General features: G+C 40.4%; 5 protein-coding genes and 4 long non-coding RNA genes across 17 annotated transcripts; 4 read left to right on the forward strand and 5 right to left on the reverse strand.

Annotated features, from left to right (window-relative positions):
* Positions 1 to 86,932: 86,932 nt before the first annotated feature.
* LOC115353513 lies at positions 86,933 to 92,101 on the reverse strand. The gene is made up of 2 exons (XR_003927595.1): positions 91,998 to 92,101; positions 86,933 to 87,102 (listed from the first exon to the last, which is right to left on the reverse strand). It is a non-coding gene; the product is annotated as an uncharacterized LOC115353513 (long non-coding RNA).
* On the forward strand, positions 90,724 to 110,990 carry B3GAT2 (beta-1,3-glucuronyltransferase 2). The gene is given in 6 exon segments (XM_030043007.2): positions 90,724 to 91,311; positions 91,313 to 91,676; positions 91,678 to 91,752; positions 103,031 to 103,175; positions 109,895 to 110,043; positions 110,123 to 110,990. Coding segments are annotated over 6 exon segments (930 nt in total). The 5' UTR covers positions 90,724 to 91,201; the 3' UTR covers positions 110,210 to 110,990.
* Positions 110,714 to 205,046, reverse strand: SMAP1 (small ArfGAP 1). Of its 2 annotated transcripts, XM_030042983.1 has the most exons (11): positions 204,811 to 205,046; positions 179,696 to 179,829; positions 178,908 to 178,993; positions 174,862 to 174,937; positions 160,072 to 160,149; positions 156,304 to 156,384; positions 136,565 to 136,649; positions 127,009 to 127,136; positions 115,068 to 115,236; positions 114,095 to 114,423; positions 110,714 to 111,699 (listed from the first exon to the last, which is right to left on the reverse strand). In XM_030042983.1, the coding sequence occupies exons 1-11, from the start codon at positions 204,926 to 204,928 to the stop codon at positions 111,565 to 111,567; spliced, it is 1,419 nt and encodes a 472-aa protein (XP_029898843.1). In that variant the 5' UTR covers positions 204,929 to 205,046; the 3' UTR covers positions 110,714 to 111,564. The 2 variants fall into 2 exon arrangements, with proteins under 2 accessions (XP_029898843.1, XP_029898853.1); XM_030042993.1 differs by lacking the exon at positions 160,072 to 160,149.
* A 131-nt stretch (positions 205,047 to 205,177) lies between these two features.
* LOC115353506 lies at positions 205,178 to 222,120 on the forward strand. Its single transcript, XR_003927594.1, has 3 exons — positions 205,178 to 205,360; positions 215,473 to 215,650; positions 221,358 to 222,120. It is a non-coding gene; the product is annotated as an uncharacterized LOC115353506 (long non-coding RNA).
* FAM135A (family with sequence similarity 135 member A) lies at positions 212,463 to 328,258 on the reverse strand. 6 transcript variants are annotated; one of them, XM_041119687.1, is made up of 26 exons: positions 328,092 to 328,252; positions 309,502 to 309,622; positions 290,130 to 290,209; positions 286,785 to 286,924; positions 286,598 to 286,668; positions 286,112 to 286,285; positions 283,390 to 283,516; positions 282,866 to 283,019; positions 280,305 to 280,382; positions 278,046 to 278,095; positions 276,188 to 276,343; positions 269,964 to 270,037; positions 269,504 to 269,658; positions 266,523 to 268,839; positions 264,368 to 264,528; positions 261,967 to 262,058; positions 259,795 to 259,892; positions 253,961 to 254,112; positions 251,870 to 251,980; positions 240,207 to 240,320; positions 238,438 to 239,448; positions 237,561 to 237,609; positions 237,270 to 237,354; positions 231,405 to 231,557; positions 220,521 to 220,647; positions 212,463 to 213,273 (listed from the first exon to the last, which is right to left on the reverse strand). In XM_041119687.1, the coding sequence occupies exons 2-21, from the start codon at positions 309,576 to 309,578 to the stop codon at positions 239,243 to 239,245; spliced, it is 4,587 nt and encodes a 1,528-aa protein (XP_040975621.1). In that variant the 5' UTR covers positions 309,579 to 309,622; positions 328,092 to 328,252; the 3' UTR covers positions 212,463 to 213,273; positions 220,521 to 220,647; positions 231,405 to 231,557; positions 237,270 to 237,354; positions 237,561 to 237,609; positions 238,438 to 239,242. The 6 variants fall into 6 exon arrangements, with proteins under 6 accessions (XP_040975621.1, XP_040975615.1, XP_029898801.1 ...); XM_041119681.1 differs by lacking the exon at positions 220,521 to 220,647 and adding an exon at positions 313,962 to 314,047; XM_030042941.2 differs by lacking the exons at positions 212,463 to 213,273; positions 220,521 to 220,647; positions 231,405 to 231,557; positions 237,270 to 237,354; positions 237,561 to 237,609 and adding an exon at positions 313,962 to 314,047 and having other exon boundaries at positions 237,979 to 239,448.
* On the reverse strand, positions 224,873 to 234,270 carry SDHAF4 (succinate dehydrogenase complex assembly factor 4). Its single transcript, XM_030043018.2, has 3 exons — positions 234,190 to 234,270; positions 231,405 to 231,557; positions 224,873 to 228,709 (listed from the first exon to the last, which is right to left on the reverse strand). The coding sequence occupies exons 1-3, from the start codon at positions 234,227 to 234,229 to the stop codon at positions 228,600 to 228,602; spliced, it is 303 nt and encodes a 100-aa protein (XP_029898878.1). The 5' UTR covers positions 234,230 to 234,270; the 3' UTR covers positions 224,873 to 228,599.
* Positions 328,259 to 335,476: 7,218 nt separating the features above from the next.
* LOC115338692 lies at positions 335,477 to 340,838 on the forward strand. The gene is made up of 3 exons (XR_003922502.1): positions 335,477 to 336,702; positions 337,326 to 337,463; positions 340,545 to 340,838. It is a non-coding gene; the product is annotated as an uncharacterized LOC115338692 (long non-coding RNA).
* Positions 340,839 to 390,094: 49,256 nt separating this feature from the next.
* Positions 390,095 to 460,685, forward strand: COL9A1 (collagen type IX alpha 1 chain). 2 transcript variants are annotated; one of them, XM_030007473.2, is made up of 38 exons: positions 390,130 to 390,378; positions 390,701 to 390,774; positions 392,175 to 392,252; positions 392,393 to 392,525; positions 400,179 to 400,575; positions 409,040 to 409,117; positions 409,786 to 409,806; positions 410,964 to 411,038; positions 411,586 to 411,621; positions 411,731 to 411,793; positions 414,194 to 414,247; positions 414,858 to 414,893; positions 420,241 to 420,264; positions 420,583 to 420,636; positions 422,355 to 422,408; positions 424,131 to 424,163; positions 424,267 to 424,323; positions 425,042 to 425,095; positions 426,369 to 426,422; positions 428,746 to 428,799; positions 430,270 to 430,323; positions 431,056 to 431,109; positions 431,288 to 431,341; positions 431,462 to 431,515; positions 431,741 to 431,794; positions 432,910 to 432,954; positions 433,771 to 433,824; positions 433,928 to 433,981; positions 442,860 to 442,913; positions 443,683 to 443,754; positions 448,209 to 448,244; positions 448,352 to 448,396; positions 450,193 to 450,225; positions 452,385 to 452,531; positions 453,368 to 453,422; positions 455,499 to 455,687; positions 458,161 to 458,238; positions 459,442 to 460,685. In XM_030007473.2, exons 1-38 carry the CDS (start codon positions 390,365 to 390,367, stop codon positions 459,606 to 459,608), a joined length of 2,742 nt encoding a protein of 913 aa, XP_029863333.1. In that variant the 5' UTR covers positions 390,130 to 390,364; the 3' UTR covers positions 459,609 to 460,685. The 2 variants fall into 2 exon arrangements, 1 of the variants encoding a protein (XP_029863333.1); XR_005933531.1 differs by lacking the exons at positions 422,355 to 422,408; positions 424,131 to 424,163; positions 424,267 to 424,323; ... (19 more) ...; positions 458,161 to 458,238; positions 459,442 to 460,685 and having other exon boundaries at positions 390,095 to 390,378; positions 420,186 to 420,264; positions 420,583 to 420,601.
* On the reverse strand, positions 406,903 to 409,733 carry LOC115338693. 2 transcript variants are annotated; one of them, XR_003922503.1, is made up of 3 exons: positions 409,627 to 409,733; positions 407,557 to 407,640; positions 406,903 to 406,973 (listed from the first exon to the last, which is right to left on the reverse strand). It is a non-coding gene; the product is annotated as an uncharacterized LOC115338693 (long non-coding RNA). The 2 variants fall into 2 exon arrangements; XR_003922504.2 differs by lacking the exon at positions 409,627 to 409,733 and adding an exon at positions 408,935 to 409,056.
* Positions 460,686 to 465,320: the final 4,635 nt, after the last annotated feature.

The raw sequence follows: 465,320 nt of genomic DNA on the forward strand, positions 1-465,320 counted from the left end.
AAGGGGAGATGTTAAATATTGGCCAAATTTCAGAGCTCAGCGAAAGTGGATAAGTGAAGAGGCAGTTTTGAATTGCAGTATGCTGCAGAGAGAAAAGGCTAAACTGAATTCGGCTGGAAAGTCAAAGTTCTAGCTAATCATGGAAAGCTTAAAGGAGGACAATATTTCAGAAAGAACATTTAGTTAATTTGCATAGAAAGCATCTAATATAACAATGATCAAAGTGGAGAACAAAGATATGAATTTTTGTGAGGATACCAACTTTCCAGGTAGACTAATGTTTTAATAGGTCTTACTAATGCTTAATTACAGCTAGGTCTTTATTAAGGAACTCAAGGAGAGTGCTCTGCGATTCTTTACAATGGAACAATATAATTATTGTGAATCAACTCAGCATCTTCATCTTTGTCTCATGCTACAAAGGGACTCGAAAGTTACATAGTTGAAAGGATAAGCTATTGTTCCAGAAACCGAAGGTAGATAAAATGCAGGACAAGTCTAATATAAGGCTACAATTAAATGAATAAAAACCTTGTGATATAAAAAGCTTTGATGATGGGAATGAAGGAACCAGAGGTTTGCAAGATTGTAACATGTAATTACTGCTAATAACCTAGTTTTAATGTTGCACTTTTCAATTTAAAAGCTCCCCAAATGTCTTAGAGACTGTATTGTAAAGGTTCGCTTTTAAGAGTTTCATTCTGAGCTTTTAACAGTTGGACAAAGTAGTAACAGTACTTGCAAAATTGCCACCGTGGGCAGAAGGGAAATCAATGGCCGTTCAGAGAAGACAGTGCAGTTTCGCTCAGCCTTTAGTGCAACCCCTCCATCTCACATCTCCCAGTTGCTTCAGCTTCACTGCTTTTCCTTACCCTCTCCACTCCCCAATCCCCACTCAATTCCCTTTCCTTCAGTGTCCCTCTCTCATTATTTCTCACGCGATTTTTCACGGTCCCTTCCTATCAAACCCCAGGCCTAAGACGGATCTAACAGGACATTTCCTTCCTCACAGAGTTTGTTTCGCGTGTCCATTCCCTACGTTCAGTGTCACCTTTGCCCAGCGAGCGTGTAAATGCGGGGGGACAAGGCGGCCCGCTGCTCCGTGCTGAGCAAAACCCCGGGGGTGGGCAGGCACATCGCTGGGTGATCCAGAGCAAATGGAAAAGGCATTAAATTAAGCGCTGTCTTTATATAAGGGACCTGTTGGAAAGTAATCTCATCCTGGGGGAACACAGTCCGGCTCTGCACCAACAATTTGTAAAGGTAACTTATTATTTTAGAACAGAAAGTGAAGAACAGCAACTTCATTTCCTGAAGGTATTACTAAATGCAGAGAAATTGCCCAAGAAGGATTTTGTCCCGTTTTCCTGACTAATAACTCTCCCTCTAACTTCTCTGCCAGGTCCTGTATACAGCTGATCAAGACTCGCATATCTCATCTGAAAGGCAACATTTACAAAAGCACCATGTCCCCGTCACAAACACAGAGCACTGGTAAGTGGTGGGCTTATGGGGAAAGACCAGGAAAAATCTGTTTTTCTAGTTTTTCCTTGCAAGCACTTTGCTCTCCTTGTGACAAGCACTGCTCAGGAACCATTTGTTGTTTATTTCATACACTAGAAGTGTTCAAGATATTGTTCCATTTCTGTTATCGAGGCTAATGGAGGCACATTTTTACAATAGTTAAATTTTCTTTTCCTGCTGTGCTACAGGCCAGACATATTCTGGTGGATTTTGAGATGTACAGCCTTTTTCAAAATATCATTAATCGTCAGTGGTACGATGGATCCAAGGCCCAAAGATCAAATTTCTTTTCTCCCAAATGGAAATTGATATGCCAAGGAAAATCAGCTCAGCATGACACTGCCATCTGAGAAGGGTTCTGGACAGGAAAATGCTACCACATTTGGCAATTTGTGGTCCTCATAAAGCACTATATATTTTTTTTTTTAGTCTGGTTATTAATTCCAACACTGTAACTTCAATTATCAGGTCTGTTAAATATCCGCTGCAGTTCATATTTCTGCACCACTTTAATAAGATGGGATTCAAACAAAAAAGCGAGTGGAACAAATGAAACAAACCAGATTGTGTCTTAACAAAAATACAGTGAAAAGTCCTCCTTATAGTCTTTTTACAAACCTCTACCTATGTCAGAAAGTTGGAATTTTTTAATGTTTGCATTTCTCCATTATCTAGTAAACTGAAGTGTGACTTCAGTGCTGTGTGAAATACAAATTCTGAGCTAAGCTGTCGTTCATTGCTGCCCCAAGATTAAATTGACATTTTGGATAATATTCTATGGCATGTAGTGTAAAAACATAGAACCCACTCTTGTGAGATGCTGAGAATCACCGATTTCAATGGAAATTGAGGGCGTTTGGACTCACTATGAACCTTCACTTCTTGCTATCATATCTGTGTTTATACCAGCCCATCAAACCCTGTGTCACCTCAGACTGGAGTCAAAATCAAACATGAAAAGAAGATGACAAAAATGCAAGAGGACACACTGGTGCTGAAGTTCATTTAAATTTCAAAATAAAACTTCTTGCCAGCTGAGCCCTGTGCAATACTTGAGTGGGAAAGTTAAGAACAGAAAAAAGTGCATGGTAGACCGCGTGCCTGTCATGCCTGCCATTTTTGGGAGTCACAAGTTTGGGGTTACCTGACTGAACCTGGCGTGGACGTGCTGTGTGACCGTGGGTAAGTGTTTTTAATTTTCCTTCCTGTAAAAATCTGCAAAATGTCAGGTGGATGGGAAGGTTGAGTGATGCTAGCAGTGCATTCCCACATCCTTCAGTAAGTGGGAGAAAGTGCAGAAATTGTATATGAAAATATGGAGACAGCTATTTGACGAAAGTGCTCCACAAGTTCAATGCATTTTGACCTTATGCAACCTATGAAGTCGTACTCTAGAATAAAGAGACTGAACACATTAATACCTTGGTGGCACAGGTCCTGCAGAGCTGAGAAAGTTCCCTTTAACCGGTCATGGATCTTCAGAGGTGCAGATGGAGAGGAAGAGCGTGGTAGGGGTTGTAACGTCTCTATTAGCACTTTCTGGTTTGTTGTAAAATCTTCTGTGTCGTTTGATGTGCTTGTATTTGCAGCGCTCCTCCCATTGATTCGGGGGCTGCATCTGCCTCTTCTTTTAATGACACAGACAAGTGAAGACAGAAGATCAGAGCTCGGTGGATGGTGTGAATAGCTGCATCTGGGGAGGTGTGGAAGAATGAGTGTTTGCATAGCTGGAAGATAATATAGTGCTTCACATCATTTATCAGAGAAATCTGAGACCAAAGTCATGGGGAGGAAGAATAAATATGGAGCTCTTGTGCTAGATATGATTTCAACAATATCACTTCAATTATAAAAGCCACGTAAACAGCAGGAGAATCACAAGGGCAGCAGTAAAAGCAAATGTGTTCACATGAGTTCTGATTTAGCAGTTCTGGCATTTTTATAGAGGATGCTTCATCTTTGTCATTGCTATGGGAATAAAGAGAAGGGGAAATAGTAAAAGCCTCCTGAATTTCCTCTGATTAATCCCCTATATCTTTTCTTGTCTATTAGCAAGAGTTCAAAAATAACTGCTAGACATAACAGTCTGACAACGCAAGGGAATGATCGGGGGAATTTTATATCCTCATTAGCCGATCTTGGAAAATACAATTTCTCTGATACTGCATCCAGATCACTCCTTTTTCAAATAGCCTAAACCGGTGGCGGTACTGTACAGAATTTGAGGCCAGAGAGAGCATTACATTGTTAGAGAGTGGCCTCCCGTATAACCAGGCTGAACGCTTTCTCCCCACTGCCCTTTACAGAAAGCCCAATAGCTCATTTTGAATATAGTGGCTTTCCTAAATGCCTTCAGACCTCGTGTGAATACAAGGAGAGAGAGAGGAAAAACCACCACTGAGGATTTTTTAGCAATGGCCAAGCACACTCTTCATTAAGACTCTGTGTTTTGTTTTCCATTTAAATTTGTCTGCCTTGGTTCCTGGTATGACTTTCCCAGAACGGCTGAAAACATAGTCCCCGGTATTTTTTCCTGTTAAGGGATGTACACTTTGCAGTTAATTTGCCTCCCAAGCTCGCTTTTGATACACTACACAGAGTGACCTTTTGAAGAATTAGGTCAAGCAGTCGGAATGGTGACACAAAGCTCAGCGCAGTAACTAGAGTGTAAAAATGCTGAAAATCTCTTCACCGAGAAGCACTTGCTCCCACCCTCAGATCATTTCTGTGAATCTCTTATGCACATTCTCTGATATTTCAAGGTTGTTCCAAACCATGTTGCTATTGCAAATATGTGGAACAGTTCTCTGCCAGGCTCACCTGTCCCTGGGGTAAAGCATCGCTTTGCCCCTGCTCGGTGTCCTCTCTTACTACTGACAAGATTTGCATTTTTCTTCACAGTGGCCTCCATTCACCTTTTTACTCTTTCGAATCCCAAATGGTTTTCAGGAGTTCGTGATTTGCCAATAAATACCCGTTCTCTTGGTATGGGCTAAAGTTTCTGTTCCGGTATATTAGGATGTATTGGCTGTATGAAAATATTTTCTGTATGAATGGGCTAACATATTGAATTATTCAAATGTCTCTAAAGACTGTCTACCCTTCATCAATATTTACCACTTTACCAGTAGCATCCAAAGCTTCTGTCAGGAATGAGCTCAGGATTATTTCCAGATCTTCGCAGATCTTTCGGTAGTATTCAGTCTACTGGCAATGCTTGCAGGATGTTTGCCAGTGATTCCCCACTGAAAATTAGTGTTTAAAATTTGACTGCTAGACAACGCGGAATCCATTCTAAGATGTATTTTACTGATACCGCACTCCATATATTTTTGTCATAATGGTGTCTGTTACTAAAGGAGTCCGGATGTATTACAGTTAGGTGGTTATCTTTATTAACTAAATTGGTAAAGTTATCAAAAAAGGAAATTATCTGTGTTTGACCAGACCTGTTTTCCATGCATTACCTGTATCAATTATGCTGTCAAATTTTATTTCATTAACAAATCAATCCTGTACAGCTTTCAGATTGATGTCAGACACAGCCCACATATAATTACCTGGGTCATTCTGCTGACAGCATGAATATTAGCACAATATTAGTGTTCTTCCAGTGTGGAGGAATTTTCATGGCATGTCTAGGCAAACACATAGCAATGGGCCACTAATCTCCATCAGTAGCTTTCGTTCATCACCAACCCCGCAGCTGATTCCAAGTTTGCAGGAGTTTTTGTGGACGTCACTGCAACTCTCCGAGTCACTGAAAATAGCTATGACTAAACTGTTATAAAATCTTCTCTTTCCAGACAAGGTGCGCTGTGTTTCTGTGTATTAAAGAGTACAATTATCCTGTGGCTGAGCTGTTGTTCTAAAGCCAGATTACTTTCCTGCAGTGTAACACGGAGAACGGCAAAGTCTTGCACTGCTATCTACATTTTTTTCCTCTCTGTGTAATGGCTAATTCCTGGAACCAATTTTATGGTTTCATTAAATCCCTTAACACTTTCAGCAAAGTTCCGGGTCAAGGCTCATCAGATGAGCAATTGGTAGACATACTTGATAATGACTTATATTCAACATGAAAAAAAACCAACCCCACAGATAAAATATATTCCAATTTAATTAGAGACTTTTTTTTTAGACAACGATTTGTGGTGTCAGTATTAACTCACCTCTCTTCTCCCTGAAACAATCTATTGGATATTAGAATAAGAAGGGAAGAAGAAATGTTAAAAATAAGAGAGTAATCATCAAGATTCTGGGGTTTTTAGGAAGAATTAGTGACTGAGAAATTTGGGGGATTCTGATGGAAACACTGTAAAGATAAAATGCCTCCTTTTTTTGAGAACTTTAGAAGGTTGTTATCAAATTCTAAAAATATAACTTTATAATAAACAATATGCAATACATATATATATTTCATGAATTCAAAACTCTTTCACTGATTTTCAAAAGCCATCAGAGATTATTGTGACCCTCTAGTCTGACTTTCTACAATATATAAAGGACTCCCAAGAATATGTTACTATTTCTTGCTTCCCTCCATCTGGTATCAGTTGGTAAAGTTCAAACTTTTAGAAAGAAACATCTAGTGCTGATCTAACTTCTCTGTGTGATATTTCAGGTTTAATTATCTTCCCCAATAAAGCCTCCAGTTTATTTCTAGTGTGAATTTCTTTTACCTCAACTTTCAGCTGTGTTTTTGTATACTACTCTGAAGATCCTCCATTAGCAACATTTTCTTCCCTTTGTAGATACTTCTGAACCGAAAACAGACTTTCCCTTAACCTTGCCTTTGACAATCCAAATATATTGACATTTTGAGTGCCTTGCTACAAGGCATATCTTTCAATCCTTTAATCATTCTCAGGGCTTTCTTCTCTGAGTTATGTCCAATTTCTCAGTGTTTCTCTTGAAGTATAGATGCCTAGCAGAAACTGCACTACTGTCAGATATATTTTTTGTAGTTCTGCTTGGTATGCCTTTTTTTCTACACCCAAAGTGTGTATTGGTACCACACCTACGGACATGGCCTGCACTCAACTTGCTGTGAACCACAACCCATTTTTTCAGAACCTGTGTGGCTTCTCCATACAAATCTCACAATCCTACGTTCCTTTTATGCTGAAATATTGCTTCTACTTGCCCATAGCAAAATACATATAGGTTATTTTTGCGCTCCTTTGTAAGCAATCCAGATGTCTAATTTTGTCCTTTTGGTTTGGTCATGTATCAAGACCATATATTTGTGTCATCTGAATGCTTTATCAGCAATAAGGGCATATTTTCTTCTACATCATTGATAAAAAGTTTAAGCTGAACAGGGCCAGGAGCTGGGTCCTATTAGGTCCTCACTAAAAAGATATTCATTTCATGCTAGTTTAATAATGTTAATAATGAACCAAGATCATTGTTCTTTTTGCTCCTGCTATGTTTAAAAAATGTCTCTCTTGTGCCCTTACTTCGACTGGCTACTGATTGATCCATGTTCAGTTTTCCTTTTTTTACTAATTTTTGAGAATTCTTCTTCCTTATTTACATCACTTTCTATCCAGTTGCCTTCTTCTCCAAGCATGTGTGTGTGCACAATAATTGCTTGCACCTATTTCTAGGCTAATTTTCTAATGCCGTACCCTTCTGGTTTTGAGTGCAGCTTTTTCTGGGACTATCACAAATCACAAACAATCACAAATGGGTCCCCATTACCTTGCACATTCTGCTCAGTCTTTCTTCTGGATAATGTGGCTCACAATCACACTGTGCAGTCCAACTACAATGTCAATTAATAAACCCAAAAGGAAAGAAATGTCATAGTGGAGGTGAAGGACAGGCTTGAAAAGGGAAAGGAGCAGGTCTTCTAAAGTGAGGAAGAAAACTTGCCAATTGCAACAAAGTGAGTAGCTTGCCAGTGGAAAGAGAAGGAGGGAGAGGAGGAGTTGAGAAGAGTTGTCACAAGGCAGATGTCTTGGCAAGGAAAGCTCCGGTCACACCCGGAAATAAATAATAATTTAAAAAAAAAAAAGCAACCAAAACAAACAACTATAAACGTACCACCCCTTGAAAAGGGGAAAAGGGCTTAGTACCTGAAATGAGACTTAATCAGCTAAATGTGTGTTCAGAACCTCTAAGGCATAGCTGTATGCTTTTCAGATTCTGACTAACATCAGAATACCAGGGTTGTCAACTCACATTCTAATGGAGGCTCAGTTAATTTGCAAAAGTGGTCTGAAGCAGTTTTAGACCAGCTTATATCACCCTGAAGGACCATAGAAAATTATATGTGCAAAAACATCCAAGTTGTTTTTTTACTAATACAGAGCTGTGCCCACATCAGGAGCATTTTGCTGGCGTGTGTGGCAGCATACCTGCAGCAGAAAGGCACTTTGAGCGCAGGGATTGTCGAAATGTCAGCTGGTAGATGCTTTTTCCTGACATACAGATTTAGGTCAGATGCCTGACATGGGGGTTTAGGTACCCTGCTTGAGACTCTGCTGGCTGTAAAGCCTGAGACGGACACTTTATAATCAGAACACATACATTAATATATGTCGGTAAATGCTTGAGACAAATTTGAGGTGTAGACAATATTGAGAAGAGGTGTAATAAGGATAATAACGAGTGTTGCAAATAGCCAGGAGCCGTGACACGGCTGCGCTTTATTATACTGAAAGAGCTTTCTAATGAGGATGAAGTGGGCATCATTTAATCAACTCAATTTTTCTTACCAAGCAGATTAGCCCATTGGGACAAACCTGCTTGCATGGCTTAATTCAGCACATTATAGACAAGAATTATATTCAATGCTGTTGCAACCTATAAATTCAAATGAAAAATGAGGTTAAAGTTTGTAAAGAAGATCTGGTAAAACTTCATCATTTACTCCATCTACCATTAAAACCTTAGATTTACTGTTTTTAATTAAGCATCCTAGCTGTTCCCCAGTCTGCCAAGGCATTCTTTGTCTATCTTAAAGTCATGACCTTAAGATCAGCAGTCTACAAAGAGGCATCACTGGTGCAGACGGAAAGATATTAAAATAATGTATTATTGTGTCTCTTGCTTATTACAGGGTTAGCAAAATTTCATTAAGAAGAAAACTAACACACCCCCACACCCCTGCAAAAAATCCCACAGTGTAAAAAGAAAAGGGGAAGGGAACAGAACTTTTCCCATACTATAAAGAAAAACTACCAGGAGTTGTAGGGCTTGGAAAGGAATGGAGGACACTTTGCATTTGGAAGTTCTCAGCATCTCACAGGGTTGCACTGAAGCGCAGATGTCACTGTAAAATACAAATTGCTTTGAAGATAGATGGGCCAGCTTTCACTGTATGTATAAGCAAAAGAATGACAGTTGTATTCAACCCCAGAGGAAATGGATACATAATGTTCCTTGAATACTGTGTGCAGTTCTAAGTTGCTTAATCTCTAAAATGATGCTCTGATGTTGGGAGAGATTCAGGGAAGAGTATCATGGAGGATCAAATCTGGGGAAGGCTCCCATAGTCTTGGCTGAAGGAACAAGCAGGCCAAGATCATCCCTCTGAAAAGATACAAATAGGAGTAAGGGGAAATAATCTGATGTACAAAATGATGATGGCACAAAGAGGCTGAAGAAGGAGCAACTGTTTCTTTCAATACAAGAACTAGGAGCATACAAATACAGCTAAGAGGAACTTGGTGCAAAACAAGACTAGAAACAGTTCATGCAATGATGGTAGGCTTGGGACGCTTGCTGTCAACGCAAGCTGTAAATGCAAAATGTTTGCATAGGTTTAAGGAGAGGCTGGACAAACGGGTGTGGAGGAGAGCTCCACTTTGGATCACTCAATACAGGAAACACATCAGGCTCAGAAAATTCTCTAAGCTGAAAGTAGCTGGGGATCAGGAGATTACTCAAGGTATCAAATCCTCCTCTCCTGTCCCCACTCTTCTCTGGCATTCAGCCGGAGACAGGATACTGGCCAAGCAGAGCCCTTGATCTCCACTATGAACAGCCATTCTGATTTTTGTTAAAGTGGATAAACTCACTGATTTAAAATCGGAAGAAGACTACTGAAAAAATCCACCTATAAAGTGGCCATTCATTTCCCCTCATTAACCACATGATTAGGGACCCTAATACCTGTTTTCCTTTTCCAAGACAGCCAGCCCTTCTTTGATCATCTATATCATAATGAACCATTGCACCTGGAGGAAAAAAAACCCAACCCTTTCCACTGGAAGGAAAAGGATTTTTAAAAATCTTTTTGCAAAGCTTTAGCACAGCTGGACCCTGATCTTTGACTAGGCAGTGCTTTTACACAGACCATCACAATTAGCAGGAAGAAAATAAAAAAAAAGAGCCTCATTTCTTAATCTATTGTGGCTTGTTCAATTTCAGAGAAAAGTAAAGGATCCCAGCACAAATTGTCACCTGAATCAGCCTTAATACACTAATATCCTTTAATGCACCGGCCAAAGAGATATTAGGGAAAGGCAGCAGTTCTCAAAGGGTTATTCAATAGTAACCAGTGCTTCTTTATTCTCTTTTGTCATCTGCAGCAATACCACACATTTTACCCATCTCCTTTCATTGCCTTAGAGGACTGTAACTTGGGATTTTAGGAGTACTCTTCAGCGCTCTCTGCCAATGGCCAGCTGGGTACCGCGCGGAAGGTAACTGTCTCCTGGAGTTTCGTTCTGTGCCTAACAGAGTAACAGACAGGTGATTACTGTTTTTTTCCTACTTTGATTAGGAAAACCTGGATTCCGATTACTGCAGCACCTTGGAATTAGACAAAACGTGCATACTTTAAAAATGCTTTGTCCCTAGAGCTGCAAGACTCAGCTGGGTTTTTCTGAGACCAGAGTTATGCGGTAAAGTACAGAATATATTTCATAAGCTGTTATCCAGAGGTTCGGTGGGGTGCAGGTCTCCTTTCTTTGTCCCCTCTGCACCACTCACGTCCCCTGGCCTGTCAGGGGAACATCAGGAGGTTACATTTTGTTGCTCCAAATGTTTATAACCAAAATCCAATAGTCTTGATAGAAACCGCAGATCCACTTTGTTGCGAAGTATGTAGAGTTTTGCTTTAAGCAGGTGAGAAAAGGTGGCTCACCCTTGCAGGACCTTGTTAAAATGAAGATACCAGAAACTGGAAGAGCATTTGGTGAAGAGCGGGTGCAAGTTACCATTTTAAGACTCTACTGTGTGCTTGGGAGGACAAGGGAAACTGAACCCCAGATATTACCTGGGGCTCGGGCAGGGGGAGGTGGTGAATAACCCTGCAGTATCCCACGTATAACTAGGAAAGATAAGAGTGAGAGGGGACACCACAACTCACAGCAAACGAGTACCCTTCGCTTCCAGCATCTGCCCAAAACAATGCGGTGTCAATAAGGATGAGCAAATGGATGAGAAGATGGAAGGACTCTTTTGAGTCTTACAACAAATGGGCAGGAAAAGAAGGGAAGGAAGCCTGGACAATATTAAAGATCACATTTAAATCTCCCAGGCTATCAGAACTGTACGGTCAATATTAATCTATTGAATTGGCCATAGGAATAACATTAGTTGATAGAAGCCCTGTCACAGCCTTCTCAGTTTCTAAAGAAAATCTTTAGTACAACATGTAGTAAAACAGATTTAGTGGTATAAGACAGTCTCTGATAGAGCTGCTATAACTTGGCTCTCCAGTATGTATTACCCTGCTGTAATTATACTTGCTGCAGCAGTATTTCCTTAGGGCAAATCTTCCTGTGAAAGCCGTGAGAGGGTTCTGTGTTGATGGCAGAAATGATGTTATTTTTGCTTCACTGTGGGATTTTCTAAATGTTTCCACCTGTTAAATAGAAATTAATTCTCCTAGGGAGAAAAGTAAGACTTGAATAGAACAGGGAAACTTTTCTGAATCTTTCTCTCCTGTAGCTGTTGAGATCATATTGGAGCAGAAGTGCACAGACATGTCACAACCTATGAATTTTGACAAGCTGATGATGAAAACTTTTCTATTTTCATGTTAAGCAATAAGTTAAGACCTGGAGTTCACCACCACCAACCAATACTTACCACAGAGTGGTATATCACTGCACAATCACTACAAATGACATAAGTGATGCCACTTAAGCACTAGTTTGAGAAGAAATCAGTGCATAACTGCATGTGCAACGTGGGACAACATCAAGATGATTGTGCTTAAGAGATGGCATTTTTGCAATACATAACGAAAGACTGCAGCCCATTTCCCTCAGTGAAATACCTCTGGTTTGCAGTCCTGTGCTAAGATACTTCGCCCCTAGTGAGTGTGACTGGGTTCGTGCACCCTCCAGCACCATCACCTTCCCCATCAATAACAATAAGGCACAGCTGGGACAGAGGAGTTTACAGCTCAACCATACTGACCTAGGGGTGCTGTGAGGATAGTTGGCACCCGCCGCAGGTTCGGACACCTCCAGGGTCCCTGGTTTCTGGGTGAGGCAGTGTCTAGTCAAGACTGACAAAGAAGAGAATTAAGTTCTGTGCCTGGGCTATCCTGTGCACGCGGGTGTAGTTGAGGAACCAGGTTGGCGGTTCACAGTAGGCAAGAAGGATGGAGAAAGAGCAGAATGGAGGTTGCCTGCAGTTGTCTGAGCCTGTGGTTTGATATTTGGAGCTAAAAATGTATATGGGATGTATCAGAGAGAGAACATTATACCTGGACCTGAAAGATGCTCTTTTTCTCTATCCTTGAGTAATTACTTCCCCTGTATGTATAGCAGCAATAATACCACTTCCTTAATAAACATGGGACCTGTGAAGGTGAATTCATTAAAAAGTGTGAGGTATCCAGGTACTGGTGTAGTGACCTGCTCTTAAGGTATTTGAGGTGGATAAAAGAAGGTAACAAGTATTTGGACGGAGAATTTGTTGAAAATGTGCACAACCAGTTGCTCACTAACACTGAAATATTTTGAGGTAATGAATCAATTTTTTCAAAAATTCTATGTGAAATCAAAATAATTCAGTTTGCCTTTAGGATATGTTAAATCACAAATTATGATAGCAGTATATTCAATATAAGTTGTTCTATCAAAAAAGGAGAGAGTTCAACTGTTTGTCCCAGTGTAAGATGAAAACAAACTTTGGAAATCTCCACGTGTTTCTAATGGAAGAGACAATTTTTTTTTTTTTTTTTTTTTTTTTAGTTTCATGTGGCAGATGTAGTGGAGGTCCTGGCTGAGGAAGAACTGTGACTTCTTGGAGGTCTACCCATGCTCAGCTGCAATGAAAGTCATGTCAAAAGATAAAGGTATTACATTCATGTACTATGCCAAGCGCAGACTCCCTGGGGAATTGGTTAATACCTTATGCTCTATGTGTAGGTATATACAAAAGTCTGGTAATGAAAAGTTCATGAAGAAAAACATCTGCAGTCGAGGCTGTCAAATGCATACACACTTCCTAGAAGCAACACTTCCCTGCACCTATGACTCCGGGTTGCCAGCTTCCAAATATCTAGTGCAAAGCTAGAGGAAAAGTGGAGCTATGCGCTTTGCATCAATATGCTGATCATTTCTCAGCATGAAAACAGAAATGCAGAGGAAAAGCACTTGGCGTTAAACCTCGAAAAGGCAATGTCTACTATGGAGCCAATTATGGAAAGCTGTTGATTTGGCTTTATGCAACACCACATGTGAGGATGGTACACATCATTTCGGTTTCCTCTCCTACTTGTTCCCTCTTCTTCTGGTGGGTGTCACAGACTCGGTCTCACGGTGAGCACTCTGCTCTTCTCGCGGGTAAGCCAGCACCATTTCTGAAACGTGTGCTTCTGTGCTGCAAATGCACACCCTCGTCAGCTCTCGATTGCAGGAGAAACACCACGTCAGGATTTCAGAACAGAAATAACCCTGCAAGAAGACGTTTATGTCTGTGAATGAAGTTGCTTAGGTGAAATAGGACATAAGTTAACCAAATTCTGCTTTTATCAGTACACTGCTGCTGCTGCTCATATAATATTACAGACTGGAAGGGAGAGGAGAAATTGCACTAGATCATAACCTTCTCTCTGTCAACATAGATAGCTTTCTGTAGCACACCTACTCTGTTTTTCCTACTAGTGTTGCAATTGTTCCAAGAAACTCCATCAGCTCTTCCAGGAAAATAATCTCCATCTGAATGGATTGCACTTTGAAAGAGTAAGCAATAAAAGTTTGGATTTTGTTCTCTTTTGTTTTTTACTTTCAAATTCATTAGAAGGCAGATGGAGGTGAAAGAAAGGCCGTACTGAACAGAAGGAGAGCATGTAACAAATGACACATTGAAGGCTGATATGTTAATGCCTTTTTTCTTCCATTTTGGCTCTGGATCTCACAAATGCAGTTGTCTCCAGAAGCTTATCAATATTAATATTAACAAAAAAAGAGTTACAAAACTGACCAAAGGAAAAAATGTTTTGAATAATAATTAGTCAAGTTCGAGCTTTTATGTCATGTTGAAATACTCTCCAAACTACCGCGCTAGGCTGAATATATAGTAGGACTTTATCCAAGAAGCCTTACTAAGAGCTCCTCTCTCAGAATTTAGGGCCTGTAATAATTCACTTGCTTAATATTAAATTCCTTCCTTGGAGTGGATTTACTGAACATCCTCTCTAAGAGACCCAGTAACACCCCGTTACGAGCTTGGCACGGGTTGGACTCGCTGGGGGAGCTCCTGGGCGGTGGGAAAGGAGCAGCTCACGGCGGGGCAAAGGCAGGGATGCCCCCCTTGGCTGCGAGAGCCGAGGCTGCAGCACAGCATCGCTGGCTGTGGGGAGGAAGACCGCGGGCAGCCTGGGGGGGGCAATTGCAGACCCCCAGAAAGGACTGCGTGTCGGGGTGAATTTGGGCCAGAGGAAGCCAACAGAGGCAACCTGAAAAGTGTATCTTCGAGAACTCGTGAAGCGCAGACGAAATTTCAGAGGGCAAAGAACGCCAGACGTGGTTTCTATCTTCAGAAAGGGAATCAAGGAAGCCCTTGAGGATTTTAGAGAAGTCGGCATAATTTCAGTACCTGAGAAGATCCTGGAACAAATTATTGCATGATCGATTTATGAGCACCTAGAGAATAACAAGGTGATAAGAAACAGCCAGCATGGATTTGTGAAAAAAAAATCCTGTCAAACCTATTTGACTTCCTCTCTTGATAGGCCTGCTGATTAAGAGAACAGTCGCTGTGACTTTTTCAGCAGGGCTTTTGACACCGTCCTGTATAATGTTCTCCAACATTTCATAGCACAGTGGGAGATGGCCTGGTTGAAATTACTGTACAGCGGCTATGTTGCTTAAAAAAATGTAGTCAGAATGATTCACATTCTTATCAACACTCTCTATCAAACCAGACAAGCATTTTATATGGGCTACCTTGGGCCAGTTCTGTTCAATAATTTCATTAGCAGTTCAAATGATGGAATAGCATGTATACTAATTTGCTGATGACACCAAGCTGGGAGGGGTTGCAAGCTCTGTGGAGGACAAGTTTAGAATTTGAATTGATCTTGACAAATCAGAGAAATGGCCTGAAATCAATAAGATGAAATGAAATAAAGACAAGTATGAAGTAGTGCACTTTGGAAGGAAAAAATCAAATGCACAAATATAAGCTTGGGGTTATCGAGAGAGAAGGATCTGGGATTACTCTGCAGAAAAGGATCTGGGGTTACAATGAACCCCCATCTTAACATGTGTCAGAAGCAGGAAGATGCAGCTTAAAAAGAAAATTATCATGAGGTGTATTGGCAGGAGTGTCAGATAAGGTATGGCTGTTAATAATTGGGCTGTTCTCAGTGCTGCTGGAATACTGTGTCCAGCTTTAGTTCCCTCCTTTGAGAAAAGAGGCTCCACAGAAAAAGAGCAAGAATGCAACAATTCAGACACCCTGACTCCTAAAGAAAGGCTCAAATATATGGTTTGTTTTCTTTAGAAGATGGAAGATAGAGAGGATATAATAATAGTCTTAAAATGGAAAAAAAAAAAAAAAAGACGACCGTTTCAACTGGACAGTGATTAACTATATTTCTTGTCTATTGAAAATAAGACAATAGTTAAATTTGCAGTGATGCAAAATTATGTTATATATTAGGAAGCATTTTCCAGTTCTTGGGCTAGTAAGACACTGGAAAAGCTTTTAAGGAAAGCTTTTACATAACCTTCACTGGAGGTTTAAGAAGAGGTTAGACATGTCTCTTAGGATTGGTGCAAAAATACTTGGTTCTGCTGTAAAGCACGGGTTTGGCTTAAAAGTTGTCTTGGAGTTTCTTTCAGTCTTGCAATTGTATGATTTTTGGGAAGCTTTTCCTGATAGTCTGTCTACATTTTTAAATGTGTACACCATAGTCTTTCAGCCTGAATAATTCTTTTCCAAACAGGTACATCACCATCATGTTTCCAGCAAAAGATGCTTTGCTTTAGGGATCTCACTGAAGTCAGTGTTGGAAATCCTGCTGATTCTAACGGCTGCCCCAAAATAGGGTTTTCAGGAGACAAGTTCAAAAAGTCTTTACTTTAGTAACTGTGAAAGGCTGTGATTTAAGCTCTCTTCAGAAAATATACGATGTGATCCCTGCTACCTGGCTCCTGCTAGAGAGCAGATGTTGGTGTTTGTATCAGACAAAGCTGGGTTGAGCTAACTCCTGTTAGAACTGCTAACGGTCCATTATATTATTTCAAGAGTGCCACAGACTGTTTATCTGGTGCTGTTAACCGGTTATATTTCATTTGCTAATCACATCAAGTGAAAAAAAAAAAAGTCATATTTTTTCATTACACCAACTCCCTAGGTTAGTCGCTTGCTCTAGGCTAATCCTGTTAGACCTGCATCTTGGCAGAGGCACTCCTGGCAAGGGAAAGTCCAGAGACAGGACAAAACGCTGTTTGTCCTGCCAAGCATGGTCTTGGCTGAGATTACAGGGTTATTAAAAACTGTATAAGCAGCCAGCAAAGTGCAAATGTCCATTGGACAGTTTTGCAGATAATTGGCTTGCTAGTAATGCTGTCCCTGGCACTGAGAGGACCTGGGTCGTGCACAATATCCAAAACAGTAGTAGGAGACCCCACAGGACTCCCCCACTGTGACAGAGCATCAAACCCTATCCACAGTCATACCCAAAGTTCAAAAGATAATGTGGGCGATTCCAGTAAGAAATCCAGGCAGACCCAGTAATTCACTGGGTACCACCAAACCACCTTGCAACATATCAAGCAAAACTGAACTGCAAAGAATGCAAATTCTTCATCTCTGTGCATTCAGAAGAATGCAACTTGTCCTCCCTCAAACGCGTTTGGCCACAGCAATCTGTGATCTTTCTCCACCAGAACCACTTCTCCTGACACCTCGCCGCCCGCCAGGGATGAGGGCAGACTTCTGCCTGGAATTCGCCATAACTCCGTTAATATATTAAGTCCTAAAACGCTTGCAAACCTTTTTTCATCGCTTTCCCTAGGCCACGTTGCCCTGGGAGAGATCTGCACGAGCAGCCGCTACTTCGCTGTGTTTCAGACGGGCCTCCAGGCAACCTGAAATCCCACTTCAGTCAAGGGACTTTCGGCTGCAGAACATGCCCTCTCCCTCTCTGCTTTGCCAGAAGAGAGACGTGACGGTCCTCTGGGCATGTGGCTTGAGGCTGAAGCTGATAGTGGAAGGTTTGGGTTGAATTTTTATCAACTCACTTGCTATGTATACATACGCATGTGTATGCACACATGTGTGTATATTGTTCAGAAGATCTTACCCCTTCCCCTGTTTATTTTAACTTATGGAATAAGTACCTCTAAAAGATTGATAAGTAAACATGGTAGATCCAACGCAGTGGTTTGGACAGTGAGGCTGCAGCCCGTTCCAAAGGAGATGGCAGCGCGGCGGTCCCCTGTAGCTCTCAAGGCTCTGGGCTCGGGGGTGCTCCGAAAACATGCTCGCGTGACCGCCACGAGCGTCTTACTGGTTGGGCGTGCTGAAGCCGGTGTTTCAGAAAATCCGATCTGCCTGTGTTTCTCAACTCAGCAGAAATACAAGGCTGTACAGCCCTTTTTCTTTAGGTTCTCATGTCAGCGTTCAGGAAAGCCCACAGCAGCTTGGTGGGCTTGTTGGTTTGTGGGCAGCCCCACGGGGTTTATGGGTGGCATGGCTACGCAGGCAGCGCGAGGCACGAACCATCAAGAGGTCTGCTTGTGTGTCCAGCTGTTTCCCAAAACATCAAAAGCCTTCTGTAAAATGCTCAGGGGGGTGGATGTATGGTACGAGAGAGGCTTTCTCGTGCTTACAGACCTAGCTAAATCCTTGCTCAGAACCCTTTACTTCATTAGCCTTTGAGGATTTATCGACCTTATCAAGCTCTTGTAAATGAATGACTTGCTTTATTTTTTTTAGCAGATGGCTGAGACTATTAGTGAACCAGTTTATGGTCTGTGTTTGACATGCAGGATTAACTTCTCTCTAGGGGCTGAAGCTGTTAAGAAAAATCTTTTTTTTTTTCCTCAGTCTAATATTTACTTCTCCTGATGCACAGGTATTCTTACTAATCACTCTAATTATATCATTTAGAGTAGCTGAAGCCTGCTTTGTTAGCCTCCTACCTGATGGCACATTGTAGGTAGTGCCTGGCAAAGAAGCCATCCCTGTGTTACTCTGAGCTCTGCAAGTAGAAAAGAACCATGATTCTTATGGATGACTTAACTATTTTGTTTACTTATGGTTACCATATGACAGTATATTGATTTTAAAGATTTCAATATTTATTTCAGAATATTAAATGTGACCTAGTCCAACTCCATGTTTATTTTAACTCTTCCTTTAAAATACAACAGAAGTATAATATCAGCATTTCTTCATTCAAATTTTCTGAATATTTCTCCAGTCACCCATGGAGTCAAAACCAGATGTGGGACAAGCATTCTATTCTGGTTTTATAAGAACCTGAGAAGTTATAAGCAGAGAGAAAGACTATAGAACCAATCTTCAATTTAAAAAAAGGCTGTAAGCAGAGAAAAGTCCACGGATATGAGTTATATTACCCAGGAAACAGCCTGAATGGGAGTGAATGAAGTGATGCCATCTCAGGATGACACAAGATCATAATAGAAAAACAAAAGACTCTGTAGAATTTCCAAAGAATCTAACAACATTGCCAAAAAGGTCACATAATGAAAGATGAAACTGAATGTAAGACAGATAGTTGCTGTTATATTAACTGATAGAAATGCAAGGCAGAAGAAGGCCGCATCTACCTCAGTACTACAGTACTCTAAATCAAATAAATCATAAGAGAGAACACGAACATCACCATGGATATCTCATTGAAAACGTTTCAACAGAAAATAAGCAAGCAGATCAAATAAATGTTAGGCTGTATGAAGAAGATGACAAAGAATAGTACCAAATCAAAAGACCAAATACTTCTGCTGCAGGTCACTGAAGCCCCATTAACTAAGCTAGAAGGAGGTCTCTAAGGTGCATAGTTTCAAATACTCCAGCTAAAAACATTACAGCTGAAACCAGAGAAAAGGGTAATGCCAAAAACATGCATAGAATGTATTCTTCCATATGAGGAGAGCTTTTAAATGTTAGGACAGACAAATGAGCAAGCATATAATGCAGAAAATAGGATAGAAACTGAAGTCTGTTACTGACACTTTCAAACTTAAGAAAAGCAACCACCTTTGTAGAAATCAGAAAATCCTCAAAAACAATTCTTTTCCACGCATTATACAACTGTCACGTGGGATTCACTGCCGCTACTCTTGAAAGGTTAGCAAGGGTTAGATACTTCTGTGAGGAACAGAGCAATTGGGCTTTGTCGCTCTCTGACGCACGGCCACATGACGGGGAGAGGCTCTGCTGTCGCTCCACAGTCCCTTCAACATCACAGCTGCCAGCAGCCTTAACGAGATTAACTGCTGTTGTATTAGCCAGGATGAAAAATGCACGTGGCACGTACTCCTTCCTGCTCTCCATGGCTTACCTTGCAATGAGGAACCGAATTCCCCTATACGTACGCACAGCAGTGCCTAGCCTCCTTTTTGGAGATGCAAAGCTTAAATCCAAACATGCTGTGCCAAACCAGTTTGCTGCTGGAGGCAAAAACTGGATACAATTGGTCTGATTGGGTATAGTGCAATTTCTCAGGTTTCTGCCAGGTGTAGTTGTCATTTACTCTTCCGGGAGGAGACGGGAGTATATAAACACTTAGTCATTGCATATTCTCTTTGAAAATTTTTTTCTTCTAATATTCAGATGGATGAAGCCTGGTGTGAATCTTAAATTAAGGAGCTAGTGGGGAGAAAGCATTTCTTTTTGTTAATGGTATTTCTTTTCAAGCCACACTATTATTCAGTTGCCATGGTTTATCTGATTTTGTAAAGTATCCAGAGAAATATGACAATGATTGGGCACTTAGAAATACACTGATAGATAGACACAGTATATCTGTGAAAGGTAGAATATTAACATTTTCTGTCTTGGTGACCACCCACTGCCTTGGTCAGCTAAAATCTGGGCCCTTTTTCCCTTATGTATCGAGTATATTAGATAATTGTCTGCCAAGAAATGTTACTTTCTACAATAAAAATACTGTTAAAATTCTTACTTAACCAGAAGAGAACAGTTACCCAGCAGAACTATTTCTTCTCTAGAAACAAACATGTATTTTTAAAGTAAAGAACAAGTTTTGGTTTCATATGTAAGCTTCCCAGTGCTTGCTCATTTGTGTTGCTCTTGCTTTAAAAGCCGCCGTGCATTAACTCTGCTGCACTCATTAGGAAAGCATACACGCGATAAAGCTCTGTGCACTTCATTTCCCACAGCCGTCTCCAGAGCGCACTGGTCCGCTGCAAGCTCAACATCTTCTTTACAAGTCATCCAGTGTGGGGAAGAAAACCTCAAAAGAGGATGTTTGTACTTCAACCTGGATATATCTGTGGTGCCCCAAATCCAGCATGCTCCACCCTGAACAGACTTTTTGTCGGCTCCGACAAGAGTGTCATCTCCAGAATACAGGTCTTCCTGCACCAAGCTGTAGGAGGGATGCTCTCAGCAGCCTTGTCCGCCACCATCTCGCATCGGTTTTAGAGGCACCAAGATTTTCTGGACTATCATCAAATGTTATTAAATGCACTACAATAACCCAAACTACTGCAAATTAGGGCATGTGCCTGGAAGATGCTGTACCAGGCTCTGGCTGGCTGTGCAAGCTGAAAAGCAGCTCATTTAACAAGCTCTGCTCTCCACCTGGCCTTTTGCCTACATATTTTGAAGAATTTTTACCTTCCCAAAACGCTCCTATGTCAAGTTCTTGACACGTACATTTGTGCCCCATGCAGCCAACCTAATCTTTTGCTGGGTGGACTCTTATCATGTTGAATAACATGATCAGTTCTCAAGGAAAAATAGGATCCAGCCCTACTGCCACGTGCGGGAGTGCCGCTGCAGAGCGAGCTTGCTCCTGCAACCGGGTGGGCACCACGCTTCTGGCCTCGCCGCGTACTTGGCCTGGCTTGAAGCACTTAAATTGTGCTTCAGGCTCGACTTGCGTGGTTAAGCCGTAAGCTTGTATTTTAGAGCGTTATTGCTCATGGCAGATTGCTCAACGTCTTGCAGGATCAGTTCCGCAAGGGTGCCGGCTGTGCAGGTGAGCAGAAATGAGGGCAGCAGTGAGGTTGCGTCCTGGGATTTTGAATGAGAGCATTGCTTCAGCCTGCACACAAAGTGGAAACAGTTTTGTTTTGTGAATTATAAAAATCACATCATTCCAAAATATTTGGATCGAGTACAAACACTACATACTCAGGTAACCACTATCAGACTATCCAATACTGATCTGCTGTGTTTCTATAGGAGGGGGTGTATGCTTATAGGTACATCTGCATGTATTTATATAGGGTTTTTATACCTATTTTCATTCATCCACCCCATTTGAATAAAAGACTTATAGTAATCGACTGTGGGTGTGGCTTTCATGTTATTCTGTAAAACTATTAGGACGATCTGGCATTTCTTACTATGATTTATTTCCTAGAAATTACAACCACATTAATGCACTTTTTCTATCTTTCAGCTTTAATCACTAAGATTAAACTAAAAGCAAAGGCAAGTAATTATAAACGTAGGAATATGAGGCATTATAATCCATAGGAGAAAAATAGTTTACAAAAATCTCCAATAATAATATATTTTCTACTTCAAATCTAATTTATTAAAATTCAGTCACTCTCCTGCTTGTAATATGCTTCTTCCTAGACTCTAATTACTTTTAAGCTCAGTGAGGTATCCAGCTGAGACAAAAACTCTCTCTCTGAATCCATCTTATATCAGCACAAATATGGCCTATAACATTATACAGGTGCAGAGCCCTTTGGCTTCAATGGCCTTGCAGTAGCCCACATTCATCCTTGCAGGAGGAATTACAGAGCTTGTGGCCTCCTCACTTTCCAAATGGCTCGAGAGAGATTGCAAAAGACACAGGCAGCGCTCTTGGTTAGACTTGGAAGGTGATCCGAGCTTTTGCCAATAGAGCAAAAATCTACCTTGTTCTTGATCAGGCAAAACTTTAAAAAATAATGTTCTTGTAGTCTGTGGTGCATTTCAGACTCGCATCCTTTCTCTGCCAAGTCAATTAAAAATAGGTACTGCTACATTGGAAAGAACTCAAAGAAAGGCAACAAAGACTTATAATTACAAAGTAGACCCATGGCCTCCAGGGCAAAATAAAATAAACTTAATGCAGGACATACAAAGCCAGCACAGAAAAGCAGCTCCAAAGAGACACTGTAAGGTATCCAGAAGATAACATCAAAAGAAAGAGCAGGAATTGTTTTGGGTAGCCAGAGTCAAGCCTTTCAAAAAGAACCTGTTTTGTTAAACGCTGAGATTGTTAGGGATGGAGTTATTTAAACTGCTAACCGAGAGGGTGATTTTCTAAGGAACTTTGGTGAGGCACTGGAACCGGGTGCTCCAAGCGCGATCAGGTAAAACACAAAAGGGTATTACAGCGTTATAGTAATAGAGGGACACAACATCCTGTACTACTGGAAGGAGGTTGCTTAAGTGGCTGAAGTTAACAGAGGGTCAGAGAGCTTGCCTTAGAAATGGAGGTTAAAAAAGCTAAATAATGGATGCTGTAGGGAAGCAAAAAAAGAGCATCTCAGCTGGTTACTGGTTTCTAGGGATATAAACTACTGTACAGGGTTTAATTAGGGGTATGGGATGGAGCGATGTGTGAGGCATCAACCTGAGTGCTCTGCTTCTGCAGGCAACTACGACGAAACCTCATTAGTAGTTGTATCCACATACGTCCTTTCAGCACTTAGTTCTCATGGCCCCCCTAAATTCTTTAGTGCGATCCAAAAGGACTACACAGAAAGGCGAAGGCTTGACAATGAGGACGGGCGCGTGCGGGCCGCGCGCGGGAGCAGCAGCACCGCGAGGCCGAGGAGGATCCTCACGAGGGGCATCTCCAGCCACGCACCGCTCCTCAGGTCGCAGCCGTGGAGCTTCCCCACGTGTGAGGGGGGTTTCTGGGCACCCGAGCCAGGTCAGAGGATCTGCAAAGGCCGGAAAGCTGACCAGAGTGTTGGCCAAAAGGGAAACGGCTGAAGAGAGGAGCGTGTGTGTCTTTGGCTTTGTCGCTCTGAGGCTTGAGAGTGGTCTCCAGCCTGGAGTCACAGCTCGGACTCCTGTGCCAGTTGCCCGAACCTGCTTTTCCAAGCAAGAGCAGCTGAAAGGGGGAGGGAAAACGGGTGTGTGAAAGGTGTACCAAGGTGGGAAAAGGCTGAGAGAATGGGAGAGAGGAAAGAGGGGAGAGTGAGAGGAAACAGGAATCAACATTAATCTGTAGGTTAAGGGGTAGGAAACTTATCGGGAAACACCAGGTTTCTGTCCTCACCTAAATGAGTACTTAGCAGAAATTACATTGCAGCAGGGGCTGGCATTCAGGCAAGCGTCCTTGCCACTCCGCTGTTACAGAGCAATTCCTGCTCTCAAGGAGGACCTCTCTTTCCCACAAGCATTTCTATGAACGCCCCGGAGCAGACAACAAGACTCTCCAGGGACTTTGCAGAAGAACATTTAGTGCTTACTTCGGTTTCTTAAGCATAAACATCTAGTGCCAGGTGAGTGCCGTAAGCTCTTCCCTCACCTGCTCCTTCGGAGGAGTACAGACCTCCCTGCATCTGCTGCCTCCGCGTTGATGTCCGAGGGATCTCAGGCCACCAAAACCTGTATCCCATCTCCAGCGACTGCTGGGAGCTGACACCAGCCCTCGTGCAGATGCCTGCATGCAGGGGCCTCAGTGTAAACGCATGCAGGTGTGTCTGAAGCCGAATCCCACCCTTCACCAGCAAAAGGCGTTGTTCACCACTGGGGTTAGGTAGCAGCCGCATGGACAGTTTTGGGACATACGTTTGGCTGGCTACAGGGATAGTTGGACCTGGCACTTCTCTACCTCTCTGTCCACGTAGACCTAAAGCACTAGACTGTACACACCCCAGGGGAATGGACCATATAGCCCTGGACAGGTGATAGGCATGTTGCATCCAGGGGATGCAACAGAGGAGTATCTCCTGGTACCACTCTGAAGGTCCTAAGGATGCACTAAAGCTGGTGTTAGGCACAAAATGGCACATACGGCTTCCCCCACCCGAAGGGTGAGATGCTCTATAGGGGCTTCTTTATAATAGGGGCAGGACCATAGGCCTTTTGCACTGTAAGGTGGTCGTTAGTGAGAAATCAGTGTTGCAACTAATAACTAAGATGAACCTTTAATATAATCAGGACAGCCGGAGAAAGAAGAAAGAATTTGTAGCAGGTTTCCATATGTGTGAAAGAAAGAAAGTAGTTCCTCAAGCTGACAAAAAAAAAAAAAAGACTAAAAAACAGTGATTGAAGTGGGAGTTTAAGCTTCAGTTTCAGGTTTGAAGAGCCAGAGGGACTGTCCCCAAGGGACCGTCCCCAAGGGCAGGTGTCAGCACCCAGCAGTCCCTGTGCTCATCAATGTGAAAAGGGTGGGCAGGAGCACCAAGGGCACCCAGGAAAATGCTAAGGCTGTGGACTACCTGTAAAGGACAATCTCACACCTCTCAAAAAGCAGCCCTTGTAGAGAGGCTTTGCTGCCCCTTGCCTTCCCCAGATCCCTGCTAGCCCTGGCTACAGTAATGCCAGGAGAAGGAAGGGGTAGGGAAGGCGTCTGGTGAGGCTGTTCATGTTTTGGTGATTGCAGCAAACAGTTCCTGCAAAGCACGGACAGCAACAACCCGTACACAATGTTATGGAAACATGGGGTACAAAAACACAGCGTGGCAGCTGGGCATACAGCCATGGTATGGAGGACATCCATCAGGGTCACTCGAGATAGGTTTGCCCACATCTGGCTCTGTGGTTTTCAGCTCAAGAGAGCTGCCAAGGGCAAATTAATGGGCTGCCCAGGTAAGGAGGGCACTTTTTTCTGTAAGCTTCCCCTAAGAAGTGGAAAACAATGCATCTTTTTGTTCCTATGCCAAAGTTATCCAGAAAAATCACCCCACTATCAAGACCGTCACATTTAATTGAACACACTTGGTTTTTTTTAATGTTCTTCTTGACTCTTGGCTGTACCCTGGGGAAGATTCCTGCCACCATTTTCTCTCCAGTCCTGAGATTGATCAGAGCAATCACGTAACCCTCCCACTGCCTGCATGTCAACACTCCAACAAATGCTGTATTTTATTAAAATACCATTATAGCCTCTTAGTGACTTTCAAAAATTAGGTCATTGCCAGATCAATGCAGCTATGTTTACTTCATTTCAGGGATTGATTTTGGTGCTTTAGGAGAATAAGCAAATGGCTGATAGTAGTTGACTCTCTTTGGCATTGCAGCGTTGAGCAGTTTGACTGTAGGCTGAACCAGTAAATCTCTGCATCTTTTAAATTTCATTTCTATTCAGGCTCAGGGCAAAATTTTTACTCCCAACCTGCAAATGACATTTTGCTTCTGGTACTGTTCTTTTATATGCCAAGAACTCCCATTGATATACAGAAAAGACAACATTAGAGTCAGGAGCCACGCTGCACATCTGAGAAATGGTATTGCTCTTACGATGGCCTTACATGCTGTGAAATGGCTTTGTAAGAAAGTGGCACACAGCATTCAGGTTTACCATCATTCAGTGGCTTCCGTAAGAGATGCGCTCCGGTTACAAGCAAAAAATGTTCCAGTTACCAGCCCTGCGGGCTCGGACCGGGCTCTGCCGTTCAAGCTGCCGTCTTTCCTTCTCACATGCCAACACTAGTGATAAAGCGCCGTGAGTCATTTCAGTCCTCGGAGTCACTTGTGTACATCTGTTTTCCTGCAGCCCAGATGCAAAAATGTTAGGATTCTGTAAATGACTCAGTTGATGATGTTTTACAATGAAAAGCATCCGGCTAATATCCCATCACGGCGCTGGCTGTTCTGGGATAACAGGAACGAAACTGTGTTTAAAAAAAAAGTAGTTTTACCACTCCAGGAAGCACTGATGACCCTAATATACAGGCTGTGTATATGGGAGAGCACGGTATGGCATACAGTTGCTTTTCAGAGCAGTATGAGGCTAGTGGCTGCCGAGTTGTTCTATCCTCCTCCTTGGCTATGGCGTGTGCCTTCATCCCGTGGGTCAGCTGTAGGGAGAGCCCCTGCTCTTGCGTGGAGAGCTTCTGCTGCCCACCGGGAGCCAGGCAGGATCCGTGGACCTCGGGTGTGCAGGTCACCTCCGGGTGAGGAGCATCCCCACAGGCAGAGGCATCCTGCTGCCTCCCTAATCCACCACACAACGCTGAGAGGCCTCTCCTGCAGACATTTATCCAACAGAAATGAGGCTTTTCATCTGACCTGTCTTTGTTATTGTTATTGTTTATTTTGCCACACGATACCTGGAGGTACAGAATATATTTAGTCGGGAAAAAATAGGGGTTTATGGCATTCTGAATAGCTTCCCATAAAAAAAAAATTTCATTTCCCAGAAGACATAAAAGTCCTGAATCTCTCATAAATCACCCCAAGACACTTTTGTTACAAAGTAATTGAGAATGCAGAGCCTCTTAACCTTCTTTTAGCCCTATTTTTCATCACTTCTCCTACAGCTGAAGAAAGTCCTGCTTGTGGTAGGGTATCATATTTAATACATTACCCTATATGCCCTTGCTGGACCTCAACACTCGCTTTCCAGTACTTTCCAAGGTAATACAATTTATGCTTTCTTTAAATCTCTTCCAGTGCTAGGTTTTTTTTAATAAACCACAGTCAGCTTTAGGAAGTCCAACTTTAACAGAAGTGATTCAATAGCTACTCAATTGCCTTGGGCTTCTTCAAAGAGTGCTTGAAAGGGAGGATGTGGTGAGAATGATAATGGGATATGTGTCTTTCATTTCCAAGCTGCCAGCTTGCGACCAACGCTCTTGATGTCACTCTGATTGGAAAAACTATGTGAAATGTGCTTGTAGCCACCTTCATTTTCTTATTGGCCCATTGCTTACTGCACAAATGCCTGCCACTGCGACGGGCAGAGTTACGCCGCAGCCTGAGCAAGGGGCAGCGGGTGAAGATGAGGAGGGCAACACTTGCAGCCTGCTGTAGGACTTGTGACAGTGTATACGAAAGTACCCTCTGTTTTGGCTGGCTCTTTATTATCACCAAACCAGTTGAAAAGTCAACTGAAAATACGGTCCCAGAAAGGAGGAATAGCGAAGAGATTTTCAAATGTATTGAATCTTCAAGATTTTAATGGTTTGCAAGGCAGTCTCACTACTTTAGGAAACTGTCATTGTTTCTGAACATTTAAACTTAATATGGGGGGAGAAATGTCCTAAGACCCTTTTTTTTTAAGGATGGTACTTCTAGCTCAGGTGAATGCTGAAAGACATTGGCAAAGCAGTGTGGAAAAGCTGTGCTGAACAGCTTGAGCCATAGGTGCTCTGTGAGAACGACATTCACGCTGCTTCCAAAACCACAAACAAATTGGGTGGAATATCTGATGCTTTGAGGGTCCTGGGATATGCAACATGACCTGCACTGTGCCTGCCCATGAAAGGACAAACTACTTCTGTAGCACAAAGAGGTTGCAGAGAGTTCTTGGCCCCTCTGTAGGTCCAGGTCTACAGGTCCCACCTTCGTGACAAGGCAAAGCTTATTTTCCAGCCCTGCCGATGTAACACCTTCAGTGAGCCAATTCAGCATCCCAGACATGAGCCTTCCTAGAGCCCATGTGGAATTTAAGGGAGGCAAGAGGCAAACTGCAACCTGAAGGTACCTACAGGTTAGAAATTTGTCTCACTTAATGCTTTCAATAAAAACATCACATTTCAACCCACTCTCCTCACCTGGTAGCGTTCTTTCCACCCAGTGGCACCACAGATTATCTCCAGGATGGCAGGAATACATGGCAGGAAAATTCAGCATAGCCAAGGAAGCTGAGTTACGTTAGTCCCAAGGGTTTAGCATCAAGTGAACTGACCTTAACAGCAATATTCTGCTGCCCCCCAGGGGAAGGAAGGAATATGTATGGATGGGCTCCGAGTGACCTATACCACTTCTTCCCCAGCTCCAGAGCTGAACTTCTGCTCCTGGACCTGCTTTCTCCAGCCTCTGTGCCTCTGGGAAATTATGTTTAAAACTGCACTGTTCAAAGGACAGAGCCAGAGGCTGTAAAAGCAGTGGGTGCTGCAAGACTCTTTATTGCCATTTCACACAATGAAATACTGAATGATGATTGCTTACCTGGGTGCGCCGTGAGAAAGGCGAGGTAATGCATATGTATGAGAAATCTAACTGTTTGCAGAAACAGCAATACTAACGTCAATAGGCACAAGAATAACTTTCCGTTGCCAAATAACATACATTATTTAGCAATAATACATGTGCATAAATAAGAAAGTGCACCAAGTATATTTGTGCCTTCTTTCTTTTGCTTCTGGAAAATATTTGTTAGGGGTACAAAAAAAAAAAAAAGTTGTTCATGAAAATAGACAAGGCTAATCTACTACACAATTGTCTACACATTCACATAAAAATATGATGTTCAAAATATTAGATCTACCCTGCTTAGGATCATTCTAAATAAATGGCCACAGTAGATGTCATAGAAATTGGGGCTTCCATGGCTTTCCAAGACCAAATTGTTGTCCCACAAAATTCCTCCTGTCTGCCCACCTGGGCTTCTTCTCTGTATTTAGGCACATCGCATGCTGTCCAGTCCAGTGTTAAATGGTTCTGGAAAATGACTTAAGTCCGTTTGATTTACTCCTCAATAATCAGTTTCTTTACCGTAAGTATATACCACCATTTGCTTATACTGTTTGCATTTGTCTGTGCTGATTTATACTGGATCGTGTTGTTATCCTGCTGGCAAAGGACTCAGAGCTCAGTTATGGGAATGCACGAAGAGTGAGGATGTGGTACTGAACTCCTTGTGCTCTTCGGTCCTTCCAAGTTAAGAGCTGAAGCAATTGGTAATGCAAGTCAGAAAAAAAAGTACCACCTGACCCTTGGAAGCAATCACAAGAACAAGCACCCATGTTTCATGTGATTACTCTTCCTCCAGAGAGAAATAACCACATTAACCCATGTTAGACAGGCTATTTCTCCAGGTTTCCTACCTGAAAAGTGGAAGCACTTTCAGAAAAAAAAGCACTTTTCAGAAAACGTAACAGCAGCACAAAACAAACCTGAGAAAATCAGTGCTCACTAAACTATTCCTATGGAAAGGTAAGACCTGGAAACTGCATTATCTTTATTGCAGGTAAGAAATGACACTCAATGCTAAGATTTCAAAGCCACGTCCTCAAAGTTAGGGAATACGTATGCATTGGGGGCTGAATTAAGGCTGCTGGACAATTTTAACCGGAGCATTTCTTTGTGTTTCTGCCCTCCCTGTTTATCTCAGAGGTGAGCACACCCTGCCCACTACCAGCAGGCTCTCCAGAGGGCTGGTAAATCCTCCCTGAGCACCCATGTGCAGAGCTTTCCGTACTGTCTGGCACTTGATCCAAATTCTGGGAAGCTTTCACAGGGACAGAAAAGCACATATCCCCAGCATGAGTGTGATCAGTTGCCAGACTGCAAGTCTCTGCTTGAAAGCATGAAAGAAATTGTCAAGGAACTAGTTAGGATCATTTATTTACTTTTCTTAGCTTTTACATGAGCTTACTCTTGGAAACAGTTGAAGTGTACCAGCTTTTTTTAAAAAAGGTAAAAAAGTAGATCGGGGCAGCCGGCTGGCATGGAAAATGTCACAGCTGATTTGCAAGCAGGTAAGAGCAGGTCCTTCAGTAATCAGCGATGGCTCGGGGTTCCCCTTGCTGCGGGGTGTGCCTTCACTCGCTGCCCGTGTGCGTTGACACGCAACCCTTTCTTCTGCTCGGCTGTTTCCAGGGCTGAAGAGAGGTGACCCCGGGCTGTGGACCTGCCGTACGAGGGGCTCCCCGCCTCGGCAGAGCCCACGCAGGCTCCGGCTGGGAACAGAAGCCCCCCCAGGAACCTCCTCCTGGTACATGGGTTCACTGAACCTACCAACTCAATCTGGTCTTTAAGTGTTTTGTAAACAGGCCATTCAAAAAAACCCCAGCTGCATGAAAGCTTAGCTCTCTGTCCTACCTCATCTTGGGAAACACTGTCTTTCTGGTGCCCCAAAATCATTCTTGTAACTCCCATTAAGACAAGCTGTGTCTAGCCTGTCTTCTCCAATGTAGCGCTCTTCAGATCAGAAGGGTATATATTATGTATGCATTGAATTAGAGGTTAAAGGCGTGTCTAGGATGGCGATTATTTGTCCTTACCATCTATTTCCAGGAGATGTGCAGGACTGCACGGTCTCAACACACTTGGATAAGGTCTATTAAAAGTTCTTCTTTATGCTAAGAAGATTTGAAAACTCTACAGCCTAAGCAAGTAGGCTTCCTGACAAGATTATTCCGTATTATGTACACTTGGTTTTATCCTAAACTGACTGTAATTTGTTAAGATATGGTACACAAAGAAATTAAACTATAAACTTTAAAGCATCCATCAATTTCAATTTGATTTATTTAAAAAAGCTAAATTATGGGTTAACTCAGAAGGTAATACAATTCAGAAAGAGAGTACTTGTGATACAAGGAGTCCCTTCATACATTAATTTTCATTTTTGGTGAGATGAAGTTTGAAATTAGATTCAGATTGCAAATTATAGCTTTGTATGGGCTCCCTATTGCTAGCTCGTGAAATACTTAGATTCCTGAGGATGAAGCAATTTTGCTTCCCACAATAGACTGCAAAAGCCTTATTTCCCACTGGTAGAATAATAGGTCTGCAGCTTGAAGTGAGAGCGAGCCATGCCTTTGCTCCTTGACTTGGTCACCAACAGGGACACATTAAACTAAAACATATAACTGAAGAAGAAATAACGTCATAAGGTGGGTTTCATTTTAATTCAAAGCTTATCCTTTTCACTTCCCCGCTGCAACTAACACCACAGCCTGAATTCTGGGAAGGAGGCTGCCCATCCCTTAATGCCATACACATACCTTATTTACCTTTCCCTATACACTGCTGACTTCTTGCTTTGTACCAGTTTTGGGGCTCCACAACGCCCACAGACATAGCGGGAGAAAGACATTTGTCTCCTTGCATAAACTGATGGACTCATTTAGCGGAAAAGATCCATTCCATTTAGGGAAGGCAGAGGGAGTAATGTTTATGGCAACAAAGCAGATGTGGGATGCCCTGGAGGTAACATATTAAGTTTGAAAATGTCTTCCTGCTGTCTCCTAAGCATCCGTAGTTGTATTCATCTGTTATTATTACCTTTCTTGGAGCGGCAGGGAGGAAGGCTGCGTGGAACTGCACCTCAGCAGATGCTGGCAAGCGCCGGTCGGGACCGGGTCTTTTGTTGGGCAGAGGTTCATGAGCTGAAATCGTGATCAGCCAAAGCTTAAATACCAAATGAAACTGTTCTGCTCTCTCCTGCGGCTTAAAGCAAAATGAGTGCTGTGTGGGGAGAGAAATAAAATGAACTAAGAAAATTTCCCAGAAGAAGAACGGAGCAGATTAAAAATGAACGACAGTGAAATTCTCCAGAAATGTGGAAAGTGACTGCAGAAAGTTTGAGTTTGGTGTCTGGTGCAGAAGAAGACAGATGAGACTATAGTTCTGACTTTTGCTCATCCTGAAGCATTTTCTGTTTTTAATAGCTCACAATTAACTCAGACCGATAATGAAATTGTGTTACTGCATAAAAAATGAAGGATAGTGGTGAAATGAAGCAAGTGTCAGATGTGAAAACAGACTTTGCAACTGATCGCATCTTACAATTTTAGCAATTTATATCTCTGAACAGAGACCAGATTGGGACTGGGAACTGGGACAAAAGATTTAGCGGGAAGTTTCAGCAAGACCCAGGATTAATGCCCAACAAAACACTTAGATTTTTCTAAGTAAAATTGAAATTCAGTCTGGTATGAAGCCTCCACATGTGACTAGCCCTTTGACAGTCAAGAGTCAGACATGTTAATAAAAAAGATGCAAAACTTGAAGCTGGAGCCTTCAAAAAACAGAAGCTGTATGCCCTTTGGCAAACATCACAAGCTATGACAAGGTCTGACTTTTGGGAACTAATGCAAGCATTAAGGTGGAGTATATTGCTCAGTGAGAGTTTACAGAGAGCCACTATAAGGGTGCACACACTACATGGACAAAAACACACCAGCAATTTCACTGAAAACCTTTTTATAATGGACACCATGCAGGGAGATGGAGCCTAAAAGCAAATGGAGTTCTTATTTATTTTTAACTGAGCAGAGGTGAATAAACCAACATGGAGCTAAAAGCAGTGATACTAATGCTAAAAGAAGAAACACAGGGAATAGAAGGCAAATGGCTAAAGTTTAGGATGGAGGGTGAGAAATCTAGCATCTCTGAAGTGGGGTGGGAACTGCAGGGAAACTGCAGGGAAAAAAAGAAGTTGGAAAAAGACTTGGATACAAGGGGAAATGTCTGCATTCCTCTGCTGGAAACATGTCCGCCCTTTGGTCTCATTAAGACCGTGCACTCATTTGAGAAGCTGGGAACCAGAGACACAAAGAGGTGGTGTGGGGATGTATTCCAGGGGAGAAGGGAACTGCTAGCAGAGTACAGTACGAAGCTGGAAGGAACAGCTGCCCTGTGATTCCTATCTTTAAGAACGTTCTTCTCACGTAAGGCTAAAGTAAGAAAAGAGGATTGTTTCATTACTCTGGAGACCTTAGAGCAGAAGAATCAGAAATGTAATGCTGAATATATGTAAAAAGACATAACTCTTCATTGATGCATGGTTTCAGAAGGATTTAAATGAATATGTATCAAAACTTTTCCTCCAACTATAATGCTGGAACAGCTGGAAGAAATGGCTGGTATTTGTCTATGCTTCATGCATCAGGCCAGTGGCATTTTCTCACCAGGCATCCTCACTGGACTGGCAGTCAAAGCCAATGTGTCTCCAGCATCCTTTGGTGCCTGTCTGTGGACAAACTGAACCAAGCCTCTAGTAAATGTAGCCAGTGGAGCCCAGAAAGCAATTTAGCTGACCAAGGGCTAGAGACAGTTGCTAACGCACAAGCACTGAGTGATATCTGAGATGCCTTAGGGCATCTGAGCCATCTGCGTGACGTTGGTTCAAAATAACACAGGCTCTGTGGTGGTGACATCTCACCCCAGCAAACTAGCTGCTGCACACCAGGTGGGCTATGCTGGGGCATCCCAAATGGCATTTAACACTCACGTGCAGGCAACTGTACCAAGCCCTTCAACGTCCCAGTGGGTACTTAGACATTTACTGTGCCTGTGAACACATTCATGCAGACATCTGCACTTAGGTGTCGCAGCTTTGAGTTCAATTCTGCCCTTGGAGTCCTATATGTAACATATGTGTGAGAAAAGGGAACACAGTAAGGAGTGTGGGTAGCTCATAGGAAGTTTAAGACCACGTCTAGTAGGATGCCTTTACAGGACAGAGAGAGTGCCGTGGTTCCTCCGAGTGGTGAAACAGGTGGGGACACCCAGCCTAATTCAGCACCTGGTGATTGCTGGCGTGCAAAGACGTGTGATGGCTCCGATGGGCAGCTTCTCATGAAAAGTGCAAGAAGCTGATGGAAGTATTCAGAGTTGGAAAGCACAAAAAAGTTGCACATGGATGCCTCCGTGCAGAATATTTGCACGTCCTCTTGCAGTTGTGAGGTCAAAACTGAAGAAGGGTGGTTAATGTGCTGTGGGTTCTAGCAAAAATAGGCTGTTAGCACACTCAAGAAGAGAAGGAGGCCTTGGCTTTGTTCCATGACTGTAAATTTTCATGTTTTTATTTATGGGAGCCATGCGCTCACTGAAACTGATCATAAACAGTTAGTGCCGGTGACAAAAAGAGACCAACACCAGCTCGAGCTCTGAGGAGAGAGATTCATTTTTTCAGGGCTAAGATACTGATGGCTGCACGTAACCCCATCTCAAAAAGGAGAACTAGAAATTACACAAAGATGGGCAGCACGGTACTGATGGCTTCTGCAGGAGGAGCGGTTAAATAAGCAAGAACTTCTGAATCATGAACAGGATTGAGGACTTAAGTAGAAAATGATCATTCCTAGAATCAGAATAATTTGTTGGAAGGGATCTCTGAAGGTCACCAAGTCCAACCCCTTGCTCAAAGCAGGTCCAAACAGACAAAGTTGCTCAGGGCCTTTCCCAGCTAAGTGTGGAAATCTCCAAGGATGGAGATTCCACAACTTCGCTGGGCAACATGCTCCCGTGTTTGACCACTCTCATGACGAACACCCCATGTTCCAGCTTGTGTCCATTGCCTCCTGAGTTATTACCATGAACTCCCAAGAAGACTCTGTCTTCTCTACCCTTCCATCAGGTTTGATGAGATCCCCCCTGAGCCTTCTCTCCTCCAGGCTGAACCGCCCCAGCTCTCACAGCCTTTCTTCATGTCACAGATGCTCCTGTCCCTTAAACATCTTAGTGGACCTTCACTGGACTCTCTCCGGTTTGTCCAGGTCTCCCTTGTACTGGGGAGCCCAGAACTGGACCCAGCAACCCAGGTGTGGCATCACCAGTGCTGAGTAGAGGGAAGGATCACCTCCAATGACCTGCTGGCTAACTCGCGCGAGTTTGCTCTATCCGTTATCTCACTCGACACAAGACCTAGAGGTCACCATCGCAACGGTCATGCAGCTGCATTAATGCAAGCAAGAGGAAGGTCTTTTTCACAAACCACACAACATAACTGTGGGACTAATCACTGCAGTCTATGTTAGAAGCCAGAAGTATAAATTCGTTTAAAAAAGGATTAGATGGATGTATTAATACAGGCCTATTGTTGCCCGTTAAACATGATAATTCAGACACAAACCCCAACCCAGGATGCCGCTAAGCTGCCAGCTGCTGGAAGCCGGGAGGGCATGCCAAGGGGAAGGAGGACGTCTCCCTTCTGCTTTTTCTCTTTGTAATTCCTATATTTCATTGTCCTCACTGAATTGCCGTGGAAGGATGAGCTAACGTCTAGCCTGAAAGCAGTAAGCTCTCATTGAATCGGAGAATAACAAACCTCAGGTGTATCAGCAAGGGCCAGAGGTTCGGTGGGAAGTGACAGGAGGAGAGCACTGAATGGAGCATATCTGACAGCATCACCACCCCTCGGAGGTGTTCAGTGATGCTTTCCTAAAGGCATGAATATATAGGGCCACAAAAATAACTCCAGGGTTGACAGGTACAGGTTGTACCTTTTTGTTTCTCTGTATGGCTGACTGCAGAGGGCTTTAAAAAGGGTGTGAACACCGACGGGGTGAGGGGAAGGGTGCAGCCAAGTTCTGGAGAAATTGCACTTCAGTGCATTTATCTATGTTAAGATATTCTTCACGTCACTGAGAAATATGTACGGTGAGGGGCCCTTCAAACCACACTGTGAAAAAATATGCAACATCCCTGCACACCTTGGCAAAATGTGCTGCTGGAGGCAGGAGGGAAGGCTGGCTGGTGGCTGCTCCGACTTGCTGGGGTAGGCAAATTCTTACGCAAATAGAATACAAATTAGGGAGGATTTGGCAGGGGGGGCAGGCACACTTGTAAAGCACTTGACAGGAATGAAGTGGAGCAAAGACCCGAGCAAAATGATGTTCGTGTCAATCTGATTTCCAAAAAAAAACCCCCAAACCTGTCTGGTCCCAGCCAAAACATGGATCGCTGATTGCCAGAGCTGTTGCAGGATGAGACTGCGGAGGGTGATTAAGGCTCGTAGCAGGTGGCTGGGGTGGCATATTCCCAGACTTTTTACCAATGTAAAAAGAAGCCTTCAAAAGGAGACGTAATTTGGTTTGAAGGCAACAGAAAAGCGAATGTTAAGGTATTATAAAATCATTTTTTAAGGAAAATAGGGAAGTCGTCATTGCCATGTTTTATATTGGCCTCAGATGACCAGCAGTATGGGAGGAGTTGCTTCAGTTTGTCACATGTGCCGAAGACAGGAGGTCAAGACACGTATAAAATCCTGGACTGGTAACAACAGAAGAAAATCAAATCCTTTGTGCAAAGTACATTTACTTGTGCTTTTGGAAAAACACAACCCAGTTGTCTGAGAACTGCTTCCCTCTATTTCTGCTAGGGCTGAGCTAGCTGGCAAAGTGTTAGCTGCTTGGGCCACAGGTTAGGGACAAAAGGCCCGGATTAATGGCAATTTTTTAGAATTATCAAGAAATCCATGTTATCCCCATTTAAGGGAAAGCAGGAAACAAAACTTTTCAGTCAACAGAAAATCGAAAACAAGAATGCCTGCCTGTTGGAAACCAATGCCAGAGCCGCAAGGAATCTGACGAAATACAACGCAAAAGAAAAACGTGGGTATGACTTGGAATCCTGGAAAAGTCCATCTCTTCATCAAAATGAAGCTGTGCAGAGCCGCTGTGGGAACTAGGGACACAGGCAGCAGCACCCTCACCGTCACCGATGAGGCTGTTGCCCAAACTGATGCATATTGTAGAGGAATGGTTGACACCTTCTTCAGGCCCCAAAGGGAAAGAAATAAGAGGTATGAAATTAGGCATTTTGTTGCAAATAACTCACAAAACCTCTTCAGGCTAGTACAGACAACAAACATATAATTCAACCCAAGAAAATAACAATACCAATCGCTGCCCTGCTACCACACAGAGGCAAGGGAGAATTTTTAAGCAGGACTTCAGGAAAGGCGGTAACACAATTTTTCAGTCCCTCCAAAAGCATGGGAGAAAGCATAATGTTGTGTGTTAAAAAATGGAAAAGAGCGAGCTCAGATGAAAGTTACTCTTGAGGTGTTGACGTTCTTCCTCCTGTGGAAGGGAAACCGTGAATATGCAGGCTCTCTTGCTTATTCCAATCTGCTTCACGTGTTTTTTTCTTTTTTTGATTGCTCATAAATTACTTCTCTCTGTGTTAATCAGTTTGTCCTGCTTTATTTACATATACTTTGCCTCTTCTCATTTTGATGCGCCGGTCCTCCTCAACCTGCAAGGAGGAAGGCACAATTAACAGAGCTGAACCTAAGCAGGCAGCCATCTCTCCCTGAATCTCAGGATTTGTGCTGAGGCATCGCGTCTTTGCTCCCGAGCGAGAGCACAGTGGAGGTGACCTCCCAGGAGAGAAGATGCCAGGGACACAGAGTCAGAGTTGTCTTCAAGGATAAGCACCGAGGTGCTACCCCGAGTCCTGGAAACATTCCCTTTTGCCCCAGCTTAATCTGCATTTCAGCTCCAGGCCAGCTCTTTTTGGTACCCACAGCAGACCTCTACAGAGCTGAAAACCAGATTAAACTGCAGCAGACAGCTTTCAGGAGCCGAGCTAGGGGTTTTTTAAGGCTTACTGAGGTATCTCTACATTACAATGCAAACTGCACTGTAGATACAGTTTAAGTATAAATCGCTTTATTTACACATATCCCTGATCTCGAGAAGAAAAAGCCAGAAGGCATGCAAGGCAATTCTTCTTGCAGGAATTTTACCAGAGAGCAAATCCCTATTTCCCAGGGGTCAACTTTGCTTTAGGGACTGATGCAAATCAACACCTCCGGCAGAGAGCAAACTATTTTGCTGCTCGTGCAATTCCCTCTCTCTCTAAGCTGATTCTGCATAAAGTCATCGCATAACTTGAAACTTATGGTCTTAAGAACAATAACTTGAAGGCTGTGTTTAACACAGGAAGCGTGCGATGCCTAACATAATATATTTATTCATGAGCTATCTAATAACTGAGGAAGCATATTTTACCATAATGCTCAGATACAGAAAAACAAACACTCTTTGTAGTTTTGCACTGTTTTGCTTGCTTTGGTATATTGATAGTGCTAATGACCACAGTTTGTGCCTTTTTTTGCTAATCACAGAAAATCCCTTCTTTGATGATATTGTGCTGTGACAGAATGATAAGAATGAGGGCCGTGCACCAGAGCGCCGGGTTCCTCCGCAGAGCGACTTTGAACTGCCACGGCAGAGAAATGCGGCGTCACTGCCGCCGGCTCCAGCCCCAGGGAACAGGCAATCCGGCTCTGCCAGGGAAACCAGGAGTAGCTAAAACTGGGGAGAAAGCAACAGCAGAGCATCATAGCCAAAACCCCCGGGCGACAGCGGTTTGGAGGACCTGTAGGTATGCATGCTGCTCAGGGCTAGGGGAAAACATGATCTGATTGCAGCAATTATGCTAAAAAAAACCCCCACTAATTCTCTATCACTGTGTGATAATTTGCCCCTTTTGGAATAAGACTGTTACATGGCACCTGTCTGTGCAATTTGGGGGGGGATAGTGGACCCTTTCTGTTCATCTGAAACACATGTAAGAATGGGCTAGACATAGTATGTCATCACCCCACCAAATTATTACTGGAGGAAACTCTGCAGTTTATTATGCATTTAATTTCTAAGTTGTTAACTTCTTTGCCAGAAATTTTGGGCTTTACCTTAACCCCCCAGGGATCAAAGGCCATTTTGCCACTACTCTCAATGGGAGCAAGTCCAAAACGTTTTAAAACATCCTGACTTGCTGGAGCAAGCATTCCCCTCATATCAATGTGCATCGTGCACAGAAGCTTGCTTTCAGAGCTGTAGGAGGAAAAATCTGCGTGATCTATTGATACAAGCAGCACTGTAGGAGCAGAGAGACAAGAACAGATTAGACTGATGTATACAAGCACCCTCCCAAAGAGTAAGATAAGTTTTCCTCTGTGCTGGCAGTGAATGAGCAGAATTTTCCATTTGCTTTCCCAATAGACGGGAGCACCTGAGGTAAAGGTATATTACAAATCTGCCCCTTGGGAGACTGATGCTGTGTTTTCCGATGGCCCGTCACCTTGCTACTTTCCCTTGATTTATTTGAGCAGTGGTGTGTGTCTATCTACAGGGTGCATATTTAGAGACAGTGACAGTATCTACTCAATTAATACAGATAGACATCCAGGAGCAAGATTTGGCTGCTTGGAGGTACGCTCTCTGTTTACTTCTAAGCATCAGTTTGGATGACGATCTCTCAAAGTCATGGTCCAAAAGAAGTCACAGATGATTCATATGATTTCAATCTTATCCTTGGTTTCAAGTGCCTGTATGTCTTATTCCATATCTAATTAGCCTTGCAAAATCCCAGTTCGTAAACACTAATTGGAAGCGTGCAAGGGTAAGTGTTCATGTAAATCCTCCTCTGCATCTTTGGATGTATCAGGTGCTACAGGCTAACAAATCTGACACTGGAAAAATGCCCGGGAAGTTTTGCCTATACAACTGGAAAATTTCAGCCTGTACATGAAAAGAAAAAGGGTGTTGTGATAAAGCTGCTTTAGAATAGGAGTCAGGAAGAGTTACAGACAGGTTGAAAATTGCAGATAGTACAGGGAGTAAATTGACAGTAAAACCACAATTTGTAGACCCTATAATTAGCAGTGGTAGCATAATATAGAGATAAATTAAATAAAAATTGTTAGTGGAGTGGCCAGCTCAGGGGACTGATAATAAGACTGTATTTTGAGCTTAGTGTCTCCTGCCAGCGAGTCACTGAATCTGAAAATGCCAGACTGACAAATAGCAAAGATCGCTACTATCTGATGCGAAATTAGTTTACTGGTTCAGTCTAGTGTTTCGCAACCAGCATGGGCCCTGTTGTTTGCTGACTCCAAGAAGAGGCCAAAAGCTCAACGGATGGAAAATGAAAACTGCACCTCCCTGGAGAAACACTAGCCTGAACAGGTATGAAATAAACTGCTGAGGATTAAGAGGCAAATTTTCTTGTTTTCTACATGTACTAAATGTGATTTTAAATATACAGTTGACATTCCTAGTGCTGTCAGTCAGAGCTTTTGGGCAATTACTAACAAAACTGAGGACATGGCAAGAACTCATCACTGGGAAGTGGAAGACATAAAATTTAAACTCATTGTATTTTTAAACATCAGGTTGATGAATTCTAGCACAAAATACCAGGAAAATAAGGTCTTGATATCAAGGTGTAGAGAAGATACCTTCTGAAAGAAATGTTCATCCAAGTTACTGGCTTTATGTTATCAGCTTTCTGCAGGGGTATCTAAGTAATACTAAACTGTATTATAAAGGACATCTGCCTATTGGTGTAGGCAGACTGTCTTTTAATTGTGAAAAATGCATGATAGTAAGGAAACTTCAGTTACTAAAGCATGATCTAAGTCAGGAGAGAAAGGGAACATCCTTCAATTGCTACTGTATTACGCAGAAATTATTATGCAGAAAAATAACTGAAGAACGACCTATGGCAGTGACTTGTTAAAAGCCTGGGGAGGTGTGATAATTTCACGTACGTTTCTATTAAGAACCAATCAAAACTCAATTTAATGTGGCCCTCCTTCTTATCACAACTTTGGTCAGGTTCTTCTGTGGCAGATAAAGCCCTAAAATTATTCTTTGGATTTACTGCCACTCTACTTTGCATGTCACCTGGTCTATCCTTTCTGTAAGTTCTGCTCCTCAATACTTCGAAGCCCGTCATTTTCTTGGCTGTGCTATGCTTCGGCAATACCAATGATAGAGTACCCCTCCTGCAACAGCTATGCCTCCAATTCATCAGTCTTATTATATATGCTTCCAGCAACGTTTATTGTAATAGACATTTCATATTTCTTTTCTTTCTCCTACCATTCTCCTTTCTCTATCATTGCCCCTCGCAACCTTTGCCTACAGTTCAGGTCTTTATGGGCCTAGCTCTGATACCACTTTACACTGGACAATTTTTCACTAGAAAATTGACTCCTGATTTAGAGTGGGGTAAATAAAACATGGCCTCAAGCCTTTTGTCTCGAGATTTCTATCTTTCTCATCATTAACACTTAAAAATGCTATTGGGAGATTTCTGCTGATACCTCCAGCTCAGATGCAACACTCCCTCCTTCCCCCAGGCATCCCACATTAAAAAAAGAAAAATAAAGAAGATGCATTGCCTTATCTTTCTATGATAATACAAGAAGCAGAAGGAGGGGTTTGAGATGCCTTGAGAGCATTAAAAAAGTTGTTTGTCATCTCAAGTGATGGAAAGGACTTAGTCACCATAAAGTCTACTAACCATAAACCACACAAACTTCACACGCATTTTGTGTTATTAGTATTACAAAGCATTTATATAGTGCCATACATTTCCACAACCATTTCTTCCAAGCAGATAAAGCACATTCCCTTCCTCGGAGAGCCTGCAATCTAAATAAGTCAAGACAAATATTGTACGTGATAAAAATAGAGGACAAAAGTTCAGGGGGAATTGATGTGTGGAGACAGCTGATAAGGAGAAGAGTGGAAAGGGAAATGATTAAAGATTGCTGTTTGGGATCCTTTCAAAACTAGGGAGAGGCTCAGCACACTACAAAGTCTATGGCAATAAATGCAGTACTGGTAAGACCTCGGTTGCATTTATACTTTGAAATGTATTTTATATAGACGAAGTGCTGCCTGGCCAAAATGGCTCCTTCTAGTCCAGATGAATTATACATAAAGTGAGTCTGGATGAATTATACATAAAGCGGGCATTGGTTTGGATGTAATGTTTGTATATGGGACCAATTTGGGATTTCAACGGGTCTGATTTTCAAACGGGATGTACTAATGCATACAAATACTGCCTTTTTGATAGGGATTCTCAAGCTGGACGCCCAAGACAGAGGCATCGGGTACCAAGGAGAAGGTCACAATTTGCCAGCAGGGTTTCATCGGCTGACGAGAGCTGCTGGCTGCCCCCGTCCAGGAAACCTGCTGATCCAGGGCAAAGCAGAAAGTATTTCAAAAAGCGCTGCTTCGGCGTCCATGCCCAGCAGACGGGGGGGATGACCCCCAGCCCGAGCCAGCGGGTGCACGCAGCCATAGCACCCGTGGGGCACCCAGTGCCCATGGGGCACCCGGACTGGAGATGCTCCAAGCGCCGGCGCTTGCGGGAGGCTTGTGCAGGGTCCCCCGTGGAAAGGTGTCCACCCGAACCCCTTTTCTGCCCTGCCAGGCAGCTTGGGGCAGGGCAGGAACCCAGTAATTCCCGTGGGAGCGACCCATCCTTCACGTCCTCCAAAGGCGGTGCTGCCGCGCTTGGCCCACCGTTGCAGGGGAGACCGTTTGCTCTCAAGAAATTCATGACAGGGCTCCACTGCACGAGCAGGGTCTCGCTGAGGTCTGACACTGTGATTTCTAACTTTGGTTTATTATTAATTAAGCTTCTTTCTGTGACTTGCTTCAGGCAGCATAAGCAAAAGCGCAGCTATTTGCATATGCATCCTCAGGGCATTTACCCAAAGTCATACGGGTTATTCAGAGATTCAGAATACCTACTTAAATGTCTCAGATGAAGCAAAACTAATGAATATCTTTAAAGTTTGTGGGTATAGGCCCATCTATAAATCAGTGATCCTTATATCGGCGCATACTTTAAAAAAGGTTTTGTGGGGCACATAATTTGCAATATGGATTGGGAAGCAAAACCAGTGTAAGCACAGGAGAAAAAGGAGTCTTGCAGTTAAGTTGAATATGCAGAAACAAACAGGAAAGGAGGACGTAAACAACATCAATACATACATAATTCAAGAAACATTGTCTGAAAATGCACATTTCACTTTAAAAAACACTTCTAATTATGAAAGCCACAGGGAGGAGAGGAGGAAAGAGAAGATGTCAAATACTAGCATTTGATTAGGCCTGCTTAAGAGAAGTAAGGGCTAATATTTGGGTCCAGATCCTTTAAGAGTATATTTTTTTTGCATATTCTTATTATGCACATAGTAAGAATTATGCATAAAATACACAACCAGAACTAGCCAGATACTCCAAAATATATATCCATAAGCATAAAGGGTTGGGACCTCCACCTTCTTGACGAGCCAAGCCAGTGTCTAATTGTGTGAAGTGCTGATGTCTTCCTACAAAATGCTGATTACCTTAGGCACGCCACAAGAGAAAAGAAGTCAGTGAACAACTCCAGCTAAAGAAACAAAATGGTCTCCCCTTAGATTGGACAGAGTGTTTTCAAAACCGCAGGGAAATAGTATTCCTCAAAACAGCAGGCATGACAAATGGGAACTAAGAGCCGGGTTTAATCCATTCACCTCCTTTTAAATAACATGCCCACAAATAGAAGTTGAAAAAAGAATGAGTCCAGAATGGATTTGTTTCAAAACTGGAGACACAAAGAAATCCCACGTTTATTAAATGCAGTGTTCTTCCTGGGAGACAAAGTGGCAGCTCAGTGTGGAAATGTAATAGTAGCATTTGACAGAGATGCAGTTCATCACTGTTTTCCTACTTTAAAGAAAGACCTCCCTCCAACTCAGATTGTATCCCAGCAGTAGATATCATGGGTCTTTCCAATTTCTAAAGCTTTTTGAAATTATTTTCAATACCACAATGTGTTCAATTTTTAATGCAACCCCCCAGTGCATGCTTGCTTCTTTACATGTCTAATCATTCCTGAGAGAGAAAATCCTGCACGTGATGACTGAATCCACTGCAGACATGGACAAATCATACTGAGTAAAAGGTTTTGAGATGGTATTTACCCAACGCAAATGGACACTACCCACCAAGATGCTGAGTTGTTTCCTGGGTTTCTAACTCATTAGGCTGGGGGCATTTCAGGGCAGCGACGGTCTCTCCCTTTGTGTCTCCAGAGAAAATCTCTCAAGGGTGTTCTAGTCCCAAAGAGCGACTTTTGGCGCAACTACATGAAAAGCTGCTGAAGAGCAGTCATAGCTGAGGTAGTAGGGATTTGATCTTCTCCGTTGATAAGGCTGGTCTCGGGACCACTGACCTTGCAGAGAAGGGAAGAGGCGAGGGACCCGTTAGCTGCTCCCTTTTCTTGCAGCCTGAGGTGCTGCCAAAGGGACGCTTGCAATGTGCAGTGAGGGACTGTGTCAGGCATAACCTCTCCATCGGCTGTGGTATGCACGTCTCCCGTGAGAAGCTGGGCTTCTGAAAAGAAGGCAGGCGTTCCCCTCCCTTACACGTCTGCCATCAACCGTGGAGCAGCACGAAATGAAGTCCCTTATGGTGCAGGCACTATTAGCAGCTCCAGCAGGTCCCAGCCCCGCTGTGCTCATTTTGGAAAGTTGTGTATTAGGGGTGTTTTGCAAAGCTGGACCAGGCTTTTAATGGCATAGAGCCAAACAGGAATTTGCAGCTTCTCTGTTTGGGGCACTGGGGATGGATACAGGGAAGGTGTCTACATGTGAACTAGTCACCCTGGGGTTAGTTGATATGATTAGAGTGAAATGGGAGGGGTGGGAGTGTTAAGATTTGTTTAGATATGTGTTTCAGTATTAGAAGAGCTGTGCTTCCAGAAGCAGATTTGTGGGATGGCAAGCAGTGTCCCATCTCCCAGCAGACGTGCGGGGAGTGCTGGGTACTGCAGAAGAGTGGGTGATCAGAGAAGACCTTACCGCGTGGGAGCAAGTACAAGAACAAGGACATCCACATGCGCGAATGGCCCTGAGGTGGCGTTTGCACGGCTTCAGAGAGGCACTTTGGACAATAGTCAATCAGAAAACAGTAACCCACCTGCAATATCCTTCCTGGAAAAATGAGGGCTCAGTGTCCTTCTGTCCCAGCACCGGGCAGCTGGGATACCACGCCGGGCAGGATTGCTCCCGTTTGCCGGCTCCCTGCGCTGTCGCACGCTCTGGCCCCCCGGGGCTGCTGCCGCCTCGGTCCGGCACACGGCTACGGAGGGAAAACCACAGCGGAGCCCGCCGGGAGCACTCGAGCCTCCACAGCCGGGAGAAGTTCCTCGGGGAAAGGTGGGACAGAGGAGGGGACGGGAGCCGGGCAGCGGGCAGGCTGCAAGGGGCGAGACCAACCCTACGACTTCACGGCTTCAGAAGAAAAAACTCTTCCAAGGAACCCAGAAGGGACTGGGTAGAGTTTGTTGCAAAGCAGGAAGCTCACAAAGTTTTTGGACTGAGAGCAAGCCTTGATAAAGCACAAGGAGACAGGGGATAATTGCTTCCGTGTTCTTCACAGTAATCCACCTTACTCTGAGTTTCTTGATTTAAGACATTCAGTGTTTTTGTTTCTCATACGATTTGACCTGAGACACGTAAAACTCACTGGCATCACTCTAAAGTCACCGCACAGGTAAATTTGCCTCCTCGTTCTGGCCAAACTGCGATCCTGTCTCAAGCACTCCCTCGGAAATGGGAGACACGGGTTCAGACCTCTCTCGGCTTTATGAGCCTTCAGACCTGTTTTTCTTCTCTCCCTGGTGAGCACTGTCACCGTTACTCTATCAAGTCGGGAGCGTTATTTACTTTTCTTATTTGAACTTCTCCAAGTTGCAGAAGATTAAGTCAATAACCATGGGCCAAATGATATAATTAATCGATGGTCACTGAATAAAAACTTCTGGTTTCAATTCCAGTACTTATGCATTTTATTTATACCAGCCACTGGGTACAATGTAGAAAATTTTTTTCCTAGTGGAGACTGTCCCTGCACTATCCCCTGCTTTCAGCTGAGTGTTGCAATCAGTAAGGTTGCAGAGTTATGATTTATTTCTCTGGCCTAAAGCTTGAACTGTGTTTGGAAAAATGCAGGGACTTAAACAGTGAGACATTTTTGGAGTGCACACAATATTTTCAAGGCCTATGTTCAGATGTGCGCTTCACTATTCACCTAATTTTAAGTATGTGAGTAGCCTCATGTAGCTGACTCTAGGTGAAATGTAATTTGATTACTTGTAAATAACTTTTCCTTTATTTTTACTTTCTATCTGCTTATTCTGAAATTACTTTGGGAAGAAAACAAGAGATGCCTCAACTCCAGTGAAGCTGGAAGCTATGAAATGATCTGATATCATTTTGTCAGAGATGGATGTTTTCAGTTACTACATTTCATACAGCTCACCAACACACTCAGTGAACATTCAATAAACCTAAATAAACAGACAAATAAAGAATTCATTACATAAAAAAAAAGAAAAAACGTGACACTGCACTTAGTTTAGCCCTGTGCATACTCCATCTTAATTTAGCACAGAAACTACTTAATTGATTTTGCAATCTGCCTACACCTATTGTGGGTCCAAATGAGCATTTCCTTTCATGCTGTAAAGTAAATTCTCTGTAAATTCTCTTTGCTAAGAGAAGCAAATTAAAAACCGTTCACACAGACACATTTCTTTTGCCTCTTGGAGCAGGGTTCCCCTTCTCTCTCTGCAGCACCTGGGGCACTTACCAAGATGAGAAGTCTCACCTCCACCCCGCACCTGGGAGCTGCTGAGAATCTGGCCAGCCAAACCCTTCCAGGCATTTAGTCATCTTGAATCCCTTTGAAATGTGAAAAGTCAAGACATCTTTCCAGAGCACACCACTTTGTGGTCCTTCTTCTTCATGAGAAGCAGCAAGCACTATGATCAGGTTGCAAATCAAGCAGTCCCTGTGTCCTAGAGGACATGGGTCACAGATTTTCACAAAGATGGGAAGAACAGGACAGTGAAACGTGATCTATAGCGTTGCATACAAAATTCAAGAAGGCATAACACCTAGGGGAATAATGCACACAAGAGAGGAGATAAATATCCGTGCTGAGCGTTTGGTACTGGCAATGACTCCTGGTGTTCAATCTCACCAGTCTTCGGCCAGAGCCAACTTCCACCTACAAATTGCCCAGTGGTGCAATAGTCATCATCTCATCTTCTGCCTTGGCAGGAGATGAAGACTTCACAAGAAGCTCACGTCCCCTTTCCAGGAGGGGCTAATGAGGAGGCCCGCCATGGTTTGGAGCAGTACCCGCTGTCCCTGCTCCTCTCCCCTTGTGTCTCTGAAGGAATTAGCTTGGGGTCTCTTACAGTAAAAGTCCTAGAGAGCAAAAAGTCTGCACATCTGTGGCTGCATAGCGATTGCCCCTCTAACGTTAAGCCTTGGCTCCTTTTGTGTCTGTACTCTCTCTCTCTACCTGCCTTCTTTTTCACACATCTCCCTCAGATTAACAGTGGTTTTAGGTATCGTTAGGTATTTTTAGAGATGCTCTCACCTATGCCCATGTTCTTCTGTTGAACTTAAAGTAAAAAGCAAGTCAATGTAGAGCTAGAGGCCCCACCAAATGACAACACAACTCTGGAGGGAACTAAAACAAATAGCACATCTTTTGCATATGGCAGAAGATTCAGATTGCCTTCCTGTAGGTTTATATAAAGCCAATTGGATGGATTTATTTCAGAAACCAGAAGCAGAAAACATTTATAGACATAGAAATGACTGATGATGCTGCAAGTGCTCTCTCCTGGCGTTGCTCCATTGTTTGGCTTAGAAAATGCTTTTGACAAAGCAGAACTACAGTCTGCGAGCAACTTTCTTCATGGGCGATCAATTTTAACAAGAAATATATTGACCAGATTAAAAATCCAGGTAAATAAACTACAGTCATACTCTTATGAAACACAGGGCCATTGCAGAGCTGCCTCCTTGTCTTTTAGGTAAAACCTTTCTTTTGGTAATCGAGTTCTATTCGGACCATTAACGGTTTATTAGCTGGCTGTAAGCTATGTACAAGTTGTAAAGTCCCTATTCATACTGCGCATGCTATCAAGAAAAAATTCACTAGTATCTAATGTACACTTCCCTTTCCTGTAAGCCTAACCAGATCAGACCAAATGCTTTGATGAAATATTAAGGGAAGGAAAGCTGTTCAGTTGTCTCTTCTGTTTGCTATTCTGCAGATCGCTGCTGTAAGTTGGTAGAAGGTCTGTCTGGGAACAGACAGTGACAAATCAAAGTTGCCAATGTCTGGTCGCAAAAGCCCGTGCAATTATGATACACCCTTTACTAGACAGATGCTTCGGTCCTCGCAGTTATTCCATGTGCAGACTGCTCTCTGCGTCCTTGCTTCTCCATGAAACGGACTTCATAGAAACACAATCGCAGTTTTTGTGTCATTCAAAAAAGTCATTTCTATATTCTGTAAAGACTCTTAACATACATGAGGGTTCAATTTTGCATCAGGGGCCTTGACTTCCACATACTCATTCTTTACCACAGAACTTCTAACTATCAGAAGCACCATTTTATTATAATACAGATATGCTCTTTCATGATCCATATGTTGTTGCATATGTTAGTATTTCCCCTTTCCTCTCCCAGCTTTAGCGTGTGCCCAATCCAATTAGTCCATGCTCAGTTTGTCTATGTTTTGGAGTGTCACAGGAAGATCTTATCAAGAGCCAATATTACGGTATCATGTGTTAAAATGTGATTTCTTGTTGCTTAAAAAGTCCAAATAAAAATAGATTTTACAATCCACTTCGGAATCTCCAGTTCTGGCTGTATCATGTAAGTGATAAATTATTCACTTTTATTTTATGGAATTTCTTATAATGTAATTACAAGAAAATCTCAAATTGTATTTATAAGTGATAGAGTGATTAAGATTTTAAATATCTCATTTACATGCTGGTGGTAATCTGTTCATGAATATAAGATAAGAAGTTATTGCTTTATGAATTCTGTCTGAACGAAAAGTATTCACAGAATTTAAAAAATATCTATAAAGCTACTCTTTCTCCCCTGACTTTTTATCTCCAGATGTACAGAAACACAGTTTTGATTCCAGAACATGCTCTGCATTTAGATAATAATGGAGCATAAGATAATAATAGAGCACAAACTCTGGCTGAAGCGTAATTCCAGCTCTTCTCCAGTTCTGGCAGACATACAATTTCCATACATGAAATTAATGACTGTAGGAGCCATAAAGGAAATTCTTACTGGTACACACTGTTACACTGCTATGACATACAACTCTTGAACTTTAATTCATTTTTCAGACAAGTTAAATTTAGGTCCCTACCTTGCAGTATAGCACGTGTTAGCCCGTCCACATGTTAGCCCATTCTGCAGCATTAGCGTTGCCGCATGCGGCGCGTGACCATCACTATCGTAGCCTTAGCCATTCAGCACTGTCTCTGCCAGGTTTTAGGACAAAGTCAGCTTTGCAGAAAAGGACCTGAGGTGCCTGGTGGACACCAAGTTGAACAGCAACGTGCCCTTGCTGCCCAGAAGGCTAACAGTATCCTGGGCTGCATTAGGAGGAGTGCTGCCAGCAGGTCGAGGAAAGTGATCCTTCCCCTCCGCTCAGCACTGGTGAGGACAATCCTGGAGTGCTGGGTCCAGTTCCAGGCTGCCCAGTACAAGAAAGGCATGGACATACTGGAGCTGATCCAGCGAAAAGCCACTATGATCAAGGGTCTGGATCATTTCTCCTGTGAGGAAAGGCTGAGAGAGCTGGCACGGTTCAGCCTGGAGAAGAGGAGGCTCAGGGGGATCTCACCAGTGTGTACAAATACCTGAAGGAAGGGTCCAAAGATGTCAGAAGCAGGCTCTTTTCAGTGGTGCCCAGAGAGGCAATGGGCACAAACTGAAACGCAGGAGGTTCCCTCTGAACATGAGGAAACACTTTTTTACTGTGCAGGTGACCAAGCACTGGCACAGGTTGCCCAGGGAGGTTGTGGAATCTCCATCCTTGGAGATACTCAAAAGCCGTCCAGATGCGGTCCTGGGCAACCTGCTCTAAGTGGCCCTGCTTGAGCCGGGGTATTGGAGCAGATGAGCTCCAGAAGTCAGCCGGTCTGTGTTTCTGTGAATCCAGCAGTGCTTTTAGGAATCCACGAACTGTAATATTCTGGAGGCTGTTAATGGTGTGAATCCAGGATATCTGATTCTCATTATCTGTTCACTTAGCACTCTGTTTATACTTTAATCTTTAGAGCTCTTACCACTTTCTCAGCCAACCTGTTGACCATACTCCAGACAGCAGTTTAACTTCATGAAAGAGAAAACATCATGATAGTGTCAGATGGCTTTAATGTAACTTTGTTTCCTCACCAAGAATAAGCTAAATTCTGTTTCTCTGAGCTCTAAAGTAATGCAAGGAATGATCTGTCAATTAGTGATCACCCCCTGACGTTTTATCTCTTATTTTCCTTAGATTTTTGTGTCACAGCTTCCCTTGCGAGGCCAATACCGCTGCCTTCTCTCTAAGTGCCTCTGCTCTTCCTACAGCTTCTCTCAAAGACACAAAGACCTTCACAAAATGTACCCATATTAACACCTCCACCACCATTTGCTCTGCATACACCTTTGATTTGGATGGCAGCACAGACCTGTCTTTAAAGTAGAGATTGCTGTTATTTTAGCTACCTTCTCACCGTTGGCATGTCAAACTTCTCTGAAGTGTGGCAGAGTGGTTCCATGCCTCCATCTTGATCCAGAGATGTATAAGAGATCTAACCCATTGTGTAGCAAAGTCTGGCATACTGTGCATACGAGATCAGTTTGTGTTTTACAGTGTTGAATTTTTCTATCACTGTGCAAATGCAATATTGAATTAAAGTTTTTCCTCACCTCCTATTTTCTGCTTTGCTTGATTTATGGATTAGAAAAAAAAAAGCACGGGTACACTCTGACAGATACCCCTTCTCACACATTTTGTAATTCAGAGTGCTATGATGCAAGTGATAGGTTTTCTGGAAGAAGACTTTATGGTGAAATATGGAGACCATTCTGTTAGAAATGAGGGGTGCATTTCTGCTCTGGTGACAGTGATGCCAATCAGGACTGTGCATCTCCTTTGAAGCTGACAGAATAATGGCTAAAAACAGTGAAAGAGTGAAAGCCCAGGAATTACCCTAGATTAATTTTAAGGTGCAAAGTTCACCCTGCTGCACTGAGTCTTGCAACCAATGCAGGAAAACCCAGCACTTTCTTACCACTACAGATCTCCAACAGTTGATCAGATAAGAGACAATAGATAAACAATAGAAAAGAGTTTCTGAGGTGATAGGGCTGCAGTAGCCTTTTGGATGAGACCCACGGGGCAGTTTTTATTCCCTTCCAAGCTCAGATTCTGTCGTGCACCAATGGGCTGAACTTCCCCACAGTGCCATGGCTGGGCTGCACCCAGGTATGGGGCTGGCTGGCCCCATGGCTCGGTGCCCACTGGGGGCTTGGCCCCAACCTCATCGGCTTGCCAGCCCCGGCTCCCTGCGGCATCACCCACCCCACCAGAAACCCATCAATGGGTGCATTCAGCGTCCTGACAGATTGTCCCATTTTTAGGACCTTTAGCTCCACCTCTATTAAGATTTGAATAACAAAACCAGTCAGTTTTAGAATCATAGAATCGTAGAATGGTTTGGGTTGGAGGTCACCTTTAGAGGTCATCCAGTCCAAACTCCCTGCGGTGAGCAGGGACATCTTCAACTTGATCAGGTTGCTCAGAGCCCCGTCCAGCCTGACCTGGAATGTTTCCAGGGATGGGGCATCTACCACCTCTCTGGGCAACCTGGGCCAGGGTTTCACCACCCTCATTGTAAAAAATGTCTTCCTTATATCTGCTCTATATCTACCCTCTTTTAGTTTAAAACCACTACCCCTTGTCCTATTGCTACAGGCCCTGCTAAAATGTCTGTCCCCATCTTTCTTATAAGCCCCCTTTAAGTATTGAAGGGACACAATAAGGTCTCCCTGGAGCCTTGACTTCTCCAGGCTGAACAACCCCAACTCTCTCAGCCTGTCTTCACAGGAGAGGTGCTCCAGCCCTCTGATCATCTTCGTGTCCCTCCTCTGGACCCGCTCCAACAGGTCCATGTCTTTCCTGTGCTGAGGACCCCAGAGCTGAAGGCAATATTCCAGGTGGGGTCTCACCAGAGCGGAGCAGAGGGACAGAATCCCCTCCTTCGACCTGCTGGTCACATTTCTTCTGATGCAGCCCAGGATACGGTCAGCTTTCTGGGCTGCGAGTGCACATTGCTGGGTCATGTCCAGCTTTTCATCCACCAATAGCCCCAAGTCCTTCCTGGCAACCAGCACTTCTTTTACTTGTCAGGACTCTGAAATATTGCTGCTTTTCATGCACAGAGAAACCTTTGCCGGGATGATTACAGCAGAGTCAATTACTTGTTTGGGGGTAGGTGTTGCTATCAAATAAATAATAAAATGCTTGTTTCCACACAGACCTTCTTCTTACTTCCCATCCTTATATTTCTGTTGCAAGTGGAGCTGAATTCACCACTGAAAAATGAATTTACCGTTTGTCATAAAAGCAGCTCACAAGGATTACATAAATCAGCACTGGCCACAAAGTGACCTGGACAGTGGCTTGCAGGAGAGGAAAGTCCAATATTATTGTTAATGGCAAAAGGTTCTTTATGTCATTATTTTAAATGGAATTCAAAGTAGGGAAAGTTGATACCACAATATGGTCTTTCACTTCATCAGTGTTTCTGAGCAAGCATTTTCTAGTACTTTCTTACTCAAGACATTTAGCCTGTTTTCTGCTGGCAAATTATTCATCAACAAGCTTTGGTCTTAAAATAAGGTGGGTTTGTTGTTCCAGAACAGTTTTACAAACAGATTTCAGCCTCTTGAGTTCTTAATTTAGGATATTCGCTATTCACTTTTCATCCAGAGCCCACCATAATTTCAATTCCCTGACCAGAGTAGAAATTCAGCCTGTCAGCCAACTTCCTATAAAATAAACATATGTGCTACTTATTTTTTCATCTTCTTCTGCTTCCTTTTCATATTTCCTTATCTCATTTCATTTTCAGTGGCTTTTCCCCCTACCTCTCTTTTTAAGTGCCTCTTTTGCTTTTTTCTTTCTCCTTGCCCCTTTTTCATTCCATCCTCTCCCAGTCTCACATCCAGCATTTTCTTGAGTCTCACACAAGTTTAGAAAAATGTGTTTTCAAACAAGTTTTCCAAACTCATATGAGACTGTTTTCAGAGGAGAGAGGGTTTCCCAAGTCAAGTGCCTTTTCTCTGGAGACAGCCACAAGAGCAGAGTTACTAAGAAAATCCAGAAAGCATCAATTTATAGTTTCAGACCCAGCAGTGCTGCATACAAATGTGCCTTATTTTAAAGAAAGTAGTAATAAACCTTTATCAGCTGCTGAAATCTGAGGATATATATGTATTGGTTGCCTATGGCCAACTAAACGTGTTTGGTACATGAAAATTCTCCTAGTAGGAAGAGCTCACTTGAACATATTACTAAGAAAAATACTTTGGCAGTTTCCTGAAAACCATCGGCTTGTTGATGGGCCGTTGTCAGAGAGCAGAGGTCCTGCTGAGGACCTCAAAAAAACCCAGTATGATATGAATGGTTCTGGCGAACAGTCCTTTCCATCTGTCCAGCTAATGTATCTGAACTCAATAATGAGCGACACTGCATGAGTTGCAAGCAATAATTTATTAAAGCATATATGTCATGGGAAAAGCAAGCAGTGATCAGCTTTACTTTCTGATCAATTAACAGCACTCAGACAAGCAGAACTCAAATTATTTTGAAACCCCAAATGAACCGATTTAGTCATTAAGAAGTCTGTGGTGCTGCTTCATGCAAGCAGCTGTTCATTTTATCATATTTACTTTTACAAATTACTGTTATCATCCTGCAACCTTAGCTTTATGGCTCTTTGGAAACTACCCAAGGTTTGATTTTTAAGGATTCTATGTGCAGCTTAATCTACTTCAAGAGAGAATATTGAAAATTTTGAATGGATTGGAGTTGCAGTAGGAAATGTTTTAACAGCTATTTGCATGTAACAAAAATACAATGTAAGCTCCCACAGACGGTCCTTCCCCAGCCATGGACTTTCTGATCAGGGGGTTTGGTCCAACATGGCAGGAAAACCCCTGTGGGCAGGAAACACCTGAGAGCTGCTCCCTTTTAAACAGCCTGAGATCCTTACCTCAAAATGGCCTGCAGAAACCAGTCCCCAAGGCCAAACAACCTTTCACTGCACGCGTTTCCATTGCCTTCGTGCTACCATCATTTGTTTAACCCTCAGTGCCTCTGCTCCTCTCCTTGCCTTCCCAGGATCTTGAGTAACCCTGCAACTTCCACTCATGGTCAGACGACAGTCATCGTTGGATGACAGGAGGCAACACAGGATTCGACTTCCCGGAAGAATGGGAACAGAGCCTTTGAGATGGGATGTGTTTCAAGTGGGAAGGAGATAATGCATAAAAAACAACCTCTGTGCTTACTACAGCAGTGCCTAAGAGCCCTGGCAAATGGGATTGTGCTGTGCGGCTGGCCAGTGCCACCAGTGTCCTGCCCCAGCTGGAGAAGCCCAGACCAGTGCTGAACATGCCCGTGAGCTACAGCACGAGGCAAATCCTACTTCTCTTCCAGGAGTACTTCTTTTCCTCTTGTTCTTACTTTTATCGTTACTGTGGTTGTTATTTTAAGAGCAATGACTGGAAGGGAAGAAGGAAAATGAAAGGGAAGGGCAGGTGGAAAGGCATATAAAAGGCAAATGAAGTGAAGAGGGAAAGAAGAGAACCAGGGCAGAGGGAAGTGCCTACTGAAACTCTACGTGTTGCCTTCCCCCTTGGTGAAATTTAACTTTCAGGCACTCCTGGATCCTTTCTTTCCTTTCCTATGTGCAGGTGCCTTTTCAAGATGGATTGCTTGGCATTCACTGATTTTTTTCCCTAATCTCTTCATTTGGCAGCACTTGCTGCAGCTACTAATGCGTGTAGCCCAGGAAAAACAATTCCGCTGCAGAAAAGTAGCTTGTAACTCTATTATATTGTAGACAGACCGAAACTTTGGGGAAAGAAACTGCACTTCCCGATGTGTGCTCTGTCATCCCTTAGTGATGGGGGGATCTTGAGTTAAGCTAGAGGCAGCAGTGATGGCAGGAGGGACTTGACCTGGGCTGCCATGTAACTAACAGCAAGGCACAAGCCAGTGCACTTGTTTTATTAGATACTTTTTCATCCTGAAAAAAAGCCATCGGTTTTCTCTAGGTAGGCAGCTAAAGCATGCCTGCTTGCACACGCTTTACTACAGGTGAGGTTAATTCAATATTATCTTTATTTTGTATGTGTGAAGCATTGGCTGCTGAAAAGACAAAAAGCTCTGTGGGTCTGGTGTTACCTTTTGCTGAAATGCTGGATGGAGCTGCACTTTGTTAAAAGAGACAGAAATTATCTACCCAAGGGAAGAAGTCCATCTGTCTGAGCCTGGGAGAGAAATTCAGTCTTTAATATGTGTCTTTCTAAATTATTTATTCCCATTTGGATACTATAAGCTTTCCAGTCACTGGCTGGCTGTGATTTCTAAAGTACTGCTCACTGCAGGGATCCTTGTTCACTATCTTATTTCCAGTTTTCTTGCTTTCCCTTTGTATGAGGGGAATTAATTGCAGAGAGCTGTTGAACCAACCTGCATTTCTATCCTCCCCGTGCCCTGCGACGAAGCGCTGCAGCTCTTCCGAACAACTCTGCTCCTGCCCGTCACCTCCCAGGACCGCGCAGTAACATTGCCTTGCGCTCCTATGGGTGGTCTTTTGGTTTCATTTCCCTTAACGGTTTTTACACAATACACAGTTATGCCAGGATCAAAACACAGGCAGCAGCCCATTCCTGTTGCTTGTGTGCCTCATAGCGATACATGTCTCTAACAGAGACCCAAGCCGCAGGCTACTTACAAAAAGCTGGGCAGCGCAGGTCTGAGACATATATGTAAAAATTTCTTTTAATCTTTCTCTTCTCCAGTTACGCAATTAAGAGCAGAAAGTGTTTTGACAAGACAACCATTCTTGCTGCCATAATAAAAGGTTTTAAAGTCTGAGTGGCGCTCGTATTGTTCCACATACGGCCTCTGTACACCGCAGCGTTACTGCCCCTATGCCTTTATTTACTTCCTCAGCCATTTACAGTCAGCGGTGGCTTTGCAGACCGCTAGTAATTATTACTTTGGTTATTAAATGCCAGCAATATGCTTAGTGCTATGCTGGACACCTGAGCCGCAGCCCACCGAGGCAAAATCCTCCTCCCAGGAGCACAGCGCCCGTCAGTCGAGGCTCTGCACTGCTGGGCTCACCCCGAGCTGAAGTTCAAGCCACGTTGGTTCCGACGTTCGACCTAAGCAAAGGGATCAAGGAGAGGGGCAGGTCGCCTTGGGTAGCCAGCAGCAAGAGGAGGGCTGGAGAGGACCCCGCGCTGCTCTCCCCGGTACCCAGGCAAGGGACCCTGCGGATGCTCCAGCTCCCTGCCGCCCGCAGCCTGGGCCAAACCTTGGCAGAAACCTCGGCTCCACACTGAGCTACGAGGAGAAGAGAGCACCAGGGACAACCAAGCGGCAACTCCGAAACGGTTTTGTTTGTGTATCGTCCTGAGGCAGCTTCAGCCAGCCTGTTTACAGGGTTAAGCCAGAAAAGTGCCTGGCTCCTAGTGCAATGGCCAGCAGAAGACTTCCTGACCTAAGTGACAAAATGCCAGCACAGACACAACTATATCGACAACGAACGCTGCGACACAGCCCCAGCTTGGCCTCAGTTTTGAGACCTACACCTTGTTCTTATCAAGGCAAAGCCGCAAAAGAGCCGTCATTCATTAGAACGGAATTTAAAAGACTGCATTTTCAACAGAGAAAACTCAAAGGGTTTTATATAATCTTGCAAAGGAAAAAGGTTTGGGGCAGGACAGTGTGTGAAATAAAATTCTGTCTGGGTAAAACATCCTTACAGGTGTGTGTTATGTGTTGGTCATGCAAGAAGAGCCAGTCTCACACAGCCCACACCTTACTACCTCCTTCACCTCTAAATAGGCTGAAGGGTGTTTTAAAGGTTGCATTGCCCTGCATCTTAATAAAAGGGAATTATCCTCCCAGGCTGCAGGTTCTCCAGGCAAGCAATAATACATCTTCCTCGGAAACAAGGGCCATCACACCACAGTGTTACTGAAATGGCGTTTTCCAGCCACACAAAAAGACCCATGTGAGAGAGACTTGGCCCCCAAAGCTATAATCTAGAAAATGCATTGTCCTTCCAGAGTCTGATAAAAGAGATGCAAGGACAGATTTGCCTGGACAAATGCTAAGCAATGAGCTGAGGGCGGGAAGTTCAGACATACGTGTGCCTATGTTTTTTGAGAACCACCACCATTCCCCATTTCTACTTTCAGCTCATGCATCATGCACTCAGCACTCACTTTTTCACATTTACATGATGCACTACTATAATATCATGCAATTGGAAAAGTTTTGAGCCTTTTCAGGAGAAAGTAATAAAAAAAATGTATTATTTTTCAGCTGCTTACTTGGGTCAGCTTATCATTTCTGCTCACAAATTCTGCTGGGTCTGGACCTCCTGTGCGATTGTGTATAACCATGGCTGGAGAGTGGGCTGAAGAAAGAAAAAGTCCTAGAAATTAGCTGCTTCCCTGATCAGTCTCTGATTTGTATCAAAGGAGACATTTGCCGTTTCCAGTAATTCATTAACTCTCTATTGTTTCACAGCGCATACAGCAAAATCTTTGTAAAATGTTTTACCATTACATCCCTTGCTGCTATTTGTGGCTCTGCTGCTATTCAAAGGGGTTTTCAAGGCTCTAGCTCACATCCCCATGTACAGCTTCTTATAACGGCCGGCACTATGGGAATCAAAGACTCCATTATATCAATAGATGGTACCTGTCACTTTGTAACATGCTCTTTATGGCAGGATATTTATTTTTCAAAGATGTATTCCTCCCGCTGTAATCCTACATGTTCCTCCTTTACACTTGCAACGTGCCAGGCTTTAAAGCAAAGGACAAAGCAGCTGAAAATAGGAGTCTTTCCACCCACCCAGCCCATTTCTTTTCAGAGAGTGAGAAATTAAAACACAGGGCTTTGTGGATGAATTGCTGTCAGAGTAATTTGATAACTAGGATCCCAGTAGAAGCTTTTATAACAACATTAATAAAGATGCGCGAGCACTGAGATCCCTGCGTGCCGCATACCAATAACACCAGTTAGAATTATTGCCTTCAGATAATAAATCACACTTTTTCTAGGAGACAAAAAATTATTAAATCTGTCTTCCCTCCCCACCTCCCCAGGATTCAATAACAGGAGGGTTTTTTAAAAAAAGCTGCTCAGAAGCACAATCCTGCTGTATCTCTGCCTGCTTGATGGCTGCACCTCCCGTGTCCTGCGGTGCAGTTATTCACTTAGAAGAGACAAAAAACCACCCCTCCATAACTTTGACATCTGTTTTCTGCTTCATTAAACAGCGGGGCAGGTTTCGTTAGCCACCAGCAGCGGTGCGGGCTGGGGCTGGAGGGAGAAGTGCCTCCCAGCCTGGCTCGGGGGAGCCGGATCCAGAAGATGCAGCATCTTTTCTCCTAAACCTCAAGGACGGGCAGAAGAAGGGGTGTCTGGAGGACAGCGCAACACATCCATCACCGCGTCCCCAAGACACGAGAAGCCAAACAGGAATTACGGCAGTCCTGCAGAGGCAAGGCCAGGCGTGTGTGCAGTGCGCGGGGGTCTCCGGTCGTCCCCTCCCTCCTCCTCCGCAGCTCCGAGCTGCTGCAGTTGAGTATCGGGCTAACCAACCTTCGAGGTTGCCAAAGGAGGTCTGGCAGTGAGGAGGTGGAGTTTTGCAGGTCTGAGTCTCGCACCTAGCTCCAGGATAATTTTATTTGGCTTATTCTGGGATGTCTGATACGCCAGGATGCTTTGCACAGCACGTGCTCCACGGAAAGCACGCTTGCTACCTGCAGCACAGGGACACGGCAGAGGACAGAGGTGCCAGGCTAATGCGGCACAGGAGGAGGGATGCTGGGCACTCGTCTCAGGGGGATAAACAGCAGCTGGGCTGTGAATAAACGAGGTGAAACCCATTTTGCTTCTCCTCCAATTCCCACAGCAACCACAGCTCTAATGAAAGAAGACCAGGATGGCTGAGTTTTAAGCAATTATAACAGCCTGGACCTGGTGTTACAGGCCAGCAGCATCGACTCCTCTGGGATATGAGATTCCCTACCTATTCCTAGCTTTAAGCAGTGCCAGTCAGAGGAATATAAGACTGGAAAGGAGCTCCTGAGCCTTTAATACCAGTCACTTGCCAAATATGCTGGCTATACTATTTCATGAGCTGACCAAACTTCGTTTTAATGATAACCAGGTTTTATGCCACCACTGTCCTATTCCAGATCCTCAGTATACACTGATAATGAGAAACATTTTATGAAATCCTGCCTAAATGTATTTCCAGTTGTTTCTGTGTGAATGATACTCTTTGGCTTAAATAGCTTTTCTTCTCTTGTTTCTCCAGAATTTAGTGTCACGATGAGTTCGCAGGGAACGATTACCTCTCTTTTCAGCTTTGGAAAAACTTAAGAGAGCCAAGCCCCTGCCTTTCCCTCCCACATCCATCCCACCGTCTGTCCTCTGCAGCTCCTCCGTCTTTCATGAATGGGGGTGCCACCAGCGTGCACAATACTCCAGGCAAGGGCCCAGCACGGTCTTCTACAAAACCGCCTGAATGTTACTTTCGCTCCACTGGGAACAAGTCATCAGGGATATCCTCAGCCTGCATTTGCCTTTCATGGTTGGATCACACTGATGACAATATTTATCCTGACTGGCTCAGTGACCTAGTACTTTCCACCTGTTTCCATTTCCAGCTGATAAATGCCCAGTTTTTAGTGCAAATTCTCAACATGAGTCTTTAAATGATCTTGCTCTTCATTCTGCTGAAGTTTATCGCATTGTCTGCTTCTTTGGGATAGTTGTTTTTTCTGCCTGATATCCTCATCTTCTGCCATATTGATGATGCCTCCCATCTTCATGTTGCCAGCAAATTTCAAAAGGACCCTCTTACTATTAGCTTTAAGGATCATTCATGAACTTCTATCCCAACTTAATATTTCTTTAGTACACATGTTTTTCCATGTTAGTTGATAATCAGATAGTTCCTAATTTTTTTAAGAAGAGTGTCAATATTTTATTCTGTTCCTTAAAGAGTGATGATTCCTTTATATCTGAGGCTAATTTATATTTCGGTCAATACAGCAGTTGCTTAGCCTCTCTGTTCTCCTCAGTATTAGCATTTTCCTTCTCTGTACTGTCCATCCTCCCATCTTCTGTACTTCCATTACAGACTGTCATATTGCTGTTTATTTGATTTTTCCCTTTTTTTATATTAGATCTCCAGGCATGGATGTTAAAGAAGTCTCCTCCATCCATCTCCCTTCTTTTCCAAGTTAAAATTCTTGTCATCACTTACGTCAGCTTCGAGCCAAGAGGAATAGTGCCCCAGCAGAGAGACAACTTTCTATTTTTGCAGTGATACACAGAATCAACCATTCAGCATATTTGTGTGAGTGAAAGACATGAAAATGCACCCAAGTGGTGCTTTTTTTTTTTTTTTAATTCAGGGCACATATCCCAGGAAGACTCTGAAATCTGTACCATTTCCCTGCATACCACTGTAAACATGTCCACAATATGGTATTTCATTCACAATTCGCAATGGATTCAAGCAACTCTCAGTCCTGGAGAGGCTTTTATGCAGCAGCATAAAAGGGAGTTTGAGGATGCAACTAGAGAGGAGCAGTATTTATAACACTTGCACAATTGAAAAAAGCCTTTAGATTTTCAAGGTAGAGGAGGAAGACCCCTGTGAAACTCTGGGGTTGCGTCAGTTGTGGGGCTGGCCCAGGCTGCCAGCACCAGCTGAAATTGGGGTGAGCATGGGTGGCAAAGAGAGGGGAGCCAGTCTTGGGTGACGGCACGTGCCCGGGACCAAGAGGTCCTGCCCAAACCTGGGGGGTGGAAGCCAAGTAGCACCTTTGACTCTGTTATTTGCCGTGAATAGCTGTCATGCTATCCCATTGCTGTGGCTATTAAGAGAAGAGAAAGAACATGTAGAAAGACCCATAAGACCCTCATGCTGCGTTACAGACACAACTGCTGTTTGTTTGTATATACAGCCACTGTTACTCTTCAGCTGACAAATTTGATTTGTGGCCCTTAATATCTTCAAAGTAATGCTCTTGCTAATTGTAGTCATGCTATTGATTTTCATAGAGGCATTTTACTCCATATGAATCCATCGCTTTTAAGCCAATTAATCATGCATCGCTAACTTAACTGCAATGGCGGTTTTAATGTGAATATTCAAGTAGTGTTTCACTTCGGGGTTTGTCAACAGCTACCATCTGAAGACAATTTCAAAGCCTTAAGAAACTGCTTAATATAGTTATTGGATGCTCACCAGTTCATAAGACCCTGCCCCAGCTGCCTCATATATTTTATGCAGAACAAAATCTTCTAATTAAGTAGATGAAAGAAAAGAATTAACATACCACCTAGGGGACTGAACATACATGATTATTAAGCAGTATAAAAAAAATGAAAAAGGCATACCCATCTTAAAAAAGGGATATTAAAAATGAGCTAACTGGGGGAGCAAACCTTCATTACACTGCAACAGGGAAATGAAAGAGAGTTTAGGCAGACCTATTGCTGCGTCTGACGCTGCAGGGATGTGCTGGAAGTAAGGTACAAGATTTTTGAAGCAGTTGTGTGTGCTCTTTAAATTCCTCAGTCCATTTCCGTTTCCCTTTTCGGGACACCGTTGGGGAGGTTTCCTCAGAGGCCCCGCACGGCTTGCCGTGGAGGCAGTGATCGTCCCCACCCGGCAGGCACCAAGACCCGGCGTCCCACCCCACGTCTGGCTGCTGCCGTCCCCGTTAGAAACGAAGGCCGTGATTTTCAGTCCGGGTCTGACAGGAACGCAGGGCAAAGATGCATTCCCCTGACCTTCCACAAAGAGTCTCAGCAGCCCTCCTGTCCTGCTCTGTGTCTAAGGACTTCTACTGCTTCAGCAACTATATTTGCTATTGCGTCAATGGTAGCCAAGTCAACTGCACCATCATGCCAACCCACATCCTTCTCCCAGGCCGTATGCACAGCCTATACGTCTGGGAAGCAGAGGGATGATGGACAGAGCCAGAGCATTGATTGTATCCAACCGCCCCAACCATAGGCACAATTATAAAAGTGCTAGCTGGCAACCGCTTTGGGATGGGGACCACGGGAAAGAGGTATTTTCATTCCAGGTTTAACGTGACAAGCTTAAAGACAGAAATGACAGAGCTACTGTGGTTGGTCCATCCCACCTTCCCTTACCTCCAGCTTTCCTTGCCTGCCTGCAGAAGCCGTTACCTTCACCAGGACTTTTTCCAGCTTCTTCCAAAGCAAATGCCTTTGACCACATCAAGATAGTTGTTTGTTCTTTAATGGGCAACAGTTACATTAAGGATATGCTCTTGTGTAACTCAAACACAACGAGGGAAGTAGCTGTCACCTCAATATCAGCAGCATAGCCAGAACTGGAGAGTTAGTCCATGCTAGACTGGGCTCATACAGTCACAAGTCTGAGAGTGGACATCTTAAACCAACATAAGCAAAAGAGGAGAAGACTAGAGCATGCAATTCAGAGCATGCAAGACCGACTTGATTCGTATGTGCAGCCTTGGAGTAATTTTTGAAGAAAAAGTAATTAAACATACAAAGATGGATGGAAGATTAATGCAACATACCTGTCAGACGAGCCTAGCATCTTTCTTGGAAACTATAATTGATACTTTTAACTATTCTTATTATGCGTTACTAAGACCAAAAATCTCATTTATCTAGACATCTGTGAAACATCTGCTATACAGCCACACAGGAAATTATTTTGTTTTGAGAAGAATGAGTACAAGCCATGTAGCATGAATAAGGATGCTTGAAGGGAAAAAGTCAACAAGGTGGGCTGGAAGGGATGGTACAATGTTGGAAGGAACAGTACAAGGCTGGAAGAAGATGATGAGCAAAGTTTTTCAAGGACTGGCTCTGGTTTAGTTTTAGCAACATTAATAGTGCAAAAAGAGTACAAGTGGTAACAAAATTTGCCACGTACACCATCCTCAGTATGGGGGACACTGTCTGTCACACAGGGAGGGATAGTCTTGAGGACAGGAGGAATCTCAAAGGAGTACCATAACTTACAAGGCCATGCACTTCAGCAATAATAATAAAAATGTGCGCTGTAGTCTGCGAGTTCCTCAGCAGGCACCAAACATAAACTAATGTGTGGATACATATGTGTGTGTGCACATGCATACTTATGTAAATATATACACTTGCACATATAAACAAGCACATGTGTGTATTCACAGATGTCTCCACGACTTGCAGCCACGACAAAGGCAAGTGAAATGTTGTGGTGACTCCAAGAAATCATGGACTGTCATTGGGGTCTTATACAGTTCTAGTCACTTGCATGCAAGAAAGTTGGATTTTAACTGGACTAGGCACAGGAGAGAACTTTTAGGATGAGCAGAGCTATTCACCGTATTTAGTAGAGAGGACTAGGACACCTTGATTTGCTTTGCGGAGCAAGACCCTCAGGAAGGACGAGGCTCCTCTATATCAGGGGGGAAAACTCCAGGAAGGGAAAAGCTATGTCAGATAACATACAACACTGACACAACAAAAAAATGGCACAAGCCAGCCAGGAAAAAAACAAGACTGGAAATCAGGAGGTGGTTTCTGACCACTGGAGCCGGCAAAAGCCACAAAGTGAGGCCGAGGCAGTCTCAGACGGGATTTGTGACCCAGGGTGCTGGGGGACCAGAAGATGTAAAAAGCCTTTCTGGACTTGTACAGGTAGGAATGTCACAGGCTCAGCAGCACAGATGATTTAGTGGTGAGACAGCTGTAGCTTGTGATGTTTGGTTGAAGGGTGCTTCGTTCTGTGATGACACCAAGACCGACTTCAAGTGAGCCCAATTCCATTGCAAACATCTCATGCAGCTTTATTATCCATAAATCAGTTAGCATATTAAAATACATTACAGGAAGAAATCCTTTGCCTAGGGCCTTTAATAAAGCTTTTAAATGTGCTCTCTTTAGTTTTGTTGCTTCCTGTTTGAAATATATAAATGAATAATCAGTACATCAATTATTTCTATCTATTTTCTAGTCAAAATGCAAAATATCTCTGGCAAGTACCCTTGTTTATTAATTTCTGTGTGACGTCTAAAATAAAATGAGATAATTAATAACAATTATACTTATTATTTAACAATTATACTGAAGAAAAGTCTTGAGGCCTCCACAGCAAATGTTACACAAAAATTGTGGAGAGATAAAGGAAGCATAAATAGCACTCTGCTGCAAGGGACACTAGAGTCTTCCTCAACATAAATGGTGAGAAATAATTAGGGCATCTTACCCAATTCTTTATCTATGTGCATAATAATACAACATCCCTGTTGTATTTGAGGCACACTGAGTCCATAAACTTGTGGCTATGAAACATAAATACTGTGCACTTACATCCAGTATTGTTCATAGCAGTTATCCTGAAACTGTACACTCTTCTTTCAGACCACCCTTCTTGGACAGAAAGAGGTGAGATGCATTTGTACAGGAATAAGTAAGAACACAGGAATACAGGTTCATCACCACTGATTGTGTCTAACCCTCTAAAACATTTTTCTTCTGTGGCATTGGCAATTATTATTTCTTATAATTTATTATAAAACTAGAACTATTTCAGCAGGATTGGTGAAGATACTCCAGGTTTACATCCAAGATTGAGAACAGAGCCAGAACCACTATTTACAATAGAAAACAATTAAATGAAGCCTATTTCCTTCATATGAGTTATCCATGAATGGATTTAAATGTCATCGTTTTACCTTTATTCAAAATTCTAGTGATTTCAGTAGACCCATTTCAGCCCACGGAATTTTGACAGACAATGGGTGGCAATTCACCTTTTTCATGGGGTGACTAGACACAAACCAAAGACAATATTCTTCTGCAGGCACAGGAGAAAATGGCACCTTTTAAATGCAGAAGGAGGGTCTACAAAGTCTTTATGCCAAGAGAAGCCTAAGCACACCCTCACACAACTATTTAACTCTTTCTTCTTAAATGAACAAATGCTTTTTTATGTAAATATTCACAGAAAGTCAATTAAAAGTTTTTTACAAGAGGAAATTCTTTTCACTTGATTGAGTAACCACACTTTTATAGATATATAGATATGGATATGTGTGGGTGTGTATATATACATATTTTCAGTATTTTCTCAGTGTGAGTAGATACGCTTGACTCAATGGAGTCAATTTTTCCCAAGAGGTAGCTTCTGGCTCCTTTACAGATAGTAACAATGTTATGCTCTGAAGTGTTATTATACTTCCAGAACTGAAGACATGTCTTGATAACAAAAGTTAAGATTTTTGTATATATTTATGAAATTCTACTTATCTCTGTTGGTAGTAACATATCCTCAGGTACAGAAGAAAATGTCTTCAATGCATTAATATTGATAGTATTATTTGCGTCTCAGAATTATGAATGCAGGAAGTTAAAAAATCTTAAGTACTAAGAAGTGGTATGTTGCTTCAAAGATAATCCTCCAGGGATAAATCCCAAATGTCAGCTTTAAAAAGCTTCACATAGTGCATAAACATAAGAGCAGGAAGGCTGCAGGGAGCGAGGTAAAGAAGTTGCATTGTTGCTTTGCAGATACAACTCTCATCTAAACTTTTGTTGGTTTATTTGGACTTTGGATTTTGCATCTTTCAAAGGGTGGAAGAAGTTGACACGAGGCTCAGTTCTGCCTGGTTCGGTCTATGAAACTGAAGATGTAAGTGGATGTGAAATATAAGAAGGGACTTAAAAGAGATTGTTTTCCATTCTTACTTTGTCTTTTTTTTTTTTTCCCTTAAAGGACAATTCAGCGCTGTCTGAGCTGGAGAACACTAAAGCCCTACAGTCATAAGGACCTTCTTACATCTGAAAATATCGCTACTGCTACTTATTTTTCTCTACACTTCCCTGTTTTACTGTTCTTCAAGCTTTGCCACAGAGCCGCCAGAAAGAAGCACCACAGCTGGCTAAATTCAGACCATTTAAAGTGTTTCAGGGGAAAAAAAAAAGGAGAAAAATATGCCCCCAAATTGCTGTTTCTTCTTCTATGTTCTGGTCAAACTCAAACAGCTGCAAACTGAGAGTCACAATATTATGGCACACTATTATCCACTAATAGGAGATGCTGAGATCAGCTCTGGTGTAGCCCCATGGATGCTCTCTTGGTGGCATCTGGAAAGTAACTGTGCAAGGCTCTCTGTCACGCCAGCACTGCCGCGAACACTCCTGGTTGTTTTTGGACAGTGGCTGAGACCAAAGGGCTGAAACCTCTAAGAAAGGAGTGAAAAAAAAAATTTAAAAAATTAATTAATATCAAGCTGGAGAGGGACCGACACAGATGGGAAAGTGGCAGAGGGAAAGACAATGAGATGCTTTGGAGCGGGAGGAGGAGCAGCGACCCTGCTGGGGCACTGCCAGGCTTCGCATCCCGGGGGATGCGGGAGCAGCTGGCACCCAACCAGAGACCCACAGCAGGGGGGTGGCCCTGGGGGGACAACCCCCCTCCTCGGGGGGCACGTGTGGCCTTAGCGGGGTGCCGGGCAGAGGCAGGGGTGCGTGCACTGCAGGAGCACCCACACCTCCCACAGGAGGGTCTGCACGTGGGCACCTGCACCCACACACAGGGCATGGGGTGTGTAATCCACACTGCCCGGGAGGGGGGCTCTTAAATGCTGGGGCTATAAAAGCATGCTTAGAAATCTGCAGGCATTCGTTAACGTTTTGCCTGTGTCTAGTACTGTGGTTTATCTGATGTGTTGCTGGTTTCAGTCTTGAACATAGAGTTCACTGATTGCAGGTTAAATACGTGCCGCTAATAAATCAATAAATTGCTTTAATCCCAATTTGATTTAAACCATGTGAGCTGAGCAGTTTTTCCTTGCAGTAGGGCTGCATGTGCCAGTGACGCTGTATGAAGCCAGGACTGTGGTGTCCAGAGTGGCAGCAGTGACTGTGACACTGGGGACGCTGTCTTCCACAAGCAATTTTAGCATCTAACCTACCTTCCAATGTTCTCCTGATGGTGATCACCAGAGTAAAGCTATGCACCATGCTCTTCCTATTGAGGTCCGGGGTAATTCTTTTTTTTTGTTTTTCCAGTTTCAAAGAAACATTTTATCCCTCTTTCCAGTTGCCTGTAATGGTTGTGCGGTATTGGATTATTTCAGATAGAAGTTTCAGCAGTGACTAAATGAACTTGTGATTCTTAATGACAGCTGTGAGAGCTCGTGTCTTTGCTTCTGTCATTCATTGTGTTGCTGGACCATGACTGAAGAAACAACCACAATTTGATCAGTTAGAGAAATGCAGTGAAATGCAGAGTAACACCGACTATGTGCATACTGAAAAGGTACCTAAAATAGGCCCAAGCCACCCTTCACTCTCTCCTGCCTGCTGGACAGTTAGAATTCAGATCCAAATCAGGGCATCTTCTACATCATGAAATTCTAATTTTCATACTAAAAAGTATGAAAGAACACTGGCCTGTTCCTATTATGCAGCATTATACACTGCTGACGCTGGGGCGCTCCTGGGTAAATGTCAGCGTAAGCTCTGCGTTGTGGATATACTTCATCGACGTGCTTGAGTATATTACTCGGGGATTTTAGGACAAAGACTACAAAAGTATTTCAGGCCTCGGAATGTTCCATTTCTGGGCAAGTTTCATAAAAAGGACCCAATTCCCAGCAGCTGGTGATAAAAATCTCCGTTATAGACCTAGCTAAAATAAATAGGCAAATCCGTATGGTCCAGATCAGCACACGCCTGCCTGGGTGAACCATCACATTTAATCTATAGATAGAAGAAAAGCGATCAGAAGACTGTATCTCGCTGCATGCTTTATGAACTTTTCCACTGGATTAAAAAAGAAAGAAAAGAGAAGGCTGCTTTGCTGACTGAATTGTGACAGAGGGAAACGAGGCATTTCTCAGGTCCACTACGAGTTGACTGGAAATCAGCCCACCTCCATCGAAAATAGGTTTTTACGTGGAGTTGAACAGTACGCCACGTCTTCCATTCTGCTTCCCGATACACCAGTGAATTTGCCCTAATTTCTTTATCTACAAACACGAAACGTACCGCCGCGTGTTCTGCAAAGTGGGAGCTGTTCTATTTGAGCAGTGACCCCGGAATATCCCGAACCTTCCGCCGCGGATCGACTCCCTCCTTTGGGCCAGAGGCGCTCCCGGCGGCGCTTTACGGCTCGCCGCTTGCCGGCTGCAGAGGCTGATGTACTGTGGCAACAGCAGCTGGCAAATCGATAGCTCTTTGCTGATTAATAACTGATTTTCCACTGACCGCCACGCCGCGTTAGCCCCACTGGAGCTGGGCGGCGCAGGGTGCGCACGGCCGCAGCTCCGCTTTTCATGTGCCAGATGCGAAAACTATGCGAAAACTCCCCCCCTCCCTTTTTTTTTTCCTTTTTTTTTTCTTTTTTTTTCCCCGCCTTTAATATTTTTTTGCCCCTTCGTTCCACAAAGCCCTACCAGCGCCCACACGACGGCGGCGAGCGCGGGAAGCGCTCATCCCCGGCGCCGCCGCTGGCCGGCAGGTGGCGCTGCAGCCCGCCCCTCGCGCCGCCCGCCGGCGGGAAGCGGGGCCCCGCCCCTCTCCCTCTCCCTCACCCTCTCCCGCTCCCGGTCCCGCTCCCGCTGCGGCGGCGGGCTCCCTCAGGGGAAGGGAGCTGCTGAGGGGGGGGGTCCCCGCAGCCTGAGCCTCGGTAAGGGCTTCCTAAGGGCCCTGCTGAGCAGCGGGGGCGGCTGTTGCCTCGGTTCGGGCCAGTTAACGTTCTGCTGTAAGGAAATGATTTTCAAGCCCGTGGTTCGCGTCTTCGTGACAGGCTCCACGGTTGACTTGCAGGTCGGGTTCTGTTTTGGACCGGTTTATTTATGTTCACTTCGGTTTCATCTCACCGTAGGGGTGAGGAAGGGGCTCCCAGTAACTCCGGGGAAGCAGCAGGACATCCCCCGGTCAGACATCCCGGGGAAGTCATAGAATCATAGAATCGTTTAGGTTGGAAAAGACCTTTAAGATCGTCAAGTCCAACCATCAACCATGCCCACTAAACCATGTCCTGAAGCGCCTTGTCTACGCACTTTTTGAATACTTCCAGGGATGGTGACTCCACCACTTCCCTGGGCAGCCTGTTCCAATGCCTGACAACCCTTTTGGTGAAGAAATTTTTCCTAGTATCCAATCTAAACCTCCCCTGCCGCAACTTGAGGCCATTTCCTCTCGTCCTGTCTCCAGCCACCTGACAGAAGAGACCGACCCCCACCTCACCACAACCCCCCTTCAGGCAGTTGCAGAGAGCGATAAGGTCTCCCCTCAGCCTCCTTTTCTCCAGGCTGAACAACCCCAGCTCCCTCAGCCGCTCCTCATAGGACTTGTGCTCTAGACCCTTCACCAGCTTCGTTGCCCTTCTCTGGACACGCTCCAGCACCTCAAAAGGACAAAGTCAAGGACAGAGTATGGTGTGGCAGATAATGCTGAAGACCTCAGATCAGCCGAGATGGGCTCTGGTGCCTCACTGCACTGTCTGCAACATGGGGACTGATACTCCTCTTTCATCACGGCCATGGGTCCTGCGAGGATGCTGGCCAAGTACTCCGGCGTCCCCCGGCTCTGTGAAAACACAGGGGGCTGTTCCTGCTCCAAAAGGCTGGAGAGCTCTTCAGGCAGGTAACCCAAAGGAGCTCCTGCATTTTGCAAACTTCTGCGGCAGGATTTCATGAGCATCGCTTTTGGAAGAGCCTGCCCCTGCTAACACCGCCGGGCACACGTACGCTGGAGGCTGCACGCACGGCTGCTTCTCTCCTCTGCCTGCGTCTTGCCTTCACCCACCGGCCCTGCTCCAGGGCATCCGGCCAAGAGCATTGCCATGATGGACAGCCAGAGCAAACGGTTCACAGGGGTTAAAGCCAAGATTGTTAGACCATCTAATCAAATCTTTATTTAATACAAGCCCTTAAATTTACTCACCGTCTCCTCTCCTGAACCCTTGACATGTGCCTTGCTAAAGTTTGTCTTCTTGCACAGTGTCCAGCATGGATAACCAGAAATGGAGAGTTCACCACCCACTTCTGCTGCATCAACAGACTATTCAGCTTCGCCATTTCAGACAGGCTTCATTTCCCATTTGATTTTGTTCCATTTTATCCACCTGCCTGTGGTTCTTATCGCACCTTTCCCCAGATTTTTCTTCTCATGAAGGTATTTATAACCGTAACCAAGGCAGCTTGGGGTCTTTCTCATAACCCCCTCAGCGGGAAGGCTTGTCCTTTGCTACAAGGCAACTCCTCTGAGCCTTGCTTCAGCTTCATGAGGCTTTCTGCACTGCTTACAATTTTTCAGCAAATTAATGTGACTGCCCTTACTTACTTCTTGCAGAGGAACAGCGTTTGTGTGTAACATGTCGGATGGAAACATGCACCGTGATGTAAAATCAAAGGTCCTGAGTCTCATTCACATTAGAGACCTTTAACTAACTCTGGCAAATTACATTTCATTTAGATCCGTTGTACAGCTCCCCTAAAATGTTGGTGTTGGAAAAGCGCCAGACTGTAAATAAGGAGTTGACTCTCAATTATTTTTATTGACTTAATACTAAACCACTGACCATACCATTAGGGTTACTGCACTTTTGCTTCTTTTGCATTATTAGAAGCACACACTGACTAGTACTTACATACCCCGAGTCGGCTGTGCACGTGTCCTGGTATTTTATAGTGGAGTACAAAGATTTATTTCCATCTTCTTTTATTTAGTGAGAGCAGAGGTGCAGTTCCTGAGGGGGCTGCTGCTCCGTGTTAGAGTGGAGATGGGAGACCTGACCGACTTCTCTCCAGTGCTACCTTGGCATAACTTCATTCACTCCTTCAGTGGATACACGCCTGATTTATGTCAGCATTAATAAAATAAGAATCAGGCCTGCTGCTTGTGCCCTAAATTTCCATTACCCCGGACCACTTCACGAAGACATCCCTGCTTCTGCATTCAGAAATTTCCTTTGTTCCCTTTCAACACGCCGTTAGTAACAGCTAAACAGGGGGGCTGAAAGGTGATAAATACATCTGCATTTCTAAGCACGGCTGATGCTTTCTTTCCTTAAAATTACTTACATGTGGCATCTACTTGCCTGAGTCATTAATTCCCCTTTTACAGAGACTGCCTCCATTATTTTTATGCTTCGTCCTTGATGTTTGCTTACATTGTCCCTGTTTTCCATGTCAGAGAGCACAAGGTGCTGTACCCCATTAAGGATGACTAATACATGGACAAAGAGGAAAAAAGAGAGAGATTAAACCAGAAAGAAATGCATACTAAAAACATTGCAGAGTACTTAACAAAAAAACCCTGCTGCTCACATGAAAGCAGTCTGGGAAAGGAGACTATTAGAAAGCGAATGCACACGACTGAGGTGGAACTACAATTAAACCACCAGAGTAAAATAACAGAAAATGTGGTAGTGAGGTTAATAATAAACTCCAGTCATGAAAGCACAAAGTGTAGAAAGGAAATTACACTGCCAGTCATCATCTCTTTATTAGGGAACTCATTAAAACCAGAGCAGTACCACTTCTTCCACTGGAAAATTTGGATGGGCACGAGCGGGTCCCTCCTGGAAAGAGGCGGCTGCATCCAGGAGAGCTCTGTGTGAGCGCAGAGGAGGGACGATCCTGCTGCAGATGCTAATGTAATATTTTCATTAATTGGTTTATGCGCTTACTGTGCATGTGCCTCACAAACACAGCTTATTGCTCACTACTACTCCCTTGGCTTCTTTTTATCTCATTCTGCCTCGCCTACCTTGCAATTTAAAGGCCCATATTTCAATTTCATGACAGGACAATCTGTAGCAAAATCTTCTCTCCTCTCTGCTTCAGTCATCCTGGCTCATCTTATTCTTGCTTCGCCAGTACTTGGCTCTCTTCATACTGCCTGTCTTTCCAGCTTCATGCTTCGTACTCCCAAATCCCCTCCTTAAATTCCTTTTTCCCCTTCTCTCCTCCTGCCTCTGCCTTTACTTAGAAGTTAACCCACTGCCCTTGGCTCTGTCTGCAGCTGGGTCATGGTGTGTCAGGAGATGGGGATGTAAAAAGACTGGAGAAATCAGGAACCTTGTGGTGGGGAAGAAGGGGACTAGGGATGGGGATGTGCATAAGTGTGGCTGCCTGCACAGTTTTTGCCCAGTAAAAAAGGCAATAACAGCAAAAGAAAAATCTTGATGAAAACAACACATTTGCAAAAACATTTCAGGTTTGGTTTTTATTGAAAGTGAAAGCTCTGTCAATAAAATTTGCTGAGACTCAGAGACCTTTAAATAATTAGAATAACTTTTCTGCATCTAATTTGAAAAGTGCAAGGGTTGCCAAAATAGACGTTGTTTCCTTGTATTCCTCTGTGGGTATATTATATGCACACACTTAAACATGCATTCATATTGGGAGCTTGTAATCCTTAGCTGTAATTCTCCAACTAGAAAATCTCAAGATAAGGATACCAGTGCAAAATTTCACAATGAAATTTTTTTCATATTTTTCTGTTACAAAAACATTTTAAAACAATATAGTTGCAATGCCAAATTAAAAGTCATCTTGACATTGCTTTAAACACAAATGTTAAGCACTCAGGGAGGCTTGCAAATTCAGAGTTGGGGCTGGGTGCACCGTTCCCAGTGACCTTCACAGCTCTTTTAAAACCTTGTTTGACGCTGTGAACAGTGCCTCTGTTTTGAATAGGAGATTCTTTCTATGAACTTCCTAGATGTAGAAACCTTCTGCCTCCATGCTTATTTGCTGTACAGTTCTGTATTTTTAGATGGTAAATAATTCGGGAGAGGGGTCCCGTTTATGTAAAAATATATATCTTTTTGTATGAATGGGACACTGCACTCAACATGAAAATGGGTAACTTCACACGTGGGCAGTGGGATTGAGTGCACCCTCAGCAAGTTTGCAGGTGACACCAAGCTCAGTGGTGCAGCTGATTCACTGCAAGGAAGGGATGCCAGGCAGAGGGACCTTGACAGGCTTGAGGAGTGGACCCATGAGAACTTCATGAAGTTCAACAAGGCCAAGTGCAAGGTCCTGCACCTGGGTCAGGGCAATCTCCCATAGCGGTATAGACTGGGGGATGAATTGATTGACAGGAGCCCTGCAGAGAAGGGCTTGGGGATACTGGTGGATGAAAAATTGGACTTGAGCTGGCAATGGGCACTTGCAGCCCAGAAAGCCAATTGTATTCTGGCCAGCAGGTTGAGGGAGGTGATTCTGCCCCTCTGCTCAGCTCTGGTGAGACCCCACCTGCAGTACTGCGTCCAGCTCTGGGGTCCCCAGCACAAGAAAGACATGGACCTGTTGGAGCAGGTCCCGAGGGGGGACATGAAAATGATCAGAGGGCTAGAACTCCTCTCCCATGAAGAAAGGCTGAAAGAGTAGGGGTTGTTCAGCCTGGAGGAAAAAGCTCCAGGGAGAGCTTTTCAAAGCCTTTCAGTATAGAAAGGGGGCTTATAAGAAAGACAGAGAGAGACTTTTTACCAAGGACTGTAGTGACAAGACAAGGGACAATGGTTTTAAACTGAAAGAGGTTACATTTAGATTGGATATAAGGAAGAAATTTTATACAATGAGGGCGGTGGAACACTGGAACAGGTTGCCCAGAGAAGTTGTGGGATGCTTCATCATTGGAACTGTTCAAAGTCGGGTTGGATGGGGCTTTGAGCAACCCGGCCTAGTGGAAGGTGTCCCTGCCTGTTGGACCAGCTGATCTTTGAAGGTCCCTTCCAACCCAAACCATTCTATGAACACCAGATGTGTAATACTCTCTCTCCTGTCCCGAAGAGGGAAAGAAAAACTGAGTATAAGGATGCAGGAAGCCAGCTGAAGCTGTGGCCCCCCCAGCGCTCCCAGCCCCATCCCTGACCGGGCTGCCCGGGGAACGTGGCCCTGCACACCCTGCTCGTGCCCCAGCCCCAGCGCAGCAGGCCTCGGTGGGAGTCCACCAAGGGTAAAAGGAACAGGCAGAGCCAAGGGAAAAGTCAGGGAGAAATATTTATGAGAGCAGAACTGGCTAATGCTTCATGGTATCTTGTTTTCTGTTTGGGGGATACTTCTGAAGGAGGGGTGAGGGTGAGCGGAAGCTTCGTTTCCAAGAGCTGCCTTTTGTTCCAGCTGTTTGTTGGACTTGCCACTGGCAGGATTTGGGCTTGCATGCTGTTTTTTCTTTTGATTTTTGCTAGCTTGCCGTGCCCTGGGGGAGCCTTGGAGAGCTGCTTCCCTTTCTTCTGCCCTTATTGCTGCTGCTCTCTATTTTCCTGCAAATTCTTTTCTCTGCTGCCGCGATGGGTTTTCTCACTTTGAGTTTCTTTCTAAGGTTTTCAAGGCTGCAATGGCCCCCAGTACGAGGTCCCTGGAAGGAAATGAGTTTGTATCAAGCAAACCTGGACAACAGGAAGTGTGATTAACACTTAAAGTCATCAACACCCAGCTCACAGCAGCGTAGTGGTAAAGCCAGATTTTTAATCCTCAGATCATCATAGGGCTATGCTGTGGGGCTGACCTAACTGAGCCCCCTCATAGAGCACATGGATTCCATCAAGTTGGGTGGGCCATGGGGGTCCTGGTGCCGGCAGTGGGCCCTGCAGCCAGTGGTGTGCTCACCCCCCTCCTCCACTGTGCTCCTGGCCAGCCTGGCCCCTCGAAAGGCTCGTCAGAGAGGAATGGGCAGGGATGCAAAGGGGAATGGTGCGAGAAGATGCCTCCCTCCAGACAGGCTGTGGACATGCGGGCCGTCTCCCAAGAGAAGCACTAGAACCATCGGTTCATAAACTGAGGGGAAAAAGTTAAAATGGCTGGAGAAAGCAGACCGCATATTTTATTTAATATCCTCACCATTAGTGAGAGCCTCACCTTTAGAAAGAGAGAAACACAGGGTCAGCACTTCCACAGCCTGGGGGGGCTCCAAGCAATACCTGCTGCCGTCCCAGGAGGGAGCACCAGGTGACATGAAATCCCATTTTTTCTCTCTCTCTGGCCCTGTGATTCCTGTTCTCACTGCTGTCCACCCACTGGCATCACTTCAGTCAGTGTATAGAAATCACAGTTTCTTTCTTTCCCTCATTTCTGGCATGACTAGTGTATATCCTCATGGAGAGGACATGCTTCTGGAAGGTGACAAATGTGGGCTTAAGCCATCCCAGCTGGGTTTGGCCTGAAGGTAATTGCTGAGCTACTCGGTCAAGGAGAGGCCAGAGCAAAACGAGCCTGGCGAACACTTGAGTCAGCACACAGAGCTGCATCACCAGTTAGGTGCCTGCAGGATGGTGTTGCAGCTGAAAGGAAAGGTTTGGGGGTGGCATTGGATCATAAAATTGGCCTTAAGAGAATCAGACCTTTCATAAGCTCTAGTCTTAGTAGTGGATGGTAAAAAGGGAAGAATCTCTGCTGTGCTTTTCAGCTGACTGTATGGTGGTATAGCTTCTGTATTTAATTCTCCTCCAGTTAAGCTTAAGCTCGAGGAGAAACACTTGAAAACATGTAAACAAGAAGTGACAGCATCCAGACCTTAAACACCTACACCAATAGCCTAAAAGAAAGCTTTTAATAAAGGGGAAAATAATCTTCTGACAGAAAATAAACCTTAGGAAAAAAAAAAAAGTAGGCAAAAGCTGAATATATGCTGAGATTCAGGGGAGGCAGGAGAGGGTTTTCCTTTGGGATCGGAATGGGATCCAGAAATCATACTTGAAAAAAATAACCGTCAAACCTCCTCCTGAAATTGTGCAAGCATTCTGCAGTCCCTGAATGCCCCCAGCTTCCCCCTCCTGCAGTGGATGAGGTTCTCACTATATGGCCTTCTTCGCTATGAAATTGAAATTACTTAACTATAAATTGCTTTCCAAACAGTGGCTGGCACCTTGTATTTTTGTCAAAGTCACTGGTGATGTGTCCAGGTTTCCTGGAAATGCATTCAGAAAGACTTCTATTGATTTAGACCTTCACACAGATCTGTTATTCCCAGCAAAATTCTCCAGGGGGTGAAGTTTGTGTTTTCAGACCACGCTCATGCCAAACAATCCTGTAGCACCAATCAGACAGGGCACTTGACAAAAGCGGTTTGGGGAAGATAGAGACATTTCATTTGATGGAGAAAATAATGTAAGGAAATTCTATTACTCTGGATGTTTAATTTGATTTTCTTCCTCCTGGTTTCACCTCACCCCTAGACCTTGTTCTGGTGTGAGGCTGGGATGAGTAACTGAGCCTGACTATGGCACACAGTAGAGCTGTGAATTATTTTGGCCGCAGCCTTGCAATGAACCTTATGCAGGTGTAGAAGTCTATCATCTGCACTGCTGGATTAAGGAATCCATGTAAGGTGAAGCCCAGTGCAAGCTGATGCAGGGAGCCTCCCAGTTATTTCTGAGGGTCCTCAACTGTCAGAGCAAAGAGTGGAGCTATAAGGAGCTGCAGGGGCACAGAAGTCCTACAGAGGAGGGAGCTCTTTGCCAGCCTCTGCTGGAGTTGGAGGAGAAGAAAGTGGGCTTGCCCAGGACCCATTTGCCTTTTATTTTTAAGACTGGTAGGAGTGCTTCTGGTAAGATGCAGATACATTTTAAATTTGAATTAAATTTAAATTTGAATAAAATTCCATTGTCCCTTTATGCTCTGCATTAAACAAGAGCACTGAGCACAACTCTATTTTGAATAGCTTTGATAGTGAAACCTCAGGCAAACAAGGATGGGAAATTGCAAAGGAAAAAGCTTCTCCTCAGGAAGGTGTCCCTTAGGCAGGGCTGCGTGTCTGTCTGAGTGCTCTGCACCCAGGCATCACCTCTGGGTCACCACCAGTGATGAAGAAAGAGGCAGCGCAGCTGGACCCGGAGCTGCAGCCGTGTCTGAAGAGCCCACCTTTGGCCAGGGCTCACTGAAGGAGGCAAGATGCGAGATGTAGGCAAAGCCCTGCAAAGCTTTGCATTTTGTCTTTGAATATTTTTTTTTTCTGTGACTGGGGAAGAGTTACTTGTCGAGGGAGCGCAGATAAAGCAATTGGGTCTCCTGGGTTTCTGGGCTGGACCTTGATCCACTGCTGTTTAGATTATTCAGGGGGCACCACTTCGGTAATTTTACTCCATGCAAACTTCTGCAAGCAGCTCCTGTCAGAAAAGTAACATCACTCCACCTATACTTACTGTACCTAATCCTTATTTTTTGAAATCTAGGAGACTGGACAACCTTTGTTGTTTGTTCTTATTTAATATTGTACATGTTCCTTATATCGCTTTAGCGTCTGCTTCTTTTTTGTTGTTGTTGTTTTCTCCCAGTTGCCATGTTAAGAAATCAGGCAAGCAAGTTTTATTTCCAGAAAGCTATAAGCAGTTGAAGAAAAGGTTTTAATAATGAAAATGCCTGTTTTATTGCATTGCTGTCTAGAGCAGCAATATCTAGAAGGTATAAAAAGCACGTAGCTCCCTATCGAGGAGAAAAGGTCTGTTTATCACAAAAAAAAAGCCTATTTAGCATTGAAGGAAGTATCTTAGTTTTTTATAAGAGCTTCAAAACCTCTCATGCTTCCTTTAGTTTTCTACCTCTGTGCTATAGTCACTTATTGTCTGTGTCTGAAATTAGATTATGAATTCTTTGTGACTGGAGCTTCTTTATGTGCAACCAGTGCTGTGAGACCTTCATCCTGGTGCCTTCTGAGCAATTATCTGTTCCCTGCAAAGAGGTAGTGCGCAAACGAGGATGAATGCCTTTATTTACCCTATAGTGTTATGAATTACACAATAGGAATGTTCTACTGAAAGCTTTGGACAAACAGTGGCTGATGCTCTGACCCTGTTAAAATCAGTGGCAAAGCTACCACCAAGCTACCAAATGGCAAAAATTTAATTTAGAAATTCTAAGGACCTTTAGCACCTGACCTGACATCGTGAACGGGTGAATCTGCATTGGTACGGAGAGCCTATGTGTGAGTAAAAGGAGCACACCCAGGATTTCAGGTGCATGTTTTGCATGTATCACAGGAAAACACTCTGGCATAAGAAGGAGAAGCCCTGTTAAAAAAAAAAAATTCTGCATTAAAAAAAAAAGTAGAAGCATAAATTTGACATCAGTCAGAGAAAGCTGGAAGAACAAGAGGAATATGAAAAAATAAGGATGATCATTGCTACGTGATGCATCCAAGTACAGATATTAACTAGCTTTCAAAAGTATTTTTATCTTATGTTCTGCCTGGGCAAACTTCATTCACGCACGCTATAAATACAGGTAGAGGTGAAGGCAATGAATTATGAGGAGAGAACGGACTAGCAAACCCAGCTCTTAAAATGATACATAATTTAACACTTAATCCTTTAAAGGATTCTGAGAAAGAGAAATGATTCAGACTTTACAATAAATAGTGATCTATAAAGGACTGATCTTCTCATGGAATGACTTTGGTGACTGTGACTCCATCTCTACATTTTAATCTAGCCAGCAACTGTTATAATAGTGAAGTTAATATATTTGTCACATGGAGCTCAGGGTGGAATTTGAAATCACTGTGCTGCGCTTGGTCCATGGGGGTTTATATATTGCATTGTAGATGAGGTTTTCTGAAAAGTCTACCCAAATATGCATAGCATTTCAAAAGCGATATGCGTGACTGACCTTCCATGAAGTTCCTTTTTTTCCTTTATTAATCACAAAAAAAGCTATTTTTGACCAGATATTTCATGCAATTAATTTCAACAAGAGCACAAGAGCAGAGGATGGACTATCTAGACAGGCTAGCTGTATTCATGTCAGCTGGCTTTGAGGAAATTTCTCCAAGAGTATTTTAGGACTTATTCTGAGCAACCTCTGAACTGTTAATGATGATTTCTGAAAATTGCAGGTGGACAGGGTGTCCCAGAGGGCTGGAAAATTTCAAACAAAATCTATCTTAAGAGCAAGACTAGGAAGAAATCTATGGGACATACAATGATGTATGAGTTTAGCTTCCATATCTGGAAATGCTGTCACTAAACAGTCACTTAATAACCAACAAAACAGACAATATATATTTTTTAAGAGCAAATCACATGATAACATTCTAACAAAATTCCTTAACATGGTTAGAAACCTAGGAAAAACATGGAGAACGACAGGCAGAATTTATATTGACCATACCACAACTTTTGACAATCATCTCATACAATGTTCTTATAAGCAAGCCGAAGGAAAATGACACCCCAAAAATTGAGGGGGATGTACAACTGATTGTGAACCACTGTTTGAGTTTGTCATTCAGTGGGTTTCTTAAACGTGATGATACAAGAGATGGGGCCCTGTAGAAGTTTGTTCTGATCTGTTTGGTTTTATTCTGCTGCAGAAAAGGATCCAGAAGATGACAATGGATTGCAGTTGAAAGTGCAAAATATAGCCCTGTTGCAAGACATTCAAATGCCCTTCTGGGATGCATTAACAGGTATAAAATATAGGAAGCGATTCTTTTACTCAGCTTGGCACTAGTGACCTCAGCTGGAAAACTGTGTCCGTTTTCGGGCTGGGTATTTTTAGAAGAATGTAGCTCTATGAATCACACAGCTCAGAGGTGACCAACATGAATGGTAAGAAATGTGACTTCTTGGGAATGGGTGAAAGAATTAAGGCTGTCTTTTCTAGAAAGAAGATAAGGGTGATGTGAGTCTTCACTTGCACAAAATATGTACTCCTCCTCCAAAATCAGCAGGAAAACAAGTAACCTCAGTTGCTATGAGCAAAGGTAATTTATATTAGATGTTGTTGTTTTAACTGAAAGGACAACTGAGCATTGGTTACCGCAGGCACTGCTGGCACCCTCTACACTGAAAGATTTTAAGAGCAGCTGAGGATGGTGTAAAACTGTTTGATTTTGTCTCAAGGATGGGAGTAGACTAAATCAGGGCTGCTTGTTCTGCTGACCATCCGTAGATTGCTTGGACAATTTCCCCAGCCTGCTGCCAGCAAGAAGCCAGCGTGACCTGGGTGAGCAGTTTGGGGGTGGCAGCCTCTGCCTGGCTCACAGCTTCACAGAAAGATCTCTTATACGGTGGGTGCATGTCAGCTTCCCCGACCAGAGAAGGACCAGAGCCATGCCAGGAGAACAGTGGTTGGGAGCAGGCTGTTGCCAGGACCGTTTGTCTGCTTAGAGCTCGTTCTCTGCTCAGGTCTGAGGATTACCTTGAAAATGGGGGAGCCAAGTATAGGTTGTGTGAAATACAAGGGTGGCAGCAGTATACACCCGAATCTGCGACAGAAGGAGATGACTGAGCAGCTGTTCCTGGTCTCAAGATATGCATACTGAGGTGCTGGGACACCGGGTGGTCCATGGGCCTGGGGTTCAGTGCTTCATAATTGACCTACAGAATCGTGATGCAGTTATTCCCCATTAAAGATGTGCTAATAAAGCTGGATGGTAGCCTGGGAAATATTCTGAACTTTGGCACTGATCCACTGGTTGAAAATGTGTGGAAATCATTAGATGAAATGACCTCTTGAGGTCATTTTCAACCTTACACTGCAGAGATTTCTGTGAAGTAGTAGAATAATTTCACTCCTCTTTGGAATAACAGCAGGACTAAAAATGGAAGAACAAATAATAGATAAAAAATGATATAGTTCCAGTATCCACTACTGATAGAACAAGTTCATGAGGCTTTTCTCTTTATGCTATACATAATAGAATGTCAATGAAGGTTTGGAAGAGCTGGTGTGTTCAACTATGCCATTTGAGAATTATACGATATCTCATCTTTAGTGAAAACTTCTGGCAAATAGCTAAACTATGTTAAACTGGATTACTTGAGAATCACAAACAGTGTAATTTGAGAGGAAGGTTGTGACAGGTACAACTACTTGCCTTGTCTTTCCACAAAGGATGAGATGCCTTATTCTTCTCAAATGCCAAAACCGGTCAAGGATTTCTGAAAGAATAATATTCCTTAAAACAATATAATAAACCCAAATCCTTAAAGTTCCACCTCCCAGGGAAGAAAAGAAATGAAAGTTTCTGCATATGGAATCTCACTGATATGTACTGAATTTCAAGCTGCAGGGCAAGAAATCTGCTGTGGAAAGACCTAAATTTCATGCTTTGGGACTTCACATCTGTGAAAGCCATAGTATCATTACATTGACGCACACAGTTGGATAAGGGCATATTTTTACTTGGGACCTGCTACTTGTGTTTATCAGAGGAATCCCCTGGCATACAAATGCCTGGCACAGCCCCGCTCTCTGAAGGAGGGGACTGATCCCGCTGACAATATGCCCCAAGCACTATCTGAAGTTACAGTCCTACATGCAAGCCTCAGCAAAGCACAGCAGGGGTGGCCCATCGCTAATGCAGGATGGTGCTTCAATCCAGCCCTAATTATTAAATTGCAGTGTATGCTACCATGCTTCTGTATCCAGCCTTCGCCCTTAAAAAGATAAGAAATCAAAGTGTTTGAACATGGTGAATAGGAGTGCAAGCTGTTTACATAATCACTGTTTACATTCTGTTAGCAGTGACAAAATCATCACGAAAAAAATTGTCAGTGTTGATAAAGAGCATATCAGTAAACAGCAGATTAAGCAGGACACAGAGCGCCTTACAACCCAATTATACATAATTTGCCATGGACATGGTTTGAGAAAGAAATGCACACAATGACTTAGAGAAAATTGCTTAGCTTGGCCACATCCTTATTAACAAAACAACAGTGCCTGAGGGCAAACTGTCCTTGGAAATAGAACTCCTGGGAATAATAGCGTGTCCTCATCCTTTGCCTTGTGATGAAGAAGAGCCCTTTCTTCCCATTCCCGATCCCCTCTAAGGTATGAGACATGCCCTCTCTCCCTTGGAGAGCCGGGGTCTACACCGCTAATCTGTTACAGGCATTCAGCAGCTTGGTTTTGGGGATCTATGCAGCAATGTCCTCCCACCTTACAGCCAGGGTACCGCAGATTTGGGAGGCTGCGATACCTCTCCCATCCCTGGTCTGCTGTTTTATCCAACGAGCATTCCTGCATCCTGCCCAAAGTCTCATTCCCACTTTTTCCTGCGCCCATGCATTGACTGCAAGCACAGAGTCAAATCAAATCGCCAGAGAAGTGAGTGTATGAGCTTACCAGCAGTCTAAGGAAAGTGTCTCTGCTGCTGTATTTTATCACAGCTGCTCGTGAAAAATGTGCATTTTGTTCCACCACACCTTCAGCAATGATCCCATGGGGCATTTTGTTGATCATATTTCAGAGTGACAGTCAGCTTACAATAAGTTTTCAGAATCAGAACTTATCAAGGAGCAGAAAGATGGTGACTTGTCCGTTGTTTTCAGGTAATGAAAAAGGGATTTTAGAAGACTTTTATAATTCCATTAAACTAACAGGAATATTAAGAACAGATTGACAAAAATGACAGCCTAAAAAAGACTGAAATGTGCAATGTCTTTTCTCATGTCATAATCCTTCCTAAATGGTGAACTAAGATCTATTGCCTAACAATCTTTAAAACAAATAACAAGAGAACAGGCTAGAACAGGAAAAGAATCTTTTAAGGAATATTTGGATGAGCTGGAATTACTCAAATTACCATTCCTGTGACAAAATCTCAGAAATCACTGAGCACTTTGTGAGTTTGTGGGGAATGGGGGAAATCCTGAAGAACAAGAACAAGAACAAGAACAAGGACAAGGGCAAGGGCAAGAAGAACCCTGAGAAGGACAGCCTTATTATCACCTTCAGAAAGGAGGGAGTAGGATTATGTACAGAATACCTGGCTAGGGAGCAGTCCCATAGAAATGGACCTATAATAGATAACAAAATGAATCTAACTGTTCCAAGTATTGTATGGAAAGCATGGGTGGTAAATACTGTCCTTCACATTACACTGGTAAGATCTTGATCAGAGCAACATTGGAGTCCACATTTTAAGACATACACAGATGTAATGAGAAGATTTTATTTATTATGAATTCAAAAAAGAATTTCTAGGAAAAAAATGCTTTTTGTAGAAAAGCAGAGATGAAGGGCAGTTATTGTTGCTAGCTGTGGAAAAGGTTGCTATAAATGGGAAAGTGGCCAGTTATTCTCCATTTGCACTGAGACAGTAACTTGTGAACATACAATAACAGTAAGGCTTATGTTAAAAATCAGGAGAACATCCTTACCGTCAGGACAGTTATCCTGATGGCTGCTGGATTATCATCATGGGAAGTTTAGACAAATGTCTCCTGGCTTGAGATCAGTGGTTGGACTACATGACCTTTTGTGCCTGGCATTTCTACAGCTTGTTTCTTCCTAGCACATACCTTGATTTTTAAAGCAATCGAGTTTGTGCCACATTCAAATTCCAGCTGCAAGCTCTTTGTTTTGTTGGCCATATGCTTTTGAGCACAGAGCAGCGTACTTGACAAGCTGGAAGGCTCCGGGGACATCCTGCTGGAACAATGCAGAGAAGAAATACTGGGAAGGTGAGTGAAGAGGGAAGGAGGAATATATTAGCTCTGCGGCTCGGCGGCAGTGTCACAAATACCTCCAACATAGAGCCAGTTCCTCAGTCTCGTTAAGCCCAGCTAATGATGGGCTGAGTTTGCAAGCTCAGCGCAAGGATACCGTGTAACATGTATATTTACGGTATCATGACCACTGCTAGGGTTTAATGAGAATTTCAGTGTGGGAGGAGGCACCATGAACAGATGGAAAGGCAGCAGTAATCCACAGACATATTGACAAAGCATGCAGGCCAACTGGGTGCTGACCAAGCCCAGCTGTCCCTTGTTATGGTCTAGTCTATTTGAGAGGAAAAAAAGAGGCAGAGTTTCAAGTAACACTCCCAGCGCCTGAGTTTCTGGTTGGTGTTGATATAGTGTGACCCTTTTTCCACCGCCTGTCTTATCCATAACAAAGATGCCGTCTTCACTGTCTTTGAAGTACCACCATTCACAGCCTGCACCAGGATGCAGCAAACTCCTCTTTCTTTTTGGTGTTGGATCTGTACAGGCAAGCCTGTCTCAAGGAAAAAAATGTGAGCTTAGGGAGGAGATGGTTTGAAAAGGTGCCTGCTCTCCCCTAGCCATGATAAATACTCAGCTGTTCTGGGACTGTAAGGTTATGGGAGAGAGACGTGCCGTTTCACATAGCCTCCCTAATGTCTCCTAAATCTTATACAATTACTGCATACAACACATACAACAGTATATGGTAAGGAAATATCCCCAATTTGGCCAGCCAGCTCCCCAAACTCCCTGGAGGTTTGGGGAGGCAGGTACGTGCTCTAGGTCTTTGAAGTGATCTGCCAGTCTCCAACTGCTCAGATGCTACAGTGCCATAAAACATTCATCACCTCAGAGATGCCATAAACCACTTATCACCTCAGAGATGCACTCTGAACACCAGTTTTCAAAATACATCTTCATAAAAACCAGAGCAGTGTCAGCCAGTTATTTCCATACGGCAAGGGCCAACCCAGAACTAAATATACTATGAAACCAAGTCCCCAGCCAAGACCAAGAAACTTTCCTGTCTGCTGGTTCACAACATGAGGTGTCACGCAGCTGCCTTGCAAGACGGTTTGCAAGCCTTGTCATACAGTACCCACTTACCACAGTGATTGCTAGCTGTCTTGGTGTCGCTGCTGTCAGCCCAGGTCAGGGTTTGGACAGTGAGATAGAAAATAATAGATTCACGCAGGGCTCATTTAGTCTTGAAGTAGGGCGAAGCATGCTTGCCGAGAAGTTTCCTTGCATTTGACAATGCTGGTTTAAGTCCACATCTGATTATGCTAAAACAATTAATTCTGTCAACAAGGCTTCATGTAGGTCTGAAACATAAAGGTGTGGGAAGCTCCTTTATGATTTCAAGAGAAACTGGAGCAGACCCTTTGACTTCTCAAGGACAAAACAAACAAACAAAAATCATCAACTTGAGGCTCTTACAAAAAATTACAACATGGTGAAAGCAAACATTTTCTTTATGAGGGAATAACCTGGAGCAGTTCCTTTTCTGAGGGCATTTCAGTAAGTCGCTGTTTCAGACCCAAAGGAAAGCTTTATCCCTGAACACTTGTCTGCTTAGGGTTTTTTTACTGTATCATGTAGTCTACTAGAAGATTTGTCTCCTTACAAGCTTGCCTGACATATGCTAGGACACTGGTGCTACAACAACATTACCTCATTAATATAACATTACATTACAAACAAAACATGGAATAAAACATTCAGCCCTCTTCGTATCAGGACCAAGGGTCAAGTAGCCTTTTTCAACCTTACGGCTTTTAACTTTAACTTTTTCATATCCAGGGCCTACTCAAAATATAAGCAAACTGACTAGGTACCAGGACTCAGGGGGAGCTCAGGCGTTTCTGATACGAGTTATACGGATACAGGGGACCGGTAGCCAAACAGCGTAAGGATGATCTCTTCGTATTATCTGAAAAGGTAGGTTTAAAAAAGGATTGAAGGTGCAAAGGCTGAATCATAAGGCAAGTGCTTGAAGACACCACTTTAAGGTTCAGCAGGCAATCTTAGTTGTAGTACTTCTGATTCTTGAATGCCTGAGTTCGCATTTCTGCTAATATTCCTGGAACATAGGTTTTTTGTGCGTGCCATGTTCGAGGCTGAAAAGCAAATAAGCGCTTTCCCCTCTGTGTAATTATGTTACCCCTGGAGGTTATCTCCAGAGATTACATCTCTTGCTCTGCCCCACCGACTTTTGCCCCTTGAGCAAATGCTGTAGTTGTGAGATGTCACCTGGAACGTGGCTCAGGACCTCACTGGCACAGGTTTCAGAGGTGTTTGCTGGCAGCAGATGTTTGGTGAGAGCATTGATTTCCATCCGTACCGGCGCCTGGAGGACCTCCCCTGAGCAGATTCTTTGCACATCTGTTTCCCACCTCTTCCAGTCTTCATCACTGAAGCCTGTGGCACGGAGGGATAATTGAATCTTTTCAGCATTGAGGATTCAGCTCTGCATTTTAAACTTATTTTGCCTTACGCATTTATTTTCAATTAAAACAATTTTTATTTTTGTGACGGCTGCCGTCAAGCTATGCATAGCCTTGCTCGCTCTGCATGTCCCCCTCGCACTAGGTCACACCATGTCACGCCTGCCTCACCCCGCTCTATCCATACGTGGCATTTCAGAGCTCTGGGAGGCAGGTATGACACCTTGCTCTTACCAACTGCCTGTGACCACAATGGTCCAAATGGGCATTTGCAGTTCTTCTTTCCAGGAATCTGTCGCTGGTTGCTATAGTGATAAACAAGTTGGGTTATTAGGAAAGGGAACAAAGCACTAGAGAAAATTATTTCAAAATGGCCTGTGTGCATACATAAACATGCAATCTTGTTCTTCATTGTCAGCTCGGGCAGCTGGTTTCTTGTTCCTGGAACAGCACAGACCCCATGTACATTATTTTAGTCAGCCCAGCCCAGTCTCCACTGCCTGTCTTGTCTTTTCTGACACACAGCATCCTGTGTGCAAGTGTGGAGCCCTCACTTCTGAGTTGGATGATTAAATTTCTTGGGGGCTTCCACAACTGGATAGTGTAGGAAAATGTGCTCTCTTAGAAAAAGTGTTAGGTGATCTAATGAGGCTGAAATAAGTCTAAAGGAGCAAAAGAGGACAGCAGAAATTATGCTTTTGCTGTGTTGCTGCTTCTTTTTTTTCCTCCTTTCTTTGCCCCTTGCTGATGCCAAGATACCTCTGTGCAGACACTTAGGGTGGCGATCTGTGCCTGTCAGATGGCAGAACATTACTTTCCCTGTAGGATGCCTGGCTTAAGCATCGGTCTTTTGGGCCTTCACTGATGTATAATAAACCCGTTCTCATTTGAATCCCCAGATACGCAGTGACTCCACTGAGATCAGGCTTGTGCCCTTCAGGGTGCTTGGTAGACAGTGGATGTTCTTTGACACTCCTGTGACATGCAGCCCCAATGCATTTTTCCTGGCTAATCGCACATTTTGATTGACTGAGCGATGCCAAAAGGTGTAAATTCAAACACTAGAAACCACACTGCATATTTTTAATTCAGACAGGCAGGCTAGTCTTTTGCCTGCTATGATTTGAGTCACCTGGTATCTGGTTTTACCCATCACAGAAACGAGGCTGATGAGCCACCTTTGCATGCCAGAGCTGATTACCCACCTTCAGTTATCACCAGTCACTGCTGTTGAAAGAAAACCACAAAACAGTCCAAAGAAATGAACCATCCTTGGGTTTAATCTATTCAATTACAGCCATGTGAAATAGGAACTATTTCTCTGCAGTTTTTTATCCACTAGTTAAAAATAATTGCACATTTTTATATCTTTATCCAACTGGTTTTTCTTCTGCTTCCCACAGGACTGTAATAGTTCCATCAGCCGCAGAACCTACAAAACAATAAATTTTAATAGCTTTATTTCAAATGCTATCCATAATTCTGACCATCTTTCCAATATCTGAAAAAGAACAGTCTGTAATGTTGTACCTATCTTGAGCAAATCCTGGTGTTCAGAAACTGAGGGGAAATTCAAATGGGAGCAAGGAAAAGGCTTGGCCAGATTGTGTCCCCCCCGCTGCCCCGGGCACATCCAGCTGAGAGGCTGGGTAGGTAGGCAGGGTCCCAGTAGAAGCCTCTAGACGGAGCTGCCTGATGGGTGGGTGACCCCCAAGGGGTGCGTGGCAGAAAAGCAAAAAGAACTGAGTTGTTTTAGAGGAGGGGGAACAGTACGGCTACAGCAACTCTCCTGCCATGCCTATCCTTTTCTACAGATGTTGGGAAGACTGAAACCAATGAAGAAGAAAGAAACTGGGGCACGCAATTGCTGGCTAGCATTGCAATTCCTTATGACTGTGTCCAGCCAGCGCAAGACGAATAGTCTCCAGTGTGCTCCAATTTGAAAAAAGCCTCTGTGGGCCTGTAGAGAATGTTCCCAGGGATGAGATTTCTTCCGTATATATGTCCATATGCACACTTGCACACACGCGCTGCTTTCTAGCACTACGTCAAGCATTCTCCTGCCAGAGCCAGACATCCTCCGCTGGTAAGAAGTGCAAGAAACTGACATGGAGGTAGGTTTTTTAAAAACAAATGAAAAATTGGGTGCCAAGTCCTGACACATCTCTGACAAAAATCTTTGGAGGACAGGCACAGCAACCAGCAATACCATAATAGATGAGCCAAGCCATAAACTACTGCAAACAAACAATTCTGGACCAGATCCTGAAAAGAAAAGCCTGCCCACACACTCTGATACAACCCAGAATATGCACTGTACTGCATATTGTGTGTGAAACCATAGGAACAGCCTGAGTCACACAATGATTGGTACCATCCATCACAAGTTAGAAACTCGTCCTTTGTTTCAGAGTTGCACCTGAGGCCTCAAATCAAATCTGACAATTTTTATAATAACCAGTGCTAAGGTGTTTGGCAGAAAAAACTATCTCTGTAGACAGTTTGTCCCCACAAATGGAGTGGTTATTTGACTGGGTTCCTCCAGTTTCCAAAGGAAGAACATTTCGCTTTGCTTATCAAGAAACAACAGTTTAATAAATAACATTTGGCTTGTATGTAGTGCCTTCATTATCTTTTACCTTTCCATCTAAGATAATCTATACCTAAAGCTAACAGAAAATGCTGCTGCATTATTTGATACCACACCTGATGTACCTGACTCATGACCTCTGGAGTCTGTTCTGCGGCACGTGAAAACACGTTACAACGGTTCTGGGGTAAAAATGTAGTTATTGCAATTTGTGATCGAACAGCCAAGTGTCTCATATGGTTAACGTTACAGATCTTGTGTACAGTTAGAAGCAGTAAATACTATGTTAGCAAGTGCACAGCAACACGTAGTTACCAGCTTTCAGGAACACAATTAAAGAGATGGAAGAACTCCAAACAGTTCATCGGGATACCTTCCCGGTGCTGAGTTAGTGTTTGTGCTCCTTCCTAAACTGCTGCAATTACGTTTAGCTATTCTTATTGCCGGCTTTATTAAGGTCTTGTAGCCATAAACTATTAAGTATTCTTTCTAGGCTAAGCTCTGAATACGACACGCAAGACCACTAGAGATAATATTTTTCGATGAAAAAGAATGTAAAGCTAAAAATAGTATTTTAAAATATTATAATATTTTTGGCTATAAAGAATGTCAAACACATCCACTTGCAATCCTCCATTTCTGGGTTCTGCCCCAGTAGCTTTTCAGGGTCCTGACATGGTGTCATGTAATATCTAGAAGTGACTAGCTTTGAATTAACTTTTCCAAATGACTACTGACTTTCAAATGAGAACAAGCAATAGCTTCTTGGTATGTTGCTTTGATACATATGTTTGCATTATTTGAACGAATTATCTCTGTAAATAGGATTGTACTGCAAATGAGAAAACAATGGTATGTTCAGCCATCGGACAGAGACGGCGTTTAGATGATTGTCCTCTAGATAAACTGCATCAGCACAAAATGGGCAACTGTAATTTCATGTCCGAGATGTTTTTGATTTGGATATATTGAACTATTTATGCTCACTGCGTTCCTCCGTACTATTTCATTAATCACATAACAACCCTTCCACTCCTCCACTAAACATGCTAACTCTAATTAGCTCTCTGCTACACAGATGTTTCCTCATTTAGATGTTGGGTGCCTGGTCATGTGTCACCCTCACTTTCACATGGATTTCAGCTTCTATTACATCACTTCAGCGTCCTTTCTGTGTGTGAGCCCTCTGGGTTAATACATCCTTTTGAATAACAAACGGATTGCGGATAGATGTGAAGGATAGATACACATGGTGTCCACATTATCTGCATTTGTTATACAGATGCAAATGTGAAGGATGCATATAAAACAGAAGCGAAAGCAGTACTTTTAAGCCAAGGAGGCTGGAGGGAAGACTGTGACCGATTTCTCTAACCCGCGCTATTCCTACCAATAAGTCAATGTATCAGTGATGAATAATCACTCTATTTCTGATCTCAAATAGTCCACAAGTGGGCGAGACCATCGTTTGATCTATACAAGGGTAAATGTTTTAATCAGAGAATGATGGAGAAATCAGTAATTTGTGAATACCAGCGCTGTGCCTCTGTGATTTTATGCAACATGGAAGTTTTAAAAGCGTAACTCAAGCTCTAAGTAAGTGTTTAGTTATGACAGCAGGGAGCGTTGAAAAATGCGTCGGAAACTTCCCCGGTAGGAAAGGATTCGTAAGAGGTTTTAGACCGTGCATTTCACGTGTGTTGCGGCACCTGACGAATGCCTTTGTCTCGAAACACAGACAGGTGGATTCTTACGAAATTCTCATATACGACTGCTTTTTAAAGAGGAGCTCTCAAGTCCGTCCATTTCACGTGTGTTGCGGCACCTGACGAATGCCTTTGTCTCGAAACACAGACAGGTGGATTCTTACGAAATTCTCATATACGACTGCTTTTTAAAGAGGAGCTCTCAAGTCCGTCTGATCTACAGGGAAGCAGCACGGCACAAAAACGGGGAAAGCGCGGTTCGGAGGAGGGCAGGCACGCCGGGAGGTCGACAACGAGCGAGAGACACCGACGGAAAACGAGGGGAGCCGCACAAACCGGCCGCCTTATTTACAACTTCTTACTCCTGCGGAGCTCAAAAATATTCCCCCGTTAAAAAAACCCAAAGAAACCAAACCACAAACCACAAAACCCAACAACAAAACCGAAGCGACCACCGCTGCCCGCCGCTACGAGGGGCACTGTACTCGGGCACCGCACCCCTCCGCCTCCCGGCCCGTCGGGCGGCCGCCGCTGTCCCGGCCCAAGTTGCCGCCCGCCGCCGCGGGAAGGAGCCCCCCACCCGGCCGCCGCCGCCGCCGCCGCCCCCTCCCCGCGGCGCCCGGGGGCGGCGGCCGGAGCGGAGCGGAGCGGGGCGGAGCGGGGCGGGAGTTCCCCCCCCCCCCCCGCACACCCCCGGCCCCCGCCCGCGGGGACCCTCCCTCCCGCCTCCCCGCCCTCCCCTCCCCGCCCCCGCGCACCGCCAGAGCCGCCCGGGGAAGCGGAGGAGAAGGAGCGTCTCCCCAGAGCACCCCCGCCGAGCTCCGGCCGCGACGGCGCGGCGCGGCAGCCCCCCCTACGCCTGCCCCTGCCCGGCGATGCTGAGGGTGAAGAACAAGAAGAAGAAGGAGGAGGAGGAGGAGGAGGAAGGGCGGCCGCTCGCGGCATAAGAGGCGCGGCGGGAGCGGGGCCAGGCACCTGCCCCGCCGGGCTGCCGCAGGGCACCGCGGGGCGCCCCGAGCCGCCCCGCTCGGCGGGCCCCCGCGGCCGCAGGAGGGAACGCCGCGCTCCCCGGCCGCCGCCCCGCGGAGGAGCGCGGACGGGCGGGCGCAGGGGCAGCCCCCGGCCGCCCCCCGCCGGCCGTGCGCTGAGCGCCGCCGCGCCCGTCCATGGGGCGGCGCTGAGGGGCGGCGCGGCGCGGCGGGAGGGCGCCCGGGGGGTGGCGGGGGGGGGCAAGGATGAAGTCGCTGCTCTTCAGCCGCTTCCTCCTGCTGCTGCCCTGGGTGCTCATCGTCATCATCGTGCTGGACATCGACAGCAGCCGGGCGCCGCTGCCCGCCCTGGCCCCCCCGCGGCGGCGGCGGCGGTAGCGGGGGAGCCCGGCCGGCGGCGGCGCGGGCGCCCGCCCCGCGGCGGCCCGAGGCGGCGCTGCCCACCATCTATGCCATCACGCCCACGTACAGCCGCCCGGTGCAGAAGGCCGAGCTCACCCGCCTGGCCAACACCTTCCGGCAGGTGGCGCGGCTCCACTGGATCCTGGTGGAGGACGCGGCGGCGCGCAGCGAGCTGGTCAGCCGCTTCGTGGCGGGCGCCGGCCTGCCCTGCACGCACCTCCACGTCCCCACGCCGCGCCGCTACAAGCGGCCGGGCTTGCCCCGCGCCACCGAGCAGCGCAACGCCGGCCTGGCCTGGCTGCGGCAGCGGCACCAGCACCTGCCCCCCCCCGCAGCCCGGGGTGCTCTTTTTCGCCGACGACGACAACACCTACAGTCTGGAGCTCTTCCAGGAGGTGCGTGCCGGGCGGCGGGGGGGGGGGTGGGTGGGCGGGCGCGGCCGCGAAGCTCCACCGCCGGCCTCCCCTCAGGCGCCCGCCGTTTCCCGCCTCTCTTCGCCCTCCCCTCAGGTGCCCGCCTCGCCTCGCCTCGCCTCAGGCGCCCGCCGTTTCCCGCCTCGCCGCCCCTCAGGTGCCCGTCCCGCCTCGCTGCTCGGGGCTGTGCCCCGTCCCCGCTTTGCGGAGCGCTCCGTGCCCCTCACCTAAAAGCCAAGCAGGGATGAGCCAAGCCCGCTTCCCGGCGCGGGCGCCTCGCAGCGCCCCGTCCCTCACCCGGGCTCCCCGGCGCTGCCTGTGTGTGACCACCCCTCTCTTCATTTTGAGTTTCTTCTCCCTCCCCTCCACGCTCCCCCCCCCGCCAACTTTGTACTGCTGTTTTCTCGCTTTCCTGCCGAGCGAGGCAAGTTTAGTGTTGCTATAAGGGATCCTGCGGTTTTGTTAAAACTAGGATGAAAAGCGCTCTTTGATATTTTTTTTTTTGTTTTCAGGCTGCGTCCCTCTCCCTGTAGGGCAAACTCGCATCAAGAGTCGCCATCCTTCGCAGTTTTTCCTTGGCGCGAATGAATTAATCCACAGCCGACTCCTTCATGTGGAGTTGCCCCGTCTTTTTGAAGCCTTTCGCTCTTAAAAGCAGTGAATCGTTTGTGTAGTAACTAAACACCCTTTCAGGAGTCTCTTTTGTGAAGGGACCTGGTCTGGTCTTTATTGCAGCCCCCTGGTGAAGGGCTTTGCTCCTTTTCGGTGGGAATTGGCAAGCCCTCGGGGGGAGAGGATATCCAGCTTTCTTTCTGAGTTCCCCCTGACAGGAAGGAGGGGTGTTTAATAAGTGGACATAAAACAGCAGAAGAAAGATCATGTACATCCTCCGTGACAGCTAGAAGAGTAACCTTGGCAGGGAAACGGGGGAGGGAGACGGAAAAGTAGACTGGCTGCAGCTAGGAAACGTACAGGACTTCAGATAAACTGCGGTCCATGTCTTCTGCTGGTGGACAGTACTGTGTTTAGTGGTGTACGCCCATATTCTGCAGTTTGGAAGCATTGTGCTTCCTCACATGCATTACAGTCGGTAGGTTAAAATGAACACGATGCACAGAAATGTGAAGCATGTGAAGAAAGTCGCTAGAGCAAGTTATTTTAGAAATGCTTACGTTGGTTTGTGTTTAGATTTGTAATGCGTCCCTTTCAGTTTCCAGTATGTGGGCAGGTGCAGGGTCCCTGTTCAGCAGGAATCCTCTACTTCCTTTGCCCATTTGGCATTCAGCATTGAAACTGCTAATTTGAAGACCTTTGCCTGGAGGCTAAACCTTTGTTGTAATTGATTTTCTTAAAATCTCGTGGCTGTGCTTAGCGCATTATAATGAAGAGTAATTCCATGTACCTGTCTTTGATGTGATGGGAGTGTCCGCCTCTGTTTGGGGATGTAGAACTAATATGATTCAATCTTAGGGAGTCTGTAAATTGATGCAGAAAATACACTTTGCCACAATGAGTAAGTAGTGTGGGACAAAAGATATTTGGAGACAAATCTCTACTTTTGTTTTGGGGTTTGGGGTTTTTTTTTTTTGGAGTACCAACATTAGGGACAAGCTAAAGGAACAGTATTGGCAAGCATATCACTTGTGACCCACAGCTACTGAAAGGGGCTTCAGTCAGGTTTATTCTTTTATCGTTTCCTGTATTATTCTTCTAATTGCTGTGAGTGATGAAACAAAAAAGTACAAATTGCCTCTTTGATTGGCTAGAAAATGCAGGAAAGCAAGGGAATAAATCTGTCTGAAGGGTTAACCTTGAAAATTGCAAGCACAACAGGCAATCTGTGTTTCCTTTTGCTAACAAGAACGGTAACCTCCAGCACGCAGCTCCGCAGTCCTAAGGCTTCTCTTTCACCAGGGTTCAGCTGCTGGGGAAGAGGGGTTTATTCTGAGCCTTGTGTTCGCAGGCACACACAGGTGCATGAATGAGTTTTCCCTGTGAAAAGTGGTGGCTGGAAGGCGGCTCTGTTGGAGGAGTGGAGAAGGAGCTTTTGCTTCAGTTACCACTGCAAGTTCCCGTGACTGTTTCCTGGGGTCACTAACGAGCTGTACGCAAGGTCTCTGGGATGCCGCTGGTAGTAGCACGGGGAATGCCTTGTCGATCTGGCAAAGTTAAGGGAAGTCCCTTGGCAGGCTTTGCCAACGAGATGCGCCTTTACGACGAGTGGGAGGTTGTGTTTGGAGGGAACCAGTAGTCTCGTTTTCAGTCAAGGCACTGCTTGAGGGTTGTTTGGTTTTTCTTGTTAAAAAAACTTCTCTCTCTTTATGGATTCTGGCTTGATGGGTCTGTAGTAAATCCTGATCTCTCCTTCCGGAATTGATTGATTTATGAGGGTGAACTATGCTTGTCTTCTCCAAGCATGAAGAGAACAGCTTCAGAACGCGAGGTGTGCGGATGGAAAACTGGTAGTAATTCCTGTCATGAAAGCAGTGGTAACAATACCTGAGAGGGATTTTTCTTTTCAGTTTGTTACCCTGCCAGGAACAATTCTCCAGACCTGCAGTCACGTAATCCCAAAGGAGGTCTGATAAACTGTAGTCTGCTCACTGGGGAGGGTAGTATAAACGTGGAGGGACGAGACAGGAGCTCTGAATTCTGGTCCTACCGCCATCCTGTGCTGGCTGGCTCACCTTCAGCGTGTCACTGACACGGGCCTGGGGACGTGTGGGTCCCAAACTGCCAGCAGCAATATCTGCTAACATCTGCCCACAAGTAGTTATGTACATTTGCTGGCTTATGAAATAGTAGGTCTGTCTTGTTTGTAATGGCTCTCTTCTGCGTCAAAGTTGGTTTCAGTAACAGCAGTGAGGGCTTGGGAAGGTGGGAACCAAGGCTAGCTAGGACCGTAAAACCAACATGACAGAAGCATTGGTGTTAGGGGCGCGTTTCGCTCAGAGGTCAAAAAAGCATGACTGTGGAGCAGAAGGCGTGCCAGGGAACTGCATGTCAGTGAAGGATTATGTTTAAGGCAGCTCCTTTGCTGTGGGTTTCCCTAGTGCCCTTAGAGAAAATGCAACCTTTTTAACAAAGCAAAATCAGCAAAGGCTTTCTTGTGAGTGGAGGTGTATAAACCGTAAGGGCATGATCAAAAAGGAGTGTGCTTTGACATGAAGTGCCATGGGATACTTCTGAGAGTTTTTGATGAGGAAATTCTAATCTCTGTCCAAAGTACTTTTGTCTGGTACTTACAGGAATGAGTAACTTATATTTGATATGGAATGAGCTGGGCCCAGTAGACCTGGGCGAAATGTGTTTCATGGAAATCGGGGAGGGGGGGGGAACGACCAGTTTACAGTAGTGTTTTGCTGGAAAATGTCACCATCTGTAGTACATCTGGAACCCCTGGTGCTGTTTATAATTTTTTTCCTAAGATGTACAATGGCATATGGGCGTATAGCTTAATTTTTGACTGGAAAAACTATGTCTTCAAAGTCAAACTGCGCAGGGTGTGAGCAGGTTTAGTTGTCTTTTCTAGAGTAAGGTGGAGAGCCTGGTTTGTCTCTCTGCTGCTACAGTGTATTCAGCATTGGCTCAGCTGAGCATGTTGTTATGAAAGGCTCACCTTCCCTGGAAAGGCTTCAGGGAAAGGACCAATTTGTTTAGTGATTGTGCAATTCTTTAGAGTACTAAGTGAGGCTGCAGCAACAATGAAGAAATATTTCCAGGAGTGGAGGTGTGGCCTTTTAAGTTATTCGCAATTGTTTCCGCTTGAGAGTATAATGGTGGTCAGGTGAAAAATGGTGCTTTTTCTTCAATGCTGGTGGTTCTGGCATATTGTATTTTGTCATTTATTATTTTGGGATCCAGACCTCAAAAATAATTTCTATTTTTTCTGCTCAGGTATGATCTGTTCACTTGGAGGGGTCCATCTGCACCTTTCCATCAAAAACAACAGTCCACTTTCTGAAAGTTATCTTTTATCAGTTGAACATCAGCCTGTGTTCATAAAAAAGCCACTGAGAGGCCTGAAATCCCAACTACTGTATCTGATATGCCTTACAGATGTTTCTACATGAATCGTCATAACTTCTATTTTTTACTATAGGCTGTTCTTTTTGGAGTGACTCTGTTACAGTTTTTGTTGCATTTGTGCTTCATCTTATTCCTGAATACAAGTTATTGTAATATTGTGACTGATGCCTAGCAACTGCCAATTTCATATTTTTAGACTGCCAGAAAGAAAACCTTACAGAAAGCTGGCATTCCACCTTCATAGAGAAATTTTAAAACCAAGATTAGCGTAAGTGCTTGAAACCGACGATAGACATAGTCAAGTTCCATTTCCCTTAATTCTTCACATCATTCATGCGTTTCTACATGTCGGGTATTTTCTCTTCCCTTTCTGTATTTCGAGTAGTTGGACAAAGGCCACCACTTCCTTGGTCCGTGTATGGATACATATGCAAGTTGGAGGAATTAGTGTTGGAGGTCCACGCTGCTGTTGATTATGCAGACTCCCCTGAAGCTTTTGAGGGTGAGGGGTGAGCTGCGTAAGGAGTACAAAGAACAGGAGTAAAGGTCTTCAACATGTGTGAGAAAGCGAGCTTGCTGCATTCAGAAATGGATTGATTTTTAGAGATTCCTGCCTAGGTTATATCTGTCACCTTTGCTTGTATTTTGCTCAGACACCTAAACTGAGATGTATGTGAAATTAAAATGCTCATATTTAAAACTATGATCTCCCTCACTGCCACCCCTAGCCCTTTGGTCATTGGTGTCTAAAATTTCATAACAAGATTCACTGGGTGCCTAGAGCATGCAAGTGTGACATATACCACTATCTGGTCTGAGTGCAAGGCAAGGGTTTGCAGACTGAGTCTCCTTAGAGGAACCCACACTATAAGGTGTAATTTGAATACAGCCTTGCAGCGTGAATTGTCATTTCTAGGGGAAAAAAACCGCAAACTTTTGTTTTAAGAGCTTAGCAGTTAGCCCTGTTGCCCACTGAGTTGGGGACCAGAATGCAATTTGCTGTAGCTGTTGCCTGCACAAGAATGCCCTGACCATGATGGTAGAGTTGAAGCTGGAAAGGAGGTAGGAGGAGAGAGAGCTCAACCCCTGCTCCTGAAGTTGAGGTAGTCTTTGCAGGTAACTCAAGATTCGTGGAGCCACAGAGAAGGTAAGAATATGATCGGTGAAGAGGACAGTCAGCTGGATTGCTCTGCACAGGAGTAACTTAAACATCAAATTAAACAAAAATTCCCTAATATTTTGAAGGTATGCTATTGCTTATGTAGTGGCCTAAATTGTCCAGGTAGGATCATCCTCAAATCAGCCAGATGGGAACAAAGATTCATGAAGAACTGAGGGGAAAATAGGAAACATTTTGTCTTGGCTAATGGATGTGACCACCTCATTGAAGGTTAGGGCTGTCCAACTCTGGTAATTTTCACAGTGGCACTGCAGAGCAGAGGGCAAGTTGTGTGAGTGATTCGGACTGAAAACATTTTCTTATGCCCCCGCCCTTTGCTCTCCCAAAAGGTGTGTATGAAGGTAGCAGATACTCTAATGGCTCTTAACAGTTTGTAGCCCAAAAAAAAAAAATCTTTGTTATTAAAAATAGAACAGAAATACTTGCGGGCGTTACATGTCACGCAGGCTTCAGTTTCCCCATGATCGTCTTTGCAAAGTATTTTGAGAGCAACTAAAATATTCACCTTTTCTGTAATATCTTTTTTACTATTTATTCCAGCTTTGACCAGGGAAGGGTGAGTTCTCCTTTAATAATTTTTACATAACTGTCCTAATCTTTATACACTGTATTAAGCTAACTTCTGTGGTTTTTTTAATGGATATATTTATGCAAAAGATTTAGAAGTAGTATAAGTTAATCTGTTTATCTTTGAAAACATGGAGATCTTTCATTGTATCTCTTGGAGATGGTTGGAAAAATCAAGTTTTTGCTGGAGTCTTAAAAATAACAGTAGTCTAGACAGAATTTAATATTAGCTGGCAGTCATTAGTTATTTTCTTCATAATAAAAAAGGATCTAAATATGAGTTAGCAGTGCATTAAATACCTTTCTAGTATATAAATGATTTAAGAATACATGACAGATTTTAAATGCACACTGACATTCCCCTTCCACGTAGACATGTAATACCTATGCTAAAGAGGCTGGATTAGTAAAGACTGGTGGAGAAACAATGGAACAGCTTAAAAATGAGAGGAAACAGTGACAGAAAAAGCTGTTTGAAACAGATTTATCCAAGCGAAGGACTCTGGGTTACAAAATACCAGGCACTCTCTGTTTCTGCACTTTGACAGCAGTCTTTTTCTTACCTGTGAAACTGGTACTGTTACTGTGAAATTAATTACGAATGGTCAGCGGCTGTTCGGAGGTACAGTGAACACGACCTAGTAGAATAACAGAAAGTAGGATGAGAAAAAGAATTGGTAAGTAGAAGGGCCAAAAGGAAACATGAATAGCAAATGTTTTGGAAGTCTTCCCAATCCAGAGAAATTGGCTCCTAACTGCTTTAGTTAAATTTAGTACAGTTTTCTCCTGTAGGGAAGCGATATTGACATTTGTGCCCAAGGATGCTGGTATAATTTAGAAGCATTAATCATTGTATCCGATATGTAAAATGTTACTTGAGAGAAGGGGGAGTTAATGTATCCTCCCTCTGCAGTGTAGATCTGGGTACGAGTCAGCAGAGGAGGTTTAAGGCAGATGTTTGGAAAAAAGCTTTCTAATAGTGAGGATGGTGAAGCACTAAATCAGATCACCTGTGAGGGTTGCAGAGCAGGCTAAATCAATGATTGACAATTTTTTTGATTTGTAGACCCTTTCTACAAGTTTTCCCATGGAGACATACCTTTTACAGTCAAGTTCACTGACAACAAACTTGCTTTTTGAAGTTACTATCCCCTAAGCATCACAGTCCCTGAACCACAAAAACCACTGGCACAGATTTTCTGTGACTCAGTACCTCCTTTGAAGTAATGGTAAGTAGGGGCAGAAGCTCCATTTAATGCCTAAGTAAACGGGCATAGCGTCGTTGCAGCTGAGCTATTCCTCTGTCTTGTAGTGCAGTCACGTAAGTTTTGTTGAAGCAGAATTTGGCTTTAAATAACCTGTGAGTAATGCAGGATGCCTGTGTGAGAACTGAAAGGGAACCTGGCTGTGCTTGTGCTTTAACCCATAACATTTTCCCCTGTGGAAGGGTTGTAGTGAAGGAGCTCTAGATCCCATCTCTGGTAATAATAAATTGGAATTTTGCATAGAAATGTGTGTGAGTCCTGCGGTGCTGGGGAGTGGGGGGGGTGAGCTTGGATGATAACCTGTAGCCTGACCAGTGCAGATCGCAAATCACACAGGGGTTGAAGTGATAGAGAATGGGGAGAGAAAAAAAGCTTACTGGGTGTGGCAGCCAGGTTTGCATTTGCTGAGAGCTTTGAATCCCAAATAGAAACGCATCGACATCATGCTGCAAAAACACTAGGGTGGTTGTTCCAGTCTGGAAGCCTTTTCACTGTAGGAAGTATGGTCATGTTTCCTTCTGTTTGTCATTTGCCTTTGTTCCCCTTGGGCTTTTATATTTTGTTACTGGCTTGGTATCTTCCCTATCCATCAGTCTGGCGCATCCCATTAAGCAGCTTTTCTTGATTGACTAATGAGATGCTATTTTTGGCAATGCTTTTATCACTGTCTTTTATTGCTCAGCTACATTTTCCGCATTTTCATTTGTTATTCTTTAGTGGTTCCTCTGTTGCTACTGTATTTACTGTTACATGCCCATCACCTCACTGGGATTTCTTTGGTCAGTTGTTACTCCTCTCTTGGGTCATTTCCTTGCCCGCTCCTTACCAATTGTGTCCCCCCCCGCTTCATTTGGGTTTGTTCTACCATCTTACAGAGTCCTTTTCTCATCTTCCTCCATCCAGTACATCACTCTTCTCCTATGCCCAAGATCCCCTTTCAAATAACCACAAAGTAAATAAGAGGACAAAAGCATTGCCAGAGGGATATTCATCCTATCTTAAGATAGCTCTCTAAGCCAGGCAGGATGAATTGCATCAGTAGGTTCCTATCTCTTGTTTGTTAACTATAGAAGTCTAACTAGGATAGACCAGATGCTTAACTTACAGAGAGTTAAGTGTAAGTAAGATGAATAACCATTCATGTAAGCTACTAGGGCTTAAAATGCTGAGTATTAAGACAGCATGTGCTACTGCACATTAAAATGACAGATGGAAGAGTAATTTAGGAAGCTGTTTGTAAGTTATAGGATTTTGGCAGTTGTTTAACCCACAGCAATAAAGCTATTTAGAATTAACATGTTTTTGAATCACCTTTTTGTGTCCCAATGATTAGCAGCATCAAATTCCAGATGCAAGCTGGCCTTTTAATCCAAATAATAGCTTTCTTCCCATCATACATAAATACAGCCTTAACGCATCAGTATGTTAACTGCAGTAATGCTATTCTCAGAAGATTAAAAGAAATATTCCTACTTTCATCTGCCTAGCATATCCTGCAGCTGTAAGGTATTTCAGAATTAGCATAAATACTGGTCTAGATGTGCTCTTTCAGTTTTTACTTAAAGGGATTGCTGTATTCTTGACACCCACTTATTTAATTCTCCAGAAATGTAACCTGTGAGAATAAAGAAACCCAAGGACAAAATACAGAGCTCTGTAAAGGGTTACTTACTTCCCTCTGATGTGTGGTGGCTTTACTGACTTAACTCGTAGGAACCGAGATGGACCCAAGATTGTAATAATTAAAACTTTCTGGGTCATTTCGTGCTGGTTTCATGAGGTCAGTGAGATACTTTTCCTTGACAAGATTTTCCTACACATTGTGTATGGTAGAGTATTACTGTAAATCAGTCTGGTTCTCCTAGCATAAACGCTGTGGCTGCTATTGACCCAATTCGGAAGTCTCCTGTGATCTGGCTCATTTTGCAGCACAGCTACCCAAATGCTTACTGTGCGAAAAGGCAGGGTACGGGCTTACCACGCATTAGCTACCCTCTTGTAGTCAGAGCGTGCCTGCTCTTGTCTTGCGGCGTTTTATGTTTACCATGGGTACAGGCAGTTGGCACGGGGTAGCTAAAATGCTGTAAATCAGTAGAGTAGTAATTTGTTCAGGTATCCATACCCTCTGGAAAGTATTAATGGCAACACAGAAGAGTTACTGGGCGTCTGTGTTCGTCCTGCGGTTAATATTGGTGTAGCACAGTTGGGTGTATGTGGCTTGAACATGCCCTTGAAAACCTATTGGAAACTTGCCTGTGTAGACAAGCCCGACAGGGTGATGCCCTGTGTCCATGTCTGATGTGTTTGGATGTTAATACAAATCACCGTTAGAAAAATGAATGTATCATTCAAGCCACAGTTAAAAGCTCTTCATGAGGAGGTTTGACCGATTTCCATATCCAAGCAGTTAATTGCTAACTCTGCATTTCCTAAATGGAGGAGTGGGAGAGATTGGAAAAATAATCTTAAGCAGGGAGAAACACATTTAACAATAGTCTGTAGAGAGATTCATGGCAGTCTCTCACTGGCAATTAAATAGTCAATGGTTTGGATAGAATCCTTATCAGGAGAAATCCCTATGTTGCCAATTGTATACATACCCTGTTCTTACACAGTATGGACTGCTGCTGCTGAGTGAGAGGGTCTGACTTGCTGCAACAGTAACTAGGGTGGAAGTGAAAAAATTTTGCTAAACAAATTTAGAGGTACACAAAGGGAGAACGTGCATGCCTCTCTTCTGTGTGCACATACAAGTTTGTGGATTTTTAAATAAGTATTGTATGCCTTCCCTATGTGAAGGTTCTCCTAAGAATCTGCTGATGTTTCTAGCTTAGAAATGTGAAGAAGAGTGACGTGATGTCTTTGTTTTTTTCTGGTGCATCTTCTGGGAGTCTAGATGATATGCATGATAAATCTTTCACCTTGGCAGAAAGAGAGGGAAGTGTTTAATATTTAACCAAGGTTGTCTTTTACTTCAACATCTATCGATAGGGGACTGCAGTTACAAATATGTAAAACTGTGTTTGTTTTTGCTAAGAGGAGTGCTTGGAAGGAGAAAGGGATAACCTTTCCCTAAGGAATAGGCCTCAACTACAACAGAAGACAAGAGATTGTTTTAAAAATCGATCAAATTAAGCCCACGTTACACTGAAATAGTTTAATACTTGCTTAAATAGGAGCATATTTAAACACAGTAGTTAAAACAGTGGCTTTTGAATCGGTGTTGTTAAATCGTGCAAGTTGCTGTGTCTGTGCACTCGTCTTCTCAAGTTCTCACGCCAGACTGTCAGTGATTTTCCCGTGGGGATCAGCACATCAGGGTTCATGTCATGTTATCTCGAGTTTACTGAAGAAAATGGTCTACTAACCAGTGAACTGGATTCACTGACTCCCAATCATGCACGCTTTTTACTAGAGTAATTTTTTTAGTATTTGTAGCTTCCTCTAGGTTAGATGAGGATCACGTTTCCAGAATTGCATTTACAGTTACACCATTGGGAAAAACTCCCGTTACTAAAGGCAAACTACCAGAAGCATCCTGCCCGACCTGCTTTCTGTCCTTCTCAGAAACTTAGCAGAGCTTTTCAAGAGAAAATGTAGAAGTTAAAAAGGCTTAGCCCAAACTTAATCTTTTTTTTTTGTGAGCCTTTAATTGATCTGAGCTGCATCTGTTGTACAAATCTGGTATGTTGCAGGTAGGAGTTGTGTGTCACAATTTCCTGTACTCAGTGTATTTGTTACCAGTCTCAAACTAATTGTACTTGTCTTAATGAAGTGTGTATTTGTTAATCATTATTGTAATATTCTCTCTTGCTGGGCTTGTATGATACGTCAGCAATCTATAGAAATAAGCCTAGGGCAAGAATGCTATAGTCTTGCAGATGAAAAAGATCTACTACACCTTTGAAAACCCAAACAAACAAGAAAACAAATACTGTTTTTTCATGGCTTTTTAAGTTTTTGTTATAAAAAAATAATACGAATAGGATGTTTTCAGTAGAATTGAGGTGCCTCTGGGCTAGAGAGCTGGAGATTTCACAGAAAATGAGTGGGCACATGCAGCTTTCAAATACTTACTCTGCTCGGCTGAAATCTGTAAGCTAGAATTGCTTTTAAATACCTAGTCTTGATGATTAATGTGTAGGCTTTCCACCAACATGTACAAAAAAAGCCTACTAGGAAAACGTGCATGCAGTCACGCTGTGCCTGCCTCTTGCAGATGCGTACAACCCGCAAAGTATCGGTCTGGCCCGTGGGACTGGTAGGAGGACGACGGTACGAGCGCCCAGTCGTGGAAAACGGCAAAGTTGTTGGCTGGTACACTGGCTGGAGAGCTGACAGGCCCTTCGCTATTGACATGGCAGGTAAGTACCAGGTTTCATGATACATGAATGTTTTTCATAGTGACTGTTCCTACATTTTTTATGAGTGGGACAGAAACAGATGTCTCGGTGTAGGCAGCTTTTAAACTTCTGAAGCACATCCGCTGTATGTAGCCCTTCAGCACTAAATATCCTGAAGTCTTAGCTTGCCCATCTCATCTAATCAAGTTGCTGCTTGGTGATATCTGAACTTACTTTCACTTGTTTTTAATTTTATGTGGCAACTTGGCTTTTATGTTGTATAAATTGTTTGTCTGAAACAAGTTAATTGTAAATTAATTCATCCAATTAATTTTTGCAAGGAGCCCCTGCCTTTCATTGTGTCATCAATCTACACCAGGCAGTATAAATGCAGACCCTTCTTAGACCTCGTGTTGCAAAATGCTACTTTATCATGAAATTACTCATTTTTTATTGGTTATTTGGAATGACGGTGATAACTGTAGATGGATATAGTTTGAAACACTGAGCTTAGGGGAAAAATCACTGACAGCTATAGCCTAGTAGATGAAGGCAGAAAAGCTTCAAAATGGATCTAATCAATCTTCTGCTGTGAAGTTAGCACACCACATAGGTCTGTCTTGCTGTCAGTCCAGGCTGAGACAATCTTTTGTATATATTCACAACTGCCACATGAATCACCACTGTGCAGAAGTCCAATTTCTGATGTAGCAGCAGCTGGTTTCCCAGCAAATGATACGATATTTGCATTTAAGCATCTTCTGTATTCAGGAAGGAGAGGGAAGGGGAAAAGTAGGAATACAAGGGCAAGAACAGGGTAGGAATAGCCAGCCATTTTCTTTTTTCTGATACCTGTATGTTTTGGGGGAGGGAAAAGGACAGTGCTTTCTCATCTCAACAGAATATTTTTATATGGATTGAAATGTTTGATGAAAAATATATATACTACTTACAGTACAATTGGTTAAAAAGAGTAAAGGAGAACTAATAGTTGTTAACACCTCAAAGATAGAAACATGAACAGGTGAACTTTTCTGCACTGTAGAAGCATTTGAAGTTAATAGTATCAGCTGGCATGAAAATAAATACTTGAGTGTCCAGGTAGAGGCATTCCTCAGGGGAGAAGTATGTATGTCAATCCCCAAACCTGTGCAGCCTGTTGAGGACTGCAACTGTGCATTTTAACAGTCTCTGCCTGTGGATATATAGATACATACTGATACTATGCTGTAGAAGTGGTTACTTATGGGCATTATAAAGATGATAGCATGGTTCATAATTCATTAGCAGCAGGCAAAAAGCCGAGGGACTCTAACCCAGACACGGAGGGCTATGTGGAAAGTTCTTAAGTTGTTGTTTATGCTTTGCAGTTGCTGGCTGAAATGCTGGTATGAGGCAATAGCAGCTCCATTAGCAGCATCACCTGCTCGGACTTTTACTGAAGCCAGGGAAGGGAGGGTTATAGAGACAAAGATACAGGTGTTGAGAGTAGAGGAGTTATTACAGATCCATGAACAAGGAGTTAGTTACTACTTTGTAACTTCTATCAGCCTTCAAAAAATAACTGAAGAAATTAAATTACATTTTTAATTTCAGCAAGGAGAGAAATGGATGCTGTGTAGGCTGGTAGAAAGTTATGTTAAGTTTGCATCTTCATTTCCCTCAGGAATACGGTGGAAGGGCACAGACAAACAGAACAGAACCTGTAAATCCAGAACTGCATAGGTGTCTGAACAGGTGCAGTCTACAGGATGATGTGTTAACACTCAGTTTTCCACCCTTGCCACCCTGACTCCTCAGCATACCCCCTGGGGACCTGGAGGACTTGCTAACAAACCTAAGTCCATGCTGTAGTACATCACTGGCATTCCTCTATCTGCTGGCAGCAAATATACAAGCAGCTTAGGTTATACCATATGCTGCACATAAGGAAGATCAAGGTTCCCTCTTGAAAATACTACCATGAAAAAAAAAATAAAAATAGGTGCATATATTAAACTGCTCAGCTATCTACAGCTGTTTATAATTAATGTTCTGATTCCCAAGACATTGGTAAGGAGGCTCCCTTTGGTTTACGGAACTATCTTTTCTAGTGATTTTCACAAGAATTTGATCATGAGGCTGGGTGTGAAAAGAATGACTTTTTAAAAGGTATGGGACCACTGATTTAACTTGTGTCTGTTCAGAGGAAGCGCATCCTTGCTTTTCAAGCACATAAACTTGTTATTCTAGACTTCAAAATACAGGGCCAAATTGCCTACTGCAAGTGGAGGCCAGTCCTGCTGATTTCCTTGGGATCAGCATAAAGACGCTACCTAGCTGGCCAACTTCCCTAATTTCTTCTTTGAAATGTACTCACACACGGCAATCCCATTAGATCAGTTCAGTGAACATTGGTTATTTGAGAAGTTTGTGGATGACACTGCTATTCTCCAATGCTAAATTGCATTCAGAAATTGCATTCAGAGTAGCTGTTTCCTGTGTTGCTTCTTGTCTGGCAACCAACATGCCATATGAATTAGTTCTGGTGGTTTTTAAGTTCCGTCACAGTTTTAACTGTAGGTGAGTTCTAGAGTTTGACACAGACTTCCTTACCCTCAGGGAAGAAAAGTGTGAGAGAACTGGGTGTTGTAAGCAAAAAGTGACTTGATTCTGAGGTAGGCACTGTGTTGTTTATTATAGACCTTCTATATTAAATGATGCCGTCAGTGATTTATTTTTGGCTTGTTCCCAGTGTCAGAGTTTTTGGCCACCCATGAGAACAAGTGAGATTGTGATTCTCCTAATGTCAAGATTGTTCCAGGAAAACAAATGAATGTTTTACATTAGCATTCCAGCAGCTACTTCAGTCATAGAGATGAATCCATGCCTGTGAATCACTGGGCAAGCAGATTTTGGACTTGTGGTCCAGAGCTCATTCACTGTGCCCCAAGTTCCTCTGCTAGGGCCTGAGCAACCACCCTTTTTTTGGATTTTGCTACAGTTATGAGATCTGTAGTGGATCTTTCTTATGGTTCCCTGAGAAAAAAAGCTAGTCTATTAATGATACTGCAAAACAGCATATTTTGTCTGAAAGAGCCACTGCGGGAAGTCACAAGTACAAACAAAAAAAATTTGAGTGGCTATGGCAGACACCACACTCAAAGCCCCCCCCCCCCCCCCCCCCCCCCCCCCAACCAAAACCCCAACCACCCCTCCATCAAATGGTAACAACAATTTTAAATTCTGAGTTTGAAATTGAGAGCCTCTTTCATGGTGAATTAACTGTCAGCAGATGCCTTTGTTGTGAACTACAAAAACTCCTGGTTGAGCATCTCTGCCATATTGCAACCCACATACATAGTATGTCACAGGGAGAAGATAACTTGAAAGAAGTGGATCCCAAGCCATGGCATGTTCAACAAGCCAAAGGTAGTACCTTGAACTATGTGGAAACCAGTATATCCATTTCAACATCAGCACTGAGCTTTAGCAATTTACACACTCTGGAAATGATAAACGCTCTCAGTTTCTAGCTTGCCTTCAGCTAGTATCCTATCTAGAGCATTCAGGAAGCAAAGGCATTAATCACGGCAACAAAATCTTTAAAGGCTGGCTCAGTCTAACCGGATGAAGAAAAATGGTTCTGCCTTTTAACAGAAGCCATTGGTCTAGCAGAAGTCAAGGTGTGAATTAACAGAAACAGCTTCTGTAGACAGAAGCACAGATGTAATCTTTGCCATGTCTCCCAGGTATCTTGTCCTCCAACAAATGAGTTTTTACCTAGGTGGCTCTTCATCCAATTAGATTTAATTTACAGCCCTGCATTAAACACAAAAAACTCAAAACACCTCTTCATACTCCAGCTATGAAATTGCCCTGTGGCATTTCATGTGAACTTAAGCGCAATATGACCTTGTAGGAATAACGGTCATGTAAAAGAATTGTATGTGTGTAGAACTGTTCAGTTATGCTGCGCTGGAGACAGTAATCCCAGATTAATCCCTTTTTGGGGATAGAATTCAAAATAACAGTGTCTTTTCATCTATTACTACAGGATCATTATCTACTGAGAGAAATTACTAGTGCCAGTCCGGTCAAAACCTGAGTCATCTCCTCAGAACTAGACAGCCAGGAGATAAGCCTCCTTGAACTATTTTATCTTTTCAAGTGGCTGACTTACTTACGGGATTCTTTTAAGAAACAAAGACTGCATGACCAAAGAAACAAACCTCAGGCCGGTCAGTGCACTGTAGTCCATGTCCTTGCCACGTGCAACACTCAGTTTAGTAATTTGACTTTTATTTGATGCCTGAAAACGGGGGGGATTTTTGGTAGCACCCTAAGATGGCAGTTTGCAATAGCATGGTAGCAAGGGCACATCTGAAGATCTGTGCATAGCAGAAATCCACCCTCAGAACTGAATCCAATTTTCTCAACAGAGGAGCAAGCTTTGCAACACCAGAACCTAGGAGAAATTAACGTATGGGCTATGGGGGCGAGGGAGCCAAGCTGAGACGCACCAAGATAAGCAGCAGAAAAATCTGCATGTCTCTTCTGCTTAGAATGAGATTCCTTCTCCACTCTAAAAACTAGGGCACTACATTAACTTTGGTGTTTACTTCATTTTCTCCTTTATGGATGACCAGCTTAAATCTTAAAAACTACATCTTAAATCTCTTTAAAAAGAAACAGCAGCTCACACAGCTGATCAGGGCTCCAAAAATGCCTTCCCTTGCAAAGCAAACATTTGTTTGAGGGGCCCAAAATACCAACCATACTAAAGCCCAGTTGCACCAAAAATTTATACTGAGGAAAAAAAAACCACCCCAAACAACCCCTAAGCAAAAATACTGAACTGAACCAGGCCAATTTGTTCCTCAGTGGTAAGTCTATGGTCATCTTTCAAAGTGCAGAAAGCTGGCTGTATGCGCCACAGCTGTCTGTTGCTGAGGGAGTTCAAACTCTCAACCTCAGCTCTTCACAAATGATCACACTTGGCTACGAACAGCCCTGGGATGGAGCCCACCTTGTGCTCCCTCACAGCCAGGCTACAAGTCACAGGGAGCAAGAAAGGCCCGTCGCCGGCTGAAGACAAACACCTACCTGGTGTTTGCAAAAGAAAATTCCAAACTGCCATTCTTCTGCCTGGTACCTGGTACCACTTGGCTAAACCCAGCAGCTGCAGCAGAGAACAGCTGGATCCCAGCACTGCTGCTAGCAGGTGGTGCAGGCTGCAGGGCTTAACCACACAGTGAGGACAGGCTACAGCCAAAATCTCACACCTCCTGGAAGTCTTGTACTCACTAGAGTACTCTGCAAGGTGTGGATAAGCCCTTTCCATCTAGACACCTATTCTTCTTTATCTTAAGCAGGATATAATGTATAAACTGAAATGTGTTTTCTTCAACCATGTCTGTCAGTGAATTGGGACCTCACTTTACATCGAACCTGTAGTCTTCATCTGCAGTCCAAATCTTTATGTTAAAAAAAAAAAAAAAAAAAAAATCACTTTCTGGTATCTTCCTGTGCTTTGCTACAAGCAAGAGCACAATAGTTAAGATAAAAAGTGGTTTCAGTGTGCTGACTTTACATGTGATGTAGTAATTACTTCCTTGTATTTTCCTCTCTAAAAGGCTCCCATAAAAGCTCTAGATATATTCAAGGAAAATACAGCAGCAAGGTAATTCTAGTAAAAAAGGGGATAGATTTATATTCCACTAGAGAAAGTTATACTCATTTTTAAATGAGAAAATTTTAATACTGTCTTTGGAATTAAATGTTCTTACAGTTTTCCAGAACAGATGTCAAAACTGTTACTACTGCTGTCATAAAGGGACAGCTGGAACCACTCTGAACTGACAAAAAAAAGGATTTCTTTGGTAGGCTTGGCAATTAGACATGAGGAGTCACAAACATAATTTTTCTTTACAAGTGTATCAGTTGAGTTTTGAGTCATACTTAAAGAAGCATACATGCGACTGAACCTTGCTGAATGAAAACTGGAGAGTTCTATAAATAATGGCAAGTTGGAGACTCATGAGAGCTGCTTCAGAGAGGGCGAGTTTGTTCAAACTAATGATTTCTCAGTTTGCAATCTCCCTTTGAGGGACCTGACATATGTTATTAGAGGAACGCATTGCAGAGGCATGTGCGCTGATGAAGCCCTTTCAGCCGCACTGTGCAATGCACGGCTCAGCTGCAGGCTGTCCTGCAGACCACCGCTGATGAAAACGATTCACAAGTCCACAATAACTACACGGTGTACAAGGCAAAACATGAGTATGACTTGTCTTTCAGCAACAATAACATCAGAACTCTGTAAAGGCTAAAAAAAATCTCTAAAGACCACAGTTGTTACATCTAAGCAACATATTTTAACCTCTTTTTCTGACTCGCCTTTAAACTTAGAAGTTTTTTTACAATATACATTTTATACACTTTATTTTACCTAAAATTCAGGATAGTCTGAGATCTTAGCAATACCTGACTTTTCAGGCAAAAAAGCATATTCTCTGCACGATGGGAAATGGATTAAACACATTGAAAATACGGTGCAATTAAAAAAATGCAATTGCACCTTCAGGGCAAAACAAAACAAGATAGGATGTACAAACCTACCGAATATATCGTCTGTCCATATAATCAATTTTACACCTTTTTAAAAAGAGGATGGGAGATTTCTAGGCTTAAGTGTGACTTGCACGAAAATGTAAAGCCTGAAGGTTTTTCTTAGCATTTTTTTGCTCCCTCTCTCCAAGGATTTGCTGTGAGTCTTCAAGTGATTCTGTCGCATCCAAAAGCCGTATTCAAGCGCCGTGGTTCTCAACCAGGCATGCAAGAATCTGATTTTCTGAAACAGATAACAACAGTGGAGGAACTGGAGCCAAAAGCAAACAACTGCACAAAGGTACTGATTTCCGCACTTACTAAAATGCTTTTGTATCACCTCCGTAGATGACTGTACTAACGCAAATGTTATTTTATAGGTTCTTGTATGGCACACGCGAACAGAAAAAGTAAACCTAGCTAATGAGCCAAAATACCATCTGGACACGGTCAGTATCGAGGTATGATCTGGAGACACACGGGAAGTACAGCACAACGGCTGTGTCAGAAGGTGTTCAAGTTCAGCCAGTTAAAAGAGCCTACTTCTGCGTGAGACCTTTTAATAGTCATCTGATGGACTTCTGTGGAAACAAAAGGAACTTGTCAGATACTCTAATAAGGAAATCAAGTGGGTGTGCTTTGTTCTAACTTGTTTGCATGCATGTCTGAACTCTCGTCTTAATAACTGACACTTACCTTTGTTTTAAGGCTGTTTCCACATAGTAAAAATAATCACGAGAAACGTGGCTGCAATGGAGTATTTTCAAAATCATCATTTATGTATATACTTTTTGTATTTATCCAGCTTAATGGTGTAATTATAAACTGATTTTAAATCACAAACTGTTGATCTAAATATTTGCATAAATGGATCCTCCAAGCTGAACATGTTTTCCTTCATTAAAAGTAGACTTCTTGAAGAAACAGCAGTCAAATAGGTCATATGATAATGAAATAAAAACCAACAACCATTTATGGATTTATCCTTTTAATATAGGGAAATAACATTTTATCATTACGAGGCACCATAAAATGTAAACACAATCACTGTCATAAACCTGGATATCTCTGCAAGGAAAAATAGATCTGTTCACATTGAGTTCCCTTGTATACATACTGTGCCACTAGTTCTCGGCATTAATACTGTGTACGTGCCTCGAGCGCCAGATTGGATACTTTATCACAGCGACCTCAAATGGATCAAATGCTCGTTTTTAAAAGAATAAACTATTGATTTGTAGAACTACAGCAACATCCAGGTTTATCTTTCTCTCGATAACCGTATTCCCTGTTATGCACACCATAATAACATCACAGTGAAATGTATGATGAAACAAAATTTGTTTGATACACTAGAAAACATTGCTCAGTGATACATTTACATTCTATTTATATATGATTAAACATTTGTTCATACAGTACCTTCTACAGGATTACTGGGTGATTTTGGGGGGGTCAGGGTTCATATTTTTGGATATTACTAACATGATAGCTACATCCCTTATATGCAAACATTTGATCTAGAATTTTGAGGGAAAAAAAATCAATACGTGGTTAAGCAGCTTCTTAAATATATGGCCTATGAAATCATATGCATTGTATGAAAACGCTGCCAAGGATGTATAAATGTATTCTTGATCTGCTTTTCACTACATCAAATTTAAATCAATATAGACCACAACACGGTCAGTCAGTTATATTCTTAATCTGAACAGCTGGGGAAGAAGAAAAAGAGTATGTACATGGAAGGAACAGCGAAAGTAAACGCATTTGAACAAGGAATGTTAGGTGGCCGTTCTGGGCGAGACTTCTATTGCAACTTTCATTTCCACAGCTGTGTGCTGAGAGTCTGACCAGAGGAGCTTCCCGTCCACCCTGCCGCTGTGCTGGGGGGCTGCCCGAAGCCCATCACGTTGCTGGAGCTGCTGAGATTCATTCCAGCCATTTGCTGATTCATCTGTGGGGCATACACACGAGCCTAGTTAGCACTGGAGCCGAAACACAACACGCTGCTAGCCAAAAAGCAGTCACGCCCCCAGCTAGCAACCCAGTTATAGTACGTTTCCCTAAAATTAATATTTCTCATTAAATAAAAATATTGACTCAGTGTAAGTTTCTCAGCATTTTTTTAAGACAGCGGCTTTTTTGGAACCGTTCAGTCGCCATTCTCCATCAGCTGACTGGCTGTAGCACTTGGTCCAGTCCAAATCAACACTCCACTAGTGGATTTACAGAGCGTGTGACGAAGGAGCCCCATGTGTCTCAGTTAGTAAGAGCCTGCTTTCACAGTTTCAAAGCTGGCCAACAAAATTGTGGCAACCGCAACAAAGGAACACCAAATAATATAGCCTTGTCTGCATTTGCAACTCCAGTTGTTTTTTGTTCCAGCAATATTTCTTTGGCTACCTCAAGATCTTGAATATGCAAGTTTTTATAGAAATTGTCCATTTAGGTGGCAATCAACAAAGAATGAGGTGGATTTGTAACCTGGGGATTACCTAAATCTAACTATTCTTGCTAAAGAATCTACTCAAGATACCATAATTTGTTAAAAACAGGTGAAATCATTCACATGAAACTAAACACGATGTCTAGTTAAAGGTGGGAAAGAGTTCAAAATTCAGCACATTCACTTCAGGGACGGTGCAAAAATATTTCTACTCTCTACAAATATTATCTAGCCACTGTGATTTTCAGTGCGCAATGTAAAAACGTTCTTCAGGTTACTCTCCCTTGCCTTCCAAAAAATGAACACTTACTGACAAGCCAAAAACCTAGCTGCACAGACAGAGTAAAGATATCCCCTCTCACGAGTCCGAGAGCAAAAGAGCACTTGGAGCAATCAATAACCAGAGCTGGTGAATAGGGATGTTGTATCAGCAACTTTAGATCCAGGTTAGAGACAGCATTAGGCAAAAATCAGAGTTCACGTAAGCATGAGCCAACAATACTGGCTTGCAAAGCAAAAATGGTGAAAAAAATTGTTAAGTTGCAAACTAGTATTTCAGGGTAAAATTCAGTACCGTGTGCTTTCACACGTGTATCTGCAAAAACAACCCATCACTGACTGTAGAAATTTAAAAAAAGCTAACGAACACATGCTTTACCTAGCTGTTAATCTCTTCTGGAGTAGAATTCTTAGGAAGCAGACTATATAAAGCACGCTATTCTGGTAAGTAAAGCAAGCTCTCCCCCTTTCGACTGGAGCCAGAGATGAGATCGCAGTTCCCCTACCAACGGCGGAACGTCAGCACGCTGGTGACATCTGATGTGCAAGGCGTACAGAAACACGTTAAGGGCTTGTTCTATGAGCCAGCTTTTAGTATACGCTTGGTAAGAAGCACGATTTTAATTTCAAAGCTGATACGGGTCTTTTGAAAGTTAGATACCTAGAAAAAGACTGTTAGCAGTAAATCCACAGATTTTTCTGGTTTGACATTTTGAAATTCCCACCTTTTAAAAATTACTTTTCAAGGCAGAATGACAGCCTGTATTTTCTAATTGGGGCTGTTTTATCCATGTAAGAAATGCTGCTTACCTTCAACAATGTTTACACCACAGGACTGAGCAGAACAGTAAAAATTAATATAATCCAATTAAGTACATCACTAAGGCTCACCTCCTGAGTTACTGCAGTAAGCAGCATGGAATTATTATATTGTTCTTATAATTCAAATAATAGCATGAAAAAAAGTTGCTATCATCCATCCTGAACTCCAAGGGAATCACTTAGGTTTGTCATCGCCCCCCAGTAACCTCTCAAGTACCAGATTTCAAGGTGTTTCATTGGATAATGTACAAATACAGCACTAAGTCTACACGAACACTTTTAGAGAACCTTTTAAACATGTTTAAGAAATTTGTAAGTGGCATGGAAATGCTACAGATAAATAACAGATTAGCCTGAGCAAGTTTTCTACAGGAGAATGTTACGAGTGCAAAGCACGGCACATTCCACTGAAATTTATCCTGAAGTCTGTAAACAAAAGTATTAATTGTTAAGAGCTATCCTCAGGCAATTAAACTCTGCTTTTAGTTATAAGGCTGTGTTTACATCTCGGTATCCTGTAGCTATAGCTAAGCTAGCTTTTTACCTGGCTAGCTCAGATGCCAGGATGAGAGTAGCTACAGAAGCAGAGAACTGGTCTACCTTGGCAAAATTTATTCTCTGCTTATGTATTAGTTATATCTAATGGAATTATTCACTTTTTTTTTTCCCCGGTGCCTCTGAGCAGTTCATAGTCCAGCAGTCTGTAATGTGGCTACACCACAACTACAGCCAAACATTTTGTGTCCGAAAAGCAGCAGCTTTTCTAAAGCACTCTTGTCTGGGAATAATAGCAAGTCTTTACCTGAGAGAGGTTCCATGGAGCTTGTTGGCTTTGTTGCAATCCATACTTATTTTGTGGCGTGACCATCTGTCCCACCATTCCACCTTGAGGTCCAACGACATTTTGAGGAAGTCCCATCACACCAGTTTGTGTAGCACCAGTAAATCCATTGGGCATTCCCATTCCTACCATCACACCTGTGCTCTGTCCCATGACTGGCACCGACTGTCCCATCACGTTTCCCATCATCCCAGTTGCTGCAGGCACAGGAACTCCCATGGCTGGAAAGCCTTGAAAATGAGTGGATGGTTGTGTGGTAAATGGCATAGAGGACGACCCCATGAACATACCTGAACCAGAGAAGGGAAGACTTCAGCAAAAGTGTTTTGTCATTTTTCTCCCCCATCCCCGTAAGTCAGAAGCGCACCAAAAGAACGTTAAAGGGTAACTCTGTCCAGTTGTACGTCAGTGCTGTTAATTTAGTCTCTGGTGAAAGTAAAAAAAGGCTTAACAGCTCTCAAAGGAAAGGGACTCACTGCCAGAGGTTAACTGCCAAAAAGAGTTTGGCAAATCCCTGCGGTGAACCAGACCCTTTTAGTCGCGGTATTGGAGGTTTTTGTTTTCACACAAACATAGCTGAAGTGAAGGTATGACAGCTCTGTGCTGATCCGGCCAGCCTGCTGTTGGCACCGCGGAGACCCAGACCTCGAGCGATGAATTAGATGGCAGAAGCTGAATTCACAAATCTTTCAGGAAATTGTATACTGGATAATTTGAACAGCTATAAATACATTAAAATCGCATACTATTTTTTTCTTGAGCTTCTGTATTACATTTCAGTAATTTTCTCATTTTTACAAATAATAAAGATAAAAATCTTCGCTTGAATATAGGCAGCGGGGTACCCAACCCTACATTTTATACTTGTAGGACAAAACTCTTCTAGGTAAAGCTTAAAACAGGACTGCACAGAAATCTTTACAAAATTATTTACCTGGAGCATTTTGCTGCTGCATGGTTCCTGTGCCATACAGTGATAAGATGGAGTCTTTGGAGAGTTGTTTCTTTGCTGATTCTTCGGATTTTGTTGTTTGCTCAGTGAATAGATCAAGATCCCCGGATGCCGCAGACAAGGTGGCAGCTGCTGGTTTAGTGGAAGTGCTCTGGGAAATAAAGGTCAGGACAGACTACTGAATGAAACCGGCAGAAGATGTTACATTCAATATTTACTGCACATCCTCACTCCTGAACCAAATAAAAACCAGTTCATTTACAGAAATTAACTTGAAGTAAATGAGGATTTAAAAAGCTGTGGTATGACCAAAGACAAAAAAGCAGTACATACGGTATGGAAAGAAGACCAGACGGAGGTTACAAAACACGCAAAACTAAAACCCCAACCAGCTCCAGGGCGCACGCATACAGATTATCCACTCCTGTTGCTCCTACATTTTTCATCAGTGAGAAGCGTAAATCATGAGCTGTGGTTAGATTATGAAAAATAATTAGGAAATCAATAAGGAGATTACAATTCACATCTCATTAACCCTCTCATAGGCAGAATAGATTAGAGAAGAGCGAAAACAAAAGATTAAGTGCTCTGGAATATACTACTCCAACTAAGATGAACATGTTTTTTGGAGAAAAGGCAAAAGTAAAATTTCAGTTGATCTACTTAAAGCAATAACATTTCTAAAATACATTGTTTGTAACTGGCTTAGAGTTCTTTAAGCACATTTCATTTATTGAGAAAGCGTAATTATCTAAAACTTACTGTAGCCTACAACTGAAAAACTAAAATGCACCCAGACTGTCAGGCTTTTTACTGCTCTTGCACCGGAATGTTGGGTAAACAGATTACATCCAGGTATCTTTCAGTGCTGTTGCTTTGCTGCTCATGCACTTACAGCTCCAGACGGGCGCTTGCCTAGGGAACTAGTCAACACGCTGCGTTCTCGTTGTATTTCTTAAAATACACAACTCATCCTGTTACCAGTGGGAACTTTCGATGCGAATCAACTGTATAGGCACTGAAAAAGAGCCAGGATCGCAATGCATACCTAAATTACAGCCTTATTTTAGTCCAGCTAAATGCTGCCCAACTGCTTAGCATACACCTGCCTAATCCCACGGCACCTCTGGGTTTCGACTCTTTCCTGCACTGAAGGAAAATCCTCCTTGCTCTACCACTGCGAACGGACTGGATCTGCAACCAGGTCCCTCCGTTTGCTGTCGGCGCATACCAAAGTTCGTCAGACAGACAAGAAGCCACCACGACATACGCAGATACGGTAACACACCTATATTGTTGCCTAAAGCAACAACCTCCAAACCTTTCCTGGTTTTGCTGGCAGGCTGCTGACTAGGCGCTGAGAAGTCCACTACGGTCACACTGGGTTTGTACAAACACCACAACACAAACATTCAATACGCAGCTTCAGAAAACACATCGGACTCCTGAAGTGCTAAAAAGCTCTCGAAAAAGCTAAAAAGCTCAGTGTTATATATTGGAGGGGAAAAAAACCCCTGCAAAACAATTCCGGTACCAAGTAAATTGGCCAGAAACCATCAGGAGTGCAGGTTCACATGGCTGATGGTGAAAAATCTCTAAAACTGCTGTGGAAAGGGAAGAGAAAAAGAACAAGAAATGGAAACTCGGTGGCAACTGAAAACCCTGCATTTATACAACAGCTGATGTGGGCCAAGGTCACTAGACCGCAGTAAGCAACAAAAGGGAGGGTGATGGCACTACAGAGGGAAAGCAGACGGAACCAGGAACTGTTCAGCTCCTGTGACACCTTCTCTCTGGCCAAGGTACACTTAAAATACCAACATCCTTATGTACCTATTATAAAAGCTACTGCCTCTTGCTTATTACTAACAAAAATTTCTGGTTGCAAAGCAAAATTGATGTTTTTTAATGGGTAGTAGGAAGCCCTCTCCATTTGAGACAACTCTTTGTCCGTGTGGCACAACCAGTCTTTAAAAATACCAGAGTTGGATTCAATGATACATTCAGGTAAAAGCCCCTCCTAAATAGCGGTGTTTGTTTTACTGTGCATGTACCCAGGAAGTCCCAATATTGAATTGTTCCATACTGACATGGTCCTCCTAGCCTGGCATCTGCCTCAGAGCCTCTGTACGACAGCCGTGCTCAGCGGACTGGAGAAGTACACGTAAGCAGGGAAAGCCAGTTAACAGAGGCGGTTTCAGCAGGGAAGGGGTCTGTTTTCCTCCAGAAGGGAGAAGAGCAGACATGTCTGCTGGGTTTGTTGTTGGTTTGGGTTTTTTTTTAAAATAAATAACAGCATCAAAGAAACTGCTTTCATCTGGGATGAACCACAGTTTGAAGTGTCTCCAAATCTATGAAATACTGTTACTATAGGTGCTTTAACAAAATAAAGCAAATCACTACATGTGTGCACAGAAGAGAAGGGAGAGCCAAAGACCCAGAGGACTGATCATCTATTACATTTATGTCATGAGATAAATATTCACTTAACGTCTCTTCATTCAGTTTGTTTTTTGGAAGATTCTGAGAGGAGCCAAAGCACTGAACAAGCACTCCCTGAAGTATTCATCAGCTAATAAATGGAAGGTAATGCAAAATACATGGCAAGAAAACAGCAGGTGGCATTCAAGCAAAAACAAAAACCCAAAAACATTGACATGATTTTCACATATCTAACATTCTCACACTATCCGAGACCCCTGTAAAAACACACACCTGGCATAGGTATAATAGTTTTCCTTTAAGAAAGGCTACACATAGTGCTCTCAACCAGTCATTATACCAAAACTAAACGCTCGTCAGGTGGTCAGGGAACATACTGCTGAGTGGTTTCATGTCAGTGTAACAGAATTTTTCAGAACTACTGGAAATCATCTCCAATATGCTTCATGTTTAAACATAACTAATTTTTGTCATCACCAGCTTATGTATTACCTGTAAAAGGTAATACCTATCCAAAGGAAGTTTCCACTGTGAAATATTGGTCAGATGTGTCAGGACCACAAATACCGGAGCTGAATCCATCACTTCACACTTGCCATCTCACCACACAAACAGCACATGGCTGACAAGAAGTTTAGATTAAGGCACGAGACTAAAAATAAGTATTTTCATTTTGGCTTTTAATTGCCAAAATGACTGCAAAACAGCAGGTAAAGATCATGACATCCTCAATATTTTAAGTTGGTCTGACAGCTGTAGCAGTCCAGATGGCTTTTGTCCATTGCCTGTGGTCCTGTCACTGGGCACCGCTGGAAAGAGCCTGGCTCCGTCCTCTTTGCGCCTTCCCATCAGGTATTTATATACATTAATGAGATCCCCCTGAGCCTCCAGGCTGAACAGTGCCAGCTCTCTCAGCCTCTCCTCATAAGAGAGATGCTCCAGTCCCTTCATCATCTTAGTGGCCCTTTGCTGGACCCTCTCCAGTGTGTCCATGGCTCTTGTACTGGGCAGCCCAGAACTGGACACAGCACGCAGGGTTCGAGGTGAGGCTCGCTGGCCTGTAGGTGCCTGGGTCCTCCTTCTGGTCCTTCTTGGATATAGGAGTGACATTTGCTTTCTTCCAACCCTCAGGCACCTCTCCCACAAGAGTGGCTTCATAAAGACATAAGCCAGCTCCCTCTGCACTTGTGGGTGCATCCCATCAGGGCCTTGATCTATGTCCAGTTCGCTTAAGTATTCCCTGACCCGATCCTCTTCCTCGTTCCAGCCTTTCCCCCTGGTATCTTGGGCCTGGGACTCCTGAAGGCTGGTCTTGCTAGTAAAGACTGAGGCGAAGGTGACATTCAGTACCTCAGTCTTCACGTTTACATGTCCTGTTGTCACCAGGGCCCTGCCCCTTTCACCAATGGGCCCACTTTTTCCCTACTCTTCCTTTTGTCACCTACGTACTTCTAAGTCCTTCTGTTGCCTTTGACATCCCTCACCAGATTCCACTCCAGTTGGGCTGTGGCTTTCCTAACCCCATCCCTGCATGCTCGGATAGTGTCTTTGTATTCCCTCCAGGTTACCTCTCCCTGCTTCCACCTTCTGTATTCTTCCTTTTTGTGTTTGAGTTTGGCAGGAGCTCCTTGTTCATCCATGCAGGCCTCCTGGCATCATTTGTCTGACTTCCTGCTCAGTAGGATGGACTGCTCTTGAGCTTGGAAGAGGTGATCCTTGAATATCAACCAGCTTTCTTGGGTCCCTCTTCCCTCCAGGGCCTTATCCCATCAGACTCTTTCAAGCAGATCCCTGAAGAGGCCAAAGTCTGCTCTCCTGAAGTTCAGGCTTGTGATCTTCTCTGATGATCCTCAAATCCACCATCTCATGGTCACTGCAACCAAGGCTGCCTTCGACTTTTGCATCCCCAATGAGCCCTTTCTTGTTCATGAGTATGAGGTTGAGCAGAGCACCCCTTTTCGTTGGCTCCTCTATCACTTGGGTCAGGAAGTTGTCACTGATGCTCTCCAGGAACTTTCTGGATTGCTTATGTCCTGCTGTGTTGCCCCTCCAACAGATACTGGGGTGGCTGAAGTCCCCGATGAGGACCAGAGCCTGCAAGTGTGAGGCTGCTCCTAGCTGTCTGTACAAGACCTCATCTGCTTGCTCCTCCTGGTCAGGCAACCTATAGAAGACACCCAGTACAATGTCACCCATCCCTGTCTGCTCTGAAGTCCTTACCCATAAGCTCTCAGCTGGCTCATCATCCATTCCCCTAGTTTAAAGCCCTCATTACCAGGCCAGCCGTCCTGCTGGCAAAGATGGCTTTGCCCTGCTTGGTGAGGTGGATCCCATTTCTCCCAAGCAGATCCTAATCCTCAAACAGGGTCCCGCAGTCAGAGAAACTCCAACGCTCTTGCCAGCTCTGCGAGCAATGGTTGACACGCAGCATCAGTGCTCTCCTCTTTACACTCTTTCCCTTCACCGGCATGATTGAGGAGCACACGACCTGGGCCCCTGTACCCCTCACTAACCACCCCCAGAGCTCTGCAGTCAACTCTTCCCTCCAGATTATCCCTGGCAGTGCCCACATGGAAGAAAAGCCAGGGGTAACAGAGGGCTGGACAAGCTTCAGCACTCCCTTCACAACGTCCCAGATCTAAGCCCCTGGCAGGCAGCAAAATTCTCTAGACAACAGCTCAGGTCAGGTCAGCAGATGGGTGCCTGTCCCCCTCAGCAGGGAGCTGCCCACTACTATCACTCGCTGCTTCATCCTGGTGGCCTTGCATGGCTCAGCATCAGTTGCCTCAGGTGCTTCACTTGGAAGCACCTCTTCGGCTTGGAGGGCCACGAACCAGTTCCGCAGTTGCAAGTCTTCAGGTGGAGCTGGAGCCCCCTTCTCAGTATCAGAAGTCACCAGCTTCCATTCTTCGCCTTCCCCAGAGCTTGCACTTACCGCTCTGGCAGGAGCAGACTCTGCTGGTGCCTCCACTGCGGTCGGGGTCCGGCGCTCCCGAAGCTGCTGCGTCTCTGAGAAGATCCTGTCTGTCTCTCATCCTCTCTCTCGCCTCCTGCCGTAACTCCTCCACGGGCTGACACAGCTCTTGAAGAACAGCACACCTCCTGCAGGTGAGAAGATCTCTCGTGGCCTCACGGAGAGGCTCCAGGCACTCCCCGCAGCCTGCGACCTGCAGGGCTGCATCCATCATGCGAAGCTCTGTCTGGGTCGAAGCCTCTGCGCTGGCAGGGACAGCTGCTCCGACACCCGTAAATCGAAAGAGAGGTGGCCGCAGTGGAAATGAAAGAGGTGAAGAGGACGGTGGGACACGTGGAGTTAAGAGAAAATGGCACACGGGCACTTTCCCGCTACCTGCAGGTCTCTGGCACTGGCTGGTATCTTGTGGGTAAGCAGGGATGGGCTGTAGCAAAGCCAGGCCTCTACTGTTTCTCATTTATATGGTGATAAATAATGGCCCCACACAACATTTTCCATTTCTCCCTGCTGATTGCAAAAGCTACCTGCATTCCAGGGAAGCAGGGAAAACACAGCCTAGCGCATCATTATTCTTATGTAAGCAAGTAAGGCGGTACACTATTAAGGTCTTAAATTCTGTGTACAATTTCTTATCCTTTTTATCTTTCCACTGTCAACAGACTTGCTGGTTATTTCAACTCTTCCTGGTTTTGATTTTGCATATTTTGTTTTTAGGCATCTAGACAGTTCCACTAAAAAACATCAACTGTTATTTCCTGGTAATAATAGATGAGGAAACAAGCACTCAGCTATATTCAGTCCACAGAATCAAAGAAAAACACTAAGAAATATTATCTGTTCTCTTGCTTTAAGGAATTATCTGCAATACCTGAAAAAGTCAGATGAAGATTTCTATCACTGTCTCAGGCGATATACAAGAACATAATTATCCTTACAGTAAGATTAAAAATTCAAATTTATTTCTTGCTGTATGTCCAGTACTCACAGCAGACAATGTAGCCTTTTCTTTGCAATCAACCTTTTCTAGGCTTGAAGACATTTATCTCCCCTGCAGTCTCACTTCTAACTCTTTCTTCAGATTTCCCTTCTCTAGAACTTAAAATATTTTTCCTTCCCTCTAGACTCTGTCCAGCTGCTCCCTTCTGGTTCTGAAGTATGATGCCTGCTCTTCCACTCTGCTCCACCTAAGGCATTTCCAGCACCAAAGAGAGGATAATCATAGACTCACAGAATGGTTTGGGTTGGCAGGGACCTTAAAGATCATCTCGTTCCAACCCCCCCTGCCATGGACAGGGACACCTTCCACCAGACCAGGTTGCTCAAAGCCCCATCCAACCTGGCCTTGAGCACTGCCAGGGATGGGGCAGCTACCGCTTCTCTGGGCAACCTGTGCCAGTGCCTCACCACCCTCACAGGGAAGAACTTTTTCCTAATATGTAATCTAAATCTACCCCTTTTCCATTTAAAACTGTTGCCCCTTGTCCTATCACTACCCTCCCTGACAAAAGAGTCCCTCCCCATCTTTCTTATAAGCCCCCTTTAAGTATTGAAGGGACACAGTAAGGTCTCCCTTCTCTTCTCCAGGCTGAACAAGCCCAACTCTCTCAGTCTGTCTTCATAGGAGAGGTGCTCCAGCCCTCTGATCATCTTCATGTCCCTCCTCTGGACTCGCTCCAACAGGTCCATGTCCTTCTTATACTGGGGGCCCCAGATCTGGACGCAGTACTGCGGGTGGGCTCTCACCTGAGCGGAGCAGAGGGGCAGAATCCCCTCCCTCGACCTGCTGGCCACGCTGCTTTGGATGCAGCCCGGGATACGGTCGGCTTTCTGGGCTGGAAGGGCACAATGCCGGCTCATACTGAGCTTCTTGTCAACCAACACCCCCAAGTCCTTCTCTGCAGGGCTGCTCTCAATCCACTCATCGCCCAGCCTGCATCCATGTTTGGGATTGCCCTGACCCAAATGAAGGAATTAAACTTCAGCTTTCAGATACCTCAAAATAAACATAAGCAGAAGCTACAAACAATTCAATGGATCATATTAGCATAGGACTAAATAGCTCTCCAGTGAGATCCTGCTTAAGTTAACATTCACAATAAAGCAAACTTCTGAAATAACTTATTTTTACATAAAAACTGAGGACTTTGACACATTATCATCACCACAATTTGTTAGCAAATTGAAGCTTGTCTGCTGATCTGTGGCAACCACACTTGGCCTCAGGGGAAAATGAGTATTTAAAGAACATAGAATCATAGAATCATTTAGGTTGGAAACATCTAGTTATCGAAAACATACTATTACTTTACATGAGATTTTTTTCAGACATGAATCATGCAGAACATATACCATCTCTATAAAAACATATTTTTGTAGCCACTGAGCCAATTCTCAGCTCCCAATACAATACAATTCACATCAGGCGTACACACACACACACACACACAAAATCCAAAAAAGTTTAAGTTGACTGGATTTTAGTGTCCTGCTTGGAGAAAGACTTACATTAAATGTTTCGGTGAATTAATACTTTCAAACTTCACATTCTCCCCTTCTCTCCCTCCCTACAAGTTTCAGTGAAGAATGAAGAACACACGTTTGCTGGAAGACATACCCATACAAAGTCTGAAATTAAAATCTGGCTAAAACAATTTAGGAAATTGTTTTAAGTATAGCTAAGACCTTTGCTCAGTTCCTACACAATGTTTGGCAACAAAACAACCTGTTCTAATAGCTATAATTTAGCTATGTTCACTTCACATGAAGAAGCATCACTAAACATACAAAATGCCTTTGTTTTCCTTTTTTCTGTCCATGAATACTGCATAATGGGTAAATTTATAGCATATGTCTTTTATCTCGCTTCACAGTAGAGCAGTTAACTCTTCTTAAACCTCCCCGAGTTTGCTAATAGGCAAAATTCTAGAAAAATTACTCATTCACGTATTGTTCTTTACCAGTCCTTTACAAATTCAACAGTTTTTATTAGCATCCAGCTATACAGAATAGTAAGAAGAAATATTCTAAGTGTTTCTGAAAACTGTAGTAAAGACGCATATCTGAAAGCAGAGTAAAAGTGCATACGATCCTGAATGCTCAAGTCACATTTGAAAAAGGAAAAACAGATGCTTTTGTTTTCATTTGAAAATCACGTCTTGGCTATGTCAATGGTCATAAATCCTACAGTTTGCAGACATTGTGTTGTTTCAGTCTCATAATAAAACATTCAAACAGACATTTCTGTGCTCCACAGTGCCATAAAAACATGTGCATTTAGTACTAAATGCTGCCTTTCAGGTTAAGCTGGAAAAGAAAAGCAATCCTGTAAAAGATCAACAATCATACATTGCTTCTACAAATCAGTTTGAGGACCACCGTTAAATTCCCTTCTCTTTCGACATTCACAAATCCCACTGTGGTATCTTAGAAGCACCTACTATGCAGAACATCATGCTCAAGTATCTCCGAGTGAGAAAACAAGCCACACTATTCCACATTTGATCCCTTCTTCTACTTAATTTTTTCATTTCAATGTATTCTGTTAATAGATACTCAAACAAGTGCTACTCATCTCAACTTAAGAATTGGCCGTGGATTTCTGCTCTACATTTTCCAGTTTCAAATGTAGGAACCGAATGTTAGGGTTACTCGACTGCTGGACTGAGTCCTAGTTTATGCCCACTTTTCCATTTGCAGTCTTGCACAAAATAATGACACAACATAATCACATCACTTTTTTATTTCAAGAAATTAAACAGGCTGAGTCCTTAAAATCTATCATTATGAAGCACCCTTTCCAGTCTCCCGATATTCTCCTGACTCTTCTCTGAATTCCATACAACTTTTATCCATATTACAAAGGGAAAGATCTTACAAAATACTCATACCACTGCCAAAGGAGAGGCACCCTCAACTCCTGTCCAGCACCAGTTCCCAGACTAGACACCACCGTCCTGAAACGCAAGGTCTGCGAGGCCTTGTTAATCCTAAAGCAAAACAGAGCATTTCCTTTGCCCCAGTTCACCAAGCAACCCACGTCATCAGCATCAGAAACCTATCTTCTGCTACCTAACCACGTCCCTGTCTCTTATCTGGGGAAATTATCTGATTATATTACATTTTCCTTGAGATTACTGATTACAAATGGAGGAAAACCAAGAATTAAGTCTTGCAATACACCGTAAGGACCACACGTTTGATAAAAGCTCTGTTTGCGGCTCCTGATTATGGCACTCAAAGAAATGCAAAATGTCACTAAAAATCTGGGCTGGTTTGTTAACAGCAAGTAAATATATTCATGCTTTCTAGTATACAAACAAGGTGATACTTCCCAGATATTGAGAATAATATTATCTTTTCTACCACTTTTTAATCCATTTAGTTAGTGCCATACTTGGTCTAGAAATAGCACAATAAAAGATAAACTACATTTCAAAACACTTCTCTCACAGAAGGTCCAGTGACCAAATCTTTATCATAGAAATGCACTTTAAATGATCTATGTTCTTTAATTGCTAACACATGTAATTCAATATGCTTTAACAGCCACTCCATTATTTAACCCTTCACCAATCATCACCATCCAGGGAATCACCCTTCACTTTGCTTTTTCTCAGTCTTAAATATTTAGCCTTCTTTTGGATTTCCTGTATTCTACAGCTAAATCACTCGTTTAACCAGCAGGTCACATCACTTGTTCATGGAACAGAAACAAGAGGCAGCTTTTCTCTTGTTTCTCAGGCTGCTCTCTTCTCCTGAGCAGAGAGTAACTACATACAAAAGTCATCACCTTCCAGCTTCAGAAAGGCAGGAAAGGGTGAAAACCAGAATTCAACCCTACCCATTACGAGTGTTACTACCACTGGCCCGTTTATTTTAGGGCCAAGCGGAAACTTCACAATTCTAGATTTCAATTTACTCAATCTATACACTCAAATTGGATACATTAAAAAAAACTCAGTGAAGCTGGAAGTGGGCTACTGCTTTTCACATCTAGCTCTACAGGTAGGTTCATCTAGATCAATTTTGACATAAGGCAGTAGAATAGCAGATAACAAGCACTCAGATACTGTTCCTTCTGGTACCTTCAACAGAGACTTCCCCAAGAGACAAGAAAATCTATACCAACACTTTCCTTTGCAATTGTAGCTAACACATCCAAACCTAAATGCCTGTATACAGCTCATTTCCCTCACCATTTATGGGTGGCTTAAGGCATGGTGGGAAGCTTGCGCTATCGGTAGTTTTATGTTTAAAAAGAAATGTGATTTCAGTCTCTACAACCCTACCTAGCATGTTGCACAAAGTCAGTCCTCAGCAACAAGTAGGCGAAGGGAGAGTAAAGGATGAATAATAAAAATTACAATCAAATCTGCTGAACAACTTGGATATGCTTTGAGATGACCACAATGATGAACAGAACATTTGGAAACAAAATTACAATATGCCAGTTCAATCAGAACTCCTTTCCATCATCATCCCTTCCATTTTATATATTATGAAAACTACTGGATAAAGAGAAACAAGTACAGATCACAGGTCTCAAACCATAAATTCAAGAATACATACACTTCTTTCTGGTTCAGCTGAGTGAGACAGAAGGTCTTCTGTAAAAATAAGCTTCTGAATTACCTTAAAAGGGCCCCACAGATGGGGAGGTTAGCTCGGTGAGTACTCTTCCAAAGCCTCCCTCTCAGAAGCCAGTCTGGGTAAGGAAGCCTGCACATGTGCATTCTGATCTGCACCAGCCACATTCACCACCAACACCTTGTTCTTCGAGGCTACTTTAAGAGACCTGCAGCTTTAAGCAGTTTCTCCGTGTGTCCCAAAGCTGCCCTTCTCAGCTACAACAGGCACGGCAATGGGGTCGCTTCCAAACTATCACGGCTATAAGAGAGGGAGCAGGCCGGGTGCAGGGGTTCTGCTACCCTTCCTTGAGGAAAGGCAGGCATACAAGTTCCGAGATGAGACAAGAGACAGATTGGCCCAGGTAGCAATATCAGTTTTTCTTGATATCCATTCTTGATTTTGAGTATGAAGCTTGAGACCCCAATTTTTTAGCAGCTCTGAGACAGAAGTATCTGCTGTAGCCTTTCCTAAATATCAGCACCACAAAGCAGTAAGAGGTCTTAAAAAGTATGACTTAAAGCCCCATAACCTGAGAACATAAAGTAAAAATATATTCAGCAGTACCTATTAAAAAAAGAACAAGACAAAAGAACATAAATTAAAAAGAAAACATGACTACCATCACTAGGGTAAGACAGAACCCAATTTAGCTGGATAACCAGGGGGAATCACAAGGGAAGACCACACTATCTCCTAATTCTATATCCAAGCAGTACGGAAGCTTGAAGAGGTGAGAAAAATATAGCCATTGCAGCTAGAGTCTCCAGCCACGAGTGTCGAGAAGCATGCCTTCCTTCTGTGCGAATGAACAATTCCCTGAAGGAAAATATGCACGTGCACGCACATATTTACACACACATATAACTAAATAAATTTTACCTGAGCAGGAGGTACAGCAGCTGCTGGTAAAGGATTAGAGATCATTGGACCGAAGATATCCAGGTCATCATTCAGCGCTGTGACAGCAGCAGTGCCTCCATTTGTAACAGATGCTTCAGCTGGACCATCTTAAAAAGACAAGAGAATCACATTTAAGTGAAAATCGTTAAGATCTTAACAACATGAGAATAATTAAAGCTGCCAATTCCCTCCTACCCTGCCCCCATCAAAGATGTATTCAATTTCTGAGATAAGACATCTTTCCAACTGTGATACTGTTCAGATTTTGTAAGGACTTCTTTCCCTAAAAAGATGGTATACTAGTGTGCTTCAGAAAAAAAAGCAACAACAACCAATCAAAACACTTAAAGACTTCCCTAAGGACAGCCATGCCAACTTACTAGTACACAGTAATCATTTTTCAAGTGTCTTTTTCAAGCACACGAATGTTTTTAGTGAGAATTTAAACAGATGTCTTACTGAGAAGGCCCAAACATGGTAGCCACGTATCAAAATACACTGATCTGTGCTCTTGAATTAAAATTTGTATTTTAGAATACATACAGTTATTCTTGATATGCTAATTTACTCAAGGGTACATAATTAAACTTTGCATGAAGAAAAAAAGTCCATCCTTCCCCCTTTTTCAAAAGTACTTTGCACTGACTTTATTCTATAGCTCCACATGAACACCCCTGCCAGGCACACTGGGCTAATTATCCCTAAGAACCTACGGCTCTTGCGCTGTATAGAGTTAATCTTCTGCAGCCTTGGTGCTTGTAACCACTTTAACACAGGAATACATTTAGTGATCTAGGTGAAAGGGGGTATGTGGAGGACAAAAAAGGGCCAAAGAATTATGCTTTAAGAAGAACTGCAAGAAAATACTTTAAAAGATGTAGGGACAAAAATATCACAAAATGTTTTTAAGGAATAGAGCAACCATTTCTCCTTTGATTTTAAGCTGTCTGAGAACAAGTAGAAAGAATTGGCTAATAAATTTTATTCCTAAAGTATATCACAAGTGGGTTGCCATTACACAGAGCTCAACAAACACAAAGGTGACTCTAGATTCTGATGAACACTATGATGACTGCATAGTGTTAACAGCATATTTAAGAAAGCTTTTTTAGGCAAAACAGGAAGTTAAGTCTCAAAGTATCCAATACTCACTGTGGAAGTCGGGCTTCTCTGGCAGAACAAACTAGCTGAACTAAGTCAAAACTTTCTCTCCAAACGAAACACCGCCATGACAACTGGCACGGCTGTTTATATATCATGGGAGGATCAGTATTCTAAAATCCCTAGATTACAGTACACTGAAAAAACTAATACTAACATCATAGAACAATTTCTACCTGATGCTTTGACATGTTTAAAGAACAAACATCCTTCTAGCTGCATGTGATGTATCCACTGTTCTCATTATTCAGAGTAAGTTTCTGTAAAGCAAATTTTAACTTACCTAGCATTTTAATTAAAGGTTTTGTTTGTTTGTTTTTAAAGTCACACAATTACACATAGGTAGCTAACTTCAAATATATCCATCAGAAACTTCAGACATACATTTACAAACCAACATAGCAATATATTCCAAATCTTAAAAACAACATAATACAGATTGCCACCTTTAAACTTCAAACTGCATCAAGGTCATAAAAAAATAGTTGCTATATATTTCAGAAAAAGTCAATTCCTCCTTTTACTAAACCGTAAGAAGTTATTTTCCAGTGTCCTGCACCCATGACAGTTATCTACTTGAGTGAAAAGATCCATTTCAAGAGCAGAAGTCAATCATGGGAATATCAGCATTAGCAGTGTAGTGATACCACATGAAACATCTGTCTTACTACCCCACAGAAACATGTAAGGCTGAAGGCAGATGGGAGTTTTAAGCACTTTAAAGTTTCTAGAACTCTAATGCAGACAGAGAAGTGGTCCAATTAGTAAAGAGCATGGTCAAGATGTATTATTTAATTAAAATTAACTCACAGGAAGCTTCCAACACTTATTTAAAATAATACAATGCCATCTCTCACGTAATTGCAACATTCTTTCCCATTTGCTGAAGAATAATCACAAAAGAATTGGTATTTTATTTTTCTAAGAAAAAAGACATAATAGAACAAAAGAGTAAGTCTATTACTTAGAAAGAAGGTCTCTCTCTGCTCTCCTCTACTTTTTTATTTGACAAGACAAATAATTGGCAGACTATAGCAAGACTTGTCTCCCTGCACATCAAATATTATAATTTTTCATTACTTTGTTCTGCCACATGCAAACTCACTGCAGTTGGAGACTAACCTTCCCGGTAGCCCAGGACATCGACAAGTTGGAACAAAATAGCAGAAACAGTAAGAAGCAGCAGTCACTTGACCAGCCTGGAAATCACTCAACTGAGGAAACTATCACAGAAAACTGACAAGATTTTTGGCTGTTAACTCCTACAATGCAGCACTGCATTCTGAAACAATCCGTTCAGAAGATCACCGCTTAGAGACGCTTTCTCATTTCTGTCTGCCTTCCAACTCCAATGGAAGGTGGCTCCCCTTTACTGCCTTGCATGAAAGTATTTATTTTAAAGATACTGCCATACATCTGAAAACTTGACACAGAAGTCATGAATGTCAAAATCTGACAACGTGGAACACGTCAGAAGCTACCACTATCCATGCATATCTGAATTCAGTCTTACTGTAGAGATGCTAACCTTTATGCCTTGGTACATATAGGAAATGTTGCACAGCTATAGCTGCTACAGAAACCACAACTTTGAACTGACTTCACTGTATGTAAAATCCCCAGCATATTTTTTAAGTGCTTACTGCACCTTTTTCATACAGGGAATTATGAAACAACCAAGCAGAAGGGTGCTGGTTTGCAATTCTTTAGGAGCTATATGCTTGCTTTTGTGACTACTCAGGTACACAAATTATTTTATTCTCTAATTTAGTATCAAACATGAACATTTAATAGCTTGGTATTTGCTAATTCTCAAATCCACTTCATGTCAAGGGGAAATTGAGACCAAATTGTGCATGCTAGCTAATGGCAAGCAGACCCAATAACAAGGACCAAAATACCTTGAAGGCAGGGATATGAGAAGGACAAAGTGAGCGGCATTTGCAAGAAACTGAATCTCAGCAAGTATATTTATTGCCCAAACTTGTGCAAAGTTCGTGAGGATAACTGTGCTGTCTGCAAGGACTAAGAAAGATCCAACAACTCCACAAAGGCAAAATAGCCATGGGAATGGCTTGGCAATATTGGATGTTCTGTGCTGAGTAAACAGTGAGTAGCTTGAACAATGACCATAGGAGTGAAGCAGCCACCTCAGCCAATTTTATTACTATGTCATGATTTGACTTTGCTGGGAGGATTGCCATTCCAACAATTCTGACAAGTGAAGTTACAAACTCATCTATGATTATGAAAAAGCTACTTAACATCTTAGCACAAAGGTCTCCTCCTTCCCTTTTTTCTGTTCTGATGAATGGAAGTCAGTGGGCAGCAAAATGACCATATGTACAGTCTGCTCCACCATTCCATCCACACCAGGACTTTAAGATGTGTATAAATAAATATACCGCCAAGTTAAGTAACAAGCTGCTTTTGAGGTCGTTCTGCAGACAGACAGTTCCAAAAACATCTCCCCAAAGGTTCACTGTTTCAGATAAATTTAGGAATGAACCATGCATAATTTTCATGCAAAAGGATTGTGAGGAATTAATAATTTAATGTTCTCATTTTCTCAGTGAGGCACATGTATTAAAAAAATGCCTCTCTTGTCATATTCCAAAGTGGTTCAGTTTCACTAAATATAAAAAAGTTTAACATCTAAGACTGAAAATTTAAATGTAATCATTTACTAAAACAAGCATTTCACATATTTAGAACATTCATGGGAGAAGAGATTTGCAAGAACAAACTATTTTTCAAGTATTTAATACGCTGCTTATAAATTAATTCTATGAAAAAAACAGGTTTTTCCTAGATTGCTTCTGTAAGAGTGTTATTTGGTAATGTACATACCTTTCACCTCTTACTGAATTTTACACTAAAAATAAATATTTCCCTGTCTGTATCAGTGCAAAAACCAGACATTTTGAATTACTGTTTACAACACAGTTTTAAGCCTGTATGAATAGTATTAACAGATGATCCTGTCTTACTGATTTCTCAAAAATGTAATAGTTGGAATACTCTTTATCTATTAAAAAGCGACTCTGAAAACATTCCGTGCTCTCCCCATCCCCCCCAAAACTGAAAGATTCCATAAAGAACTAATTTTCAGAATATAGAAGAAACCTAACAGTGTTTTCACTCCCATTTATTACTTGTAGCAATATTAGTATCTTCATTTAAATTTATGTATATTATCCATACACACACACACAGGCATACACAGACTTGTATTTCAACATAATAGTTCACACTTCTTATATAGAGATTATGGATATTCTCAACTTCAAGGCACCAGGTCATGGATTAGGAAGCACCTCCTCCTCTCCCTTCTAATATTAAAATATTTCTGTAGTATAAGAAAGATACTCCAGCGGAACTCTGAGTTCTAAATTATTCTAAATATATTACTTTTCATTCAACTCATGCCGCCTACCATGAAAAACTGATTAGAAGAGGTGGCGTGTATTTGACAGAAGGAAACATGGCTGTAGTCTTTCCAGGGAACAGGTAAAAATCAGATTAAGTTATACAGTCCTGTCCAAATATTTTGAGAAATTTATAGCTTCAACCATCACAGAATTACTTAAAAACAACTAACTGTTAATCAAGAGTACTTTTCTGGAGAACACGTCCGTAGCCAGGAGCGACGTAGCAGATGTGGCAGAAGCCAGTGCAGGGAGAGCGGAGGCAAGGCAGAGCTTCCACCCTCCGGCAGGGAAGGTAACGCGGGAAGTCAATAGATGCGGTTCTGCACCGTTCCTCCTAGCTGTGGTCCCAAAACTTCTCTTCTTCCATTTATGACAATATGACAGATAATATCCGACTGCTGTCTGCCATGCTGTGCAACAGCAGATGCTGCTGCTAATTTCAGATTAGGAAGTCTTGTTTAAATTTGATAGCAGAAACAAAAGCTATTTGCCAGGATATATTTAGTAAGTGAAGGGTTCCAGTGAAGTTTACCTTTACAGTGCTTTTCTGTACATATTTTATTAATGCCTGACACGATAATTTCCAATTCAGTGCTGCCTTTTGTTATGAAAGCTTTCATATACACCATGAATCCTTGGTATATTTATCTGCACCAACAGTGAGAATGACCAGCGGAAGAGCTTCAAAGGGACAGCAAGAAAAGGAAACAGCAAGAAAGGTCTGCTCTTAAATTTTGCATTACATCTCTGAAACTCATTTTCTATGGGGCAAACTATTTACAAGAACTTTGTTACTAAGCTGCCATGTATTCTTATATATATCATCATTTATAACAGCCATACCAAGACATTCAATAGAGGGAGAATATGCATATGATTATTACATCAAATTACTAGAAAGGCAGAACTGGAAGAAATAGTTCAATACTTTAAACCAAATCTGGGGCAAAGATAGAAACAAGGTACGTCTGTCCGAAATTATTGTGGAATTTACTGCATTAGTAAAATTTTATTTACTGCTAAAACTTTTGCAGAAGTGAAAAAGCATTCATAGGGAGGCCATTTCCATCCAAAGCAGCGTGACCAGCAGGTCAAGGGAGGGGATTCTCCCCCTCTCTGGTGAGACCCCACCTGGAATATTGCCTTCAGCTCTGGGGTCCTCAGCACAGGAAAGACATGGACCTGTTGGAGCGGGTCCAGAGGAGGGACACGAAGATGATCAGAGGCATGGAACACCTCTGCTATGAGGAAAGGCTGAGAGAGTTGGGGTTGTTCAGCCTGGAGAAGAGAGAAGGTTCCAGGGAGACCTTAGAGCAGCCTGCTAGTACTTAAATAATCCAAAACTGCCTGTGTAATATTCCAAGAAAAGATTCCCACTATCGTACATAGATATCATACAGTTTTTTTACAAGTATTTTAAAAAAAATGTATTTACATCAATCTGGCATAAGTGGAGACATCTACCTTATAAGACAAAACCCCAAAAAGGAGCACAGAGCACAAGGTTAACACCAAAGAGATGAAAATACAGCCCTGCCAATAACTTAAGTGCTGAAGAACTATGGTTTATGCACTGTAACTTTCAAACTGAAAAATGTTTCCTATAATTCTCCTATTAAAAATTAATGTTATAAAAACCCATTATTATTGATTTTAGCATCATTTTTAAGTCTCCACATTTTCAATAGGGCACTCTTTCAGTGTGAACAAGATCCAAATAATTGTAGAGATCACTAAAAAAGCAGCTTCAGTTTTATCCTACAGAAATAGGCTGTGATTTCTCACAGCTTGGGAAGAGAGGGAACAAATTGGGGGTTGCATGGCAAGAACACTAACACTATTGCTTGTGGAGAACATAAGAATATTTAGCTTGTATGTGTCCATTTCCCCACCTTTGTGTGTATGGAGTACTGAACTAAAATCTGCTACTCTGAATCAGAAGGCCAAAAGCCACAAATGTTGTTGGATCATCAAAAAGTGAATATCCAAACAGCATCTCAATAATTAAACCCCCGAACAAGAACTCGAGGGAACCACATGAATCTATTTAAAAAGGCTCAGAAGAAACACAAACATGATAGTATAGTCACTGAGGATATTACGCCTCTTCTACTATTACAAGATTTAAAGATACAATTTGCCTAGGCATATTATCTTGAAAATTTTGCAATTTGTAAAGAAAAACAAAAACCAATTTATTTTTAGAAGATTATCTTGTCTAGCTACAATCATCACTGGGTAAGTCCTATCTCACAGGATGTTTACCTTCCGATGGAGTCACTATTACAAACTCAACTGAGACAAAAAGAGCAATGACCCAGAGGTTAACCCCATACCCAAAGCTAGCACTGAGGCTTACTCAGGAAAATACTTTGCAAGAAGCTGGGCTGTTTTGAAAGCCAAAATTGTTCTAGTATGAATTGTCATCCATTAAAATTACTTTATCTGCTATCACAAGCGATTCTGATCTGCCCTAGTAAAAGCTACTACTGTTCTTCATTTACAGAAATGAAGTCCTAAGAGGATGAATCTTCATTACAAACACGTCCACTCAGTAAGAAGAATGAGCTATGCAATCATACCCATTTTAGTATTGTTTGATATGGCATATAAAACATTTTAATCAGCAGTGTGCTGCCGCAGTGACAAAGGCAAATGGGATTCTGGCTGCACCCGCTGGGGCATTACTAGCAGAGGCAGAGATGTGATCATCCTACTTTACTCAGCGTTGTCCAGCCGCACCTGGAGTCTGTGCCCCATTTTGGTCCCCACAATTCAAGAAAGAGGTGGACAGACTGGAGAGGGTCCGAAGGAGGGCCATGGAGATGGTCAAAGGGCTGGAGAACCTGCCCTGTGAGGAAAGGCTGAAGGAGTCAGGTCTTTTCTCCCTGGAGAAGAGAAGGCTCAGGGGGGACCTCGTCCCGCTATGGCAGTACTTAAAGGGCAGCTACAAAGAGGACAGAGGCGCTCTCTTCACAAGGAGCCACACGGAGAAGACAAGGGGCAACAGGTACAAGTTGTGCCAGGAGAGGTTTCATCTGAACGTAAGAACGAAATTTTTTAGAGTGAGATGAATTACTGGAACGACCTCCCCACGGGTGTGGTAGAGTCCCCATCGTGGGAGGTTTTGAAGATGCTCTTGGACAGGATGCTAGAGAATCTCATCCAGGCTCCCCTCACCACTCTTCTGAGCTGCCTTCCAACCTGGGGTATTCTATGGTTCTATGATATATTGGGTTGAAGTGATCTTTCTTCTAATGCTGTCTGAAGTAGTCTACTGCAGGTATTAATTAAAGGACAACTCTCCAAATGAAATATGCAGGTCTGCTCCCATTGACACATACCTATCTCATTTGCAGCTCAGTGGATTCCAAGTGCTACTAGCTTATTACACTGCCTTTCAATTTGTTATTTAAAAGATCTTTAAACACTCCCTCCTCTAAAATTACGGGGTTTTAACATACAAATTATAAACTTTGCCCTTTGTGTATCTCACTGAAGAAACACAGCTGTTGAACACCAATTAGAATACTTTCTGTTGCATATTACATCCAAAGTTAGCCTATGCAATCTGAGTTCATTATCATATCATAAAACAGTGTTACCAAGATTCTTTTCAAATTATGACTAAAAGGATACAGAAGCCTAGCAATCTCAAAACCACATATTGATTAAATTTTAGTTCTTAATTAGGTTGTTGGTCTGCTAAAGGAAAATAAAGGAGAATCAGCTTTCCATGAAGTCTAAATTACCTTTTTTTTTTTTTTAATAGGCTCATTCTACAGCCATAATCTAACTTCTACTGTGTTAATTAAGATTTGCTTGCGTACGGTACCAGATTACTTGGAATGAGATGTGGACCACAACACATACATAACCGGTACAAAAATAGTATTTTACAGCTACTCTACATCCAGAGGGAAAATAACATGCATTTTGAATGACAGTGTGAATTCTAAACCAGAGAAGACCTTTATTGTTTTGTTGCAAGATTATTTGTACCTTAAACCCAAAAATTAAAAAACAACAAAGCATTTTTCTACAAGTTCAAGTTTTTAGAACAATGACATTTAGAAGACTGATCAGCCTCCTCCAATATCCTGTAAAAATTATGCAGAAATTTAAGAATAACCATTATATTGATATAAATTGAATACTCTTAATATCCACTCACAACTCTTAGAAAATTTTCCTAACACTGATCAACAAAAGGAAATAAAAATAGTTACTGTAATATTTCATTCTTCCAGTTCCATTTTAAGATTCTATCGAATGGAAAAAACACACTTGCGGTAATGGTAGATAAATGAAACACAGACTTTTATGAATATGGCCTTCAACAAGCACAGAAAAAGCACAAAACCACAACAGTATAGCCAGACAGTGCAAATTCAATGATTTGGGTCTAAACCAGTTTATTTACTAGACAAATACACAGTCACCTGCAGTCAGAAAACAAAAAGGTATATTAGATAAAAATGAATGATGGTCACAGTCAGTACACAACACTGAAATGCCCGATGTTTTAAGTTTTACAAGATACTAGTCAGCTGCAGTCAGACAGTTCAGTGTTCCTTTAACTAATATAGGAATTTTGTGATATAAGGTATTTTACGGATATACAATTCAGATGACCTCAGCATTTTCATTAAAAAGCACACTTGTACCATAAACATTGAAATACCACAAGCCCTTTGAAGATCACTTTGATAACTTCCCCTTCCCACAGGAGCTCATTACTCTCCTTAGCAAAACACAAGTATTGATATACCCAGATCCCCATGGCATTTTCCTTTATAGTTTCAAATTCATAGACTCAACCTTATGGTTTTCAAATTCATCCAACTATCAGTAAGCACAGAGAAAATAAAAGTATATCTATTAAAATTTAAAATGACGTTATCTGTGTTTGATTTAAAAACAGGTAATTATGTATTGCTTACCAAGTCCTAAAAGGTCAATAGTGGGTTCCAATGACTTTTTTGGACTTGCTTTAGCTTCTGATTGCTGATCCTCTTTCTTCTGTGGCTTTAAAGGAAAAAAAAAAAACAAACCAAAACACAAGTAACCTTTTTGAAAAAGATGCAGTGCTTAACAAATTCTCATTAAAGATGCTGCTCCAGTATCAGAAGTAAAAGCCCTTTTCTATATTTGTTTACCATAATGAATTTGATTTGTAAGGAAGTAAGCTGCAGTTATGGTCATAAGGGACATGGAACATGACTGTAAAAAATTATCCTTATACCTTCACTGGTATGTAATCAATTTTTAAATAAACTTAAGTTCCAGGATAGGTTAAAAATAAGCTGAAATCTTAAACTGAACCACCATATATCACGCACTAGGCAAAAAGCTCTCTGTAATTTGATTTATCAACTAAATTAATCATCCAAACTATACAGTTCTGCAGCATTAAAGAGAAAAATCTTCAAGTTTTTAAAAGCTTGAATTTAAAAATTAGAAGCAGACTAATGACATTATTTAGCCTTCCTGAAAAGAGCATCTGCAGAACATGCAGACTTTGTAGATGCTAAGCACCAATGGGCACAATCTGCATTCATGATCTTTTCCTTTTTAAACCTGAAGGCAAATAACAGCATTCTTCTCCTTTGGAAAAGGTAGCTCCTAGTCTTTTCTTGCCTAGAGACTTCAAAATGTAAGATCGTATTGACATGAAATTTCATTATGAAAATTATTTCATAAATCTGTTTATAGTTCTTCCCATACCAATATCAGGCTTATCACCTGAATCCATCAAAACATCAATTTTTAAAATGAATACAAACTGGTTTGTAGTAATGACATGACAAATGCGTTCTCTTGCATGCATTTAATATGCATTTGCTCCGTACTTATCACAAAAACATGAAGTGGATTGGTTTATCAATGAGTACAACCTTTAACTGGAACAGATTACCGAATAACGGCGGTAGAGCACTGTAAGGCTGGGCACCGGGCTGACACCAACAGAACCTACTTCGCTCCCACCTTTATCACTCCCATTACATGGCTTTGACAGAGTCACTGAGGCTCCTGAGGTTGCTGAAGTCCTTAAATCTTAGTATTTAGTATTAGGAGAACTTTATAGTTCAACACATGGGTATGAAGTTCTCATTTAGGTAATCCTTTACTTTCCTCTCCTGCAAACTGGGGATAAAGAGTAACGAGCTTGGTGTTTATAAAGACCAGTGAGGAAACTCAAGAGTATTCAAAGATGGCCCAAGTGAACAGAAGCCTACCATCCTACTGACGCTCCTCTTTCATGAGCAAGCCCCCACTGAAAACCTCCAGAAAAGAGCTGCAATGAACTGAACTCCATTTCTGCAGCTACCGGGAACAGGTCACTTCCCACTCAAACTGATCCCTGCTAATGTCTCAGAGAAATACTTGCTTCCTCTTGCCAAAAATCCTTATGTTGACTTTACATACCTTGTTCAAGACCAAAATTGTTTGGAAAACCACCTGCTGGAAAAATATTCCATGGATTCCCTGATTCTGTATTGTATTACAACTTTCATCTTTGAGTATGTGATCTGAAGAATAGCACACTGATTCCAAATGCTACTCAGTATTTCAGAGAAAAAAACTTGTATTTGGTATGAAAAAAAAAAATATGTTTTTTGAAAGTAAATTTTTGCATATCAAGAATTTTTTGAAAGTGACCGTTCAAAATAAAGTTTTCTAGAACTGACCATACCTCAGTAACTGTGCCAAAAAAATTAAATTATTATTATGAACATCAATCAGAATTAACAGTGAGTATTTCAGAACAGAATTTATCAAAAAAATTTGCACTTTTGGTTCTTCTCCAACTCTGTAAGGAACACCACAGGTCACAGAAGCTGTAAAAAGAAGCGTTTCTGACATGTTGCTTGATTTCATGAAACTGACTTTTTTTTTGCTGAAACAGCTTAACAATTCTGAATATAGAACAACAACTTATTTAAACTGAAAAGCAAAACTGTTAGAATTATATTAAATGTGCAAATTTTCATTACTCCAGATTAGATTTATGATAACTACCTAAAAGCACAGGTTTGAAATAAATTAAAGCTTGGCAGAGTTAGTTTAGAATGCAAACTGTTCACAGAAACCAAAACACTTTTGCATACATTAGTAAGAACTAAACAGAGTTCAAATAGCACTCGATTACTTATTACTGCAGGAAATTAATCTCATTACCTAAACTAAAAATTTAAAAATATAGTAGGAATAATCTACTTAAGTCCTCTGCTTTGCCAAATGAACATTTTCAGTAATTATTAAATGCTGATTTCTGTTTCATCACTCTCTAAGAAAGGCAATGAAGACACAAGGTATAAAAATATGAATTTCTATAAAAACAGGATCCTTTAAGATACCCTTTTGCAATATCATTACTATATTTCTTTATCAGCAGTTTCTTTCCCATTTTGCTTCCTTGCCAGTACATAAACTAATAGGCTTTAAGGTTACTTCACAGTTACTTCAAGAAAGACTGCAAAATTATTTTCAAGCTTGTTAGTACAGCAAATATTTCTAGACATTAAGACTGCATTCATTTCCCTGATGGAGATTTTCTCCTTAAAGCACTATTCAGCTCCTTTACAGCTACACAGTTTTCACCAGCATACTAACGTTTGGTCTGAAAAACAAAAAAAAGCTATTAGTCACCTAACAATTTACCAATACTTCATCTGTACAACGGTGGTCACACAAAGCAATATTCAGCAGCTATCTAGAACCAAACCCCTTCCTCTTACCCTTAATTTTACCTGCAATACTAAGTTGTTCCCCCCATTCTCTCACCATAACAAAACCCAATTGCTGGAATTTCCCATCCTCCTGTCTGAGATTTCAAACAATTTTAAAATTCGGTATGCCTTTATTTCTGGTTAAGATGTTTCATGCCACATATGAGGGAGGGCTTTTGTGCAAATTCAGAAGACACTGGTTTGGTGTTTAAGGTCTGCCATGATTCAGAGATGGACAAGGACTTCTCAAAAGCCAACTACACTTAGGCATAAATTAAGCAAGGCGCGCACTAATGGGATGAGTTAGAACAAGAAACTTGCATGCATGCAATTATTGTCAATTTAAGAATACCTAAATAACCCCCTTTTACCATGCTGCTGCTTAAGATAGTCTTGTTCTCTCTTTAGCCCCATGAATCTTGGGCTACCTGCCTGTACTGTGGTCCACTTGAAGAAGGTATAATAGAAAAGCAATGCCTTACTAAAGCATTCTATAGCAGAGATCATGCCATATTTCTGGGTCTGGACCAAAGGACCTCCAGAGGTCCCTTCCAGCCTACATAATTCTGGCATAAACAAGGTGTTGAAACTTTCAGAAAAGAAAAAAAAGGGAAAACACACTGGAGCCACTTGAAAATTTTATTCCAAAACATAAAGAGAAATGTGATGTTTAATTTCTTTTTAGTAGTTTTGCTCCAACAGGACTCATACATAACTAAGCTTTAAGTAGAGAGTGGTCTTTTGAGATGTTAAAGCTAAATATTGCACACAGTAAGCACAGAAGAGTGCAACAGGCAAAAACCTCCATAACAAGGCACTGACATTTCTTAAACTTAATGTTTAATTTAGTGTTGTGCTTTATCTAAAAATTACTGCATTTTGTAGAGGTGCAATATAGCATGACAAATGCTTGGGTATCCTGCTGCACTAGGATTCATCTGTTTCTATTACTAGTCTGCTTGACTCCCACAGCAATTATTTTTAAGTATTGACAGCAGTACTAGATAAACTATTCTTTGTCAAGTCCTTTGGAAAAGGCTGCATAAAAACAGGAGACTAAGCAGCATTAAATAAACTAAAAATAGCATTAAAAATCTGCTAGGAACAAGCCAAGTAGAACAGAACCGGTACATGATTTTGTGCATTCATTTTCAAGCAGAGCCTTCAAGGTTACTGGGGCTACTATTTTTTTTTTTTTTTTTTTTTTTTTTACAACATTCAAGGTTGGCTTAGCAACTTACGTGGTTTTATTAAGTGAAGTACATGGTTATAGCAATTCCTAGATATATTTACTTCGGGTCGTATATTAACAGCTTCTCATTCAAAATCATCTTTATGGTACTAGTACATTCTTCTGAAACACTGTCCTCGCCAACAGCAGAGCATCAGAACACCTGTGATATGCAGCCTTACATTGCCATTTTTCACAGTTGTCACTAATGGCCACTAGACTATTCTTCAAGGTTGTTCTCACGTTGGGAGTACCTGTTGAAAGCAAGCAATGTCCTCTGCCATAAATTATTCTGAGATTACTGAAACCAGTTTATTTGCAAATATCACTGAAAGAAACTGAGGCCAGAACAAGCTTCTAGGGAGTCCTTTCTTTTGCATCCTCCACATGATCAGCTTATTATCTAGCGTGACTTGGGATTTTCTGCCTTAAGAAAAACTGAGCCCCTGTTTTGAAAACAGCCACAATAACCCATTTAAGTCATCCCTTGTTCAGCAGGTATCAGGTACTTCTGCCAACTTAAGGAGGCAAATAAAGAATTAAACTTGCAACCTCTTACAAATATTTGCACCTATAAAGAACATCTCTTCTGTAGAGGAGCAGGGACACACTCATTATTCAGATCCAGTACGAGCATCATAAATTTTTGCAATCACATAAATGATGGGTAACTGGGATACAGTAACCCTTTATTGTTTGGGTTTTTTGGTTTTTTTTTTCCAATGCTGTCCTTTTAACCTTTTACTTAAGTATATTCTTTTGTCACTTCTGAATGACTTCTGTGATTTAAAGTAATTTCCAGTCAATCAGGTTTTGGTGGAAAAGTTACAAAAATTGGTACCAAAGTTTTCAGGTTTATTTTGCTCAAATTCTGACTACATCCTTAAAGATCGAAAAAACATCATTGTAGAAAACTTCCCAATTTACATAAAGTGAGTTTTCCATTCCATCGTGAAAGAGTATCTTTTAATTCAGCAACCTGCATTTAATGTTGCATTACCATTACTGTGCCCCCTCCCTTTATTCTTTTTTTAGTCATTTTGTGCAACAATAAAAGTTATCTGAGCCTTAATTTGAAGAATAGGGTAAGAACACTAGTTTAGGCCAGGGAAAAAAAAAAAAAAAAAAAAAAAAAAAAAAAGAAAGATTTTTTTTGTCCCTACTAGGTCTCAATTTAAAAAACAAAGTTCAGTTTTATACAAACCAATATTACCTTTTATTGAACTCTCACAATGCATTGCTCTCAATATACCACTAGTGACACCATTCTAGTTCAACCTAATTCACGTGAAACACTTTTCTTGAGTTAAATAAAACAAATCAGCAAGTAACAGTGTTAATTACTCTACTGATACATTAAGTTCTAGACTTGATTTTACAGGCTTGTTTTTCTCTCTTACATGTTACTCTAAAGCAAATTATCTAGTAAATAAGGACGTTTCTTTGACAAGGACAAGAGGATTGATATCTGCTTTATACCGTATATTTTGCAAACTAATTGCCTCTATGGGTCTGTTTGGGATGGAGTTAACTTTCTTCACAGCAACAGGTATGGTGCTATGTTTTGGATTTGTGGCTAGAACACTGTTGATAACACATCAGTGTTTGGGCTATTGCTGAGTAGTGCTTGCACAGCATCAAGACTTTTCTTTTTCCCCACTCTGCATCCGCAGCAAGTAGGCTTGGGGGGAATAAGAAGTTGGGAGGAGACATAGCCAGGACAGCTGACCTGAACTGACCAAAGGGATATTCCATGCCATATGATGTTGTGCCCTCTAAACTTCGCCCCATCATCACATGGCATATTGATTTAATACTTTTGATAACTGTATAATTTTAGTTTTGCACAACCGTATTTCTTGTTTTGCTAATTAAAGCAAGCCAACCTCTAAGCACCTCGTTTTAATAAATTCAAGGACTATATATGCACACGCACATACATATACACATAGAGCCAGCAATACTTCTCCACTGTTGGTCCATTTTCTTCATAACCACCTTCTCTTCCCTTTCTCTAGCATTCCATAGATTTTGCCAAGCAGATACAAGCAGCACATTAGTCAAGTGAATCAACCTATACATGGAACCTGCCCTACAAACCACAGTGAATTCCCAAGTTCTGTCTTCCCATTGAAGCTTAGTGTACACAAGCCTCAAAGCCCTGAATTTGAGCATCACAGTTTTGCAGCAGACTCATCCAAAGGTAAACTCCCACTCCCTGGAACAGGCAGCTATGTCTTCTCAGAGACTTAGACAGCAAGTCTGCAGGAGATGGGATTGTGATGAACATTAAGTAACACCTGAAGCGTAAGTGGCATACTGTAGGAAGTCCAGTGTCTCAGTTAGGCATTTCATCAGATTTTGTTCAGCCAGCTATTTTTGGAGATAACCATTAAATGAGTAATTCATTCTGCTTCAGAGAAAAGAAAAATAAGGAAAGCATTGCCAAGTCAACCCTCCTCCTTCCTTTGTACAAAGATTACAGTACAGCACCTATGATGTTGTCTACAAGGGATATGGTTATCTCATGGGCAAGACAAAAAAGAGGGTCAGTACCGCCGTGACTGACAGTCACAGACCTATGACATTCACATACATAACAGGATGCTATGAGTCTGTTGCTGGTGTTACCGATGCTCCCTTTCTGCAGAACAACAGCTTGTCTTTTCCCAACTCTCAGCACAGTGCCCATAGGCATGTCTGGCTACTAGGGGTAGAAGACAGGTAGGGGAAGACAAGAAGAAAGTGGAAAGCTTTACACCAGCTTGCTTGGTTGACAGAACAGACAACGTACATGAGGTCTTCTGATACGTGTTAGACTTTGAAGGAGAAAAAAATAAGAATATTCAGACCTAGCAGCAACTACATTGCTCTGCAATTAACCCACTCTCTGTTTTTAATTACTATTGTAGCAAAATCAGAAAATAATCCAAGTTTGTGAAATGACTAAGGACACTGCCATCCTTTCAGAACATTTTTTTAACATGATCACACACTTCAGAGCCTATGGTCAGTCTAAACTCTGCATTTATGGGCTACTCTTCTGCACATCCCTGTTCACCAGATTACTCTCCTCTGACAGAGGCAGCTGAAGGCATTTTGCACTGGAATTGAGAATGGTGAAACAAATTTGTTTGGTAAAGCCTGGTTCAAAAGTGCCAGCATACAGTGAAAATACTGTGGTTATTTTTCATTGTAAATGAGTGACTTTGGGGAAAAAAGAACAGTGTTAGGTAATTCAAGTTTCCATTTTCTGCTTCTGTTACCTTATGCCAATTAGCTTCATACGTACAAACTTTAAGGGTTTAACAGTACTAAAAGACATATGACACCCAATAGAAATGCAAACCCCCCAAAACACTTTAAAAACAAGCGGAACGTTTGCTGAATTCACTACTACAAGATATTCGTGTAAATAATTTAGCAAGTTTCAGCACCAGCATTTAGGATTAACGTTGACCTTATTCTCATTTACATTACCTGAGAGTATTAGAAAGCATACATGGTGCAAGACGTAAGCCACATGACTAATAGCTCTGAAGTAGAAAAACTCTTCAGTCAGAGCAGTCATAAGTTACTACTGTAAATATCTCTCCTACTCTGAAGCAAGATATCAGTCACTGTCAAAAGTCTGATCCATCAGCTGTCCAGTCCAGTGATCTGCTCCTATTTTCTTTCATACTTTAATATTACACACAAATAATACTTCTCTGCACATTTTCCTCAATTTTCTACTTCAGTGAAAAATTCATATGAATCTAGAATTCAGTCTGTTTCATACACATCTGACTAGCCATGCATTTCTTATTTCTACACTCTACCTTAACTACAAGAAGCTTTATGAAAGCTGAAGATCCATCAAATAATTTAGTGAAAAGCACTTCTAACTTACTTAAAAGCAATTTCCAGTTTACTCACTAGAGCTCATAGACGCTTCTGTGGTTACTGAACAAAAGTCTTCCTTTGCTCTTATTAGGTAGGAATTGTATGCCTTGTGCATAAAGTAATCAGATTCCTTCCCTCTTTATTACCTGCTTCAATAAAACTTGCAAGACAGCATGAACATTTGAGAATTCCCATGTGAGAAAATAATGTTAGTAATTTACTATAAGCTTGCAACGGGTTTGTAGATACAATTTTTCCTGACAGCTCATATACTTCTACTATACAAGTTAGTTTAGTCCGTACCTATTTAAAGCATTACTCACATAGGTATCCTAGAATTTTTAAAGAACATTTTTACAGTTTTCATATCTGACGTAAATAGGTAAAAACTAATGCTTTCATAATATTGAATTTAAATCACGTTAAAAATGAAACGTGTTATTCTGTTACAGGTATCTCCTATAAGATACCCCCATTTTCTTTTCAGAATTGCAACTAAATATGAAGAAACTCAGATATCAGACTAACTCTGCAAAACTTAGGACACTTCTAGCCAGTGATGAACTTCTATTTTGTCTAACTAGCAAAAAAGCCAGAAAACAAGTATACTATATTTAATCGCAAGATGTACTACAGTGGTAGCATTATGAAGTTGTACAGACTGCAGCGACTCTGCAAGCAAACTCTGATGCATTTCTAATCAAGAGGAAAAACTGCATGTCAACCAAGGAAAAAAGCTGCACTCTTATTTATAAAACTAGAATTACCTCAAACAAACACCTAACCCAAGGGAAAAATGTAAGTTTATTATTCAAGAGTCCGTTGTGATTATTCCAATGAATCACCCTCAGACACTGAACTACTCACACTGATGTGGGTAAGCTAATTTAAGCCATTTATACCAAGCAAATCAACAAAACCAAATTGCCTTTTTTTGTTGTTGTTGTTAAATAGGATTCTGTACACATGAAGGTCATTCAGTTGAAACACACTCCCAAAGGAAAGCATTTTTAAGTGGTCCTTGATCTGCACTCCAACTTTAAAAACCTGGGTGTATGGTTTTCATTAGATTTTCACAGTTAGGGCAAGGTTCTTCTACAAGATTACGTAAAATGTGTTATATCTTTAGTCATTTGAACTAAAAACTTCATAGTAGAACTAACAGACAGCTACACCATAATCTTATCCATTAATATGATTTTATCTGGGTCTAGGCTAATATGCTAATAATTTCTATGGAAAGTGGATTAAGACTATTCCTTTGTTATTACTTATTGACCACCCAGTACTATAATTTTAACTGAATTTAAAATATTAGCTCAGATCTCATTTACTTTAGTCAATGTATTCCAAGAAGGCTTAAAACCTTTCATGTCTCATACTTAGCTGAATCAGTTTAGCTCCTTTCTAATGCATCAGACATTCTCAGAGGCCCTTCTACCTTGCTCAAAACAAGGTATGCTACTACAGAAGCATAATTTCCTAAAATGAAGTTGTCTTTCTTTTTATACTTAGTGCTGAGACTACGGCAAAATATCAAAGTTTAAATCTTTCCCTTTAAATTCTTGTATTTCATGTATTAAATCTATACTATAACAACCATATTTGAAATACTAGTTGTATGCATTCATTTTCAAATATATTATGTTCTTAAAGCTGATGAGTTCAGAATAGGGTCTGAAAAAAGAGGGCAAGCTCTTTCTCCTAAGTTTGGAACCTGAAGAAAAGTGTCAAAAGACTGCAAGATGATTGCTAGGTAACAGTCACAACAAGAAGGAGGAACCTGAAGTCGAGCTAGAGATGGCAAGACTGCAGAGAAGGATAGGTAGGCATGCAGTCTGAGTGAAGAGGTATCATAGTTTTCTAGGGATTCTGGGGGCAAGGATTTGAGCAGAGTTTGCCGCATCTCTAAATCTTTGAAATGATTGTGTTTGACCCCAGAAGCCAGGACCTGTTTACAAGGACACAGAAAGCAGAGGGAAAAGCTGTTTATCAACCCTTTTCCTATTTTGTATTATCTTGTCATGGAATTTGATTTAGATAAAACACAAGCATTCTACTTTTAATCTAATAAAACCTGTTTCTTTTACTCTTTTATAATAAGTCATTATGAAGTAGAAAATCTAGACAGATCCATCTTAAAGCTGCAGCTGATCCAGTGCCCCATTACAATATCCATAAATTGGATTAGGGCCAAAGTGTTTTAATGCATCTCAGTTTACAAGCTGTGAAACGCAATAAACATGGTTTTTTATTTTTGTAAGCTGTATTAAATACATCTTCAGTTTAGAACCACATATTATGGTTACATGAACTCAGCTTACATATTTCTACTCCATTTCTATTGACCTCATTAGCCTGGGCAAGATTACAATAATGCAGCTATATTAGTTCCAGTTCCTCGTTAAACTGTTTTCTTTTGTAACTTTTCTTCTAAAAAACCATTTGAGTCATACATAATACAACATCAGCGTACCCAATCAGAACTAAGGGGTATGTATTTATAATTCCTTCTTCATACATCTCCAGACAAGAATGAGCTGTTTCAGGCATGGCAACTGACTGAGCTCATAGTGGAAAAAAACCCTCAATACAAGCATAGCTTTCCATCCCTATTCATGAAGGTATGCTTGCAATCTTTTCCTTAACTATAACAAAAGTGCTTTTTGCTGAAAAACGCTTTTTCCACGAAACTTAACGTCATCCAATATCAAGACCCTACACCCTTAGCCAGTCACCAGCTCAGACCCTGGATCTCTCTAGATGCTGATATCCCGATATCACTGGCTAGTCCAGCATGAAATTTGGTAGCTGTAACACACGTGCGTGAGCACAGTATGGGTGTCTCCAGTAGCTGGTCTTAGACACGCTACCTTTGCAATAGTTGGCTGCTCGGTGCTGGTCTCTGCAGCTGCCAACCCTCAGGTTCCTCAGAGCTGCAGTCTCCTTCCAGTGGCCGACACCAACCTCTTACCCTACTTGTCTGGTAGTCCAACTGAAAGTTTGCTAGTGTTCGCACACAGACGCAGTGGAGACAACGCACTCACGCACAACACGGTTGCAAACAGAATTTGGCAAGAATATAGGGTAGCCTACAGTGATCAAGTGCAGGGCTCAGACAAGCATACTGCCCAGCAACCTGCACATATGTGACTGCCCCTTTTTATCCCCTTCCCCACTGCTTCCTCATGCTTGTTCCACCCCAATCCACCTTGATCCCTCCGTTTCCCTGCTTTCAGTCTGTCACCTAAACATCCCATACTGACCTTCACACAATATTCTCTGCCCTATCCCTGAATTCTTTTCATTCTGCATCCTATAATAAGTCCCATAGCCTAGTATGCAATCACCCCTTACTTGCCTGGGGTTCCTGGGAGAGAATCTCTTTCTTTGACCCACCTCACCACTCTCCTTTGATGGACCTAGGAGAAGCAGATCACTGCGCTCTGTTTTTACTCACTAGGTTACTCCGGTTCTCCGCCCCATTGCCGTTCCTCTGATTCTTGCAATCTTTATGTTTTAGTCACATAGTCCTACAGCATCACACTTAATATTGTTTCATATAAGCTGCCTCTGAATTAGGGCTTTATTTTAATTCATAAATAATTTCATTAATACAGATTTAAACTGGAAGACACTGAAAGTTGCATGACAGTGTTTGGAAGCTTGTTGAAACCTCTTATGGCTTTTTTTTTTTTTTTTTTAACAATTTAAAGCTTAAGCTAATGTTAGAGCTTTTAATATTGTCAGTGGCATCTAAAATTATTTTTTATGGAAAAGAGAGTTACTATCTTTACTGTTAAGTAAGATTTGCACATCTGACAGTGCCTCCCACTACCCCATTGCCCTATCTTGATGGTCACACACTGGAGTGAGATCTCTTCCCTGAGGAGTTTAAGCACGTTCTAGCTTAAGCACAGTAAAATGAAACAGAACACACAAAGACACTTGATTGCTTTGCTCATGCTCCAATACTTGCATTATTTCAGGAAAACAAAGGAAGCCTATTATTCAAAACAAGATAAGATTATTATTTTGAGTGACATTATTTAAATTAAATGTCTTTTTCCTGTTATCAACTTCATCTCATCCAACCCTTACCCTTCTTTACATTCAGTTCTATGTTATCAGTACCACTTCTGTAAAAATGTCATGCTTTTTGTTCTTGCACATTTGATTGATTGTACACAATCTCCTAACTAGTACTATAATTTTTATAAAACTTTTTAGATAAGATTGTATATTTGCACTTTCAATCATGCATGCTGTGGTTTCAAATGTCTCAGAATGAGTACGTCTTGGTCATATAGATGTTTTTATCTAAAGATAGCATCCATCCATGAATAAGGCTGATTTAGTTCACACTTATTTAAATGTACCCACTTTTTTTTTGTCCAATATACACATAAGCATATGTAGATGTTGCTTTCCTAATTGTCTCAAAGTCACCAGGAAAAAGGGTGAAGCTTATCACAAGCATGCAGGAAAAACCTGAAAATGCTATCTGTTAATATATATTATCAACTGAAAACCCAGGGAAGTTTTAGGTTTTGACCCTGCGTGGAGCAAAAATATGACTGAGGATCAATCAGAACTAAACACAAACAATACCTTTTTGTTAAAAATAGTTTGGCAAGTTAAACAAAGGCCAATTTAACCAAAGCAGCCCAAACCCAAGCTTGTTCTCATAGTTTTAAGATTTCATTTCTATAGAATTAAAAAACAAAAACAAAAAACCCCCCAACATTAAAATACTGTTCTGCTGCAAACCAGAGTTGAGAGGATCAAGCTGATGCAGAGAACACACACTGGGCTGAGGAAAAAACACGTGATACCCTTCCCGTAGGTTGACTCCTTTTCCAACACTAAAAAGACAAATACCCTTCTTCCCATCTGACAGAAAAAGGGTTTTCTTTCAATTGCTTCTACCTGCAATATCTATTTCTTAATTTCTTTGTCTACGACTCCCAATACGTAATAAGAGCCATGACAGATTAATTCCATTAAGTAAGACTATTTTTCAAGGCAGTCCTCAAACATAAGGAGTCCTTTGTTGCCTGCAAAAGGAATGAATCGCAGTTTCGGGAAGAATCTAATTTGATTTGCCTTTCTTCAGATTAGCATTAGAAGCAACCAGAGAACCCAAAATAATCTGATCTTTTCCGTAAGACTGAAAAGGTATGATTAGAAATGTAAAACCAGGCTGGGACAGGTCCATAAAAAGCAGACTGAGAGAACAAGAAGCCGTAGAACCCTTCACCCTCTGTGGGGGTAGAAGGCAGGGAAACAGGTTGTCCTACATCTTACCACATACTCCTAAATCCTGAGCATTAACCCATATCTACTTAGTCTGAATTTGTGAAAACAAGGACTGAGAATATAACACTGTATTCAACCAGAGGGCAAAACAGGTTTCTATTTTTCTGTTCCTGTGATAAACACTTGATTGCTTATATATTATAATTTAAATTTATATTACATTTTATATAAAAATATAAAGAAGAAAATTAAAAATGAAATCACTCAGAAAGGCAAATAATGTTCAGAAGTCTAGGGAAGCATATTATCAACAACTATTCAAATGATATATAACCAATATGGTATCAAAAATAAAGAAAACATTTCAAATATTTATAATGCAATTCTGTATTTAAATTATCAATCGGGTCAATATTTGTGAGTCAAGTTATTCCTGCAACTTAAAAGTAAACACCTAAATATATCACTTCCACCAAACCGGTATTTAAGTGGACACCAAAAACGTTGCGGGCTTTCATTCTTCCACGCATTCTCACGATGCTACTCAGTTTTAAAGAAGCGAAGAACACTAGAGCACTATTTGCTCCAACTCATTTCTCCTTGTACAAAATGGTTAGGAAGATAATTTGGAATACTTTGGGTAAGTAAAAAACATCCCCAGAGAACTAATTGGGACTAATAGTTCCTCTTGTCTCACTTGCCCAGACAGGTTGATTTTTGTGGGGGATTTAGCTGTCTTTGGGGCAAACAAACAAACGCCCTAATAGGCTACATTAAGTTCTTCCTATTTGGTTAAATGAGTATTTGGACACATTGTTTCTCCTATATGAAGGGAGAAAGCTGCTAATATGATTTGCCCTCACCTGTATTTGGGGGGTTCTCTAGCACTTTTTAAATGCAAACAAACTTACGCCAATACCTCCGTAATGCAGGCTATCTGGTGCTGGTTGGTACCAGGTGAGTGAGAGGCAGCAGTTCGCTTTTATTGCTGAGTTTAAGCTGGCAATTCAGTCTCCAGTTTGGGGGAAAACAACAGCATTTGATATACTACCATTGAAAGATAACCTCTAACTGACCCATTCTTGTCACTTAAATCAACTCTACAGAGAAAAAAGAGCCAATTTCAAACTCAAAATGCAATATAATAAAACAAACTAAACTTACGGTGTCAAATAGTACTCCAGTTAATCAAGTTTAACTGCTGCGATCCTTCAGAAACATTCATCATCATGATATGTTCAGCAGAATGAAAAAAAGTCTTAACTTTGAATGTCAATATTAGTTTGCAAAAGCACAAGTAGTTTGTGAAGAAAAAAATAGTTTGTTCTTTACATCCTAACCATTTAAACTTTACTGTCCCAATACAACACAATCTGTCTTAAAAGGGCTTACTTTCAATAAATTAGATGCAGTTTCACAATAACTACGGCCCTCAATATGCAGTATTTTACAGTGAAACCATCACAATGCTTTCATGAAAGTCTTCAACTGATGCAAAACCTCTAAAATAAACACCACAGAAAGCGACACAGTGCTAAATCCAAGCACTATCAAAGCATTCAGTGCCATAGACTTAGCTGAACTTTACCATTTTGGATATCAGAAATACCTGTCAAGTTTTCCAGGGACAGTTTTCCAAAACAATTCTGGCTTAATTCTGGATTGCTAGCACTGAAGCACGTCAAGATTTTCTTTATTTAAAAATTAAAACTATATAAAAAAGTTGAACCCTACAAAAATCTGAAAATTTTAGGCATATGAATTCTCTCCTCCTTTACTTTTGGAGCGTTCAAAGCCTCAATAGGTCATACCTAGTTCTGCCTTTTTTAATCTGAATTTGTACTGCAGATGGACATAAAAAAAAGTATGTTTTGGGAAAAAAAAAAAAAAAAAACAAACAACCCAAACCAGAATTGTCCTAGTTGCTCTGAAATTCAAGAAGTCTCATTCATACAACTCAGTCCAAGTTCTCTGTTCTAAATCAAATATTGTGCAATGGAGGTACTTTACTAAATGAAGTACTTAATGCAACCCACTTTTATTAGCAGTCTTGCCAAATGCATGAAGAGTTTCCTGTCCATTCCGTAAAGAGCATACCATCTGATCGCCTGCACACAGTCTTCCTCACTCCATTCTTTGCAGCTCTAATGGCCTCGTTTATCCTTGGGGCACCCGAACTCCACAGCTCGCACGCCGGCCATTTCCCTTCTAGTCCTGATCCTCCAGCCCAGATGACGGGACTGCATCCCATCTCCTTCCCTTCTGTGCTCTCCTTCAGGGAAAAACAGGGACGAGGTGGATGGAGCGCACACAGCCCCTGCTCCAACATGCTGCGTGAAGCAGCAGCACGGAGCTGACCTAAAGTGCTCCTCTGTGCTACGAGCAGAAACTCTACCTAAAATGGCTGCACAGCTTAAATTTTAATTCAGAAAACTACTACGAGGCTTCAGTAACTCCCTCACACACCAGCAGAATAAGTAGGCTACATACTCTTTTTGAAGTCACCAAATGACTGTAAATTGAGCACACTCAATTACCAAAGGATGAACAAAAATCCTACTCGGTAGGCATACTAGAAATGAAAAGGAGTTCAGTGTTTTACTCTGTTCCCAAATGGAGAACTTGTTCAGCCAGCTTAGGCAGAAAAGAAAGAAAAAAAACAGAAAATCATGGCTGATTTGGGAAATTTCACCAACTTCAGCTCTGCAAAGGAGAAATTAATAAGAAGGAAAAGCTTGTCAGCAGCTGATGAAAGGGTGGGCAGGATGATGAAGTATAAAAAACAGCTATTAAAAGCCTAGCTGGTTCTTCTCACCTACAAATTAAAAATTTTATGTGTTACCATCAACAAAACAGGTAAGATTGGTGGTCAAACTACCAACCTTCTTCCCTTCCCACTACTGAAATGGGCTTTTAAAGTATCGGATTCATTTTTTTAGCCAATTTAGATTCTCTTAGTCTTAATTGGGTATACAGAACATCTAAAAATTGCTTTCATTGCATGACAGTCTGCCTTGTGCTATTATTCTTGCTATTGGCTCATAAGAACGCTTAAGAAGCATGCAATCAGCTCAGTTTGATTATTTATTCTTGCAATTCAACACATTTTACATTGCTAAAATTGGCATTTCTGTTGCTTGCAAACAAGCTGGGCTTTGACTGGACATCTTAGCTCCAAGTACCTGGCCCCAGTTTCCATGTCATGAAGAACTGTATAATAACTGTTCCAGCACTTTTCTTGCAGTTTGTGTTTTTTTTCCTCCAAAGTAACTGTAAGGATAAGGTTATTTTAAGCATGAGCACTAAGGAAACTTGAGGTCTGTAATTGTAGAAATGGCACAGGGAGAGGGGGAGGAAGGACCCTGGGTAGGTTATCCAAGTTTCTCAACTTTCTTCAATTAGACTGAAAAAAACATTAGAGCTGCCAGTAGTTTTGCCATGTCACTTATTTTATGAAAGAATACTGCAGATCTGATGTGGTACATCACACTGTTGGCTGCTTCCAATAAAACACTAATCACTGGACTAGACTCAGTCTGTAGCTGACATAGTAAAATCTTGTTATATTAAAAATTACCCAGTAATTTTGTCACAGAAAGTGGAACAGCCCAGAAAAACAGAGTTAAACAAGTATCCTTGCTACTCACTGTTCTGCAGTAGACCTCTCTGATCTTGAGGAAATTCTACTCTACATCTGAAATCACCGTCTCCAACTCGAACGTTCATAAAAAGCATTTCCCATGAAACCCGCTTTAAGGACATGATGATTCTTACTGAAAAGCAATTTCAGTAAGAAATCCCACTATTGTTAAATCAGTTAAAAGGTGATTTTCTGTTCTTTTTACTTATAAAAGCATGCTAATCAACAAAGTATCTTTTATGCCATAATTACCTGACACATTAATGCAATATTGGAATAACACAGTTTACTAAATCAATGCTACAAGCTTTCAGCAATATTAGAAAATGCAACAGAAATCATGCTAGACATTCAGCTTGTTAAAGGCTAAAGATCAGTTAGTCACCGGAGAAAGGCTGTTACACAGATATAGGAACAGATTAGTCAGTTCTATGAAGCAGAGATCAGAACATGAGAACTGAATGTGAACATTTTAATTTTTTAGGATGCATGTTCTTGTTTTAAGAGTTAAAAAACTTAATATAAGATATAAAAATGACAACACTAGAAACCTAAGACTTGTAGGGAGTACACGACACTTGTAAAGAGATCTGAAGTTCTCTATAGCTTCATTTTCAACTTTTTACTAATTTAAAGCCTGTCATTTTTTCCATCTTTACTGACTCCATCTACTCTACAGGATGGCTAAAACACTGCTTGAATTACCTTAATCAAGAGAAGTCTCAAAATTGTAGCAGAACTGCCAATAGCTTGGTCATGTATTTTTAATTCATTAGCTTCCCAAGCCCGGCATGTCTAGACTGGAGATATACCATGCCTGCAATAAAGGCAACCAGTGACTTCACATATGAAGTCTCCAAAGAATTCTCATATTCTGTTTCCTTCTCCAGAAAGCTGAGAACAGGGATAAAGAGCCATCTACTGCTTGATGTAGTTGCTTAAACCACGATACTACGGTCAAGATGCCAGCATTCCCCTACTGATTCAACATACAATATTTAAAATATCCTATAGACAGTCTCTAACCGGATGTGAAGTATATCATTATTAGTCAAACTAAGAAGAATATTAATGTTTATCAGCTCCCTGAAGCAGAATCACATCACAAAAGCAGCAATGTTTTATTACATACATAAAAATAAAATCTTTTGGTCCTCTATCTCACCAGCACTTTGCAATAAAAATGCGAGCATTTGATATAGGTCTCTTTCCTTTGGATTCTAGAAAGTGACTGCGATTTAAAAATATGTAAAGTTTACAGGCTGTGCCTAAAAATAGTTCATTTTGAATGATCTTTAAAAGCCTTGAAAAGCCTGAGCTTAAAGAATCTCTTAAATTAAAAAGATGACACATAGATGAGTTCCATTTGAGCAATCAGTGCTGACACATTAATAATGAAATAAAATACGCTGCAGTATTTCAAACATTTTGCAGCTGTTACAACAGCACTATTATTTAATGCAGATATATTTACCAAATTCCACATTTTGTAGTACAAGCATTTAAAATCAAAATACTTCTTTTTACTTGCTTAATCATTAACTGGTAATCTAATGACATTTCAAATGTAAATCTAATCAGTGGCATTTGAATTGGTTTTTATTTCAAGTATTAGGGTAGTCCCTCAGCTGTAACTATGAATTGTCATCTTTTCTCATCACCTAACCAAGTATTCCCAGCCATGTGACAAGGTTCAGGCATCCTTGCAAAGGGAAACCCTCTCTCCCCCAGACCAAAACTAGACCTTTGGGCTTTAGAAAGTTAAGACTTCCAAACCGCAGCAATGTTTTTAGCCTTTATAACTAAAGTACATTGTTCTAAGGACCAGAATAAAACATTTGACTGGATGCCCTTGTAAAACTTCAATTATCAACAATTTTAATATTTTTATTGTCATCCATACATATGCTTTAACCTCCTACCATATGAATAAGGATATCCTCTTCCAGTAGCTCAGTGAAGCTACACAAATTGTCATAACAAAGTTTGCTTCTGCGCTAATTTATTCCAAAACTGCTTTCCAATTTCAGAAGAAAGACATTTGGTTTGGGGAGGCGCTTTTTTTCCCTCCATGTGTGCACATCTATTTGTATCTTGTTTTATTATGCAAAATAAACAACTTCTATTTGAAAACTGAACTAGAAATACATCTGCAATCATAATGTATGAATACACAACATTTTTCATAATTGTAACACAGCACTATTGGGGAACAAACTGACAGATGGAGACTCCAATGCGTTCTGTGGACTACACTGCAGATCAGAACATACTAATGGATTCACATCATCTGAGAGAGGACATCTGTCTTAGAAGGAATTATTGCATTTAGTACTTAAATTACCCATTCAATTTTTGTTTAATATTAACTCTATACAGAAGTGTCCGTGATTTAATTGTACCTATGTTGCTAAGGCTGCTCATTATGCTTTAATATTGCTGCATAAGGAAGAACCTTAACTGGTTTGTCTATCACGTTTTGTGACATAATCTGGTTGAATATTTCCAAGTTAGCTATACTAGAGTTATTAATTCAATTCTATAAATTATACACTTAGGTTTAAAATGGATTCATTTATGAAAGACAGTATTAAGTGACCATACAGTGCTCAATAAAGTTGAAAATTTTCTGTGCGAGAATAGCAATGGTACACCTTAAAACCCTTAATTATCTGAGCTTAAATCTTAACGAATCTGAACTCACTTTCCTCTTCCCCCAAACACATTCCTCATCATACAGTCAACCAACCTCTGTATGCAAGCAACAGCACAAGTAAACCATTCATGTGGATTATCCGGATTACTATGCATACACACACATGTGTATATATATACACACATAGACAAACACACACATTTTTTTGGTTTTTTCAAATCTTTGTGCATATAAATACCATAATTTTTAAATAACTGGAAAAAATAAATTGTTCTTACCTTTTCAACTGCTAATTGTTTTGATGGTTTTTCTGATTCTCTCTCTCTCTTTTTCTCTTCTTTCTTTTTTTCTTTTTCCTTCTGAAAAAAAAAAAAGGCATTTTGCTAGTACTCAATAACAATGCATTTGCAAATATACTGAATGTCCACAGTCATATAGAATATAAACAGAGATCTTCAGTTACTCCCTTTCAATTCAGAGTTTATGCTTCTATCTGCTCTGCTTCCAGAAGTGACTCATTTCGCTCAAATAGTGCTATGAAAAATATTGCAACTCTGAGAATTCAAGAAATTCACTATTTCGCCCGCTCATCTGCATTTCCTCTTATAAGCAGAAGGAAAAAAGAACCGGTGTTGCTTGTCCTAAGTTAAGCAGATCTGAAAAGAAAAAACCATCTACAAGTACTCCATTAACTCTGATAACCACTGTTGTTAGAACACACGTCAGTCTCTTTGACCAAAGAACTATAGTAAGGTAATTTGCATGCAGCTTTCTGCAGAGAGTTACTAATTTTTAAAAGCTAATCTAGTAGTCTTAAAAAAAAAATACTGAATGTAAAATGTTGACTTGGGCCATGTGACAGACCCACTGAGTCATAAGACATTAAGTTGCTCCAGAAAGAGAAAACATAAGAGATCCATTAACTTTGAATGCATTATAATGACACTACAGAAGTTTTTTCATTTTAGTTTTGAATGAATAAATGGGGCAATATTTCAGACCCAGTCTCACTGAAGAAAAGCATAAAATATTCCTTAAGGCATCATAACATACAGAAGATACAGACTTTTTAGGCCAGCAATTGCTTTGACACAGTGTTAATAGTGATTTTTAGATCCAGTAATCTGCCTGCATTTACCTTGTACAACTACAGTATAGTACTAGTGAGTATACTTGAACATTAAATGGATGGAACAAGAGTTTACCATCTGTAAAAAAGGAATGAGACAGTAGCTCCTAAATGTTCTTTCAGTCATTAGACTTGGATCCCTTTGTTCCACAAGACACTATTAGCAAGTTTCCCAATATTAGGAGGAAGGTTGAGAGGTTAGACTGAGAGGTTAGATAACTGTCCATGCAGCTCCAGTATTAAAAATAAAACAGCTTACTAGGCTATAGGTTTCTGTCAATAAGGATTGTTTTTTTTTTCTTTTTAATATCCAATATATGTGATTTTTAAATCTGTGTAACATGACATTTGGTTAAAATAGTTCTAATACTAAGATGAAGGTTTTTCTCGGGAGGGTGGGGGGGAGGGAGACGGGGACGACTGGGCATGGGGGGACCCAAGTAACACATTCTTCACAACCTTAAATAATCAATTTTCAAAACTTTCACCATATTTACCAGATGGATTGGGGTTAGTCAACTGAAGTTACTCAAGTCCCAGCTAACCCCTGTGAATTATTTCATCAGGCATTCACCTGAACACTCAGGTCCTGGAAAGTGAGACTATCACACCAAGCACCTGCTTAAATGTGGGTGCCACTCAAGCAACAGAAAACAACGACCACAGTCGTTGCAACTGCAGTAAAGGGGAATTTGGAATGTCTGTTTTGAAGAAAAGAAACAGAGACCAACTTAGATTTAAGTGAACACTAAGAACACAAAAATAAGCACAGTAGTCCAAACCAGAGGTCCAGCCAACACTGTATCTCACCTGTGGCAACGCCAGGTGTTCAAGAAAAAGTTTGTACGACTGGGACAAGTATAGAGCAGTGTTTTATTTTGAGGCCATCGTAATAACCTGAGACTTGCAAGCTTACTGAACTAAGATTACAAATGCATAGCCGTGCCTTTCAAGTGAAGCTTAGCCTTTCTTCCATTACTGTGTCACAGCTCCTAGTACCAGCCTGCATTCTAAAGACTCCCCAAATCCTGTGACCTTAATCATGTACTGCACACAAATACACTGTCAGAGCAGTAACTTTTCCAAAAGCCTTTCATTCCCTGTCCCTGCTCCCCACTCCAACCTTCCCAAGTTGAATAATTCAAATAAACCTAATCTCTTCTCCTGTGGAAGCTTTTCTACATCTTAGACAACTGCGATTTGTTTCCTCTCCTCCTGGGAAAGGCAGTTGGAAGTAGCATAACAGTACACCTACTTTTCAAACACAGTACCGTAAGTTTACTGAACATTTTTAAGTGAAAGCAGAGTTCAAGTTTTTGCATATGATCATCTTCAGGATGTCCGGATTTCCAGTTTGACTTCAACATTTTTTTAAAATATGTTTTGTTAGAGAAACCTCGCTTCTAGAGAAAAACGTATCTGGCAACTTTTATTCTTCAGGACTTCAAGAATGAGGAGGGCTTGCAGTAAGTTTCATATGGCAAACACTCCATACAGGTGACCAAATATAAATAAATGCCTCTCACTGCCCTTAACAAATCCCTGGCAGCCTCACAGTGAATATACGAAGACTTAAAATAAACTGTTCACAGGTGTTTCTGCCTCCACACCTCACAAAGCCTACAGGAACTCTCTTGATTCCCAGAGACTTTATTTTCATTCACTTCATTTTCACTGTGGACTTGCAAACCCACAAGTCCTTCATCTTCACACTTCACAATTTCAATATGCAAGCTTTCTGCTTCAGCTCCATTAGATAAAAATGAATTCAGACTAAATAAAAACATTTCTTAGATACTGTATTCATGCCAGAACTTCAACTCAAGTGTTTCATTACTTGCAAAAGCAGTCAAAAAAGCACTATGAAGATAATAAAATTAAATTGGGTTTATACTGGTCTTAAATTCTAAGGAAAAATTATTCAGTTTTTTTTCCCAAAGATTCATTTCAAACAACATGGCATACCGGTTACACAGAGGAACTTTCAAATTTGAATGCATCAAGAGAGGCAGGTAAGAAAGGAAAGGCGAGTTTCATTGTAAGTGGCTGCGGCTATTCCTGGTACAACTTAAAAAACACGTCAAATTCACCAAGGCCTGTGGTCCAGTCCATGACACTGTCATATTAATTTTAATTAATGTTTAAATAATTTATAACATCTGTCCACATTTTCTGTATTTAGAAGAAAAAATATGATTTATGTTTAGATCGTAAGTTATTTCATATACTGTATACAGTCTCAATTTAGAGTTGAGTACCCAAAAGAGCCTAACATTGAGCATTCACATTCTAAAAAAACATATTTCATTATTGTTGCAAATTGTGACATTTACTGAAAGTTCATACAAACGATGCCTCATCTACTATTTGTTTGTGTGTTAAGTTTTTCAAAGGCCCTTCTAAACAGTAAATGTAACATCAGCACATACACATATATCCCAGCTAGAAGGATATTAAACCCAGTATGAATTAACAGAAGTGTCACCAAATTAATTCTATATTTATCAGCAAGGAGATTGAACTAAATGGCTGGAACAGTACTGGTAATTTAGATTCTGAAACAAGCAAGTAGTATTAAAAAAGATACCAAAAATTATTCCTGAGTAGACAGGACAATGTCACTCATGCCCATTAGCTGGGAATGAAATGGTGTTTGCACAGTTTTGTGACACTAAACCAGAGCAGAACCAGAATTCTGACATATAAACACCAAGGGGTAACAATCACGCATATGCTTTATCCTGCTGTATTGGTTCTTTTCACTTATCTAGTCCAGGAAGCAGGGAGAGAAGCATTTTAAATGCCTGAAGGATTACCATTCAAATTCTCTAGTTAACTCAGTGAAATTACTCTATACAAATGTAAACATTTGTGCAAAGCAGCAACCTGACAAGAGTTACACCCAAAAACAATATACCTCTGCTTTGCTCTTCTCAGCAGCAGCTTGCAGAGAAGGAGAGGATGCCAAAGGCTGAGCAGCATCAGAAGAGGATATCTGTACAAAACAGAGGAAAGAAATGAGAAAGAAAATAAGCAAGAACAGCTGGGAAGGGAGGGGGCAGAGGCAGCTGAGAGACATGATTTTCATTCTTTTTTTCAATAATTTTGGAGGTGGGGGAAAAAAAACACAACATAGAAGAAACAAAAAGAGGAGACAAAGTATTTCTTTTTTTTCCTTTGCTTTTTATCAGTATGATTTTTAAAGGAAATCTGTCAGGTAGGAATAAGGGACTTATAATGAAATTCACTAGAATAGAATATAAGAAAATGAACCTAGATAAGATCATATCACAGGCCTAAGAAAAATAATTAGGTTTCATCCATTGTTCAATTTTATCCCATGTGACTATTGAAATATTAATGTCCTGAAGCACGAAGGCACACTGTCCCAGAGGAGGGGGAGAGAAGAGAGTGCCTTTGTTCTTGCTCACTGTAACAGAGTATTTTTATTAAGACGAATGCAAAATAACTCTGAAAGTTATACGTTAATTAAAGTTCTAATTAACTCTTCTCTAAGAGCACTCCAAAGGAGTAAAGAGCTTAGGGTTAATATAAAGCCGCATTCTAGCAGTAGGTGCCAGACCTTCCAGACAGGGGACACTTCTTTCCTAGGAATCAGTATGTAAAATTGCTAGTGGCACCACTAGACTTCCAGCACTTCCAGAATTATCCAAAAGGTCTAAGTTATATATGCAACAGATGCAGTTTGCTCAAGAAAATAGGATTTCTCTAAACGCATTTTCATACATCTTCCTACCCTACTTCTTTATGCATAGTTGATCACTTTAATGGAAACATTATCTTTCTATTCCCCTTACTACAAAAATGCAGCTGGATTACATTTACCAAACATGTAGAAGATCTTCAGAGCTATAAAGCTGACACTTCGACACTGTCTCATATTACCTCTACTATCTACAAAGAAAATTTAAAAATAAATGAAGCTATTACAGAGCAGGTCATTATGTTGGATCAAAATATCCAATTTAGATGACATGTTTTTACTTAGTTTAAAAAAAACAGCTTACACTAAACAGAAACTGAAAGCTGCATAAAACCCCCTACATCATGTCTAAATACCCCATATTTCTTACAGAAAGTCCTACCAGTACCATAGTTTATATAGCTGGAATATTCATAGAATATATATATTCAGTATTATTACAAACTCAGAAACTATGCCTATCCTGGAAGGTGGTGTAGAGCTTCAGGGAAGATATTTATAAGGTTTAATTTTTAAACCAAATTTTACCTGCAGAAATATGAAACAGATACTCATTTTTTAATTTACTGTTTTAAAATCCTCAGGTTATTAGAAGAGTTACAGATACATCTGCTGCAATGAAGCAGTTTCTCAAACGGTAGCATTCTGTTGCTATAGGAACACAGGGATCCTGTTTATTCCGATGACACCACATTGTAACCAAATAAAGATGTCAGAAAAATGAGTTGGTAACTACATATATTAAACTATGAGCTCTAACACTATGTTCCTTACTAAGATTTCAATTAAATGCAAATGTGTGAAATTGTGATAATGGAACATCTTAGGAATACTTTCAAGTTTCTAAAGATAAAGTGGGATTTTTGTGGTTTGGTTTTTGTGTTTGTTTGTTTGTTGTTTTTTTTTTTGTATGCTTTAGATTTTAAGAGAATTTAAGCTTGATAGCTCTCACAGGTGAACAGCAGGTAACAGCTACTCACCACACAGAAGCAGGTAAACAGAATTTCATTTGGGGGCTGGGGGGAAATCAGCACTATAGATGTTTGCGTCACATTTCCATCCTCCCATAACAGTTCTTCTCCATCTGCACATCATCTTCATAAATTAAGGGATTATCTAACCTAGGATAAGGTAATCCTATGAAGGCCTGAAAGTAATTATTATAGTTTTGCCAATCAAGTATTGGAATCATAGAATCTACAGAGAAGCAGCATGCAAGCTATAAGCAGGAGACAGTGAAAAGCAGTTGCTGCCTAGCCTGGAATATGGAACAGGATTTGCAGGTTGAGAATTGCCCAAGCGTAATGTTTAAAGACAAACAGCAACACTACATTCACTTCAGGCTAAAAAACAGCACTTGAAACCACACTTCACATATGCGAATATTCAACTAATCAAGAGTACAAAAGGCATATGACTGAAGCTAATCTTTAAGAGAAGACACATTACAACGTATAAAGAACTGATTAAGTTTATATAATGAAAGCAGTAGCATGAGTTTGGGCTGCTGAACAGCTTTATCACCACCGCGTCATGTTAAATATCTTATCTACCATGCTGCACCAGATAAGGAAATCTGAACGAAAAAATCCAATCAAGTCAAAATGAGTGGCTGGATAAAGCTGAATATAAAACCGGATTAAAAGAGGCTGGTGCAGTCCGTTCTGGCGACTGGTTAAGCAGTCAGAGCATCAAGAGCCGACCAGGGTACCGGAGAAGCCTGGAAAAAGACTTGCCACTGGGACGAACTGATGCTCAAGGGACAGCTGACCTGCTAACCCTGTTAAGGTTCCCAGCTGGCACCGCACCGGCTGCCTCCTGCCCTCGGAGCGATGCGATGCGGCGCGGCCCACGCGGCGCGCAGAGGAGCCTCAGCGAGACGCAGCACCCTCCAGCTCGAATCGAGTCCCCGCTGTGCCAACTATTCCGCTCCTCGTCCGTGCTCGGGTGTCATACTGTGTCATGTCCATATACCAGAACTAGCACCACGTAAAACTGAAAACTAGAGTAACGCTGCAACGTAAGGGTATTCTTTTGGTATCTTGGGATTTTTTCAGTTAGAAGACTGCATTTTCACTAATATCCAAGTCATTATTGTGGAGGCTAATAGTCTCTTCAAGCATGAAGAGAAACCAAACACCTTAGTCATTAAGTGCTTGGTTTTCAGGACATTTCAAAAGGCTCCTTTTTAACCCAAACTAACCCCATATTTTAGCAAATCAGTGAAGTTGCCTGATATTCTGAGGTGTCAGTAAAACCTCACAGATTTTGTTTTCCCCTGTACCGTCCCCCAACTCTTACTTTGAAAGGTTGTGGTATGTTCATATTTTCAAACTGCAGCACGCTTTACAGGTGTAATGTATAGCAAAAACCTCAACAAACAATCCTTCTCATTAGCATAAATCAACCCTTAACAACTTTGACACTATTCTGATGACTTTGTTGCCAAAGCCCAGGTCAGACCATTCAAAGTTAGTATTAATACCTTCTACGTCCTGTTTGCAGTGCAGACGTACCATTAGCTATGGGGAATATTAGTTATTGAACAGATGAAACACCGGTAAGGAACAGCGGTTGACAACAAGTTGTGCGCTGCTGGCGTATATTTCCAGTAAATCTTTGTTTTCAAAACTCCTGCAGTGATAAAGCGGCTCATAAAGCTGTTCCCCTTTGTAGCCAAAAGAGATTCATTAGCTTGCCAGCAAATGGCAAACGAGAAAACATCTGCTCAGTGACCTATTTCTACATTCGTGGCCAGTAGTAGACTAACTCCCAGATCAAACCACTCACCCATGACAGGTATGTGCATCCAACTCTCCAGGAGTAAGTGCTGCACTCAGTCCTGGGAAAACTGCCTTTAATTAGTTGAAAGCCACAAATGCACTTTAAATATTTATAGCAGAACCCTAATCACCACTCAGGATTGCCAAGCAAGGTTTTAATAATAATTTAAAAACCGGATTTTAGGAGACCGAGATCACTGAAAAGCAGCACTATGTAATCCCACAAAGTAACATACAGGTTTTCCATTGGGTATTTATCAGCCTTTACTAACGATGACTTCTTTCTGTAAGACTAATCAGAAGCATCAGTAAAGGAAGATCTACTCCATGCTTGGGTCCAAGTCTGAGTACCTAAAATACTGTTGTTTACAAGCAGACATCCCCTCTTTAGTGTAGCAAAAAAAAAAAAAAAAAAAAAAAGAAAAGAAAAAAATCTGGTTTGCAAAAAAACCACTAATCCACAGCAATAATTGTCCTCTGTTAACACTTTTCTCATCTGTCAGTTTTAATGCAATTGTTATATTCCAGCGGAAACAAAGAGAAAAAAGCTAAAGTATCAGTTTCTAGAAAAACTGGCCAATTATGAAGTTTGAAGAGCAGACAGCAGGAAAGGTAGAAAATATCTTTGTTTAATTTAGACCCAACAGAAAAAGACATTTGAGCAAGTAGGTACTAAGAGTAATATTTGTCATCACAACCACTAAAGACAAACGACCAAAACCTCCCCCACTTTTGGCCATGTGTAAAGCAATAAATTAATCTAAATTTCTACATCAAAATCCAAAAAGAAACTTCCAGCTATCTTCCAGAATTCAAGTAAAGAAGCACACACTGATCTACTCTGAGAACATATGTTAGCACTACGCTCTAGAACAAAGACGTCCTTGATTATTGGAGCTTTAAAGTACCAGACAAAACCAATGGCAACCCTTGCAACCAGCCATACATGCTGCTAGAAAAAGAATAAAGTTGACATGCTTGTGTGCATTAAGAATGTACTGCAAACTGACAACGAGCATCTGAATATTTCATTTTAGTTGTAACTTAAGAGTAGTTGGGTCTTTTGATTAAGAAGTGAATTTAGGATTGCCTAGAAGAGGGAATGAAAGCAAGGAGCTGCTTCTTAAGTGTCCACATTTATACTCCTATGTCCACAAAATTTCAATTGCGTTTCAGACCAAAAGACTTGTAATCGTTTCATTTTTAGCAATTCTTGAATCTCTTTCCATTGTTTGTGTTTTGGGACTCCTTCTTACAAAGCTGATAAAGTAAAAATAACCGTTTTGCATAACGAAACTCTACACTGTCTTTAAAGCATCATGTATGTCCAGTGCTGAGCAAGAAAATACATACACGTGCATTAGTACTTTAAGATTCATTTTCACCTACGCTCTGAGAGAGACTCTTTGGTTCACAAAAAATGTAAGTTCCGAAAAGAAAGGATCTGCAGGTTTACAATATTACTCCAGTTCCCTGCCCCTCTTACATGGCAATGTGTTACCTGTCCCCATTTTCTCCATTAAAAACTTCTGTAGTATTTATTAAGTTATTACTTAGTAGTGGCATTATCCAAATATGCACTATATTAATATTTCATGTAAAAGCATCAATACAAACAGTATTTGGCCCAATAGCTTCGATGTAGTCTGGGCACCAGACTAGTATTTCAAATGAAAAAAGTAAGCTTAAAAGAAGCATTAAATGAAGCTGTCAGAAAATGTAAGATACAAAATCTCAGAATGATTTTACTTCAGTTTGTACTAACGTATTTCTGACGGTACATAAGAGTAATACAAACACTATTGGTCATTAAGGTCAATGTACTAAATAAAGGTTTCACCAACTTTTATTTGTAGTTTTTCCAAAATCCTGCTCTTGATGTAATGCATGTTATTATTTAGCCTTTTATTAAAAAGGATTCAAGTTAAAGCTTTAAAAAACCTATATTAAGCTTCCATTTAAATATGAAATTCAGGGTGCTATCACTCAGAACATTCAAGAGATTAAAAAATGAGTGTGTTATCAAACCATGTCAATATATTCAGGAAATTAGCAGCTGAACCAAATACAAAGGTGCCCTCGAGTGGCCATTTTATATGCACACAATATATAGGGAAATAACCTAAGTGAAGAAGACTACTCTACACTCATCTGACAGGTTTTAAATTCAGCTACTACATACGTTTTTCTTATTTCAGCAGACTTTTGACTTTATTACTGTAGATCTCTAACAAATGTTGACAACACTAAAATTAGTATTTTATTTTAAAGCAGTAGCAATTACAGACTGCTATTAGATGCATATAAACGCACAACCGATTGCTTGCCATTTTTTAGAGAGGCCTATTCTTGAAATACTGAAAGGAGCGTAAGAATACTAATGTACTATTAATAATACTTATCTATGAATTTCTGCGGAAGTTCTTCAGGCTAACTAGCAAGGCTTTTTTTAAAGTTACTAAAATGTCTCCCCTGTTCAGTGTTTGAACTGCTGTACACCGCATAAAAAAAGATTGTGTCCCATGCTTCACAAAACACAGCAGTACCTGGCTTTTCAAAGAAGCTAGTACTGCTCTTCCATCAATATTCTGAACACGCTCACCACTCCTCTATCCCTTCAGAGTGCCCATATCTCATTACAGGAATATGGTGAAGCTTGTGCACAAGCTAGCTGTAGTTTTGAATGTGTGCAGAGCTATAGACGTTCATAAAATTTACATCAAGCAGAGATGCAATTACTCAATGTTCTGGGAAATACAGATATATTTAATAGTATTAGACTTGAGCACAAAATATTTTTTCCAAGTAACCAAGAGCATCCATACCTATTGTTGCCCACTTTTTTTTTTAGATTATTTAGCTTCTCCTTTAGATAACCACCTCTTGAGATATTACGGAGAGTCACCATGGCTTAATTAAAGGCTGACACGGGATTAACAAAACAGATGCTTTTAATCTTACTTACTGGAGTGCCCTCCATTTCCCCTGTCCAACCTAACCGATGTTTTCTGCGTTTGTTCCAGGGAAAACTATCTTTAGTGAGCACTTCCCAACACTTCAGAACAATACTTTTTTTTCTGCTAAGTGGCTTGCCCTGCTGCATGCAGGTTCATTTAGATTTTCATGATCCAGGTTAAACTGGCAATGCAGTCACTACAGATTTCAGCTTTGGCAGAAGTTTTGTTTACTTGGACATAGTGACTTGTAGCTAGCTAGGCAGTCCAGCTGTGTGAACTACTCCTCAAAGGAAAGTACTTATAGAAGTGGGGAAAACAAGACCCTGCAACGTGGGAGCTACTGGGAATGCAGCCAGCATACTGAAAATCCACACCCTGGCTTCTCCAACTCATTCATTTAACCATTGCTGGGCAAAGTCCAACTCAAGGGCAGTCACTAGTGGTATACCCAGGCATTGATACTGGGGCCAAAACTATTTAACTTCTTCGCTAATGACCCCTGCGATGGGACAGAGTACATCATCGGCAAGTTTGCAGGAGTGGCCGATACAGTAGGTAGGTGTGCTGCCATTCGGAGCACCACCGACAGCCTGAGCCAACAGGGACCACACGAAGTTCAAGGGAAGTGCCACGTCCTGCACTTGGGGAGGAATAACCCCACGCACCAGTACAGGCTGGGTGTCAGCTGGCTGGAAAAGTAGACTTGCAGAAGAGGACCTGGAGGTCAAAGTGGACATGAGCTAGCAGCATGGCCACTTCTGGGCTCACAAGTACAAGAGAGACATGGGCAGACTAGAGCAAGTCCAGCAAAGGGACACTAAGATGATTAAAGGACTGGAGCACCTTCCAGACGAGGAGAGGTTTAGTAAGTTGAGATTGTTTAGCCTGGAGGAGAGAAAGCTAAGGGGGCGGGAAGAAGACTTAAACGTGTATAAATACCCAGTGGCAGGGAGCAAAGAGTGAGGCAGACTGTTGCCTGTGGTATCCAGAAACAGGACCAAGAGGCACTGAACATAAATTTAAACACAAGCAATTCTATTGAAATGGAACAAATTTTTTTTTTTTTTTTTTTTTTTTCTGTCGGAGTGGTTGAATACTGGAACAGGTTACCCAGACCGGTTGCTGAGTCTCCAAACCCCAGAGATATTCAAAAGCCAACGGGACATGGCTCCAGGCAACCTGTTCTAGTTGACCCTACATTGAGCAGGGAGAACTGGATGATCTCCAAGGGTCCCCTCCAGGCTGAGCTATTCTGTGATTCTATAATTCAACCCATTCTAACAGCATGATCTTACAAAATAATTTATTGCACTTTCGCTATACCTGCCTTCAAGTCATAATTCCTGTATGGTATTTCAGTGCTTCCTACTGATGCCTATCTTCATTAGCATCTTTCAAAAATACTTTGTATCACTTGATTCACAAATTCTTCACACACCACTAAAAAAACTCACTATGGTTCTTGCAATGTTGGGAAGGGTAACTGGTAACCTCTCTCCAGGCCAATGACTGAATGCTAGCTACTATAAACTTACTGTTCATGTACCCTATCATACCCCAATTTATCCATCTTAAGGTGCCCAAGTGACATATTTTAGTGCGGTAAATGTATTATGGATTTAATCTCCTTTAAGATAACTTTCTGGAAAATGTGCCATCACAATCTCTAAATTCACATCACATTTTATCCAATTGCTTGTCTTAAATTCATACTTCTTGAATTATACACGTCTTAGGAAAGCATGGAAAATGTAGACCCATTACTGTTTTCCTTCAGTGAACTTGAGTTACATGAAACTTCTGCTCCATACATAATTCACACCCTTTCTTAAATATAGAAACTTTGTTTACTAGTCTCTAACCATTGTCAGGACATGATAATATATTCCCACTTCATGTAGTGGAATAGATTGTGCCAGTTCATAATTTTTGAGACTGAAAGTATCTGAAATCTGCTTAAGTTGATTCACCATCCACCCTGAACAAGGCAATTTCCATATGCATTCTGAGAAGTTGTGCTCTTTCCTCTCCTATACACTTATTTATATTAAAAGCTGCAGAGATTGTTTGTGATAATACCTACACAGCTAATCTTTATCTACACTCAACACAATGACCTCACTGCTGCTCCTCATTACTTGTATGGCTTAAGGGTCATTGTATTAGATACAAAAATATACAATAGTTTAAGAGAGATTGTCTTTTTACAGTTTTTATTTTACATCAAAGAGGAGGTGTTAAGTTTTTAAAAAAAACACGGAAAACACGATTGCTTCAAACGATTTCCTGAACCTCTGGGCAACTTTAGTGCACTTGTAACTTAGCAGCATGTACAGTCAAATTAAATGATTTGGATTGGGTACCAGGAACCCCTTCATTAGTGCAGTCCTGTGTCTGAAAGAATCACCCCAGCAGCTGTTACTCAATAGCTTATTTTAGACAGATTTTATTCTTTCTGGAACCTCAGTTCTAAAAATCACACATTTTCTCTTGGCTTATTGGTAAACTGTGTAATCATCTACTTCAAAGCTTACTTCCTCTAACTAGTAATTTTGGGAGATTCTTACCAACTCCCAAATATGTAAAACAAGCAACGTTTACTATTGCTCTTGGCCACTGCATCTAAGATCATGAGCCTCATTAACAGCTGTCCCTCCACCTTACCAGTTGCATAGCTTTGATTACAAGTATTTGGGACTCAATACAGAGATCATCAGTCAAAATGAATGCTCTGTTCAGACATTACTTTCATAAAAACAAACATCCCAAAGTCTGTCTCCAACAAGGCTCATATTTGCTCCACTCGTATTTACTGCAACAATTCTGAAAAAGTTCTTCAAGTCATTTATTTAAACATACAAGTTCAGATTCTTGAGGAAAGGTGTTTGTGTAATTGCAAGCTGTTCTCTTCTAAGAGTGCTCCAGGAGATAGTAAACAAAAGGAGCACAAAGAGTTTAATGAGAGTCCAAAGCAAACAAAAGATTTAATAAGCAACAGTCTTTCAGGACTAAGATTGTTAGAGCAGAAACTGCTTTGCATGCTTTACCCTTCAGTTCTAGGATTGTTGTGTACAAAAAAAACCCCTATGATGAATATAAAAGAATTTGCATATGCTTGAAAGTGATAATCACGTACAAGTCTGAAGTGGAAAGATATTCCTGAACAGTTTCATGTCAGCACCCACCTGAAGAAGAGTTTCAACGTACAAAATTACCTCACTCCATTTGACCTATAGTAACTGTCTGTAGTTAACTACAGATGCGATGCAAGCTCTCAATTGCATCGTACAAGCTTTCAGGGATAAATCAAGTCAAACAGCATAGCATATTGCACAGCAAATTGCTCATGCTACCGTATCTTAGATGCATCACATTTATAGAGATGCCCTAAACGTTTCACTACTATGTGAAGTTTGTTTTATTAGACTCTATGCTATACTTTGCATCATTCACAGCTTATGTATACCTAAAAATCAAGAAGAGAGTTTGGCAGAAAATTAATTCTAGGACAGTATTATGCTGAAGATATTTAAAACAAGTTGATTTTACTAACAGCTACTGCTGCTCCTAAGTTGATTACTCAAAGAGTATAAAAAGTTCCTGCTGTTAACAATACCAAATCACGTGTTATTCACAGAGCAAATACATATATATATATTTCCAAGTAACATCCTGTCAGCTTCAAGTGTTTTCACTTGTACTATTCCTCTTTTTAAATTTAAGCATACATAAAAAGCATAAAAAAACATGAAGTCCTGAATGTTTCAAAATTACATCATACCAAAGGAAAACAGGAAAGCAGCTGGCCAGATCAAGAGATTCAGGTTTCTCAAGCAGTCGGTCTTTAGAAGTCTCGACAAACCAAGGTCTCACCACAGTAGGACTATGAACTACTTTCCGAGAACGGAAGTGTTATCTTTTATACTGGTGTGACTCTTGTTAATGTTGGGAAAGAATTATGGCAGGCAGTAGCTTGAGAAATACTACTTCTAACTCTGTCATCGGCAACACTGCTTAAATGGAATATACTTTGATAATAAGGATACATTTTCCTAAATATCATAAATACCATACAGTTGTCTTCACAGTTTCAGTCATGACAACCCTACAACTGTATCTAAGCATTTACAGATCATTTCAACTCTAAGAGTTTTTCAGAGAGCTGACATGCATCTGAAGGTATTTCCATGGAGTACAAAAAAAAAAAAAAAAAAAAAAAAAAAAAATCTGTTTGCCTCCCTACGTAGGCTACTTTATTCAAAATTCTCTTCTTTACATTGATCAGGATAAAAATTAAAAGTATATACTGGTACTTTAACAGCAGCTAAATGGAAAAAAAATTTTTTAAATGGCGATATTCCAGTACTCTGGAAATAAAGTATTTCTACAAATGCATTGTTAGACATTTTTCTAAAACTTTTTCTTTGTGTCTTACAAGAAATGAAGCAGCAAACGCATACATAACTGTTAAAATTTTTTCTAATGATTACAAAAAGGTTTCTGTTCCAATTAAGATCTAAAAAAGTGTAAATATTCCCAAAAACCTGAAAGGCACCCATAAAACTCATCCACATTAACATATTCCTTAAAATATCAGATTGATTTTAACTGTATTATCAGTGTTGGTAAAAAACAAGGAACACATAATTTCCATTGATATTTTTTCCCAGGCTTCCCCCCCCCAGCTATGTTGTTTATTCTGAATTGGAGCTCCTGCTTTTTGTTTCACCTAAAGTACATGTGAAGTACCTCTGTGAAAAGAAGGGACAAGGGTAGTGTGATCACTTTGATAAATTCCCTACCTGCATCTAACTTGACCTAGAGCACTGTAGTTTGCCTACCTGGGGCTACCATTCCTGCTACATTCAGAAGATTTTTCTCAAGGCTAAAGCCCAAGATTGTGGTAAAGAATTAGGCCTAACTGATACCAGAGGGTTTCCCAGTACCAAACAAAACACAACCACAAAAAAAACCAAACAAAGAAAAAACAAAAAACCAACCCAAAACAAAAAAAACAAATATACCACTGTTCAAGGGTGTCAGCCTCTCAGGTCTTTCTATAAAAGAAGTCACAAGCCTGCACTGAGTCTGAGCAAGAAAACAAGAGTAACTATTTACTGATAACCCACTTATAATAGCTGAGTAAATTGTACCACTCATTTAGTCCCGAGCAGTGATACGGAACCAGCATTTCACATTTTCCCAATAATGACAGATCAGAAAGCTCCGAGATCCATGCATTTTAATAGATTTTAAATATTTTTTAAAGTCAGGCTGCTTTCAGTCAGCATTAGATTTTTCTAATGTATATCTGATTTCTACTTAAATGCATTATTCTATCTAAAATGTAACTAGCCATTAAAACCACAAATGCTTTTTTTGCCCATAACTTTATCCTGCATTGCTTTTCAGTGAACCATGAAAAAAATAATTTAATTTTTCATATTTGCCTATTTTTAGTCTGCATGTTTGATGGCAGTACTGGTCTCTGCACTAGCTAATTTTGTTATTATGGTGTGTATCTCTAAAAGCCAAATTTAGTAATACAACAGTCTTGTCAGAACACAAAACATCTCATAGAATTAACAATTATAAACAAAAAATTCGCAACAAAAGAAAAGATACATGAATCCTAAGCATCACAGAACCAAGAACTGAACCTTGACATATACTCTTGGGCTCCAACAGACAGAATACATTAACACAGATGTTGTACTGTTAGACAAACTTGAAAAGCTTATGATCATGCCAAAATTAAGCTAAGAGAAATATCGTACTGCATGTTTTAAGAGAATCTACTGAAAACAACTTTTCTGATAGAGGAAGCTTTTACCACAAGCAGTGGTAAAACAGTGGTTTAACAGTGGACAAAATCTGGGAAAGACCCTTAAATTTTTAAATGCCACCTCAGTGAAATTACCTGGTTAAGGAAAGCAACCCTTAGGGCATAGCAAGCGTGTTTCTGCACTTCTGTATTACCTGCTCATACCCAGAAGGGATTCATTTTACCAAATGACAACATACACACGCATCTCCAAATTAAACTGGTCCTAACCCAAGCAGAAGGCATTGCTATTTCAAAGGTGATAACAAAATGTAAGCGTGCTAAAAAGCTCACAGGTCACCCCAACAATGCTGATTTAGATTAAAAATAGGACACGGTGCTCTCTGCAAAAGTAAGCGCGGTAAAGAAATTTTCCAGAAGAAAAGAGCTTGCCATGACGTAGCACAGACACCCCACCCAAACAGTTCACAAGACCATTACTCGTGGAAGTATCGTGCTAGCAAGTGCTCTGATGCTACCAAAACATTCGGCAGAGAGCTGAAAGTCCACAGCTGCCCCTCGGTTCCCAGGGAGTCTTAGCCACCTCCTGGCAGGGTGGGAAGAGGGAAGGTGTCTCAAATGTCATCAGGACTGCAAAAGGAAAGTTTTAGAAACCGTCATCACCCCCTGCACAGGGGCACAGAAATGCATACCTCCACGGAATTCCCTTCCTCACCCCGACCTTCCCAAACTCCCCACAGACCTCCATGTGCTTGAAGTGTAGGGCAACATCCCCTCTTCCCTGCCAACAGTAGCCAGGAGCAGAAAAGCAGTGTACCGGACACGCAGAATGGAGGCTCTGTTTCCCCTCTTCTTCCTCCTCCCTGTCAGTCGCGGGCCCACTCGAAAGATGATCGCTGAATACCAGTCACAGCACTACACGTGGATGTGAGCTGGGCTGGTGCCAGAGCCAAGGAGGGTAACCCAGTTCAAGCGGCAGACTAGGACTTTTAGGATTTTGCCATAACCGTGATTTCAGATTGCCTACCTCTAACCTGATGTTCGGTGGCCTTGAAGAAATGTGAGTGTGCATGAGTTATCTATTGCTAAAATATTTCATGATCGAATTTTGTTCCTATCTCAGAGAGATCATGCCATTTACATTAGTCAATGAAAGAAAACCCCAAGTAGGAAGAAATAAAATGGTGTTCCCTCTCCTGAGCGGTAACAAGCATCTCTTCAGCTTGTCTGGATTCTATCCTTGCTGCTATGACAGGTAAGCAATTCGTATTAGTCTGAAATACAATAAAGCAAAATCTGATTACTCCTTCAAACATATTAAGGCAGCAGTGGACTACTATATTAGACACCTAGGCTCTCTGCTTACAAAGATCTTGGGAATATTTGGAACTTTTAAAAGAAGTATAATTTTAAACAATTCTTCCTATTATCTACTTTGGAATAAAAAAAGGGTAACTGACAATGTAATTCAAACCACAATTGTATTTTACCTCTTAAGTGAAGCAATTTTCCCCCTACTTCAACAATGCTTAATGAATGCAACACTTCTCTAGTTTCCAGGTTTGGGTTTTTTTCCTTCTAAAATGAAACTATCGTTCAAAGATCCATTTTCTCAAATGGGAAAGGCAGCATAAACTCTAACTCTTCATGCCCACCCTCGCACTCGTTTCCCTGTCGAAGTTCACTGCCTAGTAAGATGGAGTAGTAAGTTACGTTAGGCCGTACTTAAATAATGTAGGTATAGAGGAGTGTGTGTTTAAGCATAAGTACACCTATATAAATAAAAATATATAAACTAGATTGTATGCCCCAGAAATTGCCATACCCCAAAAAACGAACAAGGCTGTGAACTTCAGTAAAGGCTGACATTCTCAAAACTGCTTTGCCAGAAAAGCACTCACCAACTTACTGTAGTGAACACACAGCTACATGATTAAACAGCTAGTTTGCCATACTGCCTGTGTTTGCTACTACAGTGCACCTCACTGCAAGCAACAGTCTGGAATTCAGCAGAGCAATTAGACCCTCAGAAAGAGGGGCCCAACACACCCTAGGAATTCTCATCAAGGTATTACAGAGAATGAAGGAAGCCAAAGTCACCAGAAACAGTAACTATCTTACCCCTGTAACACAGAAAAATATACTCAGAAAGGACTCAAAGTATACTGTTGAAGAACTACCCATCACTGAAACAAAAAAAACCACAATATAAAGAGTCAGAAGCAAGCTATTTTTTGGATCATAATGCTTTCCTGTTATGTATGTAATAGACAATGTATGTTGAACTTACAGAACCTAGCAATAGCTTTCAAGAGATACAAAAGAAAGCATTTAGTTCTGTATCAAAAAGTTTTTGACTGTAAAAGACATTTTAACATATGTAATGTTTTCTACATTTCTCCTATGTAGCTTTCAAAAAAGAAAAGTGACAGAATTCTTGGTGAAACTGTTTACTTACATTGAAGGCATTAACTGCATTTTTATCATAATACTTCTTCTTTTCGTACTTATCCCTGATGAAAAATTCCACAGCTCTGGAAGTAGCTAGTTTAAGGAAAACACACATTCAGATAAATAGCAACATTAACCTAAAAAGCTGACGGGTTATTCAAATTAAAGAATTGCACCAGATTCTTGCTCCATCTCATTTTGTCGTTTTAAAACAACAAAACAAACTGCTCTACACAGAAAAATTGCTACTGCAGTATCCAAAAAGAACTTACTTTTACTACAGAGAATTAAGCAGTTTAATCTCTTAATGAAACAATATGAGAAAGATATACTAGAAGTAACTCAGTGTTCCAGTTAGGATATTTTCACTTGGTATTTATAAGATACAGGGCTGCAGTACTGGAAATACTTGAACAAAGGTATTCATATATGGTAAATAATTAAAGTTAATATAGTTATGCATCATAACTTGGGGAAAAAACACTTTCTCTTCAGATAAAAGGTGAAATGTATGTACCTGTTCTCTGATTTGCACAAATTATATCATGCATCAAAAGCTGATCATAAACAGTTCTCTGAGAACATTAAGTCCTCCATGAGAGTCTCCTATTCTAACAAACATCTCTGCGGAAGGGAAAGAAAACTAAAACGCTAGTGATAAAAAGATATTGAAGCAAAGGTGGAAATAGCAGCAAGCATACTGATGTGGAAGACCAGAACTGACAACTCACTAGCTCAAACACAAAAAGAACAAGTAGTTGTTTTATTCTCTCAGCTTCATAAAGCAGCTCTTCCAAAGCAGTGTGAATACTTTTAACTTTAGTAAAGCTGATTCTCTGGTACCTGTAGAATAAAATTTAACTAATTTGTTCGGCAATGTGATTATCCATTCAGAAATTGAAGTTGCAACTGTGGAAGCTCTGATTCATTGCATCTTAAACTTCCGTAGCAATTTTTCCTCAATCAATGGAAAGATACCTTAGCTCCACGTACTGTCGCTTAAGATTAACACTGAACTCAGAGCACTCAGTTCCTTCATTCTGTGCATCAAATTATATGATCAACAATCACATTTAGTTTCAAATTGTATGCAAATGTCACCTGAAGACACTGCTTTGTAAAAGTTGCAAAACCCAAAACATTCTTTTCTACTTCTTTCCAAATATATCTACATTCTCAAGGGCATCTTGAGCACTTTGAACATGCAACTATCTCAGTACTAATATCACATTATTCTTTACACATACCAAAGGACTGTCATTTTGCCAAAAAATCAATGTATATTATCAAATTACAGATGAATGGAACTTGTATAATATGCAACTCCCACAACTTTTGAAATTTAGCAAAGACTAAAAACGATTCCCTCAGAAAGTTTATTTTCAACTTGCAGTACAAATTACTGCGCTATATAATCTAAGTTGGGGGAGGAGACAGAGAAAGTGAATTTAATTTTTTCCCATGCTTTTGGGCTGTAACTGGATAACTGTATTAAATAACTAATTTAGACGTAAACAGAAAAGATTCAAAACTTGATTGTTATAAAATACCTTAAAACAACCTATCCTTTCTTCAAATAAAAAGTCTTAGTTATTTGCCAAAATTAACATTTTCAGATGGCACATTTATTTTGCCAAGTGTTCTAAGCTTTGGTTGCTCAGATTTTGGTGTTAGATATTTTAGTTCTTTTGCATAACTATTTCCCTATTTTTAGCAGTTTCCCAAAATGCTCACTTGATATTTCAGACAATTAGAAAGTTTTAATTTGAAAATTATTAACACAGAACCATGAGTATTTAAATTTCATAGGGTTTAGTTTTTCAGGATGCTATTACACTGGGGTATTAAGTTGTGCATTTTGAAAAATATCCACTTTATTCAAGTTACCCCATTTCAATATGCATGAATTTTTTGACCACATAAGTTTCTTTAGATCAATAACCTACTATGTTCTTGTTAACAACAGAATTTAAATCAACCTCAACACATGCCAAAACTGTTTTAAGAAGTGAGTAAAATGAAGAGACAAAAAATTGATTCACTGTACTCTTGCAAAAAAACAATTTCAAACAGGAAGCTGAAGCTGCCATACAAAAAACCATCAAGATGATCCTCAAAGTTAGCTTCTACACCACAGCATCCCTGTGAAGTACAAGGGAAGAATAAAAAAAAATGCCCAGAAAGGTCAGTCTTGTGATTAAGAAGCAGAAGTGATGGGGGACCTTTAGCAAGAGATTTTGGGCAGATCCCACATACACGTTTCTCCTGTGTCTCCACTCTACTATCCAAAACCCAGAAATAAGTATATTATAGTGCTACAGGAAGTTAAGTGCTAATGTAGAAGAACATATACACAAGTGATCATTACATGCAAAGAGGTTTCAGAGTTCATCCAAAAGAATATTCAGAATATTGAGAATATTCATAACCAGAATACTGATGAGACACAATGTTGATTTTGTAGTGATACAAAGGGCAAAGAGGAAAGGCAAAAAAGCCCATAACACAACAGCTTGTCATGAATGTCAAGCAGGTAAGTAGCTGCCAAAGTTATGGGGAAATTGAGAAATGAAACAAAAAATGTTGGCATCCTCTCTCCTGGCACTGTATTTTTAATAAAGAAAACACATGCAATGGAATATATTCAACTGACCAAGTCCACTACTTAGAAACTGACAGCTGTTCAAAAAGCTATATAATTATTTCAAGGTATACAGTGTCAACAAAGGAATTATTTTGAAAGTCTAAAAATGAGACTTTTGTTCTGATCTGACAAGAAAAGCTTAGAGTAAAGCATTATTGCTTCTCCTGCAATAGCACCAGTGAATTCAAGTTAGCTGCAGTAAGAACAAAATATACATCTTCAAGATCCACTTTTGAATAAGTTTTAGTCAAAGTATTTCAGTCTTATGGCTGAAAAAGTTCTAGAATATTACAGCTGGAATATTACAGTGCTATCTGGTTCCAGTTACTTCGTTCTTATGCATAGGTACGTTTAATTTAAAAGCTACTGCAATATAAAAAAACGTATCTGTTTTTCTCAAGTGCATTTTATAATGAGGAGTCTAACCCTTAAAAAAAATAGTCTTCTGCGCATAGCATATTGAGCATAGTATCTAATAAACAGAAGAAACAAAATCACCTTTGGATATAGAAAAGGAAAATTCAGATCCAGTTACGACTAAGTCCGTTTGTCAGCCTCAATAGCCTGTATCATCATCAGGCTAAGAGAGTTGGGGAAAGATTCAGCTCACTTAACAGTAGGTGTTTAGGATCTCATTACAGTTAAAGAGTTCCAGTAAGATCAGGTGAAGCAAATCCTACCTGTGGAGTAACTTCACTAAATCAGGAGCTACTACAAATCTAAATTAATGCCATTAAACATTATCCTAATGATTCAGTACATTCAAAAAAGGTATTTTTTGCGGAAAGCTATTTATTGGCAGTAGACAATTCTACTTCCAACCCTCTCCTTCCAGGCACATGGTGATAACCACACACCAACACAAGTGGGGGCCATCAGGAAGGTTTAGTTTATTTAGATATTCCCATGCTAGTCGTCTTTGCTCACCCACTTCATGGAATGTATACACTTCAACTCCAAAACATTACAGAATAGTTAATCTAGAGGAAAAAAATCCATACTTCACTTGAGTAAGATTCAGTGGCTTATTTTACTTCACCATTCAGCTCATTATTTCCTGTTCAAATGCTTCTAACTTCAGCTGGCAGTTATTCAAGATAAAGACAGAATATTCAAAAGCTCTCTAGTATCACTCTAACTTCCTACATACAGGGAATTTATGAAGTCACCTGTTCTGAAAGCAAAAATAAATGGGTCTTGCCAAATCTCATTACAAAGTAGATTTGCTATAACTGAAGTAATTTAAGCCTTTTCTGAACCGTTCCCCACTTCCACCGTCATTTCTTATACAACAATATCAATGAAATAAATAAGGTGAGCTGCCAAATGTACCAGTTCCTTGAAACAGTCATAACATCTAAGTTGCATTAAAAGTCATTTCAATGTGAAAGCTAAAACAAAAAGGATACTGATCTGTTTGAGGTCTTCGGAAGTTCTCTGGTAGATTAGCTTCATAGAGTAGTCTTGCTTTAGTATTTCCCATTTCCTGCATGCACTAAAGGAAAGTAGTAGAAAACAGTTAGTTCATGTCCATCAATACTTTAAATCCTGAAACAGTGAGAATGCTATTGGTGTGCTTAAATGACACTGCAAGTTTTTAACTTGGAGACCGCTCTGCTGCCCTATGTCTTTGGAGATGCTCCCACATGACAGGAGGGCTGCCTGCCAAGACTTGCTGGACAAAAGCTAACAACATAGATGCTGTTTACAGTATAAACTAACCCATCCAGTGAAAGATAAACTTTAATCTCTCAGGATGGCTCTTCAGACCAGGAGGAATAGGAGTAAGAAAATTTATCTGGTAGCAGAAAGAGGCTTCAGACTGGAGCATACCTGGAAAAGTCAGTACTTAGTACACTAAAAGAATGTAATCAAGAATCAGATGCGTGAACACTACCTTACTGTCACCTATGGAAAAGGAAAAGGCTTACAACATTTTCTACAGATACAACAAAGAAGCAGTTTTCAGAGTCCCCATGGCAAGGTACAATACATCTACAATATAAAGAAAAGATAGCTAAACCAATTTCTGAAGTGAGTTTTCAGAACTTAAACTCATTACAGTAGAAATATAACACATTAAGAACTACTTTGATTGTAAAACGTTTTAAGTTGGGGCATCATGATAAACTCAAATCCTTTCAAAAGAACTCCTGGCATTCCCTCCAAATAGAAAACATGTTTTAGGATATTTTACCTGTATTTGCTCTGGTGTCCATTGGTCCAAGTTGACAGACTTGACCCTTGATATATGGACCCCAAGATTTCGATGTATTCCAGCACATCTGATGCAAATAAAAACACCGGTGTTCCAAGAGGCCCATCTTGGACCTAAGGGGAATGGGGAAATAAATTAGTTATTTTCAAAATTCCATATGCTGTGAAGATTTTCTTTGGCATAATTCTATACTGACAACAGGAATAAAGAAGTCTGAATAAAGGCTCACAGCTCTTTGTCTAGGATATCTATTACTTCTAACAGTCTCCATTGTTACCAATTTTATTTACGGCTTTCTACTTCTAAGTGATGTCACATAACATTAGAGTTAGCCAGATTAAGGTAGGAAGTCATATGTTGTGTCCACTGGCCTCCACCTCCCACTTCCCCCATCTCCCCCAAGAAAACCCAAACAAACTTTAGAAAGTTGGCTTACTACTAACAACAAGATTTTGCTTACATCTTGAATAATCCTTACAGCTATGTATCAGATGCAAGCATCAACAGAAATCAGTAGAAGTTGCCCCTTTTTCTCCAATTAGGAAGCTTCCTAAGACATGCATCTGTACTTAACTTGAAATTAAATGCAGGGCAATCTTACATTAACACAACAAATCCTTTAATACCTCATACAGCACAGACTTTACAACAGTAGCACACAAACTCTTACAGAATGATTATACAGAGATTTACAAAACCAACTGATGAAAATATCCATGACTAAGAATGGTAGAAAACTGAATACATTCAGTACCCTTGATTACTAAACTACAGCATGAGTTGCCATTCACAGCCCAATGATTTTTCTCATAGAATCGGGTTGATTTATGAACATTACCATTGTTTCTCATCTGTGTTGGCATGTTGACAGACCTAAAGTATGCTGGCCTGAACTCCCACTGTGACACTTGGGATGTTTGACTTGAAGTTACTACAGAGTCTCAAATTAAGCACATTTATATCATTTTATTCCAGCTCTGTACACCACCGCTATTAAAGGCACTGCTTTAAAGTCCATCTAGTTCTGAGCTCTAAGGAGTTAAGTTTTGACGGTTAAGTAATACTTAACCGTCAAAACCAAGAAGGCACATTGAAGAGCTGGAAAACATTTTGAGCAATTATTTTCCAACTTTGTACAACAGATGCGCATCTAGACCACTCATGCAACTGCAGCAGTTTGCATTCCAATATTAATATACTGTACAAACACTTTCCTGGAGCCTAGAAAAGAATTTTATGCCTCCTTCTGATCTTTAGCTTAGGACTGTGTTGGGTTGACCCCAGCCAAACACCCACAGAGCTGCTTGCTCACTCTCCTCTCCTGCAGGACAGGGTGAAAAGAGAAGGAAGGTGAGAAGACTTGCAGGCTGAGACAACAGTTTTAATAAGTTAAGCAAAAACTCCACACAAGCAAAGAAAAAAAAAAAAAGTATTTCTTCATTACTTCCCATCATCAGGCAGGTGTCCAGCCACTTCCTAGAAAGCTGGGCCTCAGCACACAAAACTTGCTTTGGAAGACAACACCATAACCAAGAATGTCCTTCTTCCTCCTCCTTTCCTTAAGCATTTATTGCTGAGCACATCATCATATGGTATGGAATGATCAGAGTCACTAGCTATCCCAGCCATGTCTCGTCCCAGTTTCTTGCCCACCCACTCCTAGCCTACTTATCTGCAGGGGGGGTGCAGAACAGAAAAAAAAAAAAAAAGCCCTGATAATGTGCAAGCACTGTTCAGTAATAGCCAAAACAAAGAAGCAGGAGAAATCCTTTCAGTTAGACTCCATTCTTTTGAATTGGTATTCAAAAATCCCAAGACACATTCACAGCTCCCGGGATTTGTTGCAAGAAGCCTTCCTCTTACTATTGGAAATACTGGCTATGTTTTGGGTAGCCACCTTGCTTTTAATTTGTCTTGAACAAGATCTCAAAAAGTCAGACCACCTGATGCCTATTGCTTGACCTTTAAGACCAAAATGATTAAGATGACTGGCAGTTCTCAAAATAAGTGCTACCATCATAAGATTAGATTTCAGGGGTCAAGAGATCTAACAGTTACTCATTGAAACCAACACATCATATCCCACATGGCACTTCTACATTAAAACTACTACTTGTCAGGTAAGAATAAACAGTCAAGCTGTTTGCAATGTGTCTTAAAACAGTTCAACAGCTAGCAACCTGTTGACCTGCCTTTTTGTTTTCCACTATGAAACACTACAAACAAAATAGTCACCCTGTCCTTACAGTCTGTGTAGATCTATAGTACAGGAAGATCCCATGTACAATTTATACTGCTTTAAGTTTTAGTGCTCCAGGATAGAGTTTTGCAGGCCATTTGTCTCAACATATTCAGTTTCAGCTATAGTAGCACACCAGAAGAAACTTAACCAAAAAACCTCCTTAGCCATTCCACTGTAGATAAAGTACCTCACCTTATGCAATTGTTTAATGTAGCCGTGATGGTTTAGAAACAAAACGATAAGGCAAGGTCTTGTGTTCCCAACAGCTGCTCCCGTTCTCCCCCAAACTACCCAACCCAGGGATGTGCCTTCTAAAGAAGGAAGCCAGTTTTGGTCAGGTTACTACAGGGACAGGAGGTGTTTACCTGTAGTATCTATATGCTGTCCATATTTTTATCCTATAGGGTGTTTACACAGCCACTATAAAGTTTTTACCACAACAGAGTTTGTACAACTACACATCACGTGATCTTCCTATTCTTCAGGTTCTTCCTCAGCTATGACATCCCAGATAGGCAAGTTTTATATTAATGAGACAAAACTGGAATGAGGGCTTGACATGACTGAAGACTATCTTAATAAATGAAGAGGGAGATCATTAACTCTGTCGTTTAATATTTTAACTTAGAATTTTGTTAACAAGAAGAAAGATCATAACATAACTTGTGAACTAGCTGGTTTTCTCCTGGAAAAGAACAGTTTTGTATTTTCCCAGAAGCTCAGATTTCATTATTTTGTACTTATTTCTGAAATAACATAGGGAAATCAAATATATTTAAGCAATAAAGTAACAAATTAAGCAGTGGAGTAACAGGCAAACCTGAGGCCAGAAAAAAATTGTTCACTTGTAATCTCTGAATTTATTTCAGACTAATGACAATATGCAACATTAAACACTTCAAATGAAAAATGTTTTAATTAATACAAATCAATTACAGCCACAGTTAAGCAGTAGGCAAAAAGTTACAAAATGTCTTCTGTGTGGGCATCAAAGCACCTGTGCTTCACTTAACCAAACAGTCAACTAAAGCTTAGTCTGTAAACCATCCTGTGTGAGAAATGTTTAACAGTAATTTGGACTGATTCAATACACAATTTGCAGTTATCTCAATTCTGCATGAAGTCAGGATCCTTATTTCTGTACACAGGAAATATTTTGCACTTAATAGGAATATTGATGTTTCTTCTCGTTGGGTCCTTAAAGATACATTTGTTTTTCTTCATTAAAATTTACAAAAGTAACCTAGTTTATCTGCTGGATGTATTTTGTTAGCCAATTAAGAAGACAGACATTTGGCTTCAGAAATGAAGACTGGATGTTAAGAATCTTGATGACTGCTGTTTTATGCTATTTAAGACACCTTTACATGTCAGTAGTAATGCCTATCAAGAACTGCATTATACAGTGCAACTCCAATCAGCCAATATTAACGTGAAATACTGCCTGACATAAATTTTAATGCAATTGTAACGTTATTCTTCTGAAAGCCATTTGAATACAAACTTTCTACCAGAAGAGCTGAGCTGCGCTTCAGCAGCTTGACGCACCGCTATCAATGCGCCACTCTGATATAAAAATACACTTCAAGTAATTTCTTCAGTCATTTAAGATATGAATAATTTCACTGCTTAAAAATATTTTCAGCCTCTTTCATCCTTTGCTAAAGTTAATTTAAGGAAAAAAGCAATAGGACTTGTGCTGTCCTGAAAATGACCAATGCTTATACTAGAATATATACTAGGATACTGTGAAGTCCCTGAAACACTGTCTGGATGAACCAAGGAAAAAACTTCAGCAACCCAAAGGCAACCGTTACACATGCCAAGACCCTGTCTTCCAGGACGTAGCTGGACACCTGCCTGCTGATAGGAAAGAGTGAATGACTTTCTCTTTACACTTCACTTGCGTGCGCAGCTTTTGCTTTCCTTATTAAACTGTCGTGATGTCAAGCCACAAGTCTTTCCACCTTCCTTCTATTTTCTCCCATTCCACAGGAAAGGAGAATGCACGAGAGGTAGGGTGGGCGTTTGGCTGCTCACTGGGGTCAACTCACCACATCCACTACTACATTAGTTTGCATTCAGGAACTGTACACCAAGTTTGGAATGGAAACTGGAATTCAATTAAACTCTCAGAAACAGCACCAATTGTGACACATTTAGAGTATTTAAGGAGTCCTTTATTAAAGACAATCTAGACTCTAAGAATGAAAGAAATATGTAGCCACAAGACAACATTTCCCGGTATGTCTTTAAGTTTTTAGAATTGTTAGGTAACTTGTAAATTTAAGTAACGACCTGAAGAGAGCTTTTTCCAGTTACAGTAGACTTCCATGCCAGTATAGTTATTGTACAGAACAAACATTCTCCCTACTTGCAGAAATATCTACAGCTACTAAAATACCCTAGAACATTTCAAAAACTGACTTCAGCTGTTTAAAGCTTAAGCAATAAAGAGCTTGAAAATAATTTACATAATTTTAGATACAAGTCTTCACATAAGTCAATTTCAAGCCAACTTTTAAATTGCTGAAAAAGTTATCCATCTTCACATGACATTCTTTTATTCTAAAATGCACTTCAAAGTGTGAATTTTGTGAAAAAGGTATCATTTTTACATATTCTCTAGTGAGATGAAAGCTTTTGTCCCAATGTATTCCAAAAATTTTCACACACTTCCCCTCTTCCAGATATAATTTTTGATGAGGTATTTCTCCTCCATGTTATTTAAACTGAACTAGTACCTTGCATGTGTTTAAAGTGTGTGCATATACTCCTTTATATCCCTTTCTTCCCCATCCACATAACTCATTCAGTTTGGGCCATATGTTCTACTCCATTATATTAGAAAGCTGACACTGCAAGAAAGAAGATGCTGCAATAAATGTTCACAGCATTGCTGAAACACCCTGCTAATTTAATTAGAGCTGATAAAACCAACTTTTTGTGGGTACAGCTGATATAGATCTTCAGGCAAGAATAATGAAAGGAATGGTAATGATGAAGCTAGTATAGTGCATTTCCAAAGGAAACACAAGACAAAACACATTAGTTTTTAGAAGTCCAAGGTTTAAGTTTTATTCCAAACTGCTCAAATTCTATTTTGATTCAGTGGATGCAGTCTTGCACCATGTACAAAACAAGGCTTACATGATAGTGCTCATTTAAAATACTGAGAAAAAGTTACTTTTACCTGCATTACAAAAAACATGGAAGCCTCATATACTAACTGTATATGAATCCAAGCAGTCACTACACTGTGAAACATTGCTTTAGCTTTCTATTTGATTAGTTTGTATAAAAATCCTTTAACTGCTTTAAACTTCTCAGTCAACATTCCATCCCCTACTCAGCTTCTACCTGCAGTAAGAAATTAGTGAGAAAGGTTATACACTACCAGACTGGGCAGGAGTAGCAGTACCTGTCACACAAACAAGTTAAAAACAAAAACAGGCAGTGGAGAGCAGCACAAAGTAAAAAGAGGGAAAAGGAAACAAAAGTATTGGGATATGACCGAATTGGGAGATGTCCACAAAGGAGCAAGTATAAGATTATTGCAGATATGACTACAAAGTAGGAAAATGATGGTGGTTGCCTCCCTTACCACAGTAATTCAGAGTTTCCTTCCCTCCATTACTCCACTACCATCTGTTCAGCTTCCTGTAACTGCGGGTTAATACCAAAACACTTCCTTTTGCTCCAGCACAGGTGGTACCCACTCTTACTAAACATCTCAACTTACAGAGAGCAAACAGAGGTCAGAATTAGGGTAAAAAGAGCAAGCACACAGCCTTTCAATTTCATATTTGCCATCAAAGGGAAGGGTGACTCTTTTACACCTCAGCAAACTACTCTGAACCCCTTACACTACGTGCATAAAACCAGTTAGCCACGAGACTAATAAGTTTGAGACAAAATTTTAAATGAAGAAAGCTTGTCAAGCCTAAGTTTAAATAAGGTTTGTATTACAGAGGCACATAAAAACAAAGTTAGTTTTCACTTTACATTCTTGCAGTTACCAATTAGCAATTCTACAAGGAAGGAAGCCAAGTATTACATATAACAGAGCACTAGCTGCTTTGCATTTCAATATAGTCTGTAGCAAACTTATCTCGGGCCAACATCTTCAAAGACTTCTGACTGACTACAATTCTTCCTTTCACTCAACTGCACCCTGCCTGTCCTCTGACCATAAAGCACAGTGAAGTAATTTTAATTCTCTTCTGTTTCTCCAAATTCTGCTGCTGGTTGACAGACTTTATTTGCCAAATAACTGGCTCCATCTTGTGGAACAGAGAATTAACTGCAAGAAAATCTACACGTCTCTGACTCATCCTGAGTGGTTGCTAGCCAGTTCCTAAAAACTATCACTTTTTGGCCAAAGACTTACCAAAAAGCCCTAGTGGTTGCATGAGTACAAGCATGCCCATGCAGTGCTCACTCTCTCTGCGTTACTCCCCCATGCAATTCATACTGCACAAGTGTTCTGCTACGCAAGATTTCAACCAGGTTATCAATGAATATTTTCCAGAAACATCTGTAATTCCTACAAGCTGAGATACAGATAAAGATCATGAAGAGAAGACAAGCACTCTTGTACATCAGATACACAGAAAAGATGGAAAATGAGCAAGCAGCAGTTGTATTTTGTGTAATTAAACACAAGAAGAGCTAAGTAACACAGTCCCTCCTCCAGTAGCTACCCAGGGAAGAACAAAAGAACAAGGCAGAACTATAGTGACTCCTCTGAGTTTCTCTCCTTGAAACATAATGCACTAGAGACAGGGATTAAGTCAAGGTGATACTAAAATGCTCAAAAGCAATACAATTACTATCATCCATTTTCAGTCTAATCCTGCTGCTTCAAAGACCATCTCTTACTAACTTTGTTGAAGGCTGCTTAGTTCTCGCCCTGAAAGGTAGAATCACATCCACCATCTCCAACCATTTTTCACAGACTCTCGGTGCGGTGGGGAAGAGGGGAAAAAAAAAAAAAAAAAAAAAAATCCAAGAAAACACACACACACCCCCCAACACAAAAAGCTCAACTGCAATGTTAGTCATGTCCACTGAATTAGAGTTTGTGAATTAAAGAACAAATCTTCTTAGAAAGAATAAAAGATCTTGCAGATCTTGCATAGAGATCTTGAAGCAAAGGAAACTGCAAGAACCACAGCACAAGAATCTTTATTCTCAAATAAAATGTTCTTCCAGGTCCTTGAACCTTTAGTCTTTTGAGACTACTGACATGGGACTATTTACCCATCACTTGATCCACTGAATTACTTTCTGATTAAGCAAAACAAACAGCCTGAAGCACATTCTTGTGTCACATCTACTCCCCATTAAGCTTGATTTCCTCTACAGTAGAGCAGGTTTCCTTGCTTTACGTCCACACCCAAAGACTAGGAAAACCACGCAATTGCAGTCTTTACATGCTTTTCAGATGTCAAAGTCTAAGTATGTTTATATAAAACAGTTGTTGCCTTTGCAGCAAAATAAAGGCCATAGCTTAAACGTATCGCTAGTCTTTAGAAGTCTCTTACAGCTGGCTTAGTAAGCCTGTGTTTTTATAGTCAAGGCCAGAATTTGAGAACTTAAAATTTGCCACATTAAAAAAAAGTGGGGGAGGAGTTCAACCAAGAGGGGCTATTTTAGTAGCTATAAATAAAATCAAACTCAACAGCGTGAAGTTGCACTGAAGGCAGACAATTCAAGCAACTAAACACACTGTTCCAGAGCCCAGCTTGACAACAGCTGAGATGTGTGGTTCAAGGTATATTGCAAGAACAGTGGGAAGACAAGCCTTAGAAGCATCACTTGGCTATTTTTAGCCAGTGTCTGATAAGTGGTACAGAGTTTCAGGGACAGAATTCCTCCAAGTTTGTCTTTTCTACCTGGATAACCATTTTTCATGAAAAAGTCATCAACAAATCCATTAAGCTCAGTCCTACTCATAACTCCAAAGAGGCTGTGTAGAAATATTCAGAATAAAACTCTTCCCCTCCACAACCTGTCCTACCTCTAGAAGTCAGAGAGAAGTATGTATCAACCAGTTTCAATTATTCCTTCAGCTTACTGATCCATTTGCTTCAATAGTATCATTTCCTGTTAGCAGCACTTGGTACTTTCTAAAAAAAGACAAGGTTATGTAGTGTATTACAGTATTAGTAGGAAGCTTCTGGAGCTGGTCTTGACTGCAATTTTTCCCTTGTCAGCAAGGAACTGCTAAAAGGCTTACTGTTTTAAGTGTACAATTTATATTCCTTTTATATGCAGAAATAAAAGGAAAATTGGGGAACAGTGAGCTCTTACAAAATGTTTTCTTAAGTTGATAGCTAAGCATCAAGTAAAAGCATCACTGATAAGAGAAAAAATGTGTAGATCTATGCTACTCTGTCAGGATGTAGCAAGAGCCCCCCTGCATAGCCAGGCACAGGATAAAGGTTATAGAAGCATCTGCTGCAAAAAAAGTCTTCAGCCAGCAATTGAATTTCTTCCTTTAATGATGACAAAAACCTCAGAAATAAAATTTGTTTGCAAGATGGGTTTATAATATAGCCTGTTTGCCATAAACAAGAATGAAAGGTTACCCTTCTCCATCGGAGACAAGTTACCTAGTAATTGCATTAGTCAGCTTCCTTTTACCATTTTTACTCAAATACAACCGAAGAGATTCTTAAGTAAACACTCCCCAAACTATACAACCTCTGTGCAGCCCTCAGTGACTTGAGAGATGCCCTTCCTTGTACATTCTGTATTACAAAGCAGGTACATGCACCTCCATGACCTCTCCCATGTGAACCTATGTTTGAAAAAGATAGAGAGAGAAACCAGAGATCCAAGTCTGTAGACAAGAAGCAGAGTGCCAAATTTCAGGCTCTGGACTGTAGAAATACACCGAAACCATCTGTAAAGACAGGCCAGTTAGTTTCTTGTACCAACCTTCTCTGCTATGCTGGTTTGTGCTGGGGTAGACTTTATTTTCTTCAGAGGAGCCCATATGGCCCTGTGTTTCGGATCTGTGACCAAAACAGCGCTGGTAACACACCAATGTTTTAGCTATTGCTGAGCTATTGCCCTGCCAGCAAGCAGGCTGGGGGTGGGTAAGAGTCTGGGAGGGGACACAGCTGGGACAGCTGACCCCACTGACCAAAGGGACATCCCATACCATACAACATCGTGTTCAGCAATAAAAGACAGAGGAAGAAGGAGGAAGGGAGGACATTCAGAGTGACGGTGTTTCTCTTACCAAGTCACCATTAGGCATGATGGAGCCCTGCTTCCCTGGAGATGGCCAAATACCTGCCTGCTCATGGAAAGAGATGAATGAATTCCTTGTTTTGCTTTGCTTGTGCGCATGGCTTTTGCTTTACCTATTAAGCTGTCTTTATCTTGACCCACGAGTTTTTTCACTTTTACCCTTCTGATTCTCTCCCCCATCCCACTAGCAGGGGGGGAGAAAGTAAGCGGCTGTGTGGGGCTTAACTGCTTGCTGGGATTAAGCCACAACATCCATGTTTGCTGCAGGCTTACTCACCTATTCTCCTCCCCTACATGCTGTCTTCCCTCACTTCCTCTGTGGGTTAAAGAGACCAGACTAAGTAGATTTTTATGCTGCACCATTCACCCCTCTTGCCTACAGAGAGCTTATCTGCCCACCCCCAAACACTAATATATTGCAGTTCTCAGGCACGGGAACAGCCTACCATGCAAATGCAACCCCATTCTTGGACGATCCCCGAGTTTTATTGTAACATTATTAATCTTCAGAGCTGTACTTTCTGTGGACCTCAGGGTATTAACTTAACAAAAGACCATGGGAAAGAACAGGCTGAAGAGGACAGACAGAATCAAGCCTTTCCCTCACTTCAAACTCCAGTGGCATGGACATAAATCCTTTCCACAAGTCCCCAGGACTTGCATGCCAGCCTAGCTGCGCCCCAATACTGTACTCTCCCAAAGTCTCAGCAAACAGCTCAGACCTTGGAGTGCTTGAATACCCATCCTCCTAGCTGGGTTTGGGCCAATCCACAAAACACAAGGTATGTGCTCAGTGAGATGTTTAACATCTGCTATTTAAAAGATACAGCTACTGTATTTCCTCAGCCAGCAGATAAAAACTATAAAATAATTTAGGTGTGAATGGACTTCCTGAGGTCATTTAGGCTAACTTGATGTTCCAAATCAGGTCTAATTACACCGATCTGCTCAGGGCTTTGTTCAGTTACCTTAGAGGTATTCAAGACATGTTCCACCACCTCTCTGAGGAAAACTTGGTCCAGTATTTGACCACTTCATGGTTTAAAAAAAAGAAAACTTCTTTATATCCAATCACAATGCATCATGCCACACAAGGCTGAAATGTGCTTTGCATTTTTCTAAAGGCATCTTCTTGCTTACTAAAACTATGGCAGTCTGCTCTGAGATGATACTAAATTAAATATAATTCAAATTAACACAGTTAAGCATTCCAGCATGACAGACAATCATCAACACTCAGACATCATACGCCATTCTATCAGCTACATGCAACTGGGAAAGGAAGAAACAAATTTACTTTTAAGTAGTGTTCTTCACAGCTATTTTAACTAGATTTGTGTTACACAAAGAAAACCCTTGCTCTCTCTTTTTTTGAAAGTTATTTTTCCAAAACGATTGCACAAGTTATGGCTGTAAAATATTTTTCCTCAAAATACCATTTTCTTCAGAAGCAGGAAGAGAAACTGAATACAATATCAAAGTACTCAGCTGCATTTAGTCTGGCATACAGAATTGTGACTAAGTGTTCAGAGTGGAATTAAGGTTGCTTGAGAAGTCCCAGTTCTCAAAAAGGACTCCCAAAACTTTGCAGGATCCTCTAGCATGTGACCTTGGATCTGTCATATTTTTTGAAGCCTTATTTAAGACCAAACACTTGACAGAATTGTTTCGCTGTATAAACATATTTTTGGAATAACCTTTTTAAACAGGAACTCCATGAACATCCAAACTCCATGGAAATGGCAGTGAACAAGACACATGTGAAGGGGCATTTAGCATCGCTTCTTTCAGAGGCTGCTTGCTATGGGCTACAAAACACCCAGAAAAGTGAGCCAAGGCTTCAGAACCTTTACTAAAGGGAATGATAGTTACTTTTTACTTAGAACACACAAGACACCCTCAGCAGTTGTGCTGGGTTAACCTTGGCTGGCTGCCACATGCTCATCAAGGGGGAGAAAAGATGAAAAAACTCATGGGTCAAGATAAAGGCAATTTAATAAAAGCAAAGGCCACATGCAGAAGCAAAAGAAAGCAAAAATTTATTCTCTACTTCATATCAGCAGGCAATGTCCCAACGTCCACTTCCTGGGAAGCAGGGCCTCAGTACACACAGCAATTGCTCTGGAAGACAAACACCTTAACAACGAATGGCCTCCCCAGCCCCCTTTCTCTTAGCTTTTATTGCCGAGCACAACATCATATGGTCTGGAACATCCCTTTGGTCAGTTTGGGTCAGCTGTCCTGGCTGTGTCCCCCCGCAAGCTCTTGCCCGCCACCCCCAGCCTAGTGGCCTTTGGGGGGAGGTTGGAGAGACAGCCTTGATGCTGTGTGAGCACTGCGCAGCAACAGCCACAACACTGGTGTGTTATCAACACCCTTCTAGCTACAAATACAAAGCACAGCACCGTGAGGGCTGCTATGGGGAAGTTAAAGTTAACTCCATCCCAGGCAGACCCAATACAGCAGTTCAGTACATTTAAAGTTGAAAATAACTCACCTAGGCATCACTTGGCAATGAGAACACAGACCAGAAAGCCTACACTCAATGTGTTATTGGCATGTCTCTTCAGTTTAACCACTGCTTAGGAGGGGAGCTCAAATGCATGAGCACATTTCTAATGAAGACGTAAAGGTGAACATTAAGTATGGCATTTACCATGTTTGAAGAAAGGGATGTTTTTGTCATCATCTACAGATAACAGGCAACTGAATAAATATCCCATAAGTACATACCCTAATGGGAAAATCAGCCCCTATACTTAAAAGCATCGTTACTTGTTGATACACTGGTTGTTTCTAGAAATTGTTGTGAATGACAAATTTAAACACAAATGACTTGAACACACATTACAAGGAGCTTATTTAAAATAATCACTCACAATTGCCACTCTCTGCCATGTTTTGAATCCACCTGCAAGTTCAGCTGCATTCAAGAATAATAGGTTACACACAATGAATCACTTCCATCTTCTTTTGCAGAAATTCTTATAGGACTACTACTGCCTTTAATCCTACTAATGAAGTCCTGTACTATGAAGCTTTATCCATTTTCATTCAAGCACTTCAGTAAAATTGCATTACAGATTCTTGTTCCCTCCTCCTTAAAGAGGAGGTAGTACACAAGAAGAATTTGGCAATCACTAGCCAAACGTGGAATATCACATTCCTTTTCTCATCTGTGCAAAAGGGACAGTTCCCCACTCCTTGTCAATATATCCATTTTATTACACAAAATCAGAGCCAGGCACAGCTTTGAGAAACAGAACTGCTCTTTTACCAAATCACAGCTGCAAAGTTAGTTGCTTGGCAACATTGCCTCCAAGTATCACACATGGCTGTCCCCAGCTCCACTCTGACAGGGACTGAGCTACAGTCTCTACCTCTTTTTCCTCCATGGTCAGCCAGAAGTGAATACCTTTTCTCAAGAGAGAGGGCAACTGACAGTCTAGGTTTACTGAGATCGGCAGTACATTGACCTGTGCAGTTTTCACTTCCCCCATAAAACTTCTCACCATCTCTGTAAGCTACAGAATTAGCGCTCTCTATATCCACATCTACCACAGCCTTGCAGCATCAGGAGATTCTCTGAACCTCCAAGTTCTTCCTCCTCTTCAGGCTGCGATCCCAGAACACAAAAGTGTCTAGCTCCTCTGGTGAGAAGAACACAGATCTGCTCATAAGTATTTCAGATAAGCTGGAAACAAAGCAGAAATTCAGGTTCTCCAGAGCGGGTCAAGTATCATAACGCCAAGCAGGAACTCCATGACAGTATATACTCAGACATATACATTTATCACCTACTGGAAAGCAACAAGTGATCAAGACAAGAGAGTGGAGGATAAATAAGGGTTAGCATTATACCACGTAATCAGAGTCTACTGTAAACAAGATGAATATGAAACAGGTATCCATTCAAATCTATTTGCCAAGTTTTCACAAAGAAAATGAAAGTTTTTTTGTGAAGCATTTCAAGAGAAAAAAATGTAAAAAGAGTAATATCACTCAAGCCCTTAGCAGATATTAATCAGATAAGAGGTCAGAATGAGAGGAGAACAGAAATCTGTAGCAGTTTGGTTTGCCCCAGCCTTCCAGGGGACATCATTCATAGTCGTAATACAGAGCTTCAACCAGCGGTTTTAAGATACAAGGAGATTTCTGACACAAGAGACTCCAGTTCCAAGCAACTTTCTACCAACTCTAGGAGGCAGTTTAAGTTATAAAGGTATTCGCACAGCTAGATTTAAACAGCATTTCAGTCAAAAGATGTCAGTAACCTTTCTATGTAGCCACTCAATTCCCACTTGCTTCAAATGGCCAGATTTGGTTCTTTTTACCTCAGCAAGACTTCTATATCAGCTATTTCAAGAAAAGTCAAGACTCTACTACAGCATGTATTTACTGCTGTTTAATCACTTTCCTTTCTCATAAAAGACCTCAACTTCAAACAAAGAATCTATTTTTTATCTATGTATGCAGATGCTTGCACTGGAAAAATAAAAACTTGAGTGGTATCTGCAGTGGGCCTCCATACTGGCTCATAAGTGAAATGGATCTGAAGTAGCTGAAATTAGAAGGGGCCCCTGGAGATCATCTAGCCCAAACCCCTGCTCAGAGCAAACTACAGCAGGCTGCTTAGGGCTGTTTCCAGTCATGTTTTGAGTATCTCCAGAGATGGAGACTCCACAGCCTCTCTGGGTAACCTGCTCCAATATTCAACCTCTCCTAGAGTAAAAAAAATTATTCTTATGTTTCAGCAGAATTTCCTGTGTTTCAATTTGTGTTCATTGCCTCTTAGTCCCATCATTAGATACCACAAACAAATCTGCCTCAGCCATTTTTGCTCCCTGTCACCAAGTATTTATACACATTGATAAGATCTCCCCAGCAGCCTTCTCTCCTTCAGGCTAAACAATCCCAATTCTCTCACCCTCTCCTTGTATGTCAGATGCACCAACCTCTTCACTCTAGTGCCCCTTTGCTGGACTGCTCCAGTCTGTCCATGTTTCCCTTGTACTGTGGGGCCCAGAACTGGACACATTACTACAGATGCAGTCTCACCAGTACTGAGGATAGGAGAAGGATTACCTCCCTCCAGCCACTGACGATGCTCTTCCCGAAATTCAGTCCAAGACATTGGCCGCCTTTGTGGCAAGGGTGCATTACTAGCTCATGACCAATTTGTGATCCATAAGACCCTCGGCACCTCTTCTGCACCCCCAACACCCCCTCCCCAGGGGTAGGGCTTTGCATTTCCCTTTGTTGCCCTTCACACAGTTTCTGTTGGCCCATTTCTCCAGCCTGTCAATTTTTCTGCTGAGTAGCAGAACATCTATCTAGTATATCAACCACTCCTCCCAGTATTACCTCACCTCAAGCTTGCCGAGGGCGCAGTCTGTCCTGCCACATAGGTCATTAATGAAGAAGTTAACAAATGTTGGCCTCAGTATCAACCCCTGAGGTAGAGACTGGCCTCCAGCTCAACTTTAAGCTGCACATCACAACTGAGCCTGGCATTCCAGCCATTTTCAATCCACCTCACTGTCTGTTTATCCAGACTGCACTTCATCAAGTTATCAGTGAGCATGTTACATGACAGTTTCAAAAGCCTCACTAGAGTCAAGGTAAAAAATACCCATTGTTCTCATCCAGGGGACTGGCTTGGTGCATCGGTCATTGTAAAAGGCTATCAGGGCAGTCAGGCATGATACCCGCCTTTGTAAATCCACGCTAACTATTCCCAGTCACCTTCTCCTTCATATGTTTTCAGGATTGTTTGCTCTGTCACCTTCCCAGGGACCAAGGAAAGCTGACTGGCCTGTGGTTCCCTAAATGTTCCTTCTTGCCCTTTTCAGAAATGGGAATGACATTTGCTTTCTTCCAGTCCTCAAGCCCCTCCCCTAGTCACCATGACTCTACAGTTATTTTGAGTGGCCTCAAAATGACATTGGCCAGCTCTGTCTGCACTCGTGGGTGCATCTCATCAGAGCCCAGGCTTGTGTACATCCAGTTTCTGTAAGCACTCCCAAACCTGATCCTCCTCTACTACTGAGAGTAAGCCCTCCTTGCTCCAGACTGTCCCACTGGTCTCAGGGACCTGGAATTCCTGAACACAAGTCTTACTAGTGAAGACCAAGGTGAAGAAGGCATGGAACTCCTCAGCCTTTTCCACATCCCCTATCACCAGGTCCCCTGCTCCATTTAGCAGCAGGTCCACATTTTCTCCAGTCTTCTTTTTGCTGCCAATTATCTGTAAAAGCTCTAACTCTTGTTGCCATTCACATATCCCTTGTCAGATTCAACTCCATGTGGACATTGTCCTTCCTACCTAAACACATGCCTGGACAGTGTCTCCATGTTCCTCGCAGGTCACCTGTCTCTGCTTCCACCACATATGCTTCCATTTTATGTGAGTTTTGTCAGGAGCTCCTTGTTCATTTACACAGGCCCCCTGCTGCCTTTGTGCAATTTCCTGCTCATCGGGATGTGCCACCCACGAGCTTAAAAGAGCGACCCTTGTGGAAAAAACAATCAATCAGTTCTCCTGGACCTCTTTATTCTCTAGAACCATCTCCCAAATGATTCTTCCAAGCAGATCTCTGAACAGACCAAAGTCTTCTCTCCTAAAGATTATGGTTGTGATTCTACTCCACTTTGTTCCCTCCTCTTCAGATCCTGAGCTCTTCTATCTCACAGTCACTGCAGCCAAGACTACTCCTAACCTTTACATACTCAGCCTGTCCTTCCTTGTTTGTAAGGAACAGGTCCATCAGGTCCATCTGAGCATCTTCGTTTGTCCTCAACCACTTGTGTTGGTAAGTGATCATCAATGCACACCAGAAGCCTCCTAGATTTCTTGTTCCCTTCTGTGCTGTCCCTCCAGCAAGTATCAGGCTGGCTCAAGTCCCCCATGAGCACCACGGTCTGTGAATATTAAGCTGGAGTTGTCTGAGGAAGGCCTCATTACTACTTCTTCCTGATCAGGTGGTCTGAAGCAGATACCCACACCATCACCAATGATGGTCTGCCCTCTAATCCCAACCCATAAGCTCTCAACTGGCTCATCAGCCATCTCTGGGCAAAGCTGCATGCAGCCCCACTGCCCTCACAGAAAATGGCAACGTCCCCTCATCACCATCCCCACCTGCCCTTCCTAAAGCGCCTGTACCTATCTACTGCAGTCCTCCAGTTGTGCAAACTATCCCACTCTGTGATGCCAATAAAATCATAGCTCAGTCTTAACTCATTTTCACTCTTCCATAATACCTGAACAGTGAAGATGGATTCAACAGTGTTACTCTTCAAGAACCTCAATGTGAGAATATCACTGAACAACTTTACCTGTTCACAAGGCAAAGTCATTAAATCTTGGGGAATTTAGTTGTGGCCACAAGAGAACAATACAAGCATCCAAGTTCCTAGCATAAAGCTGAATCATGCTCAAATGAACCTTAGTGAGCCAGTCTAGGACAATATGACACCTGAGCAAAACCAACTGCTGACTACTCCCTGAGTAATGGCTGATAATTGACTCTTTCTTAAATCCTATAGGGAACATGGATTAAAGAGGGAGTCACTCCTCCAGGAAAAAGGTACCTCCCTAAAAGTCTACTTATCACATACATATATCTAATTGCTTCCTCTGTATTGTTGACAAGGACTTCTTAAGGCTGCAGCACAGTTGCTCTTTTTACAGCATTCAGACCAAAGATGGGCAGATTCACAAGACGGCATGTTTCAGTTCCGCAAAAGGAGATTTAGGAAAAAAGCAAAGATCAACAGCTGGTACCAATGGCATCCTGCAGTGGCATCTTTTTCATGTCACTAAGGAGTGGCAGAACCACAGCTTAGGTACCATTAGGAGACACACACCAGTAGCCCCTGACCAAAAGAACTATGGTGTCTCACACTTCAAAAGGCAAGAACATGGTCTCATCAATACTAATAATCCCTTTTCAGGAACTGTCCCACCTTTATGGTTCACACAAAGGAAACAGCTTATATCACCAAGGCCTATACTTCTGAACATAGGGCAACAAGCTAAAGGATGTAAGGATTTCTGCATCTGTATAATCCACCTCAGAGAGCCTAAAAAATTACAACATAATTAAAAAAAAAACCAAACACCCATGTCCCACTGATATTTTGAATAGTGGTCACAGAAAAATTTAGGTTGAAAGGGACCTCCAGAGGCCATCTAGCCCAGCCTCCTGTCAAGGCAATGCTAACTTCAAAGCTACATCATGCCACCTTGGGTCTCATCCAATTAAGTTCAGTTAAGTCCTGGAGAATGGAGATTGCACCCACAAATACCATTTTAAGGGCTTTGGTAAAAAGCCTGCAGGCTGTGCACAAAATTTCAACAGCAGGAACCTGTATTTGCAAAAAACCTTGTTCTATTACAAGCTAAATAGATTTCCTGTGACTTATTTCAGAATATTTTTCTGCACTACAAGAGGCAGGAAACAAATCCCTTCCTTAAGGCAGAAAAAACACCAGGAGTCACCCAGTACTGCAACGCCCTGCCCACTTACAAGTTTTAAGCTAAAGATGCCACATCCTGCCAGCAAGAGAGGTGAAGAGCTCTTTTCTTGGGTGAGAAAATTAATTGTAGCTCTTAGGGCCACAACAGCAACTAATTCCTAACAAAGTTTCAGTCTCATGCAACCAGCGTCAGCAACAGGTAAAAGGGTATAGTACAAAACCAAAGCACTGGGGTAGTTTTATTTATTAGCGGGGAAGCAGGAAAAAAGTCCTGGTGACACAGTGCTGAGAGAGACTGAAGGGAGTTTCTGGTCCCTTATGGTCTTTGAAGGTGCTATCCTTCACAAAGAGGCCAGAAAAATAACAGCGTAAGTACAAAATGATCACTAGGATTTCTAGTGATACAGCCTCTTACTATTATTACAGGTCAAGATATATCATTCCAGTTGCTAAGCTTAAGCAAGACCCACCCTGAATCAAAGCGGTTTGCCTTCATTACTCCTTGTGGAAGGATATCGCAAAGCCTCAGCAGACAGCTAGAAGCCTCCAGTTGTTGTACCTGTCCATTCATATTCTAGTCTGTTATACTCATATGATCTTTACGAATCTGATCTCACAGCAGCAATACCAACCTTGCAACAGAATCACACACAGAAGTACTAGCAATTTGTTGATCCAAATAACCTGAAGTCACATCTGATATTTGCAACTATATTCACTGGTACAAGATATCGACAGAGCAGTTATCAGCTACTGGTTGGTTACTACTCTGTGTTTGAACTTGAGTATAGGGCTAGAAGTTGCACTTGAGCTGATGTGTAGAACTGACCTCCAACATAATCCAGCTGTGTTCCATTTCCCCTGGTGTGCTACTTCAGCAGTTTCTCCACCTTAGGAGGAAGACAGGGAAGGTCTTCACCTGGGGAGGTACAGCAGCCGGTGCCTTGTCCTAGAGCAAGCTAATACTGTTGATGAGCTGACCCAAAGCACTCTTACACTGACAGTCAGAGGCGAAAGCTGAAGCCTTACACAGGCTGAAGGCAGGGGGCTATAAAAGTCATCCGTTTGCTTTAGGTTAATTCCTGAGGAAGAAGTACACTATTTATTAAACTATACAGGCAAGATTAACACAGTGAGAAGACCAGCCATCAAAACAAGTAACACCAAAAGCAGCTTCACAAAAAGTGATGTTCATAGACATTTAAGGTGGTCTCCCAGCCACAGAAAAGATCATATGCAAGACTCAACTGTCTACAAAAAAAACTGAGTCTGAACAGCTATAAACATCCATGGAATATTCCAGGTTTGTTTCAATAGCTAGTTTGCCCATTTCAATTTAAACTAGATTTTTTTCTGCCCCACTGCTAAGAGACTTTGTGTCTGAGATTGGCAAGTTGCTAGGGAAGTTAAAGTTAGGTTTATTTGGAGCCAAAACTGTAATAATTGGTTCTGGCTACGCAAATTTCAATACTGCAATCTTTCCTGTTCAGCCTCTCCCCACACTCCTAAGACCCTGTACCTGCTACTCTTCAGACAGAAAAGACCAAGTCTTCAAGTCTTCAGTCATATACAGATATCCAAGAATTGTATAGTACAACTATAAATATGGGAAAGTATTTTCATTAATATTATAATCAAAGTAAGCCAATTTTAATCTGGTTGAACAACAGTGTCAATGTGAGTTTTTGTACTAGGATTCTGGTAAGAGATCATTTAACTAGGCTTCAAGCACTACCAGGCATGAAGTAAGTAAACATTAAAAAAAAAAACCCACAAACAAAAAAAACAGAGCACCTCCTCTGACACAGAAATTTATTCACCATTTCTGAATGCCCAAGACATCTGCAATTGTCTATACAAAGGTCTGCAAGCTTCCAATTATGTTATTTTAACTTTGTTACAGTTTAAAAAAAAAAAAATCTAAAGCAGTTGACAACTCGGGTAATTGCCTTCTTGACAGAGAGATGAATTTACAAGCAGACTTCAGTAGTCAATCTATTTGTACTGAAGCCAACATCCAAATGCAAGCATAACAGAAAAGGTACATTAGACAACAGTCACACTGGTTTCGAACACACCTCTTTTGTTCAAACATCATTAGAAACAGCAATATGAGTCTTATGGCCCACATTTGCAAAGACGGTCACACTACACCAAGATTGATTGCCTTCAGTTTACTTTACAAGCCTACTTGCTTAAATGGCTAGTCCTTTGATACTGCTGAATATCTTGTCCCCTTCTAAGAAGAAACATGTCATTTTGTGCTTCATCACACTCTTCAACTTCCAAGTACTTGATTCAGTATTGTTTACTATCAGCGCCCAAATAATACCAGCCTTGCTGCCAAGCAGTAACACAGGCCTAGGAGACTTCTGGCATGTTATAACTAGATACTAAGTACATAGAAATAGCAAGTTATAGCCCCTATAGTCAAAGGGTTGCTGATTGAAATTAACAGGTTTTGATTTTGGCTGCATTTGACAAATCTCTAAGAGGCATTACTGCTTAAGAGATTCAAATATCAGCTTTAGAACAACAATAAAAATGCCTTTAGTCTCCCTCTACAGTGAAAGGGGGGAAAAAAAAAGTCACATGCTTTACAATAGCTTTCAGCATAGTCTACAGACAAGACAGATGGACAAATCTATAGCTATTTCTTTCTCCCAGATCCTTCCAATTCTTGCTAGCTTTACCTAGTTACACACACAGAAGGAGCACAAAGGAATTTCAGTTGCTTACCTCTTTCAAAAGTTCAGGATGACTTAAGTTATTGCCAACATGCCTTACTATTTCCTACAAATATTAGAAATAGTAGTATAACTACATCTCAGTAGTATAATACTGGGAAGACATCTACTGCCTTATGTAGATGGCTGTTCAGATAGGGATGTAGAGAACAGTCAGTACACAGACAAGCCCTGCCTTGTCAAATGTCATTCCAACTTCATCACTCTTCCAAAAATCTCAGTGATTGCAAAGACAGTTCCAGAACCTTTGATTTTTAGGCTTCTTCCCCAGAGAGGTGCCATCTAGTCTTTCTGGTAGCTGCAAGACTTACACTTCGAAGATGACATCTGGCAACTACCATGCGGCCCTACAGCAGGTAGTTTCCAACATTTTAGCAGTGACAGTCAGATTCATAGCAGCAATTTCAACAGTTAAAAAGGCAAATACAGAATAAAAAGCACTACCAGAAACTGTTGCCAAAGTCAGCAATCCTAATTATTGCTTAATGCTTACTCTGGCAGATGTGTCCTCAGCTGTGGTCTCCACCTTCCAAAAGACTTGCAGAACAAAGCTGTTTAATGTATCTGCATACCTCATACCTGAAAAAGTAGGCCAGAAACCAAAGGATGGATTTGTTCTTGATACAAGACCACTAGTAACAACAGCAAGATTATTTTGAGGAAGACCAAGAGGTAGCTTTTTTAATTCTTACACAAAGCAAGCATGCAATAATAGTTTCAAGCAGGCACCTTTCCTATTTCTCACAAGCAGTGCAGACGGTGGTCATATGCTGAGAGCAAGGAGAACTAATTCTGTAATTTAAGACTGAATCAGCAGTAGGACAGCAGTAAGTTCTGATGAGCTTCTTTTTGATGTGAGAAGTAAAAGCCAGCAGAGAAGCTTTAATGATATGAAGGAAGAGTTCAACAGTGGCTTTACAGTAGATATAATCAAAGCAGTAAGTGATAAATATGCAAATAGGACCACATTAAGTTTTTTAGGGTCAAAAGGATGTTTATAAGATTTTAAATGATATCTAGCTACCTAAGAATTCCCAGAGCCTCAAAGAATAGCAGTTAAAACAGATAGACAAGTACAATCTGCAAGATTTCAACATCCCTTGGATGTGACTATCTGAACAGAAGCCTAGGGTAAATATAATACCTGAGGTTTAAGAGGGACTACAACATCTATGGTGAGAGGAAGGAATTAGCAATGATAGCCTCTTAGCTTTGGTTAAGAACCCATGCTGAAATGCCAGCTATCTGAAAGACCATACTGAAAACAATGGCTTTAAATATTGCCAGAGTAAGACCCAAGATACAACTGCAACTCAGTTAACACAACCAGAGTTAATCATGAAGATAATGTTACCGAACAATTAGGTGAACAGGATTAAAGCAAAAAACAGAACTCAGGGGTTCCTACTGCACAACAGAAAGGAGGATGACAGACAAAGAAGCAAAGCTCACACAAAAGACGAAAGTAACAGAAACTGAAGTGGACAGCATCTCAAAAAAAAAAAAAAAGAATCAATTACATGAACAAAAGGAAAAACATATGTTCCAAACATATGTTCTGAAGTAGGACTGACACCAGAGAATTCCTAAATATTTTGTCATGAACAGTTTCATGTTCATGTCTGCAGAACCCAGGATGAAGAGAATCTCTAGTGGAACTGGCAATAGGAAACTCCAGACTAATGACAAACATGAGGAGAGATGAAATGGATGCTGTTAGTGATGCAAGAGGTGAAGGAGACTGTCACAGTCTGGGGAAAGCCATGCAGACAGCTCACAGACTCTGGTTAGCTAATAGAGCCATGTTAAAAATTGCTGCCTCAGACATCACTGCATACCAGGACTAGCAAAACTACAACTTTGCCAGACACCAGCAAGTCATGAGCACTCAGCCACCATGGATTAAGTGTGAAACATATTAGGAAAAAACAGCTGGCTGCAACTGAAAGAAGTATCCTTCACTTTTCCTTTTCTTTTGGTCAACAGGAAGTTTCAACAAAGACTGATAAAAGGAGGAAGAGTTCAACAGTGGCATTACATGCTCATGGCAAGCTTGATTTTCAACTAAACAACTGATCGTGTTTTTTCTTCTGAGCCACACGTCTTCTGGAAGTATACATAAATCTAGACTTCAGGGTATAGCAGAGGCATCTGAAGATTGTTCACACAACTCTCCTTCCTAGAAGGAAAATTCCTAAACTTAAGGAAAGGAATCTACACAGAGTGTCCATATATGACCATCTGTAAGTCAAGTGCCTCTAGACCAGCTGAAACTAAAATAAGTTCATCATTCCACACTCTCCCCTCCAACTATAAGAAAACCATACACTTAACTACAGGAGTACAGGCAAAGGCAGATGGCATTACAAAGCTAATACAACACAAGACTTAAGAACTGCCAGAACAGGATGAGATAAGTGCAAATTAAACTTGAAGGGAGAAAGAGAATAAAAATAAAACCAAAAAACACACAATTCCCTCAACATTGTAAGCTCACATCGCATCACACGGTATTTTCATGTCAGCCTTCCTGAGGGACAGGGTGAAAGCAAGCCATGCCTCTGGCATACAGAGGGACAGCAAGGGAGATGTGGGGTTGAGCAAAAGAGAAAACGGAATTCCTCAGAAGTGCAGTCAGATTTCAGTAAGATGGCTAAGTAAAATAGCCACCTTAAAATAGCTAGAAAGATGGAACCTGAATTACAGGTACTAGCAAAAGACAGCCTGGTCAAGAGACTGGTAGGTGCTCTAGAACCTGAACAGAAAAAAAAACCAAACTCAAGATACATCAAAGCTTGAACTTATGAAAGAAAGCTCTTGTGACAGAAGAGAGGTATGAGAGTATCAAAGAAAAGAACAGTGGATAAAGATACTCAATAATACAAATATAAGAAGGAGGAAGCTCAGAGTGTCAGCATTGCTGAACTGAAGTGGCAAAAGATACCATGGACTGCAGAGACTTACAAATGATACTTTGACCAGGCAATGATTAGAAAGACGGAACTCAGAAGACAGGACAAAAATTAGTTGGAGAATTCCAGACTCTGCTATTGAGCAACCCAGCTCCAAGGCCCATGCTATGAACAACACACGTATGGAATTCCATCAGCAAGCAACTCAGAGCAGCATTCAGCATGGAAATCTCAAGTGCCAAAAATGCACAAAACATACAAGCATGATTTTTCCAGAAAACCACCGGTTACAAGCCTTTTACACAGTGACCACAAGTCTGGGGGCAAGAACAGCTGTGCTAGAAAATGATTAAGAAGAGTTACTTGCAAAATATAAAGATGTATTATCTTTGGTGTAATCCCTATTATATACTTGTTAGGGCTACATACTAGGAAAACAAAGTCTTATTTCTGCGTTTCTGGTGTATCAGATAACAGCATTGTGCAAGACACTGCACGATTTATGTCCGTGGCGAAAAAAGTAGCGTGCGCAGATTGGAAAGGGACATTACATAGTACCATTTCTGGTTGCTCAAACTAGCTCACCATAGCTAACCTCCCGTTGAGGCGGAGAAGGACTGAACAAGGCAACTGTGGAGCTATTCATACAGTGCGAACACCCGGTTGTTGTTCAGGAAGTATTATACTTAAAACAATAACTTACTGTGCAATCATCTTGCTGAGGGTAACATCTTAATGAATCGACTCTAGATGAAAGAGGGATGTGCTACATTTTTTCCATTTCAAAGCCACGGAACCCAGGGCAAATACAAACGCAAATACAGATGTACTTTGGTGCAGAGCAGAATTATCAGACCAACCCGAGGTTAAGATTTGACAGCGATATGATCTCTAAAATCCCATTCATCACCAAAGCTGGATCTCCGACACAATTAACGTCCAGACTCAAAGAGCCTGGCGTTTACGGGACTGAGCCACCACCGAAGGGCATTGCTTCGGTCGCCCAACGTCCGACTCCTCCGGCACCCGCCCCTCGCGCCGGCACGGCCCGCTCCTGATCGACACCTGCCAGGGCGGGAGGAAGACTCGGCCGTCAAACTTCAGGAAAAAAGGGCTAGGCCAGCCGCCGCACGGACCCTCAGCCGCGAGGGGCTCCCGGCTTGAGGGCGGCCGGGCGGGAATGGGCTCGCAGCCCCCTCCGAGGTTTCCCCGCCTTCCCCCTCCGCTCTCCCCCGGCCGCGCAGCGCCCTGCCGCCGCCCCTGCGGGAGAGGGGCCGGTCGCCGCCGCCCCTGCGGACGTGGAGCCGGGCGGCGGCCCTTGCCCGGGCCTCGCTGCCGAGCCCCCGCTCCCCGAGCCGGGACCCCGAGCTGAGGTGGAGGGGGGGGGGGGGGGTGGACGGGGGCGGCCCTCCCGCCTCCCGCCTCCGGCCTCCCCCCGCCCCGCCGTACCCTTGGCCTCGCAGTCCGCGCAGTACTTGTTGTCCTCCTCCCGCAGCAGCTTGGCCAGGATGGCCTGGTGCTGCTCGTTCTGCTTCTGCGCCTTCTCCCGGCAGGAGCGGGTGGCCATGGCGGCGGGGCTGGAGCGGGGCCGGGGCGGTCTCGGCACCGCTGGGGACGCGTCGCTCCTGCCCTGGCGCAGCCACGGGAACCGGCGGCCGCCAGCGCCGACTTCCTCAACCGGAACTACTTACGGCCGCAGACGCATCCGCCTCCCCCGCTCAGCTCACTGACTGACTGACTGACTGACTGACTCGCTCGTGCCCCCTCTCGCCGAAGAAAGGGGGGGGGGGGGGGTGAAAAAAATAGTCCGCCGGGTCCTAACGCCGCGCCGACGCGCCGCCCTTCCTCGCGGGGTTTTCCCAAGAGGAATAGCGGAGGCGAGGCGCCGCTCCGCCCTGGCTCGGCTTTGGAAGCGGCACAGAGGGATTAACCTGGAAGGAAGGGCCACCTCGCGAGAGAAACTGATATCCGTCCGCCGGCGGGTGACCCCGCCCTCCAGGTAGCACCTGTGCGGGGCGGGGCGGGGCGGCGCGGCCCCGCCCCGAGGGAGGCCTGAGGGAGGCCTGAGGGACGGGGCGCCGCGTTTTGCCTCGCGGCTGGCGGCCGGGGCTGGGCTGTGAGGCGGCCGTGTTGTTCCCGCTCTTGTGCCGTACGCGGCGGTTGGGGAGCCGGGGCCTCTCTCGTAGTCCCGGGACTCGCCGTGAGGGCCGGCGCCGCTGCCCTCCGGACCTAAACCCGCCCGTCTTCGCCTCACCCCGCTGGGGAACGCCAGGCGGGAAGACCTGCCTGGGTCGGGCTCCTCGGTGTGGTCAGCTTAGGCTGCGTCTGTGGGAAGGTGGATCTGTACCTCCTGCTGTTTAAAGCAATTGTTTTACCCTTGGACTACGAGGTAGCGGTAGTCCGTCCCTCTCCAGGTGGGAACCCGCAGGTGGTAAATACCCCAAAACGCACAGCCAAGCGATCGGCCAGTGTCGGTGGTATGAGGTAGTCCTTGGGGCAGGCGTCTCCTTCCCCACACCAGTGCTGGGGAGAGAAAAAAAAAGCTGTTAGAGCCTCTTGATTGAATGGGCACTGCCATAGCATTAATTTGTCCTCTGAACTTTCTGCGAGAGTACGTGTTTCCGTCTGTAAAAACCATTATGGGCAGCAGAGACCTTGCAATAAGGAGACCGGGGCTTTTTCACCCCCGCTGAGGTGGTGTGAGGCTCTGAGGAAGGCGGCGTTGGATCCCGGGGCTGCTCTGTGAGTTGGACCCAAAGTACCGGCCGAAGGCGTAGCCCAGGCTGATTTTCTGCGGCCAAGGCTGCGCACCTCTACACTTTCGCCCTCTTAAGTACCGTGTCTCTAGTCTCCCCTTTCTCCATTTTGTATTATGTCCTTTTACTTCTGCCGAGTACTCTTTTCAGTCTGTTCACCAATAACATCTTTTATGTCAGCTCAATTCCAGCTTGCTTTGGTTTTTTTCCCTCTAATCCAACCCTTCTGGAAAGAGCTGAAGCCTATATATAGCCTATAAAATACTTAAGCGAGGCAGATGGAAATTCAGGTCTTTTTGCTCTCAGCCATTAAATTACTGAATCATTCTTTATATCTTTCTTTTTCTCAGATCCAATGGTGAACCAATTATCCCCTAAGTTTGGAAGAGTTATAATGGAAAGAACTGAGAATACTGCACATCAAGTTAATTAGTAGTTAATCTAGCATCTAACATGGGAGAATGTGTTTAGATCTCCCTCAAAGGAAGTAGGGAGTTAAGGTCTGCCCATAGGCTGAGAGTGTCCTGGCCAGTGAGTTATTGGGTATGAGGTTGCAAAATGAGGATGTGGTATTGATACATAATTCCAAGAGATGGCTTAGCATCCTACTTGGAGGTGGGCATTAAGGGTTAAAACTAAAAATACAGAGTGGCATAACAAAGTTGAGCTGCAGCTGCCTGACCGCTGTGCCTAATTCCAAAGACTTACTGCACCAGAAGGAGTGTAAAACAAATGTTAATGTCGACTGATATTAGCCATACTTGGCTAGGGACTCAATTATTGGGGCACAGAAGTCCTGGCTGCTTAAACATGACATTAAACAGGACTGACTTCTAGCTGAATACTTTACCTACAAGCATACAATTGTTTTCCTTTTCTAGCCCAAAGTGGTTTTAATTATTGGATCTTTTGTAGAGAAAACTAGCTTCAGCTAGAAGAGCAGCAAATACCTCTACTCCTTGCCATCATCCCAGGGCTCTAAGGAACACAATGCTTTTCAGAAAGGCAAGAGCTGTGGGTAGGAATTCCCTGAGAGAGAAAAGTAGGTGAACTTGCCCCTCATACACTAGATAAGCAGCAGCACTGCCATTTTAGAAGAAAATAGTCGTTGCTTTTGCATGTTGTGACAGACTTGATGTGTAAATTACATGTAGTCTGAAACTCTCTACCATATTGCCAGAAGGTATCAAATAGCTTTGAGCAATTGGTTTAATTTAATGTGCATCAGTTTCTCTGATTCTAAAATTAATACAGTGATACTTGCCATGAAAAGTGGCTATTGATCCAGTTCCTGTGCTTGAAAAAACCTACGCAAGTGCAGAGTAAGTGTATTGTTTGGTGTGTGCTTTGGCCCTTAGTGCCTTAAAACTAGATGTCCTGATTGCGTATTTCCTGGGTCTAACTCCCGCTTTGTGCGCGTGCTTGGTGGATTGATATGGGATATCCTCTTCTAGCTTTCGAGCATGATGTGCTGCTTCTGTTCAGCTCTGAAAATTATCCTTTCCTTCAAAGTACTTATCCATGCTTCTGTAAAGTAGTAGAAATATGAAATCACCTGCTTCACTATAGGGCTGAGATGAGTAGCTTATTAATATTTTAATAGATAATGCTTTGAAAACAGCATGCTATAAATGCATTATTAGGTATTTCCCTGAGAACTCAAATGCATCTAAGGAAGACAAAAATGTATCCTTTCTGTGCCTTTGCTGCTTTTTCTAGATCCTAAAGAGAAATAGTGTTGTAGTTGAGAAGTTATTGCCTGAAGCATTTTTCAGAGGGAGAAAAAAAAAAAGATGTCTTTCAGGATACAGTGTGATTTATAGAATGGGTTAAGGTCTGCCCACACCATGCCGTGAAATACAGTGCAGAGAGGCCAGAGATGTCACCACCTAAGGCTCCTTCAGAAGGAGAAGATACACAGTTGTCGTGCTGAGCCTGTCAGCTTGGTGCCCTTTGCTTCACCTTTCATTAAGCCCTGCAGAGAGAGCCTATACAGTCCAGTTTTGGAATTGTTTAACTACATACTCTTGTGTTTCAAGACCTGTATCTTTGGAATCGAGTGAGATTCATGTGGCTAACTGAATTTTCCATAAAGTAACTTAAATACGGGAGTTCTGCAGTTTCCAATACTAGAGATGTGTTGTGTTCAGTAAAAGCACAGATTTACCCAACGTGAAAAAGACTTCTTCGTAGCTGTCACTACTTGTCATCCTGTAGGCTATTCCACTGTTTTGCAGGGATACCTATAGATAATTTGTGAAGTTCATGTTGTCTTACAATCTGATAGCTGAAATTTGCTAAATATAATCTTCCTGGCTGAAATTTGCTGCAACTAGACACCTACCTTATTCAGAAATCATCCCATAAACCAGCTTTAAATAGTATTTGCTAATCAGGACAGTATTAGCATAAATTTGACTTAATGGGGGAGAATGTATCAGGTGCAAAGTTATTAACTGGATTGAAACCAGGTGTTAAAATAGCTGTGTTTTTCTAACGCCTCATCCTCAAATATCGAAGTCCAGAAATAAACAGGGTTCCAGTTAGAGTTGTTGTGTTTGAGAATTTCTGATTCACAAGAAACCTTGGTGCTTCAGATGTTTTCATGCTCTTAAGAAAACAAACAAACAAACAAACAAATAAATAAATATATATGTATAAAACTTCCTGGGAAATGGACGTTTCAGTAATGTTCCTGAAACTCAACTCTTCGAATTGGCTCTCCAGGCCGTGGAGTCTGGGCAGCCCGTGGGTCAGATAACATGGTACCTGCAGTCCTTGGCTGGCAGAGAACGGCAGAACCTGAAAAGTTAGCCTTAACCACTGTATTTCAGCTAACGCTTTAGATGGAATTTCTATCACAGACTTAAGAAAATCTTGAGCTCTGAGCCAGTCACCCTGTCTACCCTTGATAGCCGGTGGAGGGAAACAGACATTCCTGGAGGTGGTTTGTCTTGTTCTCAGACAGGTGTCTGACTGACTGGGGTGAGCTCAATTACCATCTGGAAGGGCCGGTGTTAGAAGGAGGCGAATCACTTTCTGGATCGTTTGTGTCTCCTCATTGACTCTAAAGGGTAGAAAGGGTGACCGCCTCTTACCTGAGCGTACAAAAGTTAGACATTTAAGAAATTAATTCTCAGTGTTGTTTTTAATTAATGAGAATTTTTCAGCAATGTACTTTGTGTAGGAAAATTCCTGCCCAGCTCTAGTTCTGATATCTTCCATCAAAAAAAAGAGAGGAAGCTATAGTAACTTGACATTACAGGAAAAAGCATCTGTATCAGGGAATCTAAAACTATACCAAAGGTTTCCTCATATTTTTATTCTTTGCTTAAAAAGAAGAATCCAGCCTCACAAACAAATTCAACAAAGTGTTAAAAACCACAATATTTTTACAAAAAAAAAACAAGCCCCAGCCTTTGCAAATCAGAAAGTTTAGTTTTCAAAGCTCAATTTTAATTCTGCTTTGATAAACCTTTTTAATGTTAATATACAAACTATGTGTATATTTGAACGTAATACATTAATTTATGCTTTACAAAACTTAAACTATACAGGACAGAATGTATTGATACTATAAAAAGAATCCTTATGTGATGCAAAAGTTGTTAGGGACAAGACTGTCTAAACCATAGTTGAAAATACTACGATACATAGGAGTAACAAGATTTTACCTCATCATCCCCAAAATGGGTATTTTATCTTTGACAGCCTTGTAGGGTCACTGCAATTGGAAATCTGATTGATAACCATCGTGGGCTTGCTCCAGGAGTGGCATGAGTCATGTATTCTTACAGTTTGAGCACTTAACTGCCTGGCCAGTGAAGCAAACAGTTACAGTGTCAGCGCCGAGATGGTTAAAAAGTATAAAAGGAGCAAGATTTATAGGCGAGGCTGCGTTTTCAATGACTTCTAGTTTCTGTACAGCAGCTTGACTGGAGAGATATTAGAGGTATTAAATTTTTCTTCCAGTTTCTTGGTTCTTCCTTTACTTCTATGCAGAGACCGAGCACCTGGTATTCAATGAATTATTGACACTGTGACATGCCAGATAATGCAGTCTAATTTCTAGAGGTGCTGAGCATTTGAAATACACTGAAATCGAAAGATTGCAGTGTGTTTGCACTCCTGAAAATTAAGACAGAAATTCTTGAAACTAGAAAGGGATCTCCATCTTTTATGAAGTGGCATCATCTAGTGACATCCCAGCACATGATGATGCTTCACCAACAATCTTGTTTTCTTGAGAGTTATTAGTAAATCTGCATTGTAATTGTAAATACAAATTAGCACCTGGGAGGTGACTATAAATTAAACCAATGGATGCAAATGACTAAATACATTTCAATGAGCTTTGCTGTCAGTCATAATTGTGTAAGCTCAGAAAAAAAATACCATACTGTAGAGATAATATGCATATATACAATTATGTTTTAAACTACTGCATGTATTTGGCCACTATATTCTAGTGTGGATTATAGTGTAGGATAGTGTAGGTGTAGAATATAAGGAAATGGAAGCTCCATATGGTTCCAATGGAAGCATGGAAGAGATCTTAAAAATTAAATGCTTTGCACTTTCCAAGCTCACGGCGTATTTTCAGCTATTTAAGGCTATGTGTATGTTTCAGCCTGAATCTTTTCATTTCAATTTATCTCATTCTAAGATTGGGCTTTTTGAAGAGAGACTGTTAGATGGAACTTTGTGAGTCATGCATTTGGCTTACTCAGGCTTTGAGGATAAGAATACCAGCCTTAGGTATCGGTAGTCCTTGATATCTAGCCAAGAAGAGGAGCAATAATCAGATGTAAAATCAGTTGCAAAATCATAAATTTGAAAGATTAGGGAGAAATATGGAAAGAAAATACAACAAGGGACAGCTGAGCTCCATCATTATTACTGTTTCATGTGCTACTGTGCAAAAGGTAGTCTTTGAAGCTTAGTTTTGTTGACTGGGTAAACGACAGGATAGACACTAAAGCTAGGACAGTTTTTGATCTTGGCTTCACGTGGAACAAATCTTAATTTTAGCTCTTCAACAATGGAACTGTGATTCATTTAGCCCATTTTTTCACCCCAATGAAATCATGAACTTACAGAGAGTGCAGGTTAAAGACTAGCTGATGAACTGCAAGCTTTGGACTGTTGCAGACAGAAGAGAATTTATATATACATAGCTTTTGAGATGGTTTTTCCTCTGTAACAGTATGGTTTTCCTTCTCTTTTCTGGAGTTCTGTTTAAATACTAGTGTAAATAAATCAGTGTGTATCTTTTCAATGCCCCTTATGGTAAGGAGCAACTAATAATTGCATGTTAGATCTTGCCTGTTTGAAAGTCTGCAGTGGTCCTACCAATGCTACCTATTTTTGTCTTAGTAGAATCTTCCTCAGAGAGGTGGAAATGTTGAGGAGAAACGTTTTAAACACTTTGATTTTATTTTTTCTCCTTCAAGATAATTTCATACTAGGGGAGACTGAGGGGGTGGGGTCATAGCAAATCATACTGGCTTCTGAGTTTCTCTGAAGTCCTGAGATGCTGAAGAAGGATCATTTCTACTTCAAAAGCTGGATATTTTTAGTGAGCAGTGAGTCTTTTATCAATAAAAGAATGTCCATAGCACTCACAAGCTGAGCTCATATCTGCAGGAGAACATGTTTCTCCTCAGCCACTGGATACTCAAGAAATGAGCAAAGTGATTTGCTGTTAAAAAGAAAAAAAAAAAAAATCTCTTCCTTCAGCCCCTCTGTGATCAATCACCTGAGGAGAAACATACTTGGATATGTTCACAGGGCAGTGGCTACATCTGGCAGCTAAAAAAATCTTCTAGGTGGCTGCCTCCTGAAGCATGAAATCAGTGATGGTTGCTGTGATGTTTTCCTTGTTTTGTGTACAAAACTTGCAGTCATACTGCACAGGAAGTGGGATGTCAGGAGAATATGAGCTCTGACCCCAAGAATTTGCAGTTCTTGAAGAGCTGCATGGCCCCACGCAGTGTGTGCAAGAGAACAGGATCTCTCTGGACAAGCATCTCACTGTCTGGGATTCCCTCCAGCTCGCTAGCTTGCTTCATCTTTTTCCTGCCTCGCTTTAGGCTGACTCTGGAATTCCCTCTAGATCAGGTTTTCACAGAATAGGGAAGTTTTTGTGGAAACCCCCTTGTAACTGCATTGCTTTTCAACAAGTGTTTTTCTCTCTGTACAGAATCTATGTTGGTCCTTTGCCCCTCAGCTGTTTCCTTCCCCTGTTGTGCTGTATGGCACTGGTTACGCCTGACCTGGCATGTTTGTCTTTACTGACACGGGCCCAGATAGGTATGTCATGTAATAAAAAAAGAAAAATTAACATTGCAGTGTCTGTGCTTTTATTACTATAGCATCTTTGACATCAAAGTCCTGCTCAAAATACTAGTACAGTAAAGCAACGGGGATTTTCTAAAAGCAATATTATTTTGATTATTTAAAAATAGACTTCTCACTCTAGAAAGTATATTGAATTTTCTCTTTTATGGCTTAATGATTTGCTGTTATGACAGACTTAATCAATATGATGAGTCCATGTTCAACATTCTGGCAAATATAATCAGCCCTGGAGTGTTTTCGTACTCCCCAAAGGCACATTGTTTCTGTGTTTATTTCATTCTGATGTTTTATCTGGAAACCGTATTTCTTTTTCTTGAAGAAAAGTGTACTGTCCTGAGACGTACGTTGAAAGCCATGTGTTTAATTTACTGAATATGAAACAATCTTTTTACTTAGGAAGTAAAAGGAGAAGGTTATAGAACAAAAAGTCCAGCTAGTTAATGGGTGCAGAAGTTACAGAGATGAAAAAGGAAAAGATTAATCATATAAAAATCACAGCACAGATTTAAAAACAGTTTGTAGTAATAAAAAAGACTGTTAGAGACTCCAAGACAAATCCTATGTCTCATTTCTAAAAACAATCTACACAATGTCCATTTGTTTGACTGCAAGATCAAGATCTACTTTCCATAACTCATTTCTTTCTTCTGAATCTTCATTTTGTGTTCTTTAATGTCACTTGTCTGTCAGATTATTCTAGGGCCTTTCAAGTGCAGAAGGATGGTCTATTTTCAGGCTTTACTCCCATGCAGAGTTCCAGTATGCGCTGCAAGTCTTTGAGGGAGGGATTTGTCTCCTGAAAAATATGAAGCATGTTACCGAGTACTATAAAATAATGAATAAAAAAGAAAGCAGAGAGATTCTAGGCTAAAAAAAAAAAAAAAAGTAGATGTAAGTGTATCTTATATGTCATGTTGAGTCTACTAAAGAAGATCATTATTTAACAAGCACTGCTTTTTTTTTAAATTTCCATACTTGATTCTGTGAAGACAGGAGTAAGTGCATGGAGCAATAGAACTGATGGTTTCTATTCCTCAGCAAGCGCAGGCCAGAGCCCACAGTATGGAGTGCTAAGTACCTTTCCTATTGCAGGAAAGGCAAGAAAAACTTTTAAGTCATGCTGTAACCACTGCTGCTTCATACAAATAGCTTTAGTACCTTGCTAGACCCTGCTCACGTTCTTGGATGCTGTGCAGAAGGGGCCTTTCTTAATTGGACCAGTTGCAGGAATGACCTGGAACATGCAGATTATTGAAATCAGGTGTCCAGTGTAACACTTGTCAGGATAATTTTGGACTCAGAGCTCTATTTAAATGCTGTTGTGTTAATACAGCACATTTAATAATAGTCTAGTGCTAGGCAGGACGTAATCACTTGCTCTCTAAAGGATAATTTGTAATGAGCAATGTTGTCCTTACAACTCTGATGATGTGAGATCATCTCTGAATCTTCAGTTTAAATGACACACCCAAGGTCAGCCATTATTTCTATGTATTCTTACTATCATATAGTCTGATAGGAATTGTCTTGAATATCTACATGTAAAGCATTCGTGTCCATGACAGCTTTTTAATGCCAGAGAAGACTTTTGGTGTTCTCTTTATTATGAAGTACAAGTGGGCAGCCTTAGCAGAAGGCTCTTAATAAGTGAATTAACAATAGTTAAGATTAAAATAAAATCGTCATGTACTTTTAAGTGGTGTCAAATAGCAGATGATAGAAAAATGCTACTACTGCCTGATGACACATGGACAGTTTGGCCAGCTCAATTTATAGTTCTAACAAATCTTACCTAACTACAACAGTTCTTAAATTCTGATAATCATGCAGCTACGTAAAATGTCATCCTTTTGACACACTATTCAGTAGAAATCCTAATTGGAGTGCTAAGATGGACTGCTGAACCCCTTCAACTCACTCAAGGAAGACTTATGATGATAGTATGACTTTTAACCAATTGAAAAATGCAAAATAAACATGGATTAAAATTGCATCCGAGGGAAGGGTGTTGGACTGGTGTCTTCCTCTGCTATTTCCATGGGAGAGGGTGTTTTTTAGTTTGATTAGACTTGGATGTTAATAAATATTTAGTTTCATTTCTAGTTTGTGTCTGTTTTCCATGAAATCTCTCAAGATCAGCAGTGGGTTTTTCTGTCTCCCTGATGATTCTGAAGTCCCCTGTAAGTCAAAACACTGCAAGCAATTCACAGCTTCCTCTGGTTTCAGCTGAATCTCCCTGCCTGCGCCTCAGATAACCAAGGAGAAAATTTCCCTGGGTGTCACACCAGTATTGAAATTTATCCATGTCAGTGTTATACAAGTTCCTTATTTTCTCTGTGACTTTCCCTCTTTGCATTTCAATAGTTAAAGACAAGGTTTCATGTCCTTCGAGTTGCAGCATTCAGAGACATGACAGATTAACTAAGCTTTTTAAGTGGCTCTCTAATTTCAGGGTAGTTTGCATGACATTGATGGCATCATTTAAAACTACAATTCTGAGCTTTTTCGTCTTTTTTGTAGCACGCATTTCCATAACCTACTTGTATTGTATAAAAGGAAAGAAAAAATAATTTCCGCCGGCTTTTTTTGGACTGAAGATCTAACTACCCAGTTGCATCAGCCTCACTTCTGCACCACACAGGCAGATGTGTCAACACCTGTAATGTGGGTTTTCTTGTACTTTCCTGTGCTGTGTCTGGTGGTAGAGGTAGCATTTTTGTCTGGATGAAATGGGTCTAATCCAATACAGGCAGACCCAAGTCTGGTTTTGACTAAGTCGTTCCACCTCCAAGGGCTTAGTTTCCCCATCTATAAGATGAAGATAAGGTACTGGCCTCCTTTTTAAAGTGATATCAGATTTATAGCAGTGAAGTGCTGCTAAAGAACATTTTATTATCAAGTCCTGCATCCCCGGAGCTTGGATCAAGGTGAAGGTGTTTGCCTTGTGCTCATTTGTTCTTCCTGAAATATCTATCTGCTTTGTATTTATTTTTAGAAGATGGCATGGATTTTGAGGTTCAAGGAAACAGTTGCTTCCTGCACTGGAGAGCAGCTATCTCACCTTGTTGACCCTTTACAGCATCAAGCTGTCTCAGATACAGGAGAGTTTCTGGCATGACTCATCCTGGTATCGCAGCTCCCAAGAAGATACATCGGGGGAGCAGAATTGGAAGGTAAGCAGGTTTTCCCACATCTGACCCCATTTCTGGTTGAGACTAAAATACCCCATGTGTCTTAGATTCTGTATCTAGACTAGTACTCTTAATGTACCTAATTCACAAACCAGTGTGGGGGCATTATAAAACAGCCTGATGCGTATTTCCAGAGTACTTTGTCTGTGAGAAATACTACAAGAGCCATCAATATGAGAAATAGCAGATGATAGAAAAATGCTACTACTGCCTGATGATGCATGGACAGTTTGGCCAGCTCAAGCAGGAGATCTACGGCAAGAGGCTTTGCGAGTCCCCAAGACTGAGGTAAATATCTGGGAGGCGGCTGCAGGACCCTAAGCTACAGCTAAAGCCAGTTTGCAGCCAGCAGTATTTCATGAAGTTTGGGAAGTTCTTGCTGCTCATAAAACCAGGGTGAAGACTGCAGAGCCTGCAGAGCTGGTCTCCAGCTGAGAGGTGCCCAGCTGGTGCGTACCAGCTGGGCTTGAAAATGCATGCACTGGGTGCTCTATATGCCTTGCTTTAGCTGTGGGACTTACATATATGGAGGTGCCTTCTGTTTTAGTCCTAAAGCTACCTTCTTTCATCTGTGGTCAGAACCAAAAGGTCGTATTTTCTGCTGTGGAAAAGCCCCTCTTTAGTAAACTAAAAATAGAGAACAAATTTTTTTTAAAGTATTTTTACTTTTATTAATTCAAATGTGGATGAAGGAAAACATTGAAAAATATATCAGATGTAATCTGCATGGTTGGTAGAATGTGAAGCTTTGTTATTAGTGAATGATTGATGTGAGGAGTCCTACTGTTTTGCTTTAAAATTTCAAAGATAAACAACTTCCATAGATGCAATTTGTTTAAATTGTACTTTTAGCATAAACACTATGAAAAAATATTGGCTGTTATTAGAAAAATGAAGAACTTGATAGTAAATTGAAATTAAGAAGAAATGGGATTTCTCTTCCTTCAGCTAACCTGATTTTAATGTTAATGAAACCCTGACAAAAAAAGAGATCTCCAGGAAGGGTAAAAACTGAGAAAAAGTATTGAGTGCTACAGGAAAGAACTGCTTTAAAGTGGTTAAAAGAGCCTAAGGTGTTGCACAAGCACGGATGAGATTGCTCCTTCTGAGAAGAAGTTTTATTCCGGTCACACGCAGACATACTTCTTCTGAGGAAGACGCGCAAGAACTGACAAAGTATCCACATCCACACACTGTAAGAGAGACTGAACGTGACACGCGTGGTTTAGTGTGTTAAAATCAGGGGTTTAGCTGATGTTGCCAAGAGGTCACTTGCCTGAGGACAGTGTGTGTTTGTTTTCACCGCACTCTAACTGATAGATGCAGCTTATCAGTCTTCTCCTGTTTCTCTCTTCTCCTGCATGGCCTCCAGCGGAGCCCAGTTATGTAGCTTTTTCTGACATGTGCCCCCATGCTGTATGAAATAGCCTGCAGATATTGACTGCTAGGGAGTCTGAGAAACGGACTCCTTCACAAACAGGTTGATCTTCGCCTGGCTGAATGGTGTTATCTCAGATTTTGTTCAGATGTCTCCAGTTGTGAAAACTGTTGATGTTATGTGTCGTCCTGGCTCGGATGCTTGTGTTCCTCATTGATTCTCTTCGTGTATTTCAGCTTGCATTGTCTTGTAGGTGCAATGAAAATAATCCTTCTTACTGTAAGGGTTTAGATCAATAATTTCTCCAAAATTCTGCTGATACCTATTTCTTCATTGAGGGAGAGGACAGACACATGTTAATGTAACAATGAACCCACAGCAACAGTGTCAGCAGCCTGGAGAGCAGAATGGGACCTCAGCACTTAGTCTTTGCTCTGATGCTTTCTCAGGCTGCACACAGTATCCACGTTTCTTTGCCTTCAAAAATATCTCAGATTGGTGTCCAAGAGTATCAATACCTGTACACTTTGTTAGAGAGGTAAACTATGTGAATATATCGCATTTGAGTTGATTCTTACTCAAGAAGTATGTAAGGGGTATATGTACAAGCATATTTCCGAAGAAATTTTTAATTTCTGTTGTCCTCTGCAGACCCTGATTCCTTACTCCATGCAGTAGCTGGCATTCCCCACCATCAGCCAACTATAATATATCCATTCATACACAGTCTTCATTGTTCATGCACTCTTCCTTGTTTTTCTTGTTCTTAAACACACTTCAGCTACGACTGACGTGGTTTAGTTCATATGACACAGCCCTCTGAACACTGTTGACCATAAACTGAGAGAATGTTAATTACCGAGTATTAGGCTCTACGTATTTTCCAAATTCTTCCCATTGTTTACTGATGATGCAAAGGAAGCATTTTGTGCCAGTTCTGTGACCGTTGCAGAAGAGCAATACAGCCTACAAGTAGAAGAGCAAACACCACGAGGCACAGAGTCTGCACAAGCCTCAGCTGGATAAGAAGACTAAGAAATATGGGCTATATTTGGCCAGGAATTGTTTTTAAGGTCAGGGATACAGCAAACTATGCATACCTGGGGAGAAACTAAGAATGACGTAGGCCTCCAACCTCTTGTTTTGGCACATGCAATTAGAGGGTGGGATACAGATGATGGAAATTAGACACTGTTCCTATTTGAATTTCAGGTGGAAATAAAAGTCGTAAAAAATAACATATATGAATAGGATTGAATGCCGTATGAATAGGCAAAAGCAAGGATTCACCTATGAGTGTAAATTTTGAAAACAGACCTAAGCAAAAGACTGATATACTCAAGAGAGATTTCTCCACTGAGAAATATAACTGCATCTGCCAGCATTTCAAATTTTCTTCTCCCATTACTCTAAAAGCGTAATGACATTGTTATTACAAGTGGGAAATACCCAACATGGCTTCAGCTGAGTATCTGCAAAGAGGAAAAAAAAAAAATCTTTATACACATTGAATTCAGTCTCACATACATTAAAGTCAGTAGAAATGTTACAGTTCATCAGGTCTCTAGTATCTTAAATTTATTCTCTATATTACTTTCTTTAATGATGTTTATCTTTTTATTAACTATTTTTTTCCACTTAGGAAACACTACAAGTCCTCTTGACTAATCAGAGCATTAAAAAATCAACTGTAAGAAACAATTTCAGAGGAAAAGCTGATCAAATGCTCCTTAAATTGTTTCCAAAGCTAATTTATACCTTTGTATATTAGTTCTGTCTCTTGCCAATTTATTTTGTGTACAAGACATAGGAGTGCTTGAGAAACACGGGGCCTGAAAGAGAACTGTACTGCAAAACTACATATGCTTAAAAGCTAAACAGTAAGACCATGGTAAGAGATAATGGAAGACTGAAACAGAAAATTGTCCCACCATTGTTCCACAGTGCCCGCTATGAGGGGACTTTTACCAAAGCACTGGGTGGTACCTCTGTCAGGTGAAGCATGCTGGCCTAGCTGGATTTTGGGTATAGTTCCAGCAGGTACTAACAGTTCCTTTACAGTTTGGTGCATCCCATCAGGATTCCTCTTTCATGACCACAAAAAATGTGCATTTGCTTAACAGCTTCTCTGTAGTGGACATGAGACATGAGACATTAGCATTTGCTTTTTACACTAGTCTTGATCTGCCTGTAACTTTTTCAGTTTTCAAAATGATATAAAATATTTATAAACTAACCAAACTCCAGAAGAAACAATTAGCTGTAGTTTTACGACATAAAATATTTTAATTGTTATCTATCAAGTTTTGATGCATTGTGAAATGGTGTCATGAAGCGCCAACCTCCCACACAGGGATGAAATCTGCAAACATTTCTGTATTAGGTGTATATATATATATATATATGTGAATAAGGATATGCAAATGTATGTAGATATTCATGTTCTAGAAACAGTTACAGTTTTTCAGTTTCTACTCTGCGTGGGAGGCTGTTATTGAAATAATTTCCTTCCATGGAGAGGAACAACATACAAATTTTGTCTTGCCAGAGAAGACCAGAGGTCTAGTACTCAGCAGGAAATGCTATGAGTCCAGACTGCTAGCTATGTGGTGGCTGAGGTAGTTCAGAGGGCAACTTGCACATGGGGAGATTTAGGTTGGATATTAGGAAAAATTTCTTCACCGAAAGGGTTGTCGAGCATTGGAACAGGCTGCCCAGGGAAGCGGTTGAGTCACCAATCTTGGAGGTATTTAAAAGACGTGTAGATGTGGCACTTAGGGACATGGTTTAGTGGTAGACTTGGCAGTGTTAAGTTGATGGTTGGACTTGATGATCTTAAAGGTCTTTTCCAACCTAAATGATTCTATGATTTCTTACTGTTCACAGGAAACTAAGCTGACTGGCTTCCCACAGAACTTGCTGTTAATGTATGCCACCAGTGATGCACTGTAGTACATTCTGTTGCTCATGTACAAAGTAAAAATAACCCCTGCGTGCCAATCAATGTCAGCAAATTACCAAGGCATCAGTGGCCAGTCTCCAGTACACTGAACTCTTCCTAGAATCCATGGTAAATCCAGGCCTCTTGTCCTTGAGTCTAGCAAAGCAGCATAGTCATGCTAAAACTAGCTCTGATACAGCAACTTCCTTGGAGACAGCCTAACTTAAAAAAAAAAAAAAAAAAAAAAAAAAAAAAAAAAAAAAAAAGGCCAGCAACACAAATACAGGCTTAGGAGAAGTTTGTTGTGTGTCCAGGAACAGTACGACATCCAGACCACTTCTGAAGTTTTATGAATATGTGTCTGGCTGTTGAAGTAGAGCAGATGGAAAGGGTTCTGTGGACTACAAAGTGAAATTTGGGCTGCTATTCCCAAATTAGGTTGTACGAGAATTTCCTACAGACCAGGAAGCCCAAAATGTCAGAGGGGTTTCTTGCCAAATTTCCCCACCCCCACTCATCATGTCATTCCATACCTTGCCATTTCTTTCCCAGCAATCAGCAGATGATGAAGCAAGTTTTCTCCCAAAGACCAGGAGCAATTGTTCTTTCCTCTGCTGAGGGATAACAAACCAATGTCATGTTTTCTGGTCCCACTGTGGTCTAAAATAATGCCAAGACCATCATTAATGCTGCTCTGCCATCGGTTGAAAGGACATAACCCTTTTTTGTTCCCATAAACCGAAAGAAAAAACACATGCACTACTGTGACGGGGAAAATCCTGGTGCCAGTTTGGATGGGGAAACCTACTCCTGCCTCCCCTCCCTCCATGCCCGCAGCCAGTGCCTGCTGGCAAAGGTTAGCCCACCCGCTGCTGAAAGTGCTCGTGGAGCTCAGCGCTGTGCACACAGGGCCGGCAGCAGAGGTGCTCCACAGCACTCCTTTGGTGAATAGTTGTGACCGCTTCCTGGGCACCCACCACTCCCTGCTCGGGTGCCCGTCTGCCCCGGCACAACTAAGGTGCCGCTGGTGGCAACAATCCAAACATTCTTCTTCTCTTCAGCCCCAAAGTATATGAGGCTGCGGGCCAGAAAACACAAAATGAGGCATTTTAAGACACAAATATTGCAATATGTAACAACTGGTTAGTAATACACAGACAGAGGGTTACCTCAGAGAGGTGTAGTGACACAGCACACTAACGTAACGCTCCGGTCATCTCATTCTCCCCCCTTGTTTTCAATAATATGGGGAGATGAAATACTTTTTATTCCCTTGCATCCCTGTACTGTTGTGCTTTCTGGCTTCCTGCAAAGCACCAAATTGCTGCGCGAATCCTGCTTAGAGTATTCCATTTTTTCTCCTCGCACAGGGTTTACGGAGCACAGCAGGCCTCTGCGATACGGCTGGTATTACCCACACTTCACTACAAATAGTTTTACAGGAAGGACCATCTGGTCATCAGCTGCCCAAATGCACATTTGCTTGCCCTCCTCCACCTGTTCAGTGTGTAATTCAGCCTCTCCCTGCCAGGTGCTCTCCCATCAGAGGTCCTCCTGAGCGAGGGGACGAGAGGACGCAGCACATCCCCCGGAACAGCGGCAGGCACAGATGCCTCTCCGAGATCTCTGTTCTTAAGGAGGAATAAATCCCAGCTTATCTTCAAAATGGAGGCGATGTATAGGACCAGAAGGTAACTGCCTAGCTCAGAGATCAACCTCGTGTTATTCCAAGCAACTGCATCGCTGCTCAAATGGAAAGGTCGGGTCCAGCATCTGAGCCGACATCATGCATAGCAGGCATGCGCATCACTGATGATGTCACTATGTTCTGGGAAGCCCATTTACCCGAAGCTCTGTGCCATTTAAGAGATGTTTCTACCCACAGCCATTCACAGGTGAGCCAACAGTGTACCTGCCAGTCAGATCTGTACTACCTTAGCACTGGGTTTCTCTGTGCAAACTAAGCCATCAACCTCTAAAAACCACCCAAGTGACTTGTTTCAGGACTGCCCTGACATACCTGTGTGTCCATACTGGACCACAGCCACACACTCTGAAAAAATGTTTTAATAACATAACTGTAACAGCTAAGCCACCTTCAACAATGCCCAATTAAAGGAGGCCTTAAAATGAGTTTGGGTTTATGTGTAAAACTTTCAGGGAGACTAGTGCTGCTTGTTAGAGGCATCTCTTTCTCCCTCTTTGCATCCTTGACTTCCCACAAGAGCTACATTTTACTAGAATAATGAACCTGAATGTGAGAGTCAGATGCAACTCAGGGATGGAGGAGTTCCAATCCACAGGGATTACCTTTTTTATTTGACTGTCAACAAGATCTTCACGTACAAAATACAAATTATCAAAAGATTTCCTTCAGAGAAAGGAGGAAGAGGGAGAAACATCCGCAATTTGTAATTAATTTTGTGACGTATCGTGTTACAACTCCAAAGGAACTACGGGTACCTATCAAAAAATGGCTTCAAGCATGGCAAGAATTAAAAGCAGGATTAAATAATATACAATTTAATAATAATAGAGCTATAGCTGTCATTACGAGGCAGAAAAAAATGACATCACCATATACAGGGAGGATGAAGCAATATGCCTGCCAGACCAAACAGTTACCTGCCATTATACTGCAGTCCTATTTCAAGAAAAACATCTGGAAAAAAAATCTGTCTAAGAATCACACATACACACTATAGAACTTCCAAGTGAAAGCCCTGGGGGGAAAAAAATAGGCAAGAAGCAGGATGCTCCCTGAGCTAAGCAACATTTGTTCATGTATCTTCTAGGAGACAGTGAAATTTTCCCCAGCTTTCAAATGGAAACTGGAAACACACCATCCTCTGTTCTTTAAGCTCTCACGAGGAAGTCACACAGACTGAGGGTTTGCTGAGCAAATATGTTAATTTTTTTCTAGTCAGCCAGTTTTATCTTGATACTGGCTCCCTCTTTCAGCAGCACATTGGATGAAGACAGTTGTTAGTTTGACGCATTTCACCCTTTCCTTGTTAGGGAAGAAAACCCCACAAATTCCTAGGTCTGAGATACTTGCTGTCACCTGATATAAATATAGCCAGTGTTACCCTCTTGGCTATATGATGCTTTAGGGAGCATCAAAGGCATGTTTGGAAGGTGGATAGGCAGAAGGAATTTAAAGTCTTCGCTTCAGCCTTCTTCCTCTCACTTTAAGGGAAGCAAACTCCCTTTTACAAGGCACTTAAGAGCTGGCCCTGAACGTCCCCTTCACTGCCAGCAGCGTCTGGGAAGGGCACAGGCAGCAAAAGCACTGCAGGTCCTCTGAGAAGGAAGCAAGTAGTTTACACCTCATGGTCACCGACACAGCAGCTTCTCTGCTGTCAGCACCAGGAAGCTGACATCTATCTAATGGTATCTCGCTTAGGACAGCCATTTATTTACACAGCCTTGAAAGTTAATGGAGAGGACACACTTAAAACTTCCTCCCATTCACCATCTGTACTGAAGAATTCATCTCCCCCTACTAAGACGGACTATTTTTTAGAGGCACCTCCCTCCATTGCAACTAATTACGAAGCAAGCACAGACGGCTAGGTAGGTCACTTAATTTTAAAGCAGCTGATTAGGAGAGAGTCCCGGTGTAAATAATAGTTCCATATCTGGCTTGTAGAACTAACCTGACCACCAGTTCATTTCATAACTCGCCTAATTTTGTCAAAGACTAACATTGATTTGAACTGCATTTTGATGGCCAGGTATGTCAGCTTTATTATGAATTAATTTGTTAAGTAAGGACCTTAAAGAGCTGCTTTGAACATTCTCATTCTAAAAATGGCAACATTAAAAAATGTGATTTTTTACAGGCCCAAGACTATAGCTGACTGGGAGACTTAATGCCTCAAAAATGCATGTCAAAGTCTTACTGCTGTAAGCTTTAATTGGCACTTTTGATGTTCTTTGAGGGGAAAAAATCCCCTCCATTCTTACAGTAGAAAAATGCAGAGAGGTGCTGAATATTTCTGAAGAAAATATGTAGGGTCAAAGTTATTCATCAGCTTGATTTCCAAAGGATGGGAGGCCAGTATCTGTGCAGCCTCATGACTTTAGAAGCCAGTGAGTAACTTCAACCTATTCTGAAAAGGTCTCAAGGAGAGAGGAGTTACCAAGGCAATTAAGTTCTTGCAAGCTCTGTGAAAATCAGTGGCTGGGAAAGAGGTTCAAATAATGCCCCCCGGGGCGAAATGATGGGCAGAAAGATGCCCCCTCTCCTGCCCTCTTCTCTTCCCAACAAGGGAGCATGGAGAAAGACATTGGATCTACCGGAGGTGTAAGACATTAATAGGAAACAGGACTTCATTAGTTCTGCTCTTCACAGCACTCGTTTTAAATAGAGTTCTTTTCTCAGGATTTGCCAAAACCTAATTTTATAACTATGATTCATTTTCTACTGTGCCACCCTTTCTGCAACAAAAGTCCTTGGGAAAATTACACATGACTACCCCCTACCACCAGTTACAAAGATGTAAGAGGGAGCACAGCCATACTGACATTAGAATGTAGGCTGCACATCTCAGCTGGTCTGACATGGAACACCAACCACCAGCTAAGTAAAGGTATTTTCATATTGCATGTTATAAAAGTGACCACAAATTTTCATCACGGTCAGCACACAGAAACACATCTCACATCATTTCCTTATGCTTTGATATGCTTGATGCTGTGTTAGTGACTGATGAACAATTACAAAACCCACAGAACTTCCAAATCCTCTTCTCTTATAAGTGATACACAGTTTTGCTATTTTCCTGACACTTCAGAACAAGGTGTTGTGGTCCTTTTTAAATAACAATACCAAAATAAGTGTCATAAAAAGACATGTAACACATCTGTCACTACAGATCGCTGGAATTTGTGATCATTTATTGCAGTCAACTGAAGAAGTAGTAAAGTTTTATAACAACGTTATGGTCCTTTACAAACATCTGCTACCATAAAGGGTAATTTTACTCTGATTCAACTATATAATAAAACTTGTATTTTAACATAGTAAAATCGGCACCGAAATACATACTTTCCAAACAAGGCAATAAATAGCAAACTTCTTCTTCAACTGTAGAGTGCAACTTTATAGATTTTGTAATAAAGTAATTACAGAGCAGTTCCTTCAAACAATAAATGCTTCATAATTTTAATAAAGTACCAAATGTAGCTATGCAAGCTAGCAGAAACAAGTTTAACTTTAAAAGAGAAAACCTACTACAGAAATGCAACATAGAGCTTTTTAGTAAAGAAAACGGAGCAAGCATCCTCCAGTACTACAAGAATTTGCTTACACAGGCAGAACAATTTTCCTTTGTCTCCCAGAAATTTAAGAGAAAATGGGTACAACCCCTGCTGCTTTACACTCTTTTGCTAACTAAAAGAGCTACAAAAATAGATTCAATCAGTATTTATGATAAAAACATACCTGTAGCTAATCTAATGGCTACTGCCACAAGCCATCGCTTTACCCTAATGCTATATCCCAGTGAATTGCTAATATTAATCATCTGGGAAGAGCAGGAAGACAGCACTGAAAAAGTGCTGAAGTGCCTCCTTCCTAACTGCAGACAGTGCAAGAAAACAAAACAGAAATGATCGTTTATGCCCTACGATATCATTGTATTGGTTGTTGCATTCAAACCATGATTGGTTTTGACAGGTACCACAAGTGATTTTGCAGCACCACATTACAGAGCCTAGGGCTCCTCTTTTTGGTAAATGCCAGATGGGCAGACCCCACAGAAACGCCCTTTAGCACTCGCTCTTTGGCTGCTACGTGTTATTTTGCCCAAATGTTCAGTTGCTTATCTCTTCCTGACACACTCCCTAACCAAATTAAGCAGGTACTTGGTTGTTACTGGCAGTGGCCTGGGAGGTGGTAAAAAGGGCCTGAAGCTCCTCAGGACGGAAGTGGTATCCTCTGTTTCCTGAGTGCCAACTCCTTGACAGCTATTTACAACACTGGTTAGCAAGAGCCATTTTATTTTTTGGAAGAAAGCAAAATCCCTGCCTTCACGAGGCACTCTGTCTTGTCAGTACAGACAGCGCTCTCCGAGCTATCTTTCAAACCCAGGTCCTCCACAGATACGGGCAGGGACCTGCCCGAGCTCAGGCCGGAACGACTGCCTGTGGCTCCAACAGCGGCAGTCATCACCCGCACGAAAGCAGAGAGGCAGGGGCCTGGACAGCGCTTGGGTCAGCCCTTCAACACAAAGCAGGGGGAGACTGAAGGTAACTAACCGAAACATAAAACCATGGAAAAGCGAGACCAGTTCCTTATATGCCAAATCAAAAAGGTACAATTCAGCAGCCAGGGAGGACTGCAGGGGCAGTCTATGCTGAAGGGAGCAATCAGAATGGAAAATCAGGAACACCAAGAAGTGGAACTGGGTAACCATTCATGGAGCACGCGCTGGGAAGGGTAAAACCTGGTAAGAGAAGATAACGAACTCATGCAACAATCCATGGATAAGGAGAGTAAGAATTGGAATTCAAAAATAAAGTAACCATGGTAGCGTTACTGCCTCTTCACTAATTAAGATGTTAAGCCTATTAATAACGATGCAGAAAAGGCAAGTTTCCAATTAAAACTCCTGCTTCCTATTTGAAAAGGTGGTGTATTGTGTGATGAAGGATCTTCCAACCCACTAGCAACCAAGGAGGCAAAGCATTACTAGAAATAAGTATTTTAATAAGCAGCATACATTAAAGATAGCTGACCCAGCATACCTTTTGGTAACTGAAAATGCCAATAGATTTTGGGAAAACTCAAGTGTCGCAGTACAGAAGGGAAACTAGAATGAATTGGGTATAAATACAGACCAGTTTTCCAATATCCAAACCATGCTGCAGTTTAAATTTATAGAAGATTAAAGGCTCAAGACGTAATTACCAGCACTTAACATCTTTTATCAAAACCAGGCTTTAGTAAACCTCATTTTGCTCTTCAGCAAGGTACCTGTTGATAAACCTAACTGAACAGTCTTAATACTTCTGCAGGGCATCATCGCAGCGAGTCAAACAACTCACAACTAGCGTGATACTATGTCAGTAAAACACAGACTGGGTACACAAACTGGCAGATCTCAGCGAGGAGCTCTCCCACTGGCTGCAAGTCGGGTGAGTTTTTGGGAGGTTGTACAGATTTGTGATAGGACTAACACACTTTAAGGCTCTAATAAAGCCATGCAAAAGGCAAAGCCATGCGTTGTTACACAGAGCCAGAGTAATGCAAAGCAACAGAAATCATGAAGTAAAGCTGACTTTCATTTGGGTACAACCTACTTTGGCATAGCAAAAGGCAAAAATAGCCATAGAGGAAAAAGAAATGTAGGCGATAAAATGGGAGACTGTCCTGGGCTCTCCAAGAAACTTTTGTTCCGTCTTAATGCCCACCGTGGTGCTCCGGCAAAAGCAGCTAATAGGAACTGTGAATACAGAAGCTGGAGCACTTAGAGTAAAAGAGAAGGGGTTAAAAAACAGCAAAACACCAGGAACGAAACACAAAGGGATGAAGAAAACATTTACAGTTGAAGACTGGAGAAGATCCATTTGTTTAGGCTATCAAAAAGAACTTGCACAGAAACAGACCATATGTTCACACATTTTAATAATGACAGCTTATTCTTATTAATAAGTACCCCCACAGGTGGTAGATTTGCACTCTGCTACAGTTATTTACAACTAGGCAAATTCTTGAATGAAGAACTGAGCTCAGTCTGACTGAAATATACTTAGTTCAGTGCCAGATAACTTAGTTTTAAGACCTGCAATATTAGATCATCTAATGTAATCAGTCTCCTTTCGACCATAAGGTGTCAGAAAGTAATGTTATTTTTCCCCAAGCAGCATTTAGCCAGTTTTCAAACAGGCATCTCCATGAATCAAGGAAAAGATAATGCAAATAGCATGTAATAAGCTAGGTTATAACGAACAGTATTCTAAAACGGCATACCGAGCACCCCAACACTACTTGCAATCAACAGGCTGACCCTCTCGGAATTAAGCCTGCATTTCTGTCATGCCGTTTACAGCTGTCAGCCTGAGATGAGATAAAACGGCATTTCCATCCCCTCTCCACAAACAGGAAAGGAACCCCAACCCACTCTAATGGAGGCAGAGGGGATGGTTCTTGATTAAGGGGACTTTTACCAATGACCCACTGTGCTAAGATCAGCCACATACCGATCTCCTCCTCCTCCTCGGAGGCTGTACTTTGGATGAACAGTGTCAAGGTTCATGAACTGCAAAGATCTTTCAGCACTTTTAAGACACTACATAAATACTTAAATACACAAAGAAATCCAAGCCCTTGTACATCTCAGTAAGATCCCAACTATCCATTTCACATCACTATACTTGCATTTATACTTGGATAGGGTAAACAGCATTACAGATCTGGTCTACACTGAGCAAATAACAGCTCCAAAATTTGAGTTGCAGCATTATGTTTGTTTACATAATATCTCTCAGAAAATTCATCACAAGCATGACAGAAACAAGAAGCTTCACAACAAATCCAGGCAAGATTTTTCTGTTCATAATATTTTTTAACAACTAGAAATATTAGCAATACAGACATTTACACATTAAAAATCTATACAACGTCCTTTTCTCTCCCAGTCTCCGAAACGTGTAGGTTCAGGGCCTCTAGGTCCACCCCTCTCTTTTGTAGCAGGATTGATTCCATCAGGGAATTCTAAAATGACAGGGAAAGTTCATTAAAATGCCTATAATGTTGACAAACACAAAGATGTCACCATCTACAATGTTTGCCTCTTAGTTTAATTTTCAAATACAAAATCAATTCTCTTTTGTTTTTAAAGACAACCTGGAGTTAAACATTTCCCAGAGTCATCCAAAAGTAATTTCAGAGAGTGTTTCGACTACAGGCAGCAATACATACGATCATATCCAGTTATACAAATAAAAAAGCAACTCAATGCCCAAAGGCACCAAAGCACCACAGTTTCTCATCAATTCCTAGTGAGAACTTGTGTCATTCAGGTATGCTGTACATATGTTCACTATATCTAAAACACCATGTCACTTTCTGTGTTTGTTTAGGTCTCTAATTTTAAGCACTCAGGTTTTTAATTTTTAGCTTGAATTTTAGTTAAGATTCTATTATTCTTGTATTTAAAACACCATGTTTTCATGGATACTGGTACGGTTTTCAAGAAGTAGCATGTTGATATTCATCAACACTAGACTAGATACCACAGTCACAGGAAGTACTATAACATCCTGAATAGCTAAAATTAGACTTTTCACCTTCTAAAGCTTAAGTTAAGCTCACTAAGTCACTGTGACACCCCTTCAGGAGAGGGAAACTCTTCCTAAGAGGGGTATGGATTGGACTTTCAGCTCTCTCTGTTAAGTGATGTGCTAAGCTTACACATTAGCAGTGCTTCTTTTGTTCCCAGCACCGTAATAGCTTATGCTGCCTACTCAAACACCACGGAGCTTTCTGCACCTCACAGTCAACATCCTTGTGCTACTCAGTGCTCCCTTACTCAGGGCCATCTCTTAAGAGTAGTAACTCCGGCCACCCATGCTGCACAACGGCCATCCCACTGGGCATCGCCAAGCCACGAAGTATGTTTTGGCACTGCAGCATCTGAGGCCGAGTGTTTTCTCACCCTGCACTGGACTGCAGGTATCCCTGAAGCTCACTGTAACCCACACATCCCCTTGACACGCTGATTCTCCAGGGCCTCCCATATATACGTGTAACTCAGGGCTCCCTCAGTCATATCCCTACTTCAGCCCTGGTGGGCAACACAAGTAATGAGGAGCAGGGCTGAAAATGAGGAAAGACAACAACAGAAACCCTGGAGAGCAGAGAAAAAGGACAGTGATGGAGGGAGACTCACGTAGCTACAGGCTATACAGAATGACATATTGGGATGCCTGTTTAAAAATTCATGCAGACCAGGATAGGAAATGTCACTATTTGAGCACCTCTGGCAGTAGGAGTGCAAATGCATCTAATATTATTTTGTCAATGTCATCATCCCAGTATCCAAGCACTACTGATGTGCTGACAGTGGATGCAGAAGCTCAGAAGATTTCTCCACAATAGCTACACAGCAGTGGGAATTCAAATAGCCAGCTTAAACTCATACGTTTTTTCCTAACAACACAATGGGCAGTCAGCAGTCTAACAAACTATTGCTGGTGTTACATGCAAAGAATATACAACTACATTTGAAGCCAAAAGAAACCTTGAGTCTTGCTCTAAACCTAGAACACCCAAGCGAAAAGCAAAAGATAATAAATATGCATTTGTTCTAAATGAAGCAGTGATGGCATTTATTTTCTTGGGAATAAAGGACAAGAATTAAATAGCTGCTTATACAGTAACTCCAACTCTGAGTCAGTTCTCAAGTGAGTCACAACCTGAAATTGCTTGCAACCATTTCAGAGATGATACTATAATTTTTCAGTCATTTTGTCATCTGGATAGTCATAGTAATCTATTGATATATTAAAAAAGCTTGTCCTAGAGACTTTGAAATAGATAAACATGGTTATCACTACTGGTAAACAGTAGCAGAATATCACACTGTGGTGAATAAGATAAAGCATGACTAGCACTTTTAGTTAAGAGAAGATGGCCAATTAAAAAGAAGAAAAGAGATTCTGTCTTTCTTCTGTCTGATAAAAAAAGTATACATTCCTAGTGACTTCAGCAGCAATATATCTGTGCCTCAATCTTGTCAGGTCCTCTAAATGCAGCCCACTAAGGTCACTGGAACGCAACACCAACAGCAGTTCATTAGGTCTCCCCGGACCCCACCGAGTGGCTCAGCAAACTCATTATCTGTTGCTGCTTTTCAAAACACTACCTGCAAGACTGAGAGAAAGACTGACCATGAAATACAGCACGAATCAGAAATCTTTTGTGGACTAAAGAATAGAACAGGCTTTTTGGATAATTAAAAGTAGCTGATGCCCTCATGAGTTTACTACCACCATTTATAGCTGTACTTAATAGACCAGTACCAGCTACATTTCTCAGAATCACGCAACGGTTTACGGTGGAAGGCACCTTTGGCAGACACCTGGCCCCAACCCTGCTCAAAAGGCTGGTGTTAGGTCAGGACATCCAGGCAAACTGGAGTATCTCCAAGAGGAGAGGGATCACAGATCCTCTGGGTGACTTGTTACAGTGTTTGACCACCCTTGTTCTGAAGACTTTTTCCCCCATGCACTATTTGCTGTAACTTGTGCCCGCTGCGCTGCCTCTCTTGTTTTTTTCAGAACCAGTAAGCTTAGAAAGCGATTCTGAAGTGCTGAATGCCTACACCTCTTCTTAAACTGACATCAGCACTGCATCTCAGGGTCTTGCCTTTAAAACATGGCTTTCAATTTTGTAAAACATGACTTACTTTCCAGGGGTTCCCTCTCTATGCTGGACTCCTCTGGTTCATCAAATCGACCTACTGGTAACTTCGGTTTCTTAAGTGACTGCTTAGCAGGTTCAGATCTTCCTCCCGTCTTAGAGCTGGTGCTCCTCAGAGAGCTGCAAAGCAGCGATGACTCTATCAAACAAACAGATATGTGTAGCATAAATTTGAGAGTTTAATACTGAGTAGCTCTGTGACTGTTCAGAGCACCTCTGAAAAAACCCTCCCTTCAGAAACTAGGGAGCGGGGGACAGGAAAACAAACTCCAAATATTAGTTTAACATTCAACTCACGAACACCTAAGAAATCAGCACAGATAATTATTTTTGGCCCTAGAAACATATGGAGGCAAAACTGTGTTAGTTGTATAACTTAGTTCACATAAACAGTGTATTTTAAACTGCTTGAACTTATCTTCACTGTTATCTTCTTGTATTTTAGACTCTAAATAGTAATTATGCTAACATAGACCAGTACATTCTGTTTTCCTGGAGAAGTCCTAACCTCCCCCAAGAAACCTGCTGATTTCCAGGTCTTGGCTCATTTCCAGCAGCTTTTCAGTCAGAAAAAGCTTCTGCTTTCCCAAAGGAAAGTTTTAAAAAATAAAACGTTGTTCCCTTAGTAACAGGTTTTCCAGAATGTTGGTAGAGAATAGTTGGGCTTCCCTCATGATGGTAAAATAATTCAGCTAGTAGTCAAAAGCAGGACAAACTTTGAGCACTTTCAAGTTCAACTGTATAACTGCATGCAAATGCTTTCATTAAAAGCATAAACTTTTTTCCTTTAAAGTTCCACTAACATTTTTTTAACGTAAACGTAGGAGAAAGCCTATTAATACCCATACCTACAGTTCTTTCAAGCAGTATAAAAATGGAGGCGCACAGATATCAGAAGTCATAAATAATTCAAGAGTCATAAACTAGTCAAATCTCTTAAAATGACTGATATTTCTGCATTTGGTTAAAAAGCCAAATGTCCACAGTGAGCATAAACTACCCTCTAAAAATATTTTAGCTATTATATTGAGCTAAGACATGTGCCTAAAGCAGCTCTGACTTTTCTTCAGAAGGAAGATTCAAACAGAAATGCTCCCTGTACCAGCTTGGGAGCAAAGTACTGGGAAGAACCATTATTCTACCTCACTGAAGAGATCATATCAGGAAACCTTCTCAAGCAACGTGGATTAAACTCACCCATATATACACAAACCAACAATCCACCTGTATTCCCAGAATCAGCATATTCATTCATCTTAAAATACCACAGCCTTAAGATTAAACCCTACAGTCAAATAAACTGTATTATGCCTGCCAACTGTTGCCAATGCCCCAAAGGAATAATTTTTTTTTTATTTTTACTTTAAGCATGACATAAGGGACTACCAACAGTGAAGAATCTAATCCTTCTGCAAACGTTGGATCTTTCTACTCCTGCCAAACATCCTGTCATTCTTCAGCAAGCTGAAAGAGAAGCTAGCTAGAAAATTAAATTAAAGCTGATATTCTAGCCCAAGTTCAAATAAGTCAGATTAAGGTACTGAAATGAAATTGATTATCTCAGTCAGCAGAGAAGAAGCAAAATCTATTTTCCCATTTGCAATACTTGATGTTATTGACCAAAATACATTCTTCTTGACACAGAGATGACAGAAGCTCACTATTAAGTACCTCTAAAAAACATGAAATGAACAATCAACTTTATCAGTAAACCATATTCTATAAATTGATCTTTGACTCCCTCATCCTTTATGGGCAGTTACAAAGCCAACCAATTTATTAATTATATAGCTGAATTTGAAAAGAAGTTGAAAACCCTGAGTCTTTAAAGTTGCTGCACAGCCAACATCTGCAACATCCAGTCTTTTGAAGTGGCCCACAGACCGTGATTTAGCATAACAAAGCCATTCGTGCAGTGGGAGCTGGGCACTCATCAGGATAGAAGCATTAGCCAAATATTGCCATGAACCTAACAGCCAAATAGAGCCTAGGATGGACCACAAACATCTAACAACATTTTTTCCTGCCTCTTCTATGGACATATACTGTACCAGTCTGTTTCAGGAATATTCCATCAAGAAGCTCACAGAAATCTCAACTCTGGATGGGGGAGGAAGCGTGGCCTGACCTGCAGCCCTACAGAACAGCCTAAGCTGAGCATGCCTGTGGGGACAGACACTGTTATGCAGGCTACCTTATTTGTTCTCCAGCCCAGGTTTCTCCATAAACAAATCACCTGAGTCTCCTCATGTAAAGGGCACAGACCAGTAACTTTCAAGGCCACAGTAAGTTCCCTCCGGCTATTCTACAAATATTAAACCACAGCTTAATATTTTACTACCGTTTAAAAGTTCGCAGCAACGACAGGGAAAGAAAACCTTCGGAACAGAGAGTGAGCCCCGATAGCAGTAGGTTTGCAATACAGGGGAGAATATTACTATCTAGAGGTGGAGAAAAAAAAAAAAGCAGGAAACCTGTAGAGAACTGGGGGGGGGGGGGGGGGGGGGGGGGGGGGGGGCACCCCTCCGCTTCTAACAGATGCCGTGGGCTGAAGAAGCGGGGGGTCTCACCGCGGGCGGCGCACGGCCTCCATCCCCCACCGCCATCTTAGGCACCCCTCAGCAACCCCAGCGCCGACAGTCCCGGCCGGTAACCTCCCCTCTCTCCCTCCCTCCTAACTCCCCTGAGAGAGAGACGGGAGGAGAGTCTGGGGGAAGGAACCCCTCAGCGGCAAAGCCAGGCCCCCTTCCCGCCCTCCGCCCCCCTCTTACTCGCTGCCCTCGGCGCGCCGCGCAGCAGCCGCAGAGCCATAACGGCGCCGAGCCGGGACGCGTGAGGCGGCTACCGCGCAGGCGCCAACGGCGACAACCGCCGGCGGCGGGGCGGGCGAGCGGGGGCGGGGCTCGCGCGGCGTCCGTTGGACGCCGCGCGAGCCCCGCCCCCGCTCGCCCGCCTGAGGGAAAAGCGGCGGGAAACGCGGTTTCAGTCAGGGCGGCGGTTTCGGGCGGGACAGCTCACACCGGCCTTAAAAACAAACCGCGTTCCCCCGCACCGCTCTCCGTCTCCGACGAACGGCGCCTTGGGAGCCAAGTTGTTGATGAAGGTGCCTCCGGGCTCTTCGAGGTGCTCGAGAAATAAGCTACAACTCCCCTCTTTCCCCCCCCATCCCCAAACGTGGAGCAAAGGCGTCTTCGGCTTTTCTCTTCAGTGAAATTTACTGCTGAAAAGACCTATTTTTTTTTTTCCCCAATGTGTAGTGCAGCCCCGGTAGCCTTTTTTTTTTTTTAAATAATGAAAAAAATTGTTGAAATAATACACAAAGACTACTTAAAACATGAAGGAATTTAGGCTGTTGCCATAGTGAGGTACAGACCCAGTGTTTGCCCTTCCAAACTAAACGCTGTATAACTTCAAAGTTACCAGAAAATTATTTAAGTATCATAATTATTTATTAAATAATAAACTTTATCCCTCTCAGTCCTATACCCCTTTCTGCACTTGAACAGGCATTATTCACCCTCCCAGGAAGAAAGCAGCAAGAAACTGAGCAACCAAACCCAAGTGCTGAAACAGAGGACTTCAGAACCCATCTTTTCAGTTTCCCAGTTTACCCCGTGAAGGTGCTTTTAACATTCTCTACTCTCTCTCAGTATAAACCTAACCCTGGGATAAGTTAACACCTGGGCTCATGGGGTGGAGCTCCAGTTAATTAGCTCCAGTTAATGTTTTGAATATGGCAACATTTGCTTTTTGTCACTCCTCAAACTGCTCCAGCTAACCTTGCTCTTCTGTAAAACAGAATTCAAAACACTCTGTCCACAGATACTAAACTGCAGAAGATAACTTTCACTCAGCTGTTCTTGGAGATCAGAGTCTAAAATAGCATTTTGTGTTCACAGCTGAAGAGTTTAAGAAAGTAAATCTCCTCGGTAAATTAACAGCAGCAACGCTCCATTGAGTTTATTGCACTACATCTGGCAATGCCTACACACTGAGAGTGATTAAATTTAACTGACTGCCTTATGTGTGACATTTTCTCAATCAGCTTTTTATAACATGGTTAATTGGATGTTAGAGGCCGAAAATAATGGGAAACCCTTTTCTTTATTCTAGCAGCAAGATGCCAGGCCTCTAGATCAGAGAGAATAAAAAGGAATATTGGTGGCTCATGCAGAAAAAACATTCTTCTGCCCAAAAGCAGTGAGAAAAAATAACCAGATCTATGCCAAGTTCAAGAACTTATCATGCACTTGCTCAATACAGTAAAAACTATCAAGAAATCCTTACCTTAAAAATACTCATACCAAGCTGTCTGCAGAGACCAAGTAACAGTGAGCTCTGTGCCTAAACAGCTTAACACAATCCATGAAAAATCGTGCTTATGTGCAACCTCAAATGGTAAGGGTGAAATAGCAATGTAAGATTAACTAGGAACTGTTCTTCCACCTAAAAGTAAGCTGAGGTCTTCAAAACTTTTTTTTCCCTAGTCTTCATTTATTGTAGTGCTATAAAAATGCAAAATTCACTTTTAACTCCTGAATTATGTATTTCTAGATCTTGTGGCTGAGGAGGTAATAAATCTGAACATTGGTAAATACAAATGTAGCACACGCCACAGGAGTTTTCCACTTTGTGACTAAATGCAATGTTTTCTTTTTTTGTTTTCCTCCCTCTGTTTACTGGTCATTTATCTCTTACACTGCAGCTTACCTTGCAAGGAGGACTCAGACGATACTGTACTTTGCTTTGCTGCTCTAAAAAGCAGGGAATAAAAGACCTGGAGCTAGCACAAACTCTGCGGGAGGTCAGTTCAGATGAGCCAAACGTAAGCTGGCCATGGAGGCTATGTGGAGAGTACCACAAGCAGCACTGCCCCAGGCAGCAAGCATGCTGCTTCTGCCTAAATGCCCCCTCTTCCTCTCTGACCATGTCAAGCAGCTTGGTTATCTGAACACCACACCTGGTCAGGGCTGTGCAAATAAGACTGGCTTGGAACAAAGGGTGTTCTGTAGTTACAGAGTAAGTTTTCCCCCAATGTGAAATCTCTTGGCTCTGCTGCAAAGCCTGGTGATTTCCACAGTAGAACATGAGCTCTTTTTCCAAATTAGTAGCAATTTCTAGATCTATAGGATCAGAAAGTTTAATTTTGATGGAAGATTCAAACAAACCATGGAATTAATTTATATACAGTATGTGCAAACAGAAGTTTAGACACTATCTCATTTTATGCAGTGACCTCCTAATAATATCACTGAGAGCTTTGTGAAATAACAGTAGCAGCCTACTGCCTTCAGGGAAACAAGAGACTGGCAGCTTTCTAAAGGAATGTTAAGACCTTAATTTTTATCTCTTGTTCTGTAAGCAGCATAATTCTCTTTCAAGCAGCTGTAGGATACCTGCGTGAAAGAGAGGTCACTATCACTACAGGAAGATGAAGCCCTGATTCAAACAGAAAAGGGGTGAGATGGAGCACTTCACAGCTGCCACCGCATCAGATGACATTGAATTACATATGTAAGAGTCCATATTTCTATCTAGTAAATAGAAGGCAGAAATAGGTGGGAGTAGGGAGAGTACGCCATGCAACGCATGCACAGTTGTCCAAAACATCCAAGATGGCATGTGTTGTTCATAGGGCAACTGCAAGTGTACCACGCAGTCTGCAAGTGCAAATAGGAACTTCATATGCTTCAAGGATGTGTCAGGATCATCATGCCACTCACTACTGTCTTACGGCTCATTCCTTTGGGGCTTCGAGGGCTATTTGTGTATTGCACTGGGCAATACACATTAGCGAGGAGAAAATGAATTTAACGTTCCCTTAATTTGCCCTGTTCCTTGATAAACTTACATGCAAATATCACGTGATTTCCTGCACCATCTGTTTTCCTCAAAGCACAAACCAAATTCAAGCCTCCTTAACTGGATGTGATCTACTATTAAAAAAAAAAAATCATCTGGCTATTTCTGCCAGGATATTTCTGCTTTCCTAATCACAAAAGCATGCTTTACACTGTCAGATATCCAGAGAGACACAACAAGACAGACATGTTTCAATAGTGACAGAAAACATCTAAATACTTATGTACTGAGAGTAGTTTAACTTCCTCATTGTCAATCAAGGAAAATTTTGTAGACCTACCTCCCTAAACTGATATTCAAAATTCAGCCACTGGCCAACTACTGTAACACTGTTAAATAAAAGACAGTTGAGATGTCAGAACATAATTTAAATATTTAGAACTTAGTAGCACCATCATAATAAAAAATTATTAATAAAAGTAGACATTGTTATAGTGGGAATGTATTTAAGATATCTTTGTGTCATAAGGACTTGCCTAACACAACTCTGATAAAATACTTCCAAGTGTGTACATTGTCAAACTGTAGATGCTCATTTGAGCATCTTGTAAGCTCTAGAGAAAAAAAAAAATATTACAAAGACTGTATTATACAACAAATGCAAAATCACTTCATTATGAACTATTATTGCTATATTCATTTCAAATAATACAAAATTATTAATTATATACAAAAAAGCCTCCCCAGAATTTTCGTAATTAGCAGAACATTTCGGTTTCTTTAATTGCTTCCATTAGAGTCATTTGTTCATTTTATTAACACCAGATGCAATAACACTAAAAATAAACATGCATTATACAACAAATTTATATTTTTCAAAAAATGTTCATTACAATTAGTGAATGCACATGTAACTCTTCCCCCCCCACCTTTAGTGAATTATTGTTTGAAACAGAGAAAAGGGAAGGAAGGAGAAACCAAACTTAATGCTATTCAGCACCAGTAGAAAGTCAATAGACCTTTAACATTCCTGTATATCAAAAACATTTTATCTGTATCACTAAACAGGTAAAGTTTACAATATTGTCCCCTTTGAAGATGGATTGATTTATATTTACAATACTTTGTAGTCAATAAAACATTTTAACAATATTTAAAAATTGCTTAAATTCATAAAAGTATTGCAGAAATTTATAACATTTACTTATTTTACGTACGTACAAGGAAGTCCATGTAAAACTGTCCACGTTCATCTGAAGAACTGACAGAGTAAGGAGCAATTTTAATACAGTTTGCAAAACCCCAATTATTTGAAGGCAGCTATCATTAAACATTCAAAAATCCTTAGTTGCCATTTGCTTCTGAAAACTAAAGTTCCAGTAATAAAATTGAGTATGTAAACTAACATGTTTTTGAGATCAGTAGAAAATATATTCCCACAGGCATAACATATTTAACAATGATGATAATGATTTTGTAAAAAACTCTTAAGCTGTAGAACAGACAACTCGGTAACGGTCTTTGTGAGACCCACAGATAGAGTAATTTCCACATATCCAGTATTTTAGCAGCTCTTTGTGTTTCCAGTTAAACTTCCTACAGTGCTAAAATACGACAACTGAACATGTAAGACCTTATTAGAATTTTAAAATCCAATTTATTTTGGCATCTAAAGCCTCTTTTAAAATGTAACCAAGTAACATTGACTTCTGTAGTCTAAGAGTCAATAATAAACGAACCAAAAGTACGCACTGTGCTTTAATCTCCAAATAATTAGGTACCCAAAATTAAGAAAAAGTAATAGAAAAGTAAAAAGAACAAAATAAAAAAATATTGCACAGCCACATTACCTAGAAAGTAAAGTTGATGTTAAAAAGCCCTAAGTGTGGATGATATAAATTATCTTCCATATAAAAAGTATAAATATCTCTTAAAATACAGCTGCAGCTATACTTTAATACCACACATTATTTGATTCTTCTGTTAATGAGGTAATAACCAAGTCTCTTACAATGCTTTTCTCTACTGAAAATATTTTAGGGCAGCAACAAGAAAGAATTTTTCTAAAAATATTTCTGAATCAAGAACAGCAATGTGTGCAGCTCTCCCGATGAGAGAATCTGCTGTATTGGGTAATGCATTAATTACATTATAACGAACCAAATTACATTCCTTATTTTGAAGAACTGGCAGAAGCAGGTTCTGGATCATTTCAGCATAAATTGGTCCTGTAGAGGAAAAGAAAAGTTGTACTGCGTGAATCACCAGAAACAAACACAGTTCTTTGACCTTGAACTCAAAACGAATACGTTTCAGAATAAGAGAGGTAATGATATGTGTTATGCTGTTGTTCTGTGAATACAGAATGTACAGGAAGTTTATTTTCCCCAGAAACAGTGGAAAAATAATTTTAAGCTATGCATTTTAGTATTTGTACGTTTATAGTCAGAATGTGCTCATCAGTATTAGTTTATGTAATGGCACTACATAACAGGTATTTATTTGTCAATATACAATGCTAGAATGCAATTGTGCTGGGATGTCTCAACAGTAAATACAACTACCAATCATCACTGAAAATGGGAAAACTACCTTTTCTTTCAGTGCTAATATTAAGCCTCAACTAAATACAGCCCATGTGCTTGATGCTGCAGCTTGATGTCCTCAAAAATCAAAGCTATTTGTCCTCCCTCTTCATGGAGTAACACATCAGGGTCTGTGTTCATCCCAGCTAACCTTCAGCAAAGTCTGTAAGCTAGAAATTTATTCAGTCTCATCTCCTTCTGCATGTCATAGAACAGGACAGATCCAGAAAGCAATTCAGCTCCCACATGGATTTTCTCTCTCAGTTACTACAAAGTAAGCCCAGAGTGTCTAAAGGTGTAACAGAGGTGCCGCAGCTAAGCACCCAAAATTAAATGGGATGAATCTGAGACCTGTGAAGTTTAACCTGAGTGATCTGCTTATTTTGCAGGATATTTATTACCTGATTGTTTATCCTTTAAAGCTGTTTTACACATCTCAATGCGAGCGGAGTGATAAGGAACGTAACGATCCTGCAGAGATCCTACTAACACAATGTTTTTGAAGTAATGAAGACCTACAGGAAAAGAGAAAAAGGTATCTATTATAACCAATCCCTTGGAAATTACTACAGAACAATTAAACATTTTACAGCTGGAATTTGGCACCAATCTATTACAAGATCTTGCACAAAAAGGCAGAAAAATCAATTACAATATGTAGTGCTACAGAATAATGAGATGTTGGGTACCAGCCTTTCCTCTGTACATATTTTAATACATATGGGCTTGACCCAATTGTGATGTTTCCCATTTAAACAGAGTTTGGTTCAAACCTCTGTCTTGCCTCTTGTGAATAAAGTGGTTGGTTTCTGCCTGACAGAAGGGATTGTTAAAGAAATTTAACATTGCTTAAAGAAACCTGAAGATGGATGGTGCCTTGTCTTCACTGATGTGTCTGTCAACAGCCCAGCTGCACCAGGATTAATGCCTAGCACCAACAAGTACCCAATACAGCCCACCTAGTGTAGGTGTCTGTATTAGGCACCGCCTCCCTGTAAAGTTTGGCCAGCTCAAGCACAGGTGCGAGGTCCACCCAACACAACTCCCCAAATATAGTTAAACCTTTATAATTAAACCCAGACTTCCTCTTTCTTGGACATGCTCTTTAATAGTAAGATGCTGCAAAGGTAGGAACCCCCAGTAATGATGGAATTACAGTCCTTAAGACATTTAATTGTTACGTTTTCTCGAAAAAGCTTCAGCAGATTTCTGATGGTGCCCACCTGCTTTAGGCTGAATACAATGGAGCATTTTTAGGAAAATAGGTTGCCTTTGCCTTAGAACAGCCCCTTCTGAATATCATAGCCATCTACAGTTAAATACAAAGGCAACTGTTAGGCAAAACCACAAAATGCTCGAACAGTTTAGGTGTATGTAAAGGTAAGCTATACTGATAAGCAGCCCGAATCGCTCTCTGGCAATCTCCTAGGTGTCAGGTGCTTACATCTTATCATTGGTAGATTTGATCCAACTTTTTGCACCGGTGCTAATGAGTTTTACACTGGTGCTATTAGTCTTACTTTTCATTTCCAGAGAATAATGGTCAGATCCTGTAACTGTTGGGTTTTAATTTACAGAATGTCCTTAGTCCATTCTGAGAATTACAGAACTACTGCAAACAAAGTCATTCTTCAAAGGTGCTTCTGGAATCTGCAGCAAACATTTTCTGTGTCAACCTCCACAAATCAAACTTCTCTTTCATTGAAAAAAAAAAAGAGATCCGATTGTGTAGGAAAAAGAAATTATTTGCTGTCTGCTTTGCAGAAGCTATACTGCCAGGACAAAGTTCTGGATTTAGTTTCCCTGTTTTGTTCAGACTGAATACATACTAAGTATTAATATACAGCTGTTCCTAAAGCCATCAGTGGAGCCCAAAGTGAAAAATCTTTCCTTTTTTCAGAGGTTGTTTCCTAGTTTTCAATATTTTGTACACTCCATGTGATGAAGGCTACATCTCCAAAACAAGTCAGTTACAGAAACAATGCTGAACAACTTTAGCATGTGAAAAAGTAAACATATCTTCCCAGATTTCACAGGAAAATTGAAAAACAAAAAAAATTCTGTAAATCTATAAAAACATAAGAGTGCATCCAAACTAGATCCTGGTTCCAGTCCTCTTCAAATAGAAAATCTGTTTGGCTTTTCTTTTTTTTTTTTGCCTGTGCCCACTGAAAAACAACACTGTCTCCAAAGATCAGCTAAATCACTGGAGTATTTTATTTGACATCTGATGAAAAATGACTGCAGCAAATATTACATGAAGATGCAGATGCCAGTTCCAAAACTTTGTACTGAGTTGAAAAGAATGCATTTGGAATAAATCAAGGACAGGAATTCTCTGCAGGCTAATCTGTAATAGTTTTGTAAATTCCTTGGGACTCTGTCTATCTTGTATTAAGTTTTTTTTGATATGCACTTCCCCTAGAGAAATATCCATTAGCATTCATGTAAAAGGTACAAAGGAAGTGGACTGCCTAGGTCTTTTAATCAACCTGAAGAAGGAAGAGATATCCTGGGGAATCTTTAGAGGAACATCAGTCTATATCAATCAACATTTAAATAGACTCTCTTCATCCTCATATGCTATATAATAAAACCCCAAACAAACCAAAAACCCAAAAAACAGGCTTAGGACATGACAGTCTAATAAATTAGGCATCCCCTTTTGGTCACAGTGAGTCATTTTTATGCTTTATATTCTGGTTCATAAAATCACGTCTTGGGCTTCCCTTCATTTTAGGCATGATAAATATCAGTAATATTTCATTACAAAAAAGTGTTTGAGGGAACTCTTCAGTCAGTGCAAAGAAGGCATACAGGGTATTTAATAAGCATGAGTTTATTGTTTAACTATTCTTGGGTAGTTTTTCTCTGGACAGCTCTTTGTGCCTATTTTGAAGAAAAAAGTCCAAGTCTTATGTCCTGAAGTTGTTTATTCTGACATGGTTCATGTGATATATATAGACCACATATGACTATATGGATGGGAAAGAGAGGAGTCAAAATGGTGTATATAAATGTACAGAGCCTAGCAACCCCTTGGATTTCTACAACATGAGATAACTCAAACCATTTGTCAATGAGAAGGAACTGCATGGTGCTCAACAGCATCCTTTCTGCTCTCCAGACAGGCTACGGGACTACTCAGGACACAGGCAGAGAGTGATCTCTAACATGGAAGTGTGCAGTGCTAAACTGTGCTGCCTAAATTAAGTGTACTTGTGGACAAAGAAGCAACTTATCACTATCTTCCATATAGCAGTAAAAACTGGCCCACCAGTCATCTTTACACGTTGTTCTTTCACTTAGTTCCTAGACTTTAAATACATTCTGCCTTTAATTAAATTAAAAATTCAGGAATAAATTGTGAACAAGGATACAGCTCAGTTAATTCCTATGATCCACATCTTTGTTTTCCCACACCACACATAATACAAGATCTCTCACGCATACTGTAAGTATTAAAAAAAAAAAATCCCAAGCTTAAAATCGTTCTAAGTAATTAATGAACCATTTTTTCTTGTGCAGCAAGATTTTCAGCTGCTGAATTAAGAAACCAACTCCAAAATCTAATCAGGCAAACATTTCCAGATTGTTGTAGCTAGGCAAAAATGCTGGAATATTAAAACCTAATTCTATCAGAACAAAATACATTTGAACTCATAACATCATCTACTGAATAGATCACTCATTTCTGCAGAGCCCTACAAAAACTACTGATTTTGTCATTAACTAGAAAGTATTGATTAAATTTTTCAACAGGACTTGACATAGCTTGGAAAAGAACAATCCAAGTGAAAGATCACTGCTTGAGATAACAAGTTTTGTCCTATATAACATAACGTTCTTTCCTGTAGTAACGAACCTTTAATGGGCTTTCCAAATTTTTGTGATGATCCTTATTACCTAATGGAACTTCAATCTCAGTCAAAGTGAATTTAAGCATACACAGAGAGCACAATTGCTATCATTTAACCATTGTGCCATTCATGTCCATCAGCGAATTCTGAACAACAGCATTAGTCATTATTGAATTAGTGGTATCTACAAATTCATGAACAATTTTTCCAAATAGTATGTCAAGTGGAAAAATCTGTCTGGAATAGCAGGTGTAGAGACCTGGTAACTCATAACTAACTGCAATCACAGAAGAATATTTTTTTATATACATTCAGGCACCAGAATCAGAGGTTAAGTCTGTCCTCTAGCTATAGCCAACATCCAAGTAGGGAATGTGAGATGGAGCCACTGGTACAATGGGCTGCTGATACTCTCTGAGACTTGTATGACAAAAAGGATGACAAAATTCCATACCACCCCCTTTAACTAATTCAAAACAAGGCTTCAATTATTTGCAATGGACAGTATTCACTGTGGATACCACAGAATTCTTGAGCATAATCACATCAAAATCACTTATTAAAGAGTACAACAATCTGATTCCATTAGTAAACTGCCATTTTCCTTAGGAATATACTACTCACAGAATACTAGAATAGAGTGTTTTATGTTGGAAGGGACCTTTGGAGATCATCTGATCCTACCCACTTGCTCAACGCAGGGCCAAATTTGACGTTAGATCAGGTAGCTCAGGGTCATACCCAGTTGCTTTCACTTGAAGGCAACGTCTCAGTTTTGTCCAGGTACAATAATACCAATGTCTTCTACAATTCTGTCCATTTACATACTTGTTTGGAAATAGGGATCTGGAAGCTTTGGCGTAAATGCAGTCTGGAAATAAGGACTTCAAAAATTATGCCCTGGAAGGCAGCCATCTCCTGCAGTTGGTCTTCCACACTGCTTTGCGAAGTTAACACATCACATACAGAGCCAAAATTCAAACACTGAGATCCTGAGTCAGCTGAGATCTCACATTAAGATGCTACAATACAGATGCAAGGAAGCTCAGACTTTCAGCTGCAGTCCCACAAGAAGACTGATTAGGGAGCTAGATTTACATCAACTCAAGACTTTCATGTCAGCTCAAACTCCACCTTGAAGATTTTACTTTAAAGAACTTGGCTCCAGATGCTATAGAACCTACCAGATTCTTCCAACTTTGTTGGAACAGAGCTACCGAGGGCTGGGAAGTCCTTCCTCTTAGCAGAACTGATTAGGTTAGTCTCCATGCCATGCTACCAACAGGGATGCTATTTCAATTCTAGTCTCATCCTCATCATGAGTTATAAACAGGCACTCCCTCATGTCAAGAGCTGAAATGCTTTTTCCCTCCACAAAGCCAAACAGCCAAACCTAACAGACATCTCAAAGAACAAAATGTCAACCATGCTTATTCACTGCTGATCTGTTGTTAACACAGACGTAAACAAAAACCAAAATGAACGCCTTTTCCTCCTTTCAGAGATTAGGAAAATGCACATTTTTAAAGGGGGGAGATAAGGCAATAAACAAGTACATCAGAATTCCGCTAATCAAGACCTGTGGAAGTAGTAAGAGATATGAATCTAAGCCTACCTATGTAAGTACAAAACCATCCTGGAAGAGACTATGGCTGTACATTCACATTTGTGAACTCTGGCATAAGAGGAACAGAACTGCAGAGCAAACCCGCTGGTATTAAGAATCCCTCATCCATCATAATGCCATTTTCAGGAGAGTTGACTTTGGACTAGCTCTAGTCTGATCCTGTGGATGCAATGTGCATTGGCTGCTAAAGCTCGTTCATTGTGTTCTGAAGTAAACAGGGATCATGAAGAGACTTGCTTCTGAATGCATTCCTGAGTGCTAATGTGGGCGCGTTCCAGAGCTGAGAAATGCGACTTAAAAAAAAGCTCAGAACTAAAGCTGAGGCAGAAAAACTTGCAGGCCCAAAATTTGTTGCAGGAAGCACTCCCGACAGTGAGTGAACAATTCACAACCGGGACAGAAAACAGCATTTTGAGGTTTGCTTTATGGAAGCCCATCTCAGTAAGCTGTGCTTCTGACACACATCATTATTCATTATAGGAGAATGAGTTCTGTTCAAAGTTTCGGAGTCAGTCTACTCGCCAAGCTCTTAATTGCAAATGATCAATCACAATTTATATTAAATTGGGATCTACATCCAGAGTCTTCAGTTAATGTTGTTTCAGGTGACTGACAAGCTCAAGTTTCTGCAGGCAAAGACTAACTGATGGAACTGGACTCTGTTTTTAATGCTTGTCCTGACCAGTGTATTGGTGTTCTAAACAAGGTATTCACACACCAAAGTCTTGTCTGAAACCAAACTAAAGTCAAATGTCACATGTCACTGACATTTTTCTTAGATGATTCAGAACATCAAAACCAGCCTACATATAAATGAAACTGTTCTCTCACTGCTAATTTCTTAACACGTAAGGCAGGGTCTCTGAATCCATCAAAAATGACCACCTGAAGTACCATAACAAGAAAGTGCAGATTTGGTGGGTGGCAATGACTACAAATCAAGAATTTACAGTTTATTTTCCTGGACTCCCTGGAATATGCTAATTTTTATGAAAAAATGTAACTAGCTGAGTGTAAAATGTAAATAAGGTAAGAAACTAAATACTCGAAGAGAAAGGGAAAAAAAAGAGCTTCTCTTGTTTACCTTGCAGAAAACAAAGTGAATTAAGGAAACTGGGAGAAGTGCTTGGGACAGTGCTCAAGTTACACCTGAAAGCATCTTCAGTTTCACTGGAGCTACTGCCTTTCTGCTTCCACAGACAAAAATTACAATGTGCTCCAACTGGAATCAATTAGGTATTTGAATACACTGATCAATTGCGTATCCCTTCTTAATCTCTTAAAAGAAAAAACTTTGGATTATTATTGTTTTGGTGATGTGCCAAAAAATCAGTTGGCATTTCATAAGCTATCTGATTTTTACATTTGATGCTAGAAAGTAAACATGAAGGTGCAGTTATTGCTTGTAGAAAATATTTAGGCATAACCAATAGATTAAGTGGAAACAGAAGTCAGGAGCTGTGCAAATTCCAGAACTTGTCACTGAATCCCTACATGGTACTATGCTGCACAATGCACTGGTTTCAAATAATACTGAACTCATTCCCAGTCATCCCTTTAAGGACAGGTCTGCATAATTACCATTTTCTAAGTTTTACAGCAAATGTCAACTGTTCGGTTACAAAAAGTACTCATTTCTGCTAAGTGGATAGACCATTCTAATGTCTGAAAGCGAAGCAATTATAAAATAGAGGACTATATATTTTTTATTTCTCTAAGTAAATTTCAAATAATTATGCTCTTTTTTGTTGAATCCATAATACTACAATATGAAACACTGTTTACACATAACACAGACATTTTCATGTATTTTTTCATCTGTGCAACTACAGTTGTGTTTGTATTGAACACATGTCTTCATAGCTGGCAACCTGGTGTAATTTCTTTTCACAGTATGAAATTAACAGTCATTTCCAAGACCCCCAGAAATTACCAGACAGATTGAGGCTGCTGAAGACATGACAAGCAGATTTCAAGGAGATTATTGTCCAAGAACACAATTCTAAATATTATCATTATGAAGAAGCAACATCAGAAAACTAGGTTTTCGGCTGGGTTAAAGACGGTATAAATGCCTCAACTGCCAACATACAGTGACCAGTGCTTAAAATAACTTCAAATTCAAGGAACAGCATGAACTTTAACTCTCTTCATTTTGAATAAATAATTCTATTACCTTTTGCTCCTTATAAGCAAATAAGGTCAGATTTTGCTCCTTATCAGCAATTAGCAATGATGATCATTGTAAGAGAGAAAATAGCTCTAACTTACTAGAATTTTGAACGGTCAAGTCCAGAAAGAAAACATCCAGATTGTTTTTTATTTAAAAAACAATCCAATCAGAAATGGCAAATATTTAAGTCTCAATTTCTTCCCACTACCTGCTATTATTCTCTGAAGTAAAGATTTATTTTCATAAGGTAACCTATTACATGGCCTGAAAAATTATTTTGTTTTCATAATTCTGAACTTGAAGATAATATATAACTGGGCTTTTTAAAGTTGCTTTAACAAGTTAACTTTTTAAGATCACTCTTTCTGCTTTAACAAGCTTGATACCTGGGCAATGAAAGAGTTGTGCTTGACTTTTAAAAAAACACTTTACAACTGTAACACTCCATTAAGTACATAAAAGCAAAAGTAGTTTGACAGACAAACCACATACAATACTACAGAAAAAGAGACTTCGAAAAGGAGACACTTAGTTAACCATCATCATCACTTGTCATTTGCTGTAATTTGTCGAATCAATCATTTCAAAAGGCATTTAAAATTTTAAGAATCAATTCCTATTTATACACCAGAAACAGATAAGGAGAATTGTTAAAATAAGTTATCTATCATCCTGCCTTGACAAATTAATTGAAAATGAAACTGAAATGTTCCTAGAGTTCACTTGCTAAATGAGACCTAACTGTATCTCCAATACTAGATCTAAGGAAATTCTGCAAACAAAACTCTTATATGGATATAGTTCTGAAAGAACAATCCAATGAACACATTCTAAATCATAGACACCTATGTTGCAGTGAATGTATTCCCTTTTAATTTAAGGATACTAACAACATTAATGACAACAACAACTTTGTAACACAAGTTTTGTCACGTAGATGAATCACTGTTCCTGCCTACAGTTGTATTTACCAGGCACAACATAACGTTAACCAATTTACACCAAGTTTTCTGGCAAATAACAAACTCGAGTTGATACCAGCTATTTTTAAAACAAACAAGCAAGCAAAACAAAAAATAATCAGATCATGACTAATAATAACAAGCATCTACTGCTTGAGTATGAACCACATATATCTCCCACTTTCAGCTTTTATCTCAGAACTGGATAATTATCATTCACTCCTGTCAAAGGATGAACTACAATACACAAATAGCAACACTGTAACAACTGTTAACTGTTAGAAAACCCTATTTGTTTCTTACTGTCTGCTTCAAAAAAAATCCTATACAAAGATTTTTACAGTACAGGAAAAATGAGGTAGAGAACTTAAAGAAACTGAAAAGAACAAGTTCTGGGTAACTACTCCTTTGCAAGTAACAACAGACTGACTTACACTGTACAAAGGAAGAGTTGCATGATATAGATGGGAGGGATTTATTCATGATAGATTTATCATTTTTCAGTTTCATTTTTCAGTTGCAAAGGTTCTTTTAAAGTCTTAAACTATTGTTAGGTGAGAATTTTGCATATGCTCAGAAGACTCACAGTTCTTCTTTTTGCAGTGTCACATACAAAACCTGCTTCTCCTGATAAGAGTATTTTGTAAACCCTCAGCATTGAAGCATTAAAAAGTCCTTCCAGAACAGATTCTTTTGAGAAAGATCTCTGGGAAGAGAAAGAGTCCAGAAATTTTGGGAGTTGCAGAGAAGCTAACTAGTGCTGCTTCTGACTATGAGACCCAAGAGCCTGAGACGATGTCCAGCCATGAAGTCCAACGTGGCCATAAAGCCTCCTAGATGCGTTGCTGTGACAGAAGCAGCACTGAAAAGGAGTTATCAGAAGTGCGTTTGTGATTGCAAAATTTCTGGTGTCAACTGGTACTGCTCCAGGATTCAGAACAGAGAACAGATACAAGCAATAATCTCTTGTTTCTGAACAGCGCTAAGCATCAGTACTTACTAGAGCTTCTTTTAGAGGGTGGAAGAGGAGACGCTCAACTGTACTTTCGCCTACAATCGTTGACAAGAAGTAGGAACTTCATCCTTTTTGGGGTTACGCAACAAGACGATGTGTTTAACAGGTATGTTCTCTGGCAAATTTGAGAACTAGAGCCACAAACCACCATACAACAATGCGGCTGAGACCTAGACCCTCAAAACATCACCTGCTGGACCCACAGCCAGTTTTAAGGATGATCTGGAAACCAACTAGACCACAGCAGAGTTGAAATAGCAGCAAGTTTTCCTGCCTTAGGGATTTTCCCAGCTGCAAAGCCAGCATCTGAAGAAGACACCACATTAAGCAGCGACAGATGTTTCTGCATCTTAGAGTCTTATTTTCCTATAGGATTAGAAAAATCAACAGAAGTTGCAAAATCAGGGCTATACTTATATATACAGTGCTGTCAATCTCTTGCATATAGCCTGGGATAAAGCGGTTTCTGGAAAGGCCTATGTTTAGAATCCCTGTAGAGAACAGTCTGCAAATTCTCTGCATCGAAAATCTGACAAGAGAAACTGTACAGTTAGGGGAATCCCAAACTCCTCTGATCTGGTGTTTGAGAGTCAAACACAGCCAATACTGTATGCCCACTGAATGAACAAAGAGATGGCATGACAGAAGCATGCCTTGTACAGATATCAAGAATTAAAGACACCAACACCTACAGTGTACATACAGTACAGTAACTCACCCCTCAAAGGAAAACCTTCTTCCTTCCCTTTTAGGGAAGTGTAAAGCTTGCTTTCTTTTCTCCTTAAATAAAATCATCAAGTTTTCACATCTTTTTCTCCTTCTCCCCCAACCTTTCCTTCTCCCTTGCACCAAGCTCACTGAAGGACCTGGAAACAAGACAGCGTATAAGGCTGTGGCCCATGATACAGCTTTTTCCATCTCTTCAGTAAGACGGCAGAAAGAGGAAACTGAGCCCTATGACTTTTAGGCTCCTTCTACAGTTTATGGGGAACAAAGACTGAAACGCATGTCGTGACTCTTAAGACAATGCTATCCAGGTCTTTCAAAAAGCCTATCATACAGAGGCCTGTCATAAGAAAATACGTCATATTTCTAGAATAGCCAACAATACTCAAATAACAGTGTCTCTAGTCATGCTGAGATATATACACATAAAAACAAGGAATACCAAGTTCTTTAAAGCCAACTGATAAATTAATCTGATTATCTCCATAACACAGGTCCACAGTCTTACCCAGCATCCGTTGTGTAACTTCTCAGAAGCTTGTAACTTCTGTTTAGGATCAAACATTTATTTAAAAGACTGCAAAGCTAGATTGAGAGCACTTCAGTTGATGGTGGTCCAGTTGCTCCAGTAATTTTTAACTTCGCAGTTCACGTTTGAATACCAGTTCAGCATTACATATTACCTTATCAGCAACAAAATCACTTTGTGATAGTAGATTTTGAACAGAAGGGGAAAAAAAGTCTCAAATTTTTCTAAAATCAGTTTTTGATCAACATTCATATCTTATCCATGGTTTTTCTTTTTGCTCCTTATTCTCTTCTGTATCTTCCAAGTCCTGTAAGTTTTATATTCAAACATCTCAAGAGCTTGATGTCAGTCTTTTCCTGCCTGTATCTTTGTACTGCTTTGCTCTCAACAAAATTTCAGCTGTGACAACCTGCAAACATTTTGATGGACAAACGTGCCCAGATTTTTCACAAAACAGCATGAGCATCTCTGGCTCCACAACTGCTTGGCTGACACACGTTTAGAAATACCTGTCAGATGAATCCTCAATAAGTTTATAATGCTTAATGGAAACTACCCCCAACAGGCATATTATCCACTGGCAAAACTGGCGCTCAGCCAACAGCTGAAATAAGAATATTCAAACCAGAGAAAACTGCATGAACAATATCATGTGAGTAATCCAACCTGGTTTTTAGCTATCATGCTAAGTACAACTTCTCCTTCCTTTATCAAAATGAGGTTTTGTTTTCCCTGACCATCTTAATGATGTAATAAAATACTAGTTAGCAAAACCTTTAAAGCAGAATTTTACATTTATAGAATAGATAAGAAAGACACAGAAACAGGTAATCCTAAATGAATGTATATGTACTTGACTCATCACACTGAAATCACTAGCTTCAGTGGCTCAAGAGGTAGCTGATATATGTACATATATGTATCAGTATAGTGGCTGCACTCAGAACTTCTGCTCATTAGTTAGGAAGGAAAGTCTCAAAGTAATGGTCCACCTCTGCAATAAAAATGGTTTACTGTTTATTTTACTTGAAGAATACAGGACTAAACCCAAAGTAACTCTTAAACAAACTTAAACAAGAGCTTGTTGGAAACAATTTTTTTTGTTTTTAGGTTTCCTATTCACATTTATATACAGTGGCCTTTAAAAGTCAGTAAGTATTAACAAAGCTTACCTGCTTTTTTACTAAGTTTGTATAAGAATGTTTGTCGTGGATCCGAATGGTCTCGACATGTCAACTGCAATAAAGAACCAGACTTCTTCCATTTCTGCATAAACCACAGTCCTGCATTGTTAGGTACAACATGAGTATAGATCCACAATAACATATGAAAACTAATTAACATAAGTAAAATATGTAAAGTCCATAAATTCAGCCTCTCAGATGTTAATTTTATTTTTCATGTCAGCATTGTCATGTCCAGAAAAAATTTAAATTTTTGCTGATTATTATTTCCTGACTATATATATAATAAAGCATGAAGGCTGTTATTTCCACTTACGTACATGCCTGCCTACAAAAAATAACTATACTTGCAAAAAGTGAGAACACATGAATATGTTAGCTATGAGGCAATATAAAAGCTGTATTTCAACAATTTCCAGAATATTAAAACATTTTGATGTTCAAATATGTAGCACTAAACAACAAGCATTACTTCTCAGATTTCTAAAGGTAACTTTGTAGAACCATCAAATTAATTAAATATAACTCAAAAAAAGGAAGCAGAATTTTCTGAGAGGAATACCATAGTATAACATTTTCTATGATGCTGAACCCTCTTTATTAGTCAATGAGCCAGTTGGCTAACTGGCTTTTCAGGAAATCTTACCTCCCTTGCCAAGCAAAAGAAGAGCAGGCAACCAAGCCCTCATAGCCTCAAGAATGTCTTTATGTGTTCAGAGAAATAGTTATCTTATAAATAGCAATTTATTGGCAGTTAATAATGTATACATACACTATTGTCATTTAGACTTCAATACCCATTACTTATTATTATCTTGGTATTTTCCAAAATCTTAGAGAGTGTGAAATGTAGAGGAAGACTATTATATGAAAAGGGCATTTTGTACAGTCTTCAACTCTAAAAGATTAAATATTCCAGAAATCCTTATTTTTTCAGTGAATATATTCTGGATTATACTTTGATAACTTTAACCTTAGTTAACTGAAAGTCATTTGCTGGTGATTATATAAATAAGCAAACAGCCCTGCCTCTTTGTATCCTGGGAAACTGCAATTTCTAAAAGCAAAGTAATACTAATGCTTTTGGGTGATTTGGGTGAGAATCAGTTACAGATTAAAATACCTGAAAGAAACTGTCCTCAGATATACTATGTTAAACGCCCAGTAGGTGCCCATAGCAAATTATATTGTAGATGTCTTAATCCTGAAGTGAACCTCACTGGTAGTGTATTGAGGGCTATGAACGGTACCATTCAAACCAAATTCAAACAGCTCTCATGTTCCCCCTGCTTCTATGAACTCCAACAATAACTCCAGTTAGCCACCAATTCCTGTCCACTTCCCTTAAGCTCAACGCATGTGAGTTCATTTTTTTCCTCCTCATTTTTGTATGAAAGAAAATAATAAAACAATCAAGAAACAAACTGGCAGTCAACAAAGTAATTCATGATTTTTAGAGTGTTTCTAAAGAGTTTAATGAGCATGTTTCTATTTAGTGAAAGTGTTACTCATTTTGGGTTTGGGCTCTCCAAGGTAGGTAGTAATCTCAGAAAGAAGTTTTCATTTGATGCTACCTGAAAATATTTTCTAACATTTATTTCAAAAGTCAGCAGTTTCTACAAGTTCTCCTAGAGCTACATTTAATCTTCAGAAAAACAGACATTCATAAGGTACAAACACATCTGCAGAAACGCACTGCAGGCTGTAAGACATTTTTGAGAGAGAAAAGACACTACTAGTAGTTCAGAATTCTTTTAATGCATCTTACCTACTTGTTTTGCAGATTAAGTAGATTAAAATTCAGTTTATAATAAAATGAGCTCAACACAGTAAAACTGGAGTTTATTTATGGTGTAATAGAAAACCTGAATCAAACATACTGGGAAATACTTATGTGAATCACCTCTTGCACATCCTTCTATTGACACTTTATAACCCTTCTCTCTTCTTGTGACAGCGAAACGTGCACTTTCTTATAAACAAAGTAATGCAGAAATGTGCACCCCACATGAAACTGCTAAGTGCACTTCAAAGACAAAAATCTCCCCTAAACTTATACTACTGAAAATAATACTTTACCTGTATTAACAAGAGCACTGCTGTTGTAGAGGGTACCAAGATGTGGTCCAGACAGAGACAGGAAGGTATGAAGTTTGTTGAGGTAATATTTAAATCGAGGTCTCGTAAGCACTGAACGGATTATTAAATTACCCAGTGAGTGTCCAATAAAGCTGTTTAAAAAGAAAAAACAGTATAACATAGAATTTGATGGCAATCTGTTTGTCTTTTAAACAGAGAAAAATAAAAACTGGTGTCATAAAATGCTGAAAGAGCATAGGGAAAAAATTAATTAAAAGTTTCCATTCAGAAGTCTGTATTTTAGGTAACACAGAAAAAATAGCTTGTCCAAATCTCCCAAGCTGCACAAACTCATAACAAACATGTTCTGAGCTCCTCCAGAATTATTTTATGTTGCTTTTGAAAAATCTAGTGAAAACAAACTATCCTTCCACCAGCATCTCCCACCCAAAACTAAGATTATTTCTGTGTGTATTTCCCTTAGCACCAAGTATTCAGAAAATATTTTATGAGCTGTGCATGACTGAATAAATCACTACTTTGGCATGTGATGGCATTCAATATGATAAATGCATGAGAGTTACTGAAACAACCTAGAGGAGAAGGATTCCAACAGTACTCCTATAAGGGGGAAAACCATTACTTAACTGAATCTGATTATTTTAAAATGTAAACAACATCTCAAATCGGCTTAGCAGTTGGACCAAAATAAGTGATTATCAGCTTGAGTGAGGCAATTGAAGAATATCTGTCTGCCAGGAGAATATTACACTTAGTTGGTTCCCTGGTTAAGTGAGTTAGGAGAAAGATGGATGGGACTCTTAAGCTTCATGTATCTAAGAATAATTATTAATTAATCTGAGGTGCCTACTGTCGTATCCACAAGTCTGTATAAAGCATTTCTTTAGAAGGAACACTACAAAATAAAGCAATTCTAATTATTACACAGTTATGCTTACAGATCCCTGCCGAGGTAGGGACTGCACCATCCTAGGCACTGACTTAAAGACGATATGGTAGAGACAAGACTCACAAAATTAGAAGGAAAAAGTGCCTTCCCATTTTACAAATGTAATCTCAGGACATGGAAAGAACAGACAACCATCCAAAAATATATAGTAGAAGTATCGTGGCTGGATCCTATATGTGCCACAACATTACACCCGTAAGATCATCCTTCCCGTTTGCTCTGTATCACTACATTCATCAAGAAAAATAGCTAAAACAAAGCTAGCAGTAATATCTGTAAAATACAGTGCTAAAAAATTACTTGACTATTTAATTGCTTCCCAAGCAAGAACTGACTCTGAAAATTTTCATTTAAAGCTAAGTGAAAAAATTCAAACATTGGGTTATAGAATGGCAGGGCCACCCCTGAACTCCTAAACTCTGACATAATTATACATTCCTGTGACAGAATAGGCTATTTGTTCCTTACAAATACACAGTTTAAACATGTATGTATATTCTTCCCATTTGCTTTTACTACTACATTTGCAAAATTGCTACAATATCAGAAATTCTTTGCCACAGCTTGCTATGTTTGCCTAACTAATTTAGAAATGAAAGATACATCTCCTCTGTGCTGTCAGCACAACAGCAGTGCATTTGCGAAACAAAATATTGAGCTGCCGAACTCTCTCGAATACTAAAATTTAAAACCATTCTCTCAGAGTACATCATAAAGTCCACACAAGAAAAACAAAACCATAGATTCTTTAGGAAGAAGAAAATGTTCACAGAAATTGAGTGAGTTTATCCTGAAGGTGATCTGCATGACATAATTGCTCTTGAGTAAAAGAGATTATTTTCTAAAGAAGATCTAAACTTTAGCAGAGATGTTCTCTTGACAGTTCTCTGACTGTTCATCCACTATTTACTAAACATCATAAAGGGATGAGAAACTCTTACGTTGCACCACAACAAAGGACAATTTCACCACTGGAAAAAAACAGTGATCCTTCGATCAACCCTCCTCAATCAATCCTATCATCCTCAAGAATATGGGCATACCTGAACCAAAATTTCAGAAACATGAAAGATCCATTTGAGGGAAAAAAGGTGCTCACAATTACCCATGTGAATGTACCTCAAAGATTAAACATTTGTTCTTGATTTGGAAAGACTTACAAAAACAACAAAGGTTATAGTAATGTGTTCAAATTCAGATGTTTAGGTGAACATGTAATAAGCCTTTAATATTATTTTCTAAAAGAGAAGGGTTTAAGGATTTGTTCAGTTCAAAAAGGAAAGGGGAGGAAAAGGAGAACCCTTCAAAAAGGGTTTAGAAAGTGTAAGACAAAAATGTAACCCATCCTACTCATTGTTTCAGATACCTGCAACTGTGGGATGCTCTGCAAAACCAATGCATTTCTGAACAGTAGGTGGCAATACTACCATCTTTTGAATACAAGGTATCATTAACTCAACATGCTGAAATGATAGAATTATACTGTAGTATTTATATGCACTTTATGGCACAAGTCTACCAATTCAGATCTTACTGGAAAATTAGGCAGAGTAAAACCTCATTATTTGGTGCTTACAAATGAAAAATCCTGTCCAACTATAAAAATTTATGACAGGAAAAAAAAAATCCATTAAAAGCCATAATCAAAAAGGTGCTGAAACAACGAACAGATGTTTTAATATATGCATAGCATTAAAAATTGCCTTTTTTTTTTTTGTGAGCCAATGTTACTTAGGGAAGAGGAAGACAAACTGAATAATCCAACTGAGGTTAAAGTCCAATATAGGTCATCAGAAATTTATGTAAGACCTGACATGAGGAAAATGGTTTCCGAAACTACATTGTAAGAGCATGTGGTTTATTTCCTAGCTATGTGATGACCTGGAAAGGCTTCCATCCCCACAGATGCTCCAAACTTGAACAAGTATGACTGAGCAATTTGACTTGCTTCAAGGTTGCACTAACTTTGAAGCTGGCACTGGTATAAGTGGGTAAGTGGTCCAGATGGCCTCCAGCGGTCCTCTCAACCTAAAGTATTCTGTGATTCTTTACCAAACAGTTGTTTTATAGACAAATTGCTGTTGGTTTGAATCAAGCTTCCAGTTCATGCTTGCTACACAACTCGTAGTGAGCACAAAGAATTTGTTCAGAGGAGATTAACGCACAGTGGGTAGCGTACTGGTGCAATAACTGGTATTAGCTTTGGCAGTACCAAAAATGTTGGTTTGTTGAAGTTGACACTATAGTATGGCTCTGGGTTCTGATGGTACAGGGAGTGCCTTTTCTTACCTCTGTACAAGAATTTAGCACAATAAATAGGATTTTGCCATTACTTGAAGGCACGAGGCTGTGCATTGACCTGACAGCGCGGAATCTCAGAATTTCTCTTGACTTGTCTTGGCCTGAGCCGATTTTACTTTGTTTTAGCTGTGACAACAACCATCTGGCAGTGAAGTAACAAGTCAGGCCTAAAGTTGCTTTAGTTTCACTATAGCTTCTATTAATAACAAGTAGTTATTCTGTGTGGCTTGAACTGTGTATCGCTAGAATAAAGCGTGGTGTGGAAGAGCACAGACATGGGTGTCATATGCCAGAGGTTCCCAACAGTCTTTTAATGGTCACTGCAGAAGCACAACTCAGGAAAGAAAGCCAGTACTAGCGATAACAGAGAGTAAATGGGAAACAAAAGAAAAAGCATGTGGGCAGACTGAAAATATGAAAGTATGAAAATAAATCCAGGCAGACCCAAGGCGAAGGAGGCAGAAACCCCCACCGTGAACATCATTCTCCTTACACTGAAGCCCCAGGATGCTGATATCCCACTGCTTAAGGAACACAGAAACCACCAATCCTAGGACCTAGATAGCTGCTGGAAGGGGAGCCTACCACCTGAGAAAAGATACTAGAAAGTTTCTGTATAACAACTGTAGACATATTAATAATGGGACTTTTCTGCATTAATTCCGACTATGAATTTTAGTAGTACTGTAACTAGCCTAATAGTAATTCTTTGCTGCATTTTTAATGAGATTATTAAAACACTAATTGGGCTAACAATAAATTCTTAGGCCTGCAAATGAAGTGTGTTCCCTTTTGCCTGTAACAAGACTTTGAGTGTAAAAGAGGGAACGAACAGGTATTTCCAACACAAAATGCTGTCAGCTTTTTTGCCATACAAAATCATTATAGGTCTGGCAACTGATTTCTAATGTGACTCACTTGTACAGCACTTGTACAGAGAACATTTCCTTTAGCAGACAGGGAGATTTTATGAGGAGAAACTAGCATCACTCAGGAGAGCATGGCTAACTAGCACAAAGTCCGCTTTCTTTACAGTGGGACAGCCAAAATGAGGTAGGAATGCATCGGCTGCTTGAACAGAGAGGATTTCTCAATAGTACTTTCCTGGGCTTTCTGGATCATCCCTTCAAGGACTTGCATATAAGCATATCTCTTTCTGAAAGCTCTCTCGTGCAGCTACCAGGAAACAGCTGCAGGATTTGCTGATAGGTTTCGTTTTCTCATAAGAAAAGCTAAAGTTCAGAGATGGAAACTTCTGCTTCGGCAGGGCCAAAGACAAGTATACACCTTGAAAAGGAAACTAAAATAAAAATGGGTAATTTCTTTTTTCTTTCAAGTGACAAGTAATAAATAAAACTGAAAAAATATTTACAAATTAAAAGTCTTATGAGACAAGCAAACCAAAAGCAAACCAGAATTCAATTCTCAGGTATGAATATCGAGAAGGTAACTGGGTGGGTTTGCTCTTTACAGACTTCAGACCACAGCATGGGAGAGAAGATACCAGTGTGTGCTGGTGGGTTACAGAACTCCCCTCTCCTGTACCGCGCGTGCTAACGTGCAGTCTGCGTAACACAAATACGATCACACAGTGCCTTTTTTTTTTTTTTTTTAAATCATTGAATTAGACAAAATTATCCATGTCAAATCTTGCCTAGCTCAAAATAGAAACATTTGTTTAAAAAGTGAGATTATGTTTAAACATGTTAGATGTTTTCTCTAGCTGAGTAAGGCCTACCAAACACATGAGTATGCAGAAACTTGTAGGAAATGCATGTCACTAGCAAGTCAAAGAAACCTTCCAGATGCATAATTCGAGGATCCCTAAACAAATGGATGAAGTCAGGCTTGAATTTGCTCCTTTCATCTATCGATGAGCTAACTCCAGCAACACAGCTGAGTTAGTAAGGTAGTCTGCCCAAACCTTGTACTCCACTTTGAGAAAATAAATGGAACAGGTATTCCCTGGAAGTAACTGAAAAAGGAAACAGGAATGCATAGACTGGGGTGAGCCTTCTATTAAGATGTAAAACATGCTTTTTAGCAGATGAAACAATCAGAAAATGTCAAAATGATGAAATACTTTTTTCATGCAGCTGCCTTTCAACGTCACAGATAAGATGGAATTTCCCTGTAGGAATGACAAGCTAGACAGTCTGCTATGTCATACTTGGTGAAGAGAGTATTAAATCAGAAGAAAGCTAACTTTATCTTGACATAGCGCTATTGCAGTTTCCTTCGACTTTCTCAAAATATTATCTGTTTTTCTGCAGAACCCTACCGTGCAGGATCTGAGGAAGCACAGGACAGCAGTTCCTTAAATGTAATGCTTAACTCTGCTGTAAACCCACCAACAGGACTAGGTGAGCTTACAACACTGTTCAGTCTTCTTTCAGCCAGGAATTCCCTCTCTCTCCTTTGTCCTCCTTTCCCCTACTCCTCCCCCTCCCTGAATTTCTCTTTCCCATCTCTCTTTTGGCCTGCTCCTGAGCATCACAGTTCAGAACAACACAGGGCTCTAGTTTTAAGTTTATGTCTATAAATAGTATAGAACAGATATTACCTGATTTTTGAAAGGGTTAGATTATAAATTTGTATATACTGTATAATTTCATCTAAAAGGCGATCTGTCATGGAATCAAAATCAGCAAAGGTATCATTCTGTAAAATAAAAGAAATAAAAAATAATAACTGTATTTTCTAATGCAGCAATATACATTCTGCATTCAGTCTGAATTCTTATTCCCCAGTGTTTTGATCAACAGCACACAAATAAACGCATCCATATTAACTTTGAATACAAACACTACAGCTAGTTATTATAATTATTTCAATTTTTTTTCTTGTAACATGGAATAAAGTGATACACATTTTACTGTAACACTACTTGCTTCTAATACACCAAAACAAATCTTAACATTACACAGCCAGCCTTATTTCTAAGCCTTCCCCTACACATAATCTTATCTCTAGTGAAACAGAAGACCAAACTGCATATTCAGAACTAAATCACACTGCCCATGAAATAGAAACGAAACAATTACTGCAACAGCAGAAAGAGTCTATATTAGTACTGTTTATTCAAAACAAAACAAAACAAAATCCTTAAAGCCTTATTCATAGAGGATCAGTTCATAGCCGATTCTCTACAATGATTAGCAGTAAGAAATTAAAAAAGAGGTAGACAAAGGCTGCCTAAAACTTTTCAACACAAGTTCCAAAGGATCTGTGCTAGAATCTGTAGTGTTCAACATATTGATAAATGATCTGGGAAAGGGAAGAAGGAGATGAGATGTCAGAGTTTGTAGACAAAACCAAATATCCAGGATAGTCAAATCTAGAACCGACCAGAATTTCAGAAGAATCTTATAGTACTGCACGCCTGGGTGATAAAACGGCAAGAAATGCAAAACAGTATTACACAGGGGAAAAAAAGCCCTAAACATATATGCGAACAATAATCCATACATCTGCATTCTATATAATCAGCTACATTAGGAAAGCAAGGAGAGAACAGAAAATATCACCATCGCATTTTGTAAGTCCATAGTGCACAAGCATCTTAAATGCCCTGTCTAGTTCTGATCATCCTATTTTAAATGACAAGAAGTTCTAAAGTGGGCAGGGAAGAGTATCATGGATGACCAGAAACTGTTTCACATGTGATCCTGAGAAATACTGAATGGACTAAGTCTCTTCAGTTGCCTCCTGAGGGAGAAATTATACTTGTTTATAAAATAGTTGATTAACTGAAGCAGAAAATGGGGAATGATTATTGACCATTTTTTTTCCAAAACAAGCTGTAGGGGGATTTGTTTAAATTTTCTTGTTTGCAACTGAATTAGTAATGTAGATGAACCATAGAATTAATCTCAACTGTATGCTGTGGGAACTGGAAGTAAAAACATTCAAAAAGAATCAGCCAACATTATTAAGGAGAAAAGTCCGTCAGTAGCTATTAGTCTCAGTGGTCTCAATGGAATTCCCAAATCAGAAAGTTTCAGAACTGCTGACTGCCAAAACCTATAGGGCTAGAGAAGAGGAAGCATGGCCTGGTGCCTGTCCAGCCTGCTTCGCAAAGCGTCCCAGCAGCTATCGCCAGAAAAACACTACTGCACTAAACGAACCTTTCGTTTGAGCCATTGAAGAGACTCTTTGTTCTAATTCATCCCTGAAGTATGTCTAATACAATATGTAACACACAAAAAAAGTAAAAATTGGTCTTCTGTGCTGTGCCAAGTTTACTTCATCTGAAAATAATAAAATTCACAAAAGTTTAACAGAGGTAATTTGATATTGGTTCAGTGCCATGATGTGGACCTCACAGTACACTGACAAAGGAACAAGAGACAGGTATTTTGTATTTCTCAGATCCTGTGAAATAACACATCTCCCTGCTTGCCACACCAGTTTTCACTATCACCATTTTTACCATTAATGTCGAGGGTATTTTATCTACAATCCTAACTGATTATGCTGAGAACTTAGGAGATATCAGTACACGCAACAAAATGGTAGCAGCAAACATTACTCTTTATGTATCTACCTTCAATATCATACCAGGTTGTGTAATTACTTTAACACAAGCCACAGATCAAATAATGGATTCCGTGAGAATACAATGAAAATATACCAAATGTGGTAAACTGCAACACAATAGTGCCATTAAATAAACATGTCTGAAGTTGTACACTGTTTATTGCTTTACAAAAATTCTTTTTTTGTTGGCAAATACCTGATTCCTTTCGGACATAAGAAAATCTATTCTCCCTCCAGGCAGCCCTAGCTCAATGTAAGTCTTCACTAATCTTAGATCTGCGCTGTTACCTTAAAAGGAAAAACAATCAAGAGATTAGATACTGCAAAGTTAACTTGCAATAAAAGCACTTAGAATACTGAAATGAACCTACGGCACTTTATATTTAAACACAGCTAATGATATTCTCAGCCCTAATTAAAATTCAGTAAGACTTGGGAAGATAAACTGCAATGCCAAATGCAGTGACAAAACAGTCTGTAAAAATGACATTCAATGCAGACACCATTTTAAAAAGGCAAGGATTTAGGAAGTCATGTTTGATTTTGCCTTAGCATCCAACAGATACATAGCACTGTGAGCATTACATTCTTGAAAACCTAATTAATTTTGATAAAAGTCAATTAAAGAACTCAGAGCTAGCTTAAAGAATTCAGTGAAGGAGCAAGGAATAAGGGCAAGTCGTAAACATTTTCATAGAATAAAAAGGCAGAGTGGACTGTTAGCAGATAAAGATACATTTAGACTGGTACCCAAGGCTACAAATGCTAGTTTAACTAGCATCCTGAAGATTTCTCTATATTAATGATCATGTACGGTTTTGAAGAAAGAGTAGCATTTCTGCCTTAATTAGAGAACAAGGTTTTTGTTTAAATCTGTTATTAGTAGGAAAGAACTTGTATGAACTTGCCATTTTATAAGAAAATTCTAACTATATGGATTTTTCTAAGCCTCCAAAGATGTTTTTTTAACAACAGGTTTTTTGGCCAACTTTTTTGTCAATTCTAGGCACGCAATAGCACTTGAACATCTACGCTAGTAAGAAGGAATACTTCTGAGTTGTTTTAGAAGCGTTTAACAAAGGCTGCTTTCTGCCCAGAGGAAGAAAGGAAAGCTATTCTGTTATTTTAATTTTTTTTTAACTTAGAAATCTGAAAAATGAACAAGCAGGCCGTGCAGTGTTGGTCCAGTCCAATACTCTATCCTACTGCCTTCTTGTATTTCCTGACATTGTTAATTTAAGAAGTTTCTCAAAAAAAAGACAAAAATATTTGATGGCAGAAAGCTCTGTATATCTTAACTAGAGGGGATATTATTTCTTAACATGCACCTATGCTTTGAACTAAAAGCAAGTGAATATATTCAACCTATTTAAACTTTCCGATCCTTTCAATTACCAAGAGATTTTCTCTACTACAGTAGAGTCTCTGTCCTTGGAAATATTAAAAAACCCAACTGGGTTGGGTCCTGGACAACCTGCTGTAGGTGACCCCGCTCTGAGCAGGGGAGTTGGACTAGACAATCTCCAGAGATTCCCTCCAACTTCAACCATTCTGTGATTCAGCAATCTAACCTTTTAGAACCTTACAAACACTTGACTGCATTTTACATGTTTTCCTAACGAGATACACATATTTCCCTTGACAACGTAACATTACAAATCCTAAACAAAACTGTTTTGTTAGTAACTCCATTCTATTACCACGATACGGACAAATACCTGTATGACATAAAAAAATGGAAGATGTATCTAATGTGAACTATGGCATAAAATGCGTTTATGTGCATGAAAGTTTTACTAAACGCAAATGTTACATTGCGCTGGTTTTGGCTGGGATAGACTTAATTTTCTCCATAGTAGCTGGTATGGGACTGTGCCTCGGATTTGTGCTGGAAACAGTGCTGATTGCGTAGGGTTGGTTTAGTCACTGCTGAGCAGTGCCTGCCCAGAGCCCAGGGCTGTTCTGCTTCTCCCCCCACCCCACCAGCGAGGAGGCTGGGGGGGCACAAGGAGTCGGGAGGGGACACAGCCGGGACAGCTGACCCCGACCGACCCCAGGGACATCCCACCCCAGAGGACGTCCTGCTCGGCGTGTAAAGCTGGGGGAAGAAGGAGGCAGGGGGGACGTTGGGAGTGATGGCGTTTGTCTTCCCAAGGGACCGTTCGGCGTGCTGGAGCCCTGCTGTCCTGGAGAGGGCTGAACACCTGCCTGCCCAGGGGAAGTGCGGAATGGATTCCTGGGTTTGCTTTGCTGGCGTGCGCGGCTTTTGCTTTACCTATTAAACTATCTTTATCTCAGCGCACGAGTTTTCTCACTTTTACCCTTCTGATTCTCTCCCCCATCCCGCCAGGGCGGAGTGAGCGAGCAGCTGGGTGGTGCTTAGTTATTGGCTGGGGTTAAACCACACATAGATAAAATTCTTAATTTAAACAATTCTGTGGAACACATTGTCAAATGTAGCAGTACAATGTCAGATTCCCAGTTCCCTCCAATGAACCTACTTCAGAAGCATTCAGTTCACAGTTCAAATGACAAAAGCTAAACCTGACCGGTAACGTGAACTGCTGTCTCATTCAGTATCACATTTCCCAGCGTACCATCTAGGCCATGAACGCAGACTATAAGATGTATTCCTTCTTCTGAACAGTCATCCTCTTCCATACTGAAATAAGGTATTGAAGAAGCCAGTTTGAAAACATCACTATACATAAATCCAGGAAGTTTAAGTTGCTTCAATTCTTCTTTAGCCTGTAGGAAACTGGAACAAAACCGTATTTATGATAAAGCAACATTTACTATTGCCAAACAAACATAAGGTCTCCTAGGATACAGTCTTCTACTGTCTTTTCACTTTGTCTTCTATGTAACTGATATCAAGGAAACTATATTTATCCAATTACTATCTTCACAAAACAAGCCAGTTCCTCAAAATATTTTTTATTGCAGCTTCCTACAGCCCCTGTATAACAAAATCCATATCCCAAGCTCTACTCTCTTCTCTCCTTTGAACGTCTCTGCAAACTCCGAAGTATTTCTGAAACCACTGAAGATGCTGGGTTAGTTCTGGTCTTGAGCAAGCAACAGCTTTGTTTAAATGCAGTAACAAAATTACAGGAATTCTTACCAATCAGAAGTCAAGGTAAAGATTTCCACTGCCTTTTGATGATTGTTGCCAAACTTCAAGTCTATTTCCTAGGTCAGCAGAGAGCTGGAGCCACTGCTGTAATTGCTCACCAGAAAGCCCCTCTGGTAGGCTGAGTAACTGATACTTGCTTCAGAAGCAGCCAGATCCAGACCTCCATCTTTTACGTATTATATGAAGGCACATGCTATACAGTTTCTAATAGCTGAGCTCCCCACATGCTAGGAGTTCCTTTGCGTTCCTCCCTTTCTTCCCCTTCCCTTAGTTTTTTGTGTATGACCTTCCTACCTAATTAATAGCGTATCAGTTTCCCTGCAGCACTTCAAGCTTTATGTTTCCTGATGCTTCTTTCCCTCCTTAATCCGTCTGTTCTGTGTGATCCCTCACAGCGTCACGCTGCATCCCATCCTCTTCCGCCTTCTCACCGTTTTCCTCCCATTCTACTTTTTGTTCTGTGTTTTTCCAGCTTTATCTTTAGCTCATTCCTCACTAACTGGCAAGAGCAAGCCTCAAGGAAGTCAGCCTAAACAGAAAGCACTGCAGGCGGTTGGTCTTATCACTCTGCAGCAGCAGTTACTTAGCTGGTACTCAAGGCGTGTCTTCTGAACTGAATGTACCAAGGTTGGCTCTCTACGGAGCAGATCGTGCCCTCTGGAATCCCAGTTATCCCACGCTCTGGGAGACTCTGCCTTCCCCAAGGACAAGCCCTTGATTTTACTCTAAGCTCCCTCTTTCTTTTATTGTTACAGAACATGCTAAAGTCTCTGCTTTTCACCCCTCCCGCTCCAGTACCCACTCTCCAGTATTTCAGAAGCTACTTTTCTATCCACTTCTAACCTGTTTTCCTCCACCACTGCTCAATCCTTCCTCTTGTTCTCAGCTGCCCTTTACCGCTCCTGCCTGCTTGGCGTTCTCCTTGTTTCTACCTCTCTTCTAAGCTTTCTTCTTTCTGATAGCAACTTTTTACCTCCAATACGACACATTAAGCTGCTGCTTCCCATGTTCAGTTAGCAGCAGGGGGTTACCACGGACTCCTATGTTTACTGCAAAAGAAGGTGCAATCTGGGATCCCTTAGAGCACTGTGGTCTCTGAGGCGTTACGTTTTGGATATTTGAAGTTAAGATTGAAAAATAAGGCCATCACCTTGGCCTGCATTGCACATTTCCTTCACTTAGTTAAGTAGATGGACAACCAGTTACAAAATGTTTTTGGTTTTATGTGTTTAAACTCAAAGCATACTTTCCTATGCTTGCTATTTTAACAGCTTGCATTTCATAAAACACCATTTGTATGCTCAGTAGTCATTATGACATCACTTTTCAGCCTAATGTTTATTTTTTTAAAAAGCAACATATTAGAGAAACAAAAAAATTGTGTTTTGCTTGAATTTTGTCAAACCACATGAAATTACAAGACAACTGACAGAAGGAATTCAGTGCTAACACACTTTCTATCTGAACATCTAAAATGTGATGTTACTTGAGCACGCAGAATCCACAAGCCACAGTCCTGGGGCATTCTAGAGCCTAACCATGCTTCTTTTCCCCTTCTATACTACATTAACATCATTTCTAAAAGTAAAAAATTTTATTTTAAAACAATCACTTACGCTAACATTTGAGGTTTTGGGGAGCTTTCATACCAGGAAACAGATGAAGATGAGCTGTAGGATGTGCTGCCTGGCTGTTGTGTAATTGCATCATATTTATTCCTTGAAGAACAGATAACATTGCAAGGAGAGTCTCTCAGAGAAGAAGGAAAAGACAGACAACCAGGAGTACAGACAGGAGGCATAGTCATTCCGTCTCGCAGATGCCCACTATCAATCCTTTCAGATCTCAGGGCTCTCTCTTCTGCTGAGCCGTGATCCTGGTCAGCACTGGAAGCTCCATCCAATATACTATAGTCTGTTTCTTCATAATACCCGTTTTCAATCATTTCTTGATCCTCCTCTTCTTCCTCATCTTGCTGGGAAGAGCAAATAATTTGTTTTTCATATGTTTCCCTTTGAGGGCTAACAGGATTGCTGTTGTCCATAGGCCAAATATCTGAAATATCTGTGCTGCTTCGAGAGCCAAAATAGTTTTCGACAAGCCCTTGCTTTACCATGTCAGTACTACTCGTTGGGGAAGGATTATCTGTACCAGTTTCACTTTTAGCTACTGACAGTTCTTCAGTTGTCTCCTTTAGTTCTAAAGGCTCATTATGTTTTCCTTCATTTGTTTTTTCAACCTCATACACTGCATTTACAGATGAAGAACCTGAAACAGCAGATGGCTCACCCACACAAGCAATTTCCAAACGCAATTTAACTGTTTCTTCTGTAGTGTTAAGATGCCTTTCAAGGTCCTGAGAGTCCTTGCAGGTTGTGCCAAGGCCTGCCTGTGGGCTGTAACTTTTCACATCAGTAGACGTATCCTCATCTGAAACAACTAAGTGTAAAAGATCTTTTGTTCCTGAGAGCGAGGAATGTATAGACAGAGTTTTGTTATCCAAGTGCCCTGAAAATATAACACACTGTTGCTGCAAAGTGGTGTTTGATTTTTTACTGTCATTACATTTTGGCAAGTCAATTGCTCCAAGATCCAATACCGTTTTACTGTCACTTAGCTGGCATTCAGGTACAATAGATATCTTTGAATTCTCATCAGGTGACAACTCATCATCATCTGAAGGCAGAGAATTTATGGATGTCAGGGATGACTGTATTTCACTTACAGCGCTGGTACTCTCAGTGCAGTGGCTTTCTATTGCATTTTTTATAGCACAGTCCGGTTTTAGTAAAAGCTGAGGAAATACTCTTTCACCATTGTATGCACTTTGCCCTTGAACATTTTCAAAAACCTGATCAGGGTTGGGGTGAGTTGCAAAAGAACTTGGTTCACTTTCTACACCGGAATCTGAAAACCTAGAAGAGGCATATGTCATGCTAACATCTGGTAATTTAGTCATGTCTCCACTTGCAGAAAGTTGACTTTCTTTTGTAGAAAGAGTAGGCTGATTACTTTTCATTTTTGTCAAGGTGTCACTGGTATGTCGGAAGTTTCTTTCATGGACATCTTCCTTTTCAAGCACTGGTTCCTGTTCTCCTGAATTCAACTTATTTCCAGATTCTGAAGACTGAATATTGGGTGTCTGCAGATTCTCTCCTTGCACTCCATCTTGCGGAAACTCAGCCCATGATCCAATGTGAACAGTTACTTTCTCCCCTTCATAGGGATTCTTATTACTTGGTTTGACCTCAATTGTCCTGACTCCTGAGGAAGCTGGTTGACCGCCATGACAACCTTCAAGTGTACCTCTGGGCTGTAGACCACTATCTGCGTGTACAGTTCCAGAACCCGTCTGGGAGATAGTAAGTCCACCAAAAATAGCTGCATTTTCACAGTGCACGGGGCTACCCGGACCTGGCTGGACACCTTCAATCCTGGCAGTCTTTTCCTCAGTTCCAGATGGCAAAAATAGAAGTTCTCTTTGACTTATTTGCCTGGTGCAGGTCTTTGTATCACAAGGGAATCCACCTAATGTAGGGTCCAGCCCTTCGTTAGCATTGTATGAAGGCCTGCCTTCTGAGCTTCTAGAGGCATCTTCCAGTGGTGCACTTTTCAAACATTTGTAGCCTACTAAGACCACAGAGTCCTTAGAGTTCTGTTTTACGACTTTTTTTGTGTTTTCAGGTTTCATCGTTTTCATGAGCTTAGTAACCTTAACTTTGGATTTATTTGCATCTTCATTTTTCCCTTTCAAAGTTTTTGTTAGCATCTTTTCACTTTCTGAATGCCAAAGGTTGGAGGCACCTGCAGGTCTTATTTTCAGTTCCGGGCTAGTAAAACCAGCTACAAAACCTTCTTCAGCTTCAAATTTATCCAGTTTATTGGACTCTGACCTTGGAAGACTCTGAACTACCAACCAGGGTACATCCAGATCTTTCACCAAAAAAGGGATGGGGGGGTGGGGGAAAAAAAAAAGGATTGTTTACAACAGATTATGCAGGTAACTGAAGCTATAAAACACTAGTAATCATAGAACACCAGGTTGGAAGGGACCTCAAGGATCATCTGGTCCAACCTTCCCTGACAAAAGCACGGTCTAGACAAGATAGCCCAGCACCCTGTCCAGCTGCACCTTAAAAGCATCCAATGTTGGGGAATCCACCACTTCCCTGGGGAGATTATTCCAATGGCCAATTGTTTTCATTGTGAAAAATCTTCCTCATGTCCAATCGGAATCTCCCGTCTTTTCCATGTGACTCCTTGTAAAAAGGGAGTCTCCATCTTCTTTGTAGCCACCCTTTAAATACTGGAACATGGTGATAAGGTCTCCCCTAAGCCTTCTTTTCTCAAGGCTGAACAAACCCAGCTCTCCCAGCCTTTCCTCATATGGCAGGCTTCCCAGTCCTTGGATCATCTTTGTGGCCCTTCTCTGGACCCTCCCCTTGACACATCCTCAAAACTCAAACTAAAGAAACATTTCCTAGAAAATAAATGCACTCCTTTAAAGCCAGCAAGAAATGTAAAGAAAAATACTCAGGTTTTACATAATTTTTGTTCATTTCTCCAAAAAGGAAACTGCACTGTGAAGTGTGTTTACCTTCAGTAATCGAATCTAAATATCGATCTTCAAAGATTATAGGCAAGGAGTTCATATCTCCATCTAGTTCACTGCATTCAATAGGGAGGGGTGGAAGAGAACTGCAGAAGGAAGTGTTTTTGATAGCTGCACACATCTGTAGATGACTTTGAGCACTGAAAAAAAGGTAGTAGTCCTACATGAAAAAAACAGAACTATTCATTTTTATATTAACAGAAATCAGCAGTAGTTTAATTCACTTTAGTAGAAGCTGTTCTACTAATTAGTTATTTAATAGCTTCAATAGTTATTTAATAACTTCTTAAACTTCCATTAAAAAACTTCAAATCTATATTTAGAACGTATGTTTCTCTTGAACTTGTTATGCAAGTATTTTTTCAAGACAGTACTTCTACACAACATAAGGTATAGAATAATAGTACTACATGCTACATACTGTGCACTTCAATAGGCTACTCACTGTAGTTCTTGATAGGCAAGGGCAGCTTGCCTAGGATGCTCAAGACAAAAGAATGCTTCTGCAAATCTGCGCACCTGCAAGATCCAAATAAAGTTAGAGCTTATTTTATATTATATACAATTTTTGAGAACCCACAAGCATTCCTACACAGCAATGTTATTAACTTTTATGTCTTATATAGAGAGATACTTTTTTTTTTTAAATGTTCAGTCTGAGTGGGAGGGAAAAGGATGCCACAGACAAGACTAGCGACTGAAATGAGAATTTTAATTTCTGCACTGGATGACTGAGGGGAATTATATTAGATTCACCTGCCTGCTAAAAAACTTGATTACCAAGAAATCAATCATCCAAATCAGGCTCACCTGAAACAATAACACACAAAAATATTACGAGAAATTTCAATGAGAAGAAAGGCAATGACTGTTTGATGGACACTCCTGAACGTGCTTGAGGATTATTTTCAGAAGTAGAAACCCATTAGATATTCTGCAGTCTCAAAATACAGAGAAGTATGTGTTTCAAACTCTCCATGAATACTCTTTAGCCCACAGTAAACTACTGTGCAAAAAAATGTTTGTAAAGATTTTGACTGCAAATGACAAAGACAATAAAAAATCTACGCTAATTAGAAGCACTGTATTCAAGACTTAATTGTATGCCCAAAGTCAATAAACCATACAATACTAAAATGGTATTTTATAACACAGGGGAGCATATTTTTTTATCATCAAATACATACTGTGGAAATAGTGTGAACTATACAGCAATCTACTACAAATAAAAACATAATCAATGTATTGAAAATGCAGTATCTAGAAAACCCAAAGTTAAGATTTTGCAAGATGCGATTTCTCACATTTCCAGTATTATAAAAATATTAATTCAATCTAGATGCATTTTTAGAACATTCATTTTTGCAACCGCCCAATTACCTGCATCAAAAAAAAAAAAAAAAAGGCAATTCAATGCAGCATGATAGTATCTTGTTTGTTGTAACAAGACATACAAAAAAAGAGAATGTGCTGTACAGTGGCTGTTGGCAACTGTTTGCGCATTAACGGGCATAAACATCAATTTGTTTATATCAATTAAAATTTCTAACCTACTTAGAGACCACATATGTGGCTAATCTACTTAATCAATCATTTATTTACCAACCACTTCCTGGTCCCCTACTCCTTTATTTCTTCAGTATACCCCGTGTCTTCCTCTTAAGTTATCTAATTCCCCAGACAGACCGTGCGAGTTTGCAGCGTAGCTGGTGGAGCAGACATCAGACCTAGTTCAGTTCCCGCAGCTCTTTCACTTCACTCAGAGCTGCGGCCGGCATCCACATCCACCCTGAGCACACACATGGCACTAGGAAAATCCTGTGCATTAGCTGGCAAACATCGACTCTCAGGACCACATTAACTTTTGTTCAGAGATAAGCACTTGCAGGGGAGTTGGCTTTCCCTCCCGATACACTGCCCAGTATACTTTTAGAGAGTACCGTTTGGATGAAGTTTCATGTTCTGTAGCTTCTACTTCTTTTTTTTTAATAAATGAAAAACTGGGAAAAAATTGCTCCAAGAAAAAAAACCAACCCCAAACCACAAACATTAAACCCCCAATCTCTCTCTAACCTGGACTAGAAGCTGAAAGTCCTGTCCCAACCTCCCAGAATTCATTTTACTGTATTATAGGAAATTAATCTCAGTCATAACATCATCCGTGAATAGTCATGGAAAATGTTTTGAAGTAAAAAGAAAACACTAAATTTGATACTTTCTTGTAAATGCAACTTCCAGTCTCAGCAGTGACCAGACACACACATAAAAGACCTACCTGCTTTCCTTCAGAAATTATGTTAGGAGTTCATGCATACATGTGTGGGATTAGAATCAGTGTTCCTAAGTACTCCTCTGTGTTTTCCCAGCTGGCTTTTCTAAACAGACATCTACCTTCCAAATACATGATTTTGTCAGAGCTAATCCCCAACCTCTCCCCCAGAAAGGGAGAAGACTGTTATGAAATAGACTTAGAGACAATTTTACAGGTTAAAAACTAGATTTTAGAACAATTGATCATGAAGAGTGGACTGGTTATTGTTCTAAACTAAGCAATTAAAAAATGAATTAGAGCCTAATCAATCAGGTAATAGGAAATAAAACAGTAACAGGAATATTGCCCAATTAGTAGATGTCTGTCATTCAAGTCAAGAAGAGAGCATAAAGCTGTTTCCCAGGAGGCAAGCAAGGTGGTTTTGATTTCAGATGCAAGCAATCACTTTACCACATAAGGTAACTGCCGTCACATGGAGAACAGATCTTTAGAATTCTGCCACTCTCTCAAATAGAAAAGGAAGGCTTTTTTTGTTTGCAGTAAATCCCATTTGTAATTGTTTAAGTAATTCTAGTGCTTTTGAAGAAAATCTGATTACCAGCTCCAGACAGCTTTTAGCATAATAGCAACAGTATAAAACTAGTTCAAAGCAAGCTCCGAAAGCCCACATAAATCAATATTAAGGAGAGAAAAAAACCCAAGCCAACAGTAGTTTATTATGTTTAATCAGTGCTTAACTTATAGAAGGACCACGACATTTGCTAGGATGCTGTTAAACAGGCTCTGCAGAACCAGAACGACTACCGGCTGGTGCCAGGGACTCTGGTGGTACCGACTTGGGCCGATCCTACAATGACTTTGCAGGAGGAAATTGTATCAGCTACTCCTAGTCCCTACACACTTCCCAAAATTACGTTTTTATGGTCCTCCCAATGTAAACAGAAGTGGAGGAAAAATCAGATAGAAAAACTGCCACGGAATATATATTGAGTCCCTGCACATTTATGAGTAGCAGTCTGAGATCTTAGTTCTTAGTTCTCGTATTTTAGGACTAATCAAACTGAAAGAAAGAATTTTGGACCTACCAGAAGATGTCACTATGGAACAAAGAGGTGAATTAGTTCAGTGTGCAAACTTTTTGTAACATCAAATAACATATTCTAAGCATTTTTTTTCAATAAAACGCAGTTGTAAACCTTATCAGTGTGATAATGTAGTTGATGGATGTTCTAGTATACCTAAGTGTTCCTGATTCTTTTACATAGCTTTATATTCAAAGTATTTGAAAATAGTTAAATATTTAAATACTTAAGTAAATGAAGTAAAAAATAAGTAAAATTATTAAAACAATAATTTTTAAAATGTAAAAATATATTATTTCATTATAACCTTATTTTCTAACAACACTTCAGCAGAAATACCTGTTTCATAAGCATCTACACAAAGAGGGTGAAAGTCCTTTGACCAAATACAGATGACAGGCATTTCTAGGGGGTATTTTAACACAAATATCTAAACCAGTCAGATTAATGACTCTCTAAAAGAGTTCATTTATCTTAGATTAATACTAAACTTTCCCAGGGATGAATTTCCCATGGAGGGTATAGTCTGTAAATATTGCAAGATGAAAAGTTAAAATCCAGTAGCTAACGTATCAGAGTATCGATTTCCAAAACAGAAATGATTATTTAGAAGAATAGAATTTTGTATAGTGCAAAAATTTTATTCCAGAAAGGACAGATATTCTCTCAAGAGGAGAATTAGTAGGTCACCTCTCAAATCTCAACTAAATTCAGTAAGCAGAAAGCCTGCATCATTTGGTATGTGCAGATAACGCCTCTAGTGAAACCTGATCATTGTAGGTTTCCCAAAAGAAGTTTATACAAACCCTCAGAATATAAATTCTCCAGAGATTATTAAGACAAATTACAAATTATTATACTAAGCACTGCAAAACAGGATCCAAAATCAACAACCAAAAACGCTCTTAGAAACGTCAAGGCTCAAATTTACCATCTCTTCTTAATTTAAAGGTTTACTGAATTTATGGATTGCTGGCTCCTGCTCTACTGCCATGTGGGAAGCCCAGTGGAGCTATGGTTTCTTATTTATATTTTAATTACCTATATTTGCAAAGTATTCGCACAAGCTCTTCACATCTTGGAGTACAGAAGACAAGTGTCACATTTGCAAATTAGTGTTTGTAAAATTAAGTAACATCACATTGCTGGTTGTCTGTAAGTTGGCTCAGGCAAAATTTCCTTCCTGATGCCATATTACTCCATTCTTAAAGAATCAGCCTGCTTGCTCTTCGCTATCAGGCCCTAAATAAAAAGGTAAGTTTAAGATTACCCATGTCTTGCATCTCCTTTTCAGTCTTTGATGTTTGGGTACATAATGAAGTATCCAGTAACTGCAGAACTCAGTAAGAAATAGCAATTAGCCACTTCTTTCAGAAATAAAATAAGTTCAGCTGTTTCAATTACAAGAAGGGTCACCTCTGAGCTCAACTTAAAGAAGTTTATTTATGCATAGTGACGTATTACAAAAGAAGTGGGCATAACAGCAACTCAAAAGGGAAAAAAATGCAGGAATGAAATCAAATGATACTTTTGGGTTTTTTTTAAGAAGGGAGGAAGGGAACTCCTATTTGAATGTTGTGCAAACTGGAAAGCATCACAGAAATATTTTTAATATGCACAGTATCTCAATTCACATAGTGTAATTAACTACTTTGATTTATACTCCCTAAAATAACTGCAGTAAAATTCAATAATTAAGGTATTTGAGAGAGAATTACTTACATCACAGATTTTAAAAGAACCACATTTAATAAGCTAAATACATAATCATTAGCAGTATCTTTTCTTTCATTTAAAACACTGGAGCAGTAAAAGTAAAAATATTCATACTTCTTTTGGTTTTATTAAATATATACTGGTACAAACACTAACATACCAGCAGTTGAATGCAAGTGCAGGTTAAGTGAAACAGTATTCTCGTTTCATACCTTCCACCAGTTAACTTGAAGGATTCCAGAATTCATACGAAAAGCACAGAAAGCTAAGTAAGATTCATAGATAGCCAGTAAAATGATCACACTTTCCTACAGCTAGCACGTCTAACAAATAAGCCTTGCGCTACTTCTGAAAGATTCCATTTATTCTCCAGAACAAGCCACTTCCTCAACCATGATTCCTTCATCAAACAATGTGATTTATCAAGTCTGTACTTAAGATCACAGCCCAAGTATCCTTCACAGGTTTCCTCTCCAGAACCAAAAGAGAAATGGTTTTGATGCAATTGACAGAAGTGCTGGTGAGACAAATCAACTCCCTGAGAACTAAAGCCTTAAAACAGACTCTGTTTTGGATTGTGACTATTACAAAGCACTACTAACATGTATTCACATTAACCAGACCTTCTAACAAGCTCTCTGTAAATGGTTGTACAAGAAGCATCTCCAGATAATCTCTTAAAATGACCTATTCTATAATGTGCGTGAGATAAATACACAGATGGTGATGGCAGACAGTAAAGATTCCAGGCCAGCTGAAGATCATGCTGTGTGTTTGATGAGTAGGGGTGGTGGGTGTCATTGTTTATTTGTTTTTGTTTTAATGAATCTTACTCTGAAAACTTTAAAATGCTAGGTTTCTTCAAATCCTTGGCCACAAAAGACAGGAGGGAAAAATATCTTTAGTAGAAAGTAAGGGTAATGCTTTAGTTCATACTTGAGAATATTTCACTATGGGAACCAGCATTGCTGTAGTTTTGCATGTAGGAAGTCCACAGCAACTGTGTATACATATATGCAGATCAACTGTCTGTGTGGGTACTCACTATATATATTTATACATATATACACATACTCACATGCCAGATAATTTCCAATACATCTCTTCTTTTTTAAAAATCCCACTTAAGAGACTTTTCAAAGGTTATGAACATTATAAACTCTTAATTCAGAAGGAAAGTACACTTTGGTTTATGATGTAAGCAGGCAGCCTAAGTGCAGGAGGGAAGTAAAATGCAGGGTGGGCACTAGGCTTGGCTCCTGCAGAAAAATACATCATTCTGCACAAATACACCTTATTCCACAGACTGCAATTTGCCTTCTGAACTGCATTTCTTATTCAAAAGATCAATGAATTTGTTGGTTCATAAACATAAATAACATATTTTATGTATTATATTCCAAGAATAAGCTCTAACAACACGATACACAAGCTAACAAATGCCATACAACTGCTCCCTTTATGATTCCAACTAACTTTCCCAAATAAAACTAGAAAAATTAGAATCTGGAGTCTCATTTTGATACACATTTCCATAACAATGTGTCCCAGTAAAAGTACGAACGTGCCAGAGTTCCTAAAGCCACAGTCAATACTTACTCTTAACGTGTGATGCTCTTGTGCTAGCAATGCTGTGACCTCCTCTTGTAAGGTAATGACCTCCAGAAATTGCCCCCAGAGAGCCATAAGAAGTGAGCAAAGCTGAGCAAGATTCATATTTATAAGTTCTGCCAGTTCATCAGGATTTTCCATTTTCTGAAGTCAGGAAAAAATATTTACATGATTAACAGATGAGACTGTAATGTACAGACAAGAATAAAAAAAAGTGTGCTTTATCTTAGTGAGAATTTTAATTTAAAAAGTAACTTCCAAATGAGAACTGTTTTGTCTAAGTATCAGAATTGAATTAATCTATGTTACAACACTAATAGATTATTTTATGTTGCTTTAAATATTATCCAGTTGTCTTTTAGAATTAGGACTCCTGAGCTTAAATTAAAGCAACAATTCCATTTATGGCAACAATAACTGAGTTGCAAATGTTGTATTTTCTAACGTGCAAAAATACAGTGTGCCTGAAAGGAATAGGAATCAGGAAACAGAAAATCAATACTCGCTATGTTAGTCCAACTTTGATACAGTCGTAAAAATTTAATAAAGACATCTCCATTTCAGAATATTCACAACTCACAATAACATTTATATGATGCTATATATCTACATACACCTTAAGCATGTTACAGTATAGGTTTCCTAGAACCAGATCACACCAAGACAAATTCAGTGCGAAACAAGTTTTTATTTCTTAACAATGTACTGTAATCCTGTGATATAGTCCCACGCCAGCCAACTGTAGACTGCTAGGCTTATGTTCTCTGCCATTATAGAAAAAAAAATAGTTTTTCAGAAACTCATTGCAGGCACATAAGGCACTGAGCCAAAGGGTTTAAAAAGCAAAGATAGTAAAGACGCAACTCCAGCAATATTAAAGAGCAAACAGAAAAAATGATTGCAAATACTTAAACACCAACTTAACAGGCGAGAGTGGATATAGAGGAACTGCACAGAAGAACAGAAAGGAGAAAATGGAAAAAATACAAATATACTTTAGCAAGCTAAGGGAGAAACTAAAGAATTCACAGAAACCCTGCAAATGTAAAAAAACTTCTGATATATAAAGTAAGATTATTAGTTTCCCATAGAGAGCTAACTGTGCTGGCTTTGTCTCCAGTTATACAAATGATATCCTTTTAAAGCCAGTGTTACATTTCCTTGCAGTTATACTACTACTACAGTAATGAAAGGTAAGCCTACTGTTCTTCAAAAGCTGGTCAGATGGCCCACTCCACAGCAAAACATGGACAATCTTTAAAAAAAGTTTTAATCTGTGCTTTAAACTTAGCTGTGACAAGGAAATTAGCTATTCAGCTGGGGCTAGTTCTGACTAAGGAGAGAGTTGGGGAGACAAATTTTAAAGAATCTGAAGTAGACAGTGTTTCCTTGAGAATGCAGGGAAAACAGGAGAAGGAGACAGCATCAGGACAAGTCCTTCCAGATGAGGGGATGACGTGGAGAATCTGCTTTTGTACAACTTACTACTCCTGCTTGATCTTCTAACATTATTATTTGATACCATAAAAAACAAATAATTCAAATTATAATGCAGAAAATTCAAAATGTGATTTTAATACAAGTAATCCACCTTTCTATAATCTTCAGTTTCATGACATACAAAAGTTACCATGGCTACTTCTGACATGCCAAGCCACCAGATCAATAGTTAAGTTTTGGAGTCATTTGAGCAATTTCTCTTTGAATGAGGAAGAGCTGAAATAAGAGTTGGCAAACCCCATACAGGATGTTATCACTGAAACAGTTTCTTCCCAAGGAGCATATGAAATGAGCATACTCAACTTTTATAGTTATTTCACTTAATAAATACATGGAAATATTGTACCTTTACTTCTTCACACAATTCTGCAAGACGAACTTCTACATCTATGTTTTCTGGAAAGATGAGAGGACATATTCATGAAAAATGTACTTTCCAAGTTGCAGAGTAAAACCAGTTATCTCACAGAACAATTTTAAAACACAAAAAAGAACCCACCAAATAAAACTTGAAGCCATATTAAGTGCCACAGTCAACTTTAAATCAAGTAAATTATAAACTCCCATTAAAATAATTTCTTAGTAATTTCTGAGACTGAGGACAGAGCACGACTAATAAAAAAAAGTTTTGCAATTGAGTATCAAGGATACCAATTTTCCATTCATAATTATACTTGAAAATACTGTAATTTAGATGATACAGTTTTGCAGATTATCCATTGACAGCTGCTCAGCTATTCAGCAGCAACGTCATCGTTCACAACCAAGGTAATACAATTCCTCTTCTACATCAGATTTTCCAGAGATATCTTATTCCAATACTATTTTTCTACAGGTATATTATTTACCTGATTTGCAAGCTACACGAATATAAATACAATTCCTTAATTGTCTGAGGAATTAGATTTTGACTAAAATAAAACTGTTGTTCAATTGATCTTTCAATAGCTCAATGTTAAGAGCAAATCAGTCTTTCATGGTATGGCAGCTTAAACTGGATGTGAACCTTGAATGACTTATAATGAAAACAGATTTATTCCTTCATGTACGATGTTCTTCCTTGTTAATCATTCCTAGTCTACTTAAGGGAATCTGATCAATTAAATAATAATTTAGTACTATGTTTTGATTTCCTTCTACATCTGAGGTACCAGTAATAAGGGAACAATTTATAAACCCTAAAATTGTCTGTAACAAGTATTTATATTTAAATCCATTTTTGAAACACAGTATTAAGGAAAAAACCTACAATGTTCTTGAAAACATACACCAACCAAACACGCCTTGAAACCCACAAAAATACATTTAGGATACAGGTAATGAACATAGGTTTACAATGGCAACAGAGTTTACTCAACTTGTCTTCAAATGATACCACCTAGATTTGGTAAACATATATTGGTTTTCAACTAATTGCATCCATTATACTTAGGTTTAAACTTAATGCCAAACAAATTAACTCGCACAACTCAAAGTTCTGAGAAAATATGCAAACTGCAGAAATGCATGAAGTTCTCAGAAACAAGTTTGGAAATGTTTTTGAAAGAAACTACATATACCTGTGTTAGCTAAACAGTACTTTATGGTAATTATTCTGAAAATATATGAAAACAGTTTAAGATATGGTACTACTTTTGGTGTGTTTGTGGCCACACAAATTTTGTCCTTAGTGAAAAAATTAAATGGTTTACTTATGAAACACAATACTGATTATTTATCTTATTTGTCACACTGCAATTGAGAATAGGCTTTGAACAACATTGAAAACTCTGAAGTCTAAAATCATTAGGGAAAATCCCAAATTACAATGTTATACTTAAAAAAAAAAAAAAAAAAAAAGACAGAATAGACAATACGAGACAAAAGGAAATTAAATACTAACATTCTACAGCAGTAACATTAACCCAGCAAACGTCTGATGTAATTTTGCAGGCTCTGCTAAAAAACAGTTTTGTTTTCTTTTTAAAACAAAACCAAAATGCAGTTATAGATGATTAAGCTGGTGACCTACTATGAGACTGAACTGCCTTTTCATTCTTTTCCCATCACAAACTTCCTTGTGCTTAAACAGCACTGTCGTCTTCTGTCCAGCATCAGGCCAACACTGACGCTCTCCGAAGGGAGAATTGGCCATTTAGATATGGACAAATGCACGTTAAGCTTTAAGAATGTCTTGTGTAGTGTTTAGAAGAATCAAGCCTTGAGATACCAGAAGCAACCTGAAGATTTCTCAGGAAGAAAAGGTATTAAACTATCTAAAAAATAGAGTCTGTGATGAATTAAATGAAACTATAATTTTTAGCTATTTTATTTAAATGGTGACAACTGACTGAACTCTTCAATCATTTTTCTTTAGTAAAGTAGAACAACACTAAACCAAAAAACAGTAATGATTTCTCATTTTATTATCTATATTCGGCCTAGAAATAAGTAGCTTAATTCTGCAGACTTCATCAGAGTTCAACATAGGTTCACTATGCCTGAATAGTGAAATAGTGATCCTGTTTACAAAAGAATGTAATATTTTGTATGATTAATAAGAATATAATATTTTATATTATTAATAAAAATCTGAGGGGTTATATCACCTGCTTTGATAACATACCTAGGTAGGCGTCTCTCTGGGTTCGTGGATATTTTCTTCTGAGAAGGCGTTCATAAAGGACCTGCATGCTGGCCTTGGCTAGTTATAGGGATTGCACACACATGACTAGTTACTACACTCCTTTTTTTCATCTGTGATTTATTACTTGCCTTAAAGTTAGTAAAAAAGCTTATTGCTAGCCTAGCAATTAGTGCAGTTAGATCAGTACATGAAAGCATATAATTTTAGTGTAGTTTCCAGATTAGATATCACTCGTGATATACATTAAGCTAGCATTTTTTATTTCCTGAAACCAATAACGCTTAAATGCTCAATTACAGTTATCGAGCCCAACAGTTGTCTGCACATGCTTCTGCAAAATCACTGTCTTGCCTTAAAATTATATGACAGAGCAATAGCAAAGCAAACAGAAGAAACAAAAGTAAAGATATCATAATTTAATTTAAAACAAAAAAGTGACGATTCTGGGATTCAAACAGGACTTGAGATTCTCTTCTGCAATGGCCATTTAAACTTCACACATAAAATCTCCACTATAAAACAGTTCATTTACTTCAAAAATTAAAAATAAATGCAAATAACAATTGTGTACTTCGTAAAGTCCAAAGAGCTTCAGTCTCTTTACAGACATCACAGAAACACAGCTTTTTTTTTTTACTGTTGACAGATTTTAGAAAAATTAGCGTTAATGGTAGGCATTAGTTATTTTTCAAGAGCAAAAGGTGAGTAATAGTAGCATTAGTCCTTTTTATTATATCATTGTCCCAATCAATGTATATACAAAATAACTGAAATAAATAAAAAGAAAGATTTACAAATAAGAAAACAAAGTAATTCTAGCAGAGACTTAAAAAATAACAAAAAAAAACCCCATAGGAAACAAACCGTCAGCAGAATATGTACAATGAATGCTAAATGTAAGTAGTAATTTTCTCTTCATATATTTATTTTGAGTGTTTCTGTTCAAGCTTGCATTCCTAAAGGTAAGCTAAATTACCCACAGAAATGACAAAAGGTCTAACTCAAGTTCCACTGAAGCTTATGAAAATGCTTTTGGTGACTTCAATCATGTTTGAAAGATACAACCCAACTATGCAACTGAATGGCTGGCTTTTTTCTATTACATATATATTTTGTAGCAATGCCTTAGGGAATTGAAGGTCCTATCTGAAACACTTAAGCATCATGATTTAGTCTAAGCCTACGCTTACAACAACAATAGTGCCAACAGATTGCGTTTGGGAAAAAAGCACATTTTGTCCTTAAAAGGAAGACTAAGAGTTGAGTCATTCCTTTAGTAGGGTGTTCCCTTCCATATCAAGATTAAGATAACTGACACAGAAATATTCTTTGCACCATAACTGTAGCAGTATTTTTGCTTCTATAAAGAAAAAGCCTCAGTTTCTGGTATTTTTCTATGCACAGATTTGTAATGCACTCTCCCCCTCAAAAAAAAAAATTTTTTTTCAAAAAGTAGCTTCGTATTTTGCAATATACAAGTGAAACTTTCTTTGTTTGAATCACTAATTGACCACATCACATTTTTAAAATAGCTTTCATATCTCAATTTCCAACCTTATTGTTTCATAATGCTTAGTTTTAACATTGGTAAAATTAAACAATACAAAAATCAGTAAATGCTGTCTACAAGCAATGTAAATTCCAAAAGATCTATTTTTTGCATTTAAATAGAACTTTACATGATTAAAAGGTATATGCTGGATGAAGAAAAAGTCTAAATCATCCTTTATAATGCCAATGTATTTTCCTTTTTTACTTCCACCGCTTTCCTAGTTCACAAGTTGAGGCTAGGCTCTCTAATATACCTGCATTCTACAGAAATGTAACGTACATTTCCATGCATTACATTTCATGTAATATTTTTGCAGTTGCTTTTATCAAATGTAGCTAGTGGAAGTCTTCACTGCCATAGAACTTAAATTTCTTTCTATAAGACTGTCCTGTAAGAGTTTAATTTTAACTTTAGTAAAGACATAGCTTCTCTGAAAGCCTATTTTAGCTGCTCAGTTTTATAGAAACAGTTCTTGCCTATTCAGATAATTTCCTAATTCTTAGGTAACTAAGTCTGTTTAAAAAGCTACACTGTGAACTGAGCCAGCAGCAATTTCTTCTTGTAGGTCTTTTTTCAGGTAAGTTTCCATTGTAATATTCTTCTTAAATCAAAGCTTTACAGAGTTCCAATTTCTATACAAATATACAATGTTTCCTTATAACGAACAAACAAGTGCAGCATGTTACTTGGATTAAGAGTTTCTCTAATTTTCTCACCACTAAACACAGTGATTTGAAATAACAGGGCAAATCAAGACCAACAAGAAAAAATATATTTCCATAAATTCAGTCTGTTATCTCCTAATTTTATTAGCAACATGACAGTACTTGTTTCTTTTTTTTTGTGAGTTATTAAATTCCAGCTCAGTTCGAGCAAAAAGATTTTAGATATACAAGATGTATGAAATCAGTGCTAGTTTAGTCTAGAAGAAGGGTAATCTTAATAAACATCGACAGGAAAGTGATACATTTTATTAAATTCAACATACCCAGTTCGATTCGGTGAGAAGAGGGGAGCTCCTTTGTTATCATAATGAAATAGCTATGTAACCCTTTGAAAGCAAGCAGCAAACTGGCACAGAGAGTGTAGTGGAAATTATAGGCATGGCTGAGGAAAGACTCTGAAACAACAAAACTGCAACCCTAAAAAAAAAGGAAAAAAGATGAGGCACATATTAATTTTGTACAGTAAATGAAGTGTTAACACTAAATAACTAAAAAGACAGATAAGCAAATTGCCTCTTTTCACAAACTTCGTCTGTATTTTTGCGATTTTCAATGGACTGCAATATATTAAAAAAGAAAGTTAAACACTTAATATTGTAAGCTTTCCATCTGCATGTTCCTCAAGCATGTAACATAGCCTTTTGGAACAATTTTTCTCATTTTCTGTATCACATGGCACACCAAAGTAACTCTAACAGAGCTCATTCTTCATCTTTTTCTGCAGAAAAGATAAAATTCGCACTGCCCAACAAAATACAAATAAAATCTTAAACTGATATATTCTTACATCTGCTGATAACTGCTTTGTGTAGTTATTGCCAAAGACCACACTTTCAAGAGAAGGAATCACAGAGTCCCTGTTTTGTGCTGGTGCATTCCTGTTCAACCATGTATTCTTCACTGGGCGAGGAAAACTGCAAAAAGCACAAATGAACTGATAATTTGAACGTACCATATGTCACAAAACTATCATAGTTAAAACAAATTCTTGATATTTCTTGAAAAGCAGTAGAGACAAGGACCCTCAGTAAGATCCTGGAAGTTCCTAGCACGGTGGGCTGCTTTTTTAAAACCCCTCAGGATGGCCCAGATACCTCAGTTAAGTTTCTGGTGCTGTGCTAGGGGAGCAGTGCTTCTAAAGCAGTTCTCTTCAAAGCACGTCTCCAGCTAGTTGGAGAAATTTAAGAAATTATTACCCTCAGCTGTTCTGTTGCCATCTCTCACCATGAAGGTCAGCAGACTGTGCCAGGAGATTGTGGAAGCTCTTCCTCATTATTTCCAATGCAAACCTCAACTAATTTAAACAATATTCCTGAAAGTTTAAGCCATAGAGATAAATTTTGAACTGTAACAGGTAAGAAGCATTCATTTTCTGCCAACTTTGCTGCTGAAGCAGTAGCAAGCACCTGGAAAGCTGTCACACAAACTGCCATTGCTCTTTTCCTAAGAGATGCCTGACCTCTGGCTACTGAGGAGAGGAGCCCATCCTGAACCCCTGGGAGAACAGAGCATCCTGCAATAGTAGCCTTGTGAGAAGATAGAACCAGGAAAAATGAACGAAAGATGAATGAACGCGGAAAGCGCAGGCTTTTAGGTAATCGGCAGAAATAAGCAATGACAGGTTAATAAAAAGAGTAGGTTGTACAGGACTCCAGGGCTGTAACCAAGGGGAATTATCTCCTCTCTTTCAAGGAAGGCTTTAATACTGGCTGTTCCCAAGAGAAGGTGAACCTGGATGCTACTCTGAAAATGAAAACACTCAAAAAGTAACCCCCTAGGAAAGGAAGGGGTGCCAATAATGTGAGCGTGACCCAAACAAAGGAGCAAACTGTCACCCAGGAAAGCCCAAAGGACAAAGTGGAGTGAAGTCTGCAATGTTCAGGTTTTTCAGAAAGAGGTGCTCCAGAAAAGCGAGCCAGATATGGATAAGGCAACTATAAAGTATTTGCTAAATATTACAATATGGGGTAGCTCAGCTGAAATGAAACACTGTAAATTTGGAGGTTTCTTCCTCTCCCCACACCTCAAACTGATTCAAAGGACAATTTGGATCCTTAAAATAATTTTGTGGACACCAGTAACATTCTACTCTAAAGATAATAGAAGCAGCATGGAAGTTGCTATTTTGTTTCAGTATCTCCTTACACAAGCTATGTCAAGTTGAGGTTTAAAATTAAATAGCCTTATTGTATCATCACTTGAAAAGCCAGAAACAGGAAAAAAATGTGTGAAAACCCTCAGATTTTCTGCAACCTTTTAAAAAGTCAGCAGGGACAAAAACATTTCTGACTGATAGTTAGTAATAAAACCTGGGTTTCATTTTTTTGACAATGAAGGGAAGTTCAACTCTATAGCTATGGGATCAATACAGGTGAAACGCCTGAATTTCACTTGTGGTACAGTGTGACAACTTACGCTTTACATACATGCTGCTACTTTAACTGCATTATTTTATCAGATGAAGTCTTCAACAACAATACTAGCTTAAGATAATTCCCACCTCCTCAGTACTTGTTCCTCTCCCAAATAATGCTGTGCCATCCCTTCAGATGTGCTGGTTCAGTTACTATATAACCATGCCTAAAACACATCACCAAAACAATCCAACTTGGAGGGGGAAAAAAGACAAAAAAGAAAAAAAGCCAGTTGAATCCTCCAAACCAGCACAGTCCTACTGCACAGAGCAGCCGTCTAACATACACAGAGATGTAGCTTTCCATGATATGAAGACAGGGACAAGCAGTGGGCTAGAAGTTTGGACTGAATTTGAATATGAAGAAACCTGGGGGAAGTAGCGTGGAGTATTTGAAGACCATGAAAGAAGGCAAGGATGGATATGCTAAAGAAAAAGCTGTGCAAAGAACACACACGTATGTGTGACTGACTGTATGGCCCTTTTTCACACTTACTTCTGAGATAGAGAAGGGAGGTAAACAGAGATTGCAAAGGGTGACACAAGTGAATGAAATAAAAAGGCTTCAGTAAAAATTAAGCAAAAGCTATTTTAAAAAGAAAATTAAATTCTCCAGTTCCATTTACTTCAGAAATTGCTAAGTGCATCATTTGCAGACATCATTGCCATTACAGTAGTAACTGAAAACTGTGAAGATAGCTAACAGAAGATGCCCTATTTGTTGTATTAATGGCACCTATTTCAGTCACTAACTAGAGTGAGCAGCAGATCTTCCTGATTAAGAAAATGTGTAAGTATTTATACATATAACTATAAATGTATAAATACAGACATTTATACACTCCTCCTCTTCTCTGGTCTTCGGTATTATTCTTCTACGCTATATGCTCTTATTTGTAACAAAAACAAACTCAAAATTTGTCCCAGGTAACTTTGAAACAAGAAGTTTCTCATCCCTCTGGGCCCTGAATTCCAATATCATCATAAAGAAAACTATATTGCCCATAGATTTAACTCCTTCCCAAGTATTCTATTTTTATAACATTTCCATTTGGACACTCAATAATTTATTTGTATTTTATTAACAAGAGATTACCTTATCAATGGCTGATGCAGAGCAACCAAAGAAGCATGGACTATAACTGATATGACAGAAAGGTGGAAGTAATCAAACATAACATTGACGTAATGATGAAGGCCCCGGTGTAAGTTAAAGTGCAACTTTAAAGTTCGGCTACTAATTGGCTGTAGTGTGCTCAGGTCATCGGGTCTAAAAAGAAATTAAAACAAAACAACATACAATTAGAACAATCATATTTAAAGTGCAAGGTAGCAATTTAGCATAGGTCTGTCTATACTTTGGAATGCAATGACATCTCCCCCAGGAAGAAGAAAAAAAAAAAAAAATCAAAATGAGACAAACCAGTTATGAAATCTTAACAGACTTCAGCACTGGATTTCTTTTTTACTCTCACATATGTCTAATATGATCACACTATGCCTATATATCATACAGATTTAATCAGTTTAAAGAGTTAACATATATCACTGCTTTAATAAAATCTTCTATATTTAAACTTACGAATAGTCTGTATCCGTGAAATGTAGATCTAATGTTAGCAGAAAATTCATTTCATTAAGAGACTCCTCAATCTAAAAAGAAATTGTAGAAGCATGAAATCTTTTCAGGTCCCTTGTTTATACTAATCCAAACTGTACACAACGAAGACTTAATTATCTGAATATAGTAAAGTTGAATGGCAGATTACCTTCCTCTCATCTAACAGCATTTTTATTTTGAAAATCATCACGTCATTCACAGAAACTTCCTCATTTTTGTAAAGAATCTGAAATGTTTTACTGCAAACTATATTGTCATGTATTGAAGCAGGAAAGGCAAGATCTGCACCTGAAAAGAGAAACAAGTATTAATATAGTTGCCCTAGAATTTGGAAACCCCAGAGCAGCTAATAAGTGGAACTATCATTCCTATCAGTTTCATGACCACTATTAAAACTGTAACACCAACAATGTCAGCAGTTCCCATTTCAGTCAGCAACTGAAGAAGTGCATTTTGTTTCAAAGAAATACTGTATCAATATTTTTAATGTAATTTGCTTTTAATGTAAGTTCTGGACTGAAGAATTTTTGCTTTGTTCCAAATTGCAGTAAGACATTCTAGGCATCAAAAATTCTAATAAAAATCCTGAAATCTGTCTTGTTTCATCCAGCATTCATGTTGATTTGCAAGGTTTAACCACACTGAGAGCTCTTAATTACCTACAGATGAGGCAAAGAGGTTAAATGACATATACCATTCCACTGAATTAATCAAGAACAAAGGTGGTTCCTTCTTTCCTTCCAGATCTTTGCATACTACTCTGGCCAGAGCAGTTCCAAGCGTATCACCTGAACCTTACATTTCTCATTCAATACGACACTTCTGCTTTCAGTCCAGACCCCGCTCATCAAAAAGAGTTCAGAAAAATGGGATAAATGGTTGGGGAATCCTTTGCCAAAAAGGTTAAAAGACTTGTAGAAGAAATGAGAAAGGGCATGGTTTAAAACAGTTTTTGAGGAAGTATTTCGCATAATAACAAGGGTTTACCACACAGGAAATACCATGACAGGCACTATCCTGTGAAACAACAGGAAGATGTTGGAATTTGGAAGAAGAGAAGTAACAGAAATACCAACACTTTCTTATCACTCCTCTACAAGCAGGCTCAATAACATTAACCTCTTCCAGAATACAAAGTCTTAGAAATTGTGTAAATGGGGGTGCAAAAGATTTTTTTTTTTTTAATTCTTTTGATTCTTCTTAATAGATTACTTCAAAGGAATCCACAAAAGAAAAGAAAAAAAAAAAAATCTGCAAAGTTTGCCCTTTACAGATTTGGGGTCTGCAGGCCTCTGATAGAAAATCACTGCACCTAACAAACATTCTCATTCTATAGTCTTCAGAACATCTTAGTTCATCTTCCCTTCAGAAACTAGAAACAAGTAAAAATACTGGGTTTTGCTGAAGTGCTTTCATACATATCATCAATTTAGGCGTCCTGGACAAAATGCTTACAAAGGCTGAATCATTAGAGTGTAATTCCCCTAAGTATAATGCCACTTTCAGCTTATATCCACCCGTGTCATCTGTTACAGGTGAAGGGCAGAGCGGGTACGGTTTCACATGACACGTAACCTGAAACAACTGCACAGCATCAGCAAAAGGGATCTCCCACTCCAGTGTGACACAAAAGAAGTAACGGAGACACGTGGCCGAGGTCCCACTTCCTATGCAGTGTCCAACTCTGAGTTACAGCCCTCGGTTCTGCTGACTTCAGCGTAACGTGAAACGGCACCCTCAGAAGTGAGAGGAGTCGGAGAGGAAAAGCTGACGCCAGGAACAGGCTGAGCCACGTCTACGTGGGAAGCGAGGTCTCACAAACGTGAAGTCAACAAGGCAGAACTACTGTTTTTTAAGTCAACTACGCACTGACTAGCCAAGACTATTTCTAGGCTTCTATCCACGCAAAAAGCCATCTCAACAACAGAGGGGAAAAAATAGTGTGGAATTAGTTTATTCTTGCATCGTAAAAACGGACACCTCGTTCCCAGCCTGCTTTTTTGGGGCTTTGTTTTGTTTCAGGTTTTTTTCCGAAAACTGGCCGTGAGTTTCTGATAACAGGAGGAATTCAGAACAGCCTTAAATCTGAAACAACCTCATACAGGCTAGAATTACATACGTTTTTCTTTTAACTTTCTAGAGCATGACTACATCTCCCTTCAAATTACAAGAATGCCAGGAGATCTTCACAAGGCTGGAGCTAAAGCAAGTGGCTTGCTGTATCACTTTTGTAATGACACTTGTTCTGGGTCCTGAGCACTTCTAGTGAACTACTAAAGGACGTGGGAAATAGAAATGGAAGAAAACTGGATTTAAATTACCACGGGACCTCAAATTGCAGTCTTAAATGTTTACATCCTTTATGCCTAGTAACAAAAGACAAAAAAGCTAACACGTATGTCACAATTTACTAACAAGATTGCAGCTTTCTGAAAAAATAACTGAAGACCATTCTAAAATATACCATGAAATGGAAAAACTTTTTTTTCAGCAATATTAAACATATCATTAAGTGACACTATCAAAAAAGTATGTTTTACTAAAGGATCAGTTTAGCAGAGCTGAATTCCCTAAACCACACTAAACTTTGCCTTTGAAGTGGAGTAATTTATTTATTTCACACAAATCCAAGAAATATTCAGGAAGCTTGACTAAGATTCAGTATCTACATTGTTGTTCTACTCAGAGTTACTTTTAAAATAGCCTCAAAAATTCAGGTTTCGGTAATCTCATATCACATTTTCTCAGACTGTAGTAGGTTTTTCTTCCTTGCAATTCCAAGAATTCCACCTGACATTTGAAAACTTAATTCATTTTTTGCTTTTCACATTTTTACAGCATGCTGAGGTATGGGCTTCACAGAATTAGGAGAGCACTAACAGGTTTCTGCAGGTTCAGTTTGCCTGGACAAAGAAACCAAAAGTGAGCGCTAGGTTAAAAACAGAAAAAAAGATGAGGGAGTGGGTAATTCTATTCAGGAGGTTAAATGAATTTTCAACATTACCATCAGAAAGCAAGAGAGCAAGTTTGAAAACAGCAAGACTGGATCCTTTCAAAGTTGTCTTTTTGGAAAAAAAATGGGCTTAGCAATCTGTGTAAGAGCCTGTATCTGAAGTCCTCCACTACTTTGAGGTATCTACTTAAATGAGATCTGCCCATGGTCATCTTAGCCTGAAACATGGAGAAGGCTGAGCAGATCAGTGGAAAAAACAGAAGACACTAATATAAAGGAATCACCATGTTTTGCTACCAGCAAAGGGAACTAACAGAGGAAAAACAGTAACACAAATTCTGTGATCAACTTTTAAGTCTCATTGCTAAGAACAAGCTAATTTTTCAGCAGGTCATCATGAAACAACTTATATTTTTATTGTGTTAATAACAAAATTAGAAACACTTTTATATTAGTTATAACAATATAAGACAAAAAGCACGCTCCTGTAATCAGCCAGGCAAGATAATGACCTCATTTACTAAAACTTTTTGCACTTACCAGTTGCATGTAACAAGCTAGCTTCTAATTTGTGTGGAATTCTTGGAGGGATTTTCATGGATGCACGAATCTGGTAAAAGCTAAAGCAAAAGACAGTGGTTTGCAACACATGCGTACATCTTATTTACCATATACAGATACATACAATGACAAAGGCAGGAATGGAGAGTGGGAAGGAGGAGCAGCGCAAGGAAGTCTACAAAGCTTAAAATGGTCTTATTTTGACTCTTCATCCTGTTGGGTTTTTTTCTTAATCATTAACTAGAGCGGCAGCCAAATGTGAATAAAAGAAGGAAGCTTCAACACAGAGCTAGTCGTTCCATGCCGCACAGTGTTGGGGCAAATATTTATGGAGATACACGGTAAACTACACTGGAGAACTGATACGCATGAAAAATCAGGATTGGCGCTACACTACAACCATCTCAGAAGGATCTACCATGTAGCACGTCTACAGGGCTGCTGTAGCCAGTTTTGTGGCTGAAGGAGCTATTTGTGAAACTGCAACATGCCTGCCCCCCCCCCCTCTCAATCCCCCCCCCCCAGGATCCCCAGAAAACACACTGCTTACCAGACACTCTCTACATTGCTTGTGGCCACCAGATATTAAAAAGTGCAAATTAAGGATCACGCTAGACAAAATATGACAGTACTTGCAGTGTTAAGACACAGTACTATTACCTTTATGCTATCAAAGGCAGGAACTGCAGGCTTAAAGCCTAAAATTAAAAAGGCAACACAAAAGTCTTTTGGGTCTCTGCCCCAATCTTTAAACAGTTTTTAATCTTATTCAGCTCCATACTGTTTCCAACTTTGATTTTCATCTATGAAAAATCCCTGATTGTCACCCATACTGATTTTATGGAAGTCTTTACATAACACAAGCACCTATAAATACACTTAGGTGACACATTCTATTCGTCTCATCCCATTTCAGTTCATTTATTTTTGTTTGAAGGGGTTAGCTTCAGCTCCTCAGTGAGCTGCTGTGACCTACCATACCCACCACACAACTCCACTAACACCAAAGAAAGAGAGGGAGCAAGAACATTCACAAGTAGAGAGTAGGAAGACAAAAACACCTTTTTAGGCAGCAGCATGGTCCTAAATGCCCTTACGAGTATGCAATTTACGCTTTGTATTCCACTCATGGTGTATACCCACTCATGGTCTTATGGTTCATTTTTATCACGCCCACTATCCAAATCCAAACTACTCTAATCTATTGTGTTGTTCTGATTTTGGCTTCTAACACTTCACCTAAAGCTGACCATCCAGGACTTCGCTAGCAACTGATGCAACCGTGTACTAGCCTAACAATCAACAAATAAAAAAAATTTTTAATTTGATCCTTCCACAAAATTAAAAAGTCAACTTTAGCCTGATCAAAACTATATATCAAAGGATGCTTTATAATAGAAGATACTTAACGAACCAGTGATACAGTGATATTGCTAGAGATAAGAGATGACAGCAAAATGACTCCTACCTTTTACAATTTGCATAAAACTTAACCTATTGCAAACTAATAATTACATATTTTGTTTTTAGAAACCCACAGGTCAAACATGATTCCATATACACTTAACTGATTCATAAACAGTAAATGAATTCATTTTGTACTGGATTAAAAAAAAACACACCAAAACATTAAGCTTTCACTGTCATCTTCTCCAAGAGTGTAAGGAATTGAGGAGATTAACACAGCCCTCTCAACATTAATCTAGGAGGATGCAATCTAGTACACTGATTACTCCTTTTCTCTGGGTCAGATGTGATTTCCATCATTCAAGTAGTTCCTCATTTCACCTATACTGAGGACACACGATCCACTATAATGTATAATAGCCTCAGCAAGGAGATACTTTCCACCAGCCCCAGTTTCACAGTGTCCTTTCTGGATCCACAGTAAGCATTTATCAAGAGCCTGACACCCTACCACTACAAGCTGCATCTTCCCATGATCCAAATGACCAGCCTGCCATGGCAGAGCATACTGCTTGTTACTTAAGGTATTAAGAAAAGAATGCAAAATCGTTGGTACGGTTTATACTAAGTATTATGTCTCAGTAGTTCAGAGGTATCATGCCAGATATTTTACTTCATCTCACCCTAACTTACCAAACTGGGTCGCTTTTTAAGACTTTAAAATATCCAAAATCTGCATAATTGTCAGTTCATGTTTAGAACCACATGACAGCTCTACAGAGCATAAATTTAACTAAGGCTTAACAACTTTACCGAATGTGGATAGATTAATGAATTAGGACTGTAACAAGGTAAAATGAAAGGCAAAGGCAAAAAAAAAAAAACCAAACCCTGAGCACTGAACAGAAAAAACATGCAACATGATATTCCTATTACTTAATGCAATAAGACTCGTTTGCCCTAAAGATGCTATTAAGTGACTGTTTACAATCTGGGCCTCAAAGAAAGCAATCAATAGAATTATTCGTGCTTAGAATGTAATTTGTGAAACCAAAAGGCTGTTAGAACATCCTTCCTTTTCCTATTATTACTTGCTAGCAATTAATCAAAAGCAGACTATTCTACCCTTTATCCAGTAAGCCCTTTACCTGCCCGATATATTTTAACTCGGGTAATGGGGAGATGAAGGTGTACTGTTCGCTAGTTTGAGACAGGTGGCTTGATCTTCAGCAGATTTATACTTTAAGCAGTTTATAACATAAAATGTTCACCTGTTCATCTGAATAATAAAATCCTGTAGAAGTTCAGCTCAGGGCAAATATGTAAACATTAATTCAAAATCTTGTGTCTAGATCTTTGAAACAATTATTTAACTGCATCAAGATATTTAAATAAGAAAAACAACCTCCTACACAGTATTTACCCAAATTATTCACTGTCACTCATCTTAAAACACTGTATATATTAAGGATCTATCTGCAAACGAAGAGCTATGATACTGAAACAGAGTACTTTATTCACAAAGGAATTACATTTGTAATACATAAAATAAGGAAATGCTTTCTGAAGTTAAGATACACATTCCTCCTTTGACAGCAAATTTTAAAATAAATGTCAAAAAAAAAAAACCAACCCCCCAAAAAAAAAAAAAAAACCATCGAGCCTCGTCACACTCTTCCCCCCATGTCCTGCCTTCCTCATCTTCCTTCCATCTCTGGTTCAACTCATTGATCAATTTATGTCGCAATGTGTCCTTTTCTATTTAAAAAAACAAAACAAAACCAGAACCAAGTCACTTTCAACTACTTCCCAGCTGTACCATAAACACTGTTTAGTTCTCTTATACACAATAACTGGCCCATTAACCTGATCTATTCTATTGTATCTGCTTGGGCCTCCACATAACAATTCAGTATCAAGGACTTGTCACTCGCCTATCACATTCAATTATCCCTAATATCCTTAAAATACTCCGTAAATAAGATCTGAATACAATGAACTCTCCATTATCTTATGTAATGAGAGAATGCAGGTATCCTGGGTAGTGGAAAATCCCAGACAATAACAATGCTACAGAACATGCCACCAATGGTACAGCAAATGTGCCCAAACAGATGAAGTAGCTTGGGTCTACCAACGCTTTCAAACCCCAGTCCAGCACGTTCCAAGGGGTGGCATGTGCAGACCTAATCAGGCATTTTATAAGCCTAGGCTACAATGGCAGCTAATGAAGTAAAGTCTTAACGTGAGTCACTGCAGTACGGGCAGTGCAGAGAACAGCTTTCAGACAACCAGCAGACTGACATTTGGATGAAGGTCTGACACCACACAATGAAAAGATTTTGAGTGAGTCTTTAGCACTATTTTGTCAACACAACGAGCAGGTTGCAACTGCCTGATGTTCGTGTTGCTGATGCAAGAGTGATTTGAAGTCCAATCTCCAAAGGGAGACTGAGTAAAGTGAGACTTGAAACAGCTTTAAGGATACTTATCTGGACAACCTGTTCCAATGCTTAAGCTGTGGAATCTCCACCCATGGAAGATTTCAAGACCTGAGGGGACAGAGGTCCAAGCAACATGGTTTGGATTGAGTGCTGACCCTGCTTTCAGGATGAGGGTGGATGATATGACATGTTACTATCCCTTCCACGCTGAATCAGTCTGTGATCCCAGAGGTTAAAGGAAACCTATAAAACAGGGTTCAGCAATTTACAACATGATGACCAAAAGCCAACACAGCAAGAAGTGCATATGGCTGGGAGCTGGTACACCAAACAAGTTGGAGACACATCTGTGAACAGAGCATATTCCAGCTCCTGGCTTTTCCAAGTCTAAACTCAGGAGGACATTCCTGTGTATACACAGGCAAGTTACTTCGCAACAGCTGATTTGCTTCCTTCTCTGAAAGGCAGCATCTTCCAGTTCCTATCAAATTTCCAATGTCATAGACTTGAGGAAAAAAAAAAAAGACAATCCACAACACTACCTCTGAAAATTTGCCAACCTCTCCTGCTCTAAATGCTTCCAGCATTTACCCTTACTTATCTTGGCCACAGACACAAGGTTGAGGACGAACACCAGATCTCTTGCTCTGGTCGCACTGCTTAAAAGCTTTGTCCTGCAACAGTTCCACATCCATCCCCCAAGAGGTACCTTTGCATTTGCTTCACAATGTGCGAGATAGCCTAAATAGTTGAGATGTTTACTGAGACAGCATACACAAGCAAAGCTGAAGTCACCAGTGGAAAGCTTATAAATATCCAGGAGATTTCTGCCAACCCTAGTCTATGCAGTCTTTCTTCAGTAAATAAATGTGTGTACTTGCTGATGTCCATTTATCTCATTTGATCCCCAATATAATCATGTGCAAATCCATAACCACGCTATTAAAAGGTTCAAGAATATCTGGAGCTTAGCGTCCTTACTACAGACCTTGTAGGAAAAGGTCTTCTGAAAAAGGTAGTTAGAATTACTGCTCTCCTGTAGGGAGAGGAGACCTCTACTGTCCGTCCTGTATGAAGGATTAAATCTTTTCCATCGAGCTGCCTTAAAATCTTGAAGATTCAAAATCTGACATGTGCCAGAAAATGCTTTCCCACACAGGAAAATTGACAGGTTCCTTTTTAAACTGGGATCATCATTTAGATGGTCATAAGTAAGTTTTTTCATCTCGTTTGTTGAAAAACATAATTTATAATCTGAGTAAGAAGTAGGTTTATCAATAACCGGAATGTATCTTGCTACCAACAAAAAAGGAAATGTAGGAAGTAGTGGTTATTTGAATTTTTAATGCTCTCACATAGAACCACAGATAGTAATGTGTGTAAATGCAGTCATAAAGGATAACCATTATTAAAAAAAAAATAAATCTCATGTATTAAAAAAGCATATGTGCTTTTATAGATAGCTGCATGAGCATTTACTTGAAAAACCACTTACTTTGCCAGCTTAAGTACATTCCAAGGGAAATGTACGCCCTGAAAAAGCTTCATAATATAATTCATCGTTGAGGTGAAACTTTTTGCAGTTCCTCTCGCCAGGCAGAGGAAAGGTAGAAGCGCACACAGCAGTCTGACCTTTCCTCTTCCCTGAATCCCACTGCACTCACTGCACACTTAAAATATGCTCTAGTCCCATTAACAAGAGCAAGCGTTGAACATGGTGGACTGCAAAAGTCACAGGCACCTTGGGGCACCTGCAGGGTGGCTTCTAAATTTATCAGGTCACCAAATGAATGAACAGCTGTGACCCTGCATAGGCAAAACCCCAGGAGAGCTCTTGGGATCTACTGAATGCAAGGCCCCATTGAAAACACACCTTCTGCTGCAGACCACCAGTAAGACTTCTCTCTTCCTTTTTCCAAGGTGAGCAGCGGCCCATGCAAGCATGCTTCATTTGGCGCACGGGGAAACAGAGCTGGGGATGCAGCACTGCTTTGTAAATACGGAATGTGGCACTGAAATGAGGAACCGCGAGAAAAACAGACAGAGGCGCGAGTCTCTTGAGGAAGAGGCAGCTCTGGAGGCAGCAGTGCCATTGTAAAGGCTGCGTCAGACTGATCCTGGCAGAGCTGTGTCTTCTACAGATCTTTGACAGATCACACCTCTTCCCACAGAAGCAAACATGTACTAACAGAAACTCCTGCTGCGGTGAGAGGTTGAGTCAGCAAAATATTGAAAGTATCCAATGAGAGAGAATGTTCTTTTATTTCTGTGCAACATCCCTCTCTCCTACAAGCTAAGCCCCTTGCTACTGCAGAGACCCTACATTACTAATTCTTTCGCGGATTTATAAAAATCCATCTTAAAAGCAGTAAAGACATTCAGCATTTCACACAACCAGTCACAAGGCTGTACCAACAAATGCCAGCATCCATGCACTTTTCAAGGCAATCTGAGTATCATTCTGATGTTTCAAGCATTTCAAATGATCGTGGAACACAAATACTCTATTTTAAACATTACCACAAATTTGTCAGAATTTTTTTGTAACCTCATAAGTATTCTGCAAAAAGGCAATCCAGGCAAAGGCACACAAATAAGGGGCAAAGAGGAAAATCAGAAATGGAGTAAAATAAGGTGTAAGGGAACAGAAATAAGAGAATATAAGAAGACACAGAATAAAGCACAGACAAGGAAATGCTGATTCTCGAAGCGACAAATGTAAAGAGAGAAGAGAATTGGTTAGACTTGTTCCTTAATTTTCCCCACCAGGAGAAATGCAGAGTCATCTATAAAAATTTAATCCTACCAAACCCAGCTGGAGCCCACAGACTACCAAATGGCCACCAAACTAGTTACAGGGCTTATCTAGACAAGGAATTATTTAGCACAGGTATAGAACACACGAAAAGATTCTTATCTTGCAATCACTTTGTAATAAGTACTTCTAATATGGACCAATGTGAGATTACACTCGGCTATAATTGTGGGGTTTATCTCATTTAACAAATTCTAATTCAGATACTCGAGCAGCAGGAAAATTATCATGCCCAAAAGACTTTGTTTAAAATCTTCTATCACTCCCTTCTATGAAAAATGCAGGTATTTCCCAGCTGGCTAACATATTTTTATTAAGATAAATAAAACAATGGGCAAACTTAGAGGAAATAGATAAAAGGTTCCCATTTATTTGAAAGCAAGTTTTCTTGAAAGTGAATTACTTCTGAAAAGTACCTCACATGTCTATGGCACACATTACTTCTGACAATTAAAGATATATATAACCAAAAGAGTTATTAGACCAAAAGTTTGATGGGAATTATTTGGGAGACTAATACCTCAAATAAGTCACTGCAGCTTGTTATGAAACAGGATTAAGTACATATGGCAGGAGAGAGGGGAAAGTAAATGCAGCTGGGGATTTTGCCTTATTATTACAAAAGCCTTTTCTCCATGTTCTTACCACAGGCACACTCAGGCAGAACTCCTGCAGTGGTTATGAACATTTATTTAAAAACTTGAAAGGGGAATACTCTCAAATAAGTATTGCTTTTTTTAAAGAGCCATATAAACATACAATACTAGATTAGCTCTTACTTTATCTTAACTTATATTAGTCTATGTTTATAGTTTTAGCTTCTCTTTTATTTCCTGTTATTACTGAAGGGAACAAGAAAGAAATCATACTAAATTACCTTGCATCTTTAAATGATAACAGCTCCGTGAAATTCATCTTCAGGGTTAATGATTTCCCATATTCTCTTAAATGACAACTTTTAAGCTCTATTTATTTAGCTTGAAAGTATTTTTCATTTGACTTTTCGATTCAGCACACTAGCCTCACAAATGACATATCACAAGTGTTTAACCACTGAGTGGCTTGAACATTTTGGTTTTCTGGGGACAAAGGTATGGGACATCAGGTTTTCCTGGTAACCAGGGTCACAATTTTTCAAAGTCCCACCCCTTGCAAACAGGCAGCAGTTTATACTCAGACACATCATAACATTTTAACTTTGAAATCAAGGTTTAGCAAACACAACAGATGGGAGACCAGAAGACAAGTCTGACAACTCATTTTCTGGCATTTACTGGTCTTTCCAATTTTTTAAGTTTTGCAGCTGTGCAATTCTGTTCCTCTCATCTGTCAGTAATCATGTATACAAGCCTTACAATTCACTTTACAGCTTATTTTAATGAAAGGCGATCTCTGCTTTAAGAGCAAATACATCCTACACTTAACCAGAGATGGAAATTCAGGTAGGACAAAGAAAACTGTTGCAAAAAATCATGACAAAAAAGCCCATGTGAACTGTTGTGTCTTATGCAAGATACATCAAATAAAGGTCATCACTCTTATCCCTCAACAACATCTTCATCTTCTCCCCTGTAGAAAGCTACGTCATTCAAGGAAGTAACATTAGCTCCTCTAGTTCAATTTTTTAAATTGAATCACTATAGTTTCAAATATAACATACTGCTCTGAGATGTTATTAGGACACCAAGAAAGAAAAATAGTCTTTCAGAATCAGAAGCATCTATCTTTTTTCCTTCAAGCAAGACGCAGTTTCATGATTCATTTAAGTCAGCTTAAGACAGTGCTGCCACCAGTAGGAGCAATTTGCAGTCCAAAACCCCTTTTATGTGTTTTTGCCCCTCCTCAAACAAGTTTTGACGTTCCAGCAACTGTACAGTAAATCAGATCAACACGCTCATCCACCTGGAAAGGGAGAAAAAGAATCCAGTAGGGGCTATTAGAAAAGGCAGGACCACACAGCCAGGGAAGAAACCGGGACCATTCCCTTCAGTGACATGACACGGGCTTAGGTCAGGTTGAGCTACTGTTGGGACTCCATGTTCAGAAATAATTTGAAATTGTACTGCCACTTCCTGTAAATTATTTTTTTCCTCAACTTCAAGCGTTTCAACTCTAAAAAGACTGGGAGAAGCAGATCTGCTCACTGTATACTGTATTTATGCATTCACTAGTAACATAATTCTTAAGGAATAATCTCAGAAAATATTATGAGAATAATGTTACAAGCATGCTATGAAAAGTTAGCAGCAGAAGTCAAGACCTGTTTCTCTAAATTCCAAAATTAACATTCTTATTAAGATGAACCTAAAAGCTCATAAATGTCAAAGAGTAAGGTGAGCATTCAAGATTTGAAAGCAAGAGACTCGCAAACACTCCACTTCTTACCCCTTCATGAAAAGGAAAAAGTTGGTGTTCTTGAATAGACAGTAGAGCCACCTCCTACACCAAAAATATCTTCGATCTCCGAATACCTACCCCATCTAGTACACGGCAGCAAATATATCCTTAGAATAACAAAGTTAAAACTCTGAACTCTTTTGAGTTAACCTTCTAACGCCAGTTTAAATAAACTAAACAAATTACATGGGCACAAACAGACTAAGTAGCCAAACCCCTTTTTCTCCTACCAGGTTGCACAAGCTGGATACCCCAAAGACACGCAGTGCCCACTGAACCTGCTCAACAAGTCTAAAAAATGAAACAAGCAAACAAAACAACATAATTATTTTTCTAAAGTCTACAGTTTGTCAAAGGCTTTTAGTTTGAGAAAACTGTAGTGAGCATTGCAGAAAACTTGGTATGCAAAATAGTTTGAAATAAGTTGTATGTAGGAATGTATTCAGGAAAGGTAGGAAACAAACTGCTGAAGGTTAGGCATGCAAAAATACTACAAGATGAAAATTGAGAAGGGCAGAACAGTATGATGGGGAAAAGGGAAAAAGTCCATAGAAGAAGCACTATCACAGTAGTAGGATTGAAGTGCAGAGATGATCATCAAGGCGATGGTACGATTTACTGTATACGTACACTGAGGAGCCTCAATCTTTCCACGGGGATAGGTATCTGAAACCTTGTGCTCCCCTTATGAGGCTGACCTCCCACCACTGCTCCCTCTAAGCTGGGATCTGTAAAACCCACTGAAGAAGAATCCAAGTTCTCCTTGGGGAGTTGGAAGCTGAGGGGTCTCTGCTGCTCTGGATGCCTGCAGACTCACCTTTCTATCATCTCCTCCTTCCTCCTTTCAGAGCTGACCTACAGAAAGGGATCTGGCATTCTGGGGGTGATTATGGCCCTTTCCCCAGCAAATATCAGGGGTGGGTCGCTCCGCCTTCTGCAGTTGTCCCAGTCCTTCTCTTTGCAACTCATGCAAGCTGGCATCTGGGAAATCCCGCCCCTCCTCATAATAAAGAAATACCAAGAATAATGTCTTGAAAATGAGACTATACTTTTACAATATAAGGATTTTTGGAAAAAAATCAAGTTTAAGGAGTTCTGTTTTCCCCTCTTCCTCTGCACTGTCCTCCCAGGCACTCACTCTTGCCCCTCTGCTGCAATACATTGCCACCTTTCTCAATTACACCAATGCACGACTTGCAGAGCAATTCTGCAAATTGGACCGATTCAGCAGCTCAACTTACAGCAAGCCGCTACAGCGGCTCAGCCAGCACAACCGATAGAGCAGTGCACTGCAGCGGCACGAAGCAGCCAGCAGCAACGAAGGCGGAAACTCTGCAAACTGGCATTGCCAGGCAAGCTCTGTATCTCTACATGAGAGCCTAGGGAAATTAGAATTGACATACCTGACGTCTGTCATAACTCTGTATCCTACGGGCAGGGATGCCAACCGAGATGAAGGCAGAAGTTCAAACAGAGGTTTTGTTTCAAAACATACTAATCTCTGGGCTGCTCTCACTCAGCAGATCATACTGACATAATGGCCTCTCCTGTTCACGAGATGTCTTCCTAACACAGGAGTCGGAACTTTTACAGACATTTCTCTCAGGACGCAGTCCCGCATTACAGTTAAACCAACCCAAAAGCTAGTTGGTAACAGAAGTAGGGATCCCATTCCTCCTGTGTATTTCATATTCTTCCTGCACCAGCACTGACAGAATATCTGATCCTGATGTGGGCCGGGGAGATAAAACTGGCAAAACCAGAATCATATTCTGTGCTTTTTTTATTTTTCTGCTGGCTTATCGTCTTGAGCTGACCAACCGTAAGGTAGAAGAGCATTACTGGAGGCACACAGGAAGCACGAGAAGCAGGACCACCTTGTTCAGGCAGCTGCTATCCAACAGATCTCCCTACCTGTAACATCTACACCGTTGGCCCAGCGTTCCTGCCAGCCTAACCCCGCTCTCCGACTACACTGCTGCCAAAAGCAAGCCTGTCTTACTGACCACAGAACTGCACGACTGCAAGAGCAAACAAAACATGAGAAGACCATGCATGTCACACCTTTTGGCAGATACAGGCAGTTGTACTGGCTCAAGCCAATTACAAATCCACAGATGAGAACGCTGTTTCACAACAGGTGAAACATGGTGAAACATGGTTCATGGTGCTAACGGTGGGCCATAAAATTTCCAAAAGTACTACATGGGTCTAAGAGCTAAAATCTGAACAAAATTTCAGGTGATTTGGAATTTGTACCCAATATCTGAGAAGTCTAGAATATGCAATGAGTACCCATCAACATTTGACAAAATTTAAGGTTATTTTTTGAACCAATATGGGGGGGATGCAGGAAAAAAAACCCAAACCACCTAAGTTTTTGTAAAACATACCTCCAGGACAACTACAATTACCAACTGTTAGCTATACATCTATGAATAATGATTGAAGAAATAAGCACCTGTACCATCATCTTTACACATCAGAATACATACCTAAAACAGGTAGCTTCAGGATCTGATTTAGTTTCTTAAGGTGGAGGCTAGTCTTCTAGAAATTAACATGGCAGGGAGGGGTGGGAATTCTCTAGGCTTCAGAGTAGAAGCCCAATTTACAAGGGCTCTAGGTGACCCCTAGATAAGCTTCCCTGTGTGGCTAAAAGTCTCCTAATACAGACATTGTACTCGGATATCTGCAGACAAGCAGTACAACCTCCCCATGTCTTCAGTTCCACTCACATAGCTATGGCAGAGTATACTTCAAAAGCCTTAATTTATCAGCTAACTGAAAGGAAGCAGTGCTTAATTTTCCACTTATTTTTCCAACTCCTATTCTCAACAAATACAAGGCTTTTTATTTTAGAAGACAAGATTCTGAAGTACCATCATATGGTACTTCAAATTGTTATTGCTCTTTGGGACCAGACCATGTCACTGGTCTCTCAGACATCCTGCATAAGAAGGGCTAATGGGATATTTGTTTGATACTAACTTTTAACTTCTGAAGCAATGCCAACTTAAAATATGGCTTCCCCACTGCTCATTCCCAGTCTTACACACTCTTGCCTCGAAGCAAGCAGGACCTGTGTGTGTGCATCCAGTTTCTGATTCCAGTTCAACAGTGATCCACTTTTAAAAAATAAAAATAAAACCAAAAGAAAAGTATTTGCATTATTTTTCCTAGACAGACTACTCCCTTGAGTTTACAGCCCAGCCCTCCAAATCTTAAACCTGTATTACTGCTATTTGTACGATTGTAAAACCATAAGCTGAAGAACAGAACTCATCTTGCAACTGTTAAGACAAATTTGACAGCTTTCTTCTCCCTTCGTAAAGACTGTATTACGTACAGATCACAGTACAATACCTCAGAAGATAAGCTACATGTCAGGAGGCAATTCACACCACTTATCTCCAGAAAGCTATGTCATACAGAAACGTAGTTTGAAAGTAAAAGCATGACTGGGCAGTATGAATTAAAAAGAAAACCAAACAGGTGAGCCTGAATGTTCCTAGTCCATTAAGAGTTTGTTATTTGATAATATGCTAACAACACAAAACATTAGCAGAGGCTACTTCTTTATTTAAGGACAAAACCTTTTCATTCCTGATGTAGCCAGGAGAAAGAAAAGCGATCCTACTAAAAGGGTACTCTTCAAATTTTAATTTCCTGTTAACAAATTATAAAACTAATGTAGACAACTCACTGGATCCAGAAAAAAATACAACTTTTCATATAGTGCATTATTTCTCATGAAATTACTGTGCAAACATATTAAGATTCATTAAAATTCATACTCTGATTGAGCGTATTTTCTTTTACGCTACATTATGCAACCACACATGGAAGCATAAAATGTCAATGCTGCTCAGACATTATCAGTAAGTATCTGCACATGGAAAAAACATAAATATATGGAACAGAAGAATACCATAAGACTAAATTTCCAGTAGTCTCTGAAGCTTAAATTCCTTTTACTTCCAGCGGGACTTAGGTTCACAAGCAACTTAGTGCTACTGAAATATTACCAATAACCTAATTTCAGATATCGTACGCCTCCAAAAATGTGTTTTATGTTAGAATCTGCTGAAGTCTCTTATGTGGAAGGTATTTAATATTCTTCTTCCATCTGTTAACCAGTATTTATAAAGCAAAAACACTTTAAAAAGTGTGGTAGACTTACATTACTAATGCAAACTCTTCATGTGCTTTTGCAAGAATCTTTTAACCCAAAACAAAGTCAAATAACAGATTAAACTAGACACACTGAGCACGAATGTAAACCTGCAGCTATAATAAAGAGCTACTGTCAATACTTTATTTTACTTGCCCCATTCATAGTCTACTTGAATTAACAACAAATTCACACTTAGCTGAAATAACCATCACCAAGTTCTGTTTCTAAAACCCACAATGAAACAGCAGATATTCTACTTCATAAACTGCTACAAAAAATAAAGACAAAACACATACATAGAGACATTAATATTGAAAATTGTCTAAATCCAGCTTTGGCCGGTTGTGTACATGTATATTACTGACAAAAGAACGAATGATTAGTGACAAAGAAAGAATTTAACATTGGGATTATACGAATGCAGAGAGAGAGGGAAAATGTAGACTAAAGCTGTTTTCAAAGCAGATCTTGCAGCAATGTGTACGCAATGCTAAATTACAAATCATCAGCTAAGTTTCTTTAGCTCATTGGGTTTGCCATTTCACAGGTGAAAAAGCAACACACAGCTCCAGAGAAATTAAGACCTCATCTTCTCACAATTGAGGGTTACCAGGAAACTTCTCTTGGTACCCACAAGAAAGGTGCAACTATTCCAAGTTAGACATCACGATTCATCATCGGGTGGTGGAACACTGCAATTTAAACCGAGCACTACAAAGTACTGTGGCACTTTCAATAACCAGTTGTTTGAATTCAGAAATGCTCAGTATATTTACATCTCTGTTTAGGATGCTGACACACACAAAACACGCATGTAAATGTGGAGGGTAAGCATCCACAGTCTACAACAGAAAAATGAGTAAGAGACAACTTGCTCTTACAGTAACATCTTTGAAGAACAGCATTGTAAATAACATAATCATCAGGAGGCAGTGGCAGGAGGTTGAGTAGGAAGTGTTGTAAGTATCCCAAACTTCTGTTACAAACAGTGCTAAAATTGCCACTGGTGTCCCCCAACCTCCTACCCACACAAACTTTTTAACATCAGGAAAATACAGGTCAAAATTACATTACCAGGACATCATATATTCTAACTGTCCATCTAGAGCTGATAACATCACCACTACAAAAAACAAGCATGCAATGCTCTTAAGTGCATATGAAGATGTTTCAAGAGAACATTGTCATCTGTTCTACGTCCGAAACTGATTTTCATTTCAGTTCCCTGGAACAAGCTTGTTGACAAAGTATTAAAAGGTTATTCTTATTAATGATTATTATAAGTAGGTAGTATAGGCCTTTCAGTAATAAACTAATAAATTAACTAGCTGTCTGTTGTGCAAACAGAGAAGAGTCCTTATGCTAAAGGACTTACAGAAATAAGAGACAACATGTGAATGGAAATATAAATAGGGAAGCACAGTAACACAGACACAGTATTTGTCAGTGTGGCAGAAAATTATTTCAGGAAACAGCTTGTGTCCAAAGATACTGGCCAAACAGAAAAAAAAACCAAAAAACTTTTCCCCATCTCCAGCACAGAAAGTAATATTAAACTGATCATACGTGTCCAGAAATCCCAGACTCTGGTCTCATCACAGAGAAACCCTGTATCTCTAATAGTTCTCAAGCGTATGTGACTATTTTTGCAAAAAATACAAACATATTGAGTATCTATTTTGCAGATTTTTCAAAGAGGAAAATCAGTATGGAGAGACGAGTATCCTGCTTTGAAAATTGATTAACTGGGAAATACAGCCTGACAGTACTGCTAAGCTGCTGGTAGGAGTCAGGCAGTAAAACACAGGAAGGATGGAGACCTTGCTTTTCCAAACTATGACTGCTGCTACACTCTGGCTATTACAGCTCAGGATGCAATTGGCCTTCTGCCACAACACCCTGCTGGTTCATGGTTAACCCGTTGTCTGCCAGGACCCCCAGGTGTTTGGTTTTTTTTCAAAGGTGCTTTCTAGCCAGCTGATACCCAGCCTGCACTGACATATAGGGTTATTCAACCCCATCTGGAGGACTTTGCATTTGCCCTTAACTTGATGAGATTCCTATGAGCTCATTTCTCCAGTTTGGCTAGATCCCTCCAAAGCGCAGCTCTGTTCTCCAGGGTATCTAACCATTCCCTGCAATCTGTTATCATTCAAAAACTTGCTGAAAAGGCACTCTGTCTAGGTTGTTAATCAAAACACTAAACTGATGACTCAGCATCTATCCATCAGGGATGCCATCAGTCATCACCTGCAAGTTGGACTTTGCACCACTGACAACTCTTTGAGCCCAATCATCCAACCAGTTTTCCTCTCAACTCATTCTCCACTTCTGCAGTCCACATCTCACTCAAGCTATGTTACGTTTCCCTTTGTATTTATAAAAGGTCAGCACTATGGAGCCCAAATTTAACTGCAGCTTTTATGAGCTAAGATGACAAAATAGCCTGAAGCCTCGCTATCTCAGACCATCATTCTCACAGGTCCCAAACAACTGCATTTCTTTTATTCATTTTGTCACACAATACTCACATATCAATCACTGTTTGGGAAAAAATTCCCATCCCACTAGTTCAAAAAGGAGAATTATGTGAAGCCTTATCTGAATGTAACAACAGATTAAAATAAACCAACAGAGCTACCTGGAACAAGTTGGGTTTTAAGGAAGTGCCATAGAGTTGTAAGAAAATGTAATGAAATAGCTGTATTAGATAAGGATACTACTTAACTATACCACATACTTCTGCAACTTACAGCTACAGTGCAACTTTCAGAAGAAGCTAACCACCAGACTCACCACAGACATAGGAACAATCTTTCTTGAACTAGATGAGAAGCAGGGAGCCACACATACAGACAAGTCTCATGTATTAGAGTGAAGTGTCTGCTCTGTGTATTTCTCCTCCACTTAGAATAACAACAGTTATCTAAAAGTAAAGAAAATAGTCTGCTTTAAAGGGTCAGTTAGGAGAATAACATGGTTATAACAGTGAGTCCGTTAGAGGACCCTTCAGGTAAATTTGACCTTGAGTGAAATACTATGAGAAATTTTGGCTGAGTCCACACTACTGATTGGTTTAGATCAGCAGAGTCATTTTGAGGCACTTTCCCCAATGATCCCGGCTTGCTGCATGCTGGTCCATTTCACTGAGAGCTTTCCGTGTATATAACCTAGATGTCTCCTGGAGAAAGCCAAACTACAGGCTCTGACCTACATGTCACAAAATGCACTTCAACCCCCAGGGGACAAAAAGGTCTGAACCAATTACTGGTATGAACAACTTCAAAATACACTCATGATGCAAAACATCTGGTCCAGAGGACGAGATTAAATCTAGTCTGAAGTAACCCTGGAACCACATAGATATAGGGATGTCAACACTGCTTCTAGTAATTCATTCCTAAAGTACCAAATTAATTGTTAATGTAAACACATTCATAAGTGCTTCTGGCAATCGTGTCACTACAGATACAAACCCAAGATGCCATAGCTGGCAGATTTCTTCAGATAGTTATAAAACCATGAAGAGATAATAATGGTTTTGATTGGCTATTGGGATATGTGGACTCTACAGAAAGGGAGGGGGGGGGTAGAGGGAATGTGCCACAAATTCAAATGATGAAACTGACTTAGTTCATATTTAATGAAAGAGACAAAAGACTGACATCTAAAAATACATCAGGGTGAACACTCAGACTGATAAGAGTAATTCAAAGCATAGGACAAAGCTGTTAAGAAAAACAACTAAAACCTGAACAGAAGGAAATTTAGGCTGGAAATTATGCTGTCTCCAATAATCAGAAGAGTGAGAATCTGGACTCACTCTCCAGCCAAACAGTTTGGATAAAAATCTGCAAAGTTTTAAGAAGGAGCTTGATCAGCTTGATGTGGTTACTTGCAGTAGCCGACATTTTATTTTAAACAATTCAGAAGGTCATTATGCTTCTAACACCATGAGACAGGCATGCTAAGTTGGGTAGGCTTGAATGCACACAATCCTAAACAAACCCAGAATACAATCAATTCTACACCTGACTTTCGGTGAGAGAAACCATGCTAAACACAGTGGTAGCTCAAAAATAGGAGGCTAACAATGAAACTAAAGATTTCCTGTTCTGCTGATTCAATCCATCACCCAAGAGCTCCTCCAGCAATGTAAATATTACATCCTGTCTCCAATATATACAAAGACAGTTCCCTAGAAAAATACTAGAACTTACCCAAGTTGACAGAAATTATTTCCATAGTCACATTACACATTCTTTCAAATTATTCTGGAAGCTCCCTCTCCTTCCCAACATTGTTTTCTAAGGGAACATGTCCAGAGTTAAAGGTTCAGCTTGAAACCAGAGAGGTAGTATCTGCTCATGTCACTTTCCACATTATGTCAGCTTTCCACCTCTCTGAACTTGCCCTGTGAATTCACTGCTTTTTAAACAGTAAGCTAAAAAGAAACATGCCAAGTAGAGCACTGCTAATTATACTGCTGTGCTTTGCTTTTCAACTGCCTTTCTGAGGACTTGTTTGAATTGTAAGGTTAAGACAACCCAAAGACTTTCTTCTCTTCAGGCTCTTCTCTGTTAGAGTTAACATGCTACCATAGTCTACCCTCTCCTTCCCCACCGATTTCAGAGATTAAAAAAGGCTACAGTTCAACAGACTGTGCTTTTTTGTTGAAGTAATTAGAATATTCTCAGCGTTTTCCCAGACCTCTTAAGCCTTCCTTAATCCTCCTCCTCCATTAAAGAGTGAAATTACAATTTTCCCTAAAAAGAGGACATAGACAGTTTGTTGCATATTCTTTGACTGCAAACAGTAGCAAGCGTAATGGGTAATCACTTCTGTCAGTACCAGCTTCAGGTCAAATTCAGAGAAAAGCTAGCTTTTATAAAATATAGATGAAAACCAACAGTAACATGGCAAAGATAGAGGCTAGCTAGCCAAGATATGTTTTATAACAGTATTTTATGCGTCTCTCTGCTGAGCTCCTTCCCAATCCTACCTTTTTTTTTTTATATCACTCTTCCCCAAAATATGCACCTCAGAGGGTTACTGCAAGGTGGAGGAACTATGTGCATCCCAAAGCAATGAAATTTTCCTGTTACTTTACCTTCATCAACTCACCCTGTCAAAAAAAACCCACAACCAACCAAAAAAACCCAGCCCTACCAAAACCAATAACCACCCCCACCTGCCTTGAATTATGACAAGGTTAAAAAAAAGAATGTATTTTCCTATTACTAAAATGTTTCCAAGGAAAGTTATTCTACAATGTTTTGGAAAAACAAGCTATTATAAATCAACAATGATATATATTGTTCCCTGTCTGTAAACACTGACACAGCCTCAACCAGATTTATCTAAAACAAACATCATAGGAACAGCAACACTGACATGTATTTTTACGGTAGTCTGTTAGAAGATTGACAGAAGGGCAATGTACCACAACATGATGACAAATCATCTTTAATAACTTGAAAGTAAGCTACAAAGGATTATTTCCTACATAGCCATGGGAAAGGAGGACCTTAGAACATAATCTGGGGACAATCGGGTAATATCAAACGACAGGAATGTGAAAAAGCCTTCTACAGAGACCAGGTGGAGTAAGAGGAGGTCAGGAGAGTCTAATGAGGCAGTATGGAGTCTTCTGTAACTGTGGAGGCACAGCACAGTGTGAAGAGGAGAGAAGCTGGTGAAGTTCTCCACTGCCAAATTGATAAATGAATAAGTTAATTGGGGCAGCAACATTTTTAAGATTCAAGAAAAACACCTATTGTATTTCAAACAAAAGGGATTACAGAAATTAAGATATGAAAGGGTAAAGGCTTGGGTAAGAATATAATCTACCCTCCAAATCGACAGAGCTTCCCCTCCTCACCAATTAGACAAAAAATGTTTTATTACAACTTAAGTTTTAGGCCAAATTATTTGAGTATTTAATTTTAATTCCTAGAAAATATATGCCTCTCCAATAAAAAATAAAAATTTTTCAAATCGCTATAGAAATAGTCAATAATACATGAAGCAACGCTACATGACAGTACCCATTAAAGTCTTTCAAACATCAGCCATCCATCACAGTTAAGTTTGAAAGAACGCACTACCTACCCTCTTTGAAACAAATCCACATTGAAGAATTTGTGGAGCTCCACGGAGAATTCTACCATAGCCTGAACTTCACTCATGTTTATGAGGATGAAGAAGTCAAAACTTGTCAGCACCTTAGTTACTGAAAACAAACAGAAAACAAACTTTTTAGAACACAAGCTGGGGATAATGCCTATCTGGTCCTTAAAAAGGACAACGCTATACACAATTTTGTGCAGCTTCCTTAAATATACAGGTCCTGAGGTAAACAAGAATACAGGATGTACCAAATCTGGCCCACAATAACTTCTATCTTTGTTGTGAAGGAATCAAATGTTATCAGAGAAGTATCACAACACACCATCAGCATAATACAATCCTGGCACTTACTGATACCTATGTACTGCAGCTCTGCTCTGGCACTCGGCTGGAGAGGGAAAAATACTGCCGACAAGGAGAAAAAGAGCATAGTCTGCTTCCAGCTCTTGTTGAAGCAGAATGACTGTGCAGGCAGCAGTGCCTCAACTCTGACATGAGGACAGGGACAGCTGAATTACAGTGTGGCCAAACAGCACAGAAAAAGTGCCAGACCAGGTCATGTAGGGCTTTAGATGGAGAGATCCTAGAGGGAAGGCAGGAGTTAAGGAGGGCAACATGCCCATTTTTAGTCAGTCTTTGTTAGCACTAAAGTGTTAATTCTCACTGCCTTCTTCACAGTCACAGACTGGCACCTTCCTGCTAATTTACAACTGCCTGCTGATACTTATATTAAAATCCGACAGACTTGTATTGGGTTTGCGTGGCAAATGCCAGAGCAGAGGGATGCCCGAAGGAGGCTGTGACCCCGTGGGAAGCCCGCGCTGGAGCAGGCTCCCGGCAGGACCTGCAGCCCCGTGGAGAGAGGAGCCCACGCTGGAGCAGGTTTGCTGGCAGGACTTGTGACCCCGCAGGGGACCCACGCTGGAGCAGTTCGTGGAGGACTGTCTCCCATGGGAGGGACCCCACGCTGCAGCAGAGGAAGAGTGTGAGGAGTCCTGCCCCTGAAGAGGATGAAGCAGCAGAGACAACGTGTGATGAACTGATCCCATTCCCCTGCGCTGCTAGAGGGGAGGAGGGAGAGAGAACCACGAGTGAAGTTGTGCCCAGGAAGAAGGGAAGGGTGGAGGGAAGGTGTTTTGAGATTTGGTTTTATTTCTCATTACCCTACTCTGGTTTGATTGGCAATAAATTAAGTTAATTTTCCCCACGTTGAGTCTGTTGTGCCCGTGATGGTAATTGGTTGAGTGATCTCTCCCTGTCCTTATCTTGACCCATGACCCTTTTGTTGTATTTTCTCTCCCCTGTCCAGTTAAGGAGGGGGAGTGATAGAGTGGCTGCGTGGTGCTTAGTTGCTGGCTGGGGTTAAACCACAACAAGACTTCACCAAGTTCCGCTGTTTTTCCTCCAACAATATCAACCAGATTAATAAAATAGACAACACTTCTGCAAACGCTTGTCTTCAAACTTCCCAGTTCCTGCAAGTACTACCTGGTTTGAGGAAAAAGCAAACCAAAATACCTATCCTTTGTGCACATTAGTCCATCTTCTGGGTTTAATGCAGAAGCAGTAAACATAAAAAAGCTAGCCTGGCTGGAGCTTGCATGGATTATGGGGTTTTTTTGTTTCCAAAATTTTGAGCATGCATTTGGGTGTTTGTGAAGCAGCAGGCAGTACTACCACAACTGAAACAGAGTAGCTGGCAAAAAAAGTCATCACCACAGCAGATATCACTCACCTGAAAGCAAAGGTGCCTTTAGGGACTACCTCTAGCCTACTAAGTATATTATCTTGGCATATGACTCAAGATAAGATTTACCTTTCTGTACTCACTCTAGAGGAGCTGGAAGGCTTCAAGCACCATAGCACAGGTCTAGATTTTAACTATAAACAAGAAGTTAATTCTGACCTTGGTTTAACAGCCAATACAAGGACTCTGCAAGCACTTTACAAAAACACAGCAGCAGTGTGTTAGTGAAGTAACAGGGGACAGGGTAAGACGAATTTTGCTTCTGAAGCTGAGTTATGACAATATGAAAAACTCAGATCAAGGGCCCTTACTGCAAGATCAAAACTACAGCATCTAGATGACGCTATTAACCCAGCTTGTCTAAAAATCCTGTCATCATTCACATTTCAATCAAGGGACTTCAACAGATTAATCGAATGATGCCACAAGTTTTGCTACAGTATGCAGTGTTAGGACTGTCACTGATAACCTACAGGCTTTGCAACAGCTCCCTCTTCCACTGCTTTGTCTATAGGATTGTGTAGGGATGTCCTCAGTGGTCTTTAAAGCTAGAATCAAGAAGTTCTGCACTCTAATTCTCTGGGGTTGCCATACTGCATTATCACATGTGCACCACCTACCAAAATGCAAGCGTATCTTCTGCAAATGGAACCTGATCTGCCACTGAGCAGAGATCCAAGACCTGTCATGACACTTGGCCACTGGGCAACAAACCTTGTGGGCTGTGCATAAAACCTGTGACGAAACTGTCCAATGCCTCAGAAAGGAGCCCACTTTAAAACACTCAGGAAAAAAGCAAAAGGACTTAGACAAAGGATGCCACGGGTCAGCCTCCTCCAACTTGCATTTTGATGAAACTACATTTTCAAGGGAGGAAGACATCACACCCCTCTGACTCCCCAGCACAACAAGTGGCACTGCCTACATCCCTGAACAGTTTGCCTCCACTAAGAGAAGGGAAAACTCTTCCTGCAGGAGTTGTTGGGCCAAGCAGTCACTCCCAAATGCTTCAGGATCCCTCAAGTCCCCAGTAGGAGAACTCAGAACAATCCAGAACTAGCCCAGTTAGACAAGTTCAAAGGTCCATTTTATGAATGAGTTAATGCAACAAAAAAAGCTAGGAGAGCCACATCTTGCATTACTGCCAAAAGGGCTGTCCAGTGAACTTGTGGTATTTCTATTGTGTCTAACAGGGCTCTAGCTGGGGCCACTCCCTCCCTCCTTTGTCGAGCTGACTTAGTATCCCAAGCCAGCCCACTAATAATTGCCTAGGCAGGCGATCCCTGCAGAGCAAACACAGGGTCCAGCAAACACAGGCCTGCACAACACAGCACCATCTGTTTTAATCCAGTAACACAGTCCTTGCTCAGCTACCAACAGTATTTGGAAAAGTGGCACCTGCGCCTTGCTCCAGTATCAACCGCAAAACTAGTAAGAAATACTGAGCTACAGTTCACAAAATGGTGCATCCAGAAAGCAATGCTGCATGCCACCGTAGGTAGCCGGGATTGCGGTCTATCAGCGGACCTTTGAGGATGGCTTTTTCTTTGCCAAGCATCAGCTTGTTCCACGTGCACCTTAACCTGGGTGAAGGGGAGCACTCACTGCCCTGGGCTGACATAAACCAAATCACTACTTTTCTGTCAAAGTCCTTCATATCAGTGCAAAGGAAAACAGTGTTCTTTGAACTATATAATAGAAAGTGTTATGCAGTGATTAAATATTTTAAAGGAGAAACTCAAACTTGGACAATGTCTTTAAATTTTGTACACTAATCATATAAAAGCCAACAAAAAAAGTTAAACTCATGTAGAAGTATTTATTTGTAGAGATTCCATTTAAATTTACAGCTAAACTTCACTAACTTCAATGACAATAAAAGTTCACAACTCATTTCAGTACTTAGTGAGTGTATTGTTGTATTTTAAAGTATATAATTAGCATTCAGAAACCGAGCTATTGAACTGCACATTTGCTCTGTCTGCCTGTAAGAAGCAGAAGAATCCTTCAGCAGGAGCTCTCTACATATGAGCAACAGAGGTCAATGCAGCATATAAACATGTATCAGAAGATCTGATAATAAATGAGAAGAATACCCCAATACACAGGTTAGAACAGAGGGTTTCATAACTTTTGGTAGTTACTTAACACTTACAATCAAAACACCACTTCCATATTCAAAAATACTTAAGCACTGAGACTGAACATCTCCAATAGTTAAAATGTCAGTTAAAGCCACTTGATCCTATACTGAGGTCCAAAACTTTACTTTTCTTCACACTTCTGGGGGTTTATCTATTTTCTTAAGTTAGAAAGTCTCCTACATATCCTAGCCAGTTGATGCTGTCCCCACACTAGCTCACCACGTCTTCAGTTATCCAAACCAAGCTTTTCTGAGGCCACAATACAAAATGGATCACAGGATATGAGATTTTAAAAGACCATCAGAAGGAAAAAATGTTTCTTGATTCTGTTTTTTTCTAAATTGATCATTTTAGTGATACTTTACAGCTGCTGCATCAGAGTACCTGAGAGTGCAATGAAAAGACAGATGGGGGTGTACAGAAACCTCGTAAACCAGCTTTGTTCTCAGAGAAATGCTTGTGTAACAGTGCCATTAATCTAGCTACTTGTATTGGGAACTGCAAGACAATGCTAAGAAACAAAACCGCAGTACGTTCAAAGAATGTCTTACCTCCACTGGTAAATACTCCATTTTAGTATGTTAATTAACCAGTCTTCCAGTTCTTCACTATTGCTGTCAAAAACATACTGCTTGAACTAAAAAACAAACAAACAAAAAATGTTTTACTAAGAGCAGTATCTCTAGAACTTTTCAGTACTCATGTTCTTCATTCTCTTTTCCTGCATCTGAATAACAGCCCCTATCCTGTCCTCTCCAACAATCATACGTGTACTGCCTACCAGCGTTCTCCAATCTGCCCTTGGTTCCTGCACTGCAGTTTTCAGCTTTCTGCAAGTGTAGCAGTCTGATACCTATTTTTCCAAAATAAAGTAAAAAAATAGAACTTCTCATGAAGTCCATGCTCTGGCAAAGCTGACATTGCCATGTTCAGCCAAACTATGCCTGTCTTCACCAAGGAATTCTAAAATCCAGCTCCCAGAGGACTCTAATACACCCACAGCCACCCCAGTCTCCAGAGAGGCTCTCAGCTCACCACCAGCAACATAGCAATGAGGAGGTGGGAGGATATTCTGGCCTGAGTCATCAAATACAGCTCATGCCCCCACGCAGTCCTACATAGCTACCAGGGAGGAGACAACTTACAAGAATAGGTCAGACGAAATTCTCCTGCTAAATCTCATGTCCCTTCTCCTCAGGAGACAAAATTCAGGGGAAAAGGGGGAGAGCCCTAAGACTAAGAACCCACTTTCTTAGAGCAAACGTTACAGGTAGGTCAGTGCCACCTAATATTCTGAAACTCTCCTTGAAGCTCCTGCTAAACCACTACCTTAAAAGTGTTTGCTAAGAATCAGTCTATCTCCCCTGTATTCTTAAACCATTAGGGTATTTAAAAAAATACCCTAAAAAATAACCGAAGTCTCCCTTTTATCTGATGACCTCTAGATTTCGGACACAAAAGAAAAGAGAATGCTTAGTTATCCCTTCTTAGAGGAACTTTGCATCCTTTCCGTACCTATGTTTCAGAGAAATACAAACACAAAATCTATCACAGCTTGTGCAGGCAAGCCATGAAGCTAAACTGGTCTTGCCTTAGCTTCAGAGAGAAGAAAACAGGGAAAGTGGAGCATAAAAAATACATTATCTGGAATTTTTTAAAATAGAAATCACTTGTGCATGTCACATGTGATACTACGTCTTTGATACCACGAGTTATCAATAAAACACTGGTAAAATCCTGATACTATAATGCCGCATCAAAATGGCACCGACATTTATTCCATTTGTTTAACAATGCAATACAGCCTGTGTCATATCAGTTCTCTTTTAACAAGGACTAAGTTCTTTTTTAAAGGAGAGAGAAAACACAGAAAATTCTGAGTAGTTGAACTTTTTCTAGCCTTAGATTTAGTATTTTATATTCAGTGTTAGTCAGAACCAAAAATACAGAATCCTACAAATGAAAATAGACGAAATGTTTATTTTCCTCCACTTTTCTTCTAGCTGCTCATTTAATACAGTCTTCAGATAATTTTCTTCTTCTAAGTTGCTGTAGGAGCTTTGTACACCTCCATCCCTGACCTTTTTTTTTCCTGTCCTCTCCTCCTTTATGCTCAGAGATCCAGCACAAATTCAGCCACCATCTATCTCTGTGCTGATGACTCACAGGTTTGTCCCCCCACCTGAGAACTGTCTTCAATTCCAATTTTAGCTGTTTCTTGGACACAGCCTTCAGCTGAAACGCAATGTGGTGAAAACAGAGTTCCTGACCTGACCTGCAAGGCTATTCCTAATACCTACTTTCTGAGCATGTACAATAGCATAATCTGACTGTAAACGTAGACAGTATTTTTCATTTAGTTTTCTCTGGGTTCTCATAGACTTTGGCAAGCCTATGAACAAGACCTGCCAAATTTTTCTGCATGTGATTAGAAATACGTCCCATCTATCCATACAGCCAAAACTCATCCAAGCTAATATCCTCTTCTGTTTTAATTACTGTGAGGCTGAAAAAGCATAATTCACTGCATGTATTAGTTCAGCATGGTGCTGTGAAGAACCAGCCTGTTATTTTGATCATGTCACCTCTCTCTCTGCATCCCCTGCAGAGAGAACCTGAACTACTGCATCAAGTGTAACCTTCTTGTCTTCCTTTGAAATCCTTTCGCAGCTGTGCGGCACCCGGTATCACAGTGTTTGGGTTGAAGACTAGAGCTTCCCAGCACTACAAATAAACCCTGGCTTTCCATAATTAAAAAGGTGATGGGGTAGGAAAAGAAACGCTAACTTAATTTTGGATTGCATAATCATCATGTTGTAAAACAAGGAAACAAACAAACAAAAAATCTCCTAAAGTGGAGGTATCTAGGATACCTTATTCAAATCGTTATCCCAATTTTAAAAAGGTAACATGACCATCACTCAGAAAAAGACAACAGAATAGACTGCTTTATGTCAGGATTTATTCATTAAATTCTTTTTAAAGCTTCACAGTTATAAATACTTATATGAATGTAAATAACCACAGTTACTTAAATATAGTTAATCGATGCCCTAATTTCATGGGCTCAGGGCAAAACTCAGCTATTACAATTTTCTTCTTGCCTGGTTCTCTAAGCCTAGATTACTTCCCAGACAGCCATTACAAGGTTTGATTCACCATTTCTAACAAAGCTAATGCAAGATTTCTATGACATTTTAATGGGCTAGATAAACAACCAGCCTAATCAAGCATTAAAATTCAAATTTTCCTACTTTTTGCTTTAAATTTAGCACTGATATCTGGTCCTCTGTGCAGCACACTGATAAAAACAACATACTCGCTACTTTGAGCTGACAACTTGATTATTCCCACTGAGCATGGAATTCATTAATATGTTGCATTTATTTCTTTTCTTCTCCCCTACTAATAGATCATGTATGTGATACAGTAATTCATCTTGAACATTTATTAGGCTTATTCCCTTCTAGCCTAGCATTGGTCTTTGTCTGTCTGACAAATGACATGTTATTTCTAAGCTTCCTCATTAAAAAGTTTAACAGGAAAAGTTCTGTGAGCAGCACAGTTAAAAGCTTGCTTTCCTACCGATGTGTCCTCCTCCCTCCACCATGATAACCTCCTACCTTTAATGGCCCCTTGACTAGGCAAAAAATCACACACATCCCGCAGGTACAGTGAAGCTATATCCACAGCGACTGGCCAGCTGCTGCAAAACAGACCTCATGCTAGCTGACTTTCTGTATTTTCCTCCCTCCAGTATGGGCACTAACTTCAGTGTCTTCTCTCTTCAGTCACCAATTCACACTACACAAAAACTTCATCACCTCCGAGGTCCCTTCTTCTCTTCCACATTAGGCTGAATTGAGCAATGGTTTCAACAGTAATTTGTGAAGAAAGAGGAAACAGAACATGAGCAAACCAAACTGAATGTTTTATTTGCTGTTTACAAAGACTTCCCCTAAAAAGAAAACCCACATTTTAAAAGTTATGATTAAAAGGGTATGAAATAACTGGCACAAATGTGACTGTCTTTGAGACAGAACGAGCAAACTGCAGCATTTTGATGAAAAGCAGTGGCAGTTCAGGGTATGTGCTACCACATTAAGCCAGCCCTTTGTCCCACTTCAGTGCTGCATACTGGCTGAGGAAGAAAAAAGAACCGAATACTACTACACTCTCATGCTAAGAACCAAGGAGGACAGTGTAAATCAGCAGTTAAGCTGTCCATTCGCCATCAAGCTACCTCAACAACAGTGATGAAAATAAATACTTCTAACTAAAGCAGAAGTAATGTATCTAGAAATACATCTGTAAATCAATTGCTTTGCTTACAATTTTCAATTAATGTCATCAATCTTTTCCTAACAATCTCTCCAGAAGAGCAATATAGGGGTGTCCTGGTTTCAGCTGGGATAGAGTCAACATTCTTCTCATACCGAACCCAAAACAAGAAAAATGAAGTGCTTACTCTAAATACTTAATTAAAAGTCTTCTGGAACTTTACATAAAAAGTATATAATCATCTTAAAGTAAACTGAAAAAATATAAATTGCAAGCTGTAATATTTTGGCTCAAAGAACAAATTGCATAGCTTAATACATCCACCTTCTCATAATCTCAAGAATTTATGAAGGACGCACTAGCTAAGAATTAATAAAGTAGGAGAGGGAAGCTTACTAAAATAATATGATTCTGCCCAAGTGAATAGGTTCTTCATAAAATATTAAGGAGTATACTTAAAACATACTTCATTCTCCTACTTACACAAAGGAAGAAAGTGATACCTCTTTGAATTCCACAGCTCAAGCAATGCCATTAAATGAAAAATAACTCTCACACGGACGGATGAATTTGGCATTAAAATGTCTGCAATGACTGTTATGTCATTACTCTGCCATATTTTATGAATCAGAAGCGTGTCCAAAAGAAGTTGTTGCAACTTCTCTCTCACCCACCTCAAGTAAACTTACTGTCAAAAAAATAAAGCTTTGATTTCAAGAGAAATAAAAATAAATCTAACTGGACATGCTCAGTAAATTATTTTTAATAGGTAATAATTCCATATTATTGTCCTCTGTAAATAAAACAGAGCACAATTTACAGAGTTGAGTCATTGTTCCAATATCTGCTCTGAGGTCATGGTTTGATAAGATGATAAATACAGTTTAGATTTGACAGGTTGATTTTGTATTGGAAGGCTTTATGCCAAATAGTTACTGTCTTTCCTCCCACAGTAGGCATTAAGTTAGCGCAAATGATACATTGTGTACTCTTATTAACTTAAGAAACGTGATAGTTTACCTGCCTGATCAAAGTTACATTAGGACATAATCTGATAGTAAATCTGATCCAGGATCAGTGGTCACAAAACCACTTCCTTGGTAGTTCCTACACCAATATCATCTGTGGTGATAGGCTGGGTAGGCCAACACAGAAAAACAGTGACTCTGCTAGGACTTTCACACAGATACTAGCTATTTTAGAAACGCATAGCAGTACTGTACCAAAGCCTGTTTTATTTTTCAACACCTAATGTTAATAACCTAATATAAAGTCAGCTGATTTGGGACTGGTTTTACAGTACGTCTTTAAAAACATAATCCTTTATTTCACTTTTTTTCCTTGTGGTTTGGCTTCCAGTTTCCTACCACTTTAACAAAACAAATCAAGACAAGCATTATAGCACATAAATTTAGGTTAAAAGTTTGATTCTTTGCTTTTCAATGCAAAAAAAAAAAAAAAATCTAAAAACTCTGGAAATATAAAACATTGTTTTTATCTTGTAATTTCTGTCCACTGCCTTTATTCAATACCCGCCAGAGAAATGTCATATTCTTATTTTGTTCTTCCTTTATTAATGATTTTCTGACCACAGGTCTTCTAAGACCCTCCCTGCAACTCTTCTGTTAGGCAAAACATGCATTAGTTTTACAGTCAAATCTGTACTATTCCAGTACAAAGTGCAATTTAGTTATTGTTTTATGACACAAGCGTAAATTTGAAGGACAATTAAGCAGACTGCCATTGCAAGCAACAACCTAACGTGGTCATGGGAAAGTATTTCAGAATGTGCATTAAAGCTTTTCAAAAACATATTGTAGCAAACAAACATCTGCATGTCAGTTTGGTCTAAGACTTTAAGCTCTCGCTGCTTGCTTATCTTCATCTTCATACTGACCTGGTGAGGAAGAGCCATACTTTTCTCTGCAACCTCAGGCAGCACCTCCAGCAACTTATTTCCTGCTCGCCTCCAAATCTAAGAACAGTTAAGTTGAAACATATCTAACCCTTTAAGTTTACTTAGCCATTTCCAAAACCAGTCAAGCACTGGATTTCAATGCTCTGTCCTTGATGTCCTCTACTCTCTTTTCTACCATTGAAGCCTGGAGCAAACCAGAGCTGACCCAACAGCTACTAGCAGAAAAAAAACAACCCCAAAACAAACACCCCCCCCCACCAAAAAAAAAAAACCAAAATAAAATTAAAATCACTCCCTGTTTTCCTTTATCTGCTTTAGAAGAATAGGGACTAAACACAGTACATAGAGTACTGCGTGTGCTTTTTGATCGACAAATGCTCAGCACGAGAAGTTTCTGAAGAAACAAGTGTCAAGTAAAGAAGACGCTGATCAGCAGTGGTGGACAACTGTGATGGCAGCTTGAACAAACTGAGCAGAGCTCAGCATATACGCTATAGAAAGAATGGACGTCAGTAAGCACCATGAGAAAACAGCACATTCTATATTATCAGCAGCAAAGTCTTTAAAGGATTTCCCTCCAATACCTCTGGGGACTTGCTCCCACCCGCCCCACAAACAGCTATCTCTGCAATTGTGCTGGCAGTTGCAGGGGGAAAAAAACCTACCACCACCAAAACAAACCTTTACAGGCATTTTGGAGGTTACTTTGTAAGTTTTGGGGGTTTGTTTTTTTTATTTAAACTGCAACACTTTACTGATTTAAATACAACACGGCTCCACAAACAGCTGCACCGACACATCTGAAAGAGTACGCCAATATTAGTATCTAACCCTGAAGAAGTAAGCAAGGGCACGCCAAGAATTTAAGCCAACTTTACCCGTGAAACTACACGAAGTCTTCCACACCAGCAACAGCTTCAGAAGTTTCTGCCCCAGGTGCTCGTTCCCATCTTCACAGCATCAGTACGTCGCCCCCGCAACACTGCCAACACAGCGCTCGTGGGACAGCATTTTAAAATGAATTAGTTACCATTTTAGAATAATCTATTTTTGCAGGGCTTGATCAGAGCACTTCCTTATCCTGTTTCAAAGCACAGCTCCACAAACAGCAGCGCCATCGCGGCGATGGGAAGGGAAGGTGAGCGGCGGCCCGACACAGCGGTTCCTCTGGCTAGCCGTCCCCTCAGCGCGCCCACCGCCGTAAGCCACGGCCCAGGCGCGGCAAAGCAAAGAGGTTTAAGCGGCAGAGCGAGAGAAACCGCCCCTTCTCACGGCCATTCCTGAGGTAAAATACCCTCCGTTCCTCCCTCATATTCACTTCGAAAGTTGGAAGAGGAAGGAGACGGCACTCCTGCCCGCCCCGGGAAGGACACAGCCCAAGTGCCGGCCCAGGCCAACGTCTCCCCGGCTCGGCACGGCGCGTCCTCCTCCCTCCTCACAGGCCTGGCTTCCCCGGCAGACAACCGCTCACCTCGGAACCCTCCCCGGCAACCCGGACCGGGGGTATTTCTTTCCCGAAGGCGGCACGGGAGGCTGGAAAGCCGAGCAGCTTCCAGCGGCTTTGTCCCAACAGGCCCAGAAACACGCTCCGCTCGACCGACAGATCTGGCGTCGGGGGACAGGAACAACTTTTGCTGAAGAAGGCCCTTCCACTCCCTGTCATGGAGGAAGAGAGGGACAGGGCCACCCCGGCACCCACCCGAGCTCCACGGGCTGCAACCTCACAGCGCGGGCGTCGCTTCCCCCCTCGCTACGGTGCTGAAATAAAAGTCAGAGAGTCCCTACTAAACAGACAAATGTAGCAGCCTGATCAAATTCAAGTTTTGCTTTTGTTTATTTTGCAGCTTGAAGGCTTTATGCCCCTCTTACCTCCCCCTCCCCGCGTGACATTTAACTGACAGAACAACGCTGATGGGTGAGAAGCCGCTAAAAAAACTGACACAAACCTAAAATGGCATCGCTCTGTTTCTGAAATAATGCATTCAAAATAACATAAGTCTAATGATCACCTTCAGTAGCTTCAGCAGGTAGACTTGAAGGGTTACATCAAAACAAAGCAGTAAACTGATTTTTGAATTAGGCTGAACCGTCACCAATGCTATTTAAACAATTTTTGACAATGTTTTATATGGAACAGTTTCTGTTCGCTCCTTTTCTCCTACCATTTACTTGTCATATTTAGTCAGAAATTCCTGTAACAACGTCTTGTAATCATTAAATCCCTTATACGCTGCATTCAAATTTGCTACAACTAGAACAAGCAAAAACGCCTACTAAATACAACATAACACGTCCAGGGGGAAAAGGTCCAACAACCAGGAACCAAAGCCATCGGAGGCTTTCCCTACCCTGCCGATCGCGTAGCTGGTTTGTTTTCAAACAGGTCCTTGTTCCCTCCTGTCCTACCCGAGAAGGACAAACCAACAGCTGACCATATTGACTGGCCGTGAAAATTCATCTTTCCATCTAAACTCCATCAGTTTTTACACCTTTCACCAGTCAAAAGGCAGGTACCCATCTGCTAGAGGTTCTAGTCACCAGCCCAAATTCAGACCAAACGTTTGTAGCACTGGGTGGCATTCAAATTAATTTCAGAGCCATACAACGTACTTTCCACAGAAGAGGTCATATCTGAAGAATACATAAAGTAAAATTAGCAGCAGGTAAAACCCGATGGCTCAGAGCTTCTGCTCCAGCAGCAAGGGCTTTCGTTAGAAAAAGAAGTCCAGCCTGACAGAATGGCCGCGAACTTGGAGATCTAAGTCTTGACTTCCACTTATAGGTCTAGTATTGACCTCAACCATTTTAAGGTTTTTTCCTCTACGCTGTTTTACATCTAAAGCAGTAAAATGTATGTTTTCTACTACCTATGCCTCATTGTTTTGGCACTTAAAACATCCTCAATACCTTGGCACAATTTGATCTGAATTATTTCACTGAGGTGAGGGGTTTAAGGTTAGAGATGCACGAAAGCATAGGCCCTAGAATTATCTGATAGCTGCTATAATCTCAGAATTTTCCCAGAAAAATCTTTAAAATATATACATATGCTGTTATAGAAAGCTAGATGGGCCACATATAAATAGGCAGGCAAGCAATATGTACTGTAGTTTAAAAGTACTAGATATGCAAATACCTCTACTACTAAAAGACAGCAGCATTAATTACACTATTTAGACAGAATTTTTTTACATGGAAATAGACAATCATTATGCAGAAAAATCATCAAGTGACAACTGAACTGGCAGCCTGAGAAGAAAGTACAGCTTCTTTGAGTAATACTTCTTAAACCTGCAGAAGAGCAAATACTATTACATTTCTCTTGTAAGTTTATATAGAAAGAAGATAAAAGATATACTGCAAGCTATTCTGATACCAAAATTTAAAGGGAAACCTTGCTTATTAACTTTAGAAAATCAACTAAAGCATAAAGAGAATCAATTTCTTTTCTAGCTAGAAAGCGTGATAAGCGTTATCTAGCTTGATATCCTGTGTGCAACAGGTAATGAATGATCTACGTCATGATCAGTAACGGATAGATTCATGAGGTTGCAACACGTGAGCAAGGTTGTGATTATAGTAAGCAGAGCTAGAACACGTGAGCAAGGTTGTGATTATAGTAAGCAGAGCTAGATCTGAGAAACAAGCCAGTTTATTATTTCAAAATGTCAGAAGTCAAGTATAAGGCCTCCTGCACAACTGATGAATGCTACAAATTTTTTCTTCTTAATTCTAGGAATTTAGGGGTGTGGAGTGCACAGGTTTGTGATTAACTATACACATACATACATATATATATGTATAATTATACAGTATTAGAGGTAACAAATTTGTAACTTCTCACTTGAAAATTAAAAATAGTAAAAGCTATATGCTTTCAATTTTCCTGACACAAGCCATGCAATTCAGAAATGAGGAAATTTTTAATTTCTTTTTAGTGAGAAATATTGATAAGGGAGACTTTGTATCTTGTTTCCAACAAAACTGCTTGCAAAATATAAAGTTCAAGATTCTTAGCACTGAAAATGTTCCCAATTCCAAAACCTCCAAAGAAAATCCATTTTAAAAAAAATACTGAAACCATCTAACAAAAAATAGAACTGATGTAATTTCAATCTGCTTTAGCGTTTTCAACTTTTGTTCTGCTTGTAAATTGAACTCTGTGAGGTTTCATTCTGTTCCTTATTTCTCTGCCTGTTCTTTCCAAGAATAGCATTGTCACCGATTTCCTGCTTGAAGTAAACACAATTTGCTCACCTGACTTCTCCCTGACCCAAACTATGGCAAACTTATTTCCTCCCTTTCAGATATTTTTTTTTTGTATACTCTTTGTTGTATACTCTTGTTACCACAAATGTTCCACATATTGTTCTTTGAGGAAGACAATTTGTACAACGGACTTCTACAAATATCAGCAACACCGCATTACCAACATACCAACTGCTTTTGCTAGAAATGAATGCATAAATATTGAACTGCTATGTTCATACTTCTACAGTGACGTAGTTTTCTATACACAACACTTCATGAGATGTAGCCCATGAATGAACGTGATCAAAAGGTGCTTAGTAAAAATGCTAGAGTAGGCCAAAATCAGCAGATGCTCAACAAACGTAAAAGCACGTGTCTTGCCACACAGAAAACACACGGTGCATGAACGTCAACAGAGTGTAAGGACATACTTTACTGTTTTGCCTAGCTGTGGCAGAAAAACACAGAAGTAGCTATTCAGAAACATAGTCTGATTGTAGCAAGCGCACAGGGACAAGAAAAAGTGGCTTTTGAGTGGATTTAACCAGTCAAACCCCGTTCTCTTGCTCCTGATTTAAAACAGCAAGGTTGTGACTTGAAGGTTCCTATATAGGATCCTACATCCTACGTATAAAGCATGTGAAGGTTGCTATATGAACAAACTTCACATTTAAAAAATAAAAAAGAAAAAAATAAAAAAAAAAATCACATTTTCCAAGCTTTTTCACTAGGAGGGAAAATGAATGCAAGATTAAGTAATTTGTAATTCAAGAAACTCTTAAATTATGCTCATAGTTTAACCAAAAGAGAAATTGAATGTGCTGGTACTTCACACGAATACTTATTTTGGCTAAAAGCTCTCTGAGCCAATGGCCTGTCAGAGGTACCTGACATACAACAGTAAGCTGGCAAAATGAATATTCATCACAAACAACTGCTGGTCAACATGCAGATGCTACTCGTCTATCCTGTCATGAAAATGCTTAAAGCACTAGTGACACTGTATTTTTCCATACAGAGGAAAAGGTGAGGGGGGAAAACCCCACACAACAAAAATGCAACTCTTCCTCCTTGGTTAAAGAGAGGGTATATTCTGCCAAGCCCTACAGCCCGTAGTCTGTAGGGATTGGGGGCTGAAAAAGAACAAAAGGATTTCAAGACAAAACACAAAGCATTAAAGATGAATCATTTACCAAGCAAGGATGAGAAGCACTGGTCTGTATCAATAACAACTTCAAACACTGAAACAAGGTCAACAGGAGCAAGAATTCACAACCATTTATTACAATTCTCACACTGAGGTCCATCTTTGGTACCAGTTTAACTTTCACAATTGCTCAGGACGGCACCCAGGCCAAGAGAGAGAGACACAGGCACCAGTACCCTCAGTGTTACGTTAATAAACCCTTATGTACCTGCCTCCTAGGTTGGTGTAGACAGGTAGGTTCTCTTCAAAGAAATAAAATAACAGTACAAGAGTCACAGCTCAGACAGGGCTCCCATATCTTTACCTGCAGTAGGTCAAAACCTTGCCACTCTCAGTAATCTGCCTCACCCCTCTGGCAGAACTTGCTTTCCTATCCACCTCCACAGCCGGCCAGACGGCTGCGGCGTACGTATCCCATCCTAATCGCTTCCAGCACCCTCGAAGAGAACCTCGCACCAAACACCAGACCGTAACCTGTTGAGAGCGAGATACTGACAGAAACATCCTGTCACAGGGTGCTCGCATCTTAAAACCACAACAGTCAAGTCCACCAGAACTTTGTCAGAGTCTTCCTCAGCAGAGAACTGACTAGCAAAGTCAACAGGGAACGCTAGAGAGAGCGAGGGATGTCGATTTTCACATCTCTCCCTGCTTGGGAACTGTATGCACTAATTCTTCTACGTGGGATAAAAATGGAAGAGACAATCCTAGAACCGAGCTGTGGAACCTAGGTACTTCCAAGGGAAATGTTAAAACCACAAACCTAGAGTGCCAGGTAACAGTTTCACTCCCCCATCACTGGGGTTTCAGAAGAGACACCAGGGCTTAGTTCTTCTGAAACCTGAACAAGAACCCGAGGTGTTATCTTTGAGGTTTTGCTGAATTCAAAACAGAACTAAATTCTACAGCAGTGGAATTAAATTGAATCAACAAACGTGTTGGGCTGTCTGGCACATTTTGAAAACCACACTTTTGAAGACAGATGTCAGTTGCCGTGCGCGCTTTACTATTACTGATTACTATTCATGCCAAACCTTACCCAGGCCAGTCGTACCGACTGTAATTTAAAGTGAAGGTAACAAATCAATTTTATTAATACAGTGTTAATTTAAGAACAAAACTAGTATTTTCACATATTATATCAGTCAACTCTTACCAGTTTTGTAGGATTGTATTTCACATAAGGGAAATTTAAACCATTCCAAAGAATGAGCTCGAATTCATATTCTGTGATTTTTTATCGATTACTGAAGGAAAGCTGAAGAATTGACTTATGCTACTTATAGGGGGAAAAAATGAGAGGCAGGAAAGGGAAAACAAGTTGGTCCATCCAAGGAAAACATAGACTAAGATTTATAGCTGTGCTCTGACATACCAAATGCAGGTACTCAGACTGTGACTACTGGCACAGTCGTATGGAAGAAACAGAGCAAGATGACAATCCTGTGTTTCATTCATTTAAAGTATTTACAAAGATCCAGTCAGAGCTTGGATTATTGTTCACTTCCTACAAAGCAGTATTTTCCGTTCTAATGGGCAATGAATTGTTGAATGGAATAATAAAAACTATGCCGAAGTACTTAATTTGCTCCTCCACAAATGCAGAATTCTGTCATCCTGAAAAAGCCGTAATGTTCCAGCAAAACACCGCTTTACTGAACCAGGTTTGGACAGTTATCCTTTAGCAAGGGCCAAGTAGTTTTTTTCTTCGCAATCAAAACACTAAGTAAGAGAAATTTTATGGACGAAAATGTAAAACATTCCCTTCCAGAATAATAAAGATCACACCAGTAGCGTTCTCTACTTGTTATCGGCCCAGCAAACTAAAAGGTGGTACGTGTGTGTGGATTTCAGTTCAGGCTTTGCCCATGTATAAGACCACATTAAGCTAGTTGACTGAATTCCTTAAAAAACAAAGCAGAACCCAGTAAAACAAAATAGACATTTACGCCCACTTACTCGATAAAATGTAAGACTTCTGTTTAAAGTCTGTTTACCTTTCAATCAGAAAGATCCACTGCGACCAGGAAAAAGGGGAAGTGGGCTTAAACACTTTGGCACAAATACCTCTCTAGCTGTAACAGCAACATGACTGTAAATCCCCCCCCGCCCCCCCCAATTATAATTTTTTAAAATCCGTTATGCTATGCAATTTCTCTCCGAAGTGGCACGTCTGCAACACATAATCATTAAATACAGTTTTCAAACAAGTTCTGTGGAAAGTTTTGCTTAAAATAACACACGACAGAGAGGAAAGATGATTTCCACGGGAGCGCCTACTGACCGTGCGCATTCTGCCGTCAGCGTCCCAAGGTTAATCCACCCCTAAAGACATCCTAGGGATGGAAACAGGAGTGAGGAGCACCCGACCGCAATGCCCTGCCGTACACCCTGCAACGCACGGCCGGCCTGGGCGGGGAGAACGGGCTTTTTCCCCGCTCGGACGCGGGCGGGGGGAGAGCGGAGCCCGGCCGCCCCCCCGGGCAGGGGCAGCCGCCAGTGCCGCCCTCCGCGCACCAGGAAATAGCTGGGAGCTATTCCCGACGCTCGGCCGGCAACTTTCCACCCCGCACGACAAACAACAAAACACTAAATAAATTAAACAAGCAAGCAAGCCGACCCCAAACGGCGTTTTCAAGCCCAGGGAGAACCCGGTATTTCTCAGGAAGGCGAGGAGGGAGAGGGGCAGCAACGGCTCCGACTGCCCCAGCAGCCCGGCCGGTACTCGGGCGGGCACTCCACGGCGGAGGACGAGGTGGACATGATTTCTGACCTATTTTCGGCGCCGCCTCACAGCGATAAACAATCAACAACGGGGGCCGAAAGCTGCCCGGCCAGAAAACTTCCCCAAGCCACAAGCCGGCCCCCGGACGGGGGTTTTCGGGGGGGGGGGGGGGGGGGGCCGGCTGGGCTGCGGGGGAGAAGAAGCCGGGGGGGGGGGGTGAGGGGTCGGCCCGACACAAACAAGCCCCCCGACCCGCCTCGCCACCGCCCCGCGTCCCCTCGCCGCTCCCCGGCACCGACCTGGGACACAAAAGCAGCGGCCGCCGCTGCCCGCCGATCGGCCCGCCGCCTCCTCCTCGCCCGCGTTCCCCGCGGAGTCCAGGCCGCGGCAGCACCGGGATGGCGTAGCGCAGGCATCCGAGGCCGGCGCCTGCTGCTCCCGCGGCGGCCCGTGCCGCCGGCGCCCGCTCTGCGCTGGGCGGGGAGCGGGAAGGGAGGGAGGGAGGGAGAGAGGGAGCGGGGTGGGGGGGTTGGAGGCTCGGAGCCGGCCGAACGCCGCTTCCTGCTCCCCGGCGCCGAGGGGCGGCGGGTGCCGGAGCCTGGCGGGTGCCGGAGCCTGGCAGCTGCCGCAGCCTCGCAGCTGCCGCCGGGGGCGGGCGGAGATGGAGGGGGGAGGAGGAGGAAGGGAGGGGGGGGGGGGGGAGCGTTGCCGCGCCCGCGGCTAGGCAGAGGCCGCCGGCGGCCGCCGCCGCATCCCCGGCTTTCTGCGGCGGGCTTTCCGCGGTCCCTGAGGCGGCTAGCTGGCGGCCGCAGCCCCCCGGCTCGCCCCGCTGCTGCGCCCGCCTCGGGCTCTTGCTCCCCCTGCCGCCCCGCCGGGGCCGGCCGCGGGTCGGGCTCCTCCTGCGGCTCGGCGGGAGGGACGCGACCCACCCCGGGCTTCGCCCCTGGGGTATCTGCCGCCCGCCGCCCCGTTCTCCTCAGAGCCCCCATCATGGCGCCCAAGGGAAGGCGGAGGAGGCCTCCCTCTTTCCCGCCGGCGGCTCCGGGCGCCCCGCGGCACCCTCTGCCCCGGCCTGGGCGCGGAGCCCCCGGGGCAGCCGGCGGGGCTCGGCTCGGCTCCGCGGGCCGGTGCGGGGAGCTGCCCGCGGGGGTGCGGGGGCGACCTGTGGGGCACCCGGGCGGGTGGAGGACTGGAGGTGATGAGCCGCTTTTAAGCCCTTACGGGGGGGGAAAAAGTTCTCGTTTCTGGAGTAAGACGTTGTAGCGATATGTGGTAGCAAAATACAAATAGATCGGCTGTAAGAGGCACCAATAAAACTGACCGTCTTTAACGCTGGGGGGGAGATACAGTCTCGTGAACAAGTGCAGCGCATAGCTCGAAAATTAGTTGGTTCAGAGAACTACTGAAAATGAAATGATCGGCTGTCTGGAAACAAAAAAAATCTTATTCTTCTTCCCCTTCTATCTGCTTGCCTTCATCTGAAAAACAAAAATATCTCGGATGTGAAGAAAACTTGCATAAAGATAGGTTTTCAGGCTCCAACGGGGGCTTCCCGTCCGAAAGCCTAACCTAAGCCTGTAGCTGTTCTGCAGAAAGAGGAGTTACAAAGCAGTAGATTTGCTTTTAGTTTAGGGAGCCTTTCAGGCCAGTCAGGTGGCCACCAACGTTACATTTGATCTGTTAGTCTTTGGGTAGGATTCTTTCAGTAATTTTGTCACCAAGTGGTTTAGCATCCGAAAATGGAGACAGAAAATTATAAGAGCGTGAAATCAGGAAGCCCGAGTGGTGCTGGGTTGGGATAAATGGCAGAGGCATGAGAAGCTGATTGCCGTGGAGTACCCAGACCACCTTTGTGAGACATCCTTGTGAGTCCCCAGCACCTGTTTGTTTCTCTAAAATCTGACTGAGATTGTACTGATCGCTGCCGGCAGAAACTTACCGGGGGCTGAACTCACGGCTGCCTGGGAATTTAATTTTCATAAAAGAAATTTCAGTTCATGCGAGATTAATGGTTTAAATGAAACTTGCATCTGATTTATCAGGACCATGCGAGTGTCTCTTTTTAAAAAGGCAGTTTTGAAAGCATCGGTATTGATCTTTGAACCTAGAAACACATGGCTGCCGTTTCGCTTTTTTACCCTTGGTTATTTCAGGATAGGCTTGAGTAACTGCTTCGTGGTCCCACAGAGTCAGTTCTGACATACCAAAAAAATACTGGAGCAGTTCGTGCGTGGCTGACAAAAGGACCCACCAGGCCTAAACACAACACGCCTCAAACTTGTCTCAGAAATACAGCGGTTTTGCACTGAAAGATGCTCAGCACCAGGTAGTGCCCGTGGCTCTCAAGGGCCAGATTTTGTTGAGGATGTTCTGGTTCCTGAATAGTCCAAAGGCCAGGCTGACAGTTTGGAGGGACTTTATATATTTGCACAGATAAATACTTGTCTGCCTCATTATTTTTGTTATTTTATCTCTCCCAAACCTTGCCCGGACTTCTGCTATTAGGAAAATGTATCTTGCAGGCTTCTTTCCCATTAAATGGAGGAAGCACTTCTTGGCAACAGTCTTTTCCCCTGATACGAGCAGAAAACTGGCAGCTTGTTCTCATAAATGGCAGAGCTCCCATTAGAGAAATCTAATTTGCTCCCTCACCAAAATCCACTTGTGAGGATCTATCATCAATCAGCCCAACTGCCGACCATGCCCTTTTTTTTGCATGTGGCAGTGAGTACTGTCCTACGGGATGGGGTCCACTGACCTCCCTGCGTGTCCTTCTGGTGCCTCCCTGTTTGTTCATGTAAAGAAGGATGGTCTGACAGCCCGTCTGAATGAAGACGACCTTCTGGAACAGCAGCTCTCTCAGCCTCTATGCAAAGCTGCCTTCATTTCCAGGAGATTTTTAAAGTTTGGGTGCTGTACGTAAAATCTGCCACAAAATGGGTACCCCGTTCAAGACTGGATGCACTGGTAAGCATTAAAGGTTAGAGATGCCTATCGGGAAGTTATGGATTATCCTCGCTAATAATTAGCATAGAGAGGCCTCGAAGTAATTCGTTGCTTAGGTATGATGCAGGAGACCCTAGAAGCCCACTTCTGCAATTTGAGTTCGGCCGAAGCTGTCTTTCCCATGGGAAATTAAATTAAATCCTAAGCTCGTATTGCTGACCATTTTTACTAGCCCAGGTTTTTGTTACAAGAATACTTCACCTGTTTATGGGTATGTCTGCATGGCTCAATACAGCACTAATACTGGTCTGTATGCTCCAGCGAACACCAAACTCGTGCAGACTAGGAAACAAAAGCCGTGTAGCCACCAGCAGCTGAGCTGAGAAGCAGGACAGGGAAGCCAGATGCGATACCACATGAAAGCAACTGCGCTGCTTCCAGTTTCAGAGCAGCTCTGACCAGCGATCACCCACGGATCTCTCCAGAGTGCTCCGGTGTGTAGTGTAGCAAGAAAACGGTGGGAGAAGAATGACATGGTAGAGGGCCAGTGAGGCAGAGTGGAGCTGCGTAAATCTTGGAAAATTGGGTGAAGCTTAATCTTGATTCCTGGGAGAAGAAAACACAGTGGATATTCTGGCAAGAAAGCTTGGTAACTGTGCACAAGCAGTTGGTGTATCAGGAGGCCGTTCAAGAAGAGTCTGGAGTAAATAAATGGAGAGAAAACAGTTTTTCTGAGAAATCTATATAGGTGAGCAAAGAGAAAGGTTGAATCTCAGAAAAATTGCCAAAGAAGAAAAAATGGGACGTAGAATAGGATAATACAGATTGCCAGGTTTTGAGTCAACATTATATCGCGGGGATGGTTCATGTATTACTGCCTTTACGCTTTAAAATTGAGCAAGTATGAGTGGAGGAACGATTCCTGTCAGAGAAGCAGCTGTTGATTGTGCTTCTTTGCTGTCAAAATATGGAAAAATGCTGAATGAACGTTCAACTGATTGCTCAATGAAAATAAAATTCTAGACAACTGCCAGATTTGGCTGTGTGCCCTAAATGAATATCCAGATATAGGATACACAGCACTAAGCATGTTCATTTTCAGATAACAGATTTGTGTGAAACATCCTCTGCAATGGCTTTAATCATAAGAAAACATAGAAACTAATTACATCTTGAGAGCATTTTGATAACTGTGTGTTGAAAACAGTCAATGAAAAGATACTTTTGTGTACTGCAAGGGATTGCGAAGTTCTCATTAGAATATATAATCACAAAACCATAATTAAACTAGTATGCTACTGAAATAGAAAGTGTTACGATTGCAATGTTATTTTTTGCTTTAAAGAATTTGATCAGTACAATCTAAAATTAGCTTTTAAACTTTATGAGATAATGGATGCAATATATATTTGTAGGATTCACAGAAGAATGGTTAAAAGCTACTTTTTAACAGTCATGATTGCGTCCTCATATGACAAATAATGGGAGCTTTTGGTCATTTGGGGATTGCAAAGCAAAAGGGGTGAAGAATCACGAATCACGTATAGAGAACAAACTAGTGATATAAAAATATGGCTACAGAATTTAAAGGGTCAGCCTCCACTTGTCAGCAGAGGCTCTCAAAAAGCTGCTCAAAATGGGGAACTTGGTGCTGTAGCTACCTGCCTTCAGTTTGCATGCTGTAAGGTTGATGAAAAAATAAGGAACTTGCTTTTTTAACACACAATGTGCTAACAGTGATATAGGGAACCCTTCAGACAGCTGCTATAGTCAGTGGTTTCAGAGGCGGCAACAGGAATTTAGGTTTAGATGCACTGACTTTAAGTAGGGGACCTTCTGGAGGTGTCAAAGTGGCTAGGTACACGATTAAATGAATGGACACAGGTTAGGTGTTGGAAATGTGCAAGTAAAGATGGGAAGAGAATTAATGCAAGGAGATCAATTAATAAGAAGTTGAAGTTGTAGAGGGAGAGGACGTGGTCCAAAAGTGGAAGTACATTCAAAAGGGAAAAGGGAAGGAGAGAAACCACTGGAAGACGGCAGTGTGAGGCCTGCAGAAAAATAAGATTTTAAATACAGCATGATAATTATCCCTCAAAACCAGGAGAAACAAGGATATGGAAGAAATATAATCCATAGGATGCTGGAACAAAATACTTACAGCCAGTTAGAAGTGCTGGGGAAGACAGATTCTACAGAGAAAACTGCATTTGGTTTTGCTCTTCTTTGCAAGTGTAATAAGAAAGCACTGCAAGAGTCAAGGGCACAGCATATGTTATATCAGTGTTCATCAAATGAAAGCCAATGAGGGAAGGAGATGTAAAAAAATAATTCTGAGTCTCTTAGCTAGGATTTATAAAAGTAGTCTACTTAAAGATTTCCTTTAAAAACTCCAATGCCAAAAGAGGATGCAGAAAATACATTTGCATTAACCATCATTGCTATTTAGCAAGTTACGATGTATCAAACCTAAATATCTCAATGCGGTAATACTTAACAATCATATTGACATCTAACCATTTCTCATCCTTTTGGGGAAAGCAGCAATAGGAACTAATTAGACCTTCCAGAGCGCTGCAGCTGTACTTTCAGAGCAAGTTCTCTCAGACAGGGATGAGACCATCAGTACCCTCTTTGTGGGGTATGGGTACGCCCTTCCGTGGAGTCTCTGAAAACAGTTTTCTCCACGTCATTCCCTGGCCCTGCCAGGGGAGGGACATGGCTCTCGTGTCTCTGGCCCCCATGTCGAAATGTCCGTCTGGGTGACACGGGGGGCCGGGGCCGGCTGACACCCAGCTGTGCAGAAAGCGCTCTCACCTCTGGTCAGGTCGCCTCTCAAACGATTTCTGCCTTGGAGCCTACTGACCTGGCTGTTGGAAGGACATTCCGTAGCCTAGCAGGTCCCACCTTAATACTAAGTATTTCCTCATGCTCAAATCACATTTTGCTTTGTCTTAGGTTGCACTTAGCGTTAACAGCTCTCTTATTACGGTCTGCGGCGAGTACTATCGATACTGATGTTCCCATCAGAAATCACTGTTTATCATGTTGAGCTGCACGAGTTTAGGACTACCAGCTCTTCCCATAAGATAACTTCACTCAGTAACTGATGGTCTGTGAATTCTTTCCAATTTTCTGTAGTATTCGTATGGAGGAAAACACAGTATTAGAGGTATAACCCCACTGGTGCCAGATGGAGAGAGACCACTATGTACCAATGGGTCGGTCTGCGTATACAAGTCAAATGCCCCCACAACTTTTTAATTTGCGTTTCAGCAATATCAGATGAGTTCTTCACGAACAATTTTCTATCCATTATCAACTCCACAGTATTTTGGAGTATTTTCTCTCTTGTTGTATTTGCTCGCATTTTTCTGAGCTTAGTGTTAGTTTATTTTTGCCAGTCATATACCTCGTTTCTCTGGAGCTATTCTATGTGCCGATTGTTTTTCTTAATTTGGCTATCATTTCTAAGATTAATTAATGTATTGTTTGATTTTGCTTCTGAAATACAAATGAAAATCATTAATTAAGACCAAGCCTAAAAACAACAGTTAAAATATTCATATAGATGCTTTTCCCCAAGTGTCTATGTTGCTATTTATCCTTGTCTTTTGCGTACAGTATCTTTCCCAAACTTCTGTCTGATTATGTAGTATAAGATTTACTGTTATTCTTTTTTAAATGAGAGTATATATTTCTGAGAGCTGGGGAGCCCAGCAATATGATAAATCCATATGGATTTATTCTACAGCATGTGATTGATGGTTGAAATGAGCTCTCAGCTCGCATAATAAGCTTGAAAAGAGGAGAGAGAGAGAGAGGTATGGTGTAACAAGCATGAAGAAAAGAGAAGAAAAACCTTTTGGGATTCAACCATGTTTTGCTCAGTCCTTTGTTCTGTGTTTGTCAAGGACTTAAACAGTCATGTATGCCCTGAGGCCAGGGCTTAAAGAACATGAGTCCTGTATTGGTTCGTTATAGGACTGGTACAAGAGATCTCCACCGTTGTAATTGCAATCACAAAAAAAAAAAAAAAAGAAAAAAAAGACTTTATTGAGCTTTGAAGGTGAAGTAAAGCATAGGCCTTAGTTAATTACCTGATTTCCTGAAAATGCAGCTGTGTTAGTAGAAATGTGTTAAGAGTGTTGTGTACCTTTTGGGTGTCCTAACTTCTTTCAGTCAACAATGAAGTTTCTAAAGCATGGAAGTAGAAAGATAGTTTGTAGATAATCTCAAATCTATGATATTATTGATTTTAAACGTGTTAATATGAGGTTTTTTATACAAACAGCTGTGAATTATTTTTTATTTAAATTGTCATATTTTATTTTTAGTTAGAATATGAAATTCACTAAGACATACTGATGATCTTTCATGGATTTTTTTGCAAAGCTACTGTCCAGTTTACAGCCTCAACTGTTAAAAAAAATGCATCCTTGCAGACTTTAAATCATGTCGTGCAATATCGGGACTGTCAGGTCACTTATTTAAATCTACCACCTATAATCTACTACCTATATTTTGGATTAAAAAATCATGTCTTGAGAGAGAGAGAATTGGTTAAATAGGAACTTCTGAAATGCTGGGGTTTTAAGGTCGTAATGATCACAACAATTTGAAAGGTATGAAAATGGATATTCACAAATGAAATGCCATCCTGAAACAGTTAAGTCAAGAGAGACTTTTTTTTCTGGTATCAGGCAAGCATTTCAGCAGACTCAGTGGAAATAAAGAGCTTTTGCAATAAAATATTGTCTTTTTCAGGGTTACTATATGAGAAAAAAATATTCTGAAGGTCTCCGGCCTTTGCATGGCATTAAATGTCATTACAAGATGAAAGGGAAGTTGCATCTGAGGGCAAATACTTTCATTATTACTACAGTTGGTCTGCTTCCAAATTTCTCTAACTGTTGAAGTCTTCCCATCTCCACTGTGACTCTGAAAATGGTTTAGGTTTCAATTGCCCTGGAGAAAAGTGAGTATAAGGTTTGAGAAAAAAGATGATGCTGTGTCTGAGTGGGCCATCTTGTGTCTCCAACAGAAGAACATTTATTCGTTTTTCTCTTCAGCTACCTCACGTATGAGCTGGTTCAGATATCTGCTGAAGCGGAAAGCTGTAAGACGCATTTTATAAAGAAGGATGAGCAAGAACATCACAAATTCTACTCACGACCAAAATTCATATAAATACTGCTGCTTACAAATATGGGAGAAAAAGTGTTTTGCAGGTTATTGTTCAAATTTATGCTACTGTATTGCTTCAGACAGTTCTGACACACAATTAATTTTGCAGCTAACTAATAAAATGAAGGAAAGGTCCTTGTCCTTTACCATGTCTGCTACAATATATCATTTTTTTCTCATTATTTTATTATAAGTCTCACATTATCTGGGATTTTAAATGCCACATTTCGCAGAAATATGAATATAAACACACAGTCTTAGGTAGTGTCAATTCTGAGTAAACCAAATGTCTCTGCTCTTAGACTTATAAAAATAGGCTGGAAAATATAAGCTCCAAAAGCTGAGAAAGCTACAAAGCAAATAAAACTCATCCATGAATTCAGTTTTTTAAATTGCCCGATCTTTTGGATGATTGAAGTGGTACTATGGAAAAAATAATCTATTTTTGCAGGTAAGCAAAAGAGTTCCAGGCAAGATTATGGCTTTTACTATTGTCTAGACAAGACAGTGAGAGTAACTGCTTTTCTGCCTGTTTGTGGTTGCCCAGACATTGGGTCTAAGCATCTCTCTCATATTTTCATCATAGCAGGTGGAGCTGAAATGGGCAGCACCTTGGCTCTCCCCATCCTGCTCCCTATCCAGAACAACAGAGCCGGCAGCAGGTGTCTGTTTTTACTGCTGGTACGGATCCAAAGCAGGCTGCCGTCAACATCTCAGAGAATATGTAGAAGGAGATAAATGAACCAGGAGGGTTTCTGCAAATTACAGTACCTGAAGGTAAGATGCAGATTACACACACAACCCATCACATCCAGGTGTTTCTAGATGTGTTAATTTCTTTGCAGACATCATGCGGTTAGTCTTCTGCATAGTATAGTCTGCATTAAAAGGTCTTTTTCTGAATGCCTGCAAAGCTACCCTACCATTGTATACACAAGCCAGACACCAAAAAAGCTTATCCTGCCACTGCTAAATCAAATTAACTGTTGCTAAAATCAGATCAAAATGGTGTCTTTTCACGAGTTGTTGTACATCCATCCTGTGCACAGGTACAGGGACCCAGGAATAATACCATGCAACTACTTAGCTGGAAAATGACCCCCAGATACAACTCTGGACCAAAGGGAGAAAGAAAATGTGGTTTTAATTCTTTGAAGTGCAACACTGAATTGTCCAGTATTAGGTCTACACACTTAGGGGCTTATAATGGTGTCAAGGCAACTAGACATGAGTGCAAAAGTTGGGTAAAGAGGATGCAAAGTATCAGAAGATGAATAATTATAATATACAGATACAGCTATACTACTTACTGATGTGGGGTGCAGAGATCTGTGAGCTAGCACTGATGGGACTAGTTCGCTGGGGCGTGCAGTGAGTTAACATGAATGTGTCACCCTCAGGACTGCTGCTAGTAGATACGACTTTAGAAACCCAATACAGCCTCAGCAACTTGAACCAGGCCACAGGCTCTACAGCGCTGTGAGCAAGGAGCCTCGTTTAATGAAGGGTATGTGTTCAAAACTGGGACGTCTGCAAAGGTGTGTCCCAGCCTCTCCTTCTGTGCAGCCCCCCATAAAGGCTGATCAGATCACTCTCGGTTCAAATGAGCTCTTCTTCAGTTTGGACAAGGAAGAACGTAAGTGAGCTTGAGGGAGAAGAGAAGGGGAAAATGATCATCAACATGGCATATGATAGGCTCACCTATATATATTTTCTTCAAAGAATGTGAAATTTGTGGGTGGGTTTTTGTCCTACAATCCCCTGCTGCTGCAGCAGTGGTCAGAGGATGTTTTCCCTATGCTGCAGGCCAGCTCCGCTTGATCTTTATTCCTTGCTTATGCTATTATTCTGCTTACAGTGGTGATGGGAAAAAACCTTCCTGCAAACTGGCAGCAGACAGTGGTTGAATGCAATAGTATCTTTTAATGGAAAGCATTAATGTGAAAATAAAAAGCTTCATGGAGAATACCCCAGCAAAGCATGACTTACTGTAACGGTTCTTAGAGACATTTCCATACTTGAGGTATTAACACATTATCCCCTAAGAGCTGCTCTTACTCATCCCGTTCCTGGAGATTAATAAAATATAGTTCTTGAATCATCAAAAATTCCAATGCATTTCTGAGTTTCTTTGATACAGAAAGTGTCTCACTATCCCTGCAACTAGATATCTAGTTATATGACAAGATGTGCCTGCACAGGTGGATGGCTTCCCTTCTTAAGGAAGAGCTTTCCTCCATGCTCATATCTGAACAGCACACTATTTGTGAAGTTGCAGCATATTAGAAAGGATTTAAAACTGTTACTGCTCTTCCTCATGTCTGAGATCTAGACCCTATCATTACACTAATTTATATTTTTGAAAGATAATTTACAGATAATTAATAATTAACTTTCCAGTTGCTTTCCTGGGGAAAACAATTCTATTACAAAGTTTCACAATATGCAGAAATTTAGTGTCTTGGAGATTCAGCTAGCACAATGGATTCTTTTTTAGATAAAAGTCATTACTTCTCAGTTATGGCTGCGCACTGCGAGTAGGCAATTACATTATACCTTTCCAAACTGTATTTTCCTCTATCAGGTTCATATGCAACAGAATCAATTCCTTCAATGTTAGTGGCATGCTTCAAAGAATGAGGTCAAAATAATGGAAAACCAGGATGTGACAAAGTTATACACAATGTTTTCATATTTTTTCACCACAGTCGGACAGGTATTTCACTCACATTGAATGCCTGGAAAAGTGCTGGATTTAAATACAAGCCAAGTGCACCAGTGAACTCTAATCTCATTGACTGAGTTTCAACATGTTACTGAGAAGCCTGAGAATTTAAATACCTGCAGGTGTTCCTTATCGTCTTTGCTGAGACAGGCAATGCACCTTTGACAGCCTTAAGTATTTGGTGGCTGCAAAGCTGTTTCTTTGTTCGCAAAGAGGAAAACATGCCCAGTATCCAAACACGAAAGCAAACAGCCCCTTTTGTTGTCAGTCGGCCAGGATCACATTCCACCACGGTGCTCCGAGCACCATTATGCTGCCACTTGTCCTGCTGGCACATGTCAGGACAAGGCGTCTGCAATCAAGGCAGCAGATGGTTCTCTGGGTCGCCTAAAACCAGGGTTGGCATGGACACATCATTTATGACGCTGCTAAGAGAGAACAAAATATTGGCATGCGCGTAATAGCAGATCTCTGGATAATGAAGGCATCCTGTTTCCTGTTAACCCATTCACACAGAACAGTAGCCCCCAAGTTTCTGAATAATGTTTTTTCTATTAATGTGCTTGCTTGTTTCGTATCTGGTGATACATAGGCATTCAGTCCATAACACATCCACTTAAATCCAATTAAAGACAACTGTTCGGGGAACATTTCAGGTTTTGACTATGCTTGTGGACAGCACAGCACGAGCTGCCTTGATAACCTCTGTGACAGCTGGGCCAACGATTGAATTGCCAACACTCAATTCATGGCCGATTCATTTCTTTCTGTTTTGCCAGGCTCCACAGAGTGAAAGCAACACATTTCTGAGCAGTAGTTGGCACAATGGTTAAACCCCCCAAAAGTTTCAGCACTGCAGAAATTTCAGGACCCCACTGCTGCTCGTATCCCATTGTGATATTTCCAAATGCAAGGAGCAAAAGGGAGAAGAATACAGACCTTCAGTGTGCCTTCCCCACCACATCAGCTTGAGTTGTTCCAGGAAATGTTTCCAAGTCTTAGACCATTTCATGCTTTAATGCTCACGATACGTTGGCTGAGAGCACTCCACAAGTGTTCACCTAGAGCAAAGCAATGAACGATGATACCACGGGTTAGAGAACATGCACTCTCTTAGCTGAATTGCTTGTTACAGCCAAATGTAGATACAGAGTGCTGATATCGATCACTGCACTTACATTAACGATGTGGTCCTTCTGCTGTGGATCAGGCCACCATGCCTTAAATAATTTGCAGTTAGTATTAAAGGACTCGTAGCGTGCACTTGCAGTTGAACTCCGAGGGGGAGGCCAGTTATCAGAACCTCACTCAGATACAGCCCAAGAATGTCTTCTGAGGAAGGAAGGAAAGAAGGAGGGAAAGAAGGAAGGAAGGAGGAAAGAAAGGAAGGAAGGAAGGGAGAGACGGAGGGAACAGGAGAAGGTTTTCAGTTACTTTCTTTTCAGAGCTGATGCTCCTTTTAGTCCTACTGTGTAAGGTCCTCTGCACTTTGGAGTGAGGTGCTCAAGAACACAAGGTTTACAAAAGAAAGGAGAACACAGACCCAAATACATATGGCCAGCAATCATTCAGGGAGCAGAGATTTCGTTCTTCTGTAAGGTGTTTCTTTTCTTCTGCCTCTATTTCCTGCTCAATTAATTCTTTGGTATCTGCTCCTGGTAAACGGAGCGAGTACTACAGTTTCTTCTATGCTATGAAAAATTTGCCTGATGGACCCTAAGCCTCTCGGCCTCTTTATTGGCTGTTATATAAGGAAATGGGTAGGAAGGGAAGCAGAAACCCCTTGTTTGCCTCCTGAAATACACGTTCCTTAAATTACCAACAGTGACCTTTTAAAAATGTTGAGGTTTTAACAAAATAAACTATTGTGTGCCACATTAACCTTTTTCCCCAGGTTTTGAATCTTTAGGAATCGCTGCTTCCAGCTTACATCCGTAACACAAAAACCACAAATGTGACGTACCGCAAGTAGAAGGTGAGATTGTCATGACTTCATGAGCAAAACCACCAGGTAAGACAGGACAAAAACATCAGAAAAGGTACCACAAAACCCCTGTGAGACTGAGCAATGGCAGTAGTGCCAGCTCTAGCACCTCAGCATTTCACTTAGCTAAGCCAAGGCACCGAAATACACGCACAAGTACCAGTTACTTAATTCTTCACCTCTGATGCCGCATAGTCATGTGTAAATGTGCACGTACACCTGCAGCATGCAGCGAGGATTTCAGTGGCCTCTTAAAAAAATCTGGCCTTTGAGCTGTAGAAGGCTCAAGGTTGAATGCTTAGTGGAAGAAGGAAAGACGACTGCGCTGTAGGTAAAATGACGTCATCCAAATATTCCCCCAAATAGTGCTACGAAAATAGGAATGACCCATGAATAACTGGAATCAAGAGGACGTTTTACAGGCCATAACAGCTTTGTCGTCATACCTGTGGGGTTGCAGCACTGCCTGAAGAGAAGCGAGTCTCGCAGAGGTGCCCGTGGCAGGTCCCGTCTCACCGCGGCTCCCCAGTGCCGCCCCTGCTTTGCGGGGTTCGTTGGCGGCGAGTGCCAGCTTAAAGGCTCATCCTCACGAACCCGGCGAGGCACAGAGGAACCGCGGCGGGCGGGCGCCCCGGAATCTACTCACGGAAATGGAGATCCTCCCTCGGGAGCGGCGGGTGCTCCCCACGGAGGGTCCGTCGCGGCAGGGTCCGGGAGCACCGGGGGGCAGCGGGGCAGCCCCAGCCCCGGGCAGCCGGCACCTCCCCGGGCTCTCGTAAGGTCCCGGGCTGTGGGCGGGTGGGGGGCGTCCCGGGGGGGCCGGGCAGGGACAGCCAGGCCCATCAGTGCCCCGTTGGGTGCACGTGCCCGGGGACGGGGGGCTGAGGCAGCCTCGCCTCTGCTGGACTACCCCGTTTGGCAGCTCCGAACGATAAACCCAGACTATTGGGAATAATAAGCTTTTCCATTATAAATTACATTTTCCTTAGCACGCCTGAGATCCAGCAGTCGTATTTCATCGGATGGCATTTTCCAGCTTTATAGTTTGTTTCTAATACATGAGGAAGCTCGTCTGAATGTTTTGTGTTATTTCTTACGGAAGGATGTGTTAAACAGTTCTATAAAACATACAGAAATTACTATATCCACTACATTTCTCTTCTCACCTTTTATGGGTTATTTCAATTATTGTACATGGATTTTTATCGATCATGATCACAGTGTATTTTGAATTCCTTCTGCTGTGGAGGTTGGTCTCCACTAACAGGAAAAGAGTTTATTTTAGGAATACAAAAAGTGCACAGATTTTCAGCAACTAGAATATATTTTTAAATCCCCAAACTTCACAGTATCGGGAACAAATTTTACCCATGCCATAATATTGCTAAGTTGGATAACTCATAATCCAAGTTCTTTAAAGACAGCTTTGAAGCACTGAGTACAGGTGAAAAACCAGAGCAATATATTCAGCGACATGTATCGTTGATCTGTTCTAATATACGTCCTCCTGTATTTCTCCAAGTAAAACCTTGGGCCTGATTTTCTGACCTACATGGTCTTGGGAGAAGGTGAACGGCGGCAGGAGGAAGCAGTGCAGAAATTGCTGGGTGACATACATTGGCACTTGAGCTCAGACAGACGCCGTAATTCTGGGACCTGGCCATACCTGTTCTAGTTTTTCCTTTTTGTTTTAATTGCTTTGTTTGGCTTTTTCCCCGCTTTTGAACAACAGATTCTGCTTTGTGATTTGCAAAGCAGCAACTGGAAACATGACTCTGCCCATTTTCTTATCTTATCTGGGCTCTGACTGCATTTAAATTATTGACAGCGTTCAAATAGGCTGTGGTAGTGCAGCACCAGTCTCTTGCTGAGAGGCATGAATGTGGGATCAGCACTTTGGAACAGGAGGATCAGCACATCCGTTGTCTGTTTGACGCTCTGCACATCCATAGTGTTCAGCATAACAATAGGAAATATTTAAATTGCAATAATTCGCTATGATGTGTCCAAACATTACTGGAAGACAACTCAGTAGTTCTGCACCTTTCAGACGGTGAGGCAGAGCGCGGTGGTGAGGAGCTCTGCTCTGGCAATCAGGCATGAGGCGTTCTCTGCCTCGGACTTGGACAGCATGCATCATGATGAAACTTGAAGATCTTTAATCGAGTGAGCTCTCGTGGGAAGCAAGGCGTGACTAAAAGGGTCTGAAGACACTCAATTTACTTAGTTGAGACAATTTATTAATGTTTATAATTTGCTACATAAAATATTAGAAGTAATATTTTTAAGGACACAAGTGCAATGTTTCCCCTCTATGACGTCCGTCCATGCAGGAACAACTTACAGTGACAGGAAAAATGGTATGTTACAATCACTTTTTTTCCCCTAATTGTCCAGGAAATAGAAACTATTTGCTAATATTAACCAATGAACAGTGAAATTAATAGAATACAGTCTGTCTATAACCTGATAGGGAATTACCTTGGAAAATTGTTTATTCAGGCCCAGTGATAACTACTGGCAGTATACTCTGTAGTATCAAATGGAACTGCATTATCACAATGAAGATATTACCGCAGACAAAGTATGTGTTGCAACCAAATCCAGTCATGGAATTTTATCTGTGCTGTCAGCAGGCCTTCAGCCCAGTTTCTCCTGGATTCAGCCTCCATTTGCTGAACAAGCCTAGACAGGTCAAAGCAGCAGAAACTAGCTTGGATTCAGCATGGTTAGGCATCCAGTACGGAGGAACCCAGAGCATGTTAGGATTTGTGCTCTGCTCTTCACGTTGGGAGCCAGCTCAGACCTAGCTCTTGCACAATGTTGTCAGGGTTTGTATGATCAAAGCATTTTATGTCTAGATGGGAACACCATCACTGAAAGATGTGATTTAGCCAGAGTATGACCTATCCACACCGAACCCTGAAGACTACATAAAAGCTTAGCTGTGGGTATGGATCCTTTCCAAAACCTCTCTGCGTATGGCAGAGCAGCAATAGCTCACCTGAGGACTTCTCAATCCATTTCATTTGCAGTGACGTGTATTAGCTTAAGTTATGTATTATTAGCATTGCATCTTTTTATCCGCCCAAACAATGCAGGGGCTTAAACTGTTAGCTTAAACTATTCAAAGAGTCATTGCTGAACTGGAATTTCTGCATGAAATGTGAGGAGCTCTCTTGGCAGATCGGCAGGGGTGGGAGCAAGCACAGAGGGCAGGCAGAGCAGAGGGCAGAGCACAGCAATCGCAGACCAGGGCAGATGAATCCAACAAGGCATCATCCACGGCCATAGCCAGTAAGCATTTAAAAACCCCAGCTGATCTGGTCGGAGACAGTTTAATGTAAATGTAGTTTTACACTGTAAATAATTAACTCCATATGCTTCCTGCTTCGTATTCTTTTCTTTGCCTTAGCTAAATCATGTCTCAGTTTAAAAAGCAGAGTAAAGCTAAATGTCAGAAAGGTTTATTTCCAGATGAGTGATACAATTATTAACAAGCAAGTAATCAAGCCCTCAGATAATACACAATTCAGAGCATACCTTTGACATTTTGACTAAAAGTATAAAAAGTGCAATTAAATCAATGCACTTCCCTAATAGAGTTCTTACATCAAAATTCTGGATGGCTAAGGTTAACTCATAATGATTTAATTCATAATTTTTTAAATTACACTTGATCACTGCTATCTGTTTCTGCATAAAATCATTAATGCTCTTTAGTGAAACTGGTTATCTATCACAAAGATTGTCCTATCTTATTAATAAAAATTTTCATGGAAATTTGTATGTATTATAAATTTGAGAGGCAAAATTATATAAAGGTGTCATAGAGATAATATGTAAAGCCAGTTTAAATAAGTCTAGATGTTGAATACCCTCAAATATATTTTATTCTCAACACAAACACACACATTTTTGTTTCAGGTCCATAGGCACAAATTGTATCTTTCCTTTATGCCGAGAAGTCATGAAAAATAAACCACTGTTTAAGGAATAAATATGTTTGGTAACATGCTTTGTCCTCACCAATCATAAAGATTAAATTAAATTGCAAAGCTGCTGTAACTTTAATGAAATTCAGATTTCACAGATACATGTTGTCTTAAAATGTCAGAAAGATAATACAGTCCAAGGGATTTAAATACCCATTTCTGCTTCTCCTCTCCATATCCCCAATTTTATTTTCCTATCATCTGGCAGTTGAAGAAATTGGCACACTACAATAGTACACCAGAAAAATATGTCATTTATGTACAATTACTCTTATGCAGTACTGCTATAAGCCACAGGTCCCATTGGCCAGCTTAAATCCACCAAAATCACATATAAAACTTGTCAATCCGGCATTTTAGAGTAAAACTGTTCAATAGGCCAGCTGGTTTTGAAATTCTGAGCTGCTATCTTCCTTCAAAACTAGAGTCCTGCCAACCTTGTGGAGGTGGTTTAATCTTACTCTCCTGATTAGTCTGGGTACATTCAATCTTCCTGAGGTTTCTCAAGTGAAGTTTCCCAAGAAAACTTTTTATTGTAAATCTGCATAGACTGATGGGGAATGGAAAACAATAATAGACAAAATGGCTATGAGACATGATAATCTGAGAAAGCGAAGATATTCCACTGTTAAACAAAACCAAAAAAATGATTAAACCTGAAGCAGGGTTATGTCTTTGCCTTCATTACTATTAAGAAAGGTTTGATTACTAGTGTTACAGTGACTGAAACGTGATTTTCCCATAGGAAGAATACATCATCAGTAGACAGGTAAATACTGTGGCTCGTTTTATCTGAACCATCTTTTTCTGCTGGCAGCTCCCATGTGCGCTATCTTCATCCATACCTCTGCCTTTTTAGAGTTTTATTTGAAGGAAGAATCCTAAACTCAGACTGATGACTCCTACGGGACCAGGATAGGAATATTTGTTGATAAATGTTTGGGGACTGCAATACGTAACTGTTGTAGCTACAACAACCCAACTAATAATTGAGGCTGGTGATCAGGAAGCTGCGAGTAAACATTTGAAATGGGCTTGGGCGGAGGTACGTATCACTGATCGACGTGCTGTTCATCACGCTAGGGTAAAGCTGCCATTGCTTATGCTGTACTCAGATACTGCAGTAATTATTGTGCCACAGATAAGTCATTTGATAGAATAAATAAAGCGGTGAAGACGCATTAGGTCTCTTTTTGATGAGTATAGTCAACATTTGCTTGTTAAAGGGAAAGCTCAACATCCTTCCAGAAAAAGAGAACGCGGTATTGTTCAGCATATTGTTTTGAACCTTCCTCTAATAAAAGTAGTGAAAGGCATCGTTTTTTCCCCCCATGTTTTCCCTTGTTCTCTATTAACATGTATTTCAATAAGGGTGTAGAGAATATGGCGCAAAATTGGGATTGCAATAATATTTAGGACTGAGGATAAATAAAAAGATTAAAATGCATCATACAGAATCTATTATTGCCTCTGTTCTTGATACTGCTAACCGAAAATATAGGAAATTCTCTAACAATAATGCACAGAAATGATTATGGCTGCTCTTTACTAGACTATCTCCTTTTTTTTTTTTTTTTTTTTTGCTTGTAGTTTTGCTGGCCATCATTTTCCCGTCTAATATCTTTTGCATATGTGACCTCTGGGTTCTAACTCTCATCCCTGCATGTTTATGAGCCTCTCAGCAGAAAAGCAAATTATTTTAGCTGAAGCATCACCTCGATGCTGACGCTGTGTTTGATCTATGTGTAGATCCAGCAATTCTGGGAAAGAACTCCATCATGTTAAAGGGTCAGAGGGACACATGAGCTCTGAGACTGCTAATAGCAGCCTGGAGGAGGATGCAGAGGACCCTAAAGGAGTGTCTGATGTTGGCATGAGGCAGCGTTGGTGTGGAGGCCAGTAGTTCGAGGTAAAGGATGGAAGTCTTTGCTCTGCAAAAGTGCTACATAGACATAGTGCTACAGATGATACGACAGCCCAGAATGCAACTTGTAACTCAGTGGCCTCCATGACCATTTTGAATGGCTTTAGGAATCACTGCCATACCTCTGTAGTCCAAGCTGAGAAGGATGCAAAGGTAGCCGAAAGCTACTTCAGCTCTCTGATGTGTGCTTGATCATCAAGTTCTTTATTATGCCTGTAAGGTACACAATACAGATTATGTCCTGTTTGTCTGAGGGGAAAAAGGATCTAAATTTAAAGCAGACTGGCTATATTTCAATGATGATAGCATTTGCCCTGGAAAAGGCAATTCAGGTTTGTTTAGATACTCTTTTGACTAGTTCCTAAGCTTGAATGCTGTGTGTCCTGCGCAGACTTCTATTCAGCTGAAGTAAATCACTCTTTTTGACATGCCATCAGAGTCACAGGCCACTGACCTTCGGGGCACAGTGCAAGAGATGCTTATTTTATTGAGCAGCTGATTGACTAGTTATGGATTTTTTTCCTTGGTTTTGTTTTTGCCAAGAGCATGTCTAATTTGTGATTTAATCTTTTTATTCAATGCCTAGCTGCCTCAGCAGTCCACTTTAAGAACTAGCATATGAAATATATACGTTTTATGTCTGTTGTTTGCAATTAATCATCAGTGATTATGCTGTGTAATTATCTATCACATTTAATTTAATATCAGTAATGGATGTATATTAAAGTTACTTCTGCCATCTGCATATTTTTCCTGCCAACTGCTATTCAGAGACGAGCTTTTAAAGGCATTTTCTGAGCAGAGAAAGATGGCCATCTGCTAATCTTGACCATGCACATATTTTAAGATTTGTTGACTTGATTATATAACGGGATTGGAAATAGGGAACATGATATATGCAGTTGAAGACTTTGTTATCAGTTTGTTGATCAATAAATATTGAAATAATTTGTTACCATTGTTACCATTATTTTCCCTTTCTAAATTGCGGAGATTTCCCATTTCTCGTTTAGACATTTTTGAAGCTTCTGAAACTGTTTACTATTCAAGACAGGGTATTTTAGAAAGAGCTAACTGTAGTCTGGTAAAGGACAGCAAGTTTTCCTCATTTTATTAATCCAATCCCTGTAGCAGTTTCCCATTTTCAGTTTAAAAACCACTACGTGTATTTATGAGTAGAAGTATATTTTCACACTATTTGATTACCCATGTAAGTGGAGGTTTTGGGTGGTAACCGGTCAGGACGTAAGGAGTTCAGTTTGAAGACTATGTTAGATATCATTACTCACCTTTAGATTCCACCTTCCACCCGAGTCTCAGAAGAGTCCACTTGAGTAAGGATCTAGATTCATATCATGCAAAACGGGCAGTGGGAACAACCTGTAATACCCTCTACCATTTCCATGCACTGTCTGAACATTGTAGAAGAAAGCAGATCTCTTCTGTCAGATGATTCAAACTCAATAAACCTCTTTTTCTTCAAAACAAGACAAATCTGAGCCTTTCCAATTTCTTCCTCTCACTGTGAATCCTTTTCAGTTTTTTCCTTAAAATCTCTAGCTGTTCAGGCAAGACCTACAACTTTTATTCAGGGACATCTCTTTATAAAGGGATTGGGTGCAGCCTATAATAGGACACATGGGTGTAAATCAAACTTATCAAGCAGGCAGAACTCTGCCAAGTCAAGATACTGCCCCGATCCCTCCCAATGCTCTGACCAAACCTGAGTCTGGTACTTAATCATGGATTTATTCAGGACACTTTCACTGCCATTGCACTCATCAGCTATATAAAAAGGGCAACAGAGGAAGATGGAGTCATCATCTGAAAAGTCTTTACTAAAAAGGCCACTTACTTCTCGTGAGTGTTCTAAACTACAGCTGCTGCGAAAGATGTACTGTATCTGTTTAATGTAATCATATGTCATGATGGCTTGGTCTTATTGTACACATCTCTTTTATTAATAGAATCTGTGATTCAAACATAGGTTTTTGTGGATAATCATGTGCACTCATTTTAACCGTTTATCCTTTCCATGGAAGCATTTTGCTCTACTATATTCAGTTATTTTTTTCTTTTTTGGTTTATAATTGAATGCTGTAATCTTGTAAACTAGTTGCTTTCCCTAAAGGCGTGCTATAACTTTATTTATAAAGTGGGCAAAATGCCAATAAAAACATACAAAAAAATTGTGCTTGAGGGTAAGGCTTGGACTGTTAATGTTACACAGTTATTTTTCCTGTCCAGTGTATTAAAGTTTCATTATTTTCCTTTCATTGGCTTTGATTAATCTTTTTATAGTATAACATACATGGAGCCGACGCAATCTACAACAGCATGTGACAAGTAACAAACAACCCATCTAATTTTAACCTTCTCTGCCAGCATACATGTTTTTTGTCCTTGTAGCATTAGAATTGCTAATCTGCCTGTAGCTGAGATCTAAACCAAGCACTGCAAAGTCACATAAATATATGAGAAATCATATTCGGTTTTGAAAGCTGAACTGAAATAGCTTGGATTTGGGGGCAAGAAAAGGCTTATTAAAGCCTTCAGGAAAGTCTACAGCATAGTTAGGCAACAGGTATTGTCCCCCTCATTCAGTGTGTTGCACCTCATTCCGAGAGCATTTAAAGGAAGATGTGGTTCCTGATAATATTTCTGTTCCCAATTCTGATATCCATATTTCTGTTGGTCTCTACTCTTCAGCACAAATACTCTATCTGTTTTATGAGAATACCTAAAATGGTAGGTATAATGCAGTGTGAAGAAAAGCATGGGAACCCTGAGCCTTGGCAGTGTTGCTGTGTTTTAAGGAAGATGCATTTAAAGGCAAATGCAGAAGGGGGGAATAATGTACCTGAAGGGTGTCAAAGGGAAATGAAACAGTGAAGAAAGGACATAATTTATGAGAAATTTTTATACGGGTAGCACTGTCTTCTAGTTGCCAATTATTCTCTGGAAGCCAAATGATACAAGGAAACCAAGACTAAGAACATGACAAAACCACACTTTTGTAACATTTGAAAAAAAGAAGCCTAGCTTGGACATGAAAACTACGGATGTCTGAGAGATCAGAGGCCAGAGCCACAAAAGGACTTTTAATAATGCAACTTGTAATAATGTTTGATGTAAGACAGAGAAGTGATTCTAGCAAACATCTTCTGCACCTGCCTACTGGACTGGGACTTAGATGGAGAGACTACTAGCAGGTGGATCCAAACAATTTTAGGTAATGAGAAGCCTAGTTTAGTCCACAAAAAGTAACAACTATAGGTGTCTCAGGAACTGTTCTGGTGAAAACAGACATGCCCAAAGACTTCTGGACAAATAAAAAGATTGGTGGGGATTACCTACTCCTTGACTTTAGGCCTCCAAATTCTCCATTAGCCCCACTTTCAGCTTGTAGGTGCTTATGTAGGTCCTAAAACCAGGATTGAAAGAACCCAGCAAGCTAAGAAAGAGGCCATCTAGGCTAGGCAGCCCAAGTATTAAGGCTTAGAAAAAAACCACTGGCACTGCTTTGAGAATGACTTTCAGATGGGTCATGCATTAAGACAGATAAGAGGACAGCCTGTTTTGTGAGTCCTGCTGAGTTTTAAGTGTGGAGGAGCACAGGGGGTTGTATGAAGGTACGAAATTTAGGCACCCATGGATTCTAGAATCTAGAATAAATAGTCTTTCGGGCAGAAAAACATGCTGAAGCAGAGTGGGGGTTCAGAGGGTACTGTTGACTGAGTTTTGATTTAAGGCATTTAAAACCCCTTTGGGTTTCAGACCCAAACCCCTGATCCTTTACTGCTCTGTGCTTCATGTAGTCATTTCAAATTTCGCTAAATGGCTTAATAATTTCTAACAGTGCCTTGGAGCCAAAACAGCTGGTTCTTATAAATCAAAGTTAGTATAAAATTGAAAGAACACTGTTAGGTCAAGAAGCTGCTTTACTTGTTTGCATGCTTTAAACCCCAGAGATACATTATGACACATGTCCCCTGATGGATCTGCTTATTTTAATATTGTAGTCTGCCTTGTAAAAACAACAAACCAAAACCCAAACCACTTCTGCACTACTGCTAGAACAGCCTGGAGCTTTTAAGAGAGGAGAGTTTTTTTTGTATTCATGAGCCCATTAATGTTCCCCGCAGCATGTTTGGTTTCATTACATTAACGTCTCAGAATCATTTCTATAGACAAGGAGAAAGAAAGAAGCCAGCTGGTATTTCAGAGAAACTGTCAGTATGAAAGTTAATCAAGTTTAATAATAGTTGAAAGTAATTTCAGGTAATATTTTTGCCTATCGGGTGTGGTACTACAATGACTTAAGCTGACCTCAGGTGGGGCTGTTACATTCCTGCTCTCCTCTCCCAAAGCCACAAACACCCCTTACCCCACATCATCCACAGCCCTGGCTCCTCCTGCTGCCATGGGCAGCTCATGCCTGGAAATCAATGATCAGAGAATGGCTCTTTCTAAAGATATAAAGCAAATAGTTTTCTACTGGTTCTTTATACAAAGTGCCCATGTCCAATGAGTGGTTTGCCAGTGCGTGGGCTGGGAGGAGAGCCCTGAGCAGCTGCGGCTGATGGTCACTTAAACTGGCGTGAAAAATACATGCTGTCTGCTTAAGCAGTTCTCTGATGTCACACTGTCCTTCGTGACCTAACGCAAAGGTGATCCATGTTGTCGTCCACAAGCTGGTGAGAACCCCGGTTTTGTAATGCCTGGTGGTGCTGAAGCAAGTGGAGTCAGTTACTCACGTCTGTAAAATTAAGCAAGTATCTGCTTGATCTGGCCTCACTAGGGAAAAGCAGTCAGCTAAATACTGTCAACAGCATGAAGTAAATGCAAAAAAAAAAAAAAAAAAAAGAGAGAGACTTCTTTCTCTCATCTTGTTCACTGTCAGAAATCTTGCATAGTATTTATAACAACCATGTGTAAAAAGTTTCAGGTGCAATTTTCAAGATGATTTGTGCCTTTTTTTTTTTTTTTTTTTTTATTTATCAGCTTAAAAGATGCATTCTGATTACCAAAGATGATGTGTTTGGTTCCTTTTTATTCTTGGAAATCATGTATTCAGTTTCTTTTAAAAGAGTGCATGTAACACCCATCAAAAGAATATCTGCATTTGTCGTGACGACTTTCATGGCCCAGTGGAAGAAATACATAGAATCTCTGGGGAAACCCAGAGCACTCTAAGGCACCAACGAGTATTTAGATATTTTTCTGATGTTACCACATGCTGTTTATCATTATTAACCACATCTGAACAGCGAATCAAACCCCAGTAGTCTCTGAAAGTGTGGCGTAGATGGAAACAACCACCACAAGCATGAGGTAAGCACAAGGAGTGTCGGAGGTGAGTATAAGCATATGAACATTTTAAAGACAGACTTGTCCAGTAGGACAGACCAAAAGCAATGATTGTTCTAGAAAATGATGGAACCATATCAGCAACTTTCTATCTTCTCTGTTTCCACAATGAAACGCTTTTGTTTGCACAGGACTTACCCTCAAAACTAAGTTAAGTATCAGAATTGAGAGAGATGACAAACTAGTTTGGAAGCTCCTAGTCAGTGGAACTCTCCTGCAAAAGAGAATCGGAGTAGGGAAAATGAACCCTTAAGAATAAATAATGTGTACAGCCAGATAACAGAGAAACTGACTACTAGGAATTTAAGGCATCCTAACAAAGAAAATCTTCCAATAGACTTTGAGCAGATTTTGAGTCCATAACTTGCTTAAAAAGCCTGAATTCTAGAAACTACTAATATTTGCATTTGGTTCAGATTCTGGTTCCTACCTCCCTTATACCTCAGTGTTAGCAAATGGCATGCACCAAAGCTGCAGCAGAATTTTAAAAGCTTTATCCAGCACCCTAACACCCAATAGCCAGGGATTATTCTTATTTTCTCCTTTTGTTTAATAATTGACTTGTGTCTCGAAAAGTATAATTTTATGGAATTCTTTATAAACGTATTTCCTGACAAGTACTTGATGAGTATCAAGATTATATCCCTGGGGGCATTCAGCCACTGTGCAAGTCAGTCTGAAGGTAAACTTGGCCCTTGGCCCTACTGCCACAGGGCACAGCACCATCCCAGCCAAGATGCTTCACACCATCGTCACTCTTTCAACCGGATGAGCTAATTGTGCACATGTCGTCATTCTGGCACTTTCTGGGATCAGCAGCTTTACTGTTCATGTGTGTTCTTGATCCTGCACAGACACAGCAGGATCAGCCTTCCCTGGAAGTGTCCGGTTCTCTGAGCAATGTGGAGCACCACTGAGTCCGGGATGGAAATCAGATGCCAATTTTAGGAAGCAAGGATTGTCCCACTGCAGAGCAGCAGCAGGACCAAATGCCCAGCATGTGCTGGTGCAGGTTGAGGCTCCAGGCATTTGGGGTCCATGTGCCACCCCAGCAGCTGCTCCCCATCTGCACCAGCTCCTTCCCAGGTGACACGGACAAGGTGCCGATGTCCCATTGCCAACCTGCAGTGAACTACACCAGCATAAGCTCTGCAGCTCAAACCCTGTGAAGTTACTGGTAAAGGGATCAAGAGTTTAGTTATTTTCTCTGCTGTCAACAGTCTATCCTACTTGAATACTTGGAAGAAGAAACAGAGTATTAATCCTGCAAGGAGGAGACTGGCTAGGAATCTGCCTTACTTCTACCTCATGCATGTTCAAGAAATCCAGCTTCCTGCTGGAGAGTGTATGTATGCATATTCTCTCTGAGATTTCATAACATGAATACAGATCTACCCTCTGCTCCCGAAAGCAAACACATGCACTTTGGCACTGTTTAGGATCGTGATTGCTGGGAAATAATTGCACCATTGAACTTTCAGGTCCTTGATCCCGCCAGGAGAATCCACAGCTCGGGCCGATGTACCCCAGATATATGCATAGTGGGTGATGAGATCTGGGATGCATCACTATGAGCAAGTAGAGAAAGATGTGGGTGAACATAGCCTACACTTTTGATAGCCTCAATAATTTTGTCTGGTTTCTTATCAGTGTTTATCCTAATATATATGATCTTCTGTTGTATGATCTGGAAAATATGTGAATACATTTCAGAGTGATTCAGCTATAATAATAAATACAAACACATAACAAACCCATAACTAACACTCCAGAGATAATTTCTTCATAAATTTCTGAAGAGTGCATATGAAAAATCTTGTCTTTATTGATGGGTCTCAGATACCCATTGCAATTCACAAACACGTACATTTTCATTATTAATTTTTTTTCAATTTTCATTTCAACACGTCAACCATTAATACATCTGATGATAATCCTTTTCTATCTCTGTGTTTTACACATCTTTGATCTTTACCAAAGCAAATCAACGGGTGAAAGAGTGGATCTACTAATATTCATTTACTAAACAGTTGATATTAATGCCTCAAGACCTGCAATGGGAATCCAAATGAGGCATCTTTAGGCTGACTGGCAATGACCCTCCCTTCCTGTAAGCAGAGGGGATTCAGAAGGCTGACTCTTTCATCCATATGTCTTTTAGCTCATGCATTGAGTTGACTTGCAGCTACAAGCTTGCCTTGTGAAAGTATCTGGGTTTTGTAATATTTTGCAACCCATATATCGTAAGTACCTTTTAAAGGAATTACATATGACACATTAATAAATCAGTGTTAGTCTTGGGAACGGGGGGTTAGGCTACGTAGCTTCCTTTACTCCTCCGGGACTGTCGGGACTAGGGGCCAATGTGACGCAGCAGAACCAAAAGCAGAATGCAAATCTGACCATAATTACGAAGCTACGTGCCATGGGCACTCAGATGGGAGAGACGATTTCTCTGTCATTCTCTCATCTCAAAGGTGGAATACTTCCAACCAGAGGCACTGAGTCACCACACATCACGTATGAACAATTAATCCTCCCAGTTGCTGTCCTCATCTAAATACTACCTGGGTAGCTTGCACAGTGACACATCCTCCTCCTGCTCAGTCTGTGAGATGTGAGGAGATAATGGAAGCGCATGGTTAAAGACTTTTACAGTTTGTAGGGTAAATAACCTTCATGCCATAAACACAGACAATAACAGAGCTGAAAGATAATTATGTGTTATCTCAATTTATATGATTTGGTTTCTAAGGATTTTTTCCAATACTTGTAAGTAAATTCTTTGTGATCTCTGTTTCTTTTCTGTAACTTTCTTCAGGGTTTTTCTCATTTTACATGGCAGTTAAAGCAGTAAATGAGAGGAGGTAATTTGTGTATGAGTTACAATGGTTGTGATGAAGCATAAAGATGCGCATGATTCTACCAATCTGTGATTCAATAGTTTTTATGAGCACAACTCTTGTGTCTGTACTAAGATGTATTAGATACACTAAGATGCATTAGGTGTATTACAATAAAATAAATATGAGAATAAAAGACATATTAGAATAAAATTAAATAGATGACTAATAAAGATAAAACAATTAAGCAATTTGAATTTCTAATAGTCAATAAAATAGTTAAGATGACTACTGTACAGGAGTGGTATTTATTGGATGACTTACCATGTCTTTTACTCACACAATAAATATACAGGCTGATGGCTTGTTACTTTATCCATAAATCTGTACAGAAAGGAAGCAGGAAAGTATCTTAGAGAACTGGTTGTGAGAAATAAGTATAAGAAATCTAGGAAGAAGACAAATTTTAGATAGATATTTCCATTTTTTATTGATGAATCTAGACGTCAGAGGAGATATATTCTTGACTCATGCACATCAAAGCTACTCAAAGTAGCTATTGATAATACCTACATATTTTATAACCAAGATTCTTGGACTATGTAACAAGTTTATAGTTTTTTCCTGAAAATCCTAAATATGTTTAAGCAGGCAATCCAGCAGGCATGACTGGGAGGCAGCTTGGTTGAAAGGAGAACACGTCACTGAGTCTAAATACAAAGAGGAAATATACAGAAGGTGGAAGTGGGGCCAGGTTACCTGGGAGGAGTGCAGAGGCATTGCCCAGGCATGCAGGGAAAAGCCAAAGCTCAGCTGGATTTGAAGCTGGTGAGAAATGTGAAAGGTAAAAAGGTCTTCTATAGGTACCTCATCAGCAAAATGAAGATCAGCAAAAATGTGGCCAGCTGCTGAATGGGGTGGTTGAAAAAGAACATGGAAAACACAAAGAAGTACCTTCTTTGCCTCAGTCTTTACTGAGCAGGTATTTCCTCAAGTATCTCCAGGTCTCTGTGCTGACTGAGTTTGAGGGAGAGAAGTACTGCCCATAGTAAAAGAGGATCGAGTTATGGACTACTTAAGCACATTGGACATAAAGAAATCCATAGGTCCAGACAGCGTGCTGAGGGAACTGGCCAACTGTATTGCGAAACTAGGCTCTATCACCTTTGGAAGCCCATGATGGTCAGGGGAGGTCCCCACTGACCAGAAAAAGGCATCTTCAAAAGTGCACAAAGGAAAATCTATCTAGAAGACAACTACAGGGCAGTTGGCCCCAAGTCAGTTCCTGGAAAAGTTACAGAGCAAATAATCTTGAAAGCCATTTTCAAGTCCATGAAGGCCAAGAAAGGGATTGGGAATGGCCAGCATGGATTTACCAACAACAAATCATGCCTGATCAGCATGACTGTCTTCTGTGACGAAATGGCTGGCCCTGTAGACAATGGGAGAGCAGCAGATGTCATTAACCTTGGCTTTAGCAAGATTTTCAGCACATTCTCCTATAGCATCGTAATAGCCAAATTGAGGAGTTTTGTTCTAGATAGGTAGACTGGAAGACGGGTGAAAAACTGGGCTCAAGCGGTTTGTAGTACAATTGGTGTCTAGTTATGAACGATGTTCCCCAGGGGTCAAAAGTGTTACTGGGGTCAAAACCATTTAACATGTGCATCGATGATGTGGATGATAGGGTGGAACACACCCTCGGCAAGTTTGCAGATAACACCTAGGTGGGAGGAACAGTCCGTATGCTGGAGGACAGTTGTCTTTGAGAGGGACATTGACAGGCTGGAGGAATCCTCATGAACAGAAACCTCATGAAGTTCACCAAAGGCAAATGGAGGGTCTTGCACCTGGGATGGGAAAATATCATGCAACTGTGCAGCCTGGGCACTGACTGGAGAGAAGGCAGATTTGCAGAAGGGGACCTCACAGACAAGACATTGAACAGGAGTCAGAAGTTAACCCACGTGGTGAAGGCCAACCACACACTGTGCTGCACTGGTCGGAGCACAGACAGCAGGCTGTGGGAGGAGATCCTTCCACTCAGTGCTTCTGAGGCTGCATCTGGAGTACTGTATATTGTTGTATTTTACTTGTTTCAGCTTTTCATCTAGTTCTCTCCAACCTGTGTTAGAAACTCTAGGTAAACCTTGGACATTGTGATTCCTACAACATACTTACTGGAAGTCTTCAGCTGGAAGTTAAAAATATATTAAAAAAGCAGATTGTGAGGGTACCTGCTATTTGGTCAAGAAGCAGTCTGTAAAATCCGACAACCAGTGTTCCTCTGACTGAGGGGAAGAATGGGAAATCTCTGCCTTTCAAGCTTTGGCAGGCATATGCTCTTTATCTCAAGGAGGCAGGCTTTCTAACATATTTATGTTTTAAACAGATGTTTGTGGATTAAAAAAAAACACTGCAAAGAGATTTGTCTGAGGAATGTTTTTGCAAAAATGAAAGCAGCCCTGTGATGCAGCCATCCTGCCAGGACACCCAGGGCAGCTCCCTGGGGTCGGGGACCGGGAGCGGCGGGTGCTGCCCACGGAGGGTCCGGCAGGGCAGGGGCCGGCAGCCGGAGCAGGGCGGCCGGGGGGCAGCGGGGCAGCCCCAGCCCCGGGCAGCGGGCACCTCCGTGGGGTCCTGGGCCGCGGGCAGGTGGGGGGAGCCCCGTGGGGCCGACGGGGGTCCTGGGCCACGGGCCGGTGGGGGAACCCCGAGGCAGGAGCCGGGCAGGGACGTGATGTCCTAGCAGTGCCCTCAGGGCCATGACGCTTTCTTTCATGGCACCAATTTTCCATTTAAATATATTCAAAAGGTGCTGAGGTTTTTCTTGCTGGAAACATTTTCTGCTGGGAACATTTTGAATGCTTTCATCTCAAAACAAGCCTTGACCATTCAAAATTTTCTACCAAGGTTGTTCGTATAATTTCTTTTCTCTTTCTTGGATGAAAACCTTGTTTACTTAAATGTTTGAGACAGTATCTCTCTTCAGATTATAGATGCAAAGGTTGTATATCTTAACACATGCCAGGTAGTAATTTATTGGTACCCTTATTGTCTGAATGCATATTATGTACAGTATGGCAAGGTGCTACACTGGTTACTAAGAAAAGTAGCTATTTATGTTAGAATATTTATATTAATTGGGAATTTAATTTGGCCAGCTGTCATACACAAATCTTTTGCTTATGCAACTCAAAAAAGAAATGACTCACATGACACCCACTCTTTTAAGAGAAAAAAGATTATAAAAACAAGACAATGCATACTTAAAAGTCAGAAACCCTTCATTAATTTAGTGAGATGAAAGATTTGCATGAGCAATGTTATTTGGATTTATTTGAAACATTTTTCCAACTTTGAAAATATAAAAACTTGCTCCTTTAAATGCAGTTTAGATGAAGGAGGTTTACCGAAAAGTTGATCCACATGATTTCTCTCACTTATCAATACCATAGATAACTTATACAGCTAATAAACAGCGTACAGGTAATAAACTGCATAGACTAACTGTAATATAGCAAGCAGGATCTATCTTTCCACAGAAGGATCTATCAGTCCTTCTACGCATTGTTTCAGGTATTTGTGATATGTTCAAATGAGACTTTTCTTTTTATTAAGGGAGCAAAGAGATTAGAAGTGTCCTCTAAAGTAGCCATTAATTGGATTTCTGTCCCACCCTCAGCTTTACAGCTTTTATGCCCCTGTCTCCCTGTGAGACCAAGATTTGTCAGGCCCCTCCAAGAACAGACTCAATCTCAAAGGCATCATCATCAGCATAAACTTTCTACAGAGGGGTATGGAAAAGAAGGAACTATCTGTTCCTCACACTGCTGTTCTTCCTGAATCAGCCTTTCCTTTTTTTAATAACAAAATAGTCATTATTAGTAATGGCGATTATTTTGCTTGATTCCAGTCATGGTAGTTCCTAATGTCCAATAAGCAGACCAACATGACCTAACCAGTCTCCAGCTCGAGACAACAGCCTCCAAGGGCAACAGCTATTCCAATTTGGCCTATTGCTTTTGTTACTCTATACTATATATTTTTAGCCTTTTTAGGTAATTTTTGCTCATGAAACAACCCATTTTGCCTCACATTCATCCAGCATGTGAACTTAGTTCTAGTCCAAGTGCAAAAAGACTTCTCTGCAATTTTTCCATCAATGGTCATTATACCAATATTCAGATACATCCAAAAAGGCAACATGCACAGAATGATACACAGTGCAGATATTAAGTTAGCAATGTTATTTTTGTATTTGTATTTATTTTTGTGTTAACTAAAGCTAATCATAAGCATTTCTCAATGCATTGTTTTATTTTGTAGTTTTTTCATTTCCAGATTCTCAAAATCTCAAATCAATACTCCCTAAGCAAAGATTGCAGAGTCAGAGTTACTTAGGAAATAACAATACCGCTTCTATTTTAGCTAGTGACTGAGAGAATTAAGTTTTCTTTCAAAGTAATAATGGAAATTTATTACCCAAAGATACATTTAATCACTTAGATACTAACAAGAAAAAAATCCTACTGAACCTGTTGTATTTCCAATATGTTATATATTTGGTGAGTGTTAAGATTTTTTATTTAGGTGGTTGTGTCAAGGTATATGTATTTCTATAAATTTCTGTACACTTTAAATAAGAAAGTGGGGAGCTGCCACAGCAAACACATGTAGGAGAAACCTGACTGTCTATCAATACTGGTTTAAATAGCCAACAGTACTGGCACACTTCTGCTAGAGAAAAGAACAGAGGCCGAAGACCCACAAAAACCTAGTCTGCAGTGACAGACTCCGTCCTGGCACACAGGGACATTACAAGAGCGGCAACGGGCCAAGGAAGAAGTGCAGCACTCTGCACTTGAGGGTGAGACTTCTCTCCCTTGCAACTACATCAGCATTGCACCTCCGCTGCGCAGGGACTAGAAGCCTGGAAATACTTTATTCATTAGGCAGTGCTGACAGAACACCTTGACATTTTGAACTCTCCTGAGGGCTACCATCTCCCCAAAGTGCACTTTATTTGATCCCTCGCTGTGTCAGGGCAAGTCTCCTAAAGACGCATGGCTGTGTTCCCAGTAGGTAGCTTAGTTAACTATGTGCTTTGTTTGCTGTGCAAAGCAGCGGATGAATCTTCAACCAAGGCAGTGATTTCAAATAATAGCTGGTCTAGTGTGGAGCACTCCATTGAATGAACTTGTACAGCTTGACTGTGACTCATAGCCCTCTTGTACTTCATGCATAAATCATCTTTTCACAGTTTCACAAAATCACCATGCGAAGGCGAGCAAGAAAATGTGAGCGGATAGGTTTTTTCACAAAGATGATCGCACCCAGGATGGACAGGGCCCCTCCAGAGCCAAAGGAAGGCCAAGCTTTGCATACAACTGCACGGTCTGACCTTCTTCTGGCTCCTGCTCCTCCTCACCCCTGCAGAACACGCTCCTCCTTCAGCTGGCAACACGTTTCGGAGGGAGGCACAGCAGGAGAGTTTACTCCTAATGAAGCTAATATTTCAGGCTGCACGCAAAGCAACAGGTAGCCTGTTACATTTTTAAGGTTTTCTTCATATCCAGGCAGAATGAGAAACGTTTTCTTTTAAAATAAATACCAATACTTTGATCTCACCATGTGGCCCTGGGCCCTGCCCAAGATTTTGAAGCAGCACCTCCCTTCTCCCCACCCCAGGTGATTGTTGCTGTATCATGTCTTGGCAATACCTATGCCAGCTTTGAGTTTGTCTCCTTGCCTGCATGACTCAACTATAATTACTCTGAATTTTGATATGGGGGCTTTGGAACATGAATCAATCATGACTTAATAGATGCGTTGTCTGTTTCTTACATATGGCTTTAATGAGCCATTGTTTCCTGTTGTCCTATGTTTATAACACACAGTACATCTACCTTCACCCACACAAACCTGCCGTTACTATCAACACAACTGTCCTGCTCATATTTGTTGCTTCCTACACACCCACGCAGGCACACCTATTCACATGTATACATATATGCACGGTGCGGTGCGGCATGGTACCCTGACAGAGACAGGAGGTATGGGGACCATGGAAAAACTGTAAATGCTGACAGTATAGGGATGAGGAGTTATGCTAACCTCCTTCATACACGTATCTTTGCCCTCCTGCTTTTCCATGTTCCATTTTCTTAAACAGTCTCTTGTACAGCACACAGTGTTTTAAAGAGATGAGTAAAATGCTGATATAAAAAGATTCCCATACTTTCTTTGCACCAATGAAATGACTGCACAGAAACATGCACATTTAGGTAGTTCTAAAAGGAACAGCTCAGGCCAGAAAGGTCTTTGCTCTTGGTGAAACAAAGCTCATTTTCTGACTTTTATAGTACATTGAGACAGTGTTCTGGTGTGTTATTGCCTCAGCTTTTCATGTGGAGTATGTTCTTATTCTACTTATTATGTCACGTATCTACTAGCCATGTGATACTTCTCTGCAGCACTTGGGGACAGGCAGTGGAGAATTTTTCTTGGCAGAGGGAGCAGTGGCCATGCCCATATGTCAGGAAAAAGGGTCCTTGGGCTCTTTCCACACTGGGCAAGCTGGGACCTGCTTCTCCCTTCCTCTGCTCCTGTTTTCTCAATGGCATCATCTCTAAGTCCAGCTGAAGGAGAAGGGAGTGAGTGCAGCCTTTACGAAGGCTTCGGTCAGCACTTGTCAGGCAGGTTTGATGTAGCCTGTGGGCTCTGCCCAGCCCTTCCGAGGGGGCTTGTTCATTCTCCCTGACTAACCTTAATGGTGAATGTTTAAAACATGGGAAATGCTTATAAAGGGGGTAACAAAGTGCTTGCAGATTTTGGGGGGATAAAAGGTGCAGCATGTGTATGCATTCTAAGTTAAGGGGGACTTACTTAGGCAAATTTTGGACTGACACAGCAGAGTTAGGCAAGTGACTGAGCATTTTTTTCAGTTTCTGGGTTCCCACAAAGATGCTTAAGAGGAAGGAAGGTGGGAGAATCCCCACAGCTTGCAGCTGGCAAATATCCTATAATTAACAGTCTACTTCTTGATGTCTCTTCTTATTAATTTCCTTTCAAACTTAAACTTTTCAATTCTTATTCATATGGAAGTCTTCCCTTGAATCTAATTATTTTTGTCACTTACCTCTGAACTCTTTTCATCTCTGCTTGATTAAAATGCAGTCAGATTAAAATGCAGAAAGATAACCCTGTGTTACTGACAGTGTGCGGTTTTTGCCGTCAGGTTCACTAAAAAAAAAAAAAAAAAGAACTAGGTCAATAATTACTTAAATGAGACGACAAGCTTCTCTATGTAGTAGTTTAATTTCAATACATTGCCAAGCAAAATGGTAATTTACCACTGCAAAAGACAGGCTAAACATGTCAGCTACAAATTCTGTAATAACTGGGGCAGCAATTTCAATAAATCTAGCTCCAAGACGCACTGTCTCAGCATTTATATTCAAATTAATCTATCTCTGGTTATTATGGATGAACTTAGTAATTATATACTTATAAAGCAAACTTGGAAAAAATCTCTATTTTTGGAACATAAGTGTAGGCTGTGAATTTTCTCATCTCAGTTTACAGAAAACAATCTCAACCTCTTGGCTTAGGTAAAAACAGTAATGCTAAGTTCATTACAATGCTAGCAGGATCATCAGCTCCATAATCACTTGTTTTCCAACATCTTTGTGCTGCATATCCTTTTTGGCTCAAGCAGGTAATCCTGCCCTTTCTTTGAGTGAGAAGAATGGATTAGGCATGTGGGAATCATCTATCCAAAGCTTATTATGGAATATCAGCAAACATGACAACAGAACTTTCAAACCCTTTAACAGGCTAATAAAAATGCCAACATCGAGATTATAAACACCAGCTTCACAGTGAGTGAGATTGGTAATAGTGGAAAATCACTCCAAGTCTCTTCCAATAAACCAGCCATTTTTCAGTTTTTCTCTGTCTACCATGTGATTTGCATAAGGATCCCTCTCAGTATGGAAGCAAATATGTCCCTTTACACTTTGCATAGACTCCAAAGTTCAAGTCCCCAGTCAACAGTGGCTCCTCCTTTGTAGTGAATTCTCAGGATGTGCAATGAGCTGACAGATAAAGGGCTAAGTTTGTCAAAAATGAGTAACAGATGGCAGTGTTTGGCATGATTTTTCCCTGAAGAGTCACAGAATTTCCTTAACATTCTGAAAGATATTATATGGGATCTGGAGTGTCAACCAAATCTCAATTCTAAAAATGGGGAGAAACATTCTTCCAAAGCTAAGGGGAACACAGCTCTCATGGATGACTACTATGGTATATTAACAGCATAATGTGGTAGCCCACCTTAAAGGAAAGGAGAAAAACATCAGTGCCATGAGTTGTGTACCTCAAATGTCAGTATGATAAAGGAAGTTTTAGAGTGTAACTGAATTGCAAGATTAAAAGAGGATCCAGCAAGAGTAGACTGGTTGGCAATCTTTAGGACAGATCCTGTATGTATGAATATTACACTGTGCAAAAAGGAGACTTGGATCTAAAAAACCCTAATTTGTGTCCATCATGCCTTTAAAAAAAATTATTGTACTTAATGCAAAAAAAAGTTTTTATAGCAGAACTATGGTTATGGTAATGTAGAAAAAATAAAACATAACAGCAATTCCAATAGGTCATCCTAAGGTTTGATGGGTAGTTTTCAGAAAACTATAAAAGTCAGGATATCTGACATACTCTGAAGACCTTTTTACATTGTGAATTTAAAAGTTCAGCTCCTTTATGCCTCCAATAAACTAACAGAATAGGAGGCCCAGCAGGGCATTTACAACACAGGGTAAGTCTGTGCTATTTTGTCACATTGATTTAAAGACTTTATAACCTAACTGCAGTGCTGCTAACAAAAATCCTAAATACAATTCCATACCATATAAACAGAGAGAAAATAGCATATAGTCCTTAGACTGTCTTCCATATACTTCTCTGTTTTGAGTATTACAAATGTGTACCTTTTGCATATCTCAGTGTTCACAAAAACACTCTTGAACTGTTCACAACTCTTATAAAAACAAAAACACAGAACAAGTATAGTATGACTTTTCCTCAAAATACTGCAGGCTGCACAGATGCCTAAGACTTCAGCGGTTTTGAAAACTCACTGTGATAATGGTTTCATTTTCAGACAGAAAGCAATATATATGTGCAGAGACCGTAAGTATCTCTAGAAATGCCTGAAAGGCAAACTGGATTGAACAGATATCAAGCTCTACTTCAGCTAGCAAAGGCATTAAATGCGATCTCCCAATAGCCTGCAGAGTAAGTGTAGCCACCAACATATTGTTTAATATCTTGCAACTGATGGATATATCAGATTTTTTGTTAATTTTTTTAGTAATACTCAGACATATTCTACATTCTAAATTTTATTACACACTTGCAACTTTTATCATGTTGATATTTCCTGGCCTTAGAGTGCTATATACATGTGTACATAGCAAAACAAGCACTGCAAATACATGTTGCCTTCAGAGGAATACAGTATATGGAATCTACAATATCGATACCCTATTTCCTTATTATGTAAATGAAGGATTTGACTTTTTAAAAATTTCAATATTTTATAAAAGTTAAAATGAGTGGGAGGAAATCAGGAGTTAGAATCAGGACTATTAAAATGTGACATATTTCTTAATGTATTTTTTATAATTTACGATTTAAGGATATTAAATCAATTCAATATTTATATAAACACAGAAATAATATATTTTTCATGATAGACTTGTGTTTATATTTCAAAAAAATAAGTTAACAACCAGGGCTTTTTAGAGTTTCTGAACTAAGTGTGACTTCATCTGGTTAATTAAAAGGGCAATCACTGGGAATAAGAATTATACACAGGAGTTTTCACTACCACAATTGTATTCACACAGCAAAAAGTAAAACTATCAGGTATAAACTGTTGCCTTCAGCACCATCAAGTTTTTTGAAGTGGGATTACTGTATGGTCTTGTTCCTGTTAAACAGAGAAGTACTGGTTGGAAAATAAGCATTATTTTAAATTGTAGTGCATTTATGTCATATGATCTTAGACAAATAATCTATTCTCCTGAATTCTACATCTGGTGATTTGTACATAGTCTCTAATCAACAATATGAACAAAGGATGTTAATTTGCAAATTCCTCACATGATAAGTTTATTCTTTGTCTTCCAAAGTTATGGTTATTCCATTAGGTTACACGCTGAGCTTAGGTTTTGTTACTAAGACAGATGACAGTATCTTTAATGTAAACATAAGGAATGAGAAATAACAGGTATTGCTTACTGTTGACATCTGTGAAAACAGTAATACATTATTCACCTTCATATTCAGGTAAAGTAAAAAGGATACTGAGAGAGGTAGGAAAAAAAGGGGGTCGAAAACTCAGATGGATACTTAGGACTACTAGATGTTTATAATTAGTGAATATATAGAATGTACAGATGGTGAGGTCCTTCTCCAAACACAGTTATACATCCACTCATAGCAAAAGATTGCTAGTACAGTTGTCATAGCAAGTGTAGTATTCATATCTTAATCTCTGTTTGCTACTGGGATGGTTCTCCTTCCCAACTGAGAGATAAATATTGCCATTCAGAAACTACTAACTGTAAATAACTCTAAATAAAAAGTTCTGGTTGTCAAATATATTTTTTAAAAGTTTAATATCAATTTATTATGAAAAAACCCACATTGTGATTCTTTGACAATCACAGTATTCGGTTTAAATAAAAAGGAGTATTTGGCCTTGGTTCTTGGTTTGAGTAGAGGGAAGCAAGTCTATGAAATGTGTTCAGTGAATCAGTGGACACAGAACAGCAACATCTCTGATTTCTTTCATTTATACACATGTATATGTATTTAGGGGGAAAAAAATCATAAAATAAAGTCTAACATTTTAGTCCTGCTGAGGACTGGAGGAGTTTAACAGGTTTCAGCAAAGCCAGGATTTCATCTAAAGGACTATTACAGCACTAACTAAGAAGAGAATCAGTCCAGTCTGGCCCCAGCCCCGGGATAAACTGAAATCCTAACAACAGGCCAGGGTTATGTCTATCCTGGGGGACTCGGGAATATTTCCAGGCTCGTAACTCCAGCCTCATCTCCTGACTGCTTGTGGGTCACCTCCATGTCAGAATGAGATCTCATCGTTCACCACACCTTCCCTCATCTCACCCAATCCTTATTTTCCCACAGAAAACCTCATTTCTCATGAGGAAACTCAGCTATAAGAGCTAGAAGGGAGTAATGACATTCCTAAATGAGGTCCTTGATCTGGACAACCTGGGAACTAGCACGTGGAGGTGCACCACTTACCTCCCTCATCCCTAAAATGACCTTCACACCAAAGGCTGCATGCGCAAAGGAAGCGATGGGAGCTGGTGGTGCTGGTCCTGTGCGTACGAGGAACATCAGCATGTTAGAGTACCCCAAGCCAGAGGGTTAGGGCTGTGTGCTGTACCAGCCAAGCAGTTAGTATAGGCTTGTATTTCTGGCTCTGTACCAGATCTGAGCATGAAATTATTTCATAAAACAACCAGTGATCACTGTATAAACCACTTATTTGCCATGTTTTCTTGACACGATAGAAGTAGTGACCCATTTTTCCTGTGGGCTGAAGTTATGACATTACTAGAGTAAGAAGAACATGAAAACTTAAGCTAATGGTATTCTTTCACCATTATGTACTTAACTAAATCTAAACAGGAATTGGTCTCTCTCTGTACAGTTGTCTGAACACGATTGCTTAACAGGGCTGTTTTGTAACACTTCTTTAGCTACCAAAATTTACTTTCTAACCACAAAACCAGAGTATGACAAAACAGACTACAGTACTTCATAATTTACTGAATGCAGACTTTCGAAACATGCCTTATCTTGTAAACAAACAATTGCTTTTTTCCATAATATTAAGGACATTTATCAGCCGGGCTATGCAAGCATGTCTTCAAAGGCGTCAGTGATAATCTGAGAAGCTGGAGTAGAAGGAAAAGCTGCAGAGTTATCGTGTGACAGCCGCCACAAAGGCAACCTGAACTCTGACTTGGGCTTTGCCACCTGCACCACACAGCAGCTGGCTTTTGCATTGTGATTTCCCTTAAAATACCCATCTCTAGCTATGCTGTATGTTCTGCACTCCATGGTCATTGTGCTTTTTTTCCTTGCTTTTATGCAAATCTGTACCTGTTGAGCAATCTGAAACCCAACAGGAGTATGGCTGTTGTGCTGCATATGAGGCAGTGCACAGGAGATGGAAGAGAAAAAGTGGCTGTGTTGCAAAACTGAGCTCAGCCCTGGAGCAAGTGGAGGACAGCTGAACTGTGGTGGAGTTGAAGAAAATGTGAAGGAAGCGGCTGGAAAGCTTTATAGTGAACAGCCAGCATAAACGAAAATAGAAACAATGAAAACCAAAAATATCGAATGCCATTCCCGGTGTCTGCCTTGTGGGAGGCTGCTCTCTGTATTTACTCACACACAGTTGAATTTCTCTAGCCCATGGACTCTGCCTTTTTTCCAGTGGAAGCCCACGTGGCACATACCTCGTGCCCCAGAGCTGAAGTGCCAGCTGGGTGGGAGCCTGGTCCTGCCTATACCCAGTTGTTTCCATGGCACTGTCAGGTCAGGTCCAACACTGAGGCTGGAGGAGGGACAAAATCTGTGATAGGAGGAAGGGGAGAATCATGAGGACAAGGGAGTGAGGCCATGCAGTGAGACTATGTTGAAGGGGTAGAGAAAAATACGTGAAGTTAAAATCTGGATTAAGAGTTGCTCTTCTTCAAGCATCTATGATCAAGTGAGGCTGTGTGACACATCAGAGCTGCCGAGAACGTGGTTTGAAGTATAATACAATGCTGTGTAAGCAAATGCTTGTGATTAAAGCTAATCTAAAGCCATGTAGTTTCTGAGGACATAATTCACTGATCTTCTGTATGTATGTCATTTACTTGCTTTTGGTGTATGAGAAACACCCATGAATGTCTAAAATAATATCTGCAGTAAACTACACTTAGCATCCCGCAGTTTCTCCTCTCTACTTAACAGGTACACAGGCTATAGGGATTATGAGTTGCTAAAAAGGGGCTGCCCTGGTGTTTTGGCAAGCAGTGTACACATGATAACAATCAAAATGTTTGCTTCATCCATCCAATCTGCTGTCTCCTAAGCTCACCATGTCTCAGTTCATAGAGTTTATTCACTGTGGGAAGTCACAATTAAGCTTCATCAGCCTTACTGTACGTGACAGGAGTGGTTTTGCTCCTCAGAGATAGGCTTTTGCTAGGCTGACTTCTGCTTGAGTTACGTTTTATTACAAGATTACCAAACTTTTTAACAAGAAAGATCAGTATGTGTTTTAACTGAGTAGCCCAGTACTGAAATCTATGCCAGATTTTTTGTTGTAAAATTTGTCCAAGATTTTAATGTATCTTTTTTTTTTTCTTGCATATTAGAACGTATCAGGGTATCATTCAGTAACTAGTTATACGCTTTTAAGCTTGCCACTCTTGCCTTGTTTTTTCAGTATTATGTTTGCAAATAATTTACTCAATTACAGTCTTTAGGTATTACTGTTACAAATGTACTTCTAATAGCAGTTTTAGAGTGGTGCTGATCCTCCCAGTTAGGCTTGGGACACCTACAAGCAACTCCTGCCTCAGGGACCTTAAGTCTTAAACAGGCATGATGGAGAAAAGATGAAAAAACCTTACACAACATACAAATGGAGGGATCTGGCTGTGAACAAAAGATGTCAGGCTGATGCTTGGCGGGGGGGGTTGTGCTCTTTGGGGAATGGAAATTTTAACGTATTATAAAGGTGTAAGCTGGGGGTAGAGCACTTAATAATGTGAAAATAAGAAACAGTTTTATTTTTGCATGGAGAAGGAGGATAAAAAGAAAGAACCTTGAAGGAAGGGGCAAAGGAGGAATGAGAGAGGATGAGGATGTTAGAGTGATCAATCACTTAGCAGAGAGGAAGGCAGAAAAAATCATCTCCAGTCTAGACTGGATGTAAAGTCTGGTGAAATGGCTCATCATCACTGCCATGCAAAGCACATGCAAGAGCTCCTGTGCCAAAAGTGGGAAGAGGGAGTTTTCTCTACTAGTGCCAAAGTGAAGGGTTCCTTGGAAGCTGCTGCATCTGGTGTGAGTGTGAGAGGCTGCTCCCCTCCTCCGGCACGGTCTGACTGTGCAGGCTGACCCTCCTTCAGAGCTGGCTTGCCCTGGCGCAGTCGCCCCGACTTCCCCACCTTTGCTTGGGACAAGCTTCACAAGTGCTGCAGGCCGACATGCTGAGGTTGTTTAGATGCCCCGTGACACGTACCCTGTGGTTGCAGTTACTAAATACTATCTGGCATATGACTGTTTCTGAACCAGAGAACTGCTCAGATGTTTAGGGGTTCAAAAGAGTCTATGCATACAGTGAAAATATACCTGAATTTAATTAGCTGAGCATATACCTAAAGACGTTAAGCACAAAACCCATATGCTAACATTCAAATTGGTATTGGCAGCAGTGTAGCTGCTTGTCAAAAGATAAAGATCATACCCTCCAAATGGATTCACTTTGGCCTCAGTTCAGAAAAAAAGCATCCAATACAGCAGCTACAGTCAATACAACACAACAGCAAGATTTCCATTGACATCTTCCTTCTCTCCATCCCCCCCTCTACCAAAGTGATTTCACCAAAAAATTCCCAAGACCAACAGACAAAAAACTGAGAAACCAGTAAGAAAAAGATTAGGAAAGTTAATAAAATAGCCTTCACAGAGGGAGTACTGTATGCATTTCCTCTTACAACCTCATCCTACTGGACCAAACAAACATTTATGGGAGAAGAACTTTCCTCTTCTTCACCTGTCACCTTCCTTTTGCAACCTGACTCCAGATCCTGTCTGAGGCACAGGCACATGAGAAAAGAGTACAAACAAAGTTCCCACCCCTTAAAAATAGTTTTATGTCCACAAGCTACTAAGATATCTCCTGACATGTTCTTTGGTATATTTTTTTTTTCCTTTAACAATCTTTCAAACCTTCAGGAAATTAGCGTCTTCAACACAGAAGCCAGGTGTCCTAATACCTTGTTTTAAGAAAGTAATAATTTGCATCTTCATAGCATTATTCAACAAGTCAGCTCCTTCACAACTTACACGGCCATGCTATGAATTTGCAAATTACTGTTCTCTTAACTCAAGTTGTCGGGACTCTGGGCTTCTGTTTTATTGTTGATGCATTGTCTGATCTGTGGTGCAGTAGTGTCCCTATGTTTTTCCATCTGTAAAACCAAAATAAAATGCACCTCCCTAATACATTCTTATACTGTTGTGGTTTGTTATTGCTTTTAAAATCCCTGCAGGGTCTTAGGTGGAATTGCTAAGACCCTGAAGGGATTAGGTGGGATCATGCTAGACACTGTTGCTTTTCTAAACTCTTGGAATGTCAAACGACTTACTGAGTCACGCTCTTCCATCGGATGGTTAATAGCAAAGCAATCAAATGCAACCCTTATCAAGTCAGGATTCAGACCTGCACAGGTTAGTCACCCCTTTTTTTTAAAAAAAGAACTTTATAAAGTTTATAAATTTATTACACATTGTGTTTTTTCAGCTGAATGATTGAATTTGTAGCATTATGGTAAAGAGGGCACCTGACCTGAATAAGGACTTTTAATCAAGTCTAACATCTAAATGAACATGTATTATGCTCAGCATCTCAAAATGCTCTCCTTACATCTCTTTTTGGGGTACAGAGTGGAATTACAATAATTTCAAATGTAAGAAAGAAGCTGATGATGCTACTGATGGTGTGTTCTTGTTTTGTTCTATTTGATGCCATCATCTGCTGATGGACTGAAAAACAGCTGTATAAACACATCCTGTACGAAAGAAACCAAATGCTTTTGAAACAGTGAGCCCATTTTCAAATCAGGTGGGATGTATACAAAAATTGCTAAAAACTCTGGATTACTTTTCCAGTTTTTATGACCTTTGCCCATTAACATAAAGGGAACAGAGCAGTTTCATATTCCATAGCAGATGTTCCCTTGCAGATGATTTGTTTTGTTACATTTTATTACTGACAGAGAAGGTGGAAGTGATGTTGTAATGCTATTAGTTAAAAGATGGTAAGCATCCCTCCTGGAAAGACCCTGGGGAGTTTAATAGGCAAGAAATCAATATAGAAGTATTTTATCAGGAAGAGGTAATCTAGTGAAATTGATAGAAGATTATCTCTTCTGTTATTTCGTAATGGATCTTAGCAAGCCCTGCACCACAGATATTTCTTTCATTATTTTATATAAAAAATTTATAACCATTCTGATTAAAATTCATACGTTAGCTTACAAAGTAACGTAAGCTGGGATCAGAACCACACAAACTATAAATTCTATGTGGCTTCTTCATTTGATATCATTCTTTTTCTACATTTTTCAATCTAGCCATAATATTTATATGCATAACAATGACGCTTAGTATAGACATTGTTTTATCTGTTTGCAATGCTATATAATTAATTTAAACAAAAAGTGCCCACTGGAAATAGATAATGTGACCTCCCATTATACAAATGTGGAAACCAAAGAGAGAGAGGTTAAATGAACCATCTGAAACAGTCAGACAGTGTCAGTACCAGGAACAGAAGTCAGGCGTGCCTCAATTCTAATCTAGATTTAACCCACTACAACAACGGCAAAGTCCAGAGGGGTGGTAAGAGGCAAAACAATTTAAACAACATTAGCTATAACCAGTGGAGTGGAAGCATATAGGACATCCTTTGTGACCTTTACATTGGTTAACTGATTTTTTCTGCTTATAATGTTTTAGAATATATTTTTCATATTTTCTAGTATAAAAGGAAAGTAAAAAAACCCCAGATCTCAGCATTTGATACAATCAATACAGAAAGAATAAAGATGCACTAAAAGTGGGTACTAATGATGCCCCATTATAATCTACATCTGGAAGAGCATTTCAGTTGGCTCATATTCTTTCTCTCTTCCCCTTTCCTGTGGTATGTCTCTCTTGCTTATCGCTAGTCTGCCCTTGCTAAAAAAACCCACCAAAAATAGCATGCATTTATGGCCACTGACTAATGCTTTAATGTGCTTCTATGTGCATTGTTTATTTCAGCTGATGATTTTTGTTCAGATTAGTATTATAAGTTTATTGAAGAGTTTATTATTGAGACATCATTTCAAAATTCCAGCTGCCTGTTTGCCTTCGAGAAGTCTCTTTTTATAAGGACAAGTAAAAACATCATTATACTTTTTAATCCTTATCCTTAGCACGATAAGTGTGGACAAGATAACTTTTATACAAGGGCTGATCATTTTTTTAGGAAAATTTCACAAAGTTGTTATTGTCCAGGCTGACAATAGCAAAGCATTCTTTTCCTTCTGTTTTGTAGGACATTTACCCAGTACCATTTGTGCATTCTGTTGTGTGTGAAACCATGTCATTTTCTGAAATGCATAAATACTGATGATTTAGAGATATGTAATATTTGTAAACTCTAACTAGCCTTTAACCTGAAAACAGGCACTATTTCCCTCTGTGGTTTTTCCTTGTGGAAGTTTTATACGTGCATGCTGAGGTGCAGGGGTTTCCATGGCAACTAGAGGTTTGCAGAGTATTCAAGAAACTCTGCAAGTTAAAATTAGCTTAGATGGTCATGCATAGATAATAAGGGCCTGGGGCTATGCAAGTTTGTGCAAATTGTTTTTGTGAAATTTAGTGGAGGATGTTACAATCGAAACCCGGGGTGTGGTATGTATCAATGGGTACAGCCACAGTGGATCTGGTGTGAATACAGAGACCTGGCAGACTTTGGGCATCTAAGATAAATGGAGTGGCATTTAAAATAGATTTTAAAAGAAAACCTGACTTTTAAACACATTAGAGAATGAGGAAAAATTAATTCTGATTAATTAGAGTTAATGGAAGTTAAATGGCTCAGGATCCTTTTTGTTTTCATTAAGTTAAATTGTTCTTACAATCATCCCAGTTTATTTCTGAGTATCTTTTCCTTGCCTGGACACTACTCTCACCCATGGTCTGTTGTAGGTTGACTCACTCCATAGCTGCAAAACTGTAAGTTTAAGAGAGACCTTGAATTTAGATGACAAATACAGCAGTACAGCAGGAGGCTTGAGGTAACATTTCTGTTTTAATGAATCCCTCATAATACTGTGGGATCTGCAGCAATTGGAGAACACTGTAGCTAACTTGTTCAGCCTGTGCCTGAGCTTGTCTTATGTCCCAATAAAGATGAGTATTTAAAGGTAATACAGTGGTGAAGCTCTATTTATGGAACAAAATAATTTGTAATTACATGCCTTTGTCTTATCTTGCATGATGGGTTGTGCATCCTAACACAGAGGACACAGTTTCATGTTTTGTGGACACTATATCCTGAGGAAATTAGAGAGAGTATGTTTGGATGTTTCTCTAAAACAATTCAGGAGATATAAAAATAATTTAAAAGACATAATCTTACTTCTACTGCAGTCAGATGGAGAGACTTAGATCTAAGCAAAGGTGGTGTGTTTTGTCTAGTCACTGCTTTAGGAGATTAAAACCTACAGAACCAGTTATGTGTAATTGCCTGCTTTTTATTTGAACTACATTTTTTAAAAATTATTTTTTATTTTATTACAATTTCAAAAAGAGTATGGGATAAGTCATCCTTCCTTTCTGTTAATGAAAATGCTCTTTCACTAAGTCAGCTAGTTGATTGAAGATGCTGACATTACTGCAGAGGAAGAGATCCACAAAATTCTGAGATGTTTCCTATCCTGATCTTATTCTGATAATTTCGATAAAGCATGAATTCCAACAAAGTAGTGTTCTCTCAAAAATGTTTTTTTTTTCTTCCACTGTGATGACTTCTGTATTGCTTCAAAAATACATTCAGGGAACACTAGAACTATACAACTGACAATAAAGCCACCTAGAATTAAGGGGGCATTGTCAACATGGATGCCCTCTTCTGTGGCTGGATATTAGAAAGCTGCCTGCAGTCACAACCTTGCCTACTGTTTTCTATCAACCCAACCAAAGAGACCAACATCTCATAGTGAAAAGAACAAATTGTAGCAAAAGCTGGATCATGCTCACGAGCAGCTAGGCACTGAAAAACAAAGCCATGTTAAGATGCAGGAGGAAAAAAGATGCAAATAAGAAGAGAGGGGAGCTATTAGTCAAATCAGTGGTGCAGCTTCACCTGCATATGCTGTACTATGCAGGTCCATCTACCTCAGAGAAACTGTACCTTATGTAAGCTCAGAAAAGAATGATACAAATTATAAGGGTGCAGCAATGTGTCTGCACTGAAAGGAGACTGAAAATACTGGCACTGCGTATTGTAGCAAGAAGACAAAGGTACATGATCAAAAGTATTTTAAAAGCACATGTAAAAGGGAGGTACGTCAGGACCTCTCTTGTTGCAGTGTAGTGAAAGATCAAGAAGACAATTCACTATTTAATTTCCCCCTTTTCAGACCACCGAAGGGAAAGAAGCACTGCTGGAGCTGCTGCCTAACTTCTCGCTCCTTGCCTGTAGGTTTCTCAGGCTCTGTTGTGGGTGATAAGGAATTGTAACCAGGCAGACACTTGGCAATAGTGTGTTGCCAATAGGGGTAGGTAGAGTTTTCCATTCTCTTAAAGTTATAAAGGACCCAGGATAAATCCTCCTGTAGAAACGGGAAGAAACGGGGCATCGGTCCTGACCAAATCTCTGTCTGATCCATTAGCTATTTAGGATCACACAGCTATACCCTGACATGCTGTTTCTGTATCTTAAATATAAATGTATAATGTTTTCCTCTATCTTATTACATATTGTGCATATGGCATATGGAAACACAGAACGCTATTTATTAGAAAGAGCTGGAAGGAGCTGCAGCAAAAAGCTGCGTGTTACAGTGAGTTGTTTGAGAAACAGCTGTTATTGGAGAAAATATGTCATTGTATTAGCTGTGCACTCGTGCAGTATTTTTCAATTTTAAGTGCTCATTCTAAAAAAAGATTGCTTTTGCGCAAAGTGTTATTTTCAGCAAGCTGTAACTTGGCCAGATCTAAACTGATTCTCATCAACACATTCATATACTTTTCCTGTTTGAGAGCTATTTTGCTAAAAAACAATTTTCTAGCCAAGCAATTGCAGAACTGCAGCTGTTTAAAAGCATACATATGTATCTATGTACATACATATATAAATGTTTCTTTACTCGGTCAAGATCCAAAATTACTTTATCTTGGGCTACAGTGACCTGGGTCCAACAGGTAAAAATTTCTGGAAGGAATATATGGAAAAAAGAAGATCATAATGGGAGCACTACAGCGTCTCTCTGAAAACGTTTACAGCTAGAATGTTACTAGTCAAAATGAAGAAAAGCACAACTGGCCATTTTTTTCCCAAATACAGGTTTTTACAACAATAAACAGCAAATTGTCTTATGGATACTGCCCTATAATAGGCCCGACTAGTAAAGCTACAATTAATGACCCTTCACTAGTTGTATTAGGGGTTCAGAACATTATAGACATCAGAATGAGAATAACCTATGCAAACCACATCAGATACTATTTTAGAACATTTTATTTGAAACAGCCTGCTTGCTTTGGCAAATAGACCCCATGAGGATCTTTTCCTTTCCATATCATATACAGGAAGCAAATGACAGACTAAATCCTAACAATTAGGACAACTAAATCTTTATCTTAAATGGTGGTCTTAGGAGTATGCAAGCTATAGAGCTGCAAGGCAGTCATAAAGCAACTGCCATCTACATTAATAATAATAATGACTGAAGATGAAATAGGACGTGACCTGTAGCAAGGAAAACGTGCATGACACAGGGAAAGTTTCCATGGGAACACCGTTAACAAATTCTAAAATATCTCTGTGTTCAGTGAAAAAAATTTAGGCAGACGTAAGCTTGTCTCACAGTGGAGTGCCTTTGGCAGTTAACGGGCTCACTGAATAGGTGCTGCCTGAGCCCTGTTGGTATCACTGCTTATGTTCAACCTACTTGTCTACGGTCCTTGTCTTTCCTCTAGCAGCTCTTTCAGTGCTGTGCAAGCAGCAGGTAGGACGCACACAGACCAAGCAGGCACGCTGAAACAGTACATTACTTATTCAGGGGGCTTTCATATCTAGTGTCAATCAGCTATTTTGAAATATATGTTCCTGGGCCAGATCCCAGCCTTGTCTACATCTTTGAAAATTGGGAATACTTCCATTGATTTCTGTGGACATCATGGAGACTAACTTAGGAAGAGAATAAAAGAAAGCAGTAGTGAAATGTCTAGCTGCACTCTTTGAAATGTATGAATCTGTATAGATATTGTAAACTGGATTGATTTTGCCGGAAACTGGTATTTATTCACAGAACAACTGTGCAAACAGTGCGAAGAGTCTGAATACATATTTTCCTGGCTGGTTTTCAAGGGCTTTATGCTTTCTTTCTCTCATACTTCTTGACTTTTATACTCTGGATGGTTTTCTGCTTCTTGATGTTCCATCTTCCCATGGTTTCCAGGCAGTTCACCTGAGTCTCCTTCTACCCCCCAGCTATTCTTTCAATCTTTCTTGGCACCCCTCAGAGCTCCATTTTTGTCCCCATTGTTTTGTAGGCAACTCATGGACATTAGCGTACTGCCCAAGATGCTCTTCTAAGACAGTGACCCTAAAATATATAGAGCGGAAGTCTCCATTACAGTCTGGGTAGCCACAAACTTCTCAAACTCAAGGTGTCCCACACAGAGTAAATACCCTTTTTCCAGAGCTCCATTCCCTAGCATGAATCACATCCTAGGGATCATCTTAATTTCTCTCTCTCTTACTTCTCTCATATTTATGCTCTGACAAAAATCTAATTTTTTTCTCTAGAAAAAAGTGTTTCCTTTAAATCTACCATCTCCTGATCCGACCATTCTTGTGACTCCACTGTTTCAATCTCCTAACCTTTTTGATACTAACATTTACCCCTCTCATCACCATCCATTCCAGATGCTGAAGCTGCATGTTTTGCTTCGAGAACACCAGCCCCTTTTTGGAGTTACTTCCCATGGCTGCTCAGTGACCTGCATGTTGACTTATATCTCCTCGTTCTCCAGGCTTTAAACAGCAAAAAGACTGCAGACTCTCATGATGTATCATGTACTAAAATGAGTTGGTACAGCCACAGCCAAAGTCCCTCCTAGACAAGCCGTTCCCTGTGGGTAGAGTAGCTTCCTTTGCATGTTACAGTTGTCATTTAGGTTTTGGCACCAAGGTTTTAACGGAGATCTGGTGACTGGATATATCATCTGAAAATCTGAGGGCTCTAATGGGGCCATACTGTCCCTGCCTGGCCTCTCCCCACCCTGCCCTGGCCCAGGACCCCATGTTAGGCCCTGGTGCCATCGGTCCCTGCCCCAGGGATGCCACAGCAGTGCCAGGACCTGCCCTGCTGCCCCGGGGGACCTCCAGGGAGCCGCCAACCCTCGCTACCCCAGACAGACTCCTTCGAAGGCCATGCTCCCTAACCAGTGTCAAATGGCTGTCCTCTCCAAATCAGATCTCTTAAGTTGCAACCCATTAAACACTCAGCACCGTCAATCTTTTTCTTCTTTTTTAATCTTAGCCTTTGGGAAAAAGAGTTGCATTTTATGTGGTTTCTACAAAGCACTTAGCTTAAATGATGTGTAAAATTTGTTCTAGCCCTGAGAGTTTAAAGAATAACAGAAGATACGACTTTCCTCATTCCTGCTGGTACAGAGATGGGCAGATTCCCTAAAGGAAGAGCACTGCTCTTCTACGGAGAACCATAGTCCTCCCATCTGCATCTGGCACTCAGCGCTCTGGGCTGAGCACTGCAGCCCAAGGTCATGGTCCAGCATTTAACACATAGCAGTTCCACTTTACTTCCAGAAGTGTGTCCAGAGAAATGGAAATCTCAGCTGAATCATGTAATGATGTGTGTTCTTTGGAACATCTTTTTTAAGGTTGACTGATAATGTTGTAAGGAAGAACGTCCATTGAATTTGTACAGCTGTCCAATGTTTTTGTACGGCTACACAGGTGCAAGATGGACATGTACCAGTGCTCAGGGGATTCACATGATATACCTACACTGTGCAGTGTGAGCACAAACTCATGTCCCATCCTATGTGACAGCTGACTTTGTCCGGACCTGCACCATCTTTCTCAATGGTAGAAAAGTGGCTTTCAGGAAATACCAGAGAAAACCCGTATCCACGCCAGTCCTGATCGCCTATTTACCCACAGTGTAGAAGTGCCAAGACTCCACTGGTTTGCTAGGTTGCCCCGTATATCCTGCCTGTGCTTGTGACACCTACTGTGGGGCTAAAAGGATGACCTAGGTCTTTCCCACAAGAGCAGGTGGCATCTTCCTGTAGCGACCAGAAAATCAGGTGGGTTTTGTGGTCAGCCTGAGCACAAAGCTGGCACAGGTTGTTTAAGTGCCTTGTAGCCCCAGAGACACCTTGGAGCCTAAGAGGCAGCAACCCCCTGTCCCCATAAGCAAGCCTAGGGCAAGAAAAGGGCTGATCCCCCTTTGGAGCATCCTCTGCTTTTGGACTATTGTAGGATGTGTGCTTCCCCTGTCTTCTCTCTTGGTTTCAGTGGGATCCAACATAAAAATATGATGACCGTGAATTACCTAAAGGTAATTCTTGTTCTACAGCCAGCCCTAGTTCTGACAGCTGCTGCCCTATGGGTGATTTGATTTCACCAGCACAGCTAAATCTGTATTTACCCAGGAAGAAAAATATAATGGATCACCATTTCACTTATCAACATGTTATTCCACTGAGTAAGTAATGATGAACCCAGCATTGAAATAATCCTGACATTTAGTGTTGAGAGATTATATAAATATTAATAAATGCAGTTATAATTTAGTGAAGAGAACCTAATTCTAGCTCCTTTTTACTACTTGTAACCACATGCCAGACTATAGCATTCGAATGTGCATATAGCATGGTATGTATTTTTAATTTTCTTATGCCTGCAGCATTTACAGTATTTTCTTGGCCTCTTTGCTATGAGATAGAAAATTCTAGCCAAATACTATTTTCTTCTTCTGAATGTCAGAGAGACTCCTAAATTATTACTGCTCTGGAACATGTGATAGTTTACAGACATTTCTACCTTTCGCTTCTATCCAGTTCAATATACCTCATTTAAGAGGACACCCACAAATTAAAAAAACTGCTGGAGCTGCAATTTCTCAACCTGGGTTGCAACAGGGAAAGACGTGGTCAGTAATGGATAATGCCAGTCAATTAATTATTTTCTTTAGCTTTTTTACCACATTGTAATAGCTGGTTGAATAAATTTAGGATTAATTCAACAGCCAGCATTGGGAAACTCTAGAGGCTTCTCTCTCACCTGGCTGATGTGTTCCACAAAGTCCATCTCAGTGTGTTTTCTTTTTTCCACGCCAGTTTAATGTATTTGTACAAAATGTAGCAGAAGATAACTCTCCCAGGCAATTCCCAGAGTAAATGCCAAGATTATACAATGACTGAAATGCCCAGCAAGATTTCAAAAAGAAATATGGACTAGACTAAGCAAGAGATTTAAATGCATGCATACCCAACATTTTAATTTTAGAGCTCTCCTCCTCAAACAGAATCTAGGTCGTAGAATTAGTCACCTACACTTCCTACACGGAGCACAGAGAGGTAGGCATACCTTAAGGCCTACTCCCCAAAAATGGGGAACCAACAGGAAATGGTAGGTACAGGAATATGCTTAAAATCCTCACCTAGAGCCCAAGTACCTGACTCAAGGCTTCAGGAAGCTTCCTCCCTGCCTCTGGGATCCAGAACATAGAGTCCACCCTGGAGATCAGGCCTTTGCACCTCAAATTGGAAAGAATAATCAGGGCACAACCTTTTCAAATTAAATAATCAGGATGGTTACAGGTAATGGTACCACCACACCTATTTTGCATGTAATAACAAACCGGCTTGCACACACATCCAGCATATGTGAGATCAATTTCTCCTTCCATCTGTTGGGACTGACTGAAGTCTTGCCATTCCAGGTGTGCTCCTGGCTATACCACGTGCAGAGAGTGATGCAAGATTCATCAGTTCAGAAGGAGAGCATACAATAAAGGAGCATAACTTAAACATGAGAATTTGGAACTAAACCCCAAAGGAATGGATCCAGTTTCTGATAAGGCTGGGCAACAGCTGTCAGTCCACAGATCTTCATCCATCCATCCATCCATCCATCCATCCATCCCAGCTCGGTCCATGATCACTCTCCTGGCTGTTGAAGTTGCATTTGTTTTTCTGTGTTTTTACAGTTGCAGTAAGAGGATTATTGTGTTGCAAAATGAATGAAAACTCTGCAGAATGCACAGCTTTAAGCAAATACACAAATGAGATGTCCGCTTATCAAAAACATGGGATCACAATGGGGAAGTTATCAAAATGTCTTTATGTAATTAAAAGGTGGACAATCATTGACATGTGTATTCCTAATTCTACCAAAGATGCAGAGAATGCAGAAAAGACTGAAAGGTCGTTTACGTCAGATGAATAACAGGCAACATAACACAAGAATGTAAAACTTATAAATATGTGATGGAACAAAGTGTTCTGATATTTCTGCAGAAAAGTTCTTTTTAAACAAGGTGTATGTCTTGTACGTAATGTTAGAGTGCTTGAAAGCAAAAATTTAAAAATCCCATTTCTTGAATATCTCAGCAATATAACTAAAGATAGGAATAGCACTGGTGACTTTGGGTGTCTTAACAACCTCCATACTACATAAAGGCAGAAAAGGCCAATAATTCATTCATCTATGCATGCATCCATCTGGCATTATCAATATTAAACACTACTAATATGTGGTTAGGACTAATTTAATTTATAATGAATGAACAGTGTAGCGTGAGAATCTGAGCATTGGTGATTGTAAAACTCCACCTGTTGGATGGAAAAGTCAGTTCACTGATCGCATTGCCACAGACAGTTTGTGCCCTCTTCACACTGGAAGAAGATTTCTCAATTTAGATCATTTTCTTCAAATGAAGCTCTGCTTTTCCTGGACTGGCTTATGCCAGTTCAGCAAGTGAAATAAATACACTATGCTGATGAAAGCCCATTTATCTGATATAAATGTATATATATACTAGGACTTTTCCAGTATAAAAATGTCACAAGAAATCCCACACTCTGCCATTATTATGCCAGGAAAGGCTTCTCCGGTATAGACCTGAATTCATCCTAAAAAAAAGTTTCCCATAGGCGGCATTAAACAGGATTACGGAGGAGGCTTAAAGACACAGATAGCTTGAAAATAGGAAAGTTCCTGAAAAAACATATGGAAATTTCACAGAACCAGAGAACACTCTGTGTCGAATTTGAGCTGCATTACCTTGAAAATTGTGTTCAGTGCCCTGGAGTATTCTTCCCAATTACATCAAAGCATCTGCAATACTCTGAGAAATGTCCTAGAGGTACAGGAGACAGCCTGAGTGACAGCATGTGTAGAAAAGGTTCTCACTTGTATTTATATGCTGATTGTGTCAAGCGGTTTTGCTGGCATTTCTGTGCTCCAGGACTGCTAACTAGTTCAGCCTGAATGCTGTAAATAAGCATATTTACAAAGTAACCGTGTGAGACAGTAACTGAATGGTGGTACAAGTTGCCCATCCTTGGAGATAATCAAAACTTGATAGGTCTTCAGTAACCTGAGGTCAGCCTTGCTCTGGGCAGGGGGGTGGACCAGAGGCTCTCCAGAAATCCCTACAAAGCTGAACTAGTATGTAAGTCTCTGGCACAGTTTCGATAAATTCAGTACGCCCTGACACAAACAGGATGTTAGTGCTCTTCTGTCCAGTACCTTAATTTTTTTAAGATTTGGCTCAAGAGAGCTTACACCTAAAATTGTCCTTCAAATACTTAAAACAAATATAAATATTCTTAAGAATTCAAACCTAACTATCCGTCTCAAATATTGAGTATAGTACCGAATACAGTGCTGCTCATATGTACCTATGTTTTTCAGATGGGTTTACAAGGGCTTGAAAGATACTGATTTAGCGCTCCTGTAAAGTCCTCCGATTATCCTCAAAATTGCTAGTGCCAGGGAAGCAGCTGCTTGCTCCCCCTTCCCCACCACCTGGTTTCATCCTTAGCCTGGAAAGACCTTGGTTACAGGAGACAAGGTAGTTCATTTTCCACGCCCAATTAGTCCTTGGTTTTCTCACAAGGCTTCCAGAAGGGAGAGTGATTTTGCAGTGGGATGTTTGTCTGCCAAGAGTTGGCCTGTGATCATTAACTCATTTCACACGGACTAGCAGACCTGAGATAGTAACAACTTTTGTTTGGCTCTGAGCAAGGCTTGACTCAGAGCGCTGACCTAGAAGTGACAGAAGTCCTCTCCCACTGCTAATCCTCCGCGCCACTGCCTTCCCCTTGAACATGTGTCTTTCCCTCTCAACTATTTAAAGTATGCTGTAAATCTTTGCAGCAACTGGCTGCTTTCCAGAGTGGCTGCAGCATGCAATGCAGTCTGCATAACCCAGGCAAGATCACAAATTTTGGGAAGAAACATGTTTTACATTTCAGAGCATTGTAGTTGGGTTATTTTTATTCTCATTTTTTGTGCATAGCTCCCATGGATGGAGATGAGAATCCCATACAGAGGAGACAATCCTACTTGGTTTTCATGGCGATCACTTGACTCTTGATTTATCAGCTACAATGTCAACCAAATTTCCAAGATCACCTTCCTAATACTTTTGCAGGAGATTTTTTTTTTTTTTAAATTGATGTTGACTTTACAAAAAAGATCTTCCCTCAAAAAAATGATAGTTGGTCGCATGTTATAAACGTTGCAGATTTCTCAGTCCATAATTTGTAAGGACGTAAGTTCTGTAAAGTACTTAGTTTTAGGAAAGCATATGAACACAGGTACCATCTCAGCTGTAAGCAAAGGTCAAAAATCTTGATGTATATTACAATAAGTTTGATTGTTAAAAATATATCCTTCAACCCTACATACCAAAATTTAACCAAAAGAGATCCAGAAAGTATAGTTTCTTTGGATAGCAAGACTTTTTAGGGTTGTTGTACAAGAAGCCCACCGGTGGCAAAAAAACCCCAAGGAATAAAAATATGATAGTAACAATGGGTGTCTTGGGCAATCCAACTATAGGACATACAAAAATAAATGAGAAAGCAGCAAAACAAGTTCTGTGACATTTGCAGGAGTGAGTGACTAATTTACACATGACAACAGGAAATATCTAATCATGTCTGATGAGATACACTTCAGAGCATTGCATCAGTAACATGGGAGACAGAGAAGCTTATGCCGCTAGATAATCAACATGGATTTATTTATAGGCACGCTACATGCCTTCTTAAGTGAGCTGCAGTAAAACATTTACCAATCTTTTATAAAGCCAACCATTAAAAAATAAATCAAGGTGATAAACACTTTCCTGCTCAGCCTTTATTTTTGTGGTTTTGTTTCTTAAGAGAAGTTCTTCGTGTAGTTTTCCAGAAGAAATATCCCCCAGATACCACTGTAAGATATTTTTCTTTTCTGAATTCATGCAGTCTTGCCCTGAATTGCTTTTAAATTATCTGAGCACTTGATTCTTCACTTTCTTGCAGCACAAATAGCTACTTATAGCTATACAAACTAGATAGAAAATAATTATCAAATCCCTTGTTCCTGGTAGTGAAAGTCCTTCTCACATTCATTCTCAAGGGCAAGAGAGTCAGGAATGAGGCCCAGAAGCTCCGAGTGCTAGCAAACGCAGGTACCGAGGTGTTTGTAAGTTGTAGCAGTGGAAATTCTGCTTGAATAAACAGAAAAAGTTGCCACTGTGGTAGTGGCTATGCCCTGGTGCAGTCACCCTGGGCGGTTCTGGAGTCTCTGTCCTTGGAGATACTCAGGTCCCAGCCTGGTAAGGCCCTAAGCAACCTGCTCTGACTCTGAAGTGTGGGTCTGCCTTGAGAGGAGGTTGGACCGGGTCCACAGGTCCTCCCTGGTCAAAATTTTTCTATGCTTCTGTGCTTTTTGGATTCTTTTCTAACATCCAGTCTGTGAGGTGATCTTTGAGGGTCCTCTCCATATACAAGAACAAAACTTCCATCCCAGTACCTTGCATTTTGAAAAAATTAGGTAACATCAGAAAGAAACTCCCTTCTCAGACCACGGCTGGCTTTGTTTTTAGGAGTGCTGCTAGGTCTAAGTCCCCTGAAATGTGTTCTGGTATTAGAAGAGCAGTCTTTCCTTTTTGAATTTTCAGTATTGCAAGTCTTTTAAATATTAAAAGATAAGAACAGCTGTATCAGGTCAGATCAAAGGTCCATCTGGTACAGCATACTTTCTCTGGCCATGGTGTTAATAGTGGATGCCTAGAGAAGTGTGTAGGAATAGAACAAGTACATAGGAACACTTCTCCCATGTATTTTCCCAGTCTGCAGTGATTTGTGGCCTAGGAACTTTGTGAGTTGGAGGTGATCCCTGGTGGATTTTCCTCCATTAATCTGCCATGTCTCTTTTTGATCACATACAACTTTTAGCATTCACAATGGTGAATGCTAAAAGTGGTAGTTGAATGCTAAAAGTGGTGGAAAAGAACCCCACCGCTTCTACAAGTTGTATGGGGAAGTGCCATCTGCTGCTTGTTTTGAATCTTCTGGCTTCCAGCTTCAGCTGATAATCTTAGTCCTTGTTCTGCAGGAGAGCAACAATTGTTCTTTATTCACTTTTTCCATTCTGCTTAGACTTCATTAGATCTCATTTTTTTCAGGGTTGAAGAATCTTCATCTATTTAACTGTTTTTCTTACTGAAACCAGTGCAAACCTTAGATCATCCCTGCTGACCATGGTTTATACAGCAGCAGTTTGATGGTTTCTGCTTTGTTCACTATTGTTTTCCTAATTGCTCCTAACATGCGGTTTGCTTTTTGCCCACTACTGAGCACTGAGGTGTGTTTTCATAGCTCTTCCTATTACAGCTGTCAGATACCTTTCTAGAATGGTAGAAGCTACCATAAATTTAGGACTGCTTTTTCATTGCCAATTATTTCCTCTCTATTTATGTGGAATTTCACCCGCTATTTTCTCAAAACGCTTATTAGGTGTTTTGAGACCTTCCCACAATTTACAGTCTCAGCCTTCATTTTTGTTGTTCAGGTAACTTCCTTGTATCTGCAGATGTTACCTCCCCATTATTCACACTCCTTCCAGATCACATTTATGAATAGTTTGAATGGCGCAGGCCTTTGTACAAATCTCTGTGGGTCTTCACTAATAAGCTGCCTTCTGCTTTGAAAATTATCATTAAATCTACCCTTTGTTTTCTACTCTGTGGTTGTCATTTTGGCGGCACACTGCTCGGAAGCTGCCCGTTGTGGCGTAACGGTGGATTCACTGAGAGAAAACGGAAGGAATAATGTTAACAAATTTTTGTTATCTTAGTTTTGTCTGAATGAACTTCTGGCCAGAACATTTTTTGGCAACCCAGTAGCTCTGCTGAGGTCAATAACCAGGTGTAAGTGGAAGTGCAAAATCAGGGCAATGGAAACGTAGGCCTTTTTATTTATAACAATTAAATACCTACAAACAACTAGAATTATACTTCACAGTATTTAATCATTGTGTTACGTATTACGTATTCATGTCGTTTAAAAGAATGTCATCAAGACTCACTAAACTGTGACTGAAAATACTTCCAAATTTTGGGGATTGTTTTGTTTTTAGTTAGATGCAATTGTGAATTTTGGACCCAGCTTTTAGTAATACTATTTGTTATTATAACTGAGAAATTCTTCACTACATTTTATGCTCAACAAATAACTAACGCAAACAGGTAAAGCCTGTTTCTGATCTTATTTCAGTTGTTGAGAATCAGTAAAATCAGTGCAATCAGTAGATGGACACAGATGTAAGTTAAGTGAGATTAGAGTCCTAATTTCTGCTGAAACACAGCTGTGTAATATTAGCATAGTTCTGCTTGAAGTCTGCTTAACTTTTCTTTTGATTTTCTCTGCCATTCCACTAGAAAATAAATTCTCCTGTATTTAAGATAATTGGAATCACTGACTGTAACATTTGGGGATAATCGCTGTCTGGCACCCCTGGTGACAAAGTACAAATCTTCTGACCTAGAAAAAAAATTAAAATAGGAAAGATACCACAATCTAGACTTTCATCCGAAGGTAATGGGAACTGCAAGCCTCATCCACAGAAAGAACTACTATGGCAAGGGGATGTGGAGCTATGGTGCAAGTTTCTCTGGCCTCTGGTACAGACCTTCTCTGTGCTCCAAGAACTCTCCAGAGGGATTTGTTGAATTTTGGAGACTACCTTGGGACAGCCTGGGTGTTCACAAACTGGCTGCAATGCCATTACAGTGAGGTTCACCTGGAAAGAGGATTGTGCTGAGGAGATGAGGATCTGGCCCCATGTATTCCCAGGTTTCTTTGAGCGACCTCTCCTGGAAAGAAGTTGTTTGGTCTTTATGGAAAATGGCATCTGACAGCTTGGAAAGAAAAGCTGTTTTTCTTCCCATGCCAAAATTCGTAAGATTTTGGACAGAAAAGTACATTTTTATGATGAAGGTAAGAATTTATTGGATAATAAATTATTTGTTAAATTTCAATGATGTGTTGGAGCCTGACAAGGATTATAGTTTTGCTGTCAATTCAATTACCCTACACTTGTGGATGCTGGTTTAATTATTTGTTGCTGGTTTAATTAAAAGGCGCTTAAGTCAGTGCAAGTTTTGCCCCTGATGTCAATTAGATCAGTCACAGGTCCAAGTTGTCTTAACTCTTAGAGTGATTAATAAAGAGCAGGTCTTTCAGAAACGCCATCACTCACAGCCACACACAGTTAATTTTGAGCTATCACAGCCAAACACAACGTAGCAACAAACTCACACAAGTTAAATGAGTGGTATGCGCTTATCCTAGGGTCTGCTAAACTGTGAAGAGAGCAGTGACCCTTGTACTATAGGTAAGGATAAAGAAGGTTGAAATGTATAAGTTGTATATATCGTAAACTGAACTGAGGATGTGGCCGTAAGAAGCTGAAGGTAAAATGAAAAGACTGAAGGCACAATTTAGAGAAGATCACATGAGACAGAAGTAACTTTCCAGGAGATATGAGATAAATAAGAAGTGACTTCCCTCCAGCCTTCCCTGCTGCTCCTCTCCCCTCCAGCCGTGCGTGGAAGAGTGGTGCAGGGCTGGGGACACAACCACTGCTCCCTTGTGAGACCACTCACGTGGGCAGAGGCCCCACTTGAACTGAGCAAATTGGACTTTTGTTCCTCCAGTCTCAAAGCCTGTTCTTGAGCCCTCAGTGCCTGCATATATGCTGCAAGTACTTTTCAGAGGAAGAACAAACTTGCCTAGTCCCTCCTAAAAATCCTGCTCAAAAGCACAAGCCAGTGACGTTGAGCTCCTTCGAGCCCAGTCAAACAATAAACATCAGGAGATGGCTTAATTTAGCCATGCTAAGTTGCTGTCAGCCCAAGCCTGAACTGAGGAACCTTCTTTGCCACATTTAACGGCTCCTTCTGAGCCAAACATTGGTTTCTGCGGTTTGTACTGGACTGCGCCTTCTGAAAGTCTAACTACAGCCATCTCAGTGCAACCTTCTTCATCACAGAGAGCAAGCTTTATATCCGCAAGAGAAGCTGGGTCCACCTGATTTATTTGCTATTTCCTCCCAATCCAGCCGCAGTCTCACCAGAAAGCTGTACGAGTACATGTTCTCCAACCCAAGCTACACAGAAGAACAGGAATATGGAATCAGATATGTGAGGAGAGGAATGTGAAGTCAGATGTGTAAGCACACTTTAAAATGCTAGCAAGGTGATGACATTCCTACATAGCTTGTTTTCAGGAGACAGTATCTGAACAAAGTCACCATACCTTAGCTAAAGAACAGAGATCTTTTGGAGAATCTTGTTCTATGTTGTTTAATTAATCTACTTTCAACAGTTGAGCAGTTAGTGCTTAGGTGAGGAATCCCTGAGCAAGTGGCTAAACAGCAATCACTGCACTGGGATTTTCTGAAAAAAATCTGTATTAGCCCAATTCATATAAAGAGAAAAATACAAAGTGACCTAGAGACACATCAAAGTAGTCAGATCATCTAAACCTGAGCGCTAGTTGGATGGGGACTGTCTCTGTGACCCTCAGCAAGATATATAAGATACCTACTCCATATATCTCAGTTTACATTTGCATAAAATAGGAATAATATAGACTAGATCATGGGCTAATAAACCAGCTACCACCAGTTTGTCTGCTAATATTTGTCCGTCTCTTTGAAGATGATATGGTAATTATTAGTAGAACATCTAATCAGGAATTTCATTATAGATTGTGAGTTTTGTTTCAAGCTGAAGACATCAAAATGCACACAGGACAACCAGAGCCTATTAGTGTCTGCTAAAGAATTTTTCCTTTTCCCACAAATAGAATAGTAAACGGGTTTTCCAAGCTTTAGTTACACAGTGTCTCCCATGCTTTATTTCAGTAAGCATGGCTTTTGAAGACCTTGGATTGGGAAAATACTCCAGGCTTAAAAGAAGTTACACCCATGAGAATTGCTGCAATGAAATGCAAATGAAAATAGATTACAGTTTGTTCAGAAACAGAGTATGTGTTCTCTGAATTTCTCAGAACAAGGCTCCCCCTCTTTGGAGAGGATAATGTGTGTGTCAACAACCCCAGACACAAGCAAAGGCAGACATCTTCACGTCATGTACGAAAAAATATTTGCTAATTTACTCAAAGATAGTACCACTTAGCTCCATATCTAACTACTGGGATGGTTTTTTCTTCCTTAATGCTGCGCCAAATAAATTGGCAATACTAAGCAGTCTCAAAGGCAAACTTAATGCCACAACTTATATATGACAAAAGAGATGGTTTGGCACCTGGATCTTTTCCATTCCTTCACAAACCTTCTGGTACTCCTTCTAAGCCCTGGGTGCACTCACTTGTTCCTTCCCATGCCACATTCCCATGCCCTTCCCCTTCTTTATAGCTTCAGGTGACTTCCACGTCCCGCTCTGCCTCCTGCTCCTTATAGAATCCTCTTGTGCCCTACAAATATCACTGCATGACACAACGGTAATACCTGCACGGGGGCTGAGTGAGTCAGCTGTGTGGTGACTTGGGCAAACTTATTGTGAAATCAAATTAATATTTCTCTGATTTTTAATTTTCTTTATTGACAGTGGTTTCATGTGCCAGTTCTGGCACAGATACCATATGTTCACTACCGTGATGCTGGACGGCAAGGCTCCCTGAGCATACCTTTCTCTTGACGGGGGAAAAAGTAGTATCACCCAAGATGTGCTTGCTTAGGCATTAAAATGTGACGGCAAAAAAAATTATTCACGGCAAACTGTTCATGTCTATGATCCAGCCCCTCCCTTTCTAACAATAGACATAAAAGTGTGAACAACGTTAACACTGGAATTACCAATACTGGGAATGTGAGTTACAGCAAATTGGGATGAATGGGGTAGTTCATTACTCAGTTATTGCTTCAGACTCTCAGCAGACAGCAGAGATCATTGCATTTGCTATATCCCACACTTAAAAAAAAAAATCTGGAAATTTAAACTACTGTAGAATATTAAGAATCCAGAGAAGATGAAACCTTACAAATGTGAGGTATTAGCACAACCTAGCATACTTTTCCATACATACATGAATTTTGACTGTGGTAACTATTGGAGACATTCTGGCTGTTCAACTCTTTTCCTTGCTATGCACACAGATTTTAGTCTCTCTCTCTCTTTTTACATCCACATGAACAAATATGAATAAATTTCTTTGTGTGTCCAAACAGGTCTAATAGTCTATGGAAAGTGAGTGCTTTATCAATGGCAACAGAAGAATAGGAGTCTGCTTAGTAATGCCTATGTGTATTCCTTGAAAAGGTTTGAGTTTAAGCAATGAAAACCCTTTTACATAATTGGTTTTATTCAGAAGAACCAACCGGGACATGACCAGCTAGGCTTCTCCTGAGGCCACCTGATGAGTAAATCAGTGAGAAATGGAAATGCCCTCTTTATAGGACTGGGGTTCCCTTGTGCCCAAAGCTTTGAGTCTTCACACCGCGTCAGGGCCACCAGCTTCCTCAACCCCCCTGGTACACATTCTTCTTTCACCTGCCTGGCTGAACAGCAGACCCCGCCACTCAGTGACTGGCATCGCTGAACTCACATCTTCTTAATCTCCCTGCCCTGATGCTGGCGCAAGCAGCAGCAGCCTTTTCTTTGCTCTCTTGGCTTCTTTATATTCAACTGGGTCCAGAGATCCGCCCTCAGAGCCTGCCAGGACACACATGTCTGTCCAGCCTCCACCTCCTTCCCTTTGCAAGATTAAAACGGCCCCAGCAGCCTGCACCTCCCTCCCTGCTGGGTCCTGCGTGGGGCAGGAGGAGCCGTCTGCACCCATTGCCACTCTCTGCTACAGGACTCATGAGAGGGAGGCAGGGAGTGTGACTATATACACCACGTATTCACATGAGAGAAGTGAAGAAAGCCAGCAGTGAAGATGAAAAGCAACTGGTAAGAGAACAAGCGGGATTTAGGGAAATCTGTAAATAAGAGATTAGAACAGTTAAAGCTGTCCTTGCCAGCTGCCGCCTTTGTTGTTTGGTTTTATGACAGCATTATGCGAAGGAAATGGTAATAGAAAGAGCTTTATTGACGTTTTATTATAAGGCAAAGACAAAAAGTTCTCATGTAAAGAAATTGTCTTGTCAAATCTGTTAGTAAATCCTTAACTCGGGCTTTTATACATTTAATATGCACGGCTCAGAGGAGAAAGTCAATAACAGAATCTGTCAGAAACTATAGATTCATACTGGAGTTTTCTTTCTGTTTACAGGAAAATTACAGCTTTCTTTTACCTGTGTAGTTTTCTGTGGTCTTTCATCTCAGCCACCATCCAGCAACAATCAAGTAAGGAGACAGACTTTATCTGCATTTCATCTTTCTGTAATTTTGACTGTCAAAAGAATTATTCTGAGCTTATTCAAAATTAAAGTCCTCTCTAGCTAGCCACGACAGAAAGGGAGAACTTTCTATGTGTATGTATGGACGTATGTATGTATGCATATGAGAAAAAGGGGAAAAAGCAAGAGCTGTGTGTGTTATTTTAGACTTGCTATTAGATGTATTTTCAAGGTAAGGATTAAAATCTGCATATAGGTGGTAGATACAGGACACAAACCTCCCCCGGTCTTTCAGTGGTTCCAGTTAGAGATTATTCTGCTACATGTGGCAACAAACTGGTTCTACTTTATTTGCTGGGCATAAAATATAAATGGCTGGATGTCAGCCATATGGCTCATCAAATAATATAGAATGAGGCCGTTTCTAAGGTGTAATATGTCAACCTGAATGTTCCCTTTAAGTCTATGTTGTCAGAAGGAAACCCACATTTATGGTTGAGCCTTTGCAGCACACAAGAGGCTCTCTGTAGGTTAGAAATGCATCTCCTTCCAACTTGCACGCTTCATTCTTCCCCATCCAGACTCTACTAACATTTTCCAGATTGACCTGATACTGGACTTGTACATGACTCTTAAACTCTTCAAATAAATGTTTATTTTTTCCTTCTTCCTTCCTTAAATTAGGGGAATCTGGTAGGTTTTCATGCTCATTACAAGGCTTTTTGACAGATCATATTCTGAAAAATTAGTTTTTTACATTTGATTTCCTCAAACAAATTTCTTCTACATTCTTGTTTGGGTCAACAAAAAAGGTCTATAAGTTCTTCTTGCCCTCACCCTATATTTCATGAATGATCATTCTCTGATCAAATGTGGCACAGAGGAAGGTGGGAACACCTGGAATACCAGAGAGGATGGAAAAGATGCCAACAGTTTCTCAACAGTCTCTTTAGTTGGCATGAGGTTTATTTAATTTTCCTTGGGACTAGGGAGACTGTTGATTTAGGTAACTGGCTTTTTTTTTTTTTTTTGAAGTTTGCTTAAACCACCAAAGTTCCAAACCAAAAACTCCTTACACAGCAGGCCTTCTTATGCTACTACTATTTCTCCATAGCTCTGAAAGAGAAGAATTATTATAATACTCTCATTTAAAGGCTTGAAAAAAAAAATCAAATAATCAGTCAAGTTATAATTTTACATTTGGAGCTCTCTAGAAGCAGATACTTATTTTCTTAGATCTCTGACTTCACTGAGTACAGTTTAAAGTGATTATTATATATATAATTATTATTACTATTTATAGCTATAGTTAATTCATAATATTTTTACTGTGTCTTCACTTAATTTTTTTAAGGTGATCTGAGGCAATGTGCAGAACGTGGTTAATAAATTCACCCTTTTTTGCAGGACTACCAGTCATTCTGGGTGCCAGTCAGAGAACTGATCTCTGCCCAACAATCAGGATTGGCCAAGATGACTTACCAGGCAAGTAGCATCCTGACTTTTTCAGGAAAAAGCGGCTGTTCAGAAACTTTATCAGGTTATATTCAGCTCTGTGACTGCACAGTTCCCTAATTAAACTAAGATGAAAGTTACATTCTGGACATGTATATTTTTTCTTGTAGGCTTTGACCTGATTTCTCAGTTCCAAATAGAAAAAGCTGCTTCCCAAGGAATAATCCAGAGAGTAGTGGGCTCCACTTCTCTCCAAGTGGCTTACAAATTGGGACCCAATGTAGACTTCAGGATCCCAACCAGGTAATGCCTTTTGTTGTTTGACTTTAAGATATACATATTTTGCAATATTATCGTTTAAGAAAGAGATCCTTTCCCCAGCTAGATCACCTCATTTGCACAGCTTTTGGAAGGGGAAAGAGGAGTTCAACTTTTTTTCATGCCACCACCAGACCAGACTGATTCTGTAACAGCAATTTCAAGGACTTCCACTTTCCTCTACCAATGATATTGCTCAGGGTGCCTCAAGATTTGCCGATAGAAAGGGATTCACCTCTAGGAAGTGAAGCTAAAAGTTGTTGATGACTTGAAAAGAGATAGGGAGGCAAAGAAAAGATAACATGAGGAGACTGAGGAAAGTTTTCTCAAAACATTGACACAAAGGGATCTTTCTGATCATGTAAGGATTGCAGAGACAAGGTAGGATAAAAGATTAATTGTACGGTAAGGGGGGTTTTTTTTGCTTTTTGGATAACTGTTACATGCATGTTCCTGGCTGCTTTATGGTCACGTAATCTATAAAAGATGAAAACTATTATTTAACATGTCACAGGCAAGTTGCAATAGGAGCCATGATTTAGGAATCTAATTGTGTTTGTGCTTTACAGGCCAGACTTGCTGTTAGTGAAGGAATAGAGACAGTACAGTAGGGTAGACATGTCTTTGCCAAACTTTGGCAAGCCTGGATTCTGGTCCAGCACCTTATGTAATTAAGAATGCCTTTACTTAGCAATTAACTGGAAAGACCTTTAATTGGACTACTGTCTCAGCTAGGAATAAATGGAGGGCAAAGTGCTTCTGTCATACTCTGACTATCACTGACAACATTGCTTGGTGCAGTCCTCCCTGGCTTCTACCTTCATAGCCACCAGGTTAAGCTAGTTTACAGTGTAACTGGTTGGTTACATTGGACTCACGACTACTTTCCATCCCAGTGGCAAATCAAGGCTGCTAGTGCATAAATGTGAATCCAACCACAGACAGTAAATGGGATCTTCATTTCACTAGAAGTTGGAGATTCTCAGATTTTCAACTCTTGGTTCTTAGCTCAGAAACAGTCTGAGCTATCAAAGTGGTAATATTTTCATTTTTAAGAAAGTTTAGACTTACTGCTATAGATGGCTCTAGTGAGGTATATGCTCAATATACACGAGTTATCCCTGATCAAGCCTATACCAGCTGCGTTAATACACTACGGCATCTGAGCTGACTACTGCCACTGGGCTGCTGGCTGGGTATGGTGCTGTAGTATCACGAATGTACAACATTCAAGACACTGGTACTTCCAGTCAACACCGTGCTGTTACACTGCAATGCTACCTCATGGTATACCTGAAATTTGGCCCTGACTAAAAAGTCACCTGTAGTTGAGCTATGTCTTGTCCCAGGGAATGGATTGAGGCTTGAGTCCTGAGAGTGCTCTAGTGCATCAGCGTTCCGCTCCTCTGTCACTGAGCCTGATCTTGCTGCTCTGCTCCAGAGTTATTTTACAGTGTGCCCCTCTCAGGAAGCTGACTCGGAAGGAGTGAAGTTGGCAGTAAGCAGCTGGGGCTAACAGCACAGGAGAGGCACACCTTAGGCCATTTCCAATTTTTTTTTTTTTTTTTTTTTAAACCAGAAGTCTCCACAAAATCCTTATAATGTGGCATGGTAGGTGGGTTTTACTGGTATGAATCTGGGATGATGAAATGCCTGAGAAGCTTTTCAGGAATTAGCAAGTTATGCAGAGCACCTCAAGCAAGGCTGAGCATCTTTAATGGCATGGGCATAGTTCTGGCTGTCTCAGACCCAGGCATTGCAGCAGTCCTGAACTCCTGCTGCCTTTCCCTCCAGCAAGCCCCCGCTATCCTTTATTCACACATGGAGTATTTAACAATAATGTAAATATTTCCTGGGTTACCAGTGGGCAGCAGCTGCATCCCGTGGCTGCAGGGAGGGGAGGGAAAGGAAGGGAAGGGAAGGGAAGGGAAGGGAAGGGAAGGGAAGGGAAGGGAAGAGGGAAGGGAAGGGAAGAGGGAAGGGAAGGGAAGGGGGAAGGGAAGGGGGAAAGGAAGGGAAGAGGGAAGGGAAGGGAAGAGGGAAGGGAAGGGAAGGGGAAAAGGAAGGGAAGGGAAGGGAAGGGAAGGGAAGGGAAGGGAAGGGAAGGGAAGGGAAGGGAAGGGAAGGGAAGGGAAGGGAAGGGAAGGGAAGGGAAGGGAAGGGAAGGGAAGGGCGCGCCGCCCCCGCGCCGCGGAGCTGTCCGTGCCCGCGGTGCTGAAACGCCGCCCCGCCGCGTGGGCCGCCGTAGCCTTCACCGGGCAAGCGCACCGAGGGATCATCCTCCGGTACCTGCCGCTGGCGCTGTGAGCTCCTGCCTCGCCGGAGATGGGGGAGGCAAAAATAGAGGGACTTTGGAAAAAGTACACGGCACTGTCTTCCCGAGCTGGATGGCTGGCATAGGCAGGATGGCACAAGTGCTGTAGGAGCACTGGGGAGGGACCCTCAATAAACATGTCAGGCAACAGCGGGCTCTGCGCCTGCTCCGCTGCGGAGATCTCCTCTCACACCTTCGTTAATGAGCAGCCATATTAGTACCTGATAACCCGACAGCCATGGACAGTCTATTCTTCTCTTGCCTTATGAAATAGTGAGGGGTCTCCCTAAGAAAGCCCGTTCCCTGGCGTAAGGCTTTCAAGGCTTTTGGGGAACTGATGGGGAGGTGGGCACACGCGTAGAAATGGCAAGCAAGCCAATTACAGTATCGGCACAGAGGCTGTGCTGTCGCTGTTCCGTCAGTATTTATCAGGAACTGTAAAATAATTTTTTAGACTAGCGTATGATCGTTATACTAATGTAGACGGTGGCTATGGCATGGAAATGAGAGCTCAATTAGATGGGCATGGCTCTGCGTATTTATTCAGTCTTTCCTGTAGCAATAGCTTATGCCTTGAAAAGCTTACATAGCTTCCTTAAAACGCTACTAAATTGTAGCTTGGTCTTTTTGCTGCTTAGCATGCTTGCCAAGGCCCAGAAGTACACCCCAGAATGAACAGAAATGATTGCACACAAGTCTTGACTTAAGCTTCTCCCATCATCCAAATGAATTCCCATTGGCCATTGCTTCTTCTATCATAAAATCCCCTGAAGAATCAATATAGTGTTCTTTGTGTAATAAGGACCCATGAAATTGCCATGACTCATACCCCTTGTCTCTGACATGCTGAACCTGTCATTTTTCATTTTAATCTATGTACCTGTTGTAGGCGTCCACCAGTTAGTAAATACAAAATTAATACTGGTAATTTGGATAATAATTGTGTTGATTTTTAATGGCAAACTTTAAAAAAACCTATAGTAGCGCAAAGGAATATGTTCATGATATATTTTCATGTGGGGAAAAGAGCTCGCTATCTTTATGCACTGGATGAAATCTTAACCCTTTGACTTACAGATGCAGCTGTCGCATCACAAGGACCCTGTGTCCACATTAAAATAATGCCAGGGAACATTCCAAGGCATTCACATTTGATCATCTATACTGTTAAAATATCATACAAGACCTTGGCATGGTTTGGGTCCAGACTAATTAGCACTGTTTAAACAATTCCTGGACACAGCTTGGCAGCTAGCATAGGCCATGGACTGTTCCCTATACGTGGCTTGCATAGAGTCATCATGTTTTGGATGTAAGCAGGTTTAAACTTTTTCATGCCAGCTGAACTTAGTATCAGAGAAGAGTCCTGGGCATATTGAATTTAGCAGCATGAAGGTAGCCTATGAATCTGGAAATGGTACCTCCTTGCCTGCATCCTCATCTCAGTAGAAAGCAGAGCAACAAAAAAATTGAAGCTGCCTCTTGAACAGCGTTTATACTTGGGGTAGTGGTGTACTGCAGACCTCTTTAACAGGCGACATGACAAACACATTATGATAAGAAATTATAAAATGAAAATAAGAAGTTCATAAAGCTTTAGCAGCAAGCTTGGAATATCCAGAGAATTTCATAGGCTGATTTCCTGTTTTTTTCCTGTGGGAATAATGCTTCTCTGTGAAGTAATGCTCCTCAAATGCATATGCCCAAAAGTCTGGCTTTTCTACATCCAGCCACCAAAGTTCTTCAGGTGCTTTTCCTTTTGCATTACAAGTAAGATATCTTACATAGATACTGATGATGACACTGTAATGGAAAAGACAAAATGCACCTAAGAAGCTAATTAGCTCAGAGGAGAAATAATTAGCTCAGAACTGGATATTTCTGAAGAATAGAGACCAGCTGAGGGTAATGAGTCCTAACAAATTACTTCTGGCTAATGACTTAGGATGGTTGCTTTTAAAAATGCTTAGCTAGGTTTTATTGTTATTGCTTATTTGATGGCTGCCAGATAGTGCCTGCCAGGTCAGCTGAGATTCTAGGAGGCTTCAGGAGGTGCAGACACAAGTGTCTCCAGCTGGAGCAAAAGAACCCCCACTCCTGGGTACATGATACTGCGTTATCATAAGGTTGGCCAGGGGAATTTCTACAGCCACCTCTAGTGGGTTGTAGTAACATTTCTAAAATCTTCATTTATCAAGGAGTAAGTTATCTCAGTGGGCAATGGAGCTCACTTAAGACATTAACTGTTAATGAAACAGGTTTAATAAAATAAGCAGTTACTTTGTAGTATTCAAATTAGAACATAGTTAACCTTTTAGCATACTCTGCTGCTCTTGATGAATCCTGAAGTGAGTGGGACTACTCAGGGCATCCACCACCGAGTCAGATGACTTATCTTGGCTATATTGATGCCTTGGTAGGACTCAGCCTTGAAATCTCAAAGAAATCTTTCTGGTAAGCACTCAAGCTACAGGATTAATAAGAGTCTTAGGTATTTATGAAAAAGATTAAAAGAAAAATTACAGGCTTTGGGAAAAACTGTGTACTGAAATACACTGAAACCACTAAAGCCAATAGAATTGCTTTTCATTACCATTGGAGTAACTGAGAATAGAATCTGTCTCTGCTTTACTTGTAGAATTCTAGGTCTAAATCTTGCACAGTAACAGTCCCCTGCAGAGTACCTTTCTGGCAGTGGGTCATGCTGTGCTTCGTTATGTTGAGTCACTTTTTACTTTAGTCTAAAGACAGCAGTTCTTCTGACTGGTTATTAAAAGTTTTTTAAAATGTAAATAGCCATGTTCGTGCACTGACTTTTTCTCTTTACTGTTCTTTATACACTTCTTTTAATTTAGTTTTCCCTTACCAGTGTCAGAAGCTCTTACACAATTCTTCTTCTTTGTATATTGCTTGGAAAAGTTAACACATTTCTTTTCTATTTTAACTTCTGAAAAAGAAGGAGGACCCATATGATGGCTTGTAAAGAACTAACTCTATAGCTAAATATGGTGCAAGGAATCCTTTTGCCAATCTGGTATAAACAATCTAATCAAAAAGTGTAACTATGTTTACTTACTAGTTTTTTTGGTTAGTCGGGTGGCGGGTTTTTTTGCCCGTATAACTATGTCAGCTGAGGTGGAGTGAGAACGTGTGTGATATTTTAACCAGTATTGCCATGACAGCAAAACTTATCAGTACAGAGAAAGAATGAAAACCTCTCCTCAGAAGATCTGGGATTAGTATTGCTTCCTTCAGCTGCGGAGCTTGGTGTATCAGATCCCCTGGAGTCACTGAACTTGACAGAGAAAGCGGAATGTCACATGGAGGCCAGCTAAAAAATTGCCTAACAATACCACCTTCAGTACGGTAGTAGTAACACCAGATCTTGTGCAAGAACAAACAGTGGGATTCAGCAACCGAAGAGATAAATGACTCAGATGATCTAAGGTTTTAGCAGTAGAGGAGATTGAAATACTTGTTTAAGAGATATTATAGAGGAAGAAGGACACACAGGGCCATAAAAGACATGCTGAACTGGGTCAGGAGCTTAGTAAGAGTGAATGTTTGTCTGGACAGGGAGAGGGAGTATCTTCCTGGAGTAGGAAAGAATATATAAACATGTTGCGTAAGCTAGAAGCCTGACACAAGGAAGGATAGGGCACAGTAGTAAACACCGGAAAGTGCTTAGAACAGGAGGAAACGTACAATACCCACGCATTGACATTTGCATTTGAGATGGCAAGATACAAACTGGAACAAAACAATGAGAGAACACAAGAAATGAGACAAAATCCTATCAAACAAACCCAGCTGTGACAGACTACTGCATCTGCAGTCATCAGAGACATAAGTCATAGCAAATCACAGATGGTTTAAAGATATTGGCAAGGAACCCCCTTTTCCACCTTTTCATATCTCCACACCTTGTGTAACGAGATAATCTTCCAGCTAAACATTCCCCTTCCTCATACACCAGCTTTCAGGTGTATGTAAAGGCTCATGGGGAAAAAGGAGAAACACCAGCAGTTCGGGTATTTTATTAGGGTGAAGCTACTGCTGCTGCTGCTCCTGCCAGGCTTGCCCCGCTCCTTACTGAAATCTTGCTGAGGCTGTGCCGTCACCTGCTGGAATATGATTGCACTACAGCTCCGGACACTTCAACACCAAACTACAAACTGTGGAGACTTTAGCTGGAAGTACTCTCTTACTAAATCAGTAGCCATCAAGCATACTGGATAAGAACTAATTTATTCCTTTTTGGTTTGTTTTGTTTTGTTTTTTTCCCTTAGCCTGAGGTTCACTAATGCTGGCTAAACTGCTGTGAGATAGGACTGATCTGCCACTCAACAATAATCTTTGCTCAAAATGCCTACTTGTCCGAGAAGTTATTCTAATGAATGCTGGTGACAAAATAGCTCTGCATGTCTCCATACTTAAGAAATTTATTCAAATACAATTTATTCTTAAATGTGGATAGATGGCAAGTAATGTATTGATGTCAACTGGATTATGACACTACAATTTTACGATCCATAGAATATGAAACAGCGTATTTCTTAAATATTCTACTGGATTCACTGACACATTTGAGATAAAAAATGACATTACTGTTTTGCACAGTGACACAGCCAGTAGTACTTGTTTGTGTTTCCAAATCTCACATGTTATAGGAGTTGCAAAAGAATGAAACATTTTATATGTGGCAAATCTGTACCCTGCTACCTGTAGTCTTGTGGTTGAATGTCGCAGGACAAAATACGTTTCTAGTGTGGGTTCTTACTAAGCGTGTGTGTGTCAATGAATGATTTGTTGAATGATTTCTGCTGGAGTGATAGCTAATATGTTAACAAAATGGTTATTGTCAGGCTGAACAAGGAAATGCATCTGCAAAAGACATTCTTACGTCTTCAAAACCAAATCAGATCTGCATTGACTACGTACCTGGTCAATTAATTATTAAGTCACACTATGTTGACTGATTTTGTAAGTCCAATAGTAGGAAACAGTGTAATTGTAGGATATACTTTCTAAATGTGAAGTAGGAGTTTGTTGTTGCTCCAACCATTACACTTGGAAAGGGTTATCATAAATATTGTACAATGTTGGAAGAACCCACATTTCTGAACCAGTTTCCTTTTGCCATTAGCAACACTAATGACTCAAAAGGACATTCCGTTTCGGGACTCTGCATGCAGAAGAGCACTGATAAAAGCATGGTTGAAATATGGTTCCACTGAGTAACTGTTTCTCATTACTTTGTGGTGATATGTGGAGCTTTTCAGAACAAATACACAACAAATGTACTGTATTTTGATCCTACACAGTGCCATATATTCCAATGGATTGCCTGATGAATATTCCTTTCTAACTACTTTTCGGATGACTGGGGCGACGCTTCAGAAATACTGGACTATTTGGCAGATTCAGGATTCTTCAGGAAAAGAACAAGTTGGAGTGAATCTTAACGGTCAAATGAAAAGTGTTGAGTTCTCTTACAAAGGAGTGGATGGAAGTCTCCAAACTGCATCATTTTTGCATTTGCCTTTCTTGTTTGACTCCCAATGGCACAAACTTATGATAAGTGTGGAAGCAAACAGTGTCACACTTTTTATTGACTGTATTAAAATAGAATCCTTAAACATAAAACCAAAAGGGAAAATCAGCATTGATGGCTTTGCTGTGCTTGGAAAACTTAAAAATAATCCTGAAATTTCAGTTCCGGTAAGTTCCAAAATCTTTTATTACTGCAAAAAGTGTTTTATAGGAACTTTACGCTTAGTATGTTTTTGTGGAATGCATCGTCAAATGTTTTCTGGGAGCAGAAATGGCAGAAAATAACAACTTCTTGGCAGGTAAGTACTAGCTTTGTTTTTTAAGTTTTTCACATATATATTCTGTGTAAGGTAAGAGATGACCCAGGTTATATCTAAGTTTCAATAGTGAAATTTCTCAGACATCCACACTTCTGTCACCGGATTCTGCTCTGTCTGGTTGTATCAGTTGGGGGGTTCCTCTGTTTATCTCATATGTGGAGCTTGATCTAGAATGAAGTCTAGCGTGGACTGCACCTCACACCAAAGAGAGCAAAACATTCATTGACCAAGAACTGGGACCATTCTTTCATATGCATGTACCAACCATCAGCTAGAAATAATTAAATGTGTCTTTGGCAGAATAAATATTTTAAATAATTAATACAAAGGAAATATCTCCTGTAAGGGAGATTGACAGAGGTCCTTTTTGATCTACTGTGTTGTTCACACAAGAAATGAGACCCACGTTTACATCTCAGTGCTAAATCAGAGATTATCATGAGTACTTTATACCTCAGGAGACTTCTAATCATTGTGCTACCTGGTATGATCATGTTCACAGTCGCTTTTTCTCTTTAATTAGCTAGAGTTTTTTGAAAAAGACTGACCTGGAGTAGGCAGTGAACTCTTAAAGAAGGTTCTTGTTCATGAATCGTGTGAGTGATAAGTGTAGCATCAGAGACTAGAACAAATCCAAGCAAAGGGCCCAGCAGAGCTGAGGCATAAAGCCTGCCCATCTCCACAATACCTTCTCCCGGCTAGCTCAGGACATCCCACCCCCATATCATGGCTGCTGTGAATCCCTGTGTTAGACTTTTAACTTCCCCTGTGCATTGTAGTAGACACCTACACTCACTGCGGAGTGCTCCTTTATTCTGTGTAGCCAGAGTAGGCAGTGAAATGCTTATTCTATATCCTGTTAGTGGATTTAATGCTGAAAATATCCTCTTCATGCTGCTACATTGCCAGGAGAGTTGTTTTGATGGAGAAAATAACATTGGGGGTGACATATGGTAAATATTGAATGCTTTCGTGCCCTTCAACAAAGAAAACCGAATATGAAAAACCTCAGGGATTTTATTATTTGATTATCTGATTTAGTTTCTGAGATGAGCAATTAATATAAAGCTCATACAAAGTGACATACCTGTAATTTCTGACAGAAAAAAAGTTGTAGCTGTCACATCTGCATTCTGCCTTTCAGACAGCCATGAAAGTGTTTTCTCAGTTAGTGTTTTTTTCAGCTAATGAGTTATACTGCACTTAATGCTGAATAATATAACAATTTTGTCCCATGGTGGCACTAAATGACATTTAAGACTTCGGGAAGGCTATTTCTGAATTCACTTCATAGATTAAAAGGATTCAAAACACAATTGAAAAGAATGCAGAAAACATTGCGAAGTTCCATATATTATCCTGTTCCTTTTCCAAGGATCCTCTTTAAGTGTGTTAGGAACATATGGATGGTAAGATACCCATATATATATATATATATATATATAGGGTACTCATTTCAAAATGAGTTGAATGGCAAAAAAGAATCAGATACTTAATATATTGTAGCCATTTTCCACATACCTACACTGAAGTTTTGCATCAACTTTAAAATAAAAAGAGTGAAGTGAGATATAATCTTTTAACTATATTTCATGTTGTTTGCAAAAAATGTGGCCATAGGATAACCAGCATAGTATAAACTTGAAAGGGGAAATGTTGCAACAACAGAAGCATCTCATGCTTCGTCACCTCTGTATGTTTAGGTTACTATATTGCACTGTATAGAAATCAGTTTTACTTGAAAAATGATGACAGAAAGCTGCCCCAGGTGTCTGAAAGTGGCTATCTATCTAATATGTTGCTATAGATGTGGATTAGAAAGTATCAATAGCTGAAAAATTATATTAATTCTGTTGAAAACAAAAGTTAGTCTTTGAAAATGTTTTTCAAAAGTTATCAGCTGGAGCTGATATCAGTTATCAGCTGGTAATCTAATGATTAGCTGCATACGTATCTTAGCTCTGCTAACTGGTCTGAGGGATACTGGTGCATGAATGGATGGATGGGATGATGAAAACATTACATAATCTATGCAAGTTACTTGGATGAAAAAATTTCTACCTCAATATTGTATTCCTCGATGGAAAGATACTTAGATTAAACGCACAGAGAGCTACAGGTATTAATGTAATAGTATTACAACACCTAGTATACAGTGCTACAGTAAACCATGCCCTCAAGTTAGGCACAGTTATTCCTTTGAAAATGAGGAGGCTTCCTGTTGCCTGTTGAAGTAATGATTAGAAACAGCAGCCTACAAATGAGGAGAGAGATGTGGTATTAAGGTTACCTTGGCAAGAACTCGGACCTCTCCCCCTTCTCTGTTCTTGCTCTGGCTGACCTTTGGCTAGCATTAAAGAAGTCAGGGAAAGAAGCAGAGGGAATTCAGGATTTTATCACCTTTCCTCTCCAGTCTGTGTTTTGCAGAGACTTGCTCTTTTCAGCAAGGTATACAGATGAGGAACACCGATTACCCTAGGCTCTTCAGGCATCTGGTGGGGGAAGTGTCTAGCATTAAGTTCTGCCTCATCTATGTTTAAGCACGTACATCATTAGGCACTAGCGTAAAGCTACGTTAAGTATAGGACACCCTTCTTCAAGGATGAAAAGACAGAATGGAATTAAGTCATTTTTACAATTCACCACTTATTGTACAAAACATTTGTTTATGCCCTTAGCATGTTTCTGGGAAGATTCAGTCATATTTAGTGTATTTTCTGAAAAAAATCAAATCTTTGCATAAGGTAGGGCTTAAAACAGGAATATGATGCACATTTTTTGACAAGAAGAATAATGAAGCACTAGAAGAAATTATCAGGGAAGGAAGAAGGTAAGCATCACATTACATTTTTAAACAGAGTTTGGATGTCTAAAAATACATATTAATTCAGACAGAACTGTGGTTTGACATAGGACTCCCTAGACTGAATTGCATGGCCTGTGCTATGAAGCCAAATATTACAATAGTAGTGGTCCAACCTGATATGATAAAAATGTAGCTTTATGAAGACCATATTCTCTGAAATGATGACAAAGAAATTACACAATGTGATGGATTAATAATTTTATAATGGCTGATTATATTGCACAAGTTTCTGTTTTAGCCTGTGCATTTAGTTTCTCTTTAAATTGAGTAAATAAATTTATGTTCAGGGATACTCTAGGCTTATCCTTTAACTTGCTTGTCTATACTCAGTATAAACATCTCAACAGCCTTGGTTATTTAATATGTCCCAGGCACAATTTCTAACTTATTTCCAGTCATTGTTAAAGTATATTACTTCCCGTGGTATAATTTTTAAAGGACATAAATTATGTGTTTCCTATTCTTCTTTTTTGCAGTATTCTGTGAGTGCTCTATTTATCTTGCAGAATAGGTCAACTTCTTATAGGTGCACTGTAATACATGTCATTTGAAAAGAGATTCTTTATTGCTTGTTGTTACTATGATTGCCTAGGAGAGTAATAGATAGAGTTCCATTAGAAACTACGGCTTGCCTTTGAGCCTTTACAAAGATTTATTCCAGGATTTCTGGAATGTTTTATGGAGGGCAAATTTTTATACAGGTTTACAGCTGCATTTTATCTTTTTTTTTAGATAAAAAAGAAAATAGCTCTTTTTATCTAAAAGTAATTCAAATAATCCGCTATAAACTCTAAGCAATACAAGATATATCATCATCTCAAAACTGAAAAGGACCTTACTTCCTAAATCATGTGTTTGTTATAGAAAGTTAAGGGCATTCATTTCTTACTGCTCAAAGATTAACTGCTGTGAGATGATATAAATTCCCTTAGTTTCTGCGATTTCAGAGGCATTATGCTGATTTACTCATCATAGACACTAAACACTTTGCCAGAAGTCATCCTTGGTCATTATTTAATTGACATTTAATGCTGTTATTAGTTCAGGGCAGCTACGTGACTTGTAATGTCTAAGAGGAAGCTGCTTATCAATATTTGCTGAACAGGGATTAATTTACACCATGGAACAGATTGTGTCTGTGTACTGTAAAAAAGTCACATCTCAGGTTTTTTTCACCCTGTGAAATCTCACATTCAGAAGGCTGAACCCTTGCTATGGAAAGTCAAATAACACCAGAATTTGCCAGTACTGTTCTAAGGCTTTGAAAAAAGATGCAAAGAAAGTGAAGCTCTAAAAACCCATTACAGAGATGTAGGAAAATGGATAAAACATGTTTATAATACCTCTAGAATGAGATATGTTTAAATATGTGTAGCTTATTCTTGGTCACTTAAGAAATGTACAAAGAGTTGATAGCAGAATTCCCTTAGAACAAACATAGATATCATGGATGAAAAATTGTAGAAAACCTTCACCTGAATATTACTCAACTGAGTTGTACTTCCCCTGAATCATCCCTGAGGCAGCGCTAGCCCAGCGGGGCACAGGGAGCCAGTTCTCCCAGAAGGGACCTGCAAACGTGCTCAGAGTGTCAGGGTTTTCCTTAAAGCCTACGGTACTGCTAAATGGTAAATGCTAAATGACTGCTGCTATACTGAAAATACTACCGTAGATATTTAGGTCTTATTTACGTCTTACTTAACCTTCATCTCTCTCATCTAAAGCACTAATAAGACAACTGAATTGCACTGCTGATACTGAAATGTGCAAAGCTGTGGCATTTCCATGGAATTTAAGAGGACAAAACAGGAACAGACAGACAAACATAACTAATCCAATTATATCTGTGCTGACTAAGAAATTAAGATGAAACAGAAATCCTATAGGAATCTTGGAAAATGGATGTCAGAAATATTGACCTATGGGTCTTAAACACCTATGGGTCTTAAAGGATTTCATTTTAATAACTTTGCTTTATGATTACCCCTGATTTATCTGAGGTTCAGTTCTGAGAACTTTGTGCCTGTACTTCATCCTTAATAACACTTTGTACTGATATCGACAGAACATCTACCCATGACATCTTCAAAATAGTGGCATCCTTTAAATCAGATTAATATAATCAACAAGATCGTTGTGAAATACTGGCGAGGGAAAAGGTACCTTGGCAGCAAGGCTAGGACATATTTGCCTTTCCCTCACCTCTCCTAAATCAATGGGAGGTCAGTCGCACCTTTACTACCTTGCCAACAAAAGAGTTTTATTCTACCTTTTAAAAAAGTCAGACAGGTTTCATCTCAATTTTTGATTATATATAGTGTCAAAACAGTAACAAAAGCTCTAAGCAAAAAATTTACACAGTAATCACAGTTTATTTAAAAAAAATAATGCTGCCTGACTAACCAACTGTGAACTAAAAAATGTCAAATTAAAGCTGCATGTTCAAAATATTTCAACTCCTTTTACATTCACATTATTTTTTTGTATATGTTTTGTAATAATGTTTTTGTAAATAATGCTAGGTCTTTTTTCTGCATAGGATGCCTGCCTCATTTATTCAGACTTTTTTTTGTGTGTCTTAAACTCATGAGAGTACTAGGCCTTAATGCTCACCATTCAAATCCCATCTTGAACAAAACAAAGTGATTGGTTTTCTCTTTGGCCATTCAAGAGCATTGGAAGAAAATATATGAGACACTAAAAGGATTTCCTGGCAGAGTGAGTCAAGTTTCCACTGCAGCAAGCAATCACATCTTATATTCTCATTAATAAATTTATCTCTATTTTAATATTGATTATGTTCAAAGTTGAAAAACTGGGTTCAAACTTAAAAAATGTATATGCATTTGCTAGTAGTATTCTCGTAAGACACAGATATTGGCACTTGGACAGTCACGCATCAAAATCTAACACAACCCAGTAATTAGCATTTTATCATCTCAAATCTTTCTCACCTTAGTACAGAAGCCAAAAACCACACACACACAAAAGTAATTTTTTCAGTGTTTACAGATTTTCTACCATGCTATAAGTTGAAAGCACAGCTCAAGACTATTGATTTCAGCTACAGTTGTTAGTGATCAGCCTTTCTTCATAACCTGTACCCAGATACTTCATTTCAGGCATCCAATTCCCTCCTCCTGCCCCATGCAGAATGCTCTCTAATGTGGCTATTTTGATTTAAATAATTTGTCAGCACTACATAAGAATTATGAAGCAAAAGCAGGCTCATTCAGTGGCATGCGTCTGCCTTTTCCACAAAGCCATCCTTTCTTTTTTTACCAAATTTCACCCCATTCACTTCCAAACTTACAGTTTCTGCAGTACGGGAACCATTTCCACGGCCTTGTTCATTCCGTCTTTTGACTCAGCAGAGCGTTCTAAGGAAAGAAGTGTGGAATCACACGATTTTGGATTACATACAGATTAAATTTGTACAGGCAACCTTAATCATGGTATTTCCTAAGTACTCAATGGATGACTTTTCAATTTTAATTTTATTTAATATCATTTTAAATTTAATATTAAACAGACCAACTGAAAAAGTAGAAATTCTGTCACTTAAAACCATGTATATCAATTGAAATCAGAAATAGATTATTATTTAAATAATAAATAGATTATAAACTGCTTTAGAGGCAGTTATGGACCTCTTTCCCTCTGCAAGTGAGCTTCAGAGGTGAATAATGTAGAGACTCAGGACTCAGAATCTAGTTGTATGGTACGAAATAAATTATCATATAGGTATCACTTGACCCCATTTTTATGCCTTTTAATATATCCTCATCTTCAGATTCCAGGTAGCCTCTTATTTTTATTATTGTATTGCTGCCTTGTAGTATTAAATTATACTATAGATTCACTTCTTTTATAAGTATAATATGACATTCAGTTGTCTATTATTAAGGGCTGGGAAAGGTTTTAAAATGAGAATTGAATAAAGGAGATAGAGAATTGACTCACAGATCGTGGTGTCAGATAACAGGTAAAAAACCCGAGCATGCTGCCTCTTGTGGTCTAGTCTCAGCCCTCTGGAAACCGTGATGACTGCAAAGTAAATGGAACAGTAGAGATGTGATAGTGACGATTTCAGGAGTAGCAGCACTGAAATGGTGAAGGTGAAAGCAAAAAAAAAAAAAAGAAAAGAAAAAAGGCAACTTGTGGATATGTAGGTGTCTTGCAGAGATCTTAAAGGACTTCAGACTCAAAGCATTTATTAGCTCTAGCAGTCAGCATGCAACTCAGTCAATGTAAGGATAGTGGCGGGAGAGGAAAGCATCTCAGAATGACAGTCTGCCTTCAGCATCAGTTATGGGTTGGGACTGAAGAGAGCAATGAGATATCCCAGAGGGAGCACAGAAGGCAGCCAGGAAGCACCAAGACATTATGTTGTGGGAGGAGGGACGGTGTGGAGCTACTTTAGCTCAATAGAATAAGAAGAAAGAGTCGGAGAAGCAAAGAAATAAGAAGTGAAAGCCCCTGGACACTCACTTCTATTTTCAGCTTCTCAGAAAAAACAAATCAGAGTCTTCTCTATACCAGGGCTCTATGTTGTAACAAGAAAGAAAACCCCAAACTTTCTTCCCCCTCAACCTCTCAGCCATATGTAATGAAAAGTGATAGGAGCCTCTGAATTTTATCATCAAACTGAGAAATCTGTGGATAAGCCACTCATTAGCAGTTCATAAGCCAACCTGATACTATATGTGGGAAGGGAAGATAACCCAAGACTTTAAAACTTAGGTACAATAAATATGCACAATTTAATATGCTTCTGGCACTTAAAATTCCACGTGATGCATTGTATATCAATGGATATACCTCTGAAGCTGTATGTTTGGGCTATTCAGTAACTTTCAGGAGAGGGTATGGTTTTTAATCTATCTAGCACATCAAGTGAGTTTTAGTTGCAGCTTCTGAAAAGAGGTTTGCCTTAGTCCTGTGTCGTTTTCCAGTGCCAAATACAAACGTTCAAAGAAGATGTGAAATTTCACAGATGTGTATTACTCAGTTGCAGACTGTTGCCAGTGTGCATACGATCCTGCTTTTTGAACTTCTCGCACTTCGACCACGTTTCTGTCCTCAGACCTACCGCTCTTCACGGGCGCAACTATCCACCTAGAGCAAATCCTTTGGCGTGCCTCACAAAACCACCACACAGCTTGAGGAAAAAATGCCCGTGCTTATAAAGAAAACATAAAAAATGACACATGACAAATCTTGCCTTCTCTTTAAAACCCCTCGGCAGGTTTACGCCCCCTCTAAATTTTAAAGACCTCCACAGTTCGGGGACGGACTGAGCTCCCCGATACACCCACAGCTATTATCATTAAATACCTACCTTTTAAAACACGCCGTTAGCTGACCAGTGTCCCTCCTACTCCACCCTCGGCCAGCGTGACCCCCCCCCGACCCGAATTAACGTGATCTTTATCTCCTTTGCCAGTTCGAAATCCAGTGGATGGTGATTCACTGCGACCCCCTGCGACCCCAGCGCGAAGGCTGTGGCGAGCTGCCGGCCCGGGTGAGCGACCTGCCCCTCCTTCCCGCCCTTCCCCTCGAACCCCTGCCCGCTGGCGGCAGCGGCAGCCCACAGGAGCCTCGTTTTTTTTATTTTTTTCTCCCCCTTTCTGGCCCGAGTTGCCTGTTTTTACCCTATCCGCCTGGAATTCGGTGCCTTTAGAAATCCAACCCCCCAGAGCAGCAGCAGCAGCCGCCTCATTTTAACCCTTCCGTGCCTTACTTTCTCCCCCCCCCCCCCCGGCCGCCTCACCCACTGCTCGGGTGAGAGACTTCTGAAAGCTCAGGGAGGGATTTTTCGCAGCCGCCTCAGCGGGGAGCCTGGCGGCGGGAAGGCCGCGGCGGGGAGGGGTGAAGGCAAGGGTCGGTGGCCGAAGCAACAGCAGCAGGGCAAAGGGTTAAGGCGCTGCCGGCATTCCGTCCTCCCCTTCCCAGCCTTCTGCTTTCCTCCAATCCCCGAGACCCTCCCCACGGCGTTAGCGAGCAGCCCTGAGGGGCTGCGGCGGGGCTCACCTTTCGGCCGGCCGCCGGCCCCAGCAGCCGCAGGCCGTTCCCTCCATCGCCATGGCGCGGGCTCTGCGGGGGCTCCTGCCCCTGGGGCTTTTCCTGCAGGTGGTTTGCCTCTGCCTGGCTCAAGTAAGTTTATCCTGACTTTGTTTTTTTCCCTCGCAGATAAGCCAGACGGTGATCGAGGTAAGTGTGAGGGAAGGGACGGTGCTCTGCGCTCAGGGGAAGGGTGCGGGTGAAGAGAGACTGGCTGAAGGCCGCTCTCTGTCATGCCCCGCCACCGACCCGCTGGAGGGTTTTGGACCCTTTTCTCCCCCGTGGTAGCTGTAGCTAACCCTGACGCAGCCCCGGCCCTTCTGCAGGGGGAAGGCGAGCTGGCTGCCGGGCGGTGGGTGCCCCGTGTGTGTGTGTGCCTACATGGTGCTGCCTGCTAGGCATCAGGCAGGCGCCCGGTGATACGGAGGGGCCTGAGCTCCATCGACAACTACCACCGGATAGCTTGTTACTGGGAAGACTGGTGTGGGGTGGAAAGGCACCCAGAGCAGCGGTGCTGTGGGGAGCGAGGGGCCAGGCTGAGGGCCCCCGCAAGGCCCGGGCCGGCCTCTCGCTCACAGAGCACTGTTGTGGGGCCAGGGTCGGAGCTTGCTCTGAGGAGAACAGAGCTCCCCATTATAGGGAGGGAGACCTGTAAAAGCCTTTCTCTCGGTTTCCACACGCCGGTGGCACCTCCTGCCGCCCTCTCGGGAGCCCCGTGCTTTGAGAAAGCGCCTCTGTAGATGCTAATGTAATCCTGAGGAAAGGGGAAACTGCTGAGCCTGTCAGTGGAGTAGGGAAAGGGTTGTTTTAAATTTTCTTTGCTAGCACAAACTCTTAGGAAGACTGTCTCCTTTGTGTTGGCCGAATGAGTAACTGGAGTAGCTTAGTGAATTTCAGTGTTTGATTTGCAAAAATCACTGTTTTTGTTTCCACCACCTGGTCATTGCCGTAGGGTGTTCAGAGCCTTCTGGGCTGGGGAGTTGAGCCCCCTCCACCTTGCCCTGGCCCTGCCAGCATCGCAGGGTGGCCGGGCTTGGGGAAGGGGAGGTTTAACACCTCATCTACACTCTTATCTGTGAGAGGAGCGTTGCTGGTCATCCTCGTGACAGCTAAGATGGGATAGGGTGTGTGGGTCCTGACACTTGTGGTGTGTGTGAGGACACAGCTCTTCCTCATCAGCTCTGACCCCCGCAGCCCCCAACCAACCCATAGAAGCCCCCTCTCATTATGCTGGTCCCCCCAGACTGGCTCTCGCAGGTTTGCCAGGTTTTAATTGCTCCTTTTTTTTCTTTCTTACTCCTTGTCAGAGAGGTCTCCCTGGGCCACCAGGCCCCCCAGGTCCGCCAGGGCCACCAGGAGTTCCCGGTATTGATGGCATTGATGTAAGTGTTTCCCATGCCCTGCCTAGGAAATAGGAAATGCCTTGAGGTGTACCTACATTGTCCTCACTGTCAGCATTTGACCCTGAGGTGTTTGAATTTGGCTGCAGATCCACATAGGAATTGATGGGTCTCATACTCTGCAGCGGGCTGGGGCAGGGGGAGAAAGCGGCCTTTCAGATTATCTCTGATATGGAAAATATAGGATTATTTATTTTATGTAATCATTATCATATGCTATGATTATTTGCCTTAAATGGGGTATAGGGGTTTTATAATTCTAATCTCAAAAGGGATTATGTAGTATCACTCATACTAAAGCATGATAAGGATTTGTGGTGTTATTCCTGATAGGGCCTACTATGTATTTTCCCTCAATTCCTGTCAGAAATTTCTGTGATTATTTCTATTAGTGTATAATAGAGATCACGTGGGTTTAATATTAATTTCCTACAATAAGAATCGTTTTGGGATTATTCCTGTTAATCTGTAAATGTAAACCATGAAAAGTCCCTGTAGCTCTAAAACCTTCCCTTTCATATCTTGTTAGGGGGAGAGAGGTCCTAACGGCCCCCCTGGTCCACCGGTAAGTGATTTCAGCTACTTTGCATTTTCTCCTGCAAGAGGAGAGGTTTTGAGTTTTGTTTCTGCTTCCCTCTCTGAAACATGCCTAACTGTCCATTTGAATCCTGAAGGGTCCAGATGGGGATGCAGGCAAACCAGGATCCCCGGGCCTGCCTGGAGAGCCAGGAGCTGATGTGAGTACGCTTGACTTTCTGGAATTTCCTCTTCTTCTTCTTTTTTTCCTCTTCTTCTTTTTTTTTTTTTTTTTTAAATTTAAGGAAAATACTTGGCTTTAGTCTATTTCTGTAGAAGCACGACCTCCTTTTGGGGTCCCTGGCTCCCTCACAGCTGCCAGTGCGTGCCAGTGGCACGCCTCGGGGAGAGGTGCTTTTCTTCAAGCTAAAAGGTGCTCTCTTGGCGGAGCACAGCCGGGCTGAGGGTGGCCGGGGCAGCAGCTGAGGAGCAGCGCAAGGGCTGCGGGGTGCTGCCACCCTGCTCTGGACAGGGTGCTGAGCAGCGGTCCTGTGGGGAGGAGGCCATGCTGCATCCTCGGGAAGCAGCTTCGGGTCAGCACCCTGCTCCCTGTGGAGCGAAGAGCTGGGCAGCAAGGTCACTGCCTCTTCTGGGCAGTTGGTGTCTGATGGCCTAAGGGGGCTGTGGAGGGCTTGTGTTTAGTAATTTTAGGTCTTGTTAGCCTCTCCTTCCCTATCCCAGAGAAAGCAGGAGGGGAAAAAAATCATTTAGATCAGCCCTGTAGGCCTGATGGTAAAGTGTACAGTTAACTTTTTACTAAATTGAAGCTTAAAAATGAATTTTAACTCGGTTTCTGAGGAAACCCTGTGATTTCCATAGAGCTGTTATTCTAAAGAAAAACCTCCTAGACTTCAGCCACTGCAGAGCTCGTACCTGCTAATGTATCTTCCTTTCTCTGTGGAAAATAACACAGAATAATAAAGTTTCAACATCATCCAGTGTTGACGGCCTGTTTGGTTGTATCTCTTGAAGAAGTTAGTGGCGATAAAAACACCTTCATACATTTCTGGGAAACTCTTCATATTTCTCTCGAGGGCAGTGTTTGAAAGCATTTCTTGCTATGAAGCAAGATTGTTACGTTAGTATTTAGATCTTATGCCAGGAGGCAGGCAAGCTTATGTTTAATTTATGTAAGTGGTAGAATACTTTTATAATTTTAAACGTCAAAAATAAAGATTATATACAACGAACTAGTATATTAGACAATATTGCAAATTATGTAAATGAAAAAGCATATTTATGGAAGATTGCAATACTGTTAGAGGTTAATTTTTAATTTGCTTTTGAAAAGAGATTTAGTGGGCATGGATCTGAAATAGCCTTTAGTTAAATTTTTCAAATTTCAAGTCTGTAAGAGGAAATGGGCTTGCCATGAGTGGTATCTCATACCACTTAATTTTTTCCTGAAAACAGTAAAGGACCGCAGCCCATTTGTACATGTCAAAAACCCATAAGCAGATCTTTAAAAATCATTGCCTCCTGTAATTTTCACTTAAGGTCTGGTTTTGTTTTCCTTGCCAGAATTCGTAGTAACACAATCAGGTGAAACAGAACATTTTAAACTCAGCTCAGCTTTTGATATTTGTTCACACTTGCATATTCCCTTATATTAGTGGATGAGTGAAACTATATACTAGAATACTGTGTTCTGAAATGGTGAACCTTTTTTATTTTCAATTGAAGAGAAAACATGGGACCTTGTTATACTCCCACTGTGCATTCAACTTTTAATTAGGGTTTTAGATTTATAATACCTTCTTCCATATTTAATTGGTGAGGCAGTTCTGACTTTTTAAATCTCACTTTTCTTTCACAAACTATTTCAGTGTCATGTTTAATAGACTGAGTAAAGATACTGTACAGTAATTGCCTGTAATGATCATGTAAGCTTTTGAAAGCAAATTATCAGAGAAAACACCCCTTTGGGTCAACACTAAATTGCTGGAAGTGTACCAAAAAAGAAAAGTATTGGACGAATGTAAAAGCAAGGCTTTTCTTATGGATATCTGGAAATTTCTAAGCCATATAAGCTGGTTAAAAATTTGGAAACAAAAGAAAACAAAAGAACTCCAGAGGAATTCATAGTTATAATATCATGATTGCTTTTTAATTTTAGCCAGATAGACAAGTGTGGTTCAAAGACTAACCTCAAATCCATCCCGGCAGCTTTGTTGATTTTTTTTTTTTTTTTTTTTTTGGTCAGTGAATGGTTTATTTGAAATGGAAAACACTGACAGTTGTTTTCAACCTGAGCCGTGAACTAAATTCATCAATCTCCCATTAAGACGAAATAAGATCATGTGAAATCACGTGTTTAGTTTAATTGTGATTTAAGTGAATAATTTCTGAAGGACATGTATCACAGGCACTGATGTTTGTCACCAGAAGCTAGTACTTGGAACTTTCTATCTGTACATGTAAATAGGCATTTGAATTGTAAGTCTCCTGCAGTTACTTATGTCATTTAATAGCTTCATTACTCTATGTTTTAGAATGTTTTCTGTTGTGATTAAGAAAACCATGTAACCTTTTCATTAACATTGTATACATTACTTCCAAAGGGATTCACAGGACCTGATGGCTCACGTGGAGTCACAGGACCAAAAGGACAGAAGGTAAGAACAAAATTATGCATGAAATTATGGGATTTTTTTTTTAAAGCAGGATTTTTGTTTGTCTCTATGCAACTAATGAGATGGTGCAGCCTTTCTTACAATATTAAAACATCTCTAGAATACAGACCCATTGGGCCCTTTTCACACAGTACAAAGCAAACTTTCATTCCCCCAGCCAGCAGTAAGGAATGGTGGCATTACATTGATGACATTAAGGTTGAGCATCTTCAGTAATGGTGAGGCTCTTTCCATCTTGTTGTGCTGTAATTATGTCATAGTAATACACAGTGGGAACCAGAACAGTGAAACCTGACTTCATCAGCAATCAGACAAATGAAATATACATCAGAAGTCAGAGTAACCAGCCTGTTTGAATTTCTTTTTTTTGGTGGGTGGAAAAAGGCCTAAGGCTGTATCTTTTTAATATTGAGAAAGTCTTTCCTTTCTGTCAAGTCTCACTGAAACCAGCATAGCGTTAATGAAGTGAATAATACTTGCAGAATATGTCCACTAAATGATACCCTCCAAAAGGTGAGAGCATCTTCCTGTATGTTGTTTACAAAGCTTTATACTGATGCCTCTTGAAAAACTCAATTTTTATCTTTTAAAGGGTGAGCCAGGACTGCCAGGTGCTCGTGGACTTCCGGTAAGTAATACATTTAGTATATGAAGAGACTTTTTAGACTTTAAGTATCAATATGAAGGATTCTTACAATTAAATGTAGTGAAGAAAAGCCAGAAACTATTTCTGAGGTTTCAAAGAACTCATAAGAAGGAACCTTTTTGTCTTTGTATCAAAGTGTGCAGATATTACTGAAAGGACATGTTTGGTTTGTATGTAGAAAAGAAAGGAGCATGTGTGATGTGGTCACAAGTTTTGGATGCATACCGTTGTTTTCTATCTCTTTGTGAAAATGCTGTAGAGACAGGAGAGCCCATGTTTTATTTGCATAAATTAGTCTACAGTTATTCCTGTTTCAGCTCCTTGCCATGTGTTTAAATGGGATCACTGAAGTGTAAATGCTGTATGGGACTTCCTGTGCTGTTCCATATGAAAATGACAAAATATGAGAAAGGACATGCAAAGAGTACTGTTCCAGTTGGCATGCAGATGAATTTAACATTTGTCTTTGGGGGCTGAAAATAATTGTGAATTTTAGGAATTTTACAGGGTTGAAGAAGTGAATGATGGTTGGCATGTAGAGACATAGATTATATAGGAAACCAGGAAGAACCTCAAGGAAAATGAGTCATGGAACAAGATGACTGGCATGAAATTGTAATAGGGCTGCACATAATTAAAATTTCATTAAAAATTAGGTTCATTTTGGAGAAATTACTGGAATTAAATAGAAGAGGTATTGTATTCTGATATAGCACTCTGTCCTAGTTTCAGCTGGGATAGAGTTAACTGTCTTCCTAGTAGCTGGTACAGTGCTATGTTTTGAGTTCAGTATGAGAAGAATGTTGATAACACTGATGTTTTCAGTTGCTGCTAGTAGTGTTTAGACTAAAGTCAAGGATTTTTCAGCTTCTCATGCCCAGCCAGCGAGAAAGCTGGAGGGGCACAAGAAGTTGGCACAGGACACAGCCAGGGCACCTGACCCAAACTGGCCAACAGGGTATTCCATACCATGGGACGTCCCATCTAGTATAGGAACTGGGAAGTGGGGGCGGGGAATCGCCGCTCAGGGGACTAGCTGGGTGCCGGTCGGCGGGTGGTGAGCAATTGCACTGTGCATCATTTGTACATTCCAATCCTTTCATTATTGCTGTTGTAATTTTATTAGTGTTATCATTATCATTATTAGTTTCTTCTTTTCTGTTCTATTAAACTGTTCTTAACCCGTGGGTTTTGCTTCTTTTTTCCCGATTTTCTTCCCCATCCCACTGGGTTTGGGGGGAGTGAGTGAGCGGCTGCGTGGTGCTTAGTTGCTGGCTGGGGTTAAACCACGACACACTCCTTGCTGTGAAATTCTGTGTCTTTGACTGTGTCTTTGTATTTTTGACCCTGTCCCATTAACTTTCATTAAATTTATATTAAACAATCATTTTGATATTTGGCCAGAGAGGAAATGATAATGTTATTCTTGAAGACATTACATTATAGACACGTTCAAACTTATGATGAATCATTCTATGATGTGGACATTTACATTTAATTTTCATGCATACTGTTTCTTACCCAAAAATCTGGAAAAAGGTAATACTTTTATAATGGGTGGTCAATCTGTAGACTCAATATATGAGCTAAATTTAGTCACAGAAAATAGCAGAACTGAGGTAGCTTCTAGGTAGACTGAAAGCCCTCCATTTTTCTGTTAGGGATTTGAGGTTTTTTTGTTTGTTTGTTTGTTTGTTTTCATTTTTTGCTGTCAAGTAGATGGGGAAATATTTTCTGGGTCATTTGCAATGCATTTTAAAATGTGTAGCTGGAATGAAGAGATAGCTTAACTGTCAGATATGTTACTCAGATGATGTAGAAAAAAGCGTACATGAAAAGAACTACTATGGGAGAGGAAAAAATGGGGAATTAAAACTGAATTACTGAAACACTAGGTTAGAATACTGTAGTATTTTAGCCTGTCAACTGAAATAAAAAATGACTTGGGGAAAATATACATGATTTTACATCACCATTAACAGACTAACGTGAGAACGAATAATTTAAGAGCCTTCAGAAAAAGTGGGTGTATAAAATATACATAAACAAGGTTAATCTCAACTTAGAAGTGGAGATGTTACTAGGGGGAAGCAGCAAACTGGGCTAACTTGTCAAGGTAGAACGCTGATTCTGTTCAGAGCAGCACTTACCTGGTTCAGGTCTTTTGTGACCATGTTTTGAGACTGTAAAAGCAATGAATCTGAAGAGATTTTGGACCATTTTTCAAAGTTGAGTGATTTTTGTTTGCCCTGAGACTTCGGCCTTAAGGTGATAACGCTTCAGTGAACCTCAGTAGGGATTGCCTTTGGAGTTGTTCTGCCTCTGCTTAATAAGCCACTGGACCTTGTATTTAAAGATGAATCTGCAGGAATATTTATAATGAGGAAATGAGAATTCTTAGTTATTTAAAGGTAAAGAAAAGATAGATCTACTTAGTCACCTTGTGTCATGACCCTTGTAATTATTAAGGTTCAGATTAATCCTTAGACCTCACATTTTAGGAAAAAGCCTAGTGTTTGATTTTGTAGCTCCATGGTTGTTAAACCATATGTGCTAAATCCACATGGAAAGACTAATGCTCAGAATAAGTCTCTCGGGGAAATTCCATTTATGGAGGCTTTCCTTTTGATGAATGGCTTTAAGCTGCTGAAGAAATAAAGCAGTCAGTGGAAGTTTCTCAAAATGGCCAATGCTGGTCATCCCACCTTTAGTGAGATTAAACTTGGAGTAATTAAACCTAATTAAAAAAAAAAAAAGTAGGGTAGAAGTGGTAGTGCAGGAGTGTGATGGTTCTAATTCTCAGATTCAGAGACTTCTTGAGAAGATCTTACTACAAACATGAAGTAATGGGTCTGTTGAACCTTTGCAGGTCTTTGGTTTGATCCATGAGACCTCATTTACTAGAAACATAGTAAGCACGTGTATAAGTCTGCATAATAGTTACGTGATTAATTGAGTATTTAGGTGTAATTATGCACTACTTTAATTCAGTCAGTGGCCTTTTGCAAGTGGGCTAGTCTCTGGATGGTTATCCAAAGACTTCATTTCTCACAAAACCCCCTTGCTTAAGTTGTTAAAAATGCTCAGTTCAAACAGAAGTCAGAAGCCTTGGCTACATGGTTAATTAGTTTCAAATTATTATCACTGTTTTTCAAGCTCATCCAGTGGAATTTATTGGCCAAGTTAGGACTTCAGGGTAACTGAAAGAAAGAATATTAAGTGTCTAAAGTTTTATACATAACATTTGCTTTTCTGCTCCTGTCACCCTTTCTTCCCCAGAATGTATCCTGGCAATCTTCAGTTTTCTTCTTTTACTCTCCCTTTCCTCTATTTTTTCCTGCTTCATCATTTAGTTTTAATTTACTCCCTTTGTCTCACCTCTTTTGCGGATAGTCTCTCAAATGACAGATTCACAAAATTAGTAGAATACTTCTGATTCATTCAAGTAATTTACCACCAAATATGCTGATGTGTCTGATCTGGCCCTGGTAAATGGACCTGGAGCTGCTACATTCAGTGCATGTATTGCACCCTTCAGTCCATTCTCTCTAAGTTCCCTCTAACTTTTCTGTTAGCTGATAATATTGCTAGTGTTTTACAGATCTGACATATGGGTAGGATTGTGTGTATTTAGTGATAGAGAAATTGAAAGTATTTTAAGGTCTACTAAAGCACAGCTTCTGGCACAGGGTACACATACAAATACTGGTATGTGACTCTTCGTGGTGGATGGCAGCAGGTCCGTGCTGACAATGGGAGGTACTTACCAGATCTACAGGGTAAGTGTCTCTGAACCAGGTGATTACAGACTGTGGATTACTGCCCATGCCCGTGCACTCCATGTGCCCTGTGGGTCAGATAAGCACCTCCAAACAGGCAGCAGGCATCTGGGGATGTAAGACTGGAGTCTCAGGCTGTGTGGAGATGCTTCCCCTTTAGGACACAGACAGAGGCTGGAACATGGGCAACTGGTTGGGATCGTTAACTGCTCTGTGTAGGTCCTTAGTGGCTGATAGCCCTGGAGCTCTCAACTCCGCAACTTGGTCCGCTTGCAGGGAGTTTGTGGCCAGAAGGGTGGAGAAGCTGGGTGAGGGGGAGGCATGGGCAGCTGGGGGACAGCCCCTGCTTCTTGGAGTCCTAATTAGGAGGGTGAGGAGATGCAATGGAGTGGGCAGAAGGGGAGACTGGCTTCTCCTGGGCCTGTGTGTGGGCTGGACACAATAGCTGTAGCTGCTTTTGGTATCACCGACTTTCCTTGACGCTGTTAGGGGCACGTTAGCAAGGGGTATTCCAATGAGAACCTGCAAGTAGTCGGTTTCCTTCTTTCAGAGGCAGATGATATTATAATAGCAGATATGTGATGCAGTGAAAGTTTGGTTTGTATAGTCAAATGTATAGACATGTATAATATAATGAATTGCAGCAAGGGAGCATTAAGTAATAGCAAAGGAATTATGTAGGTCATGCAAGGTGAAAAAGTTTACTTCCTGCTGTGTGTTAAATGGTTCAAACGGAATGACTCTGATAGAAAACTTGATATAACACAGGGAAAATCTCAAGCATCTAAAGACAACCTTGCTGATACAATCCTGGTATGATATTCTGTGGCTTTTAAACTCCACTCAGCCCAGGCGCTTTATTACATCAAATCCCCTGAAGATTTAAGTATTTTTGTGGTTTTATATGCCAGTGGTTCATACACATCATTGACACTGTTCTCCATAAAATTATGCATTTGCTTTAGTAATGCAAGACTGAGGGATCTGTTTTCTTAAGAGGGAGTGTATTGTCCAAATAGGCAGAAACACATTTTTATTTTGGACACTTCTCATTAAAATGATTCAGAGCAATACTGATGGAAAATGTAAACAGGAGCAGTTTGGTGTTGTTTCTGATTACCAAAAAGCGCTAGTTTAATGCATTTAGACCTGGTGGGAAAAAAAAAAAAATCTCTTATTATCAGTTTAAATGCACTGTTAGAAAGAAATGATTATAGCATAGACGTGTTTATCATGGTACTTGATAATTAGCTAAACCCAAAGGCCTTAATGTCTTTATTCCTTTGTGGAAGTATATGTATTTGTATATATGTGTAAATAAATGCTACTGCAAAGCAACTTAATCAATAATTTAATTTTTCTCCTTATATCGATTACCTAATAATAAAATTGATATTTAACATTAGTTAAACAAGTTTTAAAAATGATTTTGCAGAATCAAGCATCAGGTTTTTTTGTAGCTTTTTATTCCAAATACTCTGTTCTTGGCAAACAGCTTGAATAGGTGTGGAACTCTCCCCCCATTTCTGACCTTTTTTCATATTTCACAGGGCAAGGGGCTTCTTGGACCACCTGTAAGTATCATTTTTGTAATTCATAAATACACTGTTTAATGAATCTGTTTGTTTAAATATTCAATAAAGCTATTATACTGTAATAAAAAGTAATTCAGTGAAAAAAAGAGACTGTTTTAGTCCTGATGTTCTATGTCTATTATGTGTGCTTTCTTCAGCTACTATTGAGGTTGCTTAGGTCTGTGGTATATGGGGCAAGAATACTGGTGTCTGAAGGCATAGTTTGTTGTTCAAGAGAATTACATATTCTCATGCCTTGGATGCTTGTTATGGAGGTATTGTATGGTTTAAAAATACTATTTAACTTGGTTGTTATAGGGTCCAGCTGGTGCAGCAGGACTTCCTGGGGAAGTAGGTCGTGCTGGTCCACCTGTAAGTACTACTGTGTTTGCTAAAAATGTAGGTTTATTCAATTCCTAGAAGGTACTTATGGAAAAAATGACTAATTGCTGTGCCATCTAAACACTATTTGGGTTATAACACTGCTCAAGAATGTATTTTTTTCCTCTACAGTTATCACTGGTAGAGGAAAGATTGTGTTTGAAGCGCATCAGAAATAATGAACAATGAATAGCACAAAGCCAGGGCCACCCATTAGATGAGAATTAATTGTTTTATATAGTGTCCCATACTGTACTTCTCATCTTATTCAAGGAAAGCCAAAATCAAAAAGCAAACCCGCCAGAAGTACAGGAAATGTAAAACTTAACATTACATGCAGACCTTTAGCTTTACTCCTGTCTTCTCACATACACATTATGGTACATGACCACATACTGTTTCTGTTTTCCATTTCTGTATCAGTGAACGTGGCCATTCAGTATTTCTCCTCAGTCTCACTTTAAGTGTGACCCCATCTATTGACCTTACTGCTAAACTGTGCACTCAGTTTCAGCACACTGTCATATTTTGACTCCATACGTTACCACTGAAATGCAAATTGAAACCAATTGTTAATTTTTTACTTGAAATCTGAAATAGCATTAAAATTTTTTTTAATGAAGCCTACTTTTTAATGCATACCTCTCCCTGTGTGTTGTGCTCAGTCATATAAATGAATTAAAAAAAGAATATTAAAAACTGCCAATTTGTTTCAGAAGATGATCCATCTAGTGCACTGTCTTGTCTGTAGCAAAGGCAATAATAGATACCTAGGGAAGTGTACAGGTTATTTGTGAAAAGACATTTTTCTGTCCTACTGTCCCACATTCTGGCAGTTGGCAGTTCAGAGACTGGCTGAATCAGAAATTGCATCTATGCTGCCTTTTTCAAAAGCTATGTATGAGCCTATCTGCCATTAATGTAGTCAGTGCCTTTTTGAATCCATATATAGCACATGCCTCCACAACACATTGTGATAACGAGTCCCACAATGTAATTATACATTGTGTAGAAAAGAAATACTCCTTTTTAGTTTTTTTTAAACCTATGGCTCTATAGCTCATGCATTGTGAGGATTAGTGAATAATTTTTCTATATTCATCTTGTTCATTTCATTTATGATTTAATAACATATCAAAAATGATATTGAAATGACTGTATTAAGTTAAAAGATGGTCCTTGTCAGAATATTAGATTTATTTTAATTAAAAGGATTCAGAAAAAATAATTTGCAGGTGTTCTGTGTTGTCTTTACTTCTGAAAGCATTGGACATCAAAACGTCACAAACAGGAGAAGATTCTAACTTGGTAAATTCATCTTGGGCTCTGAAAAAGGGAATTTTTTTCCTCTCTGTGCTTTGAGCATTTTTGCCAGTTACTAGGATTCTTTTAATTCAGAACTTAATTAGCAGTTATAAGATAGAGGAGTGCATAGATGATCCTGTGGTTAGATGTTTCAGCTTTCTAAAGCAGATGAAAACTTATTGTTTGTTTGTGGCTCCTATTCCACAGCATGGCTTCCATTCTACTAAAAAATCATTTTTCCCATTCTACTATGGGAGCCATGTTGTGGGTCAACATTTTAGTTGGCTACCTCACCTGTCATTCTGTATTTACTTAATTTCTCACTGTTGTGGTGTGGTATGAATATGTAACTGGTGGTTGTCATTTTTACTATGACTCAACAAAATTATTTTACCCTTTTTTAGGGAGATCCAGGAAAAAGAGGGCCACCAGGGCCACCAGGACCACCAGGTCCTCGGGTAAGTGATTGCCTTTAATATGTGCTAATGTATGAATTATGTATTGTTGCTGCTTGAACAAAACTTCTCCTCAAGTCCTACAGCTCAATACTGACTTCAGGATTTCAGCAGGCTACATTAGTTCATAATGTGTAGAGGCTTGTGTTCAAAGCCTGAGAAACAACTCATTTAATCATATCAACATTTGAACTTCCATTTAGAAAGCAAGTTTCTAGTCTTTATGGTTATAAAAGATAGTTTGAAATGCAAACTGTGAAAACTTCTGTCATGATGTCTTCCCATTTCTGCAAATGGTCTGAAAACTGTAACTTTTACAGGTTTTAAACTTCCCTGTGAATTATAGTATTACTGTAAATGTAGTCTTTCTTGGGCCTCACCGGTAGGACTTCAGCAGAGGTAGACCTCTCTGTTAGGAGGAGAAAAATTTAATATTTGGCTCATGAGCCAGAAATATATGCCTCCAGGTGGGTTAAGTTCTAATGTCTTTCTTGCAACTGGGCTGACTACTTGCAAGGGATAGTAGAAAGCTTTATACCAGTGCTTTGCCTCTCTAGGGGAATGGTTATCTTCTCTGAGCCTCTTGGGAGGAGGGATGTGTGTTATGCCTTTGTCTTGTGGCTATTTACCTGCCCCGAGAGATAAAACGGAGCGCTTGGCAGACACATCAGAGGCTGGGTGCTGTGAAATGCAAACTGCTGGGAAATGTGTCATACTAACAACTTTTTAAAAGCTGTACTGTTCCTCTGCTGGACAGACCCTAAATCCATATGCTTTATTTATGCCATGTTTCTTGTTTTCATGAAAGTTGCCAGAGATTTGTCAGAGGCATTGTAAAAAATGTGAATGGCAAAGTGGAGAAGAGTATTTAGGAAACAAGTAAAAACAAATTCTCAGTAATGGCATATGCTGCTTCTATTCCTTGACAGTTTTGTCCTTTTTAGATTTCTGAAGTGCCACCATCCCACTCCAGTTGATGACATTATGGACCCAAACATACCCTCAGCTTTTTTAAAATCCTTCTGTATAAAAGGAGACCAGCTCATTCCTTAAACTCCCCTGTGCTTCTCTCTGAAACAGTGTGCTCTCTCCCACTGGGCTGTAGAGAATCCAGCTGCTGCTGTGAAATCACATTTCTCCCTGTTTTGTCTCATAAGCCTCCCATTAGCTTCCATCAAGTATTTGATTTAATATCTGGAATGGTCTTCCCCCGACTGAGTCCATCTTGTACACTGATCTCTTAGTTTATTGCAATTCCATTAACTGCCAGACATCTCACTTGTCTACCAATACTTGTGTTGTGGGAAGATTATTTTCTCTGTAAAGATCTGAATCTTTTGCTGAATGGTAGTAAGTTGGAAAAGTAAAAGTTATCCTTATTACAGAAATTGTCTTGGGTTCTGTTGGAAATTCATGAGGTTTGGATATATTTGCTCTATATTTAATAGAAAATATGCATTAGGTAGCTTAAAAACCAATAGAAATATTTTGTTCTGCAAAAAAGTTGATCTAAGTTAGAGGACAGGATTTTGCAGGTACCTGCAATCCTACAATAAAGTCCTACAGTTTAGGTGCTTTTCATGTCGGAGATCCTTTGGTTGATTATACCTCTGATTCCAGCTTCAGATAGTAGTATTTTCTGTTTTGTCTGATGCCTATATTGTCTAATGAGTCAGGTCTGGTTATTTCTCTTTTAGTGACTTTGATTAATTTCATCTAATTTAGGGAACAATTGGCCTGCAAGATGGTGACCCGTTGGTAAGATAGTTTTCTTTTTTTTTTTTTTTTTTTTTCCTTTTAAAGTAATCTCAGACAACCATATTCAACCTATGTGGTAGTAACTATGTGGATGCTTTTCCAGTGTCCCAATGCTTGTCCACCTGGCCGCCCAGGACATGCTGGCTTAATGGGAATGAAGGTAAGAGAATCTGTTTGTTCAAGCATTCCTTACAGAGATACTGTCTCAAAGCACTAGGGAGGGTAATTGCTAGCTTGACAGAAGGGCAGTTTATTGTTAATTTCAAAAAACATTGCATCAGTGTGGATGTTTAGGGTTATTTCAACTCTTGACTGCCAAAATAACCTCTTGCTGAAATCTCTTACTACTGCTGTAATCTTCATGGTAAAATTTATGTGTGGTCCTGAAAAGATTAGAGTATGTGAAGGATTGCTTTGTTCACTTTCTGCACCATTTGTAGTCTGACTCCAGAAACTCTAAATATTCTCCCAAATAGTCTTTTTTCCTTCTTTCTCTCTTCCTGGGAGACCTGTAATATACTAAATTGAAATGAACGCTTTCTGAGTCTCATTTTAGCTAAGATTTTTTTTTTTTAATGTATTCTTTGCTGGTTTCTAGGAATACTGTTGGCCTGAGGAAATTGTTATGGGGTAACATAAGAAAAAATACTAACCTGTCTAGAAATACAGCCTTGTTAGATCCAGGAGCAGATCTTTTTGAACATGGTACTTAATATGTGGTGTTAACTGGATAGGTGAGGAAGCAGTGGTGAATGGGGATTGCAGAGGGAACAGCAAGATAGTTCTGAGGAGTCTGCATGTGTTTCGCAAAACTCAGTATTTTAATTTTGAATAATCTCTTAATTATTTATTTATTATGGTTTTTACATTTCTTTTAGGGACAGAAAGGTTCAAAAGGAGAGTCTGGTGAACCCGGAAAACAAGGTTATAAGGTAAAAAAAGAAAAAAAGAGGAGAAATTGCTGTTGTTTTTAGCAAGCTCATAGTAGTTTAGCCTCTTCATCAAAAACAGTATTATATTTTGTTAGAACTATTAATTGTTTTACCAGAATACATGAAGAGATACTACATATCATAATGCTCCAGAGTAACCAAAGGTATATCTCTATTCTTTATTCACTTGTACTTTGTATTTATTATGATACAGCAGTCATACTCCTCTTGCTTTTTATTTTGATCATTTGATTTAATTATAATTATTATAGAATTCATGGCAAAAATTGAAGTAAAATTTATTAATTGGAAAACTTCCAAACATTTAAATCAGAAGAACTCTGTGGATTTTCCAAGTAAATTGTTTTGTGGCACAGATGAGTAGTAGTAACAGGAAGAATGAGAGGGAAAAATGTATTTGAGAGGGAAAGGACACAGTGCAAGTTCATAGGCAAAGAAAGATTATAACTATAGTAAAGAGGCCAAGTCCGATTCAGCTTGAAGACTGAAATGTGAACTCTTTTAAGGTGTTTCATTTAAATTAACCTTGTTTAATATTGAAATATTTGTAAGAAAAGTTCAGAAGATTTGCAGAGCCTTGGTCCATGCTTCAATGGTGGAGGAAAAGCATCAGAGAAAAGTTTTTTGAAAAAGCCCTGCTCTCTATTCCTAAGCATATTGAAAGGAATATTAATTTATTAGAAACAGCTTGCCTATTTTTTTCCTGAATGTTGAGCAGTTGTCTTATGCTCCAAAATCCCTTTTTGCAAATTAAACTGGCAGTAAGTACTGTCGTTCCATTAGCATGCACTATCATTGTATGAGAGAGGTTTGACCAGATAAGGCATTTTTCCATTTTAATTTTCAAAAGATTCTGAAGCGCAATGTGGTATTGTGATGCAGGGCTACTAGCATATCCAGTCCGTTCACATGTATGAGTATACCTTCATTACACTTTTAGTCTAAAAGAACAAGAAAACTAGAGAGATTAATGTCAAGAAACAAAGGAATGACAGATTAAGAATAAAGTATCATTATATTCTTCTTTATACTGGGGTTGCTTTGAAATTACCCTTTTGACTAATAGTTGAATGGAATGTGAACCTAAATGAGTATCTGTCTACGTTCTGAGGAAGTAGTGTGACTTCATTTGGATTTCCTTCAAGCAGGACATGGTGACAGAAAACAATAAGTAGTAAATATACCTCCTACGATGAGAGAGCAATATGCATGGTGTGGATTAGCTACAGATGTATTCCTTTTGCTTTCCCAGGGTGAAGAAGGGGACCAAGGACCCAGTGGTGAAGTGGGAGCTCAAGGCCCTCCAGTAAAGTATTTCCTCTTAAATAATGTTACCCATTTGCTTTATTATGTCATATCTTTTTTTATTCTTTCTTATTGTAGGAAAACAGATATTATAAAAACTCCACACACCTTTCTCTTTATTCTGCCATATTGTCTGTGAGTGAAAGTAGAATTATTTAAGTCCCTCCAAAAAGCTACATTATCACTTGGCACAGAGCTCTAAATAGTTGTATGGAAAGGCTTATTTTAAAAAGTATTTCATGTCCTAAATTTTGTGTTGTGCTTAGATTGTGCAAGTAGTTGGGGTTTTTTTTTGGTTTGGTTTGGTTTTTTTTTTTTTTTCCTTGGCCTTCCTTTCCATAATTTTGATAATGCTGACTTCATCCTTGCAAAGCTAGTGTTTGTTTAAAACATGGTTAACTGTGAAATTCAGGCTTAGGTAAGACTTGAAGATGAAGTAGCAGCCACTGAAGAACAGATTTTTCTTTTTTTATTTTTTTTTTTAATCTTTTTTTCTTGAGTTTTTTGCCTTTTTGCATGCCAAAGAAGCATCCTTCAATCACACCTATGATTTTTGTATTATTTTCTTGTCCTGCTTCACTTGACTTCTCTGTTCTGGCACATACCGCCTCAGCTTGTTTCCTTGTGAGGAGCTCTTCTTATGGTTACCACAGCTGAACAGGCAATAGGGAAAAGAATAAAGGGGTCATTCTAAGTAAGAGAAATAGGCATACACATAACACATTTAATTTCTATAGTTTATATTCTGATGGAGTCTTAGGCTTTTTTGTCCTGAGGTGTGAAACTATTTCTTTAATGCTAGTGGTGTCCAGATGTGATATTATACAGGAGCTTACCTTGATGCACATGATATCCAAAACCTAAATTACAGAATTCTCTATGAACATAAAACAACATTTAACTTGGTTTGGTAAAGTTCTTCAGTCACTGTGAAATAACACAGTAGAATTAAAAACCAATTAGAGATTGACTTTCCTCCCCCCCCCCCCCCCCCCTTTTTTTTTAAATGCATTACTCATTTCACTTCGCTGTTTCTTATTAAAATGTAGGATTCATAATATGCAGAAAGTGATGTCAGATAGACAACGTATGGAAAAGGGGCTAGGCAATGTGTTAGAGGCACAGATGGAGAGGCTGTATACTGTGTTGTATTTTCTTGTATGTTTCTTACAGAAATGAATGTAAGGCTCAGATCCATAGAAGGGATTAGGAATCTGGTCTCCACAGCAGCATCCAACAGTTTTATGTAATGCATTGACAAGAAGACTTGCATAAGATAGCCACCTCTGGGAGAGGTGTTGCTTTTGATAGAAAGTAGTGGGTACCGCAATGTGCCTACTTCCATCTCTCATCTTGGAACAAGGATTAGACTGTGGGTCTCTCACTTGTTGGGCTGCTGTAGTCACTGTTGCATTATTGTGATTTTTCTCACCTTTGGGCTGACAAAGCTTTATATGTTCTGTGCAAGATTCCATCTAACTTTGTTAGGAGCAAGTAAAAGGGCTACCCATCTAGAGTGTGGTCAAGGAGTAGGTTTGCCTATGCTGCATTGAATTGCCTGTAGCTGTTTCATTAACACAGTTATAGTGCATTCTTCTTGTAACACAGTTGTAGTGCATTCTTCTTGTTGCAGGACAAACGTGTTATGACTGAGGCTTTGGTGTCTCTGCAGAGAGGAGACATGCCATGTAGTTTCAGTCTCTCAGGAAGAGAAAAAATTAAAGCCAACTTTGCCATGAGACTGTATTTTGAAGTGAAGTGATGATAGTTATGATGATACATCCTGCTGCACTGGGATGTCTACACAGTCCAGCCTCTCGGGTGTGGCAGGCATATAAACCTAGCACTTCTATTCTCAGAAACCTTGCCCAATTTTGTCTACCTCTAGGGTTCTATAAAGTCTGATGGTATCTTTCTCCTGCATCTGTCCTATACCCCACTTAAGACAACTTAGCACTTTTGCAAATCTGGCCTTCATGTGTTCCTCTCACACAAGCTGCACAGGGAGAATGCTTCAACTCTGTGGTAATCAAGAAGAGAAATCAGTGTGATTTTCAGTCCTTAAGGCGTATTTGTGGTTGTAGCATTCAAGTTGATAGTTTTGTTATTATTTTAAAAAGTCTTAAACTAGTAAAATATCAAATTACCATATAAATTAAATATTCTAATACAGATGTAGCTGGGCTTCTCCTTTTATACTATACTAAGAAAATAGTAAAATAAGCATAAAGAAAGCATGTAGAACTCTGAGTCTTCCATCTGAAAACTAGGACAGTTCTGATGAAAAGATTTAAGCATAATTTGAATATACTTTTCATTTTCAGGGCATTCTAGGTATCAGAGGTATAACTGGTATAATGGGACCTAAAGGTACCAAAGTGAGTATTAACGTTTCTTTCCATAAAATGGCCTGGATAAAAAAATGTACAACCCTGAATGTTTTTAAAGCTTATTTAAATTTCTCCTTTTTTTTTTCCCCTGCATTTTCTCTCCCCACCAGCTGTATTGCTAGAGCTACTCTACTTCTGGTTAGGAAGGAGGGAAGCTTGGTCCTTCTGATTAATGAAGTACACGTACTCTTCACACCTTTCCCTCTGGTCCTTGGATTTATAATAGTTTGGCATATGTGCAAGTATGTAGTTAGCAAGACAGCAAGTTTATAGCAGTCATAAACTATGGCATGTTTTATTTAAAGGTAAAATTTATTAAGTATTCCCTCCTGTGATTTGCATCTTCCTGAAGCCTTTTGCTTCCACTGTCCCAATTTTTGTCAGGATTTTTTATTGAGAGTTTGTTCTTTTTCCATTCTTTCTGTCTCTTGCATCTTTTGTGTCTTAAATTGCTGCCAGTGGGATTCATGTTTATATGGGCTCTGACTTTGCTGGGTAATTTTCCTGCTGTTCATCAAAGTGTATCTAACTGTTATTTCAAAACTGACTTACATTTCTATTCTTATGATCTTGCTAAATCTATATGGTTAAAGTTTCTGGAAGGAGTAAAATGTAGCAATCATGCCATTGTCTCCTTCTCCAGAAATGAAATCACAGAAACCTTATTCTATGATTGTCTATGTTCAGAAACAACATCAAATTTGTCCTGATCATGAATCTTCTCATGAGTGTTCCTTCCTAACCTCTTGGACACATTTGCTAAGCTGTTACTATCTTACTTTGCTTTTCTGACCTTCTTTCTATCTTTCAATTCTTCATAGTTATTTGCCTACATTTTTGTGCTGGTTTATCTATTTGAAATATTTACCATGTCTGTTTGACAAAGGAGTTCCTTATTCTTTGGAAATCTTTTTTGAAAACATTGTTTTTTTCTCTCCATTTAAAATTACTTAGAGGGTAGCAACTACATAATTTCCTTGAAACATAGGTGATAAAAATAGCTGTACTGCACTTGATGATTTCTCTTCACATTTTGATGCTCTTCTATTGTGTGGTAAAGGATATAGTATTATTAAGGAAGACACACACAGTTTCTGAAGTAGCATGAAAAGGTCTACCTCCTTGCTGTCTGATATGATTTTTTAGAGAATGAACTGAATGTCATTTTTTGAATGACATTTTTTCATAGTTAAAAAATATTGGCTTTCATAACTCCACAAAAAACCAAGGTATATTTAAAAAAAAAAGTTTGCCAAGGTTCCTTCATGGGGGGTTTTTTGGGTTTTTTTTTTGTTTGTTTGTTTGTTTTTGTTTTTGTTTGGTTTTTTTTTAAATTAGAGCTTTAAAAAAACCTCAGCTGTAGAGGATTTGCAACTCCCAGCAAACCAGGAGGGACCATAAGTTGTTAGTGTTTCAGCACTTAATTTTAATGTCTTGTGTTATCTACTTGTTTTGTAGGGAGCTCGTGGGCTTGATGGTGAGCCTGGGCCCCAAGGTCTTCCTGGTGCACCTGTAAGTAGAGTGTGTGTTACCCAAACACTTCCCAGGGTCTACCCAGTTAGATACTAAGTCCTGAAACTTTGTGGCTGTGAATCAGAAAAGCCTCTGATTAATCCAATTCTATTGATTCCCCACAGGTGAACAAATGATATGACAGTGATGTCAAGTCCAGAATCTCTTACTGTCCCCAAGGAATTATGGGGTAGATGAACACATTTTAGCCTCTTAGTATGTTATTGTTACCTCGTCATTCTGAGTGCTACTGTGCATTAGGGTGGCTTGGAATTTTTCAGGTTTTAAACTGGAAAATATTCATTCATTAGAACAAAACCTGTACGGGGCAGTTTGTGCCCTTTTGTTTGTGGTGGGTTTTTTTTGGGTTTTGTTTTATTTGGTGGTGTTTTCTTTGTTTGTTTTTTAATTCTTACCCACTCCCTGCCCTCGCAGCTGGAATTTATGCTTGGAATAGCCAGTAACTGTATGGGTTGAAGAAGTGAGTGCAACATCCTTTGCTTAGACACTCCTGGATTCCTAAGGGATGGCTTCAGCTGTGTTTTTTAAAATGTAGCTGTCAGCTGCAGTTTTAAGTAACTGCATTTTTAAATATAGTATGAGTTTAAGATGTCTGTTTTAACCAAGTATGAATTGTACTGTTGTTGATTTACTGGAGGTTTCAGATAATAAATACAAGTAAGTTTATTCTGGTTTTATTGCTAAAGTAATCTTTTTTTTTTTTTCCTGTAGGGGGATCAAGGACAGAGAGGTCCATTGGGAGAGGCAGGTCCGAAGGGAGAAAGAGTGAGTACAGACAAATTTCAACTCCTGTTGACTTGCAAACGTTGGTTACTTATATAAACATACAGCATAATTGGTACTCTCAAAGTAATGCATATCTGAATGAGTATGTGTTGACATTCTTTGCATCTGTCATTTCAATGTGTTTATTTTCATTTTTTAAAATTGTTATTATTCTTAGGGCCCTCAAGGTACAAGAGGAATAAATGGTCTCCCTGGGCCTAAAGGAGAGTCTGTATGTATATTTCATTTCTTCATTTGCTTCATGTCATGCTAATTTGTGTATCAGACTGCTTGGGTGAAATAACTCCAACACCACATTAATTATTTTTTTTTCCTTTTATTTTCTTTCAAGGGCTTACCAGGAGTCGATGGCCGGGAAGGGATCCCTGGAATGCCTGGAGCAAAAGTAAGGCACAGTTGGCATATATCTGAGCTTTGGTAGTGCCCTAGATTTGTTCACTCATTTGTGGCTTTTTATTGTGCTGCTGCCCGTGGCTTCATGTGCATCATTAAGGTAGTTGAATGAACTTTCCCATGCTACAGATCCAAAAGTACTCAAGCTCTGTGTTCCAGAAATAAAATTTTCCGTTTTCTTTGATTTGCGTAAATTACAACTTAAAATGTTTTTCAGGGTGAACCAGGAAAACCTGGAGCTCCAGGTGATGCAGGGCTTCAGGGACTGCCAGTAAGTATCTGGTATTTTACCTTTGAAGGTTAGGCTCAGTTCAAACCACAGAAAGGCCATATATAGGTTAGTTTGATGTTGATGTTGGAGTAATGTAAGTGAAAACCTAAGCAGAAGGCCCAGGAAGAATACGTGTAACGCAAGGGGAAATTCTGCTATGTGTATCCAAAACTTTTGCACAAAAGCCTAAATCTCCTTATGGTACTGTAGTGAGGAACTTGGTCTTGCATACTGGCCACAAATATTTTGTAATTCTTTTAGGGTTTCTTATATCTGAGATTCTGTGGATATTATGGTGTGACCCCACAATTAGAGCTGGTCTCATTGTATTGACTAGGGCCAAACCTATTCCCAGGGTGAGCTGGAAGAGCCAACCTGCTAGTCTAACATACCTTAGATGAACAATCATCTCCTTTTGATATTCTGCTGGCTCAGAACATCTGGAATGCATCACGCTTATGCTTCTTTCTGCGGGGCAGGGGGGGAGTTTTCTAGTGTATCCCCTGTGGTGAAGTTACAGGGAATCAGTAGTGCTTTATGGACTTTTTTAGAAGGTAATCCTCGCATATTAACTGAGTAAGTTTGAAAATGTGCCAACTGTCAAAAGCTTAAATAGAAACTTCTTTGAAATACTATGCTATAGGAGTAATTGCTGTGAGGATATAGTGAAGGAGCTGTATTAAAACAGAACCGGAAGTAAATTTGTAATACGAAGTGAGTTCTTAAGCTTGGAAGAAAATTTGGTAAAAGCATACTTGCTATGAGCTGTTGCACAGAAGTGAGGAGGGGATGAAATGTATACAAAAAATATCTGTTAAACTCTCTACCTCCAGTCTCAGAATACTGGGACCGAGAATCTGTTTCTAGTCTTAAGCTAGAAAAAGCCACAACTCCTCACTTTTCCATGCTCCTTTGCCAATTTATGAAGCAGGGATAATACTCCTTATCTGTTACTTTGTGAATAGAAAGAATTCAAGCTTGGTCCGTTATTGGATAAAAGTGCTTCAATATCAAGTAAAAGGACTAGAAATCCTTTAACATGAGAAAGATGTTTTTTAACACCGTTTCCAATCCCCTTAACAACAAATAAACACTGCAAATGTTGTTTCTTTCAGGGTTTACCAGGCTCTCCAGGTGTGAAAGGCATTCCTGGCCCAAAGGTAAATCATCTTGAGTATTGACTTTCTTACAATACTGTATTTGTGCTTGTGCTTATCAAGTTCTAAAGCATTCATTGAAATTATATTAACTTTCCCTTCTGGTAAGAGACAAGCCTTTGGCTGAAAGAATTAAATATATTCTTTTATCAACTCCAGTCCTGTGCTTTTTCATGATTCTTTTGCTACACGATGTGGTTTTCATGATTCTAGGCATTAAATGATACCTAAAAAAGGCCATTTCCTTTTAAATGTGTGGAAGTCATTGCTAGAGGAGGCATGTGACATGGGTACCTCAGTACAGTTTGAAATGAGGGATCCCATAATAAGGATAATATTTATAGCTGCTGTAAGTTGGTTGAATCACAAAGGTTGTCATCTCTATTTACATACTACCAAATTGCAGCATCAATTCCAATTAAGTTTAAAAAAGTATTGTATGGTTGAGACTATGGAATGTTTCAGACAATAATGTTTGAGTTTAGTTTTAAATAATTGAAAAAGAAAACTAGGTTGAGACATGAATTTCTTCTGAAATTACATGGAATGATATTATCCTTCTGTGATTTGAGAGCAGCAATCAAGTCTATTTGGGATTTGTCAGTAAGTAAAGAACAAAAGAACTGAAACCTGGCTTTTGAAAAATTAAATAGGAGGAGTTAGGTGAAAGTTAAACAAAAACCAAAATAAGGGTGGAAGTTAAAAATGAATACAGGCTGATTTTTTTTTTTAAACCTTTTTGATTTCCTTATTTTTTTATTTTAAAATGGAACAGTATACTATTGGCTTGGGTAATATTTTTCATCTTTTGTCCAACAGGGTAATAGAGGTCCCCCTGGGGTGCCAGGTTTGATGGGAAATTCTGGTAAACCGGTAAGATCATTAATCTTTTTCAAAAGATGAAGAAAAATTAAGTTTTGCATTGTGCAAAAAATCACTTTTCAAATTTGTTGCATTCTTCCTATCCCCAAACCAGGGTGAACAGGGACCAGAGGGAGAAGCAGGTCCAACAGGACCCCGAGGACCACCAGTAAGTATTGAATAAATTTCTTACTGAGCATATGTAATATTGCAGTGTCTCAAGTTATGGTTGCTGAAGCTAACAATGAGGTAAAAATATTATTCAGCACAAGTGCTAATTTTTAAGGTAAATACTAGGTGTTCTTTAACTCCCTTCTGTACCAGGTGGATGTGCATCATTACACAGAGAAATCCAGAAGCACATATGACTGTTTCTGGCTTTGGTGATAAATTAAATTTTAAACCTTTGTTTGTATTCTTCTGGTCTTTGTTTTTTAATATGCTGAGTCAAAGCCCAAACAGAGGCAATGAGGGTGGTTTGTGACTAAAAGCTGGAACCAAAGTCCTGTAGCTATAGTGATGTGAAGTATAGCATTTATCTCTACTTGGAAACACTGATATTGTAGTTTCTTTCACTGGAGATTTTCCTTAACACTGGAAAGATTTGGAAGACTGGAGAAATTATTGCTGGGTAGGTAGCTCGCTGCAGGAAATAAATGTGCTAAGGAAAGTGAACTGATGGCATTTGCTAAGGCTCAGTGTTGAAGACAAAGGACAACTGTTCCTGAGGCATGCTTGGGGTACTAGAGAGTCTGCTGGGTACAGATTTCTGATTCTCTCTAGAGTGGACCTGGCATGGATTGAAGTTACATAAGGCTGATCTAATTTCCCTTTGCTGTTAATCCTTCTGTGAGGGATGAGAGGGTCAGTGATTTGAAGAAAATTGTCATATACCAAAATTCAGTCTGATGGCATTGACAAGGCTCCAGGCTCTGTAACCAATTGCTTTTGCAAGCTTCTCTCTTGCCACTGATACCCTAGGGATACTTTCCTGGACTTTTCTGAGCTTTTGCTATCATACAGTGACATAACAGTTTTACTTATGGAGTTGTAGGGTTATCCTCATACAGGGCTTAGAGAGTTACAGATAGGGATATATTTGTAGGGGTATTTCACAGGTCAGGAATATCTTCTCTGAATTAACTTACACAGCAGCAGTCAGCCAAGTAGCAGATTTCATTTTCTTCTGTTTTCTTCTGTGGTTTGCGTTATCATGTGCTAAATGCATTAATTCATGACATCGCGTTTATTTTAGACTGACTCTTTGTATGAGTGCTGTGTCCACAGCTGCCTATGAATGATACATAAGGGGGATTATATGAGCATACACTTACTAGGATGGAATACAGGTATCTTCAGCCTCCCATATATCCAATTTATAAACATTTTTGTTGTTGTTGTTTGTGTTTAAAAGTGTTGGGTGCACTAGAAAAAGTTTTCAGCCCTGTTCTTCTTGAGCTGATATTTTGTATATTTGTAACGGGAATAAGAATTATAATTGAATCAGACCAAAGTAATTGCCCACTCTGATAATGCACTGTAATCTGCTAAACTATGCTTTTAATCCTCTCAATGTGAACATGAATTTACAAAATCAGCAGTCCATAGAACAGGAGTTGACATGCAAGGTTAATTATTAATAACCCTGTAGTTGGACAGAAATACTTAATGCAGATTAAATACAATGGTTTTTCTGTTTATCACTCTAGAGACCAGCAAGACACCTGGATATCTTGCCTCTATTTTCTCTGTCTTTACAAAGTGCACTCATTTTGGAAAACATGTGAACATTAGACCAAAAGCATAGAAAGAAAAAAATTTTGGTCAAAACAAAATGGAGAAAGGAAGTAAATTATTGATAATAAAGTAAGTTTGCATGTAGAACATTAAACAGTAATCTACTTCTCATCTATAGTTCCTTGAAAGCTATAAAGAGTCTTGAATAATAACTACGTTTAGCTTCCTTCTGCTCAAGACTACAGGCAGCATATGCCTGGAATGGCTTTCTGTTTTCTTTTTGGGAGCACTGGAAAAAACATTGCTTCTACACAAGAAACTGGAATGATCAGGATTTTTTGTTCAGGAAGGACACAGGGTCGGGTTATTGAACCTCAGGGAGCTTTGCTCCAAGTTGAGTTTGTGTTTATTTTCAGGGCAGAATAAAGAGTTTTTTTCTCTTACTTCTGCTGCAGGTACATGTACTAGATATATTTGAGCCTCCGCTTTTAGGACTCTGTCCCTACATTTAAAAAAAACAACCAAAAACCTTCCAGTTAAATATTTCTACATGCTGTGATTTCAAACTTCTAAAACTAGAAATTTTGAAGATAAGTTGAGAAAAGCTTTTATAATTGCTCTAAAGAGGATTTTTCTTGTGTATATTTTTGTATTTTTTTCAGATTTTGAAATTTTCTCACAACTTTACTATTTGATAGTTTTTGAGCAAAGTTTTAGAAGCAAACACTTTCAAAGCCTGAGGATTTTATAGTTGCTATTCAGGTATTTTTCTTGTCCTTTTCCGTCCTATTTTGAATTATCCTCTTTAGCACTCACCTCAGTTCTTTTCTTTCTCCTTTACCCTTTGTTCCATTTCACTCTTGGTATAGAACACTCAGTAGAAGTCAAGAGGGGCTGGGCTTCTTCCTTGGAGTTGGAAAAATCCTTGATGTTTTGCAGAATGCAGAGAACTTCAGTCCCTTAATGTGTTGCTGCATGGCAGCAGCCACATGAGAGATCCTCTTCACTTTCCCATTTCACTTATGCCTGTTCTTCCCATCACTACTGGGGAAAGACAGCATGGCTAGTAGCCCCAGGAGGGCCAGAACTGTAGAGGAAGGGACCTCCAGTGAAGGGTTGGGGGGGATAACAAGGCTGACTCTGCTGATATGGCCAGCAGGCTGGTATCTGCGCTAGGGAAAAACAACATGCCTACATTTGTGTTACATGAAAAAATTGCCTTACTTTTCAGCTTTAGCTATTTGCAAAAGACATCTTTTTGAGAGAAAATCTTCACTTCAACTAGTGTGTAATTTTTTGAGGAGTTACACAATGGAGCTTTACTAATCAATCATCAGTGACTCTGTGGGACAAATTAATACTTCTATCCTGGTTACCAAATAGCCTATAGTATCTTCTGGCATAAACCATTTTATTTCAATGTTATTTTCATTATTAAACAAGTTTTAGAATGTAATTGGAACAGTATTGTTACTAAGGACCAGATTCAAATTTTGGCCTTTTGCAAGTCTGTAAAGATCTGCAGTTTCACAGGGAAGATACTAAATGGTTGAAAACAAGATAACTGGCTCTAATTAAAAATACGCAAACTCATGTGTTGGGAGACTTTTACCTCACTGCTGACAAATATCCCTAGGAGAAAATTATTTCAAAAGTACCATTTCAGTCTATCATTGCTTTTCCTTAGAAAACTTAAGTTGGCACCTGAGTGGGAAAAAAAAAGTTTTACTTTTGTTTATTTTGTTTACTATTCCATCTGTTCAGTAAAACAGAAAAACAACTGGAGCAACATGGAAATTTTGTCTTTTGTTTCTAAATCAAACATATTCTCCATTCCATTCTAATTGTTTTGTTGGTTAACCTTATGTTTGCTTCATGTTATGCTAGCCAATCCAAGTAATTACCAAACTCATTTGTGATTTAAACCTTTGTAAGCCAGTCATCATGGCAGGTGGCCCAAAGGAAGCAATTCTCAAACAGCAGTGTCATTCCTAATCAGTGGAATTTAGCCATGCTCCCTAAGCTGCTTAACCATTTTCTTTCATATTTGCTGAGATTTAGTAAGATTTAATTTTTCATATTGTGTCTGCAGAAAATACTGACCCCTGCTCCTGCTTTTTTCATCCCTGTCTTTCTTCAGCTATTTAACCTTTAAATTGCTAGCATTTGGAGAACACATATCCCATCCTGTGGTTTTGCAGTGAAAAGAGAGTTTGGAACATTTAAGTAACCATTTAACTTAAAGTTCAATACTTGCCTAGCAAATTGAGCAAACTCATTGTGTATGCAGGCCAGCATATATATGTTGTTAAGGATTTAGGATGCAATATGTGTTTTCCTAACATTAGCAGCAGAGGTTAAGTATCTAGCTGCCTAAGATTTGATACCATAGCCCCCTCTGAGAGATTTCTAAGCGGCCCTGGTTGGTTGGGCTGACTTGCGCTCTGGAGGTGCTTTTGTCTCTCTGCTCATTATAAAGAGGGAGCCTGGAGAGTACCTTGGGTTTGGTACTAAAATGTCAGCTTAAAGTTAGATGAGAATACTGTTTTCAGCATCTTAAATTATTTTCAGCTAAATAATTTTCTGAGTCTTTAAAGATATTTTTGTCTTACCTACCCTGAAATGTATCTTTGGTTACCCTAACAATTATAACTAAAATCTAGCTTTTCTATCATATTCTTTTTACATGACTCCAACTGAAATAATGGGTCATTTTCTGTGGTTGGTAATGATGTAGTAGTATTGGTAGCATGGCAGGATGAAATGTCCTTGCCTCAGTTTATAAGATATGTTTAGGTATTAGTGGACATGTTTTGTATATATAATTTCAGAGGTGTTCCACAAGTTGCGAGTTGTAGTTTACATTTAAGATACAGCTTTAAATACAGGGTTAGCATTGCACAGTCTATAGCTGAGTCAAAAGAACAAGGTGTATTTCCATCCTGCCAGGTATGCTTTTTATCCAGTAAACCTAAGCCTCTACATGGATGTGACTAAACTTTCTGTGCTTGCACAATTCTGCAGCATGGTTTTTACAGGGTAGCACTTTCTCCTCTGTCACTCACAGACTACATATCCCAGCCAAACCTGATTAGTATTTCCAAGCCTCTTCAGTTCTCATACTATCCACCCCTCTCTTTCCAAACTGCGTGGTCAGATTCCTGTCTGCTACCTCACTCTTTACCCCTCCACCTCCAACAACAGCTTCCTTTGACTTTTGGGCGTGCTAGACCTGTGGATGTCAGCAGATATCCCAATGTTGGCTTCTAAGCAGTGTAGACACTAACCTGGGTAAAAAATGGACTTGTTATGGAGTTAGTGTACTAAAGCTGTCCTAGACTTCAGTTAACGCTACAGATACATCCAGTATGAAAGGTCTGTGTCTTTTATACTTGGCCACAGTATCACCCTTGAAGAGAATGGCAGCTATTGGGCTGCTGCTTGTGCCCAAAGCATGACACAGTTAGGAGGAAGGTACATTTCATGCTACATCTATCTCTTATCACTACCCTGAGCAGTAAAATTTCATTATTACTCTGAGAAAGGTGCAAAGGTGCATTTAAAATCTCAGAGAAAGTTTGCTGTATATTTACTCTTCTAGCAAATAATAGTTTATATTTTTGGGTGCTATTTACTCTTCTAGCAAATAATAGTTTATATTTTTGTGTGCTTTTTAGTACTGTACTGAAGGTCAAAGGAGGAGTCCTGTTGATGCTTCCATGGATAAATCCTTGAACTTAAATTACTAATTCCTCTGAGATTTTGGATGAAAAAAAACTATGATAAGTTAAAGTCTCACAAGCATATAATTGATAAATGGGTTACATTTTGCAAAAGACTTTGGAATACTAAGTTTGAAAAAGTTCATTCCAAAATGTACTTTGTTTATTCTTTTTTATTCTGCAGGTTTATTTCTATATGGCACTGCTATTGAATATACTAAAATTGGTATGACGTATATTATAAAACCAAAATTCTTAAGTAGAGGAGAGGTTTTTTTTACAGTATACACTGTGAATTACCTGTCAAGAGATTCTAATCAGTGTTTCGATTATGCGGGCAACTAAGTGAGATGCAAATTACCTGGGGCGTATTCTCATTCTTATTATTGTTCCACTTAATTGATGAACAGGAAATCAATAAACCAGTGAAAGAAACTGTTTTTGCATGAGAATGCATTCTGTAACTGCTTGTGGGAATTCTACAAAAGAATCAAGTCTTCAGCATTTCAGTGATGATGAAAACCATCCCAGAAAACCTAAAGGAAGGTCTACTGTAAATCCTTTTATGTCCCCTTACATATGTTACTTTCAAAGGCTAAATATAAATCTAACAGAACTGTGAGAGAGACATTAAATCTTCATTTAAATGTATTGAGTCATACAGCAATCCTGCCTTGGAACAAAGGGAAGGTAGATTTTGTTGTAACCACAGTCTAGCACATCAGCTGTGGAAGGGCTGCATCCTGGTATTGTTCAGTACTGTGGTGCTGTACTACCCTTTCACACCCTACCATTTCACATGTGCCTTGCTGTCTTTTGGGAAAATGACCCTATCCTCAGCAGTACTCGCATGCTAAGCAATAGTATACTTAACAGAAATCAATTATCTATACTGTTAAAGTATTGGCGCAGTCCTGGACATGCTTTTGGTCCACACTGTCCAACATCATTGACTGAAACAATCTCTAGACAGTGGCCAAGTTTTGGAATACTTGAGGGGCCATTTGCAGTGACAGTCTGCATGCTGCCTCCCTTCATTGTAGACCAGGAAAGTTTACCATCACGGGTGCAAGCCAGTCTGTCCCAACTCACTCTGAACTAGAGTAGCTACTTACCCTTTTCAAGCATTCCACTTCTAGGAAAAGTAGGAACTTTGAAGTGTGTCAAAAGTGCATAAAACATACAGATTCTGGTCTTTTTTTGTTAAACCCAGTGCAAGATGCCCATTGATTTGTGAGTGGCCAGCAACTGTGGACTGTGTTATATATAGGGCCGGTGTGTAAGAAAGGTAGGATGAGGACATGGCCAAACCACCTTCTCTTCTGATTATTGCCTAGGAGTAGCACAGAGGAATGTTTCATCTGACCAAGTACAGATGTCAGCACCTGAACCAGTTATTACAGAAACCCTCTTATAGGCTGTGGGGAAAACATAGATGCTTCTAGGACATGACTTGTGATGTATTTAAATGTTTACATGAGGACATTTCAAGATGCCTTTTTTCCTTCATCCCCTATGAAGGGAACCAAAAGTAGTTAGCTCAATGTAAATCCTATCTCAGGGCCATTTCAGGTATAACTTGGAGGAAGCTTTACAGTCTTTTAGGTTATGCCATGGGCCAATGGGATCCCTGATTGTACTTTGAGTTACATTTCCCCTCTTACTAGCTAAAACAACACTCCTGCAGATCTTGCAGTGGTGGCCCTTAGTCTGAAGTAATATGTCCTTACAGACATAAGGTCAATGTTTATCGGAAATACTACCCTTTTGTATTCCAGTCTTCTGTATACTAACCTGCTTTTTTACCACCTTAGAAAAGCATTGGTGTTTGAAATAGTGCCTGTAGTGTATATGTGACAAAAGATTTTTTTTCATTTAAAACAAGATGATAGATTTTTCTTGCATTCTGTATGACCAGTAGAACCTTTGATGTGCTTAAGAGGTTTATTATATGATTTTAACTCTAGGGAAGGTGACATTACTTTTGTTTTATAGCTGTATAGCAATCAGACATGAATATTATGACATATATGAGGAGACAAGTTTCTAATACTGATCATAATTTTAATCCTTCTCTTTCCTGCATCAGAAATGTAGTAGTATTCCAGGTCAGAGATGTAGTACAGAATTATGTGCTTAAGGAACAGATTTTCAAAAAGGTTAATGCATCTTCTGGGTTGTAAAATGAAGGTGATTTGGGGGGGCTTTTTTCTTTTTTTTTTTTATTTTTTTATACATAAAAAAGCTTCTAGAAATTATACAGAGTGCTTTAAAAGGATAGTGATTTTAACACCATGTTGAAGGAAATGAATGGAAAAGTCTTTTCATGTTTGGTTCTCTGATCTCTCCAGGATGTCTAATTATTTCTTGAATTGTAGAGTTAGTTTTCCTAAGCTTGTGTGAGAAGTTGTCATTGCATTTTTGACCTGGCATAAAAGGCCATGTCTGCCATCTCCTTTTATTGTTCAGTATGTCACAATATTTCACAATATTTTTCTTATTATGAAGAAAATATCTATATTTAAGATTATCTGTTGTATACAGGACTAGAATGCTTAGATCTGCTTTTATCCAAAATTTTCTAAGTTATATATAACAGGTTATATACTTACATATCTAATTAATAACTTCAATTTTTTATATTTTATGGTCTTAAATGCTATATCATGCTTTTATAGCAAGTACCCCTTTCGCATAGTGGAAGTAAGAAAAGTGTCTCAAGTGAGACTTAGGCTTGTGTTGGGACAGTGTTTGAATTTATCTGTACAGGTCAGGGTAAATGTATAAAACTTATTGAGCTGCTCTGAAAGGTTTAATCATAAGAGACAAAACCCTTTTGAGAAAGGTACTTGAGTTTGAAAATTGTTTAAAATCTTTGAAAATCTGACTGTCAGGTTTACTCAGAGTATATATTCAAATAGATGCATTAAGAGATGGAATTATAACACTAATGTGAATATGATGATCTGAATGGATAAACATAACTGAAGATATAAAGTAAAAATCCAGTAAAAAGCATATTTATACTTAGCACTATTATGAATGGGGATTTTTAAAGGTTATCCTTCTGTATAACAGCCTAGACTTTTTTTTTAACCTAAAGGAGTTTGTTAAGCATGACTTCTGCACACATTTTTCACATTTGTTCATTGTCCATGTGGGATCATGGGCTCTTAAGTATGTGGTGTTGTGGTAGTTCAGTTGATGAAACTAAGTAAAAGCCTAAAGCTAAGCATGTGCGTCAGAGTTGTCTTGGTGAAGTAAATGTGTTTGTGACAGGTAACTCCCCGGTGTTATCCCATGAAGGGGACTTGATTGTGCATAATCACTCAGCAGAATGAATTAGTTGAATCATTTAATGCCAACTAAGTATTGTATGCCATTGTTAACTAAAAATGTTTACATTTCTCAGGAAGTTTCACTGTTTTTAATGCATGGTATTGTTGTACCAATAAACAGAAGTCTTCATTAAAGCCAACTGCTAAGTAGTGTAATTCACTAAATATTAAGAAAAACAAAAATCTTACTTTATTCCCTGTTCACAGGAAATATTTCAGGAAGTAATTATGTCCTTCTATTTCCTATAAGGGTAGCAGAGGGGAGCCAGGTCCTGCGGGTCCTCCAGGTCTACCAGGAAAATGGGTAAGCAGTTTATTTCCATATGCAGTGCTCATGTTTACTTTCAAGGAGCTATGGTATCATCTGGAAGTACACTTACCCATTTATCCATGGAGGGAACTGAAAATAACATTGAAACAAGTGATTGTTGAGTTTCTTTTTCAGTCCTCTGTGACTGTGCTAATATTAGAAAATGCTATTTTAAAGTATATGGAGATGTGTGGGCCTTTTTCTTCTATTTAAAAAAAAAAACATAAATCCTGTGATGCGTGAAGTTGGGTCTCACACTCCTGTGTGGGCTGCATGTACTTGGGGAGTGCGAGCAGTGAAAGACTGGCTTTCTGCTAACAGCTATGTGAAACTAATGAATGGAGCACATTATGAATGCCACCTTTTACCAGTGCTCCAGCAGTATTTACACAGTAACAGTCAGAAGCATTAGCTGGGGATGTTTTGGCTGAAAGAGCCTGCTGTTACAGAGGAATGTGCAAATCACAAAGTGCAAGATCTTAGGAAGTATTTTCAAGCAAACCAGACTGTCGTCGAGGGACTTGGAGGGTGGAAAGCCCTGTAAGCCATTTCTGATGTGTTTGTCAGCAATAAAATCATAATAAGACGCTGTTTAAAGGGCTCTATTTTGGATCAGCTCTATTTTCATCAGATAATCCTCTTTCATCAAGTTAGTACTGTTCTGGGAAAAAGATTCTGCCCAATCTGCTTGTCAGGGTATGACCCTTAGTTGTTCATTCTAAAACAGATTGGGTAAGTTTACATCCTTGACTTATTTTCACAGGGTCCCCAAGGTGATATTGGACTTCCTGGACTGCCAGGTTCTCCAGGCCTACCTGGTGGTAAGGGTGACCGGGTAAGAAATGCACTCATACATACAGACTGCAGTTTGACATCAGGAGTAAATACAATAATTGGAGCATTGTTTTCAGTTTTTACATGAATTAATGTCTGGTTTCTTGTTTTCTATGTAGATCTGTTAACTGCTTGAAAGTGGTGCTCTAGGATCCCGTTAATGACTTGTAGCTCATAAAATATATAGGAAAACTCTTGACAGTGTTACTTAAGGGACTGAAATAAGATTGCTGGCGTAAATATTTCCTTTTTTTTGGAGTTTGAATGATTTAAAGGCCTAAATCATATTGCAAATCATTGACGCAGCCAGATCTGAAGCTCTAACTCAGGGTCTCTGGTCACTGAAGAGCTTTGGAACTTCAGCCCTGGTCTACAGTAGATGCAATACCTTTTACATATGTCTTAGGACCTGCTATAGAAATGCACAGGCTAATGCAGCTATTGAGACACCTATGCATATACGCACAATTGCAGGATATAAGTACCTCTTCTAGTATTTTGTTAAGAGGGAAGAACTGGGCCCTGGGGATCTCACATACCTGCAGAAGATATCTTACTTTGCTGAATAAATGTCAGTGAAGACAGTGTATAAACCCCCAAATGTTCCTTATCTTCATTTGCTTATAGGAGGCTACAGAGGGTGGAGTTCACTCACTGAACTTCAGACATCTTTGTTATAGAAATATCCAGTTCTACACTGTGTTTCATCCTTCTTACTTGAGGCAGCTATTTCAGTATTAAATGAATTGCACTTGTGAAGTTCCTCTTACTTTTCCACTGACAATCAAAGAGTTACAGGACTGTTAGTCAGACATAGGTATCACTGCTGTAGATGTCTTTAGTTGCACAGAGGAATTTTGCCCCTGATATGCTCCCAGTATACATCATAGGGTGGCTAGATAGGGCTTGCAGTTGTTTTTGGCAGTTTTAAAAAGCTGCCCAGGTACTTACAAACACATTTCTAAGTCTTCGTTGTTGCTGAGGTATTTTTTTTTGTGTTTGTTTTGTTGTTTTGGGTTTTTTTTAATGCTGAGATCAGGAACGTATGTTTCTAGTCTGTAAGTATTGACATAAAGCATTATTAGATTGGTAATGATTCATACTTTAGACTTCTCCAGAGGGAGATTGAAGGTACCCGAGGAAGCAAATCTGGAAGGAAAATAACTAGTATTTGTTGCAGTGCTGACAGTCTCCCACCAAAGATGCCTGATTTTCCTCATTTACTGTATAAAGGGTCTGGACCTCTAGGATAAGAGCAGAACGTAGATGCTGTAAACAGACCCAGTGAGATTCAGGCTACAGCCAGGAGGTTACTGTCCATCTAACTGGCAGATGACAGTATCCTATGGATACTGGAGCTTTTTTAAAAATCCTAGGGTTAGTTTAATGCCCTGTGCAAATACCTTAAAGTCTAAAAAGCTGTGCTAGCAATTATCTCATCCTGTGATTGCTTTTTAGCTTTCCTGTTTTGAGATGAGTGTCCGCTTGTATCCCTGATTAATTTTTTTATTTCAGTTGCATAGAGGCTGGAGTGAGTTTTCTGGGGCAGGCTTAAAATGGCTGCAGCTTTGCCAGTAGCACTGATCTGCAGTAATGTATTCCAAGTCACAAGCCTGGAGAGCATTGTGCCACTCTATCCTTTCTCTTTCCTGTTCAATTTGCAACTGCATCTGTCTTACAGAGAGCCAAACATCCTTGTCAGCGTTTGGAAATAGGTATCTCCGTAGCCTGTTGTCCCTAGTCTTTGGGTGAACCACTGCTATCAATAAGTTCCAGACTGAAGCGATCTTTCTTCCCTTGCTGATTTCAACACTTCATGGTTTTGTACACAGGGATCTTAGAAAGTTCTGTTGTGAAGCCCATGTATGCGTGATAAGAGTTGATGTAAATAGCAACCAGAAGCCAAGTAGAATTCATAAAAACCCATATTTCAGTAGTCATTCTTGATCCAAAAGCTGTTAGATATTGGGTACTATCTGCTGGCACCTTGTCACATGCAGGTGATTTAGACCGCTTAAAGAACCACTGCCAAAGGTATCAGCAAAGTGGTTTTATTGAAGTAAGATGTTGTAAAAGTGAGACTTAACAAAGTTTGATGGCAAAGTTCTCTCTATTACTTACTGCCAAGCATATAACACTGATTCAAAGTTATCAACACAAAATCAAAGTTACGAACACCAAATCTTAGTGTACTATAATGCAAGGTTGTGCGTGATATCGGTCACTTACTGAAGATCTGCAGTTGGTAAGGGGTCTCTCAGCCTCGAGGAAGAACCTTGAGAGGTGTCCCAGCTCAAGAGGAGATCACCACCGTGCAGCCAACTGCTTAGCAGGGAGAGCTCAAAGAAGGCTCACTCAGGCTGTCATATTTATGGAATGAAGTGGTCGTAGTCAAATTATGTGTGATGGAAAAGGTAGGCATGCGACTCCTTGTACACACAACGTTTTTTGTCTGCTGACAAATGAGTCTTGGAAGAACCACCTGTTATTCATGTGTTAATGGCATGGTCAGTGTTCCAGTTTCCAAGCCCCTATGCATCAATGCTCACCATGTCACCCTGTTCCTGTGTGGGTTTTCAGAGAACAGATAGGAACTGGAGAAGTTCCTGGCCTGGTTATGGCCTAGGCCTTTACTTCCTTTGGAGCCTGAACCAAACTGCCTCTAGTTTGGTCAAGGAGTCGAGTGCATCCATCACACACTTGAGATATTATAGCAGAGACAGCAATACAAAACAATGTTACAACAATGGATCACGCGTCAGTGAATCTTACAGAGTGGTTACGCAGATATGTTACGGGTAATGGCCGAACGCCAGTATTCACCACTTATACTGTTTCTAATTCACATCTTTTGAATTGGTTTCAGAAACTCTAGTTCTGTCTGTTTTAGTAAATTAAGCAGCACCAGGGCAAGACCGAAATGTGGGCACTGGAACACAATCCTTTATACTGTTAAATAGTTAGTGTAGCCCCTGGTACAGTTTTGGTTGATGCTGACTGGCAGTTTTGCAAACAATTCCTGGGCATGGTTTGAGAGGGATTTTTACAAATAGATAAGCAGTATGTCAAAAAAGTGGATATTTTCATATTTTGACATCTTACCCTATTGTCTCCGTTGATATTTTGGGAGTCAATGTAGAATAGATTCAGATAGTTTCAGCTGTGATTTTTATGTTTGCTAATAAAAATATTACAGGCCAAGTTCACAAAAGCAAAAGCTTCTCCTATCTCAGCCTTATCTATTGGCAATTCTGTTGCTCTAAAGAAGAGTAAGTGGAGAAGAAGAACCCCCAAAATGATGTTAGGTTGGAAGTCAATGTCTTTTTGAGTGAGTAATTGGAAAAACCTTAATAAGGCATGATTTTGAGAACACCTCAGACAAAATAGTTTCAGTGTTGCTTGACAAAGTTGGAATGTTCAATTGGTCTGTGATTGGCTTTTTGTCCTCAGGAACATAAGAACAAATCTGAATTCATTACATTCTGGATGTTACACCTGTTTTTGTGCCTGTATCTTATGTGAATTAAATGGATCTCTGAAATGGGAAAATGCTGTATCTCCATCCATTTTAGAAAAAATTTTTAATGCACAGTTATAGTTCTTTAGGAATGTGTATGTTTGAATGTGCACAGACTGCAAAGAACATTTAAGGATGGTGTGACTGGTTTTTTAACAGAACACAAATACTAAGATTTTCTTAAATAATACACTGTTCTACAAATGAAATACATTTCCTATAGAAACAAATTACATATGTTTGAAATTAATCAGGTCATTAAGTTATTCCTCTTTGGTTCCTGCCTGTCCACACAGGTACGTTGTGTTACAGGATTCTAAGATGAAACATAATAATATATATATATATATTTTTTTTTTTTTTAAAGGAATATCAACTTTAAGATACAAGCCATTTAGCTTTGACTGTAATGATTAAAATTCTAGAGACAGTTCTACTAAAAAAACGTTGAGAATTAAACAGCAAGCATGACAAGATTGTGACTGAACTTGGGAATGTCTGTGCTTATCCCACATTAGCAGGGCTGGTATGGCCTACAGCAATACGGAATACTTAATAGGGCTAGAAAAATTGATACACTTACTGCATTTTTTACTTATGACTTCTAACCAATTTGCAGAGCAGAGTTGTAGCAGCTGCAAGAACATCTGCCATGTAATGGGGAGATCTACGGTTTGACGGTCAGAATCTGTACCGTCCAGTGTGGCAGTGGACTATATGTTCCATGCTATTACTTGTCTTCAGTCTGTCAACTTAATTATATAGTAAGATTTAAGTGCTTTCATTGTTATTCTTAAAAATTTGCAGCTTTAAAGGTCTCTTGCATTAATGCTATATGGCAGGGAGGATTGAAGATAATTTAGTATGCTTTTGAACCTGCAGTTTCAGATTCTGAAATGTTTGTGTTTTTTTTCTTTTTTTAATCTTCAACCTTTTAGGGTTCAGTGGGGGAACCAGGACCTAAGGGTGAACAAGTAAGTCATGCTAGAGATCATGGTGCTTTCAAGTGACACTGCCATATGCTGCAGTACATTATGTTGACTAAATCTGAAGGCTGACAGTATGTCTTTTTTTGGTATAGGGTGCACCTGGAGCAGAAGGAGATGGAGGAGAAAAGGGTGACTTAGTAAGGAGTTATTTTCTCTTCACCTGATCTAATATTCTGTTGTCGTAAATTAAAACTTTGAAGTATTGTTGAAGTGCTTCAAGGATATGTTTTGATCATTGAAGATCACATTTCAGTTTTATACTAACTGGGCATTGCAGAGCACAGCAGTTCTATTAGCCTGGTCACGCCATTCCTGCTGTTTTGAAAGCACTCTGATATACGCATATTCTATTATTAGATGTATAGTATTATACACAGTACAGGCTGCCTTGAAGAGGGGGTGTGTGTGTGTGTATATATATATATATATAGATACATACGTAGAGATAGACTAAGCATTTATATATAAATACATATATATGCATATACACACACACACACAAAAATTCTTGGCGTTTGAGGCAGTGAGGATGAGGAGGTAGTTTAATTCAGGTGAAACAGGAGCATAGATAATAAATACCCTCAATAACTCAGAGTTGATGGAAATATTTTGTATTCCCTTTATCTTTGGAAATAAGATTTAGCAACTGGATGTTTGGGAGAGGGAGAATGATCTGGGAAGAGGCTCTGGCACTGTGATATTGCTGGAGGAATACATATACATGTATATGCCGCAGAAATGTGGTATATTGTGAATTCACATGGGTAATGCCTGGGTCATGTGCCCTTGGGTAGAGGATTTGTTTTCTACAGAAAGAGAAACGCACTCATCCAGCAGCTTCTATGGGGCCCCATCCAGCAAAGCCAGAACTTAATCTTTCAAAAGGAAGTAAACTGCTCCCTATTTAAAAAAATGGTAGCCAGGTTGTGTCGTAGAAATGAGCACTTATTTCCTACGCTCTGCAATTCTGAAAGGCTTTTAAAGTTAATTAACAGCCCTAGTGAGCTAGATGTCCAGTAATTCAGCTTTACCATCATTATGCAGATTCCCAGGAAGCAACACTATAGGCTGTTCAAGTGTGCTGCCAGTTAGTCTGTTTTTAAACTGGTAACAGTTGTTACTTCTATTTCATTCATGGCCTATTCATTAACAGACAAGGTGGCCTTTCTGACCTCTAGAAACCAATTATTTTACCAATGACATTTAGGAACTGGGAAAATACAATTTTCAGAAATCTCTCTAAGACTAATATGGAAACACTGAAGGAGAAGAGTTGATCTGTTTTGTAGGTGATTACAAGATTTTGAAACCTTTTTTCCCCCACTTCAGAGGGAAAACTAAAAACTTCTGAATAGTGGGACTGCAATTCTCAGTCAAGTGATAGAGGGATCTTGGGGTTGTTCAAGCCAGGAGCCAGGTTGCTGGGAACAGGAGCTTCTAGGATTTGGCTTCTTCAGAGCACTTGGGTAGACTCTTGCCTCATTTCTGTTGCAGTTCTGTCAGGGCTAACACAACACCATAAAATACCTGTAAATCTGTCAAGCTAGAAAAATCTGTTTAAATAATGCTTCCTTTAAAGGTTTCCAAGTAATCTGCTGTCTGAGATATTGTCCTGTGCTGTAACTGTGGTTTGAGTGGTTAGAGCCATGTGTCTAATTCTAAGATAAGCAATACAAAACCAAAATAATAAACATGCTTTCTTATTTGCACCTTACAGAAATATTTTTGAGAGGGAATTTTAGAAAAAAATCTAAAATTTAAGTTTTATTTCCAAATGAATTGTAATTAATTTGAGATGCAACTTTGTGTAAATCAACTAAATATGTGATTTTTTTTTTTCTTATAGTGAAAAAAATCATGTCACGTTTATTGCATTTGTAATGTCTATGATAACAGATACTCTTCTAATATCATTTGTCTTATTTTTGCTTAGGGTGATATGGGATTACCAGGAGCAAAGGGAGCTGTAAGTATAATGAATAGCATTGCTACAGAAACACAGAGATCAGTAGATCAGATTCTGATTTAAGGAAGAAAATAAAAATAATGAGCTGAGCTCTTTATCATAGTTAAATTGAATGACTTCCAACAGCATTTCTTCTGTTTAAATTTTGAATACAGTTAATATTAAAATGAATTGGCTTTGGAAAAGAATTCATGTCCTGAATTCTAAGCTCCATGAAAGAGAAGCATCATTCAGCAGCAGTTTTCTGGCCATCTAATTTTTTTTTTTTTTGAGAAAATGAATGCACCCTTTGTACAGTAGGTGTTGTATAGAAAGGAGGCTCAGTGCAGTGGCTGTGTACAGCCTGTAATCTTTACACTGTGAAAAAGCTGGCAGCAGGACTGTGATGTCTGTGAAAGCAGAAGTATTTCTGGCCCAGATTCCTTTCCTTTTTTTTTTTTTTTTTTTTTTTTTAGAAATAACGAAATGATAGCTTTGATATGGAAGGTGAAGAGAAGCTTGTATGTCACATAAGAGAAAGAATTTGAGAGCTGAACACATTCTTTTATTTCAGGATCACTGAAGAGTGGGATTGTAACAGCAGCTGACAGTTTGGGCTATGATACTAACACATGAACAGTTCTGTCTACAGGGAACTGAGGTTGAACATAACAGAAAGAGCTATGCTTGTGTTCTCAGTGGCCTTGTGTGACTTTGGTGCTAAGCCACTGCAAGCTAGAGAGTGTTTACTGCTAATCAAGATCTTACAAGAAGGACATGAGGAAGAGGTAGAGTAGAGGAGAAATCCATAGTTTTATCCCCCTAGGTTTTTAAAAATCCTCTTCTCTTGATGAGGCCCTAGAGTGCTTGCCATCCTACTAAGTACATACACAGGGATGAGTAATCCATTAGGGAACCTGATAACTCACCAGGATGGGCAAGAAAGCAATAATGGCTTCCTGGTTGTATAGTCCATGAAGAGAATTTTGCTGTCTTCTTAATGTATCTATTGAAGCATGTTCTTTGGGTTTTCTTCTGACAGGGACAGCAGTCAGCTGTCTGAGATGCAGCATAGATGGAACTGAAATGGCTCCATCTTGTGGATCTAACTGATACCACAGTTGAGTAATTTGTTCTCGAGCATCTCTTTCAGCGGGTGTTCTTTTTTCTTCCCAGCAGATTTGGGAAGCCATAAGTATGTAGGATTTTTTTTTTTTTTTTTTTTTTTTCTGCTTGTTTTGGATTTTGTGGTGTTTTTTTGGGTTCGTTTGGTTTTTGGGTGTTCTTTTTCTTTCTTAGTACTACTATTGATTGATAGTAAAATAACTTGTATTGAAAGTAACTTAGAAGTGCCTGTTGGCATAGGTCTCACTCTGCATGATATTTAATCACTTTTAGAAGATTTAGTGGAGTGGAAGCTATAGCTTTATTTACTAAATGTACTTAAGTGGACATATTGATGTAGCCTTATCAATCCTTTCATTCCCCAGGCATCAGGATGCTTGTACCAGTAAAACAGCTCTTTCTACCCCTTCACTGAGTGAAATAAGCTGGCATTGCATCTGTTCAGGCAGTTTGTCAACATCATTTTGTGTGAGGATGTTCCCTCCCCTATGCCAGCAAAATCAAGCGTAGGCATTAGAACCTGTGTGCAGTGAGCTCTGGCTCTGACAGATGTAAACAAAGCAAAAATGTGTGTTCCCAAGCAGCCTGGGGCCAGACAATACAGGCTCATACTGTAGTACTCTCTACAAAAGGGCATGAAAGGCATTTAGAGCAAGCAGAAAGCTGGAATTTTTGTAATTTAAGGAGCACTTAATGTCTAGAAAAGTTGCACGACATGCACGAGAGTAGAATTAGAAACCAAATATCTGCTGTTCCTTGACAAAAAGCCAGTGTCTTGTGCATGTCACTATGGGCGCTGATTTGCCTCTTTCGACAGAGTACCTTATTTTTCCACTTCTCCCCCTTAAGTGAGCTATACAGACCTCGTTTTAAGTTTATAAATCGCACAACCACTGACTCCAGTCGCTTATTTAAAAAAGAAGCTGTTCAACAACTCTACATCCCAGCATTCATTGCTTTGCATTTGCAAATAGCTCCTGTCGCCATTTTGAGATGTCAGAATGAGTCTAACGCTAGTACAGCAGTCCATTGAAATTCCTCTCTTTCGTTGTCAGGTTGGTAATCCTGGAGACCCTGGCTCCCGTGGGCCTGAGGGAAGTCGGGGACTGCCTGGCATGGAAGGGCCACGAGGTTCACCTGGACCGCGAGGCTTGCAGGGTGAACAGGGTGCCCCAGGTCTGCCTGGCAGCCAAGGTCCAGCTGTAAGTATTGTTCTCATGTAATAATTGGTATCTTTTGAACACTTTTAGCTGTCACTCACACCACTCCTTTTTTTGCATCAGGTGATACATATGCATGCAAAACCCAAGTGCCACAGTAGAGTTTGAAATACACTGTACCTCACAACAGACACATTTGTGCACCAGAGAAATCTTAGGATTGTACACGGTTAGGTCCTTGGGTCCTCAGCTTTCAGGTCGGTTCCATTTTTTTTATGCCCACCCCACTCTTGTAGTGCGTGTGAGACCATGTTTGATACGTGGGTGTATCACACAGTATCTACCTTGCTAGTCAAATTGACTTCAGCTGGAATAGTTACACTTGGAGGGACTGGAACACCTTTTATTGACTGGTGTACTGATTTTGGCTGGGATAGAGTTAAATTTCTTCATAGTAGCTTGTATGGGGCTATGTTTCGGATTTGTGCTGAAAACAGTGTTGATAACACAGGGATGTTTCCATTACTGCTAAGGAGTGCTTACACAGAGTCAAGGGCTTCTCTACTCCTCACAATGCCCCATCAGTGAGTAGGTTGGAGGGACACAAGATGATGATGATTATGATGATGATTATTATTATTATTTCTTTTTATTCATTAAACTGTTTTTATCTCAACCCATGAGTTTTCTCACTTTTACCCTTCCAACTCTCTTCCCCATCCCACTGGGGAAGGAGTGAGATAGAGGCTGTGTGGTGCCTAGCTGCTGTCTGGGGTTAAACCATGACAACCAGACAGCATTTTTTGCATCAGACACACTTATAAAATGTACTGTGATATCAACTGTTTTTTTTAAACTATTATTTTTTTTAATCCTAGGGAAAAGAACCAACCGATCAGCACATTAAGCAGGTTTGCATGAGAGTCATGCAAGGTAAATATGGTAAAAAGTATTTGATGTTTCTTGTGCATTTAAATCAGGATAATCTACTGCTGTGGAGGCAACCAAGATTTTCCCACTCTTATCCAGAACAAATAGCATGGCCTCAGCAGGGGTCCTGGCAGAAAATCTTCCCACATGTGAATGTGGACACAATATGAGAGAATATGAGAAAGAAGTCCCTTATTTTTATATTATTTTTATATATACTTTGCAGCCTCATTGAACTACCCATTGATTCCACACTATAACTAGGCCATAGACTGGAGTGTTTTTATGAAATACGTACATTTTGTGTACAAATCACTTGCTAGGTTCACATATATAAAAGTACACAACTATATAAAAGTACACAACTTCACTGAAAGCTTGTTTCGCCATTTGTACTCATACACTATTAGATTATAGCAAACAAACTATATGCAAAATAGGTTAAAAGAAAAACGATTGCAGAGGGAGGCTTTCTGGAGATAACATACCATGAAATGAAAGCAATAGGCAGATGTTCAAAACCCTAATTATGTTTGCTTAGTTCTACTTGACACACACAGAAATCTGGAGCTTTTCTAATACAGTTGGGTGCGTGGGATTTACTGAGTATAAAAACTTACGCTGCCCTATAAGCACAAAAGAGACTTTTCAGTACTTGCTATTGAAGAAGCCCTTTGGGACATTATGCCTTTGTAATGTTAAGAGTTTACCAGAATGAAATTGCTGCTCATGATTTAATCTAAAAATTCTCAGTAGTCTTCACTGTTCTTGACACTGCCCAACAGGTTTTGTTTTTTTTTTTTTTTAAAATGTTCTATAAATAGGATAAAAAGGTCTTTTAAAGTAGTCTCTTGAAAGACACAGTAATATTGAGGAGGATTATAGTGAAATCAGATATGATGCTTGAATTTATTCATAACCATCAGAAATAGCAGTGAAGAGAAGGGTATGGGAAAAATCTAGACTGTCTTCATTGCATCTCTCTTGACAGCCCCTATAATTGTCAATGCTATCATGTTAAAAAAAAAAAAAGAACTAGAAATCAATCCAAGTGGGTCCCTGGAACCTTGTCTTAAAGCTTAAAGACAACTGTAACTGAAGTTCAGCTCCTCAGTAGGCTTTGCCCGCAGTGTGCTACCCCCAGTCTTCTTCATATATTAATAGTTCCTATTTTATTTTGGATCCTACCCCACCCCTTCTTCCCCCCATCTTCGTAATATTTCTTGGTTGTGGACACAAAATAACTAGTCTTGCCAAGTCATGCAGACTTTATAGCAATGTCATATGGAGTTGTATGTGGCTGTATCCAGACAAAGTTATTTCTAAGGCATGCTTGGAAGATGGATTTGAAGTCTAGCACAGAAACGAGAGTACTGCTCATGTGCTGTTACAGCAGTGGCCTGAAAATGGGAGGAAGAAAAGGGAATAGGTAGCTTAGACCATTCCAAGGAATGGCAAGCTGATCCTATGCCTAATGAAGAGCAAAGCTCCTGCTGATTTACCTTAAGAAAAGATCAACATAAAATGTTTAATTATTTATCAGACTTGAGCTCACAAGCGCAAATTTGAGGGTTTCTTTCCTCTGAAAAAAGGAGGCCTGCACTTAGGCGAACATAGATGACTGCCCTTGTGCTTTTCAGCTGTTGCTTCTTGCCAAGATGGATCTCGACAGGATTAACAAGTAGTAATGAAGAGAGATATTTGCTCTTTTAAGAGGCAGCAATTGCATGAGTAAGTTTTCTTACTAGATGGTTGACATTTAAATGATAGAGAAAGTTATAAGGACATTTCTAAATAAACCATATACATCTAAGCCATTTCAGCCTGCAAACATTAAATTTTTAAGATGGAGGCTTCAGAGTGACCAGTTTCACAGTACGCTTATGCAGTTTGCCAGTAGTAGTACTAAGATAATATCTTACATATAACAAACTTTGTAAATAGCATTGTACATAAGGAAGGTGCCATACTGTAATATGCCGGTTTCTATAGCAGAGAATACGTTCTTCTTCACTGAACATGGGAATCTCTCCATTTAGGTCCACTCACTGCTTAATTCTGTCCTCCTGTTCATTGCAGAACAACTAGCTCAGCTGGCAGCCAGTCTTAAAAGGCCAGAATTTGGTGCTCCAGGTCTTCCTGGCCGACCGGGGCCACCAGGTGCTCCAGGGCCTGCTGGCGAAAATGGCTTCCCAGGACAGCTTGGACCTCGTGGCTTGCCTGGCCTTAAAGGTCCCCCTGGTGACATTGGTCGTAAAGGTCCTAAAGGTAAGAAATTCTGTAACTGGCTTTCAGTTGCCAACTGCTCCGGGTTTTTTCTTTTGTTTCTTTTTTTCCTTTGGATTACAGGTTGTGGATGTATGTTGTACACATGCAAAGTCCAAAAAGATCCTGAATTAGGCACCTAAGCTGTTTCCTGTAACTTGTTGCCTCAGTTGCCCCAGTTCTTAAAAGGCACATAGGCCCGGCCTCAGCAAGACTTGTTTATAAATCTGTTTTTTGTCATCAAATCACTTAGTATGAGAAAGGACAGGCATCTGCCTTGAACTAGAAGTAAGCAGCTGAGTCAGATTCCTAATATTAATTCCCCCTCTCATGGACTTTTGAGTTTTGTGGCTTTCATATGCTGAAAAATTCCAGCAGTGATTCTCTCTTTCCTCCACTCGGTCTGGTTGTGGACCTCACTTTCACAAGACTTGCGATCCCAAAAGCTAACGTAAACAGTCAGATTCATTCGCTAATCTCTAGCCTACTTTTCTAAGTCTGTCCAGTTTCTCACATTACAAGTGACTGATAACAATCTGCCTCTTACTTGGCATAATACTTGAGCCATTTAACATCATCGCACCATGTACCACAAGCTATTGATTCTCTGGAAAGGACAAATCCATAATAAAATTGACTTACCTTACACTTTACAAAAAATCTTTGATCTAAGTTAATCTCTTTTGTTCCTGACTGAGAGGTTTTATACCCCTCCAAAGGATTATACAGTAGAATTTTCTGCGAAGTTTTATGACCACTATGTATGTATTAGTTTCTATTCAGCAGCGATTTCAATTTGTTTTCTTGAAGGAAGGTTTTATTTAAAAATTGTATTTCTGCACAAAGCTGGTCTGTTGCTGGATTAGAGTGTTTACTTTTGTCTCGAGCTTTATTTGGAAGTAAAATTGGGAAAGCCTTTGAGAGAAGGAATAGAATACAAACAAAGCAAACCTTAACAGCATTGTTGCTGGAACTCTGTTACTGTTTTCATTTAATGTAATGTCATCTGTATTCGCAGAAGCGAAAAGTGGAGATACAAAGCTGATCAGATATGCTGAATTTGATTCAGCACACAGCAGGCTGCACTGTGTTAATATTAAAAAGAAAATAATCTACAGAGCATAAAAAACCACCAAACAAGCAAGGTGCTTTGTTTCCTATCTTAATTGTCATCAAATACCAAGCTACCTTACAGTAAACCTTGAAATACAGCTACAGATACATGAGAAGTGGTGAATGCTCTCAAGGAAGGAGATTATAGTGACTTTAATCAGCAATCTGGGGTAGTGAAGGAGGGCAGAAACAGAAATAAGAAGTTGGAGAAGTCTGGGGTAACCAGCAGTAAACACTATTCCAAAGTGTTCAGTGGCTGGAAATAGCAGAAGTATATGTGGGTAACCTGACATCAGTGCTTCCAGTAGCTGTATTTACAAAGACAGGCTGAATCGCCATGTTGACTAGGCAGACTGAAGTGTAGAGATTAGATTCCTCCTCCAGTACCCTGCGTGCATCTTTTATTGAAACTTGGACTTTTTGTACCAACTCTTGTGTTCCTTTACATAGCCTCTTTGTTTTCTGCTGTGCCATTTCTAGGCAAGCCACAAACCTAACAGTCTATGCTAATGTTCCTCACTGCACTACAATGAAGTATGGAAGTATAAAATAAAGTTCAGTCAACTATTGTTAGGCCTATACTTGTGACTTTTGACTTGCAGAAAAAAAAAAAAAAAAAAAAGAAAATCAAGAGTTTACATAGGGTATTCACAAGTGGTAAATATACATATTTTTATGAAATATATACGGTGAACAGAATTAGAACTTCACAACCAAAACAACAAAAAAAGCTTCCTGTTACTAAGATGCTTCTTGTTTGGAGCAACATGTGAGTTTGAAGAAAAACTGGGTTCCTACCAAAGAAAAGTCTCATAATACCAAAGAACAAAGTTCATTGTTTTACTTTCATGAACATCTTATGTGGATGTCAACAGAATACTGTAATCTGTGCAAGCCAGCTTCTCTTTTCTTCTTTGCGCTAGCTGCCTCAAGGACCAGCACTTGAGAATTTTTACTATTTAGCTGAGTTCACATGGTCTTGCAAGAGCCCTCGGCCAGTAAACCCAGTCTGTATTCCAAAAGAGCCTCTGTAGTTCTGAGTTTGGTTTATTTCTGTTATATAGGCTATGGCATATTTCATGTAGTACTTACTGTCCAGCTCCAGGTGTTGTTTTTTGTTTTTGTTTTTTTTTTTTTTCCCTCCTACATGTCTAGTTCTGAGTATAACTCAAATGGGGGCAAAAAACCCCAAACAAATCCCAAACATCTTACAAGGACAAATGTCAGGACATCGTTCAAAGATGCTAAGAATATATACAGCCACCTGAATTCTCTGCTTATTAACTGTTCAGCTCTGAGAGGGAACTTACTGAAAGTAATACTCCAAGCAGACTGTAACTAATGTTTCATGAATTTGCTTTAGGTGAACCAGGAGAAAGAGGAGAAAGAGGATTTCCAGGCAGAGGACTGAAAGGTTACCCTGGACCAAGAGGTCTTCCAGGTAAATATAAGAGGGTGAGGACAAAGAAGAAGAGATGTAGTAAAAATTTATTCAGAACTGATACTTCAAGCTGTCTTGAAAAGATAAAAGGTGTCCATTAAGCAATAAACTTCCAGATAACAGTACTTCGTAATATTTACTTCATAGCTACTGTTACAGTCACAAATCAGAATTAAAAGCTCTTTTACTAAAGAGCTACCACCCCTTTAAGTCAGTGTAGAACAATTAGGAAAAATGTATTTAAAAAAAAAAAAAGGCATTAAAAAAAAGAGGCAGTCACACACACACACACACACACACATATAATTGCCTCTTTTTATATAAATATATATATAAAAAACAATTTTTTAAAAAAATATATATATAACAAAAAAAGCCAACAAACCCCAGATTATCTCACTGGCAGCCACAGCAGCCTTCAAAATCTCCATTCATAATTTAGGACATTCAAAGTACAATTCTCCTTTATTTTTGTGGTAATTAATTGCAGTATCATGTAATAGAGGTCCAGGACAGATTCTTGCTGATAAATGAAGCACAGCTGGCCTCTAGTGGCCACTGAATGAAAATAAACGTTATTTCCATCAGTATCTCTCTACAGCATGTTTCCGTGTATATATATATATAGACAGAAATTACCAAAATTTGTTCTCTTTGTAAAAAGAAAAAAAATTCAGGTTGGTATATACTGATACCTAGGACATCTGTGAAACTCAGAGTTGTCGTCTTTAAAATTTATCATTGGAAGACGCTTACTAAAATCACTTTAGTGCTCAGCAGTTCCGCTGTATACGTCTATTTCCCCACCATATCGGAGTGGAGAATAAAAATAAATTCTTGATATGTCTCTTTCCAGAGCACTAACGTAACTCTGAAGGAGGGAGTAGTATCTACACCTTCATATGCATCACCAGCAGGGTTGTCTGCAGTGTTGTACTGCATAGCTTTTAATAGCAGCAGATCTGCACCAGTGTAACTGGAGAGGACTGGGACTGAACTTTCATTGCTGTAGATGAGTAAACACAGCCTGGTTGTCTGTTAGAGGAAAACCGTCCCTCTAAGTAGGCACCTCTCTGGGGAATCCACCGAGAGCAGTAAAAACCATCTTCCTACAGCTGTTAAGAACAGGATGTTCAGTAAAGCTACATGCGTACTAAGCAAGTCACGTGCTGCCGATTTTTAGACCTGCATCCGCTTTTCCAGGTGAACCAGGCAAACCCAGCTACGGCAGGGAAGGCCGTGATGGTGAACGAGGTCTCCCCGGGGTGGCCGGTCAGCCTGGGGTTCCTGGTCCTCCTGGCCCCCCCCGGCCCTCCCGGGTACTGCGAGCCGGCATCTTGCAGAATGCAAGCTGGACAGAGAGCTGGTAAGAACATGAAAGGGCCGTGAACGGGCACCCAAAGTGCCACGAAGTGTCGGCATCAATTTACTTCCCGCACAGACAGCTGAGTAAAAAATAAGGAATGAAGGAGAAATACAAACAAGAAGAAACCTTTCAACCAAGGTTGCAGTAAGGCATTTTTAACACAGTGGTTGTGCATTCTTTCTAAAGGTGTACTTTAGCAACACAAGCTGGAACAATGGTGCTTACAGCAATACACAGGTGATGCCTTCTGGCTCTTTTTCCCTTTGGGGGAAAAAAAAAAAGGCACTTGTCTGTCTGTTTTGGTTTTTTTTTTAATAAAGAGTTTCTGTGATTTTTCCTCCTCCCCTACTTAATTCCTATGTACGATGTACAGTGAAATAACATGTCTTCAGTCAACAAATAAAGAAGGAACAGTTTATTTCCTTCAGTTGTAGCTATTCTTTTATGCTTATAAAATAAATTCCCGAGCGCGCCCGAGCAAATTACATCATGTCATGCACAGTCATTTCATTGTATGTATGTGCTGTACAGGATATGCTAAGCCTCCCTCAGCTCTTCAGTTCAATTGCAGAAACCCAGCTGGGAGGCTGTTCCTAGGAAAACCTACCACCCCTGACACCTTTTATGCTGTAAATCTCTGTAAAGGTATGATCGCTGGGTTGTCATGAATAAGCCATGTGGAATAACCTCTTCATTTTCCACTCCAATTTGTGTTGCATTTGTAATTTCGTATGAAGCCTATTCCAGCTTGCCTCCTTCTATGTGAAATGAAAATAAAAGGCTAGTAGCCACTGTTGAGGGAATTTTAAGTCCCAGAAATATAGAAGTTTTATAGTAGAGATTACAGATTTTGAAGTAACATCTGTGGTTGTACAAAAAGCAAATAAATAATGTTTTAACTCCCTATATGTTTTTGTATGTATGGTTACATTCAATACCAATAAAAAGAACAGCTAGAAGACCACCATGAGACATCCCAAGTTGCCTTTTTTTAGATAAACTCAATTTTTAGAGGAAAATGTGCAATGTGGATATTTTGTTTCTCTCTGTATAAATTAAACTATTTGTGATTTTGACTTTACTTTCTTTGAAGTGTATTCTCTCTCAAAGACAACAATGAAACCATCCTATGATGTTTCCTTTCATTTCACTATTAGTCATCCAAATTTTCAAACACAAACTTTGGCACGCTTGCTTTAAGCATTGATTTTTTTTCCCTAGCCCTTAATTGTCTATGTTCCAAATAGTTGACCTGTATGCCATGTGTGAATAGAAAGAAACAGCACAATCAGTTGAGCTATGTGTTTTGCATGTAATGTGTAAGACAACACTAAAGGGAAAAGTACTGGTATAATACATACTCTAAAAGGAATTATTGAAAAAAGTAATAGATAAGACTTCCCCAAACCAAACCTGATGCTCTAGCTGCATCTAAGAGCTGCTTCTCTGGCACCTCATGTGTTGACAGAAAATGCCTAAATAGAGATCACTTGAGAGAGAAACGTCTGATAAAGCTGCTTACTAAAAGAAAGTATATTTGCACATTTATTAGAGACCTTTGAGAGCGAGTTAAATGGGATTAATTTTTATAATCTCTTTCTGTCCCTTGCACAGCCCAGTATTTTAAATGATAAAATATGAAAGAGGTTGAATTTTTACAATTAAGTCTTATCTACAAGCGTCTACTGCTCTCTCTTTAGTTCCACAGAAGCAGCACTAGGTGAGATTTCAGGGAGGAGAAGGGGTGAGAAAATAGGCATAAAGAAACATGTCATCCTTCCCAGAGACTCTGGGCAAAGCCTGAGACTGAACGGTTTTCCTGCACCTCGTTTGTCCAAACTTTCCCATAACCCCCATCTCCTAATTTAACTCTACAAGAAGTCATGAGACTAGATGAGTGCAAAGAATTTCATTCTCAAGAAACAAATCCAGACGATCGCATACCAAGCGATTAGCTTGTTCACACATAAAGGTGTTCTCTAAAGTTTTAGAATTAGGTCAGTTTTTACTGATTTAGGGCATAGTCCTCAAAAGTACTCCTTACGTATTGCAACAAATAAAACGTTAGTGGTAATGACAAACTGTAGTTTCACCAGCAAACTTTTATTTTGACTATAAAGTGTGTAAAACTGTTGAAAAGAACAAAACTAAACAACCGATAACAGAATGAAACTATTATTTTCCATATGTAACGCATAAACATAATGAATCAAAAGAAGCAAACCCCCCAACATTTAAATACAAATGTGAAGTGCTTTAAAAAATATAGTCTGAAAAATGCATAAAATTCCACAATGGAAAGAAACTCATGTAGTAGAGAAAACATTCATATGTAAAAAAACAAATCAGAACTATTACAATCAAACAAATTCAACACTGAGGGTCAATTCAATGCAGAATCTATGTAAGTGGATAGCTTAAGAGTGTGACAGATTTTCTGCCTTCAAGCTGATACGTGAGTTTTAACTTAAAATACAGAACCAAAGAATAAATCCTCAAGCCTGTTATAAGTCATTATGGGACACGTTGGTTAATCTAAGTATTTACCAATCCCAAATCTTGTGCAAGAGTGGAAAAATTTTACTTGAAGAATGGTAGATCGTGTACCAAAAAAATATCAGGAACTGAAATTTATTAACGGCACATTCAAGTAAAGATTTGGAAAATAAAGACAGAATTATTAATTTAAATGAAAGGTGTATCAACTGTGGTGATACAGAAAAAAATAGTGCTAGTTTAAATAAATATATTTAGAAGGCACAAAGCAAAGAGGTTGAGAGGTTTCACAAGCCACTGACAGCGTGCTGCCCATTCTAACCAGATGCTCCTGGAATCCCAGTGAAGTCCTGAGTAAATCCTGTTCAACATTGTAACATGCTATGAGATTTCTTGAACAAAAGACTGAAGAAAATCACTTTTACCCATCAGGATCTCTATCACCACTCCTAATTCTGGAGGTGTGACTGCACTGTGATAAATACATTTTTTAGCTCCCCAGTTAAGTGGAGGCAGGAACCAAGAGAAAAGTGTTTAACAACTGTCCTCAAAATAATAACCAATTCTTCACAAGCCCACCTGGTATGTTAAAATCTTGACTGCAATGCTTTCCCTACTAGGCTACTAATAAGTATTAGTAACACTGCTGCTGAATACTGTAATAAAATATATATATGTTGTACATCTATAGTTTATATACAGAAAGAGAGTTTATGTATGAGTTTGTAAGTTTTCTGTCACAGCCATCGCTGGGTTCAAGCAACCTAGTAGGAACTGCTACCAAAAAACTCTTGTGAATGTTTCACAAAGGCCAAAGTCTCTCTCTGGCCAGAGGAGCTCCAGAGCACCCTTCGGAGCTCCTCCATGAGGCAAGAAAGAAGGCGAGGGAGGATTACGCTAGGTTTTGCTTCCCTGAATACCCTAGTCGTGATCGGAGTTTACTCAGAGCCAAACCACAGATCTACAACCAAATCTGCTCTTCCTTCAGAAAGGGAAAGTGTCAACAGGTGATACTTTCAAGGTTACTTGAAGGACAGAGGGAACGAGAAACCAAGTCCCTTACTTTCCGAGACAACAGTGCTGGCTCCTCCTAGCAGAGCACAGCAATTGTGCTCCATGTACAAGCGCGTGCTGCATTTTTGCAAATGTTTTTAAATTGCTTAGATAATTGGGTGAAATGCGTGTGCTGGACCTGCTCATCACTGTATTATTCTTTGGCCATGTAGTCTCTGCTTCCTTTATGCATAAAACGCAGTCACTGCAGCAACTCTGCTCATGGCTCACAGGTAAAGAAGAAATGTCTTTATTTTGTAGGGCACGTTACTCCCATCTGATTTGTTACCGCTTCAGTTTTATTCCCCTCAATCTTTTGTTTTACTGTTCTTTTTTGCTTGCTGTGTACGCATTCGAAAGGACTAGTAAAACTGTGGCAGCTTCAGGCGATATATGAAGCAAGCCTGCTGAAGCCACTATGAAATTTAAAGAAAGAAAATCAAGTTAGCGGTCAAATCATTACCTAGCATCCTTTAAAATGCCAGTGATGTAGGAGTTCTCTTTTCTTCTCCTGGGAGGGTTAGGCAGCAAGAGAACAATGAAAATACCTAAAGTTACCTAAAGTGAAACAGTTCAGTGAATCAGTTTCTTGAATAAAAGTGATTATGTTATACTCAGACAAGAAAGTTATCTGCATCTGGTTTAGAGATTATATTAACTTCCATAAATTTTACATATATATATATGTAAGGCCAAGGTTTTTCACTTTTTTTTTTCCTCCAGACTGTGGAGCCCTAAGTTTCACTGACCCGTAGGAAGCACAAGCCTGACCCCGGTGTGGTCGAAAGCAAACCCCCCGAGTTCAGCCAGCCCAGGCTTGCAGCCCCAGCGCCGAATGCTCCCCAGCGCTCGCTGCGGCGGCTTCGTGCCTCTCCTTTCTCTCGTTCGCAGCTGCATCCTCCCTCTCGTGATTTGACACGGAAGGAAAGGTTGCCGTTTCTAACAGAACCACATCCAAAAAGTATGGGAAACATTTCCATTTCCATCCGGAATCCTATTTCAGGTGTAAATGGCCACATAATAACGTAAAAAGCAATTTTCTATCCACTTAATATGTTTCCATTGAACCGAACCTTAAATGTTGCAAACCAAAAATATAATGAAGGAAAGAAGCAACCAGTCAGCACGTACTGCGACTCATTCAGCGACAGCTGCATATTATTCAGAAATGAAAGAAAATAATAAGGTATGTCATTGAAAATCCTTCAAATATGTTGACTGGAGACAGAATATATTTACATTGAAACTTCAGTAAATAATTAAACACATTTGTGTTTGTAGAACAGCAGACTTGGAGATAAAACTGCTAAAAGACATGTAGACTACATTCTTTTTAGCTACAAACTTCTTTTGGTCTAGAATCTGTAACATTTGTTAGCAATTAATCCTTGAAAACCACATTTCCTTAAGGTATGGTGGAGCCTGGGTTTTCCACTTAAACACCAACCCAGGCAAGGTCACGGTTAAACTTGTTCTCCGTGGCCTACAGCCACCTGCATGTGTGCAGATGGATTTGAACATCCACCCAGTACAATCTAGTTGTAGTGGACATAACAGATTTCAAGGAAAATTTATATGACTCAGTACATCCAGAATCTAACAAAAACATGATAAACCCTGCTCCCAAACCAACCTTGTTTTGATTCCTGAGATTCTTCTCATGTTCTAACAGGTCAACGTTACAGCCGTTCTACTGCACCGGTCAAATGCGAGGCTAGAGGGTGGCTTTACGTAGTATATTTAGAGAAACAATTTTATAAGATGCTAGTTTCGCCCATGGGGTTTTTACAAGACTTTTATGTAAACATTACAGAAAAAGAAGAAAAAAATTGAGTGTGCGCTGACATGAAAAATAGTATTTCACCCTTGTGAAAAAGAAGAAGCGCCAAAATATTTTGTGTGATTATCCATTAATTTAAAAAATACACTTATTTAATAAAGCTGTGCATGTCTAACATCTGTCATAGTCCACAATCCTAAAACATAAATGGAAGATGGATGATAAAATCAATCCTGTTTCCATATCACAGTGCTCTTTTAGCATTGAAACCAAATCCAGTTTAAGACAAAAATATTGGTTCCTAAAACATTACTAAGCAGGCTGCACTGTTACTCGGTCGTACAAAGTATGCTGTTGTAATTTTTATTAACCTTAGCAGACTCCCTG

The sequence above is a fragment of the Aquila chrysaetos genome, chromosome 2 (assembly GCF_900496995.4).
Source record: "Aquila chrysaetos chrysaetos chromosome 2, bAquChr1.4, whole genome shotgun sequence".
Classification (NCBI taxonomy): domain Eukaryota; kingdom Metazoa; phylum Chordata; class Aves; order Accipitriformes; family Accipitridae; genus Aquila; species Aquila chrysaetos.

Coding starts and splice junctions, on each gene's coding strand:
- SMAP1 (XM_030042983.1), bottom strand. CDS start 204,928: ATGGCCACCCGCTCCTGCCGGGAGAAGGCGCAGAAGCAGAACGAGCAG. Junction 179,830..204,810: donor CGCGGACTGCGAGGCCAAGG/GTACGGCGGGGC, acceptor CATTCCCCTTAG/GTCCAAGATGGGCCTCTTGG. Junction 136,650..156,303: donor AACAATTAGCAGTTGAAAAG/GTAAGAACAATT, acceptor TTTCCTTTAAAG/CCACAGAAGAAAGAGGATCA.
- SDHAF4 (XM_030043018.2), bottom strand. CDS start 234,229: ATGGCTCTGCGGCTGCTGCGCGGCGCGCCGAGGGCAGCGA. Junction 231,558..234,189: donor CGGCGCGCCGAGGGCAGCGA/GTAAGAGGGGGG, acceptor TTTGTTTGATAG/AGTCATCGCTGCTTTGCAGC. Junction 228,710..231,404: donor AGAGAGGGAACCCCTGGAAA/GTAAGTCATGTT, acceptor CTGTCATTTTAG/AATTCCCTGATGGAATCAAT.
- FAM135A (XM_041119687.1), bottom strand. CDS start 309,578: ATGAGTGAAGTTCAGGCTATGGTAGAATTCTCCGTGGAGCTCCACAAA. Junction 251,981..253,960: donor CAGTGCTCTTGTTAATACAG/GTAAAGTATTAT, acceptor CTAACAATGCAG/GACTGTGGTTTATGCAGAAA. Junction 240,321..251,869: donor CAAACTTAGTAAAAAAGCAG/GTAAGCTTTGTT, acceptor CTTTTCCTGTAG/GTCTTCATTACTTCAAAAAC.
- COL9A1 (XM_030007473.2), top strand. Junction 390,775..392,174: donor CACCATCCAGCAACAATCAA/GTAAGGAGACAG, acceptor CCTTTTTTGCAG/GACTACCAGTCATTCTGGGT. Junction 448,397..450,192: donor GAGGAGAAAAGGGTGACTTA/GTAAGGAGTTAT, acceptor ATTTTTGCTTAG/GGTGATATGGGATTACCAGG.